The following is a 573,884-nucleotide window of genomic DNA, read 5'->3' as shown; positions in this document are numbered from 1 at the left end:
GACCCTGTCCCTCCTGAGAATGGCAGCCTGGCTCTCTTCCCACACCTTTCTCAGGTGGGTCCTCCTATTGCTTGGTCCAGGGGCTGTCCATGGTCTCTGCCCTTCCATTAGTAACCACTGGGGTCTTTTCCATACTCTTTGAGGGCTGCAGAACCAGAATGGGGTGAAGGTTTCCCTGTAGGCCTGAGTACTCCAGCAGGTGTCCCACTGTGAGAAATCTCGGGGCCAGGAGCAGGTACCAGTCTTTAAGTTGCAGTCAGTCTCCATATGCCGATGATCCTCTCCTTCTCCCCATAGTGCAGTGAGAAGACTCAAAAGGATGCACCAATAGTCCCAGAATGCTCTCTCAAGAGCCCTTGCTCTCACCAGTCTTGGTTCTGTTGGTGGCACCAGCATGGGCTTACCTATTTCTCCTTCAACTCAGCAGGTGTGTATCTGGGGGTGAGAGGCCATTCTCCCCTTCCTGAAGATTCCTATCTTTATGTGTTCATTTAAAGCTTTTCATGGCTGCAGGAAGGAGAGGAACACCTCTCCCACCATGGACACAGCTTTTCTCTGCAAACACCCTAAAAGTGGACCCCCACCTCATCTATCAAGCCTCTTTCTGCTTCTGATGGTTGATGCTCCTAGGACTGGCATCTCTTGGCAAGCCCGGAGCTAACTTTAGAATATGCTATACACAGCAGCTTTTGGGGGCCTTAGCTGCATGTTTTCAAGCAATAGGAACAATCAAACAGCAGATCTGTCTCTCCTTTTTAGCCAGAGTGAACTTGGATGAGGGTCTTGTTTATCCTTGCAGTCTCCAAGTCCAGTGTCTTGCCTGGAGTAGACGAATGATCAGTTTGTGAAATTGAATCACGGCAGGAAGAATGAGTGCAAAGTGGCTCCCTTTGTTTCTGTGTGCACAGGCTCCTGGGAGGATTTGTGCCTACACCCCCTTCTGAAGAGGCCTCTTTTTCCTACAAGAGGAGCCTGGGACTGATGAGCTATTTCTCTTTTCAGAGCACATAGTGGAGCAGACCGCAGGCCCCACTTTCCTCTGCTGCCTGAGGAGTGGGAGTGGGTTTCCATGGCAATGGCACGCACCAGCGCTCACCTCTGCTTTGCAGCCTTGCTGCAGAGGTGAGAGCTGCCTGCCTTTGGTATGCTGCTCAGAGCCCAAGCCAGGCTGGCTCCTGGCTTCCTGCACTCTTGCAGGAAGGGACACTAGCCCAGAGGTGTAAGTCAGGGGCAGGTCACATGACTAAGAAGCATCTTCATCTTACTGGAAAGATGAAAAGTTAGTTGAGTATGATGTTCTGTATTCAGTTTGAAAACTGGGCATGTGACTAGAGCCATACAACACATCGTATTTCAGTCTTGTAGTTAGAGGCAGAGGGTGGTATGTGAGATGCCAAAGGGGAGAGAGGGAAAGGCAGGCATGGATTCATACCTTAAAAAAGAGACAGAGAAAGAAGGGGGAACTAAGAAAGCAGCAGACAAAAACTACACGGTGCTTGGTGCCTACTGGGTACTCAGACACAGGGCTGTCAAGTTTTATGGGAGGGTTGTGTTCCTGAAGACCTTGTATAATTACCATAAATTTATGTAATTTAAGACTACTCCTGATGTGGATGTTGTATTTGTGTGCTAGGGCTGCCATAACAGAATACCGCAGACTGAGGGACTGAAACAATGGACATTTATTTTCTTAGGATTCTGGAGGCTAGAAGTCCATGACCAAGGTGTGGCAGGGTTGGTTTCTTCTGAGGGCTCTCTTTTTCTATTGCAGTCGTGTCCCTGGCTTCTCACTGTGTCCTCTCACAGTCTTTCCTCTGTGTTACCTGTGCCCTTCTCCTAAGGACAGCAGTTAGATTGGATTAGGCCCACCCCAATGACCCTGTTTTAACTTGATTAGCTCTTTACTGGCCCTATTTCCAAATACAGTCACATTCTGAGGTGCTGGGGGTGAGAACTTCAACATATGAACTTTGAGGTGGGGAGGAGGGACACAATTTATAATAGATATCAAGCGTTGCTGTTAAAGAAATAAAGTCATATGGCAAAAGCATAAACATTACTTTTAAACCCAATAAAAGTGAAATTAGATGATTCTTGATAAATTCTAAAACATCAATAGATTTAAAATTTTATGTAGAAGTGAGATTTAGTGATCCTTTTTATTGTTTCAGATCTGCATAATCTAATTTTCCTTATGCAAAAAGAAAAATCAATTGGCCACTATGAGCCAGGCACTCTTCTAGGTACCAAGGATACTGCACTGAACAAAACAGACAAATATCTTTGCCCTCCTTATGAAACTTACATTGTAGCCAGAAGAAACAGACTATCTACAAAATAGTCAATTACATGGTGTGCTAGAAGGTGATAGGTGTAGTGGAAAAAAATGGAGTGGGAAGGAGTCTGTCCTGTGGGTGAATGTGTAGGTAGAGGAATTGCAATGTTAAATAGAGAAGTTTTGGAGAAGTGAGAAGGTACTTTTGAACAAAGATTTGAAGGAACTGAGAGAGATACACAGAGGGCTTCCAGGGCTGTATCTATCAAGGAAGCTAGAGAACATTTGCAAAGCCACTGATGTAGGAATGGATTTAGTATGTTTGAGGAACTGCAAAAAGGTCGGCAGGGCTGGAGGGTAGTGAGTGATAGGGAGAGGGGTACGAGACAGGGCCAGAGAAGTAGGGAGATGTTGTATCATGGAGGATCTTAGGGGCCGTGAAAATGAGTTTGGGTTTTAAGTGTATGTCCCTGAAAGACCAAAAGAAGGAGGCAGAGTAATGTTGAGCTGGGAAGATGGAGAGTGGGGTGCTTGAAGATCAGATAATCAGTTGAAGATCAGATAATGGAGAGTTTGAAGTTTTTCGTAGTGACAGTGTCTAGGAGATGACCATGGGACTGGGTGGTTGAGGTAGATGGAAGACAAGCTCATTAGAGAATTGCCAAGGAATTCAGAGGACAGCATCTTGGAAGGCATAGACAGAACGAAGGACCAGTAGTAAAGAGAATGGCAGTGAGTCACAGACAAAGTCTTTAAGGAGAGAAGGGAATGACACAAGTGTTTGCAATGAGATAAGCAGTGGATGGGCCTCTTTGATGATATAAGATTCCAAGCTAGAGTTTTAGGGCAGAGGGAGGGAGTGTGGTCTGGAGGCAACAGTGAGGATCCAAGAGTACACTATCCCATCCCCCTATTGTTATAGTGGGGAATGGAGTGGAACAGGGGTCCCCTCTTCACTGATGCTGATGGGAAGGCCACATGAGGGTTGGTGACCAGGGAGGGATAGCAGCCAGGGAAGCCCCCCTCTAGCTGTGAAATATGATGTCTTTTAGGATACTGCTATTCACGACTCATTTACATATTTTAATAAAACACAATTGGGAGTATCACTTCTTGACACTGGGCTTCTTAGTCTAGGTGAAATTGAGTGAGAATTTCTAAGAAGTTCTTTTCCCTAGAAATGGAATAATAGGAATGAATAGTGATACGGTTTGGCTGTGTCCCTACCAGAATCTCATCTTGAATTGTAGCTCCCATAATCCCCACGTATCGTAGGAGGTGCCTGGTGGGAGGTAATTGAATCATGGGGGTGGTTACCTCCATGCTGTTCTCATGATAGTGAGTTCTTACAAGATCTGATGGTTTTATAAGGGGCTTTTCCCCACCTTCGCTCTGCACTTCTCCTTGCTGCCACCATGTGAAGAAGGATGTGTTTGCTTCCCTTTCCTTCATGACTGTAAATTTCCTGAGGCCTCCCCAGCCTTGCAGAACTGTGAGTCAATTAAACTTCTTTCCTTTATAAATTACCCAGTCTTGGGTATTTCTTCATAGCAGCGTGAGAACAGACTAATACAAATAGTTCTTTACATAGAGGCGTCTAGGATTAAAGCAAAGACCCTCTTCATTGCTTGAAGGATTCTGTTTTGGGACTCATCATCACCCTGATGGCTGGCTGCATCCAGAACACAGAGGAAGAGTTGCCTTCAAGGATATGCAATTGCCAGGAAAAGAGCAAGAATGTAAAAAGTAAAGAGGTTGAAATGAGTTTGTGAAGTCACTAAGAACATTACAGGTGGAATGAACTCCCTGGAGATGTGACTCTCAGAAGGGCAGAGCCCTTTGTTCACTCGCCCTGTGGACAGCATATTGTACACCAGTGCTTTTCAAAGGGTGCCTAGACATACCAGGGGTCCCCGAGACCTTTTAGGATACGTGACATCAAATTCATTTTGACAATAGTGCCAGGATGTTATTTGCCTTTTAAATTTTCATTCTTTCACAAGTGTACAGTAGAGTTTTCCAGGAGCTACTCCAAGTGTGGTATTATAGCAGAGCAAATGAAGAAGCAGATACGAGAAATCAGCTGTCTTAAGCCAGATAGTAGAGATTTTCAGAAATGTAAAACAATGTCATGTTAATTTTCTAAATGTGGTTTTTTTTTTTTTGGTTTAGGAAAATACTTTTTATAAAAATGTTAATTATGTTATAATTAATTGGTTTATTATGGTAATGTTTAAATAAGTAAATATTTTTTAAATTCCTCAGCTTTAATTTCTAAAACTGTAAAGATTTGTAGGTATAATAATCCTTATAAACAAAGACTCTTTTTCATCCTTTATAATTTTTTTAAGAGTGTAAAAGAAGCCAGGCCAGGTGGCTTGCATCTACAATCCCAGTGCTTTGGGAGGCTGAAGTGGGAGGATTGCTTGAGCATAGTAAAACACCATCTCCACAAACAACAACAAAACCCAGACTGTAAAGGAATTCTGAGACCAAACAGTTTGAGAAATGTATGTCTAGTGGATGAGCACCTAGGCTCTGGAGTTAGTATGCTTGGTTTGAATCCTGGCTTTGTGATCTTAGGCAAGTTACTTGACCAGAGACTTAATTTCCTTATCAGGAAACTAGGCTGTCTCACAGTTATTGTGAGCAACAAACGAAATACTGTATTATTCATTATTTCACAAACGATCATTTTGTAAATATTATTTCATCAAGTAATTTATTGAATACTGTATCTATGTATACAAAACCCTGTGGTTCCTGCTTTGAAGGATGTAAAGTGACACAAGCCACAGCTCCTACTAGCAAGAGGATTGCTATCAAGGGCGAGATTTCTGGATTTGTAGTTAGCACCTTTGGGTTCAATTCCCAGCTCCACCCTTGACTAACTGATCTGACCTTCAGCATGCGACTTGCTGTTGGCTAAGGTCAGATCCTAAAGGCATCTTCGATGGTCCACAGAGTAGATGGTAAATTCCCACTTACATCTTTGAAGCATCACTGCCTCCTGCCTCAGTTTAACAATTGGTTTCGTCGTTCCCTTTGAAAATGAACTACATCACCTTTCCTCCCAAGCTAATGTAACCATGCCACTAGAGGGCGCCTCCTGCCTTCTCAGTCAGTCATTCGCAGTTTCCTCTAATTTGGAAATGTTCTTTCAGCTGAGATGGGCGGTAAGTTGAGATCTGATATCTTTAGGATTTCCTCAGCTTGATGGATGTGGTAAGTTTTGCTTGAAAATCCTGATTTTTTTTTCTTTTTCCTCTTTTCTTTTAAATCAGACCTCTTTTAATAAAACTGGGGTGGAAAGGTTGGTGGAAGGGAGAGTGTTGTTACCACCACCACCTGATATTGATAAGTACTTACTTGCTGCCAGATCAGTGCTAAGTGCCTCACACGCATCGTCCTTTGGACTCTCAGAGTGACGCCATGGGGTGTGGGTATGCGTGAGCATTCATTATTGACGGTTGGAAACTTGGGCTCTGATTGGTTAAGTAACTTTTGCAACATCCAGCTAGAAGGCACACTTGGTACCACGAAGCAGTCTCCATAGAAGCTTGTCCTTCCCTGGCTGTTAAGTCAAGCAGCGAGTGCCGGGTCCTGCTGCTCTAGGACAGTAGTTCTCAGCCTTATCAGACATAAAAGCCCTTCTGTATGAAACATTTCGTAATACCTCCTGTACTATCCTGAAGTGATATCCACAGACAGTGTATGCCTAATGCTTACATGTCCGCTTACATAGAATGCAAACGAGACCTTTTCCTTTTAGGAAAGTATGTCTTAACAAGTATTAGGCTTGTCTATCTACACCAGAGGACAAAGGTGCCGGGCTAATTTCCTAACTGCCCACCAGGGGGCGGCATACCACTTTCCCTGCTGCGATCTGCTCGCACAGTCAGTCCCCCTCCGTAGTGGCGTTGGCTGTTTCCCCTTCAACTGGAATCGCCCGGTTAGACTCCTCCTGAGGTCCGCGGAGTGGTACAGGGGATTGTGGTGGGGAGTGACACGTAGAAGTCACAGACCGTGGTGCTGACCCCCATGTTAGCGTGATGGATTTCTAGTCACACGTACCCAGCATTAGTACAGTCACATGCTTTAAAATTTTAGTTTCCTTACTGAGTGACTTGCTTACAAAGTGATTACGAAGTAACGTGTTTATTTTCACTGGTACTGTTTTAAAAAATTGTTATAGCCAGTGAGCAGTATTCGTTTAATATTTTTCTTTAAATCAACTCAATTTTTCTTTAACATGAATACATATATTTAAACGGAAACTTTAATGTGTCAATGGAAAACTTGCATCATTTGACATAATTAGAGGGTAACCAAGACAAAAAGAAAAAAAGCAATGGTACTAAGTTCTTGCTGATACTGATACGGTTTCCCACCAAGGATCCATTTTCTCTCTTAAAAGAGTTTCTTAAATAAATGTTTAAGGAAAGCTGTTAAAGATATATTAGCACTGAATTGAGATTATCCTTAATCAAAAAGACTAAAACAGAAGTGAAAAGGGAATAGTTTTCTCATGTTGTTGATCAACATTATTTTATTTTTATTTTTTAATTTCAATAGTTTTTGGGAACAAGTGGTGTTTGGTTACATGGATAAGTTCTTTAGTGGTGGTTTCTGAGATTTCAGTGCACCCATCACTGGAGCAGTGTACACTGTACCCAATGTCCAGTCTTTCATCCCTCACCCCTCTCACCCTTTCCCCCGGAGTCCCTAAAGTCCATTATATCATTCTTATGCCTTTGCATCCTCATAGCTGAGCTCGCACTTAAAAGTGAGAACATACGATATTTGGTTTTCCATTCCTGAGTTACTGCACTTAGAACAGTAGTCTCCAACTCCATCCAGGTTGCTGTGAATGCCATTATTTCATTCCTTTTTGTGGCTGAGTAGTATTCCATGGGGTGTATATACCACATTTTCTTTATCCACTCATTGGTTGATAGGCATTTAGGTTGGTTCCATATTTTTGTAATTGTGAATTGTGATGCTATAAACATGGGTGTGCAAGTGTCTTTTTCATATAATGACTTCTTTTCCTTTGGGTGGATTCCCAGTAGGATCGAATGGCAGATCCACTTTCAAGATCAACACTATTTAAAGTTTTATCTGTGTACCCCTAAAATCATCTCCTATATACGAGTGGACACAGTGTCTCCCCCTGCGGAGATACTGGCATGGTGCATGGCTTCCTGGGCTGGAGTCGAGGGACCGCTTGCTAGCTATATTTTCTGCACTGGTTGCTTGCCCTCCCTGAGCCTTGCTGTCCTCATCTATAAAACGAAGAGGTTGGAGGAGATCATCTCTGTAATTCTTTGGGATCTAATGGTCTAAGACTCTCTGAAGTACTGATTCTTATTGGAAGGAGATACAATACTTAGCAGGACATCCTCTTTTTTGTGTGCCTAGAACCTTTGAAGGGGCTGGGGAAAGCTGCAGATTCTCCAAAATCAAAGCTGACACCCTGTCTCCTGAGAGGCAATTCAATCTCTAGGAAGAGCCAGCAGCTTAGACCCCGGAGTCCAAGAGACCTGGATTTAAATCGTTGCTCTGTCTTCCACCAGTTTTGTAACTTTCAGCAGATCACTGAACCTCTTTGGCTTCAGCTTCCTTGTCTATAAATTAGGAACAATAATGCTATTTATCCTTATTGTGATGATCAAATTATTATATGCATGGTCATTGCTTGCCATAGTGTCTGGACCATAACTTAGTTGTTATTATGGTAATTCCTAAGGGTTTTCAAAAACGAAACAAATTTCCTGGAAGTAAGCCACTGGAGAAGTTATTTGGTGGCCCTGCCCCTGATATTTTAAACCGATGAGATGAAATGAATATCATAAGCACCCAAGAAAGGGAAGCCTTGTTTGAGAAAGGTGAATGTGACTGTACAAGGCTGCCTACCCCCATGTGGCCTTGGGTGTGGTGTGAGAGACCAGTATTATTTGTGTGGGACTTCACAAAATATTAAACTTTTTTTGTTTTAAAGTACTAGTTGAGCAACTTGTGGCTTTCCTGCCCACAGGCTTCCTGAGTCTCTGCTTGGCCCCTATGTGCAGGTGCTTACAAGTTGCGGGGACAGGGAAGTGTTGGGGGAACAGTAGGAGGGTGGTGTTTACCCCTGGTGGCCCTTCATCGCCTCCACCACCACTGCAGGCCTGTTCTAACCTGGCCAGGGCTCGGTGAAGTGGCTGGGGCAGGGGAATACTGATGTTTAGAAAAGCTGCATTGCTCATGCTGGGAAACTCCTTCCTGTGAGGTCCTTGCTGCCAGTTCTGGGACATTCCTGACTGGATAGAATTCTCCTGATGAAGATGTCTCATTGGGATGATAACACAAATGCTACCTAAAGCATGGAGAGTTTTGGTGTTTGAGCTGTGGGCCTGGATTTTCATCCTGACATGACCACTCATCAGCTCTGTGACCTTGGGAAAGATACTGAACACCTCTGGTTCTTTCTTTCCTTATCTGTAAAATGAAAGAGTACCATAACAGTGGTTGTGAGTGAGTGTGTGTGTGTATGTGTGTGTGTGTGTGTGGTTGATAGATCACAAAGCCTTTTGAAGAGCTAATGAGAGTTATAGACCCTCTCTCCAGAAAAGCATAGGTCCCCATTACATTTTATATATAATTCCAGGATTTTAAAAGACTCCCCGTCCCCCAAACCCATCCACAGATTCCAGAGTGCAGACAGTGGTTCTATGCCTCATTCAGCTTATAAGCCTCTGTGAAGCCCATGGCTTCCAATTTGACTTCCCTACTCAACCCAAACCAAATGTAGATTCTGTTCATTTGTAAGCTTGTGTTTAGTGTATTCTCCCTAAAATACCAACTCAGCCCAACAGGGCCTTGGAAAAAATGTGCTACCAAGGCCATTGTGTATGAAAGTGAGGTATTCCCCGCACAGGGCATCCCCTTCTGCTTATCAGGCCTTTTCCTAATTGACACATAGGTGGGCCTGGGCCACCAGCAGCTTTTGCAACATATGCGTGGGCACCAAATGTAAGGTTCAGTAGGAGATTCTCCATCTAAAGGCTTGACCTGCATCTGGTTCTCTCTGTGAACCAGTGGTTGGGGAGAGGGGTCGATAGACTAGAAAACACACTCAAAGAAGGCTCAGGTAAGGCTGAGCTCCTTGAACTAGTTGGGACTCTTTTATGGAAAGAAACTGGAGTTTCTTAGTTGCCACTGGAGTTCTTAGTTGCAGACAACAGAAACCAGTCCCAGCTGATTTAAGTAGAAAAGGAATCAATTGAGAGCATGTCAAGTGGTTCAAAGAAATGCCAGGAAAATGATAGAAGAGGCACCAGATAAAGGCAGGCAACAAGGAAGGTCAGGCATCAGCCAGGGTAGCAGTCTGGGTGATGATGACACAGTGCCAACCTGGCACGGATGCCACTGCCACTGAAAACCCTAGCTCACACTGCCAGCACAGGTGACACAGGATGCTGCTGCTATTGCCACTCCTATTACAATGGGTTCATGGCATATGCATATCTAATTGGTCGAACCTGGGTCATGTCCTCAACCATCCCTGACACTTTCAACTTCCATGGTGGGAGGTGCTTTCTGCTTCCCACCAAGACTCTTAAGTGGGGGAATTCCTCAAACAACTGAAGGCAGCCCTCCAAAATCAACAAATAGTCAGCAGGAACAGAAACCAGCTCGAGCTAGCTTCAGTATAAAAGACTCTTTCAGGCTATTGGGTGTTTCATGAAACCAGGAACAGGAGGTTAACCAGGCCTTTGGGAGGGCCTGGAGCCAAGTACTTGAAAGTTGAACTCTTTTCGCAGCTCTCACCTCTGCTTCTCTGTGGTCCTTCTGCACTTCTTTCTGTCTGTATTATGACACTTTATTTCCTCAGTCCAGGAGATGGGATCAGGTGGTCTTTGGAAAGGCTTCCTTCCGTGGCTCAAAGGACACCTTCTAGAAAAGCGAGGCAGGCATTCACTACAGGGGTGCCTTCTAGCCCCCTTCACACCTTCATTCTGGTCACTCAGCTTGTCTGCTGTTTGATACTGTTTTCTCCTCCACTGTCTGCTGAGGTCGCTTTAGATAGCCTAAATATCCCTCTTTGTATCTCTCTGAGGCTGCAGGTAGAGGCTTATATACTCTTAGAATGTTAGGCCTTCTTTTTACAGATGCACAGTCTGAGGTCTAAGAAATTAAGTGACTTACTCAAGATTCTGACTGTTCCATGGATGGGTTGGAACATGGTGTTTAGCGTGTAGGAAGCTCTCAATAGACTTTAGTTATGTCTTTCAGACTTCTTTTAATTCAAAGCACATTCCTTTCCTTTTCTCTCTTTTGCTCTCTTGGCTCTCTTTCTTGATTATTTGTCCTTTCCAAAAATATATACTGAAGGCCCTCTGTGTGTCTGGTAATATTCTTGATGCTGGAGACTTATCTGTGAACAGAGAGACAAGATTCCTGCCCTCGCAGGGCTTTTATTTCAACGGAAATCAAATACACAAACAAGATGATTTCTGATGGTTATAGTGCTCTGAAGGAAATCAGCAGAGAAGTGACAAGGTTTGGCTCTGGGGGTGGGCTACTTTTGACAGTGGGTTCAGGGAAGATGCGTCTGGGTTGGCGTTTGGGAACTGAAGTCTGAAGGATGGGAGCTGAGGAAAGACAGAACAGCAAATGTGACAGCCTGAAGTGAGCCTTGAAGTGAGAGTTTGATTGCACTGTGGTCTGAGAGACAGTTTGTTTTAATTTCTGTTCTTTCACATTTGCTGAGGAGTGCTTTACCTCCAGCTATGTGGTCAATTTTGGAATAAGTGCAATGTGGTGCTGAGAAGAATGTATATTCTGTTGATTTGGAGTGGAGAGTTCTGTAGATGTCTATTAGGTCTGCTTGGTGCAGAGCTGAGTTCAATTCCTGGATATCCTTGTTAACTTTCTGTCTTGTTGATCTGTCTAATATTGACAGTGGGGTGTTAAAATCTCCCATTATTATTGTGTGGGAGTCTAAGTCTCTTTGTAAGTCTCTAAGGACTTGCTTTATGAATCTGGGTGCTCCTGTATTGGGTGCATATGTATTTAGGATAGTTAGCTCTTCTTGTTGAATTGATCCCTTTACTATTATGTAATGGTCTTCTTTGTCTCTTTTGATCTTTGATGGTTTAAAGTCTGTTTTATCAGAGATTAGAACTGCAACCTCTGCCTTTTTTTGTTTTCCATATGCTTGGTAGATCTTTCTCCATCCCTTTGTTTTGAGCCTATGTGTGTCTCTGCATGTGAGATGGGTCTCCTGAATACAGCAGACTGATGGGTCTCGACTCTTTATCCAATTTGCCAGTCTGTGTCTTTTAATTGGAGCATTTAGCCCATTCACATTTAAGGTTAATATTGTTATGTGTGAACTTGATCCTGTCATTATGATGTTAGCTGGTTATTTTGCTTGTTAGCTGATGCAGTTTCTTCCTAGAATCAATGGTTTTTACATTTTGGCATGTTTTTGCAGTGGCTGGTACTGGTTTTTCCTTTCCATGTTTAGTGCTTCCTTCAGGATCTCTTGTAGGGCAGTCCTGGTGGTGACAAAATCTCTCAGCATTTGCTTGTCTGTAAAGGATTTGATTTCTCCTTCACTTATATAATTTAGTTTGGCTGGATATATAATTCTGGGTTGAAAATTCTTTTCTTTAAGAATGTTGAATATTGCCCCCCACTCTCTTCTGGCTTGTCGAGTTTCTGCCGAGAGAGCCGCTGTTCGTCTGATGGGTTTCCCTTTGTGGGTAACCTGACCTTTCTCTCTGACTGCCCTTAACATTTTTTCCTTCGTTTCAACTTTGGTGAATCTGACAATTATGTGTCTTGGAGTTGCTCTTCTCGAGGAGTGTCTTTGTGGCGTTCTTTGTATTTCCTGAATTTGAATGTTGGCCTGCCTTGCTAGGCTGGGGAAGTTCTCCTGGATAATATCCTGCAGAGTGTTTTCCAACTTGGTTCCATTCTCCCTGTCACTTTCAGGTACACCAATCAGATGTAGATTAAGTCTTTTCACATAGTCCCATATTTCTTGGAGGATTTGTTCATTTCTTTTTACTCTTTTTTTCTCTAAACTTCTCTTCTTCCTTCATTTCATTCATTTGATCTTCAATCATTGATGCCCTTTCTTCCAGTTGATCGAGTCTGTTACTGAAGTTTGTGCATTTGTCACGTAGTTCTTGTGTCATGGTTTTCAGCTCTATCAGGTCCTTTAAGGACTTCTCTACATTGATTATTCTAGTTATCCATTCGTCAAATCTTTTTTCAAGGTTTTTAGCTTCTTTGCGATGAGTTCGAACTTCCTCCTTTAGCTTGGAGAAGTCTGATCATCTGAAGCCTTCTTCTCTCAACTCGTCAAAGTCATTCTCTGTCCAGCTTTGTTCCATTGCTGGTGAGGAGCTGCGTTCCTTTGGAGGGTGAGAGGTGCTCTGATTTTTAGAATTTTCAGCTTTTCTGCACTGTTTTTTCCCCATCTTTGTGGTTTTATCTACCTTTGGTCTTTGATGATGGTGATGTACAGATGGGGTTTTGGTGTGGATGTCCTTTCTGTTTGTTAGTTTTCCTTCTAACATTCAGGACCCTCAGCTGCAAGTCTGTTAGAGTTTGCTGGAGGTCCACTCCAGACCCTGTTTGCCTGGATATCAGCAGCAGAGGCTGCAGAAGAGTGAATATTGCTGAGCAGCAATTATTGCCGCCTCATTGTTTCCCTGGAAGCTTCGTCTCAGAGGGGTACCCGGCCGTGTGAGGTATGAGATGTCAGTCTGCCCCTAGTTGGGGGTGTCTCCTAGTTAGGCTACTCAGGGGTCAGGGACCCACTTGAGCAGACAATCTGTCCGTTCTCAGATCTCAAACTCTGTGCTGGGAGAACCACTACTTTCTTCAAAGCTGTCAGACAGGGACATTTAGATCTGCAGAGGTTTCTGCTGCCTTTTGTTTGGCTATGCCCTGTCCCCGGAGGTGGAGTCTATAGAGGCAGGCAGACCTCCTTGAGCTGCAGTGGGCTCCACCCAGTTCGAGCTTCTGGGGGCTGCTTTGTTTACCTACTCAAACCTCAGCAATGGTGGGCATCCCTCCCCCAGCCTCGCTGCTGCCTTGCAGTTAGATCTCAGACTGCTGTCCTAGCAATGAGGGAGCCTCCATGGGCATGGGACCCTCCGAGCCAGGTGCAGGATATAATCTCCTGGTGTGCCGTTTGCTAAGACCCTTGGAAAAACGCAGTATTAGGGTGGGAGTGACCCGATTTTCCAGGTGTTGTGTGTCCCGGTTTCCCTTGGCTAGGAAGGGGAATTCCCTTCCCCCTTGCACTTCCCAGGTGAGGCAATGCCTTGCCCTGCTTTGGCTGTCACTCAGTGGGCTGCACCCACTGTCCTGCACCCACTGTCCGACACGCCCCAGTGAGATGAACCCAGTACCTCAGTTGGAAATGCAGAAATCACCCGTCTTCCCTCTGCTCATTTTTAAATAGGATTTTTTATTTCTGTTTAATTGTTTGAATTCCTTGTGTATTCTGGATATTAGTCCCTTGTCAGATGTATAGTTTGCAAATATTTTCTCCCATTCAACAGGGTGTCTCTTCACTCTGTTGATTATTTCATTTGCTGTGCAGATATAGTTTTAGTTTGATTTGGTCCTATTTGTTTGCTTTCACTCTTATTGTCTGTTCTTTTGAAGTCTTACCTGGAAAATCTTTGTCTAGACCAATGTCCTGAAGTGATCCCCTCACATTTGAATAGTCATATCTCAAAAGAAGACATTCAAATGGCCAACAGGCATATGAAAAAATGCTCAACATTACTAATCATTAGGAAAATGAAAAATCAAAATCAAAACTACAATGAGATATTACTTCACACCTATTAGGATGGCTATTATCAAAAAGATACTGGTGAGGATGCAGAGAAAAGTGAACTCATACACTTTTGATGTCAATGTAAATTAATATAACCATTGTGGGAAAGAGTAGGGAGGTTTCTCAAAAAACTAAAAGTAAAAGTACCATATGATCTTGCAATCCCATTACTAGGTATTTATCCAAAGGAAAGGAAATTAATTTATCAAAGACATAGATACCTACATCCCCATGCTTATTGCATGTCTATTCATAATAGCTAAGGAATCAACCTGAATGTCCATTAACACATGAGTGGATAGAGAAAATATGGTATATGTACACAATAGAATACTATTCAGCCATGAAAAAGAATGAAATCCTGTAGTTTGCAGCACCATGAGTGAACCTGTAGGACTTCATTTTAAGTGAATTAGGCTAGACATAGAAAGATAAATGCCACATATTCTCACTCATGTGGGAGCTAAATAAATGAGCTCATACAGGCAGAGAGTAGAATTGTGGTTATTAAAAGCTGGTAAGGGTATGGGACGGGAGGATAGGAAAAGAATGAATACAAAGTTACAACTAAAAAAGAGAAATAAGTTCTAGTGTCCTATAGCACAGTAGGGTGAACATAGTTGGCAATAATTTAGTGTATATTTTCAAAAAACTAGAAAAGGGGATTTTTGAGTGTTCACAAAACAAAGAAATGATTACTATTTGAGGTGACAGATATGCTAATTACCTTAATTTGATCATTATACCTTGTATACATACCTCAAAATATCACTCTTTATCCCATAAATATGTATAGTTGTTATGTTTCAAGTGAAAGTAAAAGGAAAAAGAAGTCAAGGTCATGAAAGACAAGGAAGAGCTGAGAAACAGTTCTACATTAAAGAGACAGGACAATTAAATGCAGTGTGCAATTGTGGGATGAATCTGGGACTGAGAAATAAGTTGGTAAAGAACATTATTGGGGGAAATGATGAAAATTAAGAATAGACTGGCTTTTGAAACGAGGATTGAATCATTGTTAAATTTCCTGAATTTGATAACTTGAAGGTTATGCAAGAGAATGTCCTTTTTCTTAGGAAATACATGTGAAAATGTATAGGGGTAAAAGGGCATGATATATGCAACACACTTTCAAATTATGAAAAAATGTATGCACAGGGCAAGCAATAGCAAATGCGGAATAACAATAAAAGTTGGTGAATCTGCGTGAAAACCATAGTTAAGTTCTTTGTACTCTTCTTGCAACTTCTCCCTAGCTTTGATTCTTGATATGGCTGGGTTTAAGTCTATTTAATCTTGCTATTTGCTTTCTTTTCTTTTTTTTTTTTTTTTGTGAAGCTCTTCCTCCACTTTATTTATTTATTTATTTATTTTTGCTTTCTTTTTTTTTTTTATTATACTTTAAGTTCTAGGGTACATGTGCATAACGTGCAGGTTTGTTACATATGTATACTTGTGCCATGTTGGTGTGCTGCACCCATCAACTCGTCAGTACCCATGAGTTCATCATTTATATCAGGTATAACTCCCAATGCAATCCCTCCCCCCACCCCCTCCCCATGATAGGCCCCGGTGTGTGATGTTCCCCTTCCCGAGTCCAAGTGATGTCATTGTTCAGTTCCCACCTATGAGTGAGAACATGTGGTGTTTGGTTTTCTGTTCTTGTGATAGTTTGCTAAGAATGATGGTTTCCAGCTGCATCCATGTCCCTACAAAGGACGCAAACTCATCCTTTTTTATGGCTGCATAGTATTCCATGGTGTATATGTGCCACATTTTCTTAATCCAGTCTGTCACAGATGGACATTTGGGTTGATTCCAAGTCTTTGCTATTGTGAATAGTGCCGCAATAAACATACGTGTGCATGTGTCTTTATAGCAGCATGATTTATAATCCTTTGGGTATATACCCAGTAGTGGGATGGCTGGGTCATATGGTACATCTAGTTCTAGATCCTTGAGGAATTGCCATACTGTCTTCCATAATGGTTGAACTAGTTTACAATCCCACCAACAGTGTAAAAGTGTTCCTATTTCTCCACATCATCTCCAACACCTGTTGTTTCCTGACTTTTTAATGATAGCCATTCTAACTGCTGTGAGATGGTATCTCATTGATTGTGGTTTTGATTTGCATTTCTCTGATGGCGAGTGATGATGAGCATTTTTTCATGTGTCTGTTGGCTGTATGAATGTCTTCTTTTGAGAAATGTCTGTTCATATCCTTTGCCCACTTTTTGATGGGGTTGTTTGTTTTTTTCTTGTAAATTTGTTTGAGTTCTTTGTAGATTCTGGATATTAGCCCTTTGTCAGATGAGTAGATTGCAAAAATTTCTCCCATTCTGTAGCTTGCCTGTTCACTCTGATGGTAGTTTCTTTTGCTGTGCAGAAGCTCTTTAGTTTAATGAGATCCCATTTGTCAATTTTGGCTTTTGCTGCCGTTGCTTTTGGTGTTTTAGACATGAAGTCCTTGCTCATGCCTATGTCCTGAATGGTACTACCTAGGTTTTCTTCTAGGGTTTTTATGGTATTAGGTCTAACATTTAAGTCTCTAATCCATCTTGAATTAATCTTCGTATAAGGAGTAAGGAAAGGATCCAGTTTCAGCTTTCTACTTATGGCTAGCCAATTTTCCCAGCACCATTTATTAAATAGGGAATCCTTTCCCCATTTCTTGTTTCTCTCAGGTTTGTCAAAGATGAGATGGCTGTAGATGTGTGGTATTATTTCTGAGGACTCTGTTCTGTTCCATTGGTCTATATCTCTGTTTTGGTACCAGTACCATGCTGTTTTGGTTACTGTAGCCTTGTAGTATAGTTTGAAGTCAGGTAGCGTGAAGCCTCCAGCTTTGTCCTTTTGACTTAGGATTGTCTTGGCAATGCGGGCTCTTTTTTGGTTCCATATGAACTTTAAAGCAGTTTTTTCCAATTCTGTGAAGAAACTCATTGGTAGCTTGATGGGGATGGCATTGAATCTATAAATAACCTTGGGCAGTATGGCCATTTTCACGATATTGATTCTTCCTATCCATGAGCATGGTATATTCTTCCATTTGTTTGTGTCCTCTTTGATTTCACTGAGCAGTGGTTTGTAGTTCTCCTTGAAGAGGTCCTTTACATCCCTTGTAAGTTGGATTCCTAGGTATTTTATTCTCTTTGAAGCAATTGTGAATGGAAGTTCATTCATGATTTGGCTCTCTGTCTGTTACTGTTGTATAAGAATGCTTGTGATTTTTGCACATTAATTTTGTATCCTGAGACTTTGCTGAAGTTGCTTATCAGCTTAAGGAGATTTTGGGCTGAGACAAGGGGGTTTTCTAAATATACAATTATGTCATCTGCAAACAGGGACAATTTGACTTCTTCTTTTCCTAACTGAATACCCTTTATTTCTTTCTCTTGCCTGATTGCCCTAGCCAGAACTTCCAACACTATGTTGAATAGGAGTGGTGAGAGAGGGCATCCCTGTCTTGTGCCAGTTTTCAAAGGGAATTTTTCCAGTTTTTGCCCATTCAGTTTGATATTAGCTGTGGGTTTGTCATAAATAGCTCTTATCATTTTGAGGTACGTTCCATCAATACCGAATTTATTGAGCGTTTTTAGCATGAAGGGCTGTTGAATTTTGTCAAAAGCCTTTTCTGCATCTATTGAGATAATCATGTGGTTCTTGTCTTTGGTTCTGTTTATATGCTGGATTACATTTATTGATTTGCGAATGTTGAACCAGCCTTGCATCCCAGTGATGAAGCCCACTTGATCATGGTGGATAAGCTTTTTGATGTGCTGCTGAATCCGGTTTGTCAGTATTTTATTGAGGATTTTTGCATCGATGTTCATCAGGGATATTGGTCTAAAATTTTCTTTTTTTGTTGTGTCTCTGCCAGGCTTTGGTATCAGGATGATGTTGGCCTCATAAAATGAGTTAGGGAGGAGTCCCTCTTTTTCAATTGATTGGAATAGTTTCAGGAGGAATGGTACCAGCTCCTCCTTGTACCTCTGGTAGAATTCAGCTGTGAATCCATCTGGTCCTGGACTTTTTTTGGTTGGTAGGCTATTAATTATTGCCTCAATTTCAGAGCCTGCTATTGGTCTATTCAGGGATTCAACTTCTTCCTGGTTTAGTCTTGGAAGAGTGTAAGTGTCCAGGAAATTATCCATTTCTTCTAGATTTTCTAGTTGATTTGCATAGAGGTGTTTATAGTATTCTCTGATGGTAGTTTGTATTTCTGTGGGGTCGGTGGTGATATCCCCTTTATCATTTTTTATTGCGTCTATTTGATTCCTCTCTCTTTTCTTCTTTATTAGTCTTGCTAGCGGTCTGTCAATTTTGTTGATCTTTTCAAAAAACCAACTCCTGGATTCATTGATTTTTTGGAGGGTTTTTTGTGTCTCTATCTCCTTCAGTTTCAGTTCTGCTCTGATCTTAGTTATTTCTTCCCTTCTGCTAGCTTTTGAATGTGTTTGCTCTTGCCTCTCTAGTTCTTTTAATTGTGATGTTAGAGTGTCAATTTTAGATCTTTCCTGCTTTCTCTTGTGGGCATTTAGTGCTATAAATTTCCCTCTACACACTGCTTTAAATGTGTCCCAGAGATTCTGGTATGTTGTATCTTTGTCCTCATTGGTTTCAAAGAACATCTTTATTTCTGCCTTCATTTCGTTATGTACCCAGTAGTCATTGAGGAGCAGGTTGTTCAGTTTCCATGTAGTTGAGCGGTTTTGATTGAGTTTCTTAGTCCTGAGTTCTAGTTTGATTGCACTGTGGTCTGAGAGACAGTTTGTTATAATTTCTTTTCTTTTACATTTGCTGAGGAGTGCCTTACTTCCAATTATGTGGTCAATTTTGGAATAAGTGTGATGTGGTGCCGAGAAGAATGTATATTCTGTTGATTTGGGGTGGAGAGTTCTATAGATGTCTATTAGGTCCGCTTGGTGCAGAGATGAGTTCAATTCCTGGATATCCTTGTTAACTTTCTGTCTCGTTGATCTGTCTAATGTTGACAGTGGAGTGTTGAAGTCTCCCATTATTATTGTATGGGAGTCTAAGTCTCTTTGTAAATCTCTAAGGACTTGCTTTGTGAATCTGGGTGCTCCTGTATTGGGTGCATACATATTTAGGATAGTTAGCTCTTCCTGTTGAATTGATCCCTTTACCATTATGTAATGGTCTTCTTTGTCTCTTTTGATCTTTGATGGTTTAAAGTCTGTTTTATCAGAGACTAGGATTGCAACCCCTGCTTTTTTTTGTTCTCCATTTGCTTGGTAGATCTTCCTCCATCCCTTTATTTTGAGCCTATGTATGTCTCTGCATGTGAGATGGGTCTCCTGAATACAGCAGACTGATGGGTCTTGACTCTTTATCCAGTTTGCCAGTCTGTGTCTTTTAATTGGAGCATTTAATCCATTAACATTTAAGGTTAATATTGTTATGTGTGAACTTGATCCTGCCATTATGATATTAACTGGTTATTTTGCTCGTTAGTTGATGCAGTTTCTTCCTAGCCTCGATGGTCTTTACATTTTGGCATGTTTTTGCAATGGCTGGTACCAGTTGTTCCTTTCCATGTTTAGGGCTTCCTTCAGGGTCTCTTGTAAGGCAGGCCTGGTGGTGACAAAATCTCTAAGCATTTGCTTATCTGTAAAGGATTTTATTTCTCCTTCACTTATGAAACTTAGTTTGGCTGGATATGAAATTCTGGGTTGAAAATTCTTTTCTTTAAGAATGTTAAATATTGGCCCCCACTCTCTTCTGGCTTGTAGACTTTCTGCCGAGAGATCTGCTGTTCGTCTGATGGGCTTCCCTTTGTGGGTAACCCGACCTTTCTCTCTGGCTGCCCTTAAGATTCTTTCCTTCATTTTAACTTTGGTGAATCTGGCAATTATGTGTCTTGGAGTTGCTCTTCTCGAGGCGTGTCTTTGTGGTGTTCTCTGTATTTCCTGAATTTGAATGTTGGCCTGCCCTACTAGGTTGGGGAAGTTCTCCTGGATGATATCCTGAAGAGTGTTTTCCAACTTGGTTCCATTTTCCCCCTTACTTTCAGGCACCCCAATCAGACGTAGATTTGGTCTTTTTACATAATCCCATACTTCTTGCAGGCTTTGTTCATTTCTTTTTCTTCTTTTTTCTTTTGGTTTCTCTTCTCGCTTCATTTCATTCATTTGATCCTCAATCGCTGATACTCTTTCTTCCAGTTGATCGAGTCGGTTACTGAAGCTTGTGCATTTGTCACGTATTTCTCGTGTCATGGTTTTCATCTCTGTCATTTCATTTATGACCTTCTCTGCATTTATTAGACTAGCTGTCAATTCTTCCACTCTTTTTTCAAGATTTTTAGTTTCTTTGCGCTGGGTATGTAATTCCTCCTTTAGCTCTGAGAAGTTTGATGGACTGAAGCCTTCTTCTCTCATCTCGTCAAAGTCATTCTCTGACCAGGTTTGATCCGTTGCTGGCGATGGGCTGCGCTCCTTTGCAGGGGGAGAGGCGCTCTTATTTTTTGAATTTCCAGCTTTTCTGCCCTGCTTTTTCCCCATCTTTGTGGTTTTATCTGCCTCTGGTCTTTGATGATCATGATGTACTGATGGGGTTTTGGTATAGGTGTCCTTCCTGTTTGATAGTTTTCCTTCTAACAGTCAGGACCCTCAGCTGTAGGTCTGTTGGAGATTGCTTGAGGTCCACTCCAGACCCTGTTTGCCTGGGTATCAGCAGCAGAGGTTGCAGAAGATAGAATACTGCTGAACAGCGAGTGTACCTGTCTGATTCTTACTTTGGAAGCTTCCTCTCAGGGGTGTACTCCACCCTGTGAGGTGTGGGGTGTCAGACTGCCCCTAGTGGGGGATGTCTCCCAGTTAGGCTACTCAGGGGTCAGGGACCCACTTGAGCAGGCAGTCTGTCCGTTCTCAGATCTCAACCTCCGTGTTGGGAGATCCACTGCTCTCTTCAAAGCTGTCAGACAGAGTCGTTTGCATCTGCAGAGGTTCTTGCTGCTTTTGTTGTTGTTGTTGTTAACTGTGCCGTGTCCCAGAGGTGGAGTCTACAGAGACAGGCAGGTTTCCTTGAGCTGCTGTGAGCTCCACCCAGTTCAAGCTTCCCAGCGCCTTTGTTTACCTACTTAAGCCTCAGCAATGGCGGGCGCCCCTCCCCCAGCCTGGCTGCTGCCTTGCGGTTAGATCGCAGACTGCTGTGTTAGCAATGAGGGAGGCTCCGTGGGCGTGGGACCCTCCCGGCCAGGTGTGGGATATATTCTCCTGGTGTGCCCATTTGCTTAAAGTGCAGTATTGGGGTGGGAGTCACCTGATTTTCCAGGTGTTGTGTGTCTCAGTTCCCCTGGCTAGGAAAAGGGATTCCCTTCCCCCTTGCACTTCCCAGGTGAGGCGATGCCTCGCCCTGCTTCAGCTCTCACTGGTTGGGCTGCAGCAGCTGACCAGCACTGATTGTCCGGCACTCCCTAGTGAGATGACCCCAGTACCTCAGTTGAAAATGCAGAAATCACCGGCCTTCTGTGTCGCTCGCGCTGGGAGTTGTAGACTGGAGCTGTTCCTATTCAGCCATCTTGCTCCGAAGCGCTATTTGCTTTCTATTTGCCCATCTGTTTTTTTTTGTTTGTTTGTTTTTTGTTTTTTTGAGACAGAATCTTACTCTGTCGCCCAGGCAGGAGTACAGTGGCATGATCTCGGCTCACTGCAACCTCCACCTCCCAAGTTCAAGTGATTCTCCTGCTTCAGCCTCCTGAGTAGCTAGGAGTACAGGCGTCTACCACCAAGCCATGCTAAAATTTGTATTTTTAGTAGAGATGGGTTTTCACCATGTTGGCCAGGCTGGTCTCGATCTCCTGACCTCAGGTGATCTGCCCGCCTTGGCCTCCCAAAGTGCTGAGATTACAGGCATGAGCCATGGCTCCTGGCCTGTCCATCTGTTCTTTGCTTCCTTTTTCTGTCTTCTTTTGGATTAAATATTTTGAAAATGATCTTCTTAGTTGACTGATTGGTTAGAACTTCTTTTTAGTGGTCGCTTTTGAATTTATGGCATGCTTCTTTAACTTATCATAGTATACTTTTAAGTGTTATTATGTCACTTTACTGACAGTATAGGAATCTTGCAACAATATGTTCCATTTCTCCCTTCCTAGTCTTTGAGCTATTATTGTCATGCATTTTTATTTTTTGATATGTTATAAATCCTATATTATATTGTCATTATTTTTGTTTCAATGGTTAATTATCTTTTAAAGAGATTTGAATAATAAGACAACCTCTTCTATTTTTTTTTGGTATACTCTTTATTCCTTTGTGTATATCCAGATTTCTTTCTGGTATCTTTCTCCCTCTGTCTGAAGCACTTCCTTCAACATTTGTTTTATTTTTTTAAATTATGTTTTGAGATGGAGTCTCACTCTGTCACCCAGGCTGGAGTACAGTGGTGCGATCTTGGCTCACTGCAACCTCTGCCTCCCAGGTTCAAGCGATTCTCCAGCCTCAGCCTTCTGAGTAGCTGGGATTACAGGTGCCCGCCACCAAGCCTGGCTAATTTTTGTATTTTTAGTAGAGATGGGGTTTCACCATGTTGGTCAGGCTGGTCTCAAACTACTGACCTCGTGATCCGCCCACCTCAGCCTCCCAAAGTGCTAGGATTACAGGTGTGAGCCACTGCACCTGGCCTCAACATTTATTGTAATGATGGTGGAAAAGTCTTTAATGTGGAATTCTAGGTTCAGAGTGTTTTTCCCTTTTAGGTTCCTTTCTTCCCTCTCTTTCTTCTTCCCTCCATCCCTCTCTTTTCCTTTCCTCCCTCCCTCCTTCCCTTCCTTCCTCCCTCCCTTCCTCCCTCCCTTCATCCCTCCCTTCCTCCCTCTCTTCTTTTCTTACCTTCACCCAGCCTGGAGTGCAGTGGCATAATCTTGGCTCACTGCAACCTCTGCCTCCTGGGTCCAAGCAATTCTCCTGTCTCAGCCTCCCAAATAGCTGGGATTACAGGTGTACACCACCACTCCCAGCTAATTTTCATATTTTTAGTAGAGACAGGGTTTCACCATGTTGGCCAGGCTAGTCTTGAACTCCTGACCTCAAGTGATCCACCTACCTGGACCTCCCAAAGTGCTGGGTTTACAGGTGTGAGCCACCAAGCCCAGCCTCCCTTTAGGTATTTTAAAGATTCTGCTCTAGTGCCTTTTCACTTGCATTTCTTATCCTTGCCTCTCTGTCCCTGGCATGTTTGGTTGCTTTTTTCCTCTAGATATTCTCCTTACCCCAAATGCCGTGTAGCACAGATTTTGAATGAGTGAGATGTGCCTTAATGTAGTTTTCTTTATTTTTTTTCTGTGTTTGGAGTTTGCTGAGCTTGTTGGATCTCTGGGTTTATAGTTTTCATCAAATTTTAAAATGTTTTCATTCAATATTTCTATAAGTAATTTTTTTCTGACTACCTCTCTTCTTTTGGGGACTTCATTTTTGTGTGTAAAAGGCCTCTTGCAATTGTCCCATAGTTCACTGATGTTTTGTGTATTTTTTCCAGCCTTTTACTTTCTGTATTTCCTTTTTGTTTTGTTTCTATTGCTATGTCTTCAATTTCACTAATGTTTTCTTCCACAGTTTCTAATGTGTTCTTTTTTTTAAGCACCTTGTTGTGTGCACAGATGATCTACTTTTAATCCCATCCAGTGTACTTTTCGTTTTAGATATTGTAATTTTCACTTCTAGAATTTTGATTTGGGTCTTTTAAAAATGTCATCTATGACTCTACTTAATTCTTTGAATATACAAAATACAATTATAAGGACTGTTTTAATGTCTTTTTTTTTTTTGGAGATGAAGTCTTGCTCTGTCACCTATGCTGGAGTGCAGGGGTGCGATCTCGGCTCACTACAACCTCTGCCTCCTGGGTTCAGGTGATTCTCCTGCCTCAGCTTCCCGAGTTGCTGGGACTATAGGCGCCCACCACCATGCCCAGCTAATTTTTTTTTTTTTTTTTGTATTTTTAGTAGAGATGGAGTTTCACTGTGTTAGCCAGGATGGTCTCGATTTCCTGACCTTGTGATCTGCCCGCCTCAGCCTCCCAAAGTGCTGAGATTACAGGCATGAGCAACCACACCTGGCCTGTTTTAATGTCTTTGTCTGCTAATTCTGACATCTGTGTTAGTTATGGGCCAGTTTCAATTAATCTTTCTGCTCATTATGAATCTTGTTCTTCTGCTTCTATGTTTGCATGTGTATATTTTTTAGTAGATGCCAGACATTGTACATTTTTGCTTTTTAGGTGCTGGGTAGTTTTGTTTTCTTAAAATATTTTTGATATTTGTTATACTTCAATATTCTTGAGCTTCCCTCTCCAGGATGCAGTTAGGTTACTTGGAAATAGTTTAATCTTTTCAGATTAGTTTAATCCTATTAAAATTTGTTTAGCAGGATCAGAGTAGCATCTAGTCTTGGGCTAATTATTTCCCTCTACCAGGGCAAGACCCTTCTTACTACTCTAGCCACTGCCCCATGGACAATGAGGTTTTCCAGTCTGGTTGGAGGGAATAGGCTCTATTTCTGGCTCTTAGTGAATTACTCTTCCCTGTAATCCTTTCAGGTTGTTCTTTCCAAGCTGATATGGTTTGGATGTTTTGTCCCCTCCAAATCTCATGTTGAAATGTGATCCTCAAGTGTGGGGCTGAGTGGAAGGTGTTGGTTTGTCGGTTCATAGACGTGGATACCTCATGAATAGCCTAGTGCCATCACCTTGGTGATAGATGAGTTCTTGCTCTTAGTTCACATGAGAGCTAGTCGTTTAAAAGAGTCTGGCATCTTTCTTGCTCTCTCTCTCACCATGTGATATGCCAGGTCCTCCTTTACTGTCTACCATGATTGTAAGCTTCCTGAGGCCTAACCAGAAACTGAGAAGAAGTTGGTGACGTGCTTGTACAGCATGCAGAACTATGATTTAAAATAACCCTCTTTTATTTATAAATTACCAAGTTTCAAGTATTCCTTTATAGTAATACAAACAGACTAATACCAGTGTTGGGTAGTTTTTTTTTTTTTTTTTTTTTTTTTTTTACATAAATGCAATGAATGCATTCATTACTCTCCTGAATACTCAAGACTTTCACAGTGCTCTGGGGTTCTTTTGCTGTATCTTCTTCTCTCTGGTCCTCTCTTTTATGAATTCTAGCCCCCGTGGATTTCAAGGACTCTGCATTCTCAACTCAGAGAGTTTTCTGGGTTTTGCGTGGGTTGCCCCTCCCTGTGCCCAGGCCTGGAAGGTCTCATAATGCAGTAAACTGGGGGCACTCAGGGCTTGCCTGCTTTGTTTCCATTTCTCAGGTATCACTGTTTTTCATTGTGTCCTGTTTAGTGTCATGAAAACCTTTGTTTCATATATTTTGTTTGGTTTTTCAGTTGATTCAGGTGAGAGGGTAAATCTACTATTACTCCATCTTGGACAGAAGTACATATTCTTCTATAGGCTTGACATTAGTGAAGGTAAAAAGTTTAAAAAATAATTCTGTTTGCTGTGTATAGGGGAAGAATAGAAACAGAAGGCCACTGGTCCACGGTGAGAGGATGGACACTAGGAATTGGCTGGTGACAGTGGAGTTGGAGAAAGTAGATGCATTGGGGATATATTTTGGAAATTGTATCAGTTGGCTTGGGCTGCTATAACAAAATGCCACAGACTGGGTGGCTTAAATAACAAAAATTTATTTCTCACAGTTCTGGAACGTAAGAAGTCCAAGAGGAAATTGCCAGATGATTCAGTTCTTGGTGAGGATCCTGTTTCTGGTTTGCAGACGACTGCCTTCTTGCTGTATGCTCACATGGAAGAGAGAGTTTTCTCATGTCTCTTCTTATAATGGCACCAATCCCATCATGACAGCCCTATACCCTTGACCTCATGCAAACCTATTAATCTCCCAAAGGTCCCACCTCCAAATACCATCACAATGGGGGCTATGGCTTCAACCTAGAAATTTTGGGGGTGTGGATAAAATTCATTCTATTAAAGAAATACATTTATAAGACTAGCTGTTGGAAGAGTTGGGCAGCAGTGGGAGTAAGGCTTGGTTTGAGGTTAATGAGAAATCAACACTTTCATATCCCACCTTCCTGTTTACCTCTTAGGTCTTGACTTAAAAATACCCAGCAATATGGTATTTCAAGAATGTGCTTCTTAAAACTAAATCACATCGTTCAGATAATATCTTCTTATTGGAAAGTCGGATATTCATAAAATCTTGATAAATAGTTCAGCCACTTTATGCCTCATGCACTCAAATGCATTACATAGTGTATGACTACATAATAAAACCATTGGTCCTTGGGGAAAAGCTTTACTTTCAAGTCACCTAGAGACTCCAAGTTTCTGCTTTTCAAAGACTGTGTCTGAATTATGCAAAACTTCCCCCATTACCTCCAATTCTCAGGGGTCAATATTCTTATTAGGGAAGAAAACACATGGTGTTTGCTGAAAAAGGCTTTGCTATGGATATCTTTATTAAGAATATTGTATTAGATGAATCCGTAGCAGGGTCTTTCTTCTCATCACTCTTTTGGTGAACCTAGTCCAGCCAGAAGAGGCATCCCCAAGAGGACCAAGGGACCCTGGTCCTGAGCCAATGATGTTGGACCTGCCACTTGACCCCCAAGGCAGCCAACAAATGGATTTGTAGCAGCCTGAGAAGGGTCCTGCCATCCAAGATAGGCTGGGCTATTGGAGCCTCTATTCACTGAGAATTTTGATCTAAGAAATACCTCAGCAGGCTGAAGTTGTGAGAAATGTGGAGTGGTCTTGACACAATAGGTGAAAGTTGTGCTTGTTAGTGCATATAGAAATGACTTGAGATGCTTATTTAACATGCCAGTTCCTAGAACTCAGCCCCAGAGATGCAGATTCCATTGTTCTGGCATGGGGCTCAGGCACTGGTAGTGTTTTAAACCAGTCATTTTATGCATCTGGTCCAAGACTACATTTTTGGCCTTTAAAAAAAATTAATGTTGTTTCCTATAATCTCATTTGTTAACTTATTTTCAAGGCTGAGCACACTGGCTCATGCCTGTAATCTTAACATTTGGGAGGCTGAGGCAGGAGGATCGCCTGTGGCCAGGAGTTCAAGACCAGCCTGCGCAACATAGCAAGATCCCATCTCTACAAAAAAATAAAAATAAAATAACGTGGTGCTGCATGCCTGTAGTCCCAGCTACTTGGGAACGTGAGGTGGGAGGATTGCTTGAGCCCAGGAATTTGAACCTGCAGTGAGCTAGGATCGGGCTACTGCACCTGAGCCTGGGCAGTATAGTGAGATACTCTTTTGTATATATATGTGGGGGGGGGGGGGGGGGAGAGAGAGAGAGAGAGAGAGACAGAGAGAGAGAGAATGCAAGAATAAGAACTTCTAAATACTTTTAAACCAGATTCACCAACTGTAAACATTGTGCCACATTTGCTTCTCTCTGTCTCATTATACACATACACAGACACAGACACACACACACCATATACTTTTTTCCTAAACTATCTGAAAGTAGTTTGCACATATCAAGCCTCTTTATTCCTAAATCCTCTAGTATATATTTCCTGAGAATAAGGCTAAAGCTATTCTCTTACACAATCAAAATATGGTGATCAAATTCAGGAAATTTAACAATACTATTGTCTAATCTTCAGTCTGATATCACCAGTTACCCTGATAATTTCCTTTCTATAGCTCAGGGCCCTATCTAGAGAGGAGGGAGACTCAAACTCCCTGAAAACAGCTGACTCACAGAGACTCAAGGCAGACACTCAAGGGCAAGGACCTCCTGCTACATAGACCTGGGGCCTCCTTGGATTGAGGGCCAGCATCTCCAAGACTGGCCTCTGGGATGTTTCTGTTCCTACTGATGCCCCACTGAGGGTCTTGGATTCCCCTATATATCCACCTTATTATTTCCATTGCACATTCTCCCCCATCTCCATTGCTTAAGGCAAGCACATAAGTCTTTATTACTTGCAACTGAGAGTAGGAAAGGAAAGAGAAAATAAATGGAGAGGAAGAGAGTGGGAGAAGTAAGTAGTGAAGCAGCAAACGAAGCTATTTTGCCTTTATAAACCTAGATATTGCTAGATGACCTTGGACAAGTTACATAACATTTACAAGCATCAGAACCAACATCAAAATAAAACCGGCTCTTACTGTGTCCTAAGGGTGGGACAATGGTTTTAAGAACTGAACCTTGGGAGCTATTATGATTGGCAAATGAAAGGATGGGAAAAGTCTACAGATAATGTTCTGTACTTAAGAATGTCCTACTTTGTCATACCCATATATCTACCTTCATGTGGATATTTGCACAAGGTTTTTTTTTTTTTTTTTTTTTTTTTTTTTTTTTTTTTTTTTAAGAGTGGGTGAAAGGAGGAACTCAGTGCACATGACATTGGTAGGGCTGAAATAAAAAACCCCGATTTAGAAATCTGATACAAAAGCAAAGTCATCGTTTTCAAATCAAAACTTGGCTCTGCTTCATTGGCTTGCCTCGTGCTTCTGCACAGGCTTTCGGGGGAGGCTCCCAGGCACATGTGCCTAGAGGCCATCCTGCTAAGTGTGCACATTGGCACATGTGCCTAGAGGCCATCCTGCTAAGTGTGCACATTGGAGCTGTAAGGGCAAGGGTGGCTGCTACCTCACACTGGCTCTGAGAAATATCCAGAGAATGACTCCTTGGCATGAAGTCCAAACACCTTATGTGGTGATCTGGTCCCACTTCAGCCCACTCCTCATCTCCCATCCTCCATCCAGCCACATTCTACCTCTGTAGCTCCTCTACCTCTCAAGGGCCATCATACTTGCTGTTTTCTCTGCTTGAAAAAATATTTTTTCCGGTCTTTGCGTTCTTAAATCCTACTTCCGTTTCTGTGCTCAGCTTTGAAACAACTTCCTAAGTTTCCAGGGAAACCCAAACTTGGGGTAGGTGCTCCTACTTGAAATCCCGATATCCCATGAATTCTCCTCTCTGAGCATTACTGTGATTGTTCACCTTCCTGGACCCCCAAGTCGATTTTATGGTCTGTGAGATCAAGGACTGTGTTTTCTTCACTGTTGTATTTCTGGCTTATAACACAGCAGTTGATGCACAATAGGTGCTCGATAAATATTTATTGAATGAATGAAAGAGAAGCAGGCTCAGGGCTTCTGACAGGTTGCGAATTAAAAATAAAAGAGTAAACTGTGTTTGGTAACATGACACAAACCCACTTGTACCCCCATTTCCACCTCCAACTGTCAGGGAAAGCTCGGAATTATTGCATTAACTAGAAGTCTGGAGTTGGTCTTTAACTTCTTCCTCACCTTCTCTAGTTAAACATCCAACTGGTCACCAAACCCTAGATAGTCCATATCCTAGGGTAACTCAGGTTCTTTCTCATTTCCATTCTCACTTTGGTTGCCCTCTTCACTTCCTTGTTGGGTCAAGAAATTCCATTGTTCCTCAACCTTCAGCATCTACTTTGTTCTAAAACTCCTCATCACAGGATTTGAAACTTTACCAAGATTGCCCCACTGGTCTCCCATGATGGAGGTACCCATTCCGGGTTCTTGGCCGTTCCTCTGACATATTTACTGTGGCATTCTCTTAATTCATGTTGCTTCCTTAGCAAGGAAGTCCTGTTTTCCTTTCTTTCCATCCCCCTGCCCCCCACCCCCACCCCCACCTATTGAAGTTCTACTTATCTTTCAAGGCTTAGCTCAGATTCCTCTTCTAAGCATCTTAATTCTCTGAATCTATTTTGTTCCTGTTTTCAGATAGCATGTTTATATAGGGAGGAATGGTGAGTTATTAAAAATGAAGAGGTTCCTGATTTTGAGAAAGGAAGTAGAGTTCAAATAGAGGACAACACCTGCCATAACATTGGCCCACACATGTCATACTTGTTCCCATTTACTAAGAACCAGGGATGAGCATTTCACCTGCTTTCTCTCTTTTATTCTTCATAATAGCTCTATGGGGGTGGGAAGAGTAGGCTCTTTGAATATCCTTATTTTGAGGATAAAGAAACAGAGGTGCTAGGCATGGTGGCTCACGCGCAGCACTTTGGGAGGCCGAGGCAGGCAGATCACTCGAAGTCAGCAGTTCGAGACCAGCCTGACCAATATGGAGAGACCCCGTCTCTACTGAAAATACAAAATTAGCCGGGCATGGTATCAGGCGCCTGTAATCCCAGCTACTCAAGAGGCCGAGGCAGGAGAATTGCTTGAACCCTGGAGGCAGAGGTTGAGCTGAGATCGTGCCATTGCACTCCAGCCTGGGCAACAAGAGCAAAACTCTGTCTCAAAAAGAAAAAAAAAAAAAAAAAGCAAAAAACAAAACAAACTACAACAACAAAAAAACAGGTGATCTGATTTTCCCACAGTCACACTGTGAGGAAGTGGTGGATCCTTGGTACACCTTGAATCAACTCCCTCCAGAGTTGGAGATGGTAACTTCTGTGCCCTCCTAAAGGAAGGAGCCAGGTCTCTGGCATGGCTAGTGTATGCAGTATGTCATTTTGCACGTAATAAATGCTCCACTGGTGTTTTAAATAAATGCATACTTTCTAATTGGTATTGACAGAGTATGATCTTTCATTATCTTCTATTATTAATATTGATAACAACATGGTACATAAATGTAGCCCTTTTGTTTATTTAAATAGAAATTCTGCACATGAATGATGAGAAAAATTAAACAGTACAAGAGTGTATAGAATGAAAATAAAGTTTCATTCCCTTTTATTCAAGCCGCCTAATCTAAGCCCCAGGGGCAACTGCTGGAAACAGTTTCTTGTTTATCCTTCCAGAAAAATTTCATGTATAAATCAGCATACGTGAATATAGATTACTTTGAAAAAAACCCAAATGAGAGCCTACTATACATTGCTCTGCATCTTGCTTTTTTTCATTTAGAAATGGTTTCTGGAGAATGTTTCATTTTTGTGCATACGGATCTGCCACATTCACTTTAGTATTGTACAGAATGGATATGCTGTGATTGATTTAATGACAACTGTGTTGATGGACATTTAGATTATGTCTCCTAATTTGAACTTATGAAAATGCTAGAGTATTAGCACTCTTGCATATACTTCTTTGCTCTCATGGTAAGTGATCTGTATCCTCTTGCGTGTAAATGTGGATTCTTGTGAAGTAGCTCTGGGAAACTGCTCTTTAAAAAAAAAAAAAAGAAAATGGAGGTTTTTAGAAATTTGTTTCGAATAAAGTGTTGGAGGGAGGAGGTCAAAATCTTGCACATTTTCAGAACAGGGTCAGATTGGGAGGTTATAAATATGGAAAGACTATGGTGCTTTCTCCCATAAGCAAAACCCATAAATTTAGTATAAGGAAATTTTAAAACATCAGTTGTTTCCCCTCAGGAAACCACCTTGGTATTTTTGTTGAAGTCCTTATTGCTTTTGAAACATTACTTTTTGGCATCCCTGCTTTTCTGGGCGCCCCAGCACAGGCTTACGCTGTCTGCTGCACCAAATGAAAGGGAGAAATGAAGCCGTGCAAAGAACAGTGGGTCCCAGGCCCTGGAACTAGCCAGGGTCAGTGCTCAGAAAGGAACTGAGTATGAATTCACAGCCCTTGTCCCAAATGCCAACTCTACTGAGACCCACAGAAATGTCATGCAACTGCCAGAAACTAATGCAGTCTCGACACATGTCTCCCAAACCTGGGCAACAACCCATAAATACATGTAGCCTTTTTTTTTTTTCTGAGACAGGGTCTCATTCCATCACCCAGTCTAGAGTGCAGTGGCTCACTCAGCCTGGACCTCCTGGGCTCAGGTGATCCTCCTGCCTCAGTCTCCCTAGTAGCTGAGACTACAGGTGCATACCACTAAGCCTGGCTAATTTTTAATTTTTTTGTAGAGACAGCATCTCCCTATGTTGCTGAGGTTGGTCTCGAATTCCTAGGCTCAAGCAATCCCCCCACCTTGGCCTCCCAGAGTACTGAGATTACAGGTATGAGCCATCATGCCTGCCATGTAGCCTTAATTCCTCACTTTTATTTCACAAGTGCAAACAGGCAGTGCCAAGAGACTTAGAAGCCTGCTCTGGGTCAATAGCATGTTAAATGTCAGCCGCCCCCTGCCCCAGAAGGATACATCACTACAGATGGAACTGCGATTTACAGTGTTCTAATAGGATATGTGGAGAGTAACAGTAAATGGGTCTCGGGGGCCTAATGTAGGCTGACACTGTTCATCACTCACACACTCTGATGGCCACATTAGTAGCCTGGAGGATGACCTTCAGCTGCCTCTTAGATAATATTTCAAGCCTGGCAATGATATTACTTGTGTCCTCTTGACATGTCTGCAAAAGCTTCCAGCCACTGCACTGATCAAGGTACTATCTGAGTTGGCAACACTTCCTGTTGAAAGAACCTTTAAATCAAGACTTTCCAGAGGAGGTGGCAGCCTTGGTGGCTGTTGTGAGTCCTTAGGGACAATGAAACTCCTGGAAGTCAGAACAGAAAAGTAAACACCACATGTTCTCACTCATAAGTGGGAGTTGAACAATGACAAACACATGGACACAGGGAGGGGACCATCACACACCGGGGCCAACTGGGGGATTGGGAGCGAGGGGAGGGAGAGAATTAGGACAAATAGCTAATGCATGCGGGGCTTAAAACCTAGATGACAGGTTGACAGGTGCAGCAAACCAGCATGGCACACGTATACCCATGTAACAAACCTACATGTTCTGCACTTGTATCCCGGAACTTAAAGTAAAATTTAAAAAAAGAAAAAAAAAAAAAAAAAGAAACTCCTGGAAGTTTCGTGGTCTTTATATGCATACGAACCTCCTATTTATTTTTCCTTCATTCTGATTGAAGTGCAGGTGGTGTGGTATGTGCTTGAGGGTAAGCTCAGAAAGGAAGAAAACCTGGATTTAAATCTTGGCTTCATGACACACTGCAGTGTGACCTGGAGTGAGTTACTTAAATCTCAATGCATCATTAGCCTGGAGCAGGCTCCTGATTCCTCCATGCTCCACGCATGTTCATGTGAAAATAAAAGTGAAGAATGTTGACTATAGTCATGTATTCGTGGCTTTATAGGATTTTACTTGCTTTAGAAAGACCCCTGGACTGGGTGGAACTTGAGTTACAGTTTGATTGCTGGGAGCATGGCTCTGGAATTAGGCTGCCTATGCTTTATCCATGCTGTGGATTCTTCCACCTTCCAGTGTGACCTTAGACAAACCACTTAAACATAATTATTCTTTTTTTTTTTTTTTTTTTTTTTTTTTTGAGACGGAGTCTCGCTCTGTCACCCAGGCTGGAGTGCAGTGGCCGGATCTCAGCTCACTGCAAGCTCCGCCTCCCGGGTTCATGCCATTCTCCTGCCTCAGCCTCCCGAGTAGCTGGGACCATAGGCGCCCGCCACCTCGCCCGGCTAGTTTTTTTGTATTTTTTTTTTAGTAGAGACGGGGTTTCACTGTGTTAGCCAGGATGGTCTCGATCTCCTGACCTCGTGATCCACGCATCTTGGCCTCCCAAAGTGCTGGGATTACAGGCTTGAGCCACCGCGCCCGGCCCATATTTATTCTTATATTTAGTTTTTAGACAGGGCATTGCTCTGTCACCCATGCTGGAGTGAAGTGGTCTGATAATGGCTTACTGCAGCCTCTATCTCCCCAGCTCAAGTGATCTCTTCTGCCTCAGCCTTCTGAGTATCTAGGACTACAGGTGCTCGCCACCATACTCGGCTAATTAAAAAATTTTTTTTGTAGAGAAGAGGTCTCTCCGTGTTGCTCGGCCTGGTCTCAGACTCCTGGACTCAAATCTTTCTGCCTCGACTGTCCAAAGTGCTGGGATTATAGGAATGAGCCAGTGCTCCCAGCAATAGAATTAATTTAATTTAATTTTTAACAATTATTATTTTTTGAGATGGAGTTGCACTCTGTTGCCCAGGTTGCAGTGCAGTGGTGCAATCTTGGATTACTATGACCTCCACCTCCTGGGTTCAAGCGATTCTCCTGCCTCAGCTTCCCAAGTAGCTGGGATTAGAGATGGGGTTTTGCCATGTTGGCCAGGCTGGTCTCAAACTCCTGATCTTAGGTGATCCACCCACCTTGGCCTCCCAAAGTGCTGGGATATAATTTGTACATAAATAAGTTAATAATTGACCTTTGATCTTTCAATCCCATTCCTTGAGAAAACCAGTGTTGTAAGTCTTTTCATTACCTTTCTCTATGTTCAAAAATGAGTATATGAAACAAACACATCTACATTTTATTCTTACAACTAAGAAACAAACAAGAAATTGGATTATTTTATATTCATTGGTCTACAACTTGCTTTCCCTCAAGCCTAACAGAACACCGTGGCCATTCCGCAGGCCAAGCCAGTAAGTCTAACATTTGTTATTATTATTATTTTTTCATAGCAAAAGCATCCACTATATTGATGTATCATAGTTTACTTAACAGCCCTTCACTTAGAGCACATTTAGGGTTGTTTCCAATGTCTGTGTGTGTGCAAGTGCACATCCCTTCTGATGGTGCTGCCATGAACATCTTTATTCATAATATTAATAATAGGTCTTCCCTACTGCTCTCAAAGACTCCACCTCAGTTATCATGGGAGTCCTCTGGAGCTAGGGACAGGCAGTTAACCTTCTTCCCATTTGTGAAGTGTTGTAGTGGACCATATGAAGAGCTAGGCTTTACTCCCTCTCAGCCACTAACCACCTTGTTGTGTATGTAACTTTGGGCAAATCCCTTCCTCTGTCTGGGTCTCTGTCTTTCTGTCTGTCAATGGGAGAATTGGACAGGGTGATCCCAAAGGGTCTTTCCATTTCTGCCATCTTCGTGGGACTGCAAGTTCCATGAGAAGAGTTCCATTGTTTTGTTCAATGCTGTTTCTTGAGTATGAATCACATAGTAGACCCTTGATGAATATTTGTTGAACACACGCATAAATGAATTCTTTGTTTCGCTTAAGGTCATGTAGCTCGGTCACAGCAGATCTGTGTGAGCCCCTGTTTTTTCCCTCTATATCACGCTGCCTCCCACCTCTTAAATATCTTTGCTCTTGACCTTTGCATCTCGTAACCACATGGTCGTTTTTGCTCATCTACTGATACTCATGTGATGTGTGATTCACTGTCAATGTGTCTTTTACGTATTAGGGCAGGGCTCTAATCTTAGCACCACCATTTACTACCCGTCTGGCCTTGAGCAAGTTTCCTGACCCTGTTTTTTCCTCTATAAATTGGAATGGAAGTTCAGTACTCATCATGCAGATGTGCTCTGAGATAAATTATCTAAGAGAATAGATATGAACTGCCCAGCAAAGTGCCTGGTGGATAGTGGGTGCTCAGTAAATAGTTGCGGCTGTGGTTGAGCAGGCATAGCACAAATAATGGGCAATTCGACGAGTGCATATTGGTATCTGTCAGATGTGAGACTCTGGCGGAAGTTTTGGGGTGATTGAAAGCTGTGTGATTAATGTGCTCCATCCTTCTGGTAGCTCATCACAAAGTCCCAGAAACATTTATTTGTAGTGGAGTTTCATCAAAATGGGTGAGTATATTGTTGCAAATCATATTTCTTGCCTTCCTCTCCTGGGTAGTTACTGGATTAAAACACACACACACAGACACACACACATACACACACTCTCCCCAGAGTTTTATGCATTTGACTTAGTTTCTATGTTTTTCTTATTCCAGATGCCCGAACCATTTTCCATGCCATGTGGTTGGTTTTGGAGGGCACCTTAGAAATTGGGGTGGGGGTTTGAAATAGTTGAAGTAGGAAACAGCGAGGGCAGCTGAAGGTTTATTTGCTTCCATTTTCTTCGAAGAAAATCAAAGGAAGTGTGAGACTCAAGGCTTCATAAAATTCTATTGACGCGGAGAATTCCTGGAATGTAGTCAGGGTCCAGAGAAAGAAATGCAAAGGATTATTCATCTGAGACAAGTGGATCAATTAGGGATTCTTATGTGTAAATTACAAAAGACCAAATCTGCTTAATAGCAGATTATTGTTTTATATAGCTGAGATGTTTAGCAGGCTATTTGACCTCAGGTGAGGCCAGATCAAGGGACTTCTGTGATATCAACGATAGCAGATCAAGGGACTTCTGTGATATCAACAAGAGCTTTCTTTAGTATTGGCTTTATTTTCAACTCTTACCTGGAGATCTCTGGTAGCTCCAGACTCCCCCTTATGGTAGCCAAAAGGCTATGGTAGCTGCAGGCTCTATATTCCTCTTTTTTAAAAAAATTATTTATTGGCCGGGCATGGTGACTCACACCTGTAATCCCAGCACTTTGGGAGGCACAGGCAGGTGGATCACGAGGTCAGGAGATCGTGACCATCCTGGCTAACATGGTGAAATCCTGTTTCTACTAAAAATACAAAAAAAAAAAAAAAAAAAAAATTAGCCGGGTGTGGTGGTGGGCGCCTGTAGTCCCAGCTGCTGGGGAGGCTGAGGCAGGAGAATGGCATGAACCTGGGAGGCGGAGCTTGCAGTGAGCCGAGATCACGCCACTGCACTCCAGCCTGGGCGACAGAGTGAGACTCTAGCTCAAAAAAAAAACAAATTATTTATTTAGAGACAAGGTCTTGCTATGTTGCCCAGGCAGGACTCAAACCCCTGGGCTCAGGCAACCCTCCTGCCTCAGCCCCTGAGATGCTCAGATTACAGGCTTAATCCTAGTGAGACCCCATCTTCATGTTCAACACTATCCGGGGAAGAGAGAGGGTCTCTTATGGAGACTCTTCGCAAGCCTCTGATTATTTCTGTCTTATTGGCCTGAATTGGGTCATGGGTCCTTTTCTGAAACAATCATCATTGTTTGGAAGAATGGTTTAAGCCAGTGGTCCTTAACCTTTTTGGCACAAGGGACTAGTTTTGTGGAAGACAATTTTTCCATGGACTGGGGCAGAGGGATGGTTTCTGGGTGATTCAAGTGTATTACATTTATTGTGTACTTTATTTCTATTATTATTACATTGTTATATATAGTGAAATAATTATGCAACTCACAATAATGTAGAATCAGTAGGAACTCTGAGCTTGTTTTCCTGCAACTAGACGGTCCCATCTGGGGGTGATGGAAGACAGTGACAGATCATCACGCATTAGATTCTCATAAGGAGCATGCAACCTAGATCTCCTGCATGTGCAGTTCACAATAGGGTTTGTGCTTCTATGAGAATCTAATGCCGCTGCTGATCTGACAGGAGGTGGCACTCAGGTGGTAATAGGAGCAATGGCGAGCAGTCGTAAATACACGTGAAACTTGGCTCACTTGTTCTCTGCTTACTTCCTGCTGTGTGACCTGGTTCCTAACAGACTATAGACCCGTGCTGGTCTGTGGCCTAGGGGTTAAATCTGGAATAGTATTAGGAAGGGAAATGGATGCTAGGCAGCCAGTACATAATAACTGTCCACCAGAATAATCCACTGTTTATTTATGGAGTACCTCCTACACATCAGAATGGCTGTAAACATTTTACATGCAGCAACTCATTTAATCCTAATAAAAGCCCTGTGAGGTACCAATACTTTTTTCTTTTTCTTTTTCTTTTTTTTTTGTGATGGAGTCTTACTCTGTTGCCCAGGCTGGAGTGCAGTGGTGTGATCTTGGCTCACTGCAACCTCTGCCTCCTGGGTCAAGCGATTCTCCTGCCTCAGCCTCTCGAGTAGCTGGGATTACAGGCATCTGCCACCATGCCCAGCTAATTTTTCTATTTTTAGTAGAGATGGGGTTTCACCATGTTGGCCAGGCTAGTCTTGAACTTCTGACCTCAACTGATCCAACTGCCTCGGCCTCCCAAAGTGCTGGGATTACAGGCATGAGCCACCGTCCCTGGCCTCCAATATTTTTTCTATTGCCAAGTTGAGGCGACATAGGCAGACAGAGACCAAGTAGGTGGCTCATTTGGCAAGGGGAAGTGAAGGGATGGCGGCCAAGCAGTCTGTATCCTCCAACCCTCTGGTCACAACACTGTGCCGTGGTTTTTACCAGACTCAGGCTGGGAACTACAAAAAGTTCTGCTCTACATAATCATTTCCTTAATACTGTCTGCTGTAAACTGTATTTCCCCTTGAGACGCATTTGAAAGAAGATGATGTTCCCATGTTGTCCTAGATCACAGTACTTGGTTGAAAGCTTTTGGATAGTTTTTTTTTTTTAATACTTTCATGCTTTTAGAATGTGTGAGAAAGACAACCTCTTTTTGCCTCAAATTACCCTTAAATTGTGCTTATCTCTGCTCTATAAATATTTACTATCTGTTGGTGCATTGGATCTATGTTTCTAGTCTGTAATCTTTTACTAGCAGCATGGCTAGTGTTGTTTTTCCTCACCCAGTGGTTTTGAAGAGGCCGAGTAGAAAGGCTTGTAGAGGGGGAAGCAGGTTGCGGGGAAGATATCTATGAAACCTTGCTTTCTGATCTCCTTTCCTTCCCTTATATTTCCTCCTACCTCTCTTCTTCCTTTATCTATCTTTAAAACTAACAATTTCTCCCTTTTTATAAAAGTTTAATATGGTTAATTTTTTTTTTTTGAGATGGAGTCTTGCTCTGTTGCCCAGGCTGGAGTGCCGTGGCATGATCTTGACTCACTACAACCTCCGCCTCCTGGATTCAAGTGATTCTCCCGCCTCAACCTCCCGAGTAGCTGGGAATACAGGCACGTGCCACCACACCCAGCTAATTTTTGTATTTTTAGTAGAGACGTGGTTTTGCCATGTTGACCAGGCTGGTCTTGAACTCCTGACTTTGAGTGATCCGCCTGCCTCGGCCTTCCAAAGTGCTGGGATTATAGGTGGGAGCCACTGCACCTGGCTTTAATTTTTTATTTTTTTTTTAAATGTAGAAAGCACAGATGAGAAAAGGTAAGAAAGATCTCACATAGTCCTATCTTCCTCTTATTGTTTTGGTGTGCTGCTTTGCTTTTTGCACAGATACTAGATGACAACAACAAGCATTATATAGCATTATTTTCCCTTTTAAAAGACAGCTAGAAGGTTTAAAAAAGTTAAGTATTCTTTAGCATTATCATTTACAATAGAGTAAATGTGCTTATTTTGTAGATGTGCCATAATGTAACCAATTCCCAGTTTGGGACAATTAAATTTGTTGCTAATATTTTGATGTTAAAACAGCTTTACTCATGAACATTTTTTGTCTAAATCCTTGCCCACATTATCGGTGACTTCCTCAGTTTGCTGGGTAAGGATGTGCTCCCTTTGGTAAGTCATGCCTGCCTTTCCTCTGTTCACCTTCCAGATATGGCAGTCTGCAACGTTAGTATGCACAGCAACCCATGGTGCCCATGTGTGCCATCATCAGTACTTCAGCCCTTGTGGACTTCTGAAGGAGAGGATACTGTGCTTCTCTTATAGGCCCAGTTCATTTGTTTCCACCTCTAGCTATGCAGACATTTCCCATTTACACATTTTCAATTTCAGGAGCAGACTCTCAGGATGCAGAAACACAGCTGGTATCATTATTGTTTTTCTGCATATTGATATTGGCAGTGTAATGTGATCCCTTTCCCTCACGCAATGCTTTAGAGAGCGCTCTGGATGTCCAGTTTGGGAAAAGGCCACATGAGACATACAACAAAGATATTTAGTAGGTGATCTCTTTGCTCTGTCATTTCCTGGGGCTGCTATGGATCATGTATTATGTTTGGCACTTTACTGGCTTTTAAAATAAATGTAATCTTTAATGCAACCTGTCAGGTATATGTTACTTCTGATTTTATTAGAAGAATGGCTTAGAGAGGTTAAGTTAGTTTTTCTCAGCAAGAGTCTAAAGCCTAGCTTTTTGACGATTTCTTGTTGCCTTTACAGATATTTAAACTGGTCAGAGGAAAGTTCTGCACAAATGAAAATTCAAAAACACTGTATAAGGCATCTCTGCCAGACAGGCTTGTGCTCTGATGAAAGGAGGGAGAAAGTGTGGGCTGTGGCAGCCAGGAGGGTGTCTAATGATTATTATGCTTGGTATGCAGCACCTTCATGGGCCAAAGGGCATTTGGTTACATGAGAGTTTTCTTTGGATAGAGGAAGTCCAGCAGGTTCACTTGAACCTGCAGAGACAAGGGAGAGCTGCATCCCGAGTCTGAACCCCAGCTGAACTGCAAGCCAGCTGATCAAGTACCGGCTCTAATCCTTACACCCAACAGCGGCTGTCTATTTGGGGAATTTCCTGGGTTTAAGAACCCCAAGCATCTCAGCTACCAAGTGGGCTGGAGACACAAAGGTTGTCGTGACACTTGGGGGTATTTTTTTTATAGTTGTATATGTCACAATTTCCTACTACCAGATCAAAGAGTCTGAGGGCCAAAGAATTCAGGTGGAGACTTCCCCACAGTACTCAGGGCATACTTGAGGGTCATCTTTCCAGTCTATATTTTTGTACTTTTGAGCCCACACTGTGACATTTAAGGTGAACAACAGCAAGATTCTCAAGTCCCCTGTATGTGCAACGTAAACCACAGAGCAAAAGCATCCCTTCTACATGGGACCAGGTAAAACATAAGGGACTCTAGACACTGTGTGTCTGTGCTTTTCCAGGGCTCATGAAAAAAAATTGGCTCCAAAATTCAAAAGGAAAACACAAAATTAAAGTGAATAAATGTTTAATTTAATGCTTCCTCAAGATAACATCATAACATTGAGTTGATTTATCGGCTTTAGCTCATATATCAACATCACCACGGAATTATGCAAATTGAGGACACAGTTCTGATATATGCATGTTTCAGTTAACAGAGTACAGTAATCCTTTGGTATCCAAGGGAGATTGTTGCAGGACCCTCTCATGGATACCAAAGTTGATGGATGCTCAAGTCCCTTATATAAATGGTGTAGTACTGTGCTGTGCAGAATTGAGGACAGCCTGTGTGGGTGCATTTTGAAATATCTAATTCAATGGTGGAGACAGGGAGGGAGTGAGGTGTTCAAAAGGAAGAGTGATGCTGCTTGGAATTAAAGTAAAAACAATGCAGGCCTCAAAAAGTCTTCATAACAACAGTGAAGATTGCTTCCTGAGTAGACAACAGCTCCAACCCAGTAATTCAGTTAATTTTTGCATTTATGAGAAATTTAGAATGTAGCATTCTTAATTAAAAATTCTTATTAAAAAATAAGAAAGGTAGCATAACATTTAGTTGGATTGGGACTCCAAACCGGGTAAGACAGTGCTCTTGTCAGCAAAGAAGATTCACACTCCTTCCACATTCCTCTCTTTCCAGCATCTTTTTTTTTGAGATGGAGTCTTGCTCTGGTCACCCAGGCTGGAGTACAGTGATGCGGTCTCGGCTCACTGCAGCCTCCCCCTCCTGGGTTCAAGTGATTCTCTTGCCTCAGCCTCCCGAATAGCTGGGATTACAGGCACCCACCACCACACCCGGCTAATTTTTATATTTTTTAGTAGAGATGGGATTTCACCATGTTGGCCAGGCTGATCTCGATCGAACTCCTGACCTCAGGTGATCTGCCCGCCTCGGCCTCCCAAAGTGCTGGGATTACAGGCATGAGGCCACCGTGCCAGGGCTTCTTTACTGACTTTTAACTCTAGGAATTTATTTAATTTCTGTGAGTGTCTGTCTGCTGGATTTTTGTCTGTGAAATGGAGACAAATACCCATCTTATAAGCATTAAATGAGATAATGCAATATAAGTTTTATAAATGATGTTTAAGCTCTTCTCCATCTTCCCCCCCAACAAAATGAAACGAAAATGATACGTATTTTGGTTATAAAAGGATGAGGCTGAATTCATATATCATCCTGGAAAACCTGCCTCAAGATTTTAGAGTTTATTCCTCCCGAGGCAAAAGGCAGCGGATGGAGGTGCTTACAGCTGGCAGCATATAGCTATTTAAATTCTGGCTCCAAGCATCCATTTTCCTGTTTCTGGAAAACTATACTAATGACCCCCAGGTGTCATAAAGGAGCCCTTAGGAATGCTGAAGTCGAGTTAATTGACTGGAACGGGATAATGTACTTGTTAGCAGAAACCAGCCAGGGCTGAGTTCCTTCTGTTTATTCCATTCGAGTCTAGCCCCAGTTAATGGATCCAAATAATTTTGGATTTCTTTAAACAGAATTGTCGCTAACTGACATTATGCAGCTTTTAACCTTTTATAAAAACTTCACAAACAGGTTACTTACTCCTTAATACAACGTGGGATGTGTTAAGAGTGCCCTTAACTCTTCTGGTCACTCTTATGCTTCCTCCCTTCAATCCATCCACCTCTTTTCAGCAGATGCTGGAGTGCCTGAAGGTATGCTCAGAGCCCACTCAGATGCCTGGGTCCACCCCACAATCCCAAGGAGCTCCCTTCTAATGGGAGAGAATCTCACACAAGGAAATAGTTTTGATGTGGACCCCTTGAGAGGCAGAGTAATGCAGTGTACCAGGTTCAGAGATTTGGGGACAGGAAACCTCAATTCAAATCCTGGCTCTGATATTTTCTAGCTATGTGAACTCTGGCAAGTTTTGACTCTCTTGGAACCTCGGTTTCCTCATTTCTAATCTAAGAATAATAATAGTATCTGCTTTTTAGGGTTCTTAGGAGGATTAAATAAGAACATGTTGGTATGAACAGTGTCTGGTGTATAATAAGTGCTCAATAAATATTTGCTTTTAAAAACGTTATCTATAGTAGATGCTCAAACAAACCTTTTGGGAACTCAGCAAGATAAGCAACAAAAACCCTCAGGGGAGGTCAGGAAAGTGACTACATCTGCCTGGAAGCAAAATCCTTTGAGCTGATCTTTTTCCGTCCATGAGCACATGACCAAGGAAAGGAAGCTATATTGTTCTTGACTGCGAATTTGAATTTGCAGTTGCACATTCCAAAGGCCTTGTGAGTTCTTTCCAGTTTGGGAAAAGGAGCAGCTAAGGGCACCCATGGAAACACTTACTAATTGTATGACCTTAGGCAAGTCCCCCTAACCTCACCAAAGATAAAATTACCCCATCAGTAAAATGGGAATCATAAAATTGAGATAATAATTCGGGCTACCTGCTATGATTTCTGTGGGATTAGGGGATGATGCACGTGATACATTTAGCAGAGTGCCTGGTGCCTAGTAGGTGCCCATTAAAATTTAGCTATGACTGTTTCCTTTAGCTGACACACAGGACTGCCTTGAATGTTCACATTTCCAGAGAAAGGTGCTCGGGAAGATTTCTCAGTGTTCCGCCTGCCAGGTTGGTGCTCACTTCAAGCAGTCAGTTTACAGTTCAAAGAATCCCTTTGTTCAAAGGGTGAGCAAATCCAGGTCTCGTGTATCTGCAGCAATGAAACAAGGGAGTTTTCTCCCTAATCTTCACCCCAAAGGCAGAGTCTCTCTTTTTAAATGCCTGCACACATGTTATTTATTTATTTTTGGTTAACGTTTAAATTGAGGTTTTGGCTGAAACTCAGCCCGCGCGCACTTGAAAAGCCAACAGGCTCATTGGGCAGCCGACAAAGCTCTCGGGATTTCCCCGCGGGGCTGCGGAGAGTACAGACAGGAAGCCTGGGGACCCAGCGCCTGACCAGAACTTCCTCGGGGGAGGCTGCAGGGGAGCAGGCGCATCCTGCACAGAACGCTCTAGAGCGCCACAGGCCAAAGCAGCAGCCTGCTCCCGACACGTGCTGCAAGAGGGTCCCGACCCGGGGGTCTGTACCCTGCACGCATGAGGAGGGAGGTGGAGGCTTTCCCCTCAGCCCCCGGAGAGAACCTGCCCCTGCCAGGCTGGAACCTTCCATTCCGGCTCAGCCTCTTCCTCCCTCGCTGTGCCGAGGAGGGATCTAGAAGGGACTTTCCAGAGAGGGTTAGCGTGCAGGGTGTGGAAATGGAATAAAAGCATATGCAAATAGGTCTTAGCTGCCTTCCTCTACCCCAGCAAATAAGAGTCTTTCTCCAAGACGCTTGACCGCTCTTCCTTCCCTGGATGGCAGCAGCAGGGCCGATTGGAGTGGTAAACCCTGGGCCGGAAGCCATGCCAAAGGGGTAGGCAGGATGGACAGGAGACAGTAGCACAACGAGGAGGGGGAGAACGGAGGCTGAATTGGAAATGATAAAATAAAATGAAATTTTAGGAGCTCGCTGTGAGTATGAGCTGGGAAAAAATAATCATTGCAAGCTGATTTATTATGTACTTACCTTCTGTTTGAGAGGCAGCAGGCTTTTGTACAGTGGATTATTGCAGAGTAAATGGCACATTAAAGATATAATCAAGATGTTTAAGGCATACTGAAATGACATTAGAATTAAAGTAGGTGAGAGACTTTTGTCATGGTCTAGAAATATAAAAATGTCAATGACTTGGAGATATTTCCAGTGCTTTAGTAAAGATGCGGCTTCATTTCCAAAGGGGACATATTTTTAACCTTTTGTTATTTTCAGAGTGGGGTGGGATAGAGTGGGGTCAGGAAGTGGTTTAGAATCTCTATGGATGATAAAATAATATGCTTTAAACCCTGGAGTTGTAGACTGTGGTCTCTATTTAGCAAATCATAAACTTTCTTGCAGTGACAACAGCATGAAAATATTGCACAGTAAATATGGTGCTCTTAGGAGGTTTCAGGGCTGGAGGATTATGGCCATAACTTTTTGTTTATTGTGTTCCTATTCTCAATCTCAATTTTGTCTTGTATATTAAGAATTTTTTTTAAGTTTTCTAATTTTTTTAAAGAATCTTTTAGATACTGAACCTGACTTGTATACTAATTGGCAAACAGTGTCACTTTTCTTTCTTGATGCCTTGATGGGTTTAATTATTGTATTACTGTATTTTCTTGTCATTTGAGACCTTTATATTCAGTGTCCTTTCTTTCTTCCTTTTTTTTTTTTTTTTTTAAATATGGAGTCTGGCTCTGGCACCCAGGCTGGAGTGCAGTGGTACGATCTTGGCTCACTGCAACCTCCGCCTCCTGGGTCCAAGCGATTCTTGTTCCTCAGCCTCAAGAGTAGCTGGGATCACAGAAGTGCGCCACAACGTCGGCTAATTTTTGTATTGTTAGTAGAGACAGGGTAAACCCTGTCTTGCCATGTTGGCCAGGCTGGTCTCGAACTCCTGACCTCAGGTGATCTTTCCCCTTCGGCCTCCTAAAGTGCAGTGTCCTTTATTTCATTTGTGTGCCCCGGTTCTGCTTTGATTTTGCCCCAAACCATTCTGAGTATAGCGCTCTGCTGACATTTTATCCCTGTTATTAACAATGGGCTTTTGGACATAACTGACTTATCTTTATTTGTTTTTGTTATTGTTTTTAAAATCATACTGCTGTCCTTATGCATGGTACTCCTTGGAACAGATAAGCAGCAGTACAAGAAGCTCTTTGAGAGAGAGAAAGTGGACTCTGGTGAACTCTGGGGTTCGTGCCGGTTGTTTGGAGTTGTTGGACTGTTAGCTTGTGGAGTGGGTGGTGTTTCATCTTCAGGATTCTGTGAGGCCAGGCCTGGGATGGGGCTAGGAGCTGACTGGATGGCCCCTGGTGATGCATTCCTGCGCCCTCTTCTCATGTCTAAATTCCTAGAGTCCCACTTTCTCCAAAGGCCCTGCGGAAATCAGACACATGCACTGCTTCAGTTCGGTGTAGTTTTAGGTTCTCAGTGGAGGCCTTTAGGCTCAACCTGTAGTAAATATTTGTTTTCTCTGGCTGTCAGCAATTTATAGTCTTGGGTGTGGTCCCTTAAAGCCAGCTTTTGGGCAATTTTTTTTTTTTTTTTTTTTGAGACAGAGTCTCGCTCTGCCCCCCAGGCTGGAGTGCAGTGGCACGATTTCGGCTCACTGCAAGCTCCGCCTCCCGGGATCAGCCATTCTCCTGCCTCAGCCTCCTGAGTAGCTGGGACTACAGGCGCCCGCCACCGCGCCCGGCTAATTTTTTTTTGTATTTTTAGTAGAGACGAGGTTTCACCGTGGTTTCCATCTCCTGACCTTGTGATCCGCCCGCCTCGGCCTCCCATAGTGCTGGGATTACAGGCGTGAGCCACCGCGCCCGGCCGCTTTTGGGCAATTTTTGAATTGCAATGGGGATTCCTCCTTCTGATTGTTCTACAATCTGGCAAACGTTTCTTATTTTGTTTCGGGCTTCAGTCTTATTTAATAACAAGAGAAAATCTTCTATTTTCAACAATAACTTACAAATTATTTTTATGACTTACACTTTGTAAAGCATTTTTGTCATTTCATGTAATTCTTTCATAAAATTTGTAAGATTGGTAGAAACAGTATAATTAGCACATAATGGAAACTTATTAAATATTTGTTAAATGAATGAATTAAATCCATTTTACTGCTGAGAAAATTGAAACTCAAAGAGATCAAGTGATTTATTTAAGGCTCCACTTTCCAGTAGGGACTCGCATCTGATTTTTCCCATTCCAGATTGACTCTGATATAATATCTTACGTACTATTTGTTACTCTTTCTCCAAGATCTTGGAAAGATCCTTTGATTCTCTAAGAAAAGATAATAGGACAATGCAAACGTGTGGATACACCATCAAAGGGGGTGGCTGAGGGCTGTCTACCTTTTTGTATAGTTCTTTCCTAGGTTCCTGACTCTGCTAAAAACTTATATCCTTAAGGATATGACTATTTAGATACATTCCTTGTTGGAGATAAGAGCACAAGTTCATTGCTGAATCATGGTGTATACATACAAAAAAAAAAAGTGTGCAAGTTCATGCGGAAAAAAATGACTATCTTGAATTTTTAATATTTTTTGGAAGTTTGAGCATAAAACTCTGCACATCTCAGGGGAAGTTAATTTCAGAGCTTTGGATGTGGAGCTGAATATTTTATCTAGGTTTGTCTCTTGGGGTACTGGAGGGAGTCATGCGGTGCCGCCATTTTGGGGTAATCCTGGTGTGTAGCATTCAGTAGTCATCTGGCCTACAGTCGTCATTATCAGCTGCCCCTACTGCTGGAGGAAATGTCACCCATATCAGTTCAGACATTAAAATAATAAGAAAAGAGCCAGTTGTTCTAACCAAACCAAGAATTAGGCCTAAGGTCACACCCATGTACCAATAACATCCATCAGCTTGCCAGAGACTTCCTTTAACCGGGGACACCAGGAACAGAGAGAAAGAAGAAAAATTTCCCTGTTAAATCTGAAGCTAATTAGAGAGGGATGCCAAATGGGTGTTCCCCACAAGGGCCTTTCCCTTTGACTTCTGTAACCCGAGATTCAGTTTTGGCTCTGGATTATTTCCCAGAAGAAAGCTGCAAAAACAACTCGGGTTACTTCTTTACTAAACTGATCCTCTTTGCTGCTCCAGTGTGCAATTGTATTGCCACACAGATAGTCTCAAACCTGTCAGTCTTTTTTGCAGTTGGTTTTGTGTCTCATAGGACTTCCTCAAGTGAAGATTGTAAATATTTATTTTTATATTTACTTTTGAAACATCTATAGTTTTTGTTGCTATCACATTGTTTATTTGCATTTAGTTCCGTCATCCATCTGAAGTATATTTTTGTGTATGATATGAGACAGATCTGATGTTAATGTTTTCCTCTTTAGGTACTAGTTTTTCCTCTACTTAAAAAAAAAAATAAAATGTTAGCATTAGGATCGTTTTAGATTTATAGAAGCATTGCATAGACAGTACAGAGAGTTCTCATACACTCCACTCTCCTGCTTTTTGATTTCTTCCTCTGCTTTGAAAGGATATTTTTACCTGGTCCTAAATTACGGCACGTACACAGATATCTTTCTAGAATCTCATTTTTATTCTATTGGTGATTTGCTATTTCTGCTCCAATGTCACATGTTTAATGATTATTTCTAGAGATTTCATAGCTTTTGCTAGGAAACCTGAGCTCTCACAGGACTTTTAAGAGGTCAAATTCAGCCTTCAGGCAAGTGAAATAATATCAACCCTGTAGTTGTTGCTGCTGAGGTAACCTGCCAGGAAGTAACACACCTGCTACATAGGGAAGGGAGGTGATCACTGGTCACCTGCCCTTTTCTCTGGGCACAAGTCTTGGACACAATAGCAAGGACCAGGCTTTGGAGTAGAGTTTCTTCACCTTAGCACTATTAACGTTTTGGGACTGAAAGTTCTTTGCTATTGGGGGGTACTGACCTGTGCATTGTAAGATGTTTATCAGCATCTCTGGCCTCAACCCACTAGATGTCCCCCAACTCATGACACCTTGAAATGACAGCCAACTCATGGCAATCAAAAATATTTTCAGACACTGCAAATATTCCTAGGAAGGTTAAGCCTTCCCTTCCACTCCCCCTGCCCCTCCAGTTGAGAACCACTGCTCTGGAGCCAGCCTGAGTGTTAACCTTGGCTCTACTGTTTAGTAACTGTGTGCCTTCATTTTGTCAATGAAAAATAGCCAAATTCTGTAAAATATTTGAAGAGATATATTCTGAGCCAAATTTGAGTCCCATGGCCTGTGACACAGCCCTCAGGAGGTCCTGAGAACATGTGCCCAAGGTGGCCCAGGTGCATATTGGTTTTATACATTTTAGGCAGGCATGAGACATCAATCAAATACATTAAAAAATACACCAGTTTGGTCTAGAAAGGTGGGACAACTCAGAGTGGGGGCTTCCAGGCTATAGGTAAATTTAAACATTTTCTGGTTAATGGTTGAGTTTGTCTAAATACCTGGGATCAACGGAAAGTAATGGCTGGGTTAAGATGAAGGATTGTGGAACCCAAGTTCTTATTTGCAGAGGAAGCCTTTAAGTACTAGGCTTTACAGAAGATAGGTTGTAAAATTTCTCCTCTCCCTCTCTCCCTCTCTCCCTCTCTCCCTCTCTCCCTCTCTCCCTCTCTCCCTCTCTCCCTCTCTCCCCCTCTCCCCCTGTCCCCCTCTCCCTCTCTTCCCCTCTCCCCCTCTCCCTCTCTTCCCCTCTCCCCCTCTCCCCTTCTCTCCCTCTCCCCCTCTCCCCTTCTCTCCCTCTCCCCCTCTCCCTTTCCCGAGACAGAGTCCCGCTCTGCTGCCAAGGCTGGAGTGCAGTGGTGCGACCTCGGCTCACTGCAACCTCCACCTCCCAGGTTTAAGCGATTTTCCTGCCTCAGCCTCTGGAGTAGCTGGGGCTACAGGTGGGCACTACCACACATGGCTCATTTTTTGTATTTTTAGCAGAGACAGGGTTTCACCATGTTGACCAGGCTGTTTTTGAACTCCTGATCTTAGATGATCTGCCCGCCTCAGCCTCCAAAAGTGCTGGGATTACAGGCAAAAGCCATGGTGCCCGGCCCATAAGATATTTCTTATCAGACTTACAGTCTGTGTTGATGTTAATGCCGGAGAGGTATAATGAGGCATGTTCGAACCCCACTTCCCATCATGGCCTGAAACAGTCTCTCAGGTTACATTTTAAAAGAGCCTTGGCTGAGGAGGAAGTCCATTCAGATGGTTGGGGTTGGGTGGTGGTGGTGGTGCGGGGGGGCTTCACATTTTGTTTTTGGTTTACAATTTCTTCCTGTGTAAAATGCTAACAATAATAGTGCCTATCTCCTAGGATGTTCATGAAGGCCAAATGAGCTAATTAATCACACAAAATGCTCAAAACAGACTCTGGTAGGAAAGACCTGAGCTGAATGTTAACCATTACATTATTTTAAAAAATCCTTTACATTTGATCTCACTCCTGATTATCCCATAGACTTCCCATTTTTCCTACATCTCCATATCTTCTCTGCCGTGGAGCAAATATGTTTAAATCACAACAATATGTACCAAAACATTACATGTCTATGTTAATGAAATGGAACTCTATTTTCAGGGCTCCGTAACTGCTGATTAATCAACTCCCATGATAAACTCATCTGAGTTGTGTGTGAATTTTATTTGCAGCTGCAGAACAGCAGTTCCAGTTAGTTAACAGGCCTTTAAGTGACAATCCACCTCTTCGGAGCAGGAGAAAGGCCCAGAAATGATTTTCTGAGCAAGATGGTCATGACAGTGGGGAAGATAAAAATCTAGATAAGGAGAAGACTGAGGATTTACTTGATTCATTAACTTGATGGCTTTGGGAACGCCGTGTTCATTTGCCGTTAAAACACACCATCATCTTGCAATTCAGAGGGGGATGGATGAAGACTCGCCTTCTAGCAATTCATGTTACTTAGTCACCCAGAAATTTTTTGTTTTGTTTTGTTTTGCTTTTTGTAGCAGCAGCTACTGTAAAACCAATACGTTTGTTATTAAGCTTGCCTGAGAGCCTTTCTCCCGGGGATGATTATTTCTAGTGCATAAGAGCTGGTTGAGGATGGCAGGTGTAGGCTATCTCTGCCTTTGTCCTAAAGGCTCAATTGCTTCTTCCAATGAAACCAGAACTTGGTTTGACGAAGAGAAGGAAGTGCCTTGGACTGAGCAGTGGGGACTGGAGACAGGCTCATAGGTTTGATGACCTTGGTTATGCTCACTTAATTCACTTAGTCAATACAGCAGGGTGGTTGCAAGCCTGAGTTCTGGAAGCAGCATGATTAAGTTGAAAACCTAGTTTCTTAACTTGCCAGCTCTGTGGCCCTGGGAAAGCTGCCGAACCTTTCTGAGCCCAATTTTTCTCATTTATAAAATGAAGTTGGTTGTAGTACCTACCTCACAGTTTTATTAGGAATTTTTAGTGAAAGAATTAATTTGGCCTCACACATAATAAGCATTTATTTAATACATCTTAACTACGATGATAACTATTATTATTCATTTGCAAGCTTTCCGTGAGTCAGGCATTGTAAGGATAGAGGACACTTTTAGGTCAAATAAGACATTTTGGGTTTCTGAAGAGTTTATTCCCTGGGATTGGAAGGAGAGGATTGTTTCCACAGAGGTAAGCATCTAAGGCTGTGGACATGGGGAGGGAATTGGATACGCTTTTTGGGAGGTGGTGACCTTTATGGAGGGACTTGTCCCCAGAGACTGATACCTGAGTAACTACAAAGGGAATGGACCCCAGACATTCCCTTTGTATGGGCAGAGCCCATTCACATAGAGACAGAACGTCAAGACCATGGAAACAGGTGTGTGAAACTTAGAATATTCTCCCCAACCCCAAATAGAAAACGGTTACCAAGTTTGAAATGTATAGGCTGGAAGACCAGAGAGAAATGTATTGCCTATTTCTGCTTAGTGAATCTAGCCCTGAGTTTCTGTGACTTTAAGCATGTTTTATGCCAGGCATCTGATTCCCAGCTGACTGGGCCCCAGAGCCTAGAGGTGCCCAGCACAAGGTGTATGGGTTGCGATTATTTGTTTGGCTATTTGCGTTTAGTAATGTTTCTTTTCACCTTGCAGGAACTCACCTCATGGTTATAAGGGGAATTTGTTTTACAGAAAGGGCTAGCGAAGTTCAATACTGGAGGATCACCTTACAGCTCCTTCTTGGCAAAAATCTGTTGATCCCAAAATGTTTCCATGCTTGCTCCAGCTTTCCTCCTAAGGTGGTGCAGAGATCTAAATGAGATAATTATGTAGACTATTTAAAAAATTTTTTTAAAAATAAAGTGCTACATTAGGTACTACATACTTTTTTTTTTTTTTATAGCCAGCATATAAAGCAATTTGGATGTATCTCCTTTACATCTTTTGAGAATGAACGGAAAGACCAGGATTAATTTAGCTTTGAAAGGGTATTGAATTTGTAAAGTTGTACTAGGTCTCTCCTAAAAGCCTCACATATTGAAAACCCATTCCTTTATTCTCACTCTGTATAGCAAGAGCAAAGTGCCACAGTAGTATTTTTTGGGGTGAGAGCTGGCAAAGTCATATTTACAACAACTTTTGGGTTCCTTTATAATTTTCCCTCATATGGTGAGAAAAATACATAAAAGGAAAGGGAGTGAATTCTTGAAAATGGAAGCAAATAGTTTCTCTGTCACAATGCACTATGACCAAATGAGGTATGGGATTTCTTTTCATAGGACAAGTTACGCATTTGCCCAACAGAGTTACATAATAGGACTGTGTCTTAAAAGAGAATTCAGTTTTTTATTGATCTAATGCAACTACAGTTTTCCTGGGCTGTGGACTGGGGAAATGATGATAATGGATGGAGCAGCCATGCTGACAAATGTAAATGGTCAATGTTTAAAAGACCTTCATATTGCTCTTTTGTTCCGTGTTTTCTGACTGCAAATCTCATGAAGTTGACAAAATGGCTCATAGCGCAAAGTACGTCCTGGTAAATAGGAGGCAATTACTTTGCTGTGTTGCTCTGTCCTGTTCCCCATTCTGGCTGAGGAATGGCTCTGTGCAGTTTAAGTTTGTTTTGGCCTGGCTGCTTCAGTAGCACGGGAATAAACTAGTGCCTTATTGGAGATATAGATTCTGAGGAACTGGAGGTTCGAGGGTCTGGGTGACCAGGGACAGGTGGGGGTTGGGGGCAGTAAGGGGGCCAATGGCTTACCATTCAGATCGTCACCACCCTGATGTCCAGCTTTCCGTGCAATGCAGTGACTGGGAGCTTGTGGGAGGTCATCTGAAAGATACTGTGGTCTTCCAAACATAATATGTCAGTCAGGCAGAGGATGGGAAGATGACTGAGAACAGGAGGGGAACTTTCAGAGGGCAGAGAGAAGGAGTGGTTAATCATAATAAAAGCATAGAACTTGTTATTATAAAATAATTACTCAAGAAGTGTTTTCTAATTGTCTACCAGGTATGATGCACTGCTGTTGTGGGACAGGGTTAAAAGAGGCGGAAAATGTGATATCTGCCTTTGAGAATTTCACAGTCTCACAGGACTTGCACCGGTGGGTGCAAGACCCCACAGAATAGCATGTTAAATTGCGTGATCAGATGACAGATGTGTGGGATGATATTTTACTCTCCTCCCAGCTGTTGTCCACACCCAACCAGAATATTTAAAAAATACAACCTGGATCATATTCCTTCCCCGTTTCCTCTGTCTTAGTTAAGGTCAACTCCATATTTCTCAGCAAGGCCAACATGAATCAGCTCTTGCCTGCCTGGGCCTTCCTCTCCTCATACCATCCCTGGTCTCGTCATTGACCTCAGTAGAGGGATCTCTCTCCGTCCTCACAAGAGTGCCTGGTCACATCCCATTTGTGACTGTTTGGACATTCCGTTCCCTGTGCCTGGGACTCCCCTTTACCTGGTCTTCACCAGACCACTCTCTACTTATTCTTCAGGGTTTCTCCTTAAATGTCATTTCTTTCCAACTACCAGGTGCTTCCCAGAATCTTCAGCTTTTCCACCGGTTGCATTTATCACATTTGGACTCACTTGTTTGTGTGATTATCAGTGAGATTTCAGTCTCTCCTGTTTGGTGATCTCCGTGGGCCATGCTGGTCTTGTCTGTGCTGCAACCCCAGGATTTGGCACAGGCCTGACACACACAGCAGGTGCTCTGTAAGTCTGTGATGGGTGAATGGATGAGCACGGCGAGTTTCCACTGGGTCAGTACAGTTGTCTTTTCAAAGCACTTTGTTGCTCGTCCTGGAGTCCTTGGTATGTTGAACTTAGCATCCTGTTTGTCTACCCTCACACACTCATAAGCTTCCAGAGGGCAGGGATTGAATCATCATCACCTTTTCATCTCTAGCACCTGGTTCACATAGTCACTCAGTGCAGGTTGTAGGATGAAGGAAAGAATAAACGAATGGAGCGGGCCTTATCTGGATTTTAAAGCTTGCCTGGGGAGGAGGATGGAGAAAAAGTGATTTCAGGGATCCAAAATAGCAGTGGGAGCTGGGATGCAAAACAAGAGTAGGGTTTTGTTTTGTTTTAAAGTTGAAAATCTGCATTAGAAAAATACCAGATAGTCACCAGACACAGCATGACAGGATGTACTCATGCTACAAAGATGGGAGGGTTGAGTGGGGGGAGGCTTGGAATTTCCCCAGCTGAACTTTATACCTTGAATGATGTCTGTCTCTAAGAGCTTGCTGCTCTCCTCAGGAGTTTTATCCATTCAACACATTTTTATCAAGCACCTATTCCATGGGGAAGATATGCCTCCCCTCGAGGAGCATGAAAATTGGCCCTTAAGGGGTGAAAAAAAACTTACTCTCTTTATGTGTAAAGCACAAATATACACATAGTATATGTAGACATGTATCTGTAGTGTTAACATTTCATAGTAGGGGGGATTAGGAAAAAAAATGTCTGAAAAGTTTCCTTAGAAGGATGATAATGAAAAAAAGATTGAGAAACGGACCTACTCTGTGCCAGGCATTCTTCTGGTTAAAGTGCCTACTCCCATGAAACTTTCGCTCTTACGAGGCAGAAAGGCAGTAAACAAATAAGTAACTATAACCGTGAACTAATAATAAATTCTATGAGGCAGAAAAGCAGGCAAGGGGCTGGAACATTTGAGGAATGGGTGGGGCATGTCTGTGGTTCCTTTAGGTAGGGTAGGTGAGGGATGGACTCTGATGAGGTGACGTTTGAGAAGAGTCTGGAAGAAGTAAGAGGTGAACAGTGGAAATATTTTGGGAAAGACCCTTCCAAGAAGAGGTAATAGCTTGGTGCAATTAAGAACAGCAAGGAGGCCAGGTGGGCAGGAGTGGATGGATGAGGGAAGGATGGTAGAAAAGGAGATTGGAGGTAGAGTCAGGGGCCGGATGACATGGGCCTTGTAGGCCATACTGAGGGGTTTGGGTTTTGTTCTCTGTGTGATGGAAAGCTGCTGGAGAGCTTTATGCAGGGCAGTGACGAAAGATTTGATTTATCTCTCCTTTTTTATTTTTTGAGACGGAATCCTGCTCTGTCTCCCAGGCTGGAGTGCAATGGCATGATCTCGGCTCACTGCAACCTCCACATCCCAGGATCAAGCAATTCTTGCTTCAGCCTCCCGAGTAGCTGGGATTACAGGCACCCGCCATCATGCCCAACTAATCTTTGTATTTTTGTAGAGACAGGGTTTCACCATGTTGGCCAGGCTGGTCTTGAACTCCTGACCTCAGATGATCTGCCCGCCTCGCTTTCCCAAAGTGCTGGGATTACAAGCGTGAGCCACCGTGCCTGGCCTCTCTTTTTTTTTTGTGTACTTTAAGTTCTGGGATACATGTACAGAAGGCGCAGGTTTGTTACCTAGGTATACATGTGCCGTGGTGGTTTGCTGCACCCATCAACCTGTCATCTAGATTTTAAGCCCCACATGCATTAGGTATTTCTCCTAATGCTCTCCCTCCTCTTGACCCCCACCCTCCGACAGGCCCTGGTATATGATGTTCCCCTCCCTGTGTCCAATGTGTTCTCATTATTCAGCTCCTACTTATGAGTTATCTTTTAATAAGATCTCTCTGACTACTATTTGGAGGGTGGACTGCAGAGGCAGGAGTGGAATCAGGAGACCTCACTGTTGCAGGTCTCCGAGGTGGGAGTTGATGGTGGCTTGGGTGAGGGTAAACAGTTAGATTCTAGGTGTACTGTGAAGGCAGAGCTTGCCGGACCCGCAGAGGGATTGAAAAAAAGGTCTCCTTTCTACCAGCTGCTGGCCTCTCTTGTGAAGGCCAGGCTGAGTACGTAGTTACCTAGCATTCTGCAGTTACTTATTTTTCATCTGTATATCTTGCCACCTTATCTAGTCTTTGAATTCCTTAAGGGAAGAAACCATTTTTATTTATGTCTCCAGGAGCCAGACAGTGGGGCCGAATGGTTAAAAGTGTTAGTTGTATGTGTTAGGTTGATGTTTTAACTGCTTAGCTGCTGCTCCTCCTCCTTCTCTTCTTCTTCCTTCTCCTCCTCCTCTTTTGTAATCAAGTGAGGACGGCAATGGCATTTTTTTTTATGGCTTTTGAGAGTGAAGTGAGATTTGCGTGAAAGTGCCTGGTTGGCTGGTTGTGATGTCTCACGCCTATAACACCAGCACTTTGGGAGGCCGAGGTGGGTGGATTGCTTGAGCCCAGGAATTTGAGACCAGCCTGGGCTACATGGCAAAATCATCTAAGTTGGAACACTTTTCCCCTTCCATGTCTTGGTTTTCCTTCATGTGAAAGGGAAGGCGACGCTTACTTAAAAAAGTGGAAACTCTCAAATAATTTACGTTGTATTCTAAGTGTAAAAGGTCACGTTGAGGGTGATGGAGAAGCCATTACATGTCACTTGAGGGAAGTGAGTGTCTCTAGTGAATCATTATGAGTAAACGGGTTTGGTGCTGCAGCATGAGCAATACAAAACGTTTATATAGTAATCACCAAATTGTGTGGATCCAACCAGAATAAAAAAAATGCCTGAGCTTTGGCTTTGGGCCATGACTGAATGGGAGCATGAAGCCTGGCATGGAACAGAAGGAATGAAAGGCATGGATGTAGCACAGCGATAGACATAAATAGATGCAAGTTTAAGCAGAGATGAAAATGCGTGGCTGCCGCTTTTTCCCTCTGCACTCACGGCAGGCTCAGAGCTGGAATTAGAACTCTGGCAGCAAAACTCCCAGAGCCTGTTGTCTAAGTGTTACACTTTGCTTTCTCCAGATATACCCAAATGTTACCCCAGAATCCTACCGGTAGATTAATTCCCCCTGGCTTCATTCAGATAGTGGGGTTCAGGTTTATTTTACAGTTGCCGTTCATTTGTTCACCCACTCATTCATTTGTCCACAATTTAAACACTACTTTTGTGCATCTGCCATGTGCCAGGCACGGTTAGGCACCAGGGATCCTAAAACAATCTCGGCTTGGGACTACATTTAGTGGAAGCAACACTTCTTGTTTAGGACTATCAGTGGTGGGAGGACCCAGGGTTTGTGTGTTTGCCACAAATTTAGTGGTGCCCTTTTCTGTACTGAACCAGAAAATCTTCTAATTGGTGAAGAAAATCAGCAACAATCTGAAAAATAAAATATGGCTTCCTATACTTCACCCTGGACTGGAACCTGGGCCACCTGCCATCATTTTCTGACCAGGCTGATTTAGCTATTTGACCTTGGGCCTCAATTATCACTCATGTTCAAGCAATGGTTTCTGATACATTAGTTTACTTTGCTCCTTCCAATACCTGATTGGTGAGAGAGGACCATTTCTAAGGAGGTCTCTGATGTGTAGAGAGGTTATATGACCTGCCTAGTTCTCACAGCTGGTAGGAGAAAAGCTAGGGCTAAAACCCAGTTCTAACTTCTGTCACCATTTTTTTTATTTTGAGACAGTCTCACTCTGTCACCCAGGCTGGAGTGCAGTGGCATGATCTCAGCTCACTGCAACCTCCACCTCCCAGGTTCAAGCAATCCTCCTGCCTCAGCCTCTTGAGTAGCTGGGACTACAAGTGTGTACCATCATGCTCAGCTAATTTTTGTATTTTTTAATAGACATGGGGTTTCACCATGTTGGCCAGGCTGGTCTCAAACTCCTGACCTTGTGATCCCCTCACCTTGGCCTCCCTAAGTGCTGGGATTACAGGCATGAGCCACCGTGCCCAGCCTATCACCTTGTTTTTATTATCTCATCATGGTGTCATCTTAATGTTTTTAACTTTTCAGTTTCCCCATCTTTAAAATAAGGAAATTAAACTGTGTGGTTTGTAAAAGTAAGTTCCCTCCCTCTCCTCTCTCCCTCCTTCCCTTCCCTCTCTCCCTCCCTCCTTTCCTCCCTCTCTCCTTCCCTCTCTTCCTCTCTCCTTCCCTCTCTCCCTCTCTCCTTCCCTCTCTCCCTCTCTCCTTCCCTCTCTCCCTCTCTCCCTCCCTCTCTCCCTCTCTCCTTCCCTCTCTCCCTCTCTCCTTCCCTCCTTTCCCTCCCTTCATTTTCTCGCTCCCTCCAGTTCCTAGACCAAACTGAGGGTCAGGCTGCTATTTCTCGGGGCCCAATAACGAGATGCAGATGAACTGGGGAGGAAGATAATTTTTATTTCTGTAACCGGTTACAGGGAGAAGGCCAGGAAATTATCACTAGACCAACTCAAAATTACAAAGTTTTCTAAACTATATGTCTACATGTAAGTGTGCATTCATCTAAAGACATTAGTGATTGATTTCTTTTAATCTATAACTAAGGTCTGAGTCCTGACAACCTTCCTTTAGAGCCTCAGTAAATTTACTTAATCTAAATGGGTCCAGGTGCTGGGGTAATTACTTATCTTGTCTACTGCTAAATCAGGGAGGTTCAGGGGGTTCCTTTAGACCCCCAATAAACTTGTTTGTGGAGGCCTGGAGAGTTTCTTCAGACCCCCATTAAAACTTGTTTAACTAAATGGGTCCTGTTAAGAATTCCTTTGTTATTTTGTCATGCTTTAGTGTCCAGGCAAAACTCTTGGTGGGCTTTTGTTGCATTCCAGCCTTTGTATAAGGGCACTGGCTCAATCAGCTTTTAATGTCTACCCTAGTTAGTCAGTCAGTGCTGGGACAGTTGTGATGGAAGCCTGCATTATTGAGACCTAGCCTCCCTCCCTTCCTCCCCTCTTCTCTCCTCCCCTCTCCACCTCCCTCCCTTTGTTCCTTCCTTCCATCCTTCCATCCATCCTTCACTGGAGTTTCTACTATGATCAAGACATTATGCTAGAAGCTGGAAATAATGTTACATAAAACACATGCACAGACTCCATTAAGAAAGTTAAAAAGCCACCCAAAGAATGGGAGAAAATATTTGCAAATTATACATGTGGGACTTGTATCTAGAATATATAGAGAACCCTTACGACTCAATAATAAAAATACGAACAACTCAATTACAAAATTGACAAAAAAATCTGAATAGACATTTCTCCAGAGAAGCTATACAAATGGCCAGTAAGCACATGAAGAGATACTCAAGATCATTAGCCATCAGGGAAATGCAAATCAAAACCATAGTGAGATACCACTTCACACCTACTAGGTAACTATACTCAAAAGATAGACATTAACAAGTATTGGCAAGATGTGGAGAAACTGGAACCCTCATACACTGCTGGTGGAATTGTAAAATGGTGTGACCGCTTTGGAAAACAGTCTGGCCATTCATCAAATGATAGCCATAGAGTTAACCTATGACACAGAAATTCCACACTTAGGTATACGTCCGTGAAAGGAAAATAGATCTCAGGACTCCCAAAATCACTAAGCCAAAGGTAAGTCAAACGGAAACTGTATTAGGCAAACCTGCCTCCCATTTTATTCCTATGCAAGCTAGCTACAAAGATAAAAAAGCTACATACCTCCCTCACAATTTGCCCACAAGGAAATTCCTTGTGGACAAAGGACAGAGAAAATTCAGTCATTCCTCTGCTCATGTGAGACCAATGCATGCCTGATTGCTTCCTCCGCCCTATTATTTCACTAAGCCAGACTAAGGCATAAGTGACTATTCCTCTACCCTCCTCTCACATGTAAATTGTGTATTCAGTAAAAGGCTAGCCAGAGACCAAAACATGCAACAGTTTGTCTCGCATCTACCTATGATCTGGAAGCCCCCAACCTCGCTTCTAGTTGTCCCACCTCTCCAGACTGAACCAGTGTACATCTTACATATATTGATTGATGTCTCATATTTCCCTATAATGTATAAAACCAAGCTGTGCCCCGAACACCTTGGGCACATGTTGTCAGGACCTTCTGAGGCTGTGTGACAGGCACGTGCTTAACCTTGGCAAAATAAACTTCCTAAATGGATTGAGATCTGTCTCAGATACTTTTGGGTTCACACATCCATGAGAAATGCAAACATACGTCCACACAAAACTTGTACCTGAGTATTAATTCATAGAAGCATTATCAAATAGGCAAAAGGTAGCAACAACCCAAATGCCCATCAGCTGATGAATGGATAAATAAAATGTGGTAGATCCTTACGATGGAATATTATTCATCCATAGGAAGGATTTACTGATATGCATTAAAACATGGATATATCTTGAAAGCATTATCTTAAGTGAAAGAAGTCAGTCACAAAAGGCCACTGATTATATGATTTCATTTATATAAGATATCCAGCATATATATAGACAGTAGATCAGTGATTCCCCAGGGGTGAGGGAGGGGAATGGAGATTGAATGCTAATGGTTATGAGATCTATTTTTGGGATGATGAAAATGTTCTGGAATTGATTATGATGGTTGTACAACTCTGCAAATATACTAAAAAACCAATGCGTTTTTCACTTTAGATGAATTCTTTGGTATGTGAGCTATAACCCAATAAAGCTATCATATACTTATTTTATTTTATTATTATTTTTTGGAGATGGAGTCTCACTTTGTCACCCAGGCTGGAGTTTCATTGTGCAATCTTAGCTCACTGCAACCTCTGCCTCCCGGGTTCAAGTGATTCTTCTGCCTCGGCCTCCCAAGTAGCAGGGACTACAGGTGTGTGCCACCATGGCTGGCTAATTTTTGTATTTTTATTAGAGACGGGGTTTCACCATGTTAGGTGAAACTTGAACTCCTGACCTCAGGTGATCTGCCTGCCTCAGCCTCCCAAAGTTCCGAGATTATAGGCGTGAGCCATCACACCTGGCCTATATACATATTTAAAAAACACTAGCATGGTCTCTGTGCTTGTGGAAAACAGTCTTGTTGGAGAGATAATTTTAATCAAATAATTATATAAAATTATCTAACAATTACAAATTATAGTGAAGGAAAAGAATCCCATATTATGAAAGAGACTAGCTGGAGGCTAATGGCGGGGCGGTAGGTAAACATTCAAGTGCTCTTACAGAGATCCCCAAGTAACAGTGACTTAAATAAGGTAGATGTTCCATTCTTGCTGATCTATCAGTGCAGGTGTAAGCAGTCTAGGGTGTATATGGAAGCCTCACCATTTTGGGGCTCTTCTGGCATGCTGCTCTGCTGTTCCCTGGGGGGCTGCACTCATTTGCATGGTCCACAGTGGCTCTCCACCATGCCTACAGTCCAAGCCTGAGAAGAGGGAGGGAAACAGTACAAAACTCTCCACTCCTGCTCACATTCAGCACTTTGTCACACCAGGCGAGGAAACAAAGTCAGATGTCCATCTGTTCAGATACCACTTAAGGGTTCTATTAGAAGAAAATATATATTGGGCAAACAATTAGCAATCTCTGCCATAGATGGCCTCTCTGAGGAAGTGACATTGAAAGCAAGAACCTCGGGATAAGTTGATGTTAAAGAGACGAACGAGTTTTCCAGGCCAGGGGGATGGCATATGGAAGGGCCATGAGGCAGGAAAGGCCAGCTACCACATTTAATGATGCTTAATGATGTGCGTGTCTACCGTGCACATCCCTTCCAGAATTTTTTTTGTTTTAATAGAGTTTCTGTGGCCCAGGCTGGAGTACAGTGTTGCAATCATAGCTCACTGCACCTTCCAATTCCCAGGCTCAAGTGATCCTCCCACCACATGCCACAATGCATGGCTAATTTTTTATTTCTAGTAGAGACAAAGTCTCTCTATGTTGCCCAGGCTAGTCTTGAACTCCTGGGCTCAAGAGATCCACCCACGTCAGCATTCCAGACTGCTGACCTGACCCCCTCCGATGTTTATAACTCATGAGTACCAGGACTAGGCGTGGTACTGGGAAGCAGCTGCATTGGATTTACCAGGCTTTTCACTCTTGTATTTTACAGGGCTGGGACAGGCCTGGACTGCAAGGAGGGGTCTTTGCACCATCTCTGAAAAGCCTATGTGTATCCTCAGCTTTGAGAACTGAATTCCATGGGTTGTGTCAGTGTCAGACCTGTGAAATTCAGTTCTTCAGCTGGGATATCTCTGTCATCGTGGGCTTGAGGACACTGGAGAGAGTAGATCATGGAGAACTTCAGTCTGCTGAGGAGCTTGGAAGACTGGAGACAGAAGGCAGAGTCTCAGGCTTTGGAGGAATAAGGAGTGTGGGTTCCTGTGAGAAACACTCATTTGATTGTGAAAAGACTTGAATTCTATGCTAAGCAGGGTTCCAAGTAGCTAAATGAATGATCTCAGCAAGTCTCTCTTGCTGCTGCTGCTGCTGCTGCTGCTACTCGTTTACATTTATTGATTACTTAACGATGATTCAGGTACTGTCGTAAGTGCTTTACATGCTGTTATAGGAGACTCTTGGGAGAAATCTCTTTAATGAAGCTTGAGACACATGGCATTGCCATGCAATGATTTTTTTCCCCTTCTTCACGGAATCAGAGGGAGTAACAGAATGTGACAATGATTCTTTAGCATGGACTGCTGAGGCTTCTGGTTCCTTTTTAAGATCTGTGGTGAAAGAAGATGAGAAACATGGGTATGCCCTTCTTTTGGTCCCCCTCTTCCTTTATTTGAATCTTTACTTCCTTCTATAAATATATTAGGGCTACATTGTCCCCTTGTATTTCAAACAAGGCAAAAAGAGGTTGTAATTAGACTTTACTGCAATCCTCAGTTTCTCCACGGAACAGGAATGTAAAGGTTTTGAAGGCCTCTCTATTTGCTGACATGGTCAGCTGGGTGCCGTGGACCAAGTCCTTCTGTTGCCCTCCTCTATCACCAAGTAAGCTAGGTCCATTCTGAGGCTCAGGTTTGCTGTGATGATGACCACTTTTAGGCAGAAAGTTAGAGGCCTCACGAGTGCTATATAGACTTTATCAGGCTTTAGATTTGATGGGGAATAAGGAATGTGATTTGTCTTTTGGGAACTGATTTTTGATTCATCATTGTCTCTTGGTGTCCTGGAATTTCCATGTCATTACAGTCTACTGAATGAAAGAGTAACCTGTGCCAGAGGAGAGGCGGGTGAAAGACTCCACAGCATGCTCATTCTCAGTCTGTCTTCTCAGTGACACCGAGGTTTACTGAGTACCCACTATGTGCTGAGCACTGTGCTCAGGGCTTTGTATGCATGATCTCAGTGAATCTCACCAAGCCTCATCTGGAAAACAGGGACAAATTAACAACAGGATGGCAAATTAAAAAACACGTAACCATGTTCTACAGATGCAAAGGGGTGCTTGGTTATTATGAAGGCCCCCTGGCAAGCGTGTGGGACATGGGTGTGTTCTCTGGGTTGTACTGATCAGATCAAGGACCTCCCCCACCCTTCTCACACTCTGCCCACTTCCGCCCTTTGCTTATCAGACCCTTAGCCAGTGACTCATTCTAGAACCAGAACCTTGGTGAAATCTCAACTGAGATCAGAGATCGGTGTCTTCAGTCCTAGACTGATGGAGAAAATCCAGAATGTATACTAGAAGCTCCAAGTGCTCTGGGTTTCACCTCGTCCGTGCTGTAGATACTGACTTTGGCTCAGAACTCCGATTTAGTACAACAGGCTCATTTTAATTTCAGGGGCACTATTCCTGAAGCAAACCAAATAAATGAAGTATGGAATTCACAGATACACACACACACATTAAAAAATTAACCTGGTGTATCTGTGAAGAGTAGGCAGAAATTCACTGTATAAAAGAATGCTTCATTTCATAGAGAATTTGTGTTAAGATTCCATTAGATAGTACATTTCTCAAATATTTTTGAGGTTGTATTTGCTTTGTCAAAACTTGGTTTATGTAAGTGGAAAAAGCATGTTGCAAAATAACTTGGTGTCTATGATTCAGTTTATGTAAAATAATAAATCCGTGTAGGAATACTTGTGTTGAAAGATGTACATCGATTTGTTAACAATGATTATCCCTGAGATGGTGGGATTTGAGATGTGTTTTTCTTTTTTTTTTATACTTTTCTCTGTTGTTTGACTTAGAACATGTTTAGTTACAATAATAAAGTTATTGAAGACAATATAACACCCAATTGTGATGAGTCCAGACAGTACTCATGCTGTGCATTTCTTAGACAGTATGTTGTACAGGTGGGTCATGGAGGAGTGGAGAGAGAGCCCTGATTTGTTGTCCCATGAAGAAGACAGACACAGGATAATACGTAGTGTGATTCTTTTTTTTTGAAGAGGAGAAATGTGTGTGTGTCCATGTAAGTGTATGGATGTCCAGTGGGTAGTGGGTGTTAAGATTACAAGTGATTTTTTTCCTGTCTTCCTTAATTATGCTTTTCTGCCTAAATAAAAAAAGAGCACTCTCCAAAAATCCATCCATGTGTGCCAGTGGTTTTAAATGTGTTTCTTGGACCAGCAACATCAGTATCACTTATGACTTTTTTTTGAGTCACTTTGTCACCCAGGCTAGAGTGTGGTGGCACAATCTTGGCTCACTGCAACCTCCGTCTCCTGGGTTCAAGCAATTCTCTTGCCTCAGCCTCGCAAGTAGCTGGGATTACAGGCGCCCGCTACTATGCCTGGGTAATTTTTGTATTTTTAGCAGAGACGAGATTTCGCCTTGTTGGCCAAGCTGGTCTTAAACTCCTGACTGCAGGTGATTCGCCCACCTCGGCCTCCCAAAGTGTTGGGATTACAGGCATGAGCCACCACGCTTGGCCTGGGAATGACTTTTGGATTAGCCAACCAACCTGTGAACTTTTTAGAAATGTAAATTTTCAGGCCCCACTCAAGACCCCCTGAATAGAAAACTCTAGGGGTAGGGCCCAGCAATTTCTGTTTTACCAACTCTTTGGCTGACTTCTATGCACACTAAAGTTTTAGTACTGACAGGGTCAATCAAGGGACGTCTCCATTCCCTTGGAACTGAAATATAGCTGACATTGACATGAAAGATGCTGGCCCACTCCTACACGTATGCATGCAAGTATTCCGCAAAACTTATTTCTGAGAGATGAACAGCAGGACCACAAAACTTCAAGATCGTTAAAGTGATATTTCCACCAGTGAATAGTAGATCTTTAGGTTTTTAATGTGCAAACTTTAGGTGCATAAAACCACCTGAAGAAGTTGTCAATTAAGGCAGGCTCCTGGGTCATACCCCTGACCCACAGACTAAGCATTTCCAGGGATCTGTCATTTTAACCATCCCTCACTTGAATGTCATCAAGGAGGTCCTAGGACAACACTTAGAGCAACTATTCTAGGCTTTTTCAAATGCTGTTTTTCCCCTCCGTACTGTTATGTTTCTTCTTTCCAATTCATCCTTTCTCTTCCTGTTGTGAGTGATGGGGTCTCAGAAGCAGATTAGCCATCCTTTCTTGCTCTGTGCTTGGGAGAGAATAGCTCACATGCTGCTAGAGAGGTGCCTTGGGAGTAATAATAAGGATAATGGAAGTATTGATTTGCCATCCTCCAATAACAGGGGAAGGTCATGATTTATCAGCTCACATTAATGGGACGAGGTGGAAAGTTGGACAAACTACCTCACAGTCTGCCTTTCCCTGGTTCTAGGTTGCTGGGATTCAGTGATTTAGGGACACAGTGGTTTCCTAACTCCTGCCAGCAGTCAAACCTTTGTTAGTTAAAAGGGAAATTTCTTTTTTCATATTTTCTCACATCTAGACTCTTGCCCTCTTTTCTAATAATATTTCAGAGAGACAGCTCCCAGTTTGGGTGTCCAGGTGGTCAGAGAGTCTGGAAAAATGCTCTGGGGGCAGGAAACCAGGAAACAAGCCATCTTGTCTAGTTCCTCTTTGCTCTTGTTAGCACTAAGGTGATTTCACAACAGGTTTTTAAGGACGTTCTGCTCCTATCTCCTGCAGAAGCCCTTCCAAGTAGAAGAGTTAACTTTGATTATTCCTGGGAAAGTGCAGCAAATATAATTAGAACTTTTCTTTATTGGATATTTACAATGCTCCAGGTATCTTGTATTAAAGAAAGATTTCTCTATTTTCTATATCTGAAAACTGAGGCTCAGGGAGGTTAGATAATTTGCTTAAATTTCACACACAACATGTTAAGTGTCACAGTTAGACTGCACAGGGAGAGCCTATGTTCCTTTCATTAAAGTTTGTACTGTATTAGGATTTACAGTTTGTAAAGCACTTTAACACACATTAGTATATTTGTTGAACACCACATTCTTCAGTGAAGTAGCTCTTCTTTTTTTTTTTTTTTTTGAGACAGAGTCTTGCTTTGTCACCCAGGCTGGAGTGTAGTGGCGTGGTCTCAGCTCACTGCAAGCTCCGCCTCCTGGTTCAAGCTGGGATTACAGGTGCCCACCACCATGCCCGGCTAATTTTTGTAATTTTTAGTAGAGATGGGGTTTCGCCATGTTGGCCAGGCTGGTCTCGAACTCCTGACCAGTGATCTGGCTGCCTCAGCCTCCCAAAGTCCTGGGATTACAGGCGTGAGCCACTGCGCCTGGCTATAGCTCTTCTTATAATCCTAATTTTAGAGATAGGAAAGTGGAATTTACAAAAGATTTTGCAACGTATCTGTCCCCCGTGCCATATAGCTGGTAACTGATGACGTAGAGCCTCAAAATCAAAATCCCTATAGCAAAAAGTTCACTTTTACCTAAAAAAGTATACGAATATACATAAACTTGGAAGGAGGAAAAAAAAATCTTTAGCCTCCGTTTCTCCAATGTGACTGAAAACAGAAGAGCATGCATTGAGGCCCACTATGACTTATTCCTCCACCTGTGCCTTTGGTCAGCAGGAGTGAGCCCCTGTCTATGACCAACTTCACCCCCGGGACACAGTTATACTTTAAAATATGTGATAATTAAGAAACCATATGTGCTTTTTCTTTGGGACCTGCAATGCTCCTAAGACTGGTCAGATTTCATTGTCTCTGGTCAGCACATTTTTTTTTTTTTTTTCTGAGACAGTCTCACTCTGTCACCCAGGCTGGAGTATAATGGTGCGATCTTGGCTCACTGCAACCTCTACCTGTCGAGTTCAAGCGATTCTCCTGCTTCAGCTTCCCGAGTAGCTAGAATTACAGGCGTGCACCACCATGCCTGACTAGTTTTTGAATTTTTAGTGGAGATGGGGTTTTGCCTTGTCGGCCAGGCTGCTCTGGAACTCTTGACCTCAAGTGATCCACGTGCCTCAGCCTCCCAAAGTGCTGGGATTACAGGTGTGAGCCACCACACCTGGCCATATTTTCTTATTTTAAAAACTTACTTTTCTTCTTATATATGTAGTATGCATTTATTGCAAATAAGTTTGAATATATGGGAAACTATAAAAGAGAAAGTTTGAAATTATTAAAATTTTTAAATTATGCAATTATTATGTGTTTTTCTACTGGAAATTTGGAGAATTCAGAATATCATAGGAGAAAAACGTTATCTATACACTTACAGATGACCATTTCGGGTTGTTTCTTTCCATTTTCACTTGTTTCTTTTCTTTTACACGATTGGGATTTTCTTTTAATTTGTGTATCTGTGTTTTGTGTTCTGTTGTTTAACGTTTTAGAGTGTGCTTTTCCTCATGTCCTTGCATGGTCTTTTTATGCATTTTAAATAGGGGCATATGCAGTTCAAGGGGTGGATGCGCCTTTGTTTACATGATCGTTTCCTTATTATCAGACATTCTGAACCTGGGTCTCCTGACTCTAAATCTGCTGCTATTCCCCCCACCCCCCCCCACATATCTGTCTCTATTTCCTTTAGCTTCTTGTTTGCATTTATTTGAGAATTATTTGTGATGATTTTAGGAGTATAAAAAACAGTATAAATAAATGTATTTTGCATTACTACATAACAGTGCTAGTGTTGAGGATTTACTACGTGCCAATCTCTATTTCAATACTTTGAAGAGCTTCTCATTAAAGCCCTCATCTCCCACAACAACAGTAGATACTATTATCATTCTCATTATATAGATGATGTCACAGACACACACAGAGGCTAAGTATCACAGCACATTCATTTGTGTCTAGCAAAACATCCAGCTTCCAGAGTCATATACAAACAGGCATTTATTTGTTCTTAGCCAGTCTGAATACGGGGAACTACTACTAGCATTTGGGTTCGAGGCTCAGTGACATCAAGGCTGTTGTCACTGCAGAACTTTTCTCTTGTGCCTCTTGGTTTTAAAATGGCTGCAAAAGTCATAGATATTACATCCTGATTCAAGAGAGGAAGGGAGAGAAACTGATGGTGTGGACTGGTCACGTCTGCTCCTTTTATCAGGAAAGCACATTTTCTTTCCAGAATTCCCTTCGTCTCCCCAGCAGAATTCCACTCATGCATTATTGTGTTTTTCATGACCACTGCCAACTCCAGAAGAGACTGGGAAACTGACTGTTTAACTTTTTCAACCTCTGGAGTGGAAGAGAGATTGGGAAAGACTTTTTTTTTCTTTCTTTCTTTTTTTTTTTTTGAGACAGAGTCTGCTCTGTCACCCAGGCTGGAGTGCAGTGGCACGATCTCAACTCACTGCAGCCTCCACCTCCCGGGTTCAAGCGACTCTCGTGCCTCAGTCTCCCAAGTAGCTGGGACTACAGGCATGTGCCACTATGGCTGGCTAATTTTTGTATTTTTAGTAGAGACAAGATTTCACCATGTTGGTCAGGCTGGTCTTGACTCCTGACGTCAAGTGATCCACCTGCCTCTGCCTCCCAAAATCCTGGGATTATAGGCTTGAGTCACTGTACCTGGCCTGGGAATCACTTTTGCTATAGATTAAATTATGTCCCCCAGAATTCATATGTTGAAGCCCTAACCCCTCAGTGTGACTGTATCTAAAGATAGGGTCTAGGAGGTCATTACGGTAAAATGACGGTCATAAGGGTGGGGCCCTATTTCAATAGGACTATGGTCTTATAGGAAGAGGAAGATTCAATCTCTCTCTCTCTCTCTCTCCTACCCCATCGCCACCCCCACCCCTCATGGTGACACAGTGAGAAGGCACAAAACTTCACCATGTTGTCATCCTAATCTCAGACTTCTAGCTTCCAAACTGTGAGAAAATAAATTTGTTTTTTAAGCCACGCATTCTATAGTATTTTGTTATGGTAGTACGAGCTGACCAAGACAAATGGCCACAAGATATCTGCCCTGGTCAAGTGTTGGTCTTATTTTTCCTAGCAGCTGATTTCATACAGGGACCAAGCATCGGCTAAGAATCAGTGTATATCACATCTCTGGCTTGGATTATGGTTGGAAGTGGTCCAGTGCCTGCCAAACCTCATCTCTCACTGAATATAACACCATCTAATACATGCCAACATTTTCATCAATATTAGTGTCACCGCAAAGTGCTATTAAAATAGAAGTGGTTTCATACATTATTTATCTGCAACGTGTCTACTGAGTCATTCTTTTGCTGGAGAGCTGTCTCCTTGGCATTTATAAACTTGGTAACAAATCTGCAGCTCACTGGATTCCTATCTTCAGGCTGTGACAGGGGAGAGGAGGCTCCATGGACTGTTTGGGCTGAAAGTAGTAGTTGTATCTCTTCTGTCAGCCTGGAACACATTTATTAAGTGTCTGGTTGCAGGTGATCTGAACTAGGGGCTACGCAATGGAGATTCTGAGAATGATTGGCTGTAACCCACTTTCTTTTAGTTAGAGGGGGTTCTAAAAGGATACATTATTTATTAGTGATTTTCAGTTGTGATTATTTTAAAATCAGAAATTCAAAATGACAATTCTAATCAGTGGGAATACATTAATGAATAAAATAGTCATTACTGTCTTCATGGAATTGATGTTCTAGTAAAGGGGAGATTTCATATATAAAACTAGATTTCTGGCTGTTTGAAGTACCAAAAGAAGTGACAACTCTGGGCTGCCTTTTTTTCATGACAACTATCACCTGGATCCAGGAAGCCACTTTATTTATTTATTTATTTATTTATTTATTTATTTATTTATTTATTGAGATGGATTCTTGCTCTGTTGCCCAGGCTGGAGTGCAGTAGCATGATCTCGGCTCACCGCAACCTCCGCTTCCCTGGTTCAAGTGATTCTGCTGCCTTAGCCTTCCGAGTAGCTGGGATCACAGGCATACACCACCATGCCCGGCTAATTTTTGTGTTTTTCATAGAGATGGGGTTTCACCATGTTGGCCAGGGTGGTCTTAAACTGACCTCAGGTGATCCACCCATCTTGGCCTCCCAAAGCGCTGGGGTTACAGGCGTGAGCCACCACACTTGGCAGGTGGAGCCACTTTTAGATGGGGTATGAGAACTGTCATTTGTCACACTCCTCATCACTCCTATTGTCTCATTTGATCCACATGGAATCTCAATGGAGTAGATACCACTAATATTATTATTATTATTATTACCATTGTTACTGCCACTTGCAGACAAAGAAACTGAGGCTCAAAGAGGTGAAGTGACTGGCCAAGGTTTTCTAACTGTAGAAGGTGGAGTGTGATATGAACCCACTTCTATGCAACTTCAGAGGCTGAAGTCTTTGCCACTATGCAGAGTGGTAATTCAGGAGGCAAGAACACAAAAATATCACTAAGCAAAAACATTCAACCCATATAAGATCAAATTAGAGCACTGTATCAGCAGGAAACAGATGGCATCCTCAAATTAGGATAACTCAAGCAGAGTTTCATAAAGAAACTATTTACAAAGGCGTGGGCAGAGTGTAGGGAAACTGCAAGGCATAGTGCAGAACCCTAGATTAGTAATAGTAAGGCTCCATTACCACTCCTAAGCCTTTAGGGGCAGATGAGGGGGTGGGTTACTGAAACTGGGGAGACAGAATTGTGGGGAGGACTGCCTTATTTGAGCTAACATCTTTTGCAGTGAAAAGCAGCCAGCACTTGGGGACTCCACAGGGAGAGAACTTGGAGAATAAATACCCCAAGCTCATGCTCCAAGTTGTCTCTACTACTTCCCTTTCATCTCCTGCCAATTGGAAGTCAGAGGGCAACGAGCCTTTGATGCCTTCCTACAGGTCAGCCTCTGGGAGCACAAAGTAGGGCAGAGAAGAGTGGAGAATGGCCCAGGGGACAAACTGGACATCCAGCACAAGGCGCAAGTCCAAGTCAGGAAGAGCACGCTAGGGGACGAGGGAGAGTGGGGAATCAGAATATACCACCTCAAAATATGCTTCTGTAGCAGAAGGATTATTTTGAGCTGAAGGCATTTGAGATTCAACAGATGCAGAAAGACGCTTTCCCTAAGCATCCCTTGTCTGACTAAAAGCAGAAACTTCTGAGAAACGAGGACTGCCATAAATCCCTTTTCCTGGGGAAGTTTTATGGCCTTGAAGGAGATGGAAAGCTGCACGGAAACGGACCTGCATAAACAAACTTCACAAAGATAGCTCTTACCTTCCTTGAGTTTTCCCCCTGTATTTACCTCCTACAGTTTTGGGAAGCCTAAAACCCAAACCCCCTTTCCCATGTCTTGTCACATGTCTACAAATGTATCATCCTTTGTTGCAATGATTTAAAATCCTCCAAGCCTTGTCACTTTTTTGGGCATGTTTCCTCTAGTTTATGAACTACCTCCACAGGCCACATAAACTTATAAAATCACACAAAGTTTGTATGTTCCTCTCACCTCCCGTTGATCTGTCTTTTGACAGTTTACTTTGCAGGCGCGGGCACTCAGCCTCCAAAGGTAGAGGAAACTTCCTCCCTTTTACAGCAGTGATGATGAGCAGGAGAAGAAAAAAAGATAAGGATGAGTCCAGCTTTGATGGGGCTGGGAAAGCATCTCCTTTTCCTTCTCACTCTTTCTAACTCTCAGTCCTGTGAGGCCACCTCGTCTACCAGAAAAATCATCGATTCCACATCGGAGATTTCTCGAGTTTGCAACACAGGACTCGGTACCTCTGTTTGATGACTTTTCAGATGGACAGATGGTTGAACTATGCAGGCTGGTGTCTTCCATTTTTTGAGGAATGGTAGAGGGCATTAAACTCTACCTTCAGAAAGCGATGTTGTAAAACCTCCAAGACAGGTCTACCTGTTTTTCAAGTTCTCTAAAATCGATTCAGCCCAATCCTTGTCAAATACCATATATCCTGCTAAACTGAGCTATATATTACCCACCACCAAAAACCATTTACTTGCTTACTTTCAGAATTTGCCGTTTCTGAAACCAACTGGACCATGGCTTTAGATCTTTAGGGAAGTAGGTTTTCATCAGTGTATTTCAATCATCTTTACAGTGACATTTCCCACAGCCCACCCTAGAGACAGAATATCACTATCAGCATAAGTAACAGTAACAAATACAGGAGCAGTTTAGTTAACACTTTAACAATTCAAATTGTCTATAAACCTAGTGTTCCTGGTTCAGAAACAGTGTGCTTCTGAGAATATATAGGGTGAGAGGACAGAGGCACGTAGCACTGTTGGATAAGAACATTCACAAGAGGCTGGCATCATAGTTAATTTAGGAATTAGTTGTGACACCATTGTTTATGTCTCCATGAGCGTTTCACTTTCTCCTCTCTTGGGGGAGGATCGAGAAGCAAACAAAAGAAACGATAGAGAAAGATAGAGAAAGCACCCTCTAACTCTCTCTCTCCCTCGTTGCTCTCCCTCTATCTATTGATGAGAAATCCTTAATTTCTTTCTTTCTTTTCATTTCTTTCTTCTTTCTTGCTTTCCTTTCTTTCGTTCTTTCTTTTCTTTCTTCTTTCTTTCTTCTTTTGATTTTTTCTTTCTTCTTTCTTTCTTTTCTTTCTTTCTTTCTTTCTTTCTTTAATTTCTTCTTTCTTTCTTTCTTTCTTTCTTTCTTCTTTCTTTTTCTTTTTCTTTCTCTTTTTCTTTTTTCTTTCTTTTTCTTTCTTTCTTCCTTCTCTCTCTCTTCTCTCCTCTCTCTCCTCTCTCTCTCTCTCTCTCTCTCCCTCTCCCTCCCCTTCCTTTCTCCCCTCCCTCCCTCCCCCCCCCTCCCCCCTTCTCTTTCGATGGAGTCTTGCTCTGTCTCCCAAGCTGGAGTGCAGTGGCACGATCTTGGCTCTCTGCAACCTCCGCCTCCTGGGTTCCAGTGATTCTCATGCCTCAGCTTCCCAAGTAGCTGGGACTACAGGCGCGTGCCACCATGCCTGGCTAATTTTTTGTGTTTTTCGTAGAGACGGGGTTTCACCATGTTGGCCAGGCTGGTCTCATACTCCTAACCTCAAGTGATCCGTCTGCCTTGGCCTCCCAAAGTGCTGGGATTACAGGTGTAAGCCACTGCCCCTGGCCCCATTCTTTTTCCTAGATAATGGAACCCCAATATTGTTCAGACAGTAGGCAAGCCATGTGCCTCAAAGGAAACTGAGCTTCCCAGCCCTGGAGATCAAATTGTTTGTCCCATCCAGGTTTGGTGCCCTCACTCTTCACCAATGCTTGCATTAGCAGGACATGTGATGCAGTTCTGACCAGTAGGCTGTGGGAAGTCTTCTGGGGCTGTCTCTAGCACAGTGGTTCCCCCTTACCCACGGGAGAGACATTCCAAGACTCCCACTGGAAGCCTGAAACCGAGAATAGTATTGAAACAGACTGCCATCAGTCAGAACATGTTTCTGTTAACAAATGTAATGCCTTTTCCAACTTAACTAAGCACTTATCACACACTGTGGCTGTAAATTTTGCAATCTGAGGTGTGACAGTAAAACTAGTATGAATTTCTTTTTCCTTCCTCACAATTTCACGGGTAGAAGATTGGTTCATACTGTAGATATTAGCAGCATCAGCAAACAATTTCATTGCTTATTGAGAACTTTCACCTTTTCACGTAAAAGAAGCATTTTAGGCTTCCCTAGCATATTTAAATTGCCACCACTACTCCTCTTGTTCTTTGGGGCCATTATTAAGTAAAATAAGGGTTACTTGAACCCAAGCACTGGGATACAGATACTGTGACAGTAGATCTGATAACAAGATCTGACTAAGTGATTAGTGGGTGGGTAGCGTAGACAGTGTGGAGATGCTGGATAAAGGGGTGATTCGCATCCCAGGTGGGATAGTGTGGGACGATGCAGGATTTCATCACGCCATTCAGAACAATGTGTGATTGAAAACTTATAAATTGTTTATCTCTGGAATTTTCCATTTAGTATTTTTGGGCCCTGGGTGACCACAGGTAACTGAAACCGAGGAAAGCAACACCGTGGAAGAGGGGAGATCATTGTATAGGTTTTTCTTGCTGCTAGGAAGAGTCGCATAGGAAGAAATAGTTGCCTCTTTTTCTGCTGGACATTATCGTAGCAGCTTGTGGTATTTTGAACTGTGGCAACTAGGAAACGATGGACAGGGAGCTAGATCTCCTGTTGAAAATGGGAGAGTGCAAAGATGCCATTTGACACCCACGAACCACTGAGTTCACCAACCCAAGTTCTATCCTTCCTCAGGTCTTCTAATGTGAGACAATAGGTTTCTCATTGCTGGAGTGGTAGACACAGGGGCCCAGATCCTGATGTGCCATACAAAGGCATGAAATTCAGGAGTCAGAGGGGAAGGAGAAGGGTAACTAATAATTTTAGCAGATTGTTTTTCTATTTTTTTGATTAAAAAATATGCAAATGTAAAAATTCAATCAAGATGGAAGTGTTAGGAATGGGAACTGAACTCTCCTGTAATTCTCCACCTCCTACCTGTATATAAATGTAATGTTAAAAAAATAAGATCAGAGTAGACATAGCTAACAGTAAAGCTCAGTTCTTTGTGCAAATACATGTCAGTCTGCCCCATTTTTAAAAATAATATCTATAATATTCCAAAGTATAGATATACTGTAATTTTTTCAATCTAATACACGTGGTACTTTAAAAAACTTTCCTCCAGATCGGCACGGTGGCTAATGCCTGTAATCTCAGCATTCGGGGAGGCTGAGGCAGGAGGATCACTTGAGGTCAGGAGTTCAAGACCAGCCTGGGCAGCAGAGTGAAACCCTATATCTATAAAAAATTAACAAAAATTAACTGGGCATGGTGGGGCAAGCCTATAGTCCCAGGTACTTGGGAAACATGAGCCCTGGAGGTGGAATCTGTAGTAAGCTGTGATCATGCTACTCTACTCCAGCCTGGGCAACAGAATGAGACTCTGTCTCAAAACAAACAAACAAACAAACGAACAAACACTGTGATCCATCCATGAGTAAATATGTTCATGAGCCCTCAATCTCTCCCTTCAGTTATTTTCAGCAAATCTCAATGTCATTCAGAGAACCGTGCTCAGGGAGCAGCTATGTTGCACAGTGGACGGGACACAGGCATTTGGGGTCAGGCAGATTGGGGCTGGGATTCAGCCCTCCCACATACTAGCTGTGTTATCATGGAAAGTGATTAAACCTCTTATGTCTCAGTCATCTCATCCCTTAAACACAGATAATAAAACCTTCCTCTTAATGTTGTTGTAAGAGTTAGAAATAACATATTAAAGTATCCTTTACCCACAATAGTTGTTCAATGAACAACACCTATTGTTTTAGGAAAGGAGCTGCCTTCATGAAATAGTTTAACTATTAACTAGTTAAATAGTTTAACTATCTCTGGTTATTCTCACCGTGAACACAGTGGACAAATATGCATGTGTACTTGTTAGTCTAAGATAATTACTTTTTTCTTCTTCTTTTTTTTTTTTTTTAAAGACAGAGTTTGACTGTATTGCCCAGGCACCCAGGCTGGTCTCAAATGCCCAGGCTCAAGTGATCCTCTAGCTCCAGCTTCCTGAATGGCTGGGATTACAGGCACGAACCAGTGTGCCCAGCAAAAATAATTCCTTGAAATTATTGAGCAGTTGTTCCCTAAATGGTGCAAGGTAGTACATGCAAACCAATCATCTAAATTCATCATTGTGAATCCTGTAAAGAAGATAAATATTTAATCCCCATTTCATGGACAGATGTCTGCAGAGTTTGAGCAATTTATCAAATAGGCCAGAAAAAGACATTATTCATAGTAAGAAGATCTCAATAGGCTGGAATGATGAGTCAAATTAAACAAGGTGAACTGTTTTAAGTAAAAATGTAAAACTTATCATTTAGTTATGTTTCTTTTTTTGCATGATGCAGAATGGGAGAAATGTCACTTAATAGCAGGTATAAAAAAGGCTTAAGAGTTTTAGGTGGCTGAAGTTCAGTGTGAAGCCATAGTGTGATCTAGCTGTCTAAACAAGCAAATATAATCTTTGTCCTCATAAAGACAAGTAAGAAACTTGTCAAAATGAGGAAGATAATAACTCCACTTGGTTTGCCCTTGTTAGAGCACATGCTGTAACAGTGGGGATGGCAAGTAACTGGCATGTGGGCTGAGGATTGTTGCTTGAATGCCCATGACAGATACCACTAATTAACCATATTCTACTGGGTTTAGATGTAGTCTCTGAACCTTTATCAACACAGTCTTTAAGGAAGCCAATAGTTCTTGAATGAAGTTGGCATGCAAGATGAAACCTACAGGTAACCAATAGACTGTAGGCTATTCTTACCATCTCCTTCCAAGTGGGCAGCTAGTGCTTATATCATGAATTCCAACCTTTTACCAGCCACAAAAGATTGAATAGGACCCAAGGGTTGTCAGTCAGCAGGCTACTTTGAAGAGCTTTATTTAAACTGAAACAACCTTACCTCACTCTGATTCCCTCTTTGGGGAGTTTGAACTTGGGAAAAGAAGGCATATCAGAAGGTTGGCGGCAGGCCTTGAAGCTGAACTCTTAATGGGGACCATGCTATGGTAGAGGCCATATGGAGACCATGCTATTGTAGAGGCCAAAAGGGAGCAGAAGGAAATCAGAAAACAGAAACAAGAATGAGGAAGCAGAAGCTATGAGGTAGAGAAAATCTACAAATGGAGAGGGGATGTGGAATTGGTTGGTAGCAGCAGAAATAGTAGATGAGGCGGAGAGAACTGAGGATGAACAGAGCCCCACTGCTAAGGGACTAACAAGAGCTCTTGTCCTCTGGGTAGAGATCCAGGTGTACTGCTGTCTCTACTCCTTCCTAGAGGCCTCATTTGCCTGGGGTCCAATCAACCTGGCCATGAATTTGAGGTTCTTTTTTTTTTCTTACATCCACTATAACCTCCTCCTATTGCTTGAGGTAGCCTGAGGAAAATCTTTGTTCCTTGTCATCAAAAATGTCTACTCAAGATTCCTTGTCTAGTTTTGGGTGTCATATTGGTGAACTGGAGCAGGTCCCCAGGAGAGAGATTAGAAGACTGGGAGCTCTCACACAGAGTTTTCAAAGGGATGAGGAGTACTTGCCAAAAACAGTGGTCCTTAGAGTGTAATCACCAAGCAGCAGCAGCGGCATCTTAGAGATGTAAATTTCTGGGCCCACCCTGGACCTGTAGAAATTCTGGGGGTAGGGCCCTGGACTACATGGTTTAACAAGACCTCCATGTCTGATGCATGCTTAAGTTTGAGAGCCACTGGTCTAGAGAAGAGAAGACCCAGGCAGATTATGAGGATGATCTCCAGTTATTTGAAGGAGTCAGGAGAAGGAGGTGTGATATGAGATCCTGGAGGGCAGCACCAGAACCTTTGGCTGGAAAAAATGGGAGACAGGTTTTAGGACAATAGAAAGACTTCACAAACAGTTAAGGCTGGTTTGAGAAAGATTTGTGCCTGGTGGGTAGTGAGCTGCTTGTTTCTGGGGGAGTTTAAGGAAGGATTGCATGACCAACAGTTGGTAGATATTGCAGAGGTCTGTGAAGTACACAGGAGAAGAGGAAACTGAAAGAGGAAGCGTGTGTTAGGAAGGCTCTGCAAATCAGGAACAGCAATCGAGGACTGGCATCCAACATCTCTCATCACTGTGGTAACAGTGGGGGTGGGGGTGGTAACAAGCTAATTGTGTTTATAAACCTCAGCTGGGGCTTGTTTCTGGGCACTTTCTTGAGTTATAGCTGAATCCAGGATCCTGGTCTCTGCTGTACAACAAATCCTAACTCCTGGGACCAGGATCCCATTTTGAAATTGCTTATATTTCTATCTCTAGATTCTACCTGCTCATTAAACTTTCTTGAGTTGGGTAAAAATTCCAATATGGGGAAACAGGTGGAGGAAATCTGATGATCAACCCAAACACCTCAGGACAGGAAGCTGTATCTAGAGTAATGAATACTAACATCAAACCTACACATTGCATTTGGTGGGTAAAAGTGTGAGCTATAGAAACAGAAGGCTGGATATCATCAACTGAAGAATGAGGAGGTTCATAAATTTGGAAAGGAGAGCTTTATTTCTCATAAAGGATTGCAGCCTGCAGGGTTGCCATTCTGACAGGGTGAGAAGCATAGCCTCTGGTCAGAAGCCCAAAACAGATACTCTGAGAGTGTTGCAAATGGAATAGAAATTTATGCTGAGCAGAGTGGTCAAATACACATATTCAATAAACTATCAGAGGAATCATGAATATTTATGAAGGAGAAACATGCACATGTGCAATTGAGCTTCATCCCCCTCCATGGGTCCCATGTATAAAAAATGACGGTGTTAGCATGATCTAAGGGTGGAGTTTTTGGCCCTTTGACATCAAAAGGTGAAGCAGACAGGAAAACCCTTATTGCGCATTCCTTGTAGATTGGCCAGAACCACTCTGTGGTTGGTGGTCTCTTAACAGGCAAAAAGGAGAGGCAGCGTTAGGTGGTAGGCTGATACCAGTGGTGGAGTGTTTTGAAAGGGCTGCTTTCTTTTTAAAATATTTTTAAATTTTTAAAAAAATTTTTGATAGGTTTTTGGGGAACCAGTGGTGTTTGGTTACATGAATAAGTTCTTTAGTGGTGATTTGTGAGATTTTGGTGCACCCATCACCAAGCAGTGTACCCTGTACCAAATGTATAGTCTTTTATCCTTCGCCACCCTACCCTTTCCCCTGAGTCCCCAAAGTCCAATGTATCATTCTTTTTTTTTTGAGTTGGAGTCTCACTCTGTCGCCCAGGCTGGAGTACAGCGGCATGATCTTGGCTCACTGCAAGCTCTGCCTCCTGGGTTCAGGCCATTCTCCTGCCTCAGCCTCCCGAGTAGCTGGGATTACAGGCGCCTGCAACCACGCCCGGCTAATTTTTTGTATTTTTAGTAGCGACGGGGTTTCACCGTGTTAGCCAGGACAGTCTCGATCTCCTGACCTCGTGATCCGCCCACCTCAGCCTCCCAAAGTGCTGGGATTACAGGTGTGAGCCACCGTGCCCGGCCCAATGTATCATTCTTATGACTTTTGTTCTCATAACTTAGCTCCCATATATGAGTGGGAACATACAATGTTTGGTTTTCCATTCCTGAGTTACTTCACTTCATCCAGGTTGCTGCAAGTGCCATTATTTCATTCCTTTTATGGCTGAGTTGTATTCCATGGTGTGTGTGTGTGGGTATACACACACCATATTTTCTTTGTCCACTTCTTGTTGGTTGATGGGCATTTGGGCTGGTTTCATATTTTTGCAATTGCAAATCATGCTGCTGTAAATATGCATGTGAAAGTATCTTTTTCATATAATGACTTATTTTCCTCTAGATAGATACCCAGTAGTGGGATTGCTGGATCAAATGGTAGTTCTACTTTTAGTTCTTTAAGGATTCTCCACGCTATTTTCCACAGTGGTTGTGCTAGTTTACTTTCCCACCAACAGTGTAAAAGTGTTCCCTTTTCACTGCATCCACACCAACATCTATTCTTTTTCTGATTTTTTGATTATGGCCATTCTTGCAAGACTGAGGAGGTATCCCACTGTGGTTTTGATTTGCATTTCCCTGATCATTAGTGACATTGAGCATTTTTCCATATGCTTCTTGGCCATTTGTATATCTTCTTTTGAAGATATTCATGTCCTCAGCCCACTTTTTAATGGAATTGTTTTTTTCTTGTTAATTTGTTTGAATTTGTATCAGTCTAATTTCACGCTGCTGATAAAGACATACCTGAGACTGGGAGGAAAGAGGTTTAATTGGTTACAGTTCCACATGGCTGGGGAGGCCTTAGAATCATGGTGGGAGGTGAAAGGCACTTCTTACATGGTGGCAGCAAGAGAAAAATGGGGAAGAAGCAAAAGTGGAAACCCCTGATAAACCCATCAGATCTCATGAGACTTATTCACTATCATGAGAATAGCACGGGAAAGACCAGCCCCAGTGATTCAATTACCTCTCCCTGGATCGCTCTCACAACACGTGGGAATTCTGGGAGATACAATTCAAGTTGAGATTTGAATGGGGATACAGCCAAACCATATAAGAGTTCTTTGTAGATTCAGGATATTAGTCCTTTGTTGGATGTATAGATTATGATTTTCTCCCCTGTGGGTTGTCTGTTAGTTCTGCTGATTATTTCTTTTGTTGTGTAGAAGCTCTTTAGTTTAATTAAGTCCTATCTATTTATCTTTGTTTTTATTGCATTTGCTTTTGGGTTCTTGGTCATGAAATCTGAAAGGGCTACGTTCTGTTAAGCCCTTAGGGAAGAAAGGCTAAAGATGGTTAATGAGGGAGGGGGTATAACGATGAGTATCTGAGTCTCCTATCCTGTCATGGCTGAGAACTCAGTCTTCAAGTTTACTCTGGGATCCCCTTGGCCAAGAGATGGTCCATTCAGTCAGTTGGGGGGGAGGGGCTTTGAATTTTTATTTTTAGTTTATGATATATAGTTGCATGATCTTGAGCAAGTTGCTTTTCTCTGCCTTATTTTCCTTGTCTCTTGAGATGAGACTCACATTAGTGCTACCTTAGAGGACTGTTTTTGGATTGAGACAATAGCACTGTGTCCATTACATGTTAAGCACTCAACATATTTAAACTATTATCATTGCTATCGTTGTTTCATCTCAATGAACTTCTAAAGTACCTCTAAGGACAGTAGGATAGGTATTGTTAACCCCATTTTACAGCCTCAGAAACTGAGGCAAAGGATATTTAAGACTCAGTATGACATCCTACTGCTTCACTATTACTGGCCGGATAAAACTAGGACTTAGTTTTCCTAATTTCATGTGGACTGGACAAGGGACAGGTTCTGTATGTGTGTTCTAGAAAGGAGGGACAGAATTTATATTTTGAAAAGGCAATATAAGCACATAAGTAAAATTCTACAAAAAGGTGTGTGGTGGAAAATAAACCTCCTTTCTATCCCTCTCATATCCAGTTCTTTGATCCCTTTCTGTTGACAGATCCTGTGCATCTTTCAGGAGCTGTTTCATGCATACACAAGCCTAGTGTGTGTGTGTGTATATCCCAGGAGACTGTTTCTACAAAAGGCCTCTTCCTGCTCCTGTCCCTGATCCAGGGGTGTGTGTGTGTGTGGAGTGTAAGGGGTATGTGTGCCATGTATGTGTGTGGGGTGTGAAGGGTGTGTGTATTAGGTGTATGTGTGTGGGGTGTGAGGGGTGTGTGTGTGTGGAGTCTGTGTGTGTGTGTGGGGTGTGAGGGGTGTGTGTGTGTGAGGGATGTGTGTACGCATGTGTGTGGGGTGTGAAGGTGTGTGTGGGGTGTGAGGGGTGTGTGTGCACATGTGTGTGTATGGTGTACGTGTGTGTGAGGTATAACGTGTGTGTGTGTGGTGTATGAGTGTGTGGGATGTAAGGGGTGTGTGTGGGGTGTGTGTGTATGTGTGTGTGAAGTGTGAGAGGTGTATGTGTATGTGTGTGAAGGGTGTGTGTATGTGTGTGGTATGTGGGGGGTGTGTGTGACGTGTGTGTGTATTTGTGTGGGTGGTGTGTGTGGGGTGTGAGGGGTGTATATGTGTGGGGTGTAAGGGGTATGTGTGTGGTGTATGTGTGTGGGGTGTGAAGGGTGTGTGTGTTAGGTATATGTGTGTGGGGTGTGAGGGGTATATGTGTGTGGTGTATGTGTGTGAGGGGTGTCTGTGTGTGTGGGGTGTGAGGGGTGTATATGGGGTGTGTGTGTGGTGTATTTGTGTATGGGGTGTGATGTGAGGGGTGTGTGTGGTGTGTGTGAAGGGTGTATGTGTATATGTGCATGGGTATGTGTGAGGGGAGTGTGTGTGTGTGGTTTATGTGTGTGTGGTGTGTGTGTGTGGTGTATGTGTGTGAGGGGGTGTGTATGTGTGGTGTCTGTGTGTGTGTGGTGTCTGTGTGTGTGGGGTGTGAGGGGTGTATGTGGTGTGTGTGTGTGGTGTATTTGTGTATGGGGTGTGAGGGGTGTGTGTGGTGTGTGTGAGGGGTGTCTGTGTATATGTGCATGGGTGTGTGTGAGGGGAGTGTGTGTATGTGGTTTATGTGTGTGTGGTGTGTGTGTGTGTGGTGTATGTGTGTGAGGGGGGTGTGTATGTGTGGTGTCTGTGTGTGTGGGGTGTCTGTATGTGTGGGATGTGTGGGCTGTATGTATGTGTATGTGTGATGGGTGTATGTGTGTGGTGTATGTGAGGGGTGTGTGTGTGTGGTGTCTGTGTGTGTGTGGTGTCTGTGTGTGTGGGGTGTGAGGGGTGTATGTGGGGTGTGTGTGTGGTGTATTTGTGTATGGGGTGTGAGGGGTGTGTGTGGTGTGTGTGAGGGGTGTCTGTGTATATGTGCATGGGTGTGTGTGAGGGGAGTGTGTGTGTGTGTGGTTTATGTGTGTGTGGTGTATATGTGTGTGGGGTGTGTGTATGGGTGTGTGTGGGGTGTGTGGGTGGGGTGTGTGTGTGGGGTATGTATGGGTGTGTGTGTGGGCTGTGAGGGGTATATGTGTGTGTATGTGTGTGTGGGGCATGAGTGGCAGGCCCAGGCCAGTGCTGTTTCCCTGCTTTCTCAGATCTTTTTCTCAGAACCTTGGAGTTCCTGACTCTGTGTGAGAAGTCACAGGTGGGTGGCGGGGTGGTGTGAACACTGGGCCACTGTCCCTTCTCTTTCCCTGGCTTTTATCTCCTTCTTAAGATGCTGTCATTTCCCCGGTAGCCCTGACCTTCCTGGGAATACTGATGGGGAATCCCAGGTCCCAAGCTGCCGACTATCAGGCCTGGAGCACAGGACAGGTCGCAGGGGTGCAGGTCACAGGCCCAGGGACCCTGTCTCTTTGGCTCTTCCCTTCTCTCCTGGCGCCTCTGCTCACCTGGTTTCTGGGGAAATGTCAGATGTGTTTAGCTTCAGTAATCCTGCCACTTTCCCAGCCAGGAGGAAAAATCTTTGTGTTTATTATTATTATTACTATTATTATTTAACTTCTAGAAACTTTCCCCTGACAAACAGAGAGTGGCCTTGGCTGCCTGCCACCTTGGCCAGGAGCTAAGGGACAGGGCAGGCTAAGAACACAAGTCCTTTTTGGGGTCTGCTTGGACAGCAGTGAAGGCAGTGGAGAAGAGACCACCTCCTGTCAGAGCCAGTCCCCACAAGCGTGTAGGCATCACAGCAGAGTTCTGGGCTCCCCGACTGCTGGTTCCTCCGGTTTCCACCTCTGGTCTCCCTCTTTCCTGGCCTGGGGATGTAGAAGGGTGCAGGGTGAACGACTTGGTCTTCTACTGCATGGATTCTCTGAGCTGCCCCAGCAGGACTGTGACTCTCTGAAGCCTGAAACGATTTGAACAGTGCCCGTCAGGCAGCTCCTCACTGGCTGATGTTGGCTTGAATCTGTCAGTCATAGAGAACTCAGCACTTCCTGAATCTCTCCATTTCAGTCTTGGATGGTTCTAGAGAGAGGAGCAGAACTGGACTATGCGGCTAGGGCTATGTGAATTGACAGGTTCTGGTCTTTGAACCGCAAATTCCTCTTTCACTTAAAAATCCTTTGGGCTCTTGCCCTTTGTGTCTCTTGCTCTTCGGACATTTTTCTTAGGGACAGGTTTCCAGTGTCCCGTCTAACACTTGGGTGAGCTGGGCCCGTTGTTCGTGGGAAGGGGTGTAAGTGTAGGGGAAATCCATTTGTCATAAGAGAGAATCAGGTAGGGGAGGGACAAGGTGACTTCTCAGTTTCTGTTCTTATGCATCTGGGCTCCCACCTTCCCTCATTCTATGAAGAACCTGGAGAGTCCGTTATTCTTGGACCTTTTCCTCAGTGCAAGGAAAACAAGTTGGAGAAGTGACAGTGTCCTGGGATGAGCCCAGCAGCTTTCTTCCCTTTCTCACTCAGCCTCTGCCTCTCTCCCCACAACTGTTTCCTGCCTGGGGCGGTACAGCCAGCAGCCAGTGCGCCTGAGCCCTGTTATTTAAAATTCAGCCGTCACCATGGCAACCTGCATCCTGCTCCATTTCAACCAGAGATACAAAGAAGCAGTGAAAGGGAAAGTTTAATAATGTTTTCTTTTCGTTTTCTTTTTTCTTTTTTTTTTATGAATCTCATTGACTGTTCATCTTTTTGGGAAATAGAAATGTTCCATTTTACTGGCATTATCAAAATGTCATTCATTTTCATGCCCCGTGGCTTCTGGAGGGTCAAAGTCATCACTTGCTTTCTAGGGCTGCTGCTGTCACCCCGTTTCCCCCTTCAGAATGGATGATGAGTGTTATTCCACATTTAGGCTTTTCAAAAGATTTGGGGTTGGACTAACTCTAGTGTTTATGGCTTTATTCTCCCTTCCATTTCCCTAGTATCAAATCTCGGAGTCACGGCAAGATAAAAAAAGCTAGAAGAGTCCTTAAAGCTCACTGACTCTGCGGTGCCATTTTTGTTTCAGTGTGTGGAGTACCTCTTCCCCAGCATTCTGAGAGTGCTTCCTCATTACTGTCATGGAGCTTGGCCTCTGGGTGGTGTTCCTGTGATTCACGTGGAGCCAAGAATTTCCCCTAACCACTGTGATTGGCTCATGTGGTCCAAAGGCATGGCTGAGCTGCAGTTCTGGGTCTGAGAGAGAGCCCCTTTACTTTTCTGCTGAGGGGAGGAAAGCCTTGAGCTGCCAGAGACCCTCACAGAGAAGGAACTTGCTTACAAGTGGAGTGAACACAAAAGGAAGCAGAGCTGATGGATGGAGAAGAGAAACCAGGATTGCATGATGTTGCTTGATATCTTAGATCGAGTCAACCCTGAATCCATGGCTTTGCAGTTTCATGAGCAATATATTCCATTTTTTTTTTTTTACTTTAAGCCGGCTTCAGTTGGGGTTTCTGACACCAGAAAACCATGACTTTGATGTTACATACCTCAAGTTCCTTCTTTTACAAATGAAAGCATGGAGACCCAGTGCAGGAATGTAGCATCCAAGGTCACACAGAGAGGCAGCTCTGAAGGTCAGGTCTCCTGATGTCCTCAAAGCCTTTCAATCTGCCTGTCCTTTGGTCCTCTGTTTTCAGGCAGATTCTGTTACCTTTGCAGGGACAAAAGCTGAGCCTATGGATGCTCATGATCAAAAAGTGTAATTATGGTAAAGACCCTTGCTCAACTACTCACCCCAGGGTGATGGTGGGCATTTGGTGTGATGTCCAAGGAAAGTGTCCACCCTCGGCTTGTACAAGGAAAGCACTCACAGTTGGCTCTGCATAGCCCTGTGGACAGACCTTAGGTACAATTTGCCTGTTTTCTCCATTGAGACAAGATCTGTTTGTTCAGTCTGCGAACAAATGTCACACATTCAACCAACACTTACAATTTTATTAATTTCATTGAACAGCATTAATTGAGGGCCTCCTATGTGCTAATCACTGTTTTGGGGGCACAGATTCAATGGTCAATAAGGGAGACTTAGTGCCTAACCTCATGGAACTTATATAATTTACTGTGGACATGAAAATAACCAGAGATACATAAAACTAAGGACTGTGAAAAAGTCTTATGCTGGGAAAGTTCCCCATACCATGAGAGCATCAGACGAGGGCCCATCTCATTTTCAGAGTTGGAGGGAGCCTTGAGCTGAGACGGGCAGAAGGAGCAGGAGTTAACTGAGCAAAGGGAGGTGGGGTTGGGGACTAGGGGACTGACCCTTCAAAGCTGGGAAAAGGGGAAGGCGGGACTTTGAATTAATTCATGCCAGTGTTGGCAGGGGGCACCATCTGCCAATATCCGTCTCTTTTGCCACTTTAAGTCTTTCTGTTCCTGCCCTATAGGTTCCCTGAGCCCCCTTATTCCCATGACTCCCTAGGTCAGTTGTATAATCTATTTTCCAACCCAGGAACTTGGATGCCTAAGTTAAGATCTGTTTCGGGCTAAAGACTAGATAGTCGCGTTTTTGTGTGTGTGAGATTAAACATCATTCCCATGATAACGAGGTCTGCTTTTAAAGAGAAAGATGTGGATTGCCTTTATCCTTCCTGAAAAGTGCTATCTTCTAGAATCTAACTTCCGTTTGATTTGTCGTCTGCTGGTGAATGTGACTGTAGTAAAGTTTATTGCCACTAGAGGGCAGGAACACCAAGGCAAAGGACTGAGAAGCGTGAGACCAGGGCTATGAAGTCTGCAGGCACACCCAGATAACCCGATAGGGTTTGCACTGGTGTGGGACGTGTCAAGTTCCAAGCCCAAACTCTGCGTGCCTCAATTCAGATGCATCATCTACACACTCAGATGATTTCATTCTGCACGTTGTAATCACTGTAGATGCTAGTGCCAGAAAAGAAAGAATAAAAAAGGGCTTTTGATGGGGGAGGTTCCTGCTGTTTATAAAACAATAAAATCACGTCTTGGGTTTCACATTAAAGAGTCCTTTAAAATGTTTCCAGGAGTCAGAGGGCCCCAGTGTTGGTTGTCAATGTGCTGTGTGACCTTGCTTAAGAAATGAAATTCCTCTGGGCCTAAATTATCCCTTCGTAAAAGGATAACATGGTGATGTGAAGACTCTTCTGATTCAAAGAAGAGGAGTGGTAAAGATGATTGAGACTGGAGAACTGCCATTTAGATGCCTATTTGTGATTTATGTGATTTCTAATTCTGGGGGCTCTTCATACTGAGGGAGCTTTATTTTCCTGACTCATATACCTTTTTTTTTTTAATTTTTATTTTTTATTTCAGCAGTTGAATATACTTTAACAGAAAGGAATGAAGAGCTAAGGGTGGAATTTTGGCAGGTGGTGAAGAAGGTACTGTTGGTTCTTTCAAATCACACCATGACAGTCAGTATTCTCTTTGCCTTTAATGGGGATGAGACTGATTTGGGAGACTTGGTGAATATCTGTGTGAGTTACGTGTATCCCTGAAACTCAGATTCAACCCTCCATTATCCTGGAATCCAGAGCCTTATTGAACTAGCTCATGAGCCTGTCAGCTTGAGAATAAGTAGGGTGGAAACACGACTGCTCTGGGAACGAGGGATGATATATGAAGTTTTTCCTGCCGCATCATTCTGGAGTATCTCTAGGAGGCTAGGCCCCAACAAGAGGTGGAACTTCTGCCTAAAGCCACCACCTTTTTCAAAGAGTGTCCCCCCAGGTGACTGGGTCTCTAAGGACCTAAGCTCCTCTTGGTACTCCTCTTGCTGCCTCAAGTTGGGGAAAGACGGTGGTTTGAGCTCTGCCTCCATGTACTTGGGCATGAAACATCATGAAGACAAAAAACCAAAACAGACCAAACAAGCCACAACACAAATCCTATACAAAACCTCCTTTCTGGCAGTCCCAGTTTCTGGGATTCACATTCCCAGAGAAGTTAATCCCAAAAGACAGAGGGAGAGAGGTCAGCAGCAGTGAGGTGAGGCTCTGCTTGGATTCCCCTTCCTCTCCAGACTTTTGTGGACCACCCTCCAGTTCTCTGTGGTCTTTCTCTCCCATTCCATGGCTGCCTGATTGACAGTGAAGGGCTGCTCCATGCTGCTGCTGCCATTCTCATTCAGCAAGGGATTATAAATGCCTTTGGTCTCAATTAATATAGATTAGCACCATTCTCCCCTCTCTACAGATTATTTTAATGGAAGTTCATTTTTTTTTTGTCAGGTGGCATCAGTACCACCCCCCCCTTTTTTTTTTGAGACAGAATCTCGCTCTTGTTGCCCAGGCTGGAGTGCAATGGTACAATCTCGGCTCACTGCAACCTCCACCTACCGCACCCAGCTAATTTGTGTATTTTTAGTAGAGATGGGGTTTCACCATGTTGGCCAGGCTGGTCTTGACCTCCTGATCTCAGGTGATCCACCCGCTTCGACCTCCAAAAGTGCTGAGATTACAGGCGTGAGCCACTGTGCCCGGCAGCACCACCATTTGTAATGATTGCAGAGTGTTCCATTGTGACAGCTCCACGATTTCCTTAACCGTTTGCTGCCTACTGATGCTGTGTGGCATCTCTGCATCTTGTCACGGGTCAAATCACAAGATCTTAGGGATCATCTTCTCTGGACAGCCTTTTTGTTTTACGGAGAAGGGAGATGGCTTTGAGCTGATGGCAGACTAGGACTAGAATCCAGGTTTTTGGATTTCCCACCCGCTGCCCTTTTCACTCTGCCAGGCGTATTGAGTGTAGGCATAAAGGAAAGACAAAGGGACCTCACAATCCTATGTGCTAGGCAATTTACAGACAATGAACACAAATGTCCCCTTACACATTTTTGTATTCTCTTCCATGCTTCTACCAGTAAGTGTCCAAAATACTGTCCCCCACTGATTGCCTGTTGGACACATTTGGTCTGACCCTCCTTCCTGTGCCCCAAAGCAACATTTTATTTATTTATTTATTTATTTATTTATTTATTTATTTATTTGAAACGGAATCTCGCTGTCTCTGTCGCCCAGGTTGGAGTGCAGTGGCATGATCTCGGCTCATTGCAATCTCGGTCTCTGGAGTTCACGCCTTTCTCCTGCCTCAGCCTCCTGAGTAGCTGGGACTACAAGCACCCGCCACCACGCCCGGCTAATTGTTTGTATTTTTAATAGAGAAGGGGTTTCACCATGTTAGCCAGGATGGTCTCAATCTCCTGACCTCATGATCCGCCTGCCTCGGCCTCCCAAAGCAAAGCAGCATTTAAAACCCCTCCATACCCTCTCCCAGTTCTGTCCACCCTCTGCATCCCCAGGGATTAAATTTCCCAAGGGCAATTGCCACACAGAGGCAGCAACCCAGTCACAAGATAGCTAAATATAACTGTGCAGACTGCAAATAAGCCTCCGGGATCATCTGCTCCTTTGTTTAGCTTATTATCCTCCCAAATCAAACTCCAGAGGAGGCTCGTGCATTATCCATGCTGGGCAGGACCCGTCGGGTGGGTGTTTGTGTCCGACAGGAAAAAGCAAACAAACGCAACTCTGCTGTGAGCCGAGTCATTCCTCTTCCCCAGCGGAGCAGAGCCTGCTTTTTAGATAAAGCCGACAATCCCCAGGTTTTGATTTCCAAAGCAAATCACTGTGAATCACATCAATATTGGGAACAGATGCAACAGTCTGGCCGACCAGCTGTGTGCAGCCAAGCAGCCAGGGATGTGGAACCAGGAACAAAGAGGTGCTGGCACTGGAATGTGCTTCATCTCCGCTGTCTCTGCTTTCCTAAGGGAGAAATGGACCATGTGGTGGGCAGGGGCATCCAGGGTTCTAGGCTGTGCAGGCAAACCAGAACTGGAGATAGGGAGACAGTCACCCCCAGAGACACACGTTTGCAGGTGGCAATTCTGATCCATTAGTGATGTCTGATGTGGCCCCTGGTCTGGTGTGTACTAACAGGCATACTCTATATCTCATCTGTATTTTAGACAAAACCAGTATCAGTACGTAGGATTTCATAGAGGGTAGGGTGGAGCTGGGTCTCCACGAAGCTGCAGGCTTAACTGAAGCCCAAAGCTGTCCCTCAAGGAGGACTGTTTTTTTCCCAGAGACTGGAGGTCTACTTTGAAACTTGGATGGTAGCGGGGACAAGGAACAGGGAACAACCTGTACTTGGAAAGGACCTGGAGTTTGATTTCTATCATGAAAGGGCACTGATGATGTCCATTGCTCATCAAATGGATACTTTTCAATATTTATCCTAAATAAATCCTTGTCAGCACTTGATGCTGCTGGTCAGTTCTTCCCTCCATTGGTTGAGACATGATTCTGCCTTTTCTTCTGTCTCTCTGGTCTCTCCTCTGTTTCTCTGGAGGTTCCATCCTCCTCTGCCATTAAATATTAGGGTTCCTTCATGCTTGGCCCCAGGTCCACTTCTTCTTCCACCTGGTATTCTTTTCCTAGGCAATCTCTTCCAGCCCACTGTTTCCATCCCCAACCACATGCATATACGTATGTTATATCTTGAGCCAGTGGCCTCTCTGCCACCTTCACTTGGATGTCTCTAACTCACCCTGTTGGAAAGTGAGTCTGTGATCTTCCTTCTCTGCCTCACCTACCTGGATCTCTTCTAGTGTTTCCAGTCTCATAGGACAACACCACCATTCGGTTAAATAAGCCAGAAACCTCCCCTGAATGCCTCTCCCTCTCTATCCATATCTAATCCATCATCTAGCCTTGAGGATTTTACTTCATATTTATTATTGAATCTGTCCACTTTTTCCTTTCACAATCACTATCCTAGTTCAAGCTACTATCATTTCTTGCCTGGACTACAAATGGACCCAAACCTCCTAATTCATTTTCTTAAATTCATTCCAGCTCCCAAGTAGTCAAAAAAGGTCTTTGTCAAAAGGTAGATTGAATTATCTCTCTCCCTCACCCCTGTGTCTCCACTCTGACACTTGCTTCTAGTTTCCTGTGATACAGGTTGAGTATCCTTTATCCAAAATGCTTGAGACAAGAGGTGTTTAATATTTCACATTTTTTGATTTTGGAATATTTGCATTATTTATTTATTTATTTATTTTTGAGACGGAGTCTCGCTCTGTCGCCCAGGCTGGAGTGCAGTGGCCGAATCTTGGCTCACTGCAAGCTCCGCCTCCCGGGTTCACGCCATTCTCCTGCCTCAGCGTCCTGAGTAGCTGGGACTACAGGCGCCTGCCACCTCGCCTGGCTAGTTTTTTTTTTGCATTTTTTAGTAGAGACGGGGTTTCACCGTGTTAGCCAGGATGGTCTCGATCTCCTGACCTCGTGATCCGCCCGTCTCGGCCTCCCAAAGTGCTGGGATTACAGGCTTGAGCCACCGCGCCCGGCCTTGGAATATTTGCATTATATACTTACCTGGTTGAACATACCTAATCCAAAAATCTAAAATCTGAAATGCTCCAATGAGCATTTCCTTTGAATGTCGTGTTGCTGCTCAACAACTTTCAGATTTCAAAGCATTTCGCGTTTTCCCATTTGGGATACTCAACCGTACTTCAGGACAGCTAAAACCCTGTCATTCATGTGGTGCTTCCACTTTCATAGCACTTTTGCTTTTCGTGATCTCATTTAGTTCTCAACTAGCCTGTGAGTGAGTCACTGTCATCACACTTTAAAGATCTTATCTGTTTTCCTTGAAAACGGAGGCTGAGAGGTGAATTAGCCCTTCTAAGATCATCCAGGTGATTAGTGAGACAGCCTGATTCTTCTGACTCTTCAAACTAACGTCATTTGTTTTTCCTTACTAAAAAGAAGATTTTTGATTACACAGATGCTCTTTAGTGTCCCTTCTAGCACTCACAGTCTGTGATTCTGTGGTTTGCAGGGTCCACTGGGAAGTTGCAAAAACATTTCAAAGAGAACCTTACAGGTGAGGTGGAGAGAAAAGGTTCAAAGTCAAATTTGTCTTTCTTCAGACTGAGTTTTGGATCTGAAATGCAGGGACAACAGATCAATTCTCTCTCTCGTGGCTTCTTCTACCTTGGACTCTCCATGACTGTGAATGGAGTCTGGGTGAGAACTTGATGGTTACAGGAGAAGGACTGAGGGGAGTCTTGAGTCTTGCTGGGGAAAAGACTGAACATGGGAGGAATGGAAATCCTCAGTGTTTTGACAAAGTGGATAATGAGTATTGAAAACAATCCACTGTGAATGAACCCTTGTGACAACTTGAAATAAAAGCAGGTAAGCCATAGGAATGAAGAATTTGAAGGAAGAAAGAATCAAAGCAATAAACAACCAGTAACTGTAGGTTCCCAAATATGATCTATACAGCTGACATCTGAGAACACACCAGAAGTTTCTGTATCTAATACAGATTGCTGCATCTTTTGTTAGTATGTATGAATTAAAGACTCTTCAAGCGGCAGAAGATTGCTGCTGAACTGAATGAACAAGAAGGACTCCTTTTGATGAGTTGTCCTTTCTCTGTGAACTTTTCATTAGGCTATAAACAAAAATCCAGACATTTCCTTATCATGGACATAAATATGACAAATGGCCAATCTATGGACTATGTAGGGCAGAGATGATAAATAAAGTTTATTTCCCATGGTATCTCTGATTGTTTGTTCAGTGTCTTGAATACTAGGAACAGAAAGATGTGAAAGCCAAATGTGGTCTTAATGGGAAACTGTGTGATAATCGACTAGTAATGTCTGTCATGGCTGAGGAATGACACAGTGGGAATGCAAGTACTGATCTGGAACAGTGCTACTCAAAGTGTGGTCTGCAGAGGGGTTTAAGTGTGCAGAACATGTGTTACCCATGATGAAATGAGTACAGAAATGAAAAATAAGCATTTAGAAACATTTATAGCAATTTGACATTGCTGTCATATCCAAGCATATACTTTTGGTATTTTATAAAGTATTTTTCTGTGATGGGTTAAAAATAAAAATAAAACTCAGCCCTTGACCAGCAGTAGCTTGAAAAGCACTCACGTGTAGGACTGTGTTTGGTTCCTGTGAAAGACTTTGAGATGCCCTGGACTTGGGGAGTTTGGGAAAGTATTCACATGGAATCATTCACTGAGCATGGGTGTTTGCCACTGTTCACCCTTTTACTTGGTGGAAGGATTAAGAAAATAACTACTCAGAGATTGCCAAAAATACCTTCCCTGCCTCTACCTGTTCCCACTTTCCATTTATTCCATAAAGCCTGCATTAAGACGGATTTCTTCCATTAGTGTGTCAGTGAGGCCAACAAAGAGGTTGTGCCATTAAAAGTACTGAAGGGTGATCACAAAGAGGTGTTCAACATCGATGGTTGAACTGGCCCAGGTGGCCACTGGGGTCATGCATTAATTCACCCATTCATTTGCCAGTTCATGCATACTCATTCATTCTGGCATTCAACAACTCTTTTTGGAATGCCAGCAATGTGTGTCACAGTGTGAGATACTGGGGATATGATGATGACCAAGAGAGACAGGTTCTTTGCCTTCATGAAAATGACAGCCTAGGAGGAGAGACAGATATTAAATCAATAACGTATATAAGTAGTGATCTAAATCCTGGTAGGTGCTCCAGTGGGGAAGCATTGGTTGCTCTGAGATCATTTAGTGGGGGTCTTATCTTAGCCAGGGCATCTTGGAAAGGCCCCTGAAGTGACAGCCTGTCAGTGTGCCTGTCCCATGGTGAGTGATCAGAGAAAAAAGACTGGATGGTGGGGAGGGAAGAGGGAGAGCATCGGGATAAAGAGCTAATGTGTGTGGGGCTTAATACCTAGGTGATGTGTTGTTAGGTGCAGTAAACCACCATGGGACACGTTTGCCTATGGAACAAACCTGCACATCCTGCACATGTATCACGGAACCTAGAATAAAATAAAATAAATGTTAAAAAAAAAAAAAAAAACTCGAGATAATTCTGGAGAGGTGGACAAGGGAATGATGGTGCCAGGCCTTGCAGGCTGCAAGAAGAGTGGTAGGGAGCCTGATGAAGTCACAAGTATGGTGTAGGCATGGTCCCTGCTCTCAGAGGCCATCAGCATGGGAGAAAGTTACCTAAGCAAGTAGCTGTGATATAATGTGATCTGGGTTTTACAGACGTGTGTGTACAGGAGGGAAACAATAAGGTTAGGGAACGGAAATGATTTAACAAAAGAAATTTCACCTTGTCACTCTCCCGCTTGAAACACTTTTGCAGCTGCAGGTTGTTTTTGGAATACAGGTCCCGTCTTTTTACGAGGCCCCCACATCAACCCCCCCAGTGATGTTTCTTTCATCAGGCTCTTCTGCAGCTTTCTCTGCTCCTGACATCCTAATTGGTCCTTCTTTTAAAATTTTCTTATTTTAAAAATTATTATTATTATTATTTTTCATCCTGTCTTATGGTGCTGACCGATTGGTCTTTCTTTCTTCCTTTTTTTTTTTTTTTTTTTTTGAGACCGAATCTGGCACTGTCGCCAGGCTGCAGTGCAGCAGTGTGATCTCGGCTCACTGCAACCTCTGCCTCCCAGGCGCAAATGATTCTCCTGCCTCAGCCTCCCAAGTAGCTGGGATTACAGGTGTGTGCAACCACACCTGGCTAATTTTTGTATTTTTAGTAGAGATGAGGTTTCACCATGTTGGCCAGGATGGTCTCGATCTCTTGACATCGTGATCCAACTGCCTCGGCCTCTCAAAGTGCTGAGATTACGGGCGTGAGCCACCGGCCTAATTGGTCTTTCTTTAGGACTCCAGGTACCACACGTATCACACATTTTCTTCCTATCTTGTGGCCTTTGTACATGCTATTTGTTTGTTTGGAATGCTCTCCTTATGCCCCCACTCTGCCCTTGTTTGCCTCTGTAATTCTCTAGTTTTCTATGTCTTAGTTTAAATATCCCTAGCTCCTTAGAGAACCTTGTACTTCTCCCTCACAGTGCTTAGAACAAGTGTAATTATTTATTTGTATGATGAATTTAATGTCTATCTCCCCTGATGCAGTAAGTACTTGATGCATCTTGAATGAGTGAATGAATGAATGAGTGAATGAGGAGACAGCTGGCCTGACCTGAGGGAGTTAGCAGAACTGGTGTGAGAGACAGTGGATATGGGGTGTGGCTGGGGCCAGGCGTGAAGAATGGGGTATGACAAGTCCCAGAACACAGTAATTCCCTCTCCGTTGACTTTTCATCTCTCCTAAGCATGTGTGAACTGAGCTGCAACATGATGGGAGCCTCTGAAAGGACACATTCAAGGGATTAGCAATGCCAGTCCTTAGCTCTTTAGGGAAAGCAAACATCCTGGGTTGATAAACTCTGCTTAGTCCTATCTCTGTGAATTAAAGGAAAGTCCTTCAACCTTAAAATTGCTTGGGGCCAAAGAGCCTCTTTTGGAATATGTTGCTCTGTAGGGTGACACGCATGTTGGAAGGCTGGTAGCTGGGACAGTGGTCAGGCATGGCTGGCCTCCCTCTCATTCTCCTCTATCTTGAATGGATAAGGCCTTGCTGGCCTTAAGGCTTTGTTTAAGAACCAGGATGCCCAGTGTCTGTAAATGTTCCTGTGTTAGTCATCTAATCCTGTGTAACAGCTTATTCCAAACTTTAGGGGTTTAAAATCATCATTTAATAGTTCTTACAGTTTCTACACATCAGGAATTCAGAGTGCTGGGGGCAGGACTTGTCTCTGCCCCACGGTGCCTGGGGCCTCTGTGGCTTGAAGGCTGGGTGCTGGAATCCTCTTCAGGCTTCGTCACTGATGGATCTGGCGGTCAATGCTGTTGCTGGCTGGGGGCCTCACTGGCCTGTTGGCCAGAACACCTAAGTGCAACTTCTCCGTGTGCCTGGGCTTCCTCCCAACATGGTGGCTGGATCCCAAAGACAAGCGTCTCGAGGCACAGCCAAGTGAAAGCCACATCCTTTTTAGAACCTAGTTTTGGAAGACATGCAGCATCCCTTTGCCATGTTTTATTTGTTAGAAAGGAATCACCAAGTCCTCCTCATATTCAAAGGGAGAGGAAATTAGAATCCACCTTTTACAGGCATGTTTTAAAATGTGCCACATTCCCTTAAACAAAAGCACAGAGAGGATCTTGGAATAGTGATAGCAGTTCAAATGTGAAACAAACAATGGTGTCATAGCAAAAATGTCACTTCTGAAATCTTGGAGGACTCTACCCTGGACAGCGTTTTGCCGGCTGGCTCTGGCCTCCTAACTCCCTTTAGGGAGATGCATTGTCTTCTGAAAAGATTCTCTACCCTTGCTTAAATAAATGTGGGGCAATCTAACTTGTGTGTGTGTGTGTGTGTGTGTGTGTATGCGTGTGTGGTGGGGGCCAGGGTTCCTCCTGCCATCCGCAGTTCACCTGAAATACTGCAGACGATGTAGTTGCTGTCTGGAATATTGGGAGGATTTCCAAAGTTAAATTTGTGGTATTTTAGAACTGCCCAAAGAGAAAAATAAATAAATAAGCCATGCTGATAGTGAAGAGTTATAGTTAAGGGAAGGTTCTTTGACTGAACTAGTTTAAATGTTAATTTTATTGCTCAAGAGGGCACTTTGGAACTCCCTGTCATTACGGAACAATTAAACTGTAGTTCCTTATTAATTTTAACTGCCTTCCTAGGGTAATTAGTGGTATATAATGTGAATTGCATCCCATTAATGAATAGATTTTTGAATGTGAGTGGGCAGAGTCTTTTATTTGGCTATCCAACAAGACAAGGCCTATGAAAGGAACAAGTTTAGGCCCTTTGAGAATAGAGGGCCTCCCCACACCTCCCTGAGTCCAGGATGAATCCTGGCAATCCCCTAAATCAAACATGCAGTCATTAAACTTTCAGGAAGGTGCGATGGTTCTGGCTGCCTCCTTAGTCATGAAGTTGGCAGGCAGGAAATGGATAGTTTTTTGGAACGAGGATTTGGAAACAAAAACAGGAGATTGAGATTCTGGAGTCCTAGTAGCAGATCATCACTTGAGGATATATATATATATATTTTTGGTTAGTTTAAAATGCCACTTATGAAGCACCTAGTGGATACCTGGCACTTTCCTAGGCAATGGGTCTATTATTTAATTCTCAACACGACTTCATGAGATCAGTATTATTATATCCATTTTATAGATGATAAAAACATGTCTCAAACTTAAAAATATAAGATGACATAGATCTTGGCCCTAAGCTCAGGTCTGGCCCAGTCCAGAGCCTGAATTTCAATGACTACATCACTGCCTCTTGGTCGGGCCATATTTTTATTCATGTCTTCAGTTGCTCTGATTTTATTTTTAATGCCCTTTTTGTTTGTATATTCCTTAGCTAATAAAGCAGTACACCAGTGTTAAGAGATTTTTAGGGACTGTAATGTGATCCCTTCATTTTATAAGTGAGAAAACTGAGGCCCAGGGAGGAGGATGGACCATTTAAACCAGGGAGAGAGTAGTGACTCTTATTCTAGGCACAGTTCAGGGGTGAGGGAGACATGGCTGCTAGCAGTTCCCCAATTCCAGCTCTGTCTGTACAATCCTCAAATCCTGACCCCGAAATTGAACTCTGGCTTCCTGGGCAGGCTTCTTACCATGGATGTCACCAGCTCTGAGAATCTAGTTAGGCCAGCATTCCTCTTTGTGGGAAAACCATAGCCAACTCTGTCTTGTGCACTTGCAACTTAAATGCCACCAGCCTGTGAAATACAAATTGTATTGGCACAAGCCTCCACCTTCTTCACTGACAGCACTGACCTCCTCACAGCGTTCTCTGGATTTCCAAGGCTTGTCACAGGAGCACCCATGGCCAGTCTGTCAGCTGTGGCCTCTACGTGGTCTCCTCCTTCTTCTCTTCTGGCTCCCACCTGATAGAGTCCACAGCCTGGCAGGCCATCTGCTGAAGCTGCCGTGAGACCCACCCCAGGAACACTGCTGGCTTTCCACACCAAAGGACTCTCTCTGGATACCCCTAATGCTTTCAGTTTCTTGTGGGCAGAGCATTGCTGGGTTATGTGGTGCCAATCAGTGCTGTGAACTTCTGGCCATTACCCCCCACCTAGAATATCACCAGGATGCTCATGACCGTCAGTTTCTGGCTTTTACTCCTTTCACCACAGGAGCTCAAACCCATCCCAAGAATAGATGGGAAGCAGATGCAATCCCATAGCTTCCACTCTCCTCTGTTCTCCTCTCTGACCCTTTTCCCCAATCCACACTCCTCCCTCCATCCTTACAGATGTTGATTCATCAAATTTGTTCACTGAGTACCTATTACTTGCCAGGCCTTCTGCTGTGTGCTTAGGGTACAGTTGAAACAGTCATTGTTAGTTACCAATATTCCTCTTTCTCTCTTTTTGATAGAACATCAATTTTATTTGGGGCAAGAATTTGTCAGACCTCAGTGAAGAGTCATTTATGATTGTTCTAAATGGATCAGGATAATGCCACCCCCTCTTACCCCCACCACCCCATCTAGTAGACTTGTGATCCTGAACTGGATGAGATGTGAGAGGAGGCTGGGTGCTTTTGATAAAAAGTGCAGACACGGAAGGGGGCCTGCGTGGTGCTCCCTCTTTCCTCTCTTCCTGCTTTGAATGGGGAGTTGATGTTTGGAGTTTGAGGGCCCAGAACATCAAGCCTGAGTAGGAGACAACAAGAGGATGGCAGAGCAGAAATGCAGGAAAAGCCTGGATCCTGATGGCTTGGTTGCACTCCCAGACCAACTCTGAGGCTGCCTTTCCTCTGGGCTTCTCACTTAGAAAAGAACAAGCACAGATTGGTTTAAGCCAACTTCTTCATCTGTCATTTCCAAGCTCTCCTAACAGCAGGATGGTGATACATCCACAGAGTGATATGATGTGAGTGATACAGGTAGAGCCCCTGCCTCCATGAAGTTCACACATCAATGTATACTGGAGATGCTGGGAAGGGTACTGAGTTGCCAATTCATGCAATGCCTGGCACAGATTTGCTCATTCACTTTTGCCTTCTTTGCACACTGTGTCTTTGCTTGGTATAATTAAATTCCATCTCTATCTGCTTTTACTTTAACTTCTAATTTCCCAGTGTAAATATGAGCCAAGAAGAGCAGATCAAGGAGGCAGCTGCTCCTCAGGGCCTGGCTGGTCTGCGGCATCGTAGATTGTGAGCTCATTTAGAGAACACTCTGGATCGATAATGATTTCAGTTACACCGCAGGCTAAGTGTTTGAAGCCAGTGACTCTGAGAGGGGTGATGGATCCATTAGGAATGCTTGGGCAAAGGGTAGAGACTCTTTCCTTCCCTCTTCTGCTGCAAGGGGAGAAGTAATTTCTCTGTTTGGCTGTAAGGTTGCTAGGTCAGTCAGCCCGGGGAATGGTTGACTCACAGCTCAGGTTTTCTCCCAGAGGCAGGAAGTTTTGCCAACAGAGAGGCTGTGGAGGGTGGTAGTTAAGAGCTCCAGCTCTGAGAATCCAGGCTTTTCCCTTTTGCATGCTGTGTGACCTTAGGCAAGTTACTCAGCCTGGCTGAGCCTTTATTCCTTTATCTGTGCTCTGTGGATAATCACAGTAGACAAGGGTTCTGTTGACTCTTAACAGGCCTTTTTAAAATCTTCTGGGGAGTGTGATCGCCAAGGAGTGTAACAGTGAGGAAGGGAATTTGTGGAATGCATAGAAATGAAAACATCCAAACAGTTGGGAGTGTAACATAAATAAAGGTACTGAATTAGTCTGTTCTCACATTGCTATAAAGAACTGCCTGAGACTGGGTAATTTATAAAGGAAAGACGGTTAATTGACTCACAGTTCCCCATGGCTCAGGAGGCCTCAGGAAACTTAGAATCAAGGCAGTAGGGGAAGCAAACACGTACTTCACATGATGGCAAGAAGGAGAGGTGTTGAGCCAAGAGGGAAGAGTCCTTTATAAAACCATCAGATCTCATGAGAGCTCACTGAGTATCACCAGAACAGCAGCATGGGGGTAATTGCCCCCATGATTCAATTACCTCCCACCAAGTCCTTCCCATGACATGTGGGCATTATGGGAACTCCAATTCAAGATGAGATTTGGGTGGGGATACAGCCAAACCATATTAGGTCCAGAAACAACACAAAACAACATAAAAACACAAAACAAAACTGAAGATATGTTGGAGAGGGGTACCTAGGGTGTTCCCAGGTGGTGTGAGGAAGAACTTAGTTCTGTCTCTTTGCCTAAGTCTTTTCTTAAAAAATTAATTTAATTTTTAAAAATAGAAACAGAGTCTCCCTATGTTGCCCAGGCTGGTCTTGAACGCTTGGGCTCAAGAGATCCTCCTGTCTCGGCCTCCCAAGGTCCTAGGATTACAGGTGTGAGCTACCACGCCCAGCCCTCCCTACCTAATTCCTTATCCACTGGTACCACCAAGATCCTACCCTGTGCCCCATATTTAAAAATAACTACCCCCCCCAAATATAGCAGTACTAATAAATATTTTAAATGATATTCAAAGTTTTTGTATTTTCTATGGGGGAAATATGTACCTCTGCTGCTGGTGAATGTGTATCTTAATAAAATAGGAGTTTGATTTGACATCTGAATCAAGAGCCCTAAAAATGATCCTGTCCTTTGAATTACCGATTCTATTTTCAGGAAATGATTCTAAGAAAATATAAATCTGGATATGGGAAAATTTAATTAACATGGTTTTTACACAGCATTGCAAATTACAGGGAAACTGTCCAATAATTTCTTAAATAAATTCTAGTGAATCGGTACAGTGGAATACCATGTTACCGTTAAAAAATGTGAAACAATATTGAAAACTTGAGAAGAGGTTCAAGACAAACACAGATGTGATCCATGAAGACTCTGGATTTATAGTAATACTACTGGGTTTGAAACCTGCTTCTACTGCTTCCTAGCTGTGTGATGTTGGAATGAATTATATAACCTCTCTGTGTCTAAGATTTTTCATCTGAAAAATAGGGCTTACAGATAATGATTACTTAATGGGTTTGGCACATGGTAAGTGCCTTGTCTGCCATTAAGTGAAACTATGAGGACACATTTCCAAAAAAAGAAAAGAAAAAGGAAAGAAAAATGTATAACGTGAGAGAAAAAAAGATAAAAATATTAAGAGCATTTATTTATTTATTCTATACATTTTTTTTAAGAGGCAGCATTTCACTATGTTGCCCAGGCTAGTCTTGATCTCCTGGGTACAGGTGGTCCTCCTGCCTTAGCATCCTGAGTAGCTGGGACTCCAGGTGCGTATTACCATGCCCAGCTATATACAAATTTATTGAGTACCCCCATGTGCCAGGCTCTGTGATACAACGGTGAACAAAAAAAACACAAACATCTACATTTGGAGGGTTTATAGTGCAGAGAAGAAGTTCTCATAAAAATTGCTGGGGGTCAACATGCCCAGTTAGCCAATTTTTAATTTTTTGTAGAGACGAGGTCTTGCCATGTTGCCCAGTCTTGTCTTGAACTCCTGGGCTCAAGCAATGCTCCTACCTTGGCCTCCCAGTGTGCATAAGCCACCACACCCAGCCCTGTGGTGGATTTTTTTTTTTTAATAGAGAAAATCTAAGAAGTAATACCAGTAGGCAAATGCTTAAATGGATTACAGACTGGAAAACAAGATGGCAGCACACCAAGATACATTTTTTTGGTCAAACAAATGATGTTGGAAAATGCCTGGAAAACATGAGTGAAAATGTGAACAGACGATCATTAGAACAAATTATTCAGTGGGAAGTTTGCCACACAATTGGATGAAACTACAAGATATTATTACTGTATCTGGAAAAGGTTATGTTTCAAAGATGAAGTGCACAAAGAACCCATTTTTCATGAACCACCAAAGGAAGGACTACCAGAGAAGGTATTTTCTCAATTGTAAATGATCTCTTTAATCAAAATAATGTGTCATTGAAAAAAAAATTGCTGGGGGTATCTTTTAAAAATGTAGACGTGTGGACCCACCCTTAGAAGTCTGGATTCTGCAGTTGTGGGCGTAGGTCCAGGAGTCTTCACGTCGTACACGCACCAGAGGGCTCTGCTACAGGCCTTTTGAGACCGCACTGGTGAATATATGCAATAACCAATATGTGGTTATTGCTGATTGAAGAGGGATTAGTAGTGACTTTAATTTTTTTTTATTCCTTATGTTTTATAAGTTTCTACACTTAAGTTTTTTTAATAATTAGAAAAAAGTAAACATTTTATATGTTTAAATATGCAGTATCTATGCCCCTCCTGTCTGCCTTCCCCTATGTCCAGCACAATTCTCATTTCTTGCACAATAACAGAAGAACATCATACAGACTCCAGATTAGGAAAGGCCTCTGGAATGGATGATGGGGGCTGTGATTCTCAGATAGCCGCAAAATCACAAAGAGAAGGTGGAAAATTTCTTGCCCAAATCATCTGCTTTTGTTCGAATGTGCTCCAGCCCCGCCTCTCTTAGGCAAAGAAACCTCTTTAAAGATGCATTTCATTTGCTTTCTTTTTCCTGCAAATTCTCTTGACCTTGAGATTTATCCAGTGGCTCTGGTAATTGGTGCAGTTTCCAGAGTCATTTGTATGGACGTTGTGTAATGCAGACATACGGGGAGAAATCTCCACAGTCATCCTGTGCTTGTATCAGGTGAATTTATATTTTATGGTTTTTGGTCAGATTGATTTTTGTGAAACACCCTGGGGTGTTTGCAAATATGAAAGTTCTTGTAGTTCTGGTTGCTTGTTTGTATTTACAGGAAGAATAAAAAGAAGACGAGAAAATTGCTCTCTCTGCTGACAAACTCCTTCTTCCCCAGAGTGTGGAAGGGAAGGAGATGAAGGGCTTCCAACAGGAGGGAAAACTAGAGGCAGTGAGATCAGAGATCAGGGTGAAAACCTGCCTGTGAGGGCTAATTCGCACCAGGAAGCATTGTCAGGCATGGGCAGCAAGTTCACGAATACTGGGTAGGTCTCATCAAATAAACAGGTTACGATGAACAAAACTGCTGTGATTAAAGCTCTTAAAATCCCTGAACTCTGTGATGAGTGGGCTCTCTAATCTTGTCTGAGTTTATTCTGAGGCACCATGTCCATTTTGGGTTGGTCTTTTACATAGAATGAATACCTGCTAACTTGGTTATACAAATTGAAAACGATATCTTTTCCAATCCCAAACTAAACCAAACGAAACCAAACAAAACTAGAACACTTAACTTTCTGCATGGGTTAGTTCTGATGCCTGAGGTACTTTTAGTGTAAAGGTAGGTTCAGTAAGTATGTAGCATGCATAGCATTACTTCTTCCTTCTGAGCCCACGACAGACATTACTAATCAATTACAGTGCTCTCTACTGCTGAGGCCAGCTGTCAGCACATTCACTTTCCCCATTAAGCAACCTTGATGCCTGGATTTCTTACCATTATCGCCATCCCTTTTGGAATTACGGGTTGGCAAATACAAAGCATCTTCACTGCTATTCTTACTGCAATTCCTCTCTGTTTTATCCTTGACAAATGTCAATAAGAAGTCACAACACTCACAATCTGCTCAGATGTGACCTTAGAATCTTCCTCAAAAACAGTTTTCCACATAGCTTCTACCAATAGATGGGATCTTGTATGGAACAGGAAAGGTATTTGCTATCCCTGGGGTATCTGAAAATTAGGAAGCAAGACATCTGCCATTAACCCCTTTGTGACTTAGTTCATCAGATTAGTGTCACCAGAGAATAGAGGGGAAAAGGTCAGGTGTGTACTCTGAAGTCTGGTATTTATGACCCTTCATGGTTTGGCTTCAGTTTCTATTTCTAATTAAACAGCTTATGTCTGCTCAGACAAGCTTTTCCATTTGCTTCCATGTCTTGTCTTTTTCCATTTTTAGGTCCTCTGCTCACTCAGCTTCCCCCACCTGGAACACCCTCCCTCCTCTCCACCCACCCAATTTTTACCATTCTCCAAGGCTTAGCTCATGGTCTGTTGGTTTCACTGAGTCTTTTCTAAATACTAGGAATGATTTGTCTGTGGTCTAAATTCCCATGGCATTTACAATTTTTTCAACTCACTTGGCATCAAACTTCTTCCCCTGAAATGTTTCTTCCTTCTTAATGCCTACGTGTTTTAATTTTTTAACCACTAGACTATAAACCTTGCCATCAGGGTCCAGGCCTTCATCTTCCTTGTGTTGAATGCATACTTTTGGCAAGAGCCCTTCATTTCTCCAGGGGTGGTGGGATGAGGAGCAGCTAATGGAGCGGGGAATGAACCTCCACTTTATTTGCCCTGCACTCTGGTTGAAGCCCATCTCTGTTTCCATATGAGACCTTTTAAGTAGAATTCAAAACATAGACTAGGATGTCCGAGGGTTTTTCTAAGAAAAGCTAATGCAGCATAGAGAGATACTCAGAGAGACGATATAGATGGTGCTAAAGCTTGGAACCACCAACACCTGCTAGTGGGATGGAGTACTGAATGCATTGCAGTTTCCTTTGGTTGTTCCTGCTCTAATAGGAAGTTATGAAGATATTTAATATTCAAAATCACTTAATTCACAGTCCTGGCCTTGGGGAAATATTGCATTTTATCAAATCAGCTAGCTGCCCTGCTCAGAATCAGACATCAGATGGAGCAAGTAGAGCTTATTTTTGTATTTGAAATATTTCTTAGTAAGCTAAAAAAATAAAGCTTCACTGCTACGTAAAATGATATAGGTTTTATCATTCAAAGCACTGAGAAGAGATATTGGAAAGCAGGCTTAATACTTGCTTCCTGAGTTCTTTCTATATATTTCCAAATTATGTAATGATGGTTTATCCTAAACTATTTTTCTTAGTCACAATGTCAACATATTTTTATTTTATTTAGGGAATAGATTCATAACAAATGAACACATTAATAAAAATATTCAATGAAAAATTGTTATGCAAGTCACCAAGCACACAAATTATCAGTTTCCACACAAAAAATGAGTTACTAAGAACAGAAAGTTCAATGGAGGACTGAAAACCAAAGGGTCAACAATAGGCTGAGGCAGACATCCAGGCCAAAGTGACTCAGTGAGCTTGACTCGCAGGTGCATACTCCACTTGTTATACCACCTGTTTGTGTAAGTTCATACTTGGCTTCGAGCCACTATTGTCTGTAGAAGGTATAGCTACCCTGCTGATGCTATATAGGCTCTTGCTCTTGTGGAGAGAGAGAGAGAGAGAGAGAGAGAGAGAGAGAGAGAGAGAGAGAGAGAGAGAGAGAGAGAGAGAGAGAGAGAGAGAGAGAGAGAGAGAGAGTACCAGAGCTGTCCTTCTTGCAGATAGAGCGAGGCTAGGGCTCGACATGGCTCCTGTGCAAGCGCTGGCACCCAGAGTGAAGCTACTGACCCCTGCATGGGAGAGTTACCATCTGGCAGATGGACAGGGGAAGCCAGAAACCAGCTTGTGCCCAGAGAGAGAAAGAGTTAAGCTGCTGATCCTGAAGGCAAGGGAGAGCCAGCCGTGCAGCTGTGCATGGGAGTGGTTGGAGCAAGCAGCTGAAAGTGAACGGTGTGAGAGAGCTAGTGTGAGTAAGCTGCTGATGAGAGAGCTGCTGAATAAAACCATATTCACCTGCCTATGGCCCCCCGAATGTTCTTTCAGCTATCCACCATCCACCCACTCCCCTCGGACCTCAGTTGGGGCTGGAACCTGACCCCAAGCATGACATTTGGCATAGTTGTGGACCTGACACCAGGGAATATTTACCCTGTTATAACTACCTGCTACTGGAAACAGAGATAAATTACAGGCCCAGGGTGGTTTGAGATGGGAATTACAGAAGTGGTGAGGCTAGGTACAGGGCAATACATCTAAATTCTTCCCCTGTGGCAGAACATTATTACCTCAAGTTTCTACCATGCCCTGTGTAAGTGGGAGAAGGAAAAACAAGATTCTCTGGGATTTCTAGGAGATTTAGAAAACAAGTTTGCATAAATCCTCTTATGAATCAGTGAGATAATTTCTTGGGGGTATATGCCAGAAGTAGGATTGCTGAGTAGTAGGGTAAGCTACCACTTACCCTAGGGCAAGGTAAGGTAGGATACATGGTAAGCACCAAGAAAGTATTCTCCAGAATTACCTTTTGTTTCCGTCCCCAGGAAGGTCCCATTTCCCCATATCCTTACAAAAAGTTTGATGGGTCCAAAGAGGTTTCTTGCTGTCATTTTAACTTTCATTTCTTTGATTACTAGGTGGGTTGAGTAGAGGATTTTCTTTCATGAAACTGTAAGTGCCCCTCAAACCATGGCATAATCATCTGTGCATCCCTGGCCTCTATTACCCAGTAGAACCTTATTAAATGGCTGCTGAATTGCATGTAATTTAGATCAGTGACGGGCCCTTCCCTCAGTAGAGGATTCAGCTGTTCCAAAAACAAGGTCCTTGAAATTTTTAAAAGTTGCAAGCAGCTGTGTCTAGCTAAAGTCTGCCAGAATGACATAGTGATAGTGACCAGAGTATTCGTTTGTTTTTCTAAAATGAAAGAACTGGTGAACCTCACGGAATCAAAGAGGAATAGTCGGCTGACGCAGCAGGACCCTTGACGTAAAGTGTCTGATTTCTCCCTTGCTTTTGTCCACAGTGTAATATGTTATCTGCGGCTCACTCTTATTTGATCTGCTTGAAGTCCTTGCCAGTGGCCATCCATGGGAAATCTTCTAGTCCTTCCCCATGCTGTCCCCTCTTTACATCAGTAGTTTTATGCATGCTGGGGTCATGCATCCCATTAAGAAACCAATGCAAAATATAGAACTTCTCTCCTGAAAACTTATGTATGTACAAAATTTTGCACATAATCTCAGTGGACACCTGATGGCTGATGTGACAATCATTTGTTTATTTATGAACTCTTTTTTCTATTCACTGTCTCATTCACTTATTCACTCAATGGTTATTGAATGCTGAGGTCCAGGTCTGTTAGATGTTGGAGACTCATGAACAATGGTCCCTGCCCTCAGTAGCTTTAGTTCACTGGGGTAAATAGGTAAACAAACCAGTCTAGTATGTGGTGTTGGGCAATATTGTAGAGGTAGAGGTACTGAGGGAGGGCAGAGGAGAAGCGACGAACCTGGGGGTATCATGGGAGGAGGAAGTGATTTCTGAGCTGAGCACCAAGAAGAAGAAGCACTTTCAACAAAGCAACTTGACTTTTTTCACTTGAACTTATTTCTAAGTGATTACTATGGACTTTGAAAGACCCTTAACCCTAGGAAAATCTCTGAAGGTCCCCCCTCACTCATGTCAAACAAATTAAAGTTTATATATGTGTATATATATATTTGTATATATTTGTATATATGACATATATGTTCTTTTTATTGTAGTAATACATATAAAAAACACAAAATGCACCATTTTTTTTTGAGACAGAGTTTTGCTCTGTTTCCCAGGCTGGAATGCAGTGGTATGATCTCAGCTCACAGCAACCTCTGCCTCTCAGGTTAAAGAGATTCTCCCGCCTCAGCCTCCCTGGTAGCTGGGATTACAGGCATTCGCCACCATGCCTGGCTAATTTTTTTATTTTTAGTAGAGATGGGGTTTCACCATGTTGGCCAGGCTTGTCTCAAACTTCTGAACTCAGGTGATCTGCCTGCCTTGGCCTCCCAAAGTGCTGGGATTACAGGCATGAGCCACTGTGCCCAGCCTCATTTTAACCATTTTTAAGTGTACAATTCAGTAGCATGAAATACTTTCACAACATTGTGCAACCATGACCACTATCCATTTCCGGAACTTTTTCATCACCCCAAACAGAAGCACTGTTCCCATTAAACAGTAACTCCTTATTTTCCCCTCCTCCCAGCTCTTGGTTACCTCTATTCTACTTTCTCTGTCTGTGATTTTGCCTATTCTAGGTATCTCATATAAGTGGGATCCTGTAATATTTGTTCTTTCATGTTTGGTTTACTTCAGTTAGCATCTTGTTTTTGAAGTTCATTCATGTTTTAGCATATGTCAGAATTTGGTTCCTTTTTATGGCTGAATAGTATTCCATTGTATTTGTATGCCACATTTTAAAATTAATTAATCTGTTGATAAACACTTAGATTCACCTTTTGGTTATTGTGGGTAATGCTGCTATGAACAATGGTGTACAAGAATCTGAGTTTCTTCTTTTAATTCTTTGGGGTATACCTTTGGAGTGGAATTGCTAGGTCTTATGGTAATTCTTTTTTTCTTGTTCTTTTTAAAAATAGTGTTAAGAAGATGATGTGAGATCTACCCTCTTAGCAAATTTTTAAGTATGCAATACAGTATTGTTAACCACACGTACAATGTTGTACAGCAGGTCCCCAGAACTTATTCATCTTGCGTAACTGAAACTGAACAGCAGCTCCCCATTCTCCCCTCCCTCCTGCCCCGGCAACTGCTATTCTACTCTCTGCTTCTATGAGTTTGATCATTTTTGGTATCTCCTGTAAGCACAATCATGCAGTATTTTTTCTCCTATGACTGGCATATTTCACTTAGCATAATGTCCTCAAGGTTTATCATGTTGTCACATATGCCAGTATTTCCTTCTTTTTGTTAAAGGCTGAATAATATTCATATATATACCAAATTCTCTTTATCCATTCATCTGTTGATGGGCATTTAGATGTTCCCACATTCTGGCTATTGTGAATAGTGCTAAAATAAACACAGAATGCAAATATCTCTTAGAAACCCTAATTTCAGTTCTTTTGTTTGTATACCCCAAAATGGTATTGCTGGATCATGTGGTAGTTCTATTTTTAATTTTTTGAGGAACATCCACATAATTTTCCGTAATGGCTGTGCTAATTTACATTTCCAACAGCCATGTACAAGAGCTCCCTTCTCTCTACATCCTTGCCAACACTGATCTTTTGTTTTATTGATAATAGACATCCTAACATATGTCAGGTGATATCTCATTGTGGTTTTGATTTGTAGTTTCTTGATGATGAGTGATGTTGAGCAATTTTTTATATATCTGTAGACTATTTGTACATTTTCTTTGGGGAAATGCCTATTAAAGTCTTTTGCCCAGTTTAAAATTAGGTCATTTGTTTTTCTGCTGTTGAGTTTTAGGAGTTCCTGATATATTTCAGATACTGACTCCCATTCCGTAGGTTCTGTTTTCACTCCGTTGATTGCGTCTTTGGCTGTGCAGAAGTTTCTAGTAGTCCCAGTTGTTTTGCTTTCATTGCTTGTGCTTTTGATGTCATATCCAAGACATTATTGCCAAGATCAATGTCACTAATATTTCCCCCAATGTTTTCTTCTAGGAGTTTTACAGTTTCAGGTCTTACGTTTAAATCTTTAATCCATTTTGAGTTGATTTTTGTGCATGGCATAGGGTAAGTGTCTATTTCTTTCTTTGCCATGTGGATATCCAGTTCTCCCAACACCATTCATTGAAGAGATTGCCCTTTCTCCCATTGTATATTCTTAGCACCCTTGTTGAAGCTCAGTTGAAATATGGCAATTTTATGTTTAACTTTTTGAGGATATGTGTATGTGTGTATATATATATAGTATTTTATATATATATAAAATGTATATATGTTAGGAGAAATTTTTGATAGTATTTCACATTGGGCCTTATAAATTACCTGGTTACTTAATATTACTTAATTTATGATTGCTTATTTTAATTTCAATTTTATAAGATTCTTATGTTTTTAATTTGGTAATCATCTAGTGGAGTGCTTCTCATATTTAAGCATCTATCAGAATCCCTTGAAGGGCTTGTTCAAACAGATAATTAGATAATTGTCCATCCCCATAATTTCTGATTCAGTAGATCTGAGGTGTGGCCCAAAGGTTTTCGTTTCTAACATGCTGATATTGCTCCTCTTGGGGGCATATTTTAAGAACCGTTGACCTTGAGAATACTTGGGAATTCTTGAGATGAGAATATAACTTAACAACTGTTTACAAATGTAATGAAAATGTTATGAATACTAAGCCTAATAATTGCTGAAGTTGACACATTATGCCTTATAGACAAACATTTATTAGTTACAATTTTGCAGTTTTAGTTTTATATTTTGTAATCAATTTCTTCAGGTCTCAAATGATTTTATAGGTACCCCCTCAAACTTAATCACTGTGCCCAAAGTATTGATGGAGGAAATGGCCTTACACAACATCTATAGATTTGCCTTAAAAAGAAAAATGACTGGATAGTATCCCCTTGTGTGAATGCACCATAGTAATTTCATTAATCACTCCCAATGAGTAAACCATATTATTTACACTGTTTTCCTTCTATAAGCAGAGTTTCTTTGAACATCTCTCTACCCCTGGGGTTCATACTTCTAGCTGCTTGTTAGAATTACCATTACTATACTTGGACCTCACTGCCAGAGGTCTGCTCTCATTTTATTGGTCTGAGTGCTGCAGGTATGAATATTTTTTTTCAGGAATTCTTGGTGGCTTTTTCATGGTACTTTCTTTTATTATTATACTTTAAGTTCCAGGGTACATGTGCACAACGTGCAGGTTTTTTACATATGTATATATGTGCTGTGTTGGTTTGCTGCACCCATTAACTCATCATTTACATTAGGTGTTTCTCCTGATGCTATTCTTCCCCTATCCCCCCACCCCATGACAGGCACCGGTGTGTGATGTTCCCCACCCTGTGTCCAAGTGTTCTCATTGTTCAATTCCCACCTATGAGTGAGAACATGCAGTGTTTAGTTATCTGTCCTTGCGATAGTTTGCTCAGAATGATGGTTTCCAGCTTCATCCATGTCACTACAAAGGACATGAACTCATCCTTTTTTATGGCTGCATAGTATTCCATGGTGTATATGTGCCACATTTTCTTAATCCATTCTTATCATTGATGGACATTTGGGTTGGTTCCAAGTCTTTGCTATTGTGAATAGTGCCACAGTAAACATACTTGTGCATGTGTCTTTATAGCAGCATGATTTATAATCCTTTGGATATATACCCAGTAATGGGATGGCTGGGTCAAATGGTATTTCTAGTTCTAGATCCTTGAGGAATCGCCACACTGTCTTCCACAATGGTTGAACTAGTTTACAGTCCCACCAACAGCGTAAAAGTGTTCCTATTTCTCCACATCCTGTCTAGCACCTGTTGTTTCTTGACTTTTAAATGATTGCCATTCTAACTGGTGTGAGATGGTATCTCATTGTGGTTTTGATTTGCATTTCTCTGATGATTAGTGATGATGAGCATTTTTTCATGGGTCTGTTGGCTGCATAAATGTCTTCTTTTGAAAAGTGTCTGTTCATATCCTTTGCCCACTTTTCGATGGGGTTGTTTGATTTTTTCTTGTAAATTTGTTAAAGTTCTTTGTAGATTCTGGATACTAGCCTTTTGTCAGATGGTAGATGACAAAAATTTTCTCCCATTCTGTAGGTAGGCATGAATATATATATATATATATATATATATATATATATATATTTTTTTTTTTTTTTTTTTTTTTTTTGAGACAGAGTCTCGCTCTGTAGCCCAGGTTGGAGTGCAGTGACCGGATCTCAGCTCACTGCAAACTCTGCCTCCTGGGTTCACACCATTCTCCTGCCTCAGCCTCCTGAGTAGCTGGGACTACAGGGGCCCGCCATATCTCCCGGCTAGTTTTTTGTATTTTTTAGTAGAGGCGGGGTTTCACCATGTAGGCCAGGATGGTCTCCAACTCCTGACCTCATGGTCCACCCGTCTCGGCCTCCCAAAGTGCTGGGATTACAGGCTTGAGCCACTACGCTCGGCCGAATATATATATTTTAAAAGATTCTCAGGTGATTTGAATGTGCAGCCAGGTTTGAGGACCACTGTTCTACATGCATCTTTGGCCACTTGTGCTGCGTCTTATCTACTCTGGGACATTGCCTTGAGATTTGATGCTAACAGAGAAGGCTTATCATTGTCTTTTTAAAAAGTGACCCTTCCACAAGTCAAGACATGCTATGTTGTAAGATCGTTAACAGCCTCAAAAAGTGTCCCATTAGTTTCTTCTTCTCTAAGACACGCACACACACATACCCTTCTCTGGCAAAGATGCTTGTCTTTTAATTGCCAGGAAGATAAGAAAAAGAACATTAAAAAGACAAGCTTTATTGAGGGGATCAGGATGGAAGTTCATTCCTTATCTTTAATAGAGTCTCAGGGTTTGTTATTTTCATTATTTAAATTCTAGCTTTGAAGAAATATGTATTGCAGTGTTAAAACATTAGGACATATTAATAGGGAAAAGAAAAATACTTAAGTCTATTTTCTATTTGATGAAGAATAATGAGAATCAAGTCTAATTATCTTGATCAACTGAAGTGTTCAAATGTGAATGTTACATTTTGGGTTTGAGAAAATGAATGACTAGTAACAGATGCAGAGGTTTTGTCACTGTTGTATGTGACTCTATGAACCAAGGCAAAGAAACAAGGATGATGTTCAAAATGTATAACAGCTGGTGTGGCATGGACACTGGACTGGCTGGTACACAGCTCTGGTCCATGTTGACCGAATACCAGCCACATACATCGGATGTATGGGTATCAAAGTTCTTCTGCTCTCATAAAACTATCCCACTTGCCTGTCATATTGCGTTGGATTCATCACTCTCTTGAGTAAAGATTTTATCTTTCCTGGGAGGTAAATACAGATACACCTTTAAGGAGGGTATGTGTGCGAGGCCTTCATTTCTCAGTAGCTTTTGCCCTCAGCCTTGATGACTTTGTAATTTATAACATAAACAAATTCTTCCTTTGAAAATTTCACTGATGGATTGGATGCAGGAGAGGTCAGTGTTGATGGGGGAAATGAGAAGAGGACTTGGAGATCAGTCTGGCCTGTTTTGTTTTTTAAATCATTTTGTTAAGTAATTAACCTTACCAAATAATACTAGGTCTGGATGGAACTGTATAGATGACCTGTTCCACTTGCCCCAGTTTACATATGAGGAAGCTGAGCCAAGAGAGGAAAGGTGATGGGGCTAAGGCCACAGCTATTTAGTTTGGCTGTGTGGAAAGAACTTCAGTGTCAACACTGGCTTCAAGGTCTAGCTGTGTTCCTGATAACGTGCGGCTCTCCTGTTCTCCTCCAGACTCACATTTCTCATCTGCAAAGTGGGGAATACGTTTCAAAAAAAATTTAAAACATGATTCATAGAAAAGACGATGAAGATATGTCAAAGATTTTATTCAGCTCATGAATGAATGAATGATTCAGTAAGCAAGTGGAGGTGGTTCAATAAGAGAATTTGAGGAACAGAGATTTATATAGTAAATCAGTCAAAGGAGTGGAGGAATGAATTTGGTAAAAGATAAAAAATTGGTCAATGTTTTAGAGGGCAATGAAATTGCAGCCTTTGGGACAGAAATTTACAAGTTAACATTATTTCCCCCAGTGTCTGTTTTCTGGTCAAGTAGTGAATGGTAAAATCAAATAAAGTCATAGATAATTAAATAGTCCTCATCCTCTGGTGAACCTGTTAATACATTGAAAGGATATGCATTGATCATCTTATGTTATTCCAAGTTTTATTAATAGACAATTTTTCTTAGTAAGAACTAGAGGAGATGATGAAAAAAATCTGTCTAAAGTATTCCTCAAATGTTACAATTTAGCAGGACAATATGTTTCTGGACTTTTGTAGGCACTTGATTCTTCGAGAGTCCATCCATCTACTTTTCTCCTATGTACACATTGCAGGAGAAAGGTGGCTTTGGAAGGAAAGAGTCTCTTTCTTTCCACCCTCTTAATACTAATCAGCCAATGTGCTAAGTATTTGAAATCCCAGGCCCAGGAGGAGCCTATTCTTTGCTTGAAGCAGAGAAATAGATCCTTGTCAGTTCAGCAAAGAATGTGTTGAAATAAGTCAATGACTTACAGTTTTTGGAGCAGAAGTCCTGTTGAATTGGGGATTGGGCAGTGGCAGTTGTCCTCTTGTTTTTTGCAGGTAGGCTAGCAGTGCCTGAAATCATTTCACTTCCTTTCTTTCTCACCTCAGTGTCAAAATACAGTCATGCGCTTTGTCTCCAAATTTAGGCCTTGGCCATTAGATCTGGTCAGTGCTGAATCAGCTCCAGTCAAGGTTCTCTTTGGACCACCTATTTCTGAACTTGCCTCTATTTGCATTTCAAACACTTTAATTATTTGATTAAGAAATAGACTGATCCTTGTCCTTGGACTAGCAGTGATCCCACTGAAACAGTTTGGAAATACCTAGTTTATTTGTATTTCTCACAGCTTATATTCATTCCCGAGCTGAACCCGTTGTGTTCTCTCTCACATACCTGCAGAGATGGTAGAACAGGGAGTGCCATAAATTAACCCTCAGCTTTTAGCAAGGCTGCCTTTGGTCATGTTGTGAATGTTTGGGGAATACGTTCCTCCCTGTGCCTTTGATCCCAGGCAGCCCCCATCCTGGGTCTTGTATCTTCTGCATACCCCATCAGAAATGGGTGAGACACACTCCATTCATTCATGCCAAGGAATAAATGACTGGCAGATTTTAATTTGTGAACCATCCCAGAAATTCAATTTTTAAGAAATATATTTTTTCATAAGAAAAGTTTTATTATTAAAGGCTTAGAAAATACAGAAATGTATTAAAAAGCAAATTTAAATCACCTATAATACTACTATTCAGAGATAATAAATGATGTTAATATTTTGCTGTATTTGTTTTCAGATATACACATACTCTAAAAATTCAAGATTATACTGTTTCATTAACATTTTAATTGTGATCGAAGCTAGTTCTAAGGGTGAAATTTCACATAGGGGATTGAAGAGATTCTTTTGGGTAGGGGGAGTGGGGAGGAAGTAAATGGAAATGGGAGTGAGCATTGGGAGTGTACGGACACCCCTGAACTAACACCCTGGAGGTAGTTCCAAAGAAATGATTCTATCTAAAGAAATGATTCTATCCAGAGAAATGATTCTCTGGCCCCGGGTTGGGCTAGCAGAGATGGTACCTTAGAGAGAGAAGGTTTGTTTTGTTATTTATTTATTTATTTTTTTTGCTGCGTATGCATGGAGCAGGTGAATCTGAGGTATTACCTTTCCAGTTTGAGAATGTACTCTCTAGCCTTCCCCAACTTTGTGCATGGCACCACTGCCCACCTGGTGACCCAAACTACTTTGCCTTGCCTTTTACATTCTGAAGGTTCTGTCAGAGGCATGCAAACCAGAGCGACTCCATCTTGAATTAGGGCTGGGTAAAATGAGGCTGAGACCTGCTGGGCTGCCTTCTCAGGAGGTTAGATAATCTTAGTCACAGGATGTTTACAGTTAAGGGAACAGGTTCAGTATTTACTAAACAGACCCAGGACTTAGCAGACCCAGGACTTAAGAGACCCGGGAGAAGTCCTTCTGTCTTAGATATCTTGAGAACAAAAGCATTCTTAGTTTAAGAATAAGTTTCATTTTAACGATAATAATATAGATTCTTGCAGAAGACAGTAGTTACACAAAGATTAACAATCCTTTGTAATGAGCCCTCGTAATAGAGCACACCTCCCCATGATTTTTGCTTTGTTGTCTTATAGGTAAACAAGCACTGTACCTAAGGTGGGCGTGTTCCTCCTCTTGCTTTCGGAATGCCCTGCTCTCTCTACAGCGTAGGCACCCTTTTATTCCTTTAGTTTCTTAATAAGCTTGCTTTCACTTTCTCCGTGGTCTCACCCCAAATTCTTTCTTGCGTGAGATCCAAGAACCTTTTCTTGGGGTCTGGATCGGGACCCCTTTCCAGTAACAGTTCTACCTTAAAAATATATCCTGAATCTGATCACTTCTTGCCATCTTCACCGTTAAGACCTTGATCTAAGTCTCCATCATTTGTTACCCAGATGAGTTCAGTTAATGCTTTGGAAATAAACTAAGGCCAATCCAATGAGAACAGGGAAAGGCTTTCTATTCAGAGCTCGCTACAGCAAGGGAGTCAGCTACCACCACTTGTATTTTGGCAGAGACTCAAAGCTAGGCAGAGGGGTGGAGGAGCTTTATAGGGAAAAAAAGGGAAGGCCCGATTGAAGGCTGTTGTCATGGAGAAGCTGGAGGCAGGCTGACTAGGAGCAGGGCATCCTATGTGACTGCTTAAGGGTACATATTTGGCTTTCTAAGTTGGTTCTAAGTTGAAAGGAGGAGCAAGATTTAGTGAAGCTGTCAGTGAATACTTAAAAGTCCTGCCTGTTTTAGGCTAATCGTTACAGGGGTTATTATTTGGCCTCCTGACTTGTTTGCTTCTCTAGCAAACAAAGATCTAGTGGTCTGACTTCCTACAGGTCTGTCTTGGCTGGTTACTGAAGAAAAAGGGTTGCTTTTCAGGGCTGGTGGCAGATTGTGGGTTAGAGTCTGTAGTTTTATAGATGGTCTAGTCATTGTATACTTAGTCTCTCATGCTGCATTGAAGTTTAATGGTACCCCTTCGGCGAACACTGATACCAAGTTGATTTTGAAGTAGTTGCTATTATAGTCATCTCTCTCTCTGTTTTTTTTTTTTTTTTTTTTTTTGAGACAGAGTCTCACTCTGTCACCCAGGCTGGAGTGCAATGGCACAATCTCGGCTCACTGCAACCACTGCCTTCCGGGTTCAAGCAGTTCTCCTGCCTCAGCCTCCCGAGTGGCTGGGATTACAGGCGTACGCCACCATGCCCTGCTAATTTTTGCATTTTTAGTGGAGATGGGGTTTCACCATGTTGGCCAGGATGGTCTTGAACTCCTGATCTCAGGTGATCCTCTCGTCTTGGCCTCCCAAAGTGCTGGGGTTAGAGGTGTGAGCCACAGTGCCTGGCCAGTCATCTCTTTTTTACCCAGGAAGAATCCAAGGGTAAGAAAGGTTAAGTAAGTTGTTCAAGATCACACAATTACTAAGGAGAAGAGCCTGGCTTCACACCTTGGCAGTTTCACTCCAGAAATCACTGACTTAAGCCTTAAGCCTCCTTTAGCCACTTAGAGACGGGGTTCACCCAGTCCTTGCCAACGTGTTAGCAGACAAACTTAAAATAGAACCTCTCTAAGAACAGAATTTGCACTTGGCTCCTGCAAAGGGGCCCTTCTTAAGGACCCTTCTGTAAGACCTAACTCATTTTTATTGTCTCAGTGAAACTTGACCCCATTCATCCCATTTTCCTTCTACATACTCAGCAGACTTTAAGACACAAAGGAGTGAATCTCTGAGAGGGAAATGATAGGTGCCATAACATCCCTTGTATACATGCTCAGGAGTCAGGCTCCCTAGGTTTGATTCTCAGCACCCTCATTTAGTAGCTACAAACCTTGGGTTGATCTCATTTACCTAAGCCTCAGTTTCTAAATCTGTATATGGAAATGATGCTAATATACTGCCTCCCCTCTGAGCACAAGATTGACATAACAGACATAAAATGCTTGTATAATAGCAGGGTGGATGGTAAGTGTTCAATGTGAATTAAAATGCAAATATCTTAGAAGACTCTTTCCTGTACCCTTAACTAACATAATATGGAAAGTGAGAATTGGAATTGTTGACAATTTGGGCTGAGAAGAAAAATAATACATATTACTGTTTTTCAAAAATTGGGAAAAGTGAAGACTTTTTGAAACAGTTGACCAAAAGTGGCATTTTACCCCTTTCCCACTCATTCCCACACATGACTCCTCACCCCACACATTATTTACTTTATGAGATTGTCCAATGATTACAAAGGAAAAAGGCTGAATAAAATTTAATTTTTACTGATTCAGTCAAATGACTGCTCATGTTAATCCAAATAAACACACAATGCATGAGGGACTTCAAATCCTATTTTATTTTTCTTCTCTGGGTCACTATAGTACTTGAAATTAGTAGAAGCCAGATAAATAGGCATTCACTGCCTATTTATTGGAGGAAAAATACAGAGATGAAACAATAACATGTCAAAGGCCTTATCCTCTACTTGGGTACAGAGCACAAAAGAATAATTTAAATCGCTGATTTAATACAAGAAAAGAGATCCACACCCCCAACATGGCTCATGTTCTGTCCAAGTGGTATCATCCAATCATCAGGTTAGCTAGAGAAATTGGCACAAAGAGGGCAGAATATTGGCTTAATGGTGTCACAAGAGCTGCAATACCTGGGTGGCCAGAGGGATGGCCTCTGGAGTCCTATATAACAGCCACAGGCAGGGTAGCAGAGAATGTGGGTGCAAATGTAAAAGAGTAAAGTAAAGACGGGGGCTTGTGGAAGTGTCTATCTGACTGCCTTATTTTCTTAATGATTTAGAGAAGCAAAGTCAGTGGCTGAAAATGGGGGTGGGGGCTTGAGGTTTGAAAAGAGAGGAAAAGGCGTGAAAGAGTCATCGCCGTAGGAGGGTGGGAGGATGAATAAGCTAGCAGAAGGAGCTACTTGAGGGTCACGGTTTTGACTTTGTAATGACTCAGTGGGCATGGTTGTGCTTTTTTTTCCAGACACTTTCAGCTCAGGGTGCAGGTGCAGAGCAGGCAGAGACTTGGTTTTAACCAAGAAAGGAGTACTTTAGCCAAGTACCTTTGACAACGTGAGAAGAGGCCTGTGGGTTGGGCAAGAGTGAGAGATGGTAACAGTGGACCAAGGAATCTGAGCCATGTCAGGACAGCCAGCCAGTGAGGACTTGGTGTCAGGGAGAAGGCGAAACACAGTGAACAGGGGGTAGAATTCATGGATCATAGGTCCCTGGGGGGTTAAGGATCACAGGAATCAGGATATTAAAGGGGGTGTTTATAGGAGGTAGGACAGTGGTGCTTAGAGAGTGGGATGCTTGAAACTGAGATTTCAGAAGGGCTTTAGTGATTGCTAAAGACAAGGTCTAGGGTCTAGGGTGAGACCCTGGGAGTGAGTGGCTGAAGTAGGATGGAGGAGAAGCTCATCGAAGGTGACAAAATGAGGGAACTGAGTGAGCAGGATATAGGAAGGATCAACAATGTAGAAACTGAAATCACCAATAAGAAAGATAGGAGTAGTATTGGACAGAGTGACAGTGAGGCAGGAGTGAAGTATCTAAGGAACAGAGGGTGTAACCCTGAAAGTAGGACTGTAGCAAGGAGGGGTGGTGGGTGGTGTAATGTGATGATATGGATTCAAAGCTGCAGGATGTTACAGAGGAAGGAAGGAGAGTGGTCTAGAAGAGAAGTGGATGGATACTACTTCATCTCCAGGCCTACTGGATGGGAGAGAGCACAGTTCTCACTTGAGAAATCTTCAGGGAGAGCTGGGATTCTGCTAATGTGGTCTTTTGGAAAATTCAGTGAACAGGTTAAATGTATAAGCAGTCATACAAAAGAATAATAAAATGAGGCTGGGTGCTGTGGCTCATGCCTGTAATCCCAGAACTTTGGGAGGCTGAGGTGGGAGAATTGCTTGAGCCCAGGTGTTCAAGACCAGCCTGAGCAATATGGTGAAACACTGTCCCTACAAAAAGTACAGAATATTAGTTAAGTGTGATGGTGTGCACCGGTAGTCACAGCTACTCAGGAGGCTAAGGTGGGAGAATCACCTGAGCTGTGGAGGTTGGGGCTGCAGTGGACTGCGATTGCACCACTGCACTCCAGCTTGGGTGACAGAGCAAGATCCTGTCTCAAAAAAAAAGAACAATGAAATGAGATATGAATACACATGTTGCTATGATTACTCAGAGGAGGAAAGAATATGAAGGAGGATGATGGAAAAGAAAGTGATATTTAATAGTTGACCTGAGACTTAAAGGGTGGCTAAAAGTTCTCCATTTGGATATGGAGGAAGGAAGAAGGAATGAAGGAGAAAAGAAGGAGAAAGCAAACCACGAGCAAAGGCATGATGGCATGGTTGGACTTGGGGAATGGGAAATAGATTGGTGAGAACAGAGGAGGAAGGATGAGGGGCTGGAGAGTCAGAAGCAGAGATCTCATCATGAAGGGTCTTGAATGCCACATTTTGAGTTTGAACTTTTCTTGGAAATGGTAATGAGCTATCCAAAGAGGATAAGCCAGACAGTAACTGGGTTTATAAAAAAGAATGTTGAATTAAATAAAACAACCATTCTGTGATTTGCATTTGTTCATTCACATATGTATCTATGAATGCACACATACATATGTTGGTTTATGTGATGCCAAGTATAAGGTTGATTCAAATTGCTCCATCTCAGATTATTTTGGCATCCGAATTCAGTCAAAAAACTGAAAATTTAAGGCAGAGGCCAGAACACTAAGTGGCTTGGTGAAGAGAGCTAAAGACCCCGAGTGGTAGGAGGCTTTGTGGACACAGAGATCTGAATTTAATTCCCACGTTGTCACTTAACAATTTATACCCTCAGACAAATATCTTAATTTATCTGACCCTCCTTATAAGTAAAATGGGAATAATAGTCCCTACTTGAAAAGTTCGTGTGTGGATTAAGTGAGATCATGCAGTAACATATTTAGTAGAGTGACTGTGTCACATGGTAAGTGCTCAGGAAATATTAGTTACTTTTATGGTGCATTCATTTCGGGCCCACATATCTTCTACATTACTTACTTTGTGGTATGACTGTACATGGAATCACCCAGTTTTTAAAAGTGTGTATACGTTGGCCCCACCCACGGTGATTCTGATGTAATTTATCAGGAGGATGGCCTAAACGTCATAGCTCCCCAAGGTGATTCTCAGGCACAGTGGAGGTTGCTACTGATTCTCAAAGGGTTAGACTCTGAACCAGCAGCGTCAGCATTGCCTAAGAACTGGTAAGAAATATAAAACTTCCCCCATCTACTGAATCAAAAATTCTGGGATTAGGGGTCAGCAATCTGTGTTTTAATAAGCTCCCAAGGTGATTCTAATGTACACTTAAGTTTTAAAACCACCAATCTAGGGCTAGAAATTCAGAGTGGTCAGTTTAACCTTTGGCATCTCTTATACCTGACATGTATATATCTCAAATCCGCTGACCATGCCCCACTTCAAACAAAATATAGGTGCCAGGTACTGATGATATGCAGCTGGATGAGGAAGACACAATTCCTAGTGCCATGGAATGGCCAGTGTAAACACAAACAAACAAAAAAAACTAGGTAGCTGCTCTGGCCTTGGGCAGACTTGTGAAGGGCGACTTAGGTCCTCAACTTGTCCATTTCATACCTTTCTCTTCCTTAATCCTGTCCTTTATGCCCTGCCCACATGAAAACTTGCTCTCAGGTATGACTCTAACCTTAGTCATTTTTAATTTAGTTTGAGCTATTCTGAGGATGCAAGCCAGACAGTGTGCACCTTGGGGAAGGGACTGTGTCTCTATTTCTTTGTATGGATGCGCTTCTCTCCTAGCCCTCGTCCCAGTTCCATTTCCTGCAGTAACAGGTTGCTTGCATTTTAAGTGGTATAATGCTGAAGAGCACCGGCTTTGGCACCATGGACCTGGGGGTTTGAATCTGCAGTTTCTTAGCTGTGTAATCTTGGGCAAGTTCAAGACACTTCTTGGTGCCTCTGTTTCCTCATCTACAAATGGGCTTGATAATTTTTAACTTCAGACAGTTGTGAAGACTGTATAAAATAATGCTTGGAACATGATGAAATCTAGGATATAAAGAACACTCGATGAATGGTATTTGTTATCAATAGTTATTAAACTTCATTTTCTTATATGGAAGAGTAGGTTTTATCTGGAGTATATGATAAAATGAATGTCAGACTCCAGTGAGTTGTTAAGAAGCTTTGGGGAAGAGTCTGTTTTCCCTGAAGCACAGTTCCAATATTGATAGTCCCTTTCCAAGCAGCCTGGAACTCACATCCTCTAATGCCTCCAGAATCACTCATTGCCAAACCCTTCCAATGCTTTCCTATGGTCTCACCAATGCTGATGCTAAAACCAACTCGAGCCAGTCCTAAATCTTCTCTTCAGGGAGTTTAATGCCTTGAAAAAGCTTCGAGCTTATTTTAATTGAATTATTTCATTCAGTGTCAGGCTTAAAGAGCACCCTACAGGGCTCCAGCTCTGAATGAATGAATTTAAAAAATCAAATAATACAGATTATGGCATAATCCTTAGGGAGATATAAATAGAATCCCCTCTGTTACCTTTTCATTTCCCTAGGTTAGTTAATAAACACAATTCTATAGCATTTGCTTTCCCCTTTTCTCCCCTAATGCTCTTTAGTTGCTTTAGTAAGGAAGAGGATAAAACTCAGAATATAATAAAATGTTGGAGAAGAATTTACCATATGAATATTCAGGGCAGAAAGGGATGTTAGACACGATCTGGTCTAATCTGTACATAATTTACCTGGTGTGGGCAGAGGTCCAGAGAAGGAGATGGGTTGGCCAAGGTCACTGAACTTCTCTTCCAGTTCAACATCACTCATCATCAGAAAAATGCAAACCTGAACCACAATGAGATATCATCTCACCCCAGTCAGAATGGCTATTGTCAGAAAGACAAAAAAATAGCAAATGTTAGTAAGGGTTTGGAGAAAATTATACACTGTTGGTAGAAAAGAAAGTTAGTATAACCATTATGGAAAACAGTATGAAGGTTTCTCAAAGAATTAAAAATAGAACTAACTGCGAGATGATCGGCAGTACCCACCATTGGGCATTCATCCAAAGGAAAGGAGATCAGCACATCAAAGGGACACTTGCACCCCCATGTTTATTGCAGCGCCATTCACAATAGCCAAGATATGGAATCAAGCTAAGTGTCAATCAACAGATGAATGAAGAAAGAAAAGGCGGTGTATATACACAATAGAATACTATTCATCCAAAAGAAAGAATGAATTCCTGTCATTTGCAGAAATATTGATGGAATTGGAGGTCATTATGTTAAGTGGAATAAGCCAGGCACAGATAGACAAACTTTGCAGGTTCTCACTCATAAGTGGGAGCTAAAAAAGTTAATCTCATGAAGGTAGAGAGTAGAATGATGGTTACCAGTGGCTGGGAAGGGTGGAGGTGAAGATGAAGGGAGGTTGGTTAATTGGTATAAAAATAAAATTAGATAGAAGGAATAAGTTCTAATATTGGCTAATATAGTAGGGAGACTATAGTTAATAATAATTTATTCTATATTTCAAAAGGGCTGGAAGAGAACATTTGAGATGTTCCTAACACAAAGAAATGACAAATGTGTGAGGTTCTGGATAGCCTAAATACCCTGATTACACATTGTATGCACGTATCAAGATATCACCTGTACCACACAAATATGTATAATTATTATGTTTCAATAAAATTGAGATTAAGGACAATCTGTGTATATTACATGTAAAAATATATACAGTATTCATTGTGTGTATATATGGGATTTGATTACAGAATACTGTGTATAGACACACACAGACATATACACATCAGTGGAGACAACTCTATTCATTAGGCTGTTTCTCGGGGAGCATACTTTGTCTTAAAAACAAGACTTTGCTTAGGGTAGGGTGAATCTTAAGTATTAAAAAATGCTGCTTAATTGTTCAAATAGTAAAACAGATGTTTTGGAGGGAGGCAGGATCTAACAAGGACATCACGTGTGGGAAGAAGAGAGAAACTCAATATTCTTTCCTGGCTTCCCTTCTACTCTTTCGTCTTGACCTTTCACTGCCTTTTCCCCAAGCAAAGCCTAGGGGGGCCTTAGAGAACAGAGACCTAATGAGGGAAATGAGAAGTGGTTACCATGGGGCATGATGTGAACCCCCTTCTCCATGTTTCCTCTGAGATCTTCAGTCTCACCTGTTGCTCCCTGCTTCTTTCGGTGAGTGAGGCAGATGTACTTAAAAGTGTTGACAGTTGTTGGGCAATAGGAATTTGCCTTCTTTTCCTTTTTTTTCCCCTTTGTTGCCCAATTAAAACCTTTTCGCTGCTTGGGTGAACTCAGAGGGACTGATCAGCCTCTTCTGGGTCTTCCCTTGAGGCAGGTTTTTCTGGGGTGTTCCTTCCTCATGGAGCAGAGCATGTGGCTGGTTTCAGCACTGGCCCTTCACAGCAGTAGCCATAGGCATGGGGGCCTTTTTGGCCATCATTATGGCAGAGTCTGTTCATGATGCTCTGATAAAAGTTTATAATCTGGGGTTTTGGATCCATATCATATTCATAGTATTTCATTTTCTGTCTATTTTGGAGAACAGTCTTGGGGAAAAGAAAGACAAAACCTGACACGTCAAGTTCCTACAAACATTGTTTCATTTATTTTTCACATCAGACCTTATTTTGCAGCTGAGAAAATTGAAGTATAGAGAGCTTGATGATGTACAGAAAGTCACATAATAGAGCAGGGATTATCTAAGATCAGTCTGATACCAAAGTGAGCTTGTTTGTTTTTAATAATTCCAATGGACCAGGGATGAACACTTAAAAGAATCTAGCTGGAGTTAGTTAGCTTAGGGGTGGGAAAAGTGTTTTACTTATAGAAAATATCCTTCAAAAGAAGGAAATCCTCCCACTTGTGACAACATGAATAAACTCAGAGAGGATATAATGTTAGGTAAAGTAAGCTAGACACAGAAAGACAAACGCTGCATGTGTTACTTATATGTGGAATATAAAGAGACTAAACTTATAGAAACACAGAGTAGAAAAGTGGTTGCCAGAGACTGGGGGTGGCGGAACTGGGAGGATTTTGATCAAAGGGTAAAAACTTTCAGTTACAAGATAGTAAGTTCTGGAGATAAAATGTACAGCATGATGAGTATAGTCTATAATAATGTATGTTTGATATTTGCTAAGAGAGTAGATCTTGGATCTTAAGCATTCTTACCACGCGCACGCACGCACACACACACACACACACACAGAGGTACAAAAGTAACTACAGTCATGAGTCACTTAATGACAGGGATGCATTCTGAGCAGTGTGTTATTAGGTGATTTCATCGTGGTGTGAACATCATAGAGGGTGCTTACACAAACCTAGATGGCAGAGCCTACTACACACCCAGGCTGGGTGGTCTAGACTATTGTTCTTAGGCTACAAATCTGTACAGCATGTGCTGAATACTGTAGGCAATTGTAAAACAATGGTGTTTGTGTATCTAAACATAGAAAAGGTAAAGTAAAAATGCAGGATAATCCTATGAGTCCACTGTTGCATATGCCATCCGTCCACTGAAATATTGTGATTTGGCACATACCTGTATAGGAGGTGATGAATGTGTTAATGAGCTTGACTGTGATAATTGCTTCACAGTGTATAGGTATATCAAAACATCACATTGTACACATTAAATATCTACTTTTTGGGGTCAATTATAACTCAATAAACATGGGGAGATATCTACAAGCCTCTATTTTCTCCTTCTGAGCAAGAAATAAGAAGAGACAAAAACTGCTACTTGAGGAATTGAGGGTAGTAATTAAGCAAGAAAGAATCCTTGACAATGATGTGACATTCATTGGACATTGGAATTGGTTGCCAAGTATTTAAACAGGCTAAGCTTTTCCTTAAGGGTGATCTTATCTATTAACTGCCTGAGAGGGGAAAGCACAGAGGAGATGATCTCTTCAGTCCTTTGAAAGCTGTGTTTGGCAAAGAATGGTCTAAGACCATGTATATCAAAATTGCCTGGGGTGCTTAACTGGAGATTTACGTTTTTCACAAGTTTCCTTTATCAATCATGGTCCAGTCAGAAAAACAGCAATGGAGAGAGATTTAATGCATGGAATCAGTTACCGTATCAATTATTTATTTTAGGGTAACAAAACATACTAATACCAGTAGCTTAAAACAGAATGTCAGAAATAAATTTTTGATGCTGCAAAAGAAATAGCACTCGAGCATAAATTTTCTCAGCAATGCAATTTACTTCTATAGAATGGTGCATCTCACTGATGGAGCAATGGTGAGAGCACACTGGACAAGGGAGGGGAAGGGGTTCTTATCCTAATGCAGCTAGTCCCTACTGCTGTGTCTTTCCCCTGTTGGCTAGGGTTGGACCGCACAGTGCAAGCTAATTACGATTGGCTATTTTAAAGAGAGCAGGAGTAGGAGCCAGAGTTGCGGGGTGAGTAGTTTGGCAGGAAGGATGGTTACAGAACAGGTGACTCAGGATGATCAGGAACAGAGGCAGGTGATCAAGGATGACTAAGGTCACAGCAAGTGACCAAGGGTGACTAAGGTCAGAGCAGGTGATAGAGGCTGGGAGGGGTTGTTTACTGAAACTAGGGGCAAGGAGAAGTAAAGAACAAGAAAGTTAAACTTTAAAATGAGGAAGAAAGAACAGGGGAGCTGAACATACTGATACATTGGTTCTTTGGAGAGGATCTCAGAACTCATTGTACTTAACAATTTACAGGCTAAAACCTTTGAAGAGAAATCTATTATATCCTACACAGAACAACCATTTATTACTGCTCATAAGTCTACCAGTAATTGGAATTGTACTGGGTTCCCTTGTATGCCTGAGGTGAGTGTCAGGCCAGTGGGGTGGCTCTGATTCTGGGGTCTGGATGGTGTATTAGTCTGTTTTCATGCTGCTAATAAACACATACGCAAGAAGGTGGGTAATTTATAAAGAAAAAGAGGTTTAATGGACTCGCAGTTCCATGTGGCTAGGGAGGCCTAACAATCATGGTGGAAAGCAAAAGGCACGTCTTACATGGCGACAGACAAGAGAGAATCAGAGGGCCAAGCAAAAGGGGTTCATCAGCAAACTCTGCTGATGCCCCTTATAAAACCATCGGATCTTGTGAGACTTATTTGCTACTGTGAGAACAGTATGGGGGAAACCGCACCCATGATTCAATTACCTCCCACTGGATCCCTCCCACAACATATGGGAATTATGGAAGCTACAATTCAAGATGAGATTTGGGAGGGGACATAGCAAAACCGTATCAGATGGTTATTGGCTGGGGCCTCTTGCTTCCACTCCACAATGTCTCTTATCTTCTAGCAGACTAGCCTGGGCTCATTCATATGGCAGCACAGCAGGATTCCCAAAGTAACAGTGGAAGCATGCAAAGTCTCTTTAGATCTAGAATCAGAACTGACACCATATTGCTTTGGCTGCAATTTATTGACCCAAGAAATTCATAAGGCCAGCCCAGATTTAAGAGGTAGAGAAGGCCTGGCACAGTGGCTCACGCTTGTAATCCCAGCACTTTGGGAGGCCAAGGTAGGTGGATCACAAGGTCAGGAGATCGAGACCATCCTGGCTAACATGGTGAAACCCTGTCTCTAATAAAAATACAAAAAGTTAGCCCAGTGTGGTGGCATGCGCTTGTAGTCCCAGCTGCTCGTGAGGCTGAGGCAGGAGAATTGCTTGAACCTGGGAGGCGGAGGTTGCAGTGAGCCAAGATCACACCACTACACTCCAGCCTGGGCGACAGTGAGTCTCCATCTCAAAAAAAAAAAAAAAAAAAAAAAAAGGTAGAAAAAAGCCCAGCCCAGACTCAATAAGTGGATAAATGGACTTAATATTTTGATAGGAGAAGCTTTAAAGTCACATTGCAAAGCATTGTGGAGAGAGGGAAGGGATTAACTGGGACCACTTTCTGCCAGTCGTCTACCATAGTTATACAGGTGTTAACAGGGCTGGAGGAACAGAAGGAAGGAGTATGCTACGGATTAAAAAGAAGAAAGAGGCCTCTTGGTGAGGAAGCTGTTGGTCTGGAGCTTTCATGTGCAGTGCTGGGGCCTCAGAGGGACATGTGTCAGGTTGCTGCTGCTAGAATTACTGAAGAGACAGCAAACTCTGCTGATGCTAGAGTCAGGATGACTTCTTTCTGGCTGTCAATGAGTCACATTAGATAAACCTGACCAACAGCCCTGGCAAGGGAATCTGGGAAGTGCAGCATGTAGGCTTCCAGGGCTGGCAGTATAGAGCAGAGTACAGAGGCTGTGGGATTCTTATCGTTGTAAAGTTTGAAGACCCACTGCTCTAATATGCTATGATTCCAGGGCAGTAGCAAAATGTAAGCCCCATTCTATAGAGGAACACTGGCTGAGTCAACTGTGAACTGGTGAGGGATTCCCAGTGAATTACTCTTGTTGATTTTGCACTGTGGCTTGGCTACGGGTAGAGTTGTGATTAGATAACTCATTTGAAAGGGCAAGAAAGTCAGATTTTAATCACATCATTATCTTGAAAGAGGTTATCTCTATGGAGAAAGAACAGATATAAAAATCTTGATGTTTGCCAGTGGATGTGCTGTTTGGTGAATTGTCTTAGCTATTAGGAGAGAATATTTGCATGCATGTGTACGTGAGTGGGGTATAGAGGGATGGACAATCAGAACGAAAAAGTTCAAGGATGTGAATCACATGGAAATGATTAAGCAAATGTCAGTCTGCCAAAAGTCTGTCGGAAGACACAACTCTAGATTCTTTAATGAGAAGAAGAGATTTATAGGCATATTATTAGACAAATCCAGTAGCTGCCACTTACAGCTAATTACTAACTACTCCAGTTGTGTGGACACCCAAAGGATGGGGTAGGGGGCAGGAAGGCAGAAGAGAGGGGAACAAATAGCACAAGGATGAGTTTGCTACTGGGTAGTTTATAAAAATTCCACACTGAACACCTCAGATGCTTAATTATGGATCCTGATGACATTTAAACACACAATGGACTGCTCTGGAAGACTAATGTGTTTAAAATATGCATTACTTTCCTAAATAACTATTTATCAGTGATTTACACTGGTTAATTATTGTTTAAAATTGGCTTGCAAATGTGAAAAAACATAGCCACATAATCTTAGCTCTTTAAGACACTTTAGAAATCATTGGGCCGGGCACAGGGGCTCACGCCTGTAATCTCAGCACACTGGGAGGCCGAGGCGGGTAGATCACGAGGTCAAGAGATTGAGACCATCCTGGCCAAAATGGTGAAACCCTGTCTCTACTAAAAATACAAAAATTACCTGGGTTTGGTGGCACATGCCTGTAGTCCCAGCTCCTTGGGAGGCTGAGGCAAAAGAATCGCTTGAACCCGGGAGGCAGAGGTTGTAGTAAGCCGAGATCGCACCACTACACTCCAGCCTGGGCGACAGAATGAGACTCCGCCTCAATAAATAAATAAATAAATAAATAAACCTTGCTATGAGATTCTGATGTCCTGCCTGCCATTTCCCTTGCCCCACCTTGTGCTAAGAATATATTTTAAGGCACTGTTTAGCAGAAGGGAGATTTCTTTCCTGTCTACATACTTTCAGTTAGGTAAGTCTTTTGCCCAAAGCTGATCCTCCACGGAGGGACTTCCTGGGAGGCTCACATGGAATACACACCCTTATTAGAGATCTCCGTGGGCACATCCTTTGCACTGAAGGATCAGCATGGAGTAGCGATAAAGGCATTAGCCATTATCAAGTTGGCTTCTTCAAGCTTCTGGAGTCCAGAGAAGTATGGAATGATGTCCAGTTCAGGCCGCCTTGAGCACCGATCCCCAGGCACCAGGCTGCTGGTGTGTTCACTCAATGGTGAGTGCCAGTTATAATCAGTGAGGGGAGCCAGCACTAGGGATAAGTGGGTCGGAGAAGACCTTGTCTTTCTTGTCCAGCGCAATATCTGCCACTCCTGAAACATTTTCTGGCACATGCTAGGTGTTCAGTAAACATTTGTTGATTGAATGAATGAAAAGGAGTCCCTTATGGGTGTCAACGGTGAAACATCTGACTTTAATGTATCTTGAGTCACTCCGTGTTCTCCTTCTAGAAGTGTGGTTGGATTCTGAGTATAGCTGGGATTCATCCAGTAAAGTTCCACAAGGCTTAATATGTGATGATAAATCATAACCCTTCTAGGTGCTCAGAATCAATTTCACACCTCATCTGTTACCATGAGCAGAGTGTGTGAGAAAGTCCCCTCACCGTGGTAATACATCAGCTCACAAAAATCAAAAATGCCTGAAGATTAGAGAAGGGAACACTGTTATAGTCCATGGTGCTTAATCGGCTACCCAGACATTGATGGATTTCAGGGGATATTTACATCTGTATCATGGCATCCAGAATGTCTCAAGCAGAACCCATAGTTTATGGGCAGCATGGTAGCAATTTATAAAATTCATTTATTATTATCTATAGTCATAAACTAGGTCTCTCTTTGTAGAAATATTCTCTAACTAGAAAAATAAGAACAGAACTGGAGATGAAGTACTCTCTAGAACAACGAAAGTGCAAGGCTGCCAGAGTCCTCACTGTGCCCATGACAGATAGGACTAACTGGTCATAGTTTATTTTCCTGCCATGTCTGGGAGCAGCCTCATTACTTCTTCTTCTTCTTCTTCTTTTTTTTTAACTTTTATTTTAACTTCAGAGGTATCTGTGCAGATTTGTTACATAGGTAAACTTGTGTCGTGGGGGTTTGTTGTACAGATTATTTCAGGTATTACGCCTAATATCCATTAGTTATTTTTCCTCATCGTCTCCATCCTCCCACTCTACAATAGGTCCCATTGTGTGTTGTTCCCCTCTATGTGTCTATGTGGTCTCATCATTTAGCTCCCACTTATAAGTGAGAACATGCAGTATTTGCTTTTCTGTTCCTGTGTTAGTTTGCCGAGGACAATAGCCTCCAGCTACATCCATGTCCCTGCAAAGGACATGATCTTGTTTTTTTTTTTAGCCTCATTGCTTCTTAATCCAAGGCTCTAAGAAGACCCTGCTGGTTGATCTGAGATGGAATGCTGAACTGAAACTCACTGACCATCGCTGATCTAGAATTTGTATTAGATTATTATTTCTCTGGAAGGATATTAGTAGGCAATAAGAGAGAGTAAAGGGGAAAGCAAATGAAATACCAGGGATTTGGAAAGGATCTTGAATTAGATCAGCTGTTCCTTTTCCTTTCTTCTGGGCAGGATAATATTCAAAGTAATTGGCTGAAGAATTCCTCAATGGCAGTGCTTCACTAATGGAAACTTTTGGGTCATCTGCATCAGAATCACACTGGTGATAATGAAGGTACTTGTGCTTCTCTCAAGACTTACGGAATCAGGACCTCTGGGTTTGAAGCCAAGGACACTGGATTAGGACACGCATCCTGGTGTATCTTAGTGACTTTAAAGTTGGAGAGACACTGCCCTGTGGAGACCTGGATTCTAGTCCCAGCTCTGCCATGCGCTTGCTGCGTGACCTTGGGAACATCTCTTACCTAAGTCTCAGTTTCCTCATCTTAAAGAGGAATAATAACATTTGTTCCATCTGTCTGCCTCATAGGGCAGTCATGAGGCTCAATTGAGATGAAGGCACCTGAGAATGCTTTGAAAAGAAATAAGTGCTGTAAACATGGGATATATTTTTGTCCACCTGTTATACTTGATGGGGAGTTGGGAAACTGAGTTGGATTTTTAAAACTGCATTATAAATTTACCAGGAGTCGGTGATCTATGAAAAACCATGATGACATAGAAAAACAAAACAAAACAATTCTGTTGAGTAGACCAGAGCAGTTGTTATCAACCATGGTTATGAATTAGAATCATCTGGGGATATTTTAAAACTACTTAAGCCAGGGCCCCATCAAGGCAGAGTTAAAAGAGAACCCAGGGAGTGGGGGCTGGGCAATGGTGAGCTGTTGCATTTGGCTCACACATAATACTGGGTTTGAGAACCGCTGTTTTTGGCCATAAGGTGCTATTGAAACTTTCTAAGCAGGTAAGTGATGTCTTCTGTCATGATAGAAGCTTAAGACTGAGCCAGAACAATCCAGACTTTGGTTGGTAGGAACACAGGTTTTGGGACTGGAGGAACTAAAGTTAAAAATCCAGCTTTGCCTCATACTAGCCATGTGGCCATTTGTAAATAACTTACTGTCTCTGAGCTTTAGTTTCCTCTCTAAAACAGAAATGGTGATACTTTGTATGGATATCAAAGATAAAAGTTGTAGGCAGAGCATCAGTACAGGACCCAAATTACTGTAAATGCTTAAGAAATGGTAGTTATCATGGTGGGCACTCTTACTATCCTTCTCAATCCCAAACTTGCTGAGTGCTGGATAGTCGTCAGGGTTAGATGGGCATGGTGGCCTGGGCTCTAACTGTTAAACTTTGCATCCTGATGTGATTTAGCACTGTGTTCAATGCTACCTCCTTTCTCTGAAGGACGTCTGGAGAAGTTGCTGTGCTTAAGCAAGCTTCTTTCTCTACAGCCATGTCTCAGGGATACGGAGTCAAAGGGTTCCCATTTAGGATGACAATACATAAATCACATGCACATTTATAATTTAAAATGCAAGGGAGAAGGTAGAACTTTTCAGAAGGCCACAAGGAATAAAAATATAATGCACATAAAGACATTGGCATTCTCTTGGTACTTATTGGCAGGTGGTTCCATTTTGGCCATTCTAAAGTGAGAACTCCTGGGCTGGGTATAGTGGCTCACTCTTGTAATCCCAGAACTTGAGGAGGCTAAGTTAGGAGGATTGCTTGAGCCTAGGAGTTTAAGACCAGGCTGGGCAACATAGATTCAATTTCTACCAAAATAAAAAAAGCCAGATGTAGTGGCACATGCCTATAGTCCCAGCTACTCAGGAGGCTGAGGCAGGAGGATGGCTTGAGCTTGGGAGGTTGAGGCTGCAGTCAGCCGCGGTCGTGCCACTGTACTCCAGCTTGGGTCACAGAGCAAGAGTCTGTCTTAAACAACTGCAACAAAAACACCCCAAACCCAACCAAAAAAAGTGAGAAATTCTCAACCAAGACTTACTGATGGCAGAAACACAAATAACTGATTTCATCTTGGAGGATCCAAGGAGATGTCTTTTAGGTTTTGGAGTTTGCCTTGATAAAACTTTCACTACAGGTGGGGGATACCTTCCTTATTAAAGCTTATGCGGGTGAGCAATGAATCTCTTCAAGAGAGAAGGGGCAGAAAATCTTATCGATCTGGATCTATCTGCCTGCACCAGGGGACTTTGCTGGAATTTCATGTTCATCTTTTTCTTTCTTCTGTCTCCCTCTCATATCTGTGGCCTTTCAAAATATATAGCTGCTTCTGTACTAGTGTGGTGGATTCCTTACACTTTTTCAGTTCTTACTACTTTATAGACTAGAGGTGTGGAGGATTTTAGAGATCATCTGGTGGCTTCAAACTTGTGTTCTACAGATTAAAACGAAGAATTTTCTTTACACAAAATCATAGGGGAAGGCCTGGAATGTGAAGCAGGTAGGATGAAAGCAGCTTTGGTGATGTAGGGAAGGAGGCCTGACCCTTTGCACCCTGTGAATGGGAAACACATCTGAAAGCAATAACTTAAGCATGCCCTGAGAATGACCCTGAATGGGAGACACACCCAAATGTGTCTTCTGAGCTTGAGAGTCCTGGAGTGGTCAATGCGGAGATTCGTTCTTGTCTATGAGGAACATCTGAGCTACTGGCTCACCTGTGGAACACAGGCCATACAGGGGATTGAGGCCCTAAGTTTTGGGTTGAATGAAATTTGCTAGGTGGAGATTGTTAGGGGAAGTGTTAAGTGAAAATGCTATAGAAACTGCATGTATTTTGCAAGTGATTGCGGTTCTTCTGCCCAGCCTACCAGCATTGGACTGTATGTAAGGTGGTTTTCGTGTCCATCTCGTAGCCACTGGACTGTATGTAAGGCAGTTCTCCTGTGCATCTCACTGCCACTGGACTATCTCCCTGTATTAAAGCCCCCGATCAAACTCCACATCTTGTTTTCTGGCTCTGGGTCTGTCTACAGCCTCTCAAACCTGGTGCCTTCCCAACTGCAATCACTCACAGTTGCTCACATCTCCCGGGGGTTTTGCAGAGCTAGGTTTAATACAATTGAATACAACTGGTCCCATTAACTCTCATTTTGAAAATGAGCCGAGTCCCCAACAGGGAAAGTAATTGGCTCAAGGTCACGCACTGGATTAGCCCAGGACTTGAATTGAGACTTCCCTACCCTTTCCCACCATCCCTAGATCCACAAAGAAGTCTGAAGGGTGACTGGAGACTGGAAAGTGAATGATCTAACGGTGGATGCCTCCTCTTAGCCAGGCTGCCCCTTTCTTCAAAGCCTTATAACCCTCCACTCCATCTAGAATCTTGAATGAAAAATCATAAAACTTCTCCCTGACCGGGTGCAGTGGCTCACACCTGTAATCCCAGCACTTTGGGAGGCCGAGGTGGGCAGATCACAAGGTCAGGAGATTGAGACCATCCTAGTTAACACGGTGAAACCCCATCTCTACTAAAAATAAAAAAAATTAGCCAGGCGTGGTGGCGGGCACTTGTGGTCCCAGCTACTAGGGAGGCTGAGGCAGGAGAATGGCGTGAACCCGGGAGGTGGAGCTTGCAGTGAGCTGAGATCGTGCCGCTACGCTCCAGCCTGGGTGACAGAGCGAGACTCCATCTCAAGAAAGCAAAACAACAACAACAAAAAAAAACTCCCTGAACTGGCCTCTTTCCTGCCCAGTATTTCCGTCCTTCTGGCTTGTTAATTTTAGTTTGGGAGTCAGAGACCTAGTGACAACCACTATTGTGCGGGGCTCCTTTGCTGCTCAATAAATGCTAATAAACCATAATCTGCAATCCTATCAATCGCTGCTGCCTGAACCAAAATGAAAGGGCAAAGATTACTTCGGTCTGAATTGGATTTGAAAAGGCTGAAAGAACAGGCTTTTGAGTGTGCAGTGGAAATGCCAGTTGAATATTAATTATGGCAGCACCACTGGCCTGCAGAAGGTGCAGTGGTTTAGCAATGAGAACTGGAGAGGGGTGATCAAGTGTGGACAGTATACTTGTACATGTGGAAACTGAGAGTGTGGCTTCAAATAGAGCCAGGGGAGCCTTGGGGTTGCTTTCTGCAGCTCTCCTGGTGCTCAGAGGGGTCTTTCTGGTCTTCTAATTTGCTTTTCTTATTTACTGCTCAGTATCACCAGGAAGACTCAGCCAGGAGCTATCTTAAGGGCATGTTTTAATTAGTGGCCTGGGGATTCAGCATGGAGCAGCAAGGTAGATGAGGGTTCCAGACCCTCTTTGGCCCCACTAATTATTTTCTACATTCCGGGAATGGGATGCTCATCTCTCCAAGTGATCCAGACACATAATTACAATAAATCTGCTTTGCGCAGTGGGTGCCTGCACACAAACACATGAAGCATTAACGGGATGGGGGCGGGGGACAGGGAAAGAAATTTGCTTATGGTCCTAGTTAGCCATAGGCAAGGGATGATTTCTGTCTATCTTAACCCATGGCAAACTTTTATATTATGTATACTGAATAATTTCCTACAGATCTAACTGCCCAATAGACTGTGTGACTAATTGTTTCTTTCCACTTAAAATGGCAACCTCCTGGTAGGCTGTATGTTCTGGTGCAATTATGTCGGCCCCAGGCCAGGGCCAGGCCATTTTAGCCACCTGAGGAGTGTGCTAATTGTCCTGAAGTATGCTGCCTGGTGTGTCTCATTGCTGTAGTGGTTTTAATGGGAACTTCTAATTAAAAATGAGAGAGTCAGGGCTGGGTGCATTCCTCCGGCAACAGAGGTTTGGGCAGGGCCCCTTCGAGCACACTGATGTGAGCCACCCCATCATGGGAGCCAGCTGGGGCAGAAATTTATGTGCCTCTGGTTTGGTTTGTCTACCAGGCATGGCTCTGGCTGTTAGAGCTGTAATTAGAGCTGGGCCAATGTCAACATGTCTTCCAGGGCGCCAATCCTCCTCTCGGCTCTGTGTCAGTGTTTGTCGACTGTGTGCCTGTGCGGAAGCTGGGAGGGAAGGAGCTGGGAAGTTTCAGCAACTGCCTGCGCCATGCCTCATAGATCAGAACCATCAATTTTCCTAGAATTTTGACGATCATCTGGTCTTTTGGGGAAAAGAAGGGGAGGCTGAGATAAGAGACCACCTGGTATGGGGAAAGTCGGGGTGGGGGAAAGGTATTCTCCACATCTCTGCCTCCTGGTTTTGTGGTCAGGAGTAGATGAGAGAACATTTTTATGAACTAGTCCACTGCTATCATTGGCCAAGGCCTGGTGCTAGCCTTGGAAAGACCTAAGGTTGAATCATTCATGACCTGTGACTTCAGGCTCTGACCTTCTAGCAGGAATGACTAAAAAAAACCAACATAGACATGAGTAACTAGAAGCCTATGTATATTAGGTTCCACAGTGATGTACAAAGAACTTTGGAAGTTCAGTGAGTAGGGATAGCTTTATAGAGAAAGTGGGTCTTTAGAGGTCTGAATTTGAGATTTGCGCTTTAAGCAGGCATTCTAGGGAAAGAAAATGGCTACAGCAAAAGCACAGAGGTTGCAAAGTACAAAATTTGTTCAGAAAGTCAACAGTGTGTAAGGGTCCCTGCAAGGTTCCCATGATCATGGGCTCTGGGCTTGGTGAGTTGGGTCAAAGTCAGGGGATGGTGGCTGAGGGAGCACCTGGTTCAGGAATTGGGGCATGAATTTGTGATTTTTAACTTATTTACTTTGGGAGTTATCTTAATATCCTTCAGATTCTTTTCTTACCACCTGCTTACCCTGTCTGCCTCTCCCATCTGCAATCTATATTTGTGATTTGCTAATGCTTAGCCAGTCAGCACGTTTTCAGTTGACTTACTGGTGGCTTTAATTATCCTTTCCAGGAGCTGGATCAGTCTGGCTTCTAACATGTCTACTTTAAAAAAAAAAAAAAAAGATTTCTTATTGATAGCTTGAAAGAAAGCTTCAAGGGCATTTAAGTGTAAACTGAATATGAGAACCATTAATTCAGAAAAATCTGGAACCCTGAGAAGTCCTCTAGGCTAATCCCCTCATTTTAAAGGAGGAGAGGAGGAGAAAAGTCTCACAAGAAATTTGCAGATCTGGGAGCCCAGATCTTTTGACTCTAAATTCAGCCAGAGTTCCTTTCACTACGCTATAGAAGGAGGGTTGCCTAGTGGGTGATATTTTGGACACTGAAGTTGGGCAACGTGAGCTTAAATCTTGGCTCTCAGCCACATACTTGTCTGTTGACTTCGGGAATGGTATCAAGCTCAGGTTGCCCATCTATAAAATGGAACAAGGAAGCCAAATGGGAAAACACATTAGCATTTGCAGGGAACAAGGAAAGGAGGTGTATTCCCTGTTTATCCTGTTGTATCAGCAGCAGTCTGATGTGCAGGCAGCCACTTCCATGGGGTCTTCTGGCCGAAGGTGATTATCTTCCCACCATGGCCTCCTACTCTACCCTGAGACCTCTCACTCCTGCTCCTTCAGGATGAAGTACTCTAAACAGCTGATAAAATAGATGAGTTACCAAGACAGAATCTCACATTAGGTCATGATGTTCATTAAAACCATGATCTGAATGATCAGTCCTCTGATTACCTGGAGCCAGTTGACTGATGGTGGGGCCAGGAGGATGATGCCCTGGACTCTCATCAGGTATTTGCAGCTTCTTAATAGCCACAAACCTGAAAAAGGCAACCCAGGACCCCCAAAAGGCATATCTCCCCTTTCCCTCTGTCTCTGAGAGCAGCCCTCACTTATGATTTTCTTCAGTAGCAACAATCACAGTATTCCTGGGCACTTCCTACTTGGGAAAGCATCAACAGGTCCATTTGGTAAAAGTCCCCATTGAGTGGTATCCCAGAAGTTCCATTTCAACATGAAACAGACCTTCTAAATCACTCTCTTCTGGCCAACAGGCAGGCTCATGGGGGTAACTGAGAGTAAAAGAGGTGACTCTCAGGCTCTGGTAAGTTCATATCTCTCTGGACCTCTATTCCTTGCTCTTTAAGAGGAGGGCTTGTCTAGAAGCCTAGCAGATGTTAAGATGTTAAGCAGGTCTTGGATTTCCTTCTTAAAAGGAAACCCTCACTATCTAACATACGAGTGTACTATAACTGGGGAAAGCAAAATGTGTGCTTCTCTTTACGCATTTGTCTTGTGCATCCAGTAAAAAGAACAAATGCTTATAAATATACATTTTTTTTTTTCTGTGGGAAGAAGGGAAGGTCATCTTAAGGGCTCAGAAGCAACAGTTGGTGGTGCTTTGGAATTCAGTTCTGCTTCTGCAGATGGGAAAAGAGAACACTGAGAGGTGCCTTCTTACTAATGTAGGCTATCCTTCAATTCCAGGCTGCCCTCTGCAAACAAGGTGATATGAGGAGTTCTGGAAAGATCTTCTTGTCAAACATATATACTAAGTTCCCTGCCATGTAGCCTAATACTTTATTATTTTACCTTTTTGGGCAAATCTTTGTATTTTTAAACATTCAAACAGCCTTGGAAAGAATTGCCTGTTCAGGTCTGATGAGATTGTTGAAGAGCCCTTGTTGAGGGGCGTTGTCAGGAGACCTCAATTATAGTCCCAGCTTTGCCTCCAAATTGCTGGGCAACCCCAGTCACATCTGCCTATCTCTTGAGTTTCATGATCTGCATGAAATAGTGACATTTTACGTGCAGGAATATCTTTCCCCTTGTCTTGTGGGCACATAGGTTAGCTGGCATAGGAAGAGCTCTTGATATTGGAGAAAAACCTTTTCCCCAAAGCCAAGTACCTGCTCAGCCAGCCTCCCTGTGCTGTTCTGGGGTCTTCAGACCAGAAGAGAAGCACACATTTGCTTTCCCCAGGCTCTGAGGATCCTACCGTATCCCAGGTGGTCTTGGTCCCTGTGGCACCTGGGCTTACTTTTCCATAGGCCTGACCTGTGAGGAGTTGGCTCCTCTCACAGACCTACTAAGCATCAGGGGAGAGACTGTGGCAGTCTGCATATCCACAGAGGAGGGGCTTCCAGGCAGGGCAGTGCTTGGACAGGGGCACTAGAGACTTGTCTTGGTGTTTCAATTACATAGTAAGCAATTATGTTTTGTTGGGGGGGGGAGGTGTGTGAGCACAGGTGTTGGAGGTTACAGGAGATGAAAGCTCCTCTTCCCCACTCCTTAGCATACCTTAGGGCCTGCATGAGGAACAGAGGTGTTCTGGCTTGGGTTTCCCTCCTGACGGTTGGGGAGAGCAGTTGCTTTGGACCCTCATCAGGTATTTGCAGCTTCTTAATAGCCACTAATCTGAAAAAGGCAACCCAGGGCCTCAAAAAGGCATAGGGGTCCAACCCATTATCTCCCCTTTACCTCTGTCTGAGAGCAGCCCTCACTTATGTTTTTCTTCAGTAGCAACAATCACAGTATTCCTGGGCACTGCCATGTGCCAAGCACTGGAAACACAGCAGGGAGTAAGTCCAGGGTCCCTCCTTCATGGGATTTTTCCACTGGTGTCTGTGTGTATATGTGTCTGTGTGGTGGGGAGGGGAGGGAGGCAGAGAGAGATAACTACAAAACAGTAAATCACAAGGACTTGAATATACTGGAGGTCTTTCCCACCCTGTAACCAGCCTCCCCACATAGCTTCAAGAATCACAGCATGTTAGAACCAGTCTGGTTCCCACCTCGAGAGTCTGAGGAAACAGGTTGAAACCTGGTGACAGGATTTGTCCAGAGGCATCATAGAAACTGCTGGTAGACCCAAACTGGAAACCTAGCCTTTGACTTCTGGCTTCATCCCCCCATACTCTCCTCACCCAACCTGCCACCCTCAGTCCTGTTTCCCCTGCTCCTGATACAGGAAGAGCTCCCAGTGAGGCACCTCCTTCACCGATACTAGGTGGCACCAGAACACCTTCCCACAAAAAGACTCCTGGACTTGGCTCCTGTCTGAAAATGCCCACAATCTCATTGTGGGTGTCCTGAAGTTTTGGCTGGGCAGCACTCCTCTGGTAGTGCCCTCAAAAGGCCTGCCTGCTCAGGGCATTGCCCCAGCTCACAGGCCTCACCTCCTTTATCAGTGGAGTCCTGCCTGGGTCCCAGGCTCCTTTGGGGGTTCTCTTTTTTGGGTACCTGGGAGGATTCATCCTCCCAGGTGACTGACTTCTCCTGGGGGCTCTCCATGCCCATGGGAAGGTCTGGCTGGGTGCCCAACTTGGGGGAGATATGTTAGGGCAATGCAGGCATGAATGCTGGTTCTCTGTGATCTGGTCCCCACCTGCCCTCCAGCTTCATCTTGCAGTTTTGTAGCCCTGTGATCAAAAGTACAGCCTCAGCCAGGTGCAGTGGCTCACACATATAATCCCAGCACTTTGGGAGGCTGAGGCAGGTGGATCACCTGAGGTCAGGAGTTTGAGATCAGCCTGGCCAACGTGGCAAAACCTCGTCTCTACTAAAAAAAAAAAAAAAAAAATTAGGTGTATTTGGTGGCAGGCACCTGTAATCCCAGCTACTTGGGAGGCTGAGGCAAGAGAATCACCTGAACCCGGGAGGCAGAGGTTGCAGTGAGCTGAGATTGTGCCACTGCACTCTAGCCTGGGTGAAAGAGTAAAACTCCAACTCAAAAACAAGAGTACACCCTCTGGTTTCAGACTCCACAGATTAGAATGCTACCTCGCTGCTCATTAATTGTATGATTGTGATACGTTTATAATACATCAGCTTCAGCTTCTGAGAATGAGGATGTGGTAGATTTCAAATGTTTACTTACAGCTCTTCTCATTAAAAGTGGAATGTATTTTCCTATACCCTTGAAACTGGGCTGGCCTTGGGACTTGCTTTCATAGAATGTGGTGGGCAGTGATGATTTATGAGTTTGAGCTTAGGTCTCAAAGGCTTTGCAGTTTCTGTTCTCACTCCAAGTATTGCTGCTATGTGACAAGGCCAGGCAGGCTTCCTTGAGGATGAGACATCACATGGAGAGAGATCCCAGCCATACCAGCCAAGGTCCCAGACAGAAGCAAGTTCAGCTGATGCTGTGTGGAGCAGAGGTGAGATGTCCTGGAGGAGTCCAGTCCAAGTTGCCTACACACAGCATGATGGCCACAGAAATGATTGCTGCATTAATTTACCAAGTTGTGGGATGGTTTGTTATGCAGCAGAAGCTAACTGAAATAGGGGAGAGTAACTACCCTTACCTTATAAAGCTGCTGTGAGGTTTCCATGATGATGTGTGCTTAGACCATCACCTAGCACACAGCAAGCAAATACAGTCGTTACTACTAACAGATCCTGTAGCACCTCCTCTGTCTTATTGGCTTCTAGCCACACCATCCTCCTTCCTTTTCCTTAAATACAACAGCCTCTTCTTTGGGGCTTTTGTACTTAATTCTCTGAAAGGGCCCTTCTTTGCTGTCTTGTTCTCATGATTGAGGTCTCAGCTGAAATGTCTCCTTCTTGGAGAAGCCTTCTCTGACTATCCTGGGAACCCTTCCTCTCCCTTCATCTCCATTCTTGCTTCCTCTCATAGTATGTAATATCACATTGACTGACTTCCTTAATATTATCTGTCTTGCTTTCTAGATTAGGAATTTTAAGGGCAGGAACTGGGCCTGTTTTTCTTCCCTGTTTTATCCTTGCTGCCTATCACAGTGCTATGTCCAACAGGCACTTAGTTGATACTGATTGAATAAAAAGAGGCACCCAAATCAGTCTCGATTTGAGGTTGGTGCTGGACCAAATCAGTCTTGATTTGAGGTTGGTGCTGGGCTTCCAAGAAGAGAGGAGTAGCCAGGTTAGAGTTCTAGACTATACGTGCTGCTTCTAATTCTTACAGCCCTTTTGATTTGTCATATTTTCATGTTGGGTCCAATAGCCGAATATGTTCCTGATACTCTATACTTTCAGTGGGGGTTGGTGGCATTGGATTCTCGACAAATATGTGGCTTCTCAAAGACAGATTGAGCTCCTCACAGCACCTTGCACATTGTCAGGCATCTAGTAGGGGCTTAACAGAAATTTATTGGACAGATACATGAATGAATGAATGAATGAATGAATGCAGAAGAGGATGGGGGGATGAGAAAGTCTTCAGAAGTAGTGATAATGATATAAAAGAATAATAATATGAACTTATGTTGGCAGGCAACTATGGAAAACCACGTTTAATTTTAATAAAGGATGACATATTTCCAATCAGTAAAATATCATAAAAGTATAAAAATGTACTAAGTACAATCATTAGCATTATGTTATAGGGGAATAGTTGTTATAACTTTTCCCTGTAAGATGGCACTTTGGATGGTCACAGTTGGCTTGATTTACAGAGGGGCAAGAGTAGGTGACCAGTTGTACCAGTTGCTCCAGTTTCCTAGGATTTGAGGCTCTAAAAATGAGAAAGTCCCAGGCAAACTGGGATGGTTGGTCATACAAGAAAAACAGCAGCATCAAAGTGTTGGCTATAGTTTGGAACTTAGGAAAAGAATCAGACATTATTTTTTTCAACTTCTCAATCGCTTTTCCCCTTAGCTCTGAAATAAAAATCCCTTCGTTATTACTGAGGGTGTTACAGCTTTCAGAGGCTTTTTACTACTGGGTTTCATGTAATTTTGACTTAATACCTATGTCAAGCCTGGGAAGAAAGGCAATTCTAACCAACTTGCAGGTGTGGCATCCTGCTTCGAGCTGCCTGCATCCTAGAGAGAATGGAGGCAGAGCAAGGATTCAAACTCAGATCTTAGGCCACTGTTCTATTCTTTCTGGCTTTTAGTAGTAGTCAGAAATTGGGGAAAACATTGGGGTGCCTGAGATCCAAGTTTTGACTCAGTCCCCTCACTGGAAACAATTCACATCATCACCACTTTGCCTGGTATGTGACCTGTCCCTTCGTGGGCAATCCTCATGCAGGATTCCTCCAAATACCCACCATCTGGCTAGTGCTGACATCATTATGTGGCAGAGGCAGTGAAACAGTATACTGGCTCCAGGACGGTGCTGCAAATGGCCCTTCCAGTCCAGGTTTGTCAAGAAGATGGTCAGAAGGCCAGCTCCCTGTGCCATTTGCCAACTCGATTCAATGTTTTCTGGCATCTTTGCTGAGGAGGTTCTTGAGTGATAGGTCAACTTATGGCCGATGGCATGACTCATAGGCTCAAAGACTCGCCACACTTATTGCATCTATTTCTGTCCTTTTTGCCTACTATATAGGTACTAGCTTAAGGTGGCTCAGCACCCTTTCTGGCTTATTTTACAAGACTAGGGTTAGGCTATTCTTTCCCACAGCAGACCTGGCTTCTCTTGACAGCCTATTAAAATTCTACTGTTCATTCTTTTAACACTGTTTTGAGCTCTTATATATTTGACATTTATAACCTCTAGGGATAGGAAGTCTATATAATACTTCTTTTCCCTATGAAGTGACACTTCCTCTGACTCCTCTAACTGAAGCAGGCCAGTGTCTTCCAGAGGGTGGTATTCTGGAATAAGCTGAGTGGGGTTTCATATGAGCTCTACCCTTGAAAATGTCATTGTTTAAGCTCAGGGTTGCTTTATCATATGGGCCTATTCTGGGTGCAGATGTGCTTATATCTCCTGATTTACAGGTTTTTTTTTCTTTTGTTCTAAGAGCTGAATGAGGATGGGTAATTTTATTTAAAAATAAACACAATAAACAGCTTTTAAAAAAGAGTGCCACCTATGTCCTCTTGTCAGATTCCCCAGATGGTGGGACATATGGCCTGTCAGTCAAAACAGGGGTCTCTGGTGCACCTGTTCCCTTTTGCATGTCTATTCTTCATGCCTCTTACACTAGCTGTGACCCTACAACCCTCAGAAGAGTCTGTGACACTGAGTTCAAATCCACTTTTCTTTCTGGCTTTTAGTAGTAGCTTTTTAGACGTGGCTTTTCTTTGGCTTACAGACAAAAGGCAGAACCAACTCGCTGTGCACGGAAGGGATGTTAATCCCAACTAGGCCGTCACCACAATACACTCGAGATGAAGCCTTTGTGTGCACAAGTCTCTTACGAAACTTTAACTCTAGGCACTGAGGGGTAAAGAAGCCCAGAAACTTCCATATCCTGAGATATTGCCTGGGTTGATACACTTCTTGGAATCTTGGAAACTTATGGCCCAGTTGCATTGGGTTGTAGGCTACACTTATCTAGAGGGTCAGAGGAATAGCTTTGGGCTAAACCAATTTGAGAACTCAGTGCAACAAAAACAACCTCCTTCTCCAAACTGCAAAATGTGCTGCCTGGCAGCAGCAGAAAACTAAAGGCCGACTGGGTTTCCAGTCTTCGTGTCAAACCCCTTGGGGCCAGCGCTTCCTCCATGGAAGTCAAGGTTGTTGGAGAAAAAAAGAATAAGACTGGCACGTTGTTTCCTCTATGAAGAGGAAGGGGTCAAGGGTTACGTGGGCCAGTGATTGAGTGGCCTCTGTTGAGTTTGTATGGACTTCTGCAGCTCCTCATATGGTCAGTGAACTCTGGGATCGGCGATGGCTGCCCCTCTTTGAGCACCGGGACATATCAGTCTGTCCTCTTGAGTTGGCCATTGTCCTATTAGGCTCCAGCAGGTGCTCCCCGGATGAGAGTTGAGCCGAGGAGTCCCCTGAGCATGAGTCATCCCTCATGCGCTCTGTGCCGCATCTCTGTCCGTGGAGCACTGACTCTTTGATGTGCTTCCTCTTGGGAGGGTTAGAGCTCTTTGAGGTGCTGGTACTGAAGTCCTGTCCTGCGATAGATGACACTGGGTGGTGAGTGGGTCGAGCCACTTCGGGGACAGGGGCAGCCCCCTGTCTGCTTCTCCAACTCTGGATTTCCAGGTTTCTTTTGTCTGGGGGCAGTTTGTCAATTTTCTGAGCTTTTGAGATTAGAGACTTCCCATAGGTTCCTTGTAGGGACAGGAAAAAGTATCTGGTGGGAAATAACAGAATAAAGATATTTCTGATTTCTATTACTTCAAAAACTTCAGCATTAAAAGATGGTCTTTAGAATCCAGCTCCCTGCCCAGGGCAAGATCCTCTTTACTGCACTCCTAGCTATTAAATCCATGCCTGAGCACCTCTAGTCTTGGGTAGCTCAACAACAAAAATAACAACAAAACATAACAGTTAACATTTATTATACACCAGGACTATTCTAAGTGCTTTATGCATTATTAACTCATTTTATTTTCCCAACAATCCCATGCGGTTATTACTTTCGTTTGCCTCTGAGTACAGATAAGGAAACTGAGGGACTGAGAGATTTAATGATTTGTCCACAGCCATACAGTGGTTGAGCTATGGTCAGAACCACACACTCTGAATCCAAAGACTTGTCTCTTATTTGCCATGCACAAAGCAGTCCATTCTATTTCTGGGCTACTCCAATTTAGGCAAATTTAATTGCTGTGTCATGTTAAGCCTTTGTAAAACCTGATGATTTTAAAATAGTTTTAGAATCCACATTCTTTTCTTGAATCTGTGGGCCTTGCTGACTTGACAGTGTCATCCTATTACCAAAATTTGCCAGATAAAGAAATAGGGGCCCCAAGAGGTAAGGTGAGATTCCCAAAGTCTCCTGAGATGTTAACAGATCTCCTTGTTGACTGACTCAAGGTTTTTATACCCCTGCCAAGCTCCATACAGTCTGTAGTAGACTCTGGAATTGGAAGTCTTTTTTTGTTTTTGAGATGGAGTCTCACTTTGTCACCCAGGCTGGAGTGCAGTGGCGCGATCTCGGCTCACTGCAAGCTCCGCCTCCTGGGTTCACGCCATTCTCCTGCCTCAGCCTCCTGAGTAGCTGGGACTACAGGCATCCACCACCATGACCGGCTAATTTTTTTTGCATTTTTAATAGAGACGGGGTTTCATTGTGTCAGCCAGGATGGTCTCGATCTCCTGACCTTGTGATCCGCTTGCCTCGGCCTCCCAAAGTGCTGGGATTACAGGCGTGAGCCACCGTGCCCAGCCTGGAATTGGAAGTCTTTATCTGTGTTTAGAATCTTCTCTCTGTTCGAAGTGTAGGCAAGGAAAGGGGTAAGAATGTGAATAAAACTATGTGGTGTATGGAGAAAATATACACAAGCCGTGGCAGTGGGCAACTCACATCCACTTTCCAGATGTCCGTTGCCTTATCTAAAAAGTAATCTATCTGGCCTGGAGGACATCTAAGGTCATTCCCAAAGTTAGTCTTTAAAAATTTTTTGTCTGAAGTCTTATAAGCAGGAACGCTCCTATTCTTCCACTATGTCTAAAAGCTGCAGGGTGACCCTCCCACCACTGCCCAGCCAACCCCTGCCAGTGGGCAAGAGATTTCTGAAAATTACAGTAGATCTCATGGAACCAGATACATTGTTTTCATTCTCTCACATCTCACCCAGTAAGGTAGTAGGGCCATGTATGTGTCCCAGGAAATATTTGACTTTTTGCTTCAAAACTGGAATTTCCGTAGTGTAAACCTTTTTCTCGAGCCACTGCCTTCGTCCTCTATTGGTTTATTCCACAAATGCTTTTCAAGTTCCCACAATGGGCCAGGCCCCCAAGGGATTAAGCCATGAACAGGAAAGACAAGGTCTTTGCTGTCATGTAACATGTGAATATAGTTATAAATGGAGAAGGTAATGAGAGTGTCAAACACTTGATCACTAAAATTAAGTGTTTCTTCCTCAAGGAAGTGCTGACAGTTCCACCTGCTATGTATTTCTCAAACCCATACCCTATCAGCCCTTAAATGTTTCTTCCTTGAGGAAATGCCCCCTCCGTTTATAACTATATTCACATGTTACATGACAGCAAAAACCTTGTCTTTTGTGTTCATGGCTTAATCCTTTGGGGGCCTGGCCCATTGTGGGGATTTGAAAAGTATTTGCTGAAAAAATGAATGGAGGAGGGAGGTGGTGGCTTGGGGAAAGGTTTACATAGAGTAACCTTTTAAAGCTGAAAACTGCAGGATGCATAGGAGGTAGCCATGCCAAGGGGATGAGAATCAAAACCTAGGCATGATGGCTGAAGCTTGCGGAGTGGTGATAAGAGTAGGGGAATATAACCCAGGAGGGGTTGGCACAAGCAGAGCAGGGAGGAATTGTGGGCCAGGTTTATGGTTTTTGTGCTTTACTGTAGAGGTCTTGGGAAGCCCTTGGAGGGTTATAAATAGGTGACATCACACTTTGAGCCAACGATAATGGACAAGAGTAAGATCTAATAGGAGACTACTGAAATAATTTGGGGTGAAAGGGTAATAGTCTATTGGTAGCAGTGGCTGTAGAAATGGAAATAGATGAGTTTGAGAAATAAATAGTGGATAGAACTGTCAGTATTTGGTGAAAGGCTAGACATGGGGGTGGGTTAGCAGGTGATGTCAAGAATAATTCCTCGGGGTCTGCCTTTGTCCTAAGTGGGTAGCATTTGCTGAAAGAAACTCTGGAGAGATACCCAGATTTCTGGGGTGGTGCTGGTGATAGAGGGTGGAATCATGAATTCAATTAGAAATGTCTCCCAGTTTCCTCAGACTTAATATGCCCAGTGGAGGTGATGAATAGGTAGCTAGAAAGATGTGTCTGGAATTCATAAGAGAGGTCTGGGCTGGGAATTTATGATGAAGAGTCGTCTGCTAAAAATAATTTTTAAATCTATGACAGTTATTGCTGTTTATGGAGAGAACATAGAGTTAGAAGACAGAGAACTTAGGGGCAAGAGAAACTAGGTTAAGCAAACCACCAAACTTATTAAAGGAAGTAAGGCCTGTTGATGGGTATCTAATTTTGGGATAAAAAGGTTTTATATAATTGTCTATTTGCTATCGCTTAAAATGATAAAATGGCTTGATTGCGATGTTCAGAGTGGTGAGATCCTAGAGATGGAAAGAGGCTAAGTCTTGCCTGTGGGCACATCATCATCAAGTTCACTGCTCTGACTAGAGAGTGTGGGCTGCAGAATAGAACACCGGCCTTTGAGTTGGGAGAACCTAGCTCCCACTATGATCGGTGGTAGGCCTGTGAACACATTCTGGTCCCTCTTGGTACTTCAGCTGTCCCATGAGCAGGGTACTAGAACCATAGCTCTGCCCAACACTTAGCTCATGGCAAAAACAAAATGAGAGACTAGATGGGAGAGCCTATGTCAAGAGTGAGCTCCAAGGAAAGGCAAGGCATTTATAGTTGCTGTTGCTATTTTTCTGGAAAATATATATTTACTGTAGAGGGTTTAACTTGGAAATATCTGGCATAGTCCCTGGGCATGGATAATTTGTCTAATACAGGTCTTGTATGGAAAGTGTGTGTTTAAACAAATTTGAATAATACTTAAACGTTGGCAATTTCATGCAAAATTTGAATTTCAGGGAAAACTCTGAAGCTCTGAAATGTTTGACTTGATCTTTCCTTGTGTCCATGATAGAAGCTGAGAAGCTCTTTCTTCCAGTATCTGTACTCCATCTGGCTTGCTGAACTTGCTGGCCTATCCCTGTAGGCATTTGAGTATGAGACTCCTGGACTAATACAAAAAAGGACCATAGAGCTTCTCAAAATAATTCCTTATCACACAAACAAATTTGCAAGGCAGGAGGGTAGGAATTGATACTCCCATTTTATAGATGTCACAACTGAGGTCCCACTGATTTGGTGTCTTCGCTACTTTGTGGCTAACCTGGGACCACAGTCCATGTAATTTGCCTCCTTGGTCGTTCATTGTTCTTTCTGTCCCAACTCTGTTTCTGAAACAGTAGCCTCAAGGATCCCAGCAGAAGCCAAACTCCTGACTCTTGGGTTTTAAAAATATCTTATTAAAGGGAGATTGGTAATTTTAGGAAAGAAACACAGCCCCAGTGCTCAAACCTTGGGAGAAGAGCAACAACTGGTGTGAGAAAGCAGACGAGGTAGAAAGTGGGGTTTGACAGCTGGCCTTCCATCACCCAATAGGGATTGGTGGGGCTGTTGCAGGTGACACAGGTGGCATTGTACAGGAGGGATACCAGAAAGTACATCAGGAAGCTGCCGAGGAGCACGACTCCGTGGAAAATGGTCTGTGGAGGGAAAGAAGCAAACACTGTTGAAGGTAAGCTGAGATTAGGAGGCAGGGTAATCAAACTACTTGGTTAACTTTGTTTCAAACTATTTTTGAAATGCAACACACACAAAATTCAAAAAAGGGTGCAGCTTAATATATCATTATAAAGCAAACACCCAGATTGCTGCCATGTAGAATTGAACACACATACCCCAGAAGACCCTATTCTTCTGTCTCACCCCTGCTTTTGGTGACAATTTCTATGCTATCCATTGTAGGTTTACTGCCTATCTAGGTTTTCCTACATAGCCTGTTTTTAAATGGATAAATAGAATCATGTTTCGTATGACTTTTTGTTTTTTTTCCCTCAATATTATGTTTGTGTGACGAGCCCATTTTTTCCACGTGGCAGTAGTTTATTCATTTTCAAAGCAGTGCAGTATTCTTTTTTTTTTTGTTGTATTTTGTCCTGCCTGGTTTGTGCTTTTCTTTTCCCATTCTTGTTGTCTTTTATTTTTATTTAATTTTAAAAATTGATATTAGATGTACATATTTTCAGGATACATGCAATAATTTGGTATATTCATATATAATTAGGATAATCATAACATCCATGACTTTAAATATTTCTTTTCTTTATTCTAGGAGTATTCAAATTATTCTCCTCCAGCTATTTTGAAATACACAATTGGCTAATGTTAACTATAGTCATTCTATTGTTCTTTTAAACATATAGACTATTTTGTATAATTTTGTTTTCCTTCTTTCCTAGTTGGGAAGTTATATATTCCATTCCTATTCTTTTAGTGATTACTCAGTAGTCTAAACAAGCAAACTTACTGCAGTCTAAAGCTTACAACTAGTTTTCCATCCTCCTGAATTACACACGAGATTTAGAGCACTTTAACTCTCTTTACAACCCTCCTGGCTAATGTGCTTTTGCTGCTGTTTAAATTCTGTCATCTTTTAAAATCACTCAAGTCACCAGCATTATTGTTTGTATGGTTAGTACTCACTAAGGTCTACTCACATGCTTGTCAGTTTTCCTGCCTTCATTCCTTGGACCCTCCACCTGAGGTATCTTTCTTTTTAAGTACATCCTGTAAAATGTCCTTTTGGGAGTCTGACAGTGATATGCTGTCTGATGCTTTATTTCACTGATATTCTTGAAATTTGTCTTTTGATGAATATGGAATTCTTGTTAGGCAGCTATTTTCTTTCAATGTGCTTAATATGCATTCCACTGTCTTCTGGCTTTCATTGTTACTATTGAAAAGTTATTAATCTCTACCTGTTCTTCCTTAGAAGGAAATCTTTATCTCTTAAAGTCTGCTTACTTTTATAACTTTTTTTTGTCTTTTTTGTTCTACAGTTTCCTATGACAGAATGAGTATGAATTTCTTTTTATTTATCTTGCTTGGATTTTGCTGAGCTTGAATCTTTGATCCCTTCAGCAAAATTCTCATCACAATCTTTTCAAAGATTGCCTGTATTTCATTCCCTCTCTCATTTCTGAGACTCTGATTAAATGTATGTCAGACCACTTAAAATATCATTCTATTTTCTTAATATAGCTTCTATAATTTTCATTACTTTCCCTGTTTTGTAGTCTGAACGCTCCTTTTGACCAATTCAATAATTCTTCCCTTAGCTATATCTAATTTTCTACTTAGCCAACCATTGAAACTTACTGTAGTCTTTATTTCTAAATGTTCTATTGATTTTTCAAATCTGCTAGGTTGCTTTATATAGTTTACCAATCCCTGCAGATATTTTAAAGCATATTCTTTATTTCTTTAGACATAGTCAACATAGCTTTTCCTTTTATTTATATTTGATAATTCCAGTTTCTAAAATATTTGTTTCTGATATTTGGTTTTTCACTCACGGACTCATTCTTTTATGAGGTTCATTATTTTTGAATGTGCTTATTGTGCTCAAAGTTAGACACAACTTGAGGCTTAGAATAAAGGTAACTTTCTCTAGAAAGGAATTGTGTACGTGCCTGTGTGTGTGTGTGTGTGTGTGTGTGTGTGTGTGTGTATTGCAATCGTTGGGCACTGCTAATCTTGAGGCACTTCAAGTTGAATTCATAGGTGAGAGTTTGGCTCACACAGGTGATATGAACCTGGGCTACATATGTACCCAAGACCAGTCTGTGGTCACAATTTCCCCAGGGCAAATTGGTGCTGATTCTTTCTCCTCTTTTCAGCACAGAGGAAAAAAAAATCTCTGCAGTCCCAGCTGGGGAAGGGGTATAATTGGGTGTAGTTTTGAGTATGTCCTTACCCTGAAGTCATAGCCTTTGGGATTCTATTTTTTTTTTTGAGACGGATCTGCTCTGTCGCCCAGGCTGGAATGCAGTGGCCGGATCTCAGCTCACTGCAAGCTCCACCTCCCAGGTTTATGCCATTCTCCCACCTCAGCCTCCCGAGTAGCTGGGACTACAGGTGCCCGCCACCACGCCCGGCTAGTTTTTTGTATTTTTTTTTTTAGTAGAGACGGGGTTTCACTGTGTTAGCCAGGATGGTCTCGATCTCCTGACCTCGTGATCCGTCTGTCTCGGCCTCCCAAAGCACTGGGATTACAAGCTTGAGCCACCACGCCCGGCCTGGGATCCTATTTTAATGTTGTCTCTTAGACTCCCAGCTTAGGAGTCTAGGTATTGATTTCTGAACCTTTTGCTCAATCAAGTCTGCCAAAACAAAAGTTCATTTCTGGGAGAGTTGCCAATACCCTTAAGAAAGGCATTGGCTCAATTTGCTTCTCTAGCATCTCCCTTTCCCCGAGGTTCGGTCCATTGCTTACTTGTCAGCTTGCTCATGCTTTTAGAGTTTTTTTTTTTTTTCCTTTTTTAAAGTTATCCAGTATTTTTTGTTGTTCTCAGTGAGGGATGTGATCTAAATAACCTAGCGCCAGTTTCTGAAGAAAGCAATTAGCTAACTTTTTCAATTGCTTTAATGGGGACTGAAACTGTCAAAGCTCTTAAAATTCTTGTTATATTTCTACCCAGGGAAGAAATAGATTCTCTTCCTGCTTCAACTACTTTCAAAACGGAAGCATACTTTTCATAATGATTTTAGTAGCTGACTCCTCTCCCCAAATCACCAGTAACTACTCGGTACCTAGTCTGAAGATACATTACATGGATTAATAGTGCTAAAAGAGTACTTTTTCTCTTTTAAAGCAGATGGCTTCAGTGCTTTGAGAAAGAGGACTGAGTGTTCAATCAGAATACAGAATCTTTAGTCTCACCACTCATTTAATACAATGTTGAGGCCTGATTAAAAACCTTTCAGGGCATTAAAACTTTTGAATGGTTTAAAAAAATCTAATGATTAAGAGAGTTATAGAGAGGAGAGTTCCTTTTGGAAAATATCTTGGACTAGTTTTTTAAAAGTGTAATTAAATTGCTGTGAAATATTTTGAGCATACAGACAATAAACCTCATACACCCAACATTCAGCTTCATCAGTTTTAATCTTATATTTACTTCAGATTTTATGGAAAGATTAAGTCTTATAGATACAGTTAAAGCAAGGGTATATCTCTTGCAAATGACCTCTTTAATCTTGAACACAAATTCAGTATCAGTCTGACATGTTTCATACACATGTACATGTTTACCCACGTTTATGGATGCTTTTTTGCTTTATCATATATGCATCCTTTTTGTATGGGCTGAATGTTTATGTCCCCCTACTCCCAAGTTAATAATGTTTAAGCCCTAATCTCCAATGTGATAGCATTTGGATGTGGGGCCTTTGGAAGGTGATTAGGGAGAGCCCCCATGAATGGGATGAGTGCCCTTATAAGAAAAGACATGAGAGATTTGATCCTTCTTTCATTCAGCCATGTGAGTGATAATAAAGCTGGAAGGCAGCTGTCCAGGAAGGAAGAGGGCCGGAACCAGATGCTGAATCAGCTGCTGCACTGATCCTTGGGCTTCTAGCCTTCAGAACCATGAGAAATAAGTCTGTTGTTTAAGCCACACAGTCTATGGTATTTGTTAGGACAGCCTGAGAAGACAAAGACAATTCTGCAGCTTTTTTTCACTTGATTTTATACTTTAAAGAAGGGGTTCCCAGCTCCTGGGCCATGGACCAGTACCAGTCCATAGCCCATTAGGAACTGGGCCACACAGCAGGAGATGAGTGGCTGGCGAGTAAGCATTACCGCCTGAGCTCCATCTCCTGTCAGATTAGTGGTGCCATTAGATTCTCATAGGAGCATGAGAACCGTATTGTGAACTGTGGATGTGAGGGATCTAGGTTGCATGCTCCTTATGAGACTCAAATGCCGGATCTGAGGTGGAACAGTTTCATTCCAAACCACCTCCACCCCTCAATTCTATGGAAAAATTGTCTTCTATGAAACTGGTCCCTGGTGCCAAAAAGGTTGGGGATCACCACTTTAAAGTTTTATCTATGTTGAAAGACATAGCTCTAGCACATTCATTTTAACTATTATACGGTATGAACATGCCACAACTTATTTTTCTCATCGATGAACATTTAGGCCCCCTTTTTGGCTATTAAGAAGATGTAACAGTCCTGTACATGTCTCCATATATATATGTGCAAGAGTGTTTCTGAGGTATGTACTTAGAATTGTGCCAAAAAGTATGAGTCCTTTAAATTCCTCTAGGTGTTTTCAAATAGCCCTTCAGAATTTATGATCTACTAACAGGATAGGGAAGTTCCTTGGTTATGCTTTATCAGCTTTAACACACTCCCAAAATGACTTGTCAGTATTTTATTTAGAATTTTCTACATCTGGCTGGGTGCGGTGGCTCACGCCTGTAATCCCAGCACTTTGGGAGGTCAAGGTGGGTGGATCACTTGAGGTCAGGAGTTCAAGACAAGCCTGGGAAACACGATGAAACCTTGTCTTTACTGCAAACACAAAATATTAGCTAGGTGTGGTGCTGTGCACTTATAATCCCAGCTGCTCGGGAGGGTGAGGCAGGAGAATCACTTGAATCCAGAGGCGGAGGTTGCAGTGAGCCGAGATTGCGCCACTGCACTCCAGCCTGGGTGACAAGACTGAGATTCCATCTCAAAAAAAAATTTGTTTTTTCTACATCTATGTTAATTAGTGAGATTGGTCTGTAATTTTCTTTCCTTAAACTGCCCATGCCCATTTTGATATCAGTTACTTTAGCCATGAAAAACAAATCGCTTATTGCTATGGTTTAAATGTAGGTGCCCCCTCTGAATTCATGTGTTGGAACCTAATACCCACTGTGATAGTATTTAGAGGAAGGGCCTTTTGGAAGTGATTAAGTCATGAAAGATCTTCCTTCATGAATGAATTAGCGCTCTTATAAAAGAGGATGATGGAAGCATCCTAGTGCTTTTTTTGCCCTTCCACCATATGAGGACACAGTGTTCATTTCATCTCTTTTTGCCTTGTCAGGACACAGCATTCACCTTTTATTTGTGCCCTTCCCAAAGATGCAGCAAGAGGACACCATTTGAAGCAGGGAGCAGCCCTCACTGGACTCTGAACCTGCTGGTGCTTTGATCTTGGACTTACAAGCCCCTAGAACTATGAGAAATCCATTTCTATTCTTTGTAAATTACCCAGTCTCAGGTGCTCTGTTGCAGTAGCATAAACCGACTAAGACACTTATCTCTTTCTATTTTTTTATTCCATGAAAAAATTGATATAAAATAGAGATCACCTGTTCTTTACAAGTTTGATCAAATTTTAAATCCTTTGGGTCTAATGTTTTTGAGGATAGGATTTGGCTTATTCAGGCTTGCTGAGTGATCTTGACTGCATTTTGGTAAATTTTACCAAACTTAACATTGCTAAAATTAATTTAACATAGCTAAAATTTTTTATATTCATATTTTGTTAATTGATCCAATAATGTCCTAAAGGTGTGTGTGTTTTTTCCCCTTCAGTACAGAATCCAGTTTAGGGTCATATATTACATTTGGTTTTCATGTCTCCTTAGCCTCCTTTAATCTGGAATATTTCATAGCCTTTGGTTTTATATGGCATTGACATTTTTGAAAAATACTGGAATACTCTCACCCTACCTACCACCTTTTTCTTTAAAGAAAAATTAATGCTCATTTTGCATTTGTCTGATGTTTCCTTATGATCATATTCAGATTATACATTCTCTACCTGGCCATGTGATCCTGGCAGGTTAGATACCCTCTTTGAGCCTCAATTTCCCTATCTGTAATTATAAAAAGTATGGGATTAAATGATGATTAAAATCCTTTCCTAGGATTCTATCTAGGATTCATTTTTTATATAACACCGACCCTCTAAATTTTTTTTCTTCTAAAAAGAAAACAATGGATTAAACAAATTAAAAAAAAAATAGCCACAGTCAATTTGAGATTCATTTATTTAACAGATAGTTATTGTTCACACATTGGCCAGGCTCTTTTGACTAGATGGTACAAAAATCCAACTATGACTGAATTGAGCTATAATAAGCCTAGAGGTAAGATTAGCTTCAGGCAAAGCTGGATGCAGGCACTCAGCAATGTCACATGAAATCTGCACCTCTCCCTTTCTTCTTCCTGCTTTCCTCTCTGTTGGCCTCATCCTCCAGTAGTCCTTTCTACATTATGGCAAGAAATTGTCAGTTGCTCTAGGCTTCCAAACAACTGGCTGAGCAACCACAGCGGAAAGATTGCTCTGGCTTTCCAACAAAAATCCTAAGGCAGGATCTCATTGACTAGGATTGGGTCATATGTACATGCCTGAACCAATCGCTGTGAATGGGGTGGGGTAGAATTGTCCGGATGGGGTTCTGGGTCATGTCTCCATTTCCAAAACCAGGAGACAGTGTCTGCTCTGGATTGTGTATCAGTCAGGGGAGCAGAGTTACTGCGAGCCTCTAGGATAAGAGATTTACTACAGGGACTAGACCTCCCATAATTGTGAGAGGAGTGAGAAAGTGAAGCCCAGAAGAGGACTTAAAGGATAAAAGTCACCACATTGAGAAACCAAGCACATCCAACTGCAGATGTGACTGCAAAAAAGTGATGGATAGGTCTATGGAAAGCAGTTGTCTTTGAGTCTACAGCCAAGAATCTGGTCATGAGCCTAAGCTCACATTTGGTAATCAGGGCCAGAAGTTAGGAAAGAGAACTGGAAGCGGCATAGTGCAGAGCATTTATGAAAACAATCACAATCCAGTTCAATAAGTATTTAATAAGAGAAATCGCAAGGCACAATGGGAGCCCCAAGGGGTTACAGAATCCAGCCTAGACACCAAGGAAGGCCTTTTGGAGGAGACAACATTTGAGATGAGGCCTGAAGGATGAAGAGAGAACCGGAGGAAATGGGAGAGAAATTAGCAAATGCAGAGGCCTAGAAGTGAGATAGGGTATTCAAGAACTAAAAGTAGCTTGGTCTGGCTGGGGTCTAAGTATGAAGTAGAAAGCATCACGGGTGATGCCAGGGGGCCAGCAGGAGCCAGATATTACAGGCCCATAAGTGAGGAGTTTGGACTCTGTCCTAAGAGCGATAGGGAGCCGTGGTAGGATGTGAAGCAAGGGAGAGGTAAGTATCATAGGTAGATGTTGGCACATTGGAGATGGGAGGATCTTCTGAACACATTTCCCTCCCAGGAAAAGTCCAGACACCTCAGCTGTAATGCTGATCCCTGTACCTTCAAGGGTTTGCTAGCTTTGGTTTCTTTCTCAGAAGGTAATCTGAGGAATATGGCACTGGGAATGTGATGGCATTCATTATAATATTTTCAACTGCAAGTGACAGTGTGTCTGACAGCGGCTTAAGCAAAGAAGAAATATCATCTTTTATAGCAAAACATCTGAAGGTGGGCATCTAGGGGCTCAGTGTGTCCAAGAATCCAGGCTCTTCTCATCTTTCTGCTCTGGGATCTCCAGCAGTAGTTGACTTTGTCTTTAAACTCATTGCCCAAAACAGTGGCTGCAGTGCCACACATCATTTGGTCGCAGGGCACTGACAAAAGCAGGAAGCAAAAGGTGGGATAAAAGGCTTTTACCTCATGACTCTATCTTATTAATAATAATAATAATAAAAAAAAGATTTCCCTTGACCTCTCATTGGCTAAGAGATGGGTCATGTGCCCACCCTGGACCAATCACTGCTGAAGGGAAAGGAATTACTGCTCCTACTTAAGACAGATCATTATTGATTTTCTGGGGCTGGAGAGCACCCCACCCTAGGGGCTTTCTAATCCTTATGTTAGTATATAAGTAATCATGGATTTTGCCATTAAAAGTACTAATATATTTATAGTCATTCAGCAAGAGGTGTTTAGAATTTCCATCATGATTTACTCTTTATTTCATAAGTTGTTTAGAAGTACATTTTGAAATTTCTAAGCTTGTTAGGTTTTATGTGGCTACCTGTTTATTGTTGGTTTCTAATTTAAATAACTTGTCAGAGAACATAAACTTTATGATTTTTTTTCTTTCAAATTCCTTTGATTTACAATTATCTCTCTGGCAAATTGTGTATGTTTGAAAAAAATTTGTTATCTGTTTTGAGCAAAGTTTTATATATCAGATCAAACATAATTTATTAAAAGTTTCTATACCCCTTCTATTTTTTTGTCTATTTGATCTATACCAGTTTCTTATAGAGTTGTATGAAAATCTCAAACTATTGATTGTGAATTGGTCCATTTCTTATTTTTGCTGGATGAAAAAAAATCCAATCTGTAATTTTTGTTTTTAGAGGAAGAATTTAATCTACTTACATCTACTATGAGTACTGATATATTTCAATTTAGTTAAGCATCTCATTTTGCATTTTTTGTTTGTCATTTTCTTTGCTCTCAGTTTTTAAATTAAAATGCATTTTTTTCATTATCATACTTTAAGTTCTGGGCTACATGTGCAGAATGTGCAGGTTTGTTACGTAGGTATACACGTGCCATGGTGGCTTGCTGCACCCATCAACCCATCATCTACATTAGGTATTTCTCCTAATGTTATTCCTCCCCTAGCCCCACCCACCCCCAACCACCACCTGACAGGCCCAAGTGTGTGATGTTGCCCTCCCTGTGTCCATGTGTTCTCATTGTTCAATTCTCACTTATGAGTGAGAACATGTGGTATTTGGTTTTCTGTTCCTGTGTTAGTTTCCTGAGAATGATGGTTTCCAGCTTCATCCATGTCCCTTCAAAGTACATGAACTCATCCTTTTTTATGGCTGTGTAGGATTCCATGGTATTTATGTGCCACATTTTCTTTATCCAGTCTATCATTGGTGGGCATTTGGGTTGGTTCCAAGTCTTTGCTATTGTGAACAATGCTGCAATAAGCATACATGTGCATGTGTCTTTATAGTAGAATGATTTATAATGCTTTAGGTATATCCCCAGTAATGGGATTGCTGAGTCAAATGGTATTTCTGGTTCTAGATCCTTGAGGAATCGCCACACTGTCTTCCACAATGGTTGAACTAATTTACACTCCCACTAACGGTGTAAAAGTGTTCCTATTTCTCCACATCTCTCCAGCATATGTTATTTCCTGACTTTTTAAGAATCATCATTCTAACTGGCGTGAGATGGTATCTCATTATGTTTTTGATTTGCATTTCTCTAATGACCAGTGATAAACTTTTTTCATATGTTTGTTGGCCACATAAATGTCTTCTTTTGAAAAGTGTCTGTTCATATCCTTTGCCCACTTTTTGATGGGATTGTTTTTTCTTGTAAATTTAAGTTTCTTGTAGATTGTGGATATTAGCCCTTTGTCAGATGGATAGATTGTAAAAATTTTCTCCCATTCTGTAGGTTGCCTATTCATTCGGATAATAGTTTCTTTTGCTGTGCAGAAGAGCTCTTTAGTTTAATTAGATCCCATTTGTCAATTTTGGCTCTTGTTGCCATTGCTTCTGGTGTTTTAGTCATCTTTGCCCATGCCTATGTCCTGAATGGTATTGCCTACGTTTTCTTCTAGGGTTTTTATGGTTTTAGGTCTTACGTTTAAGTCATTAATCCATCTTGAGTGAATTTTTGTATAAGGTGTAAGGAAGGGGTCCAGTTTGTTTTCTGCCTATGGCTAGCCAGTTTTCCCAACACCATTTATTAAATAGGGAATCCTTTCCCCATTTCTTGTTTTTGTCAGGTTTGTCAAAGATCAGATGGTTGTAGATGTGTGGTGTGATTTCTGAAGCCTCTATTCTGTTCCATTGGTTTATATATCTGTTTTGGTACCAGTACCATGCTGTTTTGGTTACTGTAGCCTTGTAGCATAGTTTGAAGTCAGGTAGTGTGATGTCCAGCTTTGTGTTTTTTGTTTAGCATTGTCTTGGCTATATGGGTTGTTTTTTTGGTTCCATATGAAATTTAAAGTAGATTTTTCCACTTCTGTGGAGAAAGTCAGTGGTAGCTTGATGGGGATAGCATTGAATCCATAAATTAATTTGGGCAGTATGGCCATTTTCACGGTATTGATTCTTCCTATCCTTGAGCATGGAATGTTTTTCCATTTGTTTGTGTCCTCTTATTTCCTTGACCAGTGGTTTGTAGTTCTCCTTGAAGATGTCCTTCACTTCTCTTGTTAGCTGTATTGCTAGGTATTTTATTGTCTTTGTAGCTATTGTGAATGGGAGAGTTCACACATGATTTGGCTGTTTGTCTATTACTGGTGTATAGGAATGCTTGTGATTTTTGCACACTGATTTTTTTATCCCAAGACTTTGCTGAAGTTGCTTATCAGCTTAAGATTTGGGACTGAGACGATGGGGTTTTCTAAATATACGGTCACGTTATCTGCAAACAGAGACAATTTGACTTCTTCTTTTCCTATTTTAATATGCTTTATTTCTTTCTCCTGCCTGATTGCCCTGGCCAGAACTTCCAATACTACATTGAATAGGAGTGGTGAGAGAGGGCGACATCCTTGTTTCGTGCTGGTTTTCAATGGGAATGTTTCCAGCTTTTGCCCATTTCAGTATGATATTGCCTATGGGTTTGTCATAAATAGCTCTTATTATTATTATTATTATTTTTTTTTTTTTTTGAGACGGAGTCTTGCTCTGCCACCCAGGCTGGAGTGCAGTGGCCGGATCTCAGCTCACTGCAAGCTCCGCCTCCCAGGTTTATGCCATTCTCCTGCCTCAGCCTCCCGAGTAGCTGGGACTACAGGCGCCCGCCTCGTCGCCCGGCTAGTTTTTTTGTATTTTTTAAGTACAGACGGGGTTTCACCGTATTAGCCAGGATGGTCTCGATCTCCTGACCTCGTGATCCGCCCGTCTCGGCCTCCCAAAGTGCTGGGATTACAGGCTTGAGCCACCGCGCCCGGCCAAATAGCTCTTATTATTTTGAGATAAGTTCCATCAGTACCTAGTTTATTGAGAGTTTTTAGCATTAAGAGCTGTTGAATTTTATTGGAGGCCTTTTCTGCATCTATTGAGGTAATCGTGTGGTGTTTATCATTTGTTCTGTTTATGTGATGGATTACATTTATTGATTTGTGTACGTTGAACCAGCCTTGCATCCCAGAGATGAAGCTGACTTGACTGTGGTGGATAAGCTTTTTGATGTGCTGCTGGATTTGGTTTGCCAGTATTTTATTCAGGATTTTTGCATCAATGTTTAGCAGGGATATTGACCTGAAATTTCCTTTTTTTGTTGTGTCTTTGCCAGGTTTTGGTATCAGGATGATGCTGGCCTCATAAAATGAGTTAGGGAGGAGTCCTTTTTTTTATTGTTTGGAATAGTTTCAGAAGAAATGATATTAGCTCCTCTTTGTACCTCTGGTAGAATTTGGCTGTGAATCCTTCTGGTCCTGGGCTTTCTTTGGTTTGGTTTCTATTAATTACTGCCTCAATTTCAGAACTTGTTATTGGTCTATTCAGGGATTTGACTTCTTCCTGGTTTAGTCTTGGGAGAGTGTATGTGTCCAGGAATTTATCTATTTCTTCTTGATTTTCCGGTTTATTTGTATAGAGAGGTGTTTGTAGTATTCTCTGATGGTAGTTTGTATTTCTGTGGGATCAGTGGTGATATCCCCTTTATCATTTTTTATTGTATCTATTTGATTTTTCTTTCATTTTTTATTAGTCTGGCTAGTGGTCTATTTTGTTAATCTTTTCAAAAAAACAGTTCTTGGATTCATTGATTTTTTTTTTTTTTGAAGGTTTTTTTTTTTGTGTGTTTCTATCTCCTTCAGCTCTGCTCTGATCTTGGTTATTTCTTGTCTTCTGCTGACTTTTGAATTTGTTTGCTCTTGCCTCTCTCATGTTTTTAATTGTGATGTTAGGGTGTTGATTTTAGATCTTTCTCCTGTGGGCATTTAGTGCTGTAAATGTCCCTCTAAACACTGCTTTAGTTGTGTCCCAGAGATTCTGGTACATTGTGTTTTTGTTCCCATTAGTTTCAAAGAACTTCTTTATTTCTACCTTAATTTCGTTATTTATCCAGTGGTCACTCAGGAGCAGGTTGTTCAGTTTCCATGTAGTTGTTCAGTTCAAGTGAGTTTCTTAATGCTGAATTCTAATTTGATTGCACTGTGGTCTGAGAGACTGTTAGGATTTCCATTCTTTTGCATTTGTTTTACTTCCATTTATGTGGTCAGTTTTAGAATAAGTGTGATGTGGTACTGAGAGAAATGTATATTCTGTTGATTTGGGGTGGAGAATTCTATTAGGACTGCTTCGTCCAGAGCTGAGTTCAAGTCCTGAGTACCCTTGTTAATTTTCTGTCTCGTTGATCTGTCTAATATTGACAGTGGGGTGTTAAAGTCTCCCATTATTATTGTGTGGGAGTCCAAGTCTCTTTGTAAGTCTCTAAGAACTTGATTTATAAATCTGGGTGCTCCTGTATTGGGTGCATATATATTTAGGATAATTAATCCTTCTTGTTGCATTGATTCCTTTACCATTATGTAATGCCCTTCTTTGTCTTTTTTGATCTTTGTTGGTTTAAAGTCTGTTTTATCAGAGACTAGGATTGCAACCCCTGCTTTTTTTTTTTGCTTTCCATATGCTTGGTAAGTATTCCTCCATCCCTTTATTTTGAGCCTATGTGTGTCTTTGCATGTGAGATGGGTGTCCTGAATACAGCACACTGATGGGTCTTGACTCTTTATCCAATTTGCCAGTCTGTGTCTCTTAATTGGGGCATTTAACACATATATGTTTAAGTTTAATATTGTTATATGTGAATTTGATCCTGTCATGATGTTAGCTGGTTATTTTGCCCATTAGTTGATGCAGTTTCTTCATAGTGTCAATGGTCTTTACAATTTGGTATGTTTTTGCAGTGGCTGCTACTGGTTTTTCCTTTGCATATTTAGTGCTTCCTTCAGGAGCTCTTGTAAGGCAGGCCTGGTGGTGACAAAATCTCTCATCATTTGCTTGTCTGTAAAGGATTTTATTTCTCCTTTGCTTATGGAGCTTAGTTTCGCTAGATATGAAATTCTGGGTTGAAAAAGCTTTTCTTTAGGAATGTTGAATATTGGCCCCCACTCTCTTCTGGCTTGTAGGGTTTTTGTAAAGAGATCTGCTGTTAGTCCGATGGACTTCTCTTTGTGGGTAACCGGACCTTTCTCTCTGACTGCCCTTAATAGTTTTTCCTTCATTTCAACCTTGGTGAGTCTGACAATTATGTGTCTTGGCCTGTCTTGCTAGGTTGCAGAAGATCTCCTGGGCAACATCCTGAAGAGTGTTTTCCAACTTGGTTCCATTCTCCCCATCACTTTCAGGTGCACCAATCAAATGTAGGTTTGGTCTTTTCACATAGTCCCATATTTCTTGGAGGTTTTGTTCATTCCTTTCCATTCTTTTTTTGTCTAATCTTGTCTTCATGCTTTATTTCATTAAGTTTATCTTCAATCTCTGATATCCTTTCTTCTGCTTGATTGATTCAGCTATTGATACTCGTGTATGCTTCATGAAGTTCTCATGCTGTGTTTTTCAGCTCCATTAGGTCATTTATGTTCTTCTCTAAACTGGTTGTTCTAGTTAGCCATTCCTCCAACCTTTTTTCAAGGTTCTTAGCTTCCTTGCATTGCATTAGAACATGCTCCTTTAGCTCGGAGGTGTTTGTTATTATCCACCTTCTGAAGCCTACTTCTGTCAATTCATCAAACTCATTCTCCATCCAGTTTTGTTCCCTTGCTGATGAGGAGTTGTGATCCTTTGGAGGAGAAGAGGAATTTGGGTTTTTGGAATTTTCAGGCTTTTTGTGCTGGTTTTTTCTCATCTTCATGGATTTATCTACCTTTGGGTCTTTGATGTTAGTGACCTTCAGATGGGGTTTCTGTGCGGACTCTTTTTGGTTGATGTTGATGCTGTTCCTTTCTGTTTGTTAGTTTTCTTTCTAATAGTCAGGCCTGTCTGCTGGAGTTTGCTGGAGGTCCACTCCAGACCCTGTTTGCCTGGGTATCACTAGCAGAGCTGCAGAACAGCAAAGATTGCTGCCTGTTCCTTCCTCTGGAAGCTTCATTCCAGTGGGGCACCCACCAGATGCCAGCCAGAGCTCTCCTGTATGAGGTGTCCCCCAATCAGGAAGCAAAGGGGTCAGGGACCCACTTGAGCAGGCAGTCTGTCCCTTAGCACAGAGCTCGAGTGCTGTGCTGGGAGATCTGCTGCTGTCTTCAGAGCTGGCAGGCAGGAACGCTTAAGTCTGCTGAAGCTGTGCCTATAGCCACCCCTACCCCCAGGTGCTCTATCCCTGCCTTCAGAGCTGGCAGGCAGGAACGCTTAAGTCTGCTGAAGCTGTGCCTATAGCCACCCCTACCCCCAGGTGCTCTATCCCAGGGAGACGGGAGTTTTATCTATAAGCCTGACTGGGGCTGCTGACTTTCTTTCAGAGATGCCCCACCCAGAGAGGGGGAATCTAGAGAGGCAGTCTGGCTACAGAGGCTTTGAGGTGCTGCAGTGGGCTCTGCCCAGTTCGAACTTCCTGGTGGCTTTGTTTACACTGTGAGGGGAAAACCACCTACTGAAGCCTCAGTAATGGTGGACTCCCCTCTCCCAACCAAGCTGGAGTGTACCAGGTGGACTTCAGACTGCAGTGCTCTCAGCGAGAATTTCAAGCCAGCGAATCTTAGCTTACTGGGCTCCATGGGGGTGGGATCTGCTGAATTAGACCACTTGGCTCCCTGGCTTCAGCCCCCTTTTCAGGGGAGTGAATGGTTCTATCTCGCTGGTGTTCCAGGCACCACTGGGGTATGGGAGGAAAAAAAAAAAAACCTCCTGCAGCTAGCTCAGTGTCTGCCCAAATGGCCACCCAGTTTTGTGATTGAAACCCAGGGCCCTGGTGGTATAGGCACCTGAGGGAATCTCCTGGTCTGTGGGTTGGGAAGACTGTGGGAAAACTGTAGTATCCGGGCTGGAGTGGACTGTTCCTCATGGCCCCTCATGGCTTCCCTTGGCTAGGGCAGGGAGTTCCCCAACCCCTTGTGCTTTCCAGGTGAGGCAATGTCCCACCCTACTTTGGCTCACTCTCCATGGGCTGCACTCACTGTCTAAGCACTCCCAATGAGATGAGCTGGGTACCTCAGTTGGAAATGCAGAAATCACCCACCTGTGTTGATCTCACTGGGATCAACAGCAGGCTGGAGCTGTTCCTATTTGGGCATCTTGCCAGCCACCCCTTCTCTCATTTTTTCATCTTTCCTACATCTGCAGAATTGACAGTTGTCTAGATTATTTTCTCCTTCCCTTTTAGTGATTAATCTTAAGATACTAAAGAAACCCCGAACTTTTATGGAAAAATGTATAGTTAAATGTGTATTTTTAGGGCTGGGCATGGTGGCTCACACCTGTAATCCCAGCACTTTGAAAGGCCGAGGTGGGCAGATCACGAGGTCAGGAGATCGAGACCATCCTGGTTAATATGGAGAAACCCTGTCTCTACTAAAAATACAAAAAATTAGCCAGGTGTGGTGGCGGGTGCCTGGAGTCCCAGCTACTCAGGAGGCTGAGGCAGGAGAATGGCATGAATCCGGGAGAAGGAGTTTGCAGTGAGCCGAGATTGTGCCATTGCACTCCAGCACTCTAGCCTGGGTGACACAGCAAGACTCCATCTCAAAAAAAAAAAAAAAAAAAAAAAAAAAAAGAGGGGTATTCTTATTCTCCTATCTACTATGAAGGCTTTAGCATAAATTACCTACCTATTGAATAACCCTTCCTTTTGCTGTGTCTTACAGTTTTAGCTTTTGTTTATGCTCTTGCGGAAGTATGTTCCTTTTTGTGTGAGGGCCTATGGGTAGTAAACCTTACAGAGTTTATTTGAAAATTGGATTTATTTTGTCTTACTCTTGATAGTGTAGCTTTTCTAGTTTTTTTTTTCTCCTTCAGGTTTTTTGAAGATAATTACTCCATTGTCTCCTGGCTTTTCTTGTTTGGTCATCAGCGTAGGTGTTCCTTTTCAAGTAATTTGTTTATAGTCTCTGGCAGACTTAAGGGTTGCCTCTGTATCTTTTATATTATACAACTTAATTATGATATATTCAGGCAATACATCCAGATTTTTGATAAATTTTCATTCTCAATGACAATTTCTTCAAATATTGTTTCTCCATCATTCTTTTTTCCTCCTGAGATTCCTATTTAGAGAGGTTGAAGCCATTTGTTCTAGCCACCATCTCCTCTTATTTTTCATATTTGTGTATCATTCTGGATAAACTCCCAAAACAATATTTCAATTTGGCAGTTTATTTTTTGCCAGTGTCTGATCTTGAGCAGATCCTACAAATTGTAGTTTTAATTTCAGTGCAATATTTTATTTTCAAGAATTCTAAATGTTTCATTAGCTTGGTGGTTTCTAGTATCAAACAGCTTCTGATAAAACTATACCTTCTTGGGAGGCACAGGTGGGTGGATCACGAGGTCAGGAGATCGAGACTATCTTGGCTAACACACTGAAACCCTGTCTCTGCTAAAATTACAAAAAATTAGCCAGGCATGGTGGCACATGCCTGTAGTCCCAGCTACTCGGGAGGCTGAGGCAAAAGAATCTCTTGAACCCAGGAGGCAGAGGTGCAATGAGCCAAGATGGCACCATCTGCACTCTGGCCTGGATGACAGAGCAAGACTTCATCTCCAAAGAAAAAAAACAAAAAACAAAAAAAACCCAAAACCAACCAAACAAAAACCATACCTCCAAACAGCTTGCCATTGTTATCTTTTCTTTAGATTTCTTTCTTGAGTAGGAGAATTTTAGACCCAGCAGTAGATGGGGCTCCAGTCTGCCCTACCCCACAGGAGCCAGAGTCCCCACTGCCATGACCTGTGTCCTGTCCCAGTTCCCAGAAAGTCTGCAGTTTAAGCCTTCCCAGTGCCTTCTTTTCCTCTTCCCTTCCTCATTGTATTGCAGCCCCTTCTGGTGTTTTTGGCCCATGAAGAAATTTATCCTGTACCTAAGCCTGGCTATGCCTTTTTTTTTGTCTTATCACTTTGTTCTGTAATTGGCACACACTGGAGCAGAGGATTTTTAAAATATTTTAAGTTCTGGGATACATGTACAGAACATGCAAGTTTGTTACATAGGTATGCATGTGCCATGGTGGTTTGCTGCCTCTATCAACCTGTCATCTGGGTTTTAAGCTCCGCATGCATTAGGTATTTGTCCTAATGCTCTCCCTCCACTTGTGTCCCACCTCCTGACAGTCCCTAGTGTATGTTGTTCCCCTCCCTGTGTCCATATGTTCTTATTGTTGAACTCCCATTTATCAGTGAGAACATGTGTTTGGTTTTCTGTTCCTGTGTTAGTTTGCTGAGGATAATGGCTTCCAGCTCCATCCATGTCCCTGCAAAAGACATTATCTCATTCTTTTTTTATGGCTGCATAGTATTCTATTGGTGTGCGTGTACCACATTTTCTTTATCCAATCTATCATTGATGGGCATTTGAGTTGGTTCCATGTCTTTGCTATTGTAAATAGTGCTGCAATAAATGTTCATATGCATGTGTCTTTATATAGAATGATTTATAATGCTTTGGGTATATCTCCAGTAATGGGATTGTTGGGCCAAATGGTATTTCTGGCTCTAGATCCTTGAGGGATCGCCACACTGTCTTCCACAGTGGCTGAACTAATTTACATTCCCACCAACAGTGTAAAAGCATTCCTATTTTTCCACTGCCTCACCATCTACTGTTTCTTGACTTTTTAATAATCGCCATTCTGACTGGCGTGAGATGGTATCTCATTATGGTTTTGATTTGCATTTCTCTAATCATTGATGTTGAGCTTTTTTCATGTTTGTTGGCCACATAAATGTCATCTTTTGAGAAGTATGTGTTCATATCCTTTACCCACTTTTTGATGGGGTTGTTTTCTTCTTGTAAATTTAAGTTCCTTGTAGATTCTAGATATTAGCCCTTTGTCAGATGGTTAGATTGCAAAAATTTTCTCCCATTCTGCAGATTGCCTTTTCACTCTGATGATAGTTTCTTTGGCTGTGCAGAAGCTCTTTAGTACATTTTCATTTTTGTTGCAATTGCTTTTGGTGTTTTAGTCATGAAGTCTTTGCCCATGCCTATGTCCTGAATGGTATTACCTGAGTTTTCTTCTAGGGCTTTTATGGTTTTGGGTTTTATGTTTAAGTCTTTTTTTTTTTTTTTTTTATTTAAGTTCTAGGGTACATGTGCATAACGTGCAGGTTTGTTACATATGTATATTTGTGCCATGTTGGTGTGCTGCACCCATCAACTCGTCAGCACCCATCAATTCATCATTTATATCATGTATAACCCCCCAATGCAATCCCTCCCCCCTCCCCCCTCCCCATGATAGGCCCCAGTGTGTGATGTTCCCCTTCCTAAGTCCAAGTGATCTCATTGTTCAGTTCCCACCTATGAGTGAGAACATGTGGTGTTTGCTTTTCTCTTCTTGTGACAGTTTGCTAAGAATGATGGTTTCCAGCTGCATCCATGTCCCTACAAAGGACGCAAACTCATCCTTTTTTATGGCTACATAGTATTCCATGGTGTATATGTGCCACATTTTCTTAATCCAGTCTGTCACAGATGGACATTTGGGTTGATTCCAAGTCTTTGCTATTGTGAATAGTGCTGCAATAAACATACGTGTGCATGTGTCTTTGTAGTAGAATAATTTATAATCCTTTGGGTATATACCCAGTAGTGGGATGGCTGGGTCATATGGTACATCTAGTTCTAGATCCTTGAGGAATTGCCATACTGTTTTCCATAATGGTTGAACTAGTTTACAATCCCACCAACAGTGTAAAAGTGTTCCTATTTCTCCACATCCTCTCCAACACCTGTTGTTTCCTGATTTTTTAATGATTGCCTTTCTAACTGGTGTGAGATGGTATCTCATTGTGGTTTTGATTTGCATTTCTCTGATGGCGAGTGATGATGAGCATTTTTTCATGTGTCTGTTGGCTGTATGAATGTCTTCTTTTGAGAAATGTCTGTTCATATCCTCTGCCCACTTTTTGATGGGGTTGTTTTTTTCTTGTATATTTGTTTGAGTTCTTTGTAGATTCTGGATATTAGCCCTTTGTCAGATGAGTAGATTGCAAAAATTTTCTCCCATTCTGTAGGTTGCCTGTTCACTCTGATGGTAGTTTCTTTTGCTGTGCAGAAGCTCTTTAGTTTAATGAGATCCCATTTGTCAATTTTGGCTTTTGCTGCCGTTGCTTTTGGTGTTTTAGACATGAAGTCCTTGCCCATGCCTATGTCCTGAATGGTACTACCTAGGTTTTCTTCTAGGGTTTTTATGGTATTAGGTCTAACATTTAAGTCTCTAATCCATCTTGAATTAATCTTCGTATAAGGAGTAAGGAAAGGATCCAGTTTCAGCTTTCTACTTATGGCTAGCCAATTTTCCCAGCACCATTTATTAAATAGGGAATCCTTTCCCCATTTCTTGTTTCTCTCAGGTTTGTCAAAGATCAGATGGCTGTAGATGTGTGGTATTATTTCTGAGGACTCTCTTCTGTTCCATTGGTCTATATCTCTGTTTTGGTACCAGTACCATGCTGTTTTGGTTACTGTAGCCTTGTAGTATAGTTTGAAGTCAGGTAGCGTGACGCCTCCAGCTTTGTCCTTTTGACTTAGTATTGTCTTGGCAATGCGGGCTCTTTTTTGGTTCCATATGAACTTTAAAGCAGTTTTTTCCAATTCTGTGAAGAAACTCATTGGTAGCTTGATGGAGATGGCATTGAATCTATAAATAACCTTGGGCAGTATGGCCATTTTCACGATATTGATTCTTCCTATCCATGAGCATGGTATGTTCTTCCATTTGTTTGTGTCCTCTTTGATTTCACTGAGCAGTGGTTTGTAGTTCTCCTTGAAGAGGTCCTTTACATCCCTTGTAAGTGGGATTCCTAGGTATTTTATTCTCTTTGAAGCAATTGTGAATGGAAGTTCATTCCTGATTTGGCTCTCTGCTTGTCTGCTACTGTTGTATAAGAATGCTTGTGATTTTTGCACATTAATTTTGTATCCTGAGACTTTGCTGAAGTTGCTTATCAGTTTAAGGGGATTTTGGGCTGAGACGATGGGGTTTTCTAAATATACAATCATGTCATCTGCAAACAGGGACAATTTCACTTCTTCTTTTCCTAACTGAATACCCTTGATTTCTTTCTCTTGCCTGATTGCCCTAGCCAGAACTTCCAACACTATGTTGAATAGGAGTGGTAAGAGAGGGCATCCCTGTCTTGTACCAGTTTTCAAAGGGAATTTTTCCAGTTTTTGCCCATTCAGTATGATATTAGCTGTGGGTTTGTCATAAATAGCTCTTATTATTTTGAGGTACGTTCCATCAATACCGAATTTATTGAGCGTTTTTAGCATGAAGAGCTGTTGAATTTTGTCAAAAGCCTTTTCTGCATCTATTGAGATAATCATGTGGTTCTTGACTTTGGTTCTGTTTATATGCTGGATTATGTTTATTGATTTGCGAATGTTGAACCAGCCTTGCATCCCAGGGATGAAGCCCACTTGATCATGGTGGATAAGCTTTTGGATGTGCTGCTGAATCCAGTTTGCCAGTATTTTATTGAGGATTTTTGCATCGATGTTCATCAGGAATATTGGTCTAAAATTCTCTTTTTTTGTTGTGTCTCTGCCAGGCTTTGGTATCAGGATGATGTTGGCCTCATAAAATGAGTTAGGGAGGATTCCCTCTTTTTCTATTGATTGGAATAGTTTCAGAAGGAATGGTACCAGCTCCTCCTTGTACCTCTGGTAGAATTCAGCTGTGAATCCATCTGGTCCTGGACTTTTTTTGGTGGGTAGGCTATTAATTGTTGCCTCAATTTCAGAGCCTGCTATTGGTCTATTCAGGGATTCAACTTCTTCCTGGTTTAGTCTTGGGAGAGTGTAAGTGTCCAGGAAATTATCCATTTCTTCTAGATTTTCTAGTTGATTTGCGTAGAGGTGTTTATAGTATTCTCTGATGCTAGTTTGTATTTATGTGGGGTCAGTGGTGATATCCCCTTTATCATTTTTTATTGCATCTATTTGATTCCTATCTCTTTTCTTCTTTATTAGTCTTGCTAGTGGTCTGTCAATTTTGTTGATCTTTTCAAAAAACCAACTCCTGGATTCATTGATTTTTTGGAGGGTTTTTTGTGTCTCTATCTCCTTCAGTTCTGCTCTGATCTTAGTTATTTCTTCCCTTCTGCTAGCTTTTGAATGTGTTTGCTCTTGCCTCTCTAGTTCTTTTAATTGTGATGTTAGAGTGTCAATTTTAGATCTTTCCTGCTTTCTCTTGTGGGCATTTAGTGCTATAAATTTCCCTCTACACACTGCTTTAAATGTGTCCCAGAGATTCTGGTATGTTGTATCTTTGTTCTCATTGGTTTCAAAGAACATCTTTATTTCTGCCTTCATTTCGTTATGTACCCAGTAGTCATTGAGGAGCAGGTTGTTCAGTTTCCATGTAGTTGAGCGGTTTTGATTGAGTTTCTTAGTCCTGAGTTCTAGTTTGATTGCACTGTGGTCTGAGAGACAGTTTGTTATAATTTCTTTTCTTTTACATTTGCTGAGGAGTGCCTTACTTCCAATTATGTGGTCAATTTTGAAATAAGTGCGATGTGGTGCTGAGAAGAATGTATATTCTGTTGATTTGGGGTGGAGAGTTCTATAGATGTCTATTAGGTCCGCTTGGTGCAGAGATGAGTTCAATTCCTGGATATCCTTGTTAACTTTCTGTCTCGTTGATCTGTCTAATGTTGACAGTGGAGTGTTGAAGTCTCCCATTATTATTGTACAGGAGTCTGAGTCTCTTTGTAAGTCTCTAAGGACTTGCTTTATGAATCTGGGTGCTCCTGTATTGGGTGCATATATATTTATGATAGTTAGCTCTTCCTGTTGAATTGATCCCTTTACCATTATGTAATGGCCTTCTTTGTCTCCTTTGATCTTTGATGGTTTAAAGTCTGTTTTATCAGAGATTAGGATTGCAACCCCTGCTTTTTCTTGTTCTCCATTTGCTTGGTAGATCTTCCTCCATCCCTTTATTTTGAGCCTATGTATGTCTCTGCATGTGAGATGGGTCTCCTGAATACAGCAGACTGATGGGTCTTGACTCTTTATCCAGTTTGCCAGTCTGTGTCTTTTCATTGGAGCATTTAGTCCATTTACATTTAAGGTTAATATTGTTATGTGTGAACTTGATCCTGCCATTATGATATTAACTGGTTATTTTGCTCGTTAGTTGATGCAGTTTCTTCCTAGCCTCGATGGTCTTTACATTTTGGCATGTTTTTGCAATGGCTGGTACCAGTTGTTCCTTTCCATGTTTAGGGCTTCCTTCAGGGTCTCTTGTAAGGCAGGCCTGGTGGTGACAAAATCTCTAAGCATTTGCTTATCTGTAAAGGATTTTATTTCTCCTTCACTTATGAAACTTAGTTTGGCTGGATATGAAATTCTGGGTTGAAAATTCTTTTCTTTAAGAACGTTGAATATTGGCCCCCACTCTCTTCTGGCTTGTAGAGTTTCTGCCAAGAGATCTGCTGTTAGTCTGATGGGCTTCCCTTTGTGGGTAACCTGACCTTTCTCTCTGGCTGCCCTTAAGTTTTTTTTCCTTCATTTCAACTTTGGTGAATCAGGCAATTATGTGTCTTGGAGTTGCTGTTCTCGAGGAGTATCTTTGTGGCGTTCTCTGTATTTCCTGAATTTGAATGTTGGCCTGCCCTACTAGGTTGGGGAAGTTCTCCTGGATGATATCCTGAAGAGTGTTTTCCAACTTGGTTCCATTTTCCCCCTCACTTTCAGGCACCCCAATCAGACGTAGATTTGGTCTTTTTACATAATCCCATACTTCTTGCAGGCTTTGTTCATTTCTTTTTCTTCTTTTTTCTTTTGGTTTCTCTCCTTGCTTCATTTCATTCATTTGATCCTCAATCGCTGATACTCTTTCTTCCAGTTGATCGAGTCAGTTACTGAAGCTTGTGGATTTGTCATGTATTTCTCGTGTCATGGTTTTCATCTCTGTCATTTCGTTTATGACCTTCTCTGCATTAATTAGTCTAGCTGTCAATTCTTCCACTCTTTTTTCAAGATTTTTAGTTTCTTTGCGCTGGGTACGTAATTCCTCCTTTAGCTCTGAGAAGTTTGATGGACTGAAGCCTTCTTCTCTCATCTCGTCAAAGTCATTCTCTGACCAGCTTTGATCCGTTGCTGGCAATGGGCTGTGCTCCTTTGCAGGGGGAGATGTGCTCTTATTTTTTGAATTTCCAGCTTTTCTGCCCTGCTTTTTCCCCATCTTTGTGGTTTTATCTGTCTCTGGTCTTTGATGATGGTGACGTACTGATGGGGTTTTGGTATAGGTGTCCTTCCTGTTTGATAGTTTTCCTTCTAACAGTCAGGACCCTCAGCTATAGGTCTGTTGGAGATTGCTTGAGGTCCACTCCAGACCCTGTTTACATGGGTATCAGCAGCAGAGGTTGCAGAAGATAGAATATTGCTGAACAGTGAGTGTACCTGTCTGATTCTTACTTTGGAAGCTTCCTCTCAGGGGTGTACTCCACCCTGTGAGGTGTGGGGTGTCAGACTGCCCCTAGTGGGGGATGTCTCCCAGTTAGGCTACTCAGGGGTCAGGGACCCACTTGAGAGGCAGTCTATCCATTCTCCGATCTCAACCTCCGTGTGGGGAGATCCACTGCTCTCTTCAAAGCTGTCAGACAGTGTCGTTCATGTCTGCTCAGACCTCTCCTGCTTCCCCTGTTGTTTTTTTAGCTGAGCCCTGCCCCCAGAGGTGGAGTCTATAGAGACAGGCAGGTTTCCTTGAGCTGCTGTGAGTTCCACCCAGTTCGAGCTTCCCAGCGGCTTTGTTTACCTACTTAAGCCTCAGCAATGGTGGGCGCCCCTCCCCCAGCCTCGCTGCTGCCTGGCGGTTAGATCGCTGCAGACTGCTGTGTTAATGATGAGGGATGCTCCGTGGGTGTGGGACCCTCCCGGCCAGGTAAGGGATATATTCTTCTGGTGTGCCCGTTTGCTTAAAGCGCGGTATTGGGGTGGGAGTTACCCGATTTTCCAGGTGTTGTGTGTCTGAGTTCCCCTGGCTAGGAAAAGGGATTCCCTTCCCCCTTGTGCTTTCCAGGTGAGGCGATGCCTCGCCCTGCTTCAGCTCTCGCTGGTCACGCTGCAGCAGCTGACAAGCACCTATTGTCTGGCACTCCCTAGTGAGATGACCCCAGTACCTCAGTTGAAAATGCAGAAATCACCTGTCTTCTGTGTCGCTCGTGCTGGGAGTTGGAGACTGGAGCTGTTCCTATTCGGCCATCTTGCTCCGCCCCCTATGTTTAAGTCTTTAATCCATCTTGAGTCAATTTTTGTATAAGGTGTAAGGAAGGAGTCCAGTTTTTTTCTGCACATGGCTAGCCAGTTTTCCCAGCACCATTTACTAAATAGGGAATCTTTTCCCCATTGCTAGTTGTCTGGTTTGTTGAAGATTAGATGGTTGTAGATGTGTGGTGTTATTTGAGGTCTCTGCTCTGTTCCATTGGTGTATATGTCTGTTGTGGTTACCCTAGTCTTGTAGTGTAGTATGAAGTCAGGTAGCATGGTGCCTCCAGCTTTGTTCTTTTTGCTTAGGATTATCTTGGGTATACGAGCTCCTTTTTGTTTTCATATGAGATTTAAAGTAGATTTTTCTAATTCTGTGAAGAATGTCTATGGTAGTTTGGGAATAGCATTGAATCTATAAATATCTTGGGCAGTATGGCCATTTTCACCATATTGATTCTTCCTATCCATGAGCATGGAATGTTTTTCCATTTGTGTCCTCTCTTATTTCCTTGACCAGTGGTTTGTACTTCTCCTTGAAGACGTCCTTCACTTCCCTTGTTAGCTGTATTCCTAGGTATTTTATTCTCTTTGTAGCAATTGTGAATGGAAATTCATTCATGATTTGTTGCTCTGCTTGTCTGTTTTTGGTGTATAGGAATGCTTATGATTTTTGCACATTGACTTTATCCTGAGTTTTTGGGCTGGGCTGAGACAATGTTTTTTTTTTTTGTTTGTTTGTTTTGACATGGAGTCTTGCTCCATAGCCCAGGCTGGAGTGCAGTGGTGCCATCTTGGCTTACTGCAACCTCCGCCTCCCAGATCCCAGTTTAAGCAATTCTCCTGCTTCAGCCTCCTGAAATCCCGAGTAGCTGGGATTATGGGCACATGCCATCATGCCAGCTAATTTTTGTATTTTTAGTAGAGATGGGGTTTCACCATGTTGGCCACGCTGATCTTGAGCTCCTGACTTCGTGATCTGCCCGCCTCGGCCTCCCAAAGTGCTGGGATTACAGGTGTGAGCCGCTGCGCCTGCCCTGACAATGGGGTTTTCTAAATATACAATCATGTCATCTGTAAAGAGACAATTTTACTTTCTCTCTTCCTATTTGAAGATAAATAGGAATTCCTATTTTAGGAATAAAAAAATTCCTATTTTATTTCTTTCTCGTGCTTGATTGCCCTGACCAGAACTTCCAATACTATGTTGAATAGGAGAGGGGGTTTTCAAAATGAGAACTCCGTGATCCAAAACTACCTTTGAGTGGCCCTTAGCCACTGCCCAGCTGGTTATGGCCTGCTTTAGCTTGTGACAGTGGTGGTGGGAGGTTGGGGTGGAGAGTTCCAATGCAGAATGTAGGAACATGTTGAGCCTACTTGGGGCTGTTTTCCAAATTTTTAATGCTTGTGCTTCCAGAAAGTCATTTGAGCTTGGCTAAGGACAAATCTTTCAGCAAAGTGTTCCCTGTGTACCATTCAATCTTATCTACTTACACTATTAGCATGGATGTTAGAGGCTCACATTAAACTGCCAGGGTTCAAAACTTGCTTCTATCTTGCAGTGCTTGGGGGCAAGTTAAACCTTATTGCATCTACCGTATTTCTAAATCTGTAAAATGGGAATATAAAAACACCTAACACAAAGGATTCTAGAGTTTAAATAATACATGCTAATCATGTAGAGAGACATCTGGCATAGAATTGTAAGCTATGAGTTTTTATAGTTATTACTGACTAGAAGAATCTAATCAGAAAGGTGACATTGCCTTCTTAGATGTTAAAAATGTGATTTTTGGATATGCTTGAGATATGGTTACCTGGAGGCACGTTTCTAAACATTCACCCTAAAATTAAAAAATGTGGAGAATTCCTCCCTAACACAGCCTCAGGCATGTATGGTCAGTGGTCAGTGTTTTCCTTGTCTCTTAAACACCCCTTAACTTTTTTTTTTTGAGATGGAGTCTCACTCTGTCACCCAGGCTGGAGTGCAGTGGCACGATCTTGGCTCATTGCAACCTCCACCTCCCATGTTCAAGCAATTCTCCTGCCTCAGCCTCCCAAGTAGCTGTGAACACAGGCATCTGCTACCATACCCAGCTAATTTTTTATTTTTAGTAGAGATGGGGTTTCACCATGTTGGCCAGGCTGGTCTTGAACTCCTGACCTCAGGTGATCTGCCTACCTCGGCCTCCCAAAGTGCTGGGATTACAGGCATGAGCCACCATGCCTGGCCATACCCTTGAACTTTTTATCAATTGATATTATCTATGTTTGCAACTAATTGTCGCATTGTTTTATATCTGTTAGTTTTAACATCCTGGCTAGATGAAAAGCAAGTTGAGGCCAGAATTTTATCTTTTTCACCCCTTTCATCTCTGTACAGATAGGACATAGGTAGCAGCTTAGTGTGTATTTATTGAGTGGATCAATAACACAGAATGAAACAATTCAGAAATTTGAGTATAGTCAATGGACAGGAGCACAATTTTCAAGCCAAAGGGGCTCTGGGACACTTACCCATGTCTTCATTTCCATTGCCTGGTGCAAGAGGATTGTGGTGAGGGAGATGGTGTTGATTGGTGTCCCAAAGGTAAAGACGTCTATGTCAGAGCCCTTATAGGTCTGCAGAGGAGGAACAGACAGGCATTGTCAGGTATGCGTGTGGACTTAAAACTTTGGCTTTGACACAGTGTTTGTAAGGCATCAATGAAGGCAGTTTGTCGATGGAGGAGGAGGAGGTACCCAGCTGCCATCCGTGTGGTACTGATCTGAGGAACAGATCAAGATGAGAAAGGAACTGATAGGACTAATTTAGAAATGGTGTTTGCAGGAGTAAGCCAAGATGGGGACTGTAAAACCATTGTGGAATGAATGAAGACAGAATTCATTGAGAGCCCTTCAGACAGTATGCTAACAGCTGAGGATACTTCTGTGTTTGCCTATGATGAGTTTACTCTATTAGGCACAGTGGATGTGGTACAATTTAAGGAAGTAAGTGCTGTAATAGAGGCAAGTACAAGGTACCCTGGGAACACAGAAGAGAGGATATACTAGCTGAGACCAGAATAAGAGGAGTTAATCACTTGGAAAGAGAGGGTAAATGCAGTTCCAGCAAAGGTCAGAACTGAGGGTGAACACAGAGTTTGTAGAACTCCAAAGAGGTCTATATTGTAGGTCTGTTGAGCATATTCAAGGGCAAAAGATATAGCAGGAAAGCCAAGCAGAGGCCTGGCCAGGGAGGTATTGTAAGCCAGGAAATTCAAGCAAAGCACAAGATCCCTGCCTCCCCTAGCCCCATCATCTCGCTAATTATGAAAGAATAGGAGCCCAGAGATTGGATAAGCAACGGTGTTTACCTGGTGGCGATTGCTTCCCATCCTGTTCCCTGGGTCCAGGAAGAGGACATATATTGTTTGCTACCTAAATTCTCACCATTTAAACTGAGGAATCAAACTGAGATTGGGCTGGTATCCCTTACTATCTGCATTCTTGCTATTTTTTTCAGATAATGTGGTATCTCATTGTCAGAACTTGCTGCCTCTGAAGGCTAGCTTCCTTGACTTTCAAAGCACAAGCCTGTATAAAAATCAAGGGTAGTAAATTCAAATACCTTCAGTGTTCAAGTAGGAAACAGTTAATGAGTGAAGATAGTCAGGTGTAAGACAAAGGGGAGTGGTAGAGACTAAGGCAAACTGGAGAACATGCTCACAAGGTGAGCCCAACTGCAAAGTCAAGTCCAGATTTTTGCTATAAGGGAAAAATGACCCAGTATAAATATAGCTTTCAGTTTTTCAAGAGCCAGCAGAAATCAAAATGTTTAGGTAGTGTTCTGACTTTTCAAACACCTTGGGTTGGATGTAGTCTGCAGGCCACCTGTTTGAGCCTCTGCTCTAAAGTGTCCAGAAGGCCACGACTAGTCTGGAACTTTATATAAAAAGGACCAGTTCTTCTCTGCAATTTATGTGATTAGAATGGGACTATATGACTTACCAGGTAAGGGATAAAGAAACAGATGAGGCTCTGGTAGAATGCATCTGCCATAGAAATCCAGAAAGTCGACAGGTTATAGCACTGCCAGGAGAGAACACACCAGTAGTTACCACCCTTATAGCAAGTCTCAATTCTTTGCAAGCAACTTTCTTGCATGTGGCTGGGACAGACAACCAGATACTTACAATGCCTCTTGTATTTGTGGTAGTAGAATGGAGTAATTAGGAACAGACTTGGGGGTGACAGACTTCAGTTCAACTAACTGTGTGACCTTGTGAAAATTACTAAACTGTGCAGAGAACTAGTCTCTTCTTCCATGAAATGTGGGCAAAAATAACACAGTCTATCTCCTTGGGGTTCAAGAGGACTACATGCAATTGTGCCTTAGTACCTAGTAAGTACTCAGGCCTCAGTGCCTAGCAAGTACTCAGTTATTCATCATTATCACTCATTAGCTCTATTGCTAGTGCTGCTACAAACTCGGTACGTGTAGAGATTCTAAAGTGTCTAAGTGGCATCTGAGAGATCTCAATCATAGCCTGAATCACAGGTTCCCAAGAGTTTCTGAAGCTCAACAGCTTCAGAAACAATGCTTCTCCGGCATCAATCTTTGTGCCTTCCCTGGGAAAAGTCAAACCTTTATAGTTTTTGGGTTTTGCTTCATTAACTTATTTTAGATACTCAAGGACTTTGTTATGCAGCCTGCACGTTGATGGGAAGGGTAAACTTAAAAGAGCCCAAGATGAACACGTGCTCCCACCATGCCCCCTTCATCTGGACTGCTTGGGCTTCTGTGTTGCTCTCTCCTCTTGTCTTTGGGTTACAACTAGGCTTGCTGTTTGTCTATAAATAATTGCCAGCTCTCAAACACCACACCTGGCTTTGCCCTCCTTTCCTCCAGGTGCAAGATACTCTCTGGCATTGCAAAGTCCCTCTTCCCAGAGCTCCCTCTTCGAGGCATCCGGAGTCTCTTGATCCAGCTTCTTGCTGGTGCTGGGAGTGCATGCTGTCTGACTTCTCCAAATCACTCAGGGCTGCAGTGTGGCCTCTCTGGACCTCCTAGGATGCCACCCGATGACTTCTCAGGCCTGCCTTAGTCTATTTGATACCAGCAAGTTCTAAAGCACATGTAATTTTGAGTTCTACGCTTTACCTTCCTAATATGAAAACAGAACCATTGTATATCTTATCCAGTGAAAAGCAAGTGGCTATAAATCCCAACAGTTCCCAAACTGGGTTTTGGGGGTTCTATCGATGCATCTCAGAGCCTGGAGGGGCCCGCCAAAAGGTATAGGATCTTTCTGCATGCCTCTTCCCCTTCGACTAGGGCAGTCCCATATTAATGTGTGATATAATTAAGAAATAATTAAAAATACCCACTAGTCTGGCCCAACACCCTCAACAGCAAATGGGAAACAGGTCAGGAAAGAGAGAGGAGTTACTCAAAGGAAATGATGGAACAGTGGTCAGAATGCAGGCTCCTGACCCCAGCATATAGCTCTTTCTCTGATGCCTCCAGCAGGGAGGTAGAGGTTAGTATGAAGCTGAAGTCACCTCCCCTTGGCTGCCCGATCCCCTTACCTCAGAGTTCTGGCCACTCTTGTATAGCTCAGGCAATGCCAGGAGTGTTTCTGCAGAGATGTCTTTGTCAAGGACTCCAAAGACGAGAGGAGGCAAGGAGGTAAAGAAGAGATTGAAGAATATCATCTGCCAGTAATCAATCATGGTGGAGCTGGAGAAACCACAGAAGAACTGATACCAGAAGAGCAGGTTGACATAGCACTGCAGGCAAAGAGCATGGCCTTGTGAGTGGGACTCCGTGTGCAGCAGGTCACCAGCTGCTGCTTGGGACCTCTGGGAGCTGCTGGAGTGGCAGTTTCCTCATTTATAATACACAGAGTTATGTAAGGATTAGAGGTAATTCTAATCCTCGGAGTAGTAGCTACCGCTGTTACCACTACTACTATTGCTACTGACATTCTTCAGGACCTGAAGGGAATTCCACCAACTTGTTTAAGGGGAGTGGATAGTGAATCTTCACTTAACATTGCCAATAGGTTCTTAGAAACTGCAACTTAAAACAAAATGATGTATGGCAAGTCCTGGAATAACATTGCTTCATTCAACATCACAGTTTCTAAGAACCTATTGATGACATTAAGTGAGGACTTACTGTACCATGGTGGTTAAAAGTACAGAGTTTGGAGGCAGAGAGGCCTGGTTTTGAATCCCCAGTTCTGTCACTTACTAGCTGTGTGACCTTGGACAAACTGCTTAACCTTTCTGAACATCATTTCATCATTTGTCAGCTGGGAAGAGTAGTACTTAGACCAATGGCATGTGAAATATGAATGGTAGTAGAGTGGTAATAGAAAGAGATGCCACTGACAAAGGGGTAATGGAAAGACTGAACCATGAGCAGGACATCTGGTAGGATGATGACCTCGTGAGAAGGTTGACTTCACTATACTTTCCTAATGGTCATGCAGCTCAGAAGGGTAAATGAGAAAATCTGCCTAAAGGTTGTTCGTTTTTTTCTAAAACTCTTTCTCACTCAAGATCTCCTGTCTTGTGGATGGGCTGGGTCACTGTTATTGTCTGCCATATTGTGATATGGTTTGGTGATTTGACCAAGGTCATACATATAAGCAGCTGGTCCTGGAGTTAGAACTAGAACTTCTCAGTTATGTGGGGCTGAGGCACAGAGATGTGAAGGGTCTTGCAAGAAATCATTCAGCAGGTTTGTGTTCAAGCTGTAACTCCTATTTCTGAACTGCTGAGTCAATGTTATTTTGGAGGGGCTCTCTATTTTAACAAACATATTGCCACTAGTAGTAACATTGGTGTAAGATTTGACCTTCTATATGTGCCAGGAGTGAGATATACATCAGTATATTAGCATATAGTACATCGCTGGATGTGCAATACACACTATAGATTGTCCTAACAACCTTGCAAGGTTAATATTGCTAATAGCAATAGTACTATGTTATTGTACTAATATATCACACATGTTGATATGAACAATAATCACATTATTAGGCCCACTCTACAGATGAAGAATCTGAGGTTCTGACATACTGTTGCCCCCTGCCCAAATTCAGAGCTAGAGAGTGGTACAATCAGCATCTGAATTTTCAAAGTTCTTTCTCTTTTTGACCACCTCTAAACTTTCTCGTCCTATCTTTGGCTTGTACAATTAGACTTTCCTAGACATATACAGCTTGCAAAGCTGAAAATATTTATTATCTAGCTCTTTGAAGAGAAAGCTTCCTGAGACCTGATGTAGACAGTAAGCCTCACGCGGGCCATGATTGGCTTGATTCTTGCTCTATACCCATTGCTCAGCCCTGTTCCCAACACACAGCAGACATTCAATTGTTGTTTGAATTGATGTAGTTAATCTTAGCTCTATGCTAACACCCATCCTGGAGTTTTAACATTACTGAGTGCTTCTTTCCTACCGAGGCCCTGGTAAGATCTTGGTTGTTTTTCACTTCTGCTTAACTGGAATCTTTGTACCTTGCAGGAAGTGCATTGAACCCTGTGGCAGCATTGCTGAGATTGGATGCCTGTTCTTTCTCTCAAGAAGCTACAGTGCAGTAATTAATTCATTGTTCAAATTTCAGAGCAGGCCGGGTTTTAATCCCCTCTGAAATTGGTTTCGGATGTGGAAGTCATAGTTCTCCACCTTCTAATTGCAACAGGGAAATAATGTGGCATCAGTATCGCAATTTTGAGCATGGCATTGGGCTGGAAATAAATATCATTTAAGCTTTGAAAGCGTGGCTGCTTGGAAACGTTTTCTTTCCTATTTCACAAATTTAATGCAGAGAAGAGGCTGTGCTTATTGAAAAGAATTATTCCTTGAGCTGCCAAAAAAATTAAACAGGGGCATTTTGAATTCTAAGTAAACAGTCTTTCACTCTCAAAGTGAGTTTCAAGTCAGATGGAGTGACTTGTTTGCATAGACTTGCTGAGATAATATTACCATTGAGCTGACTGAATTTACATTACTTTTTGTCATGCTGTTTATCTACATATACATTGAACTTTGCACAGGAAGTCATTCCTGAGCAAGAGTGACTGTGTCAGAGTCTGAAAGAGACTGGAGCAAGAGGAAAAAACATGCAATTTTGTAGCTACTACCTGGCTAATGTTTCTCTTCCATCACCTTGGTCTTAATCCTCCCCTTTCACTTATGCAAAGAGGAGTCAAATTCTGTTTGGAGGATCTTGGAGTTTATTGAAAGCCTTTGAACTAGATAATGAAAAACTCAGTCTTTTGTTCCCTCCATTAGTATAGCAATGTTCTGACTTCTTCCTATACTCATTGTAAATAAAGGGTTTTTCAAACAAGAGTCTTCTGACAGTTTTAATACCTCAATTGGTATGTGTTTGCTTTGGGACCTCATCAACAAGACAGAAAACAACATAGTTTTTAGGAGACACAACTTATTGTTTGTATTTGTATAGGGCTATATGCTTTTCAGAGCTCTGACTCTAAGGCCTCTTGACATAGAATCATAGTTTCCCCATATTATTGATGAAAAGATTAATTAATCTCTGTGCACTTCAGTTTCTTCAAGGTCATACAGCATGTTGGAGTCAGGTAAGATTACGCAGACAATCTCTTCACCTCAAACATCTTTGCCATGTAGATATTTTATTTAGTATCCTGCCCTCCAGAAACTCCCTGAAAGAAAGCCAGGGGCACTGAAGTGATGTACAAATCCCAAGTTGAAGCCATGGGCTCCAGCCTTATATTCTATGAGGTACTTTTCATCTTCACTCTCCCAAGGCATGGGGTGTAGCTCTTGCATTGAGCTGGCTCTATATAGAGAGGAAATCTAAGATACAAGTCAGACTAGCTCTTCAAATACTTCTTTGTTACAATAAGAAAATCTCATTTGAGATTTAACTCTAAGAGTAATGACAGCAACAACAATAACAAAAATGGTTAACTTTATAGACGATTATGATATGCTAATCACTATATGCAAGCTTTCATTTAGTTCTCATAGCAAATATATGAGAAAGGTACTCTTACCACCCCCCATTTTACAGATGGTGAAACTGAGATTTAGGGACACTGCCACATATGGGAATCTGGATTTTGAACCCAATGTGTCTGACTCCAGAGTCTACACTAGTAGTCATTCATGCTGCCCTCTGTGTGCCAGGTGCTTTTCATACAGCATTGCCAATTCTACCAATAACTTCACAAAAATAGAAAGTGAAGAGTCTAGCTCAAGGTCACAGAGCTATTAAGGAACAGTTTCAAGATCCAACACTATGCCAGCCGGACTCGTTCCTTTTATGCTGAGGTGCTTTGCCCACTGCTAGGGGGAGATCTGGCCCTGTGGCAAGGACTGCCAAGGCCTGGGGGGGAGGATGCCACAGGCTACTTACCACATTCTTGTAGAAATAGTATACCACCATCCTGGCCAGGCGTGAGTAACACCAGTGGCCGTGCACAAGCAGTAGCTTCTTGAGATGCTTAAAGCGGGCAATGGCAAAGTCGCTGGACATGACAGCCTGAGAGGGGAGAACAGACACATCAGCTTCCATCCATGGCTGCCAGTGCCCCAGAGGGACTCTCTCAAGGGCGTTGCTTTGGTCTAGGCCCGTGGCCAGCAGAGTCCTAAAGACCCCTTGTTGTGGTCACTCTTGGGTAGCTTTTTGGATTCTGACACCCCACCCTCCCTTCTGGGAAATCCAAACTTCACTAGAATCCAAGGAGGGCAGATCAGAAGGGATCAGTGGTCTAAGGTGGCTCTGCATCCATTTATCCAGCAAGCAGGATTTATAAACAGGAATGTTCAAAGAGTACCATAAACTGTGTCTTGTTCTGAGTAATCCCAGGGGCAGAAGACGTATTTCAGCTCCAGGTAAAGGAAGAGCTGTCACTTAGCTCCATCTGTGACTGTGGCCCATTATGTATCAGGCACTGTACTAGGGATGCGATGGTTAACCAGAGAGAAGGGAGTTCTATTCAAGCAATTTTCAATCCTCTGAACACTTTCACCACCCCTTGAGGCAGGCCATTGGCTCCATTCACAGATGGAGCTAAGTGACAGCTCTTGCTTTACCTGGAGCTGAAATACATCTTCTGCCCCTGGGATTACTCAGAACAAGAAACAGTTTATAGTACTCTTTTGAAAACATGAACACTGAACATGCCTGTTTGTAAATCCTGGTATAAATTTTGGTCTAATTCCCTGTGCCTCAGTTTCCCAATCTAAAAAATGGATAACAATCCATTAGAGGGTGTGATGATTATTAAAGTTCAATGAGATCCTAAATGTGAAGTGTCTAATGCAAGCCAGGATGGCTTTGAATGTGGCCCAAAATTATGAGACTTATTTTTTTTGCAGTTTTTTAAAACTCATCAGCTATAGTTAGTGCATTTTGTGTGTAGCCCAATACAATTCTTCTTCCAATGTGGCCCAGGGAAGCCAAAAGATTGGATACCCCTGGTCTAACAGATTGCTAGCATATAGGAGATACGCCAAAGGGTAACATTTCAGAACTATTCTGCAGCTTTCCCGTCAATGCTCTCTATCCTCATCAACAAATTTAAGCAGTGCCAAATGTTTACACTGGTGGTGGAAATACAATTGTTAATGGCTCAAAACCCACAAACACAAAATGTTGTCTGTTTTAATGGGAACATTTAGCAGTCAAGTTAGTATTCTTCTTTTTTGAATTTTGACACTATGAAAGTGTACATTTGCAAAATGATTTCCAATGTCCTTATGTCTGTCATTGCTTATGGAGGGCATTGCAACTTTGGATGTGGGTGGAAGTTCTCAGGGAGAAGTTTCTCCAACACTCTGGAGATTTCCTTATATGTCAACTAAGGACCAAAGAAAGGAAGGAAGAAACAAGAACAGTTGCAGAGAACAATACCTGCATGCCTTCCTGTCCAGATATTCCAATTCCAATATCAGCAGCTTGAATCATGCTTACATCATTTGCTCCATCACCTGAAAGAGAGGTCATGAGGTATTTTTGGTTCAACTGCTCAGTGACAATGAGGTAGCTCTAAAGTGTCCCCAGTTATGTACAATTGAATCCTTTCAACATTAGTGCTATAGAAAGTCATTGCTATAGTACTTTCTTCTTTGGACAATAGGTCCACCATTTTCTTTACCATTCAACAAATATAGGACTTACTGTCTTTTTTTTCTAGGCACAGCGTTAGGTATTGGGGATATAATGGTAATCAAGAGACTTGGGCAGTTTTCAAAAAAAAAAAAATGCCTTCACAAATGTTACAATGAACTTTACTGATCAGCAAATGGAGAAGTTGAGCAACTTAGAGACTTGGCAAGGGTAATTCCACTAGAGAAAGGACCCAGGAGAAATGGAACTCAGATCTTTCAGATTCCAGGGCCAACACACTTCCCCCAGTCAAACTTGAAATACTAACCATATCAAGACAACTGGACAGTTTGGACAGTGAAATCATCAGAAATTGTCAATGGTTTCCAAGGAGAGGGATGATATTCTGCTTTGCTTCTCAGTGTAGAAAAATGAGATTGACTCATGTTTTTGAAATACATTTAGTCACACTGAGTTCCCATTCAATGAACTGAGTTGTTTCAGGAAACTGGAGGTAAGGCATAGAAAGACACACACACACCCCCACACGGTCTCCTTGTATACCAAGACTGTTCAAGATCTTTCTGTGATGAGGGAAATGTTCTATATCTGCACTGTCCAATACAGAAACCAGTAACCGCATGTGACTACGGAAATTTTGCTGGTGAAATTCGATTTAATTTAAGTAGCCACAGATAGCTTTATATAGCGAGGCCTTCCCCAGAAGCTAAACTCTCCCCAGTGCTTTATCTTTTAGATGGGAGTTCAGCAAACTTCTTCTGTATAGGGTCAGATGGCAAATATTTTAGGTTTTGTGAGCCAAGAAGCAAAACTGAACAGTTATTCTTGCTGAAAGGCTATTAGTATTTTATAAATTTTACATTGAAAAATAGAAAAATCATTCTTAGTATCCATACAAAAACATGCCGTGGGTTGGATTCAGCCTGCAGGCCATAGTTTGCCAACCCTTGTTGTTGTAGACTATGCTGCCTTCATTCTTTTCCTGGCCCTACCTGTTTTCTAGCAGTTTCTCAGAATAAGCCACAATTAATGTTTATATTATTATGATATAGAATTTATATTGATATTTTATATCTTTATATAGAAAGATAAAATTTATATCTATATATTTTATATCTTTATAAAGATATAAAGTATCATATATGTTTATTATATGATGTATTATGATGTAGAATATAAGATGGGAGGGAGAGAATGATTCTTCTCCTAGTTATCTGAAGACACATTTATTGGTCTTAAAAATTTTGCCATAAGTAGCCTTTATTCTAAAATTTTTTTTGATTTCATAGCAATGCATAATTTTAATCATCCCCATGGCAGAATAAATCCAACCTTTAACCTCTTCTGTTAGTGAACCAGGAGAAGTAGAGGTGTGAAACCATGCTATTTCTTGCCACGCTGGTTTTGTTTCTGTTGCTATGGGAGTGAAGCAAATATCTGACCTCAGAGAAAATCATTCTTGGGCCATTGCCTTGTGTGTGTCTGAATTTCTGAAGAGGACAATTCCGGGCATAAAAGTAGGATGTCGTTGCTAAAGGTTTGCTCTCTGCTTTCTTTCTGGCCCACTCTTGTTATTCTCTACTGTTCTTACCTGAAGACCAGGAACAAAACCGTCATGTTTAATAGGGTTTCTATTTGAAATGTCAGGAAAGAAAATCTTTTCTCATGCCTGTGTAGAAGGAGGAGAAGCTGGCAACATCTGTAAGAATATCCCTAAGAGATATCCCTGTCCCCATTTCATCCCCTAAGAGAAGGCAATATTTACTATGTGCTTGGTATGTGCTGGGCAGGGGATCCAACAGTGAATAAGGCTGACATGATCTTTCTGCTCAAGGAACTCGAGTAGATGTTCTACTGAGTGAGGGTCTACTGAGGTCTACTCGAGTAGATGTTCTACTGTGATGGTCTACTGAGGAGGCCATCACAGAAGGTATGACAGTGCTTTGAGCTATGAGTCCTGGTTGCTGTGGGAGCCCCCAGGGGAAAGCAAAGTTAGGTGGGATTGGAAGAAGTGTTTTACAGAGGAAATAACTTGTGCAAAGGCCCAGAAGTGAGAGAGGACATGGCCCAGAATGGTAAACAGTTTCATTTGTTGGAACATGGAAAGGCAAATGTGGGAGAAAGAAAGGTGACCACAATAAGAGCTGTGGCTGAGGGTAACAGAAGATCACAAAGATTCTTTTAAACCAGGTTTGGTTGTTCCTGAAAGGTGTTAAGTAAGTGCAGTTTTCATTTCTCTGTCCCAACATGATTAAAGTTTAGCCCCCTCTGAAAAATTCTTTATCAACCAATGCTAGCATCTATTGGTGATATGCTTTGTGCTGGCCTCGTATTTAGAAATAAACACAAGTTAAACACGAGACAGTTCCAATCTTTAAAATCTCCCCACCAGCCATCAACACTCAGAATACTATCAAATCCCTAAACATCTGAAGCTGTGCTATGCACAAAGTATGAAAGGGAAAATGATCTGCATCCCAGAATTAAGATGGTCTGAGTATATATCATTGATTAAACTACCTGGATGCACTGAATTCAAGGCCCCTGCTGGTTTTGACCTCCATCTAAATCCTGATTTATCTTTAGCTGACTTGCTAGTTCCAGGAACTTTGATGCACTGTCCCACTTCATCCCCTAGTTGCTGCATCTTGATTGTCATTTTGAACTCTCTCCCTCTAAGACAATGACTCACAGCCTAAACATTCTGACTTTGAGACCTGACCTCCCACCTCTGGTCCAGTCTTTCATCAGATCATCCCTGCCAAGGTGCCACCCGCATCTCAGTATGATGGGTACCTATGGAGAGGGTCATGACGTGCAACTTGTCTCGCACCAACTTGACTATCATACTCTTCTGGAGTGGCGTGGAGCGGCAGCACAGGACGGACCGACAATACTGGGTCAATTCCAGAAACTTCTTCTCTAGCTTTCCTTGGAAGATGGCATTCAATGTCCTCCCGTCGATGACCAACCCAGCTTCTGGAACCACAGCTTCTGAGGTGATGGATGGTGTCTTGGAAGGTAAGTGGAACCCAAAGAGCTTGCGGTCTGGCTTCTGTAGTTCATGAAATTGCTTTAGCTCTTCCAATGCACAATTGAGGATGGATTCACAGGTCTCCTATAAAGAGGCATAATAATACAGTATTTTGTAAGCAACCTTGGAAATGCATGTTAACAATTTCACTTTATTCTTTAGTAAGATAGTCATAAAAATCTACTACCATAGAGATTACTTATAAACTATTCTCTAATTTTTACATTTCTCTGCAATATATGACATAACATCAAAGGAATATTAATTTGGAACCAAATTAACAGACAACATAGAAGACACTGCTTGTGAGTGGGAGTGAAAATAGCTCAGCAAGATGGAGATAGATACAAGGATGGCATAATAAATAATACTAATATGATGGTAAATAATGACAATATGTCATGCTGGTATGGTGCTTTCTATTTCTCACAGGTCATTTAAGTTTCCCTTTGTTCCTCAGAACATTCCCGTGTGGTAGATAGGGTGTGTATTCCCAGTCTTAGAGATGAGGAGATTGAAATGAGATCTTTAATAACTCACCCAAGATCATCCAAACTTAGTAGTGGAGTCAGGATCATTACCACTTGAACTGTGGCTTCCTAATTGAAAAAATACATTGTCCCTGTGTTTTTCCATTGTTGTATTCCACGAAGGGTGCTAAGAACTGTGGCATGAAGCATTGATCATATTGGTTTGAACGGACTATGGTTATGAAAGTCTTATTGATGGAAATAAACTTATTAATTTTTTTCTGGTGTTTGCCTTGAAATATAGTGAGAAAGTATTTCCTTTTTCAATTTTTTTCTTCCATTACTTTTGGTTATATCAAAGATAGTCATATTTTGATTCAAATTTATTCTTGATATCAACTTTTCTGAACATCACTTTTTAATAAAGTCATGGCAGAAAACAGCATTATCAATTTATTCATTTTTATTATACTTTAAGTTTTAGGGTACATGTGCACAATGTGCAGGTTGCATATGTATACATGTACCATGTTGGTTTGCTGCACCCATTAACTTGTCATTTACATTAGATATTTCTCCTAATGCTATCCCTCCCCGATTCCCCCACCCATGACAGGCCCCAGTGTGTGATGTTCCCTGGCCTGTGTCCAAGTGTTCTCATTGTTCAGTTCCCACCTCCAAGTGAGATGCGGTGTTTTGTTTTCTGTCCTTGCAATAGTTTGCTCAGAATGATGGTTTCCAGCTTCATCCATGTCGCTACAAAGGACATGAACTCATCCTTTTTTATGGCTGCATAGTATTCCATGGTGTATATGTGCCACATTTTCTTAATCCAGTCTCTCATTGATGGACATTTGGGTTGATTCCAAGTCTTTACTATTGTGAATAGTGCCACAATAAACATATGTGTGCATGTGTCTTTATAGCAGCATGATTTATAATCCTTTGGGTATAAACCCAGTAATGGGATGGCTGGATCAAATGGTATTTCTAGTTCTAGATCCTTGAGGAATCGCCACACTGTCTTCCACAATGGTTGAAGTAGTTTACAGTCCCACCAACAGTGTAAAAGTGTTCCTATTTCTCCACATCCTCTCCAGCACCTATTGTTTCCTGACTTTTCAATGATCGCCATTCTGAGTGGTGTAAGATGGTATCTCATTGTGGTTTTGATTTGTATTTCTCTGATGACCAGTGATGATGAGCATTTTTTTCACGTTTCTGTTGGCTGCATAAATGTCTTCTTTTGCAAAGTGTTGATATCCTTTGTCTACTTTTTGATGGGGTTGTTTGATTTTTTCTTGTTAATTTAAGTTCTTTGTAGATTGTGGATATTAGCCCTTTGTCAGATGGGTAGAATGCAAAAATTTTCTCCCATTCTGTAGGTTGCCTGTTCACTCTGATGGTAGTTTCTTTTGCTGTGCAGAAGCTCTTTAGTTTAATTTGATCCCATTTGTCTATTTTGGCTTTTGTTGCCATTGCTTTTGGTGTTTTAGTCATGAAGTCCTTGCCCATGCCTATGTCCTGAATGGTATTGCCTAGGTTTTCTTTTAGGGTTTTCATGGTTTTAGGTCTAACATTTAAGTCTTTAATCCATCTTGAATTAATTTAATCAATTTTAATATCATTGTTTTCTTCACATGGGTCTTCATTTTACATGTTCCTTCATCCGTGGCAAGGGATGATGATTTTACATTTATTGAAGTGCTAAAAGTTTCTTCTAAAAATAATATTCAAAGTGAGTCAACTTATTAAGTAAAAAAACAGTACAAGTCATATACAGATTTTGGAAAAAATTGTGAAAGCAGTTCTGAAGGGCCAGGGTTAGGGAACACTGATCTTGAGATTTCTGTCTGGGAAAATGTCTGGCATAACTTTTTTTTTTTTTTTTTTGAGGCAGAGTCTCACTCTGTCACCCAGGCTGGAGTGCAGTGGCATGATCTCGTCTCACTGCAACCTCTGCCTCCAGGGTTCAAGTGATTTTCGTGCCTCAACCTCCCAAGTAACTGGGATTACCATCATGCATCACCATACTTGGCTAATTTTTATATTTTTAGTAAAGACAGGGTTTCACCATTTTAGCCAGGCTGGTCTTGAACTCCTGACCTCAAGTGATCCATCTGCCTTGGCTTCCAAAGTGCTGGGATTACAGGTGTGAGTCACTGCACTCTGTCCTGGCATAACTTATTTTGGAAAGAACAAACACATAGTCTATTATTCCTGTGCCTACCTTTAAGATGCTAAATTGAGTGTTGCAGGCACTAGAATATGCATAGAGCCCAGGGGGGGCCACAGGAAGCAGTTCTAGGAGTGTGCACTTATACCAGAGGCACTTATCTGGAAAGAGATCAAAGTAGTCCTTTGGAAGCCGGGACTGGCACCAATTATATAAATTCCTCCAATATATGACTAAAGCAAGTCATTGGAGACATAAGCTTTAAAATTAAATCATCTCTGAATTTACTTATTTCCAGCTTTTAAAATAGTACAATAATTACCATTCATTGAACATTTAGAATGCCTCCTGTACTGTGGTAGGAAGCCTCTAAGATGGTGGTTCCCAGTGATCTCCACTTCCTGGTATTCATGCCCTTGTGTAATCTCCGTTCATTGACTGTGGTCTAGACCTAGAGACTCCTTTCTGATGAAGGGAATTCTGCAGAAGTGATGGGATGTCACCTCCCATATTAGGTTATAAAATGACAGTGGCTTCCAATTTGGTGTTCTTTCTCACTTTCTCTTGGATGATTAGCCCTGAGGAAAACCAGCTATCATGTTGTATAGCAGTCCTGTGGAGAGGCCCACAGAGTGAGGAACTGAGGCCTGCTAACAGTTATTTTGGTGAATTTGGAAGCAGAACTCCTTCCCGTGCCCAAACCACCCATCTGTTGAGCCATCAGATGAGCCCACAGCCCTGACCAACAGCTTGAGTCCAACCTCAAGAGAGACCTTGAGCTAGGAATGCCCAGCTAAGATGCCCCTGAACTCCTAATCCACAGAAACCATAAGATAATAAATGTCTGTTGTTTTAGGTCCTAAGGTTTGGAGTTATTTGTTATGTAGTAATAGATAACTAACATAAGTACTGTACTAAGTAAGTCGTTTTTTTCTGTGATCTTATTTAATCCTGCCAGTAATCTGTGAAGTTAATAGTTTTAATCTGTTTTACAGATGAGGAGAATAGAAGTTCAAGAAGAATGGCGTTTGAACCATGTTAAAAGTTCAATACATGTTGTTAATTATTATTAACAAAATTATTACAATAGTAATAATAGTGGTTTCAGTATTAGTTCCTATCTAATACATTAGTTCCTTTTAAAATTCCTTGGTTGATGAACATGTCAGTGATTAGTAATTCTCTCATCTTTGGGATGAGAATTCTGAGGTCTAGGTAGATCCCATAACTTCATTATTGCTTTAATACATCTAGCAAAGAGATAGTAATCCTAAATCAATTTATAGTGAATTAGGCAAATTAAAAACCTTGGAGGAAATATGTAACTACATTAAACTAGGGTTTAAATAAACTAAGACTTAGAGTATATTTCCCCAGTTTCTGGCTTAACATTTTATTTTTCATCCCAGGTAAAGAGATGAAAAGACTAATCTTACAGGTTTAGTGAGCCCAAGTGTGTAGGCATGGCTGAGGATTCAGGCACTATCCTGGAGGATACTGGACAGAAAGAACTGTCATTGACTGAATTAAAGGTGGAGTATGGCTGACTGTTCCTTAGGAGCTTCGGCTGTTTAACCAATGAGCAGATCTCCCTCTGGCTGACTGCCTCACTGGTTTGCAGATGTTCTCCTTCTAGAATTACCTGGAGTGAAAGAATCATTGCAAACCAAATTTCCATTACAAGCAGGACAGGCAGGCATGGGGATCAAGCACTCAAGCAAGCTGAAAATTACTTTCCTTCCTAAGCACAATATTAAAACCCAAGTTTTCCCTGAGCTTATTTTCATTTTGAAAATTCATTAAGGTTTAATCTAATAATCTGTGCACCTGACAGGAAAGTAAATGATTTTTCCAATTCATCTAAAGATCCTCTGGCATTTTTCATAATCTGCACTAGTTTTATTTTTTAAAAAGAGGTGTATATTGTTGCTTCATGGAGTAAAAATGAAATATAAACCTCCCCAACATTCTACTGTAGGTCTACATCAGCCTCAGGCAAAACTTAGAGTCCAGAGTCTTCTCTCCTTCCTTTCCTCTTTCCATCTTCTTCCCTTTTCTCCATGGTATGTCCTAGGTGTAGGTGCCCTAGGGGCCCTATGCCCACACCCACGCAGTAGAGTGCTCTTCTGGTTTATATCCTCCGAGTAATCCAACCCCTGCTTCCTTCTGATAGGAACACACATCTCAGTGCCCACCCCCCATCTTCATCAGCCAAGAACATGTGGTGGAGCTTGACTTTCTGCAATTTGAATTATGAAAACAGATACTTCCCCCTGAAATCAAAATGGTGTTATAGCTTTGAATATGCCTCTTCAGCTTTCCCAGTCTTCTCTCCAAACCTCACTTCCTGCCACTCGTAATCTATTCCGGTTGAAAAGTGCCATTTTTAGAACTTTGCTTCATTCTTTCTCTTATCCCATAAAAACATATTGGCTTCATGCATTATTCTTTTCAGGTTTTTACTCCGTGGCAGACCAGTTTGACGTATAAATTGATGCTGAAAATTTAAGCTCAGAATAATTTCAATTTAATTGGAACTTTTTCAATGGATAAGTTAGTCTTAAATAGTGAGAAACTGACAGTTGAGATTCCATAGGCAAATAGTGTGGTAGAATGTAAATAGCACTAGCTCAGTTCTAGACTTAGTTCTACCTATCAGAAACAAGCAGGGTAAACCTGAGCAAGTGACTTAGCCCCAGTAGTCTTCAGTTTCCTTATCTGTGGGGGAAATGGGGAGACTGGACCAACAATAGAATTTGGGAGAGGTAAAACTTTCTAACAAGCAGTGCCAGAAGTAATATAAAAGAGAGCAGCCAGCCATGTATGGGGATGAGATAAAGGATATTGGGCTGGATGACTTCCAGAGTCCTCCAGACTCCAAGATTCAGCGATCTGTTGGGGGCTGGGTGCTTCCCTGGTGTACCCAAATCCCACCTAGAAGCCTGTATCCTCTTGGTCGAGGGGTTGCTCTACACTTTGATATCTGCAGATATCAATACAGAGGATCACCTCACCTGATTCTCTGTATTGATGGTGTAAACAGTGTCAGTCTGATCTAACAGTCTGCAGGAATGGGCAATGTTGACTGCTGTCTCCTGCTTATCTCCGGTCAAGACCCAGAGCTGGATCCCAGCCTCCCGCAGAGTGGCAATCGTATCTGGAACTCCTTCCTGCAGCCGGTCTTCAATCCCAGTGGCTCCTGGAGTGATCAAAGACAACAGAGTTCACATTTGTGGTAAAAGAGTAGTTGCTTAATTTCCCCAAAGCCCTGTGAAGCCAGGCAACGTTTATTACATAGCATCACTGTGCTAGGCTGTGCACCTAGGATATAACAGTGAACTAGATGGAGCTGGTCTCTACCTCTGAGTTCAATGGTCATTGAATAATAATTTATAACTGAGCTATATAATGAGAGAAAGTCAGGGTACACTGTGAATATAAACCAGGAGACCTGAACTTCACCTGGAAAATCAGGGTGGGCTTTGCTGAGGAAGTGCTACTTAAACTGAGACCTGGGAGATAATGCAAAGAGGTGGCAGAGGAGGAAAATTCCAGGTTGAGGGATCAGCATGTGTGTGAAGTCCCAGAGGTTAGAGTAGAGGAAGATGCAGAAATGGAGGCAGAGCAAGGTGAGAGATGAGGCCAGAAAAGGAACTTAGGGGTGCTGGATTGTGCAGAGCCTTGTCAGGGCCTCAAAGGATTTGCAATTTATTTGGTAGTAACGAAAGCTATTCAAGGGTGTTATGCTGGGGAGTGACAGAATCAGTTTTGACTTTTAAGAATATCATTCTAGAGAAGAGAATAGGTTGGAGATTGGAAAAGCAGGGTGAGATTCAGAGCTAAAAGCTACCTAGGAGGCCAGGCAGGACTGCAGAGGAGAGGCAACAGTAGCCTGGACTGGCCTAGCAGCAATAGGAGTAGAAGTGAAAGGACTGAAATCTTTGCCCTGCAACTGATCAAAGCAGAATTAATAGGGACTCACATTTTTGATAATATTCTTGGAGGAAATTAAACAGGCAGATTCCATAATTTTTGAAGGATCTCAAGCTTTGCACCAGCCCTGATGAATAGATACCCAAATATTGAATAGTTGCTAAGTGATTAAGCAAAAATAAATCTGCTTTTCAATTGAGATTCATTTCAGATCACAGACTAATGGCTACCCATTTCACTCTGGGCAGGAGCATGGCATTTTGTTTCTTTTAATAATCCATAGGGACAATAGGTTGGCAAAGTGGTTACGTTGGATGCATATTGAAAAGATTATTTCATATTTTGAGACCGCAAGAAGGCATTACAGCTTTTTAGTGGTGTGCCAGTTTCTCAGTGGAAAGTGGAATTCTCTTCTCAGCCCTCTCCAAGCCATCTTGAGGGGAGACAAAGAACCCCACTATCCTGAAATGTGCCTGTTTTGCATCTGAGGGCCATATGCACAGGTAAACAACCCCATAAAAAGTGATGGCTTGAGCCTCATCTTCCCCTACTAGCGTTAGTCTGGAAGGTGAGAGGAAGCTCACTTATTACAGTGAGGCAGGGTGAAGGAGAGAGGAGGAAAAACACATTTATTTGTGTGAAAGAGAAAATGAAACAGGAAGGTTGTGAAAGCCTTTCCCAGCTAGGGGAAGCCAGCAGATTCTGACAAGTGTGTTCTCTTCACACAGAAGAACCAGAGGAACACCTCTCATAGAGTGAGCCTAGAGTGCTGTCCCCAAACAAAAGAATCCTCTGGGAAGGGAGAAAGGGATCAGGTGCCTGAATGGGATGACTTCCTGGTGGCATCATGTGGTAGAGTTGTCTGGCCCAGCCATTCTCTGGTTCGTGTTCAAGTAAGTTCTTGTGTTCAGCTTTAAAGGGGACCTTATGAGGCAGCAAGCAGAGGCTTTTGCAGCCGAGACATAGGAAACCAAAGGCTGAAGGATGTGGGGAGCTAATGCATTCCATTCCCCAACCCCATTCTGCCTCCTCGGCTTGTCAGCCATCCTACTTTACAGGGACTTTGGATCTTCCCTTTGAACTCCTGTTTGGCTGGGCAGCTGGAGGCATGTGACTCATCTAGAGGAGAAGCCAAGTCTCAGAGGCGTGTGTCCCTATCTAGAACTTGGTCCTCATCCCCAGGTCAACATTGTCCACCAAGAAGAAAGAAGGCTTTTTGCCATGTGGCCAGTGCACACTGGGCATTGCTTACCAAGATTTTGCTCCCAAGGCATGAGGACATTAATCCTGTTCAATAAAGCTCCTCCTTGCTTCTTAGCAATGCTTTTCCTCCAACAGAAAGCACAGCTTGTCTCTTAATCAGTCTCTGTGCTTCTCATCTCTCTGTCAGCACAGCAATCTAACTTCCATGCTGCAGCAATCAGCAGTTTTTGTAAAGCACAGATCTGTCCTTGCTTTCACCCTCTGCCCTCTCCAAACTTTTAGCAGCTGATTGACATGGCCTGTCATAATCTGGGTCCTGCCGATCTTTCCTGCCTTCCATCATTTCCCCCAACTCTAGACCTTCAACTGAGTCCTCCCCATCTGCCTGATCAGCTTCTCTTCTTGCTTTCAGTTCACTGCCTTCCTAGACCCTCCCTCACCCCTGTGCTAGGCTGGCATCTCCTACTTTGTGCTTCCATCCCACCTGGCCCATCTGCTAGCCCAGCTCTCACCACAGTCTGTTGAAATTTCTTGCTCAATCATCTGGTATCCTCACTAGACTCCAAGCTCTGGGAGGGCAGACTTTTTGGCTCCTGTCCCTTGTTGCAGCCCCAAAGCCTAGCATGTCATTTGGCACATAGTAGGTGCTTAGCAAACATTTGAATGAAGGGAAGAGTGTGCTATTGGAAAAGCAGCCAAACTCAGAGGCTTCTTCCAGCAGGGAATGCAGTAATGCTCCCAGAGCATCCTCAGGAAGCTGTGTGTGGTGTCTGGGTTGGGTATTGGCACGGCCCATTTGTGCCAAATACCTGGAAGGGAACCCCAGGGAAGGTTGCTAATGGAGACATATTAGTAGTGTCAGAATCAGGGCCAAGAGTTCCCTTCTCAACTGGCTGCATTCCTTTTTTTCCTATAATGATGACTTATTTTTAGCTACCAAGTAAGGTGAGTTGATTCTCCAGATGCTGTGCAGTTTCCATGAGAAGCTCGTCTCGGTTGTCGAGGGATGCCTCAGCCTCACGCCGGAAACTGGCCCATCTCTGGAAGTCCTCTTCACTTACAACCTACAGGATGAGAAAAGGCTCCTTAACAATCTTGGGTGGATCAACAAGATAATTTTCTCTCTCTTCTCACCTGCTGGGCCTCCTATTGGCCTGTTTGAACTACCCTACATAATTAGATGGGGCTTTCTTAATGATTTTTTAAAAAAATACGTACATCAATGAAGATTTATCCTTGTGTCCCATTATCACTAAGAATCTGTTGTGCTCAGATCACTGGAGATGATCTGGACAGACAAGGTCCCTGTATGCCTAGGCTTATATGCTGGTGGGTAAGAGGTATTATCCAAATAAATAATTTAAAATAATTATTTCAGGGAATGCTTTATAGAAAATGACTGTGATATGAGAAAGTATGATGGGATAGAAGAGTAACTGAATAGGGGGCTGCCTTCTTTTGGAAGTTTAGGTTTCCTCGACAAAATGACCTGCAAGCTGAGATCCAATGACAGAGGGTCAATCATGGGCAAGATCAAGAGTTAAGGCTGTGGAACGGCAGTGAACTTGGCCTTCCTTCTGTTCCTTGAATGAAAGATGGAGAAGGTTCAAAAATGAGGCTGGAAAGAAAGCAGCAGCCAGATCTTGCATAACCTGTAGAGCACTCCACCAGGCATGGTGTCATACACATGGAGTGCCCAGTAGCTGGAACAATCCAGCTAGCGGCCACATCTTCTTCCTTCAGAGTCCCATTTTAGACCCTCCTGTTGACATTACATGCATATGGTGTCTTATAGCAATGAAAGATTATTTTGTTCAAGCATCAAATATTCCTCAAGTCCTTCTGCATGGCACTATAGAGAAAACCAAAGGGACACAAGTAGGCCTTTTGCTTTTGAGGAATGCATAGTCCATTAGGGGAGGCAAAATATGCACAAATAACTTCAATAGAAAATGTTGGTAAGGCATTGGGAGTGATACCTGATGTAAATGATGAGTTGATGGGTGCTGACGAGTTGATGGGTGCAGCACACCAACACGGCACAAGTATACACATGTAACAAACCTGCATGTTATGCACATGTACCCTAGAACTTAAAGTATAATAATAATAATAAAATGGTGGTAAGGGTGTAGTTCTGATTCAGAGTATTGGTAAGCATTTGTCGCTGTCCCAGCTGCTGCACATGTGGTTACTTTAATCTCCATGACAACTGCATGAGGGAGGGCTGATTAGCACTATTTTACAGATAAAACTCAGAGAAGTGAAGAAATTGCTCAAGGTCACACATCTAAAAGTAGTGAGATTGGGACTGCTACCCAGGTGGTTCTGGCTTTAAAGTGGGCATTCCTGATCTCTAATGCTACCCTAAGAACCATAAAAGACATGAAAAGCCCTGGGGATTTATGCAAGAAAACCCATGTCTAGCTATCTAGAAATGTGTGCCCATCATAGCATCCCATTAGCTTTGCTTTTAGGTGGCTCATTCGTTGTCCACACTCTGCAATTTGCAGCCCTCACTGCCTGCCTGCGTGCCTTGCAGAAGCTACAAAGTCAAAGATCTTGTGGAGCATGAGTCAGGTAATCTACAAAACTATGGCTGGGCTGAGTGCAATGTAATAGGGAGTTGCAGGGACTGTGGCCAACCACAGAACACAGCTGAACATATCCCTCATCACAGGAATCAACTTCCTGGTTGTAGCTGATTGCTGCCATTCCAGAATGAAAACAGTTGGCCAGATCCTCTGAATTTTTAAAAGAAATCGGAAATCTAGATTTTTATGTGACCATATAAAAGCTCCCCAAATTGAAAGGAAAATAATGCATGTCTAAAAAATATAATTGGAAAGCAAAATCATAACTGAAAAAATGTCATCAGTTGCGTGTTACCCATTATACATATAATGAAAAGCAGGGCATGGCAAAGCCACACAGATACGGGACCTAGCTCTTCAGATTTTGACTTCAACAAAATTGTCAGTGTCTTGGGTTTTTGTGGCAAGTCAGAACGGCTAATCTTGAAAACATTAAAACAACCACCTCCAATGGTCTTTTATAAAGAAAAAGAAGGTCAAGGCCATTCAGCTATTTAATGATATTCAAAGTATGCTTGGAGGAATTTGTTCTTACCTTCTTGGCAATGCATAGTGTGCGCAGGCCATCTCTTGCATACAAGTCTAGATGCTTTTGGGTCCGGGCTTGGATTTTTCTCAGTTTCTTTTCCACATTCATGTCAGGCACTGTCAAATAACCATTGTCCCACATGAGGCCATGTACAAATGCTTAGGGATCCCCATCCCCAACACCCTGAAATCTTCTGTAGTAGACTACAAATGCTTTAGAGAAGGAATCCCTTACAGCCCACCTTAGAAACATGAAGGAGCTCTCCTGTCAGGTTGCCCTGGAAGATAATGCAGGGAGTCCTTAAATTGTCTGCTCTCTACATCTTCTCATCAAAAGCCTGGCTGAGTAAAGTGCTATGTAAGGAAGGTAGGTGGTCTAAGGTACTGTTCCCAAACAGCTGTTTGCATGAGAACCGCCTGGGAATTTGGTAATTGGGATTCTCAGGTACAATGACAGCCCAACTGAATCAGGGGACTAGAAATTTAAATCTTTATTGTTACCTAAGGTGTTTTTAGTTTATTCCTGGATGGCCAACTGACTTTGGAAACTGTTCTCTAAGACTATTTATCATCTTCTCTGTCTTCTACTTGAGGTCTTATATCAAGTTAGGTCCCAAGACATCTACAAGCCTGGATCTCATTAGCTGAGTTCTTCATCTCATTTGTTTTGCTGAGCTAGGCCTTCTCTCAATGCAAGAAATAGGTTTGGAGAAAACTTTTTTTTTTTTTTGCATTTCCTATGAATCTAGTGTGAAAAATGTGTGTGTTGCTCAAAGTCCCCTTTGTAAAGTTCTACATAAGTTTCTGTCAGAGGTAATTTGTCTTTTTCTCTTGAAATTCCAATTCCTTTATCTAATTCTATAATAGGAAATTTTCAGCCAAGGTTGGCTGATGTGGGGTAGGATTGAGTCCATCACCACTTCTTTTAAACTGCCACAGACATCATTTATCGATCGCTTGTAAAACTGAGCTAGCTTTCAGAATCATTCCTTACCAGGGCTGGATTGAGATTTTTAGACATCTTAAGATTGAACAGAATTTGTATACCTCACCCATCCTTGTATATATAATGCAAAATTAAAAATATAATTCTTAACAGAAAAGTATAATGAAGTCCAATAGAACTCTGATTTTTCCATGATACTACTCCAAGGCTGTTTTTATATAATATAAAACTGTTTCAAAGATTATTTTCTCATTTTTCAGGTGTTCCTGGTGCCTTAAGCATAGTCTTCATTTATGTATCACCTGATTCAGCACTATTTACAATATTTTATTTTTAAAGACACCAGCTCCTGAGATTAAACCTTTTTGTCTTTTACTTGCAAGCCTTGGAGTTTACCTTCTTGCTTAGGCTGCCAGGAACCTCAGCATCAAATTGAATATTTAAACACCATAAATATTATTAAACTTGGTTATTTTCTCCCTCCTTTCAAAGTTTTGCTTTTCAATTCTTATAGTAACATTGTGTGTGTGTCTTTTATTGAAAGCATCTCTAATCCATTTTGCAATCAGGTGAGGAGCAAATAAAGAGACATCTCCAGGGCAGTTTGGATGACTGTTGCTGAGGAATAGAGTGCCGTGGCTCCCTTGACTCAGAAGTACTGAATTCACTTGTCTGCCAGAGTCTGGGGATAAAGAGAACTAATTAGCTCCCTTCCCATTCTACACACTAATCAATCCCCATAAACCTATTGGCCCTGATCCATAGCTGATAATGCAGGAGGCACAGGGCTGCCTGGGCAATTCTGAAGCTTGGCTGGAATCTACTATCCTGGGAGAATCATAGCCCCATAACTGTCTTCTTGTTAGCAATCAGGAAGCGGCTGCACACTAATTCATGCTGTTCCAAAATTGGACACTGATATGTAGGGACTTTGGAACATTTTCCTGGCTCAGTGCAAGTTTATGAAAATCCATCTGGGGGAGGCTGGGGAAAAGGATAATAAAGAGGAACACCTGAGGCTTCCCAGAGTGTACCAAGCCCAGTGCAGAATTCTGGCAGCATGAAACAAATTCTGACCTGGAATTCAGGATACCTGGGTCTGGGATTTAACACTAGTTAACCATGTTGCCTCTTGTAAGTCCCTTTTCTTTCTGAGTTGAGTTTGCTTTTCCCCAAAATGAAGAGTTAGGACCACAATGTGTTCCATGGTAAGATAATGGATGCCCTAGTGCAAAAGACTGTGTGGATAATCCATGTTCAAATGAGTTTGGAAAACTGGGATGAAGTTAAAGATGTTTATCTGCTACAAGACTGTATAGTCTTTAAATATGCTAATGGACACTGTGATTCCCTAGGTCCAGGAGATGTAAAATGCAGCATGTTTTATTTTTATTTTTATTTTTATTTTATTATTGTACTTTAAGTTCTAGGGTACATGTGCATAATGTGTAGGTTTGTTACATATGTATACTTGTGCCATGTTGGTGTGCTAATGCAGCATGTTTTAAGGATATTTGAGGAAAGCATCTTGTAGGTCTGTATTCCAGCTGGGACCTGCTGTACCAGGTGACACTACAACTTGAGCTTCTTATTACCATTCCACACTGCTTCTTCAATTATGGAACTCTCTGTGCCTGGAACCCTGGTAAAGCAGGACTTACCGCAGGCTGGGTCTTCCAGCAGGTCCATGATGACCGAGTCGGCACCCTTGGTGTAGACGATGATCTCACCAGTCAGTGGGTGCCTCACAACCACAGACATTCTCTTCCTGACAGAGTCAAAGCCCAGGGTGCAGAGGAGGCTGAAGGTGAGGCAGGTGCCCTGGGGCAGGCGCACAGTCACCTGCTCAGGCGTCCGGGACACTAGTGTGAAGCTGTAGGCATGGGCAGCGTGCACCAGGGCGGCCTCATCAGGGCTCTCAGCCTCATAACAGAACTCGGGCCTGGCCAGGTCTGGAGCTGGGGCTTCCAATGCCTCCTCCAAGGAAGTGCCTGACCCAGACCCCAGGATGTCGCCCTGGTCCCACATGCTGCTCCTGTAGCCACCGTCATCGGTGGAGTCACCTCCACTGCATACAGACGCATCGTCTCTCTCATCCGAGTCCGTGGTGGCCACGTTGGCCCCTAAACTCTCCCCCAGGTCTGTGTCAGAGGGTGCAGTGGATGAGAATGACTGGCTGAGGCTCGATAGCTTCAACCTCTGGAAGAGCTGCTGAATCTTCTCCAGGGACGTCCCCAGAGCCTTGCTTGAGGGTTTGATGGTGACCTTGTGGCCAAAGGAGGAAAGTAGAACATTACTCTCAATGTTGGAAATAATACCAAGTTGTTTTATGCAGAATTTGAAGGTACTTTTGCAATAAGTGAGGCTAGATGTTTCCCTCCAGCCCTGAGACTCTTAAGCATTGACAATGGTCATTTTCCACTATCTTTTGATCGTCCCACTCTGAGCGTGGACAAAAGAAGGAAAAGGAGATGAGAATCAGAAACTCATAGTAAGGGTTCACATTTCCTGAACTCTCACCATGAATGCTTCTGCTTTATCTTTGAGTGCAGTATCTCATTTCATCCTCCCAATAATGCTATGGGATGCTATCATCAACCCAATTTATGGCTGAGGACATTGAGGTACAAAAAGTCTACATAAATTGGCCATGATCACCCAGTGTGTAGGGATTAGAGTTGGAACTCAAACCCGGGTCTACTCGACTCCAGAGGCTGGACTCTTGAGCTACCTGCCAGCTGAAGCTCCCACATTAACCTGAAAATTGGGAGTTGCATACTGTCTTTCCCCAAATGGTACTTCTTCCCCTCTTAAAAATGAGTTAATTTTTAAGATAAAGCTTTCTGCCTCCTAAAACTTCCTGAAGACTTTTGATAACTTGCTGACTTTCCAGTGCTGAGGTGATTTTCAGGGGGGTTTGGAATCTGGGCATAATGAAGGGAGGTTGTAGTTTAAGTGTCTGGGTGAAACTTCTTGTCTTGGTTTCATAGTTGCAAGTTGTACTACCTAATTATTCTCATCAGTAACTCACAGCGGTGCTTGGCTAAGAGTCTGTGGAAGATTGAAGGTAAATTCACCTTCAGTAGAGTTTAGAGTATAATTTTACATACATGACCATTCAGCTGCATTTTTTTTCCCCATGGGAAACTTCACACACAGTATTAACTATTTTAAACCCATATATAAAAACAGCAGTATAGCACAATATTACTAGAAACCATTATGGAATCGTGTAGATGTATGAGCCATATGTCCTTCATTGCCCTACTTGAGTTTTCTGAGCCACCATTTCTTCGCTTGTTAAATCCAAGGTCCTGCCTCATAGAGTTGCTGGGTTGAGAGGATTAAATGATAATACAGGTACAGGTAAAGTGCTGGGTATGGAGCCTGGCATAAAACCAAGTGCTCAGTAATCACTAACTCTTAATGCTACCTACAGGCACATAGACAAAGTTTGAAAGCTACACAGATAGCTCATATATATCTTTTTCCATTTTATTTAAAAATGAGGAAACAGATCCAGGGAGGGTAAAGAGACCTGTTCTAGGTCTCACTGTGATAAAATGACACTGTTGCTAGGACCCAAATTTCATGTCTCCCTGATCAGAACTTCTCCCCTCTCCCCTACTCTGCCTTCTACTTCTCTACTTCCTTTACCCTCCTCCCCCAGCCATCGCTAGTCCTTACCCTCTGCCTGGGCTCAGTGGTTGTAGACACCATGACAGAGTTGCAGATGGTTAAGGCAAGGAAGAAATCAGCAATGGAGGAAGTGGTGGAGAGGGAAGCCTTGGCAGGTCTGCTGTCTGACAAGGTCTCCAGCCACAGGGCAGCATCTCGAACTTTGGTCAGTAGGTTTTTATCTGGAGTTACATCTTTTTCCTGGAAGAGAAAGGCCAGAATGAGAGTCTCTTCTGGGAAGGAAGCCTACTCCAGAAGAATCTTCACGTGCCTGGGGAAAGGATGATGCAGCTTCATTGCAGTCTTGCATCCAACATGTTTTCCTCTCCCACAGGTCTGGCCATTGCCAATTGTTATTTGAGTCCTTCCTGTCTCTCAGTGCCACATATCCATCCATTACCAGGTGCTGACAGTTCTTCACTCTCAGTGTCTTCCCACCATTTGTGTTGCTTCCAGCCATGCTGAGACCCTCTATCCCTCAATCCTGAATTTCTGCACCAGCTGTAAACTAATATTGTTGCCTGTCACCTTTTTTATTTTTTCTAACCCTATGTATCACCTGCAGAGTCGTCTTAAAACTCCATTTCCTCCTGGTATTCTTGACTTCAAAAAACCTTCAGGAGATAGCTATTGTTAGTGTGATCAATTATTTGGCATTTAGATTCTTTAACAGTTTGCATTTTCACTCTTTATTCCCATACTTCTCAACATGGACCCTCAGCTCAGCCTGGTGTTCTGTTTGCTGCCTCTTGGATGTATACTCCTCCTGTATTCCTCTGATCACACCTTGCTTGAAAAATCCTACTTCAATAACCATGGGAAGTCCCACTTGTCCATGAGATCCTATATAGCTCCCAATGAATTCTTTCTCCTGAACTACAATAGCAGATTCTTAACTCAATGTCCACAGGAGTCAGGCATGTAAAGTGAATGAGAAAGGTGGACCAAGGTAGAGATAAGGACATTATGGGGTGGTGGGAGCTATGAGACCTAGCAAGTCCTACCCCTATCTAAAGGGTAGCTACTGCTCTGCTGAGTGCAATGCTCCAATACTGGTCTAGTTTGCCAAGTCTCTTGATTTTTCAAGATAAAGCAAAGATGATGCATGACCTATTTTTTTTCTTTTATTCCTATTCTTTTTTTAGAAGAAAAAAGAGGAAGAACTGGATCTGACCCATGGATTTCCAAATTTTCACATCTTTGTAGAAGTTATCACTTGAACTATCCCTTTGGAATTCACTACATATTGACCTATATTTTACTTGTTGGTTTATGTATTTTCTCTTGCTCTGGCTCCTCTATTGTACCCCAGGGATCGGATGCCAGAAAAGCTTCTTTCAGGCAGTGAGATCTTAACCAGAGCAGAGGTGGTGGTGGCAATGGCAGTAGTGGTGTCTGGCTCTGTCTACCTCCCCACTGGCATCTTGCTTTGGCCTCTATTTTAAATTCACTTTTCTTATGTCCGTGTTTAATCTCTCTAGAGATAAGGTAAGAGCCTCAAAGATAGAGAGGTTGAGTTTTCCATGAGGCTGTATTTCCTAGAGCTCTAACTACAGCTTTTTTGAAGCAGAAGCTCAACAAATGCCAGCTCTCAATGGTTAGATATGACAAAAGCCATTTTGCACAAGGCTTTCACATAAGATCATTCCTATCAGTGTTCAGATTTCACAGCTAAATCATAGTTTAGAAGAGAGTCAATGGCTAAAAATGATAGACTGAGGGAATCTTGATTAATTTGTGCAAGGTGAAGACTGAGGGCCAATAAGCTTTACCCAAGTTGAGAGTTTAACAAAATCCCTTGAGAAAAGAGGCCTCAGACTGTTTTCTGACTACCAAATACAATGACTCCAAGAAGTCTGATTCTGTCCTTCCTAGGGCTGCTGGCACAGGTGAGAGCCAGAGAGTAGGAAACTCAGACATACCCCACAAGAATGGAGCACACACTCTTCAAGAATGCCAACCTTCATTCTAGGTGCTCTTCAAAAGTCAACAGTCACACCCCAACTTGTTCATACCATCGTAAGAAGACAACTTCCAGAAAAAAGTCTGCTTATCAGAAGGAAGAGTGCCAATAACACTGAATCAGACCTGCATTTCCTTCCATTGCCCTGAAAACAATTGTGTGAATTATCCATACCACGTGGTGTCATTATTTCCAGAAAACCTGAGAAGGGCACACACATACTATCCATGCTCTCTGCCTTTGACTCCAGTATTCCTGGTAGGAGCTCACATTTGTGAAGCTCTTCCTACCTTCCCAAGCAATGTCATTTATATAACTTCATCAGATTCTCATAGTCCCACATTGAGATGAAATGAATCCCGACTTAATTAAAACCCACAGAGATGGGCTGATTTGACCAAAGTTGCCTAGTGAGTTAGTGTAAAGCCAGAATCAGAACTCGGACTCCTGAACTGCTAGTCTAAGGTTTTTCATTTCTGTGGTCACAGTAAAGTAGCTATGTTCTCTTATTAATGTTTCTCTGCAAACTTCTAAAACCAGATTCCAGGGACCATCCAGTTTTTGTCATCAAGTCAGCAACACCACTCAAGGAACTCTAAACTTATTTCTCAACAAAGTAATGAGAGCTCGTATTCATGTGGTGTTTCTTATGTTCTGGTGCATCCATGGTCTCATTATATTCCTGCAGTAACATTATCTGTTTAGTACCATTATCCTCCCAATTGTCTCTGTATTTCAGATGAGGAGACTGATGCCCAAGGAAGTTGATTGTCTTGCCCAAGGTCACACAGTAAGTGGGAGGAATTCCTTCAGTTGATTTCAGTTAGTCTGATCCTAGATTTCATAATCTTAACACCTATATCAGGCAAGATCCTGCATGCATGTGAAGGAAGTGGCCTTTGAGACTTGCTACCACCCAGGGTCTTTAGTGTCTGGGTATCTCAAACACAATGGATGCATTTGTATATCTAATCCTTAAGGCTCAGCAGATAGTCCATGAGAGTAATAAAAGGGATTATGGAAACTTTCTTTTTTCAGAAAATAGATTTCTTTTTTAAGGGGAGGGTACTTGAGCGAGATGCTGTTAAATCTTACCACCACAGGTACCTAAAGTTGAGGAACAGGCTTGGAGTTGTCAAAACTAAATCCCCTATTTTCCTGATGCCAAAATTGAGTATCAGAGAGGAGGAAACTGCTTGAGATCACACACTGATTTAGGGCCAGAACTAGGACAGTTTTCACATCACCTGACTGCCATCCTCTTATAACACACTGCTTTGCTCCAAGCTATGCGTTATGTATTTCCAAATGCTGACACAGTTAAAATGTTTCAAGTTATTTATTCCATATTCATTTACCTGCTGGTCTATAAGTGCTATGAGGGCAGAGACTGTCTCTGATGTGTCCCTCATGCCTGGTGGATTGTAAGCACTCAAAACATTTGTTAACTGACTCCTTTCTAGGATACCACAATAGCTCACCACTGATTAACTCCTGCTGTCTGTTCATTAAAACTACTCTTTGATATATTTCCATCTAATCTTGTAGCAATGCATTAAAACAAAAGGCTTCTCTGTAAAAGGCCCTGGCTCATCCTGCAGGTGCCAGGAACAGATGTCAGCTAACTTTTATTGCGTCACCACAGACTTGTTGCCACAGGGCAAGGCTCTTCATGGTTCCTTTTGCTCCAGCCCACTGGTTTCCTACGTGGTCCATTAACATTTAGAAACTGTCCTTTCCTACTGCTGGCCATTTTCCAGATTATTTCTCTGAAGAAAAAGAAATATAAATTTGTGGGGCCACCAGTTTTTTATGTAAGAGCTTTGTGGCAGGCAGACACTCAACTAGTTGGATTTCTTTCTATTGTGGAACACCTAAAATGCGTACAACACCCCTTTGAGGAAGGTGATTTTTGAGCTCAAACGATATCCTCAAGGGTCCTATTATCATTAGACTATACTTATTGAGAATGCATAACAAAGTCAGGCACTGGGCTAAGTGCTCTCACATCCATTATCTAATCATCCTTAGAGCACCGATATCATTAGTATCATTCCACTTTAATTATGAAGCAAATGAGGCTCGTTGCAGTTAAGTAACTTGTCCCAGGTCACAACATCACAGATAATGTGCTGGGACTTAAATCTGGTACTGCCTGATGCTAAAACCTAAACCCTTTAATGCTATGCCAACATTTCTCAAACTTTTAACATGTACACATGTCAACTGGGGATCTCATTAAAATGCAGATGCTAATTTAGCAGCTCTGAGTGGGGCCTGAGCATAGGCAATTCTAATAAACTTTCAGGTGGTGTTCATGCTGCTGCTTTGAGGACCACAGTTTGGGTAGCAAGGGTCTGTGTTACATGACAATCCTATTGTTTCTATTTCTTTCTAGCTGGGATGTGTTCCCACAATGAGGGCTGGGAAAAGTAGGCCAAACTCTATCTCTGCTATTCTTCTTTCAGTTTTAATAACTCACCCAAGTTCAGATGGGTGACTATCACAGGTTGGGTACAGCAGTTTGTTGCTACAGGAATCCAGAGAAGGAAACAAACAGGATCCCTGGTTCCTGAGCTTGGAAGAAAATCCTTCATGGCATAGTTCCCCTTATGTCTCCATTTCCTCCTCCTCTCCCTGGATTGCACCTTTCATTTCCAGCTACTCCAAAGAACTACAATTCTCCATCTTGCTTCTACAGATTGTCTCCTCCCACAACCTGCACTCCTTACCCACTCCTCACTAGATGGTCTCCTTATTCCTCCAGTTAACCTTTACTCCTGTCTCAAAATTCAGCCCAGGTGCCAACCTTTCTAGGAAGCTGTCTTGATGCCCCAGTATGATATAGCTGCACCTCTTCTAAGCTCCTATAGCACCTCTGCAGCCACACATCCCAGCCCAGAGAGCATTGTCCTGTAGTCACTGGTGCTCCTTTTGCCCCTTCACTGAGCTGTAAGATCCTAAAAGCAGGAGCAATGTTCCATTAGACTTTATGTCCTCAGTCTCTAGGACAGTATATGCCACAGAGTAGATGCTTACTGAATGTTTGTTGACTGACCCAATAAATGAAAGGCTTTTCTAAAGAAATGTAGACACTGGCAGAGGTGGGAAGAAGCAGGCCCTTCTGTTTGTTGTTGATGAGTGTCTCAACTGGTACAATGTCTTGGGAAGAATCAACCAAAATAAAAAATGCACATACTGGCCAATTTAGCAATTATGCTCTAAGAATACTGTAGAGAAACTCAAACACATATATAAACAGATGATGGCTCAACCATCGAACTAATTATAGCAGTCATTAAAAAAAAAAAATGAGACAGCTCTCTTTTGAATGTCTACCTGTCTGTTTACATATAGGAAATATTCTTTAAAATTCATTAGGTTAAAGAAGCACAGTCCAAAACGGTACGGTATGCTTCCACTTGTGGTAAAGAATGTGCCTGTGTATATGCCATACTTGTCTGTTTCTGTACACCTTTGGGAAGGACACACAGAAGCTGCTAATCATGGTTGTGCCTGAGGTGGTGGGAAGAGAGGAGGGAGGGACATTTACTTCCTACCATCAGCCTTTGGTTCCTTTCAATTACATAACCCTGTGGGCTATGACTATTATGGAAACATATCCCTGGTTGCTGCGGAGCTGGAGGCTAACGCTGTTTAGGGCAGTGACGTCTAAGGCTCTGGCCTTAACGACATTTAGTTTGAATCAAGAACTGGGAAAGTCCAATGTTAGTAAATGCTCACTTAAATAGGAACACATGGATTATTAGGGAAAGCTTTTCCCAAATGGGGCATAAGCCCAAAGGAAAAAACTCAGTGGTGAAGCAAGAAGGGAGTTTTACAGATCTTGCCAGTTCCCACCTCTTGTGAGCAGTGTCACCGAGGCTGGGTCCCCCCTACCCTGATTTGGGACACTGGGGGACAAGGGGAGTATAGATAGGCTTCACTGCTTCCTTCCCTGTGTGATCACATCACTTCCAGAAAGATTCTGTATACTTGGCTAATTAAATCAGGACTCTTATCTAACCTTACAGTGGGAGTGTGTCTATGTGGGCTGTCCCACCAATTTGGAGCCGACTGGGAGTGCTGCATAAATTTATTCCAAAGAAAGAAAGGCAGACCAAGATTAGTGAAAGGAGGCAGAGGTCCAATGACACCTCCTTCGCTCCTCTCTGTTGCATTCTCTTTGGAAGGGTGGGGTGGTGGGGGGATGTCTACAGAGGAAAGCAGTGTGGAAGTTTGGAGGAGCCTAACTGGCCCTAATACAAATTTTATGATTAGGAAGATAGTCTTTGGTCTGATGGTGCTGAAAAACATTCTGCAAGCGGCATTTTTAAACAAAGACTCTGCTCAAATCTTGGCTGCTTACAGACAAGGAGAAAAAATAAAATTCATTTTCCATCTGCCAGTACTATTAAACATTGGCTTGGGACTCAACTCACCGTTTTTATATTACCCCCACCTTAAAGCCACAGATTTTATTGCAGGCAATTAGGCGATAATCACTGATGGTTTGTTTTCTTGTAGTAAAAGAAAAAAAAAACCAGCTTCTGTTGTTGCTGTTTTTGTTGATTCTTATTTTTGGATTAGAGCAAAGGGCCAAGGAAACCAACAACTGGCTTCTTTAGAAGGTGGTGGAATGCTCCCTGGGGGTTTCAGAGGCAAATTTTGACTGAGTTCACTAAGAGAAGGTAAAGAACTGGTGGTTCCAAGAGATGGTCAGAACAGATTGGGTGCCAGATGGGCAGGTGCAGGAAGGCACAGAAGGCATGTGGAAGGGGACAAGTGCAGAGAGTCTGCCAGGAGTGGGTGGGGGTGGGCACTGAGACAGCCACCTGGGGCTGCTGCAGGAGCTCTCTAGGGACGACTTCAAGGATCTGACACCAGCTAGAGGTATTTGATGGGTTAGCATGAGAGTCCTTAGAGTCCTTAAAGGCTGCATACTTCACTCTCTTCAGCAAATGGCTCCCAAGCTGTAGAGAGTGCCAATTTGAGCCAAGTGAAGACTCTTTCCTGGTGGGGTGATGGCCTGCTTATGGAGGGTCCCCATCGTGGCTGCTCCCTACAATCATCAGAAATTAAAATAAAAGTGCTCAGTACTCAGCCTAGTAAATACACCAGGATCTCAGGGGAGAGAGTTCAACAATTATATTTTATGGAAACTCCCCATTTTCTCTTCATGACATCAGACATGTGAACATTTGTTCAAGGCAGACAGCTTCCCTTTAGAAAGATCATTTAAAACTTCCATTAGGCATCTGTCTAGATCACACAATTTAAAGAATTAAATCCTCAAAATAAACTCATGAGCCAGAACGATTATCTTCATTTTAACAATGGGTAGGTTGAGGCTTCCATTTCAGCAAGCCCACCAAAGTCACAGAGCTAGTACATGGGGTAGCTGAGATGAAAACCTGACACATTAGACCCTACATGTGCCTAATTCATAGCTGGAAGTTAGCTTGCAGGTCAGCAAAACATTATCTTATTTGATCTTTACAACAGCCTGGTGAGAATTGTAAGGAAATTATTTTCAGGTGGTGAAAAAGATGTAGAAGGAGGTTTAACATGTTGCTTAAGGTTACCCAGCAAGCCAGTAGCAGAGCTAAAACCAGAACCTCCATTTCCTAACTCTTAACCCAGTGCCCTTCCTCAAAACTACTCAAAAATACAATTGTTCCACTAACCCCAGATTTTCAAGTGACCCAATTACATAAGAATATACTTAGCTGTTCATAAGAAGAGGATGTCACCATCTTCCCTTCCCCAGGCAACAAGAATTGGGACTTAACCCATGTGTCAACTTCCTTACTGCTCCTGAATGAACTTTGTCAGCACTTGCCTTTGGGACTGCTAGCCAGGGCAGGACGATGACATCTAGGATCTGAAGATAGCTCTGGGATTAGCGTGTCCCTCTCACTGACCATTAGCTAAAAGCCCTGCATCCGAGATTTACTGCCTGGTCCAGGGATGCAGTTTTTCTGGGCTGGGATGCACTTTTTCTCCCCCTTATATTCTAGGGGAGACATTCTCAGGCATGTGGGATGCCTGTGTTACCTAGAAATGGAAGGTGCCAAAGACACATAGAATCTGTGCCTAATGAGAATTCACTAAGGTCATTTTACAAATATTTAAGAAAAGAGCTTGGGGAAGTGTGTTACATTTATGGGGACAAAATTAAAAAGGATGTAGCAATATGCACACCTTGTTGTTATGTCACTTGGGAAAATCAAAAAGGGGAAAAAAACATGAAACTCTTCCAGAAGACATCTATGGATCATTTCACTTGTGTATTCATGAAGGTCATATATCTTAACACAGTGTTCTTGTCTTATGCTTGCTAATGTTGCATTTCTGTGCATGACAATAACCCAAGAGAGGGAACTCAATTTTATACGCATCCAAAGTTAGATGAGTAACAACCCAGAACACAGGCTCACAGTGTTTCTTCTTTGACACAGTCAGAAAACACAGTTCTTGGTTATGAATACTAAGTAGCAATATGGAAAATGTTTTTGATATCAAGTTAAAAAAAAAACCCAGTATCTACAATTGATATGTACCATGATTATAAAAAATGTTAAATATATGTAGTTATGTGTGTGTGTGTATTCATAGGGGAAATAAAAGACTGGAAAAAAACTGGCCAAAAGGATTATTTTTACTATCTAGTTTTCTAATAAAGGGATGCTAACCCTTTAGGTCCCATCTCTTAGTATGTGCCTCTTGTTCAAGATTGCTGGGGCTCCCTGTGGTCTCTTGTGCAAGTGCAGAGATTCCAGATGATGTGTTTTTATGTTCCCTGGAGAAAGAGTGTATGCAGAGGAAAGAGGAATAGGACAGTGGGCAGAAGCCCTGGTCTGGCCTTGACTTCTAAGGAATGCTGTGTAATCTCTGGGGAGAAACTTGGTTTTCTTTGCTTGCTACCTGGATATTTGCTGATGGCTGTCCTAGTGGATCAAATGTGAAAGGACCATACGCAGAAAGCCCCAGACCAAAGCCACAAACAGCAATGCCCATAGGGGCTGAAGGGAATTAGTTAAGGGAATGAAATGGGCTGGGTAATCTTGACATAGATATTATTTGCTTCATAACTATTTAAAACTTATTTTTGATCACCAAAAACTAGACTCTCCCATTTTTCTTCAAATCTTACAGGCTTATCTGTTGTTTTTCTCCCTTACAGAAACATAAGCATAACTGATATTTCTAATTTCTCCTAACAGTATAATTTTTAAAACATCCGTAATAAGTATGCAGTTGCCCCCACCTCAGTGATTGGATAAATAGAGAAGGTGGGTGGGGGGCAGTGATGAGCTGAAGATGGCATGCCCAGTCTAAGAGTTAGGAACCTCTCAACTCAAGCCAATTGTTGCCATGAGGAAATGCTGGCTTAGTGTGGAGAATTTTTATAATTCAATTTTTAAAAGAAAAGCAAAAAAATCTACATGCTTACATAAGGTCTCTGATTTCTAAACATTGAACATTTCTAATGAATAAGAATTGTCTATGCCAACAAAACACATGTGTGGACTATACACAAAACCAAGAGCACCATTTCGAAAGCTCTTCAGGGTTTGTACAATTTTTCCTTTTTCACATTCTGGCAGCCCCTCCCATCTCTTCCCACAGAACACTTGCAGTTCAAAGGGGAAAGTCAGGGACTTACTATGGAGCTGCTGAAGGCCACAGGAGGCTGTGAGCTTTCACGGTACCCCATAGACCTTTGCCGGTAGTGGCCCTGGATGGGCACCCGGGCACTCTGGCTCCTCCTCAGAGGCTGAGCACCTTTTTGGCTTCTCCTAGTTGCTGGATCCTGGGCCCATCTAGCTGGGAAGGACAGGCACTGGTACTGGGTCCACTCTTCACCATCTGAGTCCAGCTCCTTTGGGGTCTCCAGTCGCTTAGCTGCAAGAAAGGAGTCCTGTTATTGCACTAGTTGTACCTTGGCTGGACCATGTTGGGGAAAGGCTAGACTTTGGGGTGGGGTAAGAGCATGGGAAGGGTCTATGCTACTCTGGAAAATTGGGCATCTGGACTAGCAAGACTGGAGAAAGAAGTCCCACAGATTCAAGTCCCACAGATTCAAGCGTGTGTGTGTGTGTGTGTGTGTGTGTGTGTGTGTTGGAGTGAGGGATGAAGTTGGGCAGATGATAGCTGAAGGAATCAGGTCAGTTTTATGAGTCATTCAGTCCATGCAAGGTAACAGTTCAGGCATTTTATAACTAAGTCCCACAGATTCAAACTCTAGTGGATTTCCTACTAGTTATGTGACTTTGAGCTTTGACATAACCTGTCACTTTATTTCCTCAGAGTTTTTTTTTTTTTTTTTTTTTTTTTTTTTTTTTTTTTTTTTTTTTTTTTAGGTTTCTAACTCATAGGGATGTTTTGAAAATTTAATGATATAATGTGTTAAAGTAACTAGCATACTGTAAGTACTGGTAATGAGGCTTTTATTACAAAGAGATCAGAAACTCCCATGTAAATGGTCCACTATCACCAAGGCAAAGGGGATAGGGCTGCTTACAATATTATCTCCACCTTTCTCTTCCTCCATCCCTCACACTCAAAAGAATGAATACTGCCCTCTTAAAGAGTTTCTCTTCTTTAAAAAGTGGGTGAAGGATATGAACAGACACTTCTCAAAAGAAGACATTTATGTGGCCAACAAACATGAAAAAAAGCTCATCATTACTCGTCATTAGAGAAATGTAAATCAAAACCACAATGAGATACCATCTCATGCCAGTTAGAATTAGCGATCATTAAAATGTCAGGACACAACAGATGCTGGAGAGGATGTGGAGAAATAGGAACGCTTTTACACTGTTGGTGGGAGTATAAATTAGTTCAACTGTTGTGGAAGACAATGATTTCTCAAGGATCTAGAACTAGAAATACGATTTGATCAGCAATCCCATTACTGGGTATATACCCAAAGGATTATAAATCATTCTACTATAAAGACACATGTACATGAATGTTTATTGCAGCACTATTCACAATAGCAAAGACTTGGAACCAACCCCAATGCTCATCAACGATAGACTGGATAAAGAAAATGTGGCACATATACACCATGGAATACTATGCAGTCATAAAAAGGATGAGTTCATGTCCTTTGCAGGGACATGGATGAAGCTGGAAACCCTCAGCAAACTAACACAAGAACACAAAACCAAACACTGCATGTTCTCATAAGTAGGAATTGAAAAATGAGAACACATGCACACAGGGAGGGGAACATCAGATACTGGAGCCTATCGGGAGGTGGGGGGCTAGGGGAGGGATAGCATTAGGAGAAATACCTAATGTAGATGATGGGTTGGTGGGTGCAGCAAACCACCATGACACGTGTATACCTATGCAACAAACCTGCATGTTCTGCACATGTATCCCAGAACTTAAAGTATTGGAAAAAAAAGAATTTCTTTTCTTTTCTTAGAAAGCGTGTGTGTGTGTGTGTGTTGGAGTGGGGGATGAAGTTGGGCAGATGATAGCTGAAGGAATCAGGTCAGTTTTATGAGTCATTCAGTCCATGCAAGGTAACAGTTCAGGCATTTTATAGCCCTAGCTCCTAAATCAAAACTTTGCCTCAGTGACAATCTAAGAGATACGTTAGACTAGAAGGCATCTTCAGGATGTGTAAAATCTGACCATGCACCTAGACACAGACCTGCCCTGACATGTCAAGTAAGGTGGCCTGAGAAATTTCCAAGCCTTGGTTGTGGTGACTGGCACACAATTAGGAAATCTCCAATCCATTACTGACAGATAAAAATCTCATTTCATAAAGTGCTTTGTCTGGCACCAGACAAAGATCAACTGGAGGGATACCACATATGAGATAACTTCTAACTTTTGTAAACAAATGAAAATTTACAAGTAATTGGAACAGCCCTGATCTGTGACAAGGAAGACCACAGGGATACAGGAAGCAACTTGTGGAAATGCCACACAGCCTTTAAGAGAGCCAGAAGAATGTCTTTTATCTCCTCGTTTCTTAGGAGAGCAGGGCATTTCCTTTTTGAAAGATGGGTGGAGCCCTTGGGAGCTCTCGTACCATTTTCTTGGTGAGAATACTCGCTGCCCATGATGGTGCAACGTCGGAACACCATCTTGTTCTCCGTCAGGGTCCCCGTCTTATCGGAGAAGATGTACTGGATCTGGCCCAAGTCCTCCGTGATATTGAGGGCTCGACATTGAATGGATAAATCAGTCTCTTCATCATACAGGTCAAGGTCATTGTTCAAGAAGAACACTTGCCCGAGCTTCACCAGCTCAATGGAGACGTACAAAGAGATGGGGATCAGCACCTGAAAAGAGATGAGTTTCTACCATGTCAGAAACCAGGCAGGTTCCCTCCCTTGGGATCCTCACTAGCAGGTAACAAAGGCATTTAATGGAAAGTTGAGGTCAGCTCACAGGACAGACTCTTTCTGTGAAATTAATGGTCAATGACCTCATGCTTGGAGTTCTTAGGGGAATCTGAAAAACAGATATGTCTTCTTTGACCAAGGATGTCTGATACAACGTAGGCACTCACCATTGGTTGTCTGTGACTGAGCTGGGAGGGAGTGAGGGAGACTTAGCATCTCTGTTTAGAGTCCTCTGACTCCCTTCAGATCTCTGTGCCACCAAGGGCTGCTGCCCACTTTTACAGGTATTCAGACGTATTGTTAATTTCTCCCCATTGATTCAATACCTGGTATTTACCAAGTGCTTGTTGTGCATTTGTTGCTGTTCTAAGTCCTGGAAATGGGAGTCAACAGAACATAATTCCTGGCTTTGAAGAACTTGCCTTCCAGTGACAAAGAACAAGCAAATAAATATATATGAGTGGTGGTAAGTCACATGAGGAAGAATAAAGAAAAGTAAAGAGGGTAGACTGATGACTGGGTGGGATGCTTGTAAACCATGACCTTAGAACAGAGACATGAGGAAGCCAGGGTGTGAGTTGTGAGGTTGTCTGGGGGAGGAGCGTTCTGAGCAGAGGAGAAAGCCAGGCACAGGCCTGGCAGTGGGGGTGGCGTCTGGGGAGTAATAGGGAGCAGGCCTTGCAGGTGAGTGAGGAGGGGAAGAGGACTAGGAGGGGAGGCCAGGGAGGGAGTCAGGGTCCAGATCACTTAGGGCTTTATCAGCCACAGTAAGGACTTCAGATTCCACTTTGAGTGGATATGAAACCATGAGAGGATTCTGTACATAGGAGGGGTATGATTTAATTCACATTTAAAATAGATTACCCTGCAAAGTGAGTGGAAAATGTTCACCAATAAGAGAGCAGTGAAACAACCTCCAATACCACAAGAAATGGTAGATGGAGCTCCACAAAAGTAAAACCACAACTTCCCTCATCTTTTCATAGATTGTATTTTCTTAGAGACACAAAGATTTTAAAATTCATCTCTTCATCAATTACTGCCTCACATTTTGTAGGTGCTCTATTTTTTTTTTTCCTGTCCTATGTTGGGCCAGTTCTGTTCTTTTCCTTGTCAATGTATCAGATGTTAAAACACTAACTCGTGGTTTCTCTCTCTTAATGTTGGGGCAGAGAGTTCTCTGTAGCTCACTGTGCTACTTTATCTTCTTTTGTTCCTAGGTCATTTGTGTTTTATCTGCTCTGGCAGAGGGACAGGCACATATCGGTCACTGCTGTCATCTTACTCTTAAATAGAAAAGTTGATAAATATTTCCCTCCAGCTATTATCTGGGAGCAGAGTCCCCTCTACAAGACAGGGCTAGGTCCTTAAATCACCCAAAATGTGAATGCTTTCAAAGATGCACAAGAAAGTGATGATCATTTCCTTATCTCAATCCAGTTTGTACTTTCTAGTGGCCAGCACTCGTTTTTCTTTATTTTACAAAGTTGTAGGGGTTTTGGCCACATATCTTATTGGGCCCCTAGTTAGGGAGGGCTTCCTACCTGGAGCAGGATGATCATTGTGAGGAACATGTAGAAGCCCCCAAGGGCACGGGGAAGGAAGCTGCCATTGGCATCTGGCACATCGAAGGGAGGGTGTTCTTCAAAGGTCCCGTTCCAGATGCTGTGACCTGAGAGGAGGCAAAACCAGGAATGAGGTTGAATCTCCACTAAGTCCTCAAGTTGGTCAGTTAAACCAGCCCTTGACACGTTCTTAGAAATGGGTGTGCTTTGGAGGGCCCCTCCTTCTTCCAAACAACATAGCTCTGTGTGTGTGTGAGTGTGTTTGGGTGTATGTATATGTGTTCATGTTGCTCTAAAGTGGTTCTTCATATACATTTCAATCCCTTGATAGGCATTAAGTTTGTTTTACAAGAGGAGATTGGCATGAGGATTACTTTTTTTTTTTATTAAGTCTTGTTAAATAGGGGCTGGAAAGAGATAAAGAAATACTTGTTCTTTTTTGTTCTGTGGTGCACACTTCTGTGTGTGGGTGGGGAGCCTTGAGACCTGTCCCCTAGTCTCCCCCTTCTTATCCCATCTAATGCCCATCTACCCATCCATCCTTCCATTCATCCATTTTTCTATCCATTTATCTCTCCATTCATCCATCTATCCACCTACCCATCTACTCACCCATCTATCCATCCATCCATCCTTCCATCCACCCACCCATATATCCATCCTTCCATCCATCCATCCATCCATCCATCCATCCATCCATTCATCAATTTTTCTATCAATTCATCTATCCATTCATCCATCCATCCACCCATCTACTCACCCATCTATCCATTCATCAATCCCTCCACCCACCAACCCAGCCCCATCCATCTATCCATCCATTTTTCTATCGATTCTTGTATCCATTCATCTATCCATCCACCCATCTACTCACCCATCCATCCATTCATCAATCCCTCCATCCACCCACCCATCTATCCATTCATTCATCCTTCTATTCATCCATTTTTCTATCCCTTCATATATCTATTCATCCATCTACCCACCCATCTACCCATCCATCCATATATTCCATATAATCACCCATTTATCCATCCATCCATCCACCCTCCCACCCAGCTACCTACTTACCCATCCATCCATTTATCCATCCATCCATCCATCTATCCATCTGTGTTTACCCATTCATCCCTCCCTCTGTCTGACGTTGATTAATTTAAGAAGTTAGTACTAGTTCTTGTCATTGTGGAGTTTGTTTCCAAATTAGGGAGCCAGGCATAAAAGGACAAATCACGTATAGTCTGAGAGGTGCAATAGCAGAGCCTAGAATGCTGTGACAGCCCACAGCAACAGCACCAGGTACAGACTGAACTCTGTTTCCTTATCTGCAAAGGAGATGACAACACCCATTATGAGGATTATGTAAGGTGAGCACCTGTTATAGAGCTCACTAAACCTCAGTATTCTTGTCTGTTAAATAGTAATAATACTTTCCCTATAGAGTTATTGTGAAATAGAATAACCTAATGTTTAAATGCTCTCAGCTCCTAGAAGTATAGAAAATGAAAGACAGAGGATGTTGCAGTGGCCAAAGATACTTGCCCAGGAGGTTGGGTCAAATGCCATCTTACCTAACAGAAGAAAGGAAACTTACAGACATGAAGCTGTTTATGGGAAGGTACTATTATAAAGCAGATGACTAAGGACCAAACACATGGCACAGAGTAAGGGCCACTGGCCTTTAAGGGAATAAGAAAAGAGCATGGGAAAAACCCAAGAAGGCTGAATGGATGAGGAGGACTTGAGGGGATCCTGGAGCCACAGCAGGTGTTGGATGGTCTGAAAGGCCAGGGCAGAGTATTCTGGGTGAGGAAAGAAGAAACACCACCTTTACAAAATCAAAGTAAACATATGGTCAAGAACTGTGGAGTGGTGCTCATTTGAGAGTTTTCATCTTCGGTAGGGCTGTGCTTTAATTAGGCATCAACAGAGTCCTGTGTATGAGTTGTTATCTCAGAATAGAGTTCTGACCCTCCCCACGAACTTTCTTCATTTCTTTATTGTTTTGGGGAATCTGCCAAGCAGATTCTGGTTTGCCTGTGCCTTATCTCGCCCTGTGACCTTTTAATCATTAACTTTCTTTTTTTGGAGACACAGTGAGATAATCTCAAATGTGTTTTTCACTCTGATATGCCCTGAAAAACCTGTCCTGAAGCAGAAGCAACAGTTCTTGCAGCATCCTGGGGACACAGGTGGCCACATGGGCTGGGGAGAGGATGGGAGTGGGGACAATGGCTTTCTTGTTTCCCTGCTTCCCCTCCCGCAGGTACTCTCCTTACAGCTGTGAGCCAGCCTCAAGCAGAGTGCTATTAGACACACCTGGGAACTCCAGGCTACCCACAAGACTCAATCCGATCATCATCACTGTAGTGGCACACAGTCTCCCTGAACCCCTATGAAGCTCTCAGCCTTTCAGACACCATCTTTTTCTAACAACAGCAATGGTTATGATTTCTGACTAATGCAAGTAAACAGCAAACACCACTGCTGCTCATTGGTTTGGGGTCTGCATATTTCTGGATTCAGGACATGAGTTTTTCTCTTGATTGTCCCTGTTTATTTTTGGGATCTCCTTTAGCATCCTGAAAATCATTTTTAGAATAAGGCCATAGACAGTGGGGAGTCTGGGCCCCTCTTTGTCTACACTCTGAGGATCAACTGAAAGGGCTCCAGATCACTCCTGTCTCCACCTCTCACGGTGCTTCTCACTCAACTCGGGCTACAGTCTGGTTCTGCTTTGGTCTCCATTCTTGGCCTTACTCTTGCCACACCCAACAGCCAACTGCTCCTATGCAGAAAATGATTTTTCTTCCTGCTTCTATGCTTTGTGATTTTCCTGGGGCCAACAGTCGCCTCACTCTCTCTGCTTACAGCTTCCTGCCCCACTCAGCTCCTACACTTGGCTCTGCCATCCTCCTCCTCCGGCAAATGTCTACTCTACTTGAGAATGAGCTCTAGCAGCTACCTCTTCAAGAAAGACTTTCCTCATTGCTGCTCCCATAATACCTGTGGTAGGGTGAATAATACCCTCTGTCTCCCCAGGATACATCCTAATCCTCGGGGCTCTGTGAATACACTATCTTATATGACAAAAGGGCTTTGCAGATAGGATTAGGTCACAGATCTTGAGATGAGAAGAGTATCTGGATTATGAAGGTGGGCCCAATGATGTAATCACAAGTGTCTTGTAAAAGGCAGGGAGAGCTACTGCTGCAGATGAGGAGAGGAAATGTAGGCAGAGACTGGGGTGGTACACTCTGAAGACCGAGGAAGGAACCACAAACTAAGAACCACGGGCAGCCACTAGAAACTGAAAAAGACAAGGAATAGATTCTTCCCTCAGAGCCTCCAGAGGAACCAGAACTGCTGATTCCTTGACTTTAACCCAGTGGTCCGCAACCTTTTTTGTACCAGTGACAGGTTTTCTGGAACACAACTTTTCCACGTCAGTGGGGCTGGGGAGATGGTTTCAGGGGTTTCAGGATGACTCAAGTGCATTATATTTACAGTGTACTTTATTTCTATTATTACATTGTAATACATAAATAATTATACAACTTACCATAGTGGAATCAGCGGGAGCCCTGAGCTCATTTTTTTGCAACTATACGGTCCCATCTAGGGGTAATGGGAGACAGTGACAGATCATCAAGCATTAGATTCTCATAAGGAGCACACAACCTAGATCCCTTGCATGTGCAGTTCACAATAGGTTTTGCGCTCCTGTGAGAATTTAATGCCACCGCTGATCTGACAGGAGGTACTGGTCTTTGGCCCAGGGGTTAGAGACTGCTGTTTTAACCTACTGAAATTGATTTTGAACTTCTGATCTCCAGAGCTGTAACAGAGTAAATTTGTGTTGTTCTAAATGGCTGTGTGTTCATGTTTTACAGCAGCAATGGGAAACAAATAGTCTGATTCATCTTGTTTTCCTTCCATGCTTTGAGAGTGCCTGTGTTCAGTAAACATTTCTTGACCAAATAAATATCAGATGATATTCTGAATCATCGAGCAAAGAGCACATACTACTTTTAGGAGATTTTCTTTTGCCTTTTCGTTTCATTGGCATCCCATTAAAGTAGGCAGGGTAGAATTTACATTTTATTAGCCCTACTTTATAAATGAGGAAGCTGAAGAAACTTGCCCAAATAAATCGATTACTGTGTCCTTGTTCTTTCCAGAACATCCCATACCTACAGCTCCAATAAGGCACATGAGGATGAGGATCCCAATGCAGAAGAAGATGTCTATGTTCATGCGCCGCTCAATCTTGCTGCGTTTGTAGCGGGGGCCGCTGTTGTTCAGCATGGCTTTCGTCTCGTGGCCTTTGAGAGAAAATGAGGAAATCAGTCCCTTAGCTCCTGTTTGCCTATGTCTTACACCATTCCCTCAGCTCGTCTCACAGGAGCTTAAGATAAAAAAGAGGCTTCACTCTTTAACTTGAACTTGCCCTGCCTCAGAAGGTTGCTGAGAACAGCTGTAGGGCCCTCACATAATTTACCAGCAGGTCCTCTGTGAGCATCCCCTTCATGCATGCCAGACACCGTGGTGGGCACTGACAGAGCTTCCATGCACAGGCTGTGCCCTGCACAACTCTAGAGCATAGCCCTTATTCTGTATTTGCCAAAGATTTATAAGTTTATTATGAACAGAGTTCTGGCAAATGATAGTAAGCTGTCTTAAAGAAGGGCTGTCTTTTCCTAATTGGCACAAAGGTTCTGTTCCACCTGTTATGGGCGAGCAGTGGGATACAACGGCAAGACATAGTGTTCACATTCTAGTGAAGATATACAAGAAGACAGAAAGGATAATTAATAAGTCCTGTGAAGTACATAATACACAGTAAACAAAAGGCCAAGGTGGAAAAGAGGTGGTGTTGGAGATCCTGCTCAGGGAAAGCTGCTCCAAGGAGATGATATTGAAGGGAGGCCTCAAGGGAGAGTGGAGCTGGCAGCAGAGTTTTCGACTGAGGAACTGTATGTGCAAAAGACCTGTGATAGGACAGTGCCTGGGACCAGTAGTTTCCCTCCTTGTTTCTTTGGTCATGCCTAAGTTGTTGGTGTTGCCTGAGCAAGAGTAGTAGGGACCAAAGGCCCCCACCCCAGCACTAACCCTGGGGAACTCCACTCCTGTGTTGAAGTTTTGCATACAATTTTGGTCAAAGAAAGGATGGCAAAGTTTGAAAACTCCCAATCTCATCCAGTCACCTTCTTCCCTACTAGAGGAAGCTGAGGGCTAGAGGGTAAAAAGGATCTGCCCAAAGTGAAAGAATAAGTCAATGTCAGAGTCACATTGCAAACCCAAGACTCAGATTGCCAGTCTAGTTCTCCTTTCACCAACCCCTGGGACCCAAGGTCACACACCTAAGAGCTGAGAGTCAAACTGAGACTTTGTCTTTAGACGGAGTCTCTCCTTTGGGGCTGCTGAATGTTAACTACAGTGCCATACTCCTCAGCAGTAAACTGAAAAAAACACCAGTCACATATTTTCTGTGCAAAATTAAAGAAAACCAATACATCAGCTCCAGAAGCAAATGGCTTTAATGCTGTTTAGCTAGTTGCCTTGTGGATTTAAACTAGCAACAAAACAGTAGGAGTGAAAAAACTCTAGGCTTTTAAAATTAGACTCAAGTTGTTGCAGTTGTGAGTGGGGATTCCAGCCGCACCCCTGGGTCTGTAGCCTCTCTGCCTGCCTCTCAGCCTCACTCCATTCAGGGATCCTGGGACTATCCCCTTCACCCACCTGATCCTTGCCTTCCGAGACCCCTCTGTTCTTTTGGAAAGAGGGGTTCAAAGGGAGGCAGTATGGGACAGTCGATAAGAGTGTGGGCTCTGGAGTCAGAGCTCAGCTCTATGAATACTTGACCTTGGGTTGCAGAGAGTTCAACTCAAGAGTCATGTGACCTTGGGTGAGTGAATCTCTTTGTACTTCAATTCCTCATCTGAAAAATGGAGATGATTGTGGTATATGAAGTGGGAAAATAAATCAATATACACAAGGTACTAAATTAGTTTCTGGTAAGTTGGGACTCAGTGTTTGCTGTGAGGAGCACACACCTCTACATTGAACCTCTTTCTTCTGTAAATCCATCTTGGCCTTTTTAGGCCTTTGACTCTGAGGCCCTGTTTTATCCATTGATAATGTCAAGGGTGAAATGAGCATTCTGGACCATTGCTCTCAACCAGGAGTGATTTTACTCCCCAGAGGACATTTGGCAACGTCTTGAGAAATTTGGGGTTGTCTCACTTGGTGGGGGGTGCTAATGCATCTCATAGGTAGAGGCCAGAGAGGCTGCTAAATACGCTACAGGACAGTCCCTGTCACAAAGAATAATATGGACCAAAATGTCAATGGTGCCAAAGGTGAGAACCCCAGCTCTAGATAATAATGCTAAAAACAACTGGTATCTTTTCTTTCTCATATTTTTGAGGGCCTGATGTATTCCAACTGTCATATTAGGCCCTTTTCACAGATAATCTCATTTGAACCTTATAAAGCTACAAGGCAGAAATTATTAGTCCATCTTTCATTGAAAGTCCAACCATCTTGTTCAGGAACATGCAGAATATGAAGGAATTTTACCCCTAGGCAGTCCGACTAGCTGGAGCCATGGCTAACACTCCACATCTGCTGCCTATATACCACTCCCATCACCTACTCAAGGTTTCTTCTTTATTTCTGTTCAGCCAGAGAAGCGAAGCTCTAAATCTATGTGGTTATGATTACTATTTTCTTTTTTGGTAGAGTGGAGATTGCTGGAGAGTTCATTTTTAATAGGTTTACCAGATGGTGTTGAACTCCATTGCTAAAGGTCTTTGAAATAAGTCATCTCAACTGACAAATATAATGCCCCTCTCCCAAATTAGGGAAAGCTGGCTAAATAGTGACATTATTTTTTAAAGGAACTGTTTTTGTTTGACAATCCCAAAGAGTAAATCTTGTGGTAGATGGATATTTAAATGCTCTTCTATGTCCATTGGAAGTGGTGTTCTATGGAGACCAAACCAAACACAAAAGCAAATAAGCAAACTATTCCAAAGTGTCCCAGTAAGTGGAAGACTCAGAAGAAAACACATTCTGGAGTTTTCCAGTGAAGGTAGATGCTCCAGAGAGACCCCGTTTCCTCTATTGTGGCAGAAGTCTTCAGGTGTTCATGTAACAACAGGTGAATTGAGTACCTACGAGCACTGGTGTTAAGTACTAGACATACAGCAGCCCCAAGACTGCCCTCCAAGAGTTTAGATTTCATTGTGAGAAGTCCTGCTATTATCTTTTTTTCATTGGAAAGCAGGATCAAAGTTGGAAGGAGAGATAGGCCTCCATATCTGGAGCCATAAAATAAATAAAGGTAATAGTAAAACCATAACTGCAAAAACAACTAAAACCCACTAGCCCTCTCTTTGCTATAGGCAGTGCTGGATGCTTTTCATGTGCTGAGGAACTTGGTCCTTACAAACACTCTATGAGACAGATACAAATATTCTCCCCACTGTACAAATGAGGAAATAGAGGCTCCAAAGGGAAAGTTGTTAAGTTTGGTGAGGTTATTCCACAGACTTAAGAAGATACACTTCATTCTGACTTTAGTTAGTAGCACAAAACCATTGGGGTGATTGAGTATGAATCCCTTTCCCTGTCTTGTGCAGATGGGTGATATTAACTCGGAATCTCATCATGTCTCCTGTAGAGTGAGTGAACTGCTGTGATTCCTAGCCTCCGTTTGCTTAGCTGAGAAATGGGAAGTTACATGAGTAAATGGGAAGTTACTGTGAACTGTTGTCAGTTCCCATTGACTGAAGATGGATTTGGAGGAGGGGATGGAAGGGGAAGGACAAAGGAAAATTCAGACAAAAGGAACTACCCAGAGACAATGACCTGCATAGATGACAATGCCAACAGCCATCTCGGTGTTTCTGATGGTGCAGCCTCGAAGCAGAAGACTCTCACAGCCAATGCCAGTCCTGGTCTGGTCAGGATGCTCCCTGGTGAGGATGAATAAAAGACAGGGGGTGGTTTGGTGGTCTCTCCATGCTGTTACTGGGTAGTGTCACAGAACTAGAAGTGGTGAGTGAACGTGATCCCTCTCCTCCCTGTTTTTTCAGAAAAGTGATGGTAGCTCAGAATCGAATCCTCTTCATGTTCAAGGGCAGATCTCTTCATTGATCCTAGGAGGTCTGGGTAGGAGCTAGACCATTAGGAGGGAATTGTTCACCCTGAGAAAACTGTCATTTACCAACATAAAAGGCAGAACTCTGGTGAAAAAGACTTAGCTTCAATTCTCACATTCAAAATGTTTTTATGCAGAGTGAAGCAAAAAATCCGGCCAAACCTCACCAAAACCAAGATGGTGATGAGAGTGACCTCTGCTCGTCCTCACTGCTACACTCCTACCAGAGCCATGACAGTTTATAGATGCCATGGCAACGTCAAGAAGCTACCCTATATGGTCTAAAAATGGGAGAAACCCTCAGCTTTGGGAATTGCCCATGCCTTTCCCAGGAAACTGGTGAATAATCCACCCCTTGTTCAGCATATAATCAAGAAATATCCATAAAAATGGGCAACCAGTAGGGCCAGGTGCAGTGGCTCAAGCCTGGAATCTCAGCACTCTGGGAGGCCGAGGCGGGTGGATCACGGGGTCAGGAGTTTGAGACCAGCCTGGCCAACATGGTGAAACCCCATCTCTACTAAAAATACAAAAAATTAGTCAGGCGTGGTGGCAGGCGCCTGTAATCCAAGCTACTTGGGAGGCTGAGGCAGGAGAATCGCTTGAACCCAGGAGGCAGAGGTTCCAGTGAGCTGAGATCGCACCATTGCACTGCAGCCTGGGCTATGGGGTGAGACTTCATCTTAAAAAGAAAAAAAAAAAAAAAAAAAAAAAGGGCAAGGGGTCGCTCTGCCATGGAGTAACTCTTCTTTTATCTCTTTACTTCCTTAATAAATTTGCTGTCAGTTTAAAAAACAAACAAACAAACAAATTTGTTTCAGGGGAAAAGTGCAAGCAACTGGCTTATGGCCAGTTCTGCCTAGGAGGCAGATCCTAAGAGTAGAGATAGTTTCTTCCTTCTTTTAGTCCAGGGAGCATTGCAGTTTTCCACCTCACACTAGAAACTTCTGAGTCCAATCGACTCTAGTTATTACCCGAGGTCTGGCCTTTACTCTATCCTGACGCCATTCCTTTGAGATTTTCAGCAAGCTTAAATATAACTTTCCAAAACTATTGGGGAGAACAGAAAAATAATAATCTGAACTCTTACAGCTTGTTTTTAAACTTGTAGTTCTTCAGTACTTCTTATTGCTAAGTCCAGTTATAAGCCTTTTTCACTCAAATCTCATGACAACCTTATAAGATAGGGCATATTATCATACCAACTTTATAGATAGGGAAACTGAGGCAAGTTCATAAAGCCAGGAAATGGCAGAATGGGGATTCAAAACTAGTCTGGCCGCAGAGTGCCAAATGCCACTCAATATGCCTTTAATGCTCATGATTCCTCACTGTGTTTATAAACTACATTTGCTTACATGATTTTGACTCTTTGTGGTCTGGGAAATTAGCAGAGTGATTACTCTTATGTATGAAAAAGTGGAAGCTCAGAGTGGCTGAGATTTTTCAAAGGCTATACAACTAGTACATGGGACATCCTAAAATCAGGGAACCTAGGTCACAGACACCCACCCTATTGAGATTTTCACTACATTAGGGTACCTAAAGTACTACCCCACTCACCCACACTAAATCAGAGTCATTTTTATTTTCAGTTCTGCTGAATATGTCAAGGAGGATGTATCATTTCATGCTGGTATATTCTTGACCCTATGCTTTTTTTTATTATTATACTTTAAGTTTTAGGGTACATGTGCATAACGTGCAGGTTTGTTACATATGTATACTTGTGCCATGTTGGTGTGCTGCACCCATCAACTCGTTAGCACCCATCAATTCATCATTTATACCAGGTTTAACTCCCAATGCAATCCCTCCCCCCCCCCCCCATGATAGGCCCTGGTGTGTGATGTTCCCCTTCCTGAGTTCAAGTGATCTCATTGTTCAGTTCCCACCTATGAGTGAGAACATGCGGTGTTTGGTTTTCTGTTCTTGTGATAGTATGCTAAGAATGATGGTTTCCAGCTGCATCCATGTCCCTACAAAGGACGCAAACTCATCCTTTTTTATGGCTGCATAGTATTCCATGGTGTATATGTGCCACATTTTCTTCATCCAGTCTGTCACAGATGGACATTTGGGTTGATTCCAAGTCTTTGCTATTGTGAATAGTGCCGCAATAAACATACGTGTGCATGTGTCTTTATAGCAGCATGATTTATAATCTTTTGGGTATATACCCAGTAGTGGGATGGCTGGGTCATATGGTACATCTAGTTCTAGATCCTTGAGGAATTGCCATACTGTTTTCCATAATGGTTGAACTAGTTTACAATCCCACCAACAGTGTAAAAGTGTTCCTATTTCTCCACATCCTCTCCAGCACCTGTTGTTTCCTGACTTTTGAATGATTGCCATTCTAACTGGTGTGAGATGGTATCTCATTGTGGTTTTGATTTGCATTTCTCTGATGGCGAGTGATGATGAGCATTTTTTCATGTGTCTGTTGGCTGTATGAATGTCTTCTTTTGAGAAATGTCTGTTCATATCCTTTGCCCACTTTTTGATGGGATTGTTTGTATTTTTCTTGTAAATTTGTTTGAGTTCTTTGTAGATTCTGGATATTAGCCCTTTGTCAGATGAGTAGATTGCAAAAATTTTCTCCCATTCTGTAGGTTGCCTGTTCACCCTGATGGTAGTTTCTTTTGCTGTGCAGAAGCTCTTTAGTTTAATGAGATCCCATTTGTCAATTTTGGCTTTTGCTGCCATTGCTTTTGGTGTTTTAGACATGAAGTCCTTGCCCATGCCTATGTCCTGAATGGTACTACCTAGGTTTTCTTCTACGGTTTTTATGGTATTAGGTCTAACATTTAAGTCTCTAATCCATCTTGAATTAATTTTCATATAAGGACTAAGGAAGGGATCCAGTTTCAGCTTTCTACTTATGGCTAGCCAATTTTCCCAGCACCATTTATTAAATAGGGAATCCTTTCCCCATTTCTTGTTTCTCTCAGGTTTGTCAAAGATCAGATGGCTGTAGATGTGTGGTATTATTTCTGAGGACTCTCTTCTGTTCCATTGGTCTATATCTCTGTTTTGGTACCAGTACCATGCTGTTTTGGTTACTGTAGCCTTGTAGTATAGTTTGAAGTCAGGTCGCGTGATGCCTCCAGCTTTGTTCTTTTGACTTAGGATTGTCTTGGCAATGTGGGCTCTTTTTTGGTTCCATATGAACTTTAAAGCAGTTTTTTCCAATTCTGTGGAGAAACTCATTGGTAGCTTGATGGAGATGGCATTGAATCTATAAATAACCTTGGGCAGTATGGCCATTTTCACGATATTGATTCTTCCTTTCCATGAGCATGGTATGTTCTTCCATTTGTTTGTGTCCTCTTTGATTTCACTGAGCAGTGGTTTGTAGTTCTCCTTGAAGAGGTCCTTTACATCCCTTGTAAGTTGGATTCCTAGGTATTTTATTCTCTTTGAAGCAATTGTGAATGGAAGTTCATTCATGATTTGGATCTCTGTTTGTCTGTTACTGGTGTATAAAAATGCTTGTGATTTTTGCACATTAATTTTGTATCCTGAGACTTTGCTGAATTTGCTTATCAGCTTGAGATTTTGGGCTGAGACAATGGGGTTTTCTAAATATACAATCATGTCATCTGCAAACAGGGACAATTTCACTTCTTCTTTTCCTAACTGAATACCCTTTATTTCTTTCTCTTGCCTGATTGCCCTAGCCAGAACTTCCAACACTATGTTGAATAGGAGTGGTGAGACAGGGCATCCCTGTCTTGTGCCAGTTTTCAAAGGGAATTTTTCCAGTTTTTGCCCATTCAGTATGATATTGGCTGTGGGTTTGTCATAAATAGCTCTTATTATTTTGAGGTACGTTCCATCAATACCGAATTTATTGAGTTTTTAGCATGAAGGGCTGTTGAATTTTGTCAAAAGCCTTTTCTGCATCTATTGAGATAATCATGTGGTTCTTGTCTGTGGTTCTGTTTATATGCTGGATTATGTTTATTGATTTGCGAATGTTGAACCAGCCTTGCATCCCAGGGATGAAGTCCACTTGATCATGGTGGATAAGCTTTTTGATGTGCTGCTGAATCCAGTTTGTCAGTATTTTATTGAGGATTTTTGCATCGATGTTCATCAGGGATATTGGTCTAAAATTTTCTTTTTTTGTTGTGTCTCTGCCAGGCTTTGGTATCAGGATGATGTTGGCCTCATAAAATGAGTTAGGGAGGATTCCCTCTTTTTCTATTGATTGGAATAGTTTCAGAAGGAATCTTACCAGCTCCTCCTTGTACCTCTGGTAGAATTCAGCTGTGAATCCATCTGGTCCTGGACTTTTTTTGGTTGGTAGGCTATTAATTATTGCCTCAATTTCAGAGCCTGCTATTGGTCTATTCAGGGATTCAACTTCTTCCTGGTTTAGTCTTGGAAGAGTGTAAGTGTCCAGGAAATTATCCATTTCTTCTAGATTTTCTAGTTGATTTGCATAGAGGTGTTTATAGTATTCTCTGATGCTAGTTTGTATTTATGTGGGGTCGGTGGTGATATCCCCTTTATCATTTTTTATTGCGTCTATTTGATTCTTCTCTCTTTTCTTCTTTATTAGTCTTGCTAGTGGTCTGTCAATTTTGTTGATCTTTTCAAGAAACCAACTCCTGGATTCATTGATTTTTTGGAGGGTTTTTTGTGTCTCTATCTCCTTCAGTTCTGCTCTGATCTTAGTTATTTCTTGCCTTCTGCTAGCTTTTGAATGTGTTTGCTCTTGCCTCTCTAGTTCTTTTAATTGTGATGTTAGACTGTCAATTTTATATCTTTCCAGCTTTCTCTTGTGGGCATTTAGTGCTATAAATTTCCCTCTACACACTGCTTTAAATGTGTCCCAGAGATTCTGGTATGTTGTATCTTTGTTCTCATTGGTTTCAAAGAACATCTTTATTTCTGCCTTCATTTCGTTATGTACCCAGTAGTCATTGAGGAGCAGGTTGTTCAGTTTCCATGTAGTTGAGCGGTTTTGATTGAGTTTCTTAGTCCTGAGTTCTAGTTTGATTGCACTGTGGTCTGAGAGACAGTTTGTTACAATTTCTTTTCTTTTACATTTGCTGAGGAGTGCCTTACTTCCAATTATGTGGTCAATTTTGGAAGAAGTGTGATGTGGTGCCGAGAAGAATGTATATTCTGTTGATTTGGGGTGGAGAGTTCTATAGATGTCTATTAGGTCCACTTGGTGCAGAGATGAGTTCAATTCCTGGATATCCTTGTTAACTTTCTGTCTCGTTGATCTGTCTAATGTTGACAGTGGAGTGTTGAAGTCTCCCATTATTATTGTACGGGAGTCTAAGTCTCTTTGTAAGTCTCTAAGGACTTGCTTTATGAATCTGGGTGCTCCTGTATTGGGTGCATATATATTTAGGATTGTTAGCTCTTCCTGTTGAATTGATCCTTTTACCATTATGTAATGGCCTTCTTTGTCTCTTTTGATCTTTGATGGTTTAAAGTCTGTTTTATCAGAGACTAGGATTGCAACCCCTGCTTTTTTTTGTTCTCCATTTGCTTGGTAGATCTTCCTCCATCCCTTTATTTTGAGCCTATGTATGTCTATGCATGTGAGATGGGTCTCCTGAATACAGCAGACTGATGGGTCTTGACTCTTTATCCAGTTTGCCAGTCTGTGTCTTTTAATTGGAGCATTTAGTCCATTTACAGTTAAGGTTAATATTGTTATGTGTGAACTTGATCCTGCCATTATGATATTAACTGGTTATTTTGCTCGTTAGTTGATGCAGTTTCTTCCTAGCCTCGATGGTCTTTACATTTTGGCATGTTTTTGCAATGGCTGGTACCGGTTGTTCCTTTCCATGTTTAGGGCTTCCTTCAGGGTCTCTTGTAAGGCAGGCCTGGTGGTGACAAAATCTCTAAGCATTTGCTTATCTGTAAAGGATTTTATTTCTCCTTCACTTATGAAACTTAATTTGGCTGGATATGAAATTCTGGGTTGAAAATTCTCTTCTTTAAGAATGTTGAATATTGGCCCCCACTCTCTTCTGGCTTGTAGAGTTTCTGCCGAGAGATCTGTTGTTAGTCTGATGGGCTTCCCTTTGTGGGTAACCCGACCTTTCTCTCTGGCTGCCCTTAAGATTTTTTCCTTCATTTCAACTTTGGTGAATCAGGCAATTATGTGTCTTGGAGTTGCTCTTCACGAGGAGTATCTTTGTGGCATTCTCTGTATTTCCTGAATTTGAATGTTGGCCTGCCCTACTAGGTTGGGGAAGTTCTCCTGGATGATATCCTGAAGAGTGTTTTCCAACTTGGTTCCATTTCCCCCCTCACTTTCAGGCACCCCAATCAGATGTAGATTTGGTCTTTTTACATAATCCCATACTTCTTGCAGGCGTTGTTCATTTCTTTTTCTTCTTTTTTCTTTTGGTTTCTCTTCTCGCTTCATTTCATTCATTTGATCCTCAATTGCTGATACTCTTTTTTCCAGTTGATCAAGTTGGTTACTGAAGCTTGTGCATTTGTCACGTACTTCTCATGTCATGGTTTTCATCTCTGTCATTTCGTTTATGACTTTCTCTGCATTAATTATTCTAGCTATCAATTCTTCCACTCTTTTTTCAAGATTTTTAGTTTCTTTGCGCTGGGTATGTAATTCCTCCTTTAGCTCTGAGAAGTTTGATGGACTGAAGCCTTCTTCTCTCATCTCATCAAAGTCATTCTCTGACCAGCTTTGATCCGTTGCTGGTGATGAGCTGTGCTCCTTTGCTGGGGGAGTTGCGCTCTTATTTTTTGAATTTCCAGCTTTTCTGCCCTGCTTTTTCCCCATCTTTGTGGTTTTATCTGCCTCTGGTCTTTGATGATGTTGATGTACTGATGGGGTTTTGGTATAGGTGTCCTTCCTGTTTGATAGTTTTCCTTCTAACAGTCAGGACCCTTAAGGTAGGTCTGTTGGAGATTGCTTGAGGTCCACTCCAGACCCTGTTTGCCTGGGTATCAGCAGCAGAGGTTGCAGAAGATAGAATATTGCTGAACAGCGAGTGTACCTGTCTGATTCTTACTTTGGAAGCTTCCTCTCAGGGGTGTACTCCACCCTGTGAGGTGTGGGGTGTCAGACTGCCCCTAGTGGGGGATGTCTCCCAGTTAGGCTACTCAGGGGTCAGGGACCCACTTGAGCAGACAGTCTGTCCGTTCTCAGATCTCAACCTCCATGTTGGGAGATCCACTGCTCTCTTCAAAGCTGTCAGACAGAGTCGTTTGCGTCTGCAGAGGTTCCTGCTTCTTTTGTTGTTGTTGTTGTTAACTGTGCCCTGTCCCCAGAGGTGGAGTCTACAGAGACAGGCAGGTTTCCTTGAGCTGCTGTGAGCTCCACCCAGTTCAAGCTTCCCAGCGTCTTTGTTTACCTACTTAAGCCTCAGCAATGGCGGGCGCCCCTCCCCCAGCCTGGCTGCTGCCTTGCGGTTAGATCCCAGACTGCTGTGTTAGCAATGAGGGAGGTTCCGTGGGCGTGGGACCCTCCTGGCCAGGTGTGGGATATAATCTCCTGGTGTGCCCATTTGCTTAAAGTGCAGTATTGGGGTGGGAGTTACCCAATTTTCCAGGTGTTGTGTGTCTCAGTTCCTCTGGCTAGGAAAAGGGATTTCCTTCCCCCTTGCACTTCCCAGGTGAGGCGGTGCCTTGCCCTGCTTCAGCTCTCGCTGGTCGGGCTGCAGCAGCTGACCAGCACCGATTGTCCGGCACTCCTTAGTGAGATGACCCCAGTACCTCAGTTGAAAATGCAGAAATCACCGGTCTTCTGTGTCGCTCGCGCTGGGAGTTGGAGACTGGAGCTGTTCCTATTCGGCCATCTTGCTCCGCCCTCCTTGACCCTATTCTAATGTTTGTCTATCCTACTTTTTAATGCAAAGAATGCTATAGCAAATAATAATCTGTAGTTAGAATATAACTGTTTTGATTTCATTGTATTAATTTTTACCTCCTAAGAATAGCAAGTGATCCTGGTTTCCCATAGGGCCCTGTGATATAAATTTTCCTTTTCAAATAAATTTTAGAAAAAGTAAGGTAATTAAAAATCTGGTGGACAGATTTTACTGAATATGATAAAAATCATAAAGGTGGTCTAAGAATGACTGAGGTTCAGGACCCACCACTGCTCCCTCTGTTTATTAAGGAGGAGGCTGGCTATGGATTTAATATTGGGCTAATGAATCTTGCCTGCCTCACTGTCGGTAGCTTGTGGTTTCAAGATTGATTTTAGGGTGTTCTGAGGTGATAGCATATGAGAGAGGCTTCTACTTCTCTCAGTTGTAATGTTCCATTTTCAAAGAATGGTAGAAAATGATTTGCTATCTTATAGCTGCTGTCTACTTAGCGCTCTTGATTTACAAGGATGCTCTATTATATTTTCTAGACTATCATTTCTCAACCTTGGTGCTATTAATATTTTGGACTACACAATTCTCTGCTGGGATGGGGGGCTGTCCTGTGCATTGTAGCATCCCTGGCCTCTACCCAATGGATGCCAACAGCACCCCTCCCCAGTTGTGGCAAGAAAGATGATTCTAGACATTGTCAAATGTCCCCTGGTTGGAGTGGTGGTGCTGGTGATGGTGGTGATTGACCCTGGTTGAGAACCACTGCTCTGTAGAGATTCTTTGGTTCAAAAGTCACATTTTTGAAATTGGACACCCCTAACTTCCAAACAGATCATTAAAAACTGTCCATCTTCTAGCCATCCTGTGCAGCCTCAGGGAGATTCTAAATTAACGGGACCCACAGAAGCTTCTGGGAAACCCAGAGGCATCAGACCAGTGGGTCTGCTTGGGAGGAAGGTGCAGACCATCTGTGGGTGCCAGGCCTGAGGGTATTCTCCTTGCTGGGTACAGCAAGGATGTAGGAGCACAGCAAGGAATTCTCCTTCATTCCATGGGTTAGCTACTCCACTGTCCAACTGGACTTTTAGGACTCATCCATGAGGCCCAGGCAGGTGCAGGATGGACAGGTCTCCCAGAGCAGCAACTAGGAAGAGGAGGTGCTGGGAGCTGAGTGAAGCTGGGAAAGTTCTGTCGTGAAATCTGTCTGAGAGGGGTAGGCTGGAGCCCAGGTTGAAAGGTGAGAAAGGCTGGCTGTTGGCCTGAGCTGTTTTGGGGAAAAAGGGTCCTAAACAGAAATCTAGCAACAAGGCTGCTCTCTAAGAGAATATGGAGAGAGACTCAAGACATGAGGGATTTGGGATGAATCAAGTTCACAAACCTAAGGCACAAGGGGCGCCCTTTTCTTCAGAGCAGGTGACAGACTTTACCTCTCCTTTGCAGCAAGGTCCTTTTCCCAGGACCTCAGGCCCTTCTCTGCCTGTCTCCTTCTGCTCACTCTGTGTATTTTAAAAGTAATTTGCCTATAAAAGCTACGGTTTCTGTGGTATTATTCTTATTGTTTCCCCTTTCTATTTCTCCTCTTGATATCCCATATGGTCTGAGGACATGTGGGTGGAGGAAAGCAAAGACAACTGCATTTCAGGGAGCTACTGAAGCCTCATTCCAGGCCCTATTGGTGGAAAAGTTGGTGTAACATGGCTGAGCTTCGCAATGTACTGCTATGGAAAGCACACTGGGGTTGGAGTCAAAAGACCCCCATATAAGTCCTGGCTTTGTCTTGTACCTGCTGTGAGTTAGGGAGAATCTTTGCATCTATAAAGTCTCAGATAATTGTAATCCAAGTCATGATATTCTCTTTCTGGGGTCATTGTGAAGATTACATGTGATAATGTTCTCTGGAAGTCCTCTAAAAGCTGTTAAACCACAAGCTTGTCCAACGCATGGCCCACATGCGGCCCAGGGTGGCTTTGAACATGGCCCAACACAAATTCATAAACTTTCTTAAAACATTATGATATGATGATGATGATTATGATGATGATTTAGCTCATCAGCTTTTGTTAGGGTTAGTATATTTTATGTGTGACCCAAGACAATTCTTCCAGTGTGGCCCAGGGAAGCCAGAAGTTTGGACACCCCTGTAGGAAAGCATTGTATATGGGCATATACTCACATCTGTTATTATGGCTCTTATTTAAAAAAAATTTTTTTTATTATACTTTAAGTTCTAGGGTACATGTGCACAACGTGCAGGTTTGTTACATATGTATACATGTGCCATGTTGGTGTGCTTCACCTACTAACTCGCCATTTACATTAGGTATATCTCCTAATGCTATTCCTCCCTGCTTCCTCCACCTCACGACAGGCCCTGGTGTGTGATGTTCCCCTTCCTGTGTCCAAGTGTTCTCATTGTTCAGTTCCCACCTATGAGTGAGAACGTGTGGCGTTTGGTTTTCTATTCTTGTGATAGTTTGCTGAGAATGATGGTTTCTAGCTTCATTCATGTCCCTACAAATGACATGAACTCATCCTTTTTTATGGTTGCATAGTATTCCATGGTGTATATGTGCCACATTTTCTGAATCCAGTCTGTCACTGATGGACATTTGGGTTGGTTCCAAGTCTTTGCGATTGCGAATAGTGCCGCAATAAACATATGTGTGCATGTGTCTTTATAGCAGCATTATTTATAATCCTTTGGGTTACTACCCAGTAATGGGACGGCTGGGTCCAATGGTATTTCTAGTTCTAGATCCTTGAGGAATCGCCACACTGTCTTCCACAATGGTTGAACTAGTTTACAGTCCCACCAACAGTGTAAAAGTGTTCCTATTTCTCCACATCCTCTCCAGTACCTGCTGTTTCCTGACTTTTTAATGATTGCCATTCTAACTGGTGTGAGATGGTATCTCATTGTGGTTTTGATTTGCATTTCTCTGATGGCAAGTGATAATGAGCATTTTTTCATGTGTCTGTTGGCTGCATAAATGTCTTCTTTTGAGAAGTGTCTGTTCATATCCTTTGCCCACTTTTTGATGGGGTTGTTTTTTTTCTTGTAAATTTGTTTGAGTTCTTTGTAGGTTCTGGATATTAGCCTTTTGTCAGATGAGTAGATTGCAAAAATTTTCTCCCATTCTGTAGGTTGCCTGTTCACTCTGATGGTAGTTTCCTTTGCTGTGCAGAAGCTCTTTAGTTTAATTAGATCCCGTTTGTCCATTTTGGTTGTTGCCATTGCTTTTGGTGTTTTAGACATGAAGTCTTTGTCCATGCCTATGTCCTGAATGGTATTGCCTAGGTTTTCTTCTAGGGTTTTTATGGTATTAGGTCTAACATTTAAGTCTCTAATCCGTCTTGAATTAATTTTCATATAAGGAGTAAGGAAAGGATCTAGTTTCAGCTTTCTACTTATGGCTAGCCAATTTTCCCAGCGCCGTTCATTAAATAGGGAATCCTTTCCCCATTTCTTGTTTTTGTCAGGTTTGTCAAAGATCAGATGGCTGTAGATGTGTGGTATTATTTCTGAGGACTCTCTTCTGTTCCATTGGTCTATATCTCTGTTTTGGTACCAGTACAATGCTGTTTTGGTTACTGTAGCCTTGTAGTATAGTTTGAAGTCAGGTCGCGTGATGCCTCCAGCTTTGTTCTTTTTGCTTAGGATTGTCTTGGCAATATAGGCTCTTTTTTTGGTTTCATATGAACTTTAAAGCAGTTTTTTCCAATTCTGTGAAGAAGGTCATTGGTAGCTTAATGGGGATGGCATTGAGTCTATAAATTACCTTGGGCAGTATGGCCATTTTCATGATATTGATTCTTCCTATCCATGAGGATGGTATGTTCTTCCATTTGTTTGTGTCCTCTTTTATTTCATTGAGCAGTGGTTTGTAGTTCTCCTTGAAGAGGTCCTTCACATCCCTTGTAAGTTGGATTCCTAGGTATTTTATTCTCTTTGAAGCAATTGTGAATGGGAGTTCACTCATGATTTGGCTCTCTGTTTGTCTCTTACTGGTATATAAAAATGCTTGTGATTTTTGCCAATTGATTTTGTATCCTGAGACTTTGCTGAAGTTGCTTATCAGCTTAAGGAGATTTTGGGCTGAGACAATGGGGTTTTCTAAATATACAATCATGTCATCTGCAAACAGGGACAATTTCACTTCTTCTTTTCCTAATTGAATATCCTTTATTTCTTTCTCCTGCCTGATTGCCCTGGCCAGAACTTCCAACACTATGTTGGATAGGAGTGGTGAGAGAGGGCGTCCCTGTCTTGTGCCAGTTTTCAAAGGGAATGCTTCCAGTTTTTGCCCATTCAATATGATATTGGCTGTGGGTTTGTCATAAATAGCTCTTATTATTTTGAGATATGTTCCGTCAGTACCAAATTTATTGAGTTTTTAGCATGAAGGCTGTTGAATTTTGTCAAAGGACTTTTCTGCATGTATTGAGATAGTCATGTGGTTTTTGTCTTTGGTTCTGTTTATATGCTGGATTATGTTTATTGATTTGCGTATGTTGAACCAGCCTTGCATCCCAGGGATAAAGCCCACTTGATCCTGGTGGATGAGCTTTCTGATGTGCTCCTGGATTCGGTTTGTCAGTATTTTATTGAGGATTTTTGCATCGATGTTCATCAGGGATATTGATCTAAAATTCTCTTTTTCTATTGTATCTCTGCCAGGCTTTGTTATCAGGATGATGTTGGCCTCATTCAAGTTAGGGAGTATTCCCTCTTTTTCTATTGATTGGAATAGTTTCAGAAGGAATGGTATCAATTCCTCCTCTTTGTACCTCTGGTAGAATTCGGCTGTGAATCCATCTGGTCCTGGACTTTTTTGTTTGGTAGGCTATTAATTATTGCCTCAATTTCAGAGCCTGCTATTGGTCTGTTCAGGGATTCAACTTCTTCCTGGTTTAGTCTTGGAAGAGTGTAAGTGTCCAGGAAATTATCCATTTCTTCTAGGTTTTCTAGTTTATTTGCTTAGAGGTGTTTATAGTATTCTCTGATGGTAGTTTGTATTTCTGTGGGGTCGGTGGTGATATCCCCTTTATTATTTTTTATTGCGTCTATTTGATTCTTCTTTTTTTCTTTGTCTTGCTAGCGGTCTATCAATTTTGTTGATCTTTTCAAAAAACCAGCTCCTGGATTCACTGATTTTTTGGAGGGTTTTTTGTGTCTCTCTCCTTCAGTTCTGCTCTGATCTTAGTTATTTCTTGCCTTCTGCTAGCTTTTGAGTGTGTTTGATCTTGCTTCTCTAGTTCTTTTAATTGTGATGTTAGGGTGTCAATTTTAGATCTTTCCAGCTTTCTCTTGTGGGCATTTAGTGCTATAAATTTCCCTGTACACACTGCTTTAAATATGTCCCAGAGATTCTGGTATGTTGTATCTTTGTTCTCATTGGTTTCAAAGAACATCTTTATTTCTGCCTTCATTTCGTTATGTACCCAGTAGTCATTGAGGAGCAGGTTGTTCAGTTTCCATGTAGTTGAGCAGTTTTGATTGAGTTTCTTAGTCCTGAGTTCCAGTTTGATTGCACTGTGGTCTGAGAGACAGTTTGTTATAATTTCTGTTCTTTTACATTTGCTGAGGAGTGCTTTGCTTCCAACTATGTGGTCAATTTTGGAATAAGTGTGATGTGGTGCAGAGAAGGAGGTATATTCTCTTGATTTGGGGTGGGGCGTTCTGTAGAAGTCTATTAGGTCTGCTTGGTGCAGAGCTGAGTTCAATTCATGGATATCCTTGTTAATTTTCTGTCTGGTGGATTTATCTAATGTTGACAGTGGGGTGTTAAAGTCTCCCATTATTATTGTGTGGGATTCTAAGTCTCTTTGTAAGTCTCTAAGGACTTGTTTTATGAATCTGGGTGCTCCTGTATTGGGTGCATATGTATTTAGGATAGTTAGCTCTTCTTGTTGAATTGATCCCTTTACCATTATGTAATGACCTTCTTTGTCTCTTTTGATCTTTGATGGTTTAAAGTCTGTTTTATCAGAGACTAGGATTGCAATCTCTGTCTTTTTTTGTTTTCCATTTGTTTGGTAGATCTTCCTCCATCCCTTTATTTTGAGCCTATGTGTGTCTCTGCCTGTGAGATGGGTCTCCTGAATACAGCAGACTGATGGGTCTTGACTCTTTATCCAATTTGCCAGTCTGTGTCTTTTAATTGGAGCATTTATATTTAAGGTTAATATTGTGATATGTGAATTTGATCCTATCATTATGATGTTAGCTGCTTATTTTGCTCGTTAGTTGATGCAGTTTCTTCCTAGCATCAATGGTCTTTAAATTTTGGCATGTTTTTGCAGTGGTTGGTACTGGTTTTTCCTTTCCATATTTAGTGCTTCCTTCAGGAGCTCTTGTAGGGCAGGCCTGGTGGTGACAAAATCTCTCAGCATTTGCTTGTCTGTAAAGTATTTTATTTCTCCTTCACTTATGAAGCTTCGTTTGGCTGGATATGAAATTCTGGGTTGAAAATTCTTTTAAGAGTGTTGAATATTGGCCCCCACTCTCTTCTGGCTTGTAGAGTTTCTGCCAGGAGATCTGCTGTTAGTCTGATGGGCTTCCCTTTGTGGGTAACCCGACCTTTCTCTCTGGCTGCCCTTAAGATTCTTTCCTTCATTTCAACTTTGGTGAATCTGGCAATTATGTGTCTTGGAGTTGCTCTTCTGGAGGAGTATCTTTGTGGCGTTCTCTGTATTTCCTGAATTTGAATGTTGGCCTGCCTTGCTAGGCTGGGGAAGTTCTCCTGGATAATATCCTGCAGAGTGTTTTCCAACTTGGTTTCATTCTCCCTGACACTTTCAGGTACATCAATCAGACGTAGATTTGGTCTTTTCACACAGTCCCATATTTCTTGGATGCTTTGTTTCTTTTTGTTCTTTTTTCTCTACACTTCTCTTCTTGTTTCATTTCATTCATTTGATCTTCAATCACTGATACCCTTTCTTGCAGTTGATCGAATCAGTTACTAAAGCTTGTGCATTTGTCACATACTTCTCATGCCAAGGTTTTCAGCTCCATAAGGTCATTTAAGGACTTCTCTACATTGGTTATTCTAGTTAGCCATTCGTCTAATCTTTTTTCAACGTTTTTAGCTTCTTTGCAATGGGTTCGAACTTCCTCCTTTAGCTCAGAGAAATTTGATCGTCTGAAGTCTTCTTCTCTCAACTCATCGAAGTCATTCTCCGTCCAGCTTTGTTCTGTTGATGGTGAGGAGTTGCGTTCCTTTGGAGGGTGAGAGGCGCTCCAATTTTTAGAATTTTCAGCTTTTCTGCTTGTTTTTTCCTCATCTTTGTGGTTTTATCTACCTTTGGTCTTTGATGATGGTGATGTACAGATGGGGTTTTTGGTGTGGATGTCCTTTCTGTTTGTTAGTTTTCCTTCTAACAGTCAGGACCCTCAGCTACAGGTCTCTTGGAGTTTGCTAGAGGTCCATTCCAGATGGTGTTTGTCTGGGTATCAGCAGCGGAGGCTGCAGAAGAGTAAATATTGCTAAACAGCAAATGTTGCTGTCTGATCGTTCCTCTAGAACCTTCGTCTCAGAGGGGTACCTGGTTGTGTGAGGTGTCCGTCTGCCCCTACTTGGGGTGCCTCCCAGTTAGGCTACTTGGGGACCAGGGACCCACTTGAGGAGGCAGTCTGTCCAGTCTCAGATCTCAAACTCCACGCTGGGAGAACCACTACTCTCGTCAAAGCTGTCAGACAGGGACATTTAAATCTGCAGAGGTTTCTTCTGCCTTTTGTTTGGCTATGCCCTGTCCCCAGAGGTGGAGTCTACAGAGGCAGGCAGGCCTCCTTGAGCTGTGGTGGACTCCAGCCAGTTCGAGCTTGCTGGCCACTTTGTTTACCTACTCAAGCCTCAGCAATGGCGGGCGCCCCTCCCCCAGGCTTGCTGCCATTATGGCTCTTATTTTGTGAGAAGACTAGTGGTCTGATATGGGATCAGAATTGCAGTAAAATTCTTATCCTGAACCAAAGTTGAGGAATAAGAGTAACAATTATCCTAATAGCAGAAGCCACTGTTAACTGAATATTTCCTCTTTGCCAGTTGCTGTGCTAAGGGCTTTGTGTACGCTGACACTTAATCTTAGAAAAGAAAAACTCTTTGATATAGATATAATTTTATTTTATGGATGTGGAAACAGGCTCAGAGAGGTGAATTAATTTACCCAAGGTCATATGGATTGTAATTTGCAGAACCCCAATTCAAACCCAGATCTGTCAAATTCCAAAGTCCCTATTCTTACCTACAATGCAATATAGGCACTTAAAAAAATTGATCTTAATTAAATCATATTCACCTTCCTGAACCAGAGCACAATCTTGATTTTGATGCTATTTTACAAAGGTTTTTTTTTTAAAAAAAAAACAAAACAAAGCAAACAAAAACAACAACAACACTGGTGAATTTAACTAGCACTCAAAAAAAAAAAAAATAGAAAAAGTTTCCCAATTTAAATTTCTCTAGTCCTTCTTTATCACACACACAAAATAAAATTCCTCAGGATGAAGATGCTTATTTCTTTGGTCATTTCTAGACAATATATTTTCTAGCTGCAGTGGAGATATTTACTAGCAGCATGGAACATGAGATACTTACATATAACCCTTAAATTTGTTGAGGTGATTGTTGGGTTTCTCACACACAATGGTATTGTGGAAAAGCTCTGGTTCGAACTGTACCTCCTGTGAGAGAGAGGACTCTGTGAGTTTATTAATTCAGAGGGATCTAGTCTTAATAGGATCATTGGGAGAGCTAATCACTGTTAGAACTATTGCAAATAAGGTAATCCCTGCTTTGTCACACTTTGATAGTTGTAATGTGTCAGAAAAAAAGAGTTAAGTCCTCATTAAGGAAGAGAAAGCAAATGTCAATGAAAAGTTTGATGCAGGGCAGAGGGAGGTGACTACCGTGATTGCATTTCTCTGACCTGCCTGGGTCTGGGCTCTAACCCAGATCTAATAGAACTTACTGCAATGATGGAATGTTCTGAGTCTGCATTGTGCAGTATGGAAGCCACTAATCACATGTGGCTATTGAGCACTTGAAGTTTGGTAGTTTGACCAAGGAGTTGTTTTCTTTAAAAATTTAATTTGATTTTAATTAAGCTTAAATAGCTACATGTGGCTAGTGGTTATCACATTGGACACCATAGAAATAGATTATTAAAAAGAAGGCATTATAAATCACACCACATAGAGGTATTCACAGCTAAAATGCTTGTGCATGTAATACTTCCAGGGTTTTAAAAATCTATATCCATTGACTGGGCATGGTGGCTCACGCCTATAATCCCAGCACTTTGGGAGGCTGAGGCAGGCAGATCACGTGAGGTCAGGAGTTCAAGACCAGCCCGGTGAAACCCCGTTGCTACTAAAAATACAAAAATTAGCCAGGCATGGTGGTGTGTGCCTCTAATCTCAGCTACTCAGCAGGTTGAGGCACGAGAATCGCTTGAACCTGGGAGGTGGAGTTTGCAGTGAGCCAAGATTGCACCACTGCACTCCAGCCTGGCAGAGCAAGACTCTGTCTCAAAACAAACAAATAAATATATATATATACACACATATATATACACATATATGTGTATATACACACCCACATATATTTGTGTAGGTATATACATGTGTATTTACACATTTTAGCAATGAGATTTAGTGTTCATAAATCTTGAACATTTTTACATGTTGTTAAATTTTTCTACATCTTTATTAACATTTGCACAAAAACCTATTGTATGAATATGTGGCAGACCAGGTCTCACTAACGCAGGCCTCCATTACAACTGTCCCAGCACTGAGTAGCTAGATTAAACATTAAAAGCTGATTGAGCCAGTGTTTTTATACAAAGGCTGGAATGTAACAAAGATCCCACCAAGGTTGCCTAGGCTTTTCCTGGGCCTTGAAGCATGAGAAGATAATGAAGGAATTCTTAACAGGACCGTTTTCAGGATGAAACAGGTTTCAATGGGGGTCTGAAGAAATTCCCCAGGCCTCCACAAACAAGTTTAATGGTGTCTAATGCCGGGGTTCTTATTTTAACATTGTTCAGGAGTTTCTGATTCCCTTGTGAGATGGTGCAATGTCCTCTCACCACCCTGTAGTTTTTCTTAGCTTATGGATGAAGCTTACCTCACTGGCCACTTCTTTTTGACCCAAATCCTTATGATTTGTCAGGAGACAAGATAAGGTAATCACCCCAGCACCTAGACTCATTTAGATTAAGTAAACTTACCGAGGCTCCAGAAGTAGATCTTCAGGACTCAGATCTTAGTTATAGATTAAAAGAAGTTAATCACTTATGTCTTTAGATGAACGCACACTTACACGTAGACATATAGCTTAGAAGGTAAATTCTGGAAAACTTTGTAATTTTGAGTTAGTCTGGCAATAACTTCCAGGCCTTCTTCCTGTAACCTGTTAGAGAAATAAAAACTGTCTTCCTCCCCAGTTCATCTGCATCTCGTTATTGAGCCACGAGAAATAGCAGCCCAACCCTCAATTTGGTCCAGGAACAAAATTGACCATATTTCCTTTAATCATTTCGCCATTGAATAGGTATAGTATTTCAATTTGTTTTGCTATTATAAAAATGCTGTGAAAATAGTAGCTAATAGAACAAAATAAATAGCATTTACTCAACTCTTATTTCTGCCAGACACTGTAATGAGAACTTTATATTTTATTTATTTTCAAGCTTACCATCATTCTGTGAAGCAGGAACTTTAATTTGCCTCTCTTTAGAGATGGGAAATCTGTGACTGAAAGGTAAAGAAGGCTCCCCATGGTCAAACCTATTTAAATCTCATGGGCTGGGATTTTAATCCAAGTTCAACTGCAGACCCTCTACTCCTTATTTGCACAGCACATTGCTTCCTGGTGAACAGTCTTGTAGCTAAATATTTGAAACACATCATTGATTCTTTGCTTTTCAAAGGCATTTCTCTTGCACAAGCTCTTTTAGTCCAATGGGGATAAAACACAACTTGAGGTGGAGAGATCTTGCTTTCTGACTCTCCTCTATATTGACTAATACTACGTTCAACTCACGAGCCTTCGTTTCTTCATCTGTAGAATGGAGCTAACATTACCTGCCCTGCCCATCTTAATTGTGCCTCAGAAAACAGAATCTATGTGGAAAAGTGTTGAAATATGTAACATTCCACCCAAACAGAAGGCAGCAGTGGTAAAGGTGGGATTGGAAATGGTTTCCTGGGTAGAGCTTTTAGCAAGGGGTGTGAGTTTATCACTGAAAGCTTCAAGGTACAACTGTTCAAAGGGGCAAATTGATTCAAAGAAGTGATAGCATTTTCTGGCTTCATGTAAATATACTGTCCATTGGATCTGAGGGGGTGCCAACATAAATAAACTCTCTACTCACTTGAAATAAATTACCCATCCAGGAGTTTCTAAAAATATGGCCCTTTTCCCTCCAGGTATTGATTCTTTCAGGGACAAACACTTGCTGAGCTCTGAGATGATGACAAATTATGCTGTAATTTGTCAGCTGCTTTCATGCCCCTGATTAAGCCGTGTGCTTCACTCCTGATCCACACCACTCAGCTCAATGCTGGGTCTCTAAATCCAGACTTATTTCAGATATGACTGGCAGTGGGGTCTGAGCACTGATGATCCCTCTGTAATGCCTTGGAGTCCCTGCTGCCTGTTTAATCACAGCCCCTGGGCCCCAGCAACAGTGAAGTTTGACTCTTGTTCCTGTTGGGGCTTCCTAGCCACCTCCCTCCTGAAATGTCCCTTCCTCCTGCTGTGTTCTCCTTTTCCACTGAGCACAGGACTTTTGTCCCCTATCTTCCTCTTTTCATGGAGAGGTGACCTTGCTCTTTCTAGCTACTTATTCCCTGGGCTCTCTTCTTCAGTTGGAGGAAGAGGGGCTGTGGAGAGGGGCACATGGGTCCTGCTGGCTGCAAAGATAACCACTGACACCCTGCTTGCTTTTAAGGATTTGCTGTATTTCCCTGCAGGGCAGCTGCTGGGCCAGCCCAAGACACAGAGTTGCCCAGCCTTACAAACCTGTCAGGGTTCTTATTTATTTCTTTATTTGAGACAGGGTCGTACTCTGTCACCCAGGCTGGAGTGCAGTGGTGTGATCACAGCTCACTGCAGCCTCGACTTCCTGGGTTCAAACCATCTTCCCAACTCAGTCTCTTGAGTAGCTGGGATTACAGGTGTGCACCACCAGACCTGATTTTATATTTTATAAAATAAAATTATATATGTATATATCATATACACATATATAAATATATGTGTGTGTGTATATATATATATTATAGAGATGGGGGTCTTACTGTGTTCCCTAGACTGGTCTCAAACTTCTGAGCTTAAGTGATCCTTGTGCCTCAACATCCCACAGTGCTGGGATTACAGGTGTGAGCCATCATGCCTGGCCCTGTCTTATTTTAACATTGTTCAGGAGTTTTTGATTCCCTTGTGAGATGGTGTAATGTTCTCTTACCACCCTGTAGTTTTTCTTAGCTTATGGATGAAGCTTGCCTCACTGGCCAGTTCTTTTTGACTCAGCCTGTTATCTAAGGCACTGCCCTTTGATGAAAGTCTTGCTATCCAGCAAAAGGCCTAGGGAGCCATTAAGACACAGGAAAAGACCAGTCCCTTCTAGAGAAGATTGTGTATCTCTGCAGTGCTTTAGGTCAGACCTGCCTATCTGGAGCACTTACTATGTGCCAGACACCTGTCATTCAGTTCTCACAAAAACCTGAGGAGGTTTGGACAGACGTGCAGATGGAGACTAAATTAAAATGTCTCATGGATGGTAAGTAACAGAGCCAGGATTGCCATTCACATAATCAGATTCTAAAGTCATTGTTGTCATCATCATCATCACCTTTTATTCCTCCTGTCCTGTTATGATTATTCTGCAGCACTTATTGAATGCTCGCTGTATACTAAGAATTAACTAAGTATTTTATACATGCCATCTTCTTCAATTCTTACAATAATTCTATCAGGTAGGTACCATCATTATCCCGATTTTACAGATAAAGGAATTGAGGCTTAGGGAGAATCTGTGATTTCCCCAGTGCCCTCCAGCCAGCAAAGCAGGACAGCAGGCTTTAACCTTAGCACCGCTCACTCCCTAAGAGTCTGCTCCTTAACCACAGTGTTATTTGGATGCACAGAGTGAAAGATGAGTAATTAAGCTCTCCTCTTGGCCCTATTTCTTTTCTATGTTCACTACTCAATGCCTCTGAAAGACCTAATGAATACATTCTCTAATATATAGTTGAAAATATACAAAAATTATAATGAATAAGCAATGCAATGTGTTATGTCTTCCAAGTACATTTGCATTTTAAAGTAAGTACCTACAAAGGGTAAGGGTTAAAGTTAAGGCATTAATTGGCCTAGAAGACTTTTTTTTTGATAATTTTTATTTTTTAGCATTTAAGATTTTTTTTGGCCACTCCCTCTATGAAGCTCACTCTAATCCCCACAGAACGGTCTGCCCCAGCCTATTAGAATTGCTCCTTTTCATGTGCTGCCACCACTGCTGCTATTTCCATTGAACACCTCTGCCTAGATCTGTGCATCATCTGGTAGACTGTCATCTTCCTCTGGGGCATCTCCTTTAATACCTTGTTTTTGCAGGCACACCATAAAGATGTGTTGAGGTAAGGCTAGTACTGGAGAGGGTGATGTTAGAAGCGTATATTTTGAAAGGTGATGGATGAGGAGATACAAAGCAGACCTCACTGTAAAGGCCATAGAAAAAGCCCCAGGTACAGTCTTAACTTTGATTGATGGGAGTAAGACCCCTTCTTTTATGGGACTTCTTTGGCTCAACAAATTAAAAATGTAGTCACGGTCCTAGATCCCACCTTGGGCCAGTCTAGTCTCCCATTCATTCATGCGTGCATTCAAGCTTTTATTTACTATCTATGATAGAGGAGTCATATGGGACAGTAAGTGAGAATCAAGGGAAGAAAGGGGTGATTAACACAAATCAACGATTGCAGCCATAAGACAACTCAAAGTTCCCAGTTCAGCTCAGATGTGTCAATAGCGGTATCTTTGTGAGTAAAGGAAAGTGGGCCTGGTGCCAGGGCATAATCAGTGCCCAGGGTTGAGGTCCTCCTTGCTCACCTGTGTCCCAGGTACAGCAAACCTGGCATCTTAGGCTGGAATATATTCCATTAGCTAGAATAGGCCATTTCCCTTGTGCTTGACTCAAGTTTTACTTTTCTAGGCTTATTTCCTTTTATTCTTTATAATTAATGATCAAATTGCTCAATACTTGTGATTAAATAAATGTATGAATGATCTTTTGGAATTGTTTGCAATGGATAGCTGTTTTCTGGCTACACATCTTCTGTTTCATCCTTTTTCTTGGCTTTCTTGTGGGAAACTGCCAGTCCTCTCTGATTTATAGTTGTGATGAGAATGTAAGTAGTGGTGCCCTGCCCATTAAACTCTCCCACTGTGGGGCTTTGACTTGTGTGGAGTGACTCAAGGGAGAAACAGAAAGAAGGAGACTGTTAAGTAATTCTTGCGACCAAGCTGTTTCTGTAAGCCAGTGGTTCCTGATTGGTAGATTAAGCTACTGTATCTTGTCTACAAATCCCCTATATGCTCCCAAATGCTGTCTGTTGACAGAGTAAAAATAAGTCTCACATATGCATGTACCACTGTCTTTCAGATTTCTGAAGGAATTATTGAGATTAATAAATTAAAATTTCATTTACAAATTCACTAGATTCAATGTAACTTTTGGTTTTAATGTACGTTATTAAATAATGGACATTGAAAGGGCAATTCCTTTTTTTTAATAGTCACAAAGGGTCTTTTTTTCTTTTTTAAATGGAACCCATAGTCATAAAGTTCTTACAGGATTAGAAGAACATCTTAGACCACTTTGAAATCCCTCTGTGTCCATTAAGAAGTATCACTCGTGAAAGATTTTTGTCAACTGAAGAAAGGGAAACCAACAAAACCTTTTCCTCAAACATAGAAATCATTTATGTATTTAGTTTTTACCAAGAGTCAAGAATATTTACCAAAAAAGACAGGTTGGATTAGTGACTGCCATGCTTCTGTGAAGCTCTTGGTGTCTGTTTCTACATGATTCCCAGGCTAGAGGACTACCAAGGAGAGCCACCACCACCTGGGGATGAGGATAACAAAATGGCGGCACTGACCCTGCTGTGTGGACTGCTCACCTGCTGTGCCAAGGAGTAGGGGTTATAGGGTTGGCAAACCATGCCAACCAAGGAAGCTACACAGGAGGTATGCTGCAACCTTGGAAGAACACTAAAGTGTTTTTCATTTTAAGTTATCAGTTGTCTAAATGGTGAAAGCAAATGTTCTTCACACCCCAGCTGCTGAGCTAGGTGATTGAGGTTTTCTTCCTGGTATACAAATTAAGCAACCCTCTGAATTCTGAGAATCCTATCTAAAAACTAATGACACTTACCAGCATTTGATAACCTTTCTGCTTCCTGGTAGGTGAAGGTTCTTTTCAAGATAACCCACAACAGGGTGACTGGCAGTTACTTTCCTCTGGCTCTGGATGAGGAAATCATTTGCATATTCAATCACTCTAGAGGTCCCTGCCTGCCCTAGTAATTCGCCCACAAAAGCAGGCAGATTGGGCGGGAGGGCTGAGGGAGACTCTGTCTTAAGGATTTTTTTTTACAGTTTGAGTTCCCTTTTGTCAAGTGGACAAATACTCTGTTTCCCAGTTGGGCTGACTAAAAGTAATCTTGAGACCTTGCTATGGCATTTCCCAAACATATAGGGTATGGGCTTGGATGCCAAGCAAATACTGGAAATGGGATGATTTCTTCTGTCGTTTCTAAAAGGAACTAATTGTTGGCAGAATTGTTAACAATTGTCTGTGTAATTCCCTGTAAGAGCATGCAGTCGCACCCTGTCTCTCTCTTGTTTACTCCTGGGCCCCCAGAGCATGCTACAGCATCTAGCACAGAGAAGGCTTTTTAATAAATATTTGATGAATGAATGTGTGAGTGGTCTGATGCCTGAAATATGGGCAGGTACCACCAGATGGCCAGTGGCGCCTTAGGGAGTATTACACAGACAAAACTTTTCTGTACAAATTCTTTCTTGCTGTGGATAAGAAGATGATATGAGATCCAACGTTTGTACCTCATGTTCTGGCAAAAGAATATTAAGTTGTTCATGAGAGATATGATCACAATGTGTCACCTCTGCTGAGAAACCACAAAACAAAGATCCAAGTACAGTGTCTGGCAACAGGAGGACCTCATCAGATGTTGGTTGAGTAAATGAATTTATTGAATGGACTATAATAGTTGAGAGTGGCAAGAGCAAAGTCTGTGGGAGCACAGAGGAAGGAATGATTACCTGTGGGACACTGGTCAGAGTGTTGCCTAGGCAGAGAGAGGTCAGAAGGGAAGGACTTTTTGGGAAGAGGGATAACACTAGGGACTATAGGAGAGAGACAGAGGGTATTAAGCCCCCTTCCTTAAGGATGAATGACCATGGTCACACATAAGTTAGGTTTATATACTTCTGATGAGTCATAGATAAATGGATATTTATTGCTGTGCTATTCAGAACTCTCACACCCCACAGACCAATTTCAAACATGAGTCCTTTGTTTCTAGCCAGAGTTAATTTGTCTAGGAATGGGTACATGATACCAGCCAGGCTAGTCAGCCTCTTTCCCCAGGATGCTTTTCAATCTAGACATCGGGGAAGTTTGCTAGACCCTCTCTGGGGGTTAAGCTATAAAGCACAAGTACTACTGGTACCACGTTTCATTCCACATGAAGGAAGTTGGTTTGAAAGATTGAAGCCAAACATACCACAAGAAACACAGACAAGAGATGGACATTGTACTGATGGATTCTGAAGTCCTCATTCCACATGAACCTAAGGTCCAACCCACTCCATATTTTTCTAATAAATTTAATTTTTTTGTCCACACTATTTTGAATTACAGTTCTGTCACATGTAACCAAGAGTCTTAACTAATCCATATAACATATTAGATTGGTCTGGTTTTCATTTGAGATATCAAATGCTTCCCACATTGACCTTCAATACCCACAATTAGTTAAGACAGTGAAGGCCAATACTAAAATGTAAATACGTTGTCTTGGGTAATGGAGGTAGTAGGAAGGAGAAAACTTCAAGATATAATTCATTAATACCTTAGGTTATCATCCATAATTTTAAGATATCCATTAATATTTCACCTTTCGGGCTGGGCACGGTTAGGTTATCATACATAACTTTAAGATATCCATTAATATTTCACCTTTCGGGCTGGGCACGGTTAGGTTATCATCCATAACTTTAAGATATAATCCATTAATATTTCACCTTTCGGGCTGGGCACGGTGGCTCACGCCCGTAATCCCAACAGTTTGGGAGGCCGAGGAGGGTGGATCACAAGGTCAGGAGTTTGAGACCAGCCTGGCCAACATAGTGAAACCCCGTCTCTACTAAAAATATAAAAAATTAGCCAGGCATGGTAGCGGGTGCCTGTAATCCCAGCTACCTGGGAGGCTGAGGCAGGAGAATCGCTTGAACCCAGGAGGTGGAGGTTGCAGTGAGCTGAGATCGCTCCAGCCTGGGCAACAGTGCAAGACTCCATCTCAAACAAAACAAAACAAAAACAAACAAAATTTCATCTTTCACATAACCTAGCAGAGTTTCCTCACAAGGCTCTAAAGGAAAAGACCTTTTAACAGAAGTGTGCAAATAATGCTAGACATTGGGAAGAGGGGATGTTGTATGGGTGTGTGAGGAGAGTGTGTACCCACATGCAAGTAGAAGACTGGAGGAGATCACCACAAGGAGGCCAGAAGTCTATAGAAAATGACAGTTTTTCATAGGGTTGTCCCATCACCATCAAGTTATTATTGTTATAAATAATTAAACGTAACATTTATAGAGCTTTAGAATTTTCATACAGATGAAAATTATATTCATTTGAGAAATAAAAATACATATAAAGTTAAGAATATTTCCAGCAATGGGAGAAATAATCAGGTACATCAGAACCAAGTTCTAATTTGGGCTCAACACTATACGACCCGGATAATCTTTGACAAATTTGATCTCTCCGAAGTTATTTTCTCATCTCTAATATGTTGCTGGTTCCTACCATTTCAACCTCATAGAATTTCTGTGAGTGTTAAATATCAAAAGGGGGTGGTGTAGCGGAGTGGACAGGGAATTTGCCTGATGTGGGAAAAAGATTACATATTTAATATTGATGAGGTGCAGTACAAAACCTCTATTCTTGAATTTGAAGTGTCAGCATGAATCCAGATGTATTTAATCTTAAAAATGTCCTAGTCTTGTTCATTTAAACGGCATAGAAATAACAATCAACCCAATAGTAATAAACTCCTCTAACATGTACTTATTGTGGTTTCTATTAAAAGGAACCAGATCTACCAAAGACCACTAACGTCATGTGAAAAGGACTCAGGAGCCACTTCTCATTTTTAAGAAGCTCCCACTGGCTAGAGATGGGGCGATAATGAGAGACAACAAGCGCATTGATTTGACGTCAGATATTTTTAAAACCGTGAGTTCATATTGATGCTAAAAAAGAAAAACCCACTGAACACCTTTGGAGGATCCTAGGCAACCAACTCATTATTTTGAAAAGTGAATGAGAGGAAAGACTCAAAGACATCCATTTTCTCTACAGAGGGAACACCTCACAGTGACCCAATATTTCATGAGGGGAAATTTTTCCTTATAAACCAATCAGAATATCACTAGTTTTCCAAATTCCATTGAAGTAATGGATCTAAACAACCATCATCAACAACTATTAACAGTGAAAACAGATAGATGTTTTGTGCCTTGAGATGGTAGCACACTGCAGTTCCTATGACATAACGTTGACATGCACATGCACAAATGCCAAATCTAACCCGAATCTGACTTAGACACTAGTTCCTACTACCACGTTGTAAAAATACAGTGGTCAGAAAAACATGTTAAATGGTTCCACAGGAAGACAGCGCACAGACTATAAGAAATCATATAGGGGCTGGGCATAGTGGCTCATGCAGTAGCTCACGCCTGTAATCCCAGCACTTTGGGAGGCCAAGGCAGATGGATCAACTGAGGTCAGGAGTTCGAGACCAGCCTGACCAACATGGAGAAATCCCATTTCTACTAAAAATACAAAATTAGCTGGGCATAGTGGCACATGCCTGTAATCCCAGCTACTCTGGAGGCTGAGGCAGGAGAATCGCTTGAACCTAGGAGGCAGAGGTTGCGGTGAGCTGAGATCGCACCATGCACTCCAGCCTGGGCAACAAGAGCAAAACTCTGTCTCAAACACAAAACAACAACAACAACAACAACAACAACAATCATACAGGACAAACAACCTGGTTTATTAAGCAACAAAAACTATGCATTAAAAAGAGAGCTAAATGGGGAACTTACAGAATAAAAGAGTTTAAAGAAATTAATCTCAATATTTGTTCTTATTTGGATCCTGATTCAAACAAAGGGAAAATATTGACCACTGATTTGAAAGTTGACATCAAAGAATTGTTGCCAATTTTTAGGTATGATAGTATACTTGTATATTTTACAAATCCTATCCTTTAGAGATACATAGTGAAATATTTACGGGTGAAATGAAATATTGAAGATCTGCTTCAAAATAATTTGCAGAGAGTAGAGGGTGGGGACATAGATAAAACAAGACAGTTATAAACTGATTGTTGAAATTAGGTGATGGGTTCACAGAAATGTATCACATTATTCTCTCCAGTTTTGTATATACTTAAAAATTTCCATTACAAAAAGTAAACCCACCAAAGATCTGTGCCTGAGTTTGAATCTGAGCTCAGTTAACCTAGAAAACAGGGTTTCTTAACTGTTCTTGCCTCATTTGTTAAATGGAATAATAAAAACACCTATTTTACAGGGTTATTTGTGAGTAGTAGAAAGAAATAATAGATATAGAACACTCACTGCCTATGGCACATAGATGTTGTAATCTCTTCTTGATATTATATACTACTATGAAGTCATATTTTAAAAGAATCCTAGAAAATGTGATCTGTGCTCAACATTTAAGCACTGATCAACAGGTAGAAAGCACTAAGTTTCATTGTTAAAGGAAATTTGGAGAAGTCTGTCAGGGACAGGTCCCATTGCAAATCTAGCAGGAAAGAGGAACTTTCTCTGGTTCTCAAGGGCAGGCAAGGTTAGAAGACAGTTAAAGCTACCTTTGCTTTAACTGAGGTTTGGCATCACTAAAATGGGATGGTAATAAATTTCTTCCTACTGGATCTCAACTCTTTGTTGGCAAAATGGTCCTCTAAGTACTTTAAAATCAATATATACTTTCACTGCAGAGGATCCAAGCTACAACAGCTATTCATAACTGAGCAAATGGCTTAAAAGCATTAACCATAGTCAAAAGGGAGACTCAATGGAGAGTTTTTAACCTGAGCAACAAACAGCATGATTATTACATTGATTAATGATGCTCTGGGCCAGTGCCTTTCAAACTTTCGTGCGCACGTGAATCACCTGAGGATCCTGTTAAAATGCAGATTCTGGTTCAGTCTGGGGTGGGGCCTGAGATTCAACATTTCTGACAAGCTCTCAGTGATGCTTACTGAAGTGACTGGTCCACAGATCACACTTGGCATGGCAAGTTCCCAGTTGGCCCTGGGGAATGATCTGACTCATGCTTCAGTGGGACTTCGGCTTCAGTGATTTGGAAAATAGATAGCCAGGGACATGTTTGATCTGAAACACGAATTGGAAGAATCCATTTCTGATTCTTTGGCTTTGGTAACTGTTACATTTATCGAAATGAATGCTATCTACTCCTTTCCAGGTGTTAAATTCCTAGGTTAAAACTCTTTTACAGAAGAGGTTTCAGGTATCAGAATGTCACCAAAGAGAAAACTGTACGTTTGAACTCTCTAATAAAGTCCTCTCGCCCGCTGGACAGGTGTTTAGCATAATCCTAATTTTGAATTCCTTCCCTTTCCCCTCTTTCCCTAACAATGGGAAGTGAGAGTGAATATCTCAAAAATAGGTCAATAATTTTATAAATTCAAAGATGGCCCGTTGGGATAAAAGTTCCAGTGGAAAAAAAAAGTTGATTTAGTCCAAGAAGAATTCTGAGAAAAGGATTTGAAACTAACTCTTTGACAGCCTTGAGGATAATCTGCAATGTCATGGGAGAAAGACTCTTTTAAGAAGTTCTTTAATGTTTATAATTTCATTTGAACCTAAATAGGAAAGGGAAGAATGAACTGCCTAAGCCACGAGGATTTGTCAACTTCTCTGTTACCCTTTACCTGTTGTGACCATGTCTGTACCACAATTCAGGCTAATATTTTCTGAAAAGCTCCATAGGAATGTTAATAATATTTGTGCTGAAAAATAATTCTTAGGTTAAATAAATTTGGAGAGCTCAGGGCTAAAGAAAGTTTAACAGGCCTCTTGACTCCAGGCTTTCTCAGAGATGTTAATATGTTAATGAACATTGGAACCTGCAAGAGGGGACCACAGAACAAAAGCTTCTTAATGTGACTTGACTATGGACCATGGGTTTTTCAAGAACTATCTCTTGGGATAAGTGCTTAGCAGACTCTGAGAAATGCTGATCTATGGGAGCTGGGACAAAGTGTGTCTTACTGACTTTGAATTACCAGAATATAGTAATTCTCATCCTCCAGAAGATGGTAAAAATGAGTGTGGGTGTATGTGTGGGGTTAGATGTTCCTAGTAATCTCTGTGGTTAGTAAAAACCCTTTTGGCAAGGTGAAGATCTCAAAGACAGTAGGGACTTGGAGAATAAATTATCAAAAGCCATTAATACTTATTACATAAGACATCAAATTTCCAAACAAATCATATTTGTAGGTGTTCAAAATCTCTGAGATAATTAGTGAGATTTGCTCTTTCAGTGCCTCAGAGGTTTCATGTATAAAATAGGGATAGTGATGCCTACCTCCCATGGTGGCATAAGGCTTAAAATAGACAATGCATGTAAAAGAACTAGTATATAGTAAGAAGTGCCTAGATGGTAGTTTTCTTCCCATTACTAGGATAAGTGTTTTTTGGAAACACGGGAGGTGGCACCTTTCCTTGGTTGTACAGGTTTTCAAGGAGGTGGTGGTAGGTTTATATCAAGATCGTCTGGGAGAAAATTTTTTAAAATATGCACACTCAAGGCCTTACTCAGTCCTAGTGAGTCCTAATTTACTGGTGGTGATACAGAAGGATGCATATATATATTTAAACACTTTCCCAGTGATGATTATGATACATCTTCAACACCTGTAATATACTTGCAGCAAATCCCTTAGTGGTAGCCCACCCCTCCTACAGTAGTTCCCAGATGTGTTTCTTGGGATAAAAGTTTCTTGTGCTTAAATGTTTAGAAATACTACATAATAGCACCTGTCCTTCTCCTTGGGGCTTATTAAAGTATCAGTTCTGCAGAACACAATATTTGAAAACTGGTAACCTACTGTCTTCTCATATTACTTGGCCTTGCAACATTTATTTTTCTTGCAACTCTCATCAACATGTTTGTTCAATACATTATGGAAATCCTATGGTATAGAGTTAGCCAGAAGCAAGTTCTATCCATACTCAGAAATCTTTCTGCCCTAAAAGTATAAGGGAGAAGCAAGGTCGCAAAGAGCAGCCAAGATGTCTCCCCCCAGGGAGCAGGCTGAGCCCACTTTCATTATCCCTGCCATCTGCTATCTGTATGTGGAAAGAATCCTGGCAACAATAAATGTATGCTTTCAAGTAAGCATCTCTGTGTGAACTCAAGGTAACAGTTAAAGGGCCAGGGAGATGAGCTACTGAGCCTTAAAAACTGAGGCTCTGGGCACTTTCCTACTTTCCCACTAATCCCAGCACTTTGGGAGGCTGAGGCGGACCGATCACGAGGTCAGGAGATTGAGCCCATCCTGGCTAACATGGTGAAACCCCATCTCTACTGAAAATACAAAAAATTAGCCAGGCGTGGTGGCAGGCGCCTGTAGTCCCAGCTACTCAGGAGGCTGAGGCAGGAGAATTACTTTAACCTGGGAGGCTGAGGTTGCAGTTCCACTGTACTCCAGCCTGGGTGACAGAGTGAGACTCTGTCTCAAAACAAAAACAAAAACAAAAACAAAAACAAAAACAAAAAAAAAAAAAAACACCAAAAAACAAAAAACAAAACAAAACAGAAAAACTGAGACTCTGGACAAACCTGGCTTTGAAGCCTGCTCCAAAACTTCCCTGCTCCGTGACCTTGGACAAGTTATCGGACCTCCGTATGCCCCAGTTTCCTTATGGAAATGGAGACAATAATAGTGTCCATCTCATTGGGTTGTTTTGAGGATAGACGAGATAAGCAAAGCCCTTACTATGGAATCAATAAAAGTCTATTATTATTACTAAAATGAAAAAAACAAAAACAAAAAACACTCGAGCAAAGCGAGGGGGAGAATCAAGAACTGAGACAGAGTAGAGAACCCTGGAAACCTTCAAGCTCAAATAATCTCCTTCCTTTCGCATAGGAATTTCTCTCTCTCTTTTTGTTTTGCTTTTTGTAAATCATCTCAGCAAGTGATCTGTGAGAACTGAGGGTTAGAGTTGGAGAGACTTATTAAATTGACTGGTCTGTAGCACTGGAGTGTGAATGTCCCTTTTACCTGACTCTTCATTCCAACTACATCCCAAACTATCTGACTAATTAATATGCAAAACGCAGTTTGGGAACTGCTGCCAAAGACAAAAAGAAAAGTCACTTGTTGAAATGAAATAACACTGAAATGACTGCCAGAGAGAGAGTAAGAAAGATTCAGAATTAGATAAAGATGTTGGGGTAGGGAGGCTAAAGGGTAGATTTATAAGTTTTACTGCTCCTAGAACTCAAAAAAAAAAAAAAAAAAAAAAAGGTAGAATAGGCCAGGCACCAGGGATCACACCTGTAATCCCCACATTTTGGGGGGCCAAGGCAGGTGGATCACTTCAGGTCAGGAGTTCAAGACCAACCTGGCCAACATGGTGAAAACCCTCTCTCTACTAAAAATACAAAAAAAATTAGCTGGGTGTGGTAGTGCTTGCCTGTAATCCCAGCTACTCAGGAGGCTGAGGTGGGAGAATCACTTGAACCCGATAGGCATAGATTGCACTGAGCAGAGATTGTGCCACTGTACTCTGGCTTGGGTAACAGAGCGAGACTCTGTCCTAAAAAAAAAAAGGTAGAATAGCATATAAAGTCTCAGAGTGCCTTGCATGTGGTCAGGCTAAGGTGTCATTCTTACATACTAAATACTCACCCATGTGCACATACACACATGCAAGTGCGTGAGTGTGTGTTTGTAATATTTTATACATTTCTTATTGTTACTGTTGAAAAGATTTGAAAGCCTCTGGTCAAAGGGCAGGCTACAGAGTTCTGAACTCAGAAATAGATTGTTATTGCTTGTCTAGAATGACTCAGTGAACTTAGACCAGATCTCACCCTGCCTTTTTGCAAACCCTAGGGTGATTCAGCAAATGTGGCTGTAATCAGCAGAGGGTGAGCAAACTCAGAGACAGGGCCGCTGCTCAGTGATCGACTCAGAGCCTGGAGACCAGTAGGCCTGCTGATCTACAGTGGGTGGTGGTGGTTTCCATTTCCAGTGGTGGCAACTGCAGCCTCGGTAGCAGCAATGGTTCCCATTTATTGTGAGTCTCTTGGGTAGCAAACTCTTTATTCTGTTCTTTACTTTCCTTATACCATTTGAATTGCATGGCAAAACCACGGGATAGCTATTATTATTCCCAAGATATGCACGAGAGAACAGGCTTCTGAGGACCAAATCAATCACACAAAGAGGGTTTCATGAGAACTGTTTATCAGGTGCTTAGAGAGAGGCAAGGCAAGGTACAATGACCCTTGCTCCTACAACTTAAAAACTTACTTTGAGAAGTTTGAGTCTGGAAAACTGCACTCTAGCTCATGAGGATCTCTGAGGAATAAATCATTTGCCTTCCTTCTCCTAGATCCTCTGACTCATTCAATTTCTCCCCAGCCAAAGGCTGGCAGAATGAAGAAAGGTGATAAAATTGTACTCTTTTCCCTGGTTAAAGAAAGGGACCATATTGGAAATCAACTCCCACAAGGAGAATTTTAATTGCAAATTGGAATATCACACCCAGCTTCAGTCAGTCAACACATATTGCCTATGAAAGCACTGATATTAATACCAACTGTTCACTGGTCTTTTACTATGTGCCTATCTTCATGCTAAGTAAGTCATGTACCTACCATTTAGTCTTCAAAACTACCCTATGGAAAGGGAACTATTTTTGTCCCCATTTTCCAGATGAGGGAACCAAGGTGTGAGAGGATAGTAACTTGCCCAAGTGAGATGGCTGATGAGTGGTGGGACCTGGGCTTTGAACCCATCTCCGTCAGACCCCAGAGCCTGAGCTTTTACCCACCAAACAATCATGATTTCTCCATGATGTCTGAGGTACCGTTTATGAAGGGGTGGGGATTAAACAAAAGTGTCAATGCCACTGCACTCCAGTCTGGGTGACAGACTGAGAGCCAGTCTCTTTTTTTTTTTTTTTTTTTTGAGACAGAGTCTCACTTTATTGCCCAGGCTGGAGTGCAGTGGTGTGATCTTGGTTCACTGCAACCTCTGTCTCCTGGGTTCAAGCGATTCTACTGCTTCAACCTCCCGAGTAGCTGGGACTACAGGTACCTGCCACCACCCCTGGCTATTTTTTTAATTTTTAGTAGAGACAGCGTTTCACCATGTTGGCCAGGATGGTCTTGAACTCCTGACCTCAAGTGATCCAACTGCCTCGGCCTGCCAAAGTGCTGGGATTACAGGTTTGAGCCATCGCACCCAGTGGAAACCCAGTCTCTTAAAAAAAAAAAAAAAAAAAAAAAAGTATCAATGATCTCTCTCTGCCCTCAAGGAGGCTTCAGCCCTAGAAGTTAAGGAATACACAAATGGAAACATAGTTAATGATACCTTGCTGGAATTTAGGAGGGGCAGAAGGAGTATGAGGATTAGTGGCAGGAGAGATTGCTAGGGCTGAGCTGGGCAGAGTGAGTTGGGATTGGATGAGCACAGAAGAGGAGTTGGTCCTAGGGATAATGGAACAGACATTAGACTCCTCGGTTCAGAGCAGAGAGTATAGCTTCCTCAATTGAACAGAGTGGATCTCCATTTAGAAACTCTGAGGCCTTCAGCAAGTTATTTAACTTCCCTAAGCCTCAGTTTCCTCATCTGTGATATGCAGATAATATCCATCTCAGAGGGCTGCTGGTAGGATTTGGGTATCTAAAGTGCTAGGGAAAAGGAGGCATCTACTACTTTCCCCTCTACCCACTAGGTTTAGTTCAGTTTTCCGGTAGGATAGGCTTGCTTCCTGTATTTGACTTTACCACTGAAGATCTTAGAAAGAGCTCTACCTGCTGTGAGAAGCCCTTCACCACACGTCTTTGCTTGAGGTTTGTCTCTCCATCCAAGCTGGCAGTTTCCAGATGGCATATCCCGCTGGGGTCCGAGGAAAAAAGGAGGAGTATGTCTGCTGGGACAATCTCGTTGCATTTCATTTGGATGAAGTCTCCCACGCGCACATCCTTCCAGCACTTCTGCACGTAGGTCTGCTCTTTTCTTGGGTGAGACAAAGACGGGGTCTGAGTGAGCTTTAAGTTTCAACTAATGGGAGAATAGAGGAAGGTCCCACCAGCACCTAACTATCCACCAAGTCAGCCTGTCATGAGATTGCCTTGTATTCTACCTTACTCCTGAATGACCACCTCATAATCTCTCTAGAATAGCCAGGCATAATCTACAGAATCTCATTAGTACAGATCTGTCTTTGGGTGCGGTGTCTCACATCTGTAATCCCAGCATTTTTGGGAGGCTGAGGTGGATGGATCATGAGGTCAGGAGTTCGAGACCAGCCTGGCCAATATGTGAAACCTTGTCTCTACTAAAAATACAAAAATTAGCTGGGTGTGATGGCGTGTGCCTGTAGTCCCAGCTGCTCAGGAGGCTGAGGCATGAGAATCGCTTGAACCTGGGCGGTGGAGGTTGCAGTGAGCTGAGATTGCGCCTCTGTACTCCAGGCTGGGAGACAGAGCAAGACTCTGTCTCAAACAAAACAAAACAAAACACAAAACAACAAAACAAAATCTGTTCTTATGAACATTTAGAATTTTTCCTGACAGCCAGTTCTTGACCAAGTCCTGTGTTCAGCCCTTGCTTCCTTACAAGAGAAAAATTTTAAAAGAGAAGGTAACTGTGTTGTCATATTAATGTGGTACTACTCTTAATATCCACCATTTACCAGAATAGCTGCTTATTACCAATGAAAATAGAGTTTCAAGGAACTGGGATTTGGGAAAGATTGTTTTTGATTATAAGGAGAGTGATAATAGGAAAGGCTAGGATATCTGCCACTATCCAGGAAGATCCGGAGCCGCACTGAAACTGAACACTCTGGGCAGTCAGGGAATTAGGAAGATGCTACCAGGAGTTTTGACGAAATGAGACCTCACAGTAAATGTGGAATTAGAGGGCCGAAGAAATCTGAGGAAATCTGAGGAAATTATTTTATCTTCCTATCCAATTTATCAAGCTGAGATAATAATAGTGACAGGAACAATGACACATTTAGCATTTCTTACCTGCCAAGCGCTCGTGTTAATTCACATTTCATTTACTTTGCATAATAACCCACAGAAGTAGATATTATTATACCCATTTCACAAATGAGGCAATTGGGGGTCAAAAAGAAATTTTTCAAAGTCGTCACAAAAACAGCTGGAACCTGAACCTGGGTGCAGCCTGACACCAAAGCCCACAGTTTTTACTGCTTGGGTATACTGTCTCCCTGCAGGTGGTACCACAGCCTCAGCCTTCCTACCTCCAGCTAAGGAACTCCACACTTCTCAAGGCAATGCATCCAATGCATCCTTTTTTTTTTTTTTTTTTTTTTTTTTAGACGGAGTCTTGCTCTGTTGCCCAGGCTGGAGTGCAGTGGCACGATATTGGCTCACTGCAACCTCTGCCTCCTGGGGTCAAGCGATTCTCCTGCCTCAGCTTCCTGAGTAGCTGGCATTACAGACGCCCGCCACCACGCCCAGCTAATTTCTATATTTTTAGTAGAGATGGGGTTTCACCATATTGGCCAGGCTGGTCTCAAACTCCTGACCTCAAGTGATCCTCCTGCCTTGGCCTCCCAAAGTGCTGGGATTACAGGCGTGAGCCACCTCTTCTGGCCGCATTCTATTTTCAAAGAGCTCTCATTTCAGAAAGCCTTCCCTCTGCCTTAACCAAATATTTAAACAGTTCTGCTCTTCCAGGTAATATGGTCTATTCCATCTTCCACCCTTCTTTAAATATTTTAAGGCATTCGTCAGGTGTCCCATGAAGACTTTCGGGCATGCCAAGCCAAATTTAACTTTCCAGGTGCCCTCAATTATTCCTCATGTGACACAGTTTCACGATCTGTTCCGGAGGTGTGGGCTCATCTGTCTGCATTTGGAAATGTCCCGCTTTAAATGTGGGATTTGAAACCAAACTAATATCCCACATGTGGTCTTTATAACTGAGCCCAGCTGACTTGAAGCTGGGTGCCTCTGAAGGCAGCCAGACCTGGAGAGGCAGGCTTTCCTTTGCTGGGCTTCTCCACTGATGCTGAGCGCCTCTGGGCATGTTCTTGTTTCTGTTTCTGCTGGAATCTGAGCTGCACGTCTGGGCATGACACGTCTACTCTTCCACAGAGAAAGAATCATGAATAGAATTCCACTTTTCTCCTTTGACATCACAAAAGTCCCTGAGGAGGAAGAGGGTTTTGGTGTCTTCCTCCCTTCCTAGAGGCCCTCTGGAGAACCTCAGACAAGTCTTCCTAAGATCTAATCTTCCTGGTTATAAAAGGTCTTCTTAGAAGGATTCCCCAGCCTCCTGAAATAAAGGTGCTTCCATTTGGAAGGCCAAGTCTATAAAATAAACAGGGGCATTGGAATTGGGGAGCAACTTTAGAACTCGAAAGAACCCAGGGTTCTGCGGAACTGCCCCGCCGCTCTGGGAGCTCAGTGCCGCAGACACAGTTAAATGTCATCCAAATGACTGTTGAGACCCCTCTGAGACCCCAAAATCTGAGGATTTTGGGGGTGATGTATCTGTAGCATTTTAGTAATAATTCCTCCTTACATGCGAAAGTACATGACAGGTTTCCAAGCACCTTTCAGTTGATCAGCTTGTTCTGTGCTTCCACTCCACCCACATCACTTTTCCTTTAAATTTTTGTGGGTACATAGTAGGTATATATATTAACGGGGTACATGAGATGCTTTGATACAGGCATGCCATGTGTAATAATCACATCATGGAAAACAGGGTATCTATCCCCTCAAGCATTTATCCTTTGTGTTACAAACAATCCAATTATATTCATTTAGTTATTTAAAAATATATAATTGCATTATTATTGACTATAGTCACCCTGTTGTGCTATCACATACTAGGTCTTAATCATTCTTTCTAACTATTTTGTTTTGCTTTGTTTTGTTTTTTGGTGTCCATTAACTATCCCCATCACCCCCTAGCCCTCACTTTTATTTTCTATGAAGAATAGGGGCAGTCACCCCAGATTTGTTTCCCTGTGCCATTTTGGAAACACATTCGATTATTTAAACATTTGGGTTGTTTATTTATATACTTAGGGTGGAAACTCCTTCACTAAGAGTGCCATTGTAACTGTCAAAGACTTCATGGTCTCTCTGCTGACTCAGGGGATGATATTTTTTTTCTTCAAAGTAGCCCCGAGAAAACCCATTAAATATCCAAGTATAAGGCTACTTATAGGCACTGGAATGGTCCATACTCTCTGTGAGAAAAGAATCTCACAGGGTGAAGGAGAGATGGGTTTTCTTTTTGAGAGAGTGTTTTAAAATGTTCTTAAATATTATAGCAAAATTGTCCCAAGGAACAAAGAATGTATCACTCACTCTGTCTTGTCTTTCTCTTTTTTTCCCCCCTCCTTTTGCTTCTGTGTCCTACTGGATAATGCCTTTGGGGATGTGGGGTATCAGCTGATTGCTATAATTTCAGCATTCTTCCCAGTATTTGAGATTGGATTCAGGGAGAACACCTTCCATTCTGAGAAATCCTGATCGCCAACCTTCTCAGAGCACACCAGTTTTGAAGGTTTTGGTAAATGCTAGTTGGCCAGTATCTGCATACAGAGGCATATCAAAGGCAAGGCCAACGCACCTCCACCCGTGAACACTGAATCTCATTCTTCCCGTTTGTAATAAAGGACTGCACTGCTTATTCTAGGATGTAGGTTATAAAGGTGCTGGAAGATGGAGTGCCATGGAGAGGAGCTTATGGCATATGTGTTTTTCCGAGCTCTCACTTCTATGAGCTGGGCTGGAGTATTGCGCTGTCAAGTCCTGTCATTAAGTATCAATGGAGCCACCCACAAGTGGTAAGTCAGACTAGTCTCTCTCTTCTTTACATTACTTGCTGGATCCCAAGGAGGTCACTGCTGTACTGGTCATAATTGTCTGTCTTTCCTTTAGACATAATCCTCTCTTCCTTAGGATCGCCTGCAGTGGTGAAGAAATATTCTCAGTCTCTTTTGTGGGTTTACCTTCCCAGAGACAGAGATTGCCCAGTTCCAGGGAAGCTCTTCTCAAACAGAAGCACACATACCTCCAGGATACCCTGGTAGGCATCTAGGAACAATAAAGCTATGAGATCCATATGACTTTGGGGGCATTCATTAAAAAAGAAATTATGGGAAACAGTTTAGTAGTTTGGCTGGTAAAAAATTTGAAGAATTTTATTTATAGTAACTAAACTTAGTTATGTTATGGAATCAGAGGCACATTTTGTAGGAATTTTAGGGATTAAAAAATGAGATCAGGGGCATTTCCTTCTTGCCCTGGGCCACTTTATGCTGGTCTCTTGAATCTCCAGTGTCCACTTTGTCTCCTCCACTGTCAGGACCATGTCTGCAGAAAAGTCAGGGATGCACACAGCCCAAGGGGGTTCAGTCAGGGGAGGTGATGACTGGCCGAATCCTGCTGATGCAGAAAAGCAGCATGCTCCTGCACTGAGTGAAGCCCAGGGGAGACCAGCAGCTGGCCAGGACCCGCCAGCAGAAGTCATGCTCTCATTAATCCACCCTGTTTGAAACAGCTGCCCCAGGTGGACACATACACACACGCTGGATTGTCCCCCTGCTAGTGGGTCCACACCTGGGAATGACTGCTATTTTAGTTTTATGCGATGTTCACTGCTGTTTAAAAATCAGACAAATCAACATGGCCTGGGACGATGACTCCATCTGGCAGATTCTGCCACGAGGAAAATTAACTAGTGCAGTGCTAAACGGCTTTCTGAGAGGAGATAGGGATTATTAAGAGGATGCCAACTGGATGCCATCGGGGAGCAGGTCAAAGGGAAAACAGAGGGAGGAGAGGATGCTGAAGGCTCCATTTCTCAAGTATCTGGATTTTATTAAAAGAGTTCCAGGCAACTAGTGTAGAGGGGATTTGTCAGAAGTATTAGTTATCTTGCAGAACTTCCCATTCCACATAGGATGATGAGCTGACCCGGGCTGTCCTTTAGGAAGCTCAAATACCAGCCCAGAATGCTCAGTGCCATGTCGCTAACTCAGGGTGAGAGAGGAATGCCGGAGGGAATGACTGCAGCATAGGGATCGAGAGAGGCTTTGAATCCTGGTTTCCCTGCTTACAACCTGTGTGACCTACAGATCACAATGGGGTTGGGGAGGTGGATTAGACTTGCAGGGCTCAGGGAAGCACCAGAAAGAAACAGCTGAGGCCAGAGAAGCGGCAGGGGTTGGGGGAAGGGGGTGACCAGGACCCCTGGCTGGGCTAGAAATAGTGGAGGACACATGTAATATTTACCAATCTGAGAATCTCCAGATACATCCGTGGAGAGTTGAGGATTAGGGTGGGAGGACTGAAGTCTTAAGTAAGCAGATTAGAGCTGAATGGCATGTCATTGGGACGTTTTTGTTAATGTGACCTCATTCATACCCAGAAGCTAGTGAGGGCTGGAACATTTGGGTTACATTCATACAGTATAAAGTTCTTTATACGGGGAGGATGTTTGAAGCCCCAGGTCTGGGGATAACCTACTCCTGACCTTTCTGACCATGTGGTGGCAGTAAAGAAAGCAGAACTGCACGTAGAATGTCACCAGTGATGGCCATGGCAACACTGTGCTTCAGAAGACACAGAAGTCGCAGGTGCCATCCAGCAAGGTCATAGCCACAGGGTGCAATTCTTCAGATTGGGGGTATTCAAGATCATGAATTGTCTCCCAAATGCTCATCCTTTAACGCCTGCAGATCCAAATGCTGCCTTTCTCTTTTTAATCCTGGGCACTGGACACGATGGTGCACATCTTGTTGCCACACTTCCCTGCATATTAGCATCCTATTTCCTAATTGTCGTGTGCATCTTCCATTTTAAAGTATGTAAGAAGCTTGCTAAGAGCTGCAATGATCCTGGGTCTTATATTTCTATATGCACACAGAGTTGGGTATAGTGTTTAGCACATGGGGGAGTGTTCAGTAAATATCAATTGATTCCGTGTATGTTTTTCTTGAATACAGGTAGTAGAAAGGCAGTTTTTCATAACCTTTGGCCATTTTAACATCTATCTTTTTTTGTTGTTATAGATACCCTAGTGGAGACTTCTAATAATGATAAATTAAATTATTAGCTTACATGTATTGAGTACCTATAAGGAACCCAGCATTTAACCTCTATTAAAGGTTAGCTGCCTAGTAATGAAATAGCTTTATATCGTTATCATTATCCCTATTTCACAGATGATGAAACAGGCTCAGACAGTTATCTAACGCGCATAAGGTCACACAGGTGTGTCTACAAGGACAGATGAATGATGGTGGTGGGAGCGACATGGCTCAGCATGGTCTCGTGGCTCTGTTTTGGAGTGAGGCAAGAAGCTGATTGAGCCTCAGAAGAAGGTGACATAAACCTAGCAGAGGCTGGGTTGAGAACAGGAGCCTCACCTTTTGGAATTCCGATTTCCTTAATGGCAAAACAGAGGCCATAAATCCTCACCCGTGGACATAAAAATCATGCCTGATGACAAGAGTGCAGAGCAGCAGGGATACCTGAATTCTTGTTTTATGACTCTCCCACTCAGTGAGTTTTGGGGACGACCTAAAACATTCTCTCCTGAAATGACAAGCTGAATTGGCCCAAATGGTGTATGGCCTTCTGTGAGCACAGGGTGAGGCAGTGGGAGTAACGTGGGCACCTGCAAAATGGATGCTTCAGAAAGGAGCCTGGTTTGTTGGTGCCAAGTGCAGAGCAAAGGCCTGAGGGCTGGATGCAATGATCTGCTGGTCTGTAAGTCCAGCCAATGGCACTTTTCATAGCCAGGCTTCAAATGATAATGGATGTTTTTCTGTTGTCTGCATTTTTCAGAGTCCTCCCTGAGGCCCATTTTGTTATATTATTGGAGCTTGGAGTCAAGTTCTATGGTTAAAGATTTTTTTTTGTCTTCTTTCATGCAGTTCCAAACTCCAGCCAGTGGTCATTCTTTCTTACTCCTCTTGGGTTAAGCTCATGATGACTTCTTCTGCCTATCAAGGCTATCAAACTCTCCTTAGCAATGTTTAAGCTAACATTTTATGAGTGCCACAGGATGCCAGGCACAAAGCTAAGCCTTTTACAAGCAGTAACTCATTTAATACCTGCAGCAACCCCAGAATATAGTTTTAGGGTGAAGATAGGCTTGTGACTGTATTTTGATGTTCAAATAGCCCTGGTAAAGCTTAAATTCTGCCTGGTCAATCAGTTCATCTGCTTTGGGGGTTTCCTTGAGGGCTGTTATTCAGAGGAAATATTAGTACCAAATTGCAGCTTTATTAACAGCTGTACAAATACGATATTCTAATGTAGAGTCTATGTTAAGAAGTTGAGTTGGACCAAGTGCTGAGGCTATGAGTCAGATGAGGCCACTTACATCCTTTTCCTGAATCTAAATCTTGGTGTGGGTATGTTCAAGTGTGCTGTGGATAGAAAGGAAAGAAAGACGGCTAACCCCTAGAGACGTCTGCTAAATTCAGATTTTAAAATCCTGCCACACAGACTAGCAGGACAAAATGAGAGCGCAAAGCATAGATTTTGCTTTTAAATCATTATAACCCTGTCCACTGGTATCTGTGGCTCAGTGAATGTCCTTGGCTTTTACCAATAAAACTAGCAATTCCACCCTTGTATGTGTAGGACACACAGCAAAAAAGATGAAGACTCAGGCTGGGGTTGGCATTGAAAAAATTAAGCTTGAGATGATCGGAAATACAAAAAAAAAAAAAAAAAAAAAAAAAAAAAAAAAAAAAAAAAAATTACTGGCCAGGCCTCACGCCATAATACCAGTATTTTGGGAGACTGACCGAAGTGGGAGGACCACTTGAGGTCAGGAGTTTGAGATCAGCCTGGTCAATATGGTGAAACCTCATCTCTACAAAAAATACAAAAATTAGCCGGACATGGTGGTGCATGCCTGTAATCCCAGCTACTCGGGAGGCTGAGGCAGGAGAATCCCCAGCCTGGGAGACAGAGGTTGCAGTGAGTCAAGATTGCACCATTGCACTCCAGCCTGGGCTCAAAAAAAAAAAAAAAAAATTACTTAGTACTACTTACAGTGCCGGCACTGAGCTAAACAATTTATAAAGATAATCTCATTGGATCCACGTGACCCTGGGAGTTAGGTGCCAGTATGGGCCCCATTTTATATAGGTTGAAATGGAGGCTCAAGTGATCAAATATCTATATAGGCTACACATTTGGTAAATGGCAACTCTGGGAAAAGCCCAGGTCCCATGTCTAAGCCCTCCATGCCAAGCATCCAGTAAGGTCATTGCTTTACTCACCCTGTGGCATTGCATTTTGAAGTTTATTTCTGTAGCTTCTTTATTTTCAAGCCCTCTTGCATGTCATCTTAACACCTTTTCACAAAATATGCCAGGGAGATATCATGATCACTATTTAAAGATGAGACACATGGGTCCCCAACTGCTTAAGTGGCTTCATTTAGGTCATGTAGTTAATTAGTGACATAACCAGGATCAGGACCTCTGGCTTCCTCCCTTCTAGGTTTTCCTGAGGACACGGGTGCAAAAGGCAACTCACAGACAAAAGAAAACAGGTTGCAGGCCAGACTAGGCCCTCGGTACTACACTGTCAGAAAGCTGTTTATTGTAGCAGATGCCTGACTTACAGAAGAGAGATGCTCTAAGTCTCGGTAAAAAGTCAGATTTAAAAAAAAAATCTAACCTGTATTATTCTTCCCCTAAGTTTCTATCATTTCTTGGTCCTGGTCTTTCTAATACCAGCAAAAACCACCCATACAACATTTCATTGACACAGGAACAGGCTGTGAGCTGAAATATGTTCCCTCTGCCTGGCTAAATGTTGCTCCTCCTTCAGGGCTCTCCTAAAGTTTTACCTCTTTACTGAAAGCTTCCTTTGGCCTTGATGGTTCCTGCAGGTGGGTGGGTCACCACATCCTCTGCACTTCTGTGTCCCTTTGCAGGTAGGACATTGTAGCTATTTGTAAGTTCCTCGTGACCCCTAGACTGAGAGTCCTTTGAGGGCACATAAGGTTTGCCATGACAATGCACACACTAAGTCTCGAATTAATATTTGCTGAACAGATGAATAAGTGAGTGACCAGCTGCTGAAACTGTGGAGGGCTTATGTTTTATTACATTAGGGAACAAAAACCACCCTGGATTCCCCCGGTTCCCATTCCCTGCTCTGTACTGCATGTTTTCTGAATACAAATAAAAATTTACTAAGCTGGATGGAAAAATACAAACCTCTTGCTGGTATGGTTTCTAAATTCATTAAACTGAGCCCTGGGAGAAACTAAACTAATACAATTCTGAAGCTAATCTCTCCTCGAAGTCATTCCATAAATCTGATTAATGGGTCACCTTTAGACCACAAACACAGTTGCTATATTAAAAGAAAATGCTCTAATGGGATTGTAATTCTGTTAACAAGGCTTCTGCTGTTTGCAAAAAGACATTTCCTCACAGCCTAAGTCTAGGCTGGATGATGCATGGGCTTAGGTCATGAGCAAAATTCCAAGGGCTCTAGTATTCAATTGCACAAAAATGAAAAAAAAAAAAAATCAGTTGCTCAAATGTGTAAATCTGAGGTGAAACAAATAAAATGGATAGGGCTAGGGCATGAGATGTAATTTCTTATGTTGCTTCCCAGAAAAGAAAATTGTCCTGTTAGATCTTGTAGTCTTTTCCTGACATCTGCCATGTGTCCTTGATATGGCAAAAGGGTATGTCTTTTGGCATCCATCAGTTAAGATAATAACTAACACTTATCTATTTAATAGCATGTCCTAGCTTCCTCTGCTGGGGTCTTTCATAGAATCAATCCACTTCAGAGGTGGAAAAACTTTAGGGACATATAGTATAGAATGTCCAAAGATGTGTATATTCCTGTTAATATGTGGAAAGCAATTTACGAAGAGTCAAGGCTCAAAAATATTTTAAAGTGATAGTGTTGAGGACATTGAGGTGGCTTCTCCAACATCTGTTCCTCATTCTATTGGAAACTATCTCGTTTTAAAAAAAACTTTGGCTTTTACATCTTCCTGGAATGGCCCATAGGCTTTCAGGGAAGCTGACTTCATGCTGGGCTCTGTGGGTGGGGCTGTGGCTCAGGTGTTATAACCTTGTTAGTACAATCCCATCTCTTGCCTCTAGGGACCGGTTCAGGGATGAGCATGTGAGGCCGCTGAGATGTGAAGAGGGTCTAGGGAGTAGTAAGCTTCCTTGACCTTCCAAGATGGCTACCAGAAGTGTCTTTCTTTCTCTTTTCGTACACAATCACATGTAGATGTGAGGGCTGGAGCTGCTGCAGCCATTTCCTTGCCATGAAAGAAGTCTGCCCGAGAGTTAAGATGATGCTAAGGAGGGCTGAATGAAAAGGACTGGTGAGAGATGGATCTAGGATGCTGATTGAACCATGCTGATCACCCTCCCACCTCAGGACATTTGTAGTGACTTAAGCCAAGGAAGTCTCTTCGTTGTTTAAACCTGTTAAAATGGAAGTTTCTCCTACTGTGGCAAAGAACATCTCAACTGACAGCTGGGTTAAACAAAACTGATAGGCTACTTACTGAGGGTCATTCTACAACCTTTATTCTATTAATGGGTAAATTTATTTGGCTATGGGTTCTGTTCTTTCTTAGTGCATCTCACAGGACAAGATCTAGTCTGACTCTCAAATTTTGCAAAAGTAGAAACTAAGGTCTATATATTTAAATGACTTTCCTAAGCTATTAATAGTCTGAGATCTGGGCCTAGACTACAGGCCTCTGCCTCCCAGGCCTGCATTCTTAACTCAAGGTCATACCCTCTCTCTGGCCCTTGAGGATGAACTTCAAAAGAAGAACCTAGGGCCAGAAGTGATAGCGTGCCTGCAATACCACCTACTTGGGAGTTTAAAGCAAGAGGACAGCTTGAGCCAAGTTCTAGACCAGCCTGGGCAACGTACCAAGACCCCTGCCCCTACTGCCCATCTCAAAAAAGCACCAACAAGAAAAGAACCTTATTATTCTTTTGCAGAGACTCCAGATTTATAGAACATTTTGAAGCAGAGTTTGCAAGTTTTTGGGCTCATAGGCAAAATAGAACTTTAGGTTCAAAAAAATAGGTCTGAAGTGTTTGAAAAAATTACATCAGTTACAAAGTAACATAAAACCAGTTAAAAGTCAGGTTATTTCAAATAAAAATATTAATTTTTAGCTGCCCTAATAAAGCTCAATCTGGCAACACTAGGCCTATACTTCTACATAATAACAATTAGCAGGAGCTAAGTGACCAGCTCTGCCTCCTGGGATAAATGCATGGCCTCTCCACTTTGCCATAGTCACCACCATTCCCTATTGCCTCCTAACACTGATGCCAAATGTCATTGGCCGTTTATCAGTCCAAGAGTAATATTGCTTTTTGGAAGCTATTCAGTCAATTTAATTACCTATCTGGTCCCTGTGGCCAATTATTTTTGTATACTTGAAAAAGTAAAAATTCCCAAACTTAGATATTAAAAAATATTTCCAAAGCCCAGTAAATTTAAAGCAACACTGTGTTAATCAAAGACGAACAGGTTTCTTTGCTGTGTCTATTCTTAGTCCTTCATGGGCTATGGGTCCATTGGAGGAGGGCCAGCATATATAATTTGGCCATGCACATATTTTTTCAGAGACTATTGCTTTGTCACTGTTATTCCACTGAAAACACGTTGGGAAATACTGCTATGAAAGCTTCATGCTCCTCCCTACCGGTGAGCTGGTGGACTAATGTTTCTTTTTTCTAGATTGTTATCATCTTGGTTTCCCAATGTTCCCTGGAAGCTGTTTTGGAAACAGAACAACAGCAGCCTGGCCTAGGTCCAGCCAGCTCCCAACAGAGGTGAGTCTGTAGTCTAATCCACACAGATTATTCCCAAGAACCAAGCCATGATTCTGTGATATTCTGGTAGAGCCAGGAGAACAGGACCAGGCTCACTGCAGCCCACGTGCATTCCTTCCTGAGGGCCCAGCTTCCTGGCTCGCCACTGTATATATTCCATGGAAGAAAACAAGAGAGTAAGGTGGAAAACAAAAAGTGACTGTGGATTGGTGCCAAAAGAAAAACAATGCTTTCTCGGCCAGGCGCAGTGGCTTACGGCTGTAATCCCAGCATTTTGGGAGGCCGAGGCAGGCGGATCACGAAGTCAGGAGATTGAGAACATCCTGGCTAACACAGTGAAACCCTGTCTCTACTAAAAATACAAAAAATTAGCCAGGCGTGGTGGTGGGCGCCTGTAGTCCCAGCTACTCGGGAGGCTGAGGCAGGAGAATGGCGGAACCTGGCAGGTGGAGCTTGCAGTGAGCCAAGATGGCGCCACTGCACTCCAGCCTGGGTGACAGACAAAGACTCTGTCTCAAAAAAGAAAGAAAGAAAGAAAGAAAAACAACGCTTTCTCAAAAACTGCCTCTTCAAAGAAAGGCATCACACCCCAGCAGTGATTTCATCCTTTCTTTATAATTTTCATATTCAAAGGTGAGGAATGACTAAATCTTAACTCTGGCTGTCCAGTGTGCTCACAATATTCAAGACAATTAGATCTAGCTGGGGAAAAATTACCCTTCAGATAAATTTTTGTGAACATGCAACTGTGTCCCTCCAAGCAAAGAGAGGAGAAGCTCATTTGCTGCTGAGGGATGAACATGGAGTTTCTTGCGGGGGTTCTTTGATGATATTGGTAAATATCATCTAAAGTCATTGTATTAGATACTCATCTTGGAGGTTTCCCCTGGCTACCATTTTCCAAGTGGAGTTTGGCTCATAAACCCTTTCAGCAGCCAGCTCCAAGCTGGCCACCTTTCAGTCCCCTGGAGAAGAGAACCCCTCCTTAGAAGTAAGCGGTGCCTAAATGGCTGGAGTACATACCTTGAAGCAAGCGTCTTTTATTCTAACAAGGACCAGAGCCAATGCGGAATGTCTGCTGAACTGAGGTGAAGAGTAAGACGGAATGAGACTGCCTAGGGTACTGCCTGTGAGACATGGATGTTTTCCATGTTCAGCAAGAAGTCAAACTCCTACTTGCTAGAGACTGGATCATCTTAGGCTGCCAACTGCTAGCTCTGAAGGTGCTTTGTACCTCTAGTCTCTCTGTAAGCCCAGACTTAACTCCCTTGCTTCTTTTAGGACTACGTGGGTTGTCACAAAGTTGAGACACACTCTAACTCTGTCTTCTTTCCTTGCCAAGTGAAAGCATGTCCTATCCTGACAACCTAATTTAGTCATTTGCTCAATGGAACCTTTGTAGAACAATGACATGTATAAAATGACACCAAATAAATGTCTAATGATATCAGATAATCCAGTCATCCTAGAGTTTAATTCTTCAGATTTCAACTCACCCTAAATAATTAATATTGCATCCATGTGCTTAATAATATGAGCACTTACACAAGTTAAAACAAGGTTTCTCAGCTTCAGGACAGGTGGTGTGCAGTCTTTGCTTTGGTTGAGACAACATCAAAGATATCTCTCAAAAACAGTGATGAAGGAAATATTGGGTTTTACATTCTAAAACTATTGCAATTTCAGCTTGCATTTACTGAGCATGTGTTGTATATCAGATATAGTGTTAAGCATTTTCTAATAATTATCTCCTGCAACTCTTACAACCACCTCAGGAACAGTTCAAATTTTATGAATTACAAAATGAATTTCCGAGAAGGTTATATTGCTTGTCTAAAGTCAGGCAGTTAGTAAGTACTGGAGGCTGTTCAACCCAGGCAATGTGTCTCCTGTTCTGGTTCTCCTAACACAATACTCCATTGCTCCCCTGAAAAACAGTGATGCCTCTTCCTTCCCGGTGTCCTCAACCAGCTTTAAAGGTGCTCATGGCCACACACTGGGTTAAGAAGAGATAAGAATATATGCAAAACTCTTAAATGTTAGACACATTTGAAACAGCGAAGAAAATGCTACATAATGAAGACCTCCTAGTTTTAAAAGACTGACTCAATCCTTTTGTTTTGGATTGTAGACTATAATCCTCACTGTAGAGAACTGAACAGCTTCCCTGAAACAAAATAATGATATTTCCCTACTCCATCTCTTCTACAAACAGTAACTGCAGTGGTAGCAGCCACAAAAAGATCAGGCTGGGCCCAAGACTTCCCCGGAGTTTTATGCTTTACCTGCTGTAGATGAGGCACTCTCGGTTATTGATGACTTTATCCGATTTGTACCTTCGGAGGTCTTCCCAAGCGTCCTTGATGGCAGTGACTGCCAGGATCACACAGACTGGTATCATGTTAATCTCAGGCTGGAAAGCATTGACCACAGGGAAAAAATTCAGAATCGCAATGCCCACAAAATAGAGATTGGCAAACCGGTGTAGCTGCTCAAAAATGTTCTTGGGGACGAAGGACAACACGGTGTACTTGCTGGTCTTGATTTGATTCCCACGATGATGTCTGTTGGGGTTCTCTTTGTGAGACCATCCTTCAAAGGGCAGGTTAGAGACCACCACTCGTTTCTTGTCCTCTTTTCTTTTCCACCTTTTCCTCCCTTCCTTTTTCATCTCTGCTCAATGTTGCCTTTTTAATTTTCATAATTTAATTTTCATCTTTCGCTTGCCTTCTCTGCTGAAAATTTTTCTCTCTTCTTTCAGAAGGATACTAAAAATGAAAAGCCAGGCTGCGAACCCCAGGGGAGAAACATGAGGAGGAAAGAGCCTGCACAGAACAGGTGTGTATCCACCAAGTTACTTCCTTCTACTTGTTTGAGACTCCACCTGTTGGAATGTAGACGTCATCCACAGGTGTCTTCCTTTTCCACCCTGGGCAGCCAAGAACAGGTGTACCAACTCTGGGTCCTAAAACCTACCAGGTTCTAAAAGCAAGAATTTCAACCCAAGCAACCGAGGCTTTAAAATGGCAGACATTTTCTTGGTTTGGGAGACACTGCTTGACATCCTCCAAAAAGTTTCTCCTGAACTTAGTCTCCCAAGGTAATCCAGCCATCCTAGAGTTTAATTCTTAAGCTTTCAACTCACCTTTAATAATACTGCATCGGTGTGCTTAATAAAATAAGTGCTTATACAAATTAAACAAGTTTTCTCAGCCTCAGCACTATTGACATTTTGACAGGATAATAATTCTTCCCCAGGGCTATTCTGTGTATCATAGGATATTTAGCAGCACCCCTGGATTTTACCCACTAGATGTCAGTAGTACCCCCCACTCCCAGTATGACAACCAAAAGTGTCTTCAGACATCACTAAATGCTCACTAGGGGTCAAAATCACCCCCACTTGAGAATCAGTGAGTTAAATAATTTAGAAAAATAAAATGGAAGAAAAGAGACTCATCCTGAGGCTATGCTGATGAGTTTGCATAACCCATTTGCAAGAAAGAACACAGGGATGGTTTCTCTTACCTTTCATAAATTCTAATGTTGGAGCAGTTTATTGCTTTATCAAAGCGGTGTCTCTTGAAGTCCTCCATGCCATCTTTGATCATGATGACGAACAGGACAATGGCCAGTGGTAACATGGTGATTTCTCTGTGGAAGACTTCCATGGAAGGCATCCAGTTCAAAATCACCAGGAACAGGAAATAGAGGTTAGCCCATCTGGAGGGGCAAGCGAAGTGTGAGTAAACACTATGGAGAAGAAAAATGTACTTTCTCCCCCATTTCTTCCCTACTGTTTGGCCTTGATCAACTAAACATTCTCCTTCAGTGTCACCTCCAACATTATGGTAATGGCTTTGAAGCCAAACCCATCTAGATTTACTTATTATTTCCATAGATTATTGGGGTGGTGTTTGGTTACATGAATAAGTTCTTTAGTGGTGATTTGTGAGATTTTGGTGCACCCATCACCCGAGCAGTATACACTGCACCTAATTTGTAGTCTTTTATTCCTCTCCCCTCCTCACCCTTTCCCCCTAAGTCCCCAAAGTTCTTCTGTCATTCTTACGGATGAGACTGGAGATGATTATTCTCAGGAACGGAAAACCATCTAGTTTTAAATTCTGTTCCTGTTATTTACTAGTTGTGTGAGTTTTTTGAGCTTATTTCCTCTTGCACAAAATGGGGATAGTATTATCGACTTTAAAGGGGTCCCATAAATATTACATGATATGTAATTTTTGCATGATACACAGTAGAGGGCTCTGGAGCATAGCAGTTGCTTAGTAAACGGTCACTTATAATAAGAATTACAATATTGAGGATTATATATAAGCACATAACTTTTAATTTAAAATGATCTCATACATTATCTCAAAAGAGTTGCTGATATCTTCAAGTTTTCCACGTGCATCTTGCTCTCTCTTGCCACAATGCCTTGGCATGTGCAGCTCTGTCTGCAGGTCTTCTGCTGACTTCTGTTGTCCCTTTTCACTCAGGTAATGCTGTCTCTCTTTCATGTTATACTTCAATTCCCTGACATCCTTAACTAGGCCAAGATTTCCTTATTATTCACTATAATAGCACCATATACCTCTCCTTAGAAGTATCTATTCTACTTACAACTTTACATCAATTTATATAATTAAAAAACTAATGACTGTCTCTTTTACTAGACAATATATTCAATAAGGACACTTTCTCTCTGCCTGTCTATTTTTTTATGTATCTCTAGCTCCCAGCTCACGGCTTGAGACAGAGTAGAACCTGACAGATATTTGTTGAATTAAAGAATGAACAACAAAAACTTCTTAAGATAAATGTATTTAGATATTAAAGGAAAGGCAGCCCCCAGAGGGTAGTATCTCTGAGTTTATCTAAGTGGTAAATACTTGTTTAAAATATGTATTTTTGGCCAGGTGTGGTGGCTCACTCCTGTAATCCCAGCACTTTGGGAGGTTGAAGCAAGCAAATCCCTGGAGCCCAGGAGTTAGAGACCAGGTTGGGCAATGTGGCAAAACCCCATATCTACATAAAAGTACAAAAATTTGCCAGGCATGGTGGTGCTCACCTGTGGTCCCAGCTATTTGGGAGGCTGAGGTGGGAGATTCACTTGAACCCAGGAGGTGGAGGTTGCAGTGAGCCAAGACTGCACCACTGCACTCTAGCCTTGGGAACAGAATGAGACTCTTTATCTAAAAAGAGTATTGTTCAGATAAGTGGATCTGTACCTATGAAACTGCTCAAAGAGGTTCCGGGGCAGGAAGGTGAAGAGGGTGTATTTGGTTGTGCAGGTTCTGTTGCCGGGATATCTCCTGGAGACCTCTTCCCAATCTTGATGGAATATACTGTTGTTGGGGAACACGACCCGCTGCTGTGTCAAGTTGTAGCTCTGTCTCCCTTTCTCAGGAGAGAGCAGCGGTGTGGTTTCTGATGGACAATCGGGGAAGCCATCTCTGACTCTCCACTGCCACCGATGCCACGAAGAGTCCACTGAGAGGGCCATTTCCAGCAGCAAGCTAAGGTCTGAAAACAGACACAGGAGGAACTATGTTTAGGAGAAACATGCAGCATGTTAGCCTGTTCACTTCTGCCCCATCCATGTAGGGTAGACACTGAGAGTAGCCTCAGCCCACACTTTCACCTACTTCTTTGTAACTAAAGGTCACTAGATCCTGACCATTTGCTTCCCTGCTGTTCCTAAAGATAGGATTTCTGACATTAGAATCATAAGGATTTTAAGACTGTTTCTGATGTTAGAATCCCTATGTTCTAGGGTGACACGCTAAACAAATAATCACATAAATAACATGCTCCTAACACTGGGACACGTGCCATGGAAGCATTGAAGTGGGTGGGACATGCTGTTGGCCTAGTTGGGACTGTCAGGGATAGCTAAAGTGTGGCTTGCTGGGCTAAGACCCTGCAGGTCAGAAGTCTAGCTCTGGTTCAGTCCTAGTGGGGAACTGTCCCTTCACCTTCAGCTGATCTCCAGCTTCCTCACTGTGAAATGAGGAACACTGTTCTTACTATAGTTTTTCCACAAAATTTTTCTGAGGAACAAATTGGATAGTACAGAAAAATATATTGGGACACATCTTAAAACAAAGGAAAAGGTACCTATTCTTTAGGTTTTCTTTGGCGCTAACATTTTCTGATACTGATGACATTTTGCAGAAACTCACCTGTGGCCGGAACCTCAAATGAGAGTGATAAGTAGAATAGATGGGACAGGTTCTTTCCTAGGAAGTTTGTCCATAAGGTGACTAGGCTGTGCTACTGTCCACTCAATTGGCTTTTCTTAATCTAGATGGCTGGGGTGGGGATAGGGGATCCCTTCCTTTCTCTCCACTCCATTTGGTGGTTTCTGAAACTAAGTACTTGATCAAGCAGATGATCTGCCCAGGTGGCAAAGAAATGCTGCTTTATAGCACATCAAAAAGCTTGTCCACCACCATCAAGTCAGCTTCATCCCTGGTATGCAAGACTGGTTTAACATACACAAATCAATAAATGTAATTCATCACATAAACAGAAAGCATTACAAAAAACACATGATTACGTCAATAGATGCAGAAAAGGCCTCTGATAAAATTCAACACCCTTTCATGCTAAAAATTCTCAATAAACTGGGTATTGATGGAAAGTATCTCAAATAATAAGAGCCATTTATGACAAACCCACAGTCAATATCATACCGAACGGGAAAAAGCTGGAAGCATTCCCTTTGGAAACCAGCATAAGACAAGGAGGCCCTCTCTTACCAGTCCTATTCAACATAGTATTGGAAGTTCTGGCCAGGGCAATCAGGCAAGAGGAAGAAATAAAGGGTATTCAAATAGGAAGAGATAAAGTCAAATTGTCCCTGTTCACAGATGACATGATTGTATATTTAGAAAACCCCATCGTCTCAGCCCCACATCTCCTTAAGCTGAGAAGCAACTTCAGCAAAGTCTCAGGATACAAAATCAATGTGCAAAAATCACAAGCATTCCTATAAGCAATAATAGATAAACATAGAGCCAAATCATGAGTGAACTCGCCTTCACAAATGCTACAAAGAAAATAAAATACCTAGGAATACAACTTACAAGGGATGTAAAGGACTGCTTCAAGGAGAACTACAAGCCACTGCTCAAGGAAATAAGAGAGGACACACACAAATGGAAAAACATTCCATGTTCATGGATAGGAAAAATCAATATCGTGAAAATGGCCATACTCCCCAAAGTAATTTATAGACTCAATGCTATACCCATCAAGCAACCATTGACTTTCTTCACTGAATTAAAAAAAAACTACTTTAAATTTCATATGGAACCAAAAAATTAGGATTGTGTTGGCCCGTATAGCTCAAGACAATCCTAAGCAAAAAGAACAAAGCTGGAGGCATCATGCTACCTGACTTCAAACTATACTACAAGGCTACAGTAACCAAAACAGCATGGTACTGGTACCAAAACAGATATATAGACCAGTGGAACAGAACAGAGGCCTCAGAAATAATGCCACACATCTACAACCATTTGATCTTTGACAAACCTGACAAAAACAAGCAACGGGGAAAGGATTCCCTATTTAATAAATGGTGTTGGGAAAGTTGGCTAGCCATATGCAGAAAACTGAAACTGGACCCCCTTCCTTACACCTTATACAAAAATTAACTCAAGATGGATTAAAGATTTAAAAGTAAGACCTAAAACCATAAAAACCCCAGAGGAACACCTAGGCAAAGCCATTCAGGACATAGGCATGGGCAAAGACTTCATGACAAAACACCAAAAGCAATGGCAACAAAAGCCAAAATGGACAAATGGGATCTAATTAAACTAAAGAGCTTCTGCACAGCAAAAGAGACTATCATCAGAGTGAACAGGAAACCTACAGAATGGGAGAAAATTTTTGCAATCTATCCATCTGACAAAGGACTAATATCCAGAATCTACAAAGAATTTAAACAAATTTCCAAGAAAAAAACAACACCATCAAAAAGTGGGTGAAGGATATGAACAGACACTTCTCAAAAGACGACATATATGCAGCCAACAAACATACGAAAAAAAGCTCATCATCACTGGTCATTAGAGAAATGCAAATCAAAACCACAATGAGATACCATCTCACAGCAGTTAGGATGGCGATCATCAAAAAGTCAGGAAACAACAGATACTGGAGAGGATATGGAGTAATAGGAATGCTTTTACACTGTTGGTGGGAGTGTAAATTAGTTCAGCCATTGTGGAAGACAGTGTGGTGATTTCTCAAGGATCTAGAACCAGAAGAACAGAACCATTTGACCCAGCAATCCCATTACTGGGGATATAACCAAAGGATTATAAATCATTCTTCTACAAAGACACATGCACACATATGTTTATTGCAGCACTGTTCACAATAGCAAAGACTTGGAACCAACCCAAATGCCCATTAATGATAGACTGGATAAAGAAAATGTGGCACATATACAGCATGGAATATTATGCAGCCACAGAAAAGGATGAGTTCATGTCCTTTGAAGGGACATGGATGAAGCTGGAAACCATCATTCTCAGCAAACTAACACAGGAACAGAAAACCAAACACTGCATGTTCTCACTGGTAAGTGGGAGTTGCACTATGAGAACACATGGACACAGGGAGGGGAACATCATACACCGGGGCCTGTTGTGGGATGGGGAGCTAGGGGAGGGATAGCATTAGGAAAAATACCTAATATAGATGACGGGTTAATGGGTGCAGAAAACTACCATGGCACAGGTATACTTATGTAACAAACCTGCACATTCTGCACATATATCCCAGAACTTAAAGTATAATGATGATTAAAAAAAAATGCTGCTTTACCTAGGAGTTTCCAGTTTCTGAACTCTTTTAAATAAAGCCGACAAGCAAACTCTCACGGTTCTTTTTGGCCAAAATTTTCTTAAAGACCCAGATAGATATTATTCAAAGGTACATTTTATAAAGTTATAAGTTGTATATAATAGTCCTTCTCATGCAGTAGGCTCATAGGATAATTTTCTTTTGAATAAGTGGATAAGTGAATGTCAAGTACTATTAATCTTACAATGAATTACCCAGCCTGTCATGGTAAATATGATCGCTTAGGAAAAAAAGTTTTATTTCTAGTTTAAATGGTAATATTTTACTTTCTTCATGCCCATATGATCTGACCCTCATCGTAATTCTCCTCATAGCTTTCATCAATCCAACTGATTTTCAATCCACAGACCCCAAGGCTGCAGGAAGCTCTTCAGAGACTAAGTAAGCCCTTGTAGCAAGCATGAAAAGGTAAATGTAATTACGGATGCCTATCATAATGTGACCAAAAGCAATATTATGACATTTAGCAAGCTGGAAATAATATTGTGTATTTTCTTTGTTATTATAAAAAATGCACCAGCCAGGCACAGGGGCTCACACCTGTAATCCCAGAACTTTGGGAGGCCGAGTCGGGCGCATACCGAGGTCGGGAGACCATCCTGGCTAACACGGTGAAACCTCGTCTCTAATAAAAATACAAAAAATTAGCCGGGCGTGGTGGCGGACGCCTGTAGTCCCAGCTACTCAAGAGGCTGAGGCAGGAGAATGGCGTGAACCTGGGAGGCGGAGCTTGCCGTGAGCCGAGATCACATCACTGCACTCCAGCCTGGGCGACAGAGTGAGACTCCATCAAAAAACAAACACACACACACACACACACACACACACACACACACACACTTTCATGGATTTCTTTTTTACTGCAAAGGAAAAGGAAATGAAAAGATCATGAATAGCGTTGAAAATGCAAATGAGAAATCTTGCCTTGGTTAATGCCATCCATATCAGACTTCTCTCACTATTAGGTAGTAAGATCTTCTTAAATCAAGAGATTGGATTGATGTGGGAAATGTAGTTATTTTCGGTGGGGTAGGATTAAAAGTCCATTTATCATAAGAATAGTCTTTTTTTTTTTTTTAAGCATGTAAAATGAACTTCCTTAAAAATAAAGCAGATATAACTTGAATGTCAAATTGGTGAATGAAAGTTTGATGAGGAACTAAATATTTATATAGTTTCAAAGTATCCTCCCCCAATATTCATTATAATGATAAAAAGAATCACAGTGGAGAAATGTGGCAGACACCAACTTACAACAGAGATCAAAGCAAGTATTGAAGCTGTCCTCACAGGGTTAACAAGAATTCTGGACCGAAATAGAGTTATAACTAAACATTAATCAGGTTGCACTTTGACCTACTTCCTTGTAACTGAAAGTCACTAGATCCTGACCATTTGCTTCCCCATTGCTCCTAAAGATAGGATTTCTGACATTAGAGTCATAAGGGTTTTAAGATTGAGTTTCTGATGTTAGAATCACAAGGCTTTTAAGAATTGCTGACGATGTTTTTCAGATCCTGAAGTCCAGTGAAACAACTGACGCCAACCCATTTGAGGACCCCACATAGGAACAGAATCAGCACGAGGACACAGTTTCTTCATCTCTCTGTCCTATGATTTCACCCTGCACTCTTTGATCAATCAACAATCTTCACACTTCTCCCTGTTCTAAAACTCTTATAAACTTTAGCCCCAAACTCCTCACAGAGATGGACTTGAGGTTTCCTCCCGTCTCTTTATTTGACAGCCCTCCGATTAAATCTCTTTCTCCTGCAACTTGACATCTTGGCATATTGATTTGCTGCACATATTGGGTGCTGGACTTATTATGGTTATAGTATCACAAATAATGGGATACAATAACATCTCTTGCCTCCTGACATGATGCATTGAGAACATGAGTTTCCTCTCTGGTAGAAACATTAAGAAACCTCAAATTGGGGGGCTATTCTATAAAACAACTGGCCTGTGTTTTTCAAATGTAAATGATCAAAAAAGGGGCAAAATAACTGTTTATGATTAAAATAAAAATAAAAACTAAATGTAATGCATAATTCTGGGTTGAATCCTATACTAGAGGAAGATAAAATAGATATAAGGGGCATTCTTGGACAATGGGTGAAATTTGAACGTAAACTACAGTTAGGTGATTGATAGCATTTTAACAATCTCAAATTTCCTGATTTTGATAATTATATGGTGGTTATATATAAAAACACTCTTGTTTTTAGGAAATTCACCCCAGAGTATTTAGAGGGAAAGGGTAAGATGTCTCCATGGGTCAGAAAAAATGTATATGCTTGTGTGTGTGTATATATATATGTGTGTGTGTGTACATATGTGCGCACGTGCGTGCACACACATACACACACACAGAGTGGTATAGTCAGGGAAGGGCTCGTGGGAAAAGGAACATTTATTTAAAGTTACCTGAAGAAACATAGGAGTTAGCTAGGTAGGGAGGTTGGGGAAGAGTGCTCCAGGTAGAAGAATGAGTTCCAGAAATGGGAGGAAGTTCATGAGGTGTTCCATAGAGCAGTGGTCTTCAACCTTTTTGGCACCAGAGACTGGTTTTATGGAAGACAATTTTTCCATGGACAGTGGTTGGGGGATAGTTTTGGGATGAAACTGTTCCACCTCAGATTATCAGACATTCATTAGATTCTCACGAGGGCGTGACCTAGATTCCTTGCATGCACAATTCACCATAGGGTTGCGTTCCTATGAGAATTTAATGTCTCCACTGATCTGACAGCAGGCAGAGCTCGCCTGCCACTTACCTCCTGCTGTGCAGACTGATTCCGTACAGGCCATGGACTGCTATGGGTCCGTGGCTCAGGGACTGGGGACTCCTGGTGTAGAGTACATGGAATGGGAGACAAAGAGTGGCAGAAGTTGAGGCTGGAGAGACAGCCCAGGGTCAGATGGCCTGCTGAGGCTGTTATGCTGAGGGCAAGAGAAAGTCTGAAGAGTGCCAGGGAAATGACACATTGTGAGTGTGGATTCCAAGCGTCATTCTGGCAGAAGCATGTAATGGTGGGCTGGAGGGATGGAGACTGGGGGCAGAGGCAGCTCTTTGACAGACTGCCCCTTTCCCCTCCAAATAAAGTATTTCTTCCTGAGAGTGGAACAGGAAACAAAGAGGGATTGTATAACTCCATTATCTGAGGTGTGGTTTATTGCTGCTTGCAGAAAGTTTAGGGTGGGGCACGCCTGAAGAACTCCCTAAGTTGTAAAACCTTTGTCTCATTCTAGATTTTTGAAATGGCACTTCCCACTGGAAATAACTTGAGGATTGCCTAATTTTGCTAATTCATACTCAGATCACGACTTGAAGTGATAATCCTCTCAAGCACCAGCCTTACTCTCTTCTGGGCACAATGTCATCTAGATGATAGAAGGACAATCCTATATGGGGGACCTTTAGCCTAATAAGCTGGGCTAACTTCCGTTTTTTGAGGAATTCTGTTTCTCTCTCCCAAACTTTCTCCACCTTACCTGGCTCACATTTCCAATTGACTCCAATTCCTTTCTGTTTCATTTTAACGAGCCCAAATAAACCCCATCTCTAGCAAGTTCCATTTTCATTGTTAGGGGATAAATCAACTAGTCATTCATTGAATCAACAAATACTTATTGAATCCTTGTTTATTATATACCAGGTGAGTAAATCCTACCCATACATCCCTTTCCGTCTGAGCTTACATTAGGTGGCTGAGAGATTTTAAACACACACTTTTAGAAATAAATATATATTCACCAACCAGGAAAAGTGCCACTGTCAAAAGACAAAAATCACAACAGGTTTAAAGATCTTAATTAACTTTATTTTTGGTTCTAAAATTGGGCAGCACTTCATTTCATAAAATATAATCAGCATTCCAATGAGCTGAACAGAGGAGATTGACTTTGTAGAAAGGGCTGAAGAAAGCAGAAACACAAAACAGAAATGAATTTGTCATTTCAAAATTAGTTTCCTTGTAAGGCAGGAACAGGAAACAGAACAATAGAAAAATAACCGACTGGTTAACATCAGGTTATTTTTTTTTGTAAGGATTAAAGGCAGGGGCAACTTCCTTTCCATACCAATTGAAACTGACCTAGTTGGGAAATTATGTCTCTCTCTTGATTTCTCTGAAGGTGGATAACAATTTAGTTTCAGTTTAGTGAAAGTGACTCCACTTTAATTTTTAGTCTGGTCTGTTGGGGCCTAGCTTTGTCCAAAACAAGGCCTCCTATAATTTTTATTTAATACCATGGAAGAGAGCAGGGTACAGTGACCACATTACAGAGGGATGGGACCTTGTCTCCCAAGAGGTGGGGCTTGAATTGAGATCAGGGAATGAGTGAGAGGTGGCTGAATGGAATACTATTGTGTGTATATGTGTGTGAGTGAGTGTGTGTGTGTGTGTGGGTGCTGTGTTTCTGTAAGTAAGCATCCTAGGAAGACAAAGCCGTATTTGCAAGTCTTTTGTGGCTACAGCAAACGTGTTGACTTCAAGAATGGAGAGAAGACCCAAGTAGGCTAAAAAGCAGAAATAAGTCTTTACTTCAGAATTATTTTTCCTCCATGCCCAATTCTCTAAAAAGTGTATCAGTGGGTTAGGACTATGGGAGAAAAAAATCTGTAAAATTAAGTTTAATCTATACTTAGATTCTTGATAAATAATATAAAACTCTGATATTAGAATGAAATAGAATTTAAGAAACTTTGGCCTTCAGTTAACCACAGGAGTTTTTAAATCACTCTACCCTGAGGGCAAAATGTGTAAATCTCAGGGGAAAAAAAAGATTTCCTATTAGACATCTAGTTAGCAAACAATAACCAATGAAGAAGAAATAGTCTGGAGTTAGCAGATCTTCAAATCAATAATTACATCAGTTTTTCACAAATTATAATCATTCTTGAATCATCTTCTCAATTTTTACCACACTCAAATAGCATTTTTATTAAACGCAATATATTTTACTTTAGGTGAACTCACTTCTCAAAAGCTTCAATTTTTTATTTTTATTTTTTGAGATAGAGTCTCACTCTGTCACCTAGGCTGGAGTGCAACGGCAAGATCTTGGCTCACTGCAACCTCTGCCTCCCAGGTTCAAGTGATTCTCCTGCCTCAGCCTCCTGAGTAGCTGGGATTACAGGCACCTGCCATCATGCCCGGCTAATTTTTTGTATTTTTTTGTAGAGACAGGGTTTCGTATTTTGGCCAGGTTAGTCTTAAACTCCTGACCTCGGGTGATCCACCCACCTCGGTCTCCCAAAGTGCTGGGATTACAGGCGTGAGCCACCATGCCTGGCCAAAAACTTCAGTATTAACTTTGGCTTTAAGCTAAATCTTAATACCAAAATGAAGTGGTTTGACAGTATTGATTTTTTTTTTTAATAGGCACTGACAGGAACTACTTTTATTAAAATAAATAAAAACTGTTGATCCCTTATGACAACATTGGCCTACACCTCTATGTCTCTATTTGCTCTTCTGGGAACCAGGTTCAGAAACATTACCACTCGCCCAGAAAGGATCAGTCATTTCCATTATTTGTGGTTTACCTACTAACACAGGAAAGGCTGCTAACATGGTTTGCAAGTTTCTTCCCCTCAAAACAATAACAACAACAACAAACAACAGGGTTTTCATCAACCCTGAATTAAATAAAAAAATTCAGTGAGCCAGATTCCTATCCATTCCCCCAAGCATTGTAGTAGATCAAAGAAGGATTTGTAGTAAAACAATCTTATCATAAATTTCTTATCCATTTTGCTTTTTCTACTTATTTTGATTGGATTTACTTGAGTAATGACCATCACTTAGTCTTTTACTGATTTTACCAAAACCCGTTTACAGACAAAGAAACAAAGAAAAGGGGAATAGAATGATTTCTCTGTAGAACTTGTCATTTCTTCCTAATCCATTTCAGTAAAAGCTATATTTACTAGAATACAAGATGTCCTTTTTCCACATTTTAATATTTTTGAAACTAGATTGTTTCATACCATTGCTATGTTAGTGTTTTCTTATTTACATAAACTCACAAAGTATTATTAAATTGATGACATTTTAGATTCAAAAAAGATATCTAGTTGTAGACAAATATTCCAGAAAACAGAAATCGCCATTTGAAAGACCCTTCATAAATTTTGTAGTTTGGACCTGCCCAGGAAAGTTCAGTGAGGCCTTCGTGGGAAAGGAGCAGTCTAAGCGGAGACCTTATTCTGCAGTGGAGTTTGGATAGACTAGAAACCTTGAGGAAGGCTGAACTTTAGCATTCCCATTTGCACTGTACTCAGCTACAGGCATCTACATATAGCTGCTTGTATGGAATCAGTTCTTATGAGCACAAAAAAGTGCTCTGTCCTTCCCAATGGGAAGAACAAGAGCTGTGATTGTGCCTTATTCACAGGCTACAAAACATGTCCTATAATTAGGATGCCAGAAGCTGACTTCCTCTGGAGAGAAAGAAACATTAAGAAGAAATGTATGCAGGGTGGGATGGGGATTGTTGTCTTTGGTTGGTAAGAGTGGGGACTAGTGGGAAAGAGAGAGTGAGAAAGAAATAGCAACCACCTAAAATAAAATTAGTGAAAGGATGCAATTCTGTGGAAGATAATTAAAATACATGACAAATGTAATCCTATAGAATGGGCCTTTGTGGGAAAGGAAAGATGGGAGAGGAGTCCGTTCCATGACTCAAGCATCTTCAGCATGCCACACTCAGCCCCATCACTAGTCCTTAAGTCAATTAAAGCTTTTAACCCCTGATTGGTTTTCTCCTAGCTCCCCAACTCATAAGAGCTTTACTCCAACAGATTTCCAAACATGGATATTTTTTAAACAGACAAGAAAATATTTCTAGTCTGCCACATTATACTTCATCACCTGCCAAGTTCATTAGAGTTTACAGTATCACAAATTATCTTGCAAGCTAGTCTCCAATTTGGTGTATTTGGAGCTCAGATTTCTCTCACGAACTTTACATCAAAATATCCTACTGCTTATTTGCCATTTCTATTTGTTTTCTAGGTATTTCAACTTTAACAATTCTAAAACTCTTGGATTCTCTCCAAAATTCACTTTAGTTCCAGTAGTACCCATTTCCATGAATAGCATCTCTGTTTACCTTAATGACTTAAGAGTAAACTTTGACTTCTCTTTTCATTTACTACAGTCAATCTATTTTTAAGTTTTATCCATTTTTGCCCTTTAAATATTTTTCAAATCCATTTGCTTCTTAACCACTGTGCCTGGCCAAGCCACTATTTTTAAGTGTAGCAGATACTGTTGAGATTAATATATTGCAATTTTATTCGAAGGCATTATTAATTTTATGGTAGGATTTGTAATTATATATTTTCTCGATTAATATCAGAATTTTAGCTACTGTCAGGCAGAAGTTGTGAATTATTTGATGACAGAAGAGATCTTTCACACACTGGTGTACTAAAGACATTTGGACACATTGGTGTTGTCAAGGGATACCAGAACTGAAAGCAGGGTACAAGGTGAAATGCAGAGAGGAAAATCAGTGATGCAGAGTCCCTGACATAATAAAATGGTTGGGGAGATGAGATGTATATACACAGAAAGGTACTGAATAGGCTACCAATGGGAAATTGAATGAATGGCAGACAGTAAGGACCAGAAATTGTTAGAGATGTAAGAAAACACAGTTGACGGAGAAGGACAAGGCAAGCATCTTGGGGAAGCAGAAATAGCCAATTAGTGAATCAGAGAGTTGAGTAGCCAGAGGCAGGCATGAGTCCAGAAAGCACAAGAATAGGCAAATGAGAAGCTTCATTTCTTATCCCCGTGTCAGATTCCCTGAATCAGAAGTTCTGGGGATGAGGGTGGAAAGTCTGCACTCTTCACCAGCTCCCAGGTCATTTTAATGTAGGGGTTGCCAAATAGCAAATCTGGAGAGACACTGCCTTGTATGCTCACCTATATGTTCTCCCTTGAAAACTCGAACTACCTTTTCCCATTTTCTTCCCTTTATTCTAAGTCTGATCTCTCAAGTATCTTCCTAATGAAAGGCAAAAGACAGAGCAGGCAATATTTCCTTTGTGAGAGACAGGTAAAATGAGATGCATAATTTCATTTTTAACATCCCTCTAGGCAGAAATGTGATTTCACTTAAAAATTGTTTTATAGATTCTTTTGGTATGTTTTACTGACAAAATAATTAAGTTGGATCTAATTAAAAGTAAATAAATCACTCACAGAAGCTGGATGAATCAGTGCTGAGCTGAGAGGTGATAAAAGTTGTTCAAAGTTCATGAAGCTGAAAGCAATCAAAAGACAATAGTACACACCGACTGTCTCAGTTCACCTCAAATGTACGCATGGTCCATGAGTTACATACCAATTAGTACACCCTGGAAGAACCGAGGTGGGGGCAGGCATGGAGCAGGACCTGGGAAATTTTGGAGCAGCTTCCTTAACGGACTAGGCTTCTGGCTTAGCACAGAGAAGGTGGCACCAGGTTTGTGAAATGGGGTGAGAAAAACTGATACTAGAGTGGCTGCCTTCAGAGTTTTCCTAGGGAAGGAATATTCTTTTAATCAGCATTTGGGGTAAAAGGCAAGGGGACAAGAATTAAGGAGAAAAGGAAAAGGGAGAGGGAAAGGGATGGCAAATAAGCTGGCAAAAGCATGAGAAATAGAGATAAGATGGTAGAAGGTTTGGTGTCTGTGTTGGCAGAAAAGGGCAGAGAGTTTTTTTTTAAAGTCAATATTCACTTAGAAATACGTGAAATATTATAATATGATATAATGCCCTTCCATGTTACTTTAAAATTGTTAGTGAAACTTCGCAAAATAGAGTTGTCAACTATGAAAGCTATCATTTGATTGGGGGTCTAGAAGTCATGAAGGAGGGGCTGTCTCCTTCTTTGGCTTCAGGCCAAAGGGAAATGATTAAAGAAAAGCCACAGGAAAGAGTGGAGAATGAGAAATACAGAAAATTCTGGAAATCAGAATCGGCGATGGCTGGGAAAAACATAAGTCCCAGAGGAATTTTAGAAGTTGTGGGGGGTAAGTGGCATTGGATGTTCCTTAGGATCTGCTGGGTTGGGGATTCAAGCGATTTCATCTAAGCATTAAAGGACAAGGTAAGCCAAGCCAAGATATCTGGCTTCTATATGCCACTAACCAGCTGTGTAGCCATGGGCAAGTCATTATTCTCCCTGGGCCCTAGCTGCTTCCCCTGTAAAATGAGAGAACTGGACTAAGTAATCCTTAAGGCCCATATACATCTCTAGCACTTTCGTCTCAAGTTTAAATCTCACCTTGACTTCTGTGAAGTCCAGGGGGATGCGTGACCATGATAAGAGACCTTTCCAAAGGGCAGACTATTTCTTCCCCAAACGGCAGCCTGGACTCTCCATAAAAGGTAAGTGATCTCACAGCACATAATTGCTAAGTGGCTGCTTTTTTCTCTTTTCAGAAATGGAGACCTTTTCATTCCTCTGTTTTGTCTGAGTTCCTTTCTTATATGTGCTTTGGACTGGACATTCTCACACTTCCAAAAAATAACACAACCCTCTCAACTTTATTTTTCCTCTTTTATTAGATTAATAATAACAAGATGGTCAAAAGGTCTCCATGTTTCAAACTTCTAGTCCCAAAGTAGGGAGGAATTTCAAGAAGGATCCAACTGTCTATTGAACGTTGCCCCTTGGATGTCTTCCGAGAACATCAATCTCAGTTTGTCTCCAAACAGCCTCAGTATCTTTACCCCTTCATCTGCACTTGCCCCCTATTACCTTTCTCATGGAATGGCAACCCTACCCTTTCGGTTGTCCAAGCCTTTGATTCCTCTCTCACCTCTCATATCCAATCAATTATCATGTCCTGTTGGTTGTAACCCATTACATGTGTGTCAGTTTGCTTCACTCTCCCCTGGACCTGTTGCCACACACCTGTCCAGGCCACTCTCATCTCTAGCTGTGCTTACGTGGACTCATGACTTGTCCCTCTGCTGCCAGTTTTGCCCCCCTCTGTTCTCTTTTCCACAGTGAAATCAGAAATACGCCACCAAACTCTAGACCGATTCATGCCATCTCCTTGTGTAAAACCCTCTCTGATTTCAATTTACCTCAGACAGTATAAGGAACAAAACTTTAACATAATTTACAACTCCTTCCCCTCAAACTAGACACAGACTTTCTTCCCAGCCCTGTCTTTTGTTATCCTCTCTTTCACATTCTAGTCATAAGGAAATTATTTTATTTTCTTTTGTGTCCATCTTTCTCTCCCACTGACATACTATCATTACCAGCACGTTGTAACCCACTTCCTATGCTCAAAAAGCCTAGCTAATTTATGATTGAGGGGCTATGCATGTGCTCCACAGTACTCTTCCTTATCCCATTTTAGCCCTTAGTTCTGGGTAGTGAGCCTCTGTACAAGTCTGGATTGAGGGATTCTACAAGCCAATCACCCTTCTACCCCAGAGCTGCCCAAGAACAGTCACTACTCTACCCTCTACAGTGCCTCCTGGAAGCAGTCACCCCCTTCTACCCTAATGTCTCCTGGGAACAGTTACTCTTCTATCCCAGTGCCTCCTGGGATTAGTCACACCTCTACCCAATGCCTTCTGGGAACAGGCACTCCTCTGCCCCAGTGCCTCCTGGGAGCAGTCACCCTTTTATTCTAATGCCTCCTGAGAACAGTCACTCCTCTACCCCAGTGTTTCCTGGGAGCAGTCACCCTTCTATTCTAATACTTCCTGGGAGCACTTACCCCTCTGCCCCAGTGCCTCCTAGGAGCAGTCATCATTCTATTCCAGTGCCTCCTGGGAGCAGTCACCCCTCTCCTGAGGGCTTCTTGGGAGCAGTCACTACTCTACCTCAGTGTCTCGTGGGAACAGTAACCCCTCTACCCCGGTACTTTGTGAGGTCAGTTGCCACTCTATCTGCCAGTGCTCCTGGGAGCACTCACCCCTCTACCCTATTGCCTTGTAAGGACAGTCATCACTTTACACCTCCTTCCTAGGTACAATGACTGACACTAAGAAATACTTCACTTAGCTGGAAACCATCATTCTTAGCAAACTATCACAAGAACAGAAAACCAAACACCGCATGTTCTCACTCATAGGTGGGAACTGAACAATGAGATCACTTGGACTCGGGAAGGGGAACATCACACACTGGGGCCTATCATGGGGAGGGGGGAGGAGGGAGGGATTGCAGTGGGGAGTTATACATGATATAAATGATGAATTGATGGGTGCTGACGAGTTGATGGGTGCAGCACACCAACATGGCATAAGTATACATATGTAACAAACCTGCACGTTATGCACATGTACCCTAGAACTTAAAGTATAATAAAAAAATAAATAAAAATAAAAAAACATAAAAAAAGAATACGAAAAATAAAAAAAAGAAATACTTCACTTATTTGATAAACAAAAACAATAATTTGTAATTTAAAATTATTAAAAAATATTTCAAAGAACTTTATTTCTATTATCTCATTTCATTCTCCAAATAATCCTATGAGGTAAGTTGGGCTTGTATTGTAATGGTTCTTTTCAGCCGTAGGCATTAAATTCCTCAAAGTCTCCAGTTAGAAGTAACTGTGGTTAAGGAACTTGAGAAATCATAATGGAAGTTCCCTGTTTTTGGACCAAATTTTGGGAGTATAACAAAAAACATTTTAAGCAAAACAACCAAGGCAGCATGCGAAATAACGTCAATATAAATGACACTTACTCATGTAATTAACAATGTGTATGATGCGATATCACTTGGGACCTCCTCCCCAGAACTTTTTAATGCTTGTCTCTCCTGACACAAGAAACTTGAAATTAATTTTGTTTGTAGCTAACATCTGTTATGAAATATTAAATGAAAATTATTTTGATTTTATGACTCAGGGCTTTTGGATTTTTGGCTCCTTTGATCTGAGGGAATTATGAGAAACTGAAGTTTTGAGATTGGTGAATTATTGGGGAAGTGTTTTGAAACTCCTTTCCCATTACACAAGATTACAAGTTCTTAACTCTGCTCAGGAGAATTTCTGGCCAAGATACTTGTAACAGGATGCTCTCCTATGTCTCAGGAAAGGCTTTCCCAGTAGAACCAGGGTACACGTCTAAGAACACAGTTCACCTGCTTTCAATATTCTTTATCTTTTAATAGTAGTTTATACAATCTCTATTTTCTATATACCATTTTTATTTTTACCTAACCCTTTAGTTTCCTCTTTTCTTAAAAATGACTTGATATTTGCATATACTAGAATTGAATATATACTGGAACTGAAACTGTCTGGGTCAACTAGAAGATCTGCAGAAGTAAATTTGTTCATACTGGAGCTTCATATGTGATGAAATTGTGGTTTGGAGGATATGATTGTGGCTAATTAATTTTTCCATATATTAGAGATGAATCTGATTGCCCTTCTGAAATATTTATAATAATTTATAATGTATATTATTACATATAGGGGTAACTTGGAGATTGTGGGTTTGGTTCCAGAATACAACAAAGTGAATGTTGCGATGAAGTGAGTCACATATGTTTTTGAGTCCCACAGTGCATATAAAAGCTATGTTTATACTATACTGTAGTCTATTGTGTGCAATAGCATTATGTCTAAAAAATACATAGCTTAATTAAAAAATACTTTATTGCTAAAAAATGTTAGTCATTATCTGAGCTTATAAAAAGAGTTGTAAACTTTTTGCTGTTGGAGAGTTTTGTCTTGATGTTATTTGCTTTTTTTCTTTTTTAGGCGGAGTCTCACTCTTGTCACCCAGGCTGGAGTGCATGGTGCGATCTTGGCTCACTGCAACCTCCACCTCTTGGATTCAAGCGATTCTCCTGCCTTAGCCTCCTGGCTCGCTGGGACTAAAGGCACCCACCACAACACCCAGGTAATTTTTGAATTTTTAGTAGAAATGAGGTTTCACCAAGTTGGCCAGGTTGGTCTCAAACTCTTGACCTTAGGTGATCCATCCGCCTTGAGTGCTACCTCCCATAGTGCTGGGAATACAGGTGTGAGTCACTGTGTCTGGCTTGTCTTGATGTTATAGGCTGTTGACTGATAAGGGGGGGTGGTGACTGTAGCCTTATGAAATGTATTTCTTAAGTCATAAGACTTGAAAGTAGAGATTACTCCTTCATCCATAAACTACAGAATGAATGTTATGTTAGCATGCATGAAAACAACATTAATCTCCTTGTACATTTGCATCAGAGCTCTTAGGTCACCAGGGGCAGTGTTAAGGAGCAGTAACTTTTGTTGTTGTTGTTGAGAGACAGGATCTTACTTTGTCACCCAGGCTGGCGTTCAGTGCCATGATCATAGTTCACTGCAGTCTTAAACTCCTGGGCGACCCTCTCACCTCAGCCTCTTTAGTAACTGGGACTATAGATGTGAACTATCATGCTTGACTTTTTAAAATTGTTTGTAGAGACAGCTGCCTATGTTGCCTAGGCTGATCTTGAATTCCTGACCTCAAGTGATCCTTCTGCCTCAGCCTCCCAAAGAGTTGGGATTATAGGCATGAACCACTGTGCCAGGCCAAATAGTAATCTCTTGAAAAAAAATTGTTATTTTCTTTTTCTGAGTAGTAGGTCTCAACAGCAGGCCTAAAATATTCAGTAAACCATGCCATAAACAGATGTGCTATCCTCTAGGCTTTGTTGTCCTAATTTACAGAACACAAACAGAGTAGATTTAGTATAATTCTTAAGGACCCTAGGATTTTAGGAATGGCAAATGAGCATTGGCTTCAACTTAAAGTCACCAGCTGCATTATTCTCTAACTAGAGAGTCAGTCTGTTCTTTGATATTTTGAAGCTAGGCATTGACTTTTCTCCAGCTATGAAAGTCCTAGATGGCATCTTCTTCCAATGTAAGGTTGTTTGTCTACACTGAAAGTCATTGTTTAGTGCAGTCACTTTTACCAATGATCTTAGCTAGATCTTTTGATGACTTGCCACAGCTTCTACATCAGCACTTGCTGTGTCACCTTGCAGTTTTATATTATGGAGATGGCTGTTTTCCCTTAAACCTAATGAAATAATCTCTGCTAGTTTCCAACATTTCTTTCTTTTATCTTTTTGTTTTTGTTTTTTTTTTCGAGACGCAGTCGTGCTCTGTCGCCCAGGCTGGAGTGCAGTGACACGATCTCAGCTCCCCGCAAGCTCCACCTACCAGATTCACGCCATTCTCCTGCCTCAGCCTCCCAAGTGGCTGGGATTACAGGTGCCTGTCACCACACCTGCCTAATTTTTTGTGTTTTTAGTAGAGACGGGGTTTCACTGTGTTAGTCAGGATGGTCTCGATCTCCTGACCTTGAGATCTGCCAGCCTTGGCCTCCCAAAGTGCTGGGATTACAGGTGTGAGCCACCACACCCGGCCTTATCTTTTGTTTTCTAAGACAGGGTTTTGCTCTGTTGTCCAGGCGTGTCCAGGAGTACCGTGGTACCATCTCAGCTCATTGTGGCCTCGAAATCCCAGGCTCAAGCAATCCTCCCACCTCAGCCTACCAAGTTGCTGGGACTACAGGTGCAGGCCACCATGCCTGGCTACTTTTTTTGTACTTTTTTTTTTTTGTAAATATGGGGGTCTCACCATTTTGCTCAGTCTTGTCTTGAACTCCTGGGCTAAAGCAGTCTGCCTACCTTGGGCTCCCAGAGTATTGGGATTACAGGTGTGAGCCACCATACCCAGTCCCAGCTTTTCTTCTGCAGCTTTCTCACCTCTCTCAGCCTTTATAAAACTGAAGAAAGTTAGGGGTTTGCTCTGGATTAGGCTTTGGCTTAAGGAAGTGTTGTGACTGGTTAGACCTTCTAGCCAGTGCTAAAACTCTCTTATCGGCAATAAAGGCCCAACCTTCTATCCAGCTCTATAAAACTGTCTTCGTATTGGCAATAAGGCTGTTTTGCTTTCTTACCATTTGTGTATTCATTGGAATAGCACTTTCAATTTTCTTCAAGTACTTTTTCTTTGCATTCACAACTTGGTTAACTATTTGGTGCAAGAGGCCTAGATTTCAGCCTATCTTGGCTTTCAACATGCATTCCTCACGAAGGTTAATCATCTTCTAGCTTTTGATTTAAAGTGAGGGACATTAAACTCATCCTTTCACTTGAACACTTAGAGGCCACTGTAGGGTTATTTATTGGCCTAATTTCAATGTTGCTATGTCCCAGGAAATAGGGAGGCCCATGAAGAGGGAGAGAGATTGAGGAACAGCTGGATGGTGGAGTAGTCAGGACACACACATTTAGAGATTAAGTTTGCCATCTTACATGAGGGGGTTGGCAGTGCCCCAAAATGATTACAATAGTAACATCAAAGATCACTGATCACAAACCACCATACCAGGTGTAATAAATGACAAGGTTTAAAATATTGTGAGAATACCCAGAATGTGACCCAGAGACACAAAGCCAGCACATGCTGTTGGAAAAATCGTGCTGGCATCTTACTTGATGCAGGGTTGCTGCAAATAATTTATAAAAAACACAGTATCTGTGAAATGCAATAAAGGAAGTTCAATGAAGTGAAGAGCAGTGAAACAAGGTTTGCCTGTTATTATATAATTAACATGGACATAATTTGTAATAACAAACAATAAAAATGAAGAGAGGTTAAGTGGTTTAAGGTTGTAAGAATAGTCAGTAGTAGAGTTAAAATGAAGTCCCCAGTGCGTAGCCCAGACACCTTGGCTCTTGATTTTTCTACCTCAACGTGAACCAGAATTCCACTTAGGTTTACCTCCGTAGCCTGAGACATCTGTGATTGCCCTGGTTAGTTTGTTTAAAAATAACCTTTTTATTTTGAAGTAATTTTAGGTTTACAGGAAAATTGCAAAGATAATACAGAGAGTTCCTTTACCTGAGATTCTCCTAATCTTACATAGCCAGGATACATTGGTCAAAAACTAAGAAATTAATATCGATACAGGACAATGAACTAAACAACAGACTTTATTAAGATTTCACCTGGGTGATTTTTTTCACTTCTTAAATTAGAAAGCATTTCAAATTAGAGAAAAGTAGAGACTGGCCTTAGTGTCACAATGACACATAGGCCTCAGGGCACCAAAAGACTCAACGAGTTAAAGATTTGTGGACTGTTGGTTTGTCTTAATATTTCTTTGTTCTTTTTTTTCTTTTTACTTTTCTTTTTTTTTTTTTTTTTTTTGAGACAGGGTCTCGCTTTGTCACCCAGGCTGGAGTGCAGTGGCTCTGTCTCGGCTCACTGCAGTCTCCACCCGGCAGGTTCAAGCAATTCTCCCACCTCAGCCTCCCTTAGTAGCTGGGATTACAGGCACCTGCCACCATGCCTGACTAACTTTTGTATTTTTAGTAGAGACAGGGTTTCACCATGTTGGCCAGGCTGGTCTCAAACTCCTGACCTCAGGTGATCCGCCCACCTCAGCCTCCCAAAGTGCTGGGATTACAGGCATGAGCCACTGCGCCCAGCCCTCTTTATTCTCATCTGAAACAATACTGAGCAACTTTCTAATGTGAGTCACGCTTCTTCTGACTCTTCCACTACAGTGGGATCCCCCAAATCTAGGACCCCATGAGTTGGTATTGCTGGATAGTGATCTAGCTTTTTAAGGCAGGAACCCTGGGCTCTTGATGACAGCCAATCACAACTTTCTCGCTTCAATTCAGATGCTGAAGAGGCTCTCTGGTTATTATGAGACTCATTAAATTGCAAGAAAGCAAATTTCTCAACAGAGACTTTCCATAGCCATCAGACAGTATCACATACTTTTTTCCTTTATTGCAATATGCATGTTATGTTCTGAATAGGGTCACACAAATCCAAGTACATCTTTCTGAAGAATAGTAGACCAAAGTTGTTAATCTGTTTTTTCTTATAGTAAAGAAAAGCCTATTAATATCAGATGAGTGGAAGAGAATCTATAAAGTCAAAATGACTAAGGATCTCCCACGAACAAGACCACAAACCCACAAAAGCAGAACCAGAAGAAAGAGAAGAGAAAAAAGAATTGGGAAGAAAGTAGAGACATAGGCTTCGGTATTTAAGTACTCTTGTGGCTTGAATGGCTAAATGCCCGTGGAGACTTGGAGAAGCAGCACAGTGATAAATCAATCAGACACTACAAGCTTGAAGAAGAATGATAGAGTGCTGTCCCCTGGCTGGAATGCCTGATGGGGGTTGAGAGTTTCACATGCCTCCAGGAAATATCCACCTTCAGAAGACTTAGTCTCTGAGGTCTAATTTCCCTGTCTTCATTAAACCTCAATTGTTGGCAAGAGACCATGGATGTTTAGAAAAATCACTGGGCGTTGCTTTCTATATGCTCGTCTGATTGAGGCCACTGAGGCAGACCCACTGACATTCCCTGGTGTCCAGGGAGGTCGACAGCCACCACAACATTTTTAGGGTGTTGTTGAGGTTTTGTTGTCTGATTTTTAAAATAAAACTAGCATTCTTTCTGGGGGTAGTTTGGCTTATTATTCTAATATAGGAAATTGAGATAAAAGTAAATTAACACGTATAGGTAGCTACACTCAACTCCTGCCCCCTTCCAATCTCTAATAACTTCATTCTGTCCTCTCATGAGAGAGCCAAGGAGATAACACCCCATCTAGTGAGTGGATAATTAATTTCAATTTTCTCAATCTTTTTAGAGTTGTACATGTGAGGATTTGGTGACTTTTTACATTTCCAATATAATGTTCTCTGTCACAAGTGCTTCTTAATTGTCCAGGCTATAGATATGACATCTAGGCAGCTTTCCTTTCCTTTGGACCATTAGTAAGACAAATGGCTTTGCTGTCCAGCAGTGTGGGGTGGGGCTTTGTTGAGTTTAGAATCATGTAGAGAAGCCTCTGAAGGCATGTATGGGTTTGGAATCTGTAATATCACAGGGTATAAATTGAGAAGAGAAGTAAAAGGCAAGTTTGAGTTAAATCTATTCCATCCTTCTGCTATGTTCCTGTGGCACTGAGACTTGTTCTACATCGTGATGGAAGAGCTGTCTATCTAGGGAAAAATCCATCCTGACTCATTTATCTTCACAATGACAACAATGCAAAGTTCTTGGATTCTCTCATGGATTAAAGAGCCCTTAGAGACTGAGAGTCAGACAGTGTATATTGGCACCATGATAACAAGCAGACAAATGATACACACCAGAGAACCAGGCAATAGACCTGTGTACATATGCGAGTTAGTTATGTGACAGATATGGCCTTGCAAATCAGTACAGACAGACCCACCCCTTGGAAAATAGTGTTGAGACCATCAATAAGTCATATAACAATGACAACAGAAACTTGTTTCTACTTCAACACGAAAACTAAATTCTAGGTGCATTAAAGATCTGCCTCATTGAGGGGTGAGGTGAGGAGTAAAACAAAATACGAGAGCATATCCCTATGGTCTTGAGGCAGGGAGGAATCTCTTAGGGCACAGGTATCAATAAAGAAAAAGTAATAAATCTCACTACATTAAACTTTCTGTGCCCTAAACAACATGGAAAGGTAAACCACAGTTGGGAGGAGATGTTGGTAACATTATTAGATACACAAATTTGAAAAGGAAAAGATAGCTCGATAGAAAAATAAAAAATGACATGTATAGGTTTTTCACAGAAAAGAAACCTAAATATCTCCAAATCATACAGTTATTTTCAGCCTAACTAGTAATCAGGGACAAGTAAATTAAAACAGCAACAAAGTTATCTTGTTATACCATCATAAGACTGGCAAAAAATAAGAAGTCTAATTAAAGTTGAGATTTGGCAAAGATGAGATGCAATGGATACTTTCATACACAATTTTTTGTGAACACTTTGGGAAGAATGTAGCTTTATTTATTTATTTATTTATTTATTTATTTATTTATTTATGAGACGGAGTCTCACTCTGTTGCCCAGGCTGGAGTGCAGTAGTGCAATTTTAGCTCACTGCAACCTCTGTCTCCTGGGTTCAAACAATTCTCTGACTTGGTCTCCCAAGCACCTGGGATTACAGGCACCTGCCACCACACCCAGATAATTTTTGTATTTTTAGTTGAGACGGGGTTTCACCATCTTGGCCAATCTGGTCTTGAACTCTTGACCTCATGATCCACTCACCTGGGCCTCCCAAAGTGCTGGGATTACAGGCGTAAGCCACTGTGCCCAGTCAGAATTTAGCTTTATTAAGCCACGTTGAAAGTGCACGTTCTTAGACCCAGCATTTTCACATCTATATAGATACCTTGAAGCAATTTGCACACATGTGCACAAGGAGACCTTCAGAAATATTAATTGCATCATTCAGTAAATGTTAAAAATGGAAACAACTTAAATGTCCATCAAACATTAGAATAAAAAAATTGTAACATATTTATAAAATGGAATATCTTATGGCAGTTAAAACTGTACTGTATCTCATGAGTAAATAGCACATAATAATGTCTTATTTAAGGTTAACTATTATTTTGGTGTAAGTACTACTATAAGCACTTTGCATGTCAATATTAATTCATATAACTCTGATAACAACCCTGTAATGGGGGTTCTATTAGCATCCCCATTTTATAGATGAAGAAAGTAAGAAGCAAAGCAAAGCTTAAAGGTCTTATAGCTGTCGGTGGCAGAGTTGGGCTGTAAAACAGCCCATCTACTCCAGAATTGGTGACTTAACACTATACTTGCCTCATAAAACAAACAGAATGCTGGAAAACAAAATGTAAAGTTGAGCAAGAAGTTGGGAAGACAATATACATATGAGTCTCTATTATCTAGGGTTAGGTTCAGCCACATTTAGCAACTACAAAAACAACAATAATAAGTGGCTTAAACAAGGTAGAGGTTTCTTTTTGACATAAAACAAATCTAGGCTGGGCGCGGTGGCTCAAGCCTGTAATCCCAGCACTTTGGGAGGCCGAGACGGGCGGATCACGAGGTCAAGAGATCGAGACCATCCTGGCTAATACGGTGAAACCCTGTCTCTCCTTAAAAATACAAAAAACTAGCCGGGCGACGAGGCGGGCGCCTGTAGTCCCAGCTACTCGGGAGGCTGAGGCAGGAGAATGGCGTGAACCCGGAAGGCGGAGCTTGCAATGAGCTGAGATCCGGCCACTGCACTCCAGCCTGGGCGACAGAGCGAGACTCCGTCTCAAAACAAACAAACAAACAAACACACACACACACACACACACACACACACACACACACACACACACACACACAAATCTAGAGGTAGGTAGTCCAAAGCTGATATGGAGGCATCAAGGTCACCTGGGACCCCGTTTTTTCTGTTCCATCATCCTTAGCACTGATTTCCATCATCAAGTTGGTGTCATGAACCAAAGGACTATTGGAGCTACATCCACCTCAGTCATGTTCCACACAGGAAGAGGAAAGAAACGGGGGAGCAAAGCAAAAGATATACCTGTCAGCCGAGTCCCTTTAAGGAGATTAGCCCAGTGACCTTTGCTGTGCCCCTATAGCCACAAGAAGAGTGGGGAGATATAGTCCTTTAGCTGGACGAATTATTGATCAGAATAAACTGCATGTTCTGTAAGCAAGAAAAGAAAATATTGAGTAGGCAACCAACAGTTTAGTTATAAATGCTATTTATATAAGGTTTAAAACAATGCTACATATTGTTTATGCAAAACTATATTGTTTTGAATTTTACATATATTTATGATAGAAGAAAAATATGTGTGGAAGTAATACCAAGTTTAGGACAACAGTTATACTTGGAAAGGAAAGGAATTGGAGGGGAATACACAATAAACTTCAACTATATCTCTAACTGTTTTCAAAGAAAATCTAAAACAAAAATGATGTAATGTTCAAATTTGATTAGTTGGATAGAGGGCAAGGCCTGGTGTGTCTTTGGGGAGGTATGTATATCTCCAATCCCCTTCTTCTTCTTTTGTTCAGTTCTCTTTTTCTGTCTCACTTTTCTCTCTTCCTGCAGAAAAAGGTCTGAATCCCTGAGAACTGCCTTCCCTGCTAAAACTTCAAGCCCTCAGTGAACTTGGGACAGTTTGTTCCCAAGTGAAGCAGTTTTGGAGAGCACCTGCTTTAATAGTGATATGTTGGTTGAGAGCTTATCAAATATCACACACGAAGTTGAGCCTTTCACCAATGTGAATTTATTTAATACTCACAAGATCCCTGAGAGCTAAAACCATTGTTATTTCCATATTACAGAAGAGGAAACTAGGTCTCAGTAAAGTTAAATATCTTCCCTAAAACCCTATAATTCATAGGAGCATGTTCCAGGTTGGAATCCATACTTGTCTGAATTCAGAACTGGGGCCCCAAACTGTCATGCTGTACTGAGACACTTAATGAGCTTTATTAAAGTCCAGTCACACACCCTGCTCCATCTCCTAGTAGACTTCTAGGAAGGCCTCTCTGGTATGTACCCAAAACTAGTCACAAGGGTAAGGTGGGGTGCTGAATCTGGAATGAAAACAGGTTGGATTTACCCTGTACTTGGTGGGATCTCAGTTGGGGGGCCACAGCGGGCCAGCCAGGCTGAGATGAAGGAGAAAGCAAGCAAGGGGCTAATTGCTCAGAGAGAGGATTTGGTCTAGAAACTAAGGAAATAGGAGGGCTACTTAAGCATTTTGTTATTCATGGTCTTGCCTCTGCAGGGCAGAAAGCAGCAATGTACTTGAGATATAAACTTTGGCCAGGAATCGGATACATACACTGACGTCCCTGGTGCCATTTCTTTCCCAAATCCAAACTAGGTCATGGCATTAATCACTCTGCATTCTCCTTGTCTTCGTCCATTTTGTGTTGCTCTACCAACACCATGGTCTCAGAATATCGGAGACTGGGTAATTTATAAACAAAAGAAGTTTATTTAGCTTACAGTTTTATAGACTGTGAAGTTCAAGGGCATAGTCTTGCCTTTTGGTGAGAGCTTTTGTGCTCCATCGTAACATGGTGAAGATCATAGGGGACCAGTACACACACACAGAGACAAAACCCCAGGGGTGTCCTGGCTTTATGAGAACCCACTCTCAAGGGAACTATTCAATTTTGTTAGAACTAATCCAGTATCATCATAGCAAGAACTCACTCACTACCTTGGGAATGGCACCAAGCCACCCAAGAGGGATCCGACCTCATGGCCCAAACACCTTTCATCAGACCCCACCTCCCATACTGCCACATTGGGGATCAAATTTTAACATGAGTTTTGGTAGGGACAAACCAAACCCTAGTAACCCTCTAGAGTGCTCCTCGTGGACAGGGACTACATCTGGTTCAAGATCCACCACAGTCCCGGTACATAGCAGGAACTTGAATGTGAAATAAACAGATGAATAAACAAAGGAAAAAGTAAACTCAACAGGACTGAGGTTCATCAGAGTTCTCTGGACTGGGACTGAACAATTAGCCAACAAATAAAAAAAAAATATTAGGTTAGTGCAAAAGTAATTGGGGATTTTACCACTGAAAGTAATGGCAATAACTGCAACTACTTTTGCAACAATCCAATAGTTCCTAGAAGGCAAAGACCAATGCATGATTTGTGTTTGTATGCTTTGCCTAGCTCTGTGCCCACAGTAGCGCTTGCTAAATGGTTGCTGAGTTAAATGGAGATGAGTTATTAAATAAAACAGAGACTTATAATAATAGACTGGAATGGAATCGGGCATTCAAGAGATCCATAAGAGCCAGTGACTTGTTTGAACATGATCTCACAACTTTAATATAAACATTATTATCCTCATTAGGAAAAGTAAAATAATATGGCCACTATTTGGTCCAGTCTATGTGCCAGGTGCTGTTGAGTAGATTATCTCTAATACTTACCATCACCTAGCAAGGGAAGTGTGATTATTACCATTTTCCAATGAAGAAACTCAGTCCCAGAAGGTTAAGCAACTTCCTGAAGCTCAGATTACAAAATACCCAGGCAGGATTCATATGCAGGTCTCTCGGGCCTATGATTCTGCCATCCCCAGGAAAACGAACAGAGCTATTATTGTGGTTGGACTTTTTCCTTTCACAAATGGAATTGCAGCATCAACAAATGGCAGGAAAGAAGTTGCATTTCTTCCTTCAGTAAAGATTCTGCAATGTCCTGTAACTCCTCCCAAGGCATTGGTGATATTATGGCTACTCTGAATTTACTTGAATTGCAACTGCTAACCTAATTGTTTTCTGCTGGCAAATCTAGTGAACATAATATAAGCTCTTATTTCCCCTTGGTGTGATGTTATGAATTGGGATTATGCTTATGGGAACTCTTTGTATACTATAAAAATACCAACACTCATCATGAAAATAAATGAAGGGAAAAATAACACCCAAAATATGTGCTTTTGTAACATTTATTAGAAAGCAAAAATGAAACAATGAATGTAAAGGCTATAGCATAATTTCTTTTCTTTCTTTTTAAAGAGGCTTAAAAAAACTGAGTGCAATGGAGTTTAAAATGAAAACACTGGCTTTCTTTCCTGGGGAATATGTCTCTTAACCAGCTTCTTATGCACTCTTCTTTGCTCCAGGGTCCTCTGGTCTGAATTAAAATTAAAGTCAGCTCTTTTACAACTTTTCTTATGAGTCAGTATGCCTGAAAGCTTCAATCAGCTGTTGGCCAAGAAATCTTGATCCTTGTTGTGTGATATAAAATATTCTTTGCAATTACTAGCTTCTTATTTTGACAATTTCAGTGCAGTTTTCTGGAAGATTCTCCCTTTTCTTCTTTTCTGCATTTGCAGCTTTTCCTTGAATTTATAGCCCTCTCTTCCTGATAAGCTCAAACCATCCTTTCCTCATGCTGAAAATTCCTTCCTGGATGTCTCACCACATGGGTTCTTAGTTTTTCAAAGAGAAATGTTGCCTTGGTCAGCACTGTAGCTTTGGTAGAGAAGCATATAATTTGCATATTGCTTACAAAGATTTGCAATAAAAAATTATTCCCTCCCACAACTAAGCCCATTGCTTTTTCTTATTATTGTTGATTACACTGGCCTGATTTCAGTTCCCTCAAGTAATAATTGGTATAAGAGCTGGTTGCAGTAAGTAAGCCTGTTGTAAATACAAGTTGGGGTTTTCATGAAGTATGTGCGTGTGTGTGTCTGTGTGTGTGTAAATATTTATAATACATAAGTTTAAACATGGAAAGTTGCCAGTTGGGCCTTCACAGGTTGGAGACTGTGCACACATATTGCTTTTTTTGAATCACCGGACAGGATCTCAGAACATCTTGGGGTTCATGGACCCCAGTGGTACTCTGTCTTTATGGACTGTTAATACATCCTGAACAACGAGTATCCATGGGAAATCATGATGATGCTGACTTGATTTATAATATTGATTTTTATCAAAAAGAAAGTAAGGTTTTGAGGTACAAAATAGATTCTTCTAGATATCTAATACTGCCATGTCAGGGCTAATGCTCTCACTTTTGCCTCATTTAGGCCCCAGACCATTGCCACAAGTGTCACTGCATAAAGGAAGAAGTGTGACATAAAGAGTTCTGAACAGGTTGCTGCAGTGCCCCTCAAGATTTCCAGTGAAGCTTCTGAAAATTAAACTTTTAAATGTCTGTCATTTAGGCTAATCATTATTATTTTTAAAGTTGCAGATGACTGGGAGGTTGATGAGAGGAAAATGTGAGAGCCAGGTGGAAAAGGCTAAGAGGATGGGGCTACTGTGCTAGTCAGCTAAAATGGGCCACATTCAAGCTGATGAGTGGGTTCCTAGGCCAGTGCAGTGAATATGAAGAAGAGCCAAAAGACAGGACAGATGTCTGAAAAGGCTTCTTTTGACTTTGTATTCCCTGATTACAATTCCATACAGGGCTGACATCTCTCTTGGCTCTTGGATTCTATGAGATGCTCCTGATTCCTTTCAATTTGCCCTCCTTTAATAAGACAAAATTAAGAAACAACTCCAAAGCTGGCCCTCTCTTGCAGCCATTATGCCATTTTGCAAACGATTGGATCCAGACTACCTGGATGCAAATCCCAGCTCTGCTTCTTACTAGCTGTGAGTCTCAACCTCTCAGGATCTCGATTACCTTCTTCGTGTGGGGATAATAATAATATATACCTCTTGGGCTGTGAGGATTCCGTGAAATAATATTTCTAAAACATTAGAACAATGAGTGCTTCATAGGAAGTGTTTGTCCTAAGTGGCTGTTAACGAAATACATCCAAGCAAACAAACACATTTTGGATAGCCCGTGGGTTCTTATGAGTCTATTCATCTGGGTTAAAAATCTCATAATTTGTATTAAACTTTGTGTTTATACTCAGAATGGGATATTATTTCTTTGAAGATTACATTCCCCGGAATATCATCTGTACAAAGACTTAGAACCACAAATTAAAGACGAAATAATGAATTTAACTCATTTCCCCTTCTCCCATCTAAAATCAGGGGAAATTATTGTTGAGCCTTCACTTTGTATTCATTCATTCATACCATCGTGTGTTCTGCCTATTTTCTTCCCACGGGGTTGTTTTAGCACCACGTGAACAGCTCATCAGTTCCCTTATGAACCTGGTTGCTACTTTAGCTGCTCCCAAGAATTTGAATATTCATTCCAGACCAAACAGCCTTTCCGCTGGCTGTAAGCATGTCAAAACACAGGGGAAAAGATTCAGGGATTAAAAAAAATCATAAGGCATTGAGAACAGGACTTGCCATACCAAACGGAGCAAATCGTATTTACAAATGACCTCTAAACTCTGAGATCAGTCCAAATAAAGAAGCATCTGTCATCACTGGGAACATCCAATACTTTTCACCCTGACAAGGGGCCTCCAAAGACTCGATTCCATTTCAATCTAATTGGGTCCTTGCCCTCTCCTGCTTCCCTCCAGCCATGCACAGCAAGCCAAACCATCTCGGGATGGAGAGCCAGCCCAGAGATGTGCGACACCTTGACAGTGGAAACAGAGGGTGGAGGCAGAGGGTGGAGGCAGGGCAGAAGCTCTGCTAATTACAGAACAACCAGATGCATTGATTTCAGCTTCATACAGAGCATACTGAGATTACTGTCCGTGGAATCTCAGACCTTTCACTGATGGCTGTATTTAGATAGAACTTTTCCTTTCACCAAGGCATAGCACACACAGAAATCTTCCTGAGTGAACCATCTAACCTATCTGTAGTTCATCTTAATGGCAGTGAGCAAATTTTCTAAGCTACAAATGGACAAGTACGTGTGTGTGAGACGGACAGTGCCTATGTCAAGAGATGTCTTGGAAAATCTGGGCTGACTGGCTGTTATACCTTTTCGTACTTCTACTCATTAAATATTCATCAAGCATATACTAAGGTTGAAATGCTGTTGCAGAAGCTGGTGATATGGCATGAACTTGACAGGTGAGCCCGTTGCCTTCATGAAGCTTACATTTTGGTGGAGATATATAAAGAAAAAATAAACAAGATCATATCAGACTATGTTTACTTCTGTGAAGGAACACACAGGGAGAAGAGGAAGAGGATAACAGTAGCTAACTATTATGCACCAGGCACAATTCTAGAAATTTTGGTTGTATTAACTCATTTAACTGTCATAATCACCATATCATTTTGGTTATTTTCCCCACTTGGCAGATGAGAAAATTGAGGCAGAGAGAATAAGCATAATTTGTCATCAAATGGCCATGGCAACTTCATCAATTCAGTTGTTGATCAAAATTTTTTGTGTCATTCTTATTTTTCTCTCTCCCCTGCATTCTCTCTCTTGCTCTCTTTTCCTATATCTAGCCATATACAATTAATCAAGAAATACCATGTTCTTTACACTAATACATAAACAATCTCACTATTTCTTGCTACCTCCACTAATACTACCCTGATCCAAGCCACCATTATATCTCCTACCTGATTACACTATTATTTTGCCTCCTGAGTCTGTTCTCGAAAAAGCACATGTATGTTCACTGTAACATGAGTCACAATAGAAAAGACATGGAATCAACTTAAATGTCCATCAATGATAGACTAGATAAAGAAAATGTGGTACATATATACCATGGAATACTGTGTAGCCATAAAAAAGAATGAGATTATGTCCTTTGCAGACACATGGATGGAGCCATTATCCTTAGCAAAGTAATACAGGAACAGAAAACTGAATAACTGCATGTTCTCATTTGTAAGTGGGAACTAAATGATGAGAACATGAGGACAGAGAAAACAACATACACTATGGCCTATTGGAGGGTAGAGGATGAGAGGAGGGAGAGGATCAGGAAAAATAATGGGTATTAGGCTTAGTATCTGGGTAATGAAATAATCTGTACCACAAACCCCACGGCACAAGTTTACCTGAATAGCTATCTTTTTATTTATTTTATTTTATTTTTTTAGAGACAGGGTCTTACTCTGTCACCAAGGCTGAAATGCAGTGATGTAATCATAGCTCACTGTAACTTTGAACTCCAGGCCTCAAGTGATTCTCCCACCTCAGCCCCCCAAAGTGCTAGAATTACAGGAATGGGCCAGTGTACCTGGCCTCATTCTTTTTTTTTTTTTTTTTTTAATACTTTAAGTTCTAGGGTACATGTGCACAACGTGCAGGTTTGTTACATATGTACACATGTGCCATGTTGGTGTGCTGCACCCATTAACTCATCATTTACATTAGGTATATCTCCTAATGCTATCCCTCCCCCACTCCCCCAACCCACAACAGGCCCTGGTGTGTGATGTTCCCCTTCCTGTGTCCAAGTGTTCTCATTGTTCAGTTCCCACCTATGAATGAGAACATGCGGTGTTTGGTTTGCTGTCCTTATGATAGTTTGCTGTGCTGTCCTTATGATAGTTTGCTGAGAATGATGGTTTCCAGCTTCGTCCGTGTCCCTACAAAGGACATGAACTCATCCTTTTTTATGGCTGCATAGTATTCCATGGTGTATATGTACCTGGCCTCATTCTTAAAAATACGTCAAGTTATTTCTCAACTGTACTCAAAACTCTCCATTGGCTTCCTGGGGGTTTGGAGTAAAAGTAAAGTACCATAACTATAATTCTAACTATAAATTCCATTGTGTTTGTATCCCTTAGTTACTCTGCAGTTAATACTGACAGCCCTATACATTCCGGCCCCTCCTCTCCTCTCTAACGCTCTCTCTAAGTTCCCCTTCTCTCTTGTTCAGTCTGCTCCAGCCACAGTGGCCTCCCAGTTATTGTTAGGGCACACAGATCATGTGCCCCTGAAAGACTTCGAACCTGTGATTACTTCTGTCTTGATACTTGCAAACCTCCCTTGAGCACCTCCTGTTTCTTGCTCTTTTTAATGAGAACTTCCTTGACCATCCTATTTAAAACTGTAAGTTCCCTCTACTCTGAGCCTTTGTCCTCCTTCCTTGCTTTTTTTAATTCAAAGCATTTATCATCTGATGTAATATATATTTTTATATTTTTTGTTTGCTTACCATTGCTATCCACCACTAACATGTACACAATATGAAAACAGAGACTTTTGTCTGTTTTGTTCATTGCTTTTTCCAGACTGCCTAGAAGAGTTCCTTATATGTAGGAAACACTAAATAAATATCTGTTGAATTAATGAATTAAGGAAGAAGACATATTCCTCTGACTTAATAAAAAAGTTTAAGATTAAAAAAGATAATGATGTCTGATTTAGGAAAGAAATAGGAGAAAGAATGACTACAAAATAGATGAGGAAAGGAGGATATACTTACAGGGGAAGAATAATTTGAAGAGACAGCTGTCATAAAAATAACCTGAACATACGGAAAGCGAAATCTTTGGTTGAGTTCACTTAAGTTCCAGCTTCACTGATTACCCCGCTTTACTCACTAAGAATGTCTGTGACTTGGGGAAAACTACCTTCCTCACTCTAGATCTTGCAGTAAAATAAGGGCAGTGCATGAATATTTAATCATCTCACCCAGCCCTAATTTTCTGGATACATCACAGGCTTACTATGGGACTCTTAGGTAAAAGATGCACTAGCCTGTTGCCATTGATTATTCTGAATGCTACATTGGTGGGAAGAAATGGAGGGAAGGAAATGGCAAAATCTGTGACTCAGATTTTTTAATAATCTGGAAACTGAGGCCCTGAACCAGAAAGTTTTTGTTTTCTTCTTGATTATAGTTCTGTAAAGAGAAGGACGTGTAGTCAGGGAGGAGTATGGGAGTAGGAGAAGGCATTTTTGGAGAGAATAAACATGGAAGGCTAATCTTAATCATGGAATATGAGTCTGGGGAAGGTTTGCCTTTCCCAAACCACAGAACAATTCTAGGAAGCATCAGGAGCACCACTGAGAGACGCCCGAGCCTAACTCGGGGTGGTGCAAGTTCCGTGGCCTCACTAAGATGTTGCTTCATAATATGGTCCGTGTCACTCTGGAGTCCTTTAGACCTTTTCTCTGCATGGTGAGTTTATTGTTTGCTCAAACCAAGGATAAGTGCAGGATTTTTCTTAGGAAAGTTGCCTGGCGAGCAAGCCAGCAATGTGGGCCCAGAAGAGAAGCCCAGACAAGACTATTGTATAACCAAAGGTGAAACAGGCCCAGGCATCAGCAACAGCCTGAGTATTTTTGGAAAACACATTTTCATCTTCAATTTGCACCAGACCTGGAGTGGAGCTAAGTCATTATAAAGTGTTAGTCCTGTTCATCCCAGCCCTGGACAGCTAGCTTTGTAAACAGATGCCGTCAGGTGCTGTCTCTAGGAGGAAGGATATCCCAAGGCTGCTGCAAGAATCTAGTTCCCTCAAATTTGGCATTTCCTTATTCACAGCACACTGAAGTGACATATTCCTGTCCTGAGAGAAGATAGAAGGTTGAAAAAGGAAATAAAGAGAGAGCAAGGGGGTGGGGGAAAAGGGGGATGAGAAAGTAGTGGAGGAGGAGGAGGAGAGATGAAGAAGAGAAGCCTGCAAAGTGGAAGCTCTCATGTATTGGGTACTATGAAAGGAAAATGTCTTGGGCCCTTTCAAGCTGGGAACTGCTCAGGGCAAATCTGCCTCCCATTCTATCAAACTCATCCCTCTGCTCACAGAGATACATCCATATTCTGATTGCTCCCTTATCAGAAAGGGAGCAATAAGTTTCTGAAAGACTTATCAGAAACTCAAAAGAATGCAACCATTTGTCTCTCACCTACCTGTGACCTGGAACCCCCCAGGGGTGGGGTGGTTTGAATTGCCTTGCTTTGAATTGCCCCCACCTTTCTGGAAGGAACAAATGTACTTCTTACATGTATTGATTGATGTCTCATGTCTTCCCAAAATGTATAAAACCAAGCTGTGCCCTGACCGCCTTGGGCATGTGTCGTCAGGACTTTCTGAGGCTGTGTCATGGGTGCGTCTTCAACCTTGGCAAAATAAATTTTCTAAATTAACTAAGACCTGTCTTAGATTTTCTGAGTTTATGGAACCTACTACATATTAGTATTATATTGGACATTGAACACTGAAAGTATGAATGCTGATCCTTACAAACACCACAAGGGATAGGCACATCTATCATCATTTTCCACAGCAGAAAACTGAGACTTGGAGGCATGAGTGAATGGCTGAGGTCACACAGGTAGAAGTGGTAGAGCCTACACAGGACTGCCTGATTCCAAAGCACAAGCATTTCCCGATATGCTTTGTGAAAACAAAGGTAAAGAAGGTCAGGAAGAAAATAGATGCAGGGCTCAGTGTGGTAAAGAAGTTAACCTTACCCAAGGGAGGTCTGGCCTTTGTCCTTGGGCTTCTGGTAATCGCTAAGCCCTTGGAATGTTATTCCTAAGGGTGTTTTCATTTTCATTTGCCTGGTGTGTTGGGTCCTGCCAAATAGTTTAATAATGTTCTTTCAGGGTGGGAACTTTGGGTTCCATGGTATCAGCTCAACTTCCAGGGGCATTGGAGACTGCAATCAGTCATGTGGGCATACAACCCATAAAGGAAAATTTAAAAAATATCAGGACCCCAAAATCCTTGTGTCAAAGGGAAGGTTAAAACTACAGCCTGAGTCATGCAACACCCTCTTCCAAATGAGTAGCTGTTACTAGCATTATGCATTAGCCAGACCACCAGGAAAGGTAAAAGGCCTCAGGTATCTCCGAGTGTGACTGCCTCTGCAGATCATTCATAGGTAAATTATTTTTTGGCCTCTCCTGAACAAGGACATACCAATTGTAACTTTAGATCTACAATCTAAGTCTTGCTCCTAAAACGAAAATCTGTTTGGTTTCACACTGACAATGTCATTACAAGCTTATCTTCCCAGGTGTAGAAGAAAGACAAGAGGAGATCAGTCAGCTCTCTACCTATGCAGAGGAGTCTATGCAATTGATCCTTCCTTTACTCTTTTTTTTTCTTTTCAGACATTCACCTTTTCTTATGTAAAATGTAGATTTACTGGCCACTAACTAACGTCTCACAAGAATGTAACCATTCACCTTACTGCCTACCCTCTCCTCTTCTTAGATGCCTTCCCCTCTTTAAGGAAATGTGTAAATACTAAACTTCCTGAAAACATCTTTGGAAAAATAGCCCCAGGCATGTCTGTGGTTTGAGTTTTTCCCAGATACGCCCTGAAGCTGGCTTAACAAACCTTGATTGATAGAGATGTTTGCTTTAGTCACTTATTTCGGTTATCTAACTATATGTATGTGATAGAGCCCCAATACAAACTCTGGATACCACGCTCAGGGGAGCTTCCCTGGGTGGCAACACTGTGAATATTGTCTCACACTGATGCCAGGGAAATAACGCTACCCATGGCTCCATGGGAAGAGGACAGTGGAAACTCTGCATTTGGGCCTCCCCTGGCTTCTGCCTAAGGTGTCTCTTCTCTTGGCTGATTTTAATTGGTGCCCTTTCCATGTAATAAGACCTAAGCATGAGAATAACAGATTTCAGTGAATTCTGTGAGTCCTGGTAGTGAATTTTTCACACTTTCAGTCTTGGGGAACCCCAAGACTTGCAATTTTTGTCAGACCTTAGGGTGGTCTTATGGACTGGGCTCCCTCTGACTTCACTGTTTCACAGAACCCTTTTGCTGGCTGCTTTATTCTCTGAGAATGTGTTGTTTTCTTCTCTTTTTGTTTGAGTAACAAGCCCCTGGAATGAGCCACTACCACACTGGGCTGGGCCAGCAGGAAATTAGGTATGTGGGGCAAGCCCAGGAAAATGAAAATCAAGCATGGTGGTTTGTTGCTAACGAGGGAAGGGTTTGGATATGGCAGCCACAGAGCTCCCTGATCCTTGTCTCAGCTCTGCTGCTGATTTGCTGAATAACTTTGGGGAACAGAGGCTAAATCTCTCTTGGCCTCAGTTTGCACATCTGCAATATAAAGATACTGAATTGCAATATAAAGATACTGAATATAAAGATACATTATTGTTAGGCCCCTTAGGGCTTCAGATTTTCTGGGATTTCATAATCTGACAGCACGGAATGATTAAAAACTCTCTGGAAGCTTATAATGAAAGGAAGAAGTTTATTTTTCCATTTCTGGATATTTTTGGTGGGCTGTGCAGCTTGATTGATCAGAGCACAGCACTAATGCTTATTGCTAGCACATATCCGAGCTCCACAGAGGGCAGTTCATGACACAATTTCTTCTGTTCTCCTGCCTTTCTTTCTTCTCTCCTTTCCAATGACTACTGTGTTCCACCTTTGTGTCAGCTGCTGCGCTAGCTAACAAGGATTACAAAGATGATTATGACAGATGCCTGCCCCTCTGCCCTCAAGCGGCTTGTAATGGGGTAGGGAATTGAGTCATGGAAGCAGCTAAACAGACTAAACAAAACAAAGGCTAACTAAATCAGAGTAGCAGTACAAGCAAAGATTGAAGGAGTAAATGAATTCAGGAGGTGTTAACGATAGTGGCAGTAGAAAGGGCCTACGAGGAGGTTTTATTGGACTTGAAACATGAATTTCAACAGGTAGAGACAGGTCAAAGGGTCTTTCCAAGAGTAGAAAATGGAAAGAAGAAAGGCACAGAGATTCGAAGTATAAATTGTGTTTGGGAAGTGGCCCATAGCGAGCAGGTGGGTTGTAGAGGGAGGTGGGGAGGTGGGGAGGTGGGGAGCTGGTGGGAACAGAAGAAATAGTGAGAAGTAAGGCTGAAGACAGTAATCAGAGCCCAGACAGCCTTGTCTGTCAAGTCAAGGCATTTTAATCTTACTTGATAGCAATGAAGAGATTTTTGAAGGAGGAGGGATGTCTATGAAGCTAAACTTTCTTCATTCTTATTTCTTGGAATCTGGGGTTCCTTGAATCACTGATGATAACAGTCATGTTAACAACAATAATATAAAATCCTATAGTGTGCAACTGTATTCTTCAAAGCACCATCACTTAAAAACAGTTTTTAACCCCAGATTTAAGTTAGCTAACTGTTAGGCACTATGCACGGTGATTTATATAAATAATATAATGCTGACAAAACCCACAGGAAGTTCACCTGTTCTTGTTCTACAGATGTGGAGAGTGCAGCTCAAAGAAGGTAAGGCATCTGCAGGGTCCCACAGCCACTGGCATCAGGACCAGGGCTCCACCTTGCTGATGAGACTCAAGTCTGTGTTCTCAACTTTCATACCTGCTACTTGCTATCTCATTTCACTGTTACCCTGAATGGAACAATATTTCTCTTCCTCAGATGAGGAACCTGAGGCAAATAAAGATTAAGTCATAAGTCCGAGGCTACACAACCAGGAATTCACTGGCCTCCTAATGTGCTTCCCCCGCATCCCACCTGATGGGAGTTGTTAACGATGCATACTAGACACAGCAAGTACAGCTGCTGTATATGCTTAGGGCTGAATGAGATGCTGGGAAAAATCAATATTTTTCTGTTGTTGGACTGGATGACTGAGTACAAAAAGCGTTTTTCTTTTGCATGTGCACACTGCCCACAAAGTAGCTTCTTTGAAATTGTCCTGCTGCTCTTCTAATAGCCCCTCTGGCTCCCTTGTATATTCTAGACACTCTCCAGGGTGTCTGTCCAGTTAGTCCCCCTCTTCTGAAAACTGCACCTTTCCAGCCCCCACACCATGTTTCTATATATGACCCACCCCTGTGGACATGGTTAAATTTTAATGCATCCTCAAATCAGATAAGACAATTGAATTCTCTCCAGACCCAGAGTTGGAGGGGAGGCACTTTACCGGCAGAACGCTTGGGAGACGGACCTTGAGCCTCTGCTGCTCAGGCCCCTGGAGCTGTCCTGTCCCCTGTCCTTTCTGTGACCTGGTTCAGTCATTCTCTGGGTTCTCTGTAAGCCCCCATTAACCTTCCCATAATGCCTTCCTACCCGCTTTTCTCTAGTTTGATACAGAAACCATTTAACCAAGAAAATTGTTTTGATTATAGAATCTATGAGGAAGATGTAGAAACTGCTTTTTTATTCAATGGTAGTTTCTCTCATTATGATTTTCAGTTTATTTTAAATATTAAAAGCCTTAAACCCAGGAAGGCTACCAAGATGAGTCAGCCTTATTTGCAGTCTGTGAGAAAAGATGTGGAATTAAAATGCGTCTGATGTGTTTAAGTTCAGAGCCACCATGTGGTCCTGACCCAATCTTCTGTCATAATGATCAGCCGTGCTGTTCCTAGGCTAATCCTCTGCTGGTGAATTTGGTTCTGCACGGGGGATATTCTCTGGCAAGTGAACAGGTGCCTGCTCCTAATGCCTTTGTTTAAGTGTTTGACTGGGAGTAAGGTTACATTAAGACAGTCTTTCACAGGCATGAGGCAATGGCTTTCTGAATTTGAACCCCTAATATCTGGATGTAGAATCTGGTCCAGTTGTCAGGTGAGTTGTGTGGAGGATGGGAGTCGTTTGGAGAATGGGAGTTTCATGGAGTGAGTTCTCTGTTTTTGCTGGTTTTGGCCTGGGTGCCAGTGCAGTTGGTTAAGAGTAGGGGTACTGATGGAAAAATGTCTGTCTTTATGATAACCAGGGAACTCAGTCTGGGGACCATACTCACTGTAGAAAGAAGGGGGAAGATCAAGAAAGGTTACTCCAGGTTCTGTCAGCCCTCATCTTTGCTTGACTGTGAACTGTCTATGCATGGAGCAGACTCAAAGATGAACTAAAAACAAACAAATATTTGAACTAAGATGGGAGCCACTGCCCACCCAAAAACAGTTCAGTTCTAATCAAGTTAAGTGCCTGCTAAAAGAAAAAACCCTACAGTCTTTATAGGAAAATGTCAGGATCCAGCATCTCCATATTCAACCTTCATTATATCAAGGATGTTGAACAGATAAGACCCCCAAAATGTGACCAATTCTCAAAGGAAAAGACCATTAACTCAGGCCAATAAAAAAATGACCTAGATGTTGGAATTAACGGCATGAAATTTAAAGGAAGTATTATAAATACCCTCAATGACGTAAGGATAATGTGCTTACTTATAATGAATGAAAAGGTTAAAAATATCAGCAGAGATGGGGAAAAATGAAAAAGAACCAGATTAACCTTAGAGCCCCAAATAAAATATCTGAAATTTAAAAATTCACTGGATAGATTTAACAGGAGAATGGAAATGACAGAGGAACGAGTTAGTAAATCTGAAGATATGGCAATAAGATTATCTATTTTTGCTTTTGTTGGTTGTGCTTTTAAAGTCTTAACCATAAAATTGTTGCCTGGACCAATGTCCTGAAGTGTTTTTCCTATGTTTTCTTCTAGCAGTTTTATAGTTTCAGGTCTTACACTTAAGTCTTTAATCTGTTTTAAGTAGATTTTTGAATATGGTGACAGATGGGAGTCTAGTTTCATTCTTCTGCATATGGATATGCAGTTTTCCAAGCTTGATTTATTGAAGAGGCTATGCTTTTCCCAGTGTAAGCTCTTGGCAACGTTGTCAAGTCAGTTGGTTGTAAATATGCTGATTTATTTCTGGGTTCTCTAGTTTGTTCCATTGGTCTATGTGGTTGTTTTTATACCAATACCTGCTGTTTCAGTTACTATAGCTTTGTAGTATATTTTGGAGTCAGATAGTGTGATGCCTCTGTGTTCATTTTGCTCAGAATTTCTTTGGCATTTGGGGCCTTCTGTGGTTTCATAAGACTTTTTGGATTTTTTTTTCTATTTCTGTGAAGAATGTCATTGTTTTTGTTTTGTTTTCAGAGACAGGGTCTTGCTCTGTTGCCCATGCTACAGTGCAGTGTGGCACAATCATAACTCACTGCATCCTTGAACTCCTGGGGCTCAAGTGATCCTACCGCAGCCTCCCAAAGTTCTTAAGTTACAGATGTGAGCATCATTGGTATTTTAATAGGTATTGTATTAAATATGTAGATTGTTTTGGGTATTATGGACATTTTAACAATATTACTCCTTTTGATCCATGAACAGGGAATATCCTTTCATGTTTTTGTATCTGCTGCAATTTCTTTCAACTGTGTTTTGTAGTTTTCATTGCAGAGATTTTCACCTGCTTGGTTAAATTAACTTCTATGTCTTTTTTTATTGTGTATTTATTGTAAATGAGATTGCTTTCTTGATTTCTTTTTTAGTTGGTTTGTTATCAATGTACGATATAAAGAACAGAGAACGAATAAACAATGCCACAGGAAGCTGTTAGATAATATAAAATAGTCTAATAAATGTTATTGAAGTTCCAGAATGAAAGAAATGAGTCTAAAAAGTATGTAAAGAAATAATGACACAAAACTTCCCAAATTTGACAAAAGATACAAATTACAGATTCAAGATGTTCAATAAATCACAAGCAGAATAAATATAAAAATGGCCATAGGCATATAGATATGCTAATGATCATAAAAAGCTAAGGAAAAAAGCAAATGAGAGGGGTCAGAGAAAAATGACATATATGTTTATTTATGTATATATATAAAATATATATTAAAAATATAAAATATATATACATTTATATATATAAAATAGTGATTTGAATAAGGGCCAGAAGTGATTAGAACAACATGTTTAAAGAGCCAAAGAAAAAAAGAAAAAAACCCCCCAGAATTATATAAGCAATAAAAATAATTATTTAAGAATGAAGGATGAAGGCCGCGCACGGTGGCTCATGCCTGTAATCCTTGCACTATTGGAAGCCAAGGTGGGCAGATCACGAGGTCAAGGGATCGAGACCATTCTGGACAACATGGTGAAACCCCATCTCTACTAAAAATACAAAAATTAGATGGGCACCACTGGTGGTGCATGCCTGTAGTCCCAGCTACTCAGGAGGCTGAGGCAGGAGAATCACTTGAACCCGGGAGGTGGAGGTTGCAGTGAGCCGAAATCATGTCACTACACACCAGCCTAGCAACAGAGCGAGACTCCATCTCAAAAAAAAAAAAAAAAAAAAAAAAAAGAATGAAGGCAAAATATATATGTTACATTTAAAAACAACTATGGAATTTGTTACCTGTACTGTAGTGCATCAGACCTGCACTACAAGAAATGCTAAAGAGTCTTCTTCAGGCTACAGCAGAAGTGATACCAGATGAAAACTCTTTATTCCCAGAAAGGAATAAAGAGCATTAGAAGTGGTAAATATCTATATAAATGTAAACGAGACTTTTTTTGTGTGTTAAAAAATTAGTTTATAATACATGTGCCTGTTTAAAACAACATTACCTTCTGGGGGTTTTCATGTAAGTAAATGTAATACATATAACAATAGAACAAAGTATAGAAGAGAATAAATACATTTATATGATTACAAAGCTTGAGTAAAGTGGTACACATAAACTCTAAGTAGACTATTAAAAGCTAAGAGTTTATATTAATTTATAAGATTCATAAGCCAGTACCACCACTGAAAAAAATGTGAGAAGTGTAGCTTAAAAAGTCAGGAGAAAAATTAAAACCAAACTTTAAAAATTATTAACATGATTCAAAAGTTTCAGGAAAAGAGAAACAACAACAACTCAATAAAAACACAACAAAAGAACACATTGAAACAGAGGGGTCAAATTGGAAGTAAATAAGAAAATAGTAGACTAAGACATAACTATATTAAAATTACACTAACTATTGAGGAAGTAAACACTTCAGTTAAAAGGCAGAAATTGTCAGAATTTATAAAAATTAATGAATTAAAAATAAGTTAGGATATAGCAGAAGAGTTCAGCTCTTGTTTATTTATGCAAACAGTGTTGTTATCAGGTTAAAATAATAGGTTATAAGATGGTATTTGTAAGCCTCATAGTAACCTCAAATTAAAAAAGATACAATGGGTACACAAAAAGTAAAAAGCAAGAAACTAAATCATATCACCAGAGAAAATCATTTTTACTAAAGGAAGACAGGAAAGAAAGTAGGAAGAGAAGATAAAAAAATAACCAGAAAACAAATAACAAAATGGCAGGGGTAAGTCCTTACTTATCAAGAATAGCACTGAACATAAATGGAGTAAAATCTCTAATCAAAAAACATAGAGTGCCTGAATGGGCTAAAAAAAAAAAAAAGAAAATTGATCTGTTGCCTACAAGAAACACGCTTCACCTATAAAGATACACATAGATTGAAAATAAAGAGATGAAAAAGGATATTTCATGCCAATGGAAACCAAAAAAGAGCAAGAATATCTATACTTATGTCAGACAAAATAGATTTCAAGACAAAAACTATAAGAAAAGAAAACAAAGGTCACTATATAATGATAAAGGGGTCAATTTAGCAGGAGGATATAACAAATTGTAAATCTATATGCACCCAGTACTGGAGCACACAGATATATAAATAAAATTATTATTTATTATTAGAGCTATTATTATTATTATTAGAGCTAAAGAGAGAGATAGACCCCAATACAATAATATCTGGATACTTCAATACTTCACTTTTAGCATTGGACAGAACTTCCAGACAGAAAATCAACAAAAAATATCAGACTTAATCTGCATTTAGACCACATGGATCTAGTAGGTAATCACAGAACATTTCATCCAATACCTACAGAATACACATTATTTTCCTTAGCACATGGATCATTCTCAAGGATAGACCATATGTTAGGTCACAAAACAAGTCTTAAAATATGCAAAAATTGAAATAATACCAAGCATCTTCTCTGACCACAATGGAATAAAACTAGAAATCAATACAAAGAGAAATTTTGGAAACTATGCAAACACAGGGAAATTCAACAATGTGCTTCTGAATGACCAATGGGTAAATAAAGAAATTAAGGAAATTAAAAAAAAATTCTTGAAACAAATGATAATGGAAACACAACATACCAAAACCTATGGGATATAGTAAAAGCAGTACTAAGAGGGAAGTTTATAACTATAAGTGCCTACAAAGAGGAAAAACTTCAAGTAAACAATCTAATGGTGCATCTTAAGGCACTAGAGAAGAGCAAACCAAACCCAAAATTAGTTGAAGAAAACAAATAATAAAGATCAGAGCGGAAATAAATGAATTAGAAACAATACAAAAGGCAATGAAACAAAAAGTTGTTCTTTTGAAAAGTTAAACAAAATGGAAAAACCTTTAGCCAGACCAAGAAAAAAAGAGAAGATCCAAAAAATATAATAAATGAAAAAGGAGACATTACAACTGTTACTCCAGAAATTCAAAGGATCACTAGTGGCTGCTATGAGCAAAGGTATGATGATAAATGGGAAAATCTAGAGGAAATGAACAAATTTCTAGACACATACAACCTACCAAGATTGAACCAGAAAGAAATGTAAAATCTGAACAGACCAGTAACAGGTCACAAGATCAAAGCCATAATAAAAAGTCTACTAGTAGGCTGAGCATGGTGGCTCATGCCTGTAATTCCAGCACTTTGGGAGGCTGAGGCGGGAGGATCACGAGGTCAGGAGTTCGAGACCAGCCTGACCAATATGGTGAAACCCCGTCTCTACTAAAAACACAAAAATTAGCCGGGTGTGGTGGCATATGCCTATAGTCCCAGCTGTTCAGGAGGCTGAGGCAGAAGAATCGCTTGAACCTGGGAGGCAGAGGGTTGCAGTGAGCCGAGATCACACCACTGCACTCCAGTCTGGGTGACAGAGTGAGACCCCATCTCAAGAGAAAAAAAGTCTACTAGTAAAGAAAAGCCTGGGACCTGATGGCTTCACTGCTGAATTTTACCAAACATTTAAAGAAGAACTAATACCAATCCTGCTCACATGATTCTGAAAAATAGAGATGGGAATACCTCCCAACTCATTCTATGAGGTCAATGTTATGCTGATACCAAAACCAGACAAAGACATATCGAAAGAAGAAACTACAGGCTAATATCTCTGATGAATATTGATGCAAAAATCCTCGACAAAGTACCAGCAAACCAAATTCGACAATATATTAGAAAGATAATTCATCACGACCAAGTGGGATTTATCCCTGGGATGCAAGGATGGGTCAACAACACACATCAATCGATGTGATACATTATACCAGCAGAATGAAGGGCAAAAATGATGTCATCATGTTATTTGATGCTGAAAAGTATTTGACAAAATTCAACATCGCTTTATGACACAAGCCCTAAAAATTGTGTATAGAGGGAACATACCTCAACGTAATAAAAGTCATATATGACAGACCCTTAACTAGTATCATATTGAGTGGGGAAAAACTGAAAGCCTTTCTTCCAAGATCTGGAACATGACAAGGATGCTCACTTTCAAGACTGTTATTCAACACAATACTGGAAGTCCTAGCTAGAGCAATCAGATGAGAGAAAGCAATAAAGGACATCCAAACTGGAATGGAAGAAGCTAAATTACTTTGTTTGCAGATATGATCTTATATTTGGAAAAACCTAAAGACTCCACAAAAAACTCTTAGAACTGACAAACAAATTCAGTAAAGTTGCAGGATACAAAAATCAACCTACAAAATCAGTAGCATTTCTATATGACAAAAGTGACCGATCTGAAAAAGAAATAAAAAATCCTATTTATAATAGCCACAAATAAAATTAAATATCTAGGAATTAACCAAAGATGTTGGTTGGCTATATTAATATGAAAAAAAAGTAGAGACATTTTATAATATTAAAGGGATCAATCATTAGGGAGACATAACAATTATAAATGTATATGTACCTAATAAGAGACCTTAAAAATATGTAAAGCAAACAATTAAAAAACTAATGGGGAAAAAGACAATCCCAGAATTATAGCTGGATATTTAATACCTTTTGGTAATTGGTAGAAGTAGACAAAAAATCAGTAAAGATGTAGAAGATTTGAACATTACTATCAACCTTTATCTTATAGACATTTGTAGTATTTATAACCTAATAACTTCAGCAGGCACGGTTTTTTCAAGGATACATGCTCATCAGGATATGTTAGGACAAAAAAAATCAATAAATCTAAAAAGCCTGAAATCATGCAGAGTATGCTTTCTGACAACATAAAATTAGGTTAAAAATTAATAGCAATAAGGTATCCGTAAAAGTTCTAAGTATTTGAAAATTAAACAATCTACTTCTAAATAATTTTGGGTGAAGGAAGAAATCAATAGGGAAAAAGCATTTTGAAGTGAATGATAATTAAAATAAACAAAATTTGTGAGATGCAGCTAAATGAGTGTTTGAGAAATAGTTATAGCTTTCATGCTTATCCTGGAAATAGAAGAAGGAGTGAAAACTCAAGGATCTAGGTTTCCCTCTTATGAATTAGAAAAAGATCAAATTAAACCCAACATAATACAAGGAAAAAGACAATAAATATAATTTCAAAAATTGAGGAATAAGAAATGGAGATCAAACAGAAAATGGTGAATAAAATCAAAATCTTGTTTTAAAATTGATATGCCACTATTTAATTTCTCAAGAAGGTAGAAGAAGTAAAATACTGATATCACCAAGTACTACCTAGTCTACAATCATGAAAGGATAATAAAAGAGTATTATTATGAACAACTTTATGGCAATAAATTCGACAAGTGAAAATGAACAAATCCTTAGAAAAATATAAATGATCAAAACAGACTGAAGAAGAAACAACAACAAAAACCCCAAATAATCCTTTGTCAATTAAACATTTGAATTGAAAACAGAAACCTTTCAAAGAAGAACCAGGCACACAGATGGCTTCACTGGTGAATTTCATGTAACATTTAAGGTAAGATAAGATGAATCTAACATAAACTCCTTTAGGAAATAAAAGAGAAGAGAATCCTTTTCAAATAATGTCATAAGCCCAGTATTACCAGACAAACACTTCACAGGAAAAGGAAACTCTATACCAATGTACCTCATGAACGTAGGTTAAGAATTCTTAACAAAATATTACCAAATCACATCTAGTAGGATGTATTCCAGGAAATCAAGGTTGGATTTAACATACAAAAATCAATGAATTTAACTCGCCATACTAATAAAGCAAAGGAGAAACCCATGTGATCATTTCAGTGGATGCAGAAAAAATATTCTATGAAATTCAACTCCCACTTATAGCAAAATCTTCAGCAAACTAGGAATGGACAGGATTTTCCACAACTCGGTAAGGATATCTACACAGAACTTTATATCCATATTTGATGGTGAGAGGCTGGATGTTTTTCTTTAAGGTACAGAACAAGGCAAGGATGTCTACTCTCAGAGTTTTATTCAACATTAGATTAGGTGGCCAGGCGCGGTGGCTCAAGCCTGTAATCCCAGCACTTTGGGAGGCCGAGGCGGGCGGATCACAAGGTCAGGAGATCGAGACCATCCTGGCTAACACAGTGAAACCCCGTCTCTACTAAAAAATACAAAAAACTAGCCGGGCGAGGTGGCAGGCGCCTGTAGTCCCAGCTACTCGGGAGGCTGAGGCAGGAGAATGGCATGAACCCGGGAGGCGGAGCTTGCAGTGAGCTGAGATCTGGCCAGTGCACTCCAGCTTGGGTGACAGAGCGAGACTCCGTCTCAAAAAAAAAAAACAAAAAACATTAGATTAGGGCAGCCAGGAAGTGCAATAAGGCAGACAAACAAACAATAGTCATATAGATTTAAAAGATGTAAAATTATCTTTATTTGCATACAACATGGTAATATATGTTAGAAAATCCTAAAAGATAGAATAATTGCGATAAAAAGGTTGCAGAATACAAAACCAGCGTATAAAAGTCAATTGCATTTCTATATATGACCAATGGGCAATTGAAAAATAAAATGGAAATAGCTCATTAAAACTCCATAAAAATACTAAAGAATAAATGTAATAAAAATGTTCAAGGTCTGTGCACTGACAACATAAAAACGATCCTGCCATTCTATCCATTCACAGAGACTGTGCCCTGGGGGGAATATAGGTGAGAGATACGAATGGCTATGATTCCTTCAATCCTCAACCATCTAGCCCCACTGAAAGGGATTCTGGTGTTTATGGATATTCATTTTATATCCATAAGCTTTTATATCCATAAACATTTTATATTTATTTCCTGTTTTTAAAATCATATTTTGTTATTTTATTTTTACAGAGTCTTGATATGTTGCTCAGGCTAGATTCCAGCTCCTGGACTCAAGTGTTCCTACTGCCTCAGTCTTCCAAGTAGGTGGGACTACAGGCACAGGCCATTGTGCCCACCTTTTCCTTTTTCAAAAAATAAATACTGAATAAATAAATGAGGGAGGGGGGAGCTCATGGAAATCATCACTAAGCAAACACCACAGTCACCATAGTAATAACTGTTGCAGACAAGACCCATTAATAAATGCTAAAGTGGGAACATATATACAGGTAGTATATCCACTTCTAACATCATTGCCCCCAGAGGCAATCCAGTTTTAACTGTCTGGGGTTGTAAAAAATAACAGCATGTACATATTGTATTTAATAGATAAAGGATTTTCAAAATTAATTTTGACCAATAATTTTCATTTAGGGTCCACTGTCAAAGCTAATTTCTGCATATACTATAACTTCATTGAATTTCAGGAGAACTCACAAAACACAGTTTGTAAAGCATTTTGTGCTTAGAGACCTCTAGTATGGAACTTACTGCCTCACAAAGCATTCCATTCCATTTTGGCCCACTGAATTGTCAGCTCTCCAAATGTGGGGTTAGCTTGCTATAACCTCTGCTTATTGGCCCTGGCTCTCCTCTGAGGAGCCATGTTGAAATATTATCACCTTTCCCCTGAGAGTTCTTCAAATACCTGAAGGGCTATTGGGTTCACATCTGGTCTTTTGTTTCTAATACTAAACAATCCCAGTACTAGACTCGTTTTTTTTTCTTCTCTTCTATAATCAAATCAGCAGTGGCCTATGGTCTCAACCCAAAGCAATTGCCGAATTAGGTAATGGTACATTGGCACCACCTGTCCTCAGGTTTCTTCAGTGATTGCAAAGTACAAGAAGCCCTGAAATATCAACAGTTCCTGCACTAGTTATGTGTCTTCACTTGAGCATTGCAAACAGTAGCAGTGGCGGAATTCTTTGGATCTTTGACCTCCATCCCCAACCTATTGTCAATCTGCTTTGGAAGACACACCCCCTTGACAGTTATCTAATTGACTTGGCTCCCATCTCAATGGGACTTTATAACCTCATGGAAGAGAAATGGCTTCCCCAATCCTTACTCCCCTTGCTCCAGCCTCCATCAGGGAGCTATTCAGTATACAAGAATAATCTTTAATAAGTTGCATATTTATTCTGCAAGCAAACTCTGCTGCCTCTGTTAGTGGACTGAGTCCTCTCCCAGGCTTGTACAAACAGCTCTCCTGGATGCAGTCACGCTTTATGAACTGTGCATAGAGTAAGCACATCACTGACTGTCAGCTTCTGAACACTCTTTTACCCTGAAGTGCTAGAAAAAGAAGGAAAGACAAATAGTTCTGAAGAAATGCTTCGGTAAATTTAGCAAACAGAATGGCTACACAGAATCATCTGATGCCTCTCATTTTTGTTAATACCATTAGTCAATATATCTAGTCTCTCTACAAAGTCCAAAGGGAGGATGGGATCAGTCTCTGTAGGAGCTCTCCCCTTCTGTGAGTGAGAAATAATCTAGACTGGCGGTCAGTGATTTGTGTATGTGTGTTTTTTTTTTTTTTTTTTTTTGAGACGGAGTCTCGCTCAGTCACCCAGGCTGGAGTGCAGTGGCCGGATCTCGGCTCACTGCAAGCTCCGCCTCCCGGGTTCACGCCATTCTCCTGCCTCAGCCTCCCGTGTAGCTGGGACTACAGGCGCCCGCCACCTCGCCCGGCTAGTTTTTTGTATTTTTTTAGTAGAGACGGGGTTTCACCGTGTTAGCCAGGATGGTCTCAATCTCCTGACCTCGTGATCCACCCGTCTCGGCCTCCCAAAGTGCTGGGATTACAGGCTTGAGCCACCGCGCCCGGCCAGTGATTTGTGTTCTAATCTTGACTCTGCTTTGAGTTGCCTTCAGTGATGGTTTCAAGCAGTTCCTTCTTTTCTAGGAATGGGCTAGAAAAGCTTATAGGGTAAACAGCCTGTGAACCACCATTGCTAGGATGAAATGTAACAGCAACAACAATAGTATGCAAAGAATGAGAAAATCATTTATTAGGTAAATCTGTTTTGTACTTTACATTTTTCAAAGGTCCTTTTTACCCAGTTGAGCCTCTTAGTGTCTTTATAAGCAATTAGAGGCAGATGATATTAACTCCATATGAGCCCAGTAGAAAATTCTGCTGCAGAATTTGAGACAGTAATTCAAGATGGCTTAACAATTAGGGACAGATCTGGGGACTAAGACCTGTCAGGTCTCCTAATTGCTGTGCAGGGTCTTTTCATATACTGTTCTGCATATATCATCATTATCATCATCCAAATAATCACTATCTTCAGAAATATTTATGGAACACTTAGTAAGTGCCAGACTTTGGGCTACATGTTTTGTAAACATTATTTCTATACTGAATCATTGGAAACCCTATGAGGAAGAAATACAGCTATGGAAAACTGAGGATCCAACAGGTCAAATAACTTGCTTGAGTTGTCACTCTCAGATCCATGATGAATTGATATGTAATTTGGAGCAACTGACAACCTCTCTGACTCTTAGTTTATTGGGGTAAATGATATCTACTTCTCGTACTGCTAGGGCTAGCTAGCATGGAACCATCTGTGCTAATGGATAGGAGAGTATCTTGAAATATGTGAGGTGACAATCTTTTTCTCATGGTTAGTAAATGGCAGATCCAAGCCTGTGCACAGGTGTAGACATGGCACTATATTGTACGCTAATGACATCCCCCATAATGCTGTTACTCACATCCTTCACTGCTGGTTGTCTGCACAGAAGACATAGGACTCCAAAATAAACACTTAAATTTTTGCCATTTGAAAAAAAAAAAAAAAAAAAAAGAAGGCTAGCAAGTCCTCTGAACCCTTCTTCAGTACCAGGGCTTTTATCCTCATACTGGGCACATAGGCAGCAAGGAGTGCACTCTGGTTGGTGATAAAGAGGCAATAGGTATTTTTGGCTATACCTATGATTCACCTCTTCCATGCAGGTCTTCGCTTTTCACTTGCTGAGCAAATAGGCATTATCAAAGAAACACATTCTTTTCTTCCCTGTCATTCTGAACTCAAGTGTAGCCACTTCAAATGATGGCAGTGACTACTTCCAGAAAAGGAAAGCTGAGTAGGGCAGGGGAGACCCTATGTAGGTGCGCAAGGAAAGAAAATACGGGAAGAGTGATTTAGGGAATTTGGGGGGAGGGTTTGGGCATTTTTTGGGGGGGACTTCCTAGTTTCTGGTTCTGGCTGAGTTCTAAGATCATCTTGGCTGGTGATCTTCGAGTGATTGAAAGCCATGATGAAATAAGTTTTAATTGCTTTTGGAAATTATTTATTTCAACCAAAGTTCCTAAGGCAATCCCTTGACTGCATGAAGTCATTACTTCCAGATACTTTCAGTTGAAATAGGGGGAAAGGGAATGAAGTGATAATTAAAAATCATTGTAATTGCAAAGATGATAGAGGTAATAGTGTGTATTTAATGCTTACTATATGCATAGTACTTTACTAAACACTTTATACAGAGTATTTTATTAAATTTCACCACAACCCTATGGGACTGGCACTATTGCTGCCCCATTTTGTAAACAATAAAACTGAAGCAGAGAGTTTCAGGAACTTGCTCACAATCCTGAAACTAGTTCAGGAATAGATGAGCCAGGATTCAAATGTAGGCTGTGGTCTGATTATGCAGTTTCAACTCTTAACTCACATGCTTACATAGGATGTATGTCTTAAGCCCTTCAGAAATTAAGCAGGAATTATTGGAGCAGGTTGATGGGAAAAAGACAATTTAAAAATATAAAGTAAAAAATAGATCATGCCCCCTGAGAAGAGAAAACCTGTCTGGGTGAGCTATACTGTCTTAGCCAAGACACTGGACATTTATTTTTCTTCTAGTTTTATAATTGTGGGAAGAAAAATCTGATGAAAGAAGAAAGTTGGAGGCAACAGGAGACGGTTAGAGAGGTCAATCAGTGCAGGATTATCAAGCTATTTTTTTTTTTTTTTTAGCAACTGACTTGAGGTCAAGTAGCCAAGAGCAAGTCGAATGACAGCCAACTACTATGATCTTGGTCTCAACCTATGAACCAGGGAGTCTAGACAAAGGGTATGTTTAGCAGTACAAAAATATATTGAGTTAAGCTTTTAATTTCAAAGTTATCTTTGACTATAAGGGATTATAAGACTTTAGCTAAATAGTACCTCTGAAATAATCTAATTCAAAATTCTCAACTGGGATTTATTTTGTCCCCTTCACCCCAGGGGATATTTGGCAATGCCCAGAGACAGTTTTGATTGCTGCAAGTGGGGGAGGGAGACCACGCTAGTGGCCTATAGTGGGCAGAAGCCAGAAATGCTTCTAATCATCCTATAATGAACAGGGCAAGCTCCCACAACAAAAAATTAACCAGTCCAAAATGTCAATAATACCAAGATTGAGAAATCTGTTCTAGTTCAACTCTCTAGAAGCTTGATATTTAAGTTCCAAGTTTTACTTAAACGTCATATTTTATTAGTGAAGTATTAAAAAAACAAAGCTCAAGAGAGGTTTATTATTTACACTGTCAGCCTCAGCCTCATCATACAAATTAAATAACTATGCTTGGTTCCCGACAAACCAGGTACCAGCGGTGCCTCTGCAAATCTGAGGTGAGCCATTACCAAATTCTCACAAGGTGCTGGAAACACTCTCTGGCCTGAGGCTCAGAGGCCCAGGATTGCTGTGTCCCCTGCATCTCCATACTTCCTTAAAGCGACCCTACTTCTGAATGCTGTCATTTCTCCTAGGCCGCAGGTCGGAACAACTCTCTCCCTTTCCTGGAGAAAACAGACAAGGTTGTTTCTATCTGGCTAGAACCGTGGCTCTCTGACTGAGTTCCCAGAGCCCAGGGTTCTCCGGAGTTGCCTCCTGGGTTGCTGAGAGGAAGATTGCAGGCAGCAGGCCCCAGATTCCCATCTCCCTCCATTAATGCAGTTTTACTTTTGTCTATACAAATACAAGAAAATTTGGGTCTGTTGTTCCTAACCACAACTAACAACTGGACAGGTTTTCACCAGATTTGTAGAGTAACACTTGGAATATTCTCACTCATAATTTAGGCTTTGAGGCAGACATGAATTTCTATTTGAAAGACCGTATGAAGCATTTCAATGACAGATTAGCTGAGACTGAAGTACAATGACAGGCCTTTGTAACTGTCAATTGAGACAGACAATTCACATGTGTTAAGTCTCCGTAGATAGTAAATGCAAACAACGATTTCAAAGTTGACTTCAAATTACAGGCCGTGAGACACGAATTCTGTTGTCAGCTCCCATTTGCAATCAGCTGTTTCTCATGTGGGCAACTCCTGTGGTGTACCAGGGTGAGGAGCTGAGCAGCAGGGCAGGGAAGATTGCAGGCCCTGGGGGCAACCTGCCTGACTCCCACACTGAGCTCTGTAGCCCTGAACAAATTACTCAATGTGGGGAAAAGAGAGAGCGATCAGACTGTTACTGTGTCTATGTAGAAAGAAGTAGACATAAGAGACTCCATTTTGTTCTGTATTAAGAAAATTTCTGTATCCCTAGCCCCAGCCCTGTGCTCACAGAGACATGTGCTGTGTTGACTCAAGGTTTAATGGATTTAGGGCTCTGCAGGATGTGCTTTGTTAAACAAGTGCTTTAAGGCAGTATGCTTGTTAAAAGTCATCACCACTCTCTAATCTCAAGTACCCAGGGACACAATACACTGTAGAAAGCGCAGGGACCTCTGCCTAAGAAAGCCAGGTATTGTCCAAAGTTTCTCCCCATGTGATAGTCTGAGATATGGCCTCATGGGAAGGAAAAGACCTGACCATTCCCCAGCCCGACACCCATAAAGGGTCTGTGCAGAGGAGGATTAGTAAAAGAGGAAGGCCTCTTTGCAGCTGAGATAAGAGGAAGGCATCTGTCTCCTGCTCGTCCCTGAGCAATGGAATGTCTCCCTGTAAAACCCGATCATATGTTCTATTTACTGAGATAGGAGAAAACTGCCTTAAGGCTGGAGGTGAGACATGCTGGAGGCAATACTGCTCTTTAATGACTGAGATGTTTATGTATGTGCACATCAAAGCACAGCACCTCTTCTTAACCTTGTTTATGACACAGAGACATTTGTTCACATGTTTTCCTGCTGACCCTCTCCCCACTATTACCCTATGGTCCTGCCACATCCCCCTCTCCGACATGGTAGAGATAATGATCAATAAATACTGAGGGAACTCAGAGACTGGTGCTAGCGTGTGCGGGTCCTCCGTATGCTGAGCACCGGTCCCCTGGGCCCACTTTTCTTTCTCTATACTTTGTCTCTGTGTCTCTCTGTTTTCTCAGTCTCTCATTCCACCTGACGAGAAACACCCTCAGGTGTGAAGGGGCTGGCCCCCTTCACTTAACATCACTCTGTTTCCTCAAAGGGTTGTTGTAAGGCTTAGATGAGTTACCATGGGTAAGGTCTCAGAGTAAGTAGTGGCTGGCCCAAGGCAAGGACTGGCTGCTGCTATTATTGCCATTATCATTATTATTATGCCTTAGCAAAACATGATGAACACCAGCTCATTCTATTTTATATGCTGGCATTCTATGTGAGATTTCAATTTTTTTTAAAGGTTTTCTGCTAAAAATATATACGAAAAACCACTGGGTAGCTTTATTTTCATATTGAGTTTTTAAGACTAAATGACATTCAGTATTAAAGCCAGATTTCTCTTATTTTAAGCCATGAATCAAAATTGACACGTGACTGAGGAAAACAAAAGCTCCACAATGCAATCTTAGGCCAATTGATGCAGTGTTCAGGAGGGACCTTCCTGTCTCTTCTTTACCCTTCAGATTTGCAGAAATCTGTGCACTCCTCCAGGCATTTGCATTCATCCTCACTGTGCTTCATTAAAGTTTGTTAAGAATATCAGCCATTGCGGGTGAATCAGCATCATGTGTCCTGTCTGGATCTGGGTAGCTTGATTGATAGAAAGGTCTTAGAAAAGCATCAGAAACACTTATAGAAGACTAGACCATCAACAAACATAGTGACCCTGGACTGCCTGGGTTTAGATGCTGGGCTTTGCCACATACAAGCTCTGTGGCCTTGGTAAGCTATGGAATATCTCAACCATGGCTCAGAGAGTAGCTGTTACTCACCTAAGTTCACCCAGAAAACTGGCAAAGCTTGGACTGGAACCCATGGCTCATGACCAAAGGTTGTGAAATAGCTGCCCATGGGCTGGGCCTGGTTTGCAGATGGACTTGATTTACACATCACAGTCTTTTGAAAAATACTTGATTCCATTGCCATAATTTAAATAAGTTGGGAGATTTTACTTAAAACTCTAGAATCCAGCTTCTCTGTATCCTTGTTAATGAAACAAGGGTAATTATATCTACCTTCCAGTATTGGCATGAGGACTAATTGTGAATAATTCATGAAAGCTCTTAGGACAGTGTCTCACATGTAGAATATTCATTAGTGATTAGCTGATGTCGTCAGTAGCATTAAAGCCAGGATTCCAGGATTTCTGTCTCCACTCTACTGCTGTCTTTTTTGCCCACTAGATGCTATCTCTCTCACGTCTCTGAGTACAGAAACCATGCTATTAACCATATGCTACACAGCCTCACTCAGAGTGAAGCCCTGGTGGGTGTTATTCATGAGGAGAATTATTCAGTGTTAGGCTGGGGCAGGCACTTTCTAGTGGCTTTGAATTGATCCACTTACATAATGCTCAGGACAACTGGCTGAGGTCTCTTAATTTTCTTTTTTCTTTTTTGAGACTGAGTCTTGCTCTATTGCCCAGGCTGGAGTATAGTGGCACGATCTTGGCTTACTGCAATCTCTGTCTCCTGGGTTCAAGCGATTCTCATACCTCAGCCTCCCAGGTAGCTGGGATTACAGGCACCTGCCACCACGTCCAGCTACTTTTTGTATTTTTTAATAGAGACTGGGTTTCACCATTTTGGCCAGGCTGGTCTCGAACTCCTGACCTTAAATGATCCACCTGCCTCAGCCTCCCAAAGTGCTGGGATTACAGATATGAGCCACTGTGCCTGGTCTTTCAATTTTCCAATGTGTAAGTTTTGTTGCTCAAACTAATATGTAAGCACCTCCAGTATGGGCCTGGCATCCTATACCTCTGAATATTCACTACCATTTATTACCATACTCTATTGGATGATTAAGACCATCTCATTCCTCAATAGGAAATTGTGGCCCAGAGATGGGAGGTAAATTGCCCGAGGTCACACAGCAAGTGGCAAGATTGGGATTTGAACCAATGGCTTTATAGCGGTGGTGGCAAATTGACTGCCTATGGCTCTGCCTTATTTGCAGATGGTCTTAGTTTGTTGTGCACCGTATTTGGGGGAAAAATAGCTGCCTAGGTTTTAAACAAAACTGAGACATTTCACATAGAAATCTGGATTCTTGGTTTCTCGTTTGATCTGGCATCCCTGAGCCTCAGTCCTACAAAGTGACAACAGCTGGGGCCGAGTAGCTTTTGCGCTTATCCAGGGCATGTACTCCAGTTCATTGTCGTCCCAGTGATTCCAGGCTAAACGACAGTCACCATTTTCTTATTCTAGAACCTGTTATGTTACCTGCTTGGCCTCTGCAGGCATTTCAGTTTATGATCCTGGATTCCTAACTAGTACTTTTCCAAGCTTCCCAGGGCCTTCTACAGTGCTGTACTGAATCGACCAGACAGCAGTCCTCTAAACAGCCTGGCATGGGTTGAATCCTGTCCCACCAAAAAAAAAAAAAAAAAAAACATGTTGAAGTCCTAATCCTCAAGATTTATGAATGTGACCTTATTCAGAAACAGGGACTTTGCAGATGTAGTCAAATTAAAATGATGTCTTACTGGATTAGGTAGACTTTAATCTAAAATAACATGTCCTTATTAGAAGACACAGACACAGCAGAAAGGTGGCCAGAGGAAGACAGAGACATTGGAGCGAGGCTGCCACAAGCCAAGGAACACCTGGGGCTACCAGAAGCTGGAAGAGGCAAGGAAGGATCCCCACGTAGAGGCTTCAGAGGGCCATATTCCTGCCAACACCTTGATTTCAGATTTCTAGCCTCCAGAACTGTGAGAGTACATTTCTGCTGGTTTAAGCCATCTGGTTTGTGGTACTTTGTTACAGAAGCCCTAGGAAGCTAATACACAGCCCTATCATAGCTCTCTTTCATTTCTTGTTCTCATAGCTTGCTTTTATCTTTGTCCTCCCTTTGCTTTCTCTTCTAATTCATCTTCTGGCACATTTCTGTCATCCTTCTCCCTGTTTGCCTCAAGGTTCACCATAGACCTTTAGCCTGACTGATGGCTCCCAGGATGAAGAGGTATCTGGGTCCAGCTGAGCAGTCAGCAAAAAAAAAAAAAAAAAAAAAAAAAAAAAAAAAAAAAGGCAGGGGGGACTGGGGGGGCCAGAGGGGTTTCGCTATTTGCAGGTGTTGATGTGGCTTACAGCTGGGTGGCACAGTTGCCAGGCTTCCAGAAACAGCTGCAGGAATCTGAAACATGTAGTGTAGATTACTGCAGTACCGCTTTTGGAAGCTGCGAGAACAATAAGCTTGCCCAGGACTTCGTGTGAATTGGTCCAGACACCTCCTCTCCCTCCCCAGCATCTTGAAACTGACTTTAACAGGCTTCTTAACATTCAGCACAGCCCTTGCTGGTGAAGCTTAGACAGGCAGTATGCTCCCTACAAAGCAGGGTGCTGACAGCTTTTTTCTTTTCCCTTCCTCATTGCTTAATCTATCCACTTCCTGATACTAATGGATTTTTAAATGAGCCCAGGACAATTGATAGCATTTCCCAATTAAAACCAAATACCCTTCATCCACCCTTCACACAGCCACTGGGTACAAAAGAGTGCTGGGGAGCACAGGCCCAGCTAGGTATTTCTCTCTCATTCTCCTGCCTCCTGCCCTCTCTGCCTGCAGAGAGGGCTGCCCACTCTCAGTAGACCTGGCTCCTGCAGGGGTGCGTCAAGGTGCCGGAGTAACTTCCAGATGCCAGCTGAAGTGATGCTGACTGAGATTTCTGAGTAGTCACAGGGCTAGAGTCACAGGCAGGATTTTTTTCCAATCCTCTCTAATGATAATTGGTTTCATAACTACTAGTTTAGATGCTTCAGGACTGAGGGAAATTATTATGCAGCCATAGTAATTCATGCAAGTTTGAGGGAGGGTGGGCTAAGGATCTGGGGAGAGTATAACCTCTTATTTACTATTATTATAAATTATTAGGAATAAAATAATGCAGCTACTGCTTGAGTGCCTACTCTGCGCTAGGCCCTGCACTTGGCCCCTTGCATAAATGATCTCTAATCTTTATAGTAATGTTTGGGAGGAATGATCTCTGTTGTACAGATGAGGAAATAGACACCCTCAAAAGTTAAATGATTTATCTAACACCACACATCTAGTAAATGTCAGAGGTGCATTGAGGTAGCCTGAATCCAAATCCATGTTCTTTCTGTGACTCCAAAAGTGAGTTATTAGCATTATTTGAGAGAACATAAAGTACTATATTTGGGAACTGTGCTCAAAGTTATACCTTAGACAGTTGACACACAATGAAGGTACAGGGAGAGATTCATTCATTGTCTCATTCATGTGGCAGAAGAAATGCCTGGGAGTGGCAGCTCTGTTACACATAAGGGATTCTATCTTCTCAGAACTTGTTACCCTCCTACAGATGGTTCAAGGTTACTCTGAGCCAATGCCTCCCAGAGAGAGCTGACATGCATTGTCAGGGCCACAGGAAGAAGGAGCTGGGGGGTTTATGCCTCTTCTTTCCACAACCCAGCTGCCCTCCTCATACTATGATAGGAAGCCCAACACCTATTCCAGTTTCCACCCCTCCTTCTCAGGCCTTGTCTTATTTATCCCTCATTGCCACCTGGGGGGTGGGGCTCACGATTGTCACTATCATCCCTTCAATACATAGAAGGAAACTGAGAATTTAAGCAACTTGCTTAAGATGAACACATTGGCTAGTTGTGGTGCTGGGTCTCATACCTGGCATTTAAAATGGCAGAAACCAAGATCTCGTGTGACTGTATGTAAAAACGAGTTCAGCCTTTGAAGAAAAGCCGGGGACCACTAGAAGAAGATGATGAGTTTAACCCTGGACTTGCTGGAAGAAAGAACAGGGGTAAGTAAGGATGTGGGTGGATCACAGGAGGGATCCTCTAGCCAGCTGGTCAGCCACCACCAGGAACTACTCATACAGGCCACATCCTGTCCTCATGGCACTCTACCATGTGCCACCTTTAGCATTCTTGCTGTAAATTTCTCTGAGCCTGAATGAGAGTGTTGAACTCCACAACAGCTAAGTTTCTGGTGAATTACCAACAACTAAGTTAAATTTCCTCCTTCTTTTATGGCTGCGGCTCACCTCCAATCTTTCATGGGCAGATAGCAGTAATGAAAGGTGTAGAAGATATGCAGGTCTTAATTAAAGACAGAGAGAGAATTAAAAAAAAAAAGTTCTGAATTGTTTTGTTGTGGTTGCTCTTATGTACCCCATATTGGGGTCTACATGAAATCTCATTCTATAATAGAGTCACCCATGCCATGTCCTAAGCTAAAAACGTCATCTTCTCATAGTATTCCATGACATCTGTTTCAGACTCTGGACATACCCATGCACAAAGCTCACACAAAAGCTTGACAAGTGCTATTCTAAAGGCTTAACCTGGTTCGACCAACCTGGCCCGACCAATCTGGCCCAACCTGGCTTCTTTGTAATCAAGCAAATAGCCCTAACCCGCTCCTCCATCACTGACTCCTGTTTAGTGAGGGGCACTGCCGTTCACTTAGTCATCCAGCAACATGGACTTCATTTTTCACTTCTGTCTTTCACCCATAATAACTATTGTTGGTTCTAAGTCATAAAATTTCCAGAACCCATGCACATCGCTTAATCCCCACTGCCGCCATTCTTGCTGATCCATGACCCACACCCTTCCCTTTAGAATGTCCCCTCATTCCCGCCACCATCACCATTTGGCTCCAGAACCATCCTCCACTCTGCTGCAGGTATGATGTTTTCTCAAGCTTGCTTCACATACTTTAATGGCTCCTTATTACAGTCCAGATAAATTGCAGCCCCTTAAACATGACTTATTATAAGTGATGTCATAATTCAGAACCTGCTAACTTCTCCAGCCATGCTCATTTTTTGCCCTAAGCCCTCTCAAGCTCCACTCCAGCCAGAAGGAACTTCCATGAAGTCTTCCAAGCCGAGGTGTCTCACTCCTCAGGGCCTCTGCATGGTTCACTCTCTCAACCAGAAATTCAACCAGAAATGCCCCAGGACTTTTTCACCTGCTCTCCCCTATACTTTCTTTAGATTCTAGCATAGACATTTCCTATGAGGAATCTGCCTTCCACCCATCCCCCCAAACACCAGTGTCAGCGCCCTCTGCCCCTGCCTGCAGTGTGCCCTGTGCAGATGCCCTGGCAGCTCCTGCTCATGCGATCATAGCCTGTTTACCTGCCTTTGTCTTCCAGACGGAGGGCTCTGAGAGGCCACAGCATGTGCATTATTAAGCACAGCACCAGACCTGAAGTGGACACTCAATACATATTTATTGCTTCCCTTTCCTCCTCTTTCAGTTTTATTGGCACTGACCACATCAGCCACAGTCCCTTCCCCTCAAATATGTCCCCAGCATCCCCAGGCTCATTGCTCCCCCTTTTTCTCTCTCTCATGTTCTCCTTTTCACTCCTAAAAAGGTGTTTCAGACTCATGACATGAAATGTCACTTCAAAATATTTGACAAAATAGAGAGCAGCTTAATGTTGTTTTTCCCTCAAGTCTTCCACAGTGACAGGATGAACTAATCAGGTAGTGGATCTGAGTTGCCATGGTAACTGATAGTGGGCTAGTCCTTTCACTTTCTCTGTTGGGGGAAAGCATATCTCTCCCCATAACTAGCAAGAGATGAGGATTTATCCTCTGCAAAATACCTAATCACCCAAAGGACTGATTCTCAGTTACCTAGTGCTTTCACCCTCTTCTGGAGACTCTTGGCTGCTGGTCAGAATGGTCCATCAGAACTGATATGTGTCACTGGGGCCATTTCCTTGTCCACTCTGGAACTTCATGAAAGCTTGACAGGAGGAATTCTAAAATGTTTGACACAAAGGGTCTGGAGAAAAGAAATGTGTGCACAGTGTACTTAAGGCATGTACATCATGCACATGGATGTGTGTGTGTTTGTGGTGGGGGACAGGAGAAAGAAAAAGTATATTTCAAATTTTTGTCTTGGCTGAACTAGGTCATTAGATCTAATAACTAAGCAGCTTTCTGAACACGAAGTTCTAACTGTAAGGATCAGAAGAAGATTCTCTAAGGCCCAGGATGAGCGTACATCCCCCTAATTGGTTATATGTGTAGGAGGTAAAGACGGCTGCTCATAGGCGTTTTTGACTCTAAGTAGGGCAACCACAATTCCAATTCTTAAAGAAAAAAGGATTTTCACATAAAAAGGCATTTGTGCATGCAAGAAAATAAAGATAAACCAGAGCCAATTCAAACTCCAGGGGGCAAGTCCTCCTTCCTTTCCCCCCGCCCCCCCCAGGGAAAAGAAAACCTATATGATTTCTTCCATTTGTAGAACCTTTTGATTTCCCTTTGTAGTTTCTCATTAGGGTCATCAATGCTATTCAATGCTATGAGGTGAGCATGGTGGGTTACCCTAAAGTCCAGAGAGGCTAACTGACCTGCAAAAGGTTACAGAAGCAGCTTTTGACAGGCTTAATGAGGATCTAGGTCTGCAAATTTGTAATCCAATGACTATTCCACTTAGCATACAAGGACTCCCTCTCAGGGATTTGCCTTTCAGGGTCCTTTCTTTTTTTTTTTTTTTTTTTTTTTGAGACAGAGTCTTGCTCTGTCTCCCGGGCTGGAGTGCAGTGGCCGGATCTCAGCTCACTGCGAGCTCCGCCTCCCGGGTTCACGCCATTCTCCTGCCTCAGCCTCCGGAGTAGCTGGGACTACAGGCGCCCGCCACCTCGCCCGGCTAGTTTTCTTTTTTTTTTTCTTTTTTTTTTTTTTTTTTTGTATTTTTAGTAGAGACAGGGTTTCACCGTGTTAGCCAAGATGGTCTCGATCTCCTGACCTTGTGATCCGCCCGTCTCGGCCTCCCAAAGTGCTGGGATTACAGGCTTGAGCCACCACACCCGGCCTCAGGGTCCTTTCAAACTCTCCTTATTTTCTCCAAGTTTGCCTTATTATCTGACTTTGAATCGAATTCTAGGGACAGACACCATTGTATCTTTTTGAATTAAAGAGTCTTGAAAATTTCGGTCTTTTTTTCTTAATCATTAAATGGATAGGGAAATAGATCGTTGGGTAGAAGGAATTTTTTTAAGTACTGAAAAATTTAGGATTTTTCACTTTGGAAAGTAGACAGCTTAAATTCAACATGATGAGCTGTATCAAAGCACAAACCAGTGAAGTCAAGGCAGGGGGGATGTGGGCTTTTCATGAGATATGCAAATACAACAATCCAGAGGCTTCAGTGAAGAAAGTAACTTTAGGGAAAAAGTTTTTAAAGTGTTAGTCAAAGAACATTGGGGTTTCTAAGAAATACTTCGGGGACAGCTGTAGGGATCACGGAATGTGTGGGGTTTGGTTGGGCAGCCAAACTTTACTAGCTTCATTTTTTAACCTACACCCATCAGTCCCTCTTACTTTCTGCTTTAGGAATTACATTTACATGCCAAATTTAGTGTGAGTAAACATAAGTTTGAAAATCAGGCATTTAGAAAAATAAAAATACTGCTTTATGTAACAGCCAATTAAATTACTGAACCCATTAGATTTAGGAGTGTGCCAGGGGATGGTTAAGACAGAAACATTGATTCAAAAAGTTTGGACCATTTTCTGAAGGAAAAGTCAAAGGATGGCTGCCAGAGGGTGAAGCCTTGCTTATCTAACTTTACAGTGAGGAAACATCATTCCCCCTTCTAAGATACATACCATGGGTTGAACTCAGTATGATAAGTCTAAATCCCTAGCCTCAATGTTGCCATCTGTGTAGATGGCCCACTGCTCATTTTGAATACTTTTTCTAGAAGCACCCTTGCTGTTTACATGGAAAATTGCATGCTTGCTCCTGAGCTGGCAGGAGGGTTAAAGAAATAGCAAGTACTCAGAATCAATTAGCTTTGATTTACAGAGCAGCATCACCGATATACATAATTAAAATCTCACATTAGTTATTATTCTATTTGCTTTGCTGAGCAACACATATGCAGAATGTATCATTCCTACTGTGATCTGAAGAACATTTGGGGTTCCTTGGAAATACTTAAGGGGCTGCAGGAGGGAGAAGTTGTTCAAAACAAGAGATGGTTTTAAATGAACAATGCTTTCTGTTTTTCCAACACCTATTATGTGGCAGACATTATAACAAATAACTGCAACAATAATAATGATGGTAGCTAACATTTATTGAGTCCGCATCTTTTCCCTGGTGCTGCTGTAAATGTTTTACATGTATTAACTAATTTACCCATATACTAACCTTAGAAACTGAATGCTGTTATTATCCTTATTTTGTAGATGAGAAAACTGAGGCACAGAGTGTTACAAAATCAGTGACGAGGTCAAGACTGAAACGTGGACTGTCTGACTTCTGATCCCATGATTTGAACCACTTTAGTATGACTTCTTATTGTCCAAGGTTCTTTAAAGAACATATCCTATTAAACCCTTACAACAATTATCCTACATTACAAAAGAGAGAACTGAGTTTCACAAAAGAAACTTGCCCAAGGTCATATAGCTGGAAACTATACAAATGGGCTTTGAGTCCAGATTTGAGTGCAAAGTTTGTGGTAATTTCTACTATAGCAGGCAGCCTCTCAGATATAATAAAAATTATACCATTTTCTTCTATTTAATATATACAGACATAGAGAAAGCTGATGTTAAAATAATAAAAATCTGTCAAGAAACATCATTGTCATCTTCCCAAACACTGTCCATATAAATTCTTAACTCTCAAACCCATGCTTAGCCTATACTCAAGAAGAGACTTTGTGGGAAATAAATCTATCTTGGTGAATTGTGGTCTTTATGTGGCTCAGGATTTCACTGTAGGTCAGGAAAGAGACACTGAAAAGTCAAAACAAATAAGCTTTCAGGACACGTAATCGGGGTATAAATAAAGATGTGAAATGAGACTCAAGGATGAGGTATGGCAAGGGTCTGTGGAAATGAAAGATGTGCTCAGACACTGTCATTTGGCAGACTGGGACTCAGATGACCTCCAAGCTATGCCTTTGACTCTAAAATGATTGGTGTAACTCAATCCATACTTAATGATGAAGATTACCCAAGACAAGGCCACCAATGTCACCAATGTGCAATATCTAAGCAATTATTGCCTTTTTAGTTCTTTGTGGATAGGCAGGCTAATCACTGAATGCCTATACCAGTAGAACCCTCCTAGTGATGACAGGGCTTTGGAGGTCTCAGGGGCTGGCACTAAAAGAAGGCACTCATGCGGCCACTGTGGTTAGCCCTACAGGATAGCAACAGATGCCACAGCCCCTCAAATGGGAAAAGGGAGCCAAAGATCATGGACATGTTGCCTTTTATTTATTTTATTTCATTTTTCTACAGTTTTATTGAGGTATATTTAAGGTATAATACACTCCACATACAGTCATGCTTCACCCAGAAAAGGGAATACATTCTGAGAAATGCTGTAATAGTCCATTTTCACACTGCTATATCTGTATTAGTCTGTTTCCACGCTGCTATAAACAACTACCTGAGACTGGGTAATTTATGAAGCAAAGAGGTTTAATTGACTCATAGTTCTGCAGGCTTAACAGGAAGCATGACTGGGAAGCCTCAAGAAACTTACAATCATGGCAGAAGGCAAAGGGGAAGTAAGCACCTTCTTTACATGGTGGTAGAAAAGAAAGCGAAGGAAGAGGTGCCACACACTTTTAAATGATCAGATTTCCTGAGAACTCACTCATTTTCACAAGAACAGTGAGGGAAATATCCACCCCATGATCCAATCACCTTCTACCAGGCCCCTCAAATTTGGCATGAGGTTTGGGCGGGACACAAATCCAAACAATATTAGCATCATTAGACTATTTCATTGTTACGTGAACATCGCAGTGTGCATTTACACAAATTTAGATAGTATAGCCTATTACACACCTAGGCTATATTGTATAATATAAATATGTAAAATATATCATATAAATATGTAAAAATATGATATTACTTTTATGGAACCACTGTCATACATGTGGTCTGTCATTTACCAAAATGTATTAGGAGGTGCATGACTGCATCTAAAGTGAACAATCTGATGAGTTTTGACATATGTATACATTCATGAAATTATCATTGCAATCAAGATAATGAACATATCCATCAACCCAGAAGTTTCCATTTTCCCATTTATAAGTCTCCACAACAACCCACCCCTGTTATCCTAGCAATCACTGGTTAATTTCTGTTCTATAAATTATTTGCATTATGTACTTTTTTTTTTTTGGTGTGGGGAAGGTCTACCTTTTTCGACTCTAATTTTTTTGAGTTTGATTCATATTGTTGCATGTGTCAGTAATTCTTTCCTTCTTATTGTACAGATACACCACAAATTGTTTATTTACTTATTGATATTGGGTTTTTATCATTTTTCGCTGTATAAATAAAGCTACTCTGAATGTTCATCTATAGGTCTTTGTGAGGATATATTTTTCTTTTCTCTTGGATAAATACTTAGGAGGTCAATGACTTGGTTGAAGAGTAGTTACATGTTTAACTTTTTAAGAAGTGGCCAGATTGTTTACAAAGTGATTTCACCATTTTGCATTCCCAGCAGTGGTGTATGCACATTCCAGTGGTTCCACATCCTTGTCAATACTTGACATAGTGTTTTTAATTTTTAGTCATTCTAGTGAGTTGTAGTGATATTTCATTGTGGTTCTAATTTGCATTTCCTTATAGACTAACAATGTTGCATTTTTCATGTGTTTATTTGCCATCTGAAATTTTTTTGATGTGTCTGTTCAAATCTCTTTTTAAAATTTTTAATGTTTGTGGGTACACAGTAGGTGTATATATTTATGGGGTACCTAGCATGTTTTGATACAGGCATGCACTGCATAATAATCACATCATTCTTGCCTATTTTTTAAATGGGTTGTCTTGTTAAGTTACAAGAGTTCTTTATATATTTTAGATATAGGTCTTTTGTTAAACACATGTCATGCAAATATTTTTTCCTAGTATATAGTTTGCTTTACTTTTGTAAGTCTTTTTTAAATTGAAAAGTTTTTGATTTTATGAAATGCAAATTATTGATTTTTTAAAACAGTTCACACTTTGTTGTTGTTTTAAAGGAATCTTCACCGAGCTCAAGGTCCCCAACATTTTTTTCTTTCTTAAAATACATTTTGTAATTTTAGATCTTGCATTCAGGTTCATGGTCCATTTTGATTTAATTTTTGTTTATGGTATGAAATAGCGTTCAAGATTAATCTTTTTACACATGACTATTCAATTGTTTTAGCATTATTTGTCAAAAAGATTATCCTTTTCCCATTGAACTGCTGTGGTACCTTTGTCAAAATCATTTGTATGGGTTCACTTCTGGACTTTTCTGTTCTATTGATCTATATGCACAGACTTTTATTTGACATGAAAGTAGTTATGCTTTCCTTTGAGGGCCTTGACTATGGGAATTTTTTTTATTGGCTTTAGAAGTTGATAATACCAAATCAAATGACAATGGAGAAGAAAATTCATACATGGGTAGGGAAAATGTTGAGTTAATGTTCACTGGAGTATAAACTTTGTGAGAATAGAGACATTATCTGTATTATTCACTTTCATTCCCAATGAATAGATTGAAAGATTAGACATGATATAGTTGGAAGGTAATTGAAATTGGAGCTAAGTAATCTCAGATCTGGGGCTGGCTTTGTTTTTCCACTAGTATTTGACCTTGGGTAGTTCAGTTAGTCTTCTGAGCCTTTTTTTAAAATGGAATTTTAAACAGGTAGGCATAGGAAGACTGGAGAGTCAGTGTGGTATGGATGGAGGGATATATATAGTGGAGGTATTAGATGTATCGTTATTGTTTTCTCGAGACATCTAAGGGCTAATGCAGAATGTAATCCAATTTGTCCTGTGTGGCTGCAGAACAGGATTTCCCAATCTTAGAACTATTGGCATTTTAGGCTGGATAAGTCTTTGTTGCAGGGAACTGTCCTGTGCATTGTAGGGTGCTTAGCAGCATTCTGGCCTCTACCTGTGAGATGCCAGTAGCACCCCGACTCCTAAGTGTGGCAACCAAAAATGTCTCCAGACATTGTCAAATATCTACTGGGGGTAAAATCACCCTGGTTGAGAAGCACCGTTATAGAAGATACAAATAGTAGTCCATGTAGTAGTCTATAGAGAGTCAACATTTTTAATAGCAGGGGGAAATTAATCATGATCAGAATTACCAATAGTAGAATTAAGCTATCTAGGGTGGGAGTGGGGGTAAAAGTGAATTTTCTATTTTTATAAACCAACAGTAGCCAATGTGACTATCCATCACAGTGGGTATTTAAACACTGGGTAGATAGCTGAAGGAGGTGAAACTTGACCTTTCTGAGCTTGTGTTGTTGTTTTTTTTAATCTGTAACCTGAGTATAACAATGTCAACACTACAGGTTGCTGTGAAGATGAAATGAGGTAACATACATAAAGCCCTCTGAACAGCATGTAGCACATACTACATACTTGATACATGGCAGATATTATTGTTATTAGAGAGGCATAAACATGCACTTCAGAAATATATCTCTATATCACAAGGCTTTCATCTCTGTTCACTGTCCTCTTGGTTCCTTTACAGGAGAAGATGCTTATCTGACTGATCAAAACACTGACATGGAGGCAACTAGGCGACAAGATCATTGTACCCTGAAAAGCCCCAGCCTCTTTCTCATACTCTGTCTTCCTGTCTCTGTGATAAACAGATGTAGGCAGGCCAGGCCATCTGGGGAGACTGCTAGCCTCTCTCTTTTCTGACTCCATGCCCACAGGTAGGTGAGTAGACTTGGGTCCCTTCTGGGGCCTGGTCATTCCTCCTTTCCTGCAGGGTCATGTTTTGGAACATGGGAGTCAAGATTTAGATGGAGAGTAGAGAAAGAGAGAGAGGGCAGGTAAGAAGAAGAATTTAGGTCTCAGTAAACCTTGTGAGTTAATCCAACCTTTTAATCAGAGCTTTGAAGCATGTTCATAGCTATCAATAATGTAACACTTTCCATCCTCTTTCACTGTCTGCCGTGGTACATGATTTTCCTGGGAAATCCACAAAGCAGTAGGATGATTAGCAGAGGTGGATTTGGGCTTTTTAGGGTCTCAGACTCTGTAGCTTCAAAATAATAATCAACTCAGAAACACAATCCATAATAAATTATTATATGATCATTAGAGCTTTTTTTGAGTCATAAAAAATTATGATTTAAGAATCTGGAAAAGAGGTTATATTTATCTTTCTGGGCCCTTTCAGACTCAAATCATTTTCTCTGAATTTGCCTTACTGTCTGATTTGAATCCAATTCTAGGCACAGACACCATTAAATATTTTGTACGCTTCATAAGTGAAGCCCTGGCTGGTATCTGTCTGGTAGATCTATCTAGATAATAATTTTTTCAAAGCCTCTTCTGGAATGACAATTAACATTTTGAATTACAACTTAGTCCTTAGTTTGTATCACGAAGGAAACACAGGTAAACACAATAACTAATTCCAAGGCTTTAACCCAGATAATCAGAGAATAGCTTTGTCACCCATAAGTGATGTGTCTATAATTAGCATTCACTGAATGCACAAAAGAAAATAAGAAAATAAGCGAGCAAGTTTTTTCCTTTTGTTTTTTTTTTTTTTTTAAAAGATTGTTATTTCTCCATGTGTTTTACTGAACTCAGTAAGGCATGGGTGAATAGCTGAGGCCTTTCTAAATCTGGTCTTTCCACATATCAGAGCTTCATGTTTTATAGACACCTACAAAAGTAGGCTGTGTAGGAACTGTCAATATGTCTACACCCAAAGGAATAGCCATAGGTCTGCTTTTTTCTGTGCTCCCTCCAAGCACGCCTTTTCGCCTTCCTCATGCAAACTTTTCATTCCTTACATTCCAACCTCACCAAAGGTTAATTATTTTCTTTTCAGAAACATCTTCCTCCAGAGAGAAAATCCGAATTTTGCACCTATTTTCTTAAATTCTATTTCCTGTTTCAATATAGTAACTCATCCTTCATTTCCACTCTGGCTGTGCTCCAGAATTTGCTTGTCAATAGGCATGCTGGAGTCATTCCAAGACTTCCAGCAGTTCCATCACAGCCATTACTGCAGAGGCAACGTGTAAGCCATGCTTACAGGGTCTTGGGCCCTGTCTTTCACATTTCACAAATATTCTTAGAACTGTATCTTTAAGCAATGGAGGAAAGTACCAAGAGTTTTAGAATATGGCTCCCCAAATATGAACATCAAGAGAGGGATCAAATTTCATCCTATTCCAGGCAAATTAGGCTGTCTGAGCACCTTGCTACCCTCAGAATATAAGCCAACACCTTTACTTATTAACTGCTAACAGGCACTTTACAAACACTTGTAATAGCAGGCTTCTAGCTCAGTAAAAGGAGGTGTGACTGGATTTTAAATAGTGTGCTTGCATTTTGAAATAAGCGATAACCAAGCAGGTTAGAATTCTTTTTTCCCTAAGACCTTGCTTCATGTATCCTCTGCATACACAATACTCATGAATAAAAGGCACTGTGATTGCTCCTAATGTCCCAGTTGGCAAAACAAGGGATTTCTGCTTTCTAAACCAAGGTTCCCCATTCTTTTGGATTATATGCTACAGTAAAATTTTCTAAGAAATTTTGGCAGCTGAACTAGGATTGCCAAATTTTTTTCTTTTCCAATTAAGGTCATTAAAAGAAAAACAAAATAAAAAACAAAACCAGTCAACGACTTTCACCCTCAACCTGGTTTTGTTAAAAATGTTAGAAAGCCTGCTTGCCAGCTGCTTGGATACAAACTTGGTGGGACACAACTGGAGTGAGCCTGGCCTTGCTGGCTGCCTGGGAGTTGGGTGAGGCCATTCACTGCCAGCTTTCCCCCACTTCCCTAGAGACCTGTATGATGCAGTGGAGGCAGCCATCATTTCCTTGTGAACATAACTACATTGGCCTGAGAACCACACCCTTATCCCCCACAGTGGCCACATCAGGCCCCACCCAAGGTGAGTCTGAGCTCAGTCCCATCTAACCCTGCCCCCACCTGATGGTTTTTCTCTACCTGCCCTGGTAGTCAAAGACAAAAGACATAATCTCTTGGCACCTCTATAGGTCCACCCATCACCTCAGAAACCCAAGTACTCATCCTGGTCAGTGTAGGGCAAGATTATATCCCCCTTCTGTTACTAAAGCTGGTACACTCTTAAAAGTACTTTTAGAGTACTCAATAGACAGCAACTCAGAACAGAACCATCCCGCTCCATAGAAGGAGAAAACAACAGCTAATTCCACTGTCTGCAACACCATGGCTAACCAGAGGTCCTGAGTCTGTCCAAGTGACAACTTCACTGCTAGCATAACCAGCATTCAAGAAAACCTGTGCACTAAAGAAAACTACAACCAAGGACTCTCACAGCATCCACTTCACCCCCCTGCCACCTCCACCAGAGCAGGTGCTGGTATCCATGGCTGGAAGACCTGAAGATGGATCACGTCACAGGACTCTTTGCAGACATTCCCCAGCACCAGCCCATATTCCCCAGCACCAGGGCCCAGTAGCCTTGCTGGGTGGCTAGACTCAGAAGGGCAATAACAATCACTGCAGTCTGGCTCTTAGAAAGCTCCATCCCTAGAGAAATGGGGAGAGCATCACATCAAGGGATTGCCCCGTGGGACAAAAGAATCTGAACAACAGCTCTTGAGTTTCAGAGCTTTCCACTGAAATGGTCTACCCAAATGAGAAGGGACCAGAAAAGTAATTCTGTTAATATGACAAAACAGTTTCCATAACACTCCTAAAAGATCACACTAGCTCTCCAGCAATGAATCCAAACCAAGAAGAAATCTCTAAATTGCCAGATAAAGAATTCGGAAGGATGATTATTAAGCTACTCAAGGAGGTATCAGAGAAAGGTGAAGTTCAACTTTAAAAAATTAAAAAATGCAGGATATGGATGGAAAAGTCTCCAGAGAAATAGATATCATAAAGACAATCACAACTTCTGGAAATAAAAGATACACCTGGAGAAATGTAAAAAACACTGAAAAGTTTAACAATAGAATTAAACAAGTAGAAGAAAGAACTTCAGAGCTTGAAGACAAGGCTTTTGAATTAACCTAATCCAACAAAGACAAAGAAAAAAGAATTTAAAAAATGAACAAAGCTTCCAAGAAATTTGGGATTATGTTAAACAACCAAATGTAAGAATAATTGGTTTTCCTGAGGAAGAAAAGAAATCTAAACATTTGAAAAACTTATTCGAGGAAATAATTGAGGAAAACGTCTTGCTGGAGATCTAGACATTCAAATACAAGAAGCCCAAAGAACACTTGGGGAATTCATCACAGAGATCATTACCTAGGCACATAGTCATCAGGTCATCTAAAGTCAAGATGAAGGAAAGAATCTTAAGAGCTGTGAGACAAAAGCATTAGGTAACCTAAAAAGAAGAACTTATCAGATTAACAGATTTCTCAGCAGAAACCCTACAAGCCAGAAGGGATTGGGGTCCTGTTGTTAGCCTCCTTAAACAAATAATTATCAGCCAAGAATTTTGTATCCAGCAAAACTAAGTTTTATAAATGAAGGAGAGATAACACCTTTTTCAAATAAACAAATGCTGAGAGAATTTGCCACTACCAAGCCAGCACTACAAGAAATGCCAAAAGGAGTTCTAAAACTTGACAGAAAACCTCAAAATATACCAAAATAGAACCTCCTTAATGCGTAAGTCTCACAGGATTAATAAAACAAAAACGCAATAAAAAAAAAAAAAAAAACACCCACAAAGTATTCAGGCAACAACTAACATAATGAACAGAACACTATCTCACATCTCAATACTAATGTTGAATGTAAGTGGCCTAAGTGCTCCACTTAAAAGATATAGAATGGCAGAATGGATAAAAATTCAACAAGTATCTGCTGTCTTCAAGAAACTCATCTGACACATGAGGACTCACATAAACTTAAGGTAAAGGGATGGAAAAAGATATTCCATGAAAATGGACACCAAAAGCAAGCAGGAATAGCTATTCTTATATCAGATAAAACAGACATCAAAGCAACAAAGTTAAAAAAGGCAAAGAGGGACATTATATAATGATGAAAGGATTAGTCCAACAGGAAAATATCACAATCCTAAATGTATATGCACCTAACACTGGAGTGCCCAAATTTATAAAACAACTACTACTAGACCTAAGAAATGAGATAGACAGCAACATAATAATAGTGGCGGACTTCAGCACTTGACTGACAGCACTAGACATGTCATCAAGACAGAAAGTCAACAAAGAAACAATGGACTTAAACTATACCCGAGAACAAATGGACTCAACAGATATTTAAGAACATTCTACCCAGCAACTGCAGAATATACATTCTATTCATCAGCACATGGAACATTCTCCAAGATAGACCATATGATAGGCCACAAAACAAGTCTCAATCAATGTAAGCAACTCGAAATAATATCAAGTACTCTCTCAGACCACAGTGAAATAAAATTTAAAATTAACTCCAAGATGAACCTTCAAAACTATACAAATACATGGAAATTAAAAATCTGCTCCTGAATGATCCTTGGGTCAATAATGAAACCAAGATGGAAATTAAAAAATTATTTGAACTGAACAATAATACTGACACAACCTTTCAAAACCTCTGGGATACAGCAAAAGCAGTGTTAAAACGAAAGTTCATAACATTAAGTGCCTACATCAAAAAGTCTGAAAGAGCATAAATAGATAATCTAGGGTTACACCTCAGGGAACCAGAGAAACAAGAACGAACCAAACCCAAACCCATCAGAATAAAAATAACAAAGATCAGAGCAGAACTAAATGAAATTGAAACAAAAAATATGTAAAAGGTAAATGATACAAAAAGCTGGTTCTTTCAAAAGATAAACAAAATCAATAGACCATTAGGGAGATTAACCAAAAAAAAAGAAGAGAGAAGATCAAAATAAACTCAATTAGAAACAAGATGGGGGCCATTACAATTGATACCACAGAAATACAAAAGATCATTCAAGGCTGCTATGAACACCTTTATGCGCATAAACTAGAAAACCTAGAGGAGATGGATAAATTCCTGGAAATATACAACTCTCTTAAACCAGGAAGAAATAGAAACTCTGAACAGACGAACAACAAGTAGCATGATTGAAATAGTAATTTAAAAATTGCCAAGAAAATAAAGTCCAGGACCAGACAAATTCACAGCTGAATTCTATCAGACATTCAAAGAAGAATTGGTACCAGTCCTACTGAAATTATCCCAAAAGACAGAGAAATAGGGAATTATCCCCAAATCATTCTATGAAACCAGTATTACCCTAATCCCAAAACTAGGAAAGGACATAACAACAGCAAAAACTACAGACAAATATCCCTGATGAACATAGATGCAAAAATCCTCAACAAAATATCAGCTAACTGAATTCAACAGCATATCAAAAAGATAATACACTCTCATCAAGTGGGTTGCATACCAGGGATGCAAGGCTGGTTTAACTATACGCAAGTCAATAAATGTGATACAGCGCATAAACAGATGTAAAAATAAAAATCACATGATCATCTCAATAGATGCAGAAAAAAGCATCTGACAAAATCCAGCATCTCTTTATGATTAAAACCCTCAGCAAAATCAGCATAGAAGGGACATACCCTAAGGTAATAAAAACTATCTATGACAAACCCACAGCCAACATTATACTAAATGGAAAAAAGTTGAAAGCATACTCCCTAAGAACTGGAACAAGACAAGAATGGCCACTTTCGCCACTTCTATTCAGCATAGTGCTGGAAGTCCTAGCCAGAGCAACCAGACAAGAGAAAGAGATAAGGGGCATCCACATTGATAAAGAGGAAGTCAAACTGTTGCTGTTTGCTGATAAAATCATATGCCTAGGAAACCCTAAAGACTCATCCAAAAGCTTCCTATATCTGATACACAAATTCAGTAAAGTTTCAGGATACAAAATTAATGTATGCAAATCAGTAGCACTGCTATATACCAACAGTGACTGACCTGAGAATCAAATCAAGAACTCAACCCCTTTTATGATAGCTGCAAAAAAATAAAAAATCAAGTAAAAATACTTAGGAATGTATCTAATCAAGGAGGTGAAAGATCTCTACAAGGAAAACTACAAAACACTGCTGAAAGAAATCATAGATGACACAAACAAATGTAAAAACATCCCATGCTCATGAATGGGCAGAATCAATATTGTGAAAATGACCCTACTGCCAAAAGCAATCAACAGATTCAATGCAATTTCCATAAAAATGTCACCATTATTCCTCACAGAACTAGAAAAAACATTTCTGAAATTCATATGGAACAAAAAAAGGGCCCGCATAGTCAAAGCAAGAGTAAGAAAAAAGAACAAATCTAGAGGCATCACATTAGTCAACTTCAGTCTATATTATAAGGATATAGTTACCAAAACAGCATGGTACTGGTATAAAAACAGGCACATTCACCAATGGAACAGAATAGAGAACCCAGAAATAATGCCAAATACTTATAGCCAACTGATCTTTGACAAAGCAAACACAAACATAAAGTTGGGGAAAGAACACCCTATTCAACAAATGGTGCTGGGATAATTAGCAAGCCACATATAGAAGAATAAAACTGGATCCTCATCTGTCACCTTATACAAAAATCAACTCAAGTTGGATCAAATACTTAAATCTAAGACTTGAAACATAAAAATTCTAGAAGACAATATCGGAAAAACTCTTCTAGGCATTGGCTTAGGCAAAAACTTCATGACCAAGAATCTAAAAGTAAATGCAACAAACATAAAGATAAATAGATGGAACTTAAACTAAAAAGCTTCTGCTCAGCAAAGGAAATAATCAGTAAGCAGACAACCCATAGAGTGGGAGAAAATATTGACAAACTATGCATCTGACAAAAAACTAATATCCAGAATCTGTAAGAAACCCGAACAAATCAGCAAGAAAAAAACAAATAATCCTATCAAGAAGTGGACTAAGAGCCTGAATAGAAAATTTTCAAGAGAAGATATACAAATGGCCAAGAAATACATGAAAAAATGCTCAAGATTACTAATTATTGGGGAAAATGCAAATCAAAACCACGATGTGATACCTCCTTACTCTGGAAAGAATAGCCATAATTTAAAAATAAAAAAAAAATAGATGTTGGCATGGATGTGGTGAAAAGGAAACACTTTTACACTGCTGGTGAGAGTGTAAACTAGTATGACCACTGTGGAAAACAGTATGGAGATTCCTTAAAGAACTAAAAGTAGAACTACCATTTGATTCAGCAATCCCACTACTGGGTATGTGCCCAGAGGAAAAGAAAAGTCATATTATGAAAAAGACACTTGCACACCCATGTTTATGGCAGCACAATTTGCAATTGCAAAAATACAGAACCAGCCTAAATGTCCACCAACCAATGAGTGGATAAAGAAAATACACACACGCGCACACGCGCGCGCGCACACACACACACACACCATGGAATACTACTCAGCCATAAAAAGGAATGAAGCAATGGCATTCACAGCAACCTGAATGAGGTTGGAGAACATTATTCTAAGTAACTCAGTAATGGAAAATCAAATGTTGTATGTTCTCACTTGTAAGTGGGAACTAAACTATGAGGATGCAAAGGCATAAAAATGATACATTGCACTCAGAGGACTTGGGATGAAGGGTGGGAGGGAGATGAGGGATAAAGACTAGACATACACTGCTTAGGTGATGGGTGCACCAAAATATCAGAAATCACCACTAAAGAACTTAACATTTAACCAGACAGCGACTGTTCCCCCAAAACGATTAAATAATTTTAAAAAGTTAGGAAGGACATGATCTTAGAATAAACAATCATCCCTTAAATTTAAAAAATTAGCTTTAGAAAAAAGTATTACATTTTCTTTATTTTTCTCATTTTGCTACGGATGACTGTGGGCACAATGGTGCTATTTCACACACACATCTTCACCCGGATCATGGTCAAGGCAGCCACAGTTTAACACCTGCTCCTACTCAGTTTTTGGGGGATTTTTCAAGCTTGGTGGAGAAGTTCCAGGCTCCCAGGATCATCTAGATTAGGGATGTCCAATCTTTTGGCTTCCCTGGGCCACAATGGAAAAAAAAAGAATTGTCTTGGGCCACACATAAAATACATTAACAGTAACAGATAGCTGATGAGCTTAAAAAAATGCAAAAATATCTCATAGTGTTTTAAGAAAGTTTATACATTTTTTTGTTGTTCTGCATTCTAAGCTGTCCTGGGTCATGGGTTGGACAAGCTTGATATAGGTCAATATTCTCTTCTTTGAATTGGTATTTTCCTTGTGTCTCTTGAGCAATCAGAGGAAGTTGCACTTTGGGCAACCTGGGAAAAGCAGCTCTCTTTGAATACTCCCAATGTGTCAGGCACTATACTTAATGATTAACTATAATTTAATCCACAAAAAGAAATGATATTTTCATCCCCTTTTTCCAAATGAAGAGACTGTGCTTCAGAGACATTAAGCATATTTTCTGAGCTCACAGTGCCATTTAATGGTAATTCTGGGATTTGAACCCAAGTCTCTCTGAATCCTAAGTCCTCAAACTGGAATTATCTGTTGCCATAGAATGTATTATAACTATTACCCTGGTAGAAGCAAAAAAATGACACTTTGCTTCCAATATGGTGTGAGGGTCCTGTGTGCAGAAACCCCCCAAGATAACAGGTTACTCTGGTTGGTTCTGGTCTTCAAATTATTTGAACTTTAATTATTTCACATAAACTTTGGCTCCGTAGCAAAAGCAGTGTAATCTTGGATTCTTGCTATGCTGGTGTCTGTGGCTGTGTCTTGATCCTGCTGAATATGGCAGTTGCATGAGAAAGCTGTTTTTCCACTGCGAGCAGACAAACGTAAACTTGGTATCCTTGATAATTTTTCCATTTATTCCCTTAAAGACGTGTATTTTGCATTTGTTCTGAAGTCTGACTCCCTTGCATTTATTGCAAGTAAACTTTTTTCTCTCTCAGTATTTCTCAGTTTTTCAGGTTTTCTTCAACCTGTTCCTCTACCCCTACCTGATGCTACACTTCCTTCACTCCCAACTCCTTCCCCAGGTACGCAGTCTCTTTCCTTTCCTCCAGTCAGGCCAGCGTACCCTGGGGTCTTGGTCATTACCATCATTGTCATCCTCCTCCTATTTCTTCCCATCATCATCGTGAATTTTAAAGCATTAATTTACAGTATGTCTAGAATTTTGCTAAATCCTTTACACCTATTGCTTCTTTTAATCTTTATTATTTTTAGAAGTCACGTGGCATCCTCACAATCATGTTCATTTTTTAAAAGAGAAACTATGATTTAGACAGATTATGCCACGTACCTAAATTCATACGGCTGAAAAATGGTGAAGCTGGGTGTGGAAGCCAGGCCTGTTCAAAATCCATGCTGTTAACTCCTTTATATTGCCTTTCTTCTTTAACACTTCCCACAATTTCTCAGACTACCCATACATCATGATCTAAAGAAGGTCATTCTCACTTTCCAGGGCCATAGAGAATTCTTCTCCTTTCAACTTTTAATCAGTATCACGGCATTAGGCATTATTCTTTTTATATCATTTGCTACTATGTTACAAGTGCTCTGCTTCCTCAGCTAAAACCTAAAGGAACTGGGATACAGACATGCAAGAAATAAGTAGAAAACAATATAAGCCAATGAACAGCATCTCAGTTTTATAGCCAGATAATATACTGACAGGTGGAAATTCCCAGCAAGTTACCCAGGGTGGGCTTAAAGCTTTAAGAACATCCAGAAAGATGCATTCAGGAAGCTGATGGGCATCAGGGATTTGGCAATACTACCACAGTTGTCCTACTGTTTCTCCTGTCTTTCCGCAAATGCCTACTAAGAACACACACTATGTTGGACACTGGGAGAGGTACTGGGTGCATGCGCGTCCGTGTGAAGAGACCACCAAACAGGCTTTGTGTGAGCAATAAAGCTTTGTAATCACCTGGGTGCAGGTGGGCTGAGTCCGAAAAGAGAGTCAGCGAAGGGAGATAAGGGTGGGGCCGTTTTATAGGATTTGGGTAGGTAAAGGAAAATTACAGTCAAAGGGGGGTTGTTCTCTGGCAGGCAGGAGTGGGGGTTACAAGGTGCTCAGTGGGGGAGCTTTTTGAGCCAGGATGAGCCAGGAAAAGGAATTTCACAAGGTACTGTCATCGCTTAAAGCAAGGACTGGCCGTTTTCACTTCTTTTGTGGTGGAATGTCATCAGTTAAGGCGGGGCAGGGCCTTTTCACTTCTTTTGTGATTATTCAGTTACTTCAGGGCATCTGGGTGTATACGTACAAGTCACAGGGGATGTGATGGCTTGGCTTGGGCTCAAAGGCCTGACACTGGGGATGCAGGACACAGGGGTAAATGAAACAGTGTGAAGAGTGAGCTCTGAAAACAGGAGCCTCAGTCCGGACTTGGCAAGTAAGGGGTCTTCCCCATGTCACGGAGACACAAGTGCACACAAGGCCACCCTGACCATTTCCTGTTACATCTGCTTCCTTCTCAGTGCCCCATGTGTGCCATTTGCTGCATACTGAAAGACAGAGTCTCAATAGATGAGTTGGAGCCATATAGGGGTATTTGTTTAACAGAGGAGGGTAGGTGATTTTTTAAATCATTGGCAAATTCCATTGTCTTTATAAATTTAATTATTTTCTAGAGACCCAGCTCTCTTCCTTCTCCCCTGAAAGGTTTCAAAGACAGCTCTGTTGCCAATCCTCTCTTCTGACTGTGTTTATTATAAAAATTGACAGGAGAATGAAGTGCATGTTACATAAGGAACAGCACAGAGTACCTGGAATTGGGACGGGGCCCACATTTCACAATTGCGGTACATTCTACAAGGCCCACACAATTGCTCTATTAAATTAAATGACTGCAGTCTCCATCTGCACTGGTAATCTCCACGTAGGCTGGGTGCCTTTACAGCCAATAGCCTGCAGGTGTGCAAATAAGCACTCACAGTCCATACCAGATGTCAAGGCCTAATTAAAATATAGAAAGAAAGTGCTCTTCCCTAGGTATTGAGCAGGCAGCACTGTGGTGCTTCTTGGGACAGGAAGTGGCAAAGGCAGAAAATTTAATTCTAGTTGTAGAAGCAAATGTCTGGAAGAAATCCACCTCCTGAGAATCACTTAGCGGTAAAAGGAAAGTCAAAAGGAAACCATCTCATTCGCTTGTTCAACATCATTTTCAGTCGGTTGCCACAGTACAATTAGAACCATTGTCATAGCACAATCAGACCAAAAGCAGAGACTTCAAGTTAAGGATCCCAGATTGATTTATTCAGATCCTGAATTCAGAAAAAAATCAGACCTGCCCTGATGATAAACAAAGGGTACAGTTCAAAATATTGCCTGAAGGGAATTCCATGTCACCTTGATTCTAAAGGCTTAAGGGAACAGCTGAAGAGCTATTGATCAACTAAATAACATTCAAAGAGAAGTGACAGGAGGTAACTTTCTTTTAAAGCCCACGGGAGTGTTTGGGATAATAAAAGTTTATAATCACTTAAGAATCTACCAAATCCTTCCCCGCTTCCTCCTAATGCATTCTGTTTCTGTCTCTTTCTGTGTCTCTGTCTCTTTTTTTCTGCCTCCATATCTCTCTGTCCCTCTCTGTCCTCTCTTTTCTCTGCCTTTCTTGCTTTCTTTGGCTCTGTTTCTGTCTCTCTGGAGACCCACTGGCTAGTTGACCTTCCTCTGCAATTCTGTCTTTCCTTCTCTACTCTTCCCCACCCCACCTCCTCATCTGCCTCCTTCTCATTTCTTCCATTTATTTTGTAATGTTATGAAAAGCACGGGCCTTGGAATTGCAAATATCTGAGCGTGAGTTCTGGCCCTGGTATATTTTCATTTCGTTTTAGCTGAACACATTTTTTTTTTTTTTTCGTTTTCCTTAGGCTTAATTTAAAAACCAGATGAGTTGAATTCCATGGCACTCTGAAAAAACAAAATTAAGTTATTTGAAATATGGGTAGCTCCCAATTTATTTCTTCAGGAACCCTAAGGAACACTCTTTTTCATTTAAAAGTGGCTTTTCACATTTCCCAATGCATGGTATTTTTATCTGTGGTAGTACACATGGTAATTTTGGTTAGTGTACTTTTATTTTAATAGCAAAGCATTTATTTTAACACGATCTTAGAAAAAAATGAAATAAGCATATCAAAACCATGTTTTCATGGATGTAAAATAGTTGCTCTAAACAGTATTAAGTAAACTGATGAATAGATGGTATGCAGTTCTGGCAAAAATAATGAAGGTGTTACTTGAATGATGGCGTAACAGTTTTAGAGTATTTCTATAGCGTAGGTATTTACATACTCACTCACCATATATCGGGTGGACACCATACACTAGGTCCACACATTATTTTTTATCCTTTTTCTCCCCACCCTCAAAAGAGACTGAGGCTCTGAGTAGTGAATATATTCGCTGAAGGAGATAGAACTGGGATTGAGTCAAGGCTTTGACCTCAGTTATAAAGTCACACACCTTTGATTCTATTGCAATACCCTCAGAAGTATGTACAGTGCCTGTAGGTGGTGAGTTTGCAAGAAATGACGGATGTTCGTTGGCATAATCATTTATGTAAAATGGATCTTTAAACTCTCGTATCAGTCTTACCAGGTAAACATCTCTTTCTTTTATGGGTGATAAGATAGGCATAAAAAGGTTAAGTGGCTTACACCTTATACTGAGGAGTATTTGGGATTATTCCTAAATACTGTCTAATAGTACAACATCATTAGCATCTTTAACTTCCATTTCTTCTAAGTGCTGGCTGAAGAGACTTGGGTGTCCCACATATAGGGTATGATTATAAAATAATGAGAACAATCTTTAAAGAATTATTTTATGAGCTGTTCATAAAAGGTAGATTTCTCATAATTTTATTGTCTCGTTTTTATAAAAGATACATGTCTTTTAAAAATTTTTAATCATGTATATTTAAGAAACTCAACATGATGCTTTGATGTACATAGGTATAGTGAGATGCTTACTACAGTCAAGGTAATTAACATATTCATCATCTCACATAGTCTCTCCCCACTTTTTGTGGTAAGAATACCTAAATCTACTCTCTTAGCAAATTTCTAGTATAGAATACAATACTATTAACTATAGCTCTCGTGTTGTACCTTAGCTGTCTGTCCCATCTTGCTTTGATCCAAGCGAGAGTTGGTAAGAAAAATGTATCTGTGGTAGGAAGGATTCTAAGATGGTTCCGAAGATTCCTGGCTCCTGTTTTACACGTACTCTCTCCCACTCATTCAGTTCCATACTGTTGTAGGTACTGCTGGGAAGGGGTTTGGCAGACGTACTTAAGGTCCCAAAGCAGTTTACCTTAAGACAGAGGTTAACCTGGATAAGGCTGACTAATCAGGGAAGCCCCTCCAAGGGCTCTTCCTGCAAGAGAGATTTGAAGTGTGACAGGTGAACACTTAAGTCTCTTCTATAACTTGGCTATTATGAGTAGCACTGCAGTGAACATGGGAGCAGAGATTTCTCTTCAACATACTGATTTCAAATCTTTTGGGTAAATACCCAGAAGTGAAATTGCTGGATCATACGGTAATTGTTTTTAGTTTTTGAGGAACCTCCATACAGTTTTCCATAGTCACCACTAATTGACATTTCTAATAATAGTGTATGTACAAGGTTTCCCTTTTCTCCACAAGCTCTTAATACTACCCTCAGATGATGCCTGCAAAGTGTATCATCCCTTATGGGTTTGTGTGCCAGACTGACTTTTCTGATCTGCTCTTTTCCTCCTGGACACTGTGCCTGTCATCCAGGAAGCCAATGGGAGGTGGTGTCTGTGGGATGTGACTGTGATGCCTGGACTATGGTCTTGTGTCCTCTAACAGCAATTCCCAACCTTTTGGCATCAGGTACCAGTTCGGTGAAAGACAATTTTTCCAGGGATGTGGGGGGCATGAAGATGGTTTCGGGATGAAACTGTTCCACCTCAGATCATCAGGCATTAGATTCTTGTAAGGAGCGAGCAACCTAGATCCTTGGCATGCACAGTTCACAATAGGGTTCGTGCTCCTATGAGAATCTAATGCCACCAGTGATCTGACAGGGGGTGGAGCTCAGGTGGTAATGCTCACCTGCTGCTCACCTCTTACTATGACGCTCAGTTCCTAACAGGCCATGGACCAGTACTGTTAGGAACTTGTATGTCATTTGCTTTGTATGTCCACCTCCTGGGGTTACAATGGAAACGCTTCTAATGAACCACAGCAGAAGAAAGAGGGTATTGCAATAGAATCGAAGGTGTGTGACTTTATAACTGAGGCCAAAGCCTTGACTCAATCCCAGTTCTATCTCCTTCAGCGAATGTATTCACCACTCAGAGCCTCAGTCACTTTTGAGGGTGGGGAGAAAAAGGATAGAAAATAATGTGTGGACCTAGTATATGGTGTCCACCCAATATGTGGTGAGTATGGTGGACATACAAAGTAAATGACTGTTAGGGGTTGGGGAACCCCTGTCTTAAAAAGCCAGTCTTCCCTGGGGCAAGCCAGCGATGCTTAACTCAGACAGATTCCCAGATATCTCTGGGTTTGAAATTCTAACTGATACCCACAGTGTAAGTTTTAGGGAGAAATCTGTTGGTAGCTCTAAATAGCTGCTGACACACGGTAAAACCAGAACTGTATGGACCACACTTGAGACAATCAACTATGAAAATGATTCTGGGCCGGGCGCGGTGGCTCAAGCCTGTAATCCTGGCACTTTGGGAGGCCGAGACGGGCGGATCACGAGGTCGGGAGATCGAGACCATCCTGGCTAACACCGTGAAACCCTGTCTCTACTAAAAAATACAAAAAAAAAAAAAAAAAAAAAACAACTAGCCGGGCAAGGTGGCGGGTGCCTGTAGTCCCAGCTACTCAGGAGGCTGAGGCAGGAGAATGGCATAAACCCGGGAGGCGGAGCTTGCAGTGAGCTGAGATCCAGCCACTGCACTCCAGCCTGGGCGACAGAGCGAGACTCCGTCTCAAAAAAAAAAAAAAAAAAAAATGAAAATGATTCTGCTTTTTAGAATTTTGTTGCGCTGACTCAGTAAGAAGGCCATTCCACGGAAATCAGGAGCACCAAGGGTGTGTTTGTTATTTGTTAATGAGCTCTGTGATTCTGTGACCTTCGGGTTATTCAGCCTCTCCAGGGCATGTGTTAGTGGGTCCTTGAGATTGTTCTAAGGACTGATGCTAATCTGGTTGCTAAGAATCACCTGAGGAGTTTTGAAAAGTAAAGAAGCCTGGTCTCGTTCCTCAGACATGTTGAAAAACAGTTGCAGCCTCAGCTAATGGAAGCAAATAGCTTTGTTTTAGACAGGCTTTGTAATGGCTTATCAAAGGAATAGGGAGGTGCATGAAGCTGAGAGCCTGAAAACGGGCTAGGAAGTCTGGGTCCCAGCCATATGCATATTTTAAAGGCACCTTGTGTGATGGTGATGTTCAGTCAGAATTGGAATTGTTTTGGTGAGGTGGTTTCTGGGGGTAATTTCCAGCTCTGTTGGAATGATACTGATACTACTACTAAGATTGCCCATTTACTCAGCTAAATAATTTATGTGCTATTTGTTAGGTACATTAGCAGCTCCAGAGCGGCTAATAGCTGAAGAATTATAGATTTGGAGCAGTTAGTATTTTTTCCAACATCACACAGCAAGCCAGTGGCAGATCTAGGCCTTAAACTCCATTCCACCTGACTCTTAATCACTCTGCTACCATTTATTCTTCAGCAGTGTAGGAGCAAGTTCTGGGTAAAAGAGTTTTACGGTACCAGAAACATCCCCCCTCTGTTCCACCGAGCAGTTACATAATATGTGGATATTCCTATGCCTGGCAGACAGTCTTATTGTGAGCACCCTGACCTCCTAGCTCCTTTGGTCACAGAATCTGTCTAAGTAGAAGGATCATGTTTTCATTAACAACAACAAAAGTTACTTTACAAGAAACTAATATGGTGGCTCTGAAAGCTCGCGGGTCATTTGCCATGGTAAAGACTCAGGGAAGCTTTTGTGGAGTCATCACACTTGTAAATTTTCTTCTCCTCTGTTTATTCATGTACAGACTCCCGATTTAGTGTTTTCCTCTGCAGGTAGGAAAATGCAGCAGTTTTTCCTAAGGGCTCTAATTGAGGATAATGTTTTCTTCTGCTGTGGTTCATTAGAAGCGTTTCCAGTGTAACCCCAGGAGGTGGACATACAAAGTAAATGACATTGGTCTTCAGTTCTGCCCCGTAGGAAGAGCAACTGGAGGTCCCGGCAACTTAATGACAGCTAATGAGGACGGAGTGCTCCCCAGGTTGTCCTGGCTGTGCAAAGCAGCCTCTGGGCATTATCACACTTCCCCCGGAGAAGGAGCTGAAGTCTAAGTGTGCCTAAGAACCAGGGATATCCAGGCTTCTGATTCTCTTTCTTTCATCAAATTGCTGCATGACTTTAGGCAAATCCCTCAATCTTTCTGGATAGTCAGAATTTGTACACGGGTAAAATGAGTTAAAAACACCCTCTGTTGGTGACTTGAGGCTTAGGGAGCCATCATATCTGCAAGTTGTTGGCGAAGAATTATGTGCTTTGCCATATTCGGCTCTATTAACTGTGCCCCACTTCCTTGGCACAGTCCAGGACCATTCTTTATATTTTCCCGAGGTGACTTATGTGTTGGGAGGCAGGTGGAAACCTGGTCCATGAAGGACTTATTGCTTTAGATTTCTTAATTTCAGGTTGGGAACAAAAATACAAATCTAGTCTCTATTTTGCTGGGTGTTATGTTTTGCAAGTAACAGAGACACAAACTTAGGCTCCAGCTGTGTCTGGCTTTGTCTCTGTGTGAAGGGCAAGGCCTCTTTGTTTTCTGCAGGGAGCCTCTCTTTTCTGCCTTGCTTTTACTCCCAGTTAACAATCTCACAGTGTATTAGGGTTGCACAGAGCCTCCCTCACTGGAGGGAGTGTAACTGTGAGCCATGAATAAAGCCAGCAAATGGGGAAAAATCATGCTGATAGTATTTTACTTATGCCAGCATCACTGCCTCTGTGGACCCACCAGATGCCTGTGGAGATTCCGATGAATCTTCTGAATCAGGGAGGCAGAACTGAAGTTTGCTTGACTCCCTTGAACACAACTCTGTTCGTGATCTGCAGCAGCTCTGCAGAAGTCACCAGCCGTGGCTGTGTTTACCAGCTAGACCCCTGGGCTTTGCCCTGGCCTCTGTCTCCCCAGGCCATGCCTGTCTGCAAGCAGCCAAGTCAAACTCCATTTCCGGGGGCTGAAGTAGACCTCTATCTGCCACTGGCTAACAAAGCTTGTCCCTTGAGGACAGAGGTCTTTGAAAATGCAACTAAGCAGAGTGCAGGAAGGCAGATTTAGTCAGTCTAAGTCCCACTGCCTGATTTTAATTTGATAGTGCCTGCTTTGTTTTCACAGTCAAAGGTCTCTCCTAGTGTATCTATTTTTTTTCTTTTTTTAAATTATACTTTAAGTTCTAGGGTACATGTGCACAACGTGCAGGTTTGTTACATATGTATACATGTGCCATGTTGGTGTGCTGCACCCATCAACTCGTCAGCACCCATCAACTCGTCATTTACATCAGGTATAACTCCCAATGCCATCCCTCCCCACTCCCCCTTCCCCACAATAGGCCCCGGTGTGTGATGTTCCCCTTCCCGAGTCCAAGTGATCTCATTGTTCAATTCCCACCTATAAGTGAGAACATGCGGTGTTTGGTTTTCTGTTCTCAGCAAACTATCGCAAGTATATCTATTTTTTAACCTCTGAGGATTACTATAGGAACATAGGGCACACAGAAATAAGATGCACCTTATATGTGATTGGATGTGGACTGAAGCACTAACATAACTTTTTGTTCTAGCTTCAATCCCAGTCTCAAGTCAGCTTGACTCCTTTAAACAGTATAGTGAACTATTCTTGTATGTTGCCTGGGTTCAAATCCAAGCTCCACCACTTACTAGCTACATGGGTTCAAGAACTCATTCTGCTTTCTGCAAGCTTTTTTCTTTCTTTTTTCTTTTTGAGATGGAGTCTTGCTCTGTTGCCCAGGCTGGAGTGCAGTGGCGCGATCTTGGCTCCGCCTCCTGGGCTCACGCCGTTCTCCTGCCTTAGCCTCCTGAGTAGCTGGGACTACAGGTGCCTGCCACCATGCTCAGCTAATTTTTTGTAGTTTTAGTAGAGATGGGGTTTCACCGTGTTATTCAGTATGGTCTTGATCTCCTGACCTTGTGATCCGCCTGCCTCAGCCTAAGCTTCAGATTTTTAACCAGTAAAAAGGAGATAATAATTGTAGCTGCCTCACAGGGCTTTTGGAGAGATTAAATGAGCACCCACTAGTATCCTATAAATATTAGCTATTGTGGTTACTGTCAAGAGTATTCAGGGACATTTTAACTAGGTGCCCTGGGGCAGCTTTATGATGGGAATGGATGGCAGGCATGTTAAGGGATATCATGGTATCACACCAGGCTGTAAACTCCATGGGGGCCAGGATTGTGCCTTGCTCACTTATTTCCCTATCCTCAGTGCTTGGAACATAGGAGGGACCCATAAATATTTGAAGAATTAATGAGGCAGATGACCTAAGTTCTAGTCCCAGTTTTGCTACTTTTGGTCTTGGGCAAGTTATTTACCTTCTTGGATTCTGAGTTTGTACATTTATGAAATGAGGAGAAACAATCTTTCAGAAATAGCTATGAAGCTAGTCAGCTGCTACTGTGTGCTTCCTATATGCCAGACACTGGCTAGGTATGTCCCAGGGGCTACATTGTCTGATTTTTCACAGCAGCCCTGGGAGGTAAGTGCAATTACTGCTCTGTTTTGTAGCTGGTGTAACTGATATTTAGAGAGGGCAAGAAATGTATCAGAGTGACAGAGCTCTTGAGTAATGGAGATGAGGTTTCCAACCAGTTAGACTGGTCCCATACTCTGTGGATGCTCTGTGCCTCATACAGACTCTGGAATAAAGCAGGAACTCAAAATGTAGCCTCTGCTACTGCTTTTGTTATTAGTAAGATTTTTTTTTCCTGTGACGCTTGGCCCAAGGGAAACATTCTGTCAGTCTAGTCATCTCTATGCTTATAACAATATGTCCATACTTGAAAAAGCCCAGTCAGAACTCAGAGGCTGAGATTTCTCTGTGTGCTTGACACCCTGGCCAGCATACGGATTTGAAAATTGAAGCAAACACATGTCTTCAGAATGATTTTAGTTGGGCACTTCCTAGTAATTTCCACAGGCAGCCAACCAGGAAGGCAAGAGAAAGAGTAGGTTGACACCTCTGGGGAGCTCTGAGTGATCTGGCAAGATGGGCATAAAACATCGTAAAGGCAGATGCCTGAGCCAGACCCTGCCTCCCTGATACGTGATGGCAAATTATAAAGTTGGGGTAAAGCTTGAGAGGGATAGGATCTTTGAGGTCATCTAATCCCAGTGAGGAAAGGGGACCAGAGTGACAAGGACATTCAGAGCTATGGAAGGGGTGGCGATGAAGGGTCACTAATGAAGGGACTACATGAACAACCCCCAAAGTGGGCACCCATCGTTTGTGCCAGGCCAGCATCCACTCCTCCATTTTTTGGTGACAGTTATCTTGGTTTGGGGAACCACCCACACAAGTTAAATATGTTGACCTGAAGCTGATGCTCTCCTTACTGCACTGTGCTACCACTGCTCAAGGCTGCCCTACCCTCTTATTGATAGATAAATCCTGCTAGCCAGTCCGCACAAGAGTTCCTACACTTGCTTCCCACAGCTGCATTGGGAAATCCAAAGATGGAAGATGGAGCCTGAATTTCTCTAGTCTTCCAGCAAAGTTACATAATACAAGTAGTTTTCTCTCGTGGTAGCATTGTGGGACTTGTTCAGCTGAGATACCAAGTATTGAAGCAATGGGAGAATAATCAGAGAATTACACAGGAGGTGTGCCCAGTTGGCTATATGTTCCTGTTATTAATGTCACTATCCCCAACCTGGCCCCAGCAGTGACAATGTTGTTTTTTATAATCAGCAAAAAGCTACGAAACACCATTAGTGAAAGCCAAGTATTTTTCAAAACAATCCTCTAGAGGATATACTTATTGAAGCATTGTATGTAAAAGGAAAAGATTTAAATCAACCTAAACATTCATCTATAAGGAGCTGGTTACATAAATTTTGGCGCATTTCTACTATACAGTATTATGTGGCCATTACGAAGAATAAGTAATGGTTTTGTATACTAATATAACACAATCTCTAAGAAGTAACAGGTGAATAAAACCACCTACAGAGACTGGTGTATCACTTAGGTTATAAAAAAATAAGGGGCATCCACATGTGTATTTGTATGGATATAGACTCTCACTGGAAGGTACACACATACAAAGTGGTTGCTTTAGGGGAGGAAAGTGGAGAGGCTGTAGACAGGTTCCACAGAAAGCTTTTCAGTAAATATTCATAATGCATTAAACATGCTTTTTACCATGTCCATGTATTATCTATTTAAAGTAAACACATAAGTAATTTTAAAGCCATAATAAATAGTTCTTTATAAAGTATAAAACATCACTTGGAAACAGCATCTGAACTTTCCTCCATCTCTCAATCCCAATGAGGAGGCAGCATTTAAAAGCATTTTATTTTCTCCCACAGTGGAGACCACAGCTCCAAGGCTGGAAGAAAGACTGTTCCAACCCTACAATATCCTTCCTTAAGAGATTTGATGGCACAAAGTGAGAGGAAGAAATTGTCCAAACTCCTACTCATTCAGTATTTCTTCAAAAACTCATAATAGAGCAAAGAAGAGGCTGAAAGTCAGTGTCTCCCCTCTTTTTTAAGTATCTGGGATGCAGAAGCATCCAACTCTATGTCCACAAGCCCACTTGATTGTCAACTGGGAAGTTATGGACCAGAGGATGTCACATCCAGAGAGAATCAGCTCTGGGCAAGACAATCCATTGTGGTGTGAATAACTTCTATTCATAATCACTTTTATCAAAAAAGATTTACTTATTTTAAATTACAAATATGTTATAAATACATATACACATAGTAAGGGCATATTCTGAAAAGTTATTGCTAATAGGGGTGCATTGTCAAAATATTTAGAAGACCACTTTTTGGCTAATTCCAGAGAGGCAAAAGGCACAGTGGCAGTAACACCACTGTTAAAGTCAGGTGGATTTGTGTCTAAATCCCAGATCTGTTCCTTGTTAGCTGTGCTACCCTGAGTGAGTGACTCTGCTTCTCTATGTCTAATTCATCACTTATAAAAATGGGATAATAGTAGTAGGCATCTTAAGAGTGACCATGGTGAAGACAGAATGGAATAAAGCCTGTGTGGCATTGAAGCAAAGGGAGAATGATCAGAGAATTACATAGGAGGTGTGCAGAAGCTGGTTATGTGTTCCTGTTATTAATGTCACTATCCTCAACCTGGTCCTAGCAGTGACTTCATGGTTTTTATATAATCAGAAAAAGGCTGCTAAACAGCACCAGTGAAAGCCAAGTACTTTTCGAAACAATTCTGTAGAGGATATACTTATTCCTGCATTGTATATACAAGGAAAAGATTTAAATCAACCTAAATATTCAGAATGGCTCCCGCTGATTCCTACCCCCTAAGATTTACACCCTTGTGTCTTCCCCTGGCCTTGAGCAGATATAGTGACTTACATCAGTGAACATATTAGGCAAAAGTGATGGGATGTCACTTCTATAATTAGGTTACAAAAGATTGTGATTTTCGTCTTGCTAACCATCTCTCTTACTCTTTTTGTGTATATGCCCTAAAAGAGAGGGCAAGCTGGCAAGGAACTGAGGGAAGTCTCTGGAAAACGGCTGGTGAGGAACTGAGATGCTCTGTGCAACAGCCTTGGAGGAACTGAGTGTGACTAATCATGACGTCAGTAAGCTTGGAAGTGGATCCTTCCCCAGTCAAGCCTTCAGGTGAGCCTGCAGTCTTGGCTAATACCTTGATTGTGTCCTTGTAAGAAACCCCTGAGACAGAGAACTCAGGTAAGTTGCTCAAAGATTCCTGACCCATAGAAACTGTAAAATAATATGCATTATTCTTTTAAGGCATTTAATTTGGGGGATAATTTGATATTCATCAATAGACAAATAAGGTAGCCTGCAAGTACTTAACAATGGATCTGTATAAAAGCTCAGTAAAAGCTGTGGTATGGAATATTACATAGCTGACGTATGGCTATGTCCTTATCTCATACCCATGGCAGACATCACTGATCACAAAATATTTTCTCTTGGTGAATCCAGATGCAGTCTCAGAATATTAACACTAAAGTCCAGGAAGCTATCAACTCTTCAAATAAAACCAATCCTGATCTAGTCAGTACTTATCATCTCTTTAATATATAATGTTCCTTTAATGGGAGACAAATTCTTTCCTTCATGGTGAGAGATAGTACTACAAATTATTAGAACAAATCTTTGAATGTATACAAAATATAAATGACTGACATTTCATTTCAAGAATATATTTTCCTCTAGAGGAGGGCAAGAGAGATTGAGAGTACTGGAAACCTTAAGAGAATGGATGAGATAAGCCCAGAAGTAGACGCTGGGAGCATGGAAGCTCACCTTATCTCTCTTTTTAAACTGTGATTTAGCCTTTTATTAGGGTTGCCATATAAATATATATATTTTTTGGTGATTTCATAGAACATAATTTATTCTTTTTTATACAATAGCATCATTTAATCACAATACTAACAATGTATTTGTTTCAGAAATGCAGGCAGTTGAGATTAACCATATACAAAACTATAAGGTAGTATGTTCAGACTAAAACATCTAGAAAATGGTTTCCAGACTTAAAAATAGTTGTTAAATCTTCTTTGATCATGCTAAAAACTTCACTTCTATCTGTGCATCTCATTGGCGTTATTTCCAGGAACATTTTTTTCCCCTTTACTCCAGTGTACTGTGTAATAACTGGATTCCCAAACTAAACACTCCTGAAACTTTTTCTATTCAACCACAACAATATTTATTTTTAATTTCAATAGATACTTTTAGATTCCAGCAATTGTTTAGAATTTATGATCTACTCAGGACCATAAATTGTGATGGCATCATTAAAGTGACTACAGATTTTACTGCACTACATTCTAGGGAGGCTTTTTCCTTTGATTTCATAGTAAATGTGTCACATGGGTTGTATTTATCCAAATTCAATGCATAAAAGTAATAACATATTTATATCTTAAGGGCTGCCATTTTGAACAAATGAAGGAATGGAGGGGAAGTTGCTATGAAAATGATGAAATTGTCTAAGGAGTAAACTGTTTTGAAATAGGGAACATTTCCTTCAACTCAGTATGAAATGTGTTCTTTGCCCAGTACAATAATAGTGTGGGCTATTTAAATAATGTACTTTTAGTATTTATGTGCTTCATTTTGTTGGTTAAAGCAGAGAGATCTCTTGAAAATAGGAAGAAATCCAGGTGAATGACCACAAGGAATTGCTCTTTAGGTCCATAACATGCATATGAAATACTGGGGATGTTGAGAAAATGTGTATTTGGATTCAGTAGGCTGGTCTGGGTGAGGCCTAGAATTCTGCATTTCTAAGGAGGTAGTAGATGCTGTGGGTGCTGCTGGTCTGCAGATCTCACTTTGAATTGCCAAATAGAAATCTTTTTCCTTGGGGATGTTTGAAAGATTTTTAGGTCAATGTTGCTCTATGTTCAGGAGCCTGTGGCATTGCTGGTTTGTGATGGGTACAGGGTATCTGTTCAGTTAGCGCTTTTGCTGGGCACAGAATTGCAGACAGACATTAAGTGAGTTAGGGAAATTGAAAACCACCCTTGCTACTCTGGGAAGGATGACAAGAATTCAAGAAACTTAGGTAAGATCCTGAATGACATGATAGAAAACATCTTTGGAAACAGAAAAGGCAAATAAATATTGTTTATGGAAAGAGAGAAATATTTCATTTTTCAGTGTGTTTTGGAGCAACTCAAACTGGCACAACATAACAGAACCCATCCATTTTGCAATCTATAGAATTCAGTATAAAGTCACATATCCAAGTTTATTCCTACTTTAATTTTCATAATCGTACAGCAACCTATCTTGTTTAAAAATGGAAGTAAAATATAAAAATAAGTCAGATGCTGGTCATAAAAATAGGTGGACCTTGAGGCTGGGGTTGAGTGGTTTACGTTAAAGATAAACTCTTGACTGACAAGGCTGATCCATTTACTACAACCTGCTCCTTATACAATAATTTCTGAGACAGAATTAATTTTTACCTTAGAACAGTAGAGTAACACCTAAAATTGTATGGTTCTATATTTCAATTGTTGTGGGATGGAAAGTATTAGATACAAAAGAGATACTGGGGGTTGAGTAAGAAGACTGAGAAGATAACAGATTCCCTAGAATGTCAGTCTTTAGGAAGTTTCTTGAAAATCTTTTCCTTTCAGGAAATATTTTCTGTATAATTTATTCACTCTTTCACCCAAAAAATGTTGAAATGCAGTAATGTAAATATATTAAGCACTTGCCACATATTGGTCAGTAACAGCAACAACCACCAGAACTGGCTCCTGCCCACAGGGAGTTTACAGTCTAGACAAGGCACAGATAGACACTGCTGAAGTAAACACTAAAACAAATCTAATGGTTGTCTGCAATAACAGCAGTTTTCTTATTGTTCTGTGACAACTCGGTATAAAAATGTGGCATCAGCAAAGGTCACATTTATTGCACTTTGTCCCCATTTTCTTCTTCCATACACACACACACACACACACACACACACACACACACACACACACACACACACACTATAGGAGCCCAGCCTCACAGGCATATCTGAGCCCCCAGAAAGGATCATGCAGTATCAATATTCTAGTCCTCTGTGGTTCTTCCCTCCTGTCCCTGACCTATCAATGACTCTTCAAGGAGCTTACTAAAGAGACAACAGTATGTGCAGAGAAAGATCTCTGTGCACAAGTATGCTTTCATATAATTAAAAATAGTGATGATATAGCCAAGAATGACAGGTATAGTTTAAAAGAGGATTGAGTGAACAAATTATCGTTAATTCCTGAGATGCAATACTAATCAATGGTAAAAAATGACGTGTATGTACACACACACACAAATTACAAAGGAAATATGTCTATAATATTGAGTTCACAAAGCAGGTTTGAAAATAGCTTGTATAAAAGGATTCCACTATGTAACACTGTATTCATGTGTGTTATGTGTTTATACATAACAGGTATTTCCATTATATAGAGGTATATACACACATATATTGCAAATTACATGTACACATGTAAGTTGTATACCGCTAGGGGGACTTTTTTTTTAATTGAAAGGAAATTTTTTATTTTTATCTTCTTCCATAAGTTATTGGGGTACACTTTGGTTACATAAGTTCTTTAGTGGTGATTTGTAAGATTTTGGTGCACCCATCACCCAAGCAGTGTACACTGCACCATATTTTTAGTCTTTTATCCCTCACCCTCCTTCCACTCTTCACCCCAAGTCCCCAAAGTCCATTGTATGATTCTTACGCCTTTGTGTCCTCATAGCTTAGCTCCCACATATCAGTGAGAACATAGGATGTTTGTTTTCCAATTCCTGAGTTACTTCACTTAGAATAATAGTCTCCAATGTCATCCAGGTCACTGCAAATGCTGTTAATTCATTCCTTTTTATAGCTGAGTAGTATTCCATCATATATATACACACACACATATGTATATACACATATATACACACACTCATATATATATACACACACATATATATATACACATATATACACACACACATATATATATATACACACACACACCCACCCACCCACCACCCACCACAGTTTCTTTATCCAGTCATTGATTGATGGGCATTTGGGTTGGTTCCATGATTTTGCAATTGCGAATTGTGCTGCTATAAACATGTATGTGCAAGTATCTTTTTCATATAATGACTTCTTTTCCTGTGGGTAGATACCCAGTAGTGGGATTGCTGGACCAAATGGTAGTTCTACTTTTAGTTCTTTAAGCAATCTCCACACTATTTTCCATTGTGGTTGTACTAGTTCACATTCCCACCAGCAGTGTAGAAGTGTTCCTTGTTCACTGCATCCAAGCCAACATTTACCGTTTTTTGATTCATTCTTGCAGGAGGACTTCCCTCTATGCATATATACACATCCTGTGTCCCACTTATCAACGTGGCTCATCAGGGAACTGAAATTGAGGAAAATAATAAGAGCTAATCCACCTTGGCCAGGTAGCATATTTGTACGATAGCTGGAAGCTTCAAAGCCCAAGTGGTCTGGATCTTTGAGGCAGATCAATAAAAGACAGATTTTGGGATAGGAAAGTCTTTCTGAAACTCTTGAATTACTTCCTATAAATGACCAAATATAATGCCATACACAGCTCACAGGAGACTCTTAAAAGTGAATGGTGAGATCTTGCGAAATGATCTTCTTTTGGCTGCACAAAGCAATTGCCTATACTTGAATGTTGGTAAGCAATGCTTGAGACAATGAATTTGAGAGTCCTTTTTAATAGAACGGACTCCTGCAGGTAATTTTCAGGCAACAACTCAAATTCTTTAGCTGAAAAACTAATTTTTAGCTTTTGTTTTCCTGTTGATGTGTTTTTCAGGCAGGTGGAGGATTTTTCTTAAGCATTCGGTATCTGCAGAGTTATGCACATCTTTGTGAAGAGCCCAGACAAATTAGAAAGTCAAATTAGCAATGCATATTTAATACTGTTTTGTAGTTGTTGTTGTTTTTAAGTTGGCAGTGATGTTTACTCTTTGAGGGGGAGTTTATAATTATGCAAATTGGAGAAACAGTCTGCATATGGTATAATGATAATGCCTTGGGTTTTATATCTAGAGTCTTTCTTTAATTTTACCCATGACTGGAGGGGAGGTTAGCCAAGTATGGTGCCTGCTTTCTCTGCCATGATGGAGTATATGAGGTCTTGGAACTTGAATAACTTTATAAGCTTTCTTCTTAGAGGAAGTACTGTTAAGATTTTCATAGTATCATCTTATAGTAGACACCATTGATTGCCTTTACAATTCCTACTCATTCTTTATTCTTTCTAATAAGATTTTAATTTTGTTTATATATCCACTTTTCTCCACACAACCATGTAGTTCAGGGAATGTGAGTCCCATTCTTAACACCAAGAAGGGACTAGCAATTAGTCTAAACCAATCATGGTGGTTCCATTTGCTTTGCTAAGGACTGATTTAGGCAAGGGTGTGTAACACATTTCTGGCCAATAAATGTGAGAGGAAGTTTGTTGGAGACTGATGAGACAGTCGGTTGAAGAAGTCATAATCCAAGTCTTGGTAACATTACTGATTTACTCCATTGGCAATCTATGGACCTCTCTTACCTTAGGACTTCTTACGAGGGCCAAAAACTTTTTTTTTTTATTAAGCCAACTTGAATCTGTACTTTCTGTTATTTGCAGCCAATAGCACATCTTAAGTGATATATACTTTGACAGGTCCTATGTTGTCTGGGGAATATATACAAGTTTAAGCCATCTACTTGGCAACTGACATACCAGATCAGTTGATGTTTACTTTACTGGCTTGGAGGAAGAAATAGCGGTGGTGTTTTTTTGTTTTTTTGTTTTTTGTTTTTTAAAATTTAGACTCAGAGGGTAGATGTGCAAGTTTGTTTCATGGGTATATTGAGTGGTGCTGAGGTGTGGGCTTCTAATGACCCCATTGCTCAAGAAGTAAACATAGTACCTGATAGGTAGTTTTTCAAGTCTTGCTCCTCTTTCTCCTTCCCTCATTTTTGAATTCCCAGTGTTGATTGTTCTCATCTTTGTGTCCATGTGTAAGAAATGGTAGTTTCTCATCTTGGCAGTGGAAAGGAGTTCACATCTCCACTAAATGAGACGAATAATAGGAGAAACTACTTACCCTTCACACTGTTGCTTTCATTGAAACGAATGTCACCAGTCGGTTCTGATTCTCTTGTCAAAGGAAGCCTGCATGACACAGGAGAGAAAAGAAATACAAAATATACAATCTCATTTTAGTATCAGCAATAATCCAGTATTTTGCCCTTTTCTCTTTAACTGGATGGCTTTAGCTTCAGACACACTTTACAGAGCAAGTGGAATAGATTCCCAGGGAGTTGTCTCAGTGGAAACATTTTATTCCTACCAGGGTATCAGGTCTGCTACTTTATCTTCCACCATACAGAATGCAAATTATGTTCCCAGAGATCCTCAGCTAAATGCCTAATTGTTCCATGAAATGTGTGCTGGTCCAGCCCCTCAGTGCATTTCATCTTTTTTGTCACATTGACTGGTTTCAGAATGGGCATGGGATTTCAGACCAATGAAAGTTAATTCTGAAACTTGTGTTGAAAATGTAGTAGAAGGTCTCTTTCTACTGTACTTGCAATGATGAAGATGGAGACCTAGAGCTGCTGGAAGCCAACATGGGAAATCAACACTGCAGTTCTGAGCGAGAGATACCTAGCTTTGATGTTATTTGGACCCCCAGATTTAACTATGATTGAACTTTTCGGTTGTGTGAACCAACACATACCCTTCTCTGCTTAGGCTAGTTTTTGTTTTTCTCTTAAGCCATTGGGTTTTCTGTTTTTCTTATTAAAAAAATCCTCACTAATATAGAAAACAGTGCAGGTATGATAATTTTCACTTCATAGAGTATGAATTAGAAGCTCAGAGAGAGGTCAGGGTGGGAAAATTCAAGATTCCTATTCAAGGGCTCCTTCCATTCCATTCTACTGCCTGACTCATTCAGTAATTCATTACAGTAGCATGGAAAGAGTTGACACACTCATTGCTAGCTTTACTGACTTTAAACATTTCCTCTTTGGAGACAATGAAGTTGTCTTCCACAAGGCTACCAAGTGAGATAATCTATATTATTTTAGCAAGGTAAAGATTATTCACATGCATATGCACACACACATACTCTACAAAAGGCCATGGTAGGTACTTTAGATTTGGGCAGAAGATCTCCCTATAGGGTCTGTCCAAGATGCAACTTGGTTCTTGTTGAAACCCTCACTCTCCAGGGGACATCTGAGCTAAGTCAATGGACAGCCTCAGCCTCCTCAGTCTTGTTCTGATTTTGGTCATCTGCATGCCAGCTCTCTGGTGGCCTGTGACTAATCACAAACAAACTCTCCACCCAGCTGACTGAGCTGCCTAGGGCCCAGTTCATTCTCAGTGAGTCACTAAACAGAGGTCACAAAGAGAAAGTCCATAGCCCAAATCCTGCTCCTTGATGGGTTTTGACACAGACACACACACATACACGCACATGCACACACACACGTTATTTGAACTACATTCACACATTGAAAATTTTTACTTAAGAAGGTTAGATTTCAGCTTCACATAAAAAAAATTCCAAAAAGCTGTCAACATTATTTGCATTCCCACACAATGACACAAGCTGAATCTGAGTGGTGTCTACAGGGTTCAGGCAGGGCACATACTTCATTCACCTTATTTCCTCATCTGTCCTCTTTTACTCATTTCTGCCACATACCTGGCTGTGTTTTCAACCCCTGGCCTAACCTTCCTACAACCTGTTATTGTTGGCTAAGCTAACTGAGATGCCACCTTGCCCTCCAGTGGCTGTGTCCGGAAGCAGCCTGGGTCCAGCCAGGTTTCTACCTCAGCCTCCAGTCCCTCCATAAATAAAATGGCACCACTGTGTGACTTTTTAATTTTCTCTTATCCTTGTTAAATCTTCCAAATTCTCTGTAGAAAGTAGGAATTATCTATTTAAGTCAGAAAAATAAGTTAATAAATGCTCTTGTGAAAATAAAACTTCCCTGTATCCTGTGTTGGGGGCAGGAATTTGGGGAGGCTGTATGGTGGAATCAGCTAGGCACTGGAGGAGGTGTCAGAAGATTGGGATACTCTGTGATCTTTTATACATTATTTCTGTCTCTTGACCTCGGTTTCCCTATCAAATAAGGAAGCCAGGTGTGCTAGATCAGAAGTTATAAGCTGGTGGCCCCACAGGCCATATCCAGCTAATAGATGGTATTATTCCCCCTTATTAATTAGATGCCAACAGCTAAAAAGAATGCTTCAATTAACAATCCAGATTACAGACTTCTTGGAACTGTCTAGCAACAATCAACAATGGTCCAGTGATGGTTAGATGGGATAAAGTTTTGCCCCAGTTCTCACCCACTTCCTAGAGGTAATACATTCACTTTCACCACCTGTTTTATTTGTTACATTTCCCCCTGCCATTATAGGCATTTGCTCTTCCTACTCTCCAGTGAGATGACCTCTAGAAACCCTTTAGCCCTCATTGTGTGAGTGGAGGCTGGTGCTCTGAGGGTTAGAGACAGACAGTCTGGAGTAGAGGAAAATGTTCTGAGCAAAAAGCTCACCCTGGGACATTCCAGTAAACCTTAATGAATTGCTCCTCCTCCCTACTTGGCCAAGAGTTGGAACAGCAAGATGCCTAGGCCTTTATGAAGGTCCCACTACATGGTTAAACCTAAAAAGGCAACAGCGGGTTTTGAAAGTAGAAATATTCTTCCGTTGGGGTTGCTAGCTGATTCTCTAAGTAATTTGCAATTCAAGTGTCTCTTTGTTTTGTATGAAAATTTGCTGCTATCTGGAAAGTGGGGAAGAGCTAAATTGCATCCTGCTGGTTTTACTTTGGCTGTATCAAAAAAGAAACTGTTAATCTGGTTCCATAATTAACTTTCCTATTCTAAAAAGGCCCTGGGAGAGAGTCCAGAGGGTGGCTGTCAACTCCCTGCCTCTCTTCTCAATAACTCCTTTCAATAGAATGCCCTGAAAGGAGAATGATTCCAGGTGGGGATTGGTCTTGATTTTCTAATTTTTCTTCTCCTTTATCACCATCCAACCACTATTTAGTGAATAGCTACAGTGGGTAAGGCACTGTGCTGACCAGTTGTGGGCATAAAAATAAATAAATCCCCGTGGAGCTGCCAGAGAACATAAGTAAGTTAACTTTCCATCCATCCATCCATCCACTCATTCATCCAAAATGAATGAGCGGATGAATATAGAAACAGGTTTCTATATTATGCCAGACACTGTGCTAGGCATTGGTATGTAAGACATACAAAGATGGCTTAATCAACATTCAAGAATTCTAAAGTGAAGAGATGAATTCTGACTAGGGCCTCAATAGTTGGCCTCATGGAGAAGATAGCATTTACATTTACTTTAGCCCGTTGATATTTATGTGCATGCATGCATGAGTGCACACACCCTCGTGTACATGCACACATGTACATGTGCATGACATGCTGGCGAGACAGGCTAATTGATTCAAGTAGAGGCATGTAGGCTGGGAATTCAGTTTGACCATCACTGGGAGACCCCTTTAGCAGTAGAAGTGGGTTTGAACTAACATTAAGTGTTAACAAATTTGAGTACAGCCATGCCACGTTTAATAACAGGGATATGTTCTAAGAAATGCATCATTAGGTGATTTTTTTATTGTGTAAACACCATAAAGTGCACTTACACAAACCCAGATGGTAAAGCCTACTCTACACCTAGGCTATATTGTCTAACCTACTGTTACTAGGCTACAAACCTGTAAGGCATGTTACTTTACTAAATACTGTAGGCCATTGTAACAAAACAGTAAGTATTTGTGTATCTAAACATAGAAAAGGTACAATAAAAATATGGTAGTGTAATCTTATGGTACCACTATTGGGTATGTGGTGTGTTGACTGAAATGTCATTTTGTGGCACATGACTGTACTGCTAGGCACTGTGCTAAGCATTTGCATCCATTATCTTAATGAAATTTCATGATGCCAAGCATAATCATTGGCTACAGACTATAGATAGGAAACAGACTTAAGGAAGTTCCCAGGGAACACATTGACAGAATAGATAGTGGAGGTGAGACCTGGGTTCAAGTCTGATTTTAAGCACAAGGTTTAACTTCTAGGCAATATAGCCGAGCAGGGGGTTGGGGATGGGGAACCAAAGTAGGACTTAGGTACCTGTCAACCAATCAAGCAGTCAATCAACAATGTATTCATTTATTCATGCAAATACTGTATATGTTCGCTGAGTACTCTGGAGGTTGGGTGTAAAGAAAACAAAATAGGCAAATCTCTTGTCCTCTTGGAGCTTCCGTCCTAGGGACCTCACACTGAAGTGCTTCCCTCCTCCAAAGTGCACAAAGGAGAAAGTACAATGAGGCCAGAGTTAATCTCCAAGTTGATCCCCCAGAAGACTACTCATTGGCTGACCTTTGCCTGGTTCCATCCAGATAATTTGGATGGTACCCTCTCGCCTTATTTTCTTTAAGGGACATTTGTTTTCTCTTTTCTCTTCTTTCTGAAATTACTGCTTTGGGTATGATACATCTATTTTCCAATCCTATCCTCAATTGCAACTTGAAAAAAATCTGTAAAGAAGTTGCTGTTTGCAACCCACTCAACAAATCTAAGTAATTTTTCAGTGTTGCTTAGGCTATTTTAGGTCTGGCTTTGAGGAAAGTTAGAGAGAAACTCTAGTCTTAACCCTGGTCCCCAGTTCACATCTACCTGAGAAAAGTATTCCCAGAAGTCACCAAATTCTGCCTTAAACCTAGCCCCTGAAACATCTATTAGGTGTCTTTTATGAGTTGGTGCATAACTCCCAAAATAAATGAGGAATCACTCAAAGACACTGCTTTATTCCTGAGAATTAGAACTGGGCAGGAGTTCTGACTGTCAGGGCTATATATAAGCATCAAGGGGAAATTACCCTTTTAATTATTGCACCTGTAAATGAGGAGGACAGTTGAAACAAGATCATAAGTTGACAGAAGGATGAGGTTGCCTAAAGAACCTTGTATTCTCTGGCAGAATAATGGCTCCCTGAAGATACCCATGCCTTAATCCCCAGACCTGGGGAATATGTTCCATCACATGGCAAAGGGAACTTTGCAAGTGCAATTAAGGTTACAGAACTTAAGATTCGGAGATGATGCTGGATCATCCAGGTTGGCCCAGTGTAATCACATGAGTCCTTAAAGGTGAAAGAGGCAGGCAGAAGGGCTGATGCATTACACGATGATGGAAGTAGCAGTAGGAGAGATCTAAAGTGAGAGAGAGACTGGACCCACTGTTGCTGGTTTGAAGATGGAGGAAGGAGGTCATGAGCCAAGGAATCTGCACAGCATCCAAAAGCTGGGAATAGATGTCAGGTGAAAGCAAGCAAGGAAATATAGGACTGCAGTCCTACAACTGCAAGGAACAAAATTCAGCCAACAACCTAAATAAGAAAGAATACAAATTTTCCCCTAGTATCTCTAAAAGAGAGCACAACTTTGCCAATATCTTGATTTTAGTCTAGCGGGACCCATGCTGGACTTTTGACTTACAGAACTGTAAGATAAATAAAGCTGTGTTGTTTTAAGCTTCTACGTTTGTGGTAATATGTTAGGGTAGCAATAGGAAATGAATATGCTGACTGTTGGTTGAACCTCTATCCATTGGTAAGTGTGATCTAGGAGCAAGTGTGGCTTGAAACCTGCCTGTGCTCAGTAGGAATTCGTCTCATTAAACATGGCATAAAACCCAAAATAACAGTGACTTAAACACCTAAAGTCTTGTTTTTTTTGCTTCAAACAAGTCTGGAGATAGGCAGTCCAGGGCCTTCCACTATGGTGGTTCTATGGTGTCATCAGGAAAGAAGGATGATTCTGACTTTCTGCTGTCACTTCCAGGGTTAGTGCTTATTCTTCTGATCCAAAGTGACTATCAGAGCTCTAGCCATCACACTTCAATTACAGGCAGCAGGACGAAGAAAGTGCAAAGGAAGCTGTTGCATTAAGAATACATCTCAGTAGCTGTTTATGATACTTGCACTTCTACCTCATTGGCCAACACTTGATCACGGGATCACATATAGCTCTATAGAAGGCTAAGGAGGATAATACACTCAACTAAAAGTTAGGATTATTACCATTAAGGAAATAAGAGAGAATGGACTTGGAGAGAAAACTGACAGTATCAGCCTTTGTGGGGTCATTCTTGTGGGATTACTGGATGGTTCTCAAAGGACCACAGCTATTAAAATGACTGTAGCTGGGATGCAAGCTTTTCCCTTCCCACCAATCAAAGGCCCTTCTCTCCCTCTTTACAGTCCTTTCTTCTAACTCCAATTTCCAGTCTACCTTAGTCCTATCCAGTGTTAAGGGCCCATTTCAAATCTTACCTCCTCCAATAAGTTATCCTAAATTCTACTCAGAGGAAATAAATCCTCCCTTCCCTAAACTTTCATAAACTGGGTTATATGTACCCCTTGTCACACGGCATTTTATGTGAGCATTGCTACTGCCTTCTGGAATGCAGGCCATCCTATTAATCACAGTTGCATTTCCCACAGTGCCTCAAACACAGCATGAACTCAATATATGCATGACATATCAGAGAATGTGATCTTGTTCCCCAGTATCCATAGTGTCCCTTTTATTTTAGAAATAAACCCCCGGCTGGGCATGGTGGCTCAAGCCTGTAATCCCAGCACTTTAGGAGGCCGAGATGGGCGGATCACGAGGTCAGGAGATCGAGACCATCCTGGCTAACACGGTGAAACCCCGTCTCTACTAAAAAATACAAAAAACTAGCCGGGCGAGGTGGCGGATGCCTGTAGTCCCAGCTACTCCGGAGGCTGAGGCAGGAGAATGGTGTAAACCTGGGAGGCAGAGCTTGCAGTGAGCTGAGATCCGGCCACTGCACTCCAGCCTGGGCGATAGAGCGAGACTCCATCTCAAAAAAAGAAAAAAGAAATAAACCCCCTTCCTGGAACTAAGTGTTATCTGGGTACGTTGGTTATGCAGCTAGAGACTTCAGAGTCAAGTCTCCTTTGTGGTTATGTGGAAGCATGTGACTATGTTAGGGCCACTGGAATATGAACAGGAATGGTATTTGCAGGTTCTGAGTCACCTCTCTGAAGACAATTCTACTTGCCAGGACTTTTTTCCCCACTTCTTTCCTGTTGGCTGAAAACAGTACAGCAGTCACCTTGGACCCAGAGATGGAAGCCACATGCCAAGGATGGCAGAGCCAACCAGCCAGCTTCTGACTCAGGAATACCTGCAGCTGTCTACTCGCCCTAGATTGTCTACCCACCTTTGAATGTGAGGATACACACACTCTCTCTTCTAAGTTGCTTACTTAGTCTCCGGGATAGCAGTTTACCTGTGTCTCAATTCATCCATATGATCAATGTAATTGGTCACTCGTGGCCTGTGGGTTGAAGCTGGCTTCCTTTCTATGTGTCCTTTTCTAGGAGGGTGGCATTAACCCTAACATGACATGACCTAAAACACTCAACTGAACACACACATGCCGTGCTCTCAAAGCAGTTCAGAGCACTTGATGGAGGTGTGGGTCAGCCTCTTGCATCCTGCTTAGCCAGGATGGCTAAGGAAACAGGTTTGTGCCTAGCATTTTATTATTTCTGCTGGAGTCACTCTTGAAAATATTTTTAATCAGGAGTATGTTCAGACTTCTTAAATAATATTTTGCACCAACATTTATTGCTGATTCATTCTTCTCAAACCCATCATTTTAGAAAATTGTCTTTTTGCTGCCTAAGTATTTTTTGCCGTTTGAAACTTTCTCTTCAAAGTTTCATTTTATTTTTCTGCCATACCCTTTCGGAGCCTATTTCGACAGTTCTGCTGAGCATTCATTTCCTAGCTGACTATTAACAACAAAATGCCTTGTGTCTGTAAGTAGTTTTATTTTAATATGTCCCAAAGCCTTTTACAATCTAATAGCACAATTATCAGAGAAGCCTGGCAAGTTATGCAGCTTAAGTATTAGTATTTCCACTCTGTAGACCAACAGTCTTCAACAGTATTAGTATTTCCACTCTGTAGACCAACAGTCTTCAACAGTATTAGTATTTCCACTCTGTAGACCAACAGTCTTCAATAATTGTGTGGTGTAACAGAATTTAACTATCCATTCGGAAGTATTTATACTGTCAATACAGTCATACGCTACATAACATCTTGATCAACAATGGATCGTGTATGCAAACCTGTAAGGTTACAATGGAGTGAAAACTTTCTGTCACCTAGTGCCGACGTCATGGCTGTCACAACATCGTATTGCAAGTACTTTGTTATAAATTTAGTGTAGCCTAAGTGTATGGTATTTATAAAGCCAACAGTAGTACACAGTAATGTTCTAGGCCTTCACATTCAGTCACCACTCACTTACCGACTCACCCAGAGCAATTTCTAGTTTTGTAAGCTCCATTCATGGTAAGTACCCTAATGCAAGTATACCATTAAAAATTTTTTTCATACTAACTTTTTACTGTGTTTTTTCTGTATTTAGATACACGAATACCATTGTCTTACAATTACCTACAGTGTTTAATAGAGGAACATGCTGTGCAGGCTTGTAGACTAGGAGCACTAGGCTGTACTATATAGCCTAGGTGTGTAGTAAGCTATACCATCTAGGTTTGTGTAAGGACACTCTATGATATTAGCACAAGGATAAATTGTCTAAAAACACACTTCTCAGAATGTTTCCCTGTCATTGACATGTGACTGTAATATTTTTTTTTTTGAGACAGAGTCTCGCTCTGTCACCCAGGCTGGAGTGCAATGGCCCAATCTCAGCTCACTGCAAGCTCCGCCTCCCGGGTTTACGCCATTCTCCTGCCTCAGCCTCCCGAGTAGCTGGGACTACAGGCGCCCGCCACCTCGCCCGGCTAGTTTTTTGTATTTTTTAGTAGAGACGGGGTTTCACTGTGTTAGCCAGGATGGTCTCGATCTCCTGACCTCGTGATCCATCCGTCTCGGCCTCCCAAAGTGTTGGGATTACAGGCTTGAGCCACCACGCCCAGCCGTGACTGTAATTTTTTATGGTAATAAAATGCCATTCTTTTAATTTATCCCATACATATAATTGACAGTTTTTGAGGAGCTAATATGTGCTAGGAACTATTCTCAGCACAAGGAACACAGTAATGAATTAGATAGACAATATTCCCGCTTGTAAGTATCAGGGGAGCAGTTAATGAATTGCTGCATTTTGAGCAGGATGGTGAATGTCTACTGCCTTGTCTGTCCTGCATGCCCTCCTTCCTCTGGGCAACTGATTTCCTGCCGCTCCAATCCTGTGATTCTGATGGGGCTGCTGACCACAGAGGAAGGTAGACGATCCAGGTCTGGCTTTTCTTAATACTGCATTCCTCTGGCCACAGTGATTGTTTCAAGTGAAGTCACTTGACTTAAACCAAAGTTTATCAGTCTTTTCTGGGATTTAGAATTTAGAAAACAGGAAAAGATAGAAGTTCTTTGATTTGGCATCACTGGACTGGGATGAGATAATCCTGGAGTAAACTGTGGTTGTACCTTTTGCCACATGGAGGAGGCCTTTTTGCAACAGAGGAAGACTCACTTTCCCCACCCAGTTGTAAGTTCTGGCTACATGGGTCTTCTGACTATTCCAAAAACATCCAACTCCTTGGCCTCTTAAGGCATTGGGTTTGGAATGGAATGCCTTCTCCAGCCTCTTTGCCTAATGGATTCCTTCAAGTCTCATCTAAATTTCACAGACCTTCTCTTATTCCTCTACTTAAAGTAGCATCATTGCCAATATACTCTCTCATAGCACAATTTTTATTTCATTCATACTATTTCCAGATTTCAAAATAGCACTCTTTTTACTGTTACTGCTGTTGTCCGTTTCCTCCATATTGTATTATATTCCACCAATGCAAGAAATGCTTTTGTCTCATTATCTCCCCAGCACTATGCACGCTGCCTGGCAGAGAGCCCTCAATATTTGTTGAATGAATGAGTGAATGAATGTATAAAAAGATGAATGCTTCTCACTGACTGTAAGGATGGAGGTCCATGTTAAGCTATTTCGTTTATCTTTTTACAAACCATCTTTTCAAAAAAATCCTTATTCAAAAGAAAAAGAATATCTTGAGCTGAGTCTCAAACAGGATATCTCAATTGCAAAATATCTTTCTTAAAGTTTCACAGCTACCTAGACAAAAATATCTTCCCAACATTATAGGAAATTCCCACGTTATCATGCATTTGGGTAAAACCATTGAAGACTGGAGTAGAGAGAAGCCTTGACTCAGATAGGTGTCTACTATACTCTCTTGGGTAAATCATTTCCTATCTCTGTCCTAAGGTTTCTGTACCTGGCTCCTTTGTTTTCTAGCACTGAGACTTGCAGCAATTCACTCATCTCTGAGCTCCAGGATAGTCATAATGAACAGGGGCGAGAATAGTGGCCCCTAAAGAGCTATGTCAACATGCCAATCTTTGGAACTTATGAATTTTTTTTTTTAATTTGGGAAAAGGGTCTTTGCAGATGTGATTAACTTAAGGATTTTGAGATGAGAGGATCATCCTATTCAGGTGAGTCCTAATTCCAATGACAAGTGTCCTTATAAGAGAAAAGCAGAGGGATATTTGAGACACAGTAAAAGGCAATGCAACCATAGAAACAGAGACTGATGTGATGTGGCCACAAGTCAAGGAATGCCAGCAGCCACCAGAAGCTGGAAGAATCAAATCATGGATTCTCTCTTAGAGCCCCCAGAGGAAGCACGGCTCTGGGAGATTTTAGACTTCTGGTTACCAGAAGTGTAAGAGAATGCATTTCTGTTGTTTTAGCCAACGAGTTTGTGGTAATTTATATGGCAGCCCTAGAAAATAAACACAGTCCTCACTTGTACTACAGATGTGACTGGGGGTCATTCTGGCCCCTGAGTTCAGACCCCACACTGAGGTCAGGCTTTACTGTCACCACATTTAGTGACTTCACCACACCAACTCTAAAAACCAGAGATGCAGAGACAGAGACAGACAGGGAAGAAGGCCCCATGAAGACAGAGGCAGAGGGTGGAGTTACAAGTCTATAAGCTAAGGAACACCGAGGGTTGCCGGCCATCACCAGAAGCTAAGCAGCAGCAAGAAAAACTCCTCCCTTATACCCTCAAAGAGAGAATGGCCCAGCTGACTCTTTGATTTCAGACTTCTAACCTCCAGAACTGTGAGCAAATACATTTCTGTTGCTTAAAGTCACAAAATGTGGTGCTGTGTCATGACAGCCTAGGAAACTAATACATGGAGCAAGGAAAATACTTCTTTTTTTTTTTTTTTTTTTTTTTTGGGCAAAATCTCACTCTGTTGCCCAGGCTGGAGTACAATGACATAATCTCAGCTCACTGCAACCTCTGTCTCCCGGGTTCAAGCAATTCTTGTGCCTCAGCCTCCCAAGTAGCTGTGATTGCAGGGATGTGCTACCATGCCCAGCTAATTTTTGTACTTTCATTTGAGATGGGGTTTCACCATGTTAGCCAGGCTGGTCTTGAACTCCTGACCTCAGGTGATCCACCTCCCACGGCCTCCCAAAGTGCTGGGATTGCAGGCCTAAGCCACCGTGCCCGGCCATGAAAAGACTTGTTTCATTGTTAGTGAAATGGAAATCCATCAAAGGGTGATAGGCACTAACAAAAGCTGATTTTGTTTGTTTTTCAGGCTTGTGTTTTAAAAAGGTGTCTCAAATGAGTAAAAAGAAGTCCTTGGGCTCAGAACACTTCCCCACATCTTTCCAAGACTACGATGCCTATGCCATTTGCAGTGTCCTCCACCATGTAAACTGCCCTCTGAGCAGGGACAACGTGGCACACTGGGAGATTAGTCATCTGATTTAACCATCTCCACAACCAACCACTTGAGGTTTCAAAACATGTCCCTTCTATTTTTAAACAAGCAGCAGTCTACTTCTGCATTATAAATTTAGTTCCCTTTTCCCCAGATACCTGGTGAGGCCATGTCTTGTCCCTTGTCCTACTCCCTCTAGCCCCCTTCAGATCTAATGGAAAACATTACACAGTTCAAAGTCACTGTTAATTAATGCTGATGTTTGCTTTGCTGATGTTGGTATGAAAAGCGCTTATTTGAGGGAGAGAGAGCATGTTTCTTCTAATTCTCAACACCACTTCCAGTATGAACCTAAAAATCAATGGATGACTGGATTCAGATGCACAATTACAGTCTGAATTCAGCCACTCATGAATGCTAGCACCTGACACTTGGGGAAAAACAGGTAACTTAGGAGGAAGAATGGCCAAATAGGAAAATAGGGTAGAAGCTAGAAGGTTCTGGAGTGCACAGCTTTCTGTAGCCTGACAGCATTTAGACTTCCCAGCTTATTAGAGTTCTGGAGAAAATAATTTTCCTTCTTCCTTAAAACTGATGGACTAACTCATAGTTCTCACCCATTCAAGATGAAAAGTTTCGTGATTAGGAATCTGAACCCCAGCCTTTACCAGTTGTAACAAGGAATTTTGAGTTAGAGCACTCAGTGCCAGTTACTGAACTAAATGCTGCATATGCTTCATATCATTTAAGAAGGAAAATGGGCGCCATTGATAATGGTGAAAATGACAGTAACTGTCATTTATTGAGTGTCATAATCTTGGCTCGTACTTCATATACATTATTTCATATATTTCTGTCATTTCAGGGTAGTAAAGTATGAACTTGGAGTCCAGCACCTCGGTTTAAATCCTGGTTCTGCAACTTAGTAGCTAAATTACTTTGATTAGTTGCTTAATCTCTCTAAGCCTCAGTTTCTCATCTATAAAATGGAAATAATAAAAATGTCAATCTTAATAGAATTAAATGAAATCCTGTAATACAGTCTGGCTTATAATGATGATTACAAGAATCATAATGATAATAATAGTAACAATTACTATAGTATTTACTAAGTGCAAAGAGTTTACAAATGTGACCATTGAAAAGCAGAGAAGTCAGAAACTTGTCCTTTGTTATACAGCTAAAGTGTGGTATAGGTGGAATTTGATCCATTAATGTTAGCCATTGTTAGGGTTATAATCTGGAGTTCTAACTACAGTGTTTTGTACAAAGTGTATGCTGAATAAATATTTGTAGATTGATAAATTATAGGCAGTATATTCTTGCCAGGGGAGAATCTTGGGTCTTGTTTAATATTCTCCACTTATATGGGATTTGGCTCCTAATATAATTGGTTTCTTTCTTCACTGGATTCCACAAAGATAGGGCATTTTTCTTCACTTTCAGTGCTTGCGGAGTCTGAGCAGAAACTATTTTCTAGCTGTGATTTGGGAAGAATGACATCAGCTTAAGAAACACATTTAAAACATCCATACTTCAAGGCTGAGGTATAGGCCTACTCTTCCAGGAAGCTTTGAAATTTCCCTTTCATCTGGAGCCCTACAGGGCCCTTCCACCCAGGTCTTTCTTTTGCTTCTTATTAAACAGGTTTGTAATGCTGAGTTTGCTGGCTCTTGGTCCCTTTTACATGCTGTAGAATCCTGGTTAGCCCTCAGAATCTCCTAGAGTTATTTTCAGGAGCTCTTGGGGGAGTTTCCCATACATTGATGCAACTCTGGCCTCCTCCTTGATATCCGTGGCCCAGGAATCCACTAACGATGTGTTCACCCAACACTCCAGCTGCCAGGGTCCTCTGTGAACACTGATTCTCTGTCCAGGAAGCTTCCAAAGACGCAAACCCTACTGGGGCTAAAATGATGCTACTTTACAGAAATACTGCAGATACTGTCCCTCTCTGCAACTCATTGTTCCTTCTGTCTCATTGATCCTGCAGTGGCTCTGCTTATGCTCATCTCTCACGAAGTCCTCCAGGTAAACAGCTCCATTAGCCTCTCCTTGTATCACCCATCACGTTCAGCCTCAGACTACAGCCAGGCTGAGTGACTGGGAAATGTCTGATTTTTCCTTTGCAGTTCTTATTACAAAATGGCAATCACATATTTATTTTGTGCAAATTCAATCTAATGTCTGTCTTTCCCATTAGATGGCAAACTCCACGAGGGAACGGATTGAATATGCTTTATCATTCCTATATCCAGAGTAGCACAGTCTTGAACATAGCAGTGCTTAATAAAAATGTATTAAATGCATAACTACTTTGTTCTTCTGAACCCATACTCCCCCAAATCAGGTATCCAGGTAAAGAAGACAGGAGTTCTAACTCAAATCAATGTCCAGGAAGAGCTCAACCACTCACCCGGACCTCTAGCCATATACAGGCCAAGCCAAAGTTCATCAGTTAATGAGATGGAATTGAAACCTGGATTCCAAGTTCAGGCCTTGAGCTTAGTTCAAAGATATTTACATGATCCTTCCCACATGATTCTTCCAAACAGACTGGGAAGCTTTGGAGGTGGGAACAATGCCTTCTTCATCTTAGCATCTCCCACCTCATCTAGTATAATGCCTAGCAAAGAAGGTCTTCCAAGAAATATTTATTGGATGCAGGCAGCAAATATGATGGTCAAGATGAACATTTGCCAGAATGGTAGAGTTCCCATTGATCTGCTACAGGCTTCCAGCTGTGTTTGTAGAGGTATTGGTTGAGACGTGGAAGGGATTTATACAACAACTTTTCCCTTCAGATTGCCTCTCTGGAAATGGTTCATACCAGTTCACATTAGGTGCTGAGAAACAATTTCCTAAAAATATAGATGGGCCATAAAAGCCTAATATAAGCTGAGGACCACCTCATGACTGCCTTCTTCCGCAGTAGTCAAGGGGATGGGCTAAGGGTTTCCTGATTTGTCCCAATTTGTGAAGACTTTGTAGGCTGACATTACCTGAGGAAAAAATCAAGAACATGCCTAACTTACAACCGTTTCCTGCTTTCAAGCCAACCTGTATCAGTGGTTCTCAACTGGAAGCAATTTTGTCCCCCAGAGGACACTTGGCAATGTCTAGGGATATTTTTGGTTATTGCGCCTGGGGAAGTCTACCGATACGTAGATGGGACAATGCCTGCGATATTGTTAAACATCTATGGTGAATACACAGAACATTTCCCAGCCATTATCTCCCCAACAAAACATCAGTAGGACTGAGGTGGGGGAAATCCTGACTTAGACAAGTTCAAAACACATGGCAAGGGACACTGCTAAGTTCACATGGAGAGCCTGATACTTACTGCTTAAGGCACTTCTTTTCCCTTTCTTCCAGATTAAAGTTAGTTGCTAATGGCTTCAGCCTCCTGAATGTGGAGACTGTACATTAGGGGGCAGCTTAGTTTCAGACTTGCAACCGCTGCTGTGTCAGGATTCAGAGTGTGTGTGGGGATGCTTTTGTCTGGCTTCTTCTCATCTTTCTTTTGCTGAGCTCAAGGGGGAGGAATCAGTTTCTCTTCAGTTTCACGATTCTGCATCCCCCATCCCCATTCCAGAAAAAGGCAGGAGGGGAGATAATTGGGGGACAACATAAGGTTGTCAGCTGCTTGCTCAGAAGGAAGGAATTACTTCCAGCTGACCTCACTCTCCTGCACACACTCCCTGGGCAGACTTTTGCTCTCATGTGCTTTCTCCATGGCATGCTCCCGTTCAAAAGGCTTCTGTTGGCTCACTTGGCATGGTGGGTTTGGAAGCAGCTGACCTGGGCTTGACTTGCCATATAACTTTAGATCTCTAAACCTCAGTTTTTTCCTTTATGTTGAAGGAGGATGTTATGATCAACTGTTTACATTGTGCTATATGGATTAAGCAACCACACCATCACTGCTGTTGACCACTACATCCCAGTTAACACTGCCATGAAAATTATCATATACCAGGAACTGTGCTAAATGCTTTATACATTATTTGATTTAAGACTCATTGTAGCTTATTTTTCAGAGGCATCAACTGAGGCATAGAAAGAGGCTACTTGGGCCGGGCATGGTGGCTCATGCCTGTAATCCCAGCACTTTGGGAGGCAAGGAGGGTGGATCACGAGGTCAGGAGTTCAAGACCAGCTTGGCCAACATGGTGAAACCCTGTCTCTACTAAAAATACAAAAATTAGCCGGGCCTGGTGGCGTGCGCCTGTAATCCTAGCTACTTGGGAACCTGAGGCAGGAGAATTGTTGGAACCCAGGAGGCGGAGGTTGCAGTAAGCCAAGATCATACCACTGCATTTCAGCCTGGGTGACACAGCAAGACTCCATCTCAAAAAAAAAATAAATAAAAAGAGGTTACTTGTTCAAGGTCACATAGCTTGTACATGGTAGAAAAAAATTAAAATTGGTGGTCCAACCACTGAACTCTACCTAAATAATACTGAGAAAGAGCTCTGGATAATGTGAGCTGCTATGCGATCTCAGAATCTTTTCCCCATGATTTATATTTGTTACTTATTTAACTGATATTTATTGAGTGCCTCTTAGATGTCAGACACTATGCTGGAGGTGGTCAACAGTGGTTTTTTTTTTCAGCATTGCCCCTGTAGGATTCATGGGGAGGCAGAAATCAAATTTCTGACTCCAGTTCCTGACTGGAACTGGAGTTACTGTGCCCTGATGTCCTCCTGTGTTCAAAAGCACAGATTCAGTGCAAAAATACAAAACAAAAACAAAACTAAGTCAAATGTCCTACCCTTGCACCCATGCATAGAGATAAGCAGATCTGTTTGGCCAAATAGCTACTTCTATAAGGGATGAGGGTTGTGTGTTGTATAGTCATCACTTCCTTAGGGAACATTTTTCATCTTTGTCAAAGTCCTCTTTTTGCAGTATTATCGTATGCACCTCTCCTCAGCAGTTGTCCGGTCTCAATTGTATACTTATATGTGTGTGTGTGATAAATACATGAACTGTGTTGTACTGTTTTGCTCATCATTCGTTCCTCAGTGTGTAGTCCTGGGGTGGAATATGGAGAGTGCTCTATCAATATTTAATAAATGAATTTGAGTTCATACTATGTGTCAGCCCCTGTGCTAGGATCTTGACATGCATTACCTTACATGTGAGAATGGATGAGTACTGACAGTTTTCCAGATGAGAAAACAGGCTTAGGAGTCCATAGTCATATAGCTGGTAGATTAGGATTCCAATCCAAGTTCATATGGATCCAAAGTCTCATGTCCTTTTAGTATCAAACTAGACTGGAGTTTGAAAACTGCGTTTGCAAATTTGCAATCATTTTGCAGAGAGTATGATCAGCAGTGGGGACTGTGGACTCCAGATTCAGTCAGTTTGAGTTCAAATCTCGGTTCCATTACTTCATAGCTGTTGGACCTTGGGATATGCGTGCATCTTATGACTCAGTTTTCGTTATCAATAAAATAGAAATAAAAACAGTAGTACCTCATGATGTTATTGTGAAGGCTAATTGGATTACAGCTGTCCGTCCATATATGCAAGAGATTGGTTTCAGTAGCCCCCCACCACCAAAATCCATGCATACTAAAGTCCTGCAGTCAGCACTGCAGAAATTACATGTACCAAAAAAAGGCCTTCCAGATACATGGATTCCCTCAAATACTGTATTTTCAATTTGTATTTGGCTGAAAAAAAGCTGTGTGTATGTGGACCCGTGCAGCTCAAACCTGTGCTATTCAAAGGTCAACTAAATTTGTGATGTGTTTAGAATAGTGCTTGGCACATTGTATATGTCTCTATATTACATGTGTTTGCTTTTATTCTCCTTCTTGGAGAAAGAAGAGATTTAAAGACTATATATCATTGTTTATACATCATTTTTAGGATTCTGCACGTGAAGTATCCTAATCTGATAAGAAATGTTGAAATTTAAGTGCTGATGATTAAAATAATTTAGCAGTAATTAATAATAATGTGTGTCTCCTGCATGGCAGCTCCTCAGCATATCCACATTAAACAATCACTGGTATTTAACAACATCTTGTTAAATTTAATTGTCTTGTTAAATCTGAATTAAGTGTATCTTAAAGAAACTATTTAGATCATCACTGAGGTTTTAAGCTGTCTGCTTATTTTAGAAGTTGAACCAGAGCTGCTCAGAATGCTGTTGATTTCAGGTTTGGCACACGTATGTGGACATTTCTGGGTTACTACACTAACTAGGTCACACTCACCTGGAAGGGTCACCAAGACTAACCCACATTCTCCAGAGCCAGAAACCTGTCTTGCCACCTGCCTGCCAGGGCCCCAGGTACAGTGAAATGTGAGGCACTTAAGAGCCTGTACATAGTGTGGGCAGTGGCCCCTAGTGCCCCAGAAGCTCTTGTTAACTTGTCCGTGTTTGGCTGCTGTGTGTGTGTGAGCAACCGGCTCCAGGTTTAGGACGGAGAGGGTATTAGTCAGGGTTCTCCAGAGAAACAGAACCAGTAAGATATGTATGTATTTGCATATTTGTATTTACTATGAGGAATTGGCTCACACAATGATGGAGGCCAAGAGGTCCTGCAATCTGTCATCTGCAAGCTGGAGATGGAGGAAAGCCAGTGGTTCCAAGGCCTAAGGCCTCAGAACCAGGGGAACCAATAATATACATCCTAGTCCAAGGGCAGGAGACCCATGGCCTAGCTCAAGGAATCAGGCAGAGAGAGTGAGTTCCCGCTTCCTCCACTTTTGTGTTCTAGTTTGGTCCTCAACAGATTGTATAAGGCCTATCCACACTGGGGACAGCCATCTGCTTTATTCTATCCACCAGTTCAAATGCTAATCTCTTCTGGAAACACTCTCACAGACACACCCAGAAATCATGTTTACCAGATACCTGGGCATCCAGTAGTCTAGTCAAATTGATACATAAAATTAACCATCACAGAGGGATTCCATGTAAAGAGAGTTGCCAGTCAAATTACACTCCCCTGACCCAGGGAGTGCAACAAATTAGAACCACGGTAGAAAACAATACATATACCTGTTAAAAACGAATGAATAGTTCTGTAGATACCAATATGAAAATTATAAGGGAGAAATCAAGGGGCAGAAATGTATCTATAGTTGCTCCTATTGTGTTGCAAAAATAAAATTTACATGTATGTTTATAAATGCATGAACTTTGCTGGTAAGAGTGATTGTCTCTGTCTCTGGTAAGAGTGAAATGCATGAACTTTGCTGGTAAGAGTATTTGGTAATGCACAAGGAAGGAGGGAAACGCAATTTTCACTGTAAACCATTTTTCTTGCCTTTTAAATGTTGGGCCATATGCCTAGATTACCATTCAAAATAGACTTTTTAAGTTAGAGCTGAGTAAGAGAATGGACTGTGCTTTGAAATGGCGAGCACATAGAGAATATTTGAATAGACAGTGAGGATACCTTATCAGAGATGTTGTAAAGAATGCTTTGATAACACTCAACAATTGGATACTTTTTTCAAGCACATGTATGACAGATTTTATAAAGCTATAATAATCAAACACAATGTATTAACTCAAGGGTAAACAAACAGTCCAATGACACAGAATGGAAAATTGAGAAATTAGTGGAGAAGGATGGACCTCCACAGTGAGAAATAGCATTAGGATAACTGAACACTGTTATATCCATATGATGAAAAGAGGACTGTTTGATCATACAACATATACAATTTTAGGTGAATTCAATTTTTAAATGTGATAATGTTGAATTTAATCTGAATGCTGTATTCCCTAAATGCAGAGGTAGCAGAGAAATCTCTTTACGCTTCTAAGGTTCTAGAACTGTCTAACTACAATGGGCTACCCTGCTCTCACATGTTCCTATATATGACTGACTTCTACCATTTTCAGTGAATATGACTCCTTTTTGTACCTGCCTTTAAAAAACCCCAAGTCCCCTGGCCTTTTACTTGAGATGCTTCTCATTAATAAATGCTATCTCTGCTATAATAGCTTGAACAAAATAATCTCCATTGTCAAAAAACAGATGGGAGAGAGTTCTAAAGAAACATAATCAAAGTCAATATGAACACCTTGATTGGATCTTTATTCAGTCAAAAAATCCATAAAAGACACACTTGGAAACGTGGAGACGTTTAAATATGGACTGAATATTAGAATGCATTGAATTATTGTAAATCTTCTAAGGTGTGACAATAAAATTGTGTTTGTATAAGAAAAAAAGAATACTTTGGAGAAAAGATTGGGACTTGGGGACTTTCTAATGAATTTGTGATTGTATTATTCTGATATCCCCGAAAATGGTGATCACACCATATTCCCTACGAGAACAATACTTTGAGCATGGCAAGTTGTCTCTGAGAGTTGTCAAGGGATCTTATACCGTGAGCATGGCTTTGGTGACTTCAAAATGATTGTGGACAAATTTGACCTTGTGTTTTCTGTTTTTGCTAATCATTTATCTTTCAAAAGGCTGAAGAATCTATATCATCATTTCTCCTCCACTTCACAATTATCATTCCCTTTAATCAGTTTTAAATACACCTTTCCCTACCTTAACTGTATTGGCCACATCATTCTCTCTCCCTGGAATGTTCTGCCCCAAACTCTTGGTATGGCTGGATCCTTCTTATCCTTCCAGTGTCAACCCAAATCAGCCATTTACAGGAAGATTTTCTGTGACCATTTTATCTAGGCAGCTCCTCCGTTGTTCTCTAATACATTGCCTCATTTCTTATTGTTAAGGAAATGTATGCTCATTTTCTAGAGCTGGCATAACAAAGTGCCCCAAAGCAAGTGACTTAAAGCTCTAGTGTCTCAGTTCTGGAGGTTCAAAGTCTGAAATCAAGGTGATGGTAGGATGGGTTCCTTCTGGGGGCTGTGAGGAAGCATCAGTTCCATGCTTCTTCCCTGGTTGCTGGTGGTTTGCTGGGACTCTCTAGTATTCCTTGGCCTGTGGAAGCATCACCCTAATATCTGCTTTCATGTTTACATGGTGTTTTATGTGTGTTCCTGTCTCTGTATCCAAATTCCTCATTTTTACAAGGACACCAAGCATATTATATTAATTTTAAAATTTTTCTGTAACTTGGGTTAATTTTTACTGTGAAGGCTACATAGTAAAAATGTTAGGCTTTGTAGGCACCATTTATTCTCTGTAGCTTGTTTTACTTCTTGTAAACAAACCTTTAAAAATATAAGAACAATTCTTAACCTGTAGGCCATTTAAAAACAGACTCTGCTGGTCAAAATTGGCCTGGGAGTAGTAGCTTGCTGATCCCTGCTCTAAACTGACAGTTTTTATTTATTGTCATTTTATTTCAGATTATCCATCTATGGCCACTAGAAAGATAGGTGACCAAGTTTTTCTTATTTTTTTTCTACTTGACACATAATTATACATATTTCTGGTGTGCATAGTGATGTTGCAATACATATAATGTATGGTGATCAGATCAGGGTAATCAGCATATCCATCATCTCAAACATTTATCATTTCTATGTGTTGGGAACATTCAATATCCTCTTTTTAGCTATTTGAAACTATATATTATTGTTAACAATAGTCATCTTACAGTGCTATAGAACATTGAAACTTACTCCTCCTGTCTAGCTGTAATTTAGTTTTTCTCTCTTACTGTGCTTGTCTGGTTTTGACTTCAAGATTATATTAATTTTAAATATGAATTGGAAGTGTTATTTCCTGTTCCAGCACAGTTTAACAGTGATATTATCTGTTCCTTAAACATAGAACTCATCTGAAAAACTGCGCTGGTATGTGCAGAAGGGATTGGGATTGAGAGAGATTTTTTTTAACTATTCATTCTATTTTTCTTTGGTGGCTATGATCTCTTATTGGATATTAGGCTTTTTAGCTCTTTAGTGACCATTTGGCTTTTCTTTTTCTTGAATCAATTGTGATAAATTGTATGTTTTTAATACATTGATCAGGTAACCTAAAGCTTTCAAAATTGTTGACCTAAAGTAGTACATAATATTCTGGATCTCTTATTAACCTGTAAGTATCTTATCTTTCTTTATATGATTAATTTTGTCAGGAGTATGTTTGGTTTGTAAGTCTTTTTAGAAAATGAACTATTGACCTTTTATTTTTTCCTCTAGTTAGTTTTTTAATTTTTAATTTTTTCTACTATTGTACTTTTATTAATGTAATCTTCTTTCATAATATGGAAATTTCAGGCATTAATTTTTCTACCATGGTTTGCAATTTGATATGTAGCATTTTCATTTTTTGTGCTAAATATTTTCAGTTTCTATTATTCTTTTTGAAACTATTTAAAGTTTTAAAAATATTCCTAAATGTATGAGATTTTTAAAAAGCTATCTTTTTATTATCAATAATTTAATCGCTCTAACTAAATTGGTTGGTATGACACCAATCCTTTAGATTTATGAAGATTTGCTTTATGTTTAGTGCATAGAAAATTTTGTAAATTTTGGTGGGTGCTTAAAGAGAACACCTATTCTCTAATTTGGGTGGTGGGTTCTCTGTGTGTCCATTTCAATAAGCTTACTAAATGTATTTTTCATATATTTTTAAGTTCTTAAATTTTCATATGCTTGATCTTGTAATTAATCAGAAGGCGCTTCTAATTTTCCATCAAAATTGTCGTTTTATAATTCTGTAAATTCATTTATGCTTATGAGGCTATGTCCTTAGATGCAGGAAAATTTTAGATTTCCTGATGGATTGTAATTTTTATCAGTGTTGTAAGCCTCTTTATTTCTAGCAATAATATTGCTTTAATGTCTTTTTCATGTGATGTTGATCTTGCTATGCCAACATTTTTTCAGTTACAAACTTTATCCTATTTGGGGGTTATTCAACTTGTTGGATTTGTAATTTTATAGTTATCGTCACATTTGAAAAATGTTCAGCCATTATCAAAAATCAAAATTAGAAGTTCAGTAGGATAGGGCACCAGTCAGAGTTTTGAGTCCCTCTTTCCAGGTCCTAGCTCTGAGATGACATTTCTAGACACACCCTGGGACAGAAGGGAATCTCTGCCTTGAAAGGAAGGACCCAATCCCAGTCCTGGCAGGACCCATCACCTGGTGACTAAAGAGCCTTGGGCCATGAATAACCAATAGCAACATCTAAGTAGTATGCAATGAACCTTGGGTGACACTCTGAAACTTGCTGGCTTCAGGTGAGACTCAGCATATTCTCATGGGGAGTGATTATGGGGAGAGGGTCCTTCTACTTGAGAAAAGCAGAGGGGAAAGTAAATAGGACTTTATCTTGCACCTTAGGTACCATCTCAGCTACAGGAGAGTAGAGAACCAAGTGGGTTCTTGGGGTCCCTGATTCCAGGCCTTGGCTCTTGGATAGCATTTCTGGATCTGCCCTGGGCCAGAGGGGAGCCCAGTACTTGGAAGGGTGATTCCCAGGCCAGGCAGCATTCATCATAAGCTGCTGAAGAGCCCTTGGATTTTAAGGAAACACCAGTGGTAGCCTTGCAATTGACATACTGAAGGATTCATCAGAGTCTTTAACAGCAGAATTGATCAGGCAAAAGAAAGAATTAGTGAGCTTGAAGACAGGATATTTGAAAATACACAGTCAGAGGGGACAAAAGAAAAAAAGAATTGGTCCGCTTGGTGCAGAGCTGAGTTCAATTCCTGGATATCCTCATTAACATTCTGTCTCGTTGATCTGTTTAATGTTGACAGTGGGGTGTTAAAATCTCCCATTGTTATTGTGTGGGAGTCTAAGTCTCTTTGTAGGTCTCTAAGGACTTGCTTTATGAATCTGGGTTCTCCTGTATTGGGTGCATATATATTTAGGATAGTTAGCCCTTCTTGTTGAATTGAACCTTTTACCATTATGTAATGGCCTTTTTTGTCTCTTCTGATCTCTGTTGGTTTAAAGTCTGTTTTATCAGAGACTAGAGTTGCAATCCCTGCCTTTTTTTGTTTTCCATTTGCTTGATAAATCTTCCTCCATCTCTTTATTTTGAGCCTATGTGTGTCTCTGCACATGAGATGGGTCTCCTGAATACAGCATACTAGTGGGTCTTGACTCTTTATCCAATTTGCCGGTCTGTGTCTTTTAATTGGGGCATTTAACCCATTTACATTTAAGGTTAATATTGTTATGTGTGAATTTGGTCCTGTCATTATGATGTTAGCTGGTTATTTTGCTCATTAGTTGATGCAGTTTCTTCCTAGCATCGACGGTCTTTAGATTTTGTCATGTTTTTGCAGTGGCTTGCACTTGTTGTTCCTTTCCATGTTTAGTTCTTCCTTCAGGAGCTCTTGTAGGGCAGGCCTGGTGGTGACAAAATCTCTCAGCATTTGCTTGTCTGTAAAGGATTTTATTTCTCCTGAACTTATGAAGCTTAGTTTGGCTGGGTATCAAATTCTGAGTTGAAAATCTACAACCATCTGATCTTTGACAAATCTGACAAAAACAAGAAATGGGGAAAGGATTCCCTATTTAATAAATGATGCTGGGAAAACTGGCTAGCCATATGTAGAAAGCTGAAACTGGATCCCTTCCTTACACCTTATACAAAAATTAATTCAAGATGGATCAAAGACTTAAATATTAGACCTAAAATCATAAAAATCCTAGAAAAAACCTAGGCAATACCATTCAGGACATAGGCATGGACTAGGACTTCATGTCTAAAACACCAAAAGCAATGGCAACAAAAGCCAAAATTGACAAATGGGATCTAATTAACGAAAGAGCTTCTGCACAGCAAAAGAAACTACCATCAGAGTGAACAGGCAACCTACAGAATGGGAGAAAATTTTTGCAATCTAATCATCTGATAAAAGGCTAATATCCAGAATCTACAAAGAACTCAAACAAATTTACAAGAAAAAAACAAACAACCCCATCAAAAAGTGGGCAAAGGATATGAACAGACACTTCTCAAAAGAAGACATTTATGCAGCCAACAGACACCTGAAAAAATGCTCATCATCAACTGGCCATCAGAGAAATGCAAATCAAAACCGCAATGAGATATCATCTCACATGAGTTGGAATAGCAATCATTAAAAAGTCAGGGAACAACAGGTGCTGGAGAGGATGTGGAGAAACAGGAACTCTTTTACACTGTTGGTGGAACTATAAAGTAGTTCAACCATTGTGGAAGACAGTGTGGCGATTCCTCAAGGATCTAGAACTAGAAATACCATTTGACCCAGCCATCCCGTTACTGGGTATATACCCAAAGGATTATAAATCATGCTGCTACAAAGACACATGCACGTGTATGTTTATTGCGGCACTATTCACAATAGCAAAGACTTGGAACCAACCCAAATGTCCATCAATGATAGACTGGATTAAGAAAATGTGGCACATATACACCATGGAATACTATGCAGCCATAAAAAGGATGAGTTCATGTCCTTTGTAGGGACATGGATGAAGCTGGAAACTATCATTCTGAGCAAACTATTGCAAGGACAGAAAACCAAATACCACATGTCCTCACTCATAGGTGAGAGTTGAACAATGAGAACACTTGGACACAGGAAGGGGAACATCACACACCGGGGCCTGTCATAGGGTGTGGGGACGGGGGAGGGATAGCATTAGGAGATATACCTAATGTAAATGATGAGTTCATGGGTGCAGTACACCAACATGGAACATGTGTACATATGTAACAAACCTGCATGTTGTGCACATGTACCCTAGCACTTAACGTATAATAATAAAAAAAGACTGTGTTTGTCAAAACTCATAGAACTATTCACTAAAAAGTTAAATTTTATTTAATGTAAATTATACCTCAATAAAGTTTATATTCAAAATAGAAAAACAAATTATAATTATTAAAAAAAGAATAAAAAAATAAAGCACACCTGCAGGATTTAGAAAATAGTTTCAAAAGGGAAAATTTAAAAGTGATATTGGCCTTAAAAGTGATAGAGGAAGAGATAGGGGTAGAAAGTTTATTCAAAGGGATAACTGAACTTCCCAAATCTAAGGAAAGATATTAATATTCAAGTACAAAAAGGTTACAGAACACCAAACAGATTTAACCCGAAGAAGACTACCTCAAGGCATTTAATAATCAAACTTCCAAACGTCAAGAATAAAGAAAGAATCTCAAAAGCAGCAAGGTAAAAGAAACAAATTACATACAATGGGGTCCCAATATGTCTGGCAGCAGAGTTTACAGTGGAAACCTTATAGGCCAAGAGAGCACAGCATGACATACTTAAAGTGCTGAAGGAAAAAAATTTACCCTAGAGTAGTACATCTGGCAAAAATATTCTTCAAGCATGAAGGAGAAATAAATCTGAGGGATTTCATCAACACCAGACCTATCCTACAAGATATATTAAAGGGACTACTGCTATCTGAAGAGAATAACATTAATGAACAATAAGAAATCATCTGAAGGTCCAAAACTTACTGGTAATAGTAAGTACACAGAAAAACACAGCATATTATAACACTATAATTGGGGTGTGTAAACCACTCTTATCTTAAGCAGAAAGACTAAAAAGTGAAACCAATAAAAATAATAACTACAACAACTTTTCAAGACATGGACAGCACAACAAGATATAAATAGAAACAACAGAAAGTTAAAAAGCAGAGAGACGAAGTTAAAATGTGGAGTTTGTATTAGTTTTCTTTTTGCTTGTTTATGCAAACAATGTTAAGTTGTTATCAACTTAAGGTAATGGGTTATGAGATGGTATTTGCAAGCCTCATGGCAACCTAAATCAAAAAACATAAAATGGATACAGAAAAAATAAAAACCAAGAAATTAAATCATACTAGCAGAGAAAAATCACCTTCATTTTATGGCTATAAGTTCCTACATTAAAAAAGAAGAAAGACTTCAAATAAACAATCTAACAATATATCTTAAAGATCAAAGAAACAAAAGAGCAAACCAAATGCAAAATTAGTAGAAGAAAAGAAATAATAAAGATCAGAACAGAAATAAATGAATTCGAAATGAAGAAAACGGTACAAAAGTCAACAAAACAAAAAGTTGATCTTTTGTAAAAATAAACAACATTGACCAATCTTTAGTGAGACTAATGAAAGAAAAAAAGAGTGAAGACTTAGATAAAATCAGAGATGAAAAAGTAGACATTACAACTGATACACAGAAATGCAAAGATCATTAGTGGGTACTAAGAGCAACTATATACCAATAAATTGGAAAATAAAGAAGAAATGAACAAATTCCTAGACACATACAACCTACCAAGAGTCAACCATGAAGAAATCCAAAACCTGAACAGACTAGTAACAAGTAACAAGATTGCAAGATTGAAGCCTTAATGCAAAGTTACCCAGAACAATAATAATTAAAGAAAAAGCCTGGGACCTCATGGCTTCACTGCTGAATTCTACCAAAAATTTAAAGAAGAACTAATATCAATCCTACTTAAACTATTCTGAAAAATAGAGGAGGAAGGAATACTTCTAAACTCATTCTGTGAGGCCGGTATTACTCTGATACCAAAACCAAAGACACAGCAAAAGAAGAAAATTACAGGCCAATATCTCTGATGAATATTGATGAAAAAATCCTCAACAAAATATGAGCAAACCAAATTAAACAACATGTTGAAAAGATAATTCATCATGACCAATTAAGATTTACCCCTGGGATGCAAGGATGGTTCAACATATGCAAATCAATCAATAGGATACATCAGATCAACAGAATCAAGGGCAAAAACGATATGGTCATTTCAATTGATGCTGAAAAAGCATTTGATAATATTCAACATCCCTTTATGATAAAAGCCCTAAAAATGCTGGGTATAGAAGGAACATACTTCAACATAATAAAAGTCATGTATGGGAGACCCATAGCAGGTGTCACACTGAATTGGGAGAAACTGAAAGTCTTCACTCTAAGATCTGTAGCAAGACAAGGATGCTTACTTTCACCTAGCTGGAGCAATCAGACAAGAGAAAGAAATCAAGCACATCCAAATTGAAAAGGAAGAAGTCAAATTATCTTTGTTTGCAGATTTCATCATTGTGTGCATATTATGGAGTGAACTTGTACAAACCTAGATGGCGTAGCCTACTACACACCTAGGGTATATGATATAGTCTATTGCTCCTAGGTTACGAACCAGTACAACATGTTTCTTTGCTGAATACTGTAGGCCACTGTAACATAATGGTTAAGTGTTTGTACATCTAAACATAAAAAAGGAAGAGTAAAAATATATATTGTAGTATTGCAGTCCACAATATAGGACTGTGGTATATGCAGTCCTTCACTGACTGAAACATTGTTATGCAATGCATGACTGTGTAAAGGTTTTTCAACTGCATGTGAGAAGGATCTTTCTAGTCCCATTCCGCCAATTACTAGCTTTGGGCTCCCTGTTCCTGGTTTCTTCTTTGGTAAAATAGGCCTGTGTTCCTTAAACTCCTTTTTAACATTTCCAGAGCGTGTCAACTTTGCATAAATGTTAACCATTCTCTGGGACTTTAATTCACCTTTTTGTTTATGCTACTATTACATCCCTTAATGGATTGCATGATTATTATCCTTTTTATGGCCCTCTACCTGACTCACCTGTGAGCTGTTTGAGGTTAGAGACTGTCCTACATATTTCCTATGTTCTGAGGACCTAGCATATGTCCTGCATGTAATAGTTGCTCAGCAAATACTTGTTGAATGAATATGAGTGATATGGTTTGGCTGTGTGTCCACCCAAATCTCATGTTGAATTGTAGCTCCTGTAATTCCTTCATGTTGTGGGAGAAATCCAGTGGGAGATAATTGAATCATGGAGGCAGTTTCCCTCATACAGTTCTCACAGTAGTGAATAAGTCTCACAAGACCTGATGATTTTGTAAGGGGAAACCCCTTTCACTTGGCTCTTATTCTCTTGTCTGCTGCCATGTGAGACATGCCTTTCACCTTCCACCATGATTGTGAGGCCACTGCAGTCATGTGGAACTGTGAGTGCATCAAACCTCTTTCTTTTGTAACTTGCCCAGTCTCAGGTATTTCTTTATCAGCAGTGTGAAACAGACTAATACAATGAGATTTCCAATTAAAATTTATTTCACCAATGCCATTTAATTATTTCCTGCTAGTTTATCTGTATGTCAGTAGTAGCATCCTTTTAACAAATTTGACTTTTATTTTAGATATGGGGGCTACATGTACAGGTTTGTTACATGGTATGCTGTACCCAGGTAGTGAGCATAGGACCCAATAGGTTGTTTTTCAATGCATACACCTCTTCCCACCTCCCTCCTTCCCCTGACCAGTAGTCAGCAGTATCTATTGTTCTCATGTTTATGTCCATGTGCACTCAATGTTTAGCTCCAATTTATAAGTGAGAACTTGCAGTATTTGTTTTTTTGCTCCTGGGCTAATTAGCTTAGAATCATGGCCTCCAGCTTCATCCATTTTGCTGCAAAGAAAATGATTTTATTCTTCTTTATGGCTGCATAGTATTCCACGGTATAAATGTACCACATTGTCTTTATCCTGCTCATTGTTGATGGGCACCTAGGTTGATTCTATGTCTTTGCTATTGTGAATAGCATGGCAATGAACAGATCAGTGTATTTGTCTTTTTTGTATAACTATCTGTTTTCCTTTGGGTATATACTCAATAATGGTATTCCTGAGTTGAATGGTAGCTCTGTTTTAAGTTCTTTGAGAAATCTCCAAACTGCTTTCCATAGTGGTTGAACTAATTTACCTTCCCACCAGCAGTGTGCAAGCATTCCCTTTTCTCTTCAACCTTGCCTGCATCTGTTTTTTAACTTTTTTTTTTTTTTTTTTTTTGAGGCGGAGTCTCGCTCTGTCGCCCGGACTGGAGTGCAGTGGCCCGATCTCAGCTCACTGCAAGCTCCGCCTCCCGGGTTTGCGCCATTCTCCCGCCTCAGCCTCCTGAGTAGCTGGGACTACAGGCGCCTGCCACCTCGCCCGGCTAGTTTTTGTATTTTTAGTAGAGACGGGGTTTCACTGTGTTAGCCAGGATGGTCTCGATCTCCTGACCTCGTGATCCGCCCGTCTCGGCCTCCCAAAGTGCTGGGATTACAGGCTTGAGCCACCGCGCCCGGCCAACTTTTTAATTATAGCCAGTCTGACTGGTGACAGATGGTATCTAATTGTGGTTTTGATTTGGATTTCTGATTAGTGATGTTGAGCATTTTTTCACATCTTTGTTGGCCACGTGTATGTCTTCTTTGGAAAGGTGTCAGTTCATGTCACTTGCCCAGTTTTTAGTGGCATTGCTTCTTAAGTTACATATAAATTCTGGATATTAGACCTCTGTCAGATGCACAGTTTACAAATATTTTCTCCCATTCTGTAGGTTGTGCATTTTTGGTTTGTTGCAATGGCGTTTGGGGGCTTAGCCAAAAATTCTTTGCCAAAGCCAGTGTTGAGAAGGGCATTTCCTAGGTTTTCTTCTAGGATTTTTATAGCTTGAGGTCTTAAATTTAAATCTTAATTCATTTTAATTTTTGTATATGGTGAAAGGTAAGAGTCTAGTTTCATTCATCTGCATATGGCTAGCCAGTTATCCAAGCACAAGTTATTGAAAAGCAATTCATTGCTTTTGTCAGCCTTGTCAAAGATTAGATGGTTGTAGGTGTATGGCTTTATTTCTGGCTTTTCCGTTCTGTCTGATGGAGCTATGTGTCTATGTGTGTGCCTGTACCATGCTGTTTTGGTTACTGTGCCCTTATAGTACAGCTTGAAATTGGGTAGTTTGATTCCTCTGACTTTATTCTTTTTGCTCAGGATTGCTATTTGTGCTCTTTTTTTGGTTTCATATTCATTTTAGAATAGTTTTTTCCTAATTCTGTGAAGAATGATATTGGTAGTGCGATAGGATTAGCATTGAATCTCTAAATTCCTTTGGGCAGTATGGCCGTATTAATGATATCTATTCTTCCAATCCATGAGCATGTAACATTTTTCATTTACGTCATCTCTGATTTCTCCCAGTAGTCTTTGTAGTTTTCCTTTTAGCAATCTTTCATCTTATTGGTTAGCTGGATTTCTGGGTATTTCACTTTTTTTGTGGTCATTTTGAATGCATTCACATTCTTTATTTGACTCTCAGCCTGGATGCTATTAATGTAGAAACACTACTGATTTTTGTATGTTGATTTCATATCCTGCAACCTTGTTAAACTCATTTATCAGTTCTAGTTGCCTTCTGGTGGAGTCCTTAGGGTTTTCTAAGTATGGAATAATATCGTAAGCAAATAGAGATAGTTTGACTTCTTCCTTTCCTATTCGGATGTCTTTTCTTTCTCTTGCTGATTGCTCTGACTAGGACTTCCAGTACTCTGTTGAATAGGAATGGCGGGAGTGGGCATCCTTGTCTTATTCCAGTTCTAAAGGGGAATGTTTCCAGATGTTGCCTGTTCAGTATAATGTTGGCTGTGGATTTTATAGATGGCTCTTGAGGTATGTTCCTTCTATGCCTACTCTGTTGAGGGCTTTTATCAGGAAGGGATGTTGGATTTTATCAAAAGCTTTTTCTGCATCTGTTGAGGTGATCATGTGGTTTTTGCTTTTAATTGTGTTTATGTAGTGAATTACATTTATTGATTTATGTATGTTGAATCAAACTGCATATTTTCTTTAATGTTCCATTTTTAAATACCTTCCCAAATGCACTTGAGCAATTCACTTCTTAATTTTTTAAATCACTGTATGTTTGTGTAGGCATTGTGACAGTTGATATTTTGCCTTGGAAGTGAAATGTTCAATACATGGGTGCTGAATAAATACAAGTTTTCTGTATGCAGCGAATTGTAATCATGACACCAGATGAAATAGGTTTAAGATATTTTTTGAGCCTTAAAAACCTATGCTTTGTTTTTTCAAGTGTGCATCCAGCTGTAGATTGATTTGAGCCTTTCTTTTTACTTGTATTGATTGGCTATCCACAGAGAAAACACTGTTGATTTCATGTCATCTGTTCATTAGAAATTGAGCCAAATTTTTATGTATGAAACTCTGGATTTTTTTTTTAAGTTCAGAGATTTTGATAGTTCCTTTATCTGTAGAGTAGATTTTTATTGCATATTTGACAACTATGTCACTGGAAGCTCTAGAGGAGAAATGAAGACAGCAAATATAATGGAATCTAGAAGCATCACTGACAAGTGAAAAATTTACCTGAGCTTGTGCTGGCCTTCAACCTCAGACTCTTATTTTAGTTAATCTGACATCTCCAAACAATAACTTTGGTTAATTTTATTCTAATTCTGTCTCTGTTTCTGCCTGCCTCTTCTCAATCTTTCTCTCCCTCTTCTCAATCTCTCTCTCTCTCTCTCATACATACACACACACACACACACACACACACACACACACACACACAAACAGTGGACATAATGTAGTGGTTAAAGACAGACTTTGAAATTAGGCAAGCTTATATTAACTCTCATCTTTGTCACTTATTTTTATATTTGCCCTGTCACTTTCAACAAGTTTTTTTTTCTTTCAGATTCACACAGCCCGAAGTTCTTTATTCATTCAATGGAGATAATAATAGTATTTCTTAGTTTGTTGAGCCTAGTAAATGAGGTGATTCAGGTAAACTTCTTAGCACAGTAGCTGGCATTTGGTAAGTTCTTAATTAATGGTGACTCTGCCTAGCATAGAGTTTTCTTTGTTTAACTGCACAGATCTCTTCTGATCCCTTATGATGAATAAGATTACTGAACTTTCCTAGTTTCCTCTTCTGGCAGAGCACATTACCCCTACTTAAACTTTAAATAAGCAGGAGACTTTCCTAAGTTAGGATTTTAGGAGATTGCCAAGTACATAATACTTCATTTGTGGGAAAATATAGATGAAAATCTTGAAACATGAGAAGAATTTTGGGAAGGTCAAGTAGGTTCAACAGTGCTCAGGCACTAAAAGCTCTAATTATTGACTTATGAGGTAACATCTCAGGCTTCCTTTTAAAGTCTGCTTATTTCTGATTTGTAAACAATCCTAACAAGCATGAACTTACCCCATCTCTAAGCAAAAAACCCTTCTGGAATAGCAGATAAGAAGAAAAGACAATTCATTGTGAAAAGTGCTGAATACCTCATTACCAGGGAACAGACTGAAGAAACAGAAACATACATATGTTTAAACGAACAAACTTGTTTACAGTGGCATCTACCAAACTGTTTTCTTTCTATAGGATGTCAAGAGTTAATAGGCAATGAAAGAGTTCCTTAATCAAGATGTGTGGAAAACACTGGGTTGAATAAAATTAAATTGCTCACTTTTCTTTATGGCTTCCCAGAGTCTCTATCACAAAAAAAAAAAGTAGGTGAGTAAAGTATACTGGAGTTCCCAATCTGACTTGAACACAGAATCCTTTTATAGAACAATAATGGCAGCTGTATGCCACAAAACCTACTTTGCTTCTCTGGTCTTAGGCCTTTGTTCAAGGGGTCAAATAGCCCATCATTTATTAATAAGTAATCAGAACATCCAAGCAGCATAGCAATGATAATCATAATAACACCACAGAGCACTATAAGGTCACATTGCATTTATTATCATCTTTTAAAATAAGCCAACACCTTCAAACTGGCTATTTTACTTTTAGGAGTTCAGCCTTAGAAATACTCATAAAACTCTGGCTACCTTTGTAAGATTGTTCATGACTACAGTATTTGTAGTATTAAGTATCTAATAACTTCCATCAGTAAGAAATTGCCTGGATAAATGATGGCCCAACCAATATAATGAAACACTATACAAATGTTCAAAAGAATAAGGTAGTTCTATATGTACTAATAGGAAAAAATGCCCTCAACACATTATGGAGAAAAAGTGTTAAGTTGTAGAGAGAGTATATAGCAAGGTATTTATTTTAAAATTTACACACATATTCCCACACTGGAACAAATGAATAAAGGTGTGTGAATGTGTGTACACACTTGGATGCATCTGGAGAACAAGGAGACAGGCTTTCAAGTTTTACGGTATAGCTTGTGCTTCTAGAACGTAGACTGCTGTAAGATATATTTGCTCCCACTTGTCAAAGAGATAAAGCTAAATAAGCTGCACGATTATATTCTAAAAAAACCCTCATCTTCCTGATGACACAAAGATACCTAAATATGATAAACAGAGAGAGAGGAGCTACTCAGAAAGAACACTGCCACAACTGTATCATCCCTGAGGGCATGGCACAAGAAGAACAAAACCTGCCATAGATGGCAGTAAGGAGAAACAAGCCCAATTTTTATCAATCTTTTATGGCCAGGCATGGGCTGGCATGACACATTAGAATCCTGGACAAATATAGCCCAAAGTAAGTCTGCAGTCACTCTCCAACCCTTTCCACAGCACGTGTGCCAAGTGCATAGTGTTAATGTGCTAAACTCTGGAGTAGGGTGGGGAATCTGAGAGCAATTTCTCTGAGGAGCATGGAACCTTTACTAAATATAAAGCATCAGTCTCCTGAAGGCTGGTGGCAGGCTAGTATGATGGAGAGATTTAACAAGGCATAGAAAACTGTTTACAGGACTAGAGAACAGAGAGAAAATATATTACCTCAAAAGTTTATGGTTGTGCTATAAGAAGAAAGAGCAAGAGAAATCTCCTACAACTTGGACAGTTGAAAGCTGGGTTGTAGAATATAGGGGAACCTTGAAACTGTCAGTAATAATTAGGTTCTAAGCCCCAATGAAGGTAAAGCCCTAATGCTGCCTTCAAATTGTTTGATGGTAGTGGTGAAGTGAATTTAACTAGAGCTGCAGCAAATCTCAGATTCAGCTCAGTTATAGATTAGATGATTAGATTGACTCAACTCTCCACCTCAGCTGTCTGAATAGAAAGGGATATGCTCTTTTCAAGGAGCTTAATATTTATTTCATCCCATTTTATTTTCCCACAGAATGTCCGGCATACAACCAAAAATTATGAGACAGACAAAGGAGCAGGAAAAGTTGGTTCATAATCAAGTGAAAAAATAGTCAATCGTACAAGTGCAGATGCTAGAATTAGAAGACAAATATTATAAAATAGCTATGATTACAATATGTGAAAGGATCGAGTGGAGGAAGTGGACAATTTATAAACAGATGGAGAAATTTAGCTGAGAAATGAAACCTTATAAGACAGAACCATATTTTTACTTTGTGTGATTTTTTTTAATCAATTACATTTGGCAGTGAGAAGACGTGTTTTAAATCTTAAAAATGACTTTAAAAACATATTTCCAAATGTTTTCACGCAAAATAGTTAAATTACAGTTTAAATACTGTAGAGGGAAACCTCAACTTTATGGAAAAACTTTGTTATCAATATATGGATGCCCTGTGGTTTCCTGGCACTAGTTCTACCATACTTGTGGGCAGTCATACAACATGAATCATCTAATAGACTCCTGGTTGTTAAAATCATGACCAAATGGCTGCTCATGATGGCTCATGCCTATAATTCCAGTACTTTGGGAGGCTGAGGTGGGTGGATCACTTGAGGCCAGGAGTTTGAGACCAACTTGGCCAACACGTCAAAACCCCATTTCTACTAAAAATACAGAAAGTTAGCCAGGTGTGGTGGTGCAAGCCTATAATCCTAGCTACTTGGGAGGCTGAGGCACGAGAATCACTTGAACCTGGGAGGTGGAGGTTGCAATAAGCCAAGATCCTGCCACTGCACTCCAGCCTGGGTGACATAGCGAGACCCTGTCCATAAAATAAAATAAAATAAAATAAAATAAAATAAAATAAAATAAAATAAAAATAAAAATAAAAATAAAATAGGGACCAAACCAACAGTGCTTCTAATAGGGCACAACATCTGATTCTTATGCCCCTAGGCTAATGACCATGCTGTCTAGGGTGATGAAGTTCAGTCTTGGGCTGCATGAGGCAGATATCAATAAAGGTTGATTTTAAATGTATCATTGATGGATCTGTACAAAAGGATGTGCCTTTTTCAGGGCGAAATTCTTTATGAAATGCTATTGATGGAGACAAATATGGATAAAACTGAAATGTACAGGTGGCCCAATAGGGAGAACCATGCTTAAAATTTAAGGAAATAAAACCTTAACTAGCGGCTCAAGTGACAATGCTTCTCTTGGTTCACAATGTGCTTTCAGATACTCACATGTAAATTCTCATCAGGCTGAGAAACTTTTTGGTTACACTCCTTGTGGTATATGTTTCTTCCCCTACAGATTTCTAGCCCAAGTATGGACTAATTAACATGATACGCTTTTTCCTTGAGGACTGAAGATCTGTAAGACCTTGGTATCTTCAATTCTCCTAAAGGCGTTGTCCAGAGCGACCTTAGTCTGTATGCATCTAGAGCACCCCTTGACCAGATGTTTATGCCTGCAACATTTGCCATCTATACCACCTTAGTCTTATGAGAACTTATTTTGTGTGTTCCATTGAAACTGAGAATTCAGGTTTTTCTGGAAAAGTAGTGACAGCTGAGATATAGATTACTGATGAGGCTGAAGTTCCTCTGAACACATGCTCAGTGGGAGAATGTCCAAAAGAAATGTTGTGGTGCTGAAACAGAGATAATTCCTCAGCAAGATTAAAAAAAATCTGTAAGAGCTCTGTTTCTCATACCCTGGACTAAGATGTGACCAAAAAAAAAAAAAAAAAACACACACACACACACACACTCATTAAAAAAACCCCAACTTGAGATTGAGAGACAAAGCAGCAAAATTGTTGGGTTGAGTTGCCAGTTCAAATTCCAAACACTGGCTCAGAAATGGACTGTGCTTGTGGAAGAACAAGCCGAGATGTATAGCTTGTGGTGTTTTGCATATGGTCATCTCTATCTGCTGCCCAAGGTTTTATAGAGCATGTTGTTCTCTGGGACCTCCCACCTGCATTGGGAATAAGCTCATGTGCTGCTTTTGGATCTTGACCCACTGGCTTGAATTCAGCTTCTGTCTCTCATCAGGGGTTAAGGATAAAGGCAGGCTTGGGGCACACACAGCATTGTGAGGATAAATATTACCACATCATTTTCAACCAAAGAGACTTTTCCTTTTCCTGATTTCAAAATCCCTGTCAAGCGGCTATTGTTTATATTGCACATGTTTGTATAATGTCCATGAGGCAAGTTAGGCATGGCTTAGAATGTTTGGCTTCTAGGTAAAGATTTTTCTTCATGTGTTGGAAATATCCAAAAACAGTAGGTCCTTCATGGGGTTTTCTGATTGCCCTCTGATTGGTAGTCACATCCAATTTGATTAAATTATTCTGGATTCCTAGCTTGTTTATTTAATAAAATTTGCAATCTTCTGTATGGCCCCTTCTTCAAACTTGGTCCTGACTGCTGATATCCTTGGGAGTGGGATGCAAACCATTTCAAAATGAAGTGAAGCAACTCAGAAACAGAAACTCAAATACCACATGTTCTCACTTACAGGTGGAAGCTAAATAATGTGTTCGCATGGACATAGAGTGTGGAATGATAGACATTAGACTGGAAAGAATGAGGAGGGGAGGGAGGGAGATACATGATGAGAGATTATTTAAACAGTACAATGTATATAATTTGGATACACTAAAAGCCAGGACTTCATCACTATGAAATATATCCATGTAACAAAATTGCACTTGTACCCCTTAAATTTACACACAGAAAATGACAGTTGGGCAACTAAACCTTGGATGACCTCCAAAACTCTGTAAATTCATTACTCATTGAAAAAATTTTAAGGTTTTTCATTTTTTTAGCCTCCACAGATGCTTGAATGTGGCAGACATGCTGTAGCCTAGTGCTGACTGAATTGAAATATTTGTGGAATGTCTGCTTATCAATATGCTAGTTATTGCAGAGGACTAAATGAGATAAAGTTATCTCTGCTGTGAATGACTGTCACACATACTCTCCTTGTCATTTACATTGCCCTTTCAAAATTATCTTTCTAAAACTCTAGTCTTATTTGCATTATTCTTCACACCCTACATTCTCTTCATTGCTTACTGAATAATACCCTCTGTGAACTACTTGCAAACTATCTTTGCTTCCTTAGCTTTTACCAACAAGGCAGTTAAATTATTTTTCTCCACAAGTTTACCAGCAAGTTCAGGGCTTCATATATTTGTTCACTCTGGTTCCTCTGACTCAATCATTCTTTTCCACATATTCCACCCATGCATAACCTTCAAAGCTGAGATTAAAAACCACTTCCTTCAAGGAGCCTCCCCTTCATACCCAGTCTCTATCCATTTTTTCCTTATATTCCATAGTGTCACAATTCCTCGCAGCTTTTCCCTGAACTGTGAGATTATGTCAATAGATTCTCCTCCTAGAGCGATCAAATATTCCCTTGATCAAGCAAAAAATGTATTTTTTTCCCGATGTCTCACTTTCCCTTTTCTTAAGGGTTTTGTATTATGACAACACTTTGAGAAAATAATTCTTTGGCTTCTAGGCATATACATACACGGTCTTATCACATATTCAGGCAATCAAAGTCTTTCCACCTCATCAGTCAGTCCATCATGTTTTCTCAGCATTGCTGATTACATTTGTCCAACACTACAAGTTGTTTGGTTATTATCAGAAAGAGTTTATGGTGTTTTTTTTTTTTCCGACTAGAAAGGTCTTAAAAACAGATATAAAAAAATCAGCTACTATAAATGTGAGTGGGGTGGGTCATCTACATATTGTTACTATATCTTATATAATACAGAAAAATGAGCTTTTGGAATATTCTTTACAAAATCAAAAATGCCTTGAGGTCAAGGGGTATATTTTATTCCTCTTGGTACCTGGCATAGTGCCATGCCATGACCATAACAGGACCTTGTTAAATATTTGTTGAAATGAATAATTTCTTAAAGGGAAACCCATGTTATTTTTCCTCCTAAAATGTGTTACCATTTTCTTTCATGAGAAAGACTCAGCAGAGCTTTTAAAATATAATCAAGGACTCTCTACCAAAATACGATTTTTTTCAGTAAAATCACAACAAAAGAAACACATTTTTTAATACTATACTAGTCATTAAAATATCATTTGTTGTAGTTCTCTCTCAAGTTAATAATCCTTTGCAAAGAAGTCATCCTACAGAAAACACAGGCATTGCCTTCAGAGCAGAAATGCAAACAGCTATAATTTATTCTCCTGCATTTTTCAAATATACTACCATCTGCTTTAGCCCTGGAGACCATTTTAAAGTTATTTCCCCATGATCCATTCTCCATCCCATTCTTGCCCTGGAGATATGCCTATACTTGTTATTAGCTCACCGAGACACAATAACAATTACTGTTTATAAAAGTATTTTATATCTCATAGAAGTTTGAGCAAATTTATTGGAAGTAAACTCTTTGACATCAGGATTCTGTAATGTAGTTACACATTGTGGGCATCATTTGGGATTAGGCAATCTCTTACTCATAAACTTTTGCCAGAATTACAAGATTATGCCAGTACTTAAAAGCCAGCTCCAGTTGTCTTTTCATCTGGCAAAAATCTGAAAGCCCCAGGTTACTGAACTATACTTCCTCAATTCATGATGCCTCTCTTCTCTGCTTTATGTAGCATGAAGTTGGAAAATTACATGGGACAGCTGGTGCTAGACTTCCATTCTGTAGGTTCCTCACATCATACACATTTTACTCATGGGTTCAGAATGTACGTTTATCCTATATTCCTGTTAAAGTAGGCCAGGGAGCATAAGAAAACAGCGCACGTACACCATTAAAAAAATGTGTAGATCAACTTTCAAATTGTGATGTGGAAAGTGTCTAGAGAAAACCTTTCACAGACAGGCCTGTCATCTGATTATCAGGCAGGGCCAACCACTTGCATCTTGAATGCCAAATCCCCTTCCACTTCTGTTATCTATTTGAGAGCCTCGAAATACTTAAGCCACAGTTTTAAGTTTTAGAATTTTAGCTGGATGGGTATTTTAATGATGTTAAAAAACCATGGAAAATATATTTTTAGTTGAAAGGACCCATTCAAAGATTTTTCTTTGGCCTTCAGAATCTACCTGTGATTTTAATGAATAATGGTTAGCAATGCACATACTTTGAGAAAAAAAGTCAAGCATTCTGCTAGACACCAGAGAATGATGGGGAGTAATCTTTTAAATAAGGGGGTTAGGGACATTTTTGATGATGAAATGAAGGCCAAGACCTGTGATGTCATTTGGACATCTGTCCCTCCAATTCACATATTGAAATGTGATTCCTACTGTTGGAGGTGGGACCTGGTGCAAGGTGATTGGATCATGGGAGTGGATCCCTCATGAGTGGTTTAGTACCATCCTCTTGGTGATAAGTGGGTTCTCAGTTAACATGATATCTAGTTATTTAAAAGAGTATGGGACCTCCCTCTTCTCCCTCTCTTGCTCCCACTGTTGCCACGTGAAGGGCCAGCTCCTGCTTTGCCTTCCACCATAACTGTAAGCTTCCTAAGGTCCCACCAGAAGCCAAGCCAATGTTGGGACCATGCTTGTATAGCCTGCAGAATCATACATCAATGAACCCTCTTTTCTTTATAGATTACCTAGTCTCAGGTATTCCTTTATAGTAATGCAAAAAACTGACTAATACAACCTGAATGAAATGAGATATTGAATTGTGTAAAAATTTTACGGAAGGAAGAAGGATATTCTGAAGGAGAAAACTCAAGTGTGAAGGCCTTCAGATGAGAATACATTTGAGGATGACAAAGAAAGTTCAGTTGCTGGAATTCAGTGATTAAGTGCAGAGTGGTAGAAAAAGCCCCTTCAGATATGTAGTCAAAAACCATGTTATGAAAGGTCTTATGGGCCACAGCAAAGACACTGGATTTTGTTACAAGAAGGGGGAGCCATTGAATGCTTTAAAAACTTAAGTAAGACCAAAAAAGTCAAGGGTACTATAGAGGTACAAACCTAAACACTAAAACAAAAGCACAAAAACTTCATAGTAGCCAAAGGGAAAAGGAAAAGTGAAGGAACACCAGATAGAAAAAACACAGTAAATATAGTGCTTATAGTAATTACAACACAAGATGAGAGGCTTGACAGTCATATCAATAAACACAAATGAGTTTAACTCACCTATTAAAATAAAAAGATTCTCAAATTGACCCATCAAATTTCAACTATATGTTGTATATAAAAGACATATCTAAAATATAGCAGTTTTTAAAAAGGCTAAAGATAAAGGAATGGACAAAAGCATTTGACTGTTTAGCAGGCAAATGAAAACAATAAGAAAGTAGGAACTGGAATCCTCATATTGGACAAAGTAGAGAACAGCGTAACAGGAGACAAAAGACGTTTTATAATGCCAAAAACTATATTTCAGAATGAAGCTATAACAAAACTCAATAGCATTCATGTACAGAGATAATAGATAAAATACATAATAAGAAAATTTTATTTACAATGGCAACAAAAATGTTTAGGTGAAAGCATAAGAAGATATGTTCAAATGTATATGAAGAATCTATAAATACCTCTGAAAGATGCAAAAGCACATTTGAGCAAATGGAAGGATGGCCCTTGCTCTTGTTTAGGATGTCTCAACATAATGAAGCTCTCATTTTTCATTATTTTAATATCTGTTAATTATGTTAATTTAGAGATTCACCCAAGAAAATATTGACAAGCTTTCTTATCAAGTTAGATATATTGGGACCAAAGTTCATATGGAAAAATAACTACATAAGAATAGGTAGAAAAACAGTGACTAGGAAGAGCTACGAAGGAGGGGGTCTAGTCCTATTGATGTTAACACTGTAAAGACTATAATTAAAATAGTGTGGTAGTGACTCATGAGGATACAAACAGAACAATGGAATAGAAATCTATAGAAATCTAGTATATTAAAAACGTTGTATCTCAAATCACTAAGGAAAAGATAGTCTTTTAAATAAATGATGTTGGGCAACTGGATAACCATTTTTTCACAAATAAAAAAATAGATCCCTTCTTCATGTCATATACAGGAAAATACTCTAAATGGATCAGAATTCTAAATGTAAAATAATGTAACTTTACTGAAAGAAAATATGGGTGAGTTCCTCTATATTCTAGGTTAATGAAAAAGTTTTTAGCTGATACTAAAAAGTCCAGATGTGATAAAAGATTGATAAACTGACTACATATGGCAAAAATACCAGAAGCAAAGTCAAAAGACAAATGACAAACTGGAAAAGAAGGAAAAATAACCATTCTATAGCAAAATGAACAAAAGAAAAGGAGAGGCAATTTATAAAATAATATAAACATGGGCCTTGAACATATGAAAAGCTATTAAAGTTAATTCACATTAAGATAAATGCAAGTTAAAATTCACTGAGATACTATTTCTCACTTAGATGGGCAAAAAAATTCAAAGCTTGATGATCTGTTTTGTTCACAGGGCTGTAGAAAACATGAATTACTGGTAGGCATGCAGATTGGTCGGAATACAAAATCCTTACTGAGGGAGATTTGGCATCAGTTAATAAAACTATACGTGCATCTGTCTTTCACCTCGCAGCCCAGTTCTAGGAATTTATCCTGAAGATACATCCCCAGCAAAACAAACATATATATGCATGAAGCTACTCATTGAAGTAATATCTGTAAGAAACTACCAAAACGTCTGAGCATAGGAGACTGATTGATTAAACTATAACCCCATACATTCAATGGAATACAATGCAGTTGTAAACAAAGAATGAGGAAGATCTCTATGAACTGATGTAGAGTGACCTCTGGGATACATTGTTAGGTGAAAAAAAAGAGCAAATTGCAAAGGAACCTACATGCTACCTTGTATAAAAAGAAGGAGAAGAGAATATGTGTATATCTACTTATCTCTACAAAGAGACACCCAGGAAGTCAATGAGAAGAACAAAATTGGCTCCCTGTATGAGGTAGGGGAATGAAGCAGAAGAAATACAGGAGGCAGTGACACTTTTTTGAGCATATCTTTTTGTATAGTTTTGATATTTAGATATAGGTTAATATTCTCTGCATTCAATAAAAAAATTAAATTAACAAGGACGGGAAGGATAAAAACACAAAACTGAAAACAAACCCAACTATATTTCAAATAAATAACATAACCCCACTAAAGGGGAGAGGAAGAAGTGACTAACCCAATTAATACAGGGTATTTGACCGTATACTCTTAGTTTTACATATGATTTCTATTTATTTATTTATAAGAAGTCTTGCTCTGTCACTTAGGCTGGAGTGCAGTGGCAAGCTTCCAGTTCACTGCAGCCTCTGCCTCTTGGGTGCCAGGGATTCTACTGCCTCAGCCTCCCGAGTAGTTGAGATTATAGGCGCGTGCCACTACGCCCAGTATTTTTAGTGGAAATGGGTTTCACCATGTAGGCCAGGCTGGTCTCGAACTTCCCACCTCAGGTGATCCACCCACCTCAGCCTCCCAAAATGCTGGGATTACAGGCGTGAGCCATCACATCCGGCCTACATAGGATTTCAAGTGCTCATGAAACGTTTATTAAAATAGGCCACAGGCTAGCCATAAAGCAAGTCTCAAAAAATTTCAAAGAGTTGAAATCACAGACAACATGTTTTTAGACCATAATAGATACAAGCTAGAAATAAGTAACCAAAGGATAACTAAAAATCATTTTCCCCTAAGTTTGAAAACCAAGCAATAACTTCCAAATAACCCATGGACCAAAGAATAAATCAGAATGGAAGTTTCTAAAATATCTTAAATTACATGATAATGAATATATGGCATATTAAAATGTATGGGATGCACCTAAAGCTATGATCCAGGAAACAATGGCCTTAAATGCCTATATTAGAAAAGAAGAAAGGCTAAAAACCAATTGTTTATTTTACAAAAAGATAAAAATAAAAAAAGAATGAATGAAACCCAACAAATGTAAACGGAAGAAGGACAATAAAATAAAAAAATATAGTGGAAAGAATTTTAAAAATCCCAAATCTGGTACTATGGAAAGGCTAATAAAACTGATAAAACTGAAAAAAAGAGAAGAAACAAATAACCAATAACCAATAGAATGAAGGGAACTTAAGGAATATTAAAAATTCAACTGACATTTTAAAATAATACCATTTGACGATATTATGAGCACATTCGTATCAATAAATTTAAAAATTAGATAATAATTCTTCTAGGATACAGTCCTAGAAAAATAAAACCTCTTTTTTTATAAGAAGAAACAGAAAATCTGAATTGTCCTATATTTATTAAAGCAATTGAATTTATTATTTAAAACATTCTCCACCCCCCCGCCCCCGCCAAAAAAAAATCAGGGCCCATGTGGCTTCGCTGGTAATTTCTTCCAAGAGCTAAGGAGTACCATCAATCTTATACAAATTGTTTCAGAAAATATAAAAATACAAAACACTTCCCAATTTATTTTTTGAGGCCAGCAGAGCATTGATATCAAAAGCAGATGAACACCTTAAATAAAATGAAAGAAAAATACAAATGTATGTTATAGGTCAATCTTTCATAAACATAAAAGCAATAATCCTAAACCCAACATTTCCAGACAAATCCAGAGATTGATAAAAAGGCTAATACATAATGACCAGGTGGCATACATTCCAGGAATGCAAGGCTGGCTTCATGTTAGAAAAGCAACTAATATATTTCAACATAAAGAGGTTTAGAAAAAAAGAGGAGATAAGTCATATAATCACTTCAGTAGAAGCAGCTATGTGTATATGTGGGAACTAGGAAGGATTAAAGTGAGTTGGGGATACATTTAGTTTCAGTTTAGTGAAATACTTTTACGTGGTTTGTGGTCACCCTTGAGTACTTAATTGCCTTATTTACTGAGTACTTACTGAGTAATTAATTGCCAGGTTTCCAAGGACAGAAATGTCTTCTAGGTACACCCTATTGCCTGCCGAGTTGATTTGGTTGTCAACACAAAACAAAGAGGAGTATCTAACCAAACACATAAGCTACCATGACAAGAGCATTGGAAAAAAAAAAAAAAAAAAAAAAAAAAGCTGTTAACGAGTGTTGCCAATTCAAAGAGCATTTAAGCTTACTGTACAACTTAAAATGAACTGAAAATTTGCAGTTCATTAAAAAAAATCTGATAGAAATTTCCTCAAATTTGACAAACTGTGAACTTAAAGAAACTTTTCTAAACTATTTTAAAAAAGTTTTGATCAAACATACTATAACAAAGACTAATCTGTTTTGCTATAAAAAGTGAGAATACAAAATTATTTCCATATGAAGGGGCAATTCAAGAATGTCCAGCAAAAGGACATAGGAACAAAATATTGCAGGCGTGTGATGGGCAGTGAATTCATATTATTTTTCTCAAGTTTTTTTCATTTTGTAATATTTGGGGTTATTTTTTAGCTTTAAAATTTTATGCTTTTCTGTATTTTCTCATTTTCAATAATTGCTCACTTTAAACTTAAATTTGTTTAGTATTATTTTCTTAAGTAGAACCCCTAAAATTGAATTAAGCTTTAGAAAGTACAAAAATCTGTTTATGTCTGCACTTACTAGTATTAAAATAACTCCAAATATCAAGTGTTATTTTGAATAGAACTGATACTCTCCAACAACCGTGGTGAGAATGTAAATTGGAATAATCACTTTAGAAAACTGTTTAGCAGTATTAAGGCCCAGCAACTTCACTCCTAAATATATATCCAACAGAAATACACACACACACACACACACACACACACACACACACACACACACACATATATATATACATGTGCTAAAAGATATGCCCAAAACTGTTCATAGGAGCATTCTTCATAACTGCCCCAACCTGGAAACAATCCAAATTTCCATCAAGAGTAGAACATGTAAATAAGTTGTGGTTACTCACATGACAGAAAACCACACACAAATGAAAATTAGCAAATGACTATTGCGTGAGGCAACAAAAATGAATCTCATAATGAGATTTCTCAAACTTTCTTAGCTCCCTTAGTGTCTCAGGAATTTTTTCACAGGTGCTACCACACCAAAAGAAATACATAATAGTTCTGATTATTAAGTAGTAAGGTCCCAATAACTTAATACTTTGTTTTTGTGAGAAACAGTCTTGGTCTGTCGCCCAGACTGGAGTGCAGTGGCTCCATATGGGCTCTGTAATGTCCACTTCCTGGATTCAAGTGATTCTCCTGCCTCAGCATCCTGAGTAGTTGGGATTACAGGCGTGCACTACCATGTCCTGATAATTTTTATATTTTTAGTAGAGATGAGATTTTGCTATTTGGCCAGGCTGGTCTTGAACTCCTGGCTTCAAGTGATCAGCCCACCTTGGCCTCCCAAAGTGCTGGGATTACAGGCGTGAGACACTGCCACTGGCTAATACTTATGTTTTAATAACTTAGCAGTCATGTTAAAAATACACATAAATTGAAAGAAAAACTGATATTTTTCATTCTTAAATAACCACAAGAAATTACTAATAGGATTTGTGTGCCTGTTGGGCATACCAAAGCTTCTTGAATATTAGAATCAGATTGGATTTAGCCACCCTCATTTGTTTCATATTGACTTTTGTGTGTACTGGCTTTTAATCACAGATACTCTTGAAAATCTGGTGTTAAAAGATACAACATCAAAAGAAATGTAGCACAATCTAATATTGAAACTGAACTACCATGAGCTATTATTTCATTCAGTGTCTGAAAGTTGTCATTTATCACTAAGTGACTCTAAAATTTAAAAAATATCCTGCTGTCTCCTTATGAGCACATCATGGTACCTTGGGATGCTTTAGCACGCAGTTTGGGAACCATGACTGTGGACATGACATTAAGCAAAAGAGCCAGCCACCAAGGAATATATCAGTGTGATTCCATTCATAGGTTTTAAGAACAGGAAAACTTAGTTATTGGTTGGAAATTAGGAATGTGGTTACATTTGTGAAAACGGAGAGGGTGGTGACTGGGAAGAGGCACACCAGGACCTTCTCGAAAGCTGGTAGCATTTTATTTCTTGATCGAGTGGTGGCTACATGGTTGTATTCACTTTGTTATAGTTCATCAAGCTGTGCACTTAAGATTAGTTCATATTATATGTGTTATAAATGAATAAAAAGGATTTTTAAAAAAAATAAAACTATTCTAAACAACAAAATGTAAGAAATCACACCTGAAAGTGTAGAGCCCCCTGTGATACCCAAGCCAAATTAAATACATCTTCCTTCAGAGCATTAGCCACTATTCTACAATTGTGTGCTAACATTCTGGGGTCTCTGGCTAGACTGTGAGCTATGAGTGGATGGTGACCGTGTCTCGTTTATCTCTAATTCTCTAGTGCTTCAAATATGATGACATGAAAGACCATTAATTATCGTTTAAATAAAAAACATTTTAAAAAACACATGTACTAACAACATTTGGTACACACTGATTTCTTTTCTCTATCTTATATGAATGCCCCAGGTAATATTGTTTTTATGATCCATCTGTGGTCTTTCTTTTAAAAATATGCTTTGCTTTGTGGATACTCATTTTTAATCTCCAAAGAGAATACATTTCTACAAGAAGGGAACACAGACACACACATATTTCCTTTAAGAATTTATATATATCACAGAGTTCCAATGCTATTGAAAGGGTAGTGCATAAACTAGTGTCAGTCCACAAACTGTATATTATTTTATTGTAGCAAGTTAAATACAGGCGTTGAAAACAGGTGTTTAGAAATGAGCGCTAAATTTGATTCTAGTACAATATCCAAGCATGTGCTCAGTAAACTTGCTGTGTTGAGCAGGCTAGGTACCAGTTTGGGTATTGTCAAACTCACATGGTGAGTTGTATATGACATGAACTATATACCAGTCATTCATGACAGAACTAGATATTGGTCCAAGATAGATTGGACAGAAATATCTAGTTCTCCCTCATAGGTCATTTTTAAGGTTCTACCATTGACAATTAAAACTGGAAAAGATCAATCCCATTATTATACAAATGGGAGAACTGAGACCTAGAGTTCACCCAGCTTCTGATCACCAAGCTAGTGGTTTTTACTCTATAATATTACCTGTATTCCTTAATGAGTGAGGGTCTGGGATAAAATCAATATTATGATTGCTACTATTAGCAGTAGTAGCAACTGTAGCTACTGCTAATACATATCCAGTGCTTATTAGGTACCACCACACAAAATTGCTATTTTTATGTCAAAAATGGTCAAAGATTTGTAATTTCACGTGGTTCAACTCATGTGAATGCTGATAACAATGTCAAGTGTTTTTAAGCCTTAAAGAAGGAGCATCTGCAGGCAGACTTTTTGGGTTCCCATGTTGGCTCTGTCTGTTCCTGCCACATTGTGGCTGGCAAGTTAATTACATTTTCTCTGGTATAAGTTCCTACATCCACAACATGTAGCTAATAATGGTAACTATCTCAAAGATTTATTGAGGCTTAAATGATCCTATGCGGTTGAAGCCCTTGAAATAGCATCTGGCAGATAGTAAGTGCTCAGTTAATGTTAGATATTCTGGCTACTTCCAACATTACCTCTTTGATTAATTCTCAGGACAATCTTGTGAGGTAGAAACATTTTATGCTCAGTTTACAGATAAGAAGACTAGAGCTCAAAGAGAGTAATTTGAGCTGTTGTCTGCATGATTGCAAGCACATTTTCTCTGTCTTACACACTAATTTTCAGTTCAGTGCCTGCTAAATCAAGTCTAATAGTTCCTGGGGTATTTCATCAGAATTACCAATATCTGAGTGTATCTAGCTTCTGGGATTCTATAACAGTCAGTTATGTAAAAGACAGTGCAAGCTATTTTATTGTCTAGGGAAGAGAAGCAAGTTTCACCGCTTCTACTTGTTTTTAGGTCTCCAGATTCACAAGAATGTTGTAAGCAATATATAAGCTGATGATAACAGCTTCTGATTTTATAATAGTACAGTCTTGTAGTGACCCCTTATGTATTGCTGCTACTCCCCAAAGAACCTCCAAACCTCAGTTGGAACTGTCCCCTGGATTACTGAGAGGGAAAACTCCATGTGGCACCTGCTAATGAGAACCTGTACCGTTAAACTTGGTTAGTGTCATACACAAGACCGAAGAAATGCCGTCTTCTCTTTTTCTCCTTAAACAGAATAAGTAGTCGAGAAATTCCTTTGAGAAGCAACAAGATTTGATTGAATTTTTCAGAATTTCTTATTATTCTGTCAAGTTCGCTTGACAGCAAAGGACAAACTGCCTTTCAAATGCTATAAGTGAATGCATCAGCAATTCAGAAGGAAAAACGCACGTTATTAAGTAGGAACAAGTCTCTCTGAATATATTTACACCAGCTCATGGAAACCATTGTCCTCAGAAACCTCTGCAAAAATCTATTTTCTAGTGTCGGTATTGCTTTAAGTTTGACAGATGATGATAAAATACAATGAAATTACCTTTGAGCTCTGATATGTACATCAGTGCCCACATTTCTCACAATTTGGTTTTTTATTTTTCCAACACAGTCATCTATTTTCAATACTATCCCTGCACACTCAAGGTTTATGCCTGGGGAACAAAACTATTTATGCCTAAGTCATACTTATATACAGAATTTACGCTATATGTAAACATACACACATACAATACACATGTGGAAATACATATTAGTTAAGAGTTGGAAGGAACCTTCCAGATCTTCAAGTCTTCTTTACTGTCACATTACAAATGAAGAATCTGAAGCCCCAACAGAAATGCTATTGAGAAGGCCACACAGAGACCTGACTTCAAAGTGAGATTTGAGAGTATAAGAATGTAGCAAGTTCTACTATATTCTGAGGGTTACAGGAGGCACATTCCATTCTTAAGTTCTTATACCATTTCTATGATGTTAATATCACTCCCATTTGATAGATGAGAAAATTGAGGCTTAGAAAAGTAGCACAGCTAAGAAAAGTAGCACAGCTAATAAATGGCACAAATGAAATTAAAGCACTTATGTAACTAGGTTCTTTTTAGCATACCAGCATTTCTCTAAATACATTCACTGCCATATGACTGACATAATTTTGCTAATCCACGTGCCAACTGTATTTTAACTTTTTTGATTAATGTAAACATTTATAAAGAAATAGTTTATTACCATTTAAATAGCATGCTAAAGGAGAAGAGAACTATTGCTGAGTTTTAGCTGGACCCTGCTGCTACCTAATGACCTCAAAATTGTATCCAGCTCTCTTTGTTGAAATGGGAGATTAGTAATGGGTAGAGAGGTATTAAAGGTCTAGTCACACCAAAATGAGACTTAACGATGGAAAGAGAGTTGAGAGGGAAAACTTTTACTATGCTGTCTAGCTTATAGATCGCATTTGATCTATACGATATATATATATTTGATATAATACATGTCACCTAAAGTCATCTTTGTCCTCTGTAAGATCATTTTTGCTCCTATCTTGGTACCTGTTCTTCACTTTGAGAAACACTGCAGTACATATAGTAACTGCACTACATAACATATAGTAACTGGGTTCTCCAGGTCATGGTTCTGGAACTCCATCAGAATCGCCTGGAGGCCTGTTTAAAACAGATTTCTGAATCATCCCGAGTTTCTGACTCAAAGTGTCTGTGGCAGGGCCTGAGGTTTTGCCCTTCTAATAGTTCCTGAGTAATTTTGATACAGCTAGCCCAGGAAGCACATTTGGGACGCACTGCCTTAGGTTGTACTTGGGGAAGAGGAGGTAGAGAACATACGGTGGCATGTGTGTGAAGATTTCACCATCAATCTTGAGAGTGAAGGGATCTGGAATTTTTAATTAAGCAGATGAGGCAAAGAGACAATGTATTCTTGTGTTCCTGTGTCACTTCTTCAATTTAATGAGTTCAGATTGATACTGCACCATACCAGAGCGACCTGCAAAAACTTTAGCTAAGAGACAAAAGTACCTCCTCTCAAATAATACAGGTTGTTTTCAGGCTACTAACTATCTGCAAGGCTCCCTGCATTGGCAACAGAAGTCAGTGATCACTAATACCGAAAGCAGAAAATGAGATTCTCCTTCTTTTCTCCAGACATTTAAGACAGTACTTAACAAAAAATGCCATATCCATTAATATTCTTTCTCATCCAGTTCTCTTAGTAACTACTAATTATTAAGTGCCTTCTGTGGGCCAGTTATTGAATTGTACTAGGTAATTACACACACACACACACACACACACACACACACACACGCTCTTTTAATGTGAGCATTTGACAGGCAAAGTAACTTGCCAAGGCTACACAATTATAGGAGGTAGAACTGGAATTCATATGCAAGTTTTATTCCAAAGCCCATGGTTTTTTTTTTTCTGCTAAACTGCACTCACTTCTATTCTGACTACCCAACTTCATCTCTTAATAAAAGTGTTTTTTGTAAAAAAATGAAAAGACTCCAGAAGCTGAAACTTTGTAGTCAAAAGAATTGTAAAACGATGTCACCAGAAAATGAGAAATCAGTGATATTTAATCAGCAGCAGAAAAGCTAGAGCTCCCTAGGTTCAAAGCAAAATTTAAGAATGCCTGGCTAAATTTTACTTTAAGGAGAGTGAGTAAATGGGTAGAATGAGTCTCAGGAATCCAACCTGGTTTAGTTTACTTTTGAGTCACAAAAGAAATTTTCATTCCTGTCTGACATGGCAGAAGCTGTTTGAAGAATGAATGTGGCAGTAGAAGCAACACTGGGCCAGGTGCGGTGGCTCATGCTTGTAATCCCAGCACTTTGGGAGGCCAAGGTGGGCGGATCACCTGAGGTCAGGAGTTCGTGACCAGTCTGGCCAACATGGTGAAACTCCATCTCTACTAAAAACAAACAAACAAAAAACAAAACAAAACAAAACAAAACAAAAAAAAACGAAAATTAGTCAGGCATGTTGGTGCATGCCTATAATCCTAGCTACTTGGGAGGCTGAGACGAGAGAATCGCTTGAATCCAGGAGGCAGAGGTTGCATTGAGCTGAGATGGCGCCACTGCACTCCAGCCTGGATGACAGGGCGAGAGTCTGTCGCAAAACAAAACAAGAAGAAGCAACACTGAATTGAGAGCCATGAACCTTGGACTCTGGTGTTCTTTTGCCTCAGGAATTCAGACTTCATTTCTCTAGGTCCTAGTTTTATCATCTGTAAACTACGCAGCTGGACTAAGCTCCATTCCGTTCCTCAAAGCTCCATTCCTTTGAAAGGTAGCCTTTTTCACTGGACTTACGAGCATTGTAGGCTTCAAAAGATAAAGCTCATCTTTTAGCACGAGAGGAGTATGATTTAATTGTAAAGTCAGCATGTGGGTTTCAACCTTCAGTCTCGCAAGAGCCTATTAATCTACTCATATGTGATGTTATACTGCTATACTCTTTAAAAAATACATGGTGAAAACCTGAGAGATCCTGAACCCTTAAATCCATATAGACTGTAAGAAATGAATTATCCAAGAAATTTTTAAAAAGTCATCAATGGATGAAATGATGAACTCAGTAGGTGTTATTAAGAGTAATTATAGTAACATCCAGAAAGAAAACAACAGCTGTGATTTGCCTGATTAATGGCTTAATGTAACAGTACATCTGTTAATGGAATAATACTTCAAGCACTCTTGACTGTACATTTGCAAGATCTGGAAACAGAGAAGAAACTGTGGAAGAAGGGAGTAGCAGAGTGCCATATTGGCTTTTGGAGGTCAAGCTCCTCTCCACAGTTTTCAGATTCTCCTCTGCCTACCTTGGCCAGAATTGCCTGGCAAATTCAGAGAAAAACCAAGTTTCACCAGATGCATGCATGCATGTACTCCTGTAGGCCAAATAACTAGCAGCTCAGTATAATTTTTATTTTTAACATTACTTTTCACCTTAGGGTTAGGGATAGTGTCACTCCAGCCTTAATAGCAGGCCACAGGACTGCCCTAAATGTATTCATCATAGACCTGCATGCATGGGGCTTTTTTTTTTTCTGGAAGAAGTAACTCATACTTAGGGAGCAAACACATTTTTCTTTAAGTACCAGTTTTCTCCTTTGAACTCAAAGGAAAGCCAAACTTCCCACCTATAGTTGAAAACTACTGCAATATGGCAGCTTCGGAGTTTATCAAGATGAAATCGGGAAGCCATGTAATGATCTCATTCTCTTCCTCAAAGCTGTAGTTTCTGTCTGCTTTGAGAAGGCTGTAACCCCATCTGCTTCCTCAGGCTGCACTGGATGAATGCAGGATAGCAGGATATATTATTTATCATAAAATGTATTCAGGCACATTCAGGCTGCAAGCCCTGTTGCGTAAGGAAGTAGCATTTGCCATCAGCTTATCATAATGAAATCAATTGACAAAAAATAAAACATTCTGTTAGAAAAGAAATGTGGATCTCGCACCCAGTAAGCCAAATGAAATTTCAAATGCAGTGTAAAGAAAAGTAGTTATATCCTGGGCCTAATTCAGAACTCAGACTTGATGATTCTAAGAGGCAATTACTCCCCCACTATGTAGGTAAGGCCAGGATGCTTTTACTTACCCCAGCAAAGCTGACGTCCCTATTGAGCAGGCTCCAGTAAAAGAAAACAGTCCTTGAAAGTGGCGGTATTTCTCTCGCACACCTTGGCTAAAATAGTTCTCTTTCCTATGGAATTTTTCATTTTCTGATTATATCTGATTATGTCAAGGCAAGGCCTCAAGCTAACACTCCCTCAGAAACTTAGAGAAGATGACACACTGAAAATAAATAACTGTGACCAATGAAAGAAAAAGGAAAAATAAGCTGCCTCACTAGGCCCAAGAGTGAAAGAGAAGAATGGCAAGTCTGTGAATGTGAGGCTGAGTCCCAGAACAGTGAAGGCAGTGTTCTTCGACTTGGCTGAACATTTACATTGTTAGACATGGCTCTTGCATAAATTTCTACTTTCTGTGAATCAATGAGCCGGCAATATCAAAATTCATAGTGATTTTTATTCTGTACGTATGGTACAAAATGACTTTGTCCATCTACCTTTGATAATGCATGTAATTAAGTGTGAGACAAGTATAACCTTGTAGCTCCCTTTGGGGGCCTGAAATATAATTCAGTTGCTTGGTTTCAAGGGCACTTAAGAAAGAAAGACAAGACTCTCTGCGGTGACTTCTGTATGCATGCTGATGATGAATTTGCCCTCAAAGCTTCAGAAGTCTCATTCTGCAGTAGTCATAGTTTTTATTGATTACTGTTTGATTATACAAAATAAGGAAAGTGGGACCAATATATTATAGTTGCAGATTATGTGAATGGTGCAAACATACAGAAAATCGGAATTATTAATGGGCTTATTGATAGCTTCGATTCATACCCTAAAATGAGATTTTCATGTATAATCCTTTTATTAAGTTACCTATGACTCAACTAATTGGCATAAATGTCATGAGCAAGTTGCTGTATTGATGGATAATTATTGATGGATCCATAAATAAAAGAGATGGTAAAATGAGCATTAAGTTGATTTTAAGGGTAGTAAAAAAGAAATATTACCAAACTTGGGAATAAAAGGTGTTGGAAAGAAGTGAACATAGTATCTAACTTCATGAAAATCTTTACCTAAGATTTTGGTTGGTTGTGAGAGTAACTGTGAACTTTATATGTACCTATAGATCTTATCAGACTACCAAGAAGAAACATGGACATAGGAAACACTTGACAAGAGAAGAAACACCCACACCATCTAAAATCTGCATCGCTGTGTGTGTGAGACACAAGCTAGGAATTTTTAAGAACATGAAATTTGCCTGTGCTTTAGACAGTCTAGAATTTTTTAAAAAGTGAATTGGCATTTCAAAATTCTCCATCTGCTAAACATAAGAATGCTTAATTCCCTGTTCCTTTACTTCCCTTCACTCAGAGTGCCATGGCTTCTAGGGACAAGTGTGGTCTAGAATCACAGATATGGTTAAATTGCAGAATGTTGCACTCGTGGGTAACTGGAGGTTATTTAGTGCAGGCCCTTTGTGCTATGGAGGAGAGTGCTGAAGCTCAGAGAAGTGAATACAAATGCTCAAAGCCACACGGGAATTTGGTGGTGAACGTGGGACCTCAAACCACATCGTCTTTCTCCCAAGACTAGTATAATTTCCATCACTGGTCTTTCTCCTAAGACCAGCTCTTTCCCATTATCACTTTCCCAGTAAAGAGAGGCACGTGCAATTTAGGAAAAAATGTGTCCATAGCATCCCTTGGGTTTTCATGCTAACCAGTGAATAGAGAGTCCTCAAATATGTTCATTTTCCAAATTGCCTGGAAATTGTAAATACTAATAGACATATGGCAAATTATTTGTAAAATGTGTTGAAATTAGGTGACACTGTCTGGCTAATTAGAACCCTAATAAACAAATAATAGATAAGAAATGCTATGTTCAGTTTTTATTAGAGGGACTATCTTTCTGTTGTCTGGCTGCTGGAATTTTCTAATAAATCACATTTAAAAAATCACACTTCACAGTTTTACTGATAGGTCCTATTTCCAGCAGGCAATCTTTCTATACTTAAGCAATTTAGCATTTTTGTATGTATTTCCATTTCTTACTGACCACATCATGCTTTTCGGTTCTGATTTTTACACAGTATGTCATGTCTAGCTTTTATATTCTTGCTGCCCAAACTAGTCAATTAAAGAAGTAATGGTGGACAGAGGCTTTTGCTCCCATCCCCATCCCCGACACCAGTACTACACAACCAGAATGATTTCATAATCTTAAGACTAACTTCCACAAGCTGTGCAAGTGTTATTGGTGGTAATTTTTATTTTTTATTATAAATTCTGCGATACACGTGCAGAACGTGCAGGTTACATAGGTATACACATGCTGTGGTGGTTTGCTGCACCCATCAACCCGTCACCTACATTAGGCATTTCTCCTAATGCTATCCCTCTCCTAGTCCCCCAACCCCTGACAGGCTGCAGTGTGTGGTTTTCCTTCCCTGTGTCCATGTGTTCTCATTGTTCAACTCCCACTTATGAGAACATGCAGTGTTTGGTTTTCTGTTCCTGTGTTAGTTTGCTAAGAATGATGGCTTCCAGCTTCATCCATGTCCCTGCAAAGGACATAAACTCATCCTTTTTTCATGGCTGCATAGTATTCCATGGTGTGTATGTGCTACATTTTCTTTATCCAATCCATCATTGATGGGCATTTAGGTTGGTTCCAAGTCTTTGCTATTGTGAACAGTGCTGCAATAAACATATGTGTGCATGTGTCTTTATAGTAGAATGATTTATAGGGTATATATCTAGTAATGGGATTGCTGGGTCAAATTGTATTTATGGTTCTAGATCCTTGATGAATCTCCACACTGTCTTCTACAATGGTTGAACTAATTTATACTCCCTATTGGTGGTAATTTTTGCTGAGTACTTTGTGCCAGCACCATGTTAAGTGCTCTACATACTTTGACTCATTTAATTCCCTCAAAAACTTTGATTGACACAATTATTCTTCTTCTACAAGAGCGAAAATGGAGGCAAAGGAATAAAATAATATAACTGTGTTTTCACATAACTAGGAAGTATCTGGGACTCGAACTACAGATTGTTTAACCATTCACCTTTGAAGGACATCTGAGTTGTTTCCAGCTCTGTTATAAAGTTGCTATAAACATTTGTGCACAGGTTTTGTGTGAATAGAAGTCTTTATTTTTTCTAATATAAATGCACAGACAGAAGTTTAATTCCTGGATTGTATGGTATGTTTAGTATTTTAATATATGTGCATTTAGTATTTTAATTCCTAGATGTATTTGCATGTTTAGTATTTTAAGAAACTGCCATATTCTTCCAGAGTGACTATCATTTTACATTCTTACCAGCAAGGTAGGAGGGCCTTAATTTCTCCACATCCTCACCAACATTTGGTGGTGTCACTACTCTTTAGTTATTTCAATAGGTGTACAGCAATATCTCACTGTGGTTTTAATTTCCATTTTCCTAATGGTTAATGATGCTCAGTATGTTTTTATGTGCTTATTTCTCAGCTATGTATTTTGTTTGGTGAAATATTTCTTAATGTCTTTTGCTTATGTTTTAATTAATTTTTTTTCTTAGTTTTGAGTGTTCTTTATATACTATTCCTTTGTTGAATATGTGGTTGGGAAATGTTTTCTTTCAACCCATAACTTATCTTTTTATCCTCTTCATAGGGTATTACACAGATCAAAAGGTTTATTTACATCAATTTTTAAAGCAATTTGAATCAATTTTTCTTTTCACTTTTTGCCTACTTCTAAATCTTATATATTTATCCTATTTTCTCTAAAAATTTTATACTTTTATGTATTACATTTAAGTCTATGACCCATTTTGAGTTAAGTTTGGTATAAAGTGTAACATTAAGATCAAGGTTTCCTTGTGTGTTTATTTGGATTTTTTGTACTAGCATCACTTTTTTATGACTGTTCTTCCTCCATTGAATTGTTCTTGTAACTTTGTTAAAAAAATCAGTTGCATATTTGTGTGGATCTACTTCTGGATTCTGTATTTTTTCCATTGTTTATAACCCTGCCAGTACCACAGTCTCGATGACTATAATCACATAAATCTTAAAATCAGGTAGATGGATTCCTTCCACTTTATTTTTTTCAAAATTGTTTTAACTATTCTAGGTTTTATGCCTTTTCATATAAATTGCATAATAATCTTGTACCTAGAAAAAACTTCTTGGATTTTGATAGTGATTAAATTTATATACCAATTTGGGAAAAATTGACATCTTTACTATTTGAATAGTCCAATCCATGGACACAGTATGTCGCTTCATCTACATAGGTCCTCTTTGATTTATGTTATCAACATTGTGTAGTTTTCAGCATATGAGTCCTATACACCTTTTGTTTGCTGCATGTATATTCTGTCTGGTATACCAAAATACAATAAATTTTTGTATGTTTATCTTATATTCTGTAATTTTAGTGACTTGCCTATTAGTTCTAGGAGTATATTGTAGATTCCTTGGATTTTCTACAAAGACAATCATGTCACCTGCAAATAGAAATAGTCTTATTTCTTCCTAATGCATATGCCTATTATTTTATTTTCTTGCCTTATTACACTGACTGAAACTTTTAAGACTATGTTGAATAAAAGTGTAAGAGTGAACATCATTGTCCTGTTCTCAGTCTCAGGGGAAAATATTCAGTCTGTCACTAATAAGTATAATGTTAGCTGTATATTGTATGTAGATGATTTTTATAAAGTTGAGGGAGTATTTCTATTTTTCTGAGATATTTTTTAGCGAGAATGGGTGAATTAGTTTTCTTCTGCATTAATTCCATTTGAATTTAATTAATGCATTGATATGATCATGTAATTTTTCTGCTTTAGCTTGTTAATGCAGTCTATTAACTGATTTTCAGATATTGACCTAGCTTTGTATACCTGGAATAGACTCCATTTGGCCATCATGTATAATTTTTTATTGATGAATTCTGTTTTCTCATCTTTTGTTAATAACTTTTGCATCTATATTAATGATGACTTTGGGTCTGTAATTTTTTATATTGTTTTTCCTGGGTTTGATATCAGGGTAATACTAGCTTCATAAAACAATTTGAGAAATTACCTATTCTCCTTTATTTTCTGGAAAATATTTACAGAATTGGAATTAATTTTTCTTTAAACAAATTGTAGGCATTCCCCAATGAAATCATCTGGGTCTGGAGATGTCTTTTTTGGAGGTTTTAAAATAGCAAATTCAGTTTCCTTAACAGATATAGAGCTATTGAAAATATCTATTTTGCATTCAGTGAGTTTTGGTAGTTTTTGTTTTTTTAAGAAATTGGCCCATTTTATCTAGAGTTGTCTACATCACTTTCTTATTATCCCTTGATTCTGCTGTGTCAGTGGTGATATCCATTTCATTTTTGACATGGATAATTTTTGTCTATTCTGTTGTTTCTTTGCCAGTCTTGCTGGAGGTCTATTAATTCTATTTATTGAACTTTTAAAAGAACCAGCTCTTTGTTTCGTTGATTTTCTTGCTTTCTTGTTTTCAATTTTGGGGATTTCTGTGTTTTAATTTATTTCCTTGTGCTTGCTTTGGGATATTTTGAGCTTTTTCTAGATTTCTGAGATGGAAGCTTCGATTACTGAGAAAATTTTCTCTTTTCCAGCATATGCATTTAGTGATATAAATTTCTCCCTCAGTATTGCTTTAGCTGTGTCCCATAAATTTTATTGTGTTGTATTTTCATTTTTGTTCAGGTCAATGTATTTTTCCCTTGAGATTTACTGTTTTATTCATGAGCCATTTAGATGGTTTAATTTTCAAATGTTTGCAGATTTTTCTTTTATCTTTCTATAATTAATTTCTAGTTTGATTTCATTATGGTCAGAGAATGCACTCTGTACAATTATTTTAAACTTGTCAACATTCATTTTGTGGCTCAGAATATACTATTTCCTGGTATTTGTTTGGTGGCACTTGAAGAGAATGAATATCCTATTTTCTCGGGGGGCGGGGGGGAGTATTCTACATTGTTTATTAGACTTTTGTTTGATGTAAAAATTTTTTATATTCTTGATTTTTTAGTTTTAAAAATCAATTGTTAAGAGAGGAGTATTGGGGGGCGGAGCAAGATGGCCGAATAGGAACAGCTCCAATCTCCAACTCCCAGCGCGAGCGACACAGAAGACCAGTGATTTCTGCATTTTCAACTGAGGTACTGGGGTCATCTCACTAGGGAGTGCCGGACAATCGGTGCTGGTCAGCTGCTGCAGCCCGACCAGCGAGAGCTGAAGCAGGGCGAGGCATCGCCTCACCTGGGAAGTGCAAGGGGGAAGGGAATCCCTTTTCCTAGCCAGGGGAACTGAGAAACACAACACCTGGAAAATAGGGTAACTCCCACCCCAATACTGCGCTTTAAGCAAACAGGCACACCAGGAGAACATATCCCACACCTGGCTGGGAGGGTCCCACGCCCATGGAGCCTCCCTCATTGCTAACACAGCAGTCTGGGATCTAACCGCAAGGCAGCAGCCAGGCTGGGGGAGGGGTGCCCGCAATTGCTGAGGCTTAAGTAGGTAAACAAAGCCGCTGGGAAGCTCGAACTGGGTGGAACTCCCAGCAGCTCAAGGAAACCTGCCTGTCTCTGTAGACTCCACCTCTGGGGACAGGGCACAGCTAAAAAAAAAAACAACAACAACAAAAAGGCAGCAGAACCTCTGCAGATGCAAACGACTCTGTCTGACAGCTTTGAAGAGAGCAGTGGATCTCCCAACACAGAGGTTGAGATCTGAGAAGGAACAGACTGCCTGCTCAAGTGGGTCCCTGACCCCTGAGTAGCCTAATTGGGAGACATCCCCCACTAGGGGCAGTCTGACACCCCACACCTCACAGGGTGGAGTACACCCCTGAGAGGAAGCTTCCAAAGTAAGAATCAGACAGGTACACTCGCTGCTCAGCAATATTCTATCTTCTGCAACCTCTGCTGCTGATACCCAGGCAAACAGGGTCTGGAGTGGACCTCAAGCAATCTCCAACAGACCTACAGCTGAGGGTCCTAACTGTCAGAAGGAAAACTATCAAACAGGAAGGACACCTATACCAAAACCGCATCAGTACGTCACCATCATCGAAGACCAGAGACAGATAAAACCACAAAGATGGGGAAGAAGCAGGGCAGAAAAGCTGGAAATTCAAAAAATAAGAGCTCATCTCCCCCTGCAAAGGAGCGCAGCCCATCACCAGCAACGGATCAAAGCTGGTCAGAGAATGACTTTGACGAGATGAGAGAAGGCTTCAGTCCATCAAACTTCTCAGAGCTAAAGAAGGAATTACGTACCCAGCGCAAAGAAACTAAAAATCTTGAAAAAAGAGTGGAAGAATTGACAGCTAGACTAATTAATGCAGAGAAGGTCATAAACGAAATGACAGAGATGAAAGCCATGACACGAGAAATACGTGACAGATGCACAAGCTTCAGTAACCAACTCGATCAACTGGAAGAAAGAGTATCAGCGATTGAGGATCAAATGAATGAAATGAAGTGAGAAGAGAAACCAAAAGAAAAAAGAAGAAAAAGAAATGAACAAAGCCTGCAAGAAGTATGGGATTACGTAAAAAGACCAAATCTACGTCTGATTGGGGTGCCTGAAAGTGAGGGGGAAAATGGAACCAAGTTGGAAAACACTCTTCAGGATATCATCCAGTAGAACTTCCCCAACCTAGTAGGGCAGGCCAACATTCAAATTCATGAAATACAGACAACACCACAAAGATACTCCTCCAGAAGAGCAACTCCAAGACACATAATTGCCAGATTCACCAAAGTTGAAATGAAGGAAAAAATCTTAAGGGCAGCCGGAGAGAAAGGTCGGGTTACCCACAAAGGGAAGCCCATCAGACTAACAGCAGATCTCTTGGCAGAAAGTCTACAAGCCAGAAGAGAGTGGGGGCCAATATTCAACGTTCTTAAAGAAAAGAATTTTCAACCCAGAATTTCATATCCAGCCAAACTAAGTTTCATAAGTGAAGGAGAAATAAAATCCTTTACAGATAAGCAAATGCTTAGAGATTTTGTCACCACCAGGCCTGCCTTACAAGAGACCCTGAAGGAAGCCCTAAACATGGAAAGGAGCAACCGGTACCAGCCATTGCAAAAACATGCCAAAATGTGAAGACCATCGAGGCTAGGAAGAAACTGCATCAACTAACGAGCAAAATAACCAGTTAATATCATAATGGCAGGATCAAGTTCACACATAACAATATTAACCTTAAATGTAAATGGACTAAATGCTCCAATTAAAAGACACAGACTGGCAAACTGGATAAAGAGTCAAGACCCATCAGTCTGCTGTATTCAGGAGACCCATCTCACATGCAGAGACATACATAGGCTCAAAATAAAGGGATGGAGGAAGATCTACCAAGCAAATGGAGAACAAAAAAAAGCAGGGGTTGCAATCCTTGTCTCTGATAAAACAGACTTTAAACCATCAAAGATCAAAAGAGACAAAGAAGGCCATTACATAATGGTAAAGGGATCAATTCAACAGGAAGAGATAACTATCCTAAATATATATGCACCCAATACAGGAGTACCCAGATTCATAAAGCATGTCCTTAGAGACTTACAAAGAGACTTAGACTCCCATACAATAATAATGGGATACTTCAACACTCCACTGTCAACATTAGACAGATCAACGAGACAGAAAGTTAACAAGGATATCCAGGAATTGAACTCATCTCTGCACCAAGCAGACCTAATAGACATCTATAGAACTCTCCACCCCAAATCAACAGAATATACATTCTTCTCAGCACCACATCGCACTTATTCCAAAATTGACCACATAATTGGAAGTAAAGCACTCCTCAGCAAATGTACAAGAACAGAAATTATAACAAACTGTCTCTCAGACCACAGTGCAATCAAACTAGAACTCAGGACTAAGAAACTCAATCAAAACCGCTCAACTACATGGAAACTGAACAACCTGCTCCTGAATGACTACTGGGTACATAACGAAATGAAAGCAGAAATAAAGATGTTCTTTGAAACGAACGAGAACAAAGATACAACATACCAGAATCTCTGGGACACATTTAAAGCAGTGTGTAGAGGGAAATTTATAGCACTAAATGCTCACAAGAGAAAGCAGGAAAGATCTAAAATTGACACTCTAACATCACAATTAAAAGAACTAGAGAGGCAAGAGCAAACACATTCAAAAGCTAGCAGAAGGCAAGAAATAACTAAGATCAGAGCAGAACTGAAGGAGATAGAGACACAAGAAACCCTCCAAAAATTCAGTGAATCCAGGAGTTGGTTTTTTGAAAAGATCAACAAAATTGACAGACCGCTAGCAAGACTAATAAAGAAGAAAAGAAAGAGGAATCAAATAGACGCAATAAAAAATGATAAAGGGGATATCACCACCGACCCCACAGAGATACAAACTACCATCAGAGAATACTATAAACACCTCTACGCAAATCAACTAGAAAATCTAGAAGAAATGGATAATTTCCTGGACACTTACACTCTTCCAAGACTAAACCAGGAAGAAGTTGAATCCCTGAATAGACCAATAGCAGGCTCTGAAATTGAGGCAATAATTAATAGCCGACCCACCAAAAAAAGTCCAGGACCAGATGGATTCACAGCTGAATTCTACCAGAGGTACAAGGAGGAGCTGGTACCATTCCTTCTGAAACTATTCCAATCAATAGAAAAAGAGGGAATCCTCCCTAACTCATTTTATGAGGCCAACATCATCCTGATATCAAAGCCTGGCAGAGACACAACAAAAAAAGAGAATTTTAGACCAACATCCCTGATGAACATCGATGCAAAAATCCTCAATAAAATACTGGCAAACCGGATTCAGCAGCACATCAAAAAGCTTATCCACCATGATCAAGTGGGCTTCATCCCTGGGATGCAAGGCTGGTTCAACATTCGCAAATCAATAAACGTAATCCAGCATATAAACAGAACCACAGGCAAGAACCACACGATTATCTCAATAGATGCAGAAACGGCTTTTGACAAAATTCAACAGCCCTTCATGCTAAAAATGCTCAATAAATTCGGTATTGATGGAACGTACCTCAAAATAATAAGAGCTATTTATGACAAACCCACAGCTAATATCATACTGAATGGGCAAAAACTGGAAAAATTCCCTTTGAAAACTGGCACAAGACAGGGATGCCCTGTCTCACCACTCCTATTCAACATAGTGTTGGAAGTTCTGGCTAGGGCAATCAGGCAAGAGAAAGAAATCAAGGGTATTCAGTTAGGAAAAGAAGAAGTCAAATTGTCCCTGTTTGCAGATGACATGATTGTATATTTAGAAAACCCCATTGTCTCAGCCCAAAATCTCCTTAAGCTGATAAACAACTTCAGCAAAGTCTCAGGATACAAAATTAATGTGCAAAAATCACAAGCATTCTTATACACCAGTAACAGACAAGCAGAGAGCCAAATCATGAATGAACTTCCATTCACAATTGCTTCAAAGAGAACAAAATACCTAGGAATCCAACTTACAAGGGATGTAAAGGACCTCTTCAAGGAGAACTACACACCACTCCTCAGTGAAATAAAAGAGGACCCAAACAAATGGAAGAACATACCATGCTCATGGATAGGAAGGATCAATATCGTGAAAATGGCCATACTGCCCAAGGTTATTTATAGATTCAATGCCATCCCCATCAAGCTACCAATGAGTTTCTTCACAGAATTGGAAAAAACTGCTTTAAAGTTCATATGGAACCAAAAAAGAGCCTGCATTGCCAAGACAATCCTAAGTCAAAAGGACAAAGCTGGAGGCGTCACGTGACCTGACTTCAAACTATACTACAAGGCTACAGTAACCAAAACAGCATGGTACTGGTACCAAAACAGAGATATAGACCAATGGAACAGAACAGAGTCCTCAGAAATAATACCACACATCTACAGCCATCTGATCTTTGACAAACCTGAGAGAAACAAGAAATGGGGAAAGGATTCCCTATTTAATAAATGGTGCTGGGAAAATTGGCTAGCCATAAGTAGAAAGCTGAAACTGGATCCTTTCCTTACTCCTTATACGAAGATTAATTCAAGGTGGATTAGAGACTTAAATGTTAGACCTAGTACCATAAAAACCCTAGAGGAAAATCTAGGTAGTACCATTCAGGACATAGGCATGGGCAAGGACTTCATGTCTAAAACACCAAAAGCAACAGCAGCAAAAGCAAAACTTGACAAATGGATCTAATTAAACTAAAGAGCTTTTGCACAGCAAAAGAAACTACCACCAGAGTGAACAGGCAACCTACAGAATGGGAGAAAATTTTTGCAATCTACTCATCTGACAAAGGGCTAATATCCAGAACAAAGATCTCAAACAAATATACAAAAAAAAACAAACAACCCCATCAAAAAGTGGGCAAAGGATAGGAACAGACATTTCTCAAAAGAAGACATTCATACAGCCAACAGACACATGAAAAAATGCTCATCATCACTCGCCATCAGAGAAATGCAAATCAAAACCACAATGAGATACCATCTCACAGCAGTTAGAACGGCAATCATTAAAAAGTCAGGAAACAACAGGTGTTGGAGAGGATGTGGAGAAATAGGAACACTTTTACACTGTTGGTGGGATTGTAAACTAGTTCAACCATTATGGAAAACAGTATGGCAATTCCTCAAGGATCTAGAACTAGATGTACCATATGACCCAGCCATCCCACTACTGGGTATATACCCAAAGGATTATAAATTATTCTACTACAAAGACACATGCACATGTATGTTTATTGCGGCACTATTCACAGTAGCAAAGACTTGGAATCAACCCAAATGTCCATCTGTGACAGACTGGATTAAGAAAATGTGGCACATATACACCATGGAATACTATGCAGCCATTAAAGAAGGATGAGTTTGTGTCCTTTGTAGGGACATGGATGCAGCTGGAAACCATCATTCTTAGCAAACTATCACAAGAAGAGAAAACCAAACACCGCATGTTCTCACTCATAGGTGGGTACTGAAAAATGAGATCACTTGGACTCGGGAAGGGGAACATCACACACTGGGGCCTATCATGGGGAGGGGGGAAGGGGGAGGGATTGTATTGGGAGTTATACATGATATAAATGATGAATTGATGGGTGCTGACGAGTTGATGGGTGCTGATGAGTTGATGGGTGCAGCACACCAACATGGCGCAAGTATACATATGTAACAAACCTGCACGTTATGCACATGTACCCTAGAACTTAAAATATAATAATAAAAAAAAAAGAGGAGTATTGTAGAATTGTATATTTCTCCTTTCAGTCATATTGGTTTTTGTTTTACATGCTTTGCAACTATGTTGTTTGCTGCATACACATTTAAAATCGTGTCTCCCTTGTAGATTGACCCTTTGACCATTATATAATGTCTTTTTCTGTCTCTGGTAATTTTCTTTGTTCTGAAGTTTACTTTGATATTAATATAGGTACTTTTGTTTTCCTTGGTTTCCATAATATATCTTTTTCCATCCTTTTATTTTTAACCTGTTTATATTGCTATATTTGAAGTGAGTTTCTTGTAAAAGCATGTAATTGATCATTTTAAAATCTACTTTGTCAATCTTTATTTTAATAAATTTTTAATTTTGTTTCTCAAGTCACTGGTATGTAAACTGTGTTCCTTGGAGTCCCAGATATTTTCCACCTGCCAGTGGGTCTGTAACTGGAGAGAAAAGGCGGACTGCATGGTGAGGTTCTAGGCCCCAAACCACATATTTTAATTGGCATAATCATTTGCATAGAATGTGATTATTAATATGTTAGGGACTAAGATTACCATTTTGTTTTTGTCTTCCTTTCTTTTTCTTACCTTTCTGTGGTTGGACATTTTTTTAGAAGTCCCTTTTCAGCTTTTGCATTTTTGAGTGCATCTCTTTGTAGAACTTTTTGAATGATTGCTTTAGGTATTGTATTATATATACACAACTTATTACAATCTATAGTTTTATCATTTTACCAGTTTGAGTGACATACAAAAACTTTACTTCGTTTCTCCTTCTCAATTTATAATATAATTTTTCATAAATATGTCCTCTACATATATTTAGAACCAAATGAGATGTGTCATAATTTTTACTTCAATAGTGAAACATGATTTAGAAAGTTTAAGAGAAGAAAAGCCTATTGTATTTAGCTATTTTTAAAATTATGTTATGTTTTCCTTTCTGGTGCTCCAAGATTACTTATTTTGTCTTTCCTTTTTGTTTAGAGAACGTCTCTTAGCCTTCTCTTAGGGTAGGTCTGCTGGCAACTAATTCCCTTGGTTTTCCTTCATTTGTGAATGTCTTATTTCCCCCTTTAATTTTTTGTTTTCACACACAGCATTGATCCCTTTTGTTTTTAAAGGATATTTTTACTGGGTATAGAATTGTGGATTAAAACTTCTTATACAGCACTTAAAAATATTTTTGTACTTCCTTCTGGCCTCCATGATTTTTAATGAGAAATCCTCTGTCATTTAAATTATTCTTCCTCTGAGGTAAGCCATTATTCTTTTTTCTGGTTCCATTCAAGATTTTTTCTTTGTCTTTGCCTTTCAGAAATTTAATTATATCTTGGTGTAGATTTCTTTGAATTTATTCTGTTTGGGATTTCCTCATCTTCTTAAATCTGTAAATTCAAAGCACAGGCCCCTCCCCCTAGCCCCCTTTAAATTTTAGATAAGTCTATTCTGATAACAGTGTTCTGTATATCTAAAATACATCTTTTATCTCACTCCTTGGCACTCTACTATTTATCTTCCAGGCACAGTAAAAAGCAGAAAGCAGAAAACTCAGAGACCTGGAATTTATTAACATCTAAAATAGACTGTTTCCCACTACTTGTTGGAAATAGCTTCCATATTCAACACTGGTGACTGGTGACTGGTGACTAGATAACTAAATTTAGTATGACCATCAGGTATGCTTATTAACTTGGAGGCATTTTAGTATATTCTAATTGAGAAAAGCAGCTTGTGCAGTGCAGCTCCATTTGTAAATAATGACCTATGTGTGCATCTTTGTGTGAATGGATATTTGCATGAATACAGTGACAGTATCTAAGGATACATTTTGTGATGTCAACTCTAGTTGTTGCAGAAAAGTAGAAAGAGCTTAATTTTTACTTCTACATCTTTCATTTCATTTATTATGAATAAATGTATATTACTCTTTTTATTTCCAAAAAATATAAAACAACGTACAAAACCATCGTATTTCCTTTGTGAAGATGATCTTTATTTGGGGCAATAGTATGTATTCAGTCTCAAATATTTTTCCAACGATATTCAATTGTCTGCCCAGGGTTCTTGACTTTTGTACGCTTAAGGATAATCTGGCTCATGAAATAAAAGTCAACTCTTGATTACTGGGAATGAATTAACTTATATTTACCTAAGTTAAACAAATGTACAAATGTATAAAGTAGAAAATACAAAATCTTAATGAATTTGTGAAAACAAAAATATATTAAAAGATACCTACTATAGAGAATTAGAGAAACACTAGTAAATGTCACATTGTATCTGTTGTGATGAGTACAGGACTGATTCACTGACTAAATGAGATAAGTTTAATGGGTCTTGTCTACCTTTCCCCAACGTAGGCTTGGTTCTTTCTCTAGCTACATGTCAAGGAAATTTTTAGAAAGGAGCAGTTTGAAGGAGTATGACATCTCCTACACCAATTAGTTTGATTTCTGAAAGACTTTTACAAGGTAAAGATGAAACAACAATGAAGAAACTTCATACTAAACAATGTTGAAGGGGGCATGAACAGACTCAGCTAAAAAACATCAACAACTGCAGGTTGCCTTATAGTAGATAACTTTTTGGTCCTTTGTCATAAAGTATTTTATGTGATATTCAGTGTTCCAAAACCAGATGTCACACACTGGTAACAATCTGCAGAGATATTTTGTTGAGCATTCACAGACTTAAATTTTAGATTCATTGGCAGCATTCAAACATTGGGCGATTTCTCATGAGAATGAAGATGTATTTTTCAAGAAACAAATCAAAAAATCTGTTGATGATGCGTACATATTCCCACAAGTCAAGCGCTGGCCATTGCTGAACAATGGCCACCCACTTTGGACAGAGCACAAGTATCCCCAATTCCTCACCCAGACTGCTTCAGTAGGCCGTATTATCTGCCTGGTCTCTGTAGCAACTCAGTTTTTAACTTCTGTCTTAAAAGATTATTTACCTACTTCTTTACTTTGCTCTTTAGAATGACACTGTGTAATAATACTGTGTTTCAGAATATGATATGTAATATTGCTTAATTTTTATCAAGTGCATTTTGTACCATCTTTTGGCCATTTTTGTTTTACTCGTGATTTTGACTTTGCCATGACCTATTTTCCTTTAATTTTTCCAGTTAATCAAAAGGTGGCTGAATAGTGGGGAAGAAATTGATGTTCCTATTTTACACACTAGAATAGAGAACTATCACGATTCTCTTTTCTGCTCATTTTATCAACTTACTAATTTTTAGTATATAAAACACGAACAAAAATCTCCCCAAAGTAAATATTTTGATGATTATAGAAGGAAACTTGGCAGGGATAACTTACTAAATTCTGAAGAAAGTTAAGTTTTAAAATAAAATAACTGAATATTGATGTTGAAATGTTCATATCCAAAATTTAAATAGATACTTTATAGCATTAGATCAAGTCACAAAAAGGGTCACAAAATAAGCTTGTAATTTTTTGTTCAAATCAATGCATGAGGAGAAATGGATTAGTTTTGATATTCATAAAGTATGGAAAAGTTTTTACATTGTATATGCTGTGCAATGGAAGACATTCACAATTATTTCTGCTGAATACAAGGAGAATTATTGAGTTTTTTCTATTGCTAAGAAAAATGGTAATATAATCACTATTTGTATAGGATAGTGGTTCTTATACCTTTTGGAATCAGGGCTCCTTTTCACACTTAAAAACTGTTTAGAACTCGAATGAGTTTTTATTTATGTGGGTCTATATTTACTGTATTAGAAACTTAGACATTTTAAAGTAATTTACTTGTTTAAAAATAACAGTGTATCTATTACATCTTAATAAATGGCATTTTTATGATAAATAACTATATTTTCCAAAACAAAAAATTAGGAAGAATTTTTCTTCCCGATGGTTTACCCTGTGGATTTCATGCTTACCTGGCCAGTCTCCATAATCATGTAAGTCAATTTCTTGCAATAAATGTATTCAATGATATCTCCCTACAGGTTTTGTTTCTCTGGTTAAACTGTGACTGATACAGGGACCCTGTGGGGCCCTCAGCCCTTACTTCGAGAATCACTGGTATACAGTGTTCTTTATAAAGCTTTTCATGTCACTAACCTAATTGGCTTAACATAATAATTATGTGGAGCCAATAAGGCAGAAATCGTTACTTCTAACCTGAAAGAGGATGTTTATCAAATGGTACAATCCATCAGCAGCTCTTAATCTTGATCCTTACATTTCCAATTCCTATTCCAATCCTTTACCAATCTTTATTCTTTACCATAACAACATTCTAATATATTTGGAAACATACTTGCAGAAATAGATATTCATATTTTTAATACACATATGCCACACAAAAGTACCTTGGAAACAGTCCATGGGATAGAAAATATATCTTACCTATACATGCTTGTTAGCCAAAAACATATCAAATATTGATTACATAACTATTTCTAAGCTATGAATAAAAGTGATACAAAAGAAATGTAGTGCTTTGTGTTCAAGAAGGTTGTAATTTACCATAGACAGATATGATTATTCACCTCTAAAGATATGAGATGATATTTGATAAAGTGATTCGAAATCTAATTCTCCTGGTGCTTATTTGAGCCTCAGGCATTGGAACAGGTTCACTTTAATCTTTTTCAGCTACTTCCATTACGGGATGGAATTCCTACCCAATAGCTGATGCTCCCACTAGTTAGTGAGTTTATGGAAGACAAGGATAATAACCAATAAGCAGGTGTCTAATAAAACAGCCTGTTAATTGATTGGTTGTCTGAGGTCCCAGAGAATGGTTACAACACACGAAGGTGAAAGGGAAGAGAAAAATTAAAAAGTTGGGAGAAATGGCAAAATCAAAGAAGTGAAAGATGGAATATAAGATAATAAAATGAAAACTGACCTGGAGGAGAGGGCATGTGTTAAGAAGTAAGAAGAGACACAACCTATCAAAACCTCTAGGATACAGCAAAAGCTGTGTTAAGAGGAAAGTTTCATAGCCCACACCAAAAAGTGGGACAAAGCACAAATAGATAACCTAATCTCTCAACTCAAGAAACTAGAGAAACAAGAACAACCCAAATCCAAACCCAGCAGGAAAGAACAAAGATCAGAGAACTAAATGAAATTGAAACAAAACAAAAAAAAAATACAAGAGATAAATGAAACAAAAGGCAATTTCTTTGAAAAGATAAACAAAATTGGCAGACCATTAGCAATACTAACCAAGAAGAGAAAAGATCTAAATAAGCTCAATTAAAAATGAAACTGGAGACATTACAATTGATATCAAAGAAATACAAAAGATCATTCAAGGCTACTATGAACACCTTTATGCACACAAACTAGAAAATATAGAGGAGATGGATAAGTTCCTGGAAATACTCAACCCTCTTAGATTAAACCAGGAAGAAATAGAAACCCTGAACAGACCAATAACAGGCAGAGAGATTAAATTAGTAATAGAACATATTACCAACAAAAAAGTACGGAATCATATGGATTCACACACCTGAATTATATCAGACATTAAAGAAGAATTGATACCAATCTTACTGAATCTATTAAAGATAAAGAGGGAATCCTCCCTAAATCATTCTATAAAATCAGTATCACCCTAATGCCAAAACAAGAAAGGACATAAAAAATAAGGAAACTACAGACCAACATCCCTGATGAACATAGATGCAAAAATCCTCAACAAAACACGTTAACCAAATCCAACAGCATATTACATCATGATAAGTGTGTTTCATACCAGCCATGCAGGGATAGTTTAACATATACAAGTCAATAAATGTGATACACTACATAAAGAGAATCAAAAACAAAAATTATGTGATCATCTCAATAGACACAGAAAAAAGCATTTGATAAAATCCACCATTCCTCTATGATAAAAAACCCTCAACAAAGTTGGCATAGAAGGGACATACCTCAAAGTAATAAAACCCATCTATGACAAACCCACAGTCAGCATCATACTGAATGAGGAAAAGTTGAAAGCATTTTCCCTAGAACAAGACAAGGATGCCCATTTTCATGACTTCTATTCAACATAGTACTAGAATTTCTAGACAGAGCAATCAGATAAGAGAAAAAAATAAAGAGTATACAGATTGGAAAATAGGAAGTAAAACTCTTGTTTACTGTTATGATTGTACACCTGGAAAACCTCAAAGACTTATCCAAAAAGCTCAGACTTGGTAAATGAATTCAGTAAAGTCTCAAGATACAAAATCAATGTACACAAATAGTAACACTGCTATACATTAACAACAACCAAACTAAGAATCAAATAAAAAACTCAATCCCTTTTACAACAGCCACAAAAAATAAAAATAAAAAGGAATACTTAGGAATATACCTAACCAAGGAGATGAAACATTTCTGCAAGGAAAATGACAAAACACTGCTGAAAGAAATAATAGGTGACACAAATGGAAACACATCCCATGCTCATGGATGGGTAGAATCAAAATTGTGAAAACGAACATACTGCCAAAAGTAATCTACACATTCAATGCAATTCCCATCAAAATATCACCATCATTCTTCACAGAACTAGGAAAGACAATCCTAGAATTCATATGCAACAAAAAAGGAGCCCACACAGCCAAAGTAATACTAGTCAAAAAGTACAAATCTGGAGGCATCACATTACCCAACTTCAAATTGTACTATAAGGCTATAGTTACCAAAACAACATGGTGCTAGTAAGAAAATAGGCATATAGACAAATGGAACAAAATAGAGAACCCAGAAACAAACCCAAATACTTACAGCCAACTGGTCTTTGACAAAGCATACAAAAACAAGGTTGGGGCAAAGGACACCTTATTCAATAAATGGTGCTGGGACAACTGACAAGCCACATGTAGAAGAATAAAACTGGATCCTTATCTCTCACCTTATACAAAAATCAACTCACGATGGATCAAAGACCTAAATCTAAGACTTGAAACCATAAAAATTCTAGAAGATAACATTGGAAAAGCTCTTCTAGACATTGGCTTAGGCAAAGAATTCATGACTAAGAACCCAAAAGCAAATGCAACAAAAACAAAAATAAATAAATGGGACTAGCAAGCTTCTCCAAAGCAAATGAAATAATCAGCAGAATAAACAGAGAACCCACAGAGTGGGAAAAAATATTCACAACTATGCATCTGACAAAGGACAAATATCTGGAATCTCCAAGAAACTCAAACAAATAAAAAAAAAAAATCCCATCAAAAAGGGGCAAAGGACATGAATAGACAATTCTCAAAAGAAGATACACAAACAGCCAGCAAACATAAAAAATGCTCAACACCACTAATTATCAGGGAAATGCAAATCAAAACTACAATGTGATACCACTTTACTCCTGCACAAATGGCCATAATTAAAAAGTCAAAAAACAATGGACATTGGTGTGGATGTGGTGAAAAGGTAACACTTTTGCACTGCTGGTAGGAATGTAAGCTAATACAACCACTATGGATAACAATATGGAGATTCCTTAAAGAACTTGTAGGGAGACCCCCTGAAACTATTGCTACAGAATAAAATATGAAATGCTCCTGATTATTGTAAATACAAAATCGCATGCAGGATTGTGTAAAGACAATGCGAGGTTGGACTGCCAGAATGAGCCAACAGCACGTGATGTGCTTCCCTTTGCAGAGAGCCTATGAATGGATGTGCAGTCAGGGAGGTTTCCCATCACCAAGATTCCTATCCCAGAAAAGCAGATGTTCATAGCTCTGGGAATGGAATGCGACCCTTGTGGAGAGCCTATAAATGGATGCGTGGAGGTGGGGGCACCTGTCCATATGGATGAGATAGGGCTATAAAGCCCTCATCCTGTCATGGCTCTTCCAGGCCTCTTTAGGATTAAGGCATACTCCCTTCTGAGATTTTCTGGTAATACTGTTTCTGTTTTAAGGCTCTGTTAGAAATTACTGATGCACACACTATATCGTAAATTCTTATTGTACTTCTGCATACAGATGTTTTGTTAAGGAATTACTTCATCCCCATGTGACCATCTCACTCCATAATCAAATGACCCTAAATCCCTCACTAACCTACCCCCGCCCTCACTAAACTTAATAATAAATGCTGGCATATTCAGTACACTGGCAGCACTGCAGGACCAGAGGGCGGTGACCCTCCCTGGACCCAGCTTTCACTATTTTGTGTGTGTCTATTATTTCTCAGACCTGCTGATCTGCTTGGGAACAAAGAGAGAGGCCTGTTGCATTGCAAGCTGCTGGCCAGATCCTGCAATAAGAACTAAAAGTAGAACTACCATTTGATCTAACAATACCACTACTGGGTATCTACCCAAAGGAAAATAAGTCATTATATGAAAATGAAATATGCCCACGTATGTTTTCAGCAGCACAATTTGCAATTACAAAAATATGGAACCAATCTAAATGCCCATCAACCAACAAGTAAAGAAAATGTGGTATATATACACCATGGAATACTACTCAGCCCCCAAAGAGAACAAAATTATGCCCTTTGCAGCAACTTAGATGGAGCTGGAGGCCATTATTCTGAGTGAAGTAACTCAGGAATAGAAAACCAGATATTGCATGTTCTCACTTATAAGTGGGAGCTAAGTTGTGAGGATGCAAAACCATAAGAATAATATAATGCACTGGGCGTGGTGGCTCACACTTGTAATCCCAGCACTTTGGGAGGCTGAGGCAGGTGGATCACCTGAAGTCAGGAGTTCAAGACCAGCCTGGCCAATATGGTAAAACCCCTTCTTTACTAAAAATACAAAATTAGCCAGGTGTGTTGGTGCATGCCTCTAATCCCAGCTACTTGGGAGGCTGAGGCAGGAGAATTGTTTGAACCTGGGAGGCGGACGTTGCAGTGAGCCAAGATCATGCCATTGCACTCCAGCCTGGGCAACAAGAACAAAACTCTGTCTCAAAAACAAAACAAAAACAATGAAATTATATAATAGACTTTGGTGACTAGTGGGGAAAGATGGGAGTGGGGTAAGGAATGAAGATTACATAATGGGTACAGTATACGCTGCTTGGGTGACGGGTACACCAAAATCTTGAATTACCAGTAAAGAACTTATCTATGTTAAAAAACAAAACAAAACAAAACACCTGTATCCCCCAAACTGTTGAAATAAAAGTAGCAAGAGATTTATGTGAATAAATTAAGGGCTTCCATTTATGAAAGACTGGACCAAAAAGCTGTGTTTCATTGCAAGTATTGTGGCTAGGAGTATGAACATAGGTCAGTCAGACCTAGGTTTATGTCCTAGTTCCATCATGTGCCAGTATACGTTCTTAGATAAATTGCTTTACGTTTTTGAGCCTCAGTTTCTACATCTGTAAACATTCAGAAAGTTATTATAAAAATTAAATATCAGTTACATAAATCTGTGTACAACTAGGATTTTATGAGCATATATATGGATATAAAAGTATCTACAGAGATTAAAATGGTGGCTATTACCACTCAATAACCCATTTGTTAATATCTGGGCCCACTGAAAGTAAATTCAATTGATGACAGGTAGTTGTAATGGGAGACAACTAGGAGAACTCACTTACCTAGCTATAGCACTGGTCTTGTTTGTGTCTATACTAAATATATAGCAAAGACTTAAAAGTAATTCCAGCAAGTTCACGGCCTAGGTGTGAATCATAACTTTTATTTTAGAACACACACAGAAATGGGGCTACTCCTGAGCAACTTGCCACATAGAAGAATGTCAAGGAACTAAATCTCAGGTTTTTACAAAATTGTACAAATCTAATTATCTGTATGTGCTTTATTACAAAGATAAGCATGTAGGTCGGGTGCACAAGATGGCTGAATAGGAGCAGCTCCAGCCTGCAGCTCCCAGCAAGAGTGACACAGAAGACAGGTGATTTCTGCATTTTCAACTGAGGTACCGGGTTCATCTCACTGGGGCATGTCCGACAGTCGATGCTGGTCCACAGGTGCAGCCTGACCAGCAAGAGCTGAAGCAGGGCGAGGCATCGCCTCACCTGGGAAGCACAAGGGGGAAGGGAATTCCTTTTCCTAGCCAAGGGAAATTGAGACACACAACACCTGGAAAATCAGGTAAGTCCCACCCTAATACTGCACTTAACCAAGGGTCTTAGCAAATGGCACAGCAGGAGATTATATCCCACACCTGGCCCTGAGGTTCCCACACCCATGGAGCCTCCCTCATTACTAGCACAGCAGTTTGAGATCTAACTGCAGGGTGGTAGCAAGGCTCGGGGAGGGGCACCCGCCATTGCTGAGGCTTCAATAGGTAAACAAAGCCACCAGGAAACTCAAATTGGGTGGAGCCCACTGCAGCTCAAGGAGGCCTGCCTGCCTCTGTAGACTCCACCTCTGGGGACAGGGCATAGCTAAACAAAAAGCAGCAGAAACTTTTGCACATGTAAACATCCCTGTCTGATAGCTTTGAAGAGAGCAGTGGTTCTCCCAGCATGGAGGTTGAGATCTGAGAACGGACAGACTGCCTGCTCTAGTGGGTCCCAGATGCCTGAGTAGCCTAAGTGGGAGACATCCCCCTCTAGGTGCAGACCGACACCTCACACCTCACACAGCTGGGTACACCCCCGAGACAAAGCTTCCAGAGCAAGAATCAGACAGCAACACTTGCTGTTCAGCAATATTCTATCTTCTGCAGCCTCCACTGTTGATACCCAGGCAAATAGGGTCTGGAGTGGACCTCAAGCAAACTCCAACAGACCTGCAACTGGGGATCCTGACTGTTAGAAGGAAAACTAACAGAAAGAACACCCACACCAAAACCCCATCAGTATGTCACCATCATCAAAGACCAAAGGCAGATAAAACCACAAAGATGGGGAAAAAACAGTGCAGGAAAGTGGGAAATTCAAAAAATCAGAGCGCATCTCCCCCTCCAAAGGAACGCAACTCATCGCCAGCAATGGAACAAAGCTGGACGGAGAATGACTTTGATGAATTGAGAGAAGAAGGCTTCAGTCCATCAAACTTCTCAGAGCTAAAGGAGGAACTACATAACCAGTGCAAAGAAACTAAAAACCTTGAAAAAGGAATGGATGAATGGATAACTAGAAAATCAATGCAGTGAAGCCCTTAAAAGAACTGATAGAGATGAAAACCATGACACGAGAACTACATGACAAATGCACAAGCTTCAGTAACCAACTCGATCAACTGGAATAAAGAGTATCAGTGATTGAAGATCAAATGAATGAAATGAAGTGAGAAGAGAAGCATAGGGAAAATAGAGCAAAAAAAAGTGAACAAAGCCTCCAAGAAATATGGGATTATGTGAAAAGACCAAATCTACGTCCTATTGGTGTGCCTGAAAGTGATGGGGAAAATGGAACCAAGTTGGAAAACACTCTGCAGGATATCATCCAGGAGAACTTCCCCAACCTAGTAAGGCAGGCCAATATTCAAATTCAGGAAATACAGAGAACACCACAAAGATACTCCTTGAGAAGAGCAACTCCAAGGCACATAATTGTCAGATTCACCAAAGTTGAAATAAAGGAAAAAATCTTAAGGGCAGCTAGAGAGAAAGGTTGGGTTACCCACAAAGGGAAGCCCATCAGCCTAACAGAAGACCTCTCGGCAGAAACTGTACAAGCCAGAAGAGAGTGGGGGCCAATATTCAACATTCTTAAAGAAAAGAATTTTCAACCCAGAATTTCATATCCAGCCAAACTAAGTTTCATAAGTGAAGGAGAAATAAAATCCTTTACAGACGAACAAATGCGTAGAGATTTTGTCACCACCAGGCCTGCCCTACAAGAAATCCTGAAAGAAGCACTAAACATGAAAAGGAACAACAGGTACCAGCCATTGCAAAAACATGCCAAAATGTAAAGTCCATCGATGCTAGGAAGAAACTGCATCAACTAGTGAGCAAAATAACAAGCTAATATCATAATGACAGGATCAAGTTCACACATAACAATATTAACCTTAAATGTAAATGGACTAAATGGTCCAATTAAAAGACACAGACTGGCAAATTGGATAAAGAGTCAAGACCCATCAGTTTGCTGTATTCAGGAGACCCATCTCACATGCAGAGACACACATAGGCTCAAAATAAAGGGATGGAGGAAGACCTACCAAGCAAATGGAAAACAAAAAAAGCAGGGGTTGCAATTCTAGTCTCTGATAAAACAGACTTTAAACCAACAGAGATCAGAAGAGACAAAGAAGGCCATTACATAATGGTAAAGGGATCAATTCATCAGGAAGAGCTAACTATCCTAAATATATATGCACCCAATACAGGAGCACCAAGTTTCATAAAGCAAGTCCAAGTACAAAGAGACTTAGATTCCCAAACAATAATAATGGGAGACTTTACCACCCACTGTCAACATTAGACAGATCAACAAGAGAGAAAGTTAAAAAGGATACCCAGGAATTGAACTCAAGTCTGCACCAAGCGGACCTAATAGACATCTATAGAACTCTCCACCCCAAATCAACAGAATATACATTCTTCTCAGCACCACATCACACTTATTCCAAGATTGACCACATAGTTGGAAGTAAAGCACTCCTCAGCAAATGTACAAGAACAGAAATTATAACAAACTGTCTCTCAGACCATAGTGCAATCAAACTAGAACTCAGGACTAAGAAACTCAATCAAAGCTGCTCAACTACATGGAAACTGAACAACCTGTTCCTGAATGACTACTGGGTGCATAACAAAATGAAGGCAGAAATAAAGATGTTCTTTGAAACCAATGAGAACAAAGATAAAACATACCAGAATCTCTGGGACACATTTAAAGCAGTGTGTAGAGGGAAATTTATAGCACTAAATGCCCACAGGAGAAAGCAGAAAAGATCTAAAATTGACACCCTAGCATCACAATTAAAAGAACTAGAGAAGCAAGAGCAAACACATTCAAAAGCTAGCAGAAGGCAAGAAATAACTAAGATCAGAGAAGAACGGAAGGAGTTAGAGACACAAAAAACCATCCAAAAAATTCAATGAATCCAGGAGCTGGTTTTTTGAAAAGATCAACAAAATTGATAGACTGCTGGCAAGACTAATAAAGAAGAAAAGAGAGAAGAATCAAATAGACACAATAAAAATGATAAAGGGGATATCACCACTGAGCCTACAGAAATACAAACTACCATCAGAGAATACTATAAACACCTCTACGCAAATCAACTAGAAAATCTAGAAGAAATGGATAAGTTCCTGGACACATACACTCTCCCAAGACTAAACCAGGAAGAAGTTGAATCCCCGAATAGACCAACAAGAGGCTCTGAAATTGAGGCAATAATTAACAGCCTACCAACCAAAAACAGTCCAGGACCAGACGATTCACAGCCGAATTCTACCAGAGGTACAAGGAGGAGCTGGCACCATTCCTTCTGAAACTATTCCAATCAATAGAAAAAGAGGGAATCCTCCCTACCTTTTTTTGTGAGGCCAACATCATCTTGATACCAAAACCTGGCAGAGACACAACAGAAAAAGGGAATTTTAGACCAATATCCCTGATGAACATCGATGCAAAAATCCTCAATAAAATACTGGCAAACCGAACCCAGCAGCACATCAAAAAGCTTATCCACCATGATCAAGTGGGCTTCATCCCTGGGATGCAAGGCTGGTTCAACATTCGCAAATCAATAAATGTAATCCAATATATAAACAGAACCAGAGACAAAAACCACATTATTATCTCAATAGATGCAAAAAAGGCCTTTGACAAAATCCAACAGCCCTTCATGCTAAAAACTTGCAATAAATTTGGTATTGATGGAACATATCTCAAAATAATAAGAGCTATTTATGACAAACCCACAGCCAATATCATATTGAATGGGCAAAAACTGGAAGCATTCCCTTTGAAAAGTAGCACAAGACAGCGATGCCCTCTTTCTCCACTCCTATTCAACATAGTGTTGGAAGTTCTGGCTAGGGCAATCAGACAAGAGAAAGAAATAAAGGGTATTCAGTTAGGAAAAGAAGAAGTCAAATTGTCCCTGTTTACAGATGACATGATTGTGTATTTAGAAAACCCCATCATCTCAGCCCAAAATCTCCTTAAGCTGATAAGCAACTTCAGCAAAATCTCAGGATACAAAATCAATGTGCAAAAATCACAAGCATTCTTATACACCAGTAACAGACAAACAGAGACCCAAATCATGTATAAACTCCCATTCACAATAGCTTCAAAGAGAATAAAATACCTAGGAATCCAACTTACAAGGGATGTAAAGGACCTCTTCAAGGAGAACTACAAACCACTGCTCAGTGAAATCAAAGAGGACACAAACAAATGGAAGAACACACCATGCTCATGGACAGGAAGAATCAATATTGTGAAAATGGCCATACTACCCAAGGTAATTTATAGATTCAATGCCATCCCTATTAAGCTACCAATGAGTTTCTTCACAGAATTGGAAAAAACTGCTTTAAAGTTCATATGGAACCAGGAAAGAGCCTGCATTGCCAAGACAATCCTAAGCCAAATGAACAAACCTGGAGGCATCACACTACCTGACTTCAAACTATACTACAAGGCTACAGTAACCAAACAGCATGATACTGGTACCAAAACAGAGACATAGACCAATGGAACAGAACAGAGCCCTCAGAAATAATACCACACATCTACAGCCATCTGATCTTTGACAAACCTGAGAGAAACAAGAAATGGGGAAAGGATTCCCTATTTAATAAATGGTGCTGGGAAAATTGGCTAGCCACAAGTAGAAAGCTGAAACTGGATCCTTTCCTTACTCCTTATACGAAAATTAATTCAAGATGGATTAGAGACTTAAATGTTAGACCTAAAACCATAAAAGCCCTAGAAGAACACCTAGGTAGTACCATTCAGGACATAGGCATGGGCAAGGACTTCATGTCTAAAACACCAAAAGCAATGGCAGCAAAAGCCAAAATTGACAAATGGGATCTAATTAAGCTGAAGAGCTTCTGCACAGCAAAAGAAACTGCCATCAGAGTGAACAGGCAACATACAGAATGGGAGAAAATTTTTGCAATCTACTCATCTGACAAAGGGCTAAAATCCAGAGCCTACAAAGAACTCAAACAAATTTACAAGAAAAAACAAACAACCCAATCAAAAAGTGGGCAAAGGATATGAACAGACACTTCTCAAAAGAAGACATTCATACAGCCAACAGACACATGAAAAAATGCTCATCATCACTAGCAATCAGAGAAATGCAAATCGAAACCATAATGAGATACCATCTCATACCAGTTAGAATGGCAATCATTAAAAAGTCAGGAAACAACAGGTGTTGGAGAGGATGTGGAGAAATAGGAACACTTTTACACTGTTGGTGGGACTGTAAACTAGTTCAACCACTGTGGAAAACAGTGTGGCGATTCCTCAAGAATCTGGAACTAGAAATACCATTTGACCCAGCTATTCCATTACTGGGTATATACCCAGAGGATTATAAATCATGGTGCTATATAGACACATGCACACGTATGTTCATTGTGGCACTGTTCACAGTAGCAAAGACTTGGAATCAACCCAAATGTTCATCAGTGACAGACTGGATTAAGAAAATGTGGCACATATACACTGTGGAATACTATGCAGCCATAAAAAAGGATGAGTTTGTGTCCTTTGTAGAGACATGGATGCAGCTGGAAACCATCATTCTCAGAAAACTATTGCAAGAACAGAAAACCAAACACCACACGTTCTCACTTATAGGTGGGAATTGAACAATGAGATCACTTGGATACAGAAAGGAGAACATCACACACCAGGGCCTATTGTGGGGAGGGGGGAGGGATAGCATTAGGAGATATGCCTAATGTAAATGACGAGTTAATGGGTGCAGCACACCAACATGGCACATGCATACATATGTAACAAAGTTGCACGTTGTGCACATGTACCCTAGAAATTAAAGTATAATAATAATAAAAAAGAATACCAAGAGAAAAAAGGCAAAAAAACCAAAAAACAAAAAACAAAGATAAGCATGTATACATATGATATTTTTGACTTAGATTGGGAGGATAAATGACCAATATTACAGAACATTAACTAGAATTACAATATAGCTGCTAATTTAAAGTAGAATTTCTAGCCTCAGAACTTGTTGGCATGGTTGTGTTTTAGTGTAACAGATGTGAATCACCTTTTCAAAGGAATTAGAAGTTTTAACTATGCATTTGGAAATTAATCATTGATTGGAAAAGTGTTATTTATCCTATAAGAATACAGGAAAAATAAAAGCATTAAGTAAATCACTCAATTGTCTTTGTACATTATTTTCCATTCATTGGATGCAAATATTCAAAGTGATTTTCCAGAAGGGATGGATTTTTCTCAGAGCCAAATATGCATCGTTATTCAGGTCCTGTGCTATCTAAATCACTTAACAGAACTAAGGGGTATTATCACCAAAAACTCTGAAAACCAATGAAGTCCTGAGCATCATGCATCACAAGGCACGGGGAGCATTAAGCCTGAGTTGTATAGTCATGTCTGGTCTGCCTTGTGAAGTTCCTGTATAAAAACCAACAGCCTTTCTGCATCCAGAGAAGCTGCCAGACTACTGTCACATATGATGTGGTGTAGCGGCTAATTTTGCACAAGAATGTCAATGCCTTTTTAACTCTTCCTGGCTTCCTGATTAATTTGAATATCTTGAACAGTTGGTTATTATCTCAGAGAAAAACCTATGGTTCATTTCATCCCTTCGATTCTTTCTCTCACTTAAAGACCTGTAAACATCATCACAAGGTTGACAAGAGAGCTTTAGGCAGTTTACGCCACATATATTGAACATTTTACTTGCTGAGACCACTGCTGTGAAGTTTGTCATTTTCTTTAAAAAAGAAAAACTTTTCATATTTTCTAACAAGAAACCAAGTTCTAAGGCATGTGAGCAGATAATCATAAACAAGCTTATATTCCAATATAAAAATAGTATATTTTTCTTAAACACACACACGTAACTATATCTCTCTGACGTGGACGTCAGAGGTTGGATTGTAATAAGCTCATAGAGAAAAGTCTTCTTTCTTGATCAATAGCATGATATACCCCAAGTTCTGGGAAGGTAAAGGACCTCTAAGTCTTGCAGACTGGTGAAGACTAGGATTTATTGGAATTACACATTAGGCATGACTTTAACTTTCCAAGAATATTTGGTGGGAGGATCCTGGAATTCATTATACTTATGTAGATTAAGAAAATCAAGATTTGGGGTCCCCAGTAGTGGATGAAGGCAGGGTATATTATACATGCAGTCTACAACTATTTAATTGCATTAATCTAACAGGAACAGGAAAGCCAAGAAATTCATATAAGGCTTAATTCTGTGTTAACCACTGGGGAAAAATATGCATTGGAATTAATTTGGAGAGAGCTGTTTCTAATTTTGCTTCTGCCATCTTTGGCTATTTGACCTTTGAAAGCTATTTTATCTGTCAGCCTTAGCTTCTTCATCTGCAAAATAAGCATAACAATGTCTATTTTACATAGTTATTATAAATTATGTATATAAATATATGTGAATTCTATATATATCTGACATATGTGTGTACACATAATCTGGTGTAATACTCAGATTGCAGTTGCTATTATTACCATACTCTGTACAACTCAACTGTAAATTCAGGTACCATAACTGATTGCTGTCATTTTTTCCCATCAGAATGAGAACTGGATGATGCAGTTCATCTCCTTAGCCACTGTCATATCACCCCTACCCCTGTTTGGTTAAAAGGAGCTAAATATAGCTAAACATAAACATTATTTTAAAAACCTGATTTCTAGGAAACAATACCAGAGACAAAAAAAATAGTCCTATAACTGACTTTTTATTTCTGTTGGTGGAAAAAAGAAGTCTTAGAATATTTGCTCACAAAACCCTTTATAGATTCCTCCTGCACTTCTGGTTTCTGATTCTGCATGCAAGGATCTTGGAAGTCACCATTCTAACAAGTGAAAAGTCAGACTGAAAAATCAAATATTCTTGTATCTGTAAGAAAAGCGAGAACACCAAGGTAAACCTTTCCCCCAGGATTGAAAGACCGGTGAATACAGCAAACCATGGCTTGCTGGAAAACAGACTCACAGGCAGAAATCACAGTGGGAACCTGGGCCAGGATGGGAAAGGCTTGAACTCTAATAAACAAATTGGTGGAGACTTACTGTGGACAAGTCTGAGAGTTAAAACTCCACAAGGACCCTGTCATGAGGGACCCATATTTTTATTTTAACTCTAGGAGCTTGGCCAGATGCTCACAGTAAATAATGAACCCTTCCCCTTCAAACATGCTTCTATCAGGGGAGGGGAAAATGAACCATTTTGAAATATACCAGGCAACTCTGTTCTTTTAAACAAGGCCTGCCCTCAGAGGAAATTACTAACCAGAGCCTGAACTGTGGGAATATGATCAGAGCCTAACTGAATTAGGGAATTAGGGGAAAGAAAATACCCAACTCCGGCTCGCTCCAGCCTTCCACGTGGGAGAAGAAAAATGCCAAATTCTAGTTCATCCTAGCCATCCTGTTCCATGTAAGGGGAAAGAAAATAACCTCAGAAGCACTTGTAAAGTTCACAGTCAAAAGACATAGGCTCACTAAAAGACAGACTGAATCACAGGACTATAGAGTATTTCCCCTCTTCCCATACCTTACCACTACAATACTAAAGGCTTATTTGTGGCTGTTTCGTTTAATTGGTACATCATGTTCAGTTATAATGTATATGATGATTCTAAAAAAATACAAGGCATACTAAAAGGCAAGAACAAACAATTAAAAAAACCCCACAATTTGAGGAGACAGAGCAAGCAGCAGAACCAGTCTTGGATGAGATAAAAAGAATCTCTGAGCTTGAAAACATAACAAAAACCTCCAAAACCAAAAAACAAAAAGAGAAAAAATCTGACACTAAAAACCCAGAGCAGAATATCCAAGAATGGGACAACTAAAAAAGGTGTAACATACAAATTATGGAAACACCAGAAGGAGAAAAGAGCAGAGAATGAAATAAATATTTGAAGCAATACTGGCTAAGAATTTCCCCAAATCAATGTCAGACAAAGCCAGAAAGCTCAGAGAACATGAACCAGGAGAAATGCCAGAAAAAACTACACCAGAGCACATCATTTTAAAACTGCAGAAAATCAAAGATAAAGAATTCTGAAAGAAGTCAGAGGGAAAAGAACACCATACTGTACGTATAGAATGAAGCAAAGAATTACATCTGACTTTTCCTCAGAAAATGTAAACAATAATAGAGTGAAATATTTAAAATGTTGAGAAAATAACCACCAACCTCCAATTCTGTACTTTTTGAAGTTATTCTTCAAAAATACAGGAGAAATACTTTCTCAAACAAAAATTGAGATAATTTGTTGCCAGTAGACCTGTTTTGTAAGAAGTGTTGTTATTTAGAGAGGAGGAAAATAACACAGATCAGAAATTCATATCTTCATAAAGGAAGAACATCAAAGTATAAGTGAAACGAAAACTTTTATTTCAATTGATCAAATAGATAAGTCTGCTCAAAATAAAGATGTAATATGCTTTATTCCATATACAGGTATATACACATATGCACTTATATATAAGTGAAAAGAATGACAGCAATGATATAAGGAACAGAAGGGAGGGAATTAGAATTAATCATTTTTACTCAATAGTTATAATGTACTCACATTATCCTTGAAGAAGTATAGTGTTATTTTTATTTTTTCCATAGGTTATTGCGGTACAGGTGGTATTTGGTTACATAAGTTCTTTAGTGGTGATTTGTGAGATTTTGGTGCACTCATCATCCGAGCAGTATATATGCACTGCACCATATTTGTAGTCTTTTATTCCTCACCCCTTTCCAATTTTCCCTCCAAGTTCCCAAAGTCCATTGTATCATTCTCATATCTTTGCATCCTCATAGCTTAGCTCCCACATATCAGTGAGAACATATGATGTTTGGTTTTCCATTCCTGAGTTACTTCACTTAAAATAATAGTCTCCAATCTCATTCAGGTCACTGCAAATGTCGTTAACTCATTCCTTTTTACGGCTGTGTAGTATTCCATCACGTATATATACCACCGTATCTTTATTCACTCTTTGATTGCTAGGCATTTGGGTTGGTTCTACAATTTCACAGTTGCGAATTGTGCTGCTGTAAATGTATAAATGTGTGTGTGTTTTTTTGTATAATGACTTTTTTGTGTAATGATTTATTTTCCTCTCTGTAGATACCCAGTAGTGGGATTGCTGGGTCAAATGGTAGTTCTACTTTTAGTTATTTAAGGAATATCCCCACTGTTTTCCATAGTGACTGTACTAGTTTATATTCCTGCCAGCAGTGTAGAAGTGTTCCCTGATCACCACATCCACGCCAATATCTAGTATTTTGATTCTTTGATTATGGTCATTCTTTCTGGAGTAAGGTGGCATCACATTGTGGTTTTGGTGTGCATTTCTCTGGTTATTAATGTTGAATATTTTTTCATATATCTATTGACCATTTGTATATCTTCTTTTGAGAATTGTCTATTCATGTCCTTAGCCCACTTTTTGATGGAATTGTGTGTTTTTTTTTTTTTTAGTTCATTGTAGATTCCAGATATTAGTTTTTTGTCAGAGGTATAGATTGTGAAGATTTTCTCCCACTCTGTGGGTTGTCTGTTACTCTGCTGACTGTCCCTTTTGCCAAGCAAAAGCTTTTTAGTTTAATTAAGTCCCAGCTACTTATCTTTGTTTTTATTGTATTTGCTTTTGGGTTATTGATTATGAAATCCTTGTCTAAGCCAATGTCTAGAAAGGCTTTTCCAATGTTATCTTCTAGTACCTTTATAGTTTAAGGTCTTAGATTCGAGTCCTTAAATACATTTTGAGTTGATTTTTGTATAAGGTGAGAAATTATGATCCAGTTTTATTCACCTACATGTGGCTAACCAACTATCCCAGCACCATTTGTTGAAAAAGGTGTCCTTTCCCCATTTTATGTTTTTGTTAGCTTTGTCGAAGATCGGTTGGCTGTAAGTATTTTGGTTTATTTCAGGGTTCTCTATTCTGTTCCATTGGTTTATGTGCCTATTTTTATGCCAGTATTATGCTGTTTTGGTGACTATGGCCTTAGAGTATAGTTTGATATCAGATAGTGTGATGCCTACGGATTTGTTCCTTTTGCTTTGTCATGCTTTGACTATACATTCTTGTTTTGGTTTCATATGAATTTTAGAATTGTTTTTTCTACTCTGTGAAGAATGATGGGAGTATTTTGATGGGGATTGCATTAATTTTTAAATTGCTTTTGGTGGTATGTTCATTTTCAAAATACTGTTTCTTCCCATCTATGAGCACGGGATGTGTTTCCATTTGTTTGTGTCGTCTGTGATTTCTTTCAGCAGTGTTTTGTAGTTTTTCTTGTAGAGGTCTTTTGCCTCTTTTGTTAGGTGTATTCCTGTTTTGTTGTTATTGTTGTTTTTTGCAGCTATTGTAAAAGAGGTTGAGTTCTTGATTTGATTCTCTGCTTGCTTGCTGTTGGTATATAGAAGAGCTACTGATTTGTGTACATTAATCTTCTATCTAGAAACTTTGCTGAATTCTTTTATCAGTTTTAGGGGCTTTCTGGAGGAGTCTTTAGGGTTTTCAAGGTAAATGATCATATCATCAGCAAACAGTGACAGTTTAACTTCCTCCTTACCAATTGGATGCCCTTTCTTTCTCTTGTCTGATTGCTCTGGCTAGGACTTCCAGTGCTATGTTGAAGAGGAGTGGTGAAAGCGGGCATCCTTGTCTTGTTTCACTTCTCAGAGAAAATGACTTTTCCCCATTCAGTATTATGCACACAGATATTTACAGTAGCTTTATTAATAATTGCCAAAAGTTGGGCTGGGCGCGGTGGCTCACACCTGTAGTCCCAGCACTTTGGGAGGCCGAGGTGGGTGGATCACGAGGTCAGGAGATCTAGACCATCCTGGCTAACACGGTGGGTGAAACCCCATCTCTACTAAAAACACAAAAAATTAGCTGGGCATGGTGGTGGGTACCTGTAGTTCCAGCTACTCAGGAGGCTGAGGCAGGAGAATAGTGTGAACCCGGGAGGTGGAGCTTGCAGTGAGCCGAGATGGTGCCACTGCACTCCAGCCTGGGCAACAGAGGGAGACTTCTTCTCAAAATGAATAAATAATAATAATAATAATAATAATAATAATAATAATTGCCAAAAGTTGGAAACAACCAAGATTTCCTTCCATAAGTGAATGGATAAATAAACTGTGGTACATGTAGACAATGAAATATTATTCAATGCTAAAGAAATTAGTGATCAGGCCATGAAAATACATGGAGCAACCTTAAATGCATATTACTAAGTTAAAGAAGCCAATCTAAAGAGGCTACATACTCTATAATTTCAACTATATAATATTCCAGAAAAGGTAAAACTATGGAGACAATAAAATATCAGTGGTTGTCACTGGAAGGCGGAGGAGGAGGCAAAGAATGAACAGGCAGAACACAGAGAATTTCTAGGACAGTGAAAATGTTTTCTGTGATACTATAATGATAGATACTTATCATTATACATTTGTCCAAACACAAAGAAGGTACAATACCAAGAGCAAATCCTAATGTAAAATGAAGAGTTGGGATACTTATGATGTGTCAGTGTAGATTCTTCAGTTTTAACAAATATGCCACTCTGGTGGGGGATGTTGATAATGGGAGAGACCAGGCATGTGTAGGGGTTGGGATATGTAGGAAGTCTCTGCATCTTCCTCTCAATTTTGCTATGAACTTATGATTGTTTTAAGAAAATACATTATTTTTAAATTAAAAAATTTTATTTTTCTTTTTGAAGAGATGGGGTCTGGCCATGTTGCCTAGCCTGGTCTTAAAGTCCTGGCCTCAAGTGATCCTTCTGCCTCAGCTTCCCAGAGTGCTGAGATAACAAGTGTGGCCATTGTGCCTGGCCTTAAAAAATAAACTCATAAAATAGTCCTGATCTATTCTCTATAAAACCCTTCTGAAAACAACTGGCTTAGAAACAAGAAGTCTTATTCAAAGATGAGTAATCACAAAGGAAATGTGATTTACTTAAAATTTACAATAAATGTGTGATTTACAATAAAATTTGTTACGTTAACAGGTAAATACCATAAAGAACAATGGTATGGAGGAATGGAAGAGAAAAAACAAGTTAAGAATAATGAACACTCAAAAATATATGACTATGGAGGAGATAAAATTGTGCCCAAGGTTTCATTGTTCACACAACACAACATAGCCACCAAATGAAGCAATCACCATGAAACCAGCGATCAAGTCAGAATTCTAAAACCTAGGGAAATGTTGGAAGAATATAGAAGAAAAAATAGAATTGGTTGGTCTACAAAAAGAAATGAAAGATAAAACTGAAGCCAACACAAAAATAAATCTAAAATGAAAAGCCATAGAAAGAAAACTAAAAACTAGTATAAATATAGTAAACATCGAATATAGGAATGGGAAAAGCAAGTTTTAAAGGATGACAGTTCAAATCCTGATAAAGTAGGTAAATAGTTTCAGGAAATGCATTACTTACAAAATTCTCAGGAATAGAAAACATGGTTCAAGAATCTCGTACCCAACCAAACTATCAATTGCATATAAAGGCAACAGAGAAACATTTTTGAACATGCAAGAATGTAGGAAATGCTGTTCCCAAGAGCCTTTATTGAAGAATCTTTTGGATGAAAACTTCAGCCCACCTGTACATGGTTACAAAAATTATAGCAAAAAAGACTTGTGATGAGGACTGAATCTCTTAAACTATAGGGCTGAGACTAAATGTCATGCATGGATAATGGTTTCAGAGAAAAATATGAGTTTTATTAATCTTGAAAAAAGTTGGAAGGAGGAGAGGGATAAATGAGGACAGAGGGATAAATAAAGATGTATAAAGATGTTAGGTAGTGTTTTTTTCATGTTTTTTTGGCTAAGAATAGTAAATTGAACACTCGAAGCACTAGAAGTATAACAAAAGGAAATATTAGCAATAATACTGTAAACTGATTTGGGTGGCAGAGTAAACGGGAAAAGAGAACATGCCTTAGTTTATCACGTTTGTAACAGAAAGTTGATAGATACTATTTAAAGAATTAGAGAAATGATAATTACTAGTGTAACAAAATTATTACTAGAGCAGAAGTGTAAGCCTTTCGAATTATCAAAACACATGCAAAAAGAATGAAAAGGAGCCTGTATATTAAAGGTGTTTAAAAAGTGTTAACAAAAGTATTCCATGGACTTTACATTAAGTTATCAACAGTTTGAGTGGTTATGGCTGCTTTCCTACATCATATTAGTGTTTGTACAGTTCAACGATCAGGGAACTAAGTTTCTTTTAAGTAATTAGTGCTACTTTTCCCTTAAGACTCTATCAGAAAATCTCAGCATCTTGAAACTGAGACATGTAATAAGTGGAGGAAAATATTTTTAAATTGTTAGGACTCTTCAAATGAACAAATTGTACATTTTTCTCTACAGCATATTGTTTATAAGCAACCTAATATTGTTAAATAAGTGTAATTCACTGTTGCTAATTTATCAGCCTGCCAAAATCTCATTGGGACTGTTACCTCCTCTCAGAGACACACACACTCTTTTCTGGAGCCAACCATCTTGCAACAGTCCTTTGTGATTTACGAAAGGAGTAGATTAGGTGGCTTAATGTTGTACTTGTTGAAATAAACCCAATGTGTTTGAGTCAAAGAGTTTTCACATCTTCCAGGTAGGAGGAAATTCTATCTCACAAAAGTCAACTTCAGTTAATTGATCAATATTTCCCAAGTAGAGGACTGACATGTATAAAGATGTTAGGTAGTATGAAATGATGTGGGATGATATTTAAAAATAATATCATACTTATATCTATAGTGATATTTTTCAAGTTTCCTTTACTATAATCAAAAGAATTGGCTATCAGTCTGATGCTAGCATGATTTAAACATAAAACATGCTCTAATCTCCCTAATCTCCCTGTGGGAGACACCACAGCTCAGAGTTTTAGGCAGGCATCATTGTTTATTTAGAGTGCAACGTTATTTATGTTTACTTTTATCATTACTTTTTCATTATGGCAATTGATATAAGTATTTCATTTAGGGGAAAATATTAAAAAATAAATTTAAAGTAAAAAGTTAATTTAAAGAAAAGTAAAAAATAAATAGCAGTCATACATTTAAGCAAACATTTGAAAGGTGGTGTGCAAATGCCTAAAATTTGAGAAACAGTGAATTAATTCTTTCATTTATTCCAAAGGCATTTGAGTACAAGAACAAAGTGCTCTACTGGATGTTTAGTTGCAGGAAAATGTTATGCTCTGTTCGCAAATTTGCACGTTTTGGTTGGGCAGAAAGAAAAACCCAGGAATCCAACAAATCTCTCTTTTGCTGCAATAGAACCAGGGCCAAATTCCAATCACCTTTGGAACTGGTGGCAAGGCCCCCTCCTTCCTTTCTGTTTCTATCCCTGGCTACCCTGTTTTGCATTATGTTTGATCCCACAAGCCACCTCTGATCCTTTTGGGAATAGGCAGAGTATATAAAAAAGGAGGTGATTAATCAGTATTTGTTGAATAAATGAATACGTAAGTGAATGAATAAGTAAACAGAGAAAACAGATGAGCTGAGAGGGTGGATTGCAGAACTCTGATTGTTCTCAGCTCTCCTGTATTAATAAAGAAAGCGGATGCAAGGGGCACACTGTGATTCTAACAAGGAAGGCAGCAGCCTGCATGGCCCAGATGGGGAATGTGAAGGCTGGACCAGCAGAAAACTAGAGAAAAAGCAGTTCCTTAGTGAGTGTCTTCTCCCCAGAAGTGTTTGCATGGCTGATAAACCCACGTAAACAATGGACCCAGAAATAGCTTTTCAGGCAAGTCAGAGGAAGACACCTTGGCGAAACCCCAGGATCAAATGTATTGATTCCTAACTTACAGAAATCATGAAAATAGGAGTCTTTGTTGCTGATGGAAAGGAAAGTTATTAAATCCCATTTGGAGTGGGAACTCAGCCTGAATTAATGAGAGAGAAAAAACATGGCATAGAATGAGTCTGTCTTTGTTCTCTGCTCAAGACGGGCATCAGCATGACACTGAAAGCTCTTCTAGGGACAAAAGAAAATCCCTTGTGGCCTTATGAAAGTTGTTTTCATCCTAGTTGATGGGACGAATCGTAAGCGATTGAAGAAAATATCTGTGGCAGAACAAAGAGAAATGCTAGAGTGGATTTAACCTATTGTTCTTAATTTTCTAGCTTTTTGCATTTCCTACTTTGTGCTGTAGTAACTTACATACATGTCCTCTCGCTCCTAAATTGGACTCTCCTAGAAGTCAGGATCTGCTTCTTGATTCATTTTTGTATCCTCCACAGTAACTACTTTTTGAGAAACAACAGGTGCTCAGTATATATTGATTAAATGTGTAAATGAAAGTAGAAATTTGAAAATCACCAAAGAATCAGATTCTTTTCCATGAATGTTTGAGCACCTACCAGGAAACAGACACTACTTTTAGCCATCAGAATTTTTAAAAATCAAGGCAACATCTCTTGATTTGTAAACCCGTGGCTGTGGTTGCCACAAACACAACTTTTATACAAGCAAGGACATGGGAAGCAAAGTGAGAGGTGGATAAGGCAAAATGATGTGGGTGTACAGAGAAAATGGAATTGGATTTCAACCTTGGGGTTATTTAGGGTGGAGATCAAGAAAGGATCATTTGATAGAGGCTTTGAAGGATAAAACTAAATAGGTACAGATAACTCGAGAAAAGCATCCCAAGGGACAATTTTATTATAAACAACATTTGGAGGTGGAATAGAGTGTGTTTTGAGGCCCTGGATAGTTTAGAGGGACTGTGTGTGTGTGTGTGTGTGTGTGTGTGTATGTATGTATTGGTGAGGGGAGGTAACAGGGAAAGAATCAAGAAGTTAAAGCCCATCTGGGCACAGATTTCACAGAGCTTTAAAAACCCAGCAAAGGCATTTGGGTTTAGCTTTAAATAATGAAACTCATGGAGTGATGACACTATCGAGGCTGCCCTTTAGGATCTAGACACAAGAATTGGCTCATCTGACCAGCAGATCTAGGGAGGAATTAACATCCCTTCTTCCAGAGTGGTCCTTTTCCTCCTAGAAATCATGAATGCACATTGCAAAAGGAGACTCTAAAAGATGACGGCTAACTCAGGGCAATGGTCCATGCCAGAAATTCATTCCAGGCAACAAGAACAAACCATATAAGATACAGATTACGGGAGAGTCCCTCTAAAGCACAAGGCACATTTGATGCTATGTGAGGTGACTATTAAAATAAATACTTTCCTTGAAAATGCTCCATTAAAGGGAACAACCTAAGCATCTGTTTTTACCCTCCAGCAGGAAATGTATTCCTGGGTAATCAAATACCCAAAGTTGATGAGAGAAGGCTCTATTTCACAAGGAAATGTCAGCTGATAACTGTAGAATGAGTGACAGAATTATAAAAAGCATTTTGCAAACTCTAATGTAAGTTAGCCAAGCATGAATTTTCTATTGCTGTTAAGGCTATAAGGCAAATGGAAACACAGCTGTCCTCCAGTATCTGTGGAGGACTAGTCCTAGAACCTCCTTTGGATACCAAAATCCATAGATACTCAAGTCTCTGATATAGAATGGTGCACTATTTGCATATAATCAATGTATATCCTGCTATATAGTTAAAATCATCTCTATATTACTTATAATACCTAATGCAAAGTAAATGTTATATAAATAGTTGTTATACATTATTGTTTAGAGAATAACTATAAGAAAAATGTCTGTACCTCTTCAACACAAATTTTCTTTTTTCTGATATTTTATATCCATGGTTGCTTGAATACACAAGTTCAGAACCCATGGATATGGAAGGCTGACCATATGAGCATATAATGACTAAAACACAAGTGAGACCTCATTACTCCTCTGATCAGAACTCACAATTGGCCTCCATTTCACTCCCAGTAAGAGCCCAAGTCCTTAAAGGCCCACAAAGTCTTACACAATCTTGCTCCATTACTTCTCTGACCTCGACCTTGCTGTGCCACCCTCACTCATGTTTTTCCAGCTATGTTGACCTCCTGACTATTCTTTGGATGCATGGGTCACATACCCTCCTGAGGGTCTTTCACTTACTGTCCCTGCTGTCTGGATTGTTCTTCCCCAAGATACCTGTGTGGCTTTTTCCTGATACAAGTCCTTGTCATAGGGCCAACTTCTGGACACCCTATGTACAAGCACACACCACCTCATTGCTACCCTCTGGCACTCCCAGCCTTTCTTACCCCACTCTCTTCTTTTTCCTAAGAGGCCCTTGTCAACTGCTAACCTATGATATTGTTTACTTATGCTGGGAGGCAGAGATTTCTCTCTTTGGTTCACTGCAAAAATCCCAGGCATCTAGAGTAACATGTGGAACATGGTAATTGCTCAAATATTTGTTTAACGTATTGCATAAAAGGCATATGGACAAAGGAGCCCGTCATAAATCTCACTTGGTCTGTGGCTCCTGCCCTGCCTCCGCATGCAGTTGTTACATAGGTCATGCAGTTGTTACATAGGTAGACTGGCCTCTGTACAAGAAGGGGTAATCCTGGCCCACGGGCATTCACTACCATAAATATGTGAGAAGTGGTGCCTAATTAGAGGATAAAAGAAGTGTACAATGCTGAGAAATTAATGAGCTTGGGGAAAAGAGTATCAGCACCTCTGACAAAGAAATCTCTTTAAAAAATATCCTGAAAATGCAGCAGAGACCAAGAGAGAAGGCAGCACGAATTTTCAGACCTGAGGCTTCTGTTTCAAAGATCCAGAAGTTTTGCTTCTCATAAACTTTATTAAGCAGCTAACAGAAGTCTCTCAATATCTAGACAGCTTCTTTCAACCTTCCTCATTTTGTGAGCTATTCTAGAAGCCACCCAGGGTCTGCCCACTGGTGAAAGAATGTTTCATCTGGGCAGGGAATAAGACAATCTGCTTCTTGATCTGGAAGGATCGTTCTTCTCTCTGGAATCAGTAAGCAGAGGGGAGGAGGCAGACACAAGCAGTAAAACATTCGTGTAGACTGGGAAGCAATTCTATGTTCCCTTCTACAATTGGCTTTGTCTTCCTTTGTTCCTAGGATTCTGATTTTTATGTTTTCCATTCCACCGGTTTAAGAACCACATGACTTACAATTCATGAGGCCACAAAATGGGTAACAACGGTCTCCAAATCTATGAACACTAGGACCCTGTCTCTAGACTGAATATCAGACTTTACAATTTATACAACTATTTTTGAGATATAGGTGTTACTGGGAATATTGAAGAATCCATTAAAAGTGTTGCTGAATTTACATTGTTTTGTCATAACATTCAACACAGTAACCTTTTGTCACAATGGCTTAAATAAACTTACATTGTTAATGTCACAATATTAGACAAAATCTACTGTGGGAAAAGATAGGGTGGGGATAAGTCACCTAAACCAAGCCTGTCATTTATGTGCTTAATATGATGGGGAACTAGATACATGGAGAGACCATAAGGTTTTATGATGAAATGACCAAAGGCTTGGTAGGGTCCAGGTCTTTGGACACTGGTCCCAATGCCCTCTCAACATCCACACAAACCTGCCAGCCAACTGCAGCCTTCCAACATTCCTCACCGAATAGATATTCCCCTTACCCTTTGACATCTGAGGGTTTAGCCCCTACCAGGGCAGTCTGAATCAGGTGGCTAGAGTGCTCAGCTGATAGGAGGGTCTTTATTTTCAAGGTAAGACCTGCTTCTTGCAAGAGAACCAGTTGTTGTCCATCCACGGGCAGTGGAACATGTGTGGTAATTAAAAGGAGTTGTTCAAAACCCAACACTTCCTGCCCCCGCCCACCCCCGCTCCCCCCCGCAACCCCGCCCCAGGAAGTGATCAGCATAAATTCATTCAACAAGCCTTTGAGCATCTAGTACATGTTGTACACTGAAGACACGTCAGTGGGCAGAAACAATCTATCCCATGGAGCTTACATAGAAGTAATGGGAGACAGTAAATAAAGACATGTGAGGATGGAAAATGCAGAGCAGGGAATGGAGAGACACGGGGAGGGAAACTGGGAAGTGTCTCGTATTCTTTTAACAACTGGAACCAAAATCCTGAATAGGCCTGCAGGAATTTTGAGGACATGGCCTGGGCTGCCTTTCCTGGTAGCCTCATCTTATGCAAAACATCTTCTCATATCTACAACCAGCCAGGGAGGCTTTGCTTCAGAGTCTGACATCTCCTGTCATACCTCCTGCCCCGAGGCCTTTGCATCAACTGTTCCTTCTGCCTAGAATCTTGCTCCCTCTCCTCCTCCCTTCCCTAGTAAATTCTTCAGAAGATTCATTTGCCATTTTGCTGGGGAAGCCTTCCCTGACTCCCTCCTGGCAACGTGGTGCTTTTCCTTCAGAGTGTTTGCCTCATCCTTAATTTGCATTCTTATTTGATTAATATCTGTTTCTTCCACTAAAATGTAAACTCAATGAAGGCAGAGACTGCGTATTATTTGGCCCATCCTAGTAAGTAATCTAATAGGAACTTTAGATATGTAGAATGAATAAAGAAATTATCTAAAGATGTTCTTTATGGACTAAGTGCTCCTTATGACCCTGCTGAGTTTTTTTTTTTTTTTTTTTTAATTGAAGCGAAAGTCACATAACCTAAAATTAACCATTTTAATATGTACAAATGGTGGCATTTAGTACATTTGCAATGTTGTGAAACCATCACCTTGATCTAGTTTTAGCATTTTTATCCCAAAGAAACCCTCCCCATTAAGCAGTCAATCCCTGTTCTCCTCTGCCCTAGCCCCTGGCAACCACTTAGCAGCTTTCTGTCTCTTTGGATTTGTCTATTCTGGATGTTTTATAAGTGGTATTATATAACATGTGGCTTTTTGTATCTGGCTTCTTTCATTTAACAATGTTTCTGAAATTGCTTTTCTCTGTAGCATGCATCAGAACTTTATTGCTTTTTATGGCTGAACAACATTCCATTGTACTGATATGCCATATTATGTTTATTCATTAATCACCTGATGGCCATTTGGGTTGTTTTCATTTTTATTTCTCTTTTATATTTTAGAGCCAGGGTCTTGCTCTGTTGCCCAGGCTGTAGTGCAGTGGTGGCACAATCACAGCTCACCGCAGCCTCGAACTCCTGGGTACAAGTGATCTTCCCAGCTTCCTGAGTAGCTGGAGCTACAGGCACACGCTGCCATGCCTGGCAGTTTTTTTTTTTTTTTTTTTGAGAGATAGGTCTCACTATGTTGACCAGGCTGAATTTGACTGTTTTCATTTACTTTTTAATGACTATGAGTGGTGCTGCTATGACCATTTGTGTACGTGTATGTGTGTGTATGTGTGTTTGAATAACTGTTTTTAATTCTTTTGCATGTATACTAAGGAGTGGAACTGTGGAATTGTGCTGTGATTCTCTGTTTAACTTTTTGAGGCCTTTTGTATAACAGCTACCTATGTTTGTGGAGTTGCTGAGGCTTGCTTCTTTGCCAACATTCTGTGTTGCCAGACTGCCAGGTCTCCACGACTTGTTCTCATGCTACTTTGCCAGGTGGCAGAGTAAGTTTAAGCATGCTCTGGAAGAACATCGTGGGTCCCTTGCCTCACAATCCCATCAGGATTTGTCCTTCACCCCCAGTGATTTTTCTCTCTTACCTCCCTCCTCCTCCTCTCTGACTTCCTCCTTCTAATGCATGACCTGCTTTTTATCTAAAAATCAGTAAGCTCCATGGAGGAAACCGGTTTTATTTTTTATTTATTTTCTTGAGACAGATTCTCACTCTGTCGCCCAGGCTGGAGTGCAGTGGCACAGTCTCAACTCATTGCAATCTCCACCTCCCAGGTTCAAGGGATTCTCATGCTGGGACTGCAGGCACGGGCCACCAAGCTAGGGTAATTTTTGTATTTTAAGTAGAGATGGGGTTTCACCACGTTGGCCAGGCTAATCTTGAACTCCTGGCCTCAAGTGATCCTCCTGCCTTAGCCTCCCAAAATGCCGGGATTACAAGTGTAAGCCATCATGCCCGGCCAGAAACAGGTTTTAAATGACCCCTTGCAGCGAAAAGTTGTAAGAAAAGTTTCGATAGAAAAAGACATTTTCCTTGGCTCTATTCATTTACTTAGGTGAACTATTCTTGAAGTTTTGTAAATGAGGAAATTATTTAATCTGAGTCAATGCTCCTATCTATATGAGTGCAGGAATACTACATGTTTTGTAGAGGTGAATGAGAAATATGGGTAAGAGGTGTAGAATTATGCCTGGCAGATAGCAGGCTTCACTATAAAGTGGTCATTTGTTATTTTTCTCCAAGCCAAGATGCTATAGCAGAGAAACAATATTACATTCATAATTATTTGCTTCAATCAGTAAATTAATGATTTTTTTCTTTTATATGTTATTTAGTGAGAAGTTGCAATATTCAACAGATTAAATGGTGATTAAACCTTCCTATGGCTTTTCATTGCATTTAGACTAAAACCCAAGCTCCAAGCTCCTTCTAAGGCCTCCCAGGATTCACGTGATCTGGCTCCTATCTCTCCCTTCAGCTATATTCTTAGGCCTCTCCCAAAGTTGCATGCTCCAGCCATGCTGACTTGCTGTTCTGGTGACCTCAATTTCTTGCCACTAAGGTCCTTAGCATTAGCTGATGAACGGCCTTGAACATTATTCCCCAAACTTCCCCAGGCTTCTGTTTTCAACTTAATGAATTGCCTCCATTCAGACAGACCATTCCTTATGCTTTACATTTAAAACAAAAATATCATTTTTTTTTTTGATCACTGCATGATTTTTGTTTTCCTTTAAAAAGTGATTATTTGTTTACTTGACTGTGGTACATTCCCACTTTTTAAACTGTGAACTCCATTAAGCACAAAAACCTTGTGTTGCTTTTCCCTATAAACAAAGAACGTTCTACAAACCTCCGCTTTGTCAAATGAATAAAGTCATGATTTATCTTCCATCCCTTGTGTCCAAATTGTCTCCAGTTACTCTATCTCCAATTCCACAGGCAAGTAAAAAACGATAATAAGAGACGATACGGGTTTGGCTGGCAAGATGGATGAATAGGAACAGCTCCAGTGTGCAGTTCCCAGAGAGATCAACGCAGAAGGCTGGTGATTTCTGCATTTCCAACTGAGGTATCTGGCTAATCTCACTGGGACTGGTTAGACAGTGGGTGCAGCCCACGGAGGGCGAGCCAAAGCAGGGTGGGCTGTCACGTAACCCGGGAAGCACAAGGAGTTGGGGAACTCCCTCCTAGTCAAGGAAAGCTATGAGGGACTGTGCCATGAGGAATGTGCCATGAGGAACGGTGCACTCCAGCCCAGATACTACGCTTTCCCCACGGTCTTTGTAACCCGCAGACCAGGAGATTCCCTTGGGTGCCTACACCACCAGGGCCCTGGGTTTCAAGCACAAAACTGGGCAGCCGTTTGGGCAGCCACTGAGCTAGCTGCAGTTTTTTTTTTCCCATACCCAAGTGGTGCCCGGAATGCCAGTGAGACAGAACCGTTTACTCCTCTGGAAAGGGGGCTGAAGCCAGGGAGCCAGTGGTGTAGCTCAGCGACTCCCACTCCCACAGAGCCCAACAAGCTAAGATCCACTGGCTTGAAATTCTTGCTGCCAGCACAGCAGTCTGAAGTCGACCTGGGATGCTTGAGCTTGGTGGGGGGAGGGGCATACACTATTACTGAGGCTTGAGTAGAGGTTTTCTCCTCCCAGTGTAAATAAAGCCGCAGGGAAATTTGAACTGGGGAGAGCCCACTGCAGTGACGCATAGCCAGTGTAGCCAGACTGCGTCTCTAGATTCCTTCATCTCCGGACAGGGCATCTCTGAAAGAAAGGCAGCAGCCCCAGTCAAGGGCTTATAGGTAAAACTCCTATTCCCTGGGACAGAGCACCTGGGGGAAGGGGCAGTTGTAGGTGCGGCTTCAGCAGACTTAACTGTTCCTGCCTGCAAGCTCTGAAGAGAGCCGCAGATCTCCCAACACAGCGCTCAAGCTCTGCTGAGAGACAGACTGCTTCTTCAAGTGTGCCCCTGACCCCCGTGCCTCCTGACTGGAAGACACCTCCCAGCAGGGGTCAACAGACACTTCATGCAGGAGAGCTCTGGGTGGCATCTGGCAGGGACTCCTCTTGGATAAAGCTTCCAGAGAAAGGAACAGGCAGCAATCTTTGCTGTTCTGCAGCCTCCACTGGTGATACCCAAGCAAACAGTGTCTGGAGTGGACCTCCAGCAAATTCCAGCAGACCTGTAGCAGAGGGGGCTGACTGTTAGAAGGAAACCTAACAAACAGAAAGGAATAACATCAACATCAATAAAAGGGATGTCCACACAGAAACCCCATCTGAAGGTCACCAACATCAAAGACAAAAGGTAGATAAATCCATGGAGATGAAGAAAAACCAGCACAAAAAGGCTGAAAATTGCATAGACCAGAACACCTCTTCCTCCTCCAAAGGATCACAACTCCTCACCAGCAAGGGAACAAAACTGGTTGGAGAATGAATTTGATGAACTGACAGAAACAGGCTTCAGAAGGAGGGTAATAACAAACTCCTCTGAGCTAAAGCAGCATGTTCTAGTCCAATGCAAGGAAGCTAAGAAACTTGATAAAAGGTTACATGAATTGCTAACTAGAATAACCAGTTTAGAGAAGAATATAAATAACCTGATGGAGCTGAAAAACACAGCATGAGAACTTCGTGAAGCATATACACGTATCAATAGCTGAATCGATCAAGTAGAAGAAAGGATATCAGAGATTGAAGATCAAATTAATGAAATAAAGCATGAAGACAAGATTAGAGGAAAAAAAGAATGGAAAAGAACAAAGCCTCCAAGAAATATGGGACTATATGAAAAGACCAAACCTGTGTTTGGTGTACCTGAAAAGTGATGGGGAGAATGGAAACACATTGGAAAACACTCTTCAGGATATTACCAGAAGAACTTCCATGACCTAGCAAGACAGGCCAACATTCAAATTCAGGGAATACTGAGAGCACCACAAAGATACTCCCTAAGAAGAGCAACCCCAAGATGCATAATCACCAGATTCACCAAGGTTGAAATGAAGGAAAAGGATGTTAAGGGCAGCCAGAGAGAAAGGCCAGGTTACCCACAAAGGGAAGCCCATCAGACTAACAGTGGATCTCTCTGCAGAAAACCTATAAGCCAGAAGAGAGCGGGTGCCAATATTCAACATTCTTCAAGAAAGGAATTTTCAACCCAGAATTTCATATCCAGTCAAACTAAGCTTCACAAGTGAAGGAGAAGTAAAATCCTTTACAAACAAGCAAATACTAAGAGATTTTGTCACTACCAGGACTGCCTTACAAGAGCTCCTGAAGGAGGCACTAAACATGGAAAGGAACAACCAGTATCAGTCACTACAAAAATATACCAAATTTTAAAGACCATTGAAACTATGAAGAAACTGCGTCAACTCATGGATAAAATAACCAGCTAGCATCATAATGACAGGATCAAATTCACACATAACAATATTAATCTTAAATGTAAACAGGCTAAATGCCCCAATTAAAAGACACAGACTGGCAAATTGGATAAAGAGTGAAGAACCATCAGTGTGCTGTATTCAGGAGACCCATCTCACCTGCAAAGACACACATAGACTCAAAATAAAGGGGTGGAGAAATATTTACCAAGCAAATGGAAAGCAAAAAAATGAGGATTACAATCCTAGTCTCTGATAAAACAGACTTTAAACCAACAAAGATCAAAAAAGACAAAGAAGGGCATTACATAATGGTAAAGGGACCAATGCAACAAGAGCTAACTATCCTAAATATATATGCACCCAATACAGGAGCACCAAATTTCATAAAGCAAGTACTTAGAGACCTAAAAAGAGACTTAGACTCCAACACAATAATAGTGGGAGACTTTAACACCCCACTGTCAATATTAGACAGATCAATAAGACAGAAAATTAACATGGAAATCCAGGACTTGAGCTCAGCTCTGCACCAAGTAGACCTAATAGACATCTACAGAACTCTGCACTACAAATCAACAGAATATACATTCTTCTCAGCACCACATAGCACTTATTCTAAAACTGACCACATAATTGGAAGTAAAACACTCCTCAGCAAACGCAAAAGAACGGAAATCATAACAAAGTCTCTCAGACCACAGTGGAATCAAATTAGAACTCAGCATTAAGAAACTCCCTCAAAACCACACAACAAATGGAGCTGAACAACCTGCTCCTGAATGACTACTGGGTAAATAATGAAATGAAGGCAGAAATAAAGAGGTTCTTTGAAATCAATGAGAACAAAGACGCAACATACCAGAATCTCTGGAACATAGTTAAAGCAGTGTTTAGAGGGACATTTGTAGCACTTATGGCCCACAGGAGAGAGGAAAGATCTAAAATCGACACCCTAACATCACAATGAAAAGAACTAGAGAAGCAAGAGCAAACAAATTCGAAAGCTAGCAGAAGACAAGAAATAACTAAGATCAGAGCAGAACTGAAGGAGATAGAAACACAAAAAAACCTTTAAAAAAAAATCATTGAATCCAGGAACTGGTTTTTTGAAAAGATTAACAAAATAGATAGCTAGCCAGACTAATAAGAAAAGAGAAAAATCAAATAGACACAATAAAAAATGATAAAGGGTATATCACCACTGATCCCACAGAAATACAAACTACCATCAGAGAATACTGTAAACACTTCTACACAAATAAACTGGAGAATCAAGAAGAAATTGATAAATTCCCGGACACATACACCCTCCTAAGACTAAACCAGGAAGAAGTTGAATCCCTGAATAGACCAATAACAAGTTCTGAAATTGAGGCAGTAATCATTAGCCTATCAACCACAAAAAGCACAGGACCAGAGGGATTCACAGATGAATTCTACCAGAGGTATAAACAGGAGCTGGTACCATTTTTTTTTTTCTGTAACTATCCAAACAATAGAAAAAGAGGAACTCCTCCCTAACTCATTTTATGAGGTAATATCATCCTGATACCAAAACCTGGCAGTGACACAACAACAACAACAACAACAACAGATTTCAGGCCAATATCCCTGGTGAACATCAATGAGAAAATCCTCAATAAAATACTGGGAAACTAAATCCAGCAGCACATGGAAAAGCTTATCCACCACGATCAAGTTGGCTTCAACCCTGGGAAGCAAGGTTGGTTCAACATATGCAAATCGATAAATGTAATCCATCACATAAACAGAACCAATGACAAAAACCACATGATTATCTCAATAGAGGCAGAAAATGCGTTCGATAAAATTCAATACTGTTTTATGCTAAAAACTCTCAATAAACTAGGTATTGATGGAATGTATCTCAAAATAATAAGAGCCATTTATGACAAACCCACAGCCAATATCATACTGAATGGGAAAAAGCTGGAAACATTCCCGTTGAAAAACAGTACAAGACGGTAATGCCCTTTCTCACCACTCCTATTCAACATAGGTTTGGAAGTTCTGGCCAGGGCAATCAGGCATGAGAAAGAAATAAATGTATTCAAATAGGAAGAGAGGAAGTCAGACTGTCTCTGTTTGCAGATGACATCATTATACATTTAGAAAATCCCATCGTCTCAGCCCAAAATCTCCTTAAGCTGATAAGCAACTTCAGCTAAGTCTCAAGATAAAAAAAAATCAATGCAAAAATCACAAGCATTCCTATACACCAATAATAGACAAACAGAGAGCCAAATCATGAGTTAACTCCCATTGACAATTGCTACAAAGAATAAAATACCTAGGAATCCAACTTACAAGGGATGTTAAGGACCTCTTCAAGGAGAACTATAAACCATTGCTCAAGGAAATAAGAGAGGACACAAACAAAGGGAAAAACATGCCATGCTCATGGATAGGAAGAATCAATATCATGAAAATGGCCATAGTGCCCAAAGTAATTTATAGATTCAATGCTATTCCCATCAAGCTACCATTGACTTCCTTCACAGAATTAGAAGAAAACTATTTTAAATTTTGTATGTAACCAAAAAAGAGCTCATATAGCCAAGACAATCCTAAGCAAAAAGAACAAAGCTGGAGGCATCATGCTACCTGACTTCAAACTATACTACAAGGCTACAGTAATCAAAACAGTACAGAACTCGTACCAAAACAGATATATAGACCAATGGAACAGAACGGAAGCCTCAGAAATAACACATATCTACAACCATCTGACCTTTGAAAAACCTGCAAAAACAAGCAATGAGGAAAGGATGTCCTATTTAATAAAAAGTGTTGGGAAAGCTGACTAGCCATATGTAGAAAACTGAAACGGGACCCCTTCCTTACACCTTATACAAAAATTAACTCAAGATGGATTAAAGAGTTAACATAAGACCTAAAACCATGAAAAGTAAAAGATAACCTAGGTAGTACCATTCAGGACATAGGCATAGGCAAAGACTTCATGACTAAAACACCAAAAGCAATGGCAACAAAAGCCAAAATTGACCCATGGGATCTAATTAAACTAAAGAGCTTCTGCACAGCAAAAGAAACTATCATTAGAGTGAACAGGAAACCTACAGAATGGGAGAAAATTTTTGCAATCTATCCATCTGACAATGGGCTAATATCCAGAATCTACAAGGAACTTAAATTTACAAGAAAAAACAACCCCATCAAAATGTGGGCAAAGGACATGAATAGACACTTCTCAAAAGATGACATTTATGTGGCCAACAAACATATGAAAAGAAGCTCATAATCACTTGTTATTAGAGAAATGCAAATCAAAGCACAATGAGATACCATCTCATGCCAGTTAGAATGGTGAGCATTAAAATGTCAGGATAACAACAGATGCTGGAAAGTATGTGGAGAAATAGGAACACTTTTACACTGTTGGTGAGAGTATAAATTAGTTCAACCATCGTGGAAGACAGTGTGATGATTCCTCAAGGATTTAGAACCAGAAAAACCATTTGACTCAGCAATCCCATTACTGGATATATACCCTATAAATCATTCTACTATAAAGACACACGCACACATATGTTTATTGCAGCACCATTCACAGTAGCAAAGACTTGGAACCAATCCAAATGCCCATCAATGACAGACTGGATAAAGAAAATGTGGCACATATGCACCATGGAATACTATGCAGCCATAAAAAAGGATGAGTTCATGTGCTATGCAGGGACATGGATGAAGCTGGAAACCATCATTCTCAGCAAACCAACACAGGAATAGGAAACCAAACACCTCATGTTCTTACTCATAAGTGGGATTTGAATAATGAGACACATGGACACAGGGAGGGGAACATCACACACTGGGGCCTGTCAGAGGTGGGGGGGTAGGGGAGGGATAGCATTAGGGGAAATACCTAATACAGGTAATGGGTTGATGGGTGCATCAAACCACCGTGGCACATGTATACCTATTTAACAAACCTGCACATTCTGCACATGTATCCCAGAACTTAAATAATAATAAAAAGAGAGACAATATAAAAGCATTTCCATTTACACATATGGAGATGCTGCTGCCTTTTAAAGCCAGTTTGATATTGAAAGAGGGGTCACAGTTTTTAGTAGGTTATGAAGAAAAATACTGTAAGTACCCATTACCAGTAAAATGAAATGATAGGGACATAATACCAAATTTTCTAGTATTTATTAAAAATGAAGTGGGGAAAGAAAAAATGTAGTCATGTAGAAGGCTTTTGGGAGACAGGGTGGTGATAGGAGAAACTACAAAGGGGTATTAGGAAACTTTGGGGGTGACAGATGTGTTTTTGGTCTTCATTGTGGCAATGGTTTCACAGGGTATGTCTAAGTTACAAATTGTATGTTTTAAATATTTATTATATGGAATTATAATTGCAATTACAGTATAATACATTCAGTTATATGCATCTCTCTCCCAAAAAGGATTTATACTTTTCAGAGAGTCACTGAAAAAAGTACATTTTTTCAGTGACATGAGTAATACATGTTCATCACAAATATTTTTAAAAATACAAGTAGGCAAAAAAAGTTTATTGTATGCAATTATACCTTGAGTAAGCTGTTAAAAGCTAAAAAATTAGATGACAGTGAACAGTAATGGATTTTCTCTGGCTGGGAGGCTCAGGATCTAAGTTCCCGTCAGTGGATATAATGCATCTCACTGATTCTGGGAATTCTGGAATGGGGCACTCTGGAGGTCCTTTTCCCAGAGTGTGGGACAGCTGCCATCTAGCCCTCCTCAGCTCCACCCTGGCAGACAAGAGGCAAGGAATCCCATTGGCCCAGACAAGAATGCTCTGGGCAGATGTTGTGTTGTGGTTGCGTTATTTTTTCCCCGCATAAGAGTGTGGAGCTCAGACACACAGATCAGTAACTCCTGTAGAAAACCCATCACTTCCCGTGCAGCCCTCCCAGTCACCTCTCCTGATCCTGCCTTCCATCTCCCAGCCTTCCCCCAACTACTGAGTAGTTCTCCAGGTTATAGACAAGACATCCCTACCCCTTCAATCTTTTCTTTTTCTTTTCCCATTTTTATTCACGCACATTTTCTTTCTCTTTTATTCTTGTTCTATTCCCCCTTTAAATCCGAAATTAATATTTATTAAACACTGTGGGATCAAGAGCTTTACTTATTTAATCCTTAAAACCACCACAGGAAACACTTTCTGTCATGATTCCCATTTTACAGACGAGCAAAATGATGCAGTGACAGGTCCATGGCTTGCTGATGCCCTGCCTCTTGTAAATACAGAGGTAGGATTAAACCTCCGTCCTCTCCAGAGTCTCAGCTCTCAACTTCTAAATATACTTCCATTCATTATTTTCCCAAATTTTCCTCATTCTTTTCCCTTTACACAGGTGTTAATGTGTGTGCTACTGCCATTAGGTGAAGTATTGTTTATGAAATATATTTAACATAGAAGTACATTAAATGGTATAGAAAATGGTTATTGCATACTGTTACACACAAAGAACACCTTCAATAATTATGTACATTAAGATCAGGACATATGTATATAACAAGTTAGAAGCATATACACCAAAATGTATCTGCATTATGGGATGGTAGATAAGATTTACTTTCTTTTTGCTTATTTGTGGTTTAAAAAGTATTTGTGATGAACACATATGACTCATGTCATTGAGAAAAGAACAAGAACGCGCTCTGAAAAGTATAAATCCTTAGGCGGGGGAAGAGATGCGTTTTTTTTTTTTTTTTTTTTTTTTTTTTTTCTTATAATCTCGGTTATTTCTGACTAGCAGGTGGCGCCTCATCTCTTCCAGAAGCAATACAATGTGATTGCTCTGAAGTTGTAGGAAAATATCAAAGGTGCAAATCAAAATGCATCTGAAGCAAAACTCCGTTCTTAGCTCAGAATGGGGGATTTCTTCCTTCAGAGTCACCACAAGCCAAACTGAGAAGGAGCTCTGTCCGGGGAATGCTTTGCAAATATTGTGAACTTTACAGCAAAGCCACGTTCTACCTAAGATTTCTGCATCTCCTTCACCTCCACTACCTCTTTCCTTTTTCTTCTGGGTTTGGAACTTCCATTTATACCTACCTTTAAAATCTGTCATTGTTTGCTCTTAATAAAGTGTTAAGAGAAACTTCAAAGTTTCTTATACTTCCCCACTTGATTTTGGATCAGTTCAAGTAAAGAGTTATGTCTGCTTTGTTTCTCAGTGTATCTCCAGCAGCTAAGGATTCATTCATTAAATTAAAGTAGTTAGAATGTCTGCTTTGTTCTGAACACTGGGCTGAGTGCTGGGGATTTAATAAGAAAAAGGTAGACGATGTTCAGTTCTCCCTAGCTTATGGGGAAGGAGCAACCAATAAACATGCAGTCAAATCAAACACTGATGGGTTCTGAAAAGCACCATGAAGGGAATACAGAAAGTGATACAATGAAGAGTAACTGAGGGGTTGACTTTAGCTGTGGTAGTCAGGAAAGGCCTTACATTTGAGTTGAGAATTGAAACTATGGTGGTTGAATAGGGAGTACAGGGTAGGTACTCATCGAATATTTAGTTCATAAATGAATGGGTCAACTGTTTCTCCATCATACCTGACAGTACTTTTTGTATAGTAGGAGACCAATAAGTTGTTGAACTTGGTTCAGAGAATAGGTTATTGAGCTCCTGTTATCTGCTAAGCACCATGTTTTATAGATGACACCTTACTTAACCTACCTAGCGACCACATGATGTAGTTATTTATTTTCCTACATTCTGCTGTTGAGTAAAATAAAGTTAATTTGCCCAAGGTCACCCAGATGATGAGTCAAAGACCATGATCCAAGCCCTCATCTGTTAGGCATCTTCCAAAATGCACCTACTTCTACTAATTTCTGATAGAGGAAAGGTATGAGGTCATATACAAAAAGGGTTTAATCAGAAAACTAACTGAAAATAAGCACATTACTATTTACATGGTGCAAATTCAAAACTAAATGGTAGTTTTATAGAATTCACTTGCTCTTTTAAGTGTGAGGTAAAATTCTAGAAAAATGAGACCTTGAAGAAAAAAAGAAAATTTAGTCTCTTTGCATTGGTAATACCTCAAGTAGATACTGAGACTTCCACAGAGTATTCTGGTGGGCACGAGGGTTGAAGAGGACTGAGTGAGACTTGGAACCCTATTTTCTAGGTGTTGCAATTAATTTGCTATATGACCTTAAAGAAACAAACTCACCACTTTCAACTTCAGGGTCCGTAACGATGCCCTTGCTGTCAAACACTCAGCAACATGAGAGATTTTGGCAAATATATAGGTGAGACCTAGAGGGGTTAAAGTTCCCTGAAATTGGAGAAACACCAGGCATTTGATGAAATAAAGAATGGCAGAGTTGAAAATAGTCTTGAAGTTGGTTCTGGGAGAAAGGAATGGAGCTCATGACAAAGGAAAAAGTAATAATGTCAGGCTGAGAACTGAGCATGATAGAGAAAAGTTTGGGCATCTTTTCTTCCAAATATCCATAGACTCACTGATAACAGTGCCTAGTATTTTCTATTTTTCCCTTATGGGACCTATCAGAGGGTCCAACACATATTAGGTGCTTAACAAGTGACTGATTAATAATTTCAAATGTTCTGAGAGATTGGAAGGGGCATATTGATTAGTAAGTGATAAAGAAAACAAGAAAATCACAAAGTCAGATGACTAAAAGGGTCTTCTGTGTAAGCCTTGGATGTTTGTAATCAGCGATTAAGACAGGCACAGAGGATGAGCCTACCTGTGTTTGAATGGGTGCACATGAGTACCTGGTAGGAGGATCTGTGGATGCCAGCACTGGATTTGGAAGAGAAATGTCAGCAACTACTTTGCCTTAAAAACTAATGATAATAGTAACTTAACAACAGCAAATGGCTATTTATTACTAGCCGTGTGACAGACTGAAAAGGAAGGAGTCTTAGAGATGATCCACTCAAACCATGATAGCTTACAGACAGAGAAGCTGATGCCCAGAAATATGCTCAGGGCTATGTATAGCTTGTTTAGGTCAGACCCAAGACTGGAACCTGGTCTGCTGACTAAAGTTTCTAGGTTGCCAGGATGGGCTTCAAAGAAGCCTCTCCCAGTTCTCGATGTGGTGAGACTGAGCAGTTTGCAAACATTGGAGCTTGAAGGCTCCCGCATGCAGTCCCCAGCTCACCATTGCTAGAGCACAGAAAGAGGCACTTCCATCAGGCCTTGGTGTACAGGCTCTCACAGGTCCAAACACATTTTGTTGTCTGCATTGGGAATAGCTTTACAGAGTCATCAAAGGATCAGAGCCACAGAGCGTTTCTCTGTAAATGGAAAACTTGCAATAACGTGAATCTGCTTTATCCTGTTGTGCAAAATGTCAAATACCTAACAATTTGATGGTCCACTGCAAATGAAATATAACAGAAGCTGTGCCTACAGTTTTACTATCATTTTACCATCCCATTTAGATTATGGTAGAGCCACCCTCTCATCATTTAAGGTATCTCTGTCACATGCTTGACAAAAATGCAGCTCAGCTACTTCCTTCAGTTATCTCACACAGAAGATTAGAATAGGAGCAGAGTGTTGCTTGCCTGCCCTTCTTGTATTTTCCTTGGGTAAAGAGGAGGTCAGGTGTGCAGAGCAGCTGTAAACTGCAGCTCTATTCGCACCCGAGGTCAGCAAGGAATAGACTCAGCTTTAGGTGTCTGTTACTCTGGCTAATAGCCCAGGTTGGTGTCTGCCTGGTGAATAAAGAGGCAGAACATACGGGAAGTAAGGATATTAGGGTCAGCCTCACCTGACAGTTTCTTCGCCATAGGCTTGAGTACTGATGGCGTCAGCAGTACAGGCTTCAACAACCCCACCTAAGGGGGCTTCCTGGTGAGGATACCACCTCTACTACACTGCTCCCTTGGAAAAGCTCCCAGCGGGCAAGGAAGAGGCCAGTGTTTTTTATTTATGTATTTATTTTTTTACTATCAGGAAGTTGGATATGGCTTCCTGCTTTTTAAAGGGGGCTTACCTTCAAAAAACTTCAGAACATTGTTAGTCTAATGATTGATAGTACAAAGTCTCAGAGTCAGATTGCCAGGGTTTCCACTTCCTAGCTAGGTAACTTACTTAATCTCTTTGAGCCTCATATCCTTATCTATATATGAGATGGAGATATCAATAGTATTTGCATTATAGGGCAACTGTGAGGAATAGATATTGGGTCTTCACAATATGGACATGGATGCAAGATAGGTGCACCATCCTGACAAGGTACACGGTATCACATTACTAATCTAAAGATCTCTCTATAGATATATATTTGCCTGTGTGTCTGTGTGTGCGTGCGTGTGTGTGTGTTTACATTTCACATTACCTACAGTATATATTTCAGTAAATGTGATACCTTGTCAAGACTGTGTGCCCAACTTGCAATACATATTTTAGGCAAAATAGATATTTTGCCAACATCAGCAAGAGTGAAGGAAAGGGATGAGCAGATTCTTGAATTATGTACAATAATGTATCTATAATGTTCTGAAGAGCGGTTGGCACAAAGCAAGGGCTGTACAAATGACAGCTATTATAATCATAGGAATGTGGGGGCTGGTGGAGCTTCTGTTGCCAACATTAACCATGTGTTTATTTTCACGGAGACCTTATGCTTCCCGTAGGTGCCAGCATAAGACAGCGTGGCTTCACTTGGCTCCTGACTGTGAAGTGTGAGAAGCATAGAATGATAGCTGGAAGGGGACAAGGGAATTTGGAGAATTTTGAAACAAACTCTAGCTATTTTGCAAATAGGGAGACTGAGTCCCAAAGAGAAGAGGAGATTCTTTAAGGCTATTCAATGAGTGAGAAAATGTATACAGTTTAAACAAGCTGGAAGAAAGATTATAGCTAGCAGTTATTGAACAGTAACTCTGGACTGGGTATTATACCAAGCCCTTACAACAACCCTACTACTTACATACTACTGCGCTGTTAGTCCCATTTTACAGATAAGTAAGCTGAGGCTCAGGGAGTTTAAGAAACCAGCCTAATGTCAGACAGCTAGTTTGGTACCAGAGTTTGTGTTCTTGTGTTCTTGACTACTACATTATATTGTGTGTGCAACTTTTCCTAGTAGAATTGTAGGTAAGGGGGATTTAATTTATATTCAGCCTCGTGGAATAGCCCAGCTTTGCATTTAAGATTCAGATGGGCTTGAGTTTAATCCAGGCTCTGCCATTTAATAGTTCTGCTGTTGGCCTGGGGCAAGTTATTCATCTCCTTGAGTCCTGGGTTCCTCAGGTATAAGATAAGACAATCTGTGTCCCATAGAGCCGCTGAGAAAATTAAACAGCAAGCATAGCCTAGTGCCTGAGACAGCTAGTCTGACTCATAGCTCTACCACTGAAACTGTATGTGACATATTTTATAACTTATGTGGGTTCTCAATTTCCTCATCTGCAACAGGTTAAATAATAAGACCTTTGCATAGTGGGCTTGCAATAAGTAATTTGTAATAAGTAAAAAAGATCATTTATGTAAAGCACTCAACACAGGCCCTAGGACTCAATGAGTGCTTCCTAAATGTTAGCTAGGATTGCTATTAAAATGTGCTAAAAAATAATAACCCAACTGTAGCATATAACACATTGCAAACAGCCAATAAATGTTATTAAATGCATGATAAACTGAGTTCTTTTGTAAAATATTAAAAAACATAAGTATTTATGCTGAGCCTCTGTTTCAAACCTACCTGCTTTCACTGGCATGAAAAAAAACCTGTGTCTGGAGTAAGAGGAAGGATGGGGAGAGAGCTAAGGAAGAAATGGGACAATTTTATTTACCCAAAGACTTACAAATCTCCAGAGACCTGCCCATGCCCTTCTTCCGCTTTCTCTGCACTCCCTCCATTTTCCTGCTATCATACGAGGAAACCTGCCCCAAGAAGGTATCTGACTTTTCGATTTTAGATTTTGAACATCAAAAGCTGGGAAAGATAGGTCTTGAGGGAAAATAGAAAATAGCTTCAATTTTCCAAGAACTTAGAAGGGATTAGGTACTATGCAAGGCACGTTAACGTTGTAAAATATTCTTCTACCTTTCTTGTTAATGTGTGACCATGGAAGTAGATTGTTTGGACCTTTGAGACATTTCACTATAGAGGGAGCTTCAAGTACAGGGATCTATTCAGAAGCAGCCTCTGGGAAAACATCAACCAACCAGTTCACTCTCCACACCCTACGCTACTCAAGTTCTCCTGGGCCAAAAAGGGGTTCCACAGACCCCAAGGAGCAATTTTCACATTTTTCTATAATCCTTCTAAACACTTTGGAAGGAGGAGTTGGTGGAAGGTATCTTCAGGTCAATTGGTATTATTTCCTCTCGCCTCTTTCCTGTCACAGGACATTGGTTTGTTAACATTAATGTTAAACTGTAGACATTTGGCAGACACTGTAGATTAGCAGATCTATATACCCATCTCTACTTCTTCTCCTTTACTTAAATATACCAAAGAGTATTTAGAAACCTAAAAGAATTTCCCAGGATCTCTTGCTGCCAGGAGTAGCCACGAGGTACAATTACTGCTTCTTCTTCCTCCTGCTCAACATATAGTGGTCATCTTGTGACGATAAGGTACGGAGATGAGAAGCCAATGTGCTAAGAGTGGCAGAGAGGAAAGACAGAAAGCATGGACCCCTGAAAGCATCACTGAGTCAATGTACCAACTGGCTGCTTCCCTCTGCACTTTTAAGCCACTGTAATTGGATCTTGTTTGACCTGTATGTGACTTATTCCTAACTAATACAGTGAACGGGTATTTGTTATTTGTGGCCACTCAGGCTGCACTCCCTCCTAGATTTATTTTAAAAGAACAACCTCTTTCCTGTGTGGAGACCTGGGGAAGGAAGACTGTCAGAATAGTCAGCCTTCAGTTTGGCAAGCAGTTGGCACTAATCAAATCGTTTTCTGTAATTCCTGCCATGGAGCCTTACTTTCCTTTTATAATCTGGTTCTTCAGTCTTCATGTAGGTTCAATAAAAGCTACCCCAAATCTTTCTAATAAATTTCACATTTTCTAGATAAAGCCTGTTTCTGTTGCCTGTGGCCAAGGAACCCTAATTGATATATTTTTTAAATCCACACAACATTGATACTGAATAGTTTCTGCCAGCCAGGCAATGTACTAAATGCTAAACTCTTTACCTGCATTATCCTATGCATTTTTTTTTTTTTTGAGATAGGTTCTGTTGCTCAGTCTAGAGTGCAGTGATATGATCAAATGCAGCTTCTGTTTCCAGGCTTAAGCAATCCTCCCACCTCAGGCTCTTGAGTGGGATTACAGGTGTGTGTGACTGCACCCAGCTAATTTTTAATTTTTTTTTGTAAACACAGGATCTCACTATGTTGCCCAGGCTGATCTCAAACTCCCAGGCTCAAGCAATCCTCTTGCTTTGGCCTCCCAAGATGTTGGGATTACAGGCATGAGCCACCACTGCATTGGGCCCCATTTAATTCTCACAAACTCCAAACAGTAGAAACTATTAAATCCATTGCAAAGTTGAGCAAACTGAGACTTAAAGAGGTTGAGTGATCTCTCCAATGCCAGCAGCAAAAAGTGTCTATGGCACAGATAGTACTTGCCAAATATCCATATGCTACTTGGTATTTTTCAGCCTCCCTTGCATTTAGGTTGGTCCTTGTGACATAAGAGTGATGGGGACATGTCCCACTCCCAGGCTGAGCAGCTCAAAGCTGGTGCACTTCCTCCATCTCTCATGCCTGCCTCAGTGATCTTGGAAAACTTGGAGGATGACTTGGCTACAGGTTGGATGATGGTCTCCCAACTTAAACAGGACTATGACACAGGGAGGAGTAAACCACTACCCAATAAACCCTTGGAAGTTCAGAGTTTGTCTGTTGTGCATTAGAGTTAATTATCCTGACCAATGCATTAGCAGGGCTAGAATTTGAAATCATTTCTAGCTCATTACACTATGTGCTATCTTTTTACAAACAACACAGAAACAGGAAATGACATCTACAAAACAAAAAAGAAATGACCCTTTTGAGCCCACAAGTCCTCGCCTGGTTCTCTCTCAATTTTCCTTTTGTTTTCCTGCTTTGGATTCAGGCCTATGGAGATCTCCCTAGCGCGATAATGAAATAATCATACAAGATAATAACTGATATTAGAAAAACCTCCTCTGCCACTTATTGAATGTCCACTGGCACACAGTCTTTGAACTAGTAACTGAAAGATTATGGATTCAAACTATGGAAGACCTGATTTCAAAGCTCATACCCAGACTCCAAATGTTCGTGTTTCCTGAGTGAGCTGCTCATCTGCTACCGAAGGATTGGGATCAAGTGACATTGCTTACTTTTTTGCTTCCTCCCTCTCTCCCACAGAGATCTCATCTCCAAGAGGACCCTGGGGCCAGCCAGGTTTGAGGATCACTTACTCTGCCCTCAGCAGGAACACAGTGGTGATCTGAAAAGCATGGAGGCTGAAAGCAGAGAACATCCCTGGTCACCTCCTAGCTCCCGGCATGAGGAGATTGTGGTTATCATCGTGATAATGATTTTGCTAATTTTATTCCATCCATCCTCATCCCTCTGCTGAGAGGGGAGCAGGCTGTACAGTTTGATGCTTATTATTCCCTTCTTCTCATCAACATTCCTTCTGTCCTCTCATCAAATCTAACCTTCTGGTAGCCTTCATGTCCTTCAAGTTCTGACTCTAACTTCCTTATTCCTACCCACCACTCTCTGCATGAGGTATTGATCTAAATTTAGTTCACTATATTAACTATTAGTCAAATATCTCCTATGTGCCAGGTACTGTGCGAGGCTCTGGGGAATGAATGGTGGATGTAACAGATACGGCACCTGCTCACCTTAAGTGGCCTATGATTTTATCGGTGGTCAGACACAGAAAGACAATTTCAATGGAGTATGACGAAGGCTCTGATAAAGAAGGGCAGGCACTGAGGCCCAGATGGCACTTCAGCCCAGACTATGAGGAAGGGCGCCCTTCTCAGCACTGTAAGAAGCCGATGTATCTGACAAAGAATTCAAAACATCAATGGAAGGTAAGACACAGCCAATGCTGCTTTTGTTTGTTTGTTTGTTTTTTGAATTATTGGTTCCCAAACAGGACATGCAGCTGCTGGTGACTCCTTTACACAGATACTGTGGCTAGGGAAATCTGATATTAGAGCTTTGGTTATCACATAGCACACTGGTTTCTCCATCAGGTATGCCACGGGATGGTCCCTGACCACACATTAGCAGAGGAACACTTCGGAGGGCTTTGAGGCTTTTGCAGAACCATTTCTTAAGATGGTAAGTTTCCTGAATGCAGGAGCAGGATCCTGTTAGATACAGAAGGTAACTGTGCATTTCCCAATGGAACAGCAATAGAGACAGCTGAGGAGCTGATGTGCAAAGCCACCCATTGGATCTTGTTTCTATTTTTACAATTTCAATATTTCAGTAACTAATGTTTACTTAATGTGGAATCACTTCTGTTTTTTCTTTTGTTTATAAAGCAGCTATGTGACGATAATATATTCATCTCTAATTAGGAGGGAAATAATACATTAGGACAAAGAACTCGAGAAAAATCGTAACTGCAGAGAGTGCGGGGCAGTGTTAGTTTTCATCTCCAAGGCCTCTGCTGACCGACATGGAAGCTGCCGGTTGCAGGCAGCTCAGTAAAGCAGAACAACAACTGTCAGGAAGTGAAGAGATCCAATTTCCAAAACCATGGAGTGTTTCCGTGATCTTGAAGAAGCCACTTCACCTTTGAGCTTTAGTTCCTGAGTTTGTTAAAGGCAGGAGTTGGGTGAATTAAAATATAGAGACTCCTCATCAAGCCCGATATTATCAGGTCTCTGCTCATTTCTCTCCTTATCCCACTCCTCCCTTCTCCTTGTCCACTAAGCTCCATCCACACTCTGTCCTGACTCTTAAGAAGCCTGTATCAGGGCCTTTGTGTTTGCTCTCATTACTTCCTGAATTGCTCCCCTTTCCTTTTCAAGATGAGACTGGTTCCTTTTGCATTCAGGTTTCAGCTCAGACAGCTTTTCCCCTGATTATCTTACCTAAAACCGTCCTCCCCGGTACTACTGAATCACTTGTTTCATATTATTCACAGTATTCATCACTCTCTGACATCTCCTATTTGTATGTATATTCTCAATCTCTTTCCACCAGAAGGATAGCTCCCTGAGAGCAGGGACTCAGTCAATTTCATTTAATGCTCCAACCCCTATATCGAGAACAAAGGCTGGCACATAGTATGTGCTCAGTAAATGTCAAACAGCCAACCGAATAATAAAAATAACAATGAGTACTTGTATGAGTCTCTGCAATTTTCAAAATACTCTGCAAAGTTTAGTCTCATTCAGGCTTCACTATCCTGTCAGTTAAGGAAAAATTACTGTATTTCATCACCAAGACTAAATTATTTTACTAGTAAGATAGTTCAGTAATTTGTGATGCTATAAAAAGGGGAAGAAACACTATATTTAATGTGCTTACAAATTTTAAGGCTGGATCTGATTAAGAAACATCAATGGTTGAAAAAGTACATACATGACTCAGAATCAAGAAAATTTCATGAATAATACCGCTATGGTTTGGATATAGTTTGTATGGCCCCACCAAGTTTCATCTTAAAATTTGATCCTCAGTGTTAGGAGTGGGGCCTGGGATGAGAAGATCTCTCATGAAGGTTGGTGTCTTTTTCCTGGGAGTAAGTTCTTACTCTTAGTTCCCACAGAGAACTAGTTGTTGAAAAGAATCTTTCTTCCTCTTTCTCACCTCCTGTTTCGTTGGATGATCTGCACACACCAGTTCTCCTTCACCTTCTGCTGTGAGTGCCTGAGTCCTTGGCCAGAAGCAAATGCTGGTGCCATGCTTCACGTATATCCTGCAGTACTGTGAGCCAAATAAATCTCTTCTTTATAAATGACCCACCCTCAGGTATTCCTTCATAGTAACACAAACTAAGACAATGCCCATTTAAAAAATTGAGGAGAAACGTTTCCAATGGCCTGAAGCTAGCCAGTGGTAAAGGCTGACTTTCAAACTACCTTTTCTTCTGGTGGCTTTGGCATCCCAGGTGTATTGGTCATAACTAGCCTAATCTCTGTTACCTTCCTTTTCATGGCTCAGAGGACAAAAGAGATACAACTCAAAACTAACTCTGCTGTACCTTGGACATTCTTGGAATTCTAAAGTCATTCTCCCTCATCTCTGCCTCCACATACCCCAGGTTTTAAGACAATGACTAAGAACTAAAAAGGATAAACATGAGCTTCAACTGACCCAAAAGATTTGGTGGGAGAAAAGAACTCAAACAGAATTACAAAGGAAGACTGTGGCTTCTGTTCACCAAATGTGGCCAGGGTGCTTGAGTACAGAGCTGGGTGGAGGTAGGAGGCTAGGCTAGATGTCTCTCAAGGTCATTTCTAATCCTCGACTATGGTTTTAGTTAGGGAGAAGAGTGAACATGCTCAGGCACAGTGAAATTTTAGCCCAGCCTATGAAATTAAATATCTAGGTCCTAAGAAATGGAAGATGTATTTCCTGCAACAGGACTTATGATAATAAAGTTTCTTTTCAGGAGATCTGAGAGGGGAGGAAGGTCATCAGAGGATTATACACTTATGGATGAAATTCACCTGCAGCGAACATCTCACCCAGCCTGGTTATTTTAGACACAAAACATATGATAGTATTGCTCCTACCTCATCCATGAGGCAACAGCAACCCGCTTGTTAAACATGGTGATGCACATAGAAATCTTAGACCAGTGTCTGGCAGATAGTAAGTGTGAAAATATGTTGGTTAATGTCATGATTATTATATTCTAAGTTGATAAATATTTAACTAAACATTTTGCTATGTGTAAAGACTTAAGAATACAAAGTAAAAGTAGCCACTGCTAAGGAGCTTGCACTCCAGTAGAGAGAGAGATTACATCTATAGGTGTTGAAAGGGTCTATGTAAGAAGTGGCTACGGGTGGAAAGGGGACAGGCAGAACTATTACACTTGGGTTCTCATGAGGTAGATCTAAATAAAGGTCAATTAGAAAATTGGAATACAATAATGAAGAATAAGTTACCCAAGGAAGTATGAGACATTGAGGTGAAAATGATCATTTGTAATTTTTAAGATTTTAGAAATATATTAGATACAGCACAGTGGCTCATGCCTATAATCCCAGCACTTTGGGAGACTGAGGAGGATGGATCACTTGACGCCAGGAGTTTGAGACCAGCCTGGCCAATATGGAGAAACCCTGTTTCTACAAAACAACAATAACAACTTAGCAGAGCATGGTGGTGCACACTTGTAATCCCAGCTACTTGGGAGGCTGACACAGGAGAGTCACTTGAACCTAGGAGGTGGGGGTTGCAGTGAGCTGAGATCATGCCACTGCACTCCAGCCTGGCCAACAGAGTAAGCCACTGTCAGAAAGAAAGGAAAGAAAGCAAGGAAAGCAAGAAAAGCAAGGAAAGAAAGAAGGAAGGAAGGAAGGAAAAGAAAGAAAGAAGTATGTTAAATAATTGTGCTTTTCCTACCACTGGGTAGATAGTTCAGCGGGGCTGTCTATCTGGCATGCCACACTTCCCTGTGTTCTCTGTAGGCTCAAGAAGAGAGTTCATATAATTCAGAAGTTGTGTTCCCCTGCTTCTTTGATAAATAGGTATTTAAAAAGACAGTACTGCAAGGGAGAGAACGGTGCTGAGGCCACTGGCCTCGTGGGACAAGAGGACATGCGGGCCATGACTCAATTACAGAGCAGTGTCCTGATGTTTCTCATATAATAGTCATTCTGCAGATTGTGACACTTTTTCCAATATGATTGAAACACCTCACTTTGTTAAATGAGGCAACAAGAGCCCTTTCTAATAGGGCTCCAGGTAGCTAAACAGATGAAAGAGCTCCTTCCTCTTCTTTTATGGAAGCTAGAATGGGAATTAAGAGGTTCAAGTTCTGGTCCCAGCTCTGTGCTTTCTGCAGCCCTCAGCAACACTGAACCACACTGTGAAACTCAGTAGGACTGGCTGCTCCCTGTTGCTCTTCTACTTCTAAAATCCCAGGAGCTAAGATTTGATGGAGAAAATAGGATGCTAGAGAGATTCTCTTCTGGCTTCTCTTATTTCCTTTTCTCCTTCAGAATTTTGTTGGATCATGGAGGCCACACTGGCACTAGAAGTGTTAATTATGGGACTGCAGCCTCATAAAGCCAGCTTTGGGAAAATAAAAACATCGTATACCTAGTATTCGCATTCACAAGTGTCCTCCCTGAGCTCATTATCCCCAGTTCATCTATTATCTTCACCTCTATCTACTCAGCCCAAATCTCCCATCCTAATTTGGTTGTGCAACTCATTTCTCTAATTTCCCTCCAACTAAAGGCTCCTAAGAAGAAAGTGCTGGCAAAAAAGCTGATGGCATTTGAAGAACCTCAGTGTTCTGTCTCCTTTATGTATTCTTTATGCTCTTGCACTTTTTATGGGGTTGAAAACCTCACACTGATAGCAATGAGTTATTCAGGGCATGCAGTGTTACTGGGCCTGGGTGTAATGTAAATGGAATTATTTGCCATGGAAATACCCAGTCCAATCTCTTAGCAAATTGCAATTCCTGAAACTAGGTCCCTTTGGAAGGGGCTTAAATAAATGTATATCTTGTTTGAGAGATTTGCGGCAATTCAAGAAAAATATTGGGTTCTCTCTAATATGAAAGTAGATTGTCCTTGTTCAATGTGTCATAAAATTTAATTAACAATCATTTATCATAATTTGTTAATTACCAAATTGTTCACTGTTTGACAGGTTAGGTTGAAAAAGTAAAATTCTTCAGGGTAGATTGCAAAGTAGTTGTCACTTCAATATATATGTCTACATATGTGTGTGTTTATGTATATGTATATTTATGGAACAAAATTGAGGCTTTTTTAATACTTTGCCAGGATAAGTAAACAACTATTTGTTAAACTAAGCTTTCTTCTATGCTGAGAACTGCGTTAGAACCAATGTCAAAGAGGTCATAAAACACCACCCTATTCTAAAGAAAGTGTGTAAGTCTAATTGAGGAGTTACGTACTTATAAACATGAACCAACTATAGTCAACCCTCAGCATCCGTGTGAGATTAGTTCTAGGCCCCCCAATTCCCTGTAGATACTAAAATCTGTGGATGCTCAAGTCTCTGAAATAAAATGGTATAGCATTTGAATATAACCTACCTATATCCTCCTGTATAAGTCATCTCTAGATTGCTTGTAATATCTGATATGATGCAAATGTTATCTAAATAGTTGTTTTACTGTTTTTTTTTTTTTTGTATTATTTGTCCTTGCTGTATTGTATTTTTTATTGTTTCCCTTTTTCTTCCTGAGTATTTTTAAATTCCAGGTTGGTTAATTCATAGATGTGAAACCTGCGTATGTAGAGTGCTGATTATAGATGAAAACTGGAAGGCTATAGGTAGGCAAGATCATACGCCCAGTTACTAACTATGCAGATGTTCAGGGAAAGAAGTTACCAACATGAGATGGAGGAGGTAGACTTTCTGCAATTTTAATAAAAGTTTGAGGAAGTTGGCTCAGTGCTCCGTTTCAAAGGACCATGAGAAAAATTCCTTTCTGAGTTCAGATCTAGGAAGATGCCTGCCTCTCCTGAGAAACAGCATAACAACTATAATTCTGGGCAAGGCTTGTGGCAGGGATTTTGCAAAGCCTGGAAGAAGGTTCACTTGAGGCTGGAGAAGCACAAGGTGGAGACCAGTTTAGGGGCTTAGAAGTGGGATTTTACAAAGACCACAGTGCCTGTGATAGTAAAAGGAAGTACCCTAAATTCAGAATCAGGAGTCCTGGGTTCTCATGTCAGCCTCACAAGTAACTCCCTCCTTGTATGAATCACTAAACCATTTTCAAATCATATTAAATTATGCCTTTAAAAGTTTTTCAAAAATATGATGAAATAACATTTGAAGGTGGGGAAGTTGTTTGAAGTTTGTGCCATAGGGGAGTCACCTCCCTGGATATCTAGGGAAGGAGAACTCACAAAAAGACAGGATGAGGTATTCTCCCTACGCTTTCTCCCTGGGCTCTCCCTGAAGCATACTGAGTTTTGTTTTTTTTTTTTTTTTTTTTTTTTTTGTTTTTTTTGAGATGGAGTCTCATTCTGTCACCCAGGCTGGAGTGCAGTGGTGTGATCTCGGCTCATTGCAACCTCTGCCTCCTGGATTCAAGCGATTCTCCTCTCTAAGCCTCCTCAGTAGCTGGGATAACAGGTGCCCACCACCATGCCCAACTAATTTTTGTATTTTTAGTAGAGACGGGGTTTCACTATGTTGGTCAGGCTGGTCTTGAAGTCCTGACCTCAGGTGATCCACCTGTCTCGGCTTCCTAAAGTGCTGGGATCACAGGTGTGAGCCACCACGCTCGACCCCACTGACTTATTTTCTAGTACCATCACACCTTCTGGAGATTTGCCCCATATAAGACAAAAGACAGGCAGGAATAGATTAGTGGCTTTCACATGATGTTCTCTGGAGCTATAGGGTTTGGAAGAGATGATTTAGAGCCACCATGGTGGGCAAAGAGCCAAAACATTCATTCATCCCACACACTCACCCCTACATCTCGCACACCTTTGCACACACATATACTTGCATGTATACTCAGACACAGTACATGCTCTCCTGTTCTTTCTCAGAGATTTCATCTTTGTTCTATACCAGCATACTGTAAAAAACACATAGCGCTGAATTATTTGCATTCCCTTAGCCTGCCATCTGTGTAGAGTGGACTCTTCACTTCCTAGAACAGCCCTACTGTAACCATAGAAACGGAGTAAGATGGGAGTGGCTCCCCTCCTCCATGCTCCCACTGAGGTAGGAACTTTATAATAACTCTTGAGTTATGGTATATCCCTAGTCTACAAATAAGGAAACTAAGGCTCAGAAATTTGCCCAAGTCACACAATTAGTGCAGCTATGGAATCCAAGTCTATGTGACCGCCTTATCACATCTGGATTTGGGGATGTATGTGCTGAAAAGTACACAAGGCTGAGAATAGGAAGCCTGGGCTCTAGCCCTTGTTTTCCTGTACTTTATTAATTTTAGGCAAATTTCTTATTTGGAGTCTGTCTTCTACTGAAGACTTTGGACCAAATGCTCTCTGAATTGAAGGCAAAAGACGTTTTTTTTTGTAGATAGCTTCCCAGGGAAAGGGCCCATAGCTTTAACAGATTTACTGGGGTCCATGGGCTCCCCAGTGTTAAGCACCCTTTTAATAGTGCTAAGCAATGAAATCACAACTGCCAATACTTGTGAGTACTGATTGTGTTCAGCATTGTCCTAAGCATCACGCATGTTTAACTCCTTTAATTCTCATGACTCTAGGAGGTAAGTGCTCCTTTATCTCCATTTTAGTGATAAGGAAATGAAAAGAGAGGTTAAGAAGGTTTCCTAAGGGGACAGAGGAAGTCATAGATGCCAGATTTAAATCCAGGCAGTTGGGCTATAGAGCCCACATTTTAACCATGACATTTCTGTTACTCTGTAATAACATGAGGACGACCATCTTCCTCTGATTACAACTGAAGATCAAGGGGCTGGCATAGTTAAGAAAGTATCTAGTTCAGTGGCTTCTAAGCCTTATCACATTCCTTTGGACTCTATTCTCTTTCCATCTACAGTGTCATGTGTTGTTTGCAGCATGCTGGTATAGAACACAGATGAAAGCTTCTCTGAGAAGAGAGATCAGGAGTGCATGTGCTGTGTTCTGAGTATACGTGCAAGTGTATGTGTGTGCAAAGGTGTGTAAGATGTAGGGGTGAGTGGGGGGGGTGAATGTCTCAGCATTTTGCCCCTTTGCCCACCATGGTGACTCTAAATCATCTCTTCTACCTTACACCTCCAGAGGACATCATGTGAAAGCCACTTATCTCCTCCTGCCTGTCCTTTTGTCTTATAAGGGGCAAAGGAGGCACAGAGAGCAGGTAGCAGGAGACACACAGCATATCAGAGGTGGAGCTGGGTTGTGGGACCCATGCTCCTGACTCTAGTGTACTTTTGTGTGTGTGTGTGTGTGTGTGTGTATGTATGTATGTATGTATGTGATCTCATTACTGTAACCAGGCCACCACCCGTTCATTTGGGAGGGACTGTTATCAGACAAGGACACAGTTACATGTCTTCCAAGGCTTTCCCTGGGCTACCTGGATGTTTAAACACCTCTAACCATAAACAGGCTGGGAAGAGACACCAGGCGGCTTTCTAGGATGGGGCAAATGGAACAAAAGCTTTGGGGTGGTTTGGCAATGTCAGGAACCACAATGTCCTGTCAATGTCAATGGCAGAAAAACATTTAGCTACAAGTAGTGGGATTAGGATGGCAGTGAGAGCATTGATCAGCTAGAAGATCTTTACAATCCTCAAGTCAAATCACAGCATTTGTGTGCTTTGATTAGGCCAGCTGGGATGGAGAAGGAAGATAGCAGCTTTCACTCTGTCAGGCCCCCAGATTCAGGTGAGACGTATTCTTGCAGACAGAACATGTCTGGGGATGTCAGACCTATTTACAAGCCACAACTCTGCTGGCCTTCCTGCCATCTACCCTCCCTTCCAGGTTTGCTGTCATGGTCCTTTGCTGCCTCAGCAGTTGTCAGCTGCATCTGGCTGAGTGTTCCAAGGAACAAGCTTTCGGGGAGCTGTGACCTGATTTAAGCAGGGAGCGGAACACTATGGAGCAGGGTGAGGACCAGCAGCCACAGCACTTCCAGGCAAGTCCCTGAGATGCTAAAGGGCTGCTCAAAGTTTTTCTGCACAGCCAGCTGAGGAACACCCTCACAGGACCACAGTGAGGAAGGAGAGCTGCATGTTCTCATCCTGTCTGCTCTCCCCACTCTCCCTTTTCACACTCAGGGCCCTAATAGGGATGCAGATGATCAACTATTCATTGTCAGTGAGCACCTACAGGGTACCCGGCACTATGTTAGGTGCTAAGGGAAAGTGGAGATAAAGCGGGTCCCAGTGAAGCCTTCAGCATAAAGGGAGAGGCAAACTTAGACCAAATGAGTATACCGGTTATAATGAGAGTGGTAATAAACTACATCAAAAAGTGGTAATAAACTACTGAGCTAGAAGAACACATAATCTGGGGGCTTGATTGAGTCTATGGGCATGGGCAGAGACGGCTTCCATGTGGCAGTCATAGAATTGATCTGAGCTCTGAGGGGTTGATGAAATAAGCAGCAGGAGAGGTAGGAAGAGCATCTGAATGGAGAGAACAGCAAGTATAAAAGCCTTGAGGCTAGATAGACCACTTCATGATATTCACCATTTTCAGGAGAACCCGCTCCCGATAGTTACGTGGGTTCTTTTCTATTTCCTAGGTGTCTCAGCCCATTTTAGAAATAAAGGGAAAGAGCACAAGGGGGAGAAATTTAAAGTTGGGTGTCGGGAGGAGACATCACAAGTCAGCAGGATCTGTGATGTTCCCCGAACCATAAAATCAAAACCAGCAAATTTTTATTAGCGATTTTCAGAAGGGGAGGGAGTGCATGAATAAGGTGTGGGTCACAGAGATCACATACTTCACAGGGTAATAAAATATCACAAAGCAAGTGGAGGCAGGGTGAGATCACAGGACCACCAGATGGAGGGAAATTAAAATTGCTAATGAAGTTTCGGGCATGCATTGTCATTGATAACATCTTATCAGGAAACAGGGTTTGAGAGCAGACAACATGTCTGACCAGAATTTATTAGGTGGGAATTTTCCTCATCCTAACAAGCCTGGGAGCACTACAGGAGACCGGGGCTTATTTCATCCCTTTGGCTTCGACCATAAAAGATGGCATGCCTTAAGGGGGCTATCTATAAACCTACCTTCAGGGTGCATTCTCTTTCTCAGTGGTGTTCCTTACTGAAAAAAATAATTCAGCGATATTTCTCCTATTTGCTTTTGAAAGAGGAGAAATATGGCTCTGTTATGTCTGGCTCACCAGTGGTCAGAAGTCTTATCTCTGGTGTTCCCTGAACATTGCTGTTATCCTGTTCTTTTTTCAAGATGCCCACATTTCATATTGTTCAAACATACATGCTCCACAAACAATTTGCACAGTTGACACAATCATCACAGGGTCCTGAGGCGACATTCATCCTCCTCAGTTTACAAAGAAGATGACAGGATTAAGAGATTAAAGACAGGCATAGGAAATCACAAGGGTATTGATTGGGGAAGTGATAAGTGTCCATGAAATCTTCACAATTTATGTTCAGAGACTGCAGTAAAGACAGGCATAAGAAATTATAAAAGTATTAATTTGGGGAACTAATAAATGCCCATGAAATCTTCACAAGTTATGTTTCTCTGCCGCGGCTTCAGTCGGTCCCTCCAATAGGGGTCCCTGACTTCCTGCAACACACCATGAAATACCAGTGTGACACATCATACACATACATGCACACACACATAAATCCTACTCAACGCTTTCCATACTACATACTTCACATTTTCTCATTTCCCTTTCCTTAGGATGTTGGAGAGGCAGACACAAATGATGGAACAGTTAAGTGAAGAGAGATTAGGTTGGAGCACAATGGGGACAAAAGGGAGGTCCATAACATCCCAGAAGGTCCATCAGCCAAGGGAAATTTATGGAGTAGATAAACCTCGCTCAGAGGAAGATTTCCTAGGCAAAGGGAGAGAGGCATAAGATGACCATCTTAGGCAAGGAAGCAAAACGTAAGTGATAGCTTAGAGGTAGAAAATGACCTAGTACCTGTATAGGCAGCTACCAGCATTTTAGTGTTACTATGAAGCACACTACGAAGCAGGGAGTGAAAGATTAGGCAGGAAACCCTTGCATGACATCCCTTTACACATTTATTCTGTCCATGAATATTTACTGGGCATCTGCTTTGTACTAGGCCCTAAGGCTATGATACTGTGCAAAATCAGACTTGGCCCATAATCTAGGAACCAGGACTCACACAAAGCAAGTACTCAATCCAGTGGGAAGGACAACCCAATAATCAAACAAATGGGATTTGGGGAGATGACTGAGAGGAGTAGCTAGCAGCCAACCTTTGTAGACCCTATTAAAAATGTTGGTACTCATTTTCATAGCAGTGAGAAGCTCTTAGAGGATTTTAAGCAGAGTTTTAAACATGTTCACATTTACATTTTGGAAAGATGATTCTGGTTGCTGTGGAAGGAGGATATCTATTCTCTGATTAGACACCCAGCCCCTCTCTGCTGACTGATCTGTCATGTCAATGGAAGGGAACCAGGGAATCCACTCTACAGTGGCATCTACCCATGCAGAAATCCCAGTAGCTTCCACTAGCTCTCTTTACAATTACAGCCATCTCGGGTCGCTAACAACGGCGCCTTCCTGACTGCCTCTGAGGCCAACTGCGATGTCTTGGCAACAATTCTATTAACATCAGAGCTAGGAATGAGCCGATGGAAAGCTGTTCATCCATGTAATGAGGTTTCAGTTATATTTTAGAAATGTGTCAGATAATTTGGTAAGACACAGCAGAGTTTTTCCATTTGTCAAGAAACAGGGGAGGTGGAACTCAAGTTCCTGGGCTTTAGCTGCAATGTGAAAATTGTTCTTTGTACCTGAGATGCTCAAAGCAAAATAAGCCAATGTGAAGGGACAGCGGCAGTGAGAGGGGCTCAGGACACCTGTGGGTGGCAATGGCAGGGAGAGTGGACACTGAATACTGGTCAAGCACTTACAGTAGATTGAACATCTCTGACCTCATGACAGCTCTATGGGATAGATAGAAGCTGCTCAAAGAAGAATTTGAATCCATATCTTTCTAACTCCAAAGTCGATTTTGCCATTACTCTGACATTTTGCTCGATTGCTGGATTAAAAAGGGCTTAACAGGTGCATGTTTTGGTGTAGAGTGAAACTTATTTTATATAAGGAAGAAATGGGTTCAAAGCTATTAAATAAGAGCATCTTTCCCACCAAGCTTAGAAGAATCTCAGTATTGCATTTCTATGGTCTCAGCATTCATGAGCTCTGACATGGTCATTCTGGGCAGTGCTCTCAAGCATGGGACATGCAGGGATCTTTGAAGAAGCACATGGAACTTATGTTGAGAACTGAATCACATAGTAACAAAATGGGTCCTGTTTAACTACTTTAATGTTCCCAACTACATAAGTCAGTGTTTTGCAACATCACTTGCCCTTTGCAATCACCTGGGGAACTTTCACAAACTCCTAGGCTCAAACCACACCTCAGAGATGCTGATTTAGTTAGTCCCCTGCAGTGCTTCTCACACCTTAATGTCATGCAAACCTTTTGGAGAGCTTGGCAAAATGCAGATTCTAACTCTAAAAACCTTGGTGGGGCTTGAGATTCTGCATTTCTAACAAGCTTCCAGGTGATGTCAATGCTGGTCAGGGGGCCTCACTTTGAACAGCTGGAGTCTAGGGAGTAGCCAAGGTTGAGAACCACAATTTTAAGGATACGGTCTCAGTTTGGTGCTAGTCTTTTTTCTTTTTAAAGGTTTAATAAATTATTATTAATTATAATGGGTTATACATGCAACACAAATCAAAGAGTAAGCAGTGAAAAAAGATACGACACCCCTTCCCCACCTTCCCTGCTATGGTCCCAGATACTAGAAGCTCATTTCCTCGACAGGATCAAATATTGTCATTCTTCCAGAGGGATCCTTGCATATACAACCATAAATGCACATGTGTATATAACCTTTAAAAAGCCACAAACAGCAGCTTTCTATTCAGCATTTTTTTTTTTTTTACTTAATGTATCTTAAAGATTGTTTCATAATTGTAAAGAACTGCCTCATTCTTTTTTATTGTGGTAAAATATACATAACTTTTACCAGTTTAACCATTTTTAAGTGTACAGTTCAGTGGCATTAAACACATTCACAATGCTGTACAACCATCACTACCATCCATCTCCAGAATGACTGTCTTCCCGATCTGAAACTTTACACTCAAAAAACAGGGCTAGTTTATATTCAACTCTCCTTTTACAGGTCTTGGAACCAGAGCTTTTGGCAATGTCTGGCTAGAGTTTACACATGTTGCTCTGTGTTTAATTTTATAGTCATTCTGTTTGTGATAAGATCTACTCATTGTCCCTTTAAAGTAGACTTCCTTTTAAACAAACCTAAGTTCCATTGAAATGACAATGTCTTATAAGTATCAGTGAAGACTGCACCTGGCTGTGCCACAAGATGTGAAAGTTGAACATGAAGGACTCAAGCACGGGACATTCCCTTGGCCCCCTGCTGTGCGCCCAAATGACCTTTACCTTCACTCGTGGGAGAGCAAAGATGGCTTCCCTTTTGGGCCTCGTGACTTATACCCACAGGCAGCCTTTTCTAAGTGCTAGAGTTGTTTTCAGACCACAAAGCAGTTCCTCTTTTCTCTTCCTTAACAGAACGGCAAACAAGAATTAAGGCCTAGACCTCTTACAGGATTTTGTGTTCTCTGATAGAGATGGGGAACACAACCCCAGGCATTTAACGGTAGGTGACATTAAGGAATGTCCCTTCTAGAAAATGACATTTTTTCATGTGGGTGGGTGTCTGGCTTGAGAAAAGTCAGAGAAGGATCAGCATCCGTCTCATATGAAAAGCTTCATAGCAGACCTTAGCTTAAGGGAAGAGGTAGATTCACTGTGTAGACCAGAGAAAGGGCTCGGGATTGGGAGTCCACAGACCTGGCACTGAGGTCTGGGCTTACCACCAACTGGTTGTGTGTCTTTAGCAAGTCAGTTTTACCTCTCCAAGCACCGGTTTTCTTCATGTGCAAAATGCAGAGGTGAAGATCTTGTAAAGATTAAAGGTAGTAATATATGGAGGTATTTAGCACTGGACCTGGCATGTTGTTAGAGCTCAGTAAACAGAAATATTATAGTTTCAGACGATTCACTGAAAAGGAAGTAAAGAATGGAAGAGGATGTGGGCAAAAAGGCAGGTCTGATGCCACCCAGCCAAATTTTCACCTGTGACTACCCAGACTAAGTAGGCAGAGAAACACTGAGATGCTGATAGAAGACAATGTGTCTACAAAGAATTCCAATAACCCAGTACTGAACCTTCTCCTTTATTTTTACTCCTAAGCAAACCAAACAAAAACCGATCTGGAAAACAAATCTGCAATAGACACACACTTGTCTTAGAAGCTGACATACTGATCAGTGAATGTATCTTTGAGCAGCTCCTACGTACTTGGAAGCTGCTCTGGGTGCTGGGGACAGTGACACACAAGATGGAGAAGATCCTTGCACTCTCGGGCTTACCTCCTAATGGAGCCCCTCCAAGCCCCTGATCAAAGGCCCATTCAACTGGCCCCACATATAGCCCCTGCTTTTTCTCTGAGGGTCCTGAAATGCAATAGTATCTGCTGACTTTTCTGCCCTGCAGATGAAGGAAATAGGATGGTTTTATTTTCAGAGGTAAGCACAAGTATTTGTTTGGAAGACCTTTTAATTATTAGTAAAGAAAAAAGGTTTGCACTCATCGATGAAGTGTCTTTCTGTGATGTGGAGAATAGAGCAGAAGAGAAAATGAGCTGTGGCCAGGGCATGAGATAGAAGCTGTGCCTGCCATCGATCGGAAGGCTGGCAAGCAAGGAAGAGCAGAGCAGCTTGACAAGGCTTGAAGATGTGGCCCCAGTATTAGCTTCAAAAGGAGACTGTGCACACAAGAAACACTTGTGCATGATCTTGTGGTGGGAGAGGAAGAATTTAACATCAAATCATCCCCCAGTACATGACATTGGCCTGGAGAATGGATTCTGACATCTGAATAACTGGTTTCAAATTCCAGCTCCGCCATTTAATAGGCACTTAACCTTACCAACCTTAGTTTTCTAATCTGTAAATGATGATGATGGTATTTACCTCATTAGGTGGGAGGTTAAGTGAAAAGGTATACATACAGGAATCAGCACAGTGCCCAGGACGCTGTGAAAGTGTTATCATAAACGTGTGCAGAGCTGACCGAAATAAATGTAGTATTATGCAACTGTGGAAAATGCATTTGTTCATGATCACACAGGCATTAAAGGGGATGATGTCCAAGCTTTAACTAGATTTTTCTGACTTTACACACCTTCCTGTTAACAGCCAGTTTGCATAAACACCACTTATGAGGAACAAACAGGATTTTCTTGACATACAGCCACAATGGGACCACCATTTTGTCTGTGTTTGTAAATGACAGGCTATACAAGCTAGTCCTCAAGCCAAGAAGCCAGTTAAATTATCTCATAGCACTGAAAATATACTTTATGATCTGTGATCAAGTCCCACTTACTATTTAACCAGGCTGAACAGAGAACAAGAAAGGAAAGAGAAATTGGAAAAATGCAACAGGATTGGTGTTTGGAAGGATGGGGCTGATGTGCCTTGGAGAGACGAACACTGACCTCATGTTTACCTATGGGGACATTCCCTTGAGGAAAGGGTTGTCCGGGAAAGCCAAGCTGAGTAGTTAAGCAGCTCAACCATGTCTGAATAAAATTAGGCTAAAGAAAAATAGGCTCCACCAGCTAGGCCAGGGCTGCAAGGACTCAGGAAAACAAGTGAGGCAGGTTTGTCTCAATCCCTTGCCAGCAGAACAGGTTTTTCAAGGCTAATTTGTAATGTGTTATCAAACTACCTCTGCGAGCCCCATTCAGGCAATAGGAGTTTGGAGCAGTTGAGCAGACTTGAAGGGCATGTGTTTAATCACACAGGGTTGGGGTTAGGCCTTGGTGTTACCACCTTCAGCTGGGTACCCCTGGCCAACTTTGTGTACTCCTTAAGTTTCAGTTTCCTCTTCCTTAAAATAATGAGGATAATATTGGAATCTACTTTAAAGTGTTGTTGTGTTAGAATTATATGAACTAATTAAGTAAACTTACACACAGTACTCAATAAAAGGTATTAATTATTAACTGCTATTACGTGGGAAGCACCTGAGAGTCTTACATGTTTGGTGCAGACAGCAGAAGGATGACTGCTTTACTGGGGTCATGGTGCAGTGATCGTGTGCTGGGATTGTAGCAAAAGCCAGAGCCTACCCAGTTGGAGAATGATCCACTAAAATAACTCTAATATCTAACTGGCTATCATGGCTAAAGGACATGAGAAACAGTAATTGTGTTTGACCAGCCAAGCACAGCCCTTGAAACAATTTCTTCTCGTCTCTTAACATTCTAATTCAAGAGATTTTATGTCAACAGATATAAGCCAGCATAGGGCAATGTTATCACAGAGCTGAAAGAGGCCCTCGAAATGGCCAGGTCCAGAGCTCTGACTTGGGGAACAGTAGCTCCATGGACTGATTTCAATAAGCAAACTTATCACCTGAGGCTGGTGTGGTTGCCTGCCCAAAGAGAGAATCCTGAAGAGAGGAGAAAGTTCTGGCCAATCTGGTGAATTCCTAGAGACACAACTTAAGTCATTTGCAACAAGACACTTCACTTACCAGGCTAAAAATGACAGGAGACCAATAATTACCTAGAAAGTAGATTAGATCTTGAGTATAAACCTCTGTCAAACTGAATTCCCAGTGGAATTTGTGTTTCCTTGAAAGTTTATTAAAATATGACATTGAAGAGGGAAGGCTGTGGATTATAACAGTTCAAAGTTCTAATCCTAATTGTGGCCATGTGGCCTATTATTCATTAGTTCCAAGATGGGCATGGTAGGACTATCTCATAAAAGCGTTGAGGGAAAAGTAGTGGCAGCAGCAAACTTTTGAAGTTCATTACAGACCAATCACTATTTAAGCTCGTCATGTGTATTGATTTGTTTAACTCTCACAACAACCCCAGGGGATGAGTTTATTATCATCCCCATTTATAGACAGGGAAACAAAGAGTGGTTGGGAAAATTGCCCAAGGTCACACAGCTAGCAACTGGCAGTGCCAGCTACTGTAAGCCATGACCCACACCCTTAGCCACTATGATAAATTGCCCCTTGCATATGAGAGAAATGCTTCTATCAGTGGCAGATATGAAGTAGTAAATACATTTTGACTATCATGTTTGTGTTATTAGTTCCTAGCATGGGATATAGTAGCTGCAAATTCTCCTAAAGAATTTAAAACAGTTTGGTTTCAGCCTAGTAAACAATGTATACTCTAAGTTAGGACTGATTTCATGTTCTCCTTTGGTAAGTTGCATCTTTTTTTTTCTTTATGAAAATATCTGTCATTTTCTTTGAAGGCCACAAAAGTAGGAAAATAGGAGTCCTTCTGGAACATTCTTCCTAAATCTTGGTAAACAATACAAGTGGACAATGGTAAATAAAAGTGCACAGTTTCCAAGTAGCTTCATAGGCCTCATCTTATCAGATGACATCCTGTAAAAAGCAGATGCCTGGTAATGTCAACTGATGTCTCCACAAGGATTGCCAGGTAATATAGTCCAGAAGGCATTGCACCTGGTGGATGAGAGCACGTGCTCCGAATCAACCAGTGTGCATTCTAATCTGGGCTCTATCACTTACCACACCTGGTGAGCTTGGAACTTTTAAATCTCACATTTTCAATTTCCAAAAACAGATAGTAGACAAGATAGTAGGCATTGGATAATCTACATGAGATCATCCAAGGAAGACTCTTAGGACTTAGTAAATTCTCAATAAAGGTTCAGTGCCAATATTGCTATTATCTCCATCATGGCACAAGGAGTAGGAAAAGAATTCCTGGTAATTGTGGCCAGGCTTCAAGCCTGGGTCTTCAGAAACTTAATTCCCTTTTCATAATACAACACTGCTTATGGGCCCCTAGCTCCCCAGAAAATTGTTAGGACTCTGACTTGGCTCCTAATTCAAAAATTTATTCTCTCAAAAAGGCATTTCCTAAAACCTGCAAATGAAGAATAGCACAGGGAAATAGAACAAGATAAGGAGTGACTTAAAACAAGATCACAGGAGCCAACCTGAGGATCAGATATAAAATCAGATGTCTCTTAAATCAAACAGGGACAGGGCTGGGGCTGACGCCAGAAACGCTTAACACCCATTACAATGAAGAACACATAAGTGCAATAAGGGACCCATAAAAACCACCAGCATGTGAAATACTGCCAAATGCTGTGTGGTTGCCAAGAAGGAAGCATCACTAGGCTGGATTCAAATACTTCTCTCTGCAAAGCAAATAGGCTGGGTGATAATTAAAGCGTGTAAGTTGATTCTTAAGGTAGTTGCCTGGAAAAAGAAATCCTGCCTAGAAGTCGCTTCCTCAGATTTCTTTTGGAACTGTGGATTTTCTGCAAGTGAAATTCTCCAAATCAAACACACCTTCCTGTGTATTCCCTGCTCCCCATCGCTTGTGGAGCTGTGTGATTTTGAGCAAGAGCTGTATTATGCTGTTTTCTACATCACTGTCATACTTAGTGCTTTGCAAAGGGTTAACATTACCTGTGCATCTCACAACCACCTCACATGCCATAGAGGACAGTAGTTATTATTCCATTTTACAGAGGGAAAAACATAAGAAATGCAGGCACTAAGTGACTTGCCCACAATTGCAGAGAGGAGTACAGCTCATAGAAACACGTTGTATGTGTTTCTACATACATTTGGAATGGGGGATTCCAAATGTAGCTCTCTTCCCATCTTAAAAATGAATGACAGCCAAAACAGAAAGAGATACGTGAGCAAAGTGCACTGGAAATTTAAGTGGGTGGCTTGATAAAGCAGGGCAAAAGGGTGCACTTTCAGCTTTCTGAAATTGTACTGGCATGACATGTACCTCCACATCGTTAAGATCAATGCCATACCTGGTGTCTAGAAGGACAAGCTGGGGTGAGTCATAAATGTTGTCGCTTTTCAAGACTGGTCAGCAGAGCCAGTCTTACCACACCTTACTGTTTCTCAGGGGACTAAATCCATGTGATGCCATTTAGCCTTTTTATCTTACCCCAAGAATGAAATCAGCTGCTCCCTGAGCTCTTAAAAATCCAGGTGTTCTTTACTTTTGTTTTTAGACCAAGGTATTTACCTTCCTGAGGTGGATTGAGCAGAGTTATCGAATGAGAAAGAGGTAAACTGGTGGCCATGATATCTCCTGTTCCCTTCGATTACTCATTGACTCAACAAGCATTAGCCAAGGCCCTGCTATTATTAGCAACTGCCAAGCCCAGCGGACACAGTAGTGTCTAGGAGGTAGAAGATATGAAAGGTCTCTACACTCATGGGACTTTTATGCTAAGTGGAGAGTTAAAAAATAAATGGGAAGACAGAATCTCAGTTATGATAGTCATTATGAAAATAACACAGGGAGAGGAAGTGGGGGAAGTATCTTAGATGCTGTGATCTGGGAAGCTCTCTGTGAAGAGATGGCGTTTGAGCCAAGACCTGATTAAAAATAGGAAGCTAATATTGGGAAAAGCCAAGGCATAAGTGTTCCAGGCAGAGGGAAGGCCAAGTGCCGAGGTCCTGAGAAGGAAACAGACAGCAACAGCCAGGGCTGCTGACTCCCCATAGATTGGCGGACCTGATATTAGGTGAGGGTGGGGAGAGGGCCAGGTTTAGAGTCATAAGTCCAGTGAACCATGCTTTGGAGGTGAGACTGGCTCAGCGTCCAGCTCTTCTTAAACACATTTCCTTCCCTTTTTTATTGACTGCTCTAGAGCTTCAAGGATTAGCTTCACCCCTGAGCTATACAGTCCCTGTATTCTTAATGGCACAGGCCATGGGTTACATATTTTTGACAGGGACTTTTAACAGTCTCCAAGCCCACAAGACCGGGCCATTGAGGTCTAAGAGGAAACCAAGCTTTGAATTAGTTATTGAGCATGGTCACTGGGGATGGGGGCAGTCACCTCTGTTCTGCCTGGACAAAGGCTATTTATAAACCCAAGTAGTTCCTCACCAGCCCTGTACACTTTGAAACTGGAAGACTCTTGGTCAAATATGGCCTCATCAACTGAAGTCAAGCGCATGGGTTCTGGGATCAGTAAACCTTGGCTGGTTCAGTTAACTTCTCTGAGTCTCACCATCCTCATCAGTAATGATAGATACAAGCCCTGCCGCATGGGCTTGTAATACTATATAAAGTGCTTCTCAGTCATGCTTTGCAAATCATAAGGCTTCAATAAGCTCTCACCGTTATGATTTTCATAAGCACCATCATAAAAATCCCAACTTCTCCCTCTCTTCCCAACACATATTTCTTTCAAATTCTTGCATAGTGATTTTGTAACCTTTTTGGAAAAGGCCTTGAAATAGTACATGTAGTGCCCAATGGCTATATGTTATAGACTGTCCAGACAGGCAACTAATTTCTAAGCAGTCAATAGCTAAGGTAGAGGTTCCCTGCAAGGGCGCTCTGCTCTTCAGCATGTGAAAGGTACCACGACCACACAGAGCTATCACCATTACCATCTGCAACAGCCCTCATAACACAGTCACCTGTATGCCCTGGGCAAAGAGCTTCCCAAATAGATAGAGAATTGGGGGTCCCTGGGATCCTGTTGCTGCTGGTGGCTGAGGATGAACACAGTTTGCAGCTCCAGGACTCAGAGTACTAAGGAGAAGGACAGCCTCAGAGGCTCCGTTTGAAGTAGCATCCCTGCCCCAGGCCAGCAACTGGTGGGGAGAACTGAGAAGACAAGACCACCCCCCAGCCTTAGAATCTAACAAGACGCTTACCTCCTACCTCCTTGGTGTAAACTCCACAGCTGACAGGGAGGGTTGGTACTCCTTGGGTGTTTTTATTCTGATGGGACACTAGGGAGAAAGATTGAGCTGCTACCACCCCCAGATATCCCATCAAAGGGGAGCGACTGCCAGAGAACCTCCTTCTCATGGGTGGCTGGAGAAGATGGTCCCCACCCATATAGAAGCCCAGCCTTCAGTGTCACATGCCTGAACACGATTCCTCCACCCCAATTTCCTCCTCTCTGGGCCTGCTACAGAAACCTGCTTAGCCCCACCCTCCTTATCCACTCTAGGCTCCTATTCCAAGCCCTGCATCTCCACCCTCCTCCCTTGGCTTCTGGCAGGACTGGCCTAACTAGCTCAGGCACCCCAGAGAGACTGCCTGTGTACTGCTCCTAGCTGGTGGGTGGCTAGCCCTGGTCTCCACCAGCTCAACTATGGCCATGCAATTGATTTTGAGAGAGCACCTGGGTTAATTAGAGCCAGAACTTGGGACTTTGGCCCTGCTATCAAAAAGATGAAGAGTACCTGTTTTCTAGTGCTTGATTAAAAAGCTATAGAAATATGAAGACCAAGTATCAGGAGATGGGGTCTCTGCTTAGCTGCTGCGTGAAATGGCTTTAATATAAACCAAGTTGGCTGTGTCTTTGGTGCTAGAGATTTGGCCGTATTGCACCAGTACCTCAAGGTCGCAAGCTTTTCTCAGGATGATGCCGCATCTACCCTTATTCTCAGCAGAGAGAACTTGAGCAACAGGTTGAAATTTGCTCACAAGAAGTAAAGAGATTCTAGTTTTTCCTCTGTGTAGTGTTAGGGAAATCAGCAAGGACAGTTTAGCAATGTACGGCATGTCTGTTATTAAAAAACAACTAGTCACCCCAATTAACAACTGTTCCACTGAATCCACAGGTGGTCTTAAAGGTGACTTAAATATCCTTGAAAAAGAACACTTATTCAGGTACCAAATCTAAAGATTTGGGATTTTATTTCCCTACCCAGGCAAGTTAGTATTAATTTCTTCCAGAAATTGCCAGATTTTAGGATTCATAAGTCTTATCTGGAATATGAAAAATACAGATTTCTGCACACAATTCTCAATTCCAAAGGGCCCAAGAATTCATATTTAAAAAAAAATTCTTTGGGGTCATTGTGATTTGGATTGTCTTGGACCTGTATACTTGAAGAAATACTGCCTGAGAATAAACCTAAATTCTTTATTACCAGCTGAGTTGGGAACCAGCTATTTCACATTGTTTCCAACTCACTCTTCTACCCTCCCCTCAGGAATTCTGCAGCTGACTCCAGCTTCTCCCTCCTGTCTTTAACTCACAAATGAGCTTTGTCAGAGGCGGGAGCCTTGGCCTCAAAGATATTCCAGCTATAAGAGGCCTTAGAAATGATGTCATTTAACTGTTATTACACCAGTACTGACACTGAACTCTAGTCCTGCCCTTTTTCCACCCGAGGCCCAGGCCTCACACCTCGTCACCTCCAGGAGATCTGCAGGCCCCTCAAGATCACCTGTTCCAAAACCAATTTCCCCATGCCAGCCCCTTCCCAGGCTCTCTACTTTTGGAGAAGAACCCAGGTGTGTGGGCCCCACACTCATCCTCTCCCTGCTCTATGGCTGAGGCAGTCTGTGTTCAGGTTCCTAATTTCTAGAGTCATATTCAGTTTTAGAATGAAATTCTCACATCCCACCTGCCCCACCAAGTGGAGTTACTATATGTGTAATTAGGTCTCATATGACCGTTTATGTCAAGCATTTAATCATAAGATAAAGACTACAGGATCCATTTGAATCAAATCACATTGATTAAGCACTTAATAGGTACAGAGCATCTTGCTAGGCACAGCAAGGGGTGTGAAGAGGACCAAGGTGTTGATGCTGTTGTTGTTACTATAATTTGCTTTGTGTTCCTAGTGAATTGGGTGAAGGACACTAATGAGAGTAGGGAAACCTACCCTTAAATCTATATTTACCCAAGAAGATATGCTGTCTTGAGGCTGCTCATCCACAGCTCATTGGAAGCTCAGGTGATTTTGTGTATACAATAAAGAAACTAAAAAATGTTTCCTTGAGTCACCTGTGCAGATCACAATTGTTTTTTTCCCAGTACTTATCACCTGGTCTCTGATGATACCATTCATCAGATGAAATTAATAGCAGCCTAGTCCAGTTGTTACAAATACAGAATTTGGTACCAGACTGCTGGAATTCAAGTCCTTGGCTCCACCAGCTTTCAGCTGTGTGGTTTTGGGCAAAGTGCTGACTCTAGGAGTTTACACCACAGCAGATACTGATTGAATAATCACATACAAGTGGTGAAATGGCAGTTGGGATAAATGCTAAGGAGGAAACATACCCAGGGCTGTGAAAGCATGTGAAGAGGTTTGTCCAGGTCAAACAGTCAGATTAGAACTTGGATGGAGTTAACAATGCAAAGGAGTGAGGTTGGCAGATTGTTCCAGGCAGAGAAACACCGTGCACCCTGTGTAGTGGTCAGTATTGTTGTAGTAAGAAATGATCTCCAAATCTCAGAAATTTCTACTACAAGGTTTGTTAAAGGGAGGCTATGCATTGATTGAAGCAGCAGTTTCCCATTCAGGAACTCAAGCTGAAGGAACAGCTTCCTAAATGGGCCATGCTATTCTCATAGCAGAAAGAAAGACCAGGAGTACTGTGGACACTTGTCTTGCCTCTTAAAGCTTCTACTTGGATATGGTCTCTGTCATGTCTGCTTTTGTTCCTTCGGTCAAAGCTGAAAGCCGATGGGACAGGGATGCATGGGTCTCCCACTGGGGACATGGAAAGCTAGATGGCAGTGGGCAGGAATGCACTCCTTTTACAGGGAAAGGGGTGGCGTCAAATTCTAACCGGGGTCTGAGGGGAGTTGGTGGGGTGAGTGGCGGGTAGCTGGAGAAACACTCAAGGAATCATAGACAGTTTTGACATGGCTTTACTCTCTAAGTGCAAGTGAGTGTGGGCATGAGAGAGCCTGGGGGTGAGCCATATGTACAGCTTTAGCAAGGTAATTATACCTTTTATAGACAATAGTGGTTCCGAACAAAGCATGAACTCACGTGTATGATTACCTAATGCACCTCACGTGGTGTGGTTACATAATGTGTAGGGTTGTGTGCCTGTGCTCCAAACCCACTGAGTTATGCTGCTTTGGAAGGCTGCCTCAGCCTATTCCTGACCAAAGTGCAGCCATCTACCTTACCCTAGACTCCCTAGGCCAAGAGTGTCCTCCAGGCAGAGACGTGTGCCTATAGGGCAGAGCCTTGAATCTATAACCCACAACAACAATACAGAGAGCAACAGCTACTAGGATCCCAGTTATGCTATTTATATTAGGGCCCAGCACAGGCCAGAGCCTAGGGATGCCCCTCCATCTCCACAGGGGGTCATCAGTAAGGCTCCCTAGAAACTTAATGTCCCTTGAAGGGCTACTGTTGTGTTCTGCTGACTGTCAGGGATAAAGGAACAATATTGTGTTCCTAAAAGGGCACAGGTGCCTCCTTGGGCAGCAGTGACTATGTCTAAGGCCATTCAGTTTTGTAACACCACCTTTCTGATCTGATCAACCGCATCCATTAACAGGAGGGTCCCTCGGGTGTGATTCAGAACCCGAGCGGTGTGCTCTGCAAAAGCAGTAACTTCTGCTTCTACAGTTATGACACCCACTCCAGTGATAGTCACTTCCAAGGTGTAGAACCACCAGGGGCTTCCTTGCACTCACAAAAACTGAGAGCATGGTGCCTCCCAGTTATGCAGGCATCTGGGCAAAGCAGGCAGAACAGTGCCAGGTACGCAAGGCCAACCTCAGGTACAATGTCCAGGCCAGTCTGTTGGTAAGTAAGGACACCCTGTGTCCCCAGTGACCCATACACTCCCAGGGGCCATAAAATCCATCAGGGCCTGACCTTGGTGGGGTCGCATGTTCCACCATACCTTCAGTGTGGTGACATGTGTTATGTTTACACAGGCTGTGCTGGGTACCCACCCCACAGTGGTGTTACCCCAGTGTTGCTCTATGCACTGGGCTGGGGGGTACTACCTGTTTCCCTACTAGCCAGCCCCTCCCATCATAAACGCTATGGGCCAGTCAGGGGGCGGGCATGCCATGGTTCTTGCAGCATCCTTTGTCTGCAGCTTGCCATGTTGCATTCCAGGTGTCGGCCATGGGAATCAAAGTCTCCAGCCATGTCCATTTCTCTGCAGATGCTGAAGGTTTGTGCCAAGGCAAGCCATCTGCAACTGCTCCTGGAAGGGTGGTGCAGATCCAACAGTTGGAAACATTGGTCACCTCAGCAAAGGTGTGGGTCCAGTCCACAATGCAGTTGGAGCATGTTAACCTATGGTCGAAATGACAGAGCAGGCACAGGTACTAACAGAGTTAAATTACGTTCCTCAAGCAAAATACAGTCTAACCTTTCATCTCTGGATAACAATGCAGACGCCAAGGGCTTTTGCCCTGGGAGATAGTGCCACACTTTATCAGCACCCCATGGTTCCTTTGAGTCTTGTATCTGTGCCAAAGTCACAGGGAAGCTCATAATAGGCCACACAGATAGTACATATGTTCCCCGGAGAAGGGTTCCTTCCCTGGTCATTTTTCTATAAACAATCAACCACAGGGCCATGCATTGAACACCCAAGGAGTGACATGCAAGTCATAGTGTAGGCCTTTCCCCCAGAGAACTATGATGGCTAACCACTGGCGGTAGGGTCTTGGAGGGTCCATGGCCAAAGCCAGGTTTTCTGTTCCCCTGCCTTCAGGGGCCATTAGGGCAGGCAACAACAGGTTTCCATTCATCCCCATACCTGGTTGGAGGAGGTAATTCTTGGTTTGTATCTGCAACTGAACGTGGCAGTGGGGAGAGGGGGCGGGGGGCTCGGGTGGACAGCCCAGTGTAACAAAGCTTTCACCAGGGCCAGACCAGCCACATTTCTAAGGCTGTTCATTCAAGGTTTGGAGCACCAGGTCCAACCTTGAACTCCGGTCCCGCAAAGATGGGGGTGTGACATGCAAGCATAACCTATTTTTCAAGAGCCCATTGTATCTCTCAATCATACCCGTAGCTAGCAGGTTGTACAGCACATGGAATCCCCACTTTATGTCCATTGGTTGTGCCCATTGTTGTACCTGTTGTCCAGTGAAATATGTTCCCCTATCACTCTCAATGGCCAGAGGGCAACCATACAGGACACATGAGTGTTGCAGGGCCCAGATGGTGTTCTGTTGGTCAGTCACCCTGCAAGGGTAGGCGAACAACAGGCCTATGGCCATGCCCACAGTTGTTAGTGCATGTGTATACTCTTGCAAGTCAAGGCACTTGCCCTATCATTACCTGTGTAACACTGGGCAGCTGCCTCTGTTTAAGGTATGCCTGAGCACATGCTGGGCATTTCTGACAAGCCTCCCAAATGTCTTGTGTGGGCAGGGACAGACCCCAATGCTTATTGACCTGTTGCATCAGCATACCCCCGATGTGTCCCAGTTTCCAGTGTAGCCACAAGGCCACATCTCATGTAGGTGCCTACTCTGACCATTGGATCTTGGCCAAGGCATCTGCCTCATTGCCAGGGGTGGTCAAAGGCATATGGCCTGACACATGATAAATAGTTATTTTTTTCTTGTGACCCCTTTCCCAGAGGTCTTGCCACATGGCTTGGCCCCAAATGGGTCAGTAGCCGACTAGCTACTTCTCTATTTTCCAGATAGTTAACAACAAGGTTAAGCCTCAATAGACTGCCCAGCTATAGGTACAGATTACCACAGGTGTCAACTTCTTGGTGATCACCATCCACACTGTTCTGAGTTCAGCTCATTGGCTACTTTGTCCATACCTGGTTTCAAACCACATGGTGTCAGTACTAGGTTGGACTGCAACAGCGGTCCAGGCAGCAATAGCACCTTGTCTAGATCCATCTGTGTACCATGCCCCATCGGGAATGGGGGAATGCCCTTCCTTAAACAGTGAAGGCTCAGGGTCTAGGGGTGCTTCAGGCCCCATGGCCTTATCTTGCAGTGGTACTACAGGCCCCAAGACCCCTTGCAACTCTGCCGCTAAGACATGTGTACTCAGTGTACTCTGCTGCTTCAAGTAGATGCCCCACTTTGCCAAAGTGGATGTCTGTGCTGTCCCAGTCTGGGGGGTCATTACCCATGAATGCACCTATCTCACTATCGGGTAAGTTGTCCACATGATGACTGCAGCCCATCCTGTCATAATTTAACAAGCCTGAAGGGCAATATATACAGCTGTTAGCTATTTCTCTATCATGGAATACTGGAGCTCAACTCCCTTCCATAGTTGGTACCAAAAGCCTACTGGAGTTCTCAAGAACTCCATGCAGTCCCACAGGTCCCAACTGGAACCATCTGTGGTCACGTGCACATCCAGCTCAAATGGGCACCCCGGTCAACTACCTGTAGGGCTTGTGCCTGCTGAATAGCCCACCTGGCTGCCAGGAAGGCAGTCTCAGCCACATCATCCCAGTCCCAGGTAGCTCCCTTCTTTGTTAACCAGTGCAACGGTTTTATTATTTCAGCTAAATGGGGCACAAATGCCTGCCAATATCCCAGGAGTCTCACAAAAGTTTGCAGCTACTTCACCATGGTGGGCCGGGGATATGCCTGAATCTGATCAATGATAGCCTCTGGGATGGCCTTTGTCTTACCTGACCAGATAACTCCCAGGAGTCTCGCAGATAATCCAGGCTCTTGGACCTTGGATTTGCCGATGGCCCAACCACATGCAGCCAAATGTTGCCACAAGAGGGGTGCCACTGCTTCTAAATCTGCAAGAGAATCAGAAGTTAACATAATATAATCAATATATTGGAATAGGTTGACCCTTTCTGGACATTGCCAGGTGGCTAAATCTGTGGCAACTAGACCATGACCCATGACATTTGATAGGGCTATGCTCATAGCCCTGCAGCAACACTGTAAAAGTCCATTGTCACCTATCCTACATAAAGGTGAACTGTTCCTGGCTCTCTGGAGTGATGTCTATGGAGAAAAATGCATTGGCCAAGTCCACTACATAGTGGTGCTGTCCCAATTCCATTGTCAAATGGTCCATCGAATCCATGATTGATGGTACAGTGGCATGCAAAGAGGGTGTTACTTTATTCAGTTCCCAATAGCCCACTGTCATCTGCCAAGTTCCATCAGGCTTTCTAACTGGCTACACTGGAGAATTGTAGGGGTTGTGGGTGCCACGCACTATCTGCACCTCCAGCTTTTTAGTTGTCTCAGTTATCTCTGTATGCCCACCCAACAAATGGTACTGATGAGTGGAAGTAACTCGTTGGGGTTGTGGCAGGACCCGAGACTAGTGATGCGTATGTCTGCACAGCACGAGCTTCACCACATGCACCTGGTGTCTGAATTCCCTGGCCATAGTTTGTAACACCAGGCCATGTAAAATGTCCACCCCTAGAATGTATTCTGGTATGGGAGAGACATACATAGTATATAAATGGGGAGCCAAGTGGCCAATGTCGAGGTACAGAGATACAGGTTTCACTTTCACTGACTGGCCTCCAGAGCTGTCAGTGCTAGCAGGTTTGCCAGGAACCTTATCCAGGTTCCCACAAACAAGGCTGCAATCCGTGCCAGTATCCAGCAGTGCCAGTACCCACTGCACATTGGTAGGGGACCAGTGGATCCCTAATTCCATATGTGGCCTCCAGTCATCTGATTTCCCCCCAAGCTGGGTGCCCCTGCCAGTTCCCTAATTAAACAGAAAAGGTTCTAGATTTCTGCCTGGCTGCAGCAAGTAGTCTTTGAGTTGAAACGCCTGGGTAGGACTTGGTTGCATAGCAATATCCTTCTGCCCCTTGAGTATTTTCTGGAATTGCTGCTTTGAGATAACTGTCTCCAGAAAGTTAAGAGAACTTCACTGGGCTGCTTATCGATTTTCTCTTGGTCAACCCTGGCCAAAATCAAATCTACCCACATCTGTGAGTGCGTCACTCATTGGAGCCCCCTTTTCTCCCATGGGATGCCCCCTGAAGGTAGGGCATCTACCCCTATTGTATGGCACAGACCCCTTGGTCCAACTGGCAGCCTTCTGCTTCCCTGAGAGCCACCATAGCAGTGGTCACTTCATGTATGCAGTGCCCTACATCTGGGGTGAGGACAGCAGCTAGGGAGCCAAAGGCATTTGGGGGCACAGAACCCAACACAAGATCCCTCATTTGGGAGATGAAACATTCATCATCTCGTCCCCGGGTATTCAGGTCAAACATAGCCTGCCGCATATCCATCTCCCAGATGACTTGCACCAAATCGGCATACAACTACCATTTACTCATGGTTTTGAGTATTTCAACGGCATTGATCCACACAGTCTGTATGGCTGCCCATAGCCACTCAATCAGGGTGTGGTCACCTTGCCCTTGCGCCAACTGCCTACTCACCTGCAACTGCTGATGGAGGGAGGGGTGAGTCATGATAGAGGCCAGATTTTCCACCTCAGAGGCAGAACAGGAGATATTATCTGCTTCCTTATCCTGCAAATGAAGCATCCAGGTGGACAGAGGTTCCTCTGGACACTGGCGGCACTGCTTGCCTAATTCCTGCAAATCAGTTGGGGTATAGGCAGTATATAAAGTATTTCGTATTACAGTGGGGGGGGGGGGTGGTCCCTGAGTGTGCCTTTGTGGCCCCAATGGCTGTTTATGATCTACCTTCTGAGGGACCACTGGGTGAGCCTGCAATGGGGGTTCTTCCTCCTTTGTATCAGACCAAGTGAGGGGTCTCCAGTCAAGATGATGCACCCAGGCCTGCATTCACAGCAGCCTCTAATTCCTTTTCCAAGCTCTATAGTGAGCCTCCAAGCATCCCGCCTGCTCCTGGAGTTTCTCATTCATGGCAGTTTCTAATTCTTTTTTCTGAGTTGTGTAGCTGGGCCTCCAGGGGCCTGACCTGTGCCTGGAGGGCCCTTACCTGTGCTTCATCCCTCAGGGACTTGGTGTGTACTTCTCATAGCACAGTCAAAAATGCTATCCAACTCTGCCAGCAAAAGCTTGCTTCTTCTTGGTGCTCTGGGCTTCCAGCTGCATCAGCGCCTTCTCCATGCTCATGGAGGACCCATCTACTGCTGCCCAGGTTTCCACCAGAGCCCATCTGAGCAGCATAGCTGCTGCTGGGTACCACAACCCATGATGCAGCCACATGGCCAACCTGGAATCCGTGGGGACCAAAGGCTCACTCACGTCAGGATCTGTTCATGACACCAAATGTCAGATTCTAACTGAGGTCCAAGGGGAGTCAGGTGAGTGGCGGGTAGATGGAAAACACTTGAGGAATTGTGGATGGTTTCAATGGCTTTATTCTCTCTCTGGGAACAGGAAAGCCTGGACGCAAGCCATATGTACAGCATTAGCAGGGTAACTATACTTTGTACTGATAATAGTGGCTCCAAACCAAGCGCAAGCTTACATGGGTGATTACCTAATGCACCTCACGTGGAATGGTTACATAATGTGTGGAGGAGTTGTGTGATTGTGCTCCAAACCTGCTGGGTCATGCTACACCAAAAGGCTACCTTGGCCTATTCATGACTGAAGTGCAGCCATTTCCCTTACAGGTGGGAATGAATAATTGAAAAAATAATACAGTTTACTATATTAAGGCTCTGTGGTAGCAGGAAAATGGCAAAATACCTGGAGACCTGCATGGCTAGAGCTGAGAGAGCTGGTAGAAGCATAATGAGAGAGGGGATTGGGGTGGCAGATGGGGGCCAACCCAGGTGAGCAAACCTGACCTTGATACTGTAAGCAGTGGGAAACCACTGACTTTTACTCATCTGATGTCTCTCTCTAGTGGTTAACTGATTACTTTTCATGTTTTTCTGGTCTCTGAAGTAATACCTGTTTATTATTAAAAAATTTCAAAATGACCAATGAATAAAAAGAAAAAAATACAAATTACCTTTAATTTTACAACTCAAAGAACCATTGTTGATTCAAATTTTGGTGAATACATCTTTAAATGTTTTTCGTGCAAATATTTTAAAAAGCAAAATTGGAGCACCTTCATCAGTTGTTATGAGTATTTTTTACCTTATTAAACATTCTCTGTATGATAATTTAGTCACCATATGGATGCACCACAATTTAACTAATTCCCTACTATTGGACATTTGGGTTTTTGTAATTTTTCCATTTTATAAAAATTTCACAATGAGGTTCCTTATATTTAGCAACATCCATGCAAGTTTTAAGAAGGGGCATTTTTATTTTAGAGGATATGACAGATTTTAGGCCATAGATATATATTGCCAGTTCTCACTAAAAAAGAGTTGTAGCCAATCACACACAACCTCAGAGCATGATTTGCCAGCTCTGATTATAATTATTTTACATTACAAATTTGATCAGTGGACAATATTGTCTTATTTTTACTTTGCATTTGTTTCCTAATTAAAAATAGAACTTAAAAAAAAATTCCCCATGGTTTCATCAGGGAAAGACTTATCTGATTCAAAATCTAGTCCTTTGGATTTGGTGCCTGGAATGCACTCCCGATTTCTCTTCAACAAATTATGGCTACTTTGCCCCTTACAACTCATTGCACGATTTTCTTCTGCTTTCTACAAGAATCCTACTCTTATTATCTCTGCTCCAATTGTCTCCTCACTGTAGAAGCTGCCAGTGAGGATACAGGTAGTGGGTTCCGCAATGTGGTGAGATGACATGATTCACATGCACATCGTCTCCATATGGAGAGGGTGCTCTCCTGTGATTTAACTTTGTGACCTTCTACAGTGTCGCACCCTGTGTTCTGCATGTTATGATCCATAAATATTTGTGAGTGAATGATAAGAAAAGTCATCATGGCACAAAAGAGTGGATAATTTTTGACTTGATGGATGACTCAATTGTGGACGCTTGCATACAGATATATTAATAAAATATTATAGACCAAAGTCATTGTGAATGCTGCTCAAGATCTCTTTTTAGATTGTGCACCTATCGCCAATATTTTTTGATAATTTCAACTTTATGGATTCGGGTGTACACGTGCTGATTTGTTACATGGGTATACTGCATGATGCTGAGGTTTGGGGTATGAATGATCTTGTCACTATGAGAGTGAGCCTAGTACCCAATAGTTTTTTTACCCCTTACCTCCCTTCCTCTCTCCCCATTCTAGTAGTCCCAGTGTCTGTTGTTCCCATCTTTATGTCCATGCCCACCATCTATTTTTAAGCTTTCATAGTATAGCTTAGCAACATAGAACATTTTGATTTAATAAAATTTGATTTAATAAAAATCTGACTTTTTATTTTTCCCTCTGGCTTAGAGACAAAAGCACTTATATTGATTTGAAATGTGACATAGTTTCCAGCTAATTTTTATTAAGGGTTTGAAGGACTTTTTTCTCTTGTTATAGGCTGTGCTAATGTCTTGTCAAGTCAGTCTGACAATGTAAATTGTATCTGTAATCTCCTTTTCTCATGTTATGGGGAGAGGGCAAAAGACTTAGAACTTGCAAAGTCCATTAACACAGCATTTGGCTGTGCCATTGGGGAAGGTGGAGGAAAGGACAGCCTTCATTGACATGGCCTTGCCTTCAGCAGTTGTGGATTAGGTGTTCAAAGTCTCTCAGGGGCCTCAGGTAGACTGGGTGTATGATGACGTCTCTCTGTCTTGGCATTGTTCTAAAGCTGGCCTTTCTTTATCTGTGGTCACACGCTTGTTCCCTTGTCCTGAAGGAGCTAGGACTCCAGCCTGTCAAGCATTTGTCCTATGATATCATGCCTTCTAAACTGATTAGAAGTGTAATTTAGGATTATTATTATTATTATTACACTTTAAGTTCTAAGGTACATGAACCTAGAATGCACAATGTGCAGGTTTGTTACATATGTATACATGTGCCATGTTGGCGTGCTGCACCCATTAACTTGTCATTTACATTAGGTATATCTCCTAATGCTATCTCTCCCCCCTACCCCCACCCCATGACAGGCCCTGGTGTGTGATGTTCCCCATCCTGTGTCCAAGTGTTCTCGTTGTTCAGTTCCCACCTATGAGTGAGAACATGCCGTGTCTAGTTTTCTGTCCTTGCAATAGTTTGCTCAGAATGATGGTTTCCAGCTTCATCCACATCCCTACAAAGGACATGAACTCATCCTTTTTTATGGCTGTATAGTATTCCATGGTGTATATGTGCCACATTTTCTTCTTTCTCTCTCTTTCTTTTTTTCTCTCTCTCTTTTTCTTTCTCTCTCTCTCTTTTTCTTTTTCTCTCTTTCTCTCTCTTTGTTTCTTATTATACATTAAGTTCTAGGGCACATGTGCACAATGTGCCGGTTTGTTACATATGTATACATGTGCCATATTGGTGTGCTGCACTCGTTAACTGGTCATTTACGTAAGGTATATCTCCTAATGCTATCCCTCTCCACCCCATGACAGGCCCCAGTGTGTGATGTTCCCCACCCTGTGTCCAGGTGTTCTCATTGTTCAATTCCCACCTATGAGTGAGAGCATGCAGTGTTTGGTTTTCTGTCCTTGTGATAACTCGCTCAGAATGATGGTTACCAGCTTCATCCATGTCCCTACAAAGGACATGAACTCATCCTTTTTTGTGGCTGCATAGTATTCCATGGTGTATAAGTGCCACATTTTCTTAATCTAGTATCATTGATGGACATTTGGGTTGATTCCAAGTCTTTGCTATTGTGAATAGTGCTGCAATAAACATATATGTGCATGTGTCTTTATAGCAGCATGATTTATAATCCTTTGGGTATATACCCAGTAATGAGATGGCTGGGTCAAATGGTATTTCTAGTTCTAGATCCTTGAGGAATCGCCACACTGTTTTCCACAATGGTTGAACTAGTTTACAGTCCCACCAACAGTGTAAAAGTGTTCCTATTTCTCCACGTCCTCTCCAGCACCTGTTGTTACCTGACTTTTTAATGATTGCCATTCTAACTGATGCCTCCAGCTTTGTTCTTTGACTTAGGATTGTCTTGGCAATGCAGGCTCTTTTTTGGTTCCTTATGAACTTTAAAGTAATTTTTTCCAATTCTGTGAAGAAAGTCATTGGCAGCTTGATGGGGATGGCATTGAATCTGTAAATTACCTTGGGCAGTATGGCCATTTTCACAATATTGATTCTTCCTATCCATGAGCATGGAATGTTCTTCCATTTGTTTGTGTCCTCTTTTATTTCGTTGAGCAGTGGTTTGTACTTCTTAAAGAGGTCTTTCACGTACCTTCTAAGTTGGATTCCTAGGTGTTTTATTCTCTTTGAAGCAATTGTGAATGGGAATTCACTCATGATTTGGCTTTCTGTTTGTCTGTTATTTTTGTATAGGAATGCTTGTGATTTTTGCACATTGATTTTGTATACTGAGACTTTGCTGAAGTTGCTTATCAGCCTAAGGAGATTTTGGGCTGAGACAATGGGGTTTTCTAAATATACAATCATGTCATCTGCAAACACAGACAATTTGACTTCCTCTTTTCCTAATTTAATACCCTTTATTTCTTTCTCTTGCCTGATTGCCCTGGCCAGAACTTCCAACACTGTGTTGAATAGGAGTGGTGAGAAAGGGCATCCCTGTCTTGTGCCAGTTTTCAAAGGGAATGCTTCCAGTTTTTGCCCATTCAGTATGATATTGGCTGTGGGTTTGTCATAAATAGCTCTTATTATTTTGAGATATGTCCCATCAATACCTAGTTTATTGAGAGTTTTTAGCATGAAGGGATGTTGAATTTTGTCAAAGGCATTTTCTGCATCTATTGAGATAATCATGTGGTTTTTGTCTTTGGTTCTGTTTATGTGATGAATTACTTTTACTGATTTGCATATGTTGAACCAGCCTTGGATAACAGGGATGAAGCCAACTTGATTGTGACGGATAAGCTTTTTGATGTGCTGCTGGATTTGGTTTGCCAGTATTTTATTGAGGATTTTTGCATCAATGTTCATCAGGGATATTGATCTCAAATTCTCCTTTTTTGTTGTGTCTCTGTCAGGCTTTGGTATCAGGATGATGTTGGCCTCATAAAATGAATTAGGGAGGATTCCCTCTTTTTCTATTGATTGGAATACTTTCAGAAGGAATGGTACCAGCTCTTCTTTGTACCTCTTTTAGAATTCCGCTGTGAATCTGTCTGGTCCTGGACTTTTTTTGGTTGGTAGGCTATTAATTATTGCCTCAATTTCAGAATCTGTTATTGGTCTATTCAGGGATTCAACTTCTTCCTGGTTTAGTTTTCGGAGGGTGTATGTGCCCAGGAATTTATCCATTTCTTCTAGATTTTCTAGTTTATTTGCACAGAAGTGTTTATAGTACTCTCTGATGGTAGTTTGTATTCCTGTGGGATCAGTGCTGATATCCCCTTTATCATTTTTTATTGCATCTATTTGATTCTTCTCTCTTTTCTTCTGCGTTAGTCTTTCTAGTGGTCTGTCACTTTTGTTGACCTTTTCAGAAAACCAACTCCTGGATTCATTGATTTTTTGAAGGTTTTTTTGTGTCTCTATCTCCTTCAGTTCTGCTCTGATCTTAGTTATTTCTTGCCTTCTGCTAGCTTTTGAATGTGTTTGCTCTTGCTTCTCTAGTTCTTTTAATTGTGATGTTAGGGTGTCAATTTTAGATCTTTCCTGCTTTCTCTTGTGGGCATTTAGTGTTATAAATTTCCCTCTACACACTGGTTTAAATGTGTCCAGAGATTCTCGTATGTTGTATCTTTGTTCTCATTGGTTTCAGATAACGTCTTTATTTCTGCCTTTATTTTGTTATCTACCCAGTAGAAATTCAGGAGCAGGTTGCTCAGTTTCCATGTAGTTGAGCGGTTTTGAGTAAGTTACTTAATCCTGACTTCCAGTTTGATTGCACTGTGTTCTGAGAGACAGTTTGTTTTACTTTCTGTTCTTTTACATTTGCTGAGGAGTGCTTTACTTCCAACTATGGCATCACTTTGGAATAAGTGCAATGTAGCACTGAGAAGAATGTATGTTCTGTTGATTTGGGTGGAGAGTTCTGTAGATGTCTGTTAGGTTCTCTTGGTGCAGAGCTGAGTTCAATTTCTGGATATCCTCATTAACTTTCTGTCTCATGGATCTGTCTAATGTTGACAGTGGGGTGTTAAAGTCTCCCATTATTATTGTGTGGGAGTCTAAGTCTCTTTTTAGGTCTCTAAGGACTTACTTTATGAATCTGGGTGCTCCTGTATTGGGTGCATATATATTTAGGATAGTTAGCTCTTCCTGTTGAATTGATCCCTTTACCATTATATAATGGCCTTCTTTGTCTCTTTTGATCTTTGTTGGTTTAAAGTCTGTTTTATCAGAGACTAGAATTGCAACCCCTGCTTTTCTTTTGCTTTCCATTTGCTTGGTAGATCTTCTTCCATTCCTTTATTTTGAGCCTATGTGTGTCTCTGCACGTGAGATAGGTCTCCTGAAGACAGCACACTGATGGGTATTGACTCTTTATCCAATTTGCAAGTCTGTGTCTTTTAATTGGAGCATTTAGCCCATTTACATTTAAGTTTAACATGGTTATGTGTGAATTTGATCCTGTCATTATGATGTTAGCTGGTTATTTTGCTCGTTAGTTGATGCAGTTTCTTCCTGGCATTGATGGTCCTTACAATTTGTCATGTTTTTGCAGTGGCTGGTACTTGTTGTTCCTTTCCATGTTTAGTTCTTCCTTCAGGAGCTCTTGTAGGGCAGGCCTGGTGGGGACAAAATCTCTCAGCATTTGCTTGTCAGTAAAGGATTTTATTTCTCCTTTACTTATGAAGCTTAGTTTGACTGGATATCAAATTCTGGGTTGAAAATTATTTTCTTTAGGAATGTTGAATATTGACTCCCACTCTCTTCTGGCTTGCAGGGTTTCTGCTGAGATATCTGCTATTAGTCTGATGGGCTTCCCTTTGTGGGTAACCCGGTCTTTCTCTCTGGCTGCCCTTAACATTTTTTCCTTCATTTCAACTTTGGGGAATCTGACAATTATGTGTCTTGGAGTTGCTCTTCTCAAGGAGTATCTTTGTGACATTCTCTGTATTTCCTGAATTTGAATGTTGGCCTGCCTTGCTAGATTGGGGAAGTTCTCCTGGATAATATCCTGAAGAGTGTTCTCCAACTTGGTTCCATTATCCCCATCACTTTCAGGTATAGCATTCAGTCATAGATTTGGTCTTTTCACATAGTCCCATATCTTGGAGGCTTTGTTTATTTATTTTTATTCTTTTTTCTCTAAACTTCTCTTCTCTCTTCATTTCATTCATTTGATCTTCAATCACTGATACCTTTTCTTCCACTTAACCAAATCGGCTACTGAAGCTTGTGCATTTGTCACATAGTTCTTGTGTCATGGTTCTCAGCTCCATCAGGTCATTTAAGGTCTTCTCTGTGCTCTTTATTCTTGTTAGCCATTCGTCTAATCTTTTTTTAAGGTTTTTAGCTTCTTTCCAATGGGTTCAAACATCCTCCTTTAGCTCAGAGAAGTTTGTTATTACCGATCATCTGAAGTCTTCTTCTCTCAACTTGTCAAAGTCATTCTCTGTTGAGCTTTGCTCTGTTGCTGGTGAGGATCTGTGTTCATTTGGAGGAGAAGAGGCACCCTGACTTTTAGAATTTTTGGCTTTTCTGCTCTGGTTTCTCCCCATCTTTGTGGTTTTATCTACTTTTCATCTTTGGTGATGGTGATGTACAGATGGGGTTTTGTTGTGGATGTCCTTTCTGTTTGTTAGTTTTCCTTCTAACATTCAGGACCCTCAGCTGCAGGTCTTTTGGAGTTTGCTGGAGGTCCACTCCAGACCCTGTTTGCCTGGGTATCACCAGTGGAGGCTGCAGAACAGCAGATATTGCAGAATGGCAGATGTTGTTGCCTGATCCTTCCTCTGAAAACTTCATCTCAGAGGGGCACCCGGATGTATGAGGTGTCAGTCGGTCCCTACTGAGAGATGTCACCCAGTTAGGTTACACGGGGGTTCAGGGACCCACTTGAGGAGGCAGCCTGTCCATTCTTAGATCTCAAACTCTGCTGGGAGAACCACTACTCTCTTCAAAGCTGTCAGACAGGGACGTTTAAGTCTGCACAAGTTTCTGCTGGTTTTTTTTCAGCTATGCCCTGCCCCCAGAGGTGGAGTCTACAGAGGCAGGAAGGCCTCCTTGAGCTGCCATGGGCTCCACCCAGTTCGAGCTACCTGGCTGCTTTGTTTACCTACTCAAGCCTCAGCAATGGCGGATGCCCCTCCCACAACCTTGCTGCTGCCTTGCAGTTCAATCTCAGACTGACGTGCTAAGAGTGAGTCAGGCTCCGTGGGTGTGGTACCCTCCAAGTCAGGTGCAGGATATAATCTCCCGGTGTGCCATTTGCTAAGACCATTGGAAAAGTGCAGTATCAGGGTAGGATTGTCCCGAATTTCTAGGTACCATCTGTCACAGCTTCCCTTGGCTAGGAAAGGGAATTCCCTGATCCCTTGCACTTCCCAGGTGAGGCAATGCCCTGCCCTGCTTCAGCTCATGCTCCATGGGCTGCACCCACTGTCCGACAAGCCCCAGTGAGATGAACCCAGTACCTCAGCTGGAAATGCAGAAATCACTCATCTTCTGCATCACTCCAGCTGTGGACTGGAGCTCTTCCTATTCAGCCATCTTGGAACCTCCAATTTAGGATTATTCTATTTGAAAAGCTTGATTTTATGATCTATGTGTATCTCATCAATCATGTTGTTTGCCACAAATGTGCACAATAAAATTTGTTTGAAAAAGGGAAAAGCTCTGCATAGTCATCTGCAGTGACTAGAATGGCGGCATGAAATCAGACCTATCTGCCTTCCTCAGTGCGTCAATATTATCAGATGGTACATGAATCTACATGCAGCCTAACATATGCTCACACTGCCCTCCCCTCTTTTGCAAATATTATGTATGTCTTCAAACAAGAGATGCCCTTCTCCTTCCAGGAATAGTAAGATTTTGGTTTTTAATCATTGTTTTCCAAGTAAAGCCAAGGCACACCTGAACAGGTGTTCTCTCCATGAATTACTTAATTAAAACAGCTCCCTGAAGGCCTTTGTAATACCAGAGGAAGAGAGTGAAGCACAGAGATTTAATTTGGAGTAATTCCTTTATTAAAATGGGAGGAAACACAATCTGGCCTACATAGGGGACTGCATAAAAATCCATTAGTGAAGAATGATGCCTTTTAATAGAGCAGTGTTTCCAGAGTGTGATGTGAAGACCGTCTACCTTAGAAAAGTTTTGGAACTTGTGAAAAATTTAGGTTCATGGCATGACCCCAGATGTAATGAACTCTGTGAAGGTGAAGCCTGGGGGCTGCATTTTAACACCCATCTCAGAACATTTCTATGTACCAATACAGGGCTTGGGGATATTCTGGGAAAGTCTGAATGTGATATTGTCTTGTTAAAACTCTGTGTGTCAGAACATAGTGTCTCTACAACTAAATAGTTAGGTCCATGAAGATAGGGATCAAGCGAATTTGATCTGGTATCCCAGGGCCCAGCACAATCCTTGTCACATAGGTTTCCAGTAATTTGTGAAAATAATCAGTGAATGAATCAGATACCATATGGCCAACTCAATTTTCAGCACACAAGATCCCCTCTAAACTTGATAATGTCTCAGTAAAAAGTGAGAGGTCAGGGTTCCTTAAGAAGGAAAAATTGGGTCCTTGGAATATTTGAGATAGACAGGAACTCTGCAAGTTTTTGTTGTTGTTGTTGTTTTATTTTTTAGACAGGATTTCTGTGGCCCTGTCTAAAGTAGTGGCATGATTATGGCTCACTGCAGCCTCAGCCTCCTGGGCTTAAGCGATCCTCCTGCCTCAGCTTCCTGAGTAGCTGGAACAACAGGCATGTACTACCATGTGCAGCCAATTTTTAAAGTTTTTGTAGACAGGGCCTTACTTTGTTGCCTAGGCTGGTCTTGAACTCGTGGGTTCCAGTGACCGTCCCACCTTGGGCTCCCAAAGTGTTGGGATTACAGCTGTGAGCCACCACACCTGGCCATCCTCTTTCATTTACAAGGAAGATTTCCTCAATTATTCTTAGAAGTGTTCAAATGGTAGGGGTGAATATCTTGGTCAGAAAGAAAAGGTTGGGATTTGGAGTTAAATCTGATTCTCAATCTCTTCCTTTGTTGGTGCTGGTGAAAAAGGGTTCTTAGAAGTTACCTGGTCCACATCCTGTGATCCTTCTCATCCCTGCTTTGATGCCTAGCCAGGTTCAGGGTGAGGGAGTGTTTTGTTTAGATCCCTGATGCCTCTTTCAGATCTGTGATCTAGCCATTCTCTTCTTCATGTCTTCAGTGGAAAGAGAGGCAGAGGACCTACTTTTTGAGTAAAATCATATCTGAGCAGACTCTGTTTTCATTTCTGCCCCTGACTCATTCTAATTCCATGCCTTTTTGTACCTAAAATTTTGGAAATGGTACTCAATTTCTACTCTTAGAAATGTAGTAGATTAGAATATTCTCAGAACTGAAGCTAAACATAAGAAAAATTAACTTTTAATTCAAAAGAGAATAATGTACTTTTAGAGAGTAATGAGCCAACAGGCAATGCTGAGGCTCTGAAGGATTTAACATGGGTATACTGCAACTGAAGACAGTTTGTGGCTTGTTCTCCAGAAATGTGCAGTCCATCCATTGCTTTCTTGCACACTTCTTAGTGGATGCCAAAATAATATTTATTCATACCAAGCCTTTGCTATGCACCAGAAAATGTTATAGGTGCTGGGTATTGGTCTTGATGTCCTCAAGATACCCAAAATACATGGTCTGAGGACTGAAAGCATCCCTACTACCTAGGGGCTTGTTAGAAATACAAACCTTCTTGTCCTATTCCATACTTATTTCAGCAGATACTCTGGGGGCTGGGTCCATCAATCTTTATTTTAACAAGCCTTTCAGGTGAGCACGGTTTATCTCCAAGGTTGAAAACCACTGATTTAAAAGAACCTTTGGGCCGGGCACGGTGGCTCACGCCTGTAATCCCAGCACTTTGGGAGGCCGAGACGGGCGGATCACGAGGTCAGGAGACCGAGACCATCCTGGCTAACAAGGTGAAACCCCGTCTCTACTAAAACACACACACACACACACACACACAAAACAAAAAAACCCAAAAATTAGCTGGGCATGCTGGCGGGCGCCTATAGTCCCAGCTACACGGGAGGCTGAGGCAGGAGAATGGCTTGAACCCAGGGGGCGGAGTTTGCAGTGAGCCGAGATCGGAGATTGCACCCCTGCACTCCAGCCTGGGGGATAGAGCGAGACTCCCTCTCAAAAAAAAAAAAAAAAAAAAAAAAAAGGAACCTTGTAGAAGAGGTATCTGCTCCTTAAAAGTAGTAACCTACTGCCTTTTTGTCTCCACTTCAAATGGGATGTTCTTTGGTATGTATGTTATTATAGTGGGATATATATATATATATCCATCCACACACACACATATATAGTAACTGCCTTTTTGTCTCTACTTCAAATGGGATGTTCTTTGGTGTGTATGTTATTATAATCATGCATCTTTTAAAATTAAACTATGTTAAATCCCAGGCAAGATTTTGAGAAAAGCAAACAGCTGGAAGCCTATTAGGTCCCCAACATGCACTGTATCATTTAACCTAACAAGCTGGAATGTTATCCTCATTTTACAGTAGAGGAGAGTGAGGCTCATAGAATATAAAAAAAACTAATGTGAGATAATACAGCTGATAAGGGGCAGACGTGAGGTTTAATTCAAGATCTCAGAGGCATTAATGCCTGCATTCTTCCCCATTCTTCTGCAGATTCTTCAGGTCCTGACTTTTGTTTTACTGGGCTGCATGAGGCCTTTTCTGAGTGAGTTTTAAGGGGAAGCTACATTGTTTGCACATCTTCTTGTATCATTAATAGCATCATCTTTGGACCCACAGAACCTTGAGACTGGAGTAGTTTCCTGAATATACCATACAGAGCTGGCTTGGAAAGGCTCACTGGAACTTACAGGCTGAGAGAAGCCTGATTATCATGGGATCGTCCCTCCTAACATCTACCAAGCAGTTCCTAAAAACCATGTGTTTTCTTTATTCTGTTTCAATAGCCAAAATAAGTCATATTTCATGGACTGGAGGAAACCAGAGTAAGCCCAGTGAAAGAATATTCATTGGGAATAAGTGGAAATTTGTGCTGAAGGCAGAACTGTGCTTTCTTCGAAACCAGAGTTATGGGGGAAACTCATGCTCAGTTGGCCTTAAGCAAAGTAGGCAACATCACTCATTCATTTATTCATTCACCCTCCATGTCCATTTTGAATCCACAGTCACAGGAATCTAAACACACAACAGGCGATTTGAACATAGCAAGACTAGTGCTGTGACAAGCAAAGGCAAGATGCCGTGAAAACTCAAGGGGGCAATTTGCCAGGGCCTGGGAGCTGAGAAAAACTTTCTGAATGAAGCATGTGGTATCTAGGCTGGTACCTGAGGATGTTAAAGGCACCGCCAGCTGGAGAGTGGGCAAGGAGAGACCTGTGGGAAGAGGGGAGAGGTTTCTCAGCAGAAGGAGCATCATGTAGAGAATAGACTCCAGACAGTCAGGTGATCTAGGTCTCGGAACTGTGCCCCACCTACCTCTGCTTTTGGGGGAATTCAAACCAAGATGGAGATGGAATATGAACTTTAGTTCAGGCATTCAAAGTCTTGGCTTTCTTATTATTTTTGTTTATCACCATCATCATTATTGTCACTTTACTATTTTATTATTAATATTGCTAATAGGATTGCAGGCTATATTAATGTAACTATGTGCTCAGAATAAGAAAGGAGAGTCCTATTTCTCTCTTGTCAGATTAAATGCATCTGGGGTTCACTTCTGATGGGTCCCATTTAAGGGGAATAAACTGCAGTGTTTTCAGAGATAGAAAATGGAAAACATCCCACATGAGGAATATCTAAAAGAACTGTTCTTCTTCCTTTAGGAGAGACAGAAGAGATGCCTTTTAATTGTTAAATGCTATTATGGAGAGAGGGCTTTCCTGACATTCAACTGAAGTCTGTCTCACATGAAACTCTCATAACACTCTTTAAACCATAAGCTTCCTTGGGGCAAGGACCAAGTTGTCCTATTTCTGCTTCCTAGTGCCTAGCACAGTGCCAGGTACACAATAAGGGCTCAATAAATTTTTATTGAATGAATAACTGAGACAGAGTACCATATTAAATACGATCTCTGCTAGATTTTTCTAAGCTTTGTGTTATTTCCACCAATTCTGAAGGCCAGAGTCTGTTTTCACTCCCTCTCAACCAGAAATCTATGCCTGTTTGAAAGCTCCAAAGTACACCACATCATTGTAGTTGGCTTCATGGTCTATCTGTAGATAAATCCTTTTAGAAAACTTTACTTGTAGATAAGATGCAGCATTTAATGGTTCAGTAGATCAGCTTGGAGAGTTTACTTTTCACAATATGGTTTATGCATCATAAACCAAAATATACATTTGGAATCAATGATGAGAAAGTGGCACTACATTTTTCAGATTCAAAGGCCTGGGAACTGAACTCGATGCCTAATCTACAGCCAAGCACCCTGAGAATGCACAGGAGGAAAATAAATACGAATGAAAATTTTAATCATAGAGCTGACAGTTCTAAATACCCCAAGTAGTTTTTTGAACTCCTCGAGCATCAGATTATCTCTCCAAAGGGACACTGGAGACCATTTGGTCTAATATCTTTTATATCACATATGGGGCAACCTGGGCTCCCAAAAGTAAAGTGACTTTCAATCTTCCAGATTAAAGCATCCTATAAGTGGCAGAGCAAGTCTCCTTACTCAAAGACCTGCTTTGGAGCCTTTCTTCTACTCTTTCTTCTTCCTCAGTGTTCAGTTAAGTATTCTTCCTCTAAAAATCAAAGATGAGCTATAACATTAAGCAATCTTTCTTCAATTCCTCCCACCTAGAAGCATGTTCTCTGTAGTCACCTCTTTTTATATTCAGCCCATAGCAGACTTTCTTTGCCTGTTACTTCCCCTTTGGATTTTCTCTTTAGCCAAAATGGCCTATTTAAGTTGCAATGATCATTCATATCTTGGAATTCTGACAACCTACAGAAAAATAACAGATGCAGGAAAATCAAGTGGAGGAGGGTAACGTGAAGATCTCAGCTTTCAAAGAATAAAGAAACAGCTTCACTGACTTCTTGTTCATATTTCTAAGATTAATGTATTTAAATACATAAAATACAAGCTCATCTCAAGCAGCTGTTCATTTATGAGGCTTTTGGCACCAGTTGCCTAGGCATGACTTTTTGAAAATCGAATGATTGATGTTCTCTTTAATCTTGACTTTTCATATTTTTTGTGTGGATGCTTGTTCCTAACTAGATCTTAAAGCAAGTTGCAGGCTGAGAGATTTAAAGGGCACTAGAAAACTTCTCCACTCTAGATTATCTTTCCATTGGCCTATTAAACAGTCTAGAGTTAGACATAGAATCCTTTCATAAAGGTGTTGTGTATCCAGGGGTCTCCATGAAATAGTTAGGACTAGCACATCTAAGGTACAATGGGCCATTAGCTATTGGATCATGGGTTAGTTTATCAGGAAACCAATTTTTACCCTGAAAATCTGAAAGGATAATTTCTTACATAAGTGAGGAGTAAACAGGTAAGTTTTGACATATGGACATTTCCAATATATGTCATGTCTAGAGGGAAAGAAGTAGGCAGAATGAGGAGATTTGGTTGGGAAGAGTAAGTAATAAAAGAGTAGCAATGAGGGTACTTAGTTAAAACATATTTCTTCCTCATTTTGCACATGCAAAGAACTGATAGGGAAATAAAATCCTGTCTCTTTGAGAATCCAACTTTACTGATCTATTTTCTTTTTTATCAACTACTTTGTGGATGCTTATTATACACGCACTTAGTGGGCAAGGTGAGGGAAGAATACAAAGAGAGGTGCAATATTTGGTCTCAATCTTGTTTGAATTCATAATATAGAAATGGAGGAAACACTTAACTAAAGGATGCGAAATTGGGCAGAGTTAAATATGAGGGCAGGAAGAAGGATGTTAAGAATGAGGGCAGAAAGGAGAATAATTGATAAATTATCATAGTGTCAGCTTTCTGTTTATGAGGCATCTCGGTGTTGCCTCTGTGATTCTACTTTCATTTGGGTAGAAAGATATGCTTCCTTTAGAGAAAATGTAAAGTTTGAATTGAACACAAACAGATATTTGTCTCGGTTATGCTAAAAGATGTTTTTCTTAAATGTGAAGCCATCCTCAACTCACCTTCTCTATACTACCCCATCAGTGACTCCCTTTAGCGGATACTCTGGAAGAAGATTTGCTATCTCCATCATTTCCTAGTTTCTTAGGTGATTGCCCTTTCATTAGATTTCATCCTTTTAGTAGGAAGGGAAACTAATGCTTTTCTGTATTAGCCCCAAATGCAAACAGCACGACTAAATTTACTATAACCAGATTCCAGAATTCAGATTTTTAACCATTTACTACATTTTCTCCCAAAAAAAGCTTCAGATGGAAACATCTAATTCTAGAAGTTCTCACCTTAATTTTAATGAATCACAACATCTTCTGAGAAAAATTTATCCATCAATTCTTGTCTCAACCTACTGATTTAGCTTTCTTTTATCAATTTGAGTCCTTGGGCAAATTATGCAAGTCTGGAGGTGGTGTTAGGTTGCAAGGTATCTTTTATCTTAGCTCTCTGGAAGAGATCTCATCCCGCTTCGAGGTTTTCTGGAAAAGTCTGTTTCTAAAAAAAAGTACTTGCTTATTTCAAATTAGGACAATGTAGGGCAGGACATAAGTGCTCTCTCCATAGATTAATCCTTAGTGGATCTCTTGTTTTCTTTCAGGTTGTCTTTTGCTCTCCCAACTCACTCTTCACTTGGGTGTTTCCTCCCCCCTCCCCCAAATCTATTTAAGAAATTGACATGGGCTTTCTGGTCGTTGGGCTCAGGGTTTCTAGAGTCTAGTTTACTATCTCGTAGGTAATCCCAGATCACACTGGAGATGAACACACTGATTGCTATTACATTCATTAGTCGAAAAATGATATCTCAGTTTACGAGATCTTTAACTTCTCTTTAAGGACAGTAGGTGAAAGGGGCTGCCCCATGAGTTAAAAGTGCTATTATGTTTTATAAAAGATGAGGAATGTGCTGGGCGCGGTGGCTCACACCTGTAATCCCAGCACTTTGGGAGGCCGAGGTGGGCAGATCACAAGATCAGGAGTTTCAGACCAGACTGGCCAACATGGTGAAACCCCATCTCTATTAAAATTACAAAAATTAGCCAGGCGGGGTGGTGCATGCCTGTAATCCCAGCCACTAAGGACGCTGAAGCAGGAGAATCACTTGAACCCAGGAGGCGGAGGTTGCAGTGAACAGAGATCACGCCACTCCATTTCAATCTGGGCGACAAAGCAAGACTCTGTCTCACACACACACACACACACACACACACACACACACACAAAATAAAGAGGAATGAAGTCATATCTTGCTATATTGCCATGGAAGAGCTTGTTGCTCATATTTGCTTTTCAGTAGAATCTTGTGTTTTATTTGAATGTGATTCAATTATGGTGCTTGAATATTAAGATTTTATTCCCAAATCTACTGACAAACCACAAATCATAGTAGTAAATATCCATAGATAATGTTCTTTTGTTTCCTAGAAAAGTATAAAGAGTAGAGAAAACTCTACAGGGTCAGAGCTGGGGGTGTGGCAGAGGATAAGACTGAATATCTGCAGAGTTAAGCTAGCAATACATTTGTGTTTACATTTGTGAAGCTTGGTCACAAAGTAACCTCAAGAATTTTCAGAGATAAACAATGCTGGGGAAGGATGAAACCAAACTTTCTGGCCCCAGTTCGAGCACAAACAAGCTGAGGTGCTGGACTACTGATAGCAAATGGTGCCTCACATAATAGCTAGCATTTTGTAAAAGGCTTTAGAATTTACCAATCATTTGCACATCTGTTGTTTTTACCTGGTCCTGTGAGATGGCTGAACCATTATCCCCCAATTCCAAGACAGGAGAATATGTTTTAAAAAATTTAATGACTTGCTTATACATACAAAACTTATAACTCAAAGAATGGGGCCTGAATCCATGTCCATTGACTTCTAGGCCAGAATCCTTTCAGGTACATCTAATCATTCAGGTTTCAGCTTAGGATATTGCTTTGTCTGGTAGACATTTTTTTTCCCCTACCTAAGTCGGTATTAGGTACATATCTCTGTGCTCCAAAAAGTACTGTAAAATATACCCTATTTTATATATATATATAAAATGTACATATATATATATATGTACATAGCCTAGTTTGCTTTGCATTGTAATGATCTATTTCCTTGACTTTATTTTCCACTGGACTGTGATCTCCATGAGATAAGTGCCTAGTTTACCATGGTAACACAAACACATGGGGCCTAGAACATGGTAGATGTTCTTCTGTAAGTATTTGCTGAAGTGGACTGAATCCCAACACTTACTTTGTCAAAGTTAGGAGGACAGCAAGAGGCCTGCCATTTAGACTGAGAAGATCCAAGTTTGAGTAAGATGGATGTTCTCAAAGAATGTCAAGTCTCTGGTGCTGCCATCTTGAAAAAATCTCATTATAGATGCCCCAGAGGGGACTCAAAAGTTCTTCCTAACGCACACCATAGTTCTTCTTTGGGAATTGACCCTGTTTATATCTCAGTTAAAAGATGTTTCTGCCCAACTGCTAATTGAAACTGATAAAGAAATGAGGGATCCCAAATGTCTTTTAACACACAAAACCTTTCCCTATTGCTCCCTCACCATTGTCCACAACCCTGAAGAAGAGGGGATACATGTACTTGATTCACTGGAGAAGCTGTATCTTTTCCCCAAAACAGCAATCCTCTGCCCTTTAGATACTTGTGGTGATGGGACTGCCAGAAATGCCAGATGATGTCTCATCATCCCTGATAGAAAAGGAGCAAACATTAAGTAGAGAAAAACAATACAAATGTCCATTTAAAAGTCATAACCTGGGTGATCCAAAATTGGAAGTGGGATGTAGGACCTCACTCCCCTTTGAAATTTGTAAATTCTACTCCATTTCTGTAAGATTTTCCAATGCGGCCAGCACAGCTAGATTTGGCTGCACTCCCAGGTGCAATGCAGAGTCCATCTGTTTGATCCCTCTGTCTGGGATGGGTTTGGAAAATGAGTTGTGTGCATGGGACAATTTCCAGTTAAATGTGGATTTTCTAAAGATATTAAAAATGTGGTTATGAGTCCTGAATTTAATGAGATCTGGGAGCTAGTGATTCCCACTGTGGGTTCTTTCCCCGAAATTTTTAGTCATACACAGCACTCCTTCACTCCCTTCTTTTTTTTCCTGTCTGTGAGTTTTCACTGAGTTCCCTCTACATGTCAGGTACTGTTCTAAGAGCTCAGACTGTGGTAATGAACAAGCGACATTATGCACCTTAAATTTTAGTTGTAGGGATAATAATAAACCAGTAAACAAACGCCACAAATACAGATAGTGATACATATTATGAAAAGATAGATAAAACCGTAATATGGTAGTGACTAGGAAATAGAGGACTACTTTCTGTTGAGTGTACAGGAATAACTTATCTATGGGAGAAACATGTGAATTGAGACCTCGACAGAAAAAAATTGCCATATTACAGTCTGGGAGATAGAGGGAAAGGGAGAGTTTTCCAGGCAGATGAAAATTCTGAGATAAATGTCCCCAGTGAGCCAGATTTCTTTGTGGAATAAAAAGAAGCAAGCATCTTTGAGCAAGATGCACAATGGTGAAGTAAATAGTACAGATAGAAAGTTGAGGAGGAAACAGGACAGCAGATCATGGAGAGATTTTGGAGGCCATGGAGAATAAGACTTCAAAGTATCATCTTATTTCACAAACACAATAACTGATGATACAGGCACTATTTATATCTCTATATGTAGAGGGGAAAAGTGAAACTTACAGAGGTGAAATAGCATAGCCCATGTCACCTTGCTGTCAAGTGGCAGAATACAGGTTTGAAACCAGGCAGCTTGGCTGCAGAGCTTGCCTTACTAATTCCAACAGAAATCCAGACATTACCAGCAGCGTCTTAGAGTCATACCCTTCCATCTACCACTCAATTGATCCATGTTCCCATCCCCAACACAGAACACTGGGTACCAGCACGGATGTGGGAGTTAGAGCCAAATAAGCTCAGCAGAAAAGATCAACTCTGCCTTGACTGCTGTGCAATCTGGGAAATTCATCTAATTTCTATGCCTTCAGTTTTCTCATCTGCAAAATAAAAGTAATAATAGTACTTTCCTCCCACTTCTTAAAGTATTGTGAGAATAAAGTGAGATCATACCTACCCATGGTAAATGCTCAGTGAGTTCTTAACTACTAACCAAACCGAATCAAACACCCACCACAAATACTCATTTACCACAACCCATCTGTCCTTCCTTTGCTCTTTCTCAATGTTATCTGGGTTGCAGACCACTACTACTATCATCTAGACCTCCTGAGTCATCCGGAGACGGGAACCAGAAAGTTGCATTTTAACACACTACTCTGCTGATTGTGATGCAAACCAGAGTTTAAGTTCCCAGATTAATAGACCATAAGCCAAGAAACAGGATCTCTCTACATCTCAGTGTCAGCCTTGGAAATTGCAACTATGTTTGCAAATACATACAGTGTTAGTGTTAAATGGGATCTTGGGTCTCTTGCATGGCATTTTGATGGTATTACAGCTAGAGTTTGGTAGCTCATTGATCCTGACCTGCTATTGCATATCTTCCATGTTTCCTTGCTCTCACAATATTTCCGTCTGCATTAAATCCAAGGAATAACAGCCAAATGGTATTTTAAGTACAATGTATAATAATTCTGAGTGCACAATTATGGTAAAGCCTAGTTTGATGCACCTCTTTAGGCTCAAGTATTACTATTTAATTCAAATGTTGACATCTCAGCTTGGGTCTTCAATAGGAATTTTAAATTTAACATACAAAACTAAATTCATTATCTTTCCTCCAAATCTGCTCCTTCAATACACTAACCGATAACCTTTCCCATTTCGGAAAAAGCATATCTATCCTTCCAGCTGCTAAAATTAAAAAAGGAATCAGTTTCTTTTCTATTTTTCTCATGACCCATATCACTAAAATATGTTGGTTTTGTTTTTAAAACATTTCCAAGATATGACTTCTCAATACCCCTGATGCCACCACCCTGGACTGAACCATCATTATCTCTTGCCTAAGTTATTGCAAGAGCCACCTAATTGGTTTCTTTGTTTCTCCCCTTATAGTCCAAAAGTTCATTCTTAACAGAGCATCCAGAGAATTCTTTGCAAACGTAAGTCCAATCAGATTATCTGTGGTAGACTGAACAATGGCCATTGAAATATGTCCATGTTCTAATCCCTGGAACCTATGAATTTTACCTTGTATTTTAAGAGACTTTGTAGAAATAAGTAAGTTAAGAATTAAAAATTTTTTTTTTTAGTGACAAGGTCTTGCTCTGTCACCTATACTGGAGTGCAGTGGCATGATCATAGCTCACTGTGACCTCCAACTCCTGGGCTCAAGGGATCCTCCACTTGAGTTGCTGGGACTGCAGGCACACCCTAGTTAATTTTTTTATTTTTATTTTTTTGTAGATTCAAGGTCTCTCTGTGTTACGTAGGCTGGTTTTAAACTCCTGGCCTCAAGTAATGCTCCTGCCTTGGCCTCCCAAAGTGCTGGGATTACAGTGCTGAGCCACTGTACCCAGCCAGCAAGTTAAGAATCTTGAGATGGGCTGATTGGCCTGGATTATCTGTGCAGATCTGATGTAATCACAAAAGTGTTAATAAGAGGGATGCTGGAGGAGTCAGAGGAAAAACTATCGGGATGAAGGCAGAGATTGGAGTGATGCACTTTGAAGGTGGAAGCAGGGGCAAAAAGCAAAGGAATATGGGTAGTCACTAAACCCTGAAGAAGGCAAGGAAACAGATTCTCTTCTCATAGTCTCTGGAAAAAAACAGGCTTGCTTACACCTTGATCTCAGCCCAGTGAAGCTGATTTTGGACTTCTGACTTTTAGAACTGTAACAGAATCGATGTGTGGTATTTTAAACTGCTAACCATGTGGTCATTTGTGACAAATTTGAAATAGCGTCAATAGGAAACTTAGACAACCTGAATTGTCTTTGTTTATTCCCTCTTGCCCTGAGTAAAACCCAAAGCCATCATAGTGACCCAGAAGTCCCATGCAATTTGCTGCCCTTTGTCCACCTGGTAACTCTGATGTCCCATCCTGTCACTCTTCCCTTGCTCACTCTGTCCAGGCAACTCAGCCTCTTTACTGCTCACAGACACACAGAAATGCCTCCTTCTGTCCCTTGTCCCCAAACAATCACAAGACCAGATCCTGGGTTCTTCAGGTATGATTCGACTGTCATTTTCTCAGTGAGGGCTTTCCTGACCATATGACTTGAAATCAGAACACATCTCCCTTCCTTCCCTGAATTACCTGGTCCACTTGCCTGCCTAATTTTGTTCCAAAGCACTTACCACCATTTGATGAACTCTAGGTTTTACTTAGTTATTGACTAGAATTATATATATACATACACACATATATATATAGAGAGAGAATTATATATATTATATATATACTCACACACACATACACACACATACATATGTATATGTATATACATATAGTTGGATGGATGTATACCACCTACAATGATGTCTACGCATAGTGGGTGCTCAAAATATTTTTGTTAGAAGGAATTGAAAGTGAATGAGACACTAACCCATTGCCACATCCAGAGTGATTTAGCATGCAGGCAGAGTGATGGCAGGGCTCCAAGGAAAACCCTGACTCAGCTAGGTGAATGTTTCTTGAAGTTTCAGAATAAGAGAGGCAGCTGACAAGTTCTGCCAAGGGCAAGTCCTGATTTGACTTACTGACCAAGCTGTGTGTAGTGTAGGCACGTAGAGAATAGCCGAAGATGAATTAAGGCCTTTTAATGGAGTGGCCTTACCCATTAATATTCATGTTGCAATTAATTCTTGATCTCTGACCAATTATGCTAGCAATTTTCCCCTCTCTCTTTGAATGGAGATCTGGGAAGGGGATGGATAAAAAGAGATTAAAATGCCTTTCCCCTGTACAGAGTTATGTCTGTATGTTTGTTTGTTTTTAGAGTCAGAGTCTTGCTCTGTTGCCCAGGTTGTAGTGCAGTGGCGTGATCATAACTCATTGTAACCTCGAGCTCCTGGGCTCTCCAGCATAGCTAGAACTACAGGCATGTGCCATCATGCCAAGCTAATTAAAAACAAAATAATCTGGAGACAGAGTCTTGCTATGTTGCCCAGGGTGGTCTCGATTTCCTGACCTCAAGCCATCCTCCTGCATCACTTGTATTATAGGCATGAGTCACTGTGCCCAGCCCTAGAGTTGTTTTTAAACTCTCCAGAAAGTCTCAAGAAAGTGAGTCCACATATTTCGAGACTTTCTCTCAATGACAGATGACAATTCATAAGCAAAATTTGGCTTTCTTTTCAGCATAAGGATCTGTTCCATGCAAATTAAAAGCTTCTCAGCAGTCACCCATTAGTGATGCCATGATCTAGTAAATTATACACACAAACACTGCACCACGCAAATGCAAGGGAAATTGACTCCTTTGGCACCCAAACCGTGGATAGGATTCAAAGAAAATGCCTGGTTTAGCAGCTGCAGGAATGGCAAATAGACTGTCTTTACCTGTCAGTTCTAAAGTAACTGCCTGAGGTTCTGAGGTCTCACATCTGGAAGCAATAGGAGAAAGTGGTGTTGTACACAATTAGCAATGCTGGCCTTGGGTTTAAGAAAGCCACATGTGTCTTCATCTTGGCTGCTTTGAGTTAGAGAGTTTTAGAGATTAAGAGAATAAGTTTAGAAATTAAGATTAGCTAAACAAACTAATAAGAAGGCAAGGCACTGTATATTTTATACACCTTCTTTTCCCTGGATTGTTACCTTGGCTGGTATCCTATTTTAGCAATGAACAAAGCAAGGAAGGAATGGGTGAAGGGATCTGGTTGAAGCTGCACAGTCAGTGTGAGAAACAGCAAAAGTCCCCAGGTTGACAGCAACTTTGGTTTATCATTAAGCAACTGCATGTGACACATTGAAGGACAGGCACTCACAGAACAGTGCTTTGAGGTTGTGGAATCTTTCATCGGCGAACAAAAACCTATTTTCTTCATCCTAATCTATTATTTCTCACAATGTGAACTATTTATCAGAAAATTAGCTCTCTAACTATCAAATATATGATGGTTATTGATAAGACAAGAAGACACAACTGAAAGAAAAAAATCAGGCATCCAGAAAAGCGCTCCTCCCCTAATCCTCTCCATTATTGTAGAATAGATTGCTCAATCTGCCCTGCTCTTGAGATTGGCTTTGATTCAGCCTCCTTTGGAGACCTGCTAATCATGTCACAAATATGGGTTGGATGTGTAGCAGATGAGGGTTTTTCAAAACACATGTTCAGTGAAGAGGGGGGTCACAGCTTAAGTGAAATCAACATAGGTTCTTGGCCTGGCTCAGACAAAAGGACCTGGGAGGGAGAATCTCTCCAAGGTCATACAAATATACCTGGTAATAATCTTATACCTTCTCCTCAATGTGCAGGTCTTCAGAGGTCCCTTGCCATGGGGCACTTTGCCTGGTACTCCTGTGATCTGTTGGTGCTTTGGCCTGTTCTGGCATTCTCAAGTATGTTTATAAAATCCTCCTCCATCATCTCTCTGATCTGAAATTATTTTGTGGATAATCCTGGCACCCGGTCCCATACAATGTGCTCTTGGAACTGGAGAGCTTCTGGTGGTCGAATTTTTTCCTGCAGCGTTTACCCCTGATGGTGGGGATACCATTTGCCAGGTAACACTAGGTAGAACAGATGGCCTCCTTTTCTGCCTGGTTCCTATTTCAATTCAGGTGCTCCTCCTCTGTTGTCATGTACGTCAAAAGCCACTCCTAAGCAATAATCTTTACTTACGTTTATTGTTCCTCACTCTACTTTCCCCTTAAAAAAATTACATGTAATTAAAAATTTTTTCATGTATTTATTTTACAGATTGAAAAGTTCACATAGTAAAATAAATTTGAAAACTTCACAGAAAATCAAGAAATAAAAAAGTCTATTTTCTTTCTACCTCTTCTACTGTGTCTCTTATGAGAGGTAAGCAACACTGATAAACTTTACTACATACCAAGGAGAAGTAAATCTCTACCTATTTCTATCTCTATCTCCATCTCTCTAGCTTTGTTGACCTTTCTGTATCCATCAATCCTTTGTATATTTCCTATAGTTGGGGTAACACTGTACATACTCTTCTACAACCAGCTTTTTATTTTTATTAATAACATGTCAAAGAGAGAGTGTCATATAATCCTATATATTCTTTTAACCCAGTCTTTTTAAAAAAATTTTTTTTGGTAGAGATGGGGGTCTCTCTGTTGCACAGGCTGGTCTCAAAATTCTGGCCTCAAGCAATCCTCCCCCCTCAGCCTCCCAAAGTGCTGAGATTATAGGTGTGAGCCATCACACCTGACCTAACCCAGTCTTTTTTATTGACAATATATTTTGCCTGTTTGAATGCCACATGAATGTTTCAAAATGTGTTTCATTAGGTTATTTCCAGTAAGTATCATTACTTTTGCTCTTACATTGCTGTGATGAGCATCCATGTGTCTGGTTCACTTCTGCATAGACCTACTTTTTAAAATAAGACTTTGCCCCTTTCCTTATGACCTACAGTACTTTTCTGGCATCTTATCTCATTTTATTTTCATAGCATTAACTGTTATGTGAGATTACTGATTTATTTCTACTTATTTCCTATTCCCTCCAAATGAGAATATTCAGTGTCACAAAAATAGGCAATGTTGCCTTATTAACCTCTGTATTACCAGCACTTAGAATAGTACATGACATGTAGTGGGTGCATAATGAATATCTGTTAATGTTTTTATAAAAATGAACCTCAACATATCTGGTGGAATGAATTTGGCTGAATGTAACCGAAAACTACAATGCAAACCAGCTAAGGCAAAAAGAAAATATATCTCCCAAAAAACCTGAAGTCTAGAGTTATAGCCGGCTCTAGGCATTTTTGATTCGCTCCTTAATAGTGTCATCAAGGACCCAAATTCTTTCCACCTTTTTATTGTGTCAGCTTCAGCATAGGCTTTATTTTATGAAAGGTTACAAACTCAACGATGGCTGTAGGATTTGCATGTCTCACCTCCAGATGTGATAATATCCAGAGAATAATAGCTCTCTCTTTCTGTGTTTCTTTTCTAGGAATAATGAATGTATTTGATAGAAGACAGAAGACTGTCTTCTAGCATTTTCTTAACTAAGTGAGACTTATGTAAATTTTGGAGTCAATCATTTGCAAAAAACAGAATTACCTGGCCTGGCCTAGACTAATTACCTGGAGTAGAATCAATATTTTAGAGTCATCTATAAACCTCCACACCACTTGAGCTCTGGAGTCAAACTAACAGTCCTGGTACTCTGGAGTTCTAATACTGGCCATCAGCAAGTCATAGTTAGGTATACGGTATAAATGGGACCAAAAAATGGAGGTGAAGTGTTGGGACTATTGGAGTTTTAAGGAGCTGAATCCTCTGTAATCATGTAAAACATTTTTTGCTCACAGATATCAGAGGTTGTAACAAGGAAGACTTCAGGAACATTCTACGAGCATGCTGGTCACCTCAGGCCAGGACTGCACAAGTGGAAAACCAAGATCCTACTGGGTCTCCCCAACATATCACAGAACCACATCATCTCTACTCTTACAAACATAGTTGGAACCCCTCTCATCTTCTGCCTGAACCACTCCTGCCTGGTATCTCTGCCATCTCTCTTGCCTCCTGTCAGTTGTTTCTCCACATAGCAACCAAACAAACTTTTAAAAACAAAATCAGCATGGCATTCCCTGACTCAAATCCTCACATAGCTTTTAACCTGGCTAAGAGTGAAATGTGCTCTTCCTACCCATATTCCCTCAAGTGCTCCACCATGAAGTGATAGACCATCACTCTTTCCCTTAGGCACTGAGCCCCAACCCAGTGGGATGCTCTTCGTTTTCCTTGAAGATGCCAAGTGGTTACCATTTTAAGTTCTTTGTGCTGGACTTCCAGTTGTCACACAATTGCTTCCTTTGGATTATTCAGGTGTCATCCCCAAAGTCACTACCTCCAGAGGTCTTCCTTGAGCACTATAGCTAATGTAAGTCTACCCCAACTCCCAGCAACTCTCTATCTCATGTTATAGTTTAATTTTTTCATAGTTTTATTGCTCTATGATATCCTATATATTTACTCGTTTATTTTCAGTCTCTTCCAACCTGATGGTAAACCCTTTTAGGGTAGGGATTCTGTTTAGCACCTTACTCCCAGCACCTAGAACAATGCCTGGCTTAATTCAGATTTGAGTACTCAATTAATATTTGCTAACAACACTACCAAAATCTGTTCTTTTAACCTTTTTTTGCATAAGAATTTCACATCATATGTTACATATTAAGGCCCAGAGACTTCACACTGGGCATGGTTAGTTTGGAGAATAGAAAAGAGAGCAGTTACAGGCTTAAGACATTTTGTCAAATATGAAAAGTACGGTATTGTGGAAGAGTGACTCTAGGGTCAGCAGGACCAGTGAGAAGAAAGTAGGGGACTGATATGGTTTGGGTCAGTGTCCCTGTCCAAATCTTATGTCAAATTGTAATCCCCAATGTTGGAGATGGGGCCTGGTAGGACGTGATTGGATCATGAGGTGGTTTGTAATGGTTTAGCACCATCCCCCCAGTGCTGTTCTCATAATAGAGTTCTAAAGAGATATGGTTGTTTTAAAATTGTATAGCACCTCTCCCCGCCTCCCTTTCCTCCTGCTCTGGCCACGTAAGATGTGCCTGCTTCCCCTTTGCCCTCTGCCATGATTGTCAGTTTCCTGAGGCCTCCCCAGCTATGATTCCTGCACAGCCTGCAGAATCATGAGCCAATTAAATCCCTTTTCTTTATAAATTACCCAGTCTCAGGTATTTCTTTATAGCAAAGCAAGAATGAACTAGTATGAGGACATTTACATACACTCACACAGCCCACAAAAAAGAATCCCAAAATTGCCAGATCAATTTCTCCCTCTCCTAAAGGAGTGATGCTTTCTTGCCAAGAAAGATGCCAAGACAAATTGTAGAATAAATGTTTGGGAAAGAGAGGGCAATGGAAGTGAGAGGGAAAAGAAGCTGCCTTAATGGGAGCAGAGGAGGAATTTTGATGGGGAGGTTGATGTTGAACAGCTGCACACTGAGAAAAAAGGATGAAAGAAGAAAGAGGATTTCATTATATACAGTTGTGGTCCCTTTATTTGGGTCCCTTTTCATGCTTTTGAGTGTAGAATGAAATTCCTTTATCATTATTGTTGCATATGGACTGTACTTCTTGAGCATGAAGTCCTTTGAGACTGAATCATTGTAGAAATTTTAGGGCACACCCAAGATAGCCGAATAGGAACAGCTCCAGCCTCCAGCTCCCAGCATGAGTGACACAGAAGACAGGTGATTTCTGCATTTTCAACTGAGGTACTGGGTTCATCTCACTGGAGTGTGTTGGACAGTTGGTGCTGGTCCATGGGTGCAGCCTGACCAGTGAGAGCTGAAGCAGGGCAAAGCATCACCTCACCTGGGAAGCACTAAGGGGAAGGGAATTTAGCCAAAGGAAATTGAGATGCACAACACCTGGAAAATCGGGTAACTCCCACCCTAATATTGCGCTTTACCAAGGATCTTAGCAAACGACACACCAGGAGATTATATCCCACACCTGGCCCAGAGAGTCCCATGCCCACGGAACCTCCCTCATTGCTAGCACAGCAGTCTGAGATCTAACTGCAAGGCTGCAGCAAGGCTGGGGGAGGGACACCTGACATTATGAGATTTAGGTAGGTAAACAAAGCCGCTGGGAAGCTTGAATTGGGTGGAGCCCACCACAGCTCAAGGAAGCCTGCCTGCCTCTGTAGACTCCAACTCTGGGGACAGGGCATAGCTAAACAAAAAGCAGCAGAAACATCAGCAGAGGTAAATGTCCCTGTCTGACAGCTTTGAAAAGAGCAGTGGATCTCCCAGCATGGAGGTTGAGATCTGAGAATGGACAGACTGCCTACTCAAGTGGGTCCCTGACCCCTGAATAGCCTAACTGGGAGACATCCCCCATTAGGTGCAGACGAACACCTCACACCTCACACGGCTGGGTACACCCCTGAGACGAAGCTTCCAGAGCAAGAATCAGACAGCAACACTTGCTGTTCAGCAATATTCTATCTTTTGCAGCCTCCGCTGCTGTTACCCAGGCAAATAGGGTCTGGAGTGGACCTCAAGCAAACTCCAACAGACCTGCAGCTGAGGGTCCTGACAGTTAGAAGGAAAACTAACAAACAGAAAGGACACCCACACCAAAACCCCATCAGTACGTCACGTCATCAAGGACCAAAGGCAAATAAAACCACAAAGATGGGGAAAAAGCAGTACAGAAAAGCTGGAAATTCAAAAAATCAGAGTGCATCTCCCCCTCCAAAGGAATGCAGCTCATCGCCAGCAACAGAACAAAGCTGGACGGAGAATGACTTTGACAAGTTGAGAGAAGAAGGCTTCAGATGATCAAACTTCTCAGAGCTAAAGGAAGAAATATGTAACCAGTGCAAAGAAACCAAAAACCTTGAAAAAACATTTGATGAATGGCTAACTAGAATAACCAATGTAGAGAAGTCCTTAAAGGAACTGATAGAGATGAAAACCATAACATGAGAACTACATGACAAATGCATAAGCTTCGCTAACTGACTTGATCAACTGGAAGAAAGTGTCAGTGATTGAAGATCAAATGAATGAAATGAAGTGAGAAGAGAAGTGTAGAGAAAAAAGAGTAAAAAGAAATGAACAAAGCCTCCAAGAGATATGCGATTATGTGAAAAGACCAAATATATGAATCATTGGTGTGCATGAAAGTGATGGGGAAAATGAAACCAAGTTGGAAAACACTCTGCAGGATCTCATCCAGGAGAACTTCCCCAACCTAGTGAGGCACGCCAACATTCAAATTGAGGAAATACAGAGAACACCACAAAGATACTCCTCAAGAAGAGCAACTCCAAGACACATAATTGTCAGATTCACCAAAGATGAAATGAAGGAAAAAATCTTAAGGGCAGCAGGAGAAAAAGGTCGGCTTACCCACAAAGGAAGCCCATCAGACTAACAGCAGATCTCTTGGCAGAAACTCTACAAGCCAGAAGAGAGTGGGGGCCAATATTCCACATTCTTAAAGAATTTTCAACCCAGAATTTCATATCCAGCCAAACTAAGCTTAATAAGAGAAGGAGAAATAAAATCCTTTACAGACAAGCAAATGCTTAGAGATTTTGTTACCACCAGGCCTGCCCTACAAGAGATCCTGAAGGAAGCACTAAACCTGGAAAGGAGCAACAGGTACCAGCCATTCCAAAAACATGCCACAATGTAAAGTCCATCGATGCTAGGAAGAAACTGCATCAACTAATGAGCAAAATGACAAGCTAATATCATAATGACAGGATCAAGTTCACACATAACAATATTAACCATAAATGTTAATAAACTAAATGGTCCAATTAAAAGACACAGACTGGCAAATTGGATTAAGAGTCAAGACCCATCAGTTTGCTGTATTCAGGAGACCCATCTCACATGCAGAGACAGACGTAGGCTCAAAATAAAGGGATGGAGGAAGATCTACCAAGCAAATGGAAAACCAAAAAAAAAGCAGGGGTTGCAATCCTAGTCTCTGATAAAACAGACTTTAAACCATCAAAGATCAAAAGAGACAAAGGAGGGCATTACATAATGGTAGAAGGATCAATTCATCAGAAAGAGCTAACTATCCTAAATATATATGCACCCAATACAGGAGCACCAAGGTTGATAAAGCATGTCCTTAGAGACTTACAAAGAGACTCAGACTCCCAAAAAATAATAATGGGAGACTTAAACACCCCACTGTCAACATTAGACAGATCAATGAGACAGAAAGTTAACAAGGATATCCAGGAATTGAACTCTACTCTGCACCAAGCAGACCTAATAGACATCTACAGAACTCTACATCCCAAATCAACAGAATATACATCCTTCTCAGCACCATATCACACTTATCCCAAAATTGACCACATAGTTGAAAGTGAAGCACTCCTCAGCAAATGTAAAGGAACAGAAATTATAACAAACTGTCTCTCAGACCACAGTGCAATCAAACTGGAACTCAGGACTAAGAAACTCAATCAAAACTGCTCAACTACAAGGAAACTGAACAACCTGTTCCTGAATACTGGGTACATAATGAAATGAAGGCGAAATAAAGATGTTCTTTGAAACCAATGAGAACAAAGATACAACATACCAGAATCTCTGGGACACATTCAAAGCAGCGTGTAGAGGGAAATTTATAGCAATAAATGCCCACAAGAGAAGGCAGGAAAGATCTAAAATTGACACTCTAACATCACAATTAAAAGAACTAGAGAAGCAAGAGCAAACACATTCAAAAGCTAGCAGAAGGCAAGAAATAACTAAGATCAGAGCAGAACTGAAGGAGATAGAGACACAAAAATCCCTCCAAAAAATCAATGAATCCAGGAGCTGGTTTTTTGAAAAGATCAACAAAATTAACAGACCGCTAGCAAGACTAATAAAGAGGAAAAGAGAGAATAATCAAATAGACACAATAAAAAATGATAAAGGGGATATCACCACTGACCCCACAGAAATACAAACTACCATCAGAGAATACTGTAAACACCTCTAAGCAAATAAACTAGAAAACCTAGAGGAAATGGATAATCAATGGGTAAAAATCACAAGCATTCTTATACACCAGTAACAGACAAACAGAGAGCCAAATCATGAATGAACTTCCATTCACAATAGCTTCCAAGAGAATAAAATACCTAGGAATCCAACTTACAAGGGATGTGAAGGACCTCTTCAAGGAGAACTACAAACCACTCTCAGTGAAATAAAAGAGGACACAAACAAATGGAAGAACATACCGGGCAGAGCAAGATGGCTGAATAGGACCAGCTCCAGTCTCCAACTTCCAGCTCGAGTGACACAGAAGACCAGTGATTTCTGCATTTTCAACTGAGGTACTGGGGTCATCTCACTAGGGAGTGCCAGACAATCGGTGCTGGTCAGCTGCTGCAGCCCGACCAGCGAGAGCTGAAGCAGGGCAAGGCATCGCCTCACCTGTGAAGTGCAAGGGGGAAGGGAATCCCTTTTCCTAGCCAGGGGAACTGAGACACACAACACCTGGAAAATCGGGTATCTCCCACCCCAATACTGCACTTTAAGCAAACGGGCAAACCAGGAGATTATATCCCACACCTACCCGGGAAGGTCCCATGGCCACAAAGCATCCCTCATTGCTAACACAGCAGTCTGGGATCTAACCACAAGGCAGCAGTGAGGCTTGGGGAGGGGCGCCCACCATTGCTGAGGCTTAAGTAGGTAAACAAAGCTGCTGGGAAGCTCGAACTGGGTGGAGCTCCCAGCAGCTCAAGGAAGCCTGCCTGTCTCTGTAGACTCCGTCTCTGGGGACAAGGCACAGCTAAAAAACAACAACAACAACAACAACAACAACAACAACAACAACAACAACAAAAAGCAGCAGAAACCTCTGCAGACGCAAACGACTCTGTCTGACAGCTTTGAAGAGAGCAGTGGATCTCCCCTCACGGAGGTTGAGATCTGAGAAGGGACAGACTGCCTGCTCAAGTGGGTCCCTGACCCCTGAGTAGCCTAACTGGGAGACATCCCCCACTAGGGGCAGTCTGACACCCCACACCTCACAGGGTGGAGTACACCCCTGAGAGGAGGCTTCCAAAGTAAGAATCAAACAGGTACACTCGCTGTTCAGCAATATTCTATCTTCGGCAACCTCTGCTGCTGATACCCAGGCAAACAGGGTCTGGAGTGGACCTCAAGCAATCTCCAACAGACCTACCTTAAGGGTCCTGACTGTTAGAAGGAAAACTATCAAACAGGAAGGACACCTATACCAAAACCCCATCAGTACATCATGATCATCAAAGACCAGAGGCAGATAAAACCACAAAGATGGGGAAAAAGCAGGGCAGAAAAGCTGGAAATTCAAAAAATAAGAGCGCATCTCCACCTGCAAAGGAGCGCAGCCCATCGCCAGCAATGGATCAAAGCTGGTCAGAGAATGACTTTGATGAGATGAGAGAAGAAGGCTTCAGTCCATCAAACTTCTCAGAGCTAAAGGAGGAATTACGTACCTAGCGCAAAGAAACTAAAAATCTTGAAAAAAGAGTGGAAGAATTGATAGCTAGACTAATTAATGCAGAGAAAGTCATAAACGAAATGACAGAGATGAAAACCATGACACGAGAAATACGAGACAGATGCACAAACTTCAGTAACTGACTCGATCAACTGGAAGAAAGAGTATCAGCGATTGAGGATCAAATGAATAAAACGAAGCAAGAAGAGAAACCAAAAGAAAAAAGAAGAAAAAGAAATGAACAAAGCCTGCAAGAAGTATGGGATTACGTAAAAAGACCAAATCTACGTCTTATTGGGGTGCCTGAAAGTGAGGGGGAAAATGGAACCAAGTTGGAAAACACGCTTCAGGATATCATCTAGGAGAACTTCCTCAACCTAGTACGGCAGGCCAACATTCAAATTCAGGAAATACAGAGAACGCCACAAACATATTCCTCGAGAAGAGCAACTCCAAGACACGTAATTGTCAGATTCACCAAAGGTGAAATGAAGGAAAGAATCTTAAGGGCAGCCAGAGAGAAAGGTCGGGTTACGCACAAAGGGAAGCCCATCAGACTAACAGCAGATCTCTTGGCAGAAACTCTACAAGCCAGAAGAGAGTGGGGGCCAATATTCAACGTTCTTAAAGAAAAGAATTTTCAACCCAGAATTTCATATCCAGCCAAACTAAGTTTCATAAGTGAAGGAGAAATAAAATCCTTTACAGATAAGCAAATGCTTAGAGATTTTGTCACCACCAGGCCTGCCTTACAAGAGACCCTGAAGGAAGCCCTAAATATGGAAAGGAAAACTGGTACCAGCCATTGCAAAAACATGCCAAAATGTAAAGACCATCGAGGCTAGGAAGGAACTGCATCAACTAACGAGCAAAATAACCAGTTAATATCATAATGGCAGGATCAAGTTCACACATAACAATATTAACCTTAAATGTATATGGACTAAATGCTCCAATTAAAAGACACAGACTGGCAAACTGGATAAAGCGTCAAGACCCATCAGTCTGCTGTATTCAGGAGACCCATCTCACATGCAGAGACATACATAGGCTCAAAATAACGGGATGGAGGAAGATCTACCAAGCAAACGGAGAACAAAAAAAGCAGGGGTTGCAATCCTAGTCTCTGATAAAACAGACTTTAAACCATCAAAGATCAAAAGAGACAAAGGAGGGCATTACATAATGGTAAAGGGATCAATTCAACAGGAAGAGCTAACTGTCCTAAATATATATGCACCCAATACAGGAGCACCCAGATTCATAAAGCAAGTCCTTAGAGACCTACAAAGAGACTTAGACTCCCATACAATAATAATGGGAGACTTCAACACTCCACTGTCAACATTAGACAGATCAATGAGACAAAAAGTTAATAAGGATATCCAGGAATTGAACTCATCTCTGCACCAAGTAGACCTAATAGACATCTATAGAACTCTCCACCACAAATCAACAGAATATACATTCTTCTCAGCACCACATAGCACTTATTCCAAAATTGACCACATAATTGGAAGTAAGGCACTGCTCAGCAAATGTAAAAGAACAGAAATTATAACAAACTGTCTCTCAGACCACAGTGTAATCAAACTGGAACTCAGGACTAAGAAACTCAATCAAAACCACTCAACTACATGGAAACTGAACAGCCTGCTCCTGAATGACTACTGGGTACATAACGAAATGAAGGCAGAAATAAAGATGTTCTTTGAAACCAATGAGAACAAAGATACAACATACCAGAATCTCTGGGACACATTCAAAGCAGCGTGTAGAGGGAAATTTATAGCACTAAATGCCCATAAGAGAAAGCTGGAAAGATCTAAAATTGACAGTCTAACATCACAATTAAAAGAACTAGAGAGGCAAGAGCAAACACATTCAAAAGCTAGCAGAAGGCAAGAAATAACTAAGATCAGAGCAGAACTGAAGGAGATAGAGACACAAAAAACCCTCCGAAAAATCAATGAATCCAGGAGTTGGTTTTTTGAGAAGATCAACAAAATTGACAGACCGCTAGCAAGACTAATAAAGAAGAAAAGAGAGAAGAATCAAATAGACGCAATAAAAAATGATAAAGGGGATATCACCACCGACCCCACAGAAATACAAACTACCATCAGAGAATACTACAAACACCTCTAGGCAAATCAACTAGAAAATCTAGAAGAAATGGATGATTTCCTGGACACTTACACTCTTCCAAGACTAAACCAGGAAGAAGTTGAATCCCTAAATAGACCAATAGCAGTCTCTGAAATTGAGGCAATAATTAATAGCCTACCAACCAAAAAAAGACCAGGACCAGATGGATTCACAGCTGAATTCTACCAGAGGTACAAGGAGGAGCTGGTACCATTCCTTCTGAAACTATTCCAATCAATAGAAAAAGAGGGAATCCTCCCTAACTCATTTTATGAGGCCAACATCATCCTGATACCAAAGCCTGGCAGAGACACAACAGAAAAAGAGAATTTTAGACCAATATCCCTGATGAACATCGATGCAAAAATCCTCAATAAAATACTGGCAAACCGGATTCAGCAGCACATCAAAAAGCTTATCCACCATGATCAAGTGGGCTTCACCCCTGGGATGCAAGGCTGGTTCAACATTCGCAAATCAATAAACATAATCCAGTATATAAACAGAACCAAAGACAAGAACCACACGATTATCTCAATAGATGCAGAAAAGGCTTTTGACAAAATTCAACAGCCCTTCATGCTAAAAACGCTCAAAAAATTCGGTATTGATGGAACGTACCTCAAAATAATAAGAGCTATTTATGACAAACCCACAGCTAATATCATACTGAATGGGCAAAAACTGGAAGCATTCCCTTTGAAAACTGGCACAAGACAGGGATGCCCTGTCTCACCACTCCTATTCAACATATTGTTGGAAGTTCTGGCTAGGGCAATCAGGCAAGAGAAAGAAATCAAGGGTATTCAGTTAGGAAAAGAAGAAGTCAAATTGTCCCTGTTTGCAGATGACATGATTGTATATTTAGAAAACCCCATCGTCTCAGCCCAAAATCTCCTTAAGCTGATAAGCAACGTCAGCAAAGTCTCAGGATACAAAATTAATGTGCAAAAATCACAAGCATTCTTATACACCAGTAACAGACAAACAGAGAGCCAAATCATGAATGAACTTCCATTCACAATTGCTTCAAAGAGAATAAAATACTTAGGAATCCTACTTACAAGGGATGTAAAGGACCTCTTCAAGGAGAACTACAAACCACTGCTCAGTGAAATAAAAGAGGACACAAAACAAATGGAAGAACATAGCATGCTCATGGATAGGAAGAATCAATATCGTGAAAATGGCCATACTGCCCAAGGTTATTTATAGATTCAATGCCATCCCCATCAAGCTATCAATGAGTTTCTTCACAGAATTGGAAAAACTGCTTTAAAGTTCATATGGAACCAAAAAAGAGCCTGCATTGCCAAGACAATCCTAAGTCAAAAGAACAAAGCTAGAGGCGTCATGCTACCTGACTTCAAACTATACTGCAAGGCTACAGTAACCAAAACAGCATGAATCTGGTACCAAAACAGAGATATAGACCGATGGAACAGAAGAGAGTCCTCAGAAATAATACCACACATCTACAGCCATCTGATCTTTGACAAACCTGAGAGAAACAAGAAATGGGGAAAGGATTCCCTATTTAATAAATGGTGCTGGGAAAATTGGCTAGCCATAAGTAGAAAGCTGAAACTGGATCCTTTCCTTACTCCTTATACGAAAATTAATTCAAGATGGATTAGAGACTTAAATGTTAGACCTAATACCATAAAAACCCTAGAAGAAAATCTAGGTAGTACCGTTCAGGACATAGGCATGGGCAAGGACTTCATGTCTAAAACACCAAAAGCAACGGCAGCAAAAGCCAAAATTGACAAATGGGATCTAACTAAACTAAAGAGCTTCTGCACAGCAAAAGAAACTACCATCAGAGTGAACAGGCAACCTCCAGAATGGGAGAAAATTTTTGCAATTTACTCATCTGACAAAGGGCTGATATCCAGAACCTACAAAGAACTCAAACAAATTTACAAGAAAAAAACAAACAACCCCATCAAAAAGTGGGCAAAGGATACGAACAGACATTTCTCAAAAGAAGACATTCATACAGCCAACAGACACATGAAGAAATGCTCATCATCACTCACCATCAGAGAAATGCAAATCAAAACCACAATGAGATACCATCTCACACCAGTTAGAATGGCAATCATTAAAAAGTCAGGAAACACCAGGTGCTGGAGAGGATGTGGAGAAATAGGAACACTTTTACACTGTTGGTGGGATTGTAAACTAGTTCAACCATTATGGAAAACAGTATGGTAATTCCTCAAGGATCTAGAACTAGATGTACCATATGACCCAGCCATCCCACTACTGGGTACATACCCAAAGGATTATAAATCATGCTGCTATAAAGACACATGCACATGTATGTTTATTGCGGCCCTATTCACAATAGCAAAGACTTGGAATCAACCCAAATGTCCATCTGTGACAGACTGGATTAAGAAAATGTGGCACATATACACCATGGAATACTATGCAGCCATAAAAAAGGATGAGTTTGTGTCCTTTGTAGAGACATGGATGCAGCTGGAAACCATCATTCTTAGCAAACTATCACAAGAACAGAAAACCAAACACTACATGTTCTCACTCATAGGTGGGAACTGAACAATGAGATCACTTGGACTTGTGAAGGGGAACATCACACACCGGGGCCTATCATGGGGAGGGGGGAGAGGGGAGAGATTGCATTGGGAGTTATACCTGATATAAATGACGAATTGATGGGTGCTGACAAATTGATGGGTGCAGCACACCAACATGGCACAAGTATACATATTTAGCAAACCTGCACATTATGCACATGTACCCTAGAACTTAAAGTATAATAATAAAAAAAAGAAAAAAAGAAAAAAAAAGAAAAAGAAAAAAAAAGCACATACCATCCTCATGGATAGGAAAAATCAATATTGTGAAAATGGCTATACTGCCCAAGGTAATTTATAGATTCAATGCCATCCACATGAAGCTACCAATGACTTTCTTTACAGAATTCGAAAAAACTGCTTTAAAGTTCATATGGAACCAAAAAAGAGCCTGCATTGCCAAGACAATCCTAAGTCAAAGAACAAAGCTGGAGGCATCATGCTACCTGACTTCAAACTATACTACAAGGCTACAGTAACCAAAATAGCAAGGTACTGGTACCAAAATAGAGATATAGACCAATGGAACAGAATAGAGCCCTGAGAAATAATACCACACATCTACAGCCATCTGATCTTTGACACACCTGACAAGAAATGGGGAAAGGATTTCCTATTTAATAAATGGTGCTGGGAAAATTGGCTAGCCATAAGTAGAAAGCTGAAACTGGATCCTTTCCTTATGCCTTATATGAAAATTAATTCAACATGGATTAGAGGCTTAAATGTTAGACCTAATACCATAAAAACCCTAGAAGAAAACCTAGGTAATACCATTCAGGACATAGGCATGGGCAAGGACTTCATGTCTAAAACACCAAAAGCAATGGCAACAAAAGCCAAAATTGACAAATGGGATCTAATTTAACTAAAGAGCTTCTGCACAGCAAAAGAAACTACCATAAGAGTGAACAGGCAACCCACAGAATGGGAGAAAATTTTTGCAATCTACTCATCTGACAAAGGGCTAATATCCAGAGCCTATAAAGAACTCAATCAAATTTGCAAGAAAAAAGCACACAACCCCATCAAAAAGTGGGCAAAGGATATGAACGGACACTTCTCAAAAGAAGACATTCATACAGCCAACAGACACATGAAAAAATGCTCATCATCACTGGTCATTATGCAAATCAAATCAAATAAAAACCACAATGAGCTAGCATCTCACACCAGTTAGAATGACAATCATTAAAAAGTCAGGAAACAACAGGTGCTTGAGAGGATGTGGAGGAATAGGAACACTTTTACACTGTTGGTGGGACTGTAAACTAGTTCAACCATTGTGGAAAACAGTGTGGCAATTCCTCAAGGATCTAGAACTAGAAATGCCATTTGACCCAGCCATCCAATTACTGGGTATATACCCAAAGGATTATAAGTCATGCTGCTATAAAGACATATGCACGCATATGTTTATTGCGGCACTATTCACAATAGCAAAGACTTGGAATCAACCGAAATGTCCATCAGTGACAGACTGGATTAAGAAAATCTGGCACATATACACCATGGAATGCTATGCAGCTAAAAAAAGGATGAGTTCATGTCCTTTGTAGGGACATGGATGCAGCTGGAAACCATCATTCTCAGCAAACTATTGCAAGAACAGAAAACCAAATACTGCATGTTCTCAGTCATAGGTGGGAATTGAACAATGAGATCACTTGGACACAGGAAGCGGAACATCACACACTGGATCCTATTGTGGGGAGGGGGTAGGTGGGAGCGATAGCATTTGGAGATATACCTAATGTAAATGACAAGTTAATGGGTGCGGCACACCAACAAGGCACATGTATACATATTTAACAAACCTGCACATTGTGCACATGTACCCTATAACTTAAAATATAATAATAATAAAAAAGAAATTTTAATAACAATACAACTTTAAAACAATTGACTGGAAATAGGGAAAACTGCTTGATATATAGTAGCAGCATGTTATTCTAAATTGAAACAGAAATTCAAAGGCAATTTGCTGGGGACTAAAGTACAGATTAACTTCCAAACTCAGCTCCAATTCTCCCCTGACTGTGTCTACTCTATGGTCAAATAGGAAGTGCTTCTGGTGGTAGAGTGGCAGAAGCCTTTATATTTTATGACACATGACCTCTTGGATGAAAGCTGGTCCTTTTGAGTTTGGAAATGGGTACAGTAATGGGATGTTGATTGCATCTATTTTCCCGTCTAGAACTTTATGCCAAAATCACTTGCAGGGTGAAGAAAATGGAGATATCATGGGACTGTGGAGAGATGAGTATGGCATCAGTTCTGGCCAAGTTGGGTGTGTGACGTGGGCCAGCCCCTGATCTCTCTATGCTTTCCCTCCTGCCCCCTGAAAGCAGGGGAATGATATTCTCTTTATGTCAAAAAATGATGATCTGGTTTGGAATCTGTTCTTACCTCAGCAAAAACTGAGCCCCCGGAACGAGTTCAGCAGGCAAACAGGTAATGGGTCAGACACAGCAAACTGATGAGAGTACTGGACTGTGAGTTTGTCTGTGTGACCTTGGAAGAGCCCCTTCCCTCTGTGGGCCTCACTCTGTTGACTGTGAACTAAGGGGACTGGTTGAGACACTCTGAAAGCACTCTTCCCTCTGATACTCTGCTCAGCAGAGCTGCAGGTCAGTATGGTTTTGCTGTTACATAATCCTTAGAAAGTTGAGGTTTAGAATCAAATTAGGATACAAAAATAAGGCAGAGGATGGTATCAAGAAAGGAATAAAAAGAATTAGAAAAGAAAGGCATCCATTCTAGTGTGGAAGATTATAAATTTGGTTAGACAACGTAATTTTACAATTGGTCGGGGGAAGAAAGTGTTGTTAGCAATTCTGGTGAAAGTATTTCTGAAATGTGAAGAACTATGGAAAAGAAATCATTTTCCTTCTTCCTTACTCTTCATAGCTGTTCTGGAAATATGATCTTTAATGACAGGCACGGCTTTCCAGGATCTGCCCCAATCTGTCTTTTTCTACTTTATCTCCTTATAATCCTTCCTGGTCTTTCATCATTCTGTCTACTTCAGACTCTTCCTCACAAAAGCTTTGTACTTTGCTATCTTGAAGCCTTTGCTCAAATTTTCATCTCCTGAAGTGTCTTCTCCCTTTTTCTGTCTTTCAAAATCCTATACACCCTTTAATCCCATCTCAAAGGCCCCTTCTTTCCTTCTTTCCTTCCTCTCTCCCTCTATACCCACCTTTCTCTGTAAGTAGACTTTCTTTTAATTAAAAAAGTAACACTTGTATATGATGATATGATAAAAGCACAAAAGAGCTGTCAGGTAAATCATAAAGCTTTTTCACACCCCCAGCTCCCCATCCAGAGTGCCCTTCTGCAAGCAGATGTTTATTAATAGTTTTTGAAGTCTCTTCTGTTACTCATAACCCTGACTTCCTGGCCATTAGGCCACACTGGCTAGAGGGAGGGTGTAATTCTAACTGAGGAGTGGACAAGGACATCCTAGTCCGCTGTACACACTCTTCATACAAGGTCTTCCCCAGGTCCTTATGCTGAGGAGTGTGCCCCCCCCAAAAGTCCTGGGCTTTATGAATCACACAGGTTGCCATGTGAATCCACGCTCTACATCTTCCTACTGGTGTACATTAAACATGCTGTTTTATCACTTTGGAGACTCTTGTTTTCTTGTCTGTAGAGCAGGACAAGAATTATACCTTTTTCAGGGAGTTTCTGGATGAAATGAGAAGTTGCCTATAAAATGGCCTGTGAACCGCACACAGTAGTGCTGCAAAAATGTTCTTCCCTTTCAGCCCCTTCTGGGCATCTGCAGGACTCTATGTCTACTTCATTATTGCAGTGGCTCCCTTGAGGGCAGGGGCCATGTGGGTATGTACAGCTTTGTCTTTGAAGACCCTATCGATTCTAGCTCAGTGCCTATTTAGGTGATTAATAAACACTCAATTAAATTCAAAATTGGATCAATCTGGCTCACAAAAGGCAAAGTATTATTTTTTGTGGGGGAAGACACGGTGAGTAACCCAGTTCTATCACTGAATTGAGAAGTGGCCTCAGGCAAGTCATTTATACATCTCCTACGCTCAAGTTTCTTATCTGTCAAATGTGGGTGGCCATTTCTACTTTACAGTGCTTTTGGGAGGAAAAATTGAGAGCAGCATCTGAACTGCTGCAGGACACAGAGTTCTATAGCATTACAAGTACCTTTCTTAACATTTTTTGTTCTCCCTTTCGCATAAAATTCTTTTTTGGGGGGACACACTGTGTTCCTGTTGCTATTCCTACCCCTTCCTCCATTGAAAGCTTACAATCCTTAAGGGCTAGAGAGAAGATAAGAAACTAAGATCTGTGCAAATATCATGAGAGTTACTCCTTTTCTAAATTCTGACAGTTTAAAACTGCATTGTTGCAACTTTCTGTTCCACTGTCAAATTGACTTGAGTGAGCCATCTCTATGGTAATTACTAGAGAAAGTCTCACATGATAATTTATTTAACAATGGGATCCATGTTGTTCTGCACATGCTTGTTCTAAAATACAGTCAGCAATGGTGCAGCAGGGCGTCAGTCACTGTGATCCATTTGGTGCCACTCAGCATCTTCTGTGCAAGTTCTAACTGCAATGTTTGATTCACTGGTACCTCATTTGATATTTGAGAAGCTTCCATGTGACTGTCCCTTGGGGCAAAGCATATTGTGTACTCTCTGACCTCATCCCATGTCTCCATCTCCAAAATGTATCCTGAGTTATTAAAAGCAGAGAAAGCAGCCTTGAAATAGAAGTCAGGGAAGGCCGTCAGGCAGGTTTGGTCGTAAAAGTGGGTGGTGGATGTGGGGAGAAGTTTGGAAGGAGGCAACAGTAAGTCCAGGTCAGTGGTTCTCAAACATTTTAGGCTCAGGACACCTTTGCACTTACAACAATTATTGAGGACTTCCCGAAAGGTTTTCTTTATGTAGATTACATCTCTCCATATTTAGCACATGGGAAATTAGAAAAACAAGTTAAAGTTTTGTAAATTTATTTCAAAATAGGAATAATAAACTCATTACATATTGACATCAAAGAACTGACATCAATACATATCAGCCTCTGAAACACTTCATTTTACCCTCAAGAAAAAAAAGGAAAGTGAAAAAGGCAATTAAAACTGTAGTATTACTACAAAAATAATTTTACCTCATGAGCCAATGAAAAGGGTCTCAGGGACTTCTGAGAACCATTAGTCTAGGCAAAGATATTGGAGACTAGGGGCTGAAAGTGCTTGTGTGTGTGAGTACATAATATACCCGAATATCTCTCTTTCTATAATAATTAATAGCAAACTAAGTATTTACTGTGGATTAAATATTATGCAAGTTTGTAGCCATTATTTTATCTAGTCTCCATAATAACTCATGAGAGGGGATATGATTATACCTATTTGGTAGATTAAAAAATAAAGTGCAGAGAAGTTAAGAGTCAAAGTGGGACACAATTTATATGACAAATGTTCGAAAAGGACAAGTTAGACTTCTATCTTATCATAACATAGGCTATTGTATCCTGAGATATTACAGAAAAGGACCAATGCAAACGCTTGTATGTGGGGCGGTGGGGGAAGTATTCCCAAGCATGCAGATAGAAAACAAAAAGACTTGAGGAACACTCTTTTGTGAACAACTGCAGGCTACAGGTCATTTAGCTTTGGAGTATGACAAGAGTAGCTTCCTGGTTACATTCTAGAGAGACAGGGAGAGATGCTTTAGTGGATGCTGTCAGGAGCTGTCCACATGCCCCTTTAAAGCTGAGGCACTCATGTATTGACAGCTGACTGCTTTCAGTTGAATTTCTCTCTGAGAATTATTCTCAAAGAAAGCTGTTAATACAAGATCACGCCCTTGCCCCTGGGGCAGCCCCAAAGCCATGACTGGTTAGCAGGCCTGTAACAGCCTAACTCCCTTGCCTCTTTACAGGGCAATTGTAAAGGCCATTCCAGCTCCAGACCTCCTCATGGAATCTGCTGAAGCCTTTCTCCATTGTGCATAACTGCTCAATGCCTCCCTCTGCCCAGACCTGTTTCCCTCACTCCTCCACAGGTACTGATCCCAAGAGTACTTCTCAATCAACATCCTGAACTCAAATCTCTCTCTCAGAGTCTGTCTCCTACAGGAGCCAACCTAAGACAAAGACAGATTCCTAAATCTTCTCCCCTTAAGCACAGTTCCTTTCAATTCCTTTTAAATATTAAGTCTCTATGGGGTTAATATTAAGCCTCTTTAAATTCAACAGTGTAATAGTTTTGACTTATACTTCTGCAGCCTTCCAAGGACAGCCTTTTCATTCCTTGTTGGATACTTTTGATTTTGATGGTTCTTTTTTTTTACTGAGTTGAAAAAGCCTATGTAGTATCCACGCATTATTTTTAGTTTTCCATGTGTAACTTTACAGATTGGCCCATTCATTCTTCCATGATACTGTCTACGTTACTATCTGGGTGGGGTCTTTAAATTGAATCAGTGAGGACCTCCCCACAGTCTGAGAGCTGAACCAGAAACCATTTTAGGTACTTCCTAGTCCTGCGGTTTTCTGATTCCAGAGAGTTTTTTTCTGGTAAGTTGTTCATAGTGTTCACCCTTTACATGTACCACCTTCCAGGCCAATTTGGATCCCCCAAACCATGGAAAGATGGTAGCACAGTGAACTTGCTTTTAATTCTTTTTTCTATTATAGTAAAATGGGGGTAAAGATTTAAGGCCCCTTAGCCCCATGTGTTTCAATTTGACCCCATATGCCTTCTTTTTTGTGATCCAACTTATTTTTGTGCAGTGTCATCTTGCCTGCTGTGTTCTGGAAGTAGGACAATTTTCAGTGTTATTTTTAATCATGAAGCACTCAGGGAGATAATGATATTGATTAAAGTGTGAGTGTAAGGAAGGTATTTCTTTTTGAGAGGGATATATGGAGGAAGTGTGTTTTGCTTCCAAAGCTCCACTAGGTGGCATGTTATTAAAGCAGTATTGCTATTGTGGTTATTAGAAGTAAATACTCACATTATTATTCTTAAAGGGATAGTATTAAGCTCCTCAAAATTCTAAATGCCTGTATTTTCATGGATGATTATAGTGAGGATTTAAAAACAAAAGCTTGCATATTAAAAAAATAAAATACCCACATCCATATCTGCCAAATCCAGCTTATTTTAAAAAGAATACTTGAGACAAGATTTCTAACTTGGGCTCTGACACTAATCTACTACGTGGTCTGGTGTAAGTCACTTTCTCTCTCTGGACTGATTTCTTCTTCTTTGAATGAGAGAGAGCAAACAAGTTAGTCTCTAAGGTCTTTATTTCAAATACTTAATAACTTAGTAATTCTATTTCATTCCTTACTGTGTTTAAATTACAAGGTTTCTAATACAATCATCACCAAATTTATAATAAAGACATTAGACCATTAGTTTGTTTATAAAAAACTTTGTGTAAAACGTTGTTGTAATTTTAAAACATGCCAATTTTTGTCATTAAGGAGGTCCTGTTAGAAGCACTTTTCATATTGAGTTTCAGAATCTTTTATGTCAAGCCAAACAACTTTATCATCTGACAACCTCTTTTCTATCTTTTTAAGCTGTTGGGGAATGAGTTCCTTTGAAGCCTAGAGAAACTCATCTGAGAGAGCAAGAGAGGTCTTCACGGATAATTATCAGCATTAGCCAGGTGAAGAGGCCCAACTCCTTTGTCCCATTCTGCAAAAAAAACCTCTTTAAAGTTTTCATTTTCCAGATTGCTTTTGCTTGAATTATAAAAATCCCACTGAACAGAGGCTTATAATATTTTATAATGTTATAGAATTTTTTCCTATTTTTCTATTAGAGATAGATAAATAGACTTAGTAAAAGCAAAGGATAATTCCTTCAGACCCCACGCTCCTCTGGGCCTGTGAATTTGGGCTTAAGGGAGGGCAGTTTAACTCTTTGAGAGCATCGCTTCTCTGCTGTGGATGTTGAATGAGGCTGCACTGAATCTATGGTTTGAAATCTGCTTCTCTTTCATCCCTCTGCCATATTCACCCCAAATTCACAAAAGACTAGGGCTAGAGCTGCCAAAATCACAAAAGACTTTGCTGGTTGCCTGGCTCCTTTTTTATTAAGGGTGTTTCAAGAAGTAAGCACCACAGTGGGAAAAAAGGAATGGCTCTTTCATAAAAGAAGTTTTAGACAGGCTGTAAAGTAATCCCTGCTCTAATAGCCATGGTGCACATTGACATTTTTAACTCACTGGGAATTCCTATAGCAAGGAAATCTATACACACAACTTATTGTTTTGCAAATCCATGGATTGCTTTGCGGGGTATAGCTTTAATGTAATAATTTTATTTTAAAGATAATGAAGAGGCAAAGTTTATTCAAGAATAAAGTCAAGAATTTAGTCATAATAAGAATTGGATTCAGAACCTGAATCTCTTGGTTTTGATCCTACTCTTTTTTTCTATACATTCTAATTGCAGATTCAGATCTAGAACATTCTCTATAATTTTTCAAAATGTAATATGAATTTCATACACCTTAAAATAAAAATGGACCTAGACATGTTGCTTGATGTTATGTTGCTAATGAGCAAAGTAGACCTAGAAAGGCTAAATGACTGTTTCATGGTGATGTGACTAAATCAGAGCAGAACTCAAGGTAAGAGGTAAATTTTTTTGAGTGTCTGTCCATGAATGGTATCCATAAACATGCCATACATCCATGAAAACCCATGCCTTTGAATTAAGAATGAAGAAAATTACATCTAAGTTATTTTACACCTTATGTCCTTATCAGCCATTAATGAGTTCAGTTGAATAGGATTCTTCCTTTTGCCTTACCAGAAGATTGTGACAATAGAACAGGTAAGTTTTGATGATACTATTGCAACAAAGAAGAGCCAATAAAGATAAGCATTAGATTAGAAATGTCAAATATATAACTTTGAGCACAAACTCACCTCCTTTAAAGGTTAGCTTAGACTAGTTAAATGAGAAATTGTATTATTAATAGATTTTTGTTTGCAATTTTAGCTCTAGGTAGCAGTGACAAAGAGCCCACATATTAAATATAGTGATAATTATAGAAATAAAGAAAGTAATTGCTAAGTGTTTATGCAGTACCAGGCACTATGGTTAGGACTCACCTACTCTTAATACTTACCATAATCCTGTGGGATATGCCCTTTTTATGGAAGATTGAGCTGAAGCTCAGAGAGGTTAAGAGACTTGCAAAAGGTCACACAATAGCAAGTTATAGAATAAGAATTTGAACTTAGGAATTAGTTTCTAAAGCGAATATTCTTAGGCCCTTTACAATATTAAAGAAATGTCATAATGAAAATCAAATCTGAAAATGCTATATTAGAAATGTCTTCCTCCACAACGTGGCAATTTTTCAAAGACCTAACGACAGAAATGCCATTTCACTCAGCAATTCCATTACTGAGTATATACTCAAAGGAATGTGAATTGTTCATTATAAAGACTCATGCACACGTCAGTTCACTGCAGCACTATTCACACTAACAGAGATGTGCAATCAACCTAAATGTCCCTCAATGATAGACTGGATAAAGAAAATGTGGTACATGTACACCATGTAATACTATGCAGTCATAAAAAAGAATGAGATCATGTCCTTTGCAGGGACATGGATGGAGCTGGAGGCCATTATCTCAGTAAACTAATGCAGGAACAGAAAACCAAACATATAAGTGAGTGGTAAATGATGAGAACACATGGACACATAGAGGGGAACAACATGCACAGGGGCCTTCTTGAGAGTGGAGGGTGGGAGCAGGAAGAAAATCAGGAAAAATATCTAATGAGTACTAGGCTTAATACCTGGGTGATGAAGTAATCTGGACCAGAAACCCCCATGACACAAGTTTACATATGTAACAAACCTGCATGTGTATCCCTGAACTTAAAAAGAATAGTTAATAAAAAAGAAAAAAAAAGAAATGTCTTTCTCTCTTGAATGCTGTTTCGAAGCATGAAGTCTTTATTCTCCACCCATCTAAGTCAGTGAGTTCTTTGCTGCTTACCTCTCAGATAAGCTCATGCTACCTTGTATTCTGACAGCCCTTTAAAGAAACGCACAGAAATGCATCTAGTTCAAGTGAACTGGAATTATACGATTTGGAGAAGGAATTGGTTAAGCTTCCATGTTTTGGGAAGAAAGAGTTTGGCAAAGCAAACAATGATATGAGAAAGGTGACCCTTAGGTTTAGTCTGCATTAAAAAATAAAACAAAAACTAGTCTCAGGTAAGTGGGCAGCTTTCATGAATGTGCTCATTCACAAGATACCTGCGTATCTAAGTGTACTCTGTAATAATCTTTGTTTGCTTTCCCTTATAATTTAGATTATAGCAGGGGCATTCTTGCCTTTTGGCAAACAAAGCAATGTTGATTTGAATGACTGTTTCCAAAGTTCCAAGAGTTTTAGGCGTTCCCAGGACCTTGCTTTCTCCTGATGACTTCTGTCCTTAGCTCCTGCACTCAGTTGTGACATTGACCCATTCTCCGGTTTTCAAGGAAGTAAAGCTACTCCCATTTTGTGAGCTAGATCACCTTAATGAAGATTTCAGGGGTCAAGGGGAGATAAAACATGGTATCCTACAATGTTTTCTGCCACTCTTGTCTCTTTCTCCTCCTCTCCTATTCATTCCTTGCCATTTTCTTTTTTCCCCTCCCTTTTAGGAACAGGTTTTCTTCCCTGCTAGTAGGTGATAGATAGTACCGCCCCTCTCTGAGTGCTGCGTGTAAGCTGACATGCATTCCCCACTGCAGCTCAATGACTCCAAGAGAGTCTCTCAGGGTATTCTTCAAGAAATATGGTTTGCATCTTGAGAGGAATTCTGTAGCATTATCATCAGGAATAAATTTTTCTCTACTTGTTATAAATGTATATACTTCAAAGTAGCAAAATCATGTCTCTTCTTTCAAATTCTATACTTCTGACTTCTCACCAATGTAGTCTATCTGTCTTACTGGTAATTTAATGCCAATACTTCATGAAGAAAATAGCTCTATTTTTTAAACACTACCATGCCATTTTTTTTGGTCTTTTTCCTGCTATCTAATTATAGATTATAAAAGTACTATGCCTCTAAGTCATTTGTGATCTCATGACTCCTCACCCCTCCTGTGCAGGGAAAGTAGAGAGAATGCTGCTTAATTTTCTTTAAAGATGAACAAAATCAAGGCCCAGGGAGGTGAAATGATCAAAGCTCAACATGCCACATAACTGGCACCAACACCTAAGTTATTTCCAGATGTGCTCCACTGCCTTTCTCATATGAATCTCCCCAAACTCAATTTAGAAGACCACTAGTTTCACCAGCATGCATGCACATTGGCGAGTTCTGCAGTCCACTTCTGGAGCTGGAAACCACTACAAAGCAAGAGAAGAGTGGAAGAGGCAGAGACCAAAAACATACTATCACATTGGGCCTTCCAAAGACTTTGGTCAAGCCATCTGGGATCAGCTCTCCTTCACCCTGCAGAAGGAATGTGCTTTTACATTTAATTGGATCATTGTTCACATTTAATGAGCTTCCCTTTGCCCATGGGTTGCAGCCAGACTCCTGACACAGCCCTGAGTGATCTATCCTGCTTCTTTTCCATCCTCACTTGAGCTACCTGCCCCTTCCTCACTCTTTTTTAGCCACCTGGCTTTTTCATACTTTTTCAAACGTTCTACACTCTTTTCTTTCTCAGACTCCTCCCACAAGCTCTTCTTCCTGCCTAAAATGTAATCCCCTCACCTCACCTGCTACCTTCCCACCTGGTTCTATGGTTTCTACCTACTTGTCTCCTTCTTTGGAAAGCCCTTCCCCACTGGCCTGTGTTGAGGAGCTTGTCCTCATTTTTGCCATATTTATTGATGCTGTAGCACTTATCACAAATAGTAATCATTTGTCTTTCTGATTTTTTATATTTTATGATCTCTCACTCCTGCTAGACCTTAATGACCTTTGAGTGCAATGTTTAGATAGTCCTTGACACATAGTAAGCTTTCAATAAATGATGTTGAATGAATGTTTGAATGAATAAAAGAGTAAGGCAGCTTGGAAGAGTGTTTTCTTCTGCTTGTTCATTTATTTGCCCATTCGACAAATGCTGATTAGACCTCACCTCCTTCTGTGTGTATTGAGGGGATCCAGGATTTGATCTGACAGGGGTCCTGTCATCCAACATTTGTAACCAAGTGGGAAGTCAGTTTTGGAGCCCGGTGAGTGAGCACAGACATGGTATTTGCCAAACCTTCCTATTTGCAACCTTCCAGAATCTCCTTCAGGCTGCCCAACACGTTCCATACCCAATACATCACGATTACCTTTAAGTTGCCAGTTCATTTGTATTAAATGAGCGTGGCTTCTTGGTCCTGCTACAGTCTTCCAGATTTCTAGGCTCCCATTTTGCAATTTCCTGATGAACTGCAAGAGCTCGTGGGATTAGTACCTGCATTTAATCTGTTTGTTTATCATGAATTGAGAAGGCCAGTCTGCACATTTTCTCTTAAAAGGGAAAACATTTTAAATTACATGTTAGAGAGCTTTTCCCAATTCTTCCCAACCCTCAGAGTCCACTCAAGCCCATCTCCTTTCCCTGAACCAGCCTGGCCTTTTAAATTTTCTGTATATCTCTCTGCCTGTCATTTTCTCACACAATCACTTATATTTGCATATTATCACCTAAATAAGATCACATTATTATTTAGTTATTTTACTACACATGTATTTATGTGTACGTGTGTGAGCATGTTTATGTGTGCGTGTGTATTCTGTGTTCCTAGGGAGTTTCTAGGGGACAAGAATATGTACACCTCCTTTATAAACCCTACAATGTTTAGCAGGGACCTAGGAATTCATTAAAAGGTCAAGGATGTAGGCCCTAAATAATATATATTGGCTTCTCTGGAAGCAGACATTGTGACAAAGTTTGGCTTGTAGGATTTTGTTAGCGATCAACAAACATGGAGGGAAAGTTGAAGAAGGAAAAGCTGGGCAGATGTAGATTTGAACTGGGATGCAGCCTGACAGAGCCTCAGCCAACCCTACAGAGTTGTTCTTCGATGGACCAAAACAACCTAGTCTTTGGATCTTCGGGCCCCTACCTTTATCAGTCATGGTATATGAGGGTCCCTAAGAAGGGCATGCCCTTGGTGTCTTTCTGCTGCTGAGGCAAAGCCTGGAGAGACTGTCAGTAGAAGCTGCCCGCTGACAACTGGGGCAAAAAGCCCTTTCCTGAAGAGAAATCTGGGTGACACATCTCCTTGTCCACCATACAGCAGATGACATCATCAATCAAAACCTATCATATTGAAGTTTGGTAAATGTTTGTGGGATTGAATCCCATGGACTAGACCTCTGGTTAAGCTGAAAGACCACCCCATGAACTAGTATGGACTCATCCTAGTAAGAAAAAATAGTTATGCTACCTTGGCCTGAGAGTAATACGGGGGAGATAATACATTCTCTGAAATTTAGAAGGGTGCTGGACACATAAAAATATTCTCACACTTCCAAAATCCAGCCAGAACTGTTTCTTGTCACAGATAACTCTGCTTTGTTGACTCTAGAAATTCTCCCTACCTTATCGTGTACCCAAATAAAAATATTTTCCTAACAATACCTGAAATCTTTACCATTTCGACATATATGATATCATCTGACTCATGTAAAAACATACAAAATAGCAATATTGTTCCCTATGAAACGCATGCAACGTAGGCATTTTACAGATTTATTTCTTAATGTTTATGGGGTTATATTCCTGGGTTTGTGCTAAGCACTTTTCTAAGATTGTCCTATTTAATCATAAAAACAACATTATAACATAAATTCTTTTGTTCTTATTTTACAGATAGGGAAACTAAAATTCTACAAGGGGGAGCAATTTGCCTAAGGTCATAAGCTAGTGAATTGTAGAATCAGAATTTTAATCCAGGCCATCTGATGCTATAGAAATTTTAACATTTTCTTTATAACAAAGACAACTTCTTCATTAAAGAGAATTGCCTGATTTGTTTTTGGAAGTCCCCTTAGGGTTTCAGGGCCCCAAGGCTTCAAAGAGTAGAAAGCCATTCTGCATAGTAACAGTAGAGTAAGGAATTCAAGTTTCCTAGGAAGGGAATGAGAAAGTCCAGGTAGACCAGTCCCTCTGCTGAGGAAGAGCTAGAAAGCACTCCTGGCTCCATCATACCCAGAGCTGCTCAGCTGAAGGTCTTTGGGAGAGCAACAATGAGTAATGAAAGTTAAAAAAGAATCATGTATATAACATAAATTTCCTCTTTAATCTTATAAAAGCTTCAGTAAAATTGACATTGCTTTTGAAGACACTTGTAGGAGTAGTTTTTGCTTTGTTTTGTTTTGTTTTTTTGAGACAGGGTCTCACCTTCTCACCCAGGCAGGAGTGCAGTGGAGCAATCATGGCTCACTGCAGCCTTGATCTCCTGGGCTGAAGTAATCCTTCTGTCTCAGCTTCCTGGGTAGCTGGGACTATAGGCAAGAGCCATCATGCCCAGCTAATTGTTTTTATTTTTGTAAAGGCAAGATCTCACTATGTTGCCCACGCTAATCTCAAACATGTGCTCAAGCAATCCTCCTGCCTCAGCCTCCCAGAGTGCTAAGATTATAGGTGTAAGTCAATGTGCCTGGCAGGAGTAGATTTTTTAAAGCAACTTAAGGAGGTGTTGAGATTCTCATCCATGGGTTCTGGAGACCAGGGAGATGGCCTAGTGAGACAAAGGATTCCCAGGATAATAAAACAACTAATAACTGGCTTTCCCTTTCATTTACAACTACCCATCTGATTAGTTGATATTTCTATTTCATAGCTGAAGAAATAGGGACTGTGAGTCATCAGTTTGCTGAATGTCATATAGAGAATAATAACAAAGCAGGCCTATAGTCTAAACTTTTCTTTATAACCCTAAGCTGTCCTCAGAAAAGATCAGAAGAAATACTGAAACAAACCAAAAAGTACTAATTTTTTTTTCTTCCCCTAGTTTCTTAAGTTTAATCTCTTTGACCTGAGCAGAAGAAGCCAAATGAAAAGTGAAAGCCACAAATAAGAATCCTTCTGAGTGACTGTGTGTATAATGGGAGGGAGCTCTGATCCTATCCATTGCAAATACTCAGTCCTTCCCCATCAATGACAGTAATCACTGCATAATGAAGTTACAGCTCCTGGAGGTGATACAAGGAGCCAGGGAATTTTCAGCCTCAGAGACCTGAAGAAGCTACACACCATAACCCGTCTGAATGGAGGATCCTATTCCTACCCAGGACAGTTTCTGCAAGGCAGTCATGAAATTTAATTCCAGGGAGATTAAGGTGTTGTTTCAGGATGCAAGCACCAACCCTCCAAAGAGCAGCAGTGTTTATATATAGAAAAAAAAAAAAAAAAACCTGAAACATGAAAGCTTGCTATCAATTTCACATCCACAACCTAGCCAGAGCATTCTCCTCTAGTCATTTCATTTTCACTGAAACAGGCATGCTTGCCAGTAGCCTTTGTGGTCCCAGATGTGTTCATTGGACCCACAGATGGGAGGGTGGAAGAAGCAGACCAACTCAGGCAAAAGTTCTGAGCTTCGAACATTTACTTTGTACCAGGCTTTCTCTGTTTCCAGTGATGGTGACACAACAGAGAAGAAAAGAGATGTGATCCTTGCCCTCATAGAGCTCACAGTTTCATGGGCAAAATGAATAGGAAGATCTGGAAAACAAGACAGAGAACCAAGAGAAGTTCTTAAACTCAGGAGATAAGCCTCTCACTTACTTAAACTGAGTTAGAAAGGGGATTTGGGGATAAAAAAATAAGTAAAAATTCAAATATTAAGACATTTCTTTCTAAGCCATTGATTCAGCACATAGGGCAGGGTAAAGGTATTAGTGTCAGAGGCATGTGAACCAGAGCAGTTCCATCTTAAATACGAGCTGGGTAAAATGAGGCTGAGGCCTACTGGGCTGCATTCCCAGAGAGTTAAGGCGTTCTAAGTCACAGAATGAGATAGAAGGTCAGCACAAGATACAGGTCGTAAAGACGTTGCTGATAAAACAGGTTGCAGTAAACAAGTCTGCTAAAACCCATCAAAACCAAAATGACCAAAAGAGTGACCTCTGGTCGTCCTTACTGCTACATTCCTAGCAGTGCCACGACAGTTTACAAATACCCTGGCAACGTCAGGAAGTTACCTTATATGGTCTGAAAAGGGAAAGCATGAATACTCCACTCCTTGTTTAGCATATCATCAAGAAATAACCATAAATTCGGCAACCAGCAGCCCTTGGGGCTGCTCTGTCTGTGGGGTAACCATTCATTTATTCCTCTACTTTCCTAATAAACTTGCTTTCACTTTACCCTATGGACTCACCCTGAATTCTTTCTTGTGCGAGATCCAATAACTCTGTCTTGGGGTCTGGATCAGGACCCCTTTCCTATAATATCTTTCTGGTGACCGCAAAGGGACAATTGTGCAGAAACTCCAACCTAAAGGCTAACTTTAGGTAAGTGTTGGGATGCTGTAAAATCTTTCCAGTGACCACGGAAGCAACTATAGTGAGAAAACTCCTGACCTGAAGGGTAACTTTGGGTAAGTGTTGAGGTCCGTTGACGTATTTCTGGTGAACCCTAAAGGGGTGATACTGAGGAGACCCCCCGACCCAAAGGAAATAGACTACAGTACTGACTGGATGACTTTGGGTAAGTGGTGGGGTACCCGGGTAAAGGATGGGACTGGGTTAGAGTCGCTTCTAAGATTTAGAAAGTTGGAGGCCCCTCTCAGTAAAGTCCCTTTCGGTTAAGAACGGATTTGGCACTATGGGATGTTAACTGCCATTCTTTTTGGATTAATCGCCTTTGCTGATGGCTGTGGATGGACAGGGTTCCACGTGTACAGGATTGTGGGACATGGGGAGCTTTTTCCTCCCTAAAAGGAGAAACTTGAGAGATGATGGGACTGCTGGAAAAGATCCCTTCACAACAGACAGGCAGCCTCTGAGCTTTTCACTGTAGATGCAATGGGTGGGTCTTTCTCTGGCATCCCTGAGCGCCACACTTTCCCCACCCTGCCTCAGGCAATGCTTTCCTTTCTCTCTGTGTGCAAACTGGTTGAATGGACAAGATCACTGTTTATCTCCTGTAAAGTTTTAATTAATGGGAAAAAGAATTTGTGAGGCTATTCTCAAGCTATAGCTAATCTGTTGTCCTCTGTGCTATGAATTTGTCTTTCTGTATTGTTCTGTCATAATGAGGGGTACTTTAGGATACAACAGGGCTTAGGACACTTAAAAGCCCACTGTTAAGACAAACCAGCAAACTGGTCAGTCATGTCCTTGGAAGCTTAACTTGTAACCATATGGCTGTGCTTTCTCTTTTCACAGTGGAGGCCCAGGTTCAGGGTTCAATTCCAGCTTAGGGGATGATCCTTTATCTTCTGTCTGTCTGTGCATTTATGTGTATTAAGTGTGTTATGTTTAATATGAAAAATCTTTAATCGGTTTAATAATAATAAAAGCTTAAATCAAATATTTTGTTAGAAAAGTAAAAAGTGTAATGCCTTATAGTTCATGTGATCTAAGTAATCTTGGGGAAATAAAAGCAGTTTTAAATATTATTGGTAAAATAAAGGCATTTGGTCTAAATTATACAGGTCAGGTATTAAGTTCACTAAATGATTTAAGGTCATAAACTGCTTCTTTGACTTTGGGAAATTGTTCAATTTACCTACTTTGTTTGTTTGTTTGTTTGTTTGTTGAGACGGAGTCTCACTCTGTTGCCCAGGCTGCAGTGCAGTGACGTGTTCTTGGCTCATTGCCACCTCTGCCTCCCAGGTTCAAGCGATTCTCCTGCCTCAGTTTCCTGGGTAGCTGGAACTACAGGCACGTGCCTCCACGCCTGGCTAATTTTTTTGTATTTTTAGTAGAGATGGGCTTTCGCCTTGTTAACCAGGCTAGTCTTGCACTGCTGACCTCAGGTGATCCACCTGCCTCAGCCTCCCAAAGTTCTAGTATTACAGGCATGTGCCATCATACCCAGCCCAATTTACCCAGTTTGGAGCATTAGATTCTAGATAAGGCCTGGGGACATGTGGAGTTAGCTACATCCTGTAGCTATGCTGGAAAGTCAGTTCTTATCTGCACTTCTGCCTGCTGTGTCCTAGGCTTGGCTCCATACCTAGTACACAATTAAAAACCCAAATTTACCAAGGTTTTCACCAAAAGTGGAAGTCACTAAGAGTTAACAGTATAACATATGATTGAGACTACAGAAGTTTTACATGCAAGGTGTCTAAGGAAAGTATAATATACTTTTGATGAAAGATTATAAGAAGGTATGGGAATGTGATTTTTTTTTTTTTTTTTTGCTTAGATTAAAAGGTTAAAGCATTGTTTTAAGTTAGATAGAATAAAGCCAAAGATTTGAATAAGTTATGGAAGATTTGTAAAAAATTAATTGTAAAAGAGATTCTGTGTGTGAATACATTGGCTAAAGTAAAAGGGATAATATTCAGTTTTTCCATAAATTAAACATTGAAATACAAGCACAACAGGTTTTTCTTAGAGCACTGATCTGCTGTTTAACAAAAGTTGTAAAGAGAATGGGATGCTTTCCTTAAGGAATCAGACTTGCTTTGTAAAGCCAATAAAAGCCCTTTGGGGAACTGACCTCAGACCTTGCCTACACAGTCCCTGTACAACGTTTCTGACCTGTGGTCCAGGAGCCCCAAGTTATTTTGGGACCTCAAGAAAATAGAAATTTACTCAACTTATAGGTATTTGAGGGTACAAACCCATGGCAGGTCCTGGTTTTAAAAAAGTGATTCTTTCTATGGAACGGAGTTCCATCAAAGCCAATTTACAAAGAGCTTATTCGAAAAATAATTCTTCCTGCTGCACTTTATACACATAATCAGGCCAAGTATAATAAAACAAATCAGTCTTACCATTATTTATCTTTGGTAAAAATGGGAAACTGGAGAGAGAAATGTTATGTTTCAGAACTATGGTACACTTGTTATTAGATTCTAGTCTCATTGATTAACTTTGTTTCTGCAATTTAAGCTAACCCTGCTTATTCCTGTGAACCAACCAGTGATATCTGACTGCTGCTCTGAAGAAACAAGAGGGATAGGTCATGTAAAAATCTGGATAAATATTCTAATTCTGGGCACATTGCCATCAGCTAGCAATCCCACATCAACTTGGTTCCAGCAGTTGCCCATTTCATGGAAAGCCTTCTTATTTAGTTTACTTGGGATAATTTTACTTATTTTGCTTTACTCTTGCAGAATATATTGTTGCTGTACTCATTTTATAGGAATGCAGAATAAGCTTACTCAATGTTTTCTTAAACTGAACTCTTAATCTTCCAGTTATCGTCTCTTCAGTACTCAAGAGTCATGAATGGCCTCTGGCACACTGATGCTTTCTGACTGAGCTCCTCTCTACTCTGAACACAAGAGACCCTAATAGCTAGGAATATTATCGCCCCTATTCAGCCTGAAGAAGTTACAGAAAATGAATCTTCGTCCCTTTGCAACCCTTAGGATTAAGGGTTCTCTTTTAAAAGGGAGGGGGAAATGTCAGAGGCATGTGAATCAGAGCAACTTCATCTTAAATAGGAGCTGGGTAAAATGAGGTTGAGATCTACTGGGCTGCATTACTAGACAGTTAAGGCATTCTAAGTTACAGAATGAGATAGGAGGTCAGCACAAGATACAAGTCATAAAAACCTTGCTGATAAAACAGGTTGCAGTAAAGAAGCTGGCTAAAACCTACCAAAACCAAGATGACCACAAGAGTGACCTCTGGTCATCCTCACTACTACACTCCCACCAGCAGCATGACAGTTTACAAATGCCATGGCAAGTCAGGAAGTTACCTTAGGTGGTCTAAAAAGGGGAGGCATGAATAATTCACCCCTCATTTAGCATATCATTAAGAAATAATAATAAAAATGGGTAAACAGCAGCCCTTGGGGCTGCTCTGTCTATGGAGTAGCAATTCATTTATTCTTCTACTTTCCTAATAAACTTGCTTTCACTTTACAGAGTTGTCATGAATTCTTTCTTACATGAGATCCAAGAACTATCTCTTGGGGTCTGGATCAGGACCGCTTTCCCATAACTTTAGGACAAGGCCAGGATGGGCCACGTTGCCTCTGCCTGGTTCCTCCTGTAGGCGTGAAGACCAGCAGTGGTATATCAGGTGGCTGAGGGACTTCTGTCATCATACTACTCTTGAGGACCTCCCACAAAACCTTGTCCCTTTCTTTGGTGACTCCTAACTCTTTGAAAACTTCTTCATCAGTAATTCCTACATGTGGTTATTCAATATTTTTATCTCAGCTGATATGGATGGCAATGAGAAAACATTTGGTGCCTTTTGCCATGTTGGCTTCAGTGGGCTAATAAGGAGTCCAAGGCGACCCTAGAAACACTGTAACTTCAGGAAAAAAATGTGGGACCTACCTTGGTGCATGAGCTAAGGGCATTCTTGGAGGAAACCTGTCATGGCTCTACCAAAGTCATGAAGATCAGAAAGTGGGAGACTCAATTAGGGAATATGACGACCATCCAATTCGTTCCTATCAACTGAACGATTCTTTATACTCTTCATTCTTTTTTGTTTCCTGCTCACTTAACCCACATTTTTCTTATCCTGTCTCATGTTTTCCTTTGGCACTGTGTAACAACATTGTAAACATGCCATCGTTGACACCTAAATTATCTCTGCCTGTAATGAAGTCAACAAGACATGCACTGGGCAGTCTCCTTGGGAGTGCCTTCCTTCCTCAAGGACCCTGCCCAGAAGGGTGATATCATTGTCAAGCTCAAAGTTTATTCCTAGACAGAATAACACCCCAAGTGTTAAGATACTTAATCAATCATTCTTATTTTCAGCTTTATCCCAATCATCTCAAGGTCCACCACACAAACGTCCTAAAACATATACTCCCTCATTCCCATGCACAAATCCCACATGACTTTATGCCTGTTAATATTTTCTAATTTTCTACATTTCAGAATGCCACTATTTTAATAATATGTGTCTACCACTGGACTCCTTCTCAGTTTAGCTATTTTGTCATGTGGGGTAAGAGAAGAAACCTAACCTAAGCCTGAGATCGATTTTCATATTTTAACCATTGAAATTGAGTCCACTTTCTAGCCCATGGCTGCAGACAGACCTGAGTGCTACAGGAAATTG

The 573,884-nt window shown here is 41.0% G+C and overlaps 2 protein-coding genes and 1 long non-coding RNA gene across 3 annotated transcripts; 1 reads left to right on the top strand and 2 right to left on the bottom strand.

Moving 5' to 3' along the window:
* The first annotated feature begins 43,631 nt into the window (after nt 1–43,631).
* Nucleotides 43,632–63,675, top strand: LOC104667497. Its single transcript, XR_748685.2, has 2 exons — nt 43,632–44,199; nt 61,542–63,675. It is a non-coding gene; the product is annotated as an uncharacterized LOC104667497 (long non-coding RNA).
* A 77,030-nt stretch (nt 63,676–140,705) lies between these two features.
* ATP10B (ATPase phospholipid transporting 10B (putative)) lies at nt 140,706–424,275 on the bottom strand. Its single transcript, XM_030927999.1, has 25 exons — nt 424,005–424,275; nt 370,717–370,961; nt 299,616–299,741; nt 275,573–275,867; nt 273,867–274,061; nt 258,283–258,487; nt 240,438–240,523; nt 223,717–223,823; nt 220,035–220,166; nt 215,821–215,948; nt 213,961–214,213; nt 211,567–211,805; nt 201,944–202,135; nt 199,918–200,521; nt 197,318–197,427; nt 195,126–195,252; nt 192,067–192,251; nt 186,169–186,490; nt 183,157–183,233; nt 181,657–181,782; nt 177,827–178,027; nt 176,246–176,326; nt 174,773–174,877; nt 147,384–147,571; nt 140,706–143,482 (listed from the first exon to the last, which is right to left on the bottom strand). Exons 4-25 carry the CDS (start codon nt 275,845–275,847, stop codon nt 143,035–143,037), a joined length of 4,386 nt encoding a protein of 1,461 aa, XP_030783859.1. The 5' UTR covers nt 275,848–275,867; nt 299,616–299,741; nt 370,717–370,961; nt 424,005–424,275; the 3' UTR covers nt 140,706–143,034.
* Nucleotides 424,276–509,048: 84,773 nt separating this feature from the next.
* On the bottom strand, nt 509,049–515,906 carry LOC104682305. The gene is made up of 3 exons (XM_010388885.2): nt 515,742–515,906; nt 513,195–513,314; nt 509,049–510,865 (listed from the first exon to the last, which is right to left on the bottom strand). The coding sequence occupies exons 2-3, from the start codon at nt 513,269–513,271 to the stop codon at nt 510,616–510,618; spliced, it is 327 nt and encodes a 108-aa protein (XP_010387187.1). The 5' UTR covers nt 513,272–513,314; nt 515,742–515,906; the 3' UTR covers nt 509,049–510,615.
* Nucleotides 515,907–573,884: the final 57,978 nt, after the last annotated feature.

This window comes from Rhinopithecus roxellana, chromosome 3 (assembly GCF_007565055.1).
Source record: "Rhinopithecus roxellana isolate Shanxi Qingling chromosome 3, ASM756505v1, whole genome shotgun sequence".
In the NCBI taxonomy this organism is placed as follows: domain Eukaryota; kingdom Metazoa; phylum Chordata; class Mammalia; order Primates; family Cercopithecidae; genus Rhinopithecus; species Rhinopithecus roxellana.
This window is presented reverse-complemented; position numbering and strand designations above follow the sequence as displayed.

Excerpts from the sequence above, each read along its gene's own strand:
- ATP10B (XM_030927999.1), bottom strand. The coding sequence starts at position 275,847 with ATGGCCCTCTCAGTGGACTCTTCGTGGCATCGGTGGCAGTGGAGAGTC. Across the intron at positions 211,806-213,960 it reads GTATTCTCACCAAGAAAATG|CTAAGCGACTGGAGACCCCA; the intron begins GTACGAGAGCTC and ends CCTTTCTTGCAG. Across the intron at positions 174,878-176,245 it reads GTTTCTTTATCCCTTACCTG|ACCTATAAGGGCTCTGACAT; the intron begins GTAAGTCATATA and ends CCTCCTCTGCAG.
- LOC104682305 (XM_010388885.2), bottom strand. The coding sequence starts at position 513,271 with ATGTGGTTGGGCCATCGGCAAATCCAAGGTCCAAGAGCCTGGATTATC. Across the intron at positions 510,866-513,194 it reads CCTGGGAGTTATCTGGTCAG|GTTAACATGCTCCAACTGCA; the intron begins GTAAGACAAAGG and ends TTTCGACCATAG.